Raw genomic sequence first — 576,716 nt, 5'->3', positions numbered from 1 at the left:
AACATAGTTACAATTTTTGTGTGTGTGGTGAAAACTTTTAAAATCTACTCTCTTAGCACCTTTCAAATATATAATACAGTACTGTTGACTGGAGTCCCCATGCTTTACTTATTACAGAATGTATTCATCTTATAAGTGGAAGTTTGTACCCTTTGACTACATTCACTCATTTCCCCTATCCCCCCACTTCCCACTCCTGGCAACCACTAATCTGTTCTCTGCTTCTATGAGTTCAGGTTTTCTTAGATTTCCGGTATCAAGGAGACTATGTTGTCACAAATGGCACCTGCTTTTCTAACAGGCTTCCAGGTGATGCCAATGCTCCCGGTATGGGGATCATACTTTAAGTCATAAGATTTTGAGCTATCTGCCAAATACTGAACATGCACATTTTTTTGAGAGGAGGGAATTCAGTTTCCATCAGTCTTAAGCACTCTGCGACATGAAAAACATCAAGAACCAGTGCTTTAAAGAAATTAAGTTATAACTAGCCGAGTTAAGAAGCCTTTACGAGATCTGAAAACACAAATTTGAAAAGAGGCTAATATAGACACCCATGGTGGAGGCCCATGGGAATCTCTTAATTTGTGGGAAGGGATAGGGCTGTACTCTTTAATGTTCCCTTTCTCTTGAGGGTGGGAAGTGGGGAGAGGAGAGAGGTTTTCTTTATTTCTGTGGCTCATATGAAGCTCAGTGCCTCTGTGTTGCTGCTTGGGCCCTCTGGCATTTTCTGGCTCTTCTGCTTCCTCACCATTTTCAGAGAGCAGGATAAGGAGATAGAAATTAAACAAAACATAAAACCTTTGTGGGACATAATGACCACCAGAGGTTGCTTTAAAGTGCAGATTCCCAGGCCTCAATCTAGAGCCTAGGAATGTGCATATTTAAAAAAATACCTCACATGACTTCGATGTGGCCCTCCCTAACCATGTTGTGAGAAACCCTGACCTATTATTTTCCAAGTGTTGTGCTGGCTTGAAGAAAACAAATTAAATCTCTAGGTGCATCACAAATCTAATTTCTCAGCTACCTGTGGTTATGAAAGCTAGGCCTCTCTCTTTTCTTATTACACTTCCAGCTAGGGTCATTTCCTCCTAAGATTCTAACTCCCCTGTGCCCTGAGGTTAAGTCAGAGCATTTCTCCTTATTTGGCTTCCTAATTGCAGGGAAGAGCTACTGTGCCATGTTTTGCAACCTCTCCACTGTACCCTGGAGGTGCGCCATCTCAGTGGTGGACCTAGAACTTTCTCTTTGCAACATGCTTTGTAGAGTCAGTAAACTTTATAAAGTGCTTCATGAGCTATTTGGACCTAAGGCATTGCATAAAGAGATTATGCAAACAGAATGGCATTCACATTGCAGGCAGGTGGTGAGAAATTTTCTCTTTCTCTTTCTTCCCCTCCTACCTGCCCCAGCCCTGGGAAGAAGTTGAGTGCAGATCTGCTGGGAAGCCTTTGCAGAGAAAGGCTGAGCTGTTAGAAGAGTAAAGTTGATAATATAAACTGGTAACACCTGCAGGCTGGAGGAAGCATCATGGGAGAAGATAGATTGAGGTGCTGGATGTTATGCTTTGAATAGGAAAATCTATCAGCTGAGGATGTAATAATATAACGATTTACTGAGCATCTACTATAGGTCAGGCACCGATCTAGGCATCTGCTTATATACCTTTTCTTATTTCATATTTGTCACAATGCTGTGAGGAAAGGCCTTTTTAATCTCTATGCCACAAACAAGGAAACTGAGGCTCAGGGAAATGCGGTGAATCTTCTCCCTCTAAGAAGGGAACTTACTAAGAACTTACTAAGTTCTTAAACAAAACATAACTAGGATTTGGATTCCCAACTGTGTTTCTTAAATCAAAACCATCTTCTTGCCACTATACAGCTCACATCCACTGATATCTGGGAGGCAAATGGAATGAGGAAGATGACGAGAAATATAAGATTTATGCTACAACCAACACAAATCCCTTTCTGGCTTATCTTTATGCCGAGTTTTGGGGTATTGTTGCTATTACACAGGCACTACTTCTTTTATGTTGTACATGAAAAATATTTCTGTTTCTGCTGAAGCAAAAAGATAATTTTGAAAGTAAGTAGATGAGGATAATATTTTGAAAATTATAACTCAATATATTTTTTATTTCCTTGTAGGTGTTGCCCTCCTTCCACTATCTTATGAGTCGTAAGGTTTATGGCCAGGCAAAGGATGGGAGGAATCAAAGATCGTACACAGGAAAGGAGGAAATGAAGGAGAAGTGCTTCTATTCCACTGGGACAGGAAGTTCTTTTGGCTCTGGGAGAAAGACCCAAGGAAAGAGAAAGAAGTTTAAGAGACCAGATACCAGTGTCCTTATGTTCTCCCCATGCTAATGGGTGAATCTCAAGAGGCGGAGATGCATCAGTAAAACATTTCATATAGTTCGATGGGTGATGTCCATAAGAGGGGAGGCTCATGTCCTACCTCCTATATGACTCTGGGAAGAAAACTCACAAGGCACTCTGCAGGCACACAATTCTCACAGAATGTTCCAGAAGATAACCTAGGTTTTATTGAGCTCATCTATATGAAATATGCCATAGGCTTCTGATCTAATCACTTTAGACAGCTTTTAATTTAGTTTTGTTAGTACAGAGTTCTCTTTACCAACCATATTTTGGAAACACATACATGATTTCTTTTTTTGCTTTTTGTTTTAGTAGCATAACACAATGAGTCAAATTTCATAAGAGGCCAGAAAAACGTGACATCTCCTATGGATGCGGAAACTCGTGAGTTCTTACATGCCAAAGAGTAGATTTGGCCCCTCTGCCTGCTCCCATTCCTGACAACACGGCATGGATATGAGCCATGGCATTAACACTTTGTGTTCTCAGTAACGACACTCAAATTTAGGGTAGACAGTCATGACAGTGCCTTCTGGGGATTAAGGGCTTCTTCATTTGAATTCATTCATGCACAGGGGTTGACCTTACTTTAAGGAAATGGTGTCAAATATTGCAATTGTTGGATGTATTGAAAACAGACAATGACTCAAGCATGTGTGAAGATGTCATCACTATCTCCTGGCTATTAGCTTTGATGCTTGCAGAACGGATTGCAAGGACAGTTCAATTTGTTCATGGTTTCCAGTATCCATGTCCTTTAGTAGTGCCCTGCCACATCTGGGCTTAGCCTTTGGACTTGTTTTGGCCGACGGGACAAAAGCATATATGATATGGAGCAAAGACTTGAAAAGTGCTTGTGCACTGGGACTTGTCCTCTTGGTGCTCCTGGAATCTTGCCACCAAGCCCAGGCTAGCCTACTGGAGGATGAGACACCATGTAGAAAAAAAAATGACAGGCAGCCTCCAGGCAGCTGGTTATAGCTACATGTGTGAGTCCCAACCAAGATCGACCAGGGTAGTTCAAATCAGCAGAACCAGCCAGTTTAGCCCAATCTAAATTGATGACACACGGAATCATGAGATCAATAAACAGCTGTACCTTTAAACCACTACATGTTTAGGTGGTTTGTTATGCAACTGAATCAATACTGATATTGAGCACATGATTTAGTCAGCCTACTGAAAGCTGTTTGGGGTTGGAGGATGACCTCATGAAAGACAGATGAATTAAACAATGCAAATTTATTAATATATTAAGAAGCAAGACTGATCTGTAGACAGGATAATTATCAGTGCATTTTCTCCTTTAGGAGAATTTTCATGGGAATCCAAATGATACTCAAAAGGCAGCCTTGATAGCAAAAATATCAGCCTCAAGGAGGTAACTGCTTGATGTGAGAGCTAGCTTGCTGCAGCCATGTCTGCTCTCAATGTATAGTAGGTTTACAAAGGGAAGAGGGAGAGAGAACTACCAGTTCAGGTGTGATGAGTCTCCTCTCCCCTGAAGAGGCTGGAGTTACATATACAGATTCTTCCACTTTGGGTTCCCCTTCCCTAGAATCCATGAGAATTGTACCAAATATGCCTCTCTGAAGTCACACTCAGGTTATTTGGCTTATACTTGGAAATTATGATATCTTACAAATCATCTTTTATTATATAGGTTATTTCTTTGGCATTTGATGTTTAAGGTTTTTTAATCTTATTTATTTTAATGTTATGGGAGGAGGAATGGATTGAGTTGAGATAGACAGTTGAGGGAGAGGTTACTCCAATCAAGAGGCTAGTGCAGTGGTCCAGACAAGGGAAATGATTATTAAGATTAAGCTGTCAGTTGTGCAGATGGAGAGAAATAGATGGACTTGAGAGAGTTTGGAGGTAGGGCAGTCAGGACTGGATGAAGGTGGAAGTAAAGGGAAGGATCAAGGGTGATGGCTGGTTTTAGGATGGAGCAGTTTGGTGGTGTCATTTGCCATATGAGTTAAATATCTTTATCTTGTTGTTGTTGTTGTTGTTCTATGGAAAAACATGGGCTCAGAGGCATTAATTAGGATGACTTGGGCACAGTTCTGGTACCACCAAGCTGTTAGTAAATGCCAGGTTCTATTTTCATTGCCTAGTCACACAGCTAGTCTGATTCCAAACTCTATACTCTAAGCCAGTGCTGCTCAACGTTTGATGTGCTTACAAATCACCTGGATATCTTGTTAACATGCAGATTCTGATTTCTATTCTTTTTTTTCTCATAAGGTTCCAAGTGGTGCCAATACTGCTGGTTCACAAACCATTCTTTGAGTGACAGGGAATGGGAACACCTACGTGAACATGGGATTGCCACAAACACTTTAATAATAGTAATGATGTGGCTTTGGCAGCAATAAGAGCTAAACACTTACAGAGTGTGGGTAAAGTATGATCAATAGATATTTGAGTTTGCCTTTGAGGTTTCAATTATAGACTGTTAATGCAAGCAGTCGGGTTGGTTCTTGGAATAGACGAGGTAGGCTATGTAGAAGTCTCATGGTAAGAGACTAAGATGCCCAAAATGAGTACTGAGTAATTTGTTTTAATTTTATGTATCCAAAGCTATGGCTTGCAGCCTTTTTTGGTGAAATTGAAATATTCAGAAAAGAACCTTAATCTTCCACGAAGAAACAGAATAGTTTTCTTTGGAGAAAGGTATAGTAGAACTTTTCTGGGCATTCCAACAGAGACCTAGGGCAGCCTAGTATAGAATGCCCTTGAAATGTAAGTGACTGAACCACATTTGACATTCTTTAATGCATAAAGACTTACCCCTCTTTAAGAAGCTATCTCCAGTAGTTGACAGAACATAAAGAGCTAAAGAAGCTATTGCAGGCTGTCAGAAAATATTCAACTACATTAGTACAGGATCGGTTCGCTTGCTCAACAATTTAACCCAGGATGCTGTTGACAGATTTCTTAAGCAGCTCCATCAAACTGCATACAACCTGACAGCATTTTTAAGTACTAAGCACACATTTTTGTCAAAGAAAAACATTTTAAGCTGATTTCTCTTGGGGGAGGGGGTGTGTATGTCAAGGTGTAAAATAGCTTTCATGGGCTGTCAGATGAATCATGGTGAGTTAGCATCAGAAGTGATTTTGATCACCAAACTTTAGGGCTGGAAAAAATTTTGAATCCATAGAAGTCACAGAGTCTCAGAGCTGGAAGGAACTGAATATAACTTCTCATGAGGCAGTGGAGAAAGGTGGGACTCAAAGAGATGAGAGGACTTAGAGTAAGTCATACAACTAGTGAATGACCATCCTTAATATTGGTTCCTGACATTACTGATTGACTTAACACTAATCATTGTTAAATTGTAAGAATTGGAATTTTGCAGAGCCCACATTTTCTATGAAAAGATTTATTAAAGCACTTGGGGGATAGGGAAAAAATGGGACCTTCACATATGGATAGAAGGCTTTGACCATCTTTTGTCCTTGAAAAGTAAAAGGAAATCGATTTAGAAGCATTCTGCATTCCACAGATAGGAGACTCCTGACATTATTTCTCCCTTTGCAGGAGAGTTTAAGTCAGATGAAGAAATTTCTTCTTTCTTCTGAAGGCTCACATGAGCTAAAAGACGCTTATGAAAAAGAAGGGAAGATGGTCCTTGCTTGATAAGGGCTCCTACCTGAAGAGTTATTTTTAGGGATGACAAAGATATATTTCATACATTAATTATATAGGAAAATTATTTAATTTTTATCCCTTTCATTTTCTCTGATTTTAGTTCTATTTTTCTTCCCTAAGTTCTATAGTAAACATTCCTACAGGAAAATAGTGAGTCCTCTTTTACATGACCTAAGGGAAGAAAGATATTGGCTCATACCTAGGCTACAACAGCCAGGACCTTCACTTGCAGGATTCAAGCACAACACCCAGCATGGCACTCAAGGCCATTAATGACCTGGCTCCTGCCTTGCCAACACCTACCTACTATTTAGCCATGGGAAACCATATTATTTATTTTCGAAATGCATCTTCCTTTTTCCTAACTCTGTATCTTTGCACTTGCTCTTCAATCTGCCTGGAATATCCAAGGCCCCCTCCCTTGTACTCTGAGAACATTTCCTCATCCAACTAGACCAGGTCAGCATCTCCTCCTCTGTGAAGGCATCTGCAGGGTCTGTGGTCGGAAGCAGTGGCTCCATCTTCTTGCTATTTATAGCACTCTGATCTTACTCTACCCACAGGGTCTTATAATTACTCATTTACACACACACTCATTTACATGTATGTCTCTCCACAGGGATGGGCAGGCCCAGTCTGCTTACTGAGTCACCTGGAGAGCTTCAGAAAAACTACTACTGTCCTGGCCTCACTCCTAGGGATTCTGATTTGAAAGGTGTAGGGTAGGTTGAGGGTACTGGTACTTATGCTGAAGCTCCCCCAGGTGACTCGAATGTGCATCCAGCAGTGAGGAATACTGTGATTAGAAGGTCAGTCAGCACTTTGCAGAGACTAGGCTTGGTTGGTTTTCTTTTTTAATCCCTCCCTATAGGTGCCAGACAGTGCCTGCAATGGAATTTATGTGAACCCAGAAAGTGAAGCCAGTCAAAGTAGGCTCCCCTCAACACATAATGGCTTACATTGAATGATCTGTGTTTTCAAAGGGAATTTAAGTCCAATGGGGGGGGGGAGACATGTACACAAACTTCACAGAGGAAAATGGGATCAACATTTATATTTTCAGTTGATATGATTGGCATCCAAGTATACTGTTTAAAAAAGAAACCCCCAAGGAAGCTGCCTAGAGAATCATCTGTTTGCCGCTAAGGAGCGCAGAAGTGGGAGGAGGTGCGATTAAGGTTTGTTGGGTCCCTCATGAGACCCATTCCTATAACAGCTGGGTCCAACTCCCAGCAATGTCAACTTATTAGTTCTGGTATCTTGTTCAAGGTACTTCATCTGTCTGTCCTCATTTTTCCCCATCTGCAAAATGGGATGCTGATGTTATTGGATTCCTAGGATTATCATGATGACTCAGTAAGTTAACATACATAAAGCACCTAAAACAACATCTGGTATATAATAAACTCCCAGCGAATGTTAGATCTTTTTATTATTGTTGTTGTTATTATTATTCGTAGGGAAGGTGGAAGCTGGAGCAGGAAGCTGATCAAGTGAAGCCAGTTACCCAGCACAGAAATAGATAAATGCAGTCTTGTTGTCCTCTGCTGTTTGTCCAGTATCCTTGATCTAATGTGTTAGAAGGAGTGGTGCCTTTTGTCTTTAAAGTATAAATGAAAAAGAGTTTGGGAGATGCCTTGGGGCACCTTGTCCATTCAACTAGAGAGTGACCAATGATGGCACTCAGCTTTTCAAAGGGAAGCCTCAAGTGCATCGCTGAAGCCCAATTGGCTTGGGGCCTTTGGCCAGAATATCATTGTTTCCCTACAGTCCTGCTGGGGGCAATTTCAGGTTTAAAGACATATATATATATAAGCTTTCTCTACCAATTGTTTTTCTTAGTCAGTGCTGAGAACATAGCACGTATTTCTGTTAAAGTCATTTCCTTCAGAAATGCTACTGAACGCAGAAAATATATTTCATATATTTCATGACATCTTCTCTGAACTTTTTACATGACTTGAGAGGAAAATTAACCCTTTGGCCACTACCTGTTCTATCTAATGGAGAATATGGCCATCGACTGCATGCCAGACAGGAATCCTGATACCTCTGGGTTCAATCTCAACATGAGGACCACATTTCCAGTGCACAAGCCTAATTAAATTCATTAGGAAAATAAAAAATATTATATAGATTTAATATTTTGACCTAGGAATCCCCCAGAACATGACTGATTTGGAACAGGGCCTTTAAAGAGGTAAATTAAAACGAGGCCATTAGGGTGGGTCCTAATCTAGTCTGACTGGTGTTTTTAAAAGAAACCCGAGATTAGGACACACAGAGAGACATCAGGGATGAACACCCACAGGACAACCATGTGAAGAGGCAGCAAGAGGTTGCCACCCATAAGCCAAGGAGAGAGCCCTTAGAGGAAACCAAGTCTGCCAGCACCTTGGCTTTCTAGCCTCCAAAAGTGTGAGGAAAGGGAACTCCTACTGTGGAGTCCATCCAGTCTGTGCAATTTTGTTATAACAGCCCTGGTGAACACTCACCTTCTCCCAGGTCTGATCCCAAGGTATAACACTATTCTGGTCTGTTCTTTCTCTTTCTGGATGGATGTGGTTGGCAATATGCATGGTGGGGACAACTCTTGTCCGCATCTGGGTGACCCAGCCTCAGGTGTGCAAAGCATCCTTTACACAAACAGGTCACATCCAGAGCAGTCTCAGCTTCCAACAGGGCCGAGTTCTTGTGTAACGTACCCCCCTCTTTTAACCTAGCCCCCTTACCCCCTCCTCCAGAGCAGGGCAAGGTCGTCGCCATGACTATTAAATCAGATCAAGAGCCCATTTCTCATTGGTTCACTTTCTGTAAAAATCCATTTGAGAGACCTCGGCTGTAATTACTGTTGCTTAACTGCTTTATCTTGCTTAAGACGACAAATTTTAGCAATGCTGGGAAGTAAATCATTTTTGTGGTCACATTATGCTGACTAATACCACATAATCTCAAATTAATTTATTCAAAAGAGTACATCCCCAGCCCAAGCATATTCAGTGTGTTTGCAGTTTTCCTGTTTCCAATGTGAGATAATCAGAGCATCCATTAGGACTTTTCCATAATTCCTAAAGCTAAATATGCAACATATTCTTGAGAAGATTCCCCATAAATTGGCTGATGTTTGTTTTTCTGTCCTCAACTTCCATGGACAAATCATTAAAAATAATAACAAGCACTGAGCATTCCTTTGGGTGGGACATTGTGCTATACACTTTTGTATTACCTCATTTATTACTTAAAAATAATTTTATAAAAAAATAATTGCATTAGTTGCTATTAATATCTTCATTTTGCAAATAAGGAAATAGAAATATAGAGAGGTTATAAAAACTGTCTTACTACAGGACTTTAAGGAATAAAGAACCACATTTACATAGTGTTTTATCTCGTCTGTGTTACCATCAGATTTTTTGTTTTGTTTTGAGAGAGAGAGAGAGAGACTGAGCGGGGGGGGGGGGGGGGGGAAGGGCAGAGGGAGAAGTAGAGAAAGAACCTCAAGCAGGCTCCACACTCAGTGCGGAGCCTGACACAGGGCTTGATCTTGCAACCCTGAGATCATGACCTGAGCTGAAATCAAGAGTTGGATGCTTAACTGACTGAGCCACCCAGGCACCTCTATGAGTTTTTAATATATTTTATTGTCAATAACAAAAAGTGCTTACAAAATTTGTACATAGCTGGGGAACAGTGTGATGCAATGAGGGAAAAAAAAAACAGCCTTTGGAACCAGGGATGGTTGGCTTAAAATATTAGCTTTACTCTTAACTCTATGACCTTGGAAAATTTACCGAACTTAGCTAAGCAACAGTAGATCCAACTATCAATGAAGTTCTTATTACATCCCTCACATTATGCAAGTCTTTGTATGGACATATACAGTGGCTTCTCTGGGCGGATACTTAGGAGTGGAATTGCTGGGATGTATGGTAAAAATTTATATTTAACTTTTTAAGATACTACCAAGCTATTTTTCCCAAATGGTAGTGTTATTTTAAATTCCTATTAGCAATGTATGAGAGTTCCTGTTTCTTCACATTTGTTATTGTCTGTTGTATTGATTACAGCTCTTTTAGCCACTGTGGTGGGTATGCAGTGGTAGCTCATTGTGATTTGAATTGAATTTGCACTTCCCTAATGACCAATAATGTTGAGCATCTTTTCGTGTTTAGTATTCATTTGTATATTTTCTTTGGTAAGATGTCTATTCAGATCTTTTGCCAATGTTTTAATTGGGTTGTTTGTCTTATTAACTTGTAAGAGTTCTTTGTAGATTCTGGATAAAAGTCTGCTGGAATCCTTATAAGTTTGTTCTGAATTTTCCAACATCAAGTGCACCACACTATGCAGAATATCTAACAAATATTTGACAAGAATGACTCTGACAATGCTATTCAATTCAGTTTAGTTGAACAGATTGTTATTGAGTTATGACAATGTGGTAGGCATATTCCAGGCATGGGAGATTCAGCAGAGAATACAACCGACAAAATCTCTGCTCTCAGAGAAGCAAGGAGTCGTCATTAATGGTTGCATGGCTATCAGGTAGAAAAGACTGGAATCTGTGCCAGGCAGTCCCCTTTGAGGCTCAGGCTCTCAGCTCCTATTCTCTACAGCCCAGGCACAAGTGTAGTGAAATATGCTAAATTTCTGTTCAAGAATCTCATTCCCAATGTGACTCAAATTGTTCTGATTACCATTTGGTATCACGGAAATCCTCAATTCCGGGAGTTATTTATATTTCAGAGTGAAAACTGGCATGGAGTACAACTTTACTTATTTAGGTTAATCCTATAGGATATATTATTTTTACACACACCATATATATATGGTATATGCAACCCTGTATTTTCCTCCAAAGGCTTAACCTCCACCAGAAACTTACTGGCTGGGTCATAGTTCTCTCTTTCTCTGACACAACACTCTCCTTTTCTCTTTTTCCATATTGTTGGCCTAAAACCCGCTCCTCAGAAGTTCTGGGGACCAATCTCATCAAGATCTAAAGGTAGGGAATTTTATTCCATATCTTTAGGAAGTAGGCTACTAAAAGATCAATGGAGTCAGTTGCCTTGATGTCAAGAGAGTTTTCTCTGAGATGGCAGAGAGGCCAGAAAACCTTTGATTACAACGTCTCCCCAGCCTGCCCTTCTATTAGCAGCAGCCTCAGCAGACATTTCGGGGGATGGTGGGCCCCCCGCATCTCCGCTCACAGCAGCTTCCAGGAACATTTCTTCCTGGTGGAGGCAGCTTTCTCAATGGCAGCTTCCAACTGCTTCTGTTGCCGGCTCTCCAGAGTTCTCCCTTTCAGGGTCACTTCTGGCAACTCTCTCCACAAAAAGTTCTCTGTTGAGCCTCCTCTGCTCTCTCAAAGTGTGCTTCACACAGAGCTGTTTTTAGGATGCGAGCTGGCTGTCACATCCCAGGTGGCCGCAAATGGAGCTACTCCCTCTGGCTGTGCTGTGGCCTTTCTGCTTTTTTTTTTTTTTTCCTGCGCAGGGCCTCCTGGGAAGACATCCTCATGGCGTTGAAGGCACAGAATTTGGGACCAGACAGACATATAATCCAGGGCAGGATTTTCCTAACTGCCTCATCTCAGGTGAGTGACTTAATCTTTGTAGTCCTCAGTTTCCTTTTCTATAAAATAGAGGGATACATTTTCCTGCCTCATGGGTTACTTTGAGGATTAAATGAAAAGCACTTTGTATCTGGCACATTCTAAGAACCCAGTAAATACTAGCTACTATAATATTCGATGCCGAATAAATACTGCTTGAATAAACAAACTCTGGAAGGGACTTGCAAACAGCCCTAAATTCTTCACCTTGGGTTTAAGGACATCCTGGAAAATTGGCAGAAGAAACAACTGCCTGTTCTTTCCAGCACACTGCCATGTCTTTACTGCCACCTTTCCCATTTGGACAGCTGGAGTGCTCTTCCCTCCTTCACCGGGGGGACCACTCAGCTTTCAGATCTACCTCAAATGTCATATTATGTGTGACATATGCCCACAGCTTTTACTATGTGTATTTATCTAATATTGTTTTTCCTGTATCGCACTACAGCACTTGTCTGTCTGTCTTCTTTACCAGACTCAGAATACTTGAGACAGAATTTTTGCCTTATTTATTTAAGCAATTTCCTGTCAACATGTACTCAGCCTAGAAAGTTATTTGAGATATTTTATATTCTTTTTTGGTGAATGTATTATGCCTTCAAAATCTTGTATTTTATATTTACAGCACATCTCAATTTGGATTACCCACATGTCAAGGGCTTCATAGATTCATGTAGCTAAAAGGTACTGGACTGGACAGCACAGTTCTCAATGCTCCATCTTCCATATTCTCCTGGCCTTTGTGCATATCAATTGTAGCCCCTAGAACAGATTATATTACAAATTATCTGTCCATGTGTTTGTCTCCTATAAGCATTCCTAAGAAGAAGATTTTCTAACTTATCTTTGCATCCCCATTCCCTGATGTAGTGCTTACCATATAGCAAGTTCTCAATGAATCATTATCAAGTGAATATTATCGATATCATTTATTGGGTAACTAGTAAGTGCCTGGGACTTCATACCTGATATTTCATTTAATCATTACACAACTGGTTTGGTCATCCCGAGTTCACAAATAATACAATGGAGACTCAGAACGTTTAAGAGATTTCCTAGAAGTTATAAAGTTTTAAGTAGCAGAGCTGGGGTTGAACCCTTCTGGCTCTAAAATTGGAACATGGCTGGGGCGCTTGGGTGGCTCAGTAGGTTAAGCACCCATCTCTTGATTTTGCCTCAGGTCATGATCTCAGGGTCATGGAGCTCCCCATGTTGGGCTCCTCACTGGGCATGGAGCCTGCTTAAGATTCTCTCTTTCCCTCTCCCTCTGCCCCTCCTCCCACTCTCTTTCTAAAATAAATAAATAAATCTTAAAAAAAATTGGAACTTGGTTCTCATCAGTGCATGTGGGTTCCATCCCAGCTTCATTTCTAATAGGATGACCTTTGGCATAACATGGAACCCCTTGAGCCTCAGGTTCTTATTTGTAAAATGAAAGAATTGAAATAGCTAATGTCTAGGGTCTCTTTTAGTTTTGGTTGCTGCAATTATAACTTCTTACATATAATTGAGTCAATTTTTCTCCACATCTAAGTGGTTTCTCAGAGAATAAACTATCTCCCAAATTAGGCATACTTACGTCGCTTGGTTACCTCCAAAGAGTGACTATATATTCACCTGATTTTATTGTAAGAACTGTGAATAAAAATTAAATTTTTATGAATGGAATTTTCTTTTTTATCCTGCATGAAAAAGCAAAGGTTGTTTTATTGTCATTCTTACTTGATTCTAATGCTTTAACACTGGTTTCCCCATTTAATTAATTTGAAGAACTCTAATGAACCTTGTGAGCCTATGCCTAATTTTAACAAGGAAAGCATTTGTTTTCCCCTGAATATTCTCTCCCCAGTTCTCACAATCTTCCCTTCATAGCTAACATTTATAAACGAAGATTAGGGGCGCTAAAAGAAGCCTTTACCATGAAATAAAATCAAGTGGGAATGTCTCCCAAGGTCCCTTCTAGCCTTAATTTCATATGAATTTTTCCTACAAATTGTATAATAGTGGCTTTACATATTCAAGGTTTTTTGAAAGTGGAACTCATAGGCAGTTGATGATAGGGAATTAATCACACTCTATACAGTTCTAGAGCAGGGGCTCAGGCAAACAGCCTGAGGCAAATCCAACTTGCTGCTGGTATTTGTAAATAAAGTTTTATTGGCACACAGCCATGCTCAGTTGTTTATGTACTATTTACTGTTTTGGGGCTATCTATGGCTGGTAAAGATGAAAATATTTATTATCTGGTCCTTTACAGAAAAAAATTTGTTAACCTCCTGTTTAGAGTACATTGCTTTGGTTTGCTAAATATCTTTGGGAACAGCCTCTGCCATGAGGGACATCAAGATTCTGAAGTGGCCTGTTTCTTAAGAGAGTTCACAAAAAGCCCAGCTGGAATCCAAGTTTGGTAAAAGTTTGAGAAGAAGAAATAGACTCTGGATCTACATTGTGGGAAGAACAAATTACTTCATGCTGGTTGTGATGAAGATGGGAAACAATGTGCTTGCAGTTGTTAGGAGGGGTTTAATTCTAGAATTTTCTTTTTTTTTGTTAAGATTTATTTTGAGAGAGAGAGAAAGAGAGAGAGAGAGAGCGAGCATGTGAGTTAGGGGGAGTGGCAGAGGGAGAGAATCTTTCAAGCAGACTCCTCGCTGAGTGATGAGCCCAGATATATCCCACAACTCATGAGGTCATGACCAAAACCAAGAGTCAGATGCTTAACCAACTGAGACACCCAGGTGCCCCAATTCTAGAATTTTCTACTTAACATTTTTGTGACCTTACCAGGTAAAGAAAGTAGTTTTTCCTGACTCTTTGTCTTTAGTTATAATATATGACTGATGATAATATATTCCTCCTAGGGCTATATGAATCTTATGTGAATTAATATACACAAAGGACTTAGAACAGAGCCTGGCACTCAAAGAGCACTAACCATTATTAAGTAGCTATTTCAAACGAAGCAAAGCGTACCAAGAAAACATTTTCCCTCTGAAGTTACTCTAGATTTCAATTTACAGGATGAACTAAATCAGTTACCAAAAGACTACATTCATTTTCCTTGTCATGTAGAATCCTATGGTGACCTCACCCCAGAAAAAAAATTCATAGGAGAGAAAATTAATTACATTTGGCAGGGACTTTTATTTGTTTATTATTAAAACATGTTCTGATGATGCTCTAGCTGCCATAGCCAGAGGGAAGTAATATAGAAACCAAAGCAAATCAGCAAATTTGAACATTATTTTCTGAATATGATATATATTAGAAAGCGTATGCTGTTTGACAGATACCAAGTCTTTGGGGCTCCAAGAGAGGCATCCATCATCTCACAGAACAAAATCAAACTATCAAATGGGGGAAAACATGGCTATTTACTCTAAGTGTCATCAGCGCTAGTTATTGTTTTGGCTTGAAGGGGATAGCAGCTGCTGTTACTGCCCTATACACATTCCCTCAGCACTGATGTATGTGTGTGACAGCTTGCCTTTCAACTGCCAGCACCTGTGATCTTTCAAGGATCTCTCTGGCCACCAAATCCCTCTGTCTACCCACATACAGTAGGCCTGACATGCCATATAATAAACACTCTCTGGGGGCAGCCCTCAACCACTACCTAGTGGGAATTGGTGGATAGATAACCCAGCTCTTTTGCCCCTTGGATGTGAGGTTTCTGAGGATTGTTTTACACTGGCTCCCAGAGCTTTCCAGTGGGATTAAACCCCAGCTTTCCAAAGTAGTAATTTGCTTCACCATAATCTCTTTCTTGGCTTTCTTCCCTGTCCTTTCTCACTTCCCTATGCATCTCAAATGTTCCCTGGGATTACCTCCAAAATACATTTCTTGTATTTGAGTTCTTATCTCAGAGTCAGCTTCTGGCAAAACTGATGGGAAGATAAGTTTTTAACTGCACCCCAGTGACGCATTTCCCTTTTTTATTCATAGAAGAACTCATAAGCACATAATTAAATAGGTTAACTATATAATGACCAACCATTTTTACCAAAAAACCCCCAGTTGATTTCCATACAAGAATCACTTGGATCAATTTTCACAGATAAGATAAGTGGAAGTGAAGGCACAATATGGTAGATATAAAGCTTAGGCTCACTTAGGAAATGATTTTGAAAAATCTTCAACCTTTTCCTAAGGTCAGAAAGTGAATCATAAACTTGCTGAGGTGTGCGCAGAAATATATTTGTTCTGGTATCCAAAACCCTTTATGTTCTAGAAAATTTATCTAAACTTTCTATGCTGCTATTACCAGCTTGTTTTCATTTTTGGAAACAAAACAGAACCACCACATATTCATAGCTGCAGAAAGGATATCGAGCAGGGTTTCTTAATTCTCAGTCTGTTGATAACAATGATTCACAGTTGGGCTTTGAGGGAATCAATGGAATCTCTGGCATTTTCTACAAAATGAAGACCATGCACATTTTTTTTCTGAAGAAAGTTCCTTGAACTTGCATTAGATTCTAAAAGGTGTCTATGTCCCAAAATACACGGGAGAGACCAACCACATTAAAGATACCAGAATTGATTAGCAAGGGCCTTTAAGAGCATCCTCAAGGAAATCTTTGATAATATTAAAGCATAAAAGTTTAAAGATTCTGGTTCTGATCATGGCAGAAGTATGGCTATCAGATTTACCTTTCTTTTTTTTTTTAATTTTTATTTATTTATGATAGTCACAGAGAGAGAGAGAGGGGCAGAGACACAGGCAGAGGGAGAAGCAGGCTCCATGCACCGGGAGCCCGATGTGGGACTCGATCCAGGGTCTCCAGGATCGCGCCCTGGGCCAAAGGCAGGCGCCAAACCGCTGCGCCACCCAGGGATCCCCAGATTTACCTTTCTATCATAAACAACTATCAAACTGGACAAAATATATGAAGCAACTGATTTAAGGCAGTAGAGAAAACAGGGTTTTGATCTTTGAGAGGAGATACATGAGGTAAACTCCATATTTACTCTGCTTTCTGCTTCGGTGAACTTTCTAGACTATAGCACAGTGGTGTAACCCAAACAGTGAATAGCAATCTTGCTCTGCTTAGGAAACAGAGATTGGACTTCTGGATTGTTAAATTGGCCGGAATTTACTGGAGAGAGTGACCTGAGCAGAACAGGAGTTTCAGAAATCTGCATAGGTGAACTCTTGATTCTTTGGTCAAATGCAAGCTGTATAGGCATAGGGTGGAACTCTATGAGGTCTAGCAGAGAACAGCTCCTAGGAATATGGAAGAGGGAAGAGACATAGTAGATTCAACTGGCGAAAAAGAAGAGCTTTTGCTCAGTACTTAGGTCATTCAGTTGAGACCCTAAAAAGAGCATGCCTGGGGATAGAGGGATAGAGTACTCTAGTCCTAGAGGAAGGGCTACTAGAGACTTACCCTAGGCAAGTCTAAAGGCAAGCTTCAACAAGTTCGAGCTGATCTACCAAAATTTATCTGCTAGCCAAAATAAAATCCAGTACTTTTTATAGGAGGACAACCAAATCCAGACTTTAAAAAACGACAGCATTCATGATGCCAAGTATACATTTAAAAAAAGTTATAGTATGTGTGAATAAACAGAGAAATCTGAGATATAAGCAGGAGACAAATTCAGAGATCACAAAGATATTGTAATTAGTGGGTAAGGGTTATAAAATAGTCATTACAAATAAATATTAAGAAAAGTGGCCACAGTGAGAGAACATGTGGGGATTTCAGTTTCTCTATCAAACTGTGAGAAAGAATTAAATAGGAACTCTAGATGTACCACATCTGACATTAAAATTTTACTGGATGGGTTTAACAGCAGATTGGACACTGCCAAAGAAAAAAAAATCAATGAAAATACCTGTTGCACAATACCAAGAAGCATAGTAGTAAATATTTTGATTTATTTTTTTTAATATTTTGATTTAAAAAAAAAAAAGAGAGGGGCACCTGGGTGGCTCAGTCAGTTAGGCATCTGACATCAGCTCAGGTCATGATCTCAGGGTCCCAGGTTTGAATCCCATGTCGGGCTCTGCAACAGGTGGGGCGTCTGTTTGTCCCTCTCCCTCTGCTCTTCCCCCCCACTTGTGCATTCTCTGTCTCTCTCAAATTAATAAAATCTTTAAAAAAGAGATAAGAGAGAGTTATTGGGGGAGAACATAATGGCCCCCCAAATTTCAAACTTGTTGAAAAATATCAACTCATAAAGCCAAGGAGCTCAAAAAAAAAAAAAAAAACTCAAACAAGAGAAACACAAAGAAAACTACATCCAGGCAAATTTTAATCACATTTCTGAACATCGAAGATAAGGAACAAATTTAAGAATCAGCCAGAGAGAAAAGACACATTACACACATGGGAACAATAAAAAAAGCAATGACTAATATCAAAACTAATGCGAGCCAGGGATGGTGGAATGACATTATGAAGTATCTAAAAAACAAAACTTTTAACTGAAAATTTAATATCCAGAGACACTTTACTTTAGAGAAGAACAAAACATAAAGACATTTTCAGGTAAATAAAAGCTAAAAGAATTCATGGTAGTAGACTAGACCTTCACTATAAAAATTCTTTAAGATGAAAGAGGCTAAGTACAGATAAAAATTCAAATCTACCTCAAGTTATGAGGAAGGCCAAAAGTGAGAAATATGTTTATAAGGCTTTTCAAGAATTATTAGTTTATTTAAAAGACAATTGGCTATTTATTTTTATTTTTTATTTTATTTTTTTTTTAATTTTTTTTTTTGATAGTCACACACAGAGAGAGAGAAGCACAGAGACATAGGCAGAGGGAGAAGCAGGCTCCATGCACCGGGAGCCCGACGTGGGATTCGATCCCGGGTCTCCAGGATTGCGCCCTGGGCCAAAGGCAGGCGCCAAACCGCTGCTCCACCCAGGGATCCCCGACAATTGGCTATTTAGGGCAAAAATAATAATATATATTTCATGGATTGGAAGAATCAATATTGTTAAGATTTTAATTCTCTCCAAATTTATCTATATATTCAATACAATCCCAATTAAAATCCTAGCAGGTTTTGGGGTGTCTGGGTGGCTCAGTTAGTTAAATATCTGCCTTCAGCTCAGGTCATGGTCTTGGGGTCCTGCTCAGTGGGGAGCCTGCTTCTCCCTCTTTCTCTGTGCATTTTCTGTCAAATAAAAAGTAAGTAACTAAGTAAATAAATAAAATATAGTATAATAAAATCTTTAAAAACATCCTATCGGGTTTCTACATAAGAATTGATAAGCTGGGGCACCTGGGTGGCTCAGTGGTTGAGCATCTGCCTTCAGCTCAGGTCGTGATCCCAGGGTCCTGGGATCGAGTCCTGCAACAGGCTTCCCGCAGGGAGCCTGCTTCTCCCTCTGCCTATGTCTCTGCCTCTCTCTCTCTGTGTCTCTCATGAATAAATAAATAAAATCTTAAAAAAAATTGACAAGCTGACTCTAAAATATGTATGTGAGTATAAAAAGATCTAGGTTGGTCAAAGGATCTTTAAAAAGAACAACGAATTTGGGGCACCTGGGTGGCTCAGTTTGTTAAGTGTCTACCTTTGGCTCAGGTCAGGATCCTGGGGTCCTAGGATGGAGCCCTGTGCCTGGGCTCCCTGCTCAGTGGGGAGTCTGCTTCTCCCTCTCCCTCTGTGCTTGTGCTTTCTCTCTCTCAAATAAATAAACATTTAATAATAAAAGAACAAATTTAGAGGATTCACATTCCCTGATTTTAAGAATTACTACAATTCAACAGTAATCAAGAGAGTGTGGTATTGGCATAAAAACAGACAAATAAATCAACGGATCAGAACATAGAGTTCACAAACAGACCCACACATTATGGTCAAGTGACTTTTGGCAAAGGTGCTAGGTAGGTATTTTGAAGGGAGGAAGAATGATCTTTTCAACAAATGGTTCTGGAAGAATTTCCTACAATATCCATGTGAGAAGAAGGAAAATTTAACCACTATATCATACCACACAGTATATCATATGGCACACCACTGTGTCATATAACATAAAGTTAATTCAACATAGGTCATAGACTCAAACATTAAAGTTAAAGCAGTAGAGCCTCTAGAATAAAACAGCAGCAGAATATCTTTGTGATGTTGGGATAGGCAAATATTTCTCACACAGGACACGGAAAGTACAAACCATAAAGGAAAAAAAAAATGGATCAGTTGGACTCATCAAAGTTAAAAACCTTTGTTTACCCAAAGACAATGTTTAGAAAATGAATAGACAAGCCAGAGATTAGGGAAACATATTACACAGCATATATTGGATAAAAAGCTAACATTCAAGGTCTATAAAGAGCTCTCATCATTCAAAAATAAAAAGACAATGAGAGAAAGATAGGCTAAAGATTTCAATAGATAATTCACGAAAAGAAGATATTCAGGGGCAACTGGTGGCTCAGTAGTTGAGTCCCACATAGGGCTCTCAGTGGGGATCCTGTTTCTCCCTCTACCTCTCATGAATAAATAAATAAATAAATAAAATATTTCTTTTAAAGAAGATATTCAATTGACCAATAGGCACCTGACAATTCAATCCACATCTTTAATTATCAGGAAAATACAAATTGCATCCATGTTGAGATACTACTACACACTCATTAATATTTGAAGAGAGTGTTGGGCAACCCGAACTTGCAGGGTTTTTGTGGGAATGTAAAATGATATGGCAACTCTATAAAACCAGTTGATGGCTTTTTTATAATGTAAAATGTGCACCTACCCTATGGCCCAGCAATCCTACTACTCCTAGGTAGATACTCAAAATAAATGAAAATGTGTTCACAAAATGACTTGTTCAAGAATGTTCATAGCAGCTTGATTCATTATAGCCTTTGCTGGAAACAACCAAATGTTCATCAACAAGAGAACGGATAAAACAAATTGTATTTTCTTTGCACAATAGACTACTAATCAAGGGTAAAGAGGAATGATATACATATGGATGAATACCAAAAACATCATGCTGTGTGACAGAGCCAGATGCAAAAGAAAACACACTCTATCACTCCACTCATATCATGAAGTTCCAGAATAAGTCTAAATAATCTATGACAATATTAGTCACCAGAGGTTGCTTCTGGGGGCCTGTGCTTACTGATTGGAAGGGGCATGAGGGAATATTGGGGGGGGTGTCATGCTAACGTTCAGGTTATGTATTTATCACAACTCATCAAACTATCATCCTAAAATCTGTGCATCTCACTGTATGTCAATCACACCTCAACTAAAAAAATAAGAAAAATTAAAGCTAAGCACATTTCTAGTTTAATTTTATACTTTCCCAACAGATTATTTTTTTCTGTTACCAAGGGACTGAACGGGTAATGCCTCATCTCTGCTTTGTGCAGTTCAGTGTGCTAAGTGTAGACAGACTACGGAGATGAAGGAGACACAACCTTTGTCCTCAAACTGCTTATATGCTTGTAACCTGGGAAGGGAAGAGTTGAGCAGAGATAATGGAAGGAAAGGAAAAATAATGCAGCAATATTTCCCTGACAGCTGTGAGCTTAGGCACTGCTATGGCCGGAACTCAGCTTGGCCACAGAGAATATTAATTAGGTTTAGCTTTTCACCAGCTTAGCACTGAAAGAGCCATGGTGATTAACGGGACTAATTAGGCCAGCCCCAAGGGCAATATCTGCATGTAAATATAATAGGATTATTCTTTATGCCTCTCTAGCATGTCACCTTATATTACTATTATGAAATGTTTAGGGCATTTAACGTAATCACTTGTCTAGACTTGTCTTCAAGATAGACAGGCTTTTCAGATTTTATTGTTATTCTTACCAAAAACAGAAAAATCAGATTCAGTCCAGGTAGAGAGGCAAGAGTGAAAGGGAAAATATTCCTACAATTTGGTCTCAAAAGAACCCAGGGAACATGTCATAGGTACCACTGTTATGAATCCAAAGCCTGTCACGGAAGTTCACAAAATAATGCCTTTCACTTCCCACTATTCTGAACCTTCAACCATGTTTTCAAAATCCCTATTAAACCAAGCCCCTATATTTTTGCAATGGAAACGGTCTACAATGAACTTTTATTTATTTATTTATTCATAAGAGACACACAGAGAGAGGCAGAGACACAGGCAGAGGGAGAAGCAGGCTCCCTGCAGGGAGCCCAAGACCCGATCCCAGGACCCTGCGATCGTGACCTGAGTCGAAGGCAGACGCTCAACTGCTGAGCCACCCAGGCGTCCCTTTTTTAAAATATTTTTTTATTGGAGTTCGATTTGTCAACATGGAGCATAACACCCAGTGCTCATCCTGTCCAGTGCCCCCCTCAGTGCCCGTCACCCAGTCACCCCATCCCCCCACCGACCTCCCCTTCCACTACCCCTTGTTTGTTTCCCAGAGTTAGGGGTCTCTCCTGTTCTGTAACCCTCCCTGATATTTCCCACTCATTTTTTCTCCTTTCCCTTATGATCCCTTTCATTATTTCCTATATTCTCCATATGAGTGAAACCATATAATGTTTGTCCTTCTCCAATTGAGTTACTTCACTCAGCATAATACCCTCCAGTTCCATCCATGTGGAAGCAAATGGTGGGTATTTGTCGTTTCTGATGGCTGAGGAATATTCCATTGTATGCATAGACCACAGTTTCTTTATCCATTCATCTTTCGATGGACACCGAGGCTCCTTCCATAGTTTGGCTATTGTGGACATTGCTGCTATAAACATTGGGGTGCAGGTGTCCTGGCGTTTCATTGCATCTGTATCTTTGGGGTAAATCCCCAGCAGTGCAATTGCTGGGTCATAGGGCAGCTCTATTTTTAACTCTTTGAAGAACCTCCACACAGTATTCCAGAGTGGCTGCACCAGTTCCCATTCCCACCAACAGTGCAAGAGGGTTCCCTTTTCTCCACATCCTCTCCAACATGTGTGGCTTCCTGTCTTGTTAATTTTCCCCATTCTCACTGGTGTGAGGTGGTATCTCATGGTGGTTTTGATTTGTATTTCCCTGATGGCAAGTGATGCGGAGCATTTTCTCATGTACTTGTTGGCCATGTCTTCTTTGGTGAAATTTCTGTTCATGTCTTTTGCCCATTTCATGATTGGATTGTTTGTTTCTTGGGTGTTGGGTTTAATAAGTTCTTTATAGATCTTCGATACTAACCCTTTATCTGATACGTCATTTGCAAATAGCTTCTCCCATTCTAGAGGTTGTCTTTTAGTTTTGTTGACTGTTTCTTTTGCTGGGCAGAAGCTTTTTATATTGATTAAGTCCCAATAATTCATTTTTGCTTTTGTTTCTCTTGCCTTCATGGATGTATCTTGCAAGAAGTTGCTGTGGCCAAGTTCAAAAAGGGTGTTGTCTATGTTCTCCTCTAGGATTTTGATGGAATCTTGTCTCACATTTAGATCTTTCATCCATTTTGAGTTTCTCTTTGTGTCTGGTGTAAGAGAATGGTCTAGTTTCATTCTTCTGCATGTGGCTGTCCAATTTTCCCAGCACCATTTATTGAAGAGACTGTCCTTTTTCCAGTGGATAGTCTTTCCTGCTTTGTCGAATATTAGTTGACCATAGAGTTGAGGGCCCATTTCGGGGTTCTCTATTCTGTTCCATTGATCTGTCTTTGTGCCAGTACCACACTGTCTTGATGATCACAGCTTTGTAGTACAGCTTGGATTCCGGTATTGTGATGCCCCTGGCTCTGGTTTTCTTTTTCAATATTCCCCTGGGTATTTGGGGTCTTTTCTGATTCCACACAAATCTTAGGATTATTTGTTCCAACTTTCTGAAGAAAGTCCATGGTATTTTGATAGAGATTGCATTAAATGTGTAAATTGCCCTGGGTAGCATAGACATTTTCACAATATTAATTCTTCCAATCCATGAGCATGGAATATTTTTCCATCTCTTTGTGTCTTCCTCAATTTCTTTCAGAAGTGTTCTGTAGTTTTAGGGCATAGATCCTTTACCTCTTTGATTAGGTTTATTCCTAGGTATCTTGTGCTTTTGGGTACAATTGTAAATGGGATTGACTCCTTAATTTCTCTTTCTTCAGTCTCATTGTTAGTGTATAGAAATGCCACTGATTTATGGGCACTGATTTTGTATCCTGCCCCACTGCCGAATTGCTGTATGAGTTCTAGCAATCTTGGGGTGGAGTCTTTTGGGTTTTCTATGTACAGTATCATGTCATCTGTGAAGAGAGAGAGATTGACTTCTTCTTTGCCAATTCAAATGCCTTTTGTTTCTTTTTGTTGTCTGATTGCTGAGGCTAGGACTTCTAGTACTATGTTGAATAGCAGTGGTGAGAGTGGACATCCTTGTTGTGTTCTTGATATTAGGGGAAAGGCTCTCAGTTTTTCCCCATTGAGAATGATATTTGTTGTGGGCTTTTCGTAGATGGCTTTTAAGATGCTGAGGAATGTTCCCTCTATCCCTACACACTGAAGAGTTTTGATCAGGAATAGATGCTATATTTTGTCAAATGCTTTCTCTGCATCTTTTGAGAGGATCATATGGTTCTTGTTTATTCTCTTGTTGAAAATTGGAAAAAACTCAAATACACAAGCTAACCGTGCATCTAAAGGAACTGGAGAAAGAACAGCAAATAAAACCTACACCAAGCAGAAGAAGAGCGATAATAAAGATTTGAGCAGAACTCACTGAAATAGAGACCAGAAGAACTGTGGAACAGATCAACAAAACCAGGAGTTGGTTCTTTGAAAGAATAATAAGATAGATAAACCATTAGCCAGCCGTATTAAAAAGAAAAAAGACACAAATTAATAAAATCATGAATGAAAGAGGAGAGATCACAACCAATACCAAGGAAATACAAATGATTTTAAAAATGTATTATGAGCTGCTATACGCCAATAAATTAGGCAATCTAGAAGAAATGGATGCATTTCTGGAAAACTACAAATTACCAAAACTGGAACAGGAAGAAATAAAAAACCTGAACAGGCCAATAACCAGGGAGGAAATTGAAGCAGTCATCCCAAACCTCCCAAGACATAAAAGAACAGGGCCAGATGGCTTCCCAGGCGAATGCTAGCAAACGTTTAAAGAAGAAATAATACCTATTCTACTAAAGCTGTTCTGAAGGATAGAAAGGGATGGAATACTTCCAAACTCGTTTTATGAGGTCAGCATCACCTTAATTCCAAAACCAGACAAAGACCCCACCAAAAAGGAGAATTATAGACCAGTATCCCTGATGAACACAGATGCAAAAATTCTCAACAAGATACTAGCCAACAGGATCCAACAATACATTAAGATTATTCACCATGACCAAGTGGGATTTATCCCCGGGATGCAAGGTTGGTTCAACACTCATAAAACAATCAACATGATAGATCACATCAACAATTTACCACTTTTGACATATAAAGCTTCACACATTCTTGGTTTTGTTGGGATGGCACACTTGTGGTACAGGTCAATATGTTTCTCTATCCATTATATTTCCTATCAACTGGCAGGTGGATGCAGAAGTTTGGTCAGATTCAGCTTGAATTCTTTGACAAAACCAAAGAGGAAGTGTATTCTTTCTTTTGGAGACACATGGTTTAGTGTGTTGTTACCCTGTTAACAGCTGTTATTTCTCAATGGCTGGATACATTAATTTCAATGAGGTTGCAAAATGGTGCTATTCTGTTGTTTCTTTTTCATTTATTAATTTGAATGCTTTTACAAAGAGATACTTATTATCTAACCTTGGTTGCCCAGTGGTACAGTTCATATAGGAAAGGTAGGATAAATGCTTGATTATTTTCCTTCATTTACACAATTTCAAGGCGATGAATTGGCTTACTGTCATCCTTTTTATACAAAGGTGACAGATTACATTTTTTAAAAATACTATTACATGGTTATGGATTTATAGAAATTTGATGGGTTTCAATTAGTTGCAATTACTACTCTTTGAGACTCAAATTGTCCCATCTTTGGCAGTGAGAGCTTCCTCAAGTTAGCTTCTGAATCCTTTTGACTTGACCCTTGTAGTCTTTGATAGCTGTCTATCAGGTGTACAATATAGTGATTCAAGACTTCCATACAACACTTGGTGCTCATTACATGCATTCCTTAAACCTCATCACCCATTTAACTCATCTCCTCATCCACCTGCACTCTGGTAACTGTTAGTTTGTTCTCTATAGTTAAGAGTCTGTTTCTTCACGAGAGACTCCTAACTCTGGGAAATGAACTAGGGGTGGTAGAAAGGGAGGTGGGCGGGGTGTGGGGGTGACTGGGTGACGGGCACTGAGGGGGGCACTTGATGGGATGAGCACTGGGTGTTATTCTATATGTTGGCAAATTGAACACCAATAAAAAATAAATTTATAAAAAAAGAGTCTGTTTCTTGGTTTGCCTCTCTTTGCCCTTTGCTCATTTGTTTTGTTTCTTATATTCCACATATAGGTGAAATCATATGGTATTTGTCTTGTTCTGACTGACTTACTTCACTTAGCATAATACTTTCTAGCTCCATGGATGTCAATGCAAATGGCATGATTTGATTCTTTTTAATGGCTGAGTAATATCCCATTGTATATATATTCCGCATCTTCTTTATCCATTCATCAGTTGATGGACACTTGGGCTGTTCCCATAATTTGGCTCATGAAGACAATGCTGCTATAAACATCCAAGTGCATGTATCCCTTTGAGTTAGCATTTTTGTATTCTTTGGGTAAATACCTAGCAGTGTAATGGTTGGATCTATTTTTAACTTTTTGAGGAACCTCCATACTATTTTCCAGAGTGGCTGCACCAGTTTGCATTCCTACCAACAGCATTTTTCACAGAGCTAGAACAAACAATTCTAGATTTGTACGGAACCACAAAAGACCCCAAATAGCCAAAGCAACCTTGAAAAAGAAAAGCAAAGCTAGAGGTATCACAATTCCAGACTTCAAGTTATATTACAAAGTGCAGTAATGAAAGCAGTATGGCGCTGGCACAAATATAGACACATACTCCAACAGAACATAATAGAAAACCCAGAAATGAGCCCACAATTAGATGGTGAATTCATCTTTGACAATGTAGGAAAGAGTATCTAATGGGAAAAAGACAGTCTCTTCAACAAATGGTGTTGGGAAAACTGGACAGCTACATGCAAAGGAATGAACCTGGACCACATATGCAAAAATAAATTCAAATGGATTAAAGACCTAAATGTCAGATCTGAAACCATAAAAATCCTAGAAGAGAATACAAGCAGTAACCTCTTCGACATTGGCCATAACACTTCCTTCTAGATATGTCTCCTGAGGCAAGGGAAACAAAAGCAAAAACAAAACAAAACAAAACAAAACAAAAAAAAAACTATTGGGACTTCATAAAAACAAAAGGCTTCTTCACAGCATAGGAAACAATCAACAAAACCAAAAAGCAACCTAGGAATGGGAGAAGATATTTGCAAATGACATATCTGATAAAAGGTTAGTATCCAAGATATATAAAGAACTTATAAAACTCATCACCCCAAAAAGAACAATCTAATTAAAAATGGGTAGAAGACATGAATAGACATTTTTCCAAAGATGACATCCAGATGGCCAACAGACACGTGAAAAGATTACTCAACATCACTCATCATCAGGGAAATGGAAGTCAAAACTACAATGAGATATCACCTCATACCTGTCAGAATGGCTAAAAGAAACATAGGACATAAGAGGTGTTGGTGAGGATGTGGAGAAAGGGGAGCCCTCTTGCTCTATGCAGTTTTTTAAAAGAGAAAAATACCTGACCTGGTCTTACTGACCTTTTCATATCAAATTCAGGAATATAGTCTTATTTTTTCCCCTAAGCTGTCCCATACTACATCTTGTCTCCTTTCTTCTACCCAGAGAATCTTGAACATAGGAAATTATAGAATAGAATGTCCCATAATTTCTTTATCCCACATTTCATACACAAGTCTCAAAATAACAATACTAATACTCAACCACCAACATAACTGCCAAAGATACTTAAACAGTTTTTGCCTATGTTTTTCCTTTTGCTTCTCCTCCTCATTTTAAATAGTTGAACTATATGCGTATTATCTGAGCATACTGATGTTACACACAATACTCTCTTCCTTCTAAACCCCATTTAGTCTTCAATGTACCAGGAACTATATACCAAAGGCTCATCTGCAGTCCTTATGTCAATATTTTTCTAGTTATTTTAATTATCTGAAGTTTAGTAGATTTCTCAGGCAGGCTCCTGGGAAGAATATTCCCTGTCCTTGCTTGTTGATAACAGTTTTTGCCTTTTATAATGGAAGGTCAATTTTGCTTGATATAAAATTCTTGCCTCACATCTTTCCTTGAGAATATTAAAGATATCACAGTATTTTCTTCTGGCTTAAAGCATTGATATTGAATATATGATAGCAAGCTAATTTTTTTCATTATAATTCATAGGCTATTCTTGCTTACATGACCAAAAGTGTTTAAATTTTTTTTTAGAGTCTAGTAATGCTATTAAAATGTCTTTGTGTTGGTCAACTGTTCTGGGTCGGTATTCTCAGATAAGTAGTATGCTCTTGTAGTATGCAATTTCAAAACTTTAAAACAATATCATTGTAGTAAAGTTTTCTTAAATAATATTTGCAGGATTTACTCTGTTTAGTTTTCTTCTTTAGGAATTCCTACAATCCATTAGTGTTAAATGTTCTTTGCCTATCTTCAATCTCTGATACTTTTCCTCAAATCCCTGTTATTTCTTTATTCATTTTTGCAAAAAAAATTTTCTTCCTGTTCACCTTCTATTTCACATGTGGTATTGTATGATGCACAGTGAATGAAAAACATTCTTGATTTCCTTCTGGTTTAGCCTTTATATTTGAAGTAAAGTAGTCTATTATTTTAAATTCCTCATTGAATCATAACTTACTTTACTTCTGTGTTTTTTCTGATTCTAATCTTTTCATGTATTTTATGTCTTTCTTAATGCATTTATGTCATTTTGAATTATAAGGTTTTAACCTGTTCTTTCTGGTGTCATTACATTTTTTATAATGATATTATTCTGTTCCTTGCTCTCTTTTTTTTCTTAAAAAATTTTAAAGATTTTATTTGAGAGAGAGAGAGAGAGAGAGAGAGAGACAGACTGCATGTGTGAGCATGAGTGGGGGGTGATGGGCAGAAGGACGGAGAGGGAGAAGTGGGCTCCCCACTGCCCAGGGCTCCTGACACATGGCTTAATCTTAGGCCCCTGAGATCAGGACCTGAGCCAAACACTGACGTTTAACCAACTGAGCCACCCAGGTGCCCCTCTTAAATGTTTAATGGCATTTCTTACTTTTTATGGCATTTGGCTTTGACAACTTTTGGTTACTTATCTTTATGTAAATTAAAATTGTCTTGAACAAAAAAGTCAGGAGAAGGTGAGGTTCGATATAGCTTTTCTGGCTTCACAGAGCTCCCTGTGTATTGGTTCTCCATAGTGTTCAAGAACGTGCTAGCTGCTCTTTGTAATTTCTTGGTTCTGTTCCTCTCCCCACTTTTATCTGGACCCTGTCTTTCCCAAATCTCTAGGTTGTGGGAAAAGAGCCCCTGCATGTCACTTTTGACAGTCCACAGGGTCTTAGCTGCTCCAGCCCCTTGGGTGCTCTTGTCAGTGGTCCTTGGCCTCATTTCCTACTGGAGTGGGAAAATCCCTGCAGTTTCAGCTGACATCCTCATTTCCATCTGTCCTGCTTTCAGGGGAACACCTTGGGTAGTTTGGCATTCTTTGGTCCTTCAGAGAGCAGTGCTTCTCTCTGCTTTCTCCCATAAGTTGATACCAATCAGGCCTCAGAGTTACTGGTGACTTTTTAAATACATCTGCTTGTATTTTAGAATCTTGGGGATAGCTTATCAGCTAGTTTGTTTGAAAATAGTACCTATGGGTTTTCTATTTTTCTCTATTATTCTGTCATTTTTCATGTGAGAATTTGAAAAGATGCAGAAATGACATCACTGCCATGATTGCCATCTTCCCAGATTTTTCTACTCTTTCATTCATTAATTTTTAAACTTTTTCTTGAAGAGGGAAGATGCTTTCTCTTTTAAAACTACCAGCAAACATTTTTCTGGTGTCAGATAATAAGGTAATTTTACTTCTAGACCAATGTTTATGTCTTGAGTTGATTATATAGTTGAATTTCTGTCATATTATCCAATCTACCATATGTGGAAAAGTGCAAGCTTCACAAGAGGGACTTGCAGGATGGCTAGATAGCACTTACAGACTCACTAAGTCCAAGATTTAACAGTAAGGCCCAAGTGAAGCCTTCCAGTAGAGTCTTCAGGGGTTAAGCTCAGTGGGTAAGTGGGGGTGACTGTGGGGAAGTTGGGGGGCATGTAGTTTAAGACGGTCCCGAATGCTTGAATACTATGAGTATTCTCACTGAAATCCATTTCATCTACAGAATTTGGATGAAAATTTACTGAAGCCTTGGGAAGGGGATCTCAAAAGTTTTTGGCATTCAGTAGTGGCTCTCAGGGTTTAAAAGTTGTCTCTTAGGCAATATTCCCTCTCTCAGCAGGGAGAAATATCACTGAATTTACAGAAAAAGTGCTTCCTCAGGCTCCCCTAGGTGAACTATGCAGTCTGTGACTTTGCCTTTGCCCCTGGGTCTTTGTGATTACACTAATATATTGTATTCATCTCTGCTGCTTTTAAATTTTAAATAAGACATGATTTTATTCATTTGTTGAGAAAAATGTACAGGAAGGCATTAAGAGGTAACTCATTTCCCTTTTATTTTTTGTTTATTCTGAAGGTGTGCTAAAAGGACCTTAGTTGGTTGCCAAATGGCTGAGCAAATTTACAAAATCTCATGCAGAATGATTTTTTAAGACATAAAAATCTGAACACAGACTTTTAGATTTCGTCCTTGCATTTCTAATTTCTCTCAGAAGACAAAATTAAAAACATGACTGTGACTTTAGGTAAGTCATTTGATGTCTCTGGGCTTAGTTTTCTTTGTCAATTGGTAAGATAGGTTTAGACATTTGCAAAGTTCCCTCTTTTCTACTTGTAATCATTTATGATCTTCTTAAAATCTATTAAAGGGACACCTGAGTGGCTCAGCAGTTGAGCATCTGCCTTTGGCTCAGGTCATGATCCAGGGGTCCTGGGATCCAGTCCCACATGGGGCTCCCTGCAGGGAGCCTGCTTCTCCCTCTGCCTGTTTCTGCCTCTCTCTCTCTCTCTGTCTTTCATGAATAAATAAATAAAATCTTTTAAAAAATCTATTAAAAAGAAATAATCATATTGCCATTTAATTTCACATTAAGGCTTCAGCCCCTATGCCATTTAGAAGTATTTAACAAGTGTCCAAGCTTTGGGGTATAAATGGAGTTTGTTTAGTCGCACAGAGATCCATTCTGGTTTAAGATATTTGAACTACAAAATGTAGTCATACTCATGTGTTCCTTAGAGTACCCTTGAAAGCCTGTGCTCATCTTTTACCTCCTCAAATATCTTCGTGGTGTTCTTTGTTAAGCAGAACTTTAAGATTTTGACATAATCAAAGCGACTGAAGTTCTGCATTTATACTTCATGCTGTTGTTTTGTTTAAGAAGCTCTTCCTCTCATTAGCATCACAAAGATACTCTCCTACATTATCTTCTATTATTTCATAGTTTTCACACTTGGATATTTCATTAAGCTTGAGCTCCCACTTGTATATGATGCATAGTAGAAATACAGCATTTTATCCCTCTGTAATAAGCCAGTTTTCCCTGAGGCCACACAAATAGCAGTCCTTTCCTCCATTAATTTGTGGTGCACTTTCAGATGTTGAGGTTTCATGCATTTGTGAGTCTTAGAGTTTCTATTTGGTTCCATTGGTCTATCTGCTTGTTTTCTTTTGGCCAATGTCTCACTGTATTTTTTTTCACTGTATTTATTACTATGGGATTATGGATATCTTAGATCTTAGCTAGGCTAAGTCCTCTTCTTGGCTCTTCTTTTTTCAAAATTAAATAGCTTTTTGTCCGTATTTATCCCTTCATGTAAATTCCAAAATAATTTTATCAAGTTCCTTTAAAAACCCAGCTATAACTTAGGTAGAAATTAGACTGAGTTTATACAATAATTTGGGAAGAAATGACTTCTTCATAATATGAAGCTGACCCAGCTCAGAAAATGAACTATCTCTGTATAAAGTCAGATATTTCATGTCATGTAATATAGTTTAATGATTTCTCCACTGAGGTCTTATGCATTCAATTTATGTATTTAATTGCCATTTTGAATGGCATATTATTTTTATCTTATTTTCTAGTTATTTATTGCTGTTATAGGAAACTATTCTTGATTTTTCTAAGTTGATCTTTAATTAGGGGTCTTGCTGAGACCTCATTTTTCAAGCTTTATTAAAGTATGATTGACAAATAAAAACTGTATATGTTTAAGATGCACAGTGTGGTGTCTTGATATACTTTGTGTAATGATTACCACAATCAACCTAACTTTCATATCTATCACCTCACATAGTGACCAATTCTTGTGTGGGTGGTGAGAACATTTATGATCCACTCTGTGAGCACATTTCAAGTATACATTATGAACTATAATTACAATGCTGTACATTAGGCATCCAGAATTTATTCATCTTATAACTGGAGGTTTGTGCCCTTTGAAGAACATCTCTCTACCTTCTCCACCCCACAGCCCCTGGCAACCATATAAATGACGTCATACAATGTTTGTATTCTGTGTCTGGCTTGTTTCACTTAGCATAATGTCCTCCACAATCATCCATGTTGTCACAAATGGCAGGATTTACTTCTTTTAAAAGGCTGAATAATATACCACAATTTCTTCATCCATTCATCCATTGACAGATACTTAGGTTGTTTCCATATCTTGCCTTGTGAATAATGCTGCAAGGAACATGAGAGTGCAGATATCTCTTCAAAATACTGATTTCACTTCCTTTGGATAAGTACCCAGAAGTGACATTGTTAGATCACATGCCAGTTCCATTTTTAATTTTTTGAGAAATCTCCATACTGTTTCCCACAGTAGCTGCACTAATTTACATTCCCATCAATAGTGAACAAGGGTTCTCTTTCTCCACATCCTCACCAACACTTATTATCCCTTGTCTTTTTGATGGTATCTATTCTAACAGGTGTGAGGTGATATTTTGCTGAGTTTTGATTTGCTTTCCCTAATGATGAGTGATGCTGGGCATCTTTTCATATACCTGGTTGGCCACTGGTATATTTCCTTTGGAGAAATTTCCTTGGGCTTTTAACTTTAGGAGGTTTGATTTATTTCTGATTTATCTTTATTATGGAGTGTAGCCCTTTGTTGTCACAACTGCAAAGCCTGTAGTGTTCATCAGCCTCGCCCCTTCTTTGGTGGTCCTTGGATCCAATTTTTGTCTACCTGATACCCAAGGGTCTTCTCAAATCTCTGCTCAGTTTCACAACCTTTCAGCTACCACTCTTGAATTGAAAATTGGCCTGAGTAGAAATGAAGCTTCAAACGCCATGCTCATTGCTCTTGAGTTTTTCGTCTCTCTTAACTCTTGTACTTGCCATTCTTCACTTCTGTTATAGCTCCCCAATGACTTGAATGAGATATTTAAATACTCGTGCAGTATTTTAGTTGTCCTTGGAGGGAGGGTAGGCCCCAAACAACCTAGTTTATTATTGCCAGGAATAGAACTTGACAAACCACCTTTGATGAACCCCATATGCAGCTACTCCACTAGGCAACCCCTTTTGCTGAGAATTCAATAGTAAACTCTTAGAAAGAAGCAGCACCAGAAGGAGGCAATCTCCTCCAGCCCTGGGGGTTTGTAGGGCATGGAGGAGTGACTATTCAGGATAGCAGAATCATCTGTACCTGTTTCACTTAAAATTTTTTTTAATTTGAAATAATTTCAGATTTACAGCAAAGCTGCAAAGATATCACAGTTTATCTTCATCCACATATCTTTCATCCAGCTTCCCCTGATGTTACCATCTAACATAACCATGGTTCACTTGTCAAATCTAAGAAATTAACATTGGTTCAATATTGTTATTTAGACTACACACTTCATTCATGTTTAACCAGTTTATCCACTCAGGTTTTTTTTTTTCTGTTCTACTATCCAATCCTAGGTGCCCAGGACATGACATTGTTATACCCTCCTCTGAACTGTGAGAGTTTCTTTGTTTTTCATGATTGACAGTTTTGAAGAGTACTAGTCAGATATTTAGGACAAAGTCCCTCAATTTGAGTGTATCTGAAATTTTTTCTTTTTTACTTAAAGATTTTATTCATTTGAGAGAGAGAGAGAAAGAGAGCGAGTGAGCATGAGCAGTGGGGAGGGACAGAAGGAGAGGGAGAAGCAGACTCCCTGCTGAGTGGGGAGCTGGACATGGGATCCCACAACCTCAAGATCATGACCTGAGCCAAAACCAAGAGCCAGATGCTTAACCAACTGAGCTACCCAGGCACCCTTGAAGTTTTTTTTTTCTTCAAAGTTAGAATGGGGTTATGGGTTTTGGGGAAAAATACTACAGAGATAAATTCCCATTCTCACTGTCATATCAGGGATGCACGGTATAATTATGACTTATTACTGACAATGTTAACCTTGGTCACTTGGCTAAGGATGGATATGCCAGGTTTCTCCATTGTAGGGTTATGTTTTTCCCTTTGCAACCCACACCTGTTTTCATTAGCTGTTTACCACAAAAGGACTTCTTTGCTATCTGGATATTGCCCTCACAGACCTGTGGCAGCCTGGATTTTTCCAGTGGTGGGACAGACAATAATGGCCTCAAGGGAATGTGAAGAAATAAGAACAACAGGAAGACTTTAAAGCTGTCCTTCAACCCGCCTTCAGCCCCGGAAGCTGCCTTCTCATTCCCCGACTTATTTATGACAGACTTGCCCTCAGTCCCTCAGGGAATCTTAAGGTTTTCATAATTTTATTTCTTCAGTTCATGGTTTCTTCTTGCTTTTGCAGGAGGAGATTTGTCAACCTGTCAGAAAACAGAAGCCACCCTTAGGTAATTTTCAGAACCCTATGGAATTCTGTAGTAGCAATGGCCCAATTTTACAGCCAAAGAAACAGAGCCACTTACTGCGGAGTTTGAATTCACACCCAAAGCCTTGGATTCTAACCATGGTCATGTACTACCTGTCAGTCACATACCAACTTGAGCAGCACATCCTCAAAATTGTGCCCTCTCTTTCCACACAGAACCACTGTCCTTGGGTGAAACCTGAGCACCAAGCTCAGCTTTGTTTCCTTGGGATGGGATACTTTATAGGAGACAATGTCCTCTTATGTAAAGACCTTGGTAAGTCAACCCTCCAGACACCTGCAGCCTTATCTGAATCTGCTGCATCTTTATGGCTGGGTCTCTCGCACTAGAGCCCCAAGACACTCATTCAAACTGATGCTTCATCTGTACTGCTGAGTGTCTCTCTTGAGCAGTGTGCCAAGGTCCTCTTCAGACAAGTAGTTCTCTGGCAGCAGTTCAAGATAGCCCAAGATGAAATTTATCCTGCAAATATTTATCGAATGCCTACTGGTAAAGGGCCCAGTTAAGTGCTGGCTGTGAAGGACTGTAATTTCGAGAGAAATAAAGATGCCTATGACACAACTCTCAACTTCATGGAGTTTAAACTAATTGGCATTATAGTGAAAAAGTATATATTTCTATCTCTATCTCCATCTCTGTACCTATTTCTATTTCTCTGCACACACACACATACACACACAATGGGTTGCCAATTTTTTCTATTGCTGTAATAGTCAGAGAAATATTTTCTGCACCTGGATATAGAAAAAGATGACTCACAAATATAATTCTGTGGCCAAACTACATGCCTTGTCATCCTTAGAGAAGTTTTCTAGGTTAGAAAGCTACAGAGTTTGGTTTTTTAAAAAACTTAATTATTTTTCCTACCCATACACTTGATGGCAGATCTTGTTTCATTTTCCTTATGTCTTTGATGATAACAATTTCCTCTTAGAAACATGTTTAATTTTTCCTGTTCCATATGTCATCCCTGTACAAAATCATCTTGTTGACTCATTCTCATATGATATGGGTGGGAAACCCAGTGACTTCTTTTTGGTCTCCAGAGCATAATTAGAAGAAAATTCCTTTGAACCTCTTCCATAAAAGAACATAAAGTTTGCTTTAAAAAATGGACATATCATCTCTTTTTAATTGCCATTACAGTGGGTCTTCCAGATGCATGCATTTTAATTTAGAATTTTTTTTTTACCATCTATGGAAAAATAACTATTTTCTTCTTCAGCTAGGTAGAATCAATGCTAGGGGCAATTTAGAAACAGACTGTGGCTTTTGTGACATTTACTGGCAATTTTTGGCCATAATGACTGTTCCACTGTACCAGATTCTAACAAAGGATGAAATGTTGCTAGAGAAATGTTTTTTCCTCCCTTTATATATTCTTTAGCAATTCATTTGACTTGTGCTCCACAAATATATTGCAATTTTTAAAAAATTGGAATGCATAACTTCATAGTTACAAAAAGTCTTTGAATCCTGGTTAACTGAAGCTCCATTTTAGTAGTTTCTTTGGTTTTCATTCTGAGAAACTGGCAGGTTTAAAGATGTGTTATGTGGCACTTCCTGAGCATTTTCCAAATATTCACGTTTTAAAAAAACTACTTCTTAGGTTAATCAGGAATGTCTCCAGAGATTGTTAGAAAGCAGATCAGTGGGTGGGGTAAGTGGTTGTTGAATGGTGACAAAACACTGGTAGTAACATTTATTTGTGTATGGGTATTTCATTTATGTATGTATGTGTGTGTATATATGTATAACATACACATGTGTGTATATATACAAGTTAGTAGCAAAATAGGAAATTCGGGGTGCCTGGGTGGCTCAGTCAGTTCAGTGACCAACTCTTGATTTTGGCTCAGGTCATTATCTCCAGGTATGGCATCAAGCCCCACATGAGGCTCCATGCTCAGTGGGGAGTCTGCTTGGGATTCTCTCTCCCTTTCTCTCTACTCCCCCCTCCTCCTGTGCTTGCTCTCCCTCTCTCTCAAATACATACATACATAAATAAATCTTTAAAAAAAGCTAGGAAATTAAAAAAAACATGCTTAGCCCATTTTATGTCAAATTACCCATAAAAATGAGATCCTAATATCAGATTTTATGTGGTAAATTATGTGCTAGAGTCAGAAACGTGTGGTTCAACCCCGAAGATCTATATTTATGATATATTCTGGTTTTAATTGAAGTAAGCTTTAATGTTAGTTTTATTTTAATACAACTGAATAAAATTTACTATTTTTTAAGTTATAGGACTACTTCTACATCCTTAGATGTAGAAACCCTAGTGGAATGACCATTTGCCTAGATCACCCAGATCAATCCAACAATCTGCCAATTAAATGGAACAGCTCCATTGAGGCCTCTATTCTTTAAATGGTTTCCTCTCCTTGTTGGTATATATTGTAAATATGCAAAACAGAGCCAGTGCAGTAAAGTGAAAGTGCACCAGATCTTTATCAGGAGGTTTTGCTTTTCTAATCCCCATTCTGTCAATAGTAATTGTGAAACCAATACACATTTATCTTCTTACTAATATTAAAGCACTTGTACACATATTGTATCATTTGAGATCAACACCTAGGGAAGCAGATATTATTATTATCACTTCTCTCTTTTTACAGCGTTTTGGCTCTGCTTATGTAGATACTGAAACTCTTAAGTTCAAAGGTCCTTGGCCAAGGTGACTTAGTACCTGGGAATGTTTGACATTTGAATCTAAGCCTTTGCATTTTAGAATTCTCATCGGCAGAATGAAAACCAGATGTTCTCTAAGGCTCCTGCAGTTTAAAAAAAAACACAACAGGCTTGGGACGCTTGGGTGGCTCAGCGGTGGAGCGTCTGCCTTCAGCTCAGGGCATGATCCTGCATCGGGCTCCCCACAGGGAGCCTGCTTCTCCCTCTGCCTATGTCTCTGCCTCTCTCTCTCTCTGTGTCTCTCATGAATAAATAAATAAAATCTTTAAAAACAAAACAAAACAGGCTCTACAGAAGTTATGTTTCCTAGATGGAAAAAGTATATTAACAAACTGGACTTCTAGGACAGAACCAGAAAGCATGTTGGTTTTTGTCTCTTGGTCACTTTCCAATTCATTCATTGGGGGAAATGCTACCTCTGATCCTGGACAAAAACTTAGGGGGTCTTCGGACTTTTCTGTCCACTGTTGGAAAAAAAGGCCAATAATCTTTTAAAGTTACCAGCACAGTCCCAGTTCAGAATTTAGAAGGCCATGGCCTTGTTATATGAAAGAGTCCAAGGGTGAAGTTAAAACCTCTTCTCCCTAGCCTTGGGGCCTTCTATGGGAAGAAAGCCAGGGAAGCAAGGCATGGTTCCTTCCCTCCTCCCCCATCTCCCTCACCATAGTTCTGGCAAGCTCAGGGCCTAAAGAATGGAGGGGTGGCCAGAGGTAGAAGAGTGTTATGAGCTGCCTGTATCAGTTCTGGGCCTGAGTCCTTCAGGGGCCCTAACTAGGAATATTTGATGGAACTTCTTGTTATGTGGAGTGGGCATGTCTCAGACTCGCTGTTGCCCCTCAGCTGCTGGCCCTTCAGCAGTCTACTTTATAAGGACTTCCTCTGCTGAGGTCACAGTTCCCCTCCGCACTGACCTCTCTGGTGGCACCAGGTCTTCTAGCTGGCCCATGGGAAACACTCATCCATTTTCTGCCTTCATAGACCAGTCCCAACCCAACCACCTATCTTTTGCTCCAGTCTTCAGAGCCCATTTCTGCTTTCAGGTTTTGTAGGTGGGAGTCAGAGATCGGCCAACGTGTCCCCTTAACACGAGTGAACAATGTCAAACCTCTCTTGGCTAGAAATGAAGGACAGGCATACTACATACTTCTTAGGATGACAGGGTTCACAATCCAGCTCTGTCCAAAGAAATTTTCCTAAAAAATTCTCTCTAAATCTCATTTTTATTGATACTCTGTAATCTTCAATAAAGATGGTTATCTAATTGTTTCTCAAGCAGTAATTTTGACATTTTTGTTCTCTTTGGAATGCAGTAGTTATTATTTTCATACATCAGCCAAAAGCCAAAATGGAGACAGAAAGTGTTCCATTGTTAATATTCCCCATGAACATATAGAGAGGTTAGTAAAAGTTTACATCTGAGTATGGCTAGTCCACATTGGCTGCAACACAGCCAACCTAATCATTTTGGCCATTATGTTAATGATCAAACCAAATGAATCCTAGGTTTTATTTTCTGTTGACTAAGTTGGCTGGGTCAGTTTTGTGCGTGGGAAAAATATTCTTAAATTTTTCCCCTTGTCAAAGGAATGGGACAAAAAGGCAAAATGTTCCATTAAGCTTTATCCCCCAGTTATATTGAGATATAATTGACACATACAATTTTGAGGTATATAAATATAATGATGTGATACACACACATATATATAGCAAAATGATTACCACAATAAGGTTAGTTAACATAGCCATCACTTCACATAACTACCCTTTGTGTGTGTGTGTGTGTGTGTGTGTGTGTGTGTGTGTGGTGAGAGCATTTATAATCTACTCTCTTAGCAACTTTCAGATGTACAATAGAGTATCGTTGACTATAGTCACCATACTATACATTAGGTCCTTTGGAACCTATTCACCTTATGACAGAGGTTTGTGCCTTTTGGACAACATCTCTGCATCCATGACCCCAGCCCCTGGTATCCACCACTGTACTCTCTGTTTCTACGATTTAGGCTTTTTAAAGATTTCACATATATGTGGAATAACTTCCAGTTGTAAGATGGATAAGTTCTGGAGATTTAACGTACAGCATGGTGACTATCACAACACTGAATTATATTCTCAAAAGTTGCTAAGAAAGCAGATCTTAAATGTTCTCACCATGAAAAAATAAAGGGTAATTATGTGAGGTGATGGAGATGTTATCCAATCTTATTATGGTAGTCGTCACACAATATATACATGTATCAAATCATGGCCTTGTATACCTGGAACTTACATAGGCTATATGTCAATTATATCTTAATAAAGCTGAGGGAAGAAGTACATAAAACTTTACTTCCCAGCTTTCTTATTCCTGACCCATGGAACCCTCAGAGCAGACAGCATTAGGTGGTCTAAAGCTTTGAGGATGAATCTGTCTGCTGCAGGAGCTTCCATTCTAAGCTCGTGAATAGTTTCTGTCATGTAGGGCTTTTTTAGCATCCCATGTGGTATGTTAGGGGCTATATAAATGCAAATTTCATTTCATTTAGAAAGGAAATGAGCCACACTAAATGGACATGGATACAACTCTGGAATTAAAAGGAAGGTGGATTCCTTCTGTCAGCAGGGCCCAAACAATACTCCATACCAAATGCATCTCTTTTGGAAGTCTTAGCAGTTAAAAGGAACAAGAGAGCTTGGATGGGAACAGAAATGGGTGAATCCTCTGCTCCATGTCTTTACTTTATTGCTCAGCGCCCATAAAGCTGAACTCGCCATAATCGTTTTCTCTGGTGAGTCCTGATTCTGTATGATCACTGGGCTCCAATGAGCTTCTTTTGACCTAATTCTAATAATTCTAATAATGGAAGGCAAATGGCTGCACCACTGTTGGATACAGTCTTTCTGTTGCTTAGCAGAGAATGAACTACTTAGGAGCAATGTTTCCTAGAGAGAAGAGAGAGATGAGGCAAATCATGAGCCTGTGGCGCCACAGAACACGCGTACAAATGTCATATCTTTCTTCTCTGTGGCAGAAATTCATCACTGGCAAAAAAAAAAAAAGAAATTCATCACTGGCATAGCAGACAAATCTTGTTGCTTTATGGAAGATAATAACTGCGAGTTGGCTTTGTTTAACAAACACATCTTAGTTTGCTGCTAAGTGTTGGAGTACACAAAAGAAATTTGGAGTTCCCGCAAGAAAGCTGACAAGACTAGGCTCAAACGAAAAACTAAAAAATGAGGACTACATTAAAATGAAAAAGAAATTAAATATTCAGTTGAGTTCAAAAGGAAAAATGAGATTAAATTTTCAGTTGCCAAAAACAAAAAAGAAATGTGAATTTATAGTGGAATTTTATGAGAGGAAGATCAGAAGGGTTTGAGGGAAAGGGACCAGATATAAGCCCTAGTGGGATAGAGTCAGAAAGAGATTCAAGACAGCCACAGATTCTTTGCTACCTTTTCCATCAAAAAGTAGAAATTCCATTTGTACTGAGGCTGACCTGTTACTTGCTTTGACCCATAAAATGAGACAGAAATGATGCTGTGTGATATTCAAGGTCACGACTTAAGAGATCTACAGCTTCTACTTTTCTCCTCGTGGAAGGCTCCCTCTCGAAATCCAGCTCCCTTGCTGGGTGAAGCTCAAGCCAGCCTCACTGAGGAGTCATATGAGGAGCACCAATGCATTCTCTCCAAAAGCCCTAGCTGAGCCCTCAATCAACAGCTAGCATCAACTTCCAACAATCTCAAGTGAGTCATCTTGATGTTTCATCTCCAGTAAATCCTCCAAATGACTTCAGCCAAACTAATACTCATATGGAGTAGAAGTGCCTAGCTGAACTCAGTCCACTTGTAGACTCGAGAGATAATGATAGGTTGTTTTTGTTTTAAGCCAGTAAGTTGGGACACCTGGGTGGCTCAGTGGTTCAGCACCTGCCTTCGGCTCAGGGTGTGATCCTGGAATCCCAGGATCGAGTCCCACATCAGGCTTCTCCCTCTGCTTGTGTCTCTGCTTCTCTCTCTCTCTCTCTCTCTCTCTCTCTCTCTGTGTATCTCTCATGAATAAATAAATAAAATCTTTTTTAAAAAGCCAGTAAGTTTCAGAGCAGTTTGTTACACAGAAAGAGATGACCAAATCAGGGCTTGAGATTTTAATATCCACATAATAACTGAATGTGTGGCCATCAGCCTATACAATGCAGAGGGGAGATGTTGGAGCCAAGACCTCTGCATAAACCCAGGATGTGGAAGTGTCCCTCCCTCGATAAAAGAGGAGCTAGAAACACTCTGCCCACCATCCCAGATATGCACAAAGAAGCTTGCCTTTCTTGTTTTTATTAGGAGGTAGACGAAAAAACATTCTTGCATGAAAATTGAAGCCTTGAGCTAACATTATCCCTGGGTGCGGAAGCTAAAGGTACACTACTCACTTGGTGCAGGGTTTCTGTAAGCTGTGAAATTAACATAAAAATTGATGAAGAATGGATGAGACTCCTTGAGTACTTTAATAGAAACAATTTAAAACTGTTTTGTTGCAACACTGCCACAATTTAAGGTGGCTGTGACACTTATTGGAGTGGGGGGGAATCCTGATGAAGATGATCTCATAGTAAAAATTCATAAGCTACACGAAGAAGAAGAAAAAATAAACTGCACAAAGAAATGATTTACTTTGAGAAAGAGTCAAAAGACACAAACCACAGGCTTCACAAATATAGAGCTTGAGATAACAAATTCAGCTGAAGAATATTTTTTAAAAGTGTATTTAAAAGTAATTCAGAGGGAAAAGGAAGAATAAAAACTAAACTCAAAGAATAAACAAGATATTTTAAAAATAGAACATGCCCTTGAAAAAGACCAAATATCACTGAATTAAAAAACATTATTTCAAGTTTTTTTAAAAAAGATTTTATTTATTTATTTTCAGGAAGGGAAAGGGAGAAAGAGAGAGAGAGAGAGCGAGAGAGAGCAAGAAGAGGGGGAGGGAGAAGCAAACTCCCTGCTGAGCAGGGAGCCCTATGACACAGGGCTGGGCCCTAGGACCCCAGGATCATGACCTGAGCTGAAGGCAGATGCTTAACTGACTGAGCCACCCAGGTGCCGCAACCGCAAGTTTTAAACAGCAGATTTGGCTCAACTGAAGAAGGAATTAGTGAACTGGAAGACAGTTGGGAAAAAAATAGCACTAAACCTAAAGTGATAAAGAGTTTAAAAAAATGGAAAGAGATTAAGAGACATGAACTGTAACAGGAAAAGCTCTAATATATATCTAATAGAGTTCCAGAAAGAAAGATGAGAGGTAATGATAGGGAATAAATAACTGAAGGGACTTAAGTATGTTAGTAAGAGTCTGCTTAGCACATTTCCATTTGTTATCTCATTAATCATTAACATAGAGGGATGAGATGAGCTGTTATCCTCATTTTCAGTTGAAGAAAGTGAAACTCTAAAAACCTATATGACGCAGCATTTTCTTTTCCCTCCACAGTAGTGTCTATGTAAGCTCCTGTCTCTCCATGCTTGGTTCTACCCTTTTCTCTACTCCACTCACACTGCTCTTTAGGCAAGGTTGCCAATGACTTTGTGGTCAAATCCAATTGGATGTAATTTGCTAAGCCCTGCTCTATATTAGTGATATGTCAGGCCCTCAGCCTTTCCCAGTGCCACAAATAATACTGTTTAATATAAAAATGGAAGATTTGAATGGAAAGACTTGCTGAAGGGAAGGGGCACACCAGCAACATTAATGTATACTGTAATCACTTCTGTAGCAGCCCTTCTCTTCTTAGTGTGAACACCTCTGCTTATGTAAGGTGAACAAACTCTTGATTCATCTCCATTCCAGAGTAAATGAAAGGTTTTTAACCAACCTCCTTAAGTCAAGATTGTATGTTTGAAGGAATGGGACATTTCCTATGGAGGATTGGAAACAACATTATAAATGTAACTAGCATGTAGGCTATAAGGAATATCTTACTTCTGCATCATTCTGAATTCACCAAAACTATCAGAGGAGACTCCAGTAAGGGTAAGCAAGAAAAGTGAAGCGTAGCTTGGGTCCAAATTTCTTTCTTTCCATTTTACAAGATAAGGATGAAAGTATGAGAAAGTGAGTTCAGGGAATAACTGAAGTATAAAGATGAGAACTTTCCAACCCTCAAAAGAAATAGATTTATTCTTGGCACCCTCACAGCAGAACTCCTGGGAGATCTGAGGTCTGCTAAAAAGTTATTATATTTTGTAATAACCAAGAGCCTGGCTACAAGCAGAGATCAATTTTCTCTTGTACTGGACAGGACAACGGTGGTGTGAAGATGATGTAGGGAAGGCCAATCTCCTTCCACCTCAGTGGTGGCCCCACCACACCACTGTCCCCAGCCTACATACAGTAGTGCCTGAAGCTTAAGTATCTATATCCCACATTACTCTCTGGTTCCACCCATCATCCTCTTATTCCTGAGAGAGTAAGTTCTATGATCCTTGTTCCAAAACAGCAAGGACCCTTTAACATTTTCATTCTGAGAACTTCCCACTCTGCTGATTTTCTCTCTTCTCTTCTTTCCTGTCAATTTTTTTCTCCCATCAACTTCTCTTTCTTAATCTCCCCTCTCCCTTCTCAGATTTCCTGTACTCAACTATAGCTTTGGCTTTCCCCATATGGAAGGAAGTTCACTCACTAGCGACTTGACTGTTTCCTATTTCCATTTTGTATTTCAATTGAAATATTTTTTCCAAGGGTTTTTCCTCACTGAAGAGTTTTTCTGATGTCCTTCTCAAGATGTTATCTCAAGGGGACGTAAGATTTGATAGTAAGAATGTGGCCAGGTTATAGAGAACTCGGACAAACACAGACATGAGCTGAAATTTCCTGCGCAAAATTCACTATGGAGTCAGGAGTGGATGAGCAGGGGTATGTCCTGGTGCTGGTGGAGAAAAAAAAGGTATGTGTAGCATGCAGAGCAGAGAGACAAGGAAGTCAGTCAAGGATTGTTGCAATGGATATCTAAAGACTGTGGCATACTTTAGAATCTAGTAAAGTGCTTTTACTTGCTAATACAATTGACTATCATGTAGAAAATCACTAATTGTACACGTTCTTAACCAGGGGATTGAGAGCATGATAAGATACTCTAAGATATTATGGAGGTGGCAACTGAAGGAAGCAACAGGGTAGTGTGACAATCTTGGTTTTAAAGATGAGGAAACTGAGAGCCAGAGAGCTCATCCAAGAAATGACATAATTTAATAACAGAGCTAGTAAAACTGTGTTCTGATGTGATGACTGAAGTACCGTGCCCTGCATATAAATAAGCAGATAATTAAGTATAAGCAAGCTTCCCTTTGTTCACCTATGAGCAGAGGAAGCAAGTTTGGCTAAGTAAGGAGAATGGTGGCAGGAAAGGTGGATGCCTTATTGCCAAGGGTATGGTTCTGGTTGCTGACGAAGAGCTTTCATTAATCCAGAGATGCCCACGGCCACTGCTGAATTGAAAGGGATCTGGGCAGAAGCCAGGGGCCTGTGCCATTTAACTGTTACTGTGCAGGTTCAGAGCCACAGCAACTATTCCCTGTATTCTTCTCTGGGATTCACATGGGCTGATTAGGTTCACTTGCTGTGCCCAATCATTAGTGCCAGGCCCGCATGAATTTAGTTCCATCCCTCTTCCATGGTCATAGGATGACCAGGAGGTAAACCTAAGTTTTTAAAAAATATTTTTTTAAAATTTATTTATTTATTTATTTATTTATTTATTTATTTATTTATTTCTGAGAGAGAGAGAGAGAGAGAAGAGGGAAAGGGACAAACAGACTCTGAAAGGAGTGCAGAGCCCAACACAGGGCTCAATCTCATGACCCTGAGATCATGACCTCAGCCGAAACCAAGAGTCGGATGCTCAACTGACTGAGCCAGCCAGGTGCCCCAGTAAACCTGAGTTTGAACCCAGGTCTCATGATGCCCAGCAGTTTGCTCCTTCTTGTACACTAAACAGTTAACCAAGCATTGGGAACGGGCAGATACACCATGACCTGAATAGGGAAGTTCTGGAGGAGGCTCAGAGACTAGAAGCAGTGGCCCAGAACAGGAAAGGGAGGAAAGTGCCAGGAGTGTAAAAACATACCAATGAACATTTGTTGAGAGTTTTTGTATTCTGGACATCCTGCTAAACATTTTACGTGTATTCTCTCATTTAGTCCTTTTAACAACCTTTTAAGACACATTCTGTTGTTATTATTATTGCTCTTTTATAGATGAGAAATCTGAGACTCAGACAGATGAAGAAGTTTTGTGTAAGGTCCAGAGCTGATAAGTAATGGAGCTGGGCTTAGAATCTGGTTATCTTTGTCTTCATTAATACATATGCTACTTTTGATTCTGAGTTACCTCTAGAGTAGCCTCTTCCACTAGAGCCTGATTCAAAGAAAATACCTAGGACACTAGCCCACCTACCTTGCTGCTGAGTCTCTTCCTTGAGTTCATTTTAAAGGCTAATAAAAAAAATAAAGGCTAATAAAATGTCAAACATAACATCATATTGGTGTCTAATTGGAATTTGTACCTTAGATAATAAAATATGGAACTAAAAATCTTCTACCTTACAGGTTATATACCTGGGAAATGTTTGGAACATAATTTCCAAAGAAAGAGGTTTTAGCTAAAAGATTTATTAAACTAGATCTTTCACGGTCCAATGGAAGCTTTATCTGTTGCTTGGCAACTGGTTTTCGAGATGGTGCAACTTGATCCAACTGACAAGTGCAAAAAAAAAAAAGAAAAAAAAAAGGCCCAAACAACTTGTTTATCATATAAACTCATTCTTCTCTAATAGCTGAATCTAGATTCTGGATCATTTGTCTTCCAGTGACTTCAATATCTATCTACTAAAATTACTAGTTCCCTAGGTAATTTCTATGTCCATGGTTTGTAACAAAATGCTAGCATAACACCCGTGAAGTTCTTTTTGCAAATAAATGTTGTGAACTTTTTCAAAGCCCTGGTAAATGTGGTTTCTCTTCAGGGAATATAAATCTTAAATTTCTACTCTGAGAAATACAAGAAGTTCACATACAATGTGGGGTGGGGGGAGGGGGACATCCGGATTCTTAGTGACCTTCCCATCCATGACCACCTTGAATCACATACAATTTCAGTTGATTCTGACACAATTTCAGTTGGTTCAGCTCCTAGAAAGGAGCTGCTACATCTGAAAAATAGTAAGAACAAATTTCTCTTCTCTCTTCAGCATGCACCTGTCATACATATCCACTGAATATACCTAGGTGGGGTCCAGGTATTCCACTGAAGCTGGGCAGCATGCAAAGGTTTCATTTATAAGCAGCTCCAGTGGTAACAGGTTTGAGACATGGTTAAGTCAGGTCTGAGGGTCACAACCTTCTAAGAACATCTTTCACTTTCACATCTTCTTCTACCTGAGATTTAAGAGCTTCTAAGTGGTAGAGCCAAGATTTGAAACTAGATCCATGAACTCAAGATTGTACTGTTCCCACTTTATCATGAAAGAGCCTCTTCTTTCTGAACTGTCAAGGGCACTACTGTTGTTATTTTTTTGGTTTAAAACAAGAAAAATTTATTTTCTTGCAGTTCTGGAGGTTAGAAGTCTGAATCAAGATGTCAGCAGGGCTATCCTTCCTTTTAAAACCTATAGGGAAGAATTCTTTGCCTTTCCCTAGCTTCTTGTGGTTTGCCTGCAATCTAAGGATGTTACTGTCATTTTCAACAAAGATTTATTTATTTATTTTAGAGAGAGAGAGAGAGAGAGAGAGCATGAGCAGGGTAGGGGGAGAGGGAGAACGAGAGAAATAATCAAGCAGACTCCATGCTGAGTGGAGATCCTGAAGTAGGGCTTGATCCCAGGACCCTGAGATCATGACCTGAGCCAAAACCAAGGGATTGCTGCTCAACTAACTGAGCCACCCAGGCACCCCTGTTTTTGTTTGCTTGCTTATTTGACGTTACTGTCATTTTGATGAGGTTTTATGCTCTGGGAGTACCTCTGCCATTATATGGGAAATTACAGTAAAATATCCAAGTGCTGGCTTCACACAATAGCCCAAAGAGTGTTACTATAAAATAGCACATGCTTGGATTCAACCTATGAAGGCAGTTGATGGCATCACACCAACCTTTGGCTTTATGAATGCTAGAGGAAGAGGAACATCCAGTGACCACTTACATTCACTATCATTTTAGTGTTGTGTGTATGTTCCCTATCATGGGTATATATGTGTGCACATTTATGTAATTGTGGAATTAGCAAATACAATTATGATTTGTATTATGAACCATGAACATAAGGATTGTGGAATTAACTCATTTCTTTTTGTGTTGGGGCCATCTTATAAAAAGGTAATATATATATTAGATGGATTTGGAGTTGGTTTATTTATTTATTTAGGGTGTTAGAATCCTTTTTAAATTTTTTGGTATTTATTTATTTGTTTATTATTCATTTAATTCCAGTATAGTTAACATATGGGATTTTGTTAACTTCAAATGTACAATGTAGTGATTCAACAATTCTATACATTACTCAGTGCTCATCATGAGTATAATCTTCATTCCCATCACCTATTTCACCCATCCCCCCTCCTCTATAGCAACCATCAGTTTATTCTCTATAGTTATGAGTCTGTTTTTTGTCTCCTTTATTCTTTTTTCATTTGTTTTGTTTCTAAAGGGTTAGTTTCCAAAATATATAAAGAACTTATACAACTCTATAGCAAAAACCCAAATAATCCAATCAAAAGATGAGCAGAAGATATGAACAGATATTTCTCCAAAGAAGGCATCCAGATGGCCAACAGACACATGAAAAGACGCTCAACATCACTAATCATCAGGAAAATGCAAATCAAATCCACAATGAGATATTACACCACACATGCCAGAATGGCCAAAATAAAAAAACAAAAAACACAAGATGGTGAGGATGTTGAGACAAAAGAACTCTTGTGCCCTCTTGGTGGGAATGCAAACTGGTGCAGCTATTATGGAAAATCTTAGGGAGGTTCCTCAAAAAATTAAAAGTGGAACTACCATATGATCCAGTCACTCCACTACTGGGTATTTACCCAAAGAATATGAAAATACTAATTTGAAAACATACATGCACCCCTGTTAAGAGTAGCATTATTTACAATAGCCAATTATGGAAGCAGCCCAAGTGTCCATTGATAGATGATGAATGTGGTATAAAGAAGATGTGAGGGATCCCTGGGTGGCGCCGCGGTTTGGCGCCTGCCTTTGGCCCAGGGCGCGATCCTGGAGACCCCGGATCGAATCCCATGTCGGGCTCTCGGTGCATGGAGCCTGCTTCTCCCTCTGCCTGTGTCTCTGCCTCTCTCTCTCCCTCTGTTACTATCATAAATAAATAAAAATTAAAAAAAAAAAGAAGATGTGATATATATATATATATACACATATATATATACGTGTATATATATATATATATAATAGAATATTACTCAGCCATAAAAAGAATGAAATCTTGCCATTTGTAACAACGTGAATGGATCTAGAGATGGTATAATGCTAAGTGAAATAAGTCAAAGAATAATAAATACCATAGGATTTCATTCACATGTGGAATTTAAGAAACAAAACAAAGAAAAAAAGAAACAAAACAACCCAGATTCTTTTTTAAAAAAGATTTTATTAATTTTTTTGACAAAGAAAGTGTAAGCAAGAGGAGGGGCAGAGGGAGAGGGAGAAGCAGGCTCCTCACTGAGCAAGGAATCCAATGTGGGGCTCCATCCCAGGACCCCAAGATCATGACCTGAGCCGAAGGCAGATCCTTAAATGACTAGGCCACCCGGGTGCCCAAAAAACCAGATTCTTAAAGGTAGAGAGCAATCTGATGGTTACCAAAGGGGAGGTGGGTGGGAAGATGGGTAAAATAGGTGAAGGAGACTAAGAGTACAATTATGAAGAATGGAAAAAAAAACCCAGATAGTATTGCTATCAAAAAAGAACAAGGGATCCCTGGGTGGTTCAGCAGTTTAGCGCCTGCCTTCGGCCCAGGGCGTGATCCTGGAGTCCTAGGATCGAGTCCCGCATCGGGCTCCCTCCATGGAGCCTGCTTCTCCCTCTGCTTGTGTCTCTGTCTCTCTCTCTGTGTCTCTCATGAATAAATAAATAAAATATTTTTTAAAAAGAACAAAAACAAGAAAAAAAGAAGAGTACACTTATGGTGATGAGCACTGAGTAATGTATAGAATTGTTGAATCACTGTATTATACACCTGAAATTGATATAACGCTGTATGCTAATTATACTAAAGTTTAAAAAATAAGAAAAACTGACAACAAATTGAAACAAATGAACTTAATTATATATCAAGGAGATGTCATAAGCATATAGAAAAAGGAAATTCAAATGACTTTAAAACACAGTGTATTGATTGTATGTCTCTAGTGGGATCTCCCGAGGACAGAAAGAACCACAGAGGACTCTTAAGCTGTACTGTGACCTTATTGCTAGTAGTGAAATTAATATTGGTGTTTTTGTAATTATTGTGGGTATGTTTTTGATAGAGCAAATAAGTACTTATATTCCTGTGATTAGAAATCAAGATTTTCAATATTTGTGAGGATGCAAAGGAAAGGGAACTCCTGTACTGTGCTGGTGGGAATGTAAATTCCCACTATAGAAAATGGTGTGGATATTTTATATAAATTTAAAATAGAACTACTATGTGGTTCAGCAGTCCCATGTCCAGGCTTTTGCAAGATGAATGGATAAAGACAATGTGATATAGGTACGTACACACACACACACACACACACACACACAGGAATATTATTCTGCCGTAAGAAGAAGGAAATCCTGCCATCTGTGATAGCATCCTCCATGGATGACCCTGGAGGACATAATGTTAAGTGAACTAAGCCATATATTACCTGATCTCTCTTGGAATCTAAAATAGTCCACCCCTAGGAGCAGAGAGGAGAATGGTGGTTGCAGGGACTGGTGGGAAAGGGAAATGGAGTGAAGTTGGTCAAAGGGTACAAACTTGCCATTGTGTCAGATGAATATGTTCTAGAGATCTAACGTACATCATGGTGGCAGTAGGTAGTACTATGCTGTATATGTAAATTTACTAGGAAGGCACATCTCAAATTAAATTTCCTCACTGCATACACAAATGGTAATTACATAGAGGTGACGGAAATGTTAATGAGCTTCGTTGTGGTGGTCTTTACACAACGTATACATTTGTCAAAACATCGAGTTGTACACCTTAAATATGTACAATTTGTCTATGTCAAAGATATCTCAATAAAACTGTTAAAAATAAAGAAATCAAGATTTTCAGTGTGAAAAAAGATATAACTGCAAAATCAAAGTAAAAAACTTGTAGTCTTAGATGTGAATAGAAAAATATAATATGAACTTATTACTTCTCATTGTCATAAAATTTTTTCCCAAATTTGCTCACTGAAAAGGTCTTAAATTAATGACAATCCAGGAGCAATAATCCCATTTATAGCCCAGTCTGTGTTGCAAAAATACATTTCCTTGATAAAAAGAACCAAGGCTCCTTGGCGAAATGACAGATTCTATGTCTGGAGCAAAGTCTTGGGAGAAATGAAGCTGAAACTCTCTTTTACAAGATGGCAGAGGATGCTATAGGAGACCATGCTGACTATGTCAAAAGGATAATGAGAGCCAGAAAATTATTATCTCTGGAGGTTGCATATTTGCTGAAAATGGATAAAGTATCAGAGTCAAACTTTTATTCTGATTTTCCTGCATGAGTGGTATGTAAAAGGTGAGCAATAGTTTATGGAGGTAAGTTCCTTTTCATAGAACAATTCTAGATAATAAATACAGAATAGAATTGGGAAATCGTTATTTTTGCAACCATTAAAGAAATAATGTAGCCAATGACCATTAATAAATACCAAACCATTGGGTGAAAGCTTGCTAACTTCACAACGTTAAATGGGGCTGATAGCTCATGAACCCAGTAATCATTCTCACATCACTGAAAATGGAACAGAGATTGGGTGCCTTATTACAAGATATACTAGGATGTTTACAGCACTACCTTTGGGTTATTCTCAATGAAAACAATTGAACTTGAATTGAATGGAGCCTCGAGGCTTGTCTACCAATTTATGGAAAAAATTGGGAAAGAGAGAAACAAGTTAAATGATACCACGAGGAAGTAATCCAAATCCCAACCACGCTATATTCTTTAAGACAAATAACCAAGTCTACCCAACAATTTGTATCATGAGAACTAAAAAATAAATAAGCACAGACAGAGGGTATTATGCTGAGTGAAATAAGTCAATCAGAGAAAGACAATTATCATATTGTCTCACTGACATGAGGAATATAAGAAATAGTGAAAGGGACCATAAGGGAAGGGAGAGAAAATGAGTGGGGAAAAATTAGAGAGGAAGACAAACCATGAGAGAGTCCTAACTCTGGGAAACAAAGGGTTGTGGAAGGGGAGATGGGTGGGCAGATGGGGTAACTGGGTGACGGGCACTAAGGAGGGCATGTGATGAGATGAGCACTGGGTGTTACACTGTATGTTGGCAAACTGAATTTAAATAAAATATTAAAAAAATAAGTACAGATGGTCCCTAACTCACAATGGCTTGATTATGATTTTTTTTGACTTTATGATGGTACAAAAGTGATATGCATTCAGTGGGAACTGTCCTTCAAATTTTGAGTTTGGATCTTTTCTTGGGCCAGTATTACACAATACTATCTTCTCTCATGATGCTGGACAAGGTAGCGAGCTGTGGCTCCCAGTCAGCCATGCAACCACAGGGGTTAACAACGGATCCACTGACAACTATTCTATACCCAGACAACCATGCTGTTTTTCACTTTCAGTACAGTATTCAGTGAATTACACGAGATGGTTCAAACTCTGTTATAAAATCGGTTTTGTGTTAGATGATTTTGCCCACATGTAGGTTAACGTGAATGTCTTGAGCGTGTTTAAGTTAAGGTTGGCTAGACTATGCTATGATGTTCAGTAGGGTAGGTATATTAAACGCATTTTCAACTTCTGATATTTCCAAGTTACAAGGTGTTTGTTTATTGGGATGTAACCCCATCATAAATCAAGGAAGATCTGTAATAGAATTAATTGAAACTCAAGAGCCATAATCAAATGGAACAGGTGGAACTTGTGAATCCTGATTCAAACAAATTAACTCAAAAATGACATTTTGAGATAATTGGAGACATTTGTAATAGACTAACTGTGAGATGATATTAAGGAATTTTGTTTGGTAGGTTAATGGCATAATGGTTAAGTTACAAATAATACCCTTATCAGACAAACTAAAATGTTAGGTTTAGGATGTTCCAGCAAAGAAGAAAAAAAAAGTGTGTGTGTGTGTGTGTGTGTGTGTGTGTGTGTGTGAATAAATGAAACTAAGATGGCAGAATGTTGATTCCTTGTTGAATCTGAGCAATGAGTACATAAGTTTATTAAATATATTTTTTTCTTCTTGTGGATATTTGAAGGTATCCAGTACCAAAAGTTTTCAAAAATTGCCCCAAAGTCATATCAATTATTTTGCAGCATTTTCAATGATGTAAACACTTTTAAGTTGGTAAAGGCCTTGTGATTTCATAATGACATGAAAGTTCATGTTTACATTTATGTGTAATACAAGAAAAGAAATTTGATGCTTCAGCTATTTTGAAGTTGCCATGGCTTTATTTACTGCGATAAAAATCCTAGCCTAAGTTTTCCTTTGATTTTGCAACAGAAAATAGCTGGATTGGCAGCTTTTGATTTTATTTTCCTCAAACATAAGATAAGAGGTGAGATATAAACAAGGATCCTCTTTTAATGTTCTGCAATTCTTGACCTCCTTCTCTTTTAATAAAATCTGGTTTGCTTGTCAGTTTAACGTTTTATTAAAGGTCAGATTGCAGTTTGTAATAAGTAAATTCTAGAAAGGTGTGGGTAATAGAACTTGCATTTGAGGGCAAATACAGCTGTTAAAAATAATTATGAGAGAAAGAAATTTTTTTGGTGTCAATATCATTCCATTATTTATATATTTTGCTTTTAAGTATCTTGCTTTATTTTTATATATTCCACTTATCATAGCCTATGCTTCTCTATTTTTTCCTCCTTTTCCTGATTAACTCTTTGCTCATATCTTAAGCCTCATTTGAAATGTTACTTGTTCTATGACCTTCCTGATTAATAATAATGGTGCTGCACATTTTGTGCTAATAGGGCCATGTGGGTTATAATGGCTTTACACATAAAAACTCATCCGGTCCTCACTACAACCTTAGGAAGTAGGTGCTATTTTGTACTTACTTGCAAGCTGAGACCCAGAAACATGAATAGACATTTCTCCAAAGAAGACATCCAGATGGCCAACAGACCCATGAAAAGACACTCCTCATTACTCACCATCAGAGAAATGCAAATCAAAACTACAATGAGATATCACTTCACACCTGTCAGAATGGCTAAGCTCAACAACACAAGAAACAACAGGTGTTGTTGAGGATGTGGAGAAAAAGGAACCCTCATGCATTATTGGGAATGCAGACTGGTGCAGCCACCGTGGAAAACCTTATAGAGGTTCCTCAAAAAGTTAACAATAGAATTACCTTACAATCCAGCAATTGCACTACTGGGTATTTACCCAAAGAATACAAGAACACTAATTCAAAGGAATACATGCATCTCTATGTTTATAGCAGCATTATTTACTATAGCCAAGATATGAAAGCAGTGCAAGTGTCCATCAAAAGATGAATGGATAAAGAAGATGTGATATATATATATATATATAATTTTTTATATATAAATATATATATATACACACACACACATACACACAATGGAATATTATTTAGCCATCAGAAAGGATGAAATCTTGCCATTTGCAACTACATGGATGGAGCTAGAGAATATAATGTTAAGTGAAACAGAAACAAAACAAACGAAAGGAGAAAATAAGAGAGAGAAAGAGAGAAGCAAACCAAGAAACAGACTCTTAACTCAAAAGAACAAACTGATGGTCACCAGAAACGAGGTAGGTGGGGGGATGGGTGAAATAGATGATGGGGATGACGGAGAGCACTTGTGATGAGCACAGAATGATGCAGGGAATTGTTGAATCACTCTATTCTACACCCGAAACTAATATTACATTGTATGCTAACTAACTGGAATTAAAATTAAAACTTAAAAAAAAAGTAAATGTAGTTAGGTCTTTAAAAAAGAATAGGCTCTGATTTAAACACACAATTAACATAAAATGTCAACTTTACTTCAAGGACCCTATGTTGACCTACCTGTATTTCCTTCTCTTTCAAAAAGGCACCATCAGAATAGGGAGTGAGGTGTGCAGAAGAGAAATAATTACTACATTCAGTGTGATGTGAACTATCCTTGCCTGCAAGTGATGATAGTCATTCATGAGCAAAAACACTGTCATCAACTTCTTTAGTCATGAGCCTTCCCCAAGAAGGACCTTCTAGTTTATGAGAAAAAGATATTTAATTTTGCATTCTATATCTTTACAAGAATTTTGCAACCTATTTCAGAATTTAAAGATAGGATAATCCAGCTTTTCAACAGACTGCACAGTACGATTAAACCATTCCAGTGGCCAAGGGTCTACTCCTTGATTTCTTAAACCCAATTAGCAAGTGTAATCAAACTGTAGGAGAAATTATGTGTCTTACACCATCGAATATCTCCTGAAATGATGCCACTAATTGTCCATATCCTTTTATCTGTCTGAGTCCCTATTTATTACAGGGATGTCTTTAGGGTGAACCCTGGGGATTCTTTTCCTGGAACAGGAGGAAGATTTAAAATCTTCTGTGGTCAGTATGTTGTAAAATGTTTCATGATTTGGTCATTTGGGACAACACAAGTCAGCTCCTTGACCCCGGGAGATAGGTTGAGTGTCAAAATGAGCATCTGAATAGTTTATTTAATTACATCAGCCTTTGAGGTGCTGTTTTTGAGAATGGAGCCAACTTCATGAAGGACTATTGTTATAAAGATGGAGGTGGGGGTGGGAATTTATCTACCCTACATGTCCACAAGTTTTTCCACTGAAAAGAGGCAGAATGTCATCCTTGGTCTACTGACATTTGTAATTTATGCTACATAATGTTAAAACATTATTATAATTTCATTCTGTATTTAAAAAATATTTTCACTTACAAAATATGGACAAGTCAAAGGAAGATTTTAAATCAGCCATAACCCCATCCTCCTGTTGACACTTTACTAGTAATCATTCCTGTTTTCTTTTTTTCTTGGAGACAAATTCACTTTTACTAATAATAAAATATATTTTGATAAATAGTTCAAAAATTTAGAATAAATAAAACAGAATCCAACATAGTACATAACTTGCATCAAAAATGTTTATATAGTAAGAACTTCTTCTCATGCTGGTAAATATGTAAACTATAGTCTTATTTTTAATGATGGCACAGAATTTTGTTGTATGGATTTAACAATTTATATAACCCAATGTACTGTTTTTAGAAATTAGTTTTCCTCCCCCTTTCTTTAAGTACTGCTGGATGAACCTTTTTGTAGCAAATATTTGCATATATCCATAATTATATTATTGAACAAATTTCTTAGAAGTGGAATTCCTGAAATGAAAGGCACTAGATATTTTTTAACCCAAAAAAGTCTGTTTGGCCTAATTTTGTTTCCAAGTCATCTAAAAATATCTGAATGTTAGGTCTCACTGTTTTGTTAAGAGATCCTTTTTATTTATCACCCAACTTCAACTCATGCCAAGGAATTCTTTTCTTGGCTTAGAGTTGCAACAGGGATGACTTTAATTTTTATGCTCCCAGTGTTTTGCTCAGTCTTTTCTTTTTGTTTTACATACATGTCTTATAGGGAGTGTGACCATGTATCCTAGTTTGCCTTGGACAGCTACAGTTTATGTGTATTGTTCCAGTATAACTATTCATAGCACCCATTTCACTCTCAAAATTGTTCTAGTTTAGATGGTCATCATGTGAATGTTAGAGAATGTGTTTGGAGTTTTAAAAATGAGCATGAAAAATACTTAGAGCTCACGAGGTAGGAGATGAATAAGGAACAATGAAATAATCATTATCCACCCATAATACCACTTGAAAATCCTGGTTTCCAAAGGAAAATCAAGAAATGCTTGAAGTAGGTGAACTATAATAGTGGAGGTTACCACCATTGGTACTAGAAGCTGGATTTATCAAAGAGTTAAGACTTTTTTTTGATGTGGAGGGTATCTTGGGTCCCAGACTGATGGAAATTCATAGGTTGTCCCTAGAAGAGGCATAATTGTTGGTAGTCAGGTCATGGCTTACCAAGAAGGGTAGTCTTAAGGGAACTGGCATCCTCTGGTAGGGTGAGTTAGCTTGAGAAATTGGAGACAGAGGGAAGTGACTCTGGGCTCTACTATCTACTTGCAGATTTTCCTAAAGTCCATATTGTTATTTATTTCATAATCACCAACATTACTTCCTGAATGATGTGCATACTCTTCTTTTGAATTTCCAAGGACATACTTTTGGGCACATAGTCATTGCTTATTAAATGTCACGTATTATAAATGAACAGGATAATGAGAACTGTAGTAGAATGCATAAGCCATGACATTTGGAATCCAAATGTTTAATTTTAGGCTTCTCATTAACTTTACTATTTTTTTCAGAGCAGATTATTTACTGCCTTCTATATCCATTTCTTTTTCTAAAGAATATTTTGAGCAGAGCTTGAAGGAATACATTGCCGAATCCCTGGAATTTCTAGGAAGGTCCAATTGCTCCTACAGTGCTTTGCAGTTGCAATATGTCTCTTATTTGGAAAAGTATGTTTTCTTGAAGCAGCAAGTAGCAAGCAGAATTCTCCATCTTTACTGGTGAGAAAGACATTTCTACACAGTTATGATAGATAACTCAGCAGTGAAATCTCTCTGGTTAACTACCCAACCACCTGCCATTAACTTGTTACATCCCATGAGCAAAGATTTGGCATTTTCTTTAATGCAATTCTTATTCTGGCTATGATCAAATAATGAGGTAGAACAACGATCAACCTAGCAATTTTGGTTATCATGACACTTAAGTCATATTCGTAGTACAACTCAGTTGATTGTACAGCCACTAATAAAAAGAAACATGAAAAAAATCACTTTGAAAGTACTGTACTCAGGGGTGCCTGGTTGGCTTATTTGGTAGAACTGGTGACTTAAAAAAATATTTATTTATTTGAGAGAGAAAGAGAAAGCACGAGCAGGAGGGAGGGGCAGCAGGAGAGGGACAAAGTAGACTTCCCACTGAGCAGGGAACCCAGCTTGGGACTCAGTTCCAGGACCCGGGATCATGACTCAAGCCAAAGGCAGATGCTTAAGTGACTGAGCCATCCAGGCATCCCAAAACATTCGACTCTTGATCTCAGGGTCATGGGTTCAAGCCCCACCTCGGCATAGAGCTTACTTAATAAAAATAAAAATAAAATCATTTTTTTTAAAAAAGAAACTTTATACTCAATAGTTTTGCAGTTTCAAATTACACTTTCCTCATCCCTTGCCTTTTTTGAACATATAAATGTTCTATTTCCCTTTTTTTAAAATCTGAAATTTTAGTCTTGAATAAAATATGATGGGTAATCAAGATTTCAACAAAAACTTGTTGGGCAAAGATCTCAGCCTTCTTTAAGTGAGCAAACATCTATGGTTCATGTCTGCAGAGACTGTAAATCTATTCTTAGACGACTGAGTTTGCAACCCAATGGTGTCCTCTGGACCTCATCTTTAATTAGCTGTAGCCCTAAGTTTGGATGGCTTCTTGAAAACATTAAAATAAGTATTGGAAAAATAGATGCAGTATTCCTACTACCAAATGTTTCAACAATTGATTTTAACTATTTAATGAATTTTTTTGTAGATCTCAGTTGGGTATGCATACAAAACAACTTTATTCTTTTCTCCATTTGCTCAGTGAGCTGTTTTCCTCCAAAGGGAAATCTCAGAGCAGGTACCCTAATGTTTCCAGTTATGCTCATGTAACAACAGCCTTCCAGTCATAAGAATAGTCTTATTTTGAGAATTGATATTTCCATTCCAAACTCTAAGTTTTTTCTGGCCAACTTCTGGTCTAAATGCTGGGGGTTGGACTGGGCTGGGAGGGGTAGAGATATGGCTCTGGAGGATTCAGGATTCATTGCTGAATTAGCTCCATCTCCTGCTCTTTCCTTCTCAGTTGGCTGCCCTTAGTTTCAGAACTCTCTCGCATAAGGGACAGAGGTAGGGGCAGAAAAGGTCTTAAATGACTGGTATTGTTGTGATTTCCTGTTTATACTTGCCAGGCTTAGCAAGCTGTTAAAGCTGACTTTTGGTGCACTTCAGAGTTTTTCAGAGATTTCCCAGTGGGAACATCTGATACTCGAGTGTAGTATCCCCTCTGGCGGGCTGCTGGGGAACATTCCCTGCAACTTCATCCAAAAATACGTCGCCAACCTTTTTCTGCTCAGATCACTTTTGATCCATATCAGGAAGACTTCTTAGGCAATATTCCTTTTAAAATAAAGCCAATCCACCATCCATTTTCAGAGTCCACATCTTTCCCAAAGGATAGAGAGAGTGACTCTGTCCTACAACAGGTAGAGGTGCATGATTCTCAACATTGTGCCTTGCTCTGCTCCCATGGCTACTTCCATCAGCCTCTTGCCGGCATGAGCCACTATGCCCTGGATTGCCAAATGATCCAGCCGTGGGGTCACCATGTACACTGGCTATAATGTGAATAGTGACCCCTGCAGGTCTGCAATGCTACCGAGCCTTGTGGGTAGTTAGTCTGTCTCACTGGGCTCGAAGTAAGCTGGGAAACATTCCTCTCCCTTCCCCTAGTGTCAGAGGAGGGAGGAAAACACTACAGGACTCCAAGAATGCTCTCTAAAGAGAATTTCCCTCTGCTTCTTTGGATCCAACCCTTTTACATCATCTTGATATGCTGAGATGCTCTCACATCTCCGTCTGGAGTTTCTTTTTTGCAGTTTCATTTACTTATTTTTAAAGATTTTATTTATTGATTTATGAGAGACAGAGAGAGGCAGAGATTCATGAAAGAGAGAGAGAGGCAGAGGCATAGGGAGAAGGAGAAGCAGGCTCCCTGTAGGGATGCAGGACTTGATCTCAGGACCCTGGGATCATGCCCTGAGCCAAAGGCAGATGCTCAACCACTGAGCCACCCAAGTGCCCCTCTTTTTTGCACTTTTATTTTTTTTAATTGGATTCATGTTTAATAATTACAGGCACTGTGCCCCCCCTTCCCCCTGCACAGGCAGCAGCAGGGGTGGTATAGGGGCTGGGGCATATGCCTCTTTTTTGCACTTTTAATAGGGGAATGGGGATAACCAAATTATGGCATATTCATACAATGACCATTCTTCAGCCACAAAACAAACACAGCATGCACAAAACAAAACCAAAAAACACCCCACACAACTGATATATACAAAAACATAGATGTATCTTAAAAACATTTGGAATAAGAGAAGCCAGGCAAGAAGTCCATAAATTATATGAAGCCATTTGTATGAAGGTTTAAGCCAGGCAAAATTAAGCTTTTGTGTTGGAAATCAGAACAGTGGTTGCCCTTGGTTGGGAGGGAGGATTGACTGGAAATGGGCATCATTGAGGTGATGGGAATGTTCTTTGCCTGGATTTGGATGATGGTTCCCTGGATGTATACATTTATCAAAACATATCCAATCTGGTATGTGCTTACATTGTATATAAATTATACCTCAGTTTAAGAGAACTTAGACTTTACTGGACAGATTTTGTAGAATATTGGCATAAGGGGCATTGAAACCAATTATACAAAGAACACCCTATATTCTCCTTCACTCTCAAAACATCACTTTGTGCATTTAGCTCAGCATTTTGGTACATCAAGGTGGCTTGGAAATTGTGTTCTCTCTTTGCTTTTTTCTGTCTGCTAACATTAATTTGTCTCCTTGTCTCCGTCGGTATCATCAGTATAAATAGTGAAAATCTACCCCCCCCCCCCACCAACTCCTTCCAGGCTGAAATCAGGTTGTTCTACCAAATGCCTGCAAAGTTGTGCTCCTAAGCTTATTAGCCCATAATGAATAAGTCATCTACATGAATGGCACAAAGTGCTTTATCAAAATACATGCTTGACTTCAACGTGCACCGCATTTCCATGCTTCCTCTGATATACTGAATTCTCAATGTTTTCCAGATGTATTTTCTTTCTGAAACTAAAATATGTAAAATTGAGGCAACATCTCTTTTAAGACCATTTCTGATATTTTCAAGGTCATGGATTTCTTTTATGTTCCTTATCTTTTTTTGTTGTATTTTGTTTTTTACATTTACAAGCATATACTGGAGAGAACACTTGAAAGGCTGTAGCCCTTTGCCCTCTATAGATGGTGTTAGATAAAATGGAAACAGCCTCAAAGCTTCCAGCAATATGGCAGACTGAGCTGATAAGGAAAAGCAAATAGGCAGAGATGCTGGACAAAAAAGTAGCTCTTTTTTTTTTTTTCAACACAGCTAGACTGGAAAGCAAAGAAAGAAAATCCCCTGATAGGAGAAATAAAGAGGCAGAAGATACCAGAATACGAGGCAGAAGCAGATGCAGTGGAAGCTCACGAGGGCATCAGGTCCAGAGGGCTAGAGGTTGGGATTTTTTTTAAAGATTTTATTTATTTATTCATGAGAGACAGAGAGAGAGAGAGAGAGAGAGAGAGAGAGAGAGAGAGAGAGGCAGAGACACAGGCAGAGGGAGAAGCAGTCTCCTCACAGGGAGCCTGATGGGGGACTCGATCCCAGGACCCTGGGGTCAGGACCCCTGAACTGAAGGCAGATGCTTAACCGCTGAGCCCCCCAGGCGCACCGAGATTGGCTTTTGATGCCCACACAGGACCAGAAGATGTGGGCCTGAAGCTACTGCACATGTAAGAAAGTTACAATCGAGCTCCATAAATAAAGCTTCCAAGCCCTAAAAGGCTGTTACAATAATGCAAAGTGAGTAACTTCCTCTCTTTGAGATACAAAGAAATGTTACTAGCTGCTTGGGGATGTTGTAAAAATGAAAGAGTCATCTGTGAGAGTGAAAACTTTATGAAGATCCTACCCAGAGCCATCTATGGATTTGAGGCAATCCCTGTCAAAATTCCAATGGCGTTTTTCACAAGAATAGAAAAAGCTATCTTAACATTTGTATGGAACCACAAAAGACCCAGAAATGCTGAGGTGATCTTGAGAATGAAGGACAAAGCTGCATGCATCACACTTCCTGATTTCAGACTTTATTATAAAGCTATAGATATCAAAACAATATGGTAGTGGCATAAAAAAAGACATGGGCCAATCAAGAGCATAGAAATAAACCCACGCATATCTGGCCAACTAATAATTGACAAGTGAACCAGGGATACACAATATGAAAAAGATGGTCTCTTCAATGGTGTTGGCAAACTAAATATTCACATGCAAAAAAAAAAAAATTAGACCCCTATCTTATACCACTCACAAAAATTAACTCAAAATGGGAATAAAGACATAAACATAAGGTCTGATACTATAGAACTCCTAGAAGAAAAAAAAGGGAAGAAGCTCCTTGGCCCTTGGGAATGATTTTTGGAAATATGCCATTGAAAGCACAAAAAACACAAGCAAAAGTAAGCAAGTGGGACTATGTCAAACTACAAAGCTTCTGTATAGCAAAAGAAACAATCAACAAAATGAAAAGACAATCTATGGAATGGGAGAAAATATTTGCAAACCATATATTGGATAAGGGGTTAAAATGTGAAACATATAAAGAACTTATATGACTCAATAAGAAGAAAACCAAACAATCCAGTTCAAAAATGGGCATGTGGACTGAATTCTGTCATTTTTTTCAAAGAAGACATCCAAAAGGCCAACAGGTACATGAAAATATGGCCACCACCCCTAATCATCAGGAAAATGCAAACCAAACTACGATGAAGTATCACCTCACACCTGTTAGAATGAACTATCATCAAGAAGACAAGAGAGAACAAGTGTTGGCGAGGATGTGGAGAAAAGGGAACCCTTGTGCACTGTTGTTGAGAATGCAAACTGGTTCAGCCACCATAGAAAACAGTATGGAGGCTCCCTAAACAATTAAAAATAGAACTACCTTGTAATCCAGCAATTCCACTTCTGGGTATATATCCAAAGGAAATGAAAACAGCTTCTCAAAAAGATATATGTGCTGCCGTGTTTACTGCAGCATTACTCACAGTAGTCAAGATATGGGAACAACCTAAGTGTGTGTCAAGGGACAAATGGTTAAAGAAGAATGGTATATATATACAATAGAATATTATTCAGCCAGGAGAAAGAAGGAAATCCTGCTATTTGCAATGACATGGATGGACTTTGAGAAAATTATGCTAAGTGAGGGAAGTCAGACAGAAAAAGACAGTTACTGCATGGTATTGCTTATGTGAGGAATCTAAAAATGCCAGACTCATAAAAACAGAGAATAGAATGGTGGTTACCAGGGGCTGTGGGTAGAGGAATTGGGGAGATGTTTTTTAAGGGTATAGACACGCAACCAGTAGATAAAGAAGTCCTGGAGATTGAATGCACAATACAGTGATTGTAGACAATAATGCTGTATTATAGACTTCAAAGTTGCTAAAAGACTAGATCTTAATTGTTCCCACCACAAAAAAGAACTGATAATTATGTGATACGATAGGCCTGAATCTTAGCTAACACTATGGTGGTGATTGATAGATATATCAAATCAACATGTTGTACACCTTAAATTTAAACAATATGTCAATTATATCTCAGTGAAAAACATCGTGAAGAGTGGGTTCTGAATTGATGCTACCTGCACAGTACAGAAACCTCAAGCTGAGAAATTAAAATGAAAAGATTTAAGTGAGATAAATAAAAACCACCATTTCAGTGGTGTCAAAGTCTGTTCCAAAATCCAGAACAATATAAGATTCTCCTCCCCCCAACTCCACGGTCTCCCCAAAATAGATGAACTCACAACAAAAATTGCACACAGTTATGGTTCTAGTAACACAATGATCTTGCTAATGGGAAAAGTCTCCTGCTATGAAATGCCGGACATACTATCACAAACTTTAAGTGTGTGGTTCACACACACATACACGCAAAGAGGGAAATCTGCAGAGGGAAAGGTGGCTGTTAACAAGAAATCAAATTGTGATCTGAAGTTGCCCAATTTCTTAAGGTGAATATAATGAAGGTTGGATCATCAACCAGGTTGGATGATCAACTTAGGATCATCAAGGATTGGGTTTTAATATATAGAAACAGGCAATGAACTTTGGGTTTGAAAGTAGAAGAAATCTTGAACCATGTCTTCTGAATAAACCCATGAATTTTAAGTGTTATATCCTTACGTTACTGGATTGTTGTTGGCATGAATCACCTTTCTAAATTCCTATGCTTTATCCAATATTACAGTAGCCAGATGCCTGAGAACATTCCTGAGAATCCTCCGTAAAAAGTATTTGGGTTTAGATTTGGCCAATGAGGGATCCCTGGGTGGCGCAGCGGTTTGGCGCCTGCCTTTGGCCCAGGGCGCGATTCTGGAGACCCAGGATCGAATCCCACATCGGGCTCCCGGTGCATGGAGCCTGCTTCTCCCTCTGCCTATGTCTCTGCCTCTCTCTCTCTCTCTCTCTGTGACTATCATAAATAAATAAAAATTAAAAAAAATTAAAAAAATAGATTTGGCCAATGATACAGAATTACGAAAGAGTTGAGGATGGAAGAGAAACTGATGTTGTTCTTCCCCTGGTGGTCATGAACAGGGGTGTGAGCTGCGGATGTAAGGTCTTACAGTGACCTCTTGGTGTAATACTATGAACCACCCTCCAAGGTCATAAGGAAGCTGTGAGCTTCTGGGATGTCTTTTGAAGTGATTGACTTGGATGATTGTAAGAGCTTGCTACTTCTCTGGAAGCCAGTGATCAAATGGAGTCTTCTTTGAACTACATACTTCAAAAACCTCTGATGGCTTATATTTGCACTTATTTCCATAATTCCTACAGGAAATACCTAGACTGGATCCTGACTGACAGACTTAAAGAATAGATAAGAAGGGACACCTGTGTGGCTCAGTGGTTGAGCGTCTGCCTTCGGCTCAGGTCGTGATTCCAGGGTCCTGGGATCAAGTCCCGCATCAGGCTCCCTGCGTGGAGCCTGCTTCTCCCTCTGCCTATGTCTCAGCCTCTCTCTCTGTCTTTCATGAATAAATAAATAAAATCTTTAAAAAAAGAATAGATAAAAAATATCCTTCAAGGAGAGCAGGTAGGCATCAAAGGAAGCTTGTGTGGGTTGGTCTGCACTCTGAGTGGGGAAAAGTCTCCCATGAAAAAATTTCATAACGGACCTGCCCCTCAAACAGATGGTCCAAGAAACACAAAGCCAAGGAATTAAAACAAAAGTGATAAGAAAGAAGTGAAACTCTTGGTGTACGTGGAAGAAGCATATAGACATCTTCTCTGAAGGCATGTACCCTCAGTCCTGGTTATATAGATTCTTACACATACAACCCCATTGAACTTGACCTCACAGCTCAAAATTAGGAGGCTCACAGAATAAGTGAGAACCGTACTTATCATCAGGTATAATTACAGCAGGATTACACCCCCAAGAATTTTAGATCATGGAACAATTTTATTAAAATAATAAAACATGTGGGGCACGTGGGTGGCTCAGTGGTTGAGCATCTGCCTTTGGCTTAGGTGGTGATCCCAGGGTCCTGGGATCAAGTTCTGCATCAAGTTCCCTGCACGGAGCCTGCTTCTCCCTCTGCCTATGTCTCTGCCTCTCTCTGTGTGTCTCTCATGAATAAATAGAATCTTTTAGAAAAATAATAAAATATGTTCAGAATTAAAGACATAAAGAAGAAAATCCAAGACAAGCATGAAAAATTACAGGCAGATTTGAAAAATAACCAAATGGACGGCCAAGAAATTTAAAAACACACTTGCTAGTTTTAGTTTTAAAGCAGATTAAAAAAAAAAAAAAAGCAGATTAGACAGCACCGAAGGGAGAGCTAGTGAACTAGAAAATAGCTCCAGAATGAAACACAAGAAAGCTAAAGAGACAGAAATAGGAAGAGACTTAAGAGACAAAGGAGATACAAGAACCAATATTCATCTAATTGAGTTCTCAAGGGAGAAAAAGTCAAACAGTCCATTCTTTAAGCAGTAATAGCTGAGATGATTTTATAATTGATGCAGGAATTAACCCTCAGATTTCAGAAGCACTAGTATTTCAGGAAGAATTAAGGAAACCTAAAGCAAAACCAAAACACAAATGAACAACGACAACAGCAAAACCCTAAAGCATACTTGGTCATATCATAGTGAAACTCCAGGACATGAAAGACGATGCGATACGGTCTCAGGCAACCAATAAGAAAGGACAAGTCCTATGCCTTAGCGGTTACATGATTGGATTTCAGACAAGTCACCTAACCTTTAACCAGAGCTGATATCATAATTTGAGATGTCACTTTTTTCTCACTTTATCATCCTGTTAGTATTTTTGATGAGCCACTGTAAAGCCACTATTGGTGAGCTGCCTATACCCACGTGGCACTCGCCATTCCCATGGACTCAAAAGTTTCCAACTGCAAGTCTGCATGACCCTTTACGTGAGGACCATCTCTGTCAACCAGGAGAGCAGGTCAGGAGTTCTGGGGAGTTGATGTAGCTCCCAGTGGATGACACGCGAAATATCCCATCTCCCACTTCGCTCATTTAATGTAACTCTGATAGATGTAAACTACCTCTCAGAGTTCCCCAAGCGGGGCTGGGCTTCAGTGTCCTATAGTGGTAACTCGCTCTATAATGTACCCTTAAGTGGCTTCCTTCCTTTAATTGCCCCCTGGTGCTTCCTGGGATGATGCCTCATACAAACTACATGCATTTACATCCTTGTGTCACGGTCAGCCTTGGGGGAACCCAACTTAAGGCAGATATGAAAGAATAGGATTTTGATCCCCCAGTTTTAAACAAAGACACTTTTTTTGGGGAGGGGAGGATATTATTCTTCATTTTCAGACCTCTGAATTCTGAATTACCAAATGGTTGGCCATGTCTGTGTGAGGCATACGTGAGGCGAGAAGGATGTAGCCCATTAGGCTTCTTCGTGGCTGTTGCTCATCAAATCCCAAGTAAGGAAGTTCTAACTCCAGCCTATGAGAGTCATACTCCCTTCATCTTTTTGAAACTTCATTTTGAAACAAAGACTCCCAGGGAGCTGAGAAACAGTACAGAGAAGTTCTGTGTACCCCTTTATCCAGCTTCTCAACATCTTACACGACTTCTAGTATAATATAAAAACCAGGAGATTGGCATTAGTACAATCTACAGATATTATTCAGATTTTGCCAGTTTCTGTGTGCACGCATTTGCATGCACATGTGTGTATGTGCATGTGTAGTTCTATGCAATTTTATCACACGTGTATGTTCACATGAGCACCACCATCAGGATACAGAGCTGTTTTATTGCCACAAAGGAGCTTCCTTGCACTACTCATTTAGAGGCATACCCACCCCCACCCCTGGCAACCACTAATCTATTTTCCCTCTATATATTCTTTAATGTATAACCTTCAGACTTGTGTAAGAAAAAAGTTTTAATCTCTTACAGAGACAAAGCAGATTAACAGGCAGTTTTTCAATGTCAATGGGACTTTCAGACTTGATTCTACATAAATCCACTGACACTTTTGATACAGTAAAGTGTTTCGAAGAGTGTCCTTTATATGGGTACAAACAATCCTACTTCAAGGGAAATACATGTTCATTTCAAAATTGTGCTTTAAATATTTATGAAACGGAAATGCCCTGCTTTACCAGGTTGGGATACAAAACAAGAGTATTTCTTTCCTTTTTTTTAAATTAAAGATTTATTTATTTATTTTAGGGAGAGAGCACGCGTTCATGGTGGGGAGGCGCAGAGGGAGAGAAAGTCTTAGGCAGACTCCTGCTGAATGCAGAGGCCAGACATGGGGCTTGATCTCATGACCCTGAGATCATGACTTGAGCCCAAACCAAGATTCGGATGCTCAACTGACTGTGCCACCCAGGTGCCCCCAAACAAGAGTATTTCTCATGAGTATTTTTATTTGTACTAATAGACTCCTAGCCCTGATACCTCCTGTTTGCAAGAGTGTGTTTCTTCCATTCTATAGTCCACCTTGATGATAATTCTAAGAGCTTTAGTACTGGTTTCTTTGGTCTAAGGGCTTCAGTTCTGACTACTATTACCTTGCACAAAGAACAGTAGAAGCCTTTTATTATTGCTGTTGCTTTGGCCCAAGAGTCCTAGGCTCTTCCACTGCTGCTGTTTTTGCCCCACAGGATTGCTGATAGTCAAGCAGTTGGATGCAGACCCCCGCTGCTTTGAAGATGAGACCAAGCACACGCTGCCACTGCTATACCGGAAGCTTCTTTGGGTGCAGTTGGGAAGGAGGAAAGTCACCACATACCCAAAGAATTGTCTAGAACTGAAGGCATTCCAGCATCTGCCATGCACTGGGAATGGGATCAGTCTTCCTTTTGCCTTTCAAGAATGACAGCTTCTCTGTGTTCGAGAAGTGCCATTCCTGGCTTTCAGGCTGCTTGCCAGGGGAGCCGGATTCTGCAACTGTGCCACCCTGCCAGCAAAGGGAAGTGGGAGGGAGAGAAAGGAGAGGCCAAGGTGGTATTTACTGTGCCTTCACGGCACCAGGCCAGGGAAGCTTACCTACAACCCCAATAACTCACCACCTCCAGTTTTTGTGAGCGCTAATCTCCTTGTCCGCAACCTTAGTCCGAACCTACCCAGACAAGGTTTGCCCATTCCTTCTGTGACGACTAGGTGTTGCAATACTGTCCGACTCAGCAATAGGCAATTATGGCTTTAAAACATATTTTGTAAGATCTGGATTTTTTTATCTTATCTAGAATCACTCTGTTATGTCTAAAAAGTAAACAAGTTTTACTTTATCTTTTCTTTTAGATTTATTTATTTATTAGAGGTGGGGAGGGGGCAGAGGGAGAGGGAGAATCTTCAGTAGACTCCCCGCTGAGCATGGGGCCCAACTCAGGGCTTGATTCCAGGACCCTGAGATCATAACCTGAGCCAAAACCAAGAGCTGGCCACTTAACTGACTGAGCCACCCAGGCGCCCCAGCAAACAAGTTTTAGAACAACCGTCTCTGGCATTGATTCTAGGACTTTATTTATTTATTTATTTTAAAGATTTTATTTATTTATTCATGAGACACACACACACACACACACACACACATACAGAGAGAGAGAGAGAGAGAGAGGCAGGCAGAGGGAGAAGCAGGCTTCCTGCAGGGAGCCTGATGCGGGACTTGATCCCAGGACCCTGGGATCATGACCTGAGCCGAAGGCAGACGCTCACCCAGATGCCCTGACTCTAAGACTTTAATTATATAGTTCTACTAGTGGTAGGCATAATTTCAGTGGCCAACTATAATAAATGATAATTTATTCCAAGAGATTCATTCCAGTAAGAACCCATCTATGTAGAGGCTGAGTTCTGACCCACCAATTACAGAGCCTAGTGAACCATGCTGTGCACCTCCCTTTCTCCAGCTGCCTGTACAGTTCTTGGCACCAGTGAAGAGCAAGAGCAATGGAGATCACATTCTAAAACAAGTCTGGCAATAAACAAATAAGTTTACGCACAGCAAGAATGAAGGGACAAGGGGAGGAGTTACAGCCTTGAGTGACTCACGGTGTGAATTTGTTTAGCTAAGAAAACCAGAGAAGACTCAGAAAGCCATAAAAAATCCTGAGCAAGAGTGTATGGACTTCGTTAGGGCAGGGACTTCCATGTATTTACTTCACACAAACTAGAACAGTGCCTGATACATGGAAGACATATTTGTGAACTGAATTAATAAGAATTTCAGGCAGAGGGGACAGCAAGTGCAAGCATCCTGAGGCAGAAAGGCCAGTGTGGCTGGAAAAGAGTACATGAACAGGGTCCAAGGAGAGGCCCCTGAAGGGGCAGGTGAGGGGTCTGCTTTTCCACATTGGCTTCTGTTCTATTTGTAATGTTGTGGGATGACTCGCTAAGGGAGAGGTGGATGGAAGCTCTGACTCGGGAGGGCTCACCAGATGCCATGAGATTCTTCACAAGGTAGGCATCCCAGTGTCGCTCGGCCCTCCCTGGAACCCATGGAATTGGAGGATGCCCGGGTCACGAGGAGCTTGGGGTCAGGAGTGAGGCCGGGGTGTGTGGGTGGCACCCAGGAGTGACTGCAGTGAAAGGATCTGAAAAGGTGAGGAGGAGGAGGGATGAGAAAAGCAGGCCAGCCGATCAGTTGCAAGGAGAGCCCAAATACCCGATTGCATTGGAGAACCAATCTGTTGCAGGCATGGTGTGGGCATGGCCTTCCTCATTACAGTTAAAGAATCAAACTTTGCTTTCAAATAGAGGTACATGATGTCTGTTTTTGCACTTGCCTTGATCTCTTAGGAGAAAAGAAACCCCTCCCATATCCGGACTCATTGTTCAAAATGAGTATCTTTCAGGAGAAAATTAATATAATCTTAAAAAAGTTTCTTTGTTATATAACTTTAAAAGTCTTCTTTCAGAAGTGAATAAATATGGTCATATAAAGCAGCTCTGCTATGAAATAAAAAAGACAAATTGATCAAAACAGGGCTTTAAAAATACAGCTCTGTAAAATGTTTGGATTTTCACTATTTTCCAAATCGCTATATTTATATTTCTGCCAGTATTTTATTTTGCTTTTTCCCCTAAGTCCAGGATTTGCCTAGGCAGATTCTATTATTTTTGAATTCATAGGTATGTAGGAAATGCTACATTTATAAATGGTGAAAACCCAGCTGGAAGCCATAAAACTGTGACGACAGTTAAGCAGGAAACATGATCCCTTTAACAAAAGTGGCCAAATAAAGATGATTCGGCTGTGTTATTCTCATTTCATGTTTTCTTCAGCTTTGATGGGCTCATGTAATAACCATCCTGTTCACTGTAGAATTAAAATAAATTCTACTTGGCTAATATTCATTGTATCTCTGGGCCTTACAACAGAGCTTCAGTTTAGTAATATGCAAGCAGAGAGTGTGAGAGTTGGCTTTTAGCATCTTTCTTTGGCTAATTGGGAGGGAGTGGTCGGGAGTGGTCGGGAGTTGGGGTGTGAGATGGGGTGGGTTGCTGAAATGGCTATATTTCTTCTTCGTGGATGCAGGCTCTGTGGCACCTCCCACTCTGACTCTGGGCCAGGCTAAGAAAATAAGGTGGAAGTGGCAGTATGGCCACTCGGAGCCAAGGCCTTCGGGGAACTGGAGTGCTCACGCTTGCCCTCGGAGTCCAGATTATTGTGACTGTGCCAGGCAGAGTAACAGCTGCCTGAAGATGTTGACCGGCGGGGGGGGGGGCGTTGCTTTACACGAGAAAGGAGACTTCGCAGATACAGTTCTGTTAGGGATCTTGAGATGTGGAGGTTATTTTGGATGATCTGGGTGGGCCCAATTTAATCCTGTGAGTCCTCCAGAGGTCTTTCCTAGTCAGTCGGTGGGAGATGTGGCTACAGAAGAATTCTCAGAGAGATTCTGACTTTGAAGGAGGAAGGGGGCCATGGACCAAGGAATATGAGTGGCCTCTAGAATCCAGAAAAGGCAAGGAAATGGATTCTCTCCTGGAGCCTCTAGAAAGGAAGCAGCCCTGCTGACACCTTGATGTCAGCCCAGTGAGACCTGTGTCAGACTTGTGACCTCCAGAACCATAATAAATTTGTGCTGTTTAAGCCATAACTTTTTGACAGTTTATCACAGCAGCCACAGAAAATCCTGCGTGGCCATAGATAACTGACACAAGTGCAAAAAGGCCAACAGATTTTCTCTCCCTTCTGGTTTAAATAATCTGTCTTGTATGATTCAGTCCATACTATGGGATATTCAGTCAATTCAATTTCAGCTCCCCATTAAGGCCATCTTCCTGCTTCCATCTTCCCCAGATGTGGTTGGATGGGGGGTGTGCAGCTCTTCCAGCACTGGAGTGGGTGGTGGGAAACCTGGGCTGTTTCCTTTGTAAGGGTGGTCTAGTTCCCGGATGGGTCTCACTATATCCTCTGGGGGCTTTTTGCCGCGGTTCTGGTACTGGCTGCCTTTTGACATCCACTGCCAAAGTCCACGGCTTATGGATCTTGTGGTTTCTCTTCTTGTTACAGTCAGCCATCGCTCCTCCTTCCTGAGCTCCACCTTGACTCTCTCTGGCTTTGGGCACCCTTCGCAGTTTGACTCATTCATTCCTGTGTTCATCCACTGTCTGTATCCCTCAGATGTAGGTTACTTTCCCCTCCACAGGCACCTTCCATGGCAAGTTCCCCCGAAGATTCTCAGCTTCATTCTGGTCCTTCCCTGGGGCATGTGGAAACTTCCAGATTCATTCCACATATGGGAAATTGGGGGTAGCACAAGAGTGTCCCATCAGGCTCATGCTATGAAATGTCCTTCCTCCCCGCATGCCTGCCATCTCGGAGTTCCCAATTAGTAGAGAACCCCCAAAACCACTCCACTTTCAACTTCTCGGACAGGTAACAGACTTCTCCACTGCAGGATTCAACCCAGAGCAGGGAGGCCAAGGCACATGTTCGCATGCTTTCCTTCCTCGTGTCCTCCTCCTTCTTCCACACATCCTCCCCAGGGCACAAGGAGTGGACTCCTTCTTCCTGTCCATGAGGGATTTCCAATGCATCCCAGTCTCCTCCTAAACAAGGCAGTATTTTTCCTACCCTAGGCACGGAGTTTGTAATTGTAAATGAGATGCAGAGAGAAAAACGGCGTCGCCAATAATGCAAGATCAAGAAAGACATTTCCTGTTACATGCCAGGCACTAAGCTAGGTCCTTCAATGTGAAGTACAGCATTATTCACAAGGAGACTTCTGTTAAGTCTGATATGTGTGTGTGCGCATTTGCACATGGTTGTGAAAGAAAATATAGACGGTTTTGTCTAGTGTAATGAAAAGAAAATGATTTATACAATATTTTTGAGCAAGTTAATGGAGGAAACATTTTTTAGAATGGCATGTAAAGCTAGGTGATAGATCAACTGAATCTGCCAAAAATTGTTCAAGAGATAACTGTGGTCAAGATTCTGAACTATTATAGCAAGTGCATTTGGTTCTGGAGCATATGACAAATCATTGGTATTAAAGCCAGGAATGAGATATGGAGAAGTCGTTGCTAAGTTGTGATTCTTATGAAAGTTGTCCTTTTTGCATCCAATAGTATCAGATTTAAGGCTTGATTTTGATGTACTTATTCACAACTTCAGATTTGATCAAAATGAAGAGTAACTGTTTTAACTTGTTGGACAAACTCCCAAGTCAGATTCTCAGCTTCATCCTGGTACTTGTTTTTAAAAATTATCCATTGAAAATCTGATGGGGGGATCCCTGGGTGGCGCAGCGGTTTGGCGTCTGCCTTTGGCCCAGGGCGCGATCCTGGAGACCCGGGATCGAATCCCACGTCGGGCTCCTGGTGCATGTAGCCTGCTTCTCCCTCTGCCCCTCTCTCTCTCTCTCTCTCTCTCTCTCTCTCTGTGTGACTATCATAAATAAAAAAAACAAATTAAAAAAAAAAAAAAAAAAAAAGAAAATCTGATGGGGTGCCTGGGTGGCTCAGTTGCTTAAGCATCTGACTTTGGCTCAGGTCGTGATCTCGGGGTCCTGGGATCGAGTCCCATGTCCAGTTCCTCACTCAATGGGGAGTCTCCTTCTCCCTCTGTCCCTCCACCTGCTCATGCTTTCTCTTTCTCTCAAATAAATTTTAAAAAATCTTTAAAAAATCTGATATGGAAGAAAGGACAATAAAAGCCCACAGAGGGTAACAGCCAGCGCGGCCCATGTAAGAACACTTTGCAAATGGTAGCATGCTGTCCTGGGTTGCGTTCTTTGGAAAAGATCCCGAGGCAAGGATTCCTGTGTACATGGTATATTCAGGATGTGCTCCTAGGGAAGACTGGTCAGGGAAGGGGAGAAGCAGGGCAGGGAAGAAAGGATGTCATGAAAGCTTGGAATCTTGGGCAAATTTCCCCAAAAGTTAGCTTCAGTCTGACCCTGCAGGGGTGATCTGGGACAGAAGTTATGCTCCAGGTTTTGTCTCAACTTGGAGGAAAGAAGCTAGGCTTCCATACTCTGGCATCTATTAGTCATTGGTTCAGGGCTGCCAGGAAAACAGGGAGCAGGGTGTGTGGGGAGCATCAACCTCTGGTACCCCATGCTGGAGACTGCAACTCTGGTTGCCTGTGTGGTGACCTTCAAAGAGATTCACAGGTGCAAGGACAAGAAACCAAGGCCACAGGGATGCCTGGGTGGCTCAGCGGTTAGGTGCCTGTCTTGGGCTCAGGTCATGATCTTGGAATCAGGGATCGAGTCCTGCATTGGGCTCCCTGCGAGGAGCCTGCTTCTCCCTCTGCCTAGGTCTCTGCCTCTCTCTCCGTCTGTGTCTCTCATGAATAAATAAATGTCTTAAAAAAAAAAGAAACCAAGGCCACAGTAACTGGAGGAGGCGGCGTGGACATGCTAAAAGGGATCAGAAGGGATCTAGGCAGAGCACTGAGGGCGTTCACTAAATGCGTCAGCTAAACTAATGTGAGGTCATCTGATGAAAAAAGACTGAGCTTCCCCAACATAGTCTTCCTGTTTTTCTGAGGATTTTGTGACAATCAGTAACAGTTGATACATGATTGTGAGGTTGCTTAAACTCCAAGTTACTGTCCCGTCTTTCCTCATTCCAAGATAAAAGATTTGCTAGGTCCAGAGCTAAGCTCCCAACACCAAGCTCAAATGCTTTTCAATTCAGGAGTATTAGTTTCCCAAAGATGGCAGCATCTTCATCTTGACAGAAGACCAAGGACATCCCTTTCACTGTCCTTCCAATGGCACTGTGCTATCAGCTTAGGCTCCTTTGCCTGGCTTTTGAGGCCCTTTATAATCTGACCCACTTTCTCTTATCCAAACCTGTGCCCTGCATCCTACTTTCCAGCCTTCATACTCCGTTCCTGCCAGGATTCCTCCTTTCTTTTCTTTCATCTGTGCAAATTCTATTTATTGTTCTAAGTCTCACCTCCCTGATCATCCCTCTCTGGACAACTCCAAGCCACGCTGCTGTCACCCTTCTTTGAATTCTTATGAGTAGTTAAGTTGTCACTAGAGCATTCTCTGTGCTTTTCTATCGGGCTTTCTCTGTTCACTGTGGAAGTGTTCCATGAATTATGCTCAACTGCAGTGCTATGGTTTGGGCCAGTCTTCTTGTTGGCAGCCCTAGTTGCCTTTAGAATTACCGGAAAGGTCTACAAAATACTGATGCCTGGATTCCAGCCAAACCAATTCTATCAGAATCTCTGGAAATGGAGCCCTGCATATGATTTTTGAAGAACCATGAGTGATACTAATGTACAGCCAGAGTTGAGAATCTGCTTGCAGATTGAATAGATTGAATGAATAGAATCACTATTGTAAGTACTCAACTCCCAAAAGCAGATTCATATATTGTGGCAATGGGAAATACCCAACTCCGGAAAGAGCTTCCCACGAGCATATGATATCGCTTATGGTCACAGGGCTCCCTCGAGATGACTAAATTATGCTCAGGTACATGATACCAAGGTCCGCTAAACCTGTGCAGGGAGCAGCAGTTGTTTGGAGCCATTCTGCAACCATCCTACATCAGCCCCACATCATCCTTAGCTTATAAATATGACAGAAAATAAGGAGGGAATGCCCATCTATCTCTCCAACTTCAGATCCATGTATTTGGCTTTTTAAGTCTCATTTTTGCTAACAACAACTCACTGTGGCACTGCAGCTAGGCTTTCTGTAGGGTTCCCTAGAAGAAAACCCTAGGAATTTCAAGCAGAGAGAGACTTCATATAAGGAATCAGTTGTTTATGGAACTATTGGAAGGGTTAGAGGGATCTGAATCAGGAGGTTGTCTCCAGGCTGAGGTCATTCAAGGTCATTTGCCAACATGATGGCAATGCAACCAGGAAACTAACCACAGAGACTATGAAATTGAGCAGCGTCATACTTGCTGGGCCCTATCTTTATGCCAAAGAACATGGGAAAGAACTGCCTCTATCTCTTTCCCACTTTCCATATCTCCTCTGAGTATATACAGTTACAACATACAGCACATCTGAGATCTAGTGTCAAGAGAGTCTGGTAAATGTGGGTTTTTTTGACCACAAGCCTTTTAGATACTGTGGGTGGATATGGACATGGATGCTGAATGCAGGAGACAAGATTTTGTATACATTCTTGAGCAAGCTCATGTGCCAACAACCTATACAGCTCTGGTGAAAAATAATGTTTCATATCAATAGTTGTTGCCTTGTGTCTGGGTTACAAAGATGAAATGGACCCAGATCTTGAGATAGCAAGTTTCTTTCCAGGAGTTCTTACCTCCTGGGCTCCGTCTGTGGCCACAGCTCCTTGGAAGGTTTGCCTTGTTATGTCAATCCCTCCTGAAGCCTTTCTTAAATTAGGTGAACTCAGGGTGCCTGAGTGGCTTAGTGGTTGAGAGTCTGCCTTGGGCTCAGGGCATGATCCTGGGGTCCCAGGATTGAGTCCTGTATCGGGTTCCCTGCAGGGAGCCTTCTTCTCTCTCTGCCCGTGTCTCTGTCTCTCATGAATAAATAAAGTCTCTTAAAAAAATTAGGTGAAATCATGTCAGTTGTGTGTGCCTGGGATCATGGCTTGATCTCCCTAAGTAAAATTAGCACATGAAAAATTGGCATTTCTGAGGGCAACAGCTAAGTGCTGTTTTTCCAAAGACAACTCAAAGTTTAGGAGAAATTTTAGACACAGAAATGGTTCAATGTGAGGAGCTCTGCAAGTTTTCAGTTTGTAGTACATGTGGAACGCTTAGTTAAATGTTTTTATTTTTTATTGTTTAGGCAGAAACTGCACAATAGATGACAGTTTGAAATGTCAGTGCTAAAATAGAATAATATACCCTAAGAAGTTCAGTTCGTCCCTTATCTGCTTGTCTTATATTTATTTCTGTTCACACTAAAATTTAAACATCAGTGGGAATTTTCCAGTTAGGGGAGCTGTAACATTTTGGGCAAATTAATAACTTCTGTGAACCCTAATCTTGTAAAGTAAAGTAGGGAACATCACACATTTGTTAGAAGTGAATAGAGGAAAGACCACTCAAATTTCTCCACTGATGTTCCTCTAATGGCAGAGAAAGTGTAAGGTACCTACAGAAAATTCAAAGCTTTCTTCTTCTTTTTTTTTTTTAGAGGGGAGAGGCAGAAGGAGGAGAGAGAGAATTTTTTTTTTTCTTTTTAGAGAGGGGGAGATAGAGATCGAGAGAGAGAAAGACTCTCAAGTAGGCCCCAAGCCCAACATGAAGCCCAATGTGGGACTCGATCTCACAACCCTGAGATCATGACCTGAGCCAAAATCAAGTCAGAAGCTTAATCGATTGAGCCACCCAGGCACCCCTCAAACCTTTTATGAAATATTTTGTTTTACCATAAAATGTCAAGCAAATTCTGCATATGAACCCACATTATATTCTTTACAATTTTATTACAGAAATATCTTACATATTTTTATCAAGTAAAATGGACCTTTTAGAAGGATGTACACTTTTATCTTATGGCTTCCAGTAGATTCTAGCATGGTCTCTTGAGAACCAAGGTTACAACAGGAAGTGTTTCACCAGTGTCTGCATGTAGAAAGCCCCTAATAACCCTTAGTTGAATTCTGACTATGTTTTCAGATATAGGGAATTTAGGACATTAACATATTGAAGAGTAGGTAGCCATTTCTAAATTTTGAAGGTTCCTGTTTTTTGTCTTGTTTTTACAACTTTGCTAGAGAATTTTTATTCTATCAGATGTGTTGAGGTATGCTCGAGCCTGCTTTTTCTATCTCCTTCAGTTACAGATACTGACCATTTTTACCTAGTGAGGTCTTCTCTGTCTAGCCATGAATTAATCCAGACCAAGACTGCTTATATGCTTTTATATTAGGAGTCCTTTCCTCACCAGATGGTGGAGTCTGGGGATGGTCCCACTGCTAAGCCCAGAAGTCTCACATATGTTGAGTGTAACCCAAGAGCCTAAATACTACAAAGGCAGCTGGGACGCCTGGGTGGCTCAGTTGGTTAAGCGTCTGCCTTTGGCTCAGGTCCTGATCCCAGGGTCCTGGGATGGAGCCCCACATCCCATTGAGCTCCCTGCTTGGTGGGGAGCTTCCTTCTCCCTCCCCTTGCGCCCCTCCCCCTATTTGTGCTCTCTTTCTCTCTCATGAATAAATAAAATCTTTAAAAAAATAAATATTACAAAGGCATGCGGACTATTCCCTCCACCATATTGCCAGTCAATACCAGAATTGAGCTTACTCTCTGTTTCCCTGAACGATTTCTAGGTCCTCCAACGAGGCAGGAGAGTTTTCTTGATTGACAGACTGTTCTCTTGGGGGTGCATCATGGGAATGCAAAACGGAATTTATTTTAGCTTGCAAACATGCCCCTCCTGCTCTGCTCTCCCTGCGCTGGCTAGCCAGATATAGGGGACCTGTATACTTCTTAATCTTGGATAAACCAGAATTTCTCCATTTTTGCCCACTATGCTTCCAAATCTTCATTACCCTGCTTGTGGGGTTTCCCTTGACCTGCAAAAGTTCATTTCTCCTTTGTACTTGGAAAAATTCTGCTTTTCATGTAGGACAAAATTCAAGTGGCAAATGTCTTAACTTTTCCCTTCCTTGATGCCCACTGCTTCATCTACCAGCCCCTTTCCATTCCCTAGGATCTGATATTCAAATCTAGTTTAGCATTTTCACATCGTGTTGGCAGTTGTTACATGTTGTCCCCGTCTAACGCTGGCTGGCCTGTGAGCTTCACGAGGGAGGGAGACCTACCTCAGCTACTCTGGCATGCCCAAAGCCTGCCAAAGGAAGGCAAATGAAGATATTTCATTTGCAAATGAAACATATACTCAGCCATTAGAAACGACAAATACCCACCATTTGCTTCTACAATGGATGGAACTGGAGGGTATTATGCTGAGTGAATAAGTCAATCGGAAAAGGACAAACATTATATGGTCTCATTCATTTGGGGAATATTAAAAATAGTGAAAGGGAATAAAGGGGAAAGGAGAGAAGATGAGTGGGAAATATCAGAGAGGGTGACAAACCATGAGAAACTCCTAACTCTGGGAAACAAACAGGGGGTAGTGGAAAGGGAGGTGGGCGGGGGGTTGGGGTGACTGGGTGACGGGCACTGAGGGGGGCACTTGGTGGGATGAGCACTGGGTGATATGCTATATGTTGGCAAATTGAACTCCAATAAAAAAATAAGTTAATTAAAAAAACATACAGGAGGCATTGACTTAATACCTTAAAGTGCTTAAAAATACTTAAAAATGCTTTGGGAGGAGAGTTATTTCTGAATAAAGTCCATTAGAAAGATGACTACGCTCCCCCTCCACCCCTGTCCCACTTCCGTTATAAATTTTGAAGAAACTAGAGTCTGCATATCTGAAAGTCACTAACATATTGCTTGAGTTTGTGAACTGGCATTGTATCTATGCTGTTGCTTTGTTATTTTTGAAGTGAGTGGATTATAATTAGTGGTTAACCACTAAGTGACAACAATGCCCAAGCCGCTTTTCCCAATATTAAATTTAATATTTAATAACTAATTCACAGATTATTTATATGAGTAAAAGTCTCATGGAACCTCCTTTCTCAAGAAAGTGTAAAAAAAAAACAAACCTTCCATTTTTAATTTAGCCCTGAGATTGCTGTTTCTTTGTCATAGTAATTACGGGCCTTCCTGCCAGGGCCCCATTTTGGCTTCTCCTCTTTATAACATGGTCATGGTTGAATAGCTTTCATCAGGCACCAATTAGTCCCAAATCTATAACTCATTTAGGTCTGGGTCTTTGGTGGTTGTGCTTTCTCCTTTCAAACTGGGAGGGATATGTTAGAAAGTTTGAGCAAATGATCTCAATCCCTGATGAATAGTTTGTAGAGAGATATTTCTGTAACCTGCCCAATAAACTGGTTATCATATTAAACTCATTTTTAGCAGCTTATATTCACTTAAGCACTGCTCCAGATGGTGGCTGTCAAAATGTTTTTTATAATTAGCATCAGTAAACTTCTCCTGGGCCTTTAAAATTCATTGCAAATCACATGTTGTCTATAATCATAATAAGATTGGAAATGTTATTAATATCCTGCTCAGTATTCTGCTATACTAGTTTCTATAAAACTAACGGATCAACAGAGCCAACTCTTTTCTACTGTGCTGTCTCAAAGGCTGTTAAGTGGTAAATGTGACTATATCTAGATGCTGTTAAAATTAAATATAAAATGGAGACCGGACTTGAGAATTCCCTGAGCAGACAAAACCATTTAAGCCACATAAGCAAAACCAAATCTAGCTTATTTCATGAACATAAATGAAACTTAGGTTATTTCTTGTAAATGCCTCTGACAATCATAAAATAAAGTCATCTCCCTAAAAATGCTATGAGATAATCACTTTTAACCAATCCCCTGCCATCCGGAAACCCCCACTGTAATAACCAATCATTGTCGAGATTAAATAACTTCCTCATTCTCGCTTTATAAGCCATGCCATAACGTCATACCCCTGAGCTTCATATCAGTTCTTATTTCTGGAGGCTCCTTGTTTGTGAACTGTCCTTCTGTGCACAATAAACTCTTACTAAATACGATTTATTGATTTAGTGGTTTTAATTTTGCTATTTCTGAATTTTTGACAATCTACAAATTGCTCTGATCATTTTTATGGAGTTGACTAATCAACTCTGAAATATAAAGACCTGCCAAACCATTTGTTTAGTCAAGCACATAACGGTTCTGTTCGTATTAACAGATTTTATAAACTAACATTTGGATCACACCATCTCCCATTGAATTGGGTGTCTCGGTTGTTGAATTAATCAGGTCTCTTTTGGTTGCAAGCGACAGAACCCCTATTCGAGCCAGTTTATGAAGAGGAAATGGGACTGGAAGAGCACCAGGCATCTGAGGAACCGAATTTCGGAGGGCTACTGAACAGTCCTAGGGATGATCGGGGCCAGGGACTCACCTGAACACCGTACTGGTTTCTGTTTCTTGTGCTCTTTGGAGAAGCCAGGAAGGGGACATGAGAAGCAGGACAGGAAGTTGTAGAAGCCAAACAAGGATGCTATGCCAAGCCTAGTCCCGGCTTCAGGCTAATCCTGCAGGGTAGCCCCGAAGTATAAACTATAACTCAGAGTTTGGTGCAATTGGAGACAAGGGAGCTTGACTTTCACATGCATGCACCAGTCAGCCACTGACTCAAGTCCCCAGCCCCCACCCCCGGGAAACATAACCCCAGGCACTTCCGGCTCCACAAGTCAGGATAAAGCTCTAGTAGCCAGAAGGATGGCGGCTTGAAAAGAGTCACAGGTGTGGAACATTAGAAGCAAAAGCCCACAGAAGCTGATGGAGGGCTGCGCAGAAACGGTTAAAGGGATTCTCAGAGGGATATGGGTGGGATGCTGACCGTGTCCACTAACATGCAAAGTATTTTTTGTCTTTTAGCTTGGCTTGTTGGGAAGGAAGCACCAGCTGCCTTCACGAGTCAGGGAACATGGGTGCTGATTGCTCTTAAGTATCGTATCCTGTAGCTTTCACTACCAAACTGGGAGCTTTGTACTTAGTGCCAACTAGAAAAGTCCTGAGGAAGAATATGCATTGTCCTGGTTTGGGCCGAGTGCTTACTTTCAAACCAATCAACTCTGGCCTTGGGGACTGGCTGATAGAAGAGTGGTGGCCCTACAAGAGCTGCACTCGATGGAAGAAGCAGTTCCTAAGAGGGGCTGTGATGTTACTGATGAAGGTGAATATGCTAGAGAGACAAGAGAACATTTGGTTGGATGATGGTTGTCATGGCCAACATAATGTGTTTACTCCCCGAGGGGCTTATCAATGCTCTACATAGACATCCTATTTCAGATCATCCTTACTATGGCTGGGGGTAGCAGGTGGCAGTCTCTGGCACAAAACTAAAAGTGAAAGAAGAGATCATAGATTGTTTTGAAAAAACTCTCAAAGGCCACCCTATTGGGACAGATATAAACATGAGTTCATATTAATAGAGAATAGATATTACACGAATATAAATTCAGTGTTCAGTAACTTATTCTTTTGGCTCCTTATGCATGGACTTCCCTCTTAGATACAAAAGGGACTTCAAATGTAGGAAATATACAGCTGGAAGGGAATTGGACCATTTAGACCATCTAAATTTATCTCTTAGCCTGATTCTTCTTTGTGAGGCTACAGATGCTTAATTGTTTAATTTGAATAGAGCTCCACCACTAGTATCTCAGAGGTGAGATACCTACTTTTATTTCTCCAGTTTTAAAAGATGCCATCTTTGCTCATTTAACATCCTCTGCAACCTATACCCCCACTTCTGTTTATCAAGCATTTTTAGTGTAATATGCTCCGATATTAGCACAGCCTCGTGTGAATATTTCAGTGTGCCGAGGAACGGCATTGTTATCAAGCATCAGCAGCTGCTCTTTATTGGTGATAAATGAGTTTTTTCCATTAAGAGCAATTTCTCTGGCTTTTAGTCTATTATCTAGGTAGAAATGAAGGATATAATATCTGCTTAAAGTGGTATTCACGCAGTTACCCAGTTAATGAAGCATTGAGGAGGGGTAGTGGAGAGAGACACGGTGGGGGCAGGGGGTAGAGAGACACACACACGCGCCCACACACACACAGAGGTTTATAGAGAGGGGGGAGAGCACAAAACAGAGGCAGAATCTGAAACTGCTCTGGATCCCCACTGTGCATCTATCTCCAGGGTTTTGCTGTGCTCTATTTTGTAAAGAAATATTATCTCGCAGGGCAAGGTAGCGAATCATTAGTATTTATGGTGAACAAGTTTCCAGCATTGTATTTCATAGTAATATGGTGCTGTTTGGAGCATCTCTAGTATTGACAGCAGAGGCTTAATTCTATGAGTAAATTTGAGTAAATTCCTAGCTATACATTAGTGGAGGCAGCACTGTGTGTCCCTCTGCAGAACATGGAATCGAGAGAATTAAGTCGGCCTAGGCATTTGGATCCACCCCGTGCAGGGCAGGAAGGCCAAACCTGCTGAAGGAAAATGGAAAGCTGGCTGTTAGGAGTCGTTCTAGGATTTTAGGTCTTATTTAAGGAACGGCACTGATTCAGATCAATTCAACACACGTTTCTTGAGCATGTACCAGAATGCCAGACTCCGTGCTACCTGCTAGGGATTCCAAGGTAAATCATAGTTTCTGCTTTTAGCAATGTTAACAGATTATTTCAGATCATTGTGGTGCATGTCGTGGTAGGAATGAACTCATGATGTCATGGAAATACAAAAGAGAGTGACCTCATGCCTTCTGAGTGTTGAATGCAGGCAAGGAACATTTGTAGTTCAAAACATAGCAAACATGGGGAGGTTGACTGGGCTGCATGGAGACCACAAACCCGAGATCTGAGTTGTCTGGCCTGAAGGCAGATCCTGTATGGTTATCCTTAGTTGTTACCCTCAGTGATGGTCAAAGTAAAGTGTATCCTTAGTGGGTATCATTAATGTGGGCTCACATGGTTATCCTAATGCTGGTTAATATCATGCTTAGCCTGAAAACACTGGCCAATAGTAGTTACCCTTACTACTGGTCAACATAATGGTTATACTTATGGCTATTCTAAATGCTGGTCAAAAATGGTTATCCTCAGTGGTGGAGAAGGATGTTTATCATTAATTTTGGCCAACAACAGTTACCCTTAATGCCTACCCTTAATAATTATACTTAATGCTGGTCAACAACTGTTTATGGCTTCTTCTACTTTCTGATCACATGATAGGTCTGCATTTCCTGGCCTCCTAATAGATGGGTGGTCTCACATGACAAATCTGGCCAAGGCATTATGACTAGAGGTGATGTGTGCCACTTTCAGACCAGAGGAGCATTTAATCCCTGGAGCAACAGCCTTCCCTCTTGGACAATGTCCAGCAGCATCTGGGGTGGGAGCTGCTCCATTACCATGAATAGGATGAGCAGAGTCACCCTGTAGCCTGGCAATACATATGCAACATGAAGCAGAAATAAACACGTTTAATTTTAAGTCACTGAGATTTGAGTGCTATTTGTTTCTGAAGCAGAACATAACCCATCTTGACTGATTTGAGCACAATGACTCTCACTGGACTCTCCAAGGGAGCCTTGAGAAGATGTGAATATCCATGTTTCACTGCAACTCAGCTGGAATAGAATCAATAGGTCTGAGTCCTGGATGTCATTATTTTTTAAATTGAGTTTTAATGAAATTAAAAAAAAAACTCAGATAATGAGTGACTAGAATGTAAACTTCACAAGGGCAAGGTCACATTGTCTTTGTTGCTGCTCTATACCCAGTGCATGGAATATTATCTGACACGTGGCAGACATGAAGTAAATAGTTGTTAAATGAATTAATAAGTGAATAAATGAATAAATACAATCAAGCTTAGTTTAATTTTCTGCATCCTGCTCCCTATGCCATCTACTCAAACCAAAGGCGTTACCTAGGGTCCTCTTCCAGATGCTTTGCCCCGGTTGCTTCGCCTCCTTTCTACCTAGATTTCTGCATCTGTGTCATCCCCCTCCCCCGATTCTGAGTCTTGTTTATATGGAAGGCCAGAATTTTAAAAAATGCTTTCTTTTATCCCATTGTTAGCTCTCATCATCTTATTCATCTTGACTGCTGATCCATCTCTGATCACAGGTGTGAGAAAGGAAAAGAAAATGATCCTTGTAACAATCTTCAATGCCTGGCTGAGCTTCCCCTTCCACCAAACCTTTCCCCAGGCTTCCCAAGTCACAGTGACCTTTTAATTTTCTGTATTCCCAAGAACCTTCTGTGACCTGAACTAATCATCTTGGCACATGGGTTATGTCTGATTGTGTGTCTGGATGTGTGGATAAGTTCACTGACAAATTAAAGAGTTTCCTAGTAATTACTGCATATCCTCCATAGTGCTTGGCAGTAAAGGAGAGTTGATATTCAATACTTTATTTTACTCAATAAATACTTGAATGAGTATATATTATTATATTAAAGTATATATTATGATACTTGACTGGTAGATTGAATAAGAAAATAAATTATATGTGTATATATGTACATATATGAGTACACACAGATATGCCTTAATTACATTCATCAATTGGAAATTTATGGCTTATATTAAGACCATAATTATAGTGAAATGATTCTAAATCTTGAAGCTAATATTAGAGTATTTAATAACTTATAAAAATTAAGAGTTTCCAAATTCACATATCTATCATATTCTGTAGCATCTCACCATAGCTGTTGGTTATGTATTTTAAGCAATGCTCCTAGCAAGACTAAAGCCTGAAGTGTCAAACATAATCAAATATTGTCTAGTTGCATAGCTCTGCTAAACACTTAAAGGAAAGAGCTGCAGGTGCAGTTCTATTAGAGAATGGTTAGTGTTAATGACTTTTCCACCAGAAATATAAGTGCACGGCCCACAGCCAATCACTTCTTTCTTTTTTTTTTTTCAATCACTTCTTTCATTCCAGTAAAGGATATTGTGCTCTAAACCAAGTGAGGGAAACTGTATAGGATTATTGGTTTTAAGATCTTTGGTAAAACTTATTTTTGCCATTTAATATAGCAGTTGTATTAATATATTTTAAATATATATATATATTTTAAATATATATATATATATATATATATATATTTTATGATAGTCACAGAGAGAGAGAGAGGCAGAGACACAGGCAGAGGGAGAAGCAGGCTCCATGCACCGGGAGCCCGATGTGGGATTCTATCCTGGGTCTCTAGGATCGCGCCCTGGGCCAAAGGCAGGCGCCAAACCGCTGCGCCGCCCAGGGATCCCTTAAATATATTTTTAATTTAAATTCAATTAGCCAACATATAGTACATCATTAGTTTTAGATGGAGAGTTCAGTAATTCATCAGTTGCATATAACACCCCGTGCTTCTGTTGGTGGGAATGTGAGCTGGTGCAGCCACTCTAGAAAACTGTGTGGAGGTTCCTCAAAGAGTTAAAAATAGAGCTACCCTACAACCCAGCAAATGCACTACTGAGGATTTACCACAAAGATACAGATGCAATGAAAAGCCGAGACACTGGCACCCCAATGTTTATAGCAGCAGTGTCCACAATAGCCAAACCGTGGAAGGAGCCTCGGTGTCCATCGAAAGATGAATGGATGAAGAAGATGTGGTCTATATATACAATGGAATATTCCTCAGCCATGAGAAATGACAAATACCCACCATTTGCTTCGACGTGGATGGAACTGGAGGGTATTATGCTGAGTGAAGTAAGTCAATCGCAGAAGGACAATCATTATATGGTTTCACTTATATGGGGAATATAAAAAATAGTAAAAGGGATCATAGGGGAAAGGAGAGAAAATGAGTGGGAAATATCAGAGAGGGAGACAGAACAGGAGAGACTCCTAACTCTGGGAAATGAACAAGGGGTAGTGGAAGGGGATGTGGGCGGGGGGACGGGGTGACTGGGTGACGGGCACTGAGGGGGGCACTGGACGGGATGAGCACTGGGTGTTATACTCTATGTTGGCAAATCAAACTCCAATAAAAAAATATAAAAAAAAAAAACAAAAATGAGGAAGCTGTGACCTCCCTGCCCTGGGGGTTCCTGCAGTAGAAAAAACAAAAACAAAAACAAAACAAAACAACACCCTGTGCTCATCACATCATGTGCCTTCCTTAATATCCATCAGCCAGTTACACCATCCCTCCACCCACTTCCCCTCCAGCTACCTTCAGTTTGTTTCCTATAGTTAAGAGTCTCTCATGGTTTGTCTCCCTCTATGATTTCTTTCCATTCAGTTTTCCCTCCTTTCCCCTATGATCTTCTGTGCTGTTTCTTATATTTCATATATGAGTGAAAACATATAATTGTATTTCTCTGATTGACTTATTTTGCTCAGCATAATACCCTCCAGTTCCATCTACGTTGATGTAAATGGTAAGACTGCATCATTTCTGACGGCTGAGTAATATTCCATTGCATATATATACCATATCTTCTTTATCCATTCCTCTGCTGATGGACATTTGGGCTCTTTCCTGAGTTTGGCTATTGTGGACATTGCTTCTATGAACATTGGGGTGCAGGTGCCCCTTTGGATCACTATATTTGTATCTTTGGGGTAAATACCTAGTATTGCAATTGCTGGGTCGTAGGGTAGCTATATTTTTAACTTCTTTTTAACCTCCATACTGTTTTCCAGAGTGGCTGTATGAGCTTGCATTCCCACCAACAGTGCAAGAGGATTCCCCTTTCTCTGCATCCTCACCAACATTTGTTGTTTCCTGACTTGTTAATTTTAGCCATTCTGACTGGTGTGAGGTGGTATCTCATTGTGGTTTTAATTTGTATTTGCCTGATGCGAAGTGATGTGGAGTATTTTTTTCATGTGTCTGCTGGCCATCTGGATGTCTTCTTTGGAGAAATGTCTGTTCATGTCCTCTGCCCACTTCTTGACTGGATTATTTGTTTTTTGGGTGTTTAGTTTGATAAGTTCTTTACAGATCTTAGATACTAACCCTTTATCTGATATGTCATTTGTAAATATCTTCTCCCATTCTGTAGGTTGTCTTTTAGTTCTGTTGACTGTTTCCTTTGCTGTACAAAAGCTTTTTATCTTGATGAAGTCCCAATAGTTCATTTTTGAGACGTGTTTAACAAGAAGTTGCTGCGACTGAGGTCAAAGAGGTTGCTATGTTCACCTTTAGGATTTTGATGAATTCCTGTCTCACATTTAGGTCTTTCATCCATTTTGAATTTATCTTTGTATAAGAAAATGGTTCAGTTTTATTATTCTACATGTGGCTGTCCAATTTTCCTAACACCATTTGTTGAAGAGACTGTCTTTTTTTCCCCATTGGATATTCTTTCTTGCTTTGTCAAAGATTAGTTAACCATAGAGTTGAGGGTCCATTCCTGGGTTCTCTATTCAGTTCCATTGATCGATGTGTCTGTTTTTATGCCAGTACCACACTGTCTTGATTATTTCAGGTTTGTAATAGAGCTTGAAGTCCGGAATTGTGATGCCACTGGCTTTGGTTTCCTTTTTCAACATTCCTCTGGGTATTAGGTATCTTTTCTGGTTCCATATAAATTTTAGGATTATTTGTTCCATTCTGAAAAATGTTGATGGTATTTTGATAGGGATTGTATTGAATGTGTAGATTGCTCTGGGTAGCATAGACATTTTAACAATATTAGTTCTTCCAATCAATATATTCTTAATTTTAAAAAATATTATCTTTCTGAGTAAATTGTAAACTTCTTGAGAGAAAAAGCAGTAAATTCATTGCGAGTAAGGATAAAATTGTCTTAATCACATAGAACAATACTTTAAGAAGTATGTTTATTCTTTGTTGATCTGATAATTTATTGAATTAAATAATTAAATAAGGTTAAATGTGTGTGCAGCATTGATGATACATTATGTATTATAAAACAGAGATTCATTAAATCAGATTGTTTTTTCTCATATCATGGACTTCTTTAACAATCTGGTGAAATCTTCTCAGAATCAATGTTTTTAAATGCATGAGATAAAATTCATAGAATTTTATGGTATCAAGTTTATGGATGCTTTGAATTCTGTCCATGGATCCCCTAGTTGCTGGACTTCAGGTTATGAATCCCTCCACTGGGGGCATGAAAGTCCAATAAAATGTATGGATCATAATTGATAAATAACTGTTGCTACCATGTGTACACATTCCATGGAAAATTCTAGGTAATTTACTTGTGATAAAAATCTTAGAGTGGAATAAGCTTTTCTAAAAGTGTCAATAATATTAAAGACCTTTATAATGAAATATACATGTTTTGACACAAGTAAATGAGAGTATGACCAATGAACAAATGATTTGCATAGATTTTTATGGGAAAAGGAAAACTCACCATAGATATTCTTCCCTGAAGACATATTCAGTCTTTTTATGTGTCACACAAAATAAACAGAAAAGATAAAAATACTACTGATTCATAATTGATATTTTTATTATATGGAGTTTCTATTTGTCCATGTGTTCGCAAAGATTCCCTGGTAACTCAGTGGATATATTGGCATGACTCAAACTAAAAACTGATAATAATTGTAACTGGTTACAATTCATTATTGCTTGCTTAAGTTAGCCATTATTTATAGTAATCATCATTTAACAATATAGAGCATGATACTGGTATGGCTATATATGGGTGTGTACATACACACACAGATACACATGCACTGGAGACAATGTTGCATAACAGAATGAAGTTGGGTTTGAAATCAGATGGATATGGCTTTGAATTCTGTCTCTTCCATTTAGTATTTTTGTGACCTTCAGGGCCTCCCTTTCTCTTTCTTTCCTCTTTTGCTTCATTCAGAAATATTTAAAAATAGTAGCTGGGTATGTCGTGAGCAAACAAAGTTAGGTGAAATCTGTCTCTCTTGGCCCCAATCTGTTCATCTTTAAAACAGACAGCATTTATTTTATAAGATTGAGAGGAGGAATATAATTAGAGTACAAACTGAGAAAATTTTATGGAATTTTGGACACATAAACAGGCTCTCCAAGGAAAACCTTTATGGGATGGGTTAACTGGGTGATGGGCATTAAGGAAGGCAAGTGATGTGATTAGCACTGGGTGTTATATGCAACTGATGAGATATTGAAAACTACATCTGAAACTAATGATGTACTATATGTTGGCTAATTGAATTTAAATAAAAAAAGAAAACTTTTATGGAAAAAAGAGTCATTAAAAAGAAATTGGGAGGGTGGCATTGGGGGAACAAGAGGGTGTCAAAGGCACAAACCTCTAGTTATAAGAGAAGTAACTTCTGGGGATGTTATAATATACGGCATGTGATCATACAGATAACTACTGTATGATATAGAGGAAAGTTGTTAAGAGAGTAAATCCTAGGAGTTCTCATTACAAGGAGAAAATTTCCCCCCTTTTTTCTTTCTTTTTTTTTTCTTTTTCTTATATCTATATGAGAAACTGAGTGTTATCTGAAGCTACTGTGGTAGTCATTTCACAATTATGTAAATCAAATCCTCATACTAAATGCCTTAAACTTACACAATGATGTATGTCAATTATTTCTAATAAAACTGGAAAAATTTAAATAAAATAATATGTTAAAAAAAGAAATTAGATGCAATATGAAATAGCTTTCCCATAAGATCATGGTGTATTTTGATTGCATTGCTCTAGCAAAAGAGTTCAAGGCCTACTCACCTAATACTTGCATCTTTGCTATAGCTGGTAAAGCTTACTAGAACTAAGAAGATGTAACTAACACTGATGTTAAAATAATGAAGGATAACATAAATAATACATATGAAAAATGTAAGTCTCAACCAAGGATTCCCAGACTTAAGCATGAATCACCACGTGATTGCTGGGCCACATTCCCAGAGCTTCGGCTCTTGCCCAGAAATTTGTATTTCTAACAAGTCCTGGGTAATGCCGATCTGCTTTTCCATACATCGAGGACCACACTTTGAGGTCTAGACTTTGCCTTGCTACAAATAGCAGTGTAACAGAAGTTCTACCAGAGTTCAGAGTCTTGTGGTTTGCCAAGGGGCCACAGAACATTACTTGAGAGCCCCCATTTTTAAAAGGAATGAGGAAGAAAGACAGGAATTATGGGAGACAGGATAATGGCCCCCAAAGAGGCCCATGTCCTTTTTTTTTTTTTTTTGAGGCCCATGTCCTAATCTCTGGAGCCTATAAATAAGCCCCATGTTATCTTATATGACAAAAGGGACTTTGTAGGGATCCCTGGGTGGCGCAGCGGTTTGGGGCCTGCCTTTGGCCCAGGGTGCGATCCTGGAGATCCAGGATCGAATCCCACATCGGGCTCCCGGTGCATGGAGCCTGCTTCTCCCTCTGCCTGTGTCTCTGCCTCTCTCTCTCTCTCTCTCTGTGACTATCATAAATAAATAAAAAATTTAAAAAAATGTAAAAAAAGGGACTTTGTAGATGTGATTAATTTAAGGACTATGACATGAGAATATTATCATGGATTATCTGGGTGGACCCAGTGGAATCATAAGGGTTCTTATAAGGAAAAGAGAGAGACAAAAGAATCAGAGATAGGGAAGGAGACATGATTACAGAAGCAAAGAAGGAGAAAGAAATGTAACAATGAAGAACAGGTTGGAAAAATGTGAGGAAGGGGCCATGATCTAAGGAATACAAGTAATCTCCACTGGAAAAAGCAAAGAAAACAAATATTCCCCTAGAACCTCCAAAAGAAATGCAACCCTGTTGACACCTTATTTTAACCCACCGGGGCCCATTTCAGACTTGTGATCCCCAAAACTGTGAGATAATAAATTTGTGTTCTTTATAGGAACTAAGTTTGCGGTAACTTGTTAGAGCATCAATAGGAAACAAATACAGCGAGTAAGAGACAACCTAACTCCATACTCAATTTACCCTGTCAAGAGATGATCGTCAGTGCTTCAGAGTGCAATTATTTAAGGAAGTTGGTAAAAAAAAAAAAACAGTTTAAAAAAATGAAGTTTCTAGACATGGGTCTTGAGATATGGTACCAACCACCACTCCATTCAGCAGTACCCGTCCTTATCATCTTTACTTCATCTACTTCTGTACCAAGTCAGCTGACTGTAGGCTGTTGACTCAAGCATAGCCATGTGAGCCTCAATGTAAAATCAGGTTTGTTCTGATTCAGCAACAGGAACTTCACATGTGTTGGTCTTACTACTCCCAAACTACTAAGATAAATGAAACCCAAATGTATTGTATATAGTCAGCCAAAGAGATTGAATAAGCTGTCCTTGGTTAAGTTTACAGAGACTTCTCTACCTATTTCTAAACGTAGATTGTACAGATCGTTGTGAAAACTAAGGAAAAACAAATGTACATATATTCTTCTATCATCATTTGGTTCACTATAATGTGTCTGGACACCTGGACCAGTGAAGTGTAGGCTTTCATAATTTTTGTATGGTACCCACATCCTTCATATTTACAAACATTGGTAGGTATTCCTTTCTCTTAGCAAATGCAAATTCTCATAATTCACATTTATCAAACAGATGACATTGCCTTCATACTAAGTCATATGCCCCCCACTAATATTTTTATGGTTTTGAAATAATTATATACAATCAATATAATACTCTATTTTTCTGCCAAAAAGTTGTTATTGACTCAATGATAGGTTTACAATTCATGGTGTCCTAGATGAGCAGAAATACAGGAGTGTTGTTATTTTTTTGCTTGGCAAAAAGATTTATAATATTTTTAAACATGCATTTGGAATCTCCTGTGAACTTTTAGAACAAAGCTAAACTAATAAAATATATATGTGGGCTTTTAATATTCATAGTGAAGATGCACTTTACAAACATTGGAAAGCTTTCCTGGGTCATACAATTGTTGAAGATGGTCTGGAGGTTTTTACTTCTGGGGCCATTGCTGGTCTAGAATGACAAATGTGCCTGCGGTCAAGAGTGCAGATCAGAATCTGAGCGAATTCCTTATGGAGACAAGATTTATTGGGGGTGGGAATGTTGCCGGTAAAGCAGGAGAAAAAATACAGAATTTTTTATTTCCTATATATTGATTCTGTAGGTTTCTTTCTGTCGGGATACATAAGAACAAATGACTTCATTAAGTTCTTTGAGTCTGCAGTCTTCACGTGGTGTATAGCCACCCCGACAGTTGAGAACATATTAAAATTATCTGAATTCCTCAGATTAAACTTTGGTGGGAATAAAGAGTGGGGTTCATTGTTTTCAGTATTAAGATACTGAGGACATGACTTTGGTTGAGCTCTTGCATTTAATGGGATGTAGTGTGGTATAATGTGTTCTATCTGTCATTTGACACCAGCTGCCATTGGGCCTGCTCTAAGAATTAAGTTAAATCAATGTTATGTACTCATTTTATCATTACTTGTTCAAATGTGGGTAATATTCTATGAAAATTGATTTAATAGTCTCTATTTTGAGTCTTTTTCTAATACAGCATAGAGAAGACTTCTCATTTGGTATTGTAAGAAAGAAATATCATGAAAATTAATAGGTAAGCTGGTGATACCCTTAATTTAGGGATAATACTGATTTCACCATTACTCTAACTTGCCATTTATTTCTATTGGAATAGTAATTTAGGCCAATACAGAATTTACATTAAATGAATGTCTGTTGACAGAATGATTCCTATGAAAACATATTTTATAGAACTGTTCCTCATTGGAGATTTATCCATAAACATATGTTCTTTATGGATATGCATTTGGCCTGAGAGGCTCATGAAGGCAAGACTAAGTATGCGAATTTGGATTTTGAAAAATTTTATTTTGCTTCCCATTATTTTCCTTTGAATGGGTTTAGAATTATTTTCTCCTATTACATGAATGACACTTTGAAATTTTAAAGCTTCATTCCTTGCCCCTTTGTGTTGACATGTGTTCATGCCTCCTTTCATGAGACCTATATTTTCCTTCTATTTTCATATTTTCTGTCTTTATTGGGAAGCCTATTAGAGATCCATTCTGACACAAGGATCTTTTCATTTTCCACTGTAATGTCAGCATCAACACCTAACAGTTAATGTCCCTTGGTTGTCAGATTTTTTGAGAACCATAATTAACTAGATGCATGCATCATTGATGTTTACATGCAACAGATGGCTTAGCTGGGAGAGATAGATAAATTTAGCTTCTGTTGGGCATGTATGAGTAATATACTGGAAGGAAAAATGTGTAGAAAAAAGTGACTTGAATTTTCCTATATTTTGAGAGTTTTGTACATTCAGTTTTGGAGAACTGTATCTTTTTTATAAAATCAAAGTTCCTTGAAGGTAGAGGTCTGGTGAATGTTTGTCTTGGTGAAGAGGTGGCATGAACAAAGGGAAGTTCATGGCTCTGGATCCTGGAGTGGAACACTCGGCTAATCATGGACTCTCAAGGAATAGGCACATAGCTGATCCCAAAGGACAGAAGCTTTTCATTATTCATTGTAGTTAGAACATGTGCTAGGTTCCCAATTAATGATTGCTGGCAGATAAATGAATGAGTGAATGAGTGAATGAATGATGCTAAGGATAATTACCAAGGGCTAGTAAAGTCACAGTTTACAAAATCCTTTCAGATACATTTTATTTGAACTTCATGACAAGTCCATGTGGTGGTTATTATTGTCCATGTGGCAGATAATATTTTATAGCCAAGAAAGCAAAGTTCAGAAAAGTACAGTGACTTACCCAAAATTCTTCGCTGGCAAATGGTGAAGGTGGAACTTAACCAGAACTTCTGTCTCTAAATACCCTACTCCTTTGGTTACACTCTGCCATTCCAATTATCTACGTTCAAACTAATTTGGATGTCTAGGAGGATAACACAAGGATTTCGGGTGGGATATTTGTTGGGTTGTAAATTCTCTTGAGGGCCTAACCTAGGTCTCCCTTTATTTACGGTTTTTGAGAGAGGATACTGAATGTTCCCTGACCTGAGAAAAATACACCTGATCCCTCTGAAGGTGGCAAGCTTCCAACACAGAAACCAGAAGCTAGCTAGCTAGCTAGTTCTCTCTCTCTCTCTCTCTCTCTCTCTCTCTCTCATTCTCTCTGAGGTATAACTGACAAAAAAGTAAGTTATTTAGATCATCCAACATGATGATTTGATATATGTATGCACTGTATACAACTTCAGGCAGATAGAACCATATCTCTGGAAAATAAAAAATTGATTTCTACCATCTTCCCAGATTAACTGCAAACTCCAAGAAGCCAGGAACAGCACTGGTCTGTTCCATAACTTTCCCCTCAGTGCTTAACACAATTTCTAAAACACAGGAGTTCATACCCTAACCCTATCCCTACCCTGACCCCAAGCCCTTAACAAGCAACCCTAACCCTAAACTGAACCCTCTGGAGAGGTCTCTGAACTGCAGGATAAGAGGGACATACCCTAACCCTTACTCTTGCCCTAACCCTAACCCCAATCCTAACCCTAGATGTAAGAAAGTAGGTTCCTGAACACAGGATAAGAAAAGCTGAGAAGCAGCCTAGTTATTCTGAAGAAGACCCCAAACATTAAAGAATTAGTAAAAATCTCTTAAAATGAGTGCAAAGGTAGAAATTAAAACAGAAGGAACTATTGAGTATCTATTTAAAGAGTATTTAGAGCCCCCAATCCCCTCCTTCCCTCATCTCCTTAGATGGCTGCCATGCCTACTCTCACTCAGAAGAAATCTGGGGTTTTATTCTCCGGAGAAGTCTCTGAACTGCAGGATACCAGGCACAGACCCTAACCCTAACCCTCACCATCATTGTGTCTTAACCCTAACCCTAGAACCCTAATCCTAGATCTGAGAGAAAAAAAAAGATGTGATACACACACACACACACACACACACACACACACACACACACACAGAGGAATATTACTCAGCCATAAAAAGAACGAAATCTTGTCATTTGCAATGACATGGATGGAGCTAGAGAGTATGATGCTAAGTGAAATAAGTCAGAGAAAGACAAATGCCATATGATTTCACTCATATGTGAAATTTAGAAACAAAACAAATGAGCAAAGGGGAAAAAAAAGAGAGAGAGGCAAACCATGAAACAGACTCTTAACTACAAAGAACAAACTGATGGTCATCAGAGGGGAGGAGGATGGGGGGATGAGGAAACAGGTGATGGGGATGAAGGAGGGCACTTGTGATAAGCACTGGGTGATGCACGGAAGTGTTGGATCACTATATTGTACACCTGAAACTAATATTATACTATCTGGTAACTAATTGGAATTTAAATTGAAACTCATAAAAACATAGTAGTTCCTCAACAAACAAACTTAGCCCTCACTTAAAAAATATTTTATTTATTTATTCATGAGAGATATAGAGAAAGGTAGAGACACAGGCAGAAGGAGAAGCAGGCTCCCTACGGGGGGCCCAATGTGAGACTCGATCCTGGGACCCCGGGGTCATGCCCTGAGCTAAAAAGGCAGACGCTCAACCACTGAGCCACCCAGGCGTCCCAGCCCTCACTTTTTGACTTTAAATTTTACCTGAAAACCTGACGGCAAAGTGAGAAGTCATTAAATAATAAAACATTTCCATTAATATTAATGGGAAAGATTATGCTGCATCCCATCCCAAACCAAGACCCCTCATTAATTTTTTACAGGTAGAAAAATATTCACTGAACAATGAAAATAAGCTTTTATAAATAATAAACAACAACCTGAAAATAAAGGAATACTATTTGACATGAAATATAAGAAAAGTTGGGACGCCTGGATGGCTCAGTGGTTGAGCATCTGCCTTCAACTCAGGGTGTGATCCTGGGGTTCTGGGATCGAGTCCTGCATCGGGCTCCCCGCAGGGAGCCTGCTTCTCCCTCTGCCTGTGTCTCTGCCTCTCTCTGTGTGACTCTCATGAATAAATAAATAAAATCTTTTAAAAAAAGAAATGTAAGAAAAGTTTGTTACACTTGACAAAGGCAGAAGACAAGTCTTGAGAGTGGCTGGGGGTGGTGGAGAAGAGGTATCAGGGAATCATTCTCTACAATGTGTATTTTTCTTTCAGCCTCATTTCATCCACTGATTTTTCCACCCTTTAGGGAGATTATGATTATTTTGCACTTACACTGGCCTTTTAAATATTATAGCACAGGAAACCATTTATAGGTCAAAATAAAGGCTCATTTATGAGAGGGGCTTGAAACATGGAAATATTTCATGCACTCAACAGCTTGAAGATCTATAAACAATTTCTGTTGCTGGCTGTATGAACTCAAAGCAAAGCATTTGGGTTTATTCCAATAAGTCACACAATTCAAATATGTTCCATATGATTTTCTCTGACTAAGAAATTATTGTTTCAAGTAAATCGTGGAGCATGTCTTTTTCTGAAACGGTAATGTTGGTATATTATTTCTTTAGTGTATTTCTTTAGTGCCTTTTGAGGTGAAAACAAAAAAAGAATCATTTCAAAAGTGGAATAACTTTCTAAGAACGCCTAGGAAAACAACTATTAACATCAGTGACTATGTAAAGTATGTCTGTATTTAGTGATTGAGCAATGGATTTAATCCTGATTCTGAGCAAAACAGAAGCTCTAAATTGACTTGGATGGTGCTGACCTCTGTTGATGAACATGCACAGCTCTGTCAAGAACTTGCTAACTTTGCTTTTGTTGGAACAAAGCCCAAAACCAGTTGATCTGCTGCTCAAAGAGGGAAATGAGGGCACGGTAGGGAGAAGTGTTGGCTCCAAAGACCTCCACAGCCTAGTCTTTCCCCCCTCAGGTCCCATCTGTCTACCCAGATGCCTTTCTCCTTACTTCCTTGCACCCCTGTGATTCATAGCATTTTTAGTTTTCAAAGTCTCAAAAACGGTTTGAAAAGGCAACTTGGATTTCACATCTTAGTTTAGAGGTATTTAAATCTTTCAAACGTTGGTAAAAAATGCACTCGGCTCTTCAATTAGAATTTAAAGGTAGATAGATACTCCTGTAGGACTTTTAGTCGATTTGTAGTTTTACTCTACGCAATGATTATTAGTTTAAGTGTCTTTTCTTCCAGAGTACACGCAACTCCTCATGGGAGAGACCTTATTCTTTTTCACTACATTATCTCCATGTCTCACGTATACAAGGCACCTGTGTCTCTTGAAAATATGATTGCCACACTGAGAGAATGAAAGAAGGCTACTTTAAAGATCTCCCACATATTCGTTTAGAAAGTCATGCACTTATTTGCTTGTTGATCTCCCAAAGAAGAATCCAGGTATGTAGCCAGTATCCTAGATTATCTGATTGACAGGCATGCTAAAAGTAATGTTAGGGTTTTAGTTTTAAACATAGCCTATTGTCTGCAGTATCAGGACTCTAAGATGCATCCTGTAGCCATGGTTATCTATATTCTATCTAATGCAGTGATTTTACAATCTCTGTGTTCATTTCTGTATATATGTACTTTGAAATTCTTCCTGGAATTTCATGAAGATATATTAGTTTTTAGGATCCCTTATCTTTGCTTTGGGTGGTTACAGCTCATCCTGGATTCTGGCACATTTGACATCTGGGATTATTCTTGAACATAGCATGTGATAAATTGACCTTTAGCTTTCCATTTTTTGTGGCCCAATTGAAATGGACCCAATTATATTCCTGGTTTCAAGTCTTACCCATTGATTAGTTTCCATCCTGAAATACAGGAATTGGACAATCAACGTAGTAACATAAAAATTCTTAGGAATCTGAAATTAGCAAAGTACTAACCTCAAGATATGTATTCTTTTCTTTTTTTAAAGATTTTATTTATTTATTCATGAGAGACACACACACACACACAGAGGCAGAGACACAGGCAGAGGGAGAAGCAGGCTCCATGCAGGGAGCCTGATGCAGGACTCGATCCCAGGTCTTCAGGATCACGCCCTGGGCCAAAGGCAGACGCTCAACCACTGAGCCGCCCAGGCGTCCCCTCAAGTTATGCATTCTTAAATGTTACTTGAATGTTTGGAAGTTGTAGAACACATTCAATATTCATGTTTGTTTTGTTTCTAATAAGAAAGAGTTGGTTTCATCACACACATGATAATGGGTTATATGAACAAACAATGGAGAAGCTGAATTTACAACAGACTTCAAATATCAGAAAGATAGGCTGAGATCTAAATAAAAATGAAACATCCTTTGGTATTTGAAGAGGAAGTAGAAATCCAGAGATTGTTTTCCTCATCAAATGAGAGCTAATAAGAACTGATGACTGAGACAGGTGGTGGAATTAACTAGGCCAACCATCCAATCATACAAGCTGACACAAATCACTTGAATGTACTTTTCAGGCTGAAAACATGGGCTCTGAAACCCATCAAAATAAATTTTACAGATGGTTTGACAAAATGTCATCACGTAGGATGCAAATCATTTTCTGTACTCTTTTAATACATATTTGTTTTTTTTTTTTTAAAGTTCCATCCTAAAGGTTTCTTGTAGCTTATAGCTCTACTAGCAGGAGTTATAAAAATAAATCTAGCTTATGTATTCCATGATAGCACTCGAAAAACACACATATACACACCCCCATGCTTCTTTCCTTGTTAGAAAGAATGTGTATTCATGAAATTGTATTTTAAGGTGTTTTTGATACGGTAATATTTTTTTTTTTTTTTTTGATACGGTAATATTTTAATGACAGGTCCTAAGGATGCTCTTTCCTGGGGTGAGGAGGGAAATGAGAGAGTATTGGCTATACTTTACCATTGCTGATCTAATCTAGGCCACTGTCCTTCCCTGCAACTAGGGTATGATAACGTTCCTGACTGGTCTCATATGTTACCAGGGAGAAGGTTAAGTACCGACCTTAGAAGGATCAAATATCTCACCAAATTACATAGTAGTTACAACCCAAATGGACCTGGACTGCTTTAGGCACAGCCTGGTCAACTGTCCTACCTAGACACAGTTGGGCAAGCTAATTCCCTAGATATGAGATGGGGATGGATTCCCATGGGGCTATGTGAGTAGAGTTTTCGACACATATTGTTTTGGGAGAAGGGTATCAATATACTGTCTCATAGGCACTCAAGAGACATTTAGTGACTTGTTCAGGTCTATCAGTAAAGAATGGAACTGAGGCTCCAACTTAGTGCCTTAACCCATGATATTTGCTTTTATGACACTACACATACCCAAAAGCAATGGTGGTCCTGGTCCTGGTAGGTGTTTAACAATTGGGTCTCCAAGGGAAAATGAATAAAGTCTGATTTGTAGTAAATTCTCTCACAATGGCCTATTTAAGGCTACCAATATGATGTCATCGTATGCAGAATAGGGAAGTGATGCACAAATAGCCCATCATTAGATAGTATTTTCACAGATATATTAGACACAAATAACTGCAAGCATATAGATAATAGTAAAATAATTAGGAAGTGATGAGTTTGAGTGTTACCTTTGTTTTTGATAATTCCATTGCGAATCTGTATAATTTAATTTTTAATAGCTAATGTGTGGCCGCTGGATTGCAAAATTTCTAAATATCTAATAATTGGCTCTCACAAGCCAGGACACACTGGCTTCAGCACACCATTGCCTGATATTTGCATGAGGTGAGGGATAATGAGTATCAGCATTTTTAAAGATTTCATGGTAAGTCTACAACTTACTCACTGTTTGCTACTTCTCATTTATTTCTGTGCTATAATAGGAATACTTGGATGACCAAAAAAAAAAAAAAAAAAAGAATAAAAGGAGAATGTGAGCTTCTTTTTGAAACTCTGTGAAGGAGAATATGTGGAAAACTGAGCCAGGCTTTGAAGCCAGGGCTGGAGAGAAGAACTAGGCAGGAACTGAGAGCTACCCCGACATTAGGAAGGAAATTTAGAACCTGAAGCAACAAGCAAGAAGGCCTTGTGGTCCTGGAATGATTCCCAGAATAATGTTTCTTATTGCCAATCACCAATGTGTTTTTCCTAGACAACTCACAGAAATATATACTGTTTTTATTTTAGTGCTATAAATTGCTACAGGCCTATTAAAACTTTATTTCCTCTTTTCCCACTTCCATAGATGACGCAGAATTTTTAATTTCCACCATGTAAGATCCTTTGAGCTTTGTTTCTGGATCACGACCAACTCTTCTCTCTAGCATACAACTCTTTCCTGATACAAATTTTGAATCCTTACTTGCCCATCAGAACATCTCTGACAGGGCGGCCCTAACAATTTGGCCACAGTAACCTCTTCATCCTTTTCCCAAGCAAGCTGAGCCCGCCCGACTTCCGGGCTTGTACTGGTGGCCCACTGTTCACCTAGTCATTGACACGCAAAACTTCTGAGTTCAGACTTGACACTTGACCTCAGTGGCCAAGTCCAGTCCATTCTATCATTGAAGGGCCTTTCTAATATGTCTTGTCTAAGGAACGTTTTCTGTCTTTTGTTTAAAACGTTTCCCCAGCATTTATTGAGATATAATTGACATATAGCATGGTGTAAGGTTCAGGTGTGCAACATGTTGACTCGATATACTTACACAGTGCAAAGTGATTACCGCTGCAGCATTAGCTAACACCTCCATCACATCGCATAATTTGTTTTGTGGTGAGAACGTTTAAGATCTACTCACTTAGCAACTTTCAAGTATAAAATACATTATTATTAACTACAATCACCATGCTGTGCGTGAGCTTACCGGAACCTATTCATCTTATAACTGCTAGTTTGTACCCTTTGACCAGCATCTCTCCATCCCCCCTGACCCCTGGCCCACAGCCCCTGGTAACCACCATTCTATTCTCTGTTTCTATGAGTTTGGCTTTTTTAGATTTCTCATATATGATACCATACAGTATAAGTCTTTCTCTTTCTGACTTGTGTCACAATGCCCTCTTTCTATGGAACTCCTCTTTTCTATGCAAAAGCCCCACACTAACCAGACTAACAAGGCTTCTGTGTCCTAACTGCACACTGCAATAATTTCCCCTTACCTCTTTACTTCTGATTTCTCTACTCTGCTCAGTTTTTCAGCGTTATCTTCCTTGATTGTCTACCTAAGAGCTGTCATTGCCTCCTGAACCTCACCCAGATGTCTACTCCTGGCTCCATAGTTGTACATTCCAATTGTCTGTCCCATGACTCTAATCTGTACCCTACACTAGTCAGCTTTTTTTTTTTTTCGAAAGATTTACTTATCTTAGAGAGAGCAGGGGGAGAGAATCTTTCAAGCAGACTCCCTGCTGAGTGTGAAGCCCAATGCGGGGCTTGATCTCATGACCCATGAGATCATGACCTGAGCCAAAACCAAGAATCGGTGCTTTAACCGACTGAGCCACCCAGCCGTGTAGAGTCATTGTTGTCTGAGCATGCCTTTCCCTTTTCCAACTCGCAGCTTTTACCCATTCTACTAGTTCTGCTTGGAATTACCTTTTCACCAATTATATCACTTTTTTTTCCTGATCTCAGTGCTCCATCCAGATTCTATCCTTCCTCTCTGCAAACCTCTGTGGAATCATTCGTTGTCTGTCTTCCTCCTTTTATAAGTCATTTGGGTAATTATTTTCAACTTCCTACTAGAAAAGAAAGACCACATCTTACATTTATTTTGCATTTATGCAGTGTTCAGAATAGAGACATTTGCTGACTTAAAAGATGAGCAGCCAGCCACATTTTAGAGGGTTTCTTCCAGACTAACTCTGTTAGGGCCATGAGGGAAAAAAATGCTGTGGAATTGCATTTGCCATGGTGAGAAAAATCAACAATAACAATAAGGTAATAATATTAATAGTTATAAATTATAAGTGTCTGCTCTGTTATCAGATCCTTGCTAAGTGATAAATATATCTCCCAATCCTTACTACTCACCAAGGGATGCATTATATATGAGTAAACTGCATCTCAAGGAAGCAAAGTGATCTTTGCTAGAATTTCAACTCAGGACTCCTTTTAACTAAAGCTCATATATGACTAGTCTCTACTTGGGAAGGATGTCACTACAGCACATAAATGCCTGGGAATGGGAGGATGGCCCCGGCACTCTCTTTGTGGCCTCTGCCAATCCTCTGTTGAGTCTTCTGCACAAACATTTACAATCTGCCTAAGTTTTACACCACATCTCACTTGATTTCAGGGATGATATACTTTTGACTTCCTACTATGCAAGGTCCAAAACCTGCTGGGTACGCCTAAGGTTGGTTCTTCTAGCTTGACCCTTTTCACATCCTCTTTCATATGTACATGGTACTGGCATCACATCAGAGAAAGTTCTTTATACTCAGAAATGTGATAAAAGACAAATGTTAAAGGCTAAGAGACATGTAAATATCAAATATAATAAAATCAAGTCACCCTACATGTGAAAAATTCTACTGGGGTGAAGAACATGAATCTATAAATAAAATTCCAGAGTGTGACACCAAAAGGTGTTTTTCAGGGGATGTTTTACTCAATATTACTGGATAACCAGCTTCTGCGCTAGAAACAGGCGTCGGGGCTCAAATGATAGCACTTTTCGATGTTGACTTCCAAGCAGCATGAATTTGTGCTCAAGAAGGTTTGACATCATGTAGAAGTTGTGAGCTCTAAATTTTCTATCTATTTATGTACCATTTCTGCAGTTGATCACATGACCACTTTGAGAAATTGTATTTTAAAAAACTGAGCACATGCATTCCTTTGACCCAGCATTCCTAGATATATGCCTAAAGAATGTATTCATATAAGCTAAAAATATATGTACTGGAATGTTCATAGCAGCCCCATTCATAATAGCTTCAAACTGTAAACTACTCAAATGCCTATTAGCTTGCCTATTTAAAATAGATAAATAAATACATTGTAGTATCTTCACACCATGGAATACTATGTGCAATGAAAATGAACAAACTATAACTACATGCAATAATAATACAGATGGATCTCACAAGCATGATGCTGAAAGAAAAAAAGACACAGACAAGTACATATTTTCTGGTTCCATTTACAAAGACTTCAAAACCAGGCAAAATCTATTTATTCTATTAGAAATCATGATAGTGGTTACCTTTGGGATAAAAGGATTAAAAATGAGCCCAAGGCAGAGGGGGGATCTTAAGGTTGCTGGTCATGTTGTCATGTTTTCTTTTTCTTTCTTTCTTTCTTTCTTTCTTTCTTTCTTTCTTTCTTTCTTTCTTTCTTTCTCTCTGTTTCTCTCTCTTTATCTCTTTCTTCCTCTCCCTCCTCCTCTCTCTTTTTCTTTCTTTTCTCTTTTTTCTTTCTTTCTTTAGCTCTAGGTCTAACATGGGGCTTGAACTCACAACCTTGAGATCAAGAGTCATATGCTGTACTGACTGAGCCAGCCAGGTGCCCTGACCATGTTCTGTTTCTTGACCTGGCTGCTGATTAAACAGATGTTTCAGTTTGTGAAAATTCATTGGGCTGCATTCGCATGAATTAAACACTGTTTTTGTATGCAAATTTTACATCAATTAAAAATTTTATAAAAAAATGACATATTTGAAAATACCTATTCATATCAAGCTTTCAAATATTTATTATTCCTTTTCACATTCCAAAAAGAGACTATGTGTGTAGTAACAATTTCCACTGTCATATGTTTAGCATGAAACAATCAATCATTTATGTAAATGTAAACAAGATACGCAAAGATGGTTGAAACAAGGGGCACATTGAAACCTTATGCTTTTAAAATACCCCTACTGCCTGAGATATGATGTTGGCATTCAAAGAACTGAATCTGTTATTATGGTTGGGTTGTAGTCTGTCTGGACAGAGTGTCTCAGCTGTGTTCAATTTTTTTCCACATGTTCAGATCAGTGGACTCAGGGTTATATCCAGTTTTAAGGTCAGTAGCCTCATCTCCATTCCTTTTCTCCCCACTCAAAAAAAAAAAAAACATATTGCGATGTAAGAAACCAAGCATAATTTTATTACAGAGACAACTGTGCATTCTCTCTAATTTATAGCAAAGGAGAAAATCATTCCAAACTCTGGAGATACAATGGGGAACTACACAGATTATATCCCTATTCTAAAAGAACTTTACATCATTCATAGTGATAAAATACTGGCAAGATATCCACAGTTAATGAGGATAACCAGTGTATTATGACAGGAAACTAACAACTACTAAATCAGAGCACAGTACTAATATAGTGTTAACTTGGATAGGTTTGAGTTTTGCTGTGGCAAAAATTACCTCCCCAAATCAGAAGAATAAAACAATGAAGGTTTGTTTCTTGCTTTCACTGCATGTTCATTGAGAATTAGCTGGAGATTTCACTCTGCTTTACTCTCAACCTGTGACCAATGTCAATCTGGAATGCTGCATAGCATCATGGTATATAGGGATAGAAAACATAACAAAGCACACGCTTACTCTTAAAGTTTCCACTTGAAAGTGACATATGTTATTGTTGCTCACATTTCACCGGCCAAAGCTAGTCATGAGGCCATATCTAATTTCAGATGGGTAGTAGAGTTTGAAACTATCATTTACTCAGAAGGAGAGAGGGAACTATTGGGGAACAATCTTAATGATTACCATATATCGTGAATTTGCAGGTCTTAAGATAGCTTTCTTTCACTCTTGGCCACAGAGTGACCTTGATTCCTACCCTTACTACCCAAAATATATCTTGATAATCACAAGAAGGAATGACTGAGAACTTGAACGTGAATTAGCATAAATCTATCCTGGTATCATTCATAAGATGTTAGAGCTGTAAGAGACCTTTCATAGCATCTAGTTCAATCCCCTTATATTAAAGTTGGAGAAACTGTAACTCAGAGGTGACCTGCTTCAAGTCAAAGAGCTATTCATGATAAAGCCAGAACTCAAACCGAATTTAATGCTTTAATTCAAAGTGTCAGCCTTGTATGTAAAGTAAAGAAGCTGCATATTGCAATAATATATCAAACGTTTATAATTTTGGCCAAGTTCAGCCTTCGTTCATTCAATAAATATTTATTCAGCACTTACAGGCAATGAACCAGATACTGTAGGAAATAAAAGACGAAATAGCCACAGAATCTACATGTAAAGAGGTGGAGTCTGATAGAATTAGCCAAGTAATGAGATAAGTATGGTAAGAGTTGCAAAGGAAATAGCAAAGATCATTTTTTGCCCTCTACAGGATTAACTGTTAATGATAGCTGGTCAAGAATTGGTATGCAACAGTCAATTGATCTTTGACAAAGTGTCAAGAATACATAAGGGCAAAAGGACAGCCTCTTCAACAAATGGTATTGGGAAAACTGGATATCACACACGCAAAAGAATAAAACTGGACTCTTATTTCACACCATACACGACTATCACTCAAAATGGATTGAAGACTTAAACACAAGACCTGAAATGTAAAATTCCTAGGAGAAAATGGTGGGTAAGAGACTTCATGACATTGGCCTTGGCAATAATTTCATGGATATGACACCAAAAGCACAGACAACAGAAACAAAAACAGAAACAGCGGGACTACATCAAATTAAAAAGCTTCTGCACAGCAAAGGAAATAATCAACAGTGAGAAGTCAATCTACAAGATGAAAGAAAATATTTTCAAACTGTATATCAGATAAGGGGTTAATTCTTAAAATAAAAAGAATTCCTACAACTCAATTAAAAAAAAACCCAAACCCTAGTAACTCAATTTAAAAAATGAGCTCAGAACTTGGATAGACATTTTTTTTCTCAAAGGAGACATACAAATGGCCAAATGGGTACATTAAAAGATATATTCAGCTTTACTAATCGTCATGGAAATGCAAATTAAGACCACAATGAGATATCACTTCACACCTATTAGGATGACTATTTAAAAAAAAGACAACACACAATGGCAAGGATGTAGAGATTGTGGAACTTTTGCACATTGTTGGTAGGAATGCAAGATGATGCAGCTGCTATGAAAGACTGTGTGAAGGTTCCTTAAAAGATTAAAAAAAGGTACTACCATGGGGCAGCCTGGCTGGCTCAGCGGTTTAGCGCTGCCTTCAGCCCAGGGCCTGATCCTGGAGACCCGGGGTCGAGTCTCACATCGGGCTCCCTGCATGGAGCCTGCTTCTCCCTCTGCCTGTGTCTCTGCCTCTCTCTCTCTCTCTCTCTGTGTCTCTCATGAATAAATAATTAAAATCTTAAAAAAAATAAAAAGGTACGACCATATCATCCGGCAATCTCACTTCTGAGTATTTACCCAAAAGAATTGAAATAAAGATTTCAAAAATACATTAACATTCCTACGTGCACTGCACGTAGCCAAAATGTAGAAACAAACTAGATGTCCAGTGACAGATGAGTGGATAAAGAAAATGTGGTGTATACATATAATGAAATACTACTCAGCCTTCAAAAAGAAGGGGATTCTGCAATATGCAACAACATGGATAAACCTTGAGGACATTTTTCTAAGTGAAATAAGCCAGTCATAGAAAAACTAAAACTGCATGATTCCATTTATACAAAGTATTTAAGATGGTCAGATTCATAGAATCTGATGAGTAGAATGGTGGTTTCCAGAGGCTGGAAGAGGGAGGAAATGAGAAGTTACTAATACATGGGCATAAAGTTTTATTTAAGCAAGATGAATACGCTCTAGAGATCTGTGGTACAACATTGTACCTGTAGCCAACAATGATGTACTGTACACTTGAAAATTTGTTAAGAGAGAGGGTAAATTTCCTGTTAAGTGTTCTTACTCATTCACAATGATACAATTTAAAAAAGGAATTGATAAGCAATAAAATATAGAAATAGTAGTTATTATTAGTTGATTCCTTTCTGTGCACCACATACTCTTTTGAGGACTTCCATTTTTCAGACTGATTCAGGAATAATTGGCATATATATTATGTTGCTCTTCTGTCATTTTTCATGTCTTTTATGCCATTCTATGACATTTTGTAAATTCATCCAAAAGGGACTTGTGTATACATTACTAATTGTGTTCCTAGGAATCTTTCAGTACTTTTTTTTTGTCATTGATTGAAACATTTATATGCACTCTCTAATTGCACATTGCTAATGTGTAGGAGGTATGTGGATTTAGGTACGGTGAGCCTGTACCAGTAATCCTGCTGAATTCTCTTACTAGTTCTAACAATGGCTTTTTGGTTATTCTGCATTTCTCAAGATGGTTATATCATCTACAAATTAGTTTTCTCTCTATTTTTCATTCTTGTATCTCCTTTATTCCCTTTTGTAGTATTATTTTATGGTGTAAGCCCCCATTAAATATTCAATGATAGTAAGGGGAGCAGGGTAGCTGGTCTTTTCCTTGACTTTAATGGGTAATTCTTAAGATCTTACCAATAAATATGATATAATATAGGTGTTTTTAGAAGATATTATTTTTGTTAACAAAAGTCCTTCTTTTTGTTTCCACTGAGATAGCCAAATAACTTTTCTCCTGTAGCTTGTTTATGTGGTAGATTACATCAGTGTATTTTTGTTTTACCAAAGTGTAAACACACTCTACTAAGTTCAATGTATTAATTTAAAAACCACTGTTGGATTTTATTTGCTAATATTTTATTTGGAATTCTTTAAAAAAAATCTATGTGCCTCTGAAATTCCTTTTTCTTGTATTGTTGTTGGTTGGTTTTGATATTAAGTTCACACTAATTTTAAAAAATAAGTTTGAATTTAAAAAATAATTTAAAAAAAATATATATATATATATATACTGTTTAGGAAATTGTTATGGGCCAGTACATTGACCAGAACTCAAACTCAATGACTATCCACATGTAATCACAAGGGAGCCTGGGAAACACTGTCCAGCTGTGTGCCCAGTAAGAAAAGAAGAACACAGAGATTGATTAACACTAGTAGTTGCTACAGTAGTTTAGTACTGGTCTAGCGAATTTCCATTGCATCTACATTTTCATGTTTATTGGCATAAATGTATTCATTAAATTCTTTATGATTTTTCTAAATTTCTATTATAGCTTTGGTTATGTGGTTATGATAGTGTTTGTTAGCATATCCTCTCTTTATTCATTTATCAGTCTTGCTAGTAGCTTGTTTATTATTAATTTCTTTATTAAAGCTAGGTTCTATTTTTGTTGAATCTTTCTATTGCTTCTGTTTTCTGAATTTCTGTGCCATCATTGCCATGTTTTTCCTTTTATTTTCTTGCATTTACTCTATCATTTATTTTCTAGTTTCTTGAGTTTTTCCATTGATTTTTCAGTCCTCAGTGTTTCAAAAAGTTCTCTCTCTTTCTCTCTTTTTTTTCCCCATAGATCCCACCACACTCTTCTCCCCATTTGTATCACCAGTGGTACTAAAGAAAGTTCCCAACCTGTCATAGCAGGGATTTATCCTTGCCTAACACAAGGCAGACATATCAGGGGGTAACCTATGATAGCAATGATAGTAAGAGGCCTATGGTTCCCAGACAAACTTACTGTACCCTAATCGTAGAACTTTATTAGTTTAGACAGCTAAAACAGCAAGATTAAATGAGAAAAGTAACCCAAAGCATATGATCTTAATTCCATCACATAGTTTGTTCCTTTTACTATACTTTTTAAGTATAGTAAAGATTTTATTTATTTATTCATGAGAGATACAGAGAGAGAGAGGCAGAGACATAGGCAGAGGGAGAAGCAGGCATCCTGTGGGGAGCCCGATATGGGACTTGATCCCAGGATCCCGGGATCATGACCTGAGCTAAAGGCAGACACTCAACCATTGAATCACCCAGGCGGTCCTCCTTTTACTCTACTTAACAGGAATGTTACCCAAGGCAATGGGTTCCTAGCTATTATTTCTTCTTGTTCTACACGAACATCAAACAGTCACATGCCTGAGTCCCAATTGCCCTTTCCAACTAGGTTGTGAATATAGGGTGTGCACATCCACAAACATTTATTTTATTTTTTTTTTAATTTTTTAAAATTTATTTATGATAGTCACAGAGAGAGAGAGAGAGAGAGAGAGAGAGAGGCAGAGACATAGGCAGAGGGAGAAGCAGGCTCCATGCACCGGGAGCCCGATGTGGAACTCGATTCCGGGTCTCCAGGATCGCGCCCTGGGACAAAGGCTGGCGCCAAACCGCTGCGCCACCCTGGGATCCCTCCACAAACATTTAGAAGAAGGGTTTAAACTGTTTTGCCAAAGCACAAGATAGAAAAACAACACATCAGATAACAACTCCAGCTGTAGAAATATACAACAGATGTACTGAGTCATTACCCCCGGGGAAAAGGTAAGACATTTGAAAGATGTCACACAACATGGGATTGGTCTGGTAGGGATTAATGGAGGAGAGAAGGATGTGCATGTTGACCAAGAGTATGCGGGGATGAATTCCTAGTTTGGAGTGGGAGGTGCTTTGTGAGATTTTTGGCGGTAGAGGACATGGTGTTACTCACAGTTGGGTTTTTTTCCATCGTGGTCTTGGCTCTTAGAAGATAGTCTGAGTGGTTTTTTGTGGTTGATTAGTAATCAGAACTGAGGAGAGGGGAAACATCGCTGTGGTCAACTCTGCAATAGCTTGGAAGGTTAACAGGCATGGCCAGGGCTTTGCGGTTACAGAATTGGAGGGTGTTATACATGGTAGACTGGAAGAGAATCTAGGAATTGTTGGGTCAAGCCCCTTATTTCATAAGTGAGGAAACTGCAGCTCATGAATATAAAGCATGGTTCTCAAGGTACCAAGAATACAACTGATTAATATTAATAATTATAGGGGAATTCGGGCCTTTGGGGCCATTTTGTGGTTGTGGAACTTTGTATACGTCCAGATTTGATGTATCTTTGGAAAGCTTACTCTAGGTCAGCTGTTGGCAAAGGATGGCCTGTGGGCCAAATCCAGCTGGATACGTGTTTTTGTAAATAAAGTTTTATCAGAACACATGCGTATTGCCTAGGGCTGCCTTTCTACCACGAAGGCAGAGTTGAGGAGTGGCAGGCACTTCATGGCCCGCAAAGACTCAAATATACACTGACTGGGTCCTTTACCGAAAGGGTTGGGGGACTCCTCTTGCAGGTAGTTGCATTAGCCAAGCTCTCTTTTATCCCCCGGCTGATCCAGGGGGCCTGTCTTGATTGCTTTGCGGGAGCTAAATTAATTGGACAATCGATTATAATTTAAAGAATGACCTGTCGTGCTATTTTTGAGACACAAAGGCGTTGATGTAACACTGAGAAGAGCAACCAAAGCGCCTGCTGGCAAGAAAAGCTTTCCGGACGGGGCCTTGGGGTTTCCTCTGGAGGAGGGAGATGCACGTGGCTGAACCCGCCACTAGGAGAGTGATTGCCGGCGATCCCGTGACACTTCGAGCTCACTTCCTCTGGGCGGCGTCGCCGCGATGCACGTGTAGACGCTGCTCAGCGGCCAGCACGCGCTTTTGCAAGGCCCCGGAGCTGGCCCTTCGGAACGCGACCCTCGGTGGCGGCCGGGGAGGGAGGGGGGAGGGGGCGGAGTTTGTCGCGGGTGACGGCCTGGCCGGAAGGTTTGCCTGGGACCCGGCGGCAGGGGTGCTGCTCGCTCGCAGGAGAGAGGACGGGAGCTGCGCCCCGGCCGGTTTGGAAATGCAGCCTCATTAGTGGCAATTAGCGCTCAGCCATGCCTGGGGGACTGTCCCCTTAAAGCAGGTCAAATCAATTACCGCCTGCCTCTCAGACGAAGGAGGGGGCTCTGCGTCTGGGACCAGGGGCGGTTCTGACGGCCCTTTAAAGCCTCCTCCCCCGAGCAGGGCTCCCCCCTTCCCTAGGCTCCGGGGGCGGACAGGAGCTCGGGGCAAGGGGCTGTCAGCGGCTTCCAGGCCTGGGTCCCCGGAGAACGGGGCCGACGTCGGGGGCCTGGAGCGCGAGTGGCTGCGGGCACCTGGCGGGGCTCGCTCACGGCCAGACGCGCTGAAAGAGAACGAGGTTCACACGCGACGTGCATGCTAACTCCTCTCGCCGACACACACACACACACACACACACACACACAGCAGCTCTAAAGAAAATCAAGGAATTGATCGTGTTCCTGCTAACGGCGAGACTGGTGACAGCGTTTTTGTCGTTTTAGGAGGTGATGGAGGAGGGCCGGCCAAGGTGCTTTATATGAGCTCCTGGGGCAAAGGTCTGCAAGTGCCGGCCGGGGCCCTGGTGAGGGACCCTAACAGCGGGTGACTGTGCCCGGGGCGCTTTGTCCTCCTGCTGGAGCCCAGAGAACCGCAGAGCAGGCTCCTTGGGCGACGGGGGGAGCTTCTGCCTTTCATGTGACGTCTTCCGTGCACCGCGCTGTGGGTGATTCGCAGGCGGCGTCCAGGATGCGGCTTCGCCATCGATCGCACTTTGCGTCGCCACGGCTCCTTGTCTCCGATGCTGAGCACGCTCCCCAGGTGTCAGGAGCTGCTCTCCCGCAGAGCGGCCGCGTCCTCCTCACCCGGGCCCTCCCACAGCACCCCTCGGAGGCCTCTGGGCTGTCGGCAGAAGGAGGGGGGCAGCGCTGAGGCCGAGCCGCCCTGGGGCGTAGCTGGGGTTCTGCATCGCCTCCCCAGCCTCCGAACACCGAACGTCCTCCAAATAGCATGCCACCCCGGACAAGAGCCAGGCTTCCTACTCTGCTGAGCTTTGCGGCAAGGCCTTTCTCCTGGACCAGACTGCCGCCCCTCAGCCTCTTTGAAACTGAAATTCGCCGGCAAAAAGCTTAGAGTGGCCTTTCTCAAAATATCTGAGGCTGCCTGCATGACAGTCGCTGAGGGCGCTTGCCAGAACGCAGGTGACCGGGCCGCCAAAGCCTACTGCATCAGAACCTCAGGGCGGGGTGTTCACACAATTCTTACATCCACTAAGGTTTGAGAAGTGCTTGTTTGGCTTCCTAATGGCATGAAGTTTTACTTGTGCTTAGTCTACCGGGGATATGAGACTTCATATACGCTGTGTGTGATTCCTTAATTCAGGGTCTTCCAAATCTGTACTCTTTAGCATGAACCATTCTCCGATTTAGCCATTTCGTTGGCCAGTGTTGCCCGGATGGGAGAGTTGCCCGCCTAGGTCAGGGCTCTGGGTGCCTACGAGACCAGAGGAGTTCTTAAGGCTTCCGGTTCACCATAAATTGTGGAGGTTTCCATGGGAAGGAGAATCGAAATTGAGACAGGCAAGGTAGAGGGTAGTGGGCTAGGAGCTGCCGTCAGGAATCCGGTCAGTTAAGCCAAGGACACCAGCATCCAGAATGCAGTGACATGAAAATGACTCTGAGCTTTTCAACAGGGTTCCCTAAACGAAGACTTCCCAACATGGATGGGGCTGGACACACTTCATCGGTCACACTTGCCCTGTGTTTGCTTCCACCCCTGTCCTGTCATCACCCCCGACCGCTTTATTACCCGCATCGTTCCCTGTTTATCCACACAGCTGTTTCACCCATGCACCCATCACATATTCTGATGGTCCCGCTATGTTCCAGACACAAGCTCTGAGCCAAGGACTCAAAGATGAAGAGACAAGGTTCCTGCACTTGAAGGATGTCAGAAGAGACTAGTTGGGTAAATGAGTAACCGAGGAAATGTGCAAACTGCTCCTTTCAGCAGCTTTACTTTCCTTCCATTACAGTCATTCCCAAGTGTATTCCTGATCTGAATCTCACCATCCATCAGAACAGCCCATATGCATGACCTTCAGTCTACGCTTCACCTCCTTAGACCCCGATGTCTTTATCAGCCGTATCTCTAACTCTCTGTCACCTATTCCCCAACATCATGCTGGCACTTGTTCTCTTCCCTTTATTTTTCATGACTGGTCTGGACTTTGCTAGTCCTTTACCCCTTTTCACTCTTGGGTGTACCCTTTTAATACTTTCTTGATCTCTAGAATTTCTTTTCTCCTTGAACTTACACGGACTTTGTCATGTCACTTCAAGTCCCTGGGTTCTCTTTGTCTTTGCTTTCTCCACTCCTGTGCAGTGGTCATCAGTGTGGAGAAAGTCATGAAAATGTATCGTCAGAGACTGCTTCGAGTCCATTCTCTGTGGCCCCTGCCGGGCCCTTGCAGTGGCTTTTCTGTCCTTTTATTTGTGTTTCCTTTCTTGCTTTTGCAGACATCTTCTCCACCTCTCAAAGCCTCAGTCTCACTCCCATCTCTCTCACTATGAGCAGACGAACTTGTCTCTTGTGTTCCATAGAATATCCAGAAGAATCAGGCAAACTTGCTAATTCCCCCTCTTCCAGATCATTATATCCTCACTGCTCCAAATTTATATTTCTAGTTCACTCACCTCTTTTGTCCCAAGAACTCATCTCACCCTTTCAAGGCTAACTCTTGCATGTAGGTTCAAGGAAAGAAAATTCCATAATCAAATACTTTTTGGGAATCCAGTATATTATATTTCTCCTTTTGGGTATTTACATGGCATGTTAGCATATTTAAAGCTTTGAGAAGTTGTGCAGTAATAAAAAATGTTTAACTTTGTTTAAACCAGCGTTTGTCATTAACTGTAGAACACTTTTTTTTGGCAACACATATTAATATTCTGGGCAACTCATTTTGGAAAACATTACTTGAACATCTAGAAGGTTGAGAACTTATATTAAGAATCTTTTCATCCTATCTCCCAGTATAAACCCCTTTCCTTATGGCCTGGTGTCTTTTTGCAAATAACTGATCTTTAGTAAATTGATCTTTAGTGAACAAGGAAACGAATGAGTCCATATACTCAATAATGAGTATCTGGGGTGCCTGGGTGCTGCAGTCAGTTAAGCATCCAGCTCTGGGTTTTGGCTCAGGTCATGATCTTAGGGTTATGATCTCAAGGTCGTGAGATGGAGCCATGTGACAGGCTCTGTGCTGGGCATGGGGCCTGCTTAAGATTCTCTCTCCCTCTGCCTCTTCCCCCCCATGCTCGCGTTTTCTCTCTCTTTTTCTAAAAAAATAATGAGCATTTATTGAGTTATTAGTGTGTTCTAGGCACTGGAGATACGATGATGAATAAGACACAAAATCTCTTGTCCCCAAAGAGCTTCCTTTTTAGTGGAGGGAACCAATTAGAGATAGATGAATACAGACAGATGAATAATGTCAGGCGATGACAGGGACTCAGATACTATTTTTGCTGGAAGCAGGGTATCAAGAAAGAACTCTGTATAGTGGTCACATTTCAGCTGAGGCCTAAATAAAGTAGAGGATTGAGATACTGAAATATTTATAGAAGGAGGAATGCAGATAAAGGGAAAAGCAAGTGTGTGTTGGTTGTAAAATATGTCCAGAAATTTCTTCGGTAACCTCTCTTCAAGAGATGGAATTTCCTACCCATTCTCATGAGTATGGGCCAACCTAGTGACTTCTTTCTTACAAACAGTATATGGCAGAAGAGACGTGTGCTTTCTGAGGCTAGGTCATAAACGGCACTGCAGCTTCCTCTTTGACTTTTCTCTTGGATCGCACGCCCCGGAGAAAGCCAACTGCCATGTTGTAAGGACACTCAAGCAGCCTGGTGGTAAGAGTTCTTCCATTCTCGTCCGGCTTGATTTACGTATAATCTTGAGCAAGCCGAGATTATTCAGCCCTTCCAAACTCCACTTGGTTGGCACAAACTCTTGTGTTGAGCCTACTTCAGCCTGTGAAATAAAATCAGCCCAAATCCAAAGTCCTTTCAAAGCTAAAGAGATAAATCTGAGTGGTGTTGGCAGAATCTGAATTGAAGGGTAAGCAAACAGCAGCAAGGGATTATAAATCCCTGCTCGCTTCAACTATAAACCAATCTGTCCACAGCAAGAAAGCATTTAATAAAGGGTTTCATTGTACTGGAGGAAATGGAAAATTATACTCCATGAGTGAATGGTCTGCCAGCAACAGCCTGGAACCAGCAGCATGGACGCCTTTTAATAGTTTTAAAAAATCAATAACTTTAGTCTTTTTAATTAAATTGCTATAAGTGGGAAGAACACTTAATTACAGCTTCTATTCCTTCATAAAATGTTCTCCATACAGAACTAGTATAATCATATTTGGATTCTTCCCAGACCACATACATATGTATTTTTCATTGCGTTAGTGGGCTGAATTCTGTTTTTGGTGGCCTAGAAACAAAAATTAGAATAAATGGGAAAAAATAACAAAATGGAAGCCTACCTAGACAGCATCTGTGACATCATAAATCCCAACTTGGGCACTAAGGAAAGGATGGGGGGGGGGGGGGGAATCAAGATTTCAAATAGCAGACACAGCACATCCTGTTCCTATTCTGAGCAAAAGCAGGCAAGAATTGGCCAATGTCCAATCTTGAGAAGGCACCTAGAGATTTTTAATATATTGGTGAGAGCAGTGGGTGTTTTCAGGGATAAAATGCTAGTGTGGTGCTTCTAAAAATATCCAAATGCAATGGAAGTCACCTCTTCAGTTACTCTATTTTAATTAGAGTCTCTCCTCTGTTTATTTCTTACTTGTGCTGCTTCCTTTTTCTTTTTCTCCTCCTCTTGCTGTCCTGGGGGCTCGTCTACGTTAACAGAGGCGGTGATGCTCAGTGGTACTGACAGGCTGCCAGGCCAATGCTGCCACTCTCCCCGGGAGCCCAGCTTACACCAGCCCCCTGCTCTGATTCATGATCTAGAAAATTCCCTCTGCTCAGGTATGACAGAGTTTACCCTGCACAGATGCTGGCCACAGCGCAAAGACCCCCACCTTCCTTATTCTTCACGACTCATTTCCCGAAGCTACGGACCTGAATGTAAAGTAAATAAAACCTTCAAACTTAAAAAAAAAGAGCCTTTAACTTACACACGAGCAAGATCAATTTAAAAGTCACCTTGCCATGCTATAGGCGATGACATAGCATACGTGGTGGGAAGCCATCCCCCTTTCTTGACTGCCACGCGAAGAGATGTGCCTGTGTCACGTGTGTTGTGATAGGCCCAGGAAGCTAATGCAGGTTCACCGTGTTCAGTCAGAGTTGAGACAGACTCTAGCAGTTTTATATAAAGTCGTGGCGTGTCGTAGATGAGCTGAGGAACATGGGTTGAGTATCTATCTAGCTATATATAAAGCTGCGGCATCGTCAACCAGAAATAGCACATAGGACATGGCAGGTAACCCTTGCCGCTACCTCAGTGCTCTTCATTCCGGAAGATGCACTTCACCGCGCAAAAGGCAGGGCCAATTCTCTTGTCTTATTTTACTATTTTAGGCCCAGTCTTCCCAGCCTAAAAGCCCGTAAGTAGGCTCATAGGAAAAGCACCAAGATGAACAGATCACAAAATGAGACCTAGAACTAAGGCCCATAGAAATGAAAACTAGAGCCTGGAAAAGAGCAACCTTATAACAACATGGGGGAGCTCATTTTTCTCACCCCACACGTATAAGAGGCAGGCTGTCTGAATGGTCACGAAGGACTGCTTCGTGAGGTGGAGACCTCCTCCGAGTGTGTCTACACTTGGCAGCAGGAGGTGGGCCCCGTTTGCCAGCAAAGTTTGCCTCGTGGCAGATGGTCAGAGGAGGCCACTGCTGGCCTGACCTTTCTGTCCTCAGCCTTCTGCGGCCCCCTGTAGTTTTGCCTGTTGAGGTTGAGTTGGGACCAGTCTCTTGTTTTTATACATCCTTTGAAAGAATTATTGTTTATAGAATTAACAAGGAGTATTTCTTGTGATGGAATTTGGATTGTCTTTACTGGCATCTCTCTATCAGTTTTCCCTAGGAAATTCCCCAAGAGAGAGGTCACGTCCCCCTGACCTGGTGACCCTCCCGAAGACAGTGATCTGAGGGAGAGGTCACCATCTTAGCTAACTGCCCTTGAAGTTCATCAAAATCTGGATTTAGAGAGACTCAAGAGGAGTGATACAGTGGACTCTGACTGAAATGTTGGCAGCGCTCAGTTACCATTGACGCAATGGAAAGGGAAAGGCTCGTCTTTCCCAAAGCACAGATTAATGGAAGGGAATCCAATTGCCGCGGGAGATTTCTTTTTTTAATTAAGGGAAGAAGGCATACATTCAGCAACAGGATCATCCTTGCAAAAGTCAGAGGAAGAAGGAAATACGAAAAGTATTGGCCCTTCCAAGAAATCGTACATGATGAAATTCAGAACGTGCCATCTGACACAAATCTATTTTAGATACCTTCTGTGATTTTGTGGTAGGTAGTTGGCTCTGCAGCCGACCCTGCCATTGCTAAGATGCACATGCTGCCCTCCTTTTGTCCATACCCCCATCAAATGCACGCCCCTTAGAATAGTGGCTAGGGGGACCGACCTGTCCTAGAGCGCGGTGCCTTGAATTTTCCTGGCTTTAGCACCGTAATTCTCATATCCCAGGAGCCCCCTCAGTCCCAGGCAAACTGGGATGGTTGGTCCCCTATTCGGCCGCATGACAGAGTCAGCTTGGGAGCTGTGAAAGATCCTGAGGCTCACGCCTCGCTCTGGACCAACTACATCCTAGACTCCAGGGGTAGGATCTGGGTGACTCCAGTGTGCAGTCAGGGTGGAGAACTTGTGCTAACTTTCTGTGCTGAAGTCAGAGCCTCCAAAGGCAAAATGACACAGATATATTGATCTTTCATATCTTATTTGTGATAAACGGTGCCGGCATTTTAACTAGATTAAATGTATCAGGAGCCGTTCCTTAGTCCCTGAGATTGAAGACCATCTTGTATGACAAAGCCATCCCTTGAGGGAACCCTGATTATAAACATGAGTAGTTCTCTAACAGTGAGCAGAACGTGTACAGAACTTTGGAATGCCACCCTCCCGTCCTAGTCTCATTTTCTCCTAGCTCACTGAGATAGGAGACTAGAAGGAGCTATTTGGAGCTTCTCGTTTTAAGTATCTGTCACCATTTGTGTGTGTGTGTGTGTGTGTGTGTGTGTGTGTGTGTAGGGAGGGGTGTCTTAGAAGCTTACTGCCCTTTCTCATCTTTGGGACCCTCACCAGTTAACAATGTCACCTGCCCCACTTGGGCCATCTCATTTTCTTAGAACTTGGTCACCTACACTTATGCTGAAAAAATCTCCAAAAGGAAGATATTGATATAATTTTTCTTAACGCAAGGAGAAGGACAGGTGTGTAGGTGTCCTCAGCAGCTCTGTGCTCATTACCTCTCCTGGCTTTTAATGATGACCCGGTCTCTTAGGAACAGAGGTAATCTGGAAAACTCACTCATCACGAAGAGCTAAGATTCTCGTGGGTTGACATCGCAGGGCCATTTGCACATAGAGAGCAGAGCTTTCCATTCACTTAATACAACAGACAGTTGAGTCTTTCTGTGCCAGGCACTATGCCACTGACTACAAATACCCTGATGAACAAGGCATTGTACGGTGCCCGACTTCACAAAAGTGACATTTGATGGACCTATCACGACAAAAAAGGATTAGATTATAAATCTCTGAATTTCAGGCACTTATAGGGAAATTTCTGAGTCATCTTGGATTTCCTTATATCGTTGTATCTAAGACACTGAGCACTGCTGTCAGTAAGCTTGGCCCCGTAGCTCTCTTTTGCACAATCTGAGTGGCATTTATATAAATATATTTGTGTGCACACAATCGGGTCTGAATATTATTTGAATTGCAGGCTAAATACTTACCGAAAGCTTATAAACCAGGTACTACTTGAGCAGACACGGTAAAATGACTTTTAAGACAAAGAACATCTTGTTTAAAAAATTACTACCAGTACCTTCAGCTCTCATTCTCTCATATTTTCTGTCACTCTGGTATTTAGTTGGGCCTGTAGAAAAAGGAATCCTTGAGGCCCCTGCCTATATTTGCTTTCAAAAGAGCCTTAAGGCATTGAACCTCTGGCGATCAGCACACTCCAGGCAGTTTGACTCAAGAGATAGTTGATAAGCTTTTGAAGAAAACAAATCTTAGCAGGTTACAGAAGGGAAAAAAATGAGAGACAACACGCAAAGCATCACTGGAGTGGCTTGGCACACCCTGGGCCGGTTCCGGTCGCAGGGATGAGCACTGACAAGAGTCACTCATGTTTATCATTTAGTAGGATTATTGCTTGGCATTTCAAGACTCTTTCTATTGTATAAACTGTATTCTTTCCTTCTTTCCCTTGCATTGTTTGTTTTTCTTAATCTTTGAGAAGATGAAGTTTCACTAAATACATTTCTTTTTTATGTTGTGCTTGGTTTTAACTCTCAGCGTGAAAGCTATCTAAAATCACAGCACTTAAGATAGATTATACTGTGTTACTAAGGAGAAAATTTTAATAAAACAGAAATCATTTGGGAGGATGAAAACAGTCATTAGGTAGTTTTAGGACCTTAATAATTTCATCTGTCTATTTTTATTTATCTATTATCATCTATCAGGCAGCTTATTTCCCTTAGCATATATGCCTTTATGCTTCATATAACCAGGAATTTTGTAGGAATATGAAGGTCACAAAGATGAATGACCTTCTTCTCTAGTCTTCATTTTGATATAGTCTTGTGTTTTATCTAATAAAGACCAGAACTGTGCGGGTGATGGTGACCTAAAGGCCACTCCTGACACGGAGGATGCCCCCAATAGAAGGGGATGACAACTCCGAGGGCTCTTTCCTAAAGCCAACAAAGGCATGGGTGCCAGGGACAGCCCTTATAGGTCCCTCTGGATAGTGGTGATCAATGAAACCATAATTACTAATTAGCTGCTTTGGGCAAGGCTCTCGACAAGTATATTTTAAAGGATGGATGGATAATACTCCTCCTCACTTCTACAAGAATCTAAGATCCAGGTGGAGACAAATGGATAGTAGAGGAGACGATGGGTATGACCCCAACCACGCTTAGCCAGGGGAGTCTGAACGACACAAAGGAAGGCACACAGGATCAGAAGACGAGTAGGGGATAGACAGGTGCAGAGGAGCTGTAGGGCATCCAGTCTGAGCACACGGCTGCCAGGGAAAGCTTGAGAACCAGAATGTCCCTTGGGCTCTGTGGCTGACAACCTAATGGCTGGCACTGTGCCACCTTGTAATGACACATACCTGCTCCTCCTCTCTGTCGAGGTCAACAAACTTCTTCTGCAAGAGGCCAGAGAGTCAAGATTTCTGGCTTTGTAGAACATGCAGTCTCTTTCTTTCTTTCTTTCTTTCTTTCTTTCTTTCTTTCTTTCTTTCTTTCTTTCTTTCTTTCTTCTTTCTTTCTTTCTTTCTTTCTTTCTTTCTTTCTTTCTTTCTTTCTTTAAGTTTTTGTCTCTTCACGAGAGACACAGAGAGAGAGAGAGGCAGAGACACAAGCAGAGGGAGAATCAGGCTCCCTGCGGGGAGCCTGGTGTGGGACTCAATCCCAGGATCCCAGATCATGCCCTGAGCTGAAGCAAACACTCAACCACTGAACCACCCGCCCAGACGTCCCTGGAACATGAGGTTTCTGTTGCAACTACTCAATTCTGCCGTGTTAGTGAGAAGCAGCAAGAGACAGTCTGTAAACGAATGGGCGTGGCTGTGTTCCAATAAAGCTTTATTCACAGAAACAGGTGGCAAGCCAGATTTGGGTTGTCGGTTTTCATTTGCTGAGCCTTTTTCTATTCTAAAAATCTAATATTTCGTTGTCCCTTTTTTTCTTTGTATTCGATGGTAGTGAAGCAGCTGTTTTTGAAAAGGAAACTTAACTAAGAAATGAAAACAAACTAGCCTATAGAAGTTAGCTTAGAAGATGAATGTTAGAGCGGTGCCTCGGCAGCACAGTTGGTTAAGCATCTGACTCTTGGTTTGGGCTCAGGTTGTGATCTCAGGGTGGTGAGACTGAGCCCTGTGTGGGGCTCTGCGCTCAGTGGGGAGTCTGCTTGAGACTCTCCTTCCTCCCTCTGCCCCTCTCCCCTGCACATGCATAACTGTGCGAGCTCTCTCTCTCTAAAAAAAGAAACCAATCTTTTTTTTTTAAAAGTAGATGAATATTAGAGAACAAATAATGGACCAAATAGAATCTATCAATGAGCTTATCTCTGTTCACTTGGCCTTTTTTGGCTCCAATTCCATTGTAACAAATTCCAGTTTTCTGCTTACTTACAAGGATAACCTGTTAGATTTGGGGCTCAGTCAACGGATGGATAGAAGTTATTTGATTTACCCATGTTCTATCTGAGCTTCATCTTTTGGGCATGACCAAACTAGCCTGGAAGGTCCCCTAGAGTCACCAAATTGCATCTTTGCAGCATATACTACTGTAAACATGCAGTTAATTCTTATTCATTAATTCCCAGCAAGAGTAAAAGAAGCATTTCCTCAGAAGTCATGATCCATATTATGTACAGTGACAAAGCCCATTCTTTTATGTAGTGTATAAATAAGACATTATTAATGATACGTAGGTAGATTATATTAGAGAGCGCATAATATCTTGAAGTTTAGCATTATATTTCCCACACAACAGTATGAATCCATCAATCTTTATGGAATACAGGGTACGATGATAATTTATTATTCCTAAGCCCTTAATAGACAATAGCTCTTTCTCGCACAGGAGATCGAAACAGCGCCAGTAATATTAACAGAGAGAATTTAATATAAATAATATTCCCAGTCACTGGAAAACTAAAAAGGCAAAAAGGAAACACGTATCACGGAGGTGCAACTGTGGGAAGTACTATCGCCTCTATGGCTCAGTAAAAAAAAAAAAAAAAAAAAAAGGAGGAGGAGGAGGAGGAAGAGATGGAAGAGAAAGTGGGAGAAGGAAGAGGAGGTCAGGAGAAGGAAGAAGAGAAGAGGTTGACATTACTACAACCTAGATGCTTTAAGGAGGGGGCCCACAGAGTGGAACTCAGGCCTGTGGGGGGATGGCAATGCATGGCTGGTGTTGGTGTCTCTGAGCTCAAAGAAGGGGCACATGGAGCTGGGACCTAGACTTCCAGGAAAAGTGACTGAGTGATATCTCCAAGAGGATACTCTGAGGCTGGTTCTGAGAGTGTCAGCACAATTTCCAAGTAGAATCAACTGGTGCTATTGGGATGACCTACCACTGCTAGGATAGAGAAACACTGCTAGGATGACGCTGACAGAAATGAAAGCAAATCCCTCCTTCCTCTTCCAGGCTTGAAATGTTCCCCTAGTGCCCCCTATCGGCGGAGCCTAACAGAGCGGCTGGTAAACTGCAGTGTTTCCAGAGTCCCAACTCCAGCACTACAGGGCGCCAAACCGAAGGGTGGGTTTTTTTTTTTTTTTTTTTTTTTTCGAAGGGTGGGTTTGAAGTTGACAATCTAGGCCTTACAACTGGTGTACCCTGTAAGACCGTGCTTCTGAAAAGTCGCATGTGAATACGATTTTATTAAATACAATAAACTTTTCACCAAGTGTCATAATGATTTCAATAGCTGCTTTATCTATATTCTGCGGGGGGGAGGGGGGAGCTGTAGACACTTGATTGTTAGACATTTTGAGTTTTCCATGTCTCTCCTTTCTTCAGACCAGGGGACCACAAACCCTTTCCATAAAGAGCCAGATAGTAAATATTTTCAGCAATGTGGGCCATATGGTCTCTGTCACACTACTCAACTATGTGTTTGTTGCAACTAAATACTCAACTCTGCCTTTGTTGTGTGAAATCAGACATAGACATACATGGAAATGGCTGTGTTTCAATAAAACTTTATTAACAGAGACAAGTGGACAGTAGGCTTTGGCCTTCTCTTGCTTAAGCACAGTGATTCTCAACTCTGAATGCATATTCAGATCAATCCTGCAAAGCTTTAAAAATACTAATGCCCAATTCCAACTTCCAGAGATTGTTATTCATTTGGTTTGAAATGTGACCTGGGCATTAGCATGTTTTAAAAACTGCCTAAGAGATTCAAATGTGCAACCAGAGTTGAGAATCACTGCTTTAGAGTCCCTGTAATCCCTTAATCAAGTGATCAATCATCAAAAATTCTTAAATGCCCTGAGGGGATTCACTATTTGAAAGAACCCAGAGGTGAATTATTTCATGAAATTTTTTTGGAAACCAGAAACATCACATCCTCATTTATCTTTCATAAGTTCAGATCTCCATATATTAATTTTTAAAAAGTAGGAAGCAAGTGTATATATACAAATAGGGCTCTTATGCATTTGTTGGTTTGGAGTAATAAGATCTATAACAAAACACTGGTGTCTTACTCATCTTTGTGTGCCTGGCATGCAGTGATGGTTAAAAAATATTTGTTGATGGAATCAATAAACAAGTGAAGAAAGGAGGGAAGGAAGAAGTTACCATAGAAATTCTAATCATTATTCAACCGAAATTGTGCCAAGGCTTAAGTGACAACTATTATGAGGCCACCATTAAAAATCTGTCATGGATATAATGGCTTTTACCTCTGTACATGGATTAATTTCTTTCAGGATACTGGTAAAAGCAAGTGACACAACACCCCTATGACAGGGCAAGACCCAATGGCCATTTCATTTCCTTAGGCCACACTTGTAAAATTCTCACTATTTTTATTCACAGTCTCACATGTAGAGTCCTCAAAAACCCAACATGTTTTGGATGGTACTGCACTTTCCGTGGTAATGTGTTTATGGTAACTCTCGTGGTATTAGTAGGGTAAAGGAGAAGATATAAATATCAAGATGGTAATACTGTTTCCCTATGTCTTCTTGGACTGCTTGAGGCACGAAGACTGATGGCTTGGGTAAAATGGAGAATAGTGGCTGTGACTGCAGTGGGGATTACACCTGGATGTCATTATTAAGAAATTAGCACTGCCAAAGCTTTATAGTCCCAGGCTTCCCTATTATCTTACACTGAATGCCTTAATTACCAACAAGATCCCCTCTTTTAGAAACACTTAGCTATCTAGTCCCCACTTTGAATAACAAGATTTTAGAGTATTTTGAGTAGTTTAGATATTTTAAAGTTGGAGTCAAAAGTGGAAAGAAACCATTATAACTTCCTAATGTATTTTCCCCGTTAAAATAATTCTGTAGGTATTTTTTTTGAAGATTTTATTTATTTATTTATGAGAGACACACACAGAGAGAGGCAGAGAGAGAAGCAGGCTTCATGCAGGGAGCCCAAGGTGGGACTCAAACCCGGGACTGCAGGATCAGGCCCTGGGCTGAAGACGGCGCTAAACTGCTGAGCCACCCGGGCTGCCCAATTCTGTAGGTATTCTCAGACCATAGAACAGCTGCCCAATAAGATGCCAGTTTCTGTGAATATTGTATGTTTTACATACATGTATATTTGTACAGCTAAATAAATAAGGGCTCCTAGAGACATTTTTTTATTCTTCTCTGGATTTCGGGACCTCTAGTCTCTTACCAGCCCTGACATTAGTTAGAAAGTTAAAGATGTAGAACTTCGCACCCACTACTCATCTGTCCTCAGGTTTGCCTTAACGTTGGAAACACCTGGGGAGCTTGACCAATCACTGGCCATGAGGTCCCACCCACAGACGATTTAATTGGTCTAGGGGTCTGTTGGTAAGTTTCCCCAGCTAATTTTAATGTGTAGTCAATGCTGAGAACTTTTGTTGTGTCCTGTGCTGATAACCTGCTTTTCTAATTCAAACCATTTTGCTTCCCCTCCCCCACCTCCCACTTCAAAGGTCTTTCTGGAACTGGGATCTTGCCTTTTCTGAAGAGCAGAGAACTATCTTTGAGTGGTTTTGTAGCTAGGCTGTTTACTTGCTTGTTGACCTTTATTCTATCTGCTTACAATTTGGGCTCTTTGTGGAGTCTTTGCTGGCCTTCCTGTTAAAATGCACTCTATGCTGGACTGCTAAGTGCTGCATGCTTGGCTGGGTGGCATTTATTATTTTGTCTATTATCAGCACACACAGGCTTTCACACTCTGCCTCCCAGCACTGGCCTATCTTCCCAGGACCTTTTGCACCCCAGAGGACAGATTTCATTTATTCTGAGCGTCTGCCTTTCTCAGGCTATCTCATTACGTTGCAGCTTCCTGGGCTGTGTCTGATTGTGTCCAAAGATATGAAAAACCATAAATAATTTACATAAGCCTATATATTTCATATAAAAATACTTTTGCTCCAGGAACTCAGGTATGTGTAAATGATGTCAGAATTCTTAAGTCTCTTCAAGTCACATGGCTTGAAAAAGAAGTAAAAGTTTTCCTCAAGTTCTTTAGAAAGAAGAAAGGGAATTCACTTGAAAGAAATATACAAGATTCAGTCTTGAATCAAAACAATCAGAAATATTATAAAGAACTTTATTTTATTGTTGTCTTTCTTTTCCTTATTCTCCATTCCTGTAGCAGAGACAAGGTGATCTGTTCAACAAACTGTTTTATTTTTCTTTTTCCTGGGCAGAAAGGAAGACTCATTTCCCTGGCTTTGTCATAGTTGAGACTACAAAACTGGGTTCTGTCCACTGGGTTGTTGGTGGAAGCTATCTAAACCATTCCCGGGATGCCGGGGATGGCTATCTAAACCATTCCCGGGATGGCTCAGCGGTTGAGCGTCTGCCTTTGGCTTGGGGTGTGATTCTGGATTCCCGGGATTGAGTCCCACATCGGGCTCCTTGTGTGGAGCCTGCTTCTCCCTCTGCCTGTTTCTCTGCCTCTCTCTCTGTGTCTCTTATGAATAAATAAAATCTTAAAAAAAAAAACATTCCCAAAGCAAGTCCTTAAAAGCATCCACCCATTTGTTCAGTCTTCTCTTCTCCTGCTGCTGTAGACTCGGAGGCCAGATGCAGCTACCAAGAGTGGGGTCTCCACCATCATGTATCCCTAAATGAGATGACAAGACCTTCTTTGACCAACCATATTGGATTTTTAGTGAGAGAGAAATATACCTTGGGTAAACCACTGAGTGTTTTAATCACCATACAATAGCCTGTCTATCCAACTAATACATTTCATTTCTATTTTTCCTTATATTCTGCTTCAAGATATAACTGAGAGAACAATACAAAGTTTGATATAGAACCACCTGTTGAAGACAAATGGTCAAAATCTTTCACCATGGCAGAAAGATAATAATAACCTATGAAATATTCCCATTACTGCAGCAATATATTGTATTTATTTATAATATCCCTACGGGAAGTGAGTAATTGACCTATTTTATGCCATACACAAACATAGCAAAATCTTATGAAAACAAATTCACACAGAACAGAGATCTAACTGCTTCATGTATGCTTCCATACATCCATAGTGACCTGAGGCCCTGAGACGGAAGATGCCACAATGTTAATCACACCCTCTCCTTGAAACTTTTTTTCACTTGGTTTCTATGACACCACATACTTCTGCTTTTCCTCCAATCTCAATATCCATTCATTGTAAATCTCTTTTACTGGTTTCTTCTTGTCTCTTTGAATTCTGAAGGTCTTGCTGCCTGCCCCAGGCCTTGGTCTTTGAATTTGTTCTTTTTCTACATAAAATCCTCACTTAATCTTCCGGATTATTTTCATGGCTATAAATATTAGACATACATCAGGAACTTCCAAAATCATATTTCCAGTTTTGATTCTCCCCTAAACTTCAGATGTGTATATACAACTAACTTCTTGACATCTCCATTTGGATGGCTAACAGAGATGCCAAACTTAGCATAAGCAAAACTGAACTCATGGTTTCTCCTGGAGACCTACACGTCCTCCATTTATTCTTGTTTTGATAATAGGCAATTCATTTTTCCAAGTGCTCAGACTAAAATTTTGGGAGTCATCTTTGACTTCTCTCTCATCTCACACATTTCCAGACTGACTGTATAGAGAGGAGCTTCCCTGACCAGTGATGGTAGAACCAGTTGCACTCTGTCAACAAATACAGAATCCAACTACTTATTTCACCATTGTTTTCACTATATTCTTTGTTCAGATTATTGCCTTCTAGCTGCATTACCATAATCTATTCTCAACACAGAAGCTCGAGTAATCTTGTTAAAATGTAAGACATGTTATTTCCTCATTAAAATTCTTCCACTGGCTTCCTACCACACGCAGAGTCAAAGCCCACGTCTCTATAATGGCATGCAAGGTGTTATCGGATGGATCCTACATTGCCTCTCTGACCTTCTTTCCTCCAGCTTTCCCCCGGAGTCAAGTCAGCCAGGTAGGTCTCCTTCCTGTTCCTTGAACAAACCAGGCATCTTCCCAACTCAAGGCCTTGAACAGGAAGCCTTGCTGTTGTTCTGCCTGGAATGCTTCCCCCACAATCCCCCATACACAGATAATCACATGCTTTCTTCTTCATCTCCTTTGGGAGTTTGTTGACATGCTACTCTTACATGGAGGTCTTTCCTGACCAGCCTATTAAAAGATGTACCCCCAAACCTAGCCCTCTTTATCTTCTTTCCATTCTTTAAATTTCTCCATATCACTATCCACCATCTGACACTTACATTTATACTTACTTGTTTACTTCCACTAAAATATAAGCTCTATGATTAAGATTTTCATATATCTTATTTACTGCTACAACAATAAAATACATTTCTTTATAATATTTCTGATTGCTTTGGTTTAGAACTGAATCTTGTATGTTTCTTTCAAGTGAATTCCTTTTCTTTTTTCTAAAGAACTATATCAGCAGTGCCCAGAATAGTGCCAGGTATAAATTAAGTGATAAAGAAATAATTACTAAATGAATAAAGACATAAGAGAAGGAAGAAATGAGGGCATGGATTTTCCTCAAGGATTTATTTATTTATTTATAGATTTTATTTATTCATGAAAGACACAGAGGAGAGAGAAGGGCAGAGACACAGACAGAGGGAGAAGCAGGCTCCATGCAGGGAGCCTGATGTGGGACTCGATCCCAGGACTCCAGGATCACACCCTGGGACAAAGGCAGGAGCTAAACCACTGAGCCACCCAGTGATTCCCTTTCCTTGAGGATTTAAGTGGTACCAGCTTTAAACCATTTCAGAAAAATGCTTAAAATATTATCACAGGGTGGCCACTCACTCAGTGGATTCCAATTGAATCCTGTTACTAACAGGACATATATGCTGATGTCACAGCTTTCACTGTGTGTTATTTACATCTGAACTGTTGAGGTTTAAAGAGATTTCTATTTCTTGCTCAGCGAAGATGGATAAACTGATTATAATGCTTCACATGATTATATTATCCAGGGTCTAGTAAAAAAACCAGAAATCAGACTAGGTAGTTCAACTGAAAAAACATAATGTGGGGAACTGATTGCATAGTATTAGAGGTCAGAAAGAATGAAAGGGAACACTGAGGTCATCTAGTGATTATAATTGAAGGAAGGAGCTGCTACTCCTGGGGTTGTGGGAATACAATAAAGAGATAGAGATGATCAGAATTAAGAAGCTTGGAAAATATCAAATGACCTGATACTGCCACTCTTAGATATATACCCAAGAGAAATGGACACAGAGGCCTACACAACATTTGTATGTTAATGCTCATAGTATAAGTATTCACAGCAGCAAAAAAGTAGAAGCACCCAAATATCTACTGATTGATGACCAGCTGAGCAAAATGTGATATATTCATACAATGGACTACTATTCAGCCATAAGGAATGAAGTACATGCTACACCATGAATGAACTCTAAAAAAATTACGCTAAGTGAAGAAAAGGCTGTGAGTTGTATGAATTCATTTATATGAAATGCCCCAAATAGGCAAATCCATAGAGACAATAAGTAGATTAATGGTTGCTTTGGGGTAGAGAAGGACAGGAAAGTGACTACCAATAGATACTGGGTTTCTTCCGGGGGATGGTAAAAATGTTCTAAAGTCACATTGTGTTGATGGTTGCACAACTCTGTGAATATTCTAAAAACCACTGAAAGGTATACTTTAAATGGGCAAGTTTTATCATATGTGAATTGTATCCCAATAAAACTGTTAAAAAAAAGAAGCTTGGGAGAGAGGCTTTGTGGATGTTGGGCTCAGACCCAATCTGACCGCTTCTGGTATCTCTGAGGTAACATGATAAAGCTGGTTTGGGGACAGAAATGAAAGGTGGAGGCTGGAACCAACGGTACTGCTGTGAGAAAGGTCTACTACTGTTGGGATGACACAGAAATAGCAAGGAGAAAGGTATTCTTTTTTTTTTTCCTCCTCCAGTCTTTTAATTGCAGCCTAGCTCCCCCTACAACCCCAACTTCACAGGAAGCCAGCTGGCAAAGGAGAAATGTAGTTTGCTGAGATCCAGTCCCAAAGCAGCATAGAGGAGGGTGCACTGGAGAGATCATGGCCCAATAATTGACAGAATCCAGACCTGTGGTAGCGTAGGACCCATACATGCTCTTGCACATATTTTATATTCTATTGAAGGAACAATTTTATTATTGTGCCTAACAATATACAACCATCCTTTGCATAAGCAAAGATGCCCTCATATTCTCTTCAAAAAGGGGAAAGACTATGTCCCAACTATCATGATTGGGGTTGGCAATCACTATTTCTCTTTTTGGGTAATTTTATCCCTCCTCGAGTTTAGTCACAATCACACTTGAATATTCTGGAAGCTAAAGGCTAAACTATGACAATTTTTGCAATTTCTAAGTGAATCTAAAATTACTTTAAAGTAAAAGAAAGACTAAAATTTGAAGTTAACTACCATGAACAATACTTACATAAAATAAAGAAGGAAAAGGAGAAGAGGGGGAAAAAAGGAACTGGTCTTGTATATACACACATACACACACACACAGCCAGAGACAAGGAAGAAAATATAACTGAAGACTTCATTTCTATAACCAAAGACCTATAACTGTTTGCAATGCCATCGCTGATATTTATAACTGCCTTCTTCCAATAGCCATTTCATATTCCTTTTTTCCTGGGCCAGCTAATTGCTATTCTATTCTTTTGCCTGATTGGATGGTTCTGCCTTTTTTTTTTTTTTTTTGGAGGGGATTGGGGAGGGAGGTTGCTGTTACCATTAGCTTTTACTCTTGGACATAGGAAGTACCAGAAGGATTCCCAGAGAATCCTTTGGATTCCAGGCATAATCTATTCTAACTGCACTGGGAAGCAGCAACTCGATCTCCTTTGGTAATCCAGATCAATTGTCTAAACCAGGGCAGGTCGTTACCCTTCTTTGCCTGTGGATTCAGGAGCACCAGGTGTACCAAATGGCCGGTGTCAATCTCAACTGCCAATTTAATGAACTCATGGTCGTGACCCCTGCTGGGAACTAAATCCTCCAAACTAGTATATCTCAAGTAATGGGTTTTAAATCAAACCCATTTGTAAGATATTAGGTTTAACGGCTAGAGGAGCCACTCGCCCTTCCATCTCTTGATTCCTGGGCCTATGATTTCTGCCTATGGGAGCTAGGCATAGGTATTTGTTGCTGATTCAAAGCATATGCTACCTCCTGTGAGCTAGCTCCCAATCTTCTTTGTTTTACTCACCTCCTAACTGGTCATAACTAAATCTTTAGTCAGGCTTTCCTTTCTTCCATTAGACCAGCTGCTTCTGGGTGATGAGGTATGTGATAAGAGCAGTGAATTCCATGGGCATGCAGTCATTGCCACACTTTTTTCCCTATGACCTGAGCTTTTGGTCAGAAGCGATGATTTGTGGGCCATCATGATGGTGAATAAAGCATTCCATGTGTGCACAGATGGTGGTGCTGGCAGAAGCATTATTGGCAAGGAAGGCAAATCAATATCCAGAAAACATGTTGCTCGAGCAAAGAGAGAACACTACTCCATGGGTGACAGAAGGGATCCAATGTAATTAACCTGCCACCAGGTGGCTGGTGTGTCCCCTGGGGGACTGTTGCCATATCCGAGACTTAGCATCAGTTTCTGCTACTAGTAGTTTATGCACTCAGCAGTGGCGGTCGCTGGATCAGCTGGAACAGGAAGAGCTAGTTTATAGGAAGAAGGAACTCCCTCTTTCCTCCTCCAGCCTGTTCACTTTTCTCTAGTGCCCCCTATTGGCAAACCCAAACAGGATGCTAACTGGTAAAGGAGAAATGTCGTTTAACAGAGTCCCAACCACAGCTTTATGAGGCCGAATAAAGACTGATAGATTTTGTTGGGAGAGACAATAGCTTAATAACCATTTGTGCTTGGTAAATGTAATTGTCCCCTTCCTGGGCAGAAGAGACAGCCTGATGACGCTGAGCCTTTTCAATCTGAACTGAGAATCATGAATGAGTATGAACTTGGTTGTCAAATCTCCACTCCACTACAGAACAGTTAGGAGGGAACTCGGGCAAACCACCTGATTCCCATGAGTCTCTGTTTTCCCATTCATGAATGGGTAATAAAAGCTATCTCATAGACCTGTTGTGAAAATTACATGAAGTATGTGAGGTAACATCTGTTAGAGCATTTATTGCTCAATAAATATTGTCTCCCATCTCCCTATACTCCCATTTTGAATCTCCGATCACTTACCTTGAGTATGGAATTACTCATGACCTTTGAGGGTGGTTCTCAACAGAAGTGATGTGGCCACCCAGGGTTCACTTGGGAATGCCTGGAGGCATTTTTGATGGCTCCAACTAGGGTAGGGATGCTAATGGCACCTAGGGGATTGAGGCCGGGGATGCTGCAAAACATCCGACAATGTACAAGCCTCTATGATAACAACGATGACAATCAGGCTTCAGATATCAGTAGTGCTGTGGTTGGGAGAGTCTGCCCTAGAGCCAGGCTACCTTCTCAGATGGGAAGCCCAAAGGGAAATAACTAACTGCAAAAGTGGCTGAGTGAACTGACTCTTGCCACATTGCCTTGATTTAGCTCCAAGCCTTGCTCCCAAATGTGTTCGCAATGGCATTTTCAGATTATATTGCAATGGAATAGCACAAGAGCACTTACAGAAGGTAAACAGCTGCCAAACTGGCCAGACAGCAGCCATCTTCCTTTCGAAATTGATAGCAGTCTGATCTTTTGCCTCATGGAGCAGGGGACGAGCCAGCCACAAGTTCTTGTCCCCAGGTTAAACAATGAGGACAACTTCAGCAGCAGCAAGAGCTAAAATTTATGGAGTGTTCACTGTGTCCCAGCCACTATGCTAACCACTTTCTGTGCATTATGCATTTTGCTTTTCTTCGGGGGTTCGACTTTTTTGGTTCTTCTTTCAAATTCAGCCATCCTATTGGAGCGGATCGAAGTGTTAACCCTTTAAATGGAACTGCAGGGACAATCACACAGAGCACAGGCATTAATTACCCAAAATGGTAAGTGCTACTGTTGGTACCAATGCAAATGGGTGCAGCCACTGTGGAAAGCAGTATGGAGGTTCCTCAAAAAGTTAAAAATAGAACTACCCTATGATCCAGTAATTGTGCTACACAGTACTTACCCAAAAAATACAAAAGCACTAATTCAAAGGGATAACATGCATCCCTATGTTTAGAGTACCATTATTTACAATGACCAAATTACAGAAGCAGTTCAAGTGTTTGATAGATGATTGGATAAAAAAGGTGTGGTGTACTCATACAATGGAACATTATTCCATTCCATCCCATAAAGAAGAATGAAATCTTGACATTTACAAACACATGGGTGGAGCTACAGAGTATAATGCTAAGTGACATAAGTCAGTCCTCTTAAGTGGGACTTAGGAAACAAAACAAATGAGCAAAGGGAAAAAAAAGAGAGGGAGAGAGAGAGAGAAGCCAAGAAACAGACTCTTAACTCTAGAGAACACACTGATGGCCACCAGAGGGGACGTGGGTGGGGGGATGGGGGAAACAGGTGATGGGGATTAAGGAATACACTTATTGTGATGAGCACTGGGTGTTTTATCGAAGCTTTAAATCACTATATTGTACACCTGAACCTAATATAAACAATGTATGTTAATTATACTGGAATTAAATTTTTAAAAAACCAAACTGGTAAGTGCTATGTAGATATTACACTTTTAGTGTTTTCCTTACCCGGGAGACGAACTATCTGTAGACAGAAATAAATCACTGACTTTCAGACAATCAGTTTGACGCAAGTATTGTCTACATATAACTCAGGGGAAAAACAACATCTCACCATTTGCAGTTTAGGAAATTATTTTGCACTTGTCTTTTGGCTGCTAGATTAAAATAAACTGAAAGAAAATAACCTCACAAATGTTGCAGAGGAAGGTTCAAAGGCACTGTGATTTTGTGGTAAGATGGAGAAATTTTCCATAAACTTTGATCACTGAATATTTGGCTTCATAATCAATAACAAGGCACTATTTTGGAACGTGTGGCTTGACAGATCTCTTCCTTGAGGAAAACAAAATTGAGAATCAAACTCTAGAAGAGTAGCAACTCATACCTGCATGTACTTGGCTTTGCTGTTAATGGCTTCCTATGTTAAAGAGATCCTCATCCAGTGTTGGGATGAGCCCTGGTTTTGGAGTCAGATCTTTTATGACTTCGGGTGAGCTACAGGATTTTATTTTTTTAAAGATTTACTTATTTATTCATGAGATACACACACATACACAGAGAGAGGTAGAGACATAGGCAGAGGGAGAAGCAGGCTCCCCACAGGGAGCCCAATGTGGGACTCGATTCCGGATCCCAGGATCATGCCCTGAGCCGAAGGCAGATGCTCAACTGCTGAGCCACCCAGGTGTCCCGAGCTACAGGATTTTAAAGAGACTCAGTAAAATATGATAATGAGATTTACTTTAGAGTCTTTCAGAATATGGGAAGAACAAAGGCAGTTGCCTAGTATATAGTTGATGCTCTCCAGTACTACTTGCACTTTCCTTCTGAAGCATTAAAATGGCATTTCCAAGAGATCAAGGTGAACATCGCCGAGTAGTAAGACATATCAACATCACGAAACCCTTGATATAATATCCTCTTGCCAAAAACACATAACTTCACTCCGACTGTTAGAAATATCAAACAAACCCCAAAGGAGGGATATTATTCAAAATATCGATCAGTACTTTTCAGAAGTTTCAAGGTCACAAAAGATAAGGAAAAACTAAGAAACTGTTACAGATTGGAGGAGACCAAGGGGAAATAATAACTACATACAAAGTGGGATTTTGGCTAAGATCCTGAAATAGAAAAAGTATATTAGGGTAATAACCAGTGCAGCTTGAATAAGTTCTGCAGTTTGGTTGCTAATACGCTAACGCTAATTTCCTGTTCTCTGTAATTGTGCTATGATAGGTTGTCAACATCAGGAAAAGTGGGCGAGGGATAAATGGAGTCTCTGTATTATTTCTGAACTTTTATGTAAGTCTAAAATTAGTTTAGAGTAAAAGAAGGCATATCCAATAATTTGTTGGGGTTAAATAAATACATGTATAACTTGTGTTAGTTATATTAATTTCCCCAAATTGTGAAGAAGTTTCAAAAACAAGTTTTCTTCTTCTCCAAGGACTAAATGCACACTCGCTTTCACATACTTGCATACACAAATGTACAAATGCACATGTTTGCAGGATAATTTGGAAATATATACTAAATGCTTTAAAATATGCATACAACTCTGACTCTGCTACCACATCTAGAAATTCATCCCAAGGAGATCATACTACTCTTTTATAATAGGTGCTCAATAAATATTAGTTAAATAATTAAATGGATTGAAGTATATAAATGAAGATGTCTTTTAAAAAAGATATTTATTTATTCATGAGAGACACACAGAGAGAGGCAGAGACATAGGCAAAGGGCGAAGCAGGCTTCCTGTGGGGAGCCCGATGTAGGACTTGATCCTGGAACTCCGGGATCATGACCTGAGCTGAAGGCAGAGACACTCAACTACTGAGCCACCCAGGTTCCCCTGAAGATGTCTTTCACAGGGTCGTCTATCAAAATAGAAAGAAGAAACAGCTTCAATCTATGTCAAGAAGGAATTGATTACATAATGGTAGCCTCCATACAACGGAATAGCTTTTCGTTGTTAGAAATGTTGAGGTAGAGATTTACTGACATGGGAAGATGCTTAGAATATATTGCTGATTGAAAAAAATTCAGATTACCAAATAACCTCAGTTTTGTTAAGAAAAATATACTTTATATATAGAAAAGCATATATATCCAAATATTTTCAGTGATTGTCTCTGGGTGATGGAAGTTTGCATGTGTAACTAACAGTGTTAAGATGAAAGTCTCAGGCCAGACAAGAAATCACAACAGAAATTACAATAGACACAGAAGTGCCAAATGAGTCAGCGCAAGCACCACAAATGTGATTTTAAAGGAAATGAGTCCAAGATCTTGTGTAGGACTCCTGGACCCCACAGCCAAGTCGAGGCTATAAAGAGGCATCAGAGAGAGGACTTAGTAAAGGAGATTGCAGAAGCAATTTCTCTGCAGAGGACCGCTGCTGAACTATGGGGTGTCACTGCCTTTAGAGGTGGGCTGGGAAGGGGTTGCCTTCTAGTCCTACCCTAGACAGCGGGCCATGGGGGAAAGCACCTCAAGAGTCTGAACTGTGTCACCTGCTGTTGGGAGATCCAGGGACTGGTGTCTGACTCTTGCCTCAGAAAGCTTCAGAGGCCTAAGGACTGAAGTCAGACTCCTGCTCAAGAAATGAAAACGACAGGGCACCTGGGGGGGCTCAGTGGGTTAAGGGTCTGCCTTCGGCTCAGGTCATGATCCTTGGATCCTGGGGTGGAGCTGGAATATGGCTCCCTGCTGAGCAGGGAGCCTGCTTCTCTCTCTCCCTCTGCCTGCTGCTCCCCCTGCGTGTGCGCGTGCACGCTCTCTCTGTCAAATCAATCAATTCTTTAAAAAAAAAAAAAAGAAATGAAAAGGAGGTTCAGGAAGGGCCAAGAATCACCTTTGTTTCCAGAGTCAAGAGAGGGCTTCCGTATTTGGATGGCCTGAATTTTCAGTGTGTGGATGTCACATAGGCAAACAGGAGTATTCCCTGGTCAGGAGAGGGCGTTGGGAAGGCGGGTAACAGAGTGCATCATGAACTACCAAGGTCTAAGGGAGAAATCAGATGTATCCTGTAGTCAAGGGAACTCAGTACAGAGTAGACCAGCAGGGAAACACTGAAGAGGATCTCACATGTCCCAGGAGACAGCTGTAAACATCTTTGAAGATCAAGAGCACAACGAATGATAGCTTCAGGTGTTATAAGATGACATATGAGCATCGTTCCCCTCTCCTCCTCTCTCCTCGCATCCAGCTAGTCTAAAGGAGTCACAGGGTGCAGTGAGGCCCTCGGGGATTATAATGTGCATTTATCCAAAGAGTGACAACAGGCCAAAGCACAAACTGAATATCAGATTTTCCCAAAAGATCAAATATGAATTGAGGCCCCAATCAGGAGCTCGGGTGTTCAAGTGTTTGACAGTCTTTTTCTTGTCAATTATCTTGGGTTATGTTAGTACTAAGGACATGTGAAATAGGATGATCCATCCCTTCAGGAAAGAATGGGCATAGCGTCTATCCCATTTAAGGTTCAGCAGGAATGTATGGCATGTACTGAAATGGAGGCTAAAAGCCACTTTATTTTTCTTCATGAGAATAGAGTAAACAAATATTAATTACAGAGGAAGTTCATATTCTACTGGAGAGACCTACAAAGATATATACAAATAATTCAAATATATGAATTAGTTTTTCACCAATACTGTGCTCGCTCATTGGAGAAGATAAAAGCATTGGAATTTAATTGCTGAAGAGATGACACATTTATTTTGGGAAACATGGTGATCGTTTCGTTGAGACTACCCTTCTTTTCCTTCTCTCCCAATTCCCTTTTGGCTGTCACCACTACATTTTGACTATGTTTTCACGATGATTGTGTTGTAATCAACCCGACCCTCTTTCAACAGCTGTACTAACTTCCATCCACAAAACTCACTCACTGCACTCCTGTTCCAAGCAGAGCATGCCCTGTGCGTGCTGGAGCCCTGGCCCCTCCTGGGACAATTCAACATGTACCTCCTAGACGGTGGGCGAACTCATTTGAACTGGGCTTTCATCCTTGTCGAGGAAGAAAAGAACAACCACATTTCTTTGAGGCATTCTCTCACTTTAAACAGAGGAAAAGCAATCCCACTAACTGCTTCTAATACTAAGATGTGAAATCCTGGTATTACTCCTCCCCCACCCCCATCCAGTTTGAGCATCGGAAGAGCACGGACAGAAAGCAGGATACACCACTCAAGTGATTGTTAGATTCACGTTAACAGACACTACCTTCCTTCTATGGAATTTTAAGCCTCTCAGCCTCACTGCCCAGGGGACACTTCCATATGGAAGGCTGGTCTCATTTACACCCTCTTGACACACACACACACACACACACACACACACACACACACAATTGTTCCCACCATTAAGTTCTGTGATTACCAAGTGTTCATTGCATTTGCTTTTAAACCTGTTGATGCCACTTGCCTTTGTCATAGCAATTACACAATGTAATAAGGAAGAAAATTGCTATCTTAAGATTGGGTGCTTTGGAAAAACACTTGCAAAGGCAAGTTCCTTAAATACTGCTGTCAAAAATTGTGGGGGGAGGCACAAACTCTAAAAGACTGGGGAGGTTTGTAAAAACTAGAAACGCTCTGCACCTCGGATGAATTTGTAAACAGCTGCAGATTCTCACTCCTCTAAAGACTAAAACAAACTAGAAACATTAGCTGAAGGGCTAAAGAAGGCGTCTGCAATCTAACTGGCAGACTTCTGCTAAAATAAAAAGTCATGGTCCTACATGGAAAGAACTGGTAAGTGCGTATATATTGGTGTGTTATTTGTTTATTTTTAATTTTTTAAATGGGGGGGGGGCAGAGGGAAAGAGAGAATCTTAAGCAGCTCCATACCTCATGTGGAGCCTGACCCGGGGTTCGATCAACCCTGAGATCATGACCTGAATGGAAATCAAGAGTCAGATGCTAAACCGACTGAGCCACCTGGATGCCCCTGGTCTGTTATTATTTAAAGTTGTTTGCTAAGAGTAAGTATCATTATTTTTATGATTCTTTACTTTAACTGACTTTTTCCATTTAACCACTAACTTCCAGTCCCGAATGAATTGGAGAAGTTCTACCCTATGACTTAGAGCAGGGATTGGCAGACTACAGTCTGTGGGCTAAATCCAGCCCGCTTCCTGTTTTCAGATGACCCATGAGCTAAGGATATGTTTACATTCCTACATGGTTGAAAAATACTAAAAAATATTTAAAGGTATATGAAATTATATACAATTCAAATTTCTATGTCTGTTAATAAAGTTTTCATGGAACTGGACATGCCCATTCTTTCAAGTATTGTCTATGGCCGCTTGCAAGCTATAATGGCAAAACAGAGTAGTTGCTACAGACATAGTATGGCTCGCAAAGATGAAAATATTTACTATCTGGTGTTTACAGAAAATGTTTGCTGACCTCCATCCTGGGGCATCATTGAGCACTTTCTTTCTTACCTCCCTCTGCTTTCCTGTGGTCCGGTGGAAGGCCTTCGGGGTTGCCCTCGCCCCTCAAGGCTGTCTGGATTAATGCTGCCTTTCTGTGGTCTAGGATTCACACTAGGACAAAATGCTCTTCTTGGCAATCAGACATTTTTCTGTGTCAGAACTGAGTGAAAAGAATCGAGAGTGACCTTTTAATGAACATTATTTACTCACAAGAAGGCTTTATTTAAGTACAGACAACTCTGAGTTCATCTTTTCTCTTCTGCTTCCTTTGGGCCAGGTTGTCTGAAAGAACAAAGCAATTCTTTTGCTTTGTTTCTATTCTCAAGGAATGATGTAGGTGAATGACCTGGAGAAAATTGATTTTTTTTTCCTGCTTGTGCATCTTGGTTTGATTTTCCTTTCAGAGTTGACAGATAATCCTCTTTTCTGATTTACTGGAAAATGCTGGTATTCAGAGTTAGGTATTGGACAGCCAAATATATGATTTAAAAGGGAAGAAAAAATAAAAATAAAAACCCCATCGATTTCTCCCTTTTTTTGGAAGGAAGCAATCAGAGACAAAAGAGAAAATAGGGAGGGTCTAGAATTGCAAGCTTTTTTGTTTTTTGTTTTTTGGGGTTTTTTGTCTGTTTGTTTTGTTTTGAGGCAAAGCAATACCTTACTATTAAACAGCGTTCTGGGAGACTTCATCACTGTTCCGGCAGAAGAGGGCTAGGATAACACAGGGTAATCAGCTTCTGGTGTCACTGAAGTTTTGACTGAGGAATGAAGGTACAACATATAGCTACTGCATTCCTTAGAAACAGAGCCTGCGCCATGGAGTTTTACGTAAAAGAATGCTGAGAGGACAAGCATGTGAAGGAGTGGAGAAAGCAGGAGAAGGAATGGGAGGGATTGGGCAAGAAAGTGGTTTCAGGTGAAGTACAGCAGTGGCTTGAACCTTTGGGGAGCTTTGGAGCATGGACAGTACCTGGGGTCTGCTTTGCCCCCGGGGGCAGAGAAGCAGGGCTTCTGTTCCCTGTCATCACACAGTCCTGGGGCATCCTGGGATGGCACCTCCAGCAAGGCCACTCTACTTGCCAAGGGCAATCCTCCACAGATGGAGAAGGCTGCAGGGGAATGAGCAGAGACCAAAGCAGCTGGTCAAGGGAGCCAAGGGACCCATGCCAAAGGCTATGGGATTTCACTCCAAATTGGGTGGTGAGGGCCACCATCACACAGCGCTTGCAAAAAGGAAACTGCTTTTAAGCCTCTCAGCCTCACCAAGGGGTTAAAGGTGTTGGGGTGACTCTTTATCTGCAGGAGAGAGCCAGTGAGGTGCTGTCTTTCATTTTCTTGTATAATGGACCAGACTCAAGAGAGGGGAACAAGGACCTTTAAATGAAGATTGAAGGGTTCATTATTATTTGGGACTGAACACTGATTAGAGACTGTGTTCTGAGATTTAAAGTGACCACAGACTTTGTATTACCTCGGAATACGTCGAAAAATAATTGCCTTTCCCTGTTTGAATCCTGGGGTAAGCAAAGAGCGAGCCCCACCTGGGGGAATCTAAAGAGGGCACTTGCTTTGTGACAGCGTCCTGCAAGTCTTGTGGAGACAGGGTATTGCTTTATGTAGAAGACATTCAAATTATCTACTTAAAATTCGTGGCCTAGAATTGTATCTAGAATTGATCAGAACTGTCAAACCCGAGGAAAACGATTTTTCATGTTTTTCTTTTAAGTTTGTGTCTACGGATCCTCTTTTGATTTTAAAACATCAAATTTAGAGATATACAGGTAGAAGGAGGCAGAAGGAAGAAGTGCTGCTGGCAGTTTTCCAGTTCCCAATTTTGATCTTCAGTGGGCCCCAAGAGATAACACTAGGATCCTTCTAAGAAACTTTTGTTTTGCTGGCTTGAATGGACTTCTGTAACTTACAACCATAATCTTTCAACTACATCTTGTTACATGGGAAGGGCTCCGAAGGGGTGATCTAGTTCTCTGTGGGCTGGATGAAGGAAATGAGAAAACTTTAAGGATTTAGCTTGAAGCTTTGTTTTCAGGGTAATCACACTTATTTTTAGTTCATCTTTACCTGTGGTGGCTCTGGGGGTAGGGGGTTAATGGAAATAATGGAAATCCGCAGGGTGGATTTCCCCAGCCACCGCTGGAAGGTGCCCCTATAAGACAGTATCTACCTCCTTTTCACAGGTGAGGAATAAGAGACCGAGAAGCTTAAATCAATTGCCAGAGATCACCCAGCGGCCAAGTGGCAAAGCCTGGAAGCCTACCCTGTCTGCTTCCAATGACCTTGTTCCTTTACTCCTGCCCAGCCCGGTGGAAAAGGCCCAGCTTTGGGAGAGAAGTCACTTTGAGTGTGTCTGCTGTGTGCATCATGGAAGGAAGCTTTTGTTTGGGAAGATTTGAAAGGCTTTGGAAGACGGTTATTTGTTTCTGTTCATGTAATGCAATTAGCCTGTTGAATGCAAGATGAGAATAAAATGTTTTTCTCTGCTCAGTCTATCCATTTTAAAAGAGAACCAAATCTACCGATGCTGACACTAATGTGCGTGGGGAAGCTCACCAGGAATGAAAACACTAATTTATCTCAGTCTAGTTATTACTTTGGTTCTTTCCTTCCCTCGGAGTGGAAATTGCTAAGAATGTGAGACTGTGTCCTGAATGGAGGTTTGTTATCATTTTGCTTAATTAAATAACATTCTCCAAGGCATGGAGTTGTAATTATTTTCTCCCTTTCCTATGCCCATTAGTTGAAATCCTCACATTTATTTATAAAACATGGTAGGTTTTTCTTCTTCTAGCTGCTGCTGCTAGCATGGCAGATATTTCTTGTTCTTTGATTTTCACCGTATTGGAACAGATTTTCATTAAACTTTATGGCAATTACTTGTACAACATTTCAGGACTCATCTTCTCTCTATAGATGGCAAGATTCTCATCTTGGGCAATTTTCTCTGGAAGAGATTTTGATCATGTAATTTTAAAATTCTATAAAATGAAAAGAAATTATTATAAAGGGCCTTTTAAAAAAAACCAAGCAGCTGGTTTCATTATCATTTTTCCTCCTGTCTGTTGATGTAAATAGTAAGCTTTTGCATTCAAGAAAGTAATAGTTTTACATATATGGTTCATCAGAGAAACTAAGCATAATAGGATTACTATCATGAGCATATACACCTTTAAGTCCCAGGGGAGACGAGGGTAGGAGCTCCTAATTAACTCTATACAGATATTTTATTCCACTTGAGATAAATTTCTTTGGACAATTTTTACATCAAAATCTTGGGTAATGAAATCCCTTCTGCTAAGTTTTTTTTTTAATTTTTAAAATTTATTTATTCATGAGAGACACAGAGAGAAAGGCACACAGGCAGAGGGAGAAGCAGGCTCCATGCAAGGATCCCAATGTGGGACTTGATCCTGGGACCCTGGGGCCACGCCCTGAGCCAAAGGCAGATGCTCAACTGCTGAACCACCCAGGTATCCCTGTTAAGTTTTTTTTTTTAAATAAAGCATCAAAGTTATTTTTTCAAGGTAGAAAATACAAAAAATAACACCTAACGATAGTAGTAAATACTTATGGCTGACCCTGTGCCAAGTGTTTTATGTGCACTATTCAATTTCTTATTTATATTTTTAAAACTACCTAATTGAGGTATAATTGACACGTCAAAAGTCATATTTAATGTAAACAACTCGATGAATTTGGGGAAAAGTACACACTTAGAAAGCCATCATCACCATCGAGGACTTAAACGTATCCGTCACTTTCCAAAGTTTCTTCTTGCTCCAATTATTATTATTATTTTGACATGTACTATTCTAACTTCTATTTAATCTGTCTAAAAATCCATATGGGGCTCCTGGGTGGCTCAGTTGGATAAGCCTCTGAGTCTTGGTTTGAGCTCAGGTGGTGATCTCAGGGGTCATGGGATTGAGCCCTGCATTGTGCCCTGGGCTCAGCGGGGAGTCTGCTTGAGATTCTTTCCCTCTGCCCCCTCCCTGATTGTGCATGCATGTGCTCTCTCTCATTCTCACTGAAATAAATAAATAAATAAATAAATAAATAAATAAATAAGTAAAATCTTTAAAAATACCCCTATGACTGAAGTATTATCATATGTGCTGCCAGAGCACGCACTCCCTATGATTGAGGTATTACTATTATTGTCTCCATTTTATAGTTGAGGGAACTGATGCTTGCAGATTGCTCTAAATCCCATGCCTTTTAATAGGCAGAATTGGGATTTATACTTTTACCTGTCCAATTTCAGATCTTAATTTTTTCTTACACTACCTCTCATCCCCGAATAAGAGAGGGGATTCTGGGGAGTTAATTAAACTTGGAACCAGAAACCTTTCCTATGATGTTTTCCAACTGGAAAGAGAGCTAAAAGGAAGCTCTTTATTCTTTGCCTTTCTTTTTTTTCTCTGCATTTACTTACTTTCTTTTTTTTTAAGTTTTTATTTTAATTCCAGTTAGTTAACAGACAGTGTAATATTAGTTTCAGGTATACAACATAGTGATTCAGCACTTCAATATAACACCTGGTGCTCATCACCACAAGTGTGCTCCTTCATCCCCATCATTGTTTCACCCATCCCCTACCCACCTCCCCTCTGGTGACCATCATATGTTTTCTACAATTAAAAGTCTGTTTCTTGGTTTGCCTCTCTCTCTCTTTTTCCCCTTTGCTTGTTTGTTTCTTAAATTCCACATATGAGTGAGATCATATGGTATTTGTCTTTCTCTGACTTATTTTGCCTAGCATTATACTCTAGCTCCATCCATGTCATTGCAAATGTCTACCTGAATATTCATAACCAAGATAGATATCCACACGGCAATCTCATTTACCTCCTTCAAGCCTTTGCTCAAATGTCAACCTCTGAATGGGCCTAACCTCACTACACTATTTAAAATTAGAAGTCCCAAGCTCCACCTCAGTGCTTTAGGTAATAAAGACATTTTAACAACAACAACAACAACAACAAAAAGAAGCCCCAAGCTCCAGAACTTCTGATCCTCCTTTGTTTCATTTTTATTTATTTTATTTTTAAAAGATTTTATTTATTTATTCATGAGAGACACACACACACACAGAGAAAGAGAGAGGCAGAGACACAGGCAGAGGGAGAAGCAGGCTCCATGCTGGGAGCCCAATGCGGGACTCGATCCGGGGTCTCCAGGCGATCTGGGGTCTCCAGGATCAGGCCCTGGGCTGAAGGCAGGCGCTAAACCACTGAGCCACCCAGGGATCCCCCTTTATTTTATTTTTAAATAGTACTTATCACCTTTTAACACATTACCTGACTTAACTATTGTCTATTGTTTATATCGATCTTTTCCTATTGGAATATAAACACTAAAAAACAAAGGGATCTTCATCTATTTTGTTCACTGAGGGACCTCAGGTTTTTAGAACTGTGCCTGGCATACAGTACACACTCAATAAACTTAGTTGGAGGAATAAATCAGGAAGCTATCTTCCCAGGAATTATAAGCAAGCATTTGGGATATCAGGGAGGTCAAGCTCAGAGCGTTCACGAGTGTCACAGCAAAAACTCTTTTCTTCATTGAATTTTCTCTTTGTCTCTCTCTCTCACGCACACCCATATGGAAACACACATGCATGCACACACACCCCTTTCCTTGTAGGGCAAGACACTGGATTATTTTAGAAGTAGTGATCCATTTTAAAGAAATCACGTTTATGTTTCTCTGGGAAAATGCACATGAAGGTCTTTTTCTCTGCTCCATACTGCAACCATAAGATGGCCAGTTGCTCTAGTAATCCACATTAGCCTGCACACCAAATGACCAAAGTGGGGAGGGATGAGCAACAAAGAACTAGAAATGGTCTTATCAGGAAAGACTGCTCACTCTGAAATGACTGGCTCTTCCAAAGCAAAGAGCAATTTCTTTCACTCTCAGAATGGCTCTCTCAGCCAACACCATTGATTATACCTTAATGCACAATATAGAGCAGCTAATAAAGACATCTGGGAAGTAACTGGGTTATAGGAAGGTGTTAAGAGCTTGTAAGTAAAGGAAACCCAAGAGCTTTGGGGCAGAAGGTGAAAGACAGATGGAAGAGAGGTTAGAAGGGAAACAGGGATCATCACTTCAAACCAGACTTTGAGATTTCCATGAACCAAAAGTAGGTAGACTAGTGAAAATAGAGGGCCACCTAATTGAAATTTGAGGTTACCTGCAACAGGTCTTCAAAAGTCGACCACTTGGAACAGGGGCCCACCAATCATAGCCTAGGGGCCGAATCTGGTCTGCCATCTGTATGCTCCACGAGCTAAGAATGGTTTTATATTTTTAAGCAGTTAAAAAACAAAGGAAAATTCTATGAAATTCAAATTTCAGTGTCCGTAAATAAAGTTTTGTTGGAACACAGCCACACTCGTTTGTTTCCATATTGTCTATCGGCTACTTTTGTGTGATGTAGATAGAGTGGAGCATCTGTGCCAGAGACCGAATGGACCACAGACAGATTCTAGAATACTGTCTGCCCCTAACAGAAAATGTTTGCCTGCTCCTGACTTGGAAGTCCAGTTTATTTTGCTATGTTTCTGTATTACAGATGCAGCAAGGTTTCTTTCCTACAGCTTCTTTCCCTTAATAAAATAAATCTTATAACAATATATGTATTATCTTCTAACAATAGATCTTACACTTTCTCTAATTTTGCTGCTACATAGCCTTATTAAATGTCTCTTGTCTTGTAAGCAGCTCATCAGCTGAGAGCCATATATCTGGCAATGAGTAATCAGCACTGTTCATTAATTTAAGTAAGATTCCAATCTTATTGAAATTTCCTTCAAATTGTTTTCAATTTAATAAAACCAAACTGCACCTAACAGGGAATTAAATGTCTATATTTGACTCCAATGTCAAAGCTGACTTTCTCATCTAGACTTTTATTAGAATGTGCTGGAGTTGTCTTTCCTTAAGCCAGCAAGGGTATATATGCAATAAGCCTTCTGAATGGCTCTGAACCCTTTGGACCATTGCTGTGGGGGCAGAAAAACGTGGAAATTGTGGGCTCCATTCTGAGGATGGAGCAATCAAAAGAGCTTAGCCTTGTTTGTGGCTATAAGGGCACTTGACTGTTTCCATCTCTACTAGCTCGTGGGGACAAATACAGTTTTATCAATATAAACAACAAATATGGATCTATGAATATTAATCCCGAATTCCCCTTGGCTCCCAGCTTCCATCTGCTTATATGGAAACAGCAGTGCCTTGCAAATGTCTCCTCCCTGGGCATTTTGGGGGTCCCCGGGGCCGCCTTGCAGGTGCCTGTTTATCAGACTCAGTCCTAGCTTGCTATGGCTGGCAGCCCAGTGGGGGCTCTGAATGTGCAGGTCCTAAATCTGCTAGCGGGCTGTGCAGTGGGTTCATTACACGAGCCAGGGCCTCCTCCGTCCCCTCGGTAGGGCTGAGCTGGAGATGCGCTGCCTCCGTGGAGCGTCCGGCCACCCTGCTGACCCTGCCCTGAGAGCCCTGCAGAGGTGTGTCACCACAGCTCCCATGAGACAGAGGAGCAGCTGCTGCTTTCAAACCTCATTGCTGAGAGCACTTGATGTCAGCACCCAAACAGCGCCCTTCAAGGTGAAAAGGGGACTCGGTTTGGGGCTGTCCCACAGCAAGGCTCCTTCGGGGAACCCGCAGGTCCTGCTCACACTCATGGCTTTTCTGCCTCCCTGGGGTCATCATACCACAAGTCTGATGAATTCCCAGGAAAGCTAAAATGGCTATCTCTTCCCACCCTCAGGCCACCCTTCCAAGTTTGGCTGATTGTTCCTGAGCTCATGTCTGTCATCGTAAATCCACTCCCAGGGGACCGGTAAGCCCTCCCTGTGATCCAGCCTTCTTTGGGGCCTTGCCAGTGTGTCAAACTTATTTCTACATATCCAAACTCAAGCTATGGTCAGGGTTAAGTGTACTTCACCCCGGCTTCCCAGTCCCCAAGTAGTTATGTATAAACAAACAAATCAATGTGCAAGTGTGCCTGTGTGTGTGTATGTCTGGTCTATCAAACCTTGAAACCTACCCTGCCAGGAATCCTTTTACAGACCATCAAAACATCTTTTGTGACTGGAAGGTTTGATTATGGTCTAGTGTGAGAGAAATTATATACAACTTTTTACATAAATCCTTTACTTTGAGAAAATTATGTGGATTATAGATGCTTTTATGATGATTTTAATAGATGCTTTCGAATGGACAAAAAATACTAAATTTATTTCAGTACATTTAAAATTTTTGTTCATTCACTTAAAAATATTTGTTGTGCATCTATTATGTGCCAGGCACTGGGTACACTGTGGAGACACAGGGGGTCTCTGCCCTGGTGGATCTCATATTCTAGTGGGTGAGTAATCAACAAGTGAAGAAATACGTATATGATTTTCAGATCCTGACAATTTTCGTAAGGCAAATGAAGGCAGGGTGAGGGGGTAGAGAGTGACAGTGGGGCAATGCTAGAGTAGAGACAGCAGGGAGAGAGAAGGCCTCTAGGAGGACGGCACTCTGAAACCAAGACCTGAAGGAAGCGAGAGGATGAACTTTGCACTATTCTTTGAGAAGGCGAGCAGAAGAAAAGCATGTGCAAAGGCAAGGCACTGGGCGTAGGTTAAGGCAGAGGACGGGTGGAGCTCCTAGGCTGGCACAGATGGGCATTCTTTCAGGCCAACCTCCAAGCATAACCCTGCTCTCCTCCCTCTTTCCCTTTGGAAAAGTTTAAGCATGCCGCCTGACACTAATTCAAGAGACACCCCCCCACCCCACCCCAACAACAACAACAACACAATCATCATTTATGAAGATCTACTATGCTCCCGGGATTTTTACATAAGCTGCTGACAAAATCTCAAATGATCCTGGGAGGCAGGCATTTTTATCCTCATTTCAGGTTAACCATGGGACCTGCCCAAGACCATACGACTAGTAAGTGGTCAACCTCACATCTGTCGAGCTCTGAGGCCTGGACTATTTCCATCATTTATAAAGTTCCCACCAGGCTTCTCCAACCCCAGCCTCCTTCTTCATATTCTTCACTTCTCCTGTGCTAGGTAGGTTCTGAGGCTCACATGAAGACCCATTTGGCAGGAATAAGGAGGATGGAAAAGGAAAGCTGCTGGGGCAGGGGGCTGGGTAGGTCTCAGCTGATCGTATTGCTCTGCCAACATTTGGGGCTTCTTCCCAGGCTCTGACAGTGAGCCCACAGAGGGAAGTCTCACAGAAAGTAGGGGAAGCTCATCTGTTTCAATGGCCTATTGGGATCACAGGAGTTGAGGGCCTGAGACTAAGCGTCTCATGGCTACAAAGATGATTTCCCTGGAGTTTGCACTTATAGGTCCTACAGGCTTTCTGCCTCTCAGGTTCTCTCTGTCATTTATCCTGTCACCCTCACTCCGAGCATTTGCAGTAGTCGATAACTGAGACGGTTCCATCTACTGTGGGTGAGTACATCAGTACCAGTGAACTCACTTTCCTGAGCTTGGACCAGAAGGCCCTCCCCACAGGCAGAGGGGTGGGTCTCCTACACAGGGTACCCTAGACACAGCTGGGGAATGGGCCTTTTTCTTCCAGAATCTCTGCAGGGAGATTTTCTGGTTGTGCATGTCTGGACTCCTCAGGAACTACAGTTGGATGGAATCCAATATTTCTTTCTGTAAATCCATCTTAGACGGGTGGAGAGCACTTTCCCTAGTGTCTGCCTGAGGACAGGAATCTGTTTTGTGTTTGTGAAATACCAGTCATGCTTTTGATGTCTCTCAAGTCCTCTGCCTCCAAATGGGAATCCTAATTAGTTATGTACTCATTATTCAATGAATGTAATTGTTCACAAATCCAATCATCTATTCATTACTCCTTTCATTTTTTTGCCCTTTGGGCCATCCTATTCAATTATCTAATCCAGAGAATGTAATGTAATAGTTCTCATCATCTGCACATGGCCACACATGGCACTATTAAAAAAAAAAATCACTTCACGCGCATGAAGATGAGTACAAGGCTACAGTAACTACTGTAACAAAGCATCCTCAAATTTTATTAGGTTGGCGCAGTCAAAATGAATGAGTCACTTACATCAGAGAGCATCACAAGTCTTCTCACTCCAACAGCTCCCCTGGGAGCCTGCTGTCCAGCTGCTCATGCAGGAACCCAGGCTCCTGCCTTGTTGTGGCTCTGTCTTCCTCTAAGTCCTTGGAGCCCTCTCTATTCAACCAGCTAATGGAGAAAGAAAAGAAAAGACCACATACATGAGGATTGTAGAGGGTCAGGATGGGGGTTTCTATCACTTGTCTCACATCCTTTTGGTCCAGATGCAAGCATTTGGCTGCATCACAGGCTGGAAAATGCAGCCCAGCTAATTATCTTAGAAGAAAGAGAAGAGATCTGGTGAACAGCTGGCCATCTGCTGTGAATCCATGGTCTCTAAAATCAACTAGGATGCCACCCGCCCAGCATCCCATGTCACCCCAGCCAGCTCTTTCTCCTACATCAGTTATTTCAAAACTTAGTGTTTCCGAAATTGCTGACTCTACCACATTTCCCATTAGTCTTTTTTAAAAAAGATTGTATTTTTTATTTTCTTAACTAATCTCTACACCCAGCATGGGGTTCGAACCTACAACCCTGAGATCAAGAGTTGCATGATCTAACGACTGAGCCAGACAGGTGCCCCACCCATAATTCTTTTTTTCAAATAAAATATTTCAGCCGTATGAAAAAGTATAAAGAACAAAGTTCACCTGCATATCCACCACACACATAGGAAATAAAATATTGCCAAGATAGTTGAAGCTGTCTACCTCTCCCTGATTCTTTCTCAGGAGGCAATCTTGTTTCTTATTTAACAAAGAAAACAAAAGCACACCATATCACAACTCCCTCAGTGTCTTGTCATCAATAATCCAAACATCCCTGCTTCCATCAGCATTTCTTCCTGTTTTCTGTTGCCACACGAGAGAGCAAGGTCTTGGGTACCTGGGTGGCTCAGTGGTTGAGCATCTGCCTTCTACTCAGGTCATGATCCCGGGGTCCTGGGATCGAGTTCCACATCCAGTCCCTATGTCTCTGCCTCTCTCTGTGTCTCTCGTGAATAAATAAATAAAATCTGAAAAAAAGAGAGAGAGCGGCTACAAGGTCTCCCTTCTCCCTAGTCTACTCCTTTCACTCATTCTCTCTTTCCTCCAGTATCTGAGACCTCACTCTCTTATCCCATCTTGTGTGTTCAGTTTCTTCCTTCTCATCAGTATTGAATTATCTTTACCTCTCTTCCAACTTACTTAAAATACAAAAGCAAAACCCCACAGCTCTATTTGCCTTTGGGTCTCCCTCTAGGCTCACTCTCCTCCTCATGAACATTCTTTGTGAGATGGTTGTCCACTCACACTTTAATCCACTGGAATCTGATTCCATCCCACTGCTCCAGGGAGCCAATTCTACCCCAGGCCATTATGACCGTTCTTTCAAGCCAACGGACATATTTCAGTGTTTATTCTCTTTGACTTCTCAGCACATTTCTTTGACTTCTCAGCACCCCCTGGATCTACCTCCCTTTCCTTTTTGAAACACACTCTTTCCATGGTTTCCTTGGAACTATGTTCTGCTTTGTCCCTTTTCACCTTCCAGATCTTAGTACATGTGTCCTCTGTATTCCCTTAAATGACAATATCTCTTACATATATTCTTCCTAGACCATATTCTCTTCTCCTTTTATATATTTTTCTTAAGTGATCTCATTCACTTTGGATTGTCCCTTGTTTTTCTTCCATATGTCATTTTCTACTGGGTTCTTCTCAGCCCCAAGCCCAAGTCTCTCTCACCGAAACCAATCAACTGACCAAAAAATGAACAACACCATCAACAACAAAAGTCTGTCTATAAACCCTTGCTCTGCCATCCACCTACTTTGCTATCCCTCCTTAGCCACAATTCTTGAAAATTATCCATAGATGCCCCGCCATGTCCTCACTTCCCACTTCCCCTCAGCTCATTCTATCGTAGTGGCTTCTGCACTCATCGCTTCACCATGACGGCTCTGGAGAATGCTGTTGGTAACCTTCATATTGCTAAACCCAGTGGACACTTAGTCACCTTTTCCCTGACCTCTTAGTGGCCTAAAGCCTATAGATGAGTGCTTATTAAATAAATAGATTTATTTATTGGCTTGGATTCTGACACCATACTTTCCCTCCCACCTCTTGGACTACTCCATCTATATTCCTCTGTGGGCTCATCTCAGAATATCTGTCTTGTAAATACTGAGTTTTTCAAGGCTTGGTCCTAAGAATTTTTTCCCCTCAAACTTTCCCTGCCCTTGACTTCAGTTACTATTTATATCCTGATGATCCACAAGTTTATTAAATGTCAGGTCAGGTCTTCCTTCTGAGCTCCAAACCTGTATGTCCAACATCCTCCTCCACCTTGCCACTTGGATATTTTAAAGGCTTCTCTAATTCAATATTTCCAAAACTGATACCTTGCATTTTCTCTCCAAATCTTTTTCTTACAAGATTTAAAAGTTTATTTGAGATAGCGAGCATGAGCAGAATGGGAAGGGGCAGAGGAAGAGGGAGAAGCAGACTCCTTGCTGAGCAGGAAACCCAATGTGGGGTTTGATCCCAGGACCCCAAGATCATGACCTGAGCTGAAGGCAGATGCTTAACTAACTGGGCCACCCAGGCGCCTTCTCTCAAAATCTTGATCTAGCTGTCCAGTGTTTCCTGTTTTAATGAATAGCGTCATCATCTATTCAGATACACAAACAATTCCCCCCAAATAATTCTCAATAATTTCTCCTCCATCTCTCTGCCTCTAACTCAACCTGTTGTCTTGGCAGTTTTGCCTCTCATTTTCCAAATCTGTCTATTTCTATCCATGTCTACTATACCTTATCTATCTCTCTTCTACCAGTTTTCCTTCTCTCCCTGTGATCCTACCACACTGACTCCAGAGGTCTTTAAACTAGGCCCACTGCTTCTGTCCCCTTTTCTGGAACATTGTCTTTTACGACTCTCTCTCTCCTGAATGACTTTAGAAACTCCTCTCATAATTTTGATCTCTGTTTAAGCACCCCTGCTTTTTTTTTTTTAGGGAACTATGCCTTGATTCCTCAGACTGGATCAAGTTTCAAGTTTCTATGCTATACTTCAATGGCTTACTATAGCTTTCTTTTTAAAAAAAAAAAAAATATATATATATTTATTTATTTATTCATGAGAGACACACACAGAGAGAGAGGTAGAGACACAGGCAGGGGGAGAAGTAGGCTCCATGCAGGAAGCCCAATGCGGGACTCGACCCCAGGACTCTGGGATCACACCCTGAGCCAAAGGCAGATGCTCAACCACTGAGCCACACCAGGTATCTTTCTTTCACAGTATTTAAGACACTATATTTATATTTGTGATTATTTGATCAAGGTTGATCAGTACTGCCAACCTCCATATTCTTGGCATATAGACCAGCACACAACACATAATTTAGGTGCTCAGTAAATGTTTGAATGGTTTCAAGTACTGACTATAGGCTAACAATTGCCAAAAATATCTCCAACTCAAGTTGCTTTCCTGAGCTTCAGATCTATATAACAAACTCTTTACTGGGCATCTCTGATTAGGAATCCCATTGGCATCACAAACTTAACAAATCCCAAACTATGCTTTTATCTCTTCCACCTCCATCCAAACCTCAATCTCTTCCTGGGTGTCTGTCCCAAAGAATGATTTCCCCCAACCTTTCACTGAACACCAGGCATCAGCTCTGAACTTTTTGTCTCCCTCATCTTTCATGTTTGATAAGCACTAAGTCCTACTCATTCTATCTTTCAATTATGCTTCCAATCTGTTCATTTCTACCCAAGCTCACGGTCCCTATTCTATTTCAGGATATTATCAACTCTAGTCTAGACCACTATAAATGTCACTTTACTGACCTCCCCCTTTCTAGTTTATATTCCTCCTAGCTATTAACCTTTATACACAGTAACATGTCTAAAATGAAAATCTGATCACACTTCTGCTCTAAACCCCTAGATAGTTCCCTGTCACTCAAAAAGGCTTATAAAACTCTGAAGGATCCAGTTCTTTCTTGGCTCTCCATCCTCACCTTTCATTCCTCTCTCTTCTTATTTCATCTTCCGTCCATGTTAGATCACTTCCAGTTTATTGAATGGGCATTACTCTCTTACATCTTCAGCTTTGCTATATTAGTAAATTACTGCTGCTTAACAGAGTACTCCAAGGCTCAGTATTTGATAACAACAATCATTTATTACTCCACATGGGCCTATAGGTCAGCTGAGTAATATCTCTGATTTGGGCCAGATTCACTGGACTGGCTCATTAGTCTTTACTCATTTAGCAGGCCAGTTGGGGGCTGGCTGGTTTAGAATGATCTAGCATGGCCTCATGTGGCTCTCTTCCACATGCTCTCTCATCCTCAAGTAGGAAAGCCCTGGTTTATTCTCGTGGTGGTAGCAGGGTTAAAAAGAAAGAAAGAAAGAAAGAAAGAAAGAAAGAAAGAAAGAAAGAAAGAAAGAAAGAGAAAAAGTTGGGAGGGAGGGAAAGAAGGAGGGAGGGAGGGAGGGAAGGAGGAAGGAAGGAAGGAAGGAAGGAAGGAAGGAAGGAAGGAAGGAAGGAAGGAAGGAAACAAGCATGTGAGGCCTCCTATGACTAGGCATGAAACGGACACACAGTCATTTCTGTTGTATTCTATTAGCCAAAACAAATCACGAGATCATCCCATATTCAACAGGTTGGAAATAGATTCCATTCCAGTTGCAAACCTACATTGCAAAGGGCTGAGTGCATAGATGGGTGGAGAATCTGGGCTGTTTTTGCAATCAGTCTAGCACATCTTTTACATTCTTTTTGCAGAGAACACCCGTACCTCAGCCTTTCTCTTTAATAACTCATAATTATTTCTCAAGTCTCAATTTAGATGTCACTTCTGGGAAGCTTTCCTAGATTCCTCTAGATGTTTCTCCTTTGGACCTCATCATTATAGCACATGCATTAAATAAATTCATGATTATTTCTCTGATTCTCCAATTAGAACAAAAGTTCTTTAAGACAGAGACTGTGTCTTATTTGGTCACCTCCTAGCACAATGCTTGGCAACAGCAGAGCTGCTATAGGTAAATTTAAATTTAAAATGCACAATAAAGCAAAGGGTTGCAGAAGGGGAGGTGGGTGGGGAGATGGGGTAACTGGGTGATGGGCACTGAGGAGGGCACTTGATGGGATGAGCACTGGGTGTTATACTATATGTTGGCATATTGAATTTACATAAAAATGTAATAAAAAAGGGAAAAATGCACAATAAAAATCAAGCAAGATCTTAGTAAGTGGATTTAAATGTAAAATACACAATAAAATCAATCAGTATCAACATGTGCTTCCCTGCCATTTAAAAATCTCTGATTTAGAATAACACAGCAGCAAACAATGCCACCAACTCACCTTCCTCCCTTTATTTTCCTTTCTTTTTTTTTTCCTTTCTTTTTTTTTCTTCCTCAGTAGAAGCAAGGGAGTGGGATTTGAATGTTACTGTGTGATTCTACTCATGCAGAGTGACCACAAAAACACAATATAAACAAATATTTTCTTAGTGGGACAGAAGTATGTCTTTCAGGCCCTCCCCCTTTTTTTCACTGCACTGCTCTCTACTCATAGCCCGTCTGGTAAGAAGCATTGCACTGCTTTATCTATAAATTACTTTTTCTCAGGGCTCAGTAATTCTCATCACTAGTCTCGTGTCTTCAGCAAATCCTCGATGTCTCACAACAGAGCTAAATCTGGTATTCACGGTGTATTCTCTAGAGCAGTGAGGCACAAGATGACTCCAACTTCCTTCACTCAGCTGGCTTCCTTTTTGCCATCTTATCACATTCATTTCCAAGTTGTTATTGCCTTTTCTTAATCACCTCTTTCACTTTTTAATTTACTTTCTTCTTGCTGTGGCTGCTTCCTCACCCACAACTTGCCTCACCCCATACAGAGATTCTCATGTGTTGCTGTCCTGTCCCCTAAAGGGATGGGAACTGCCAATTTCTAGCCACATTTCTTTTACTTTCCCATCCACATATTTTGTTCTCTTGCCAACTATCATTGTTTTAAGGATCTGATGCGATAGGAAGTGCTAATCCCCTAGCCCTATAAAATTCATTTTAATAGCAAGTTGGGATGACATGCACCATTCTCTCTCTCTCGTTCACATCTTTAAGCCCATCAGGGTTAATATTATCCTGTGCCAGTATGTACCCACTCCTATGGTTCCCATTATTGCCACTGGAAAACATTTTCTTGACCTTTCAAAAACTGCCCTTGAGGTCAACTACCATTTATCACAAAAGAGAAGATAAATAATGAATAAATAATGATGACAACCCATGCAGAAAGTATTCCTCAGAAACTCCCCACAAAGAACATCAGAGTTAGTCAACAAGAGCTCTGATTCAGCAAGATAAACCTTAGGTTCTCAAAGTGACAGGACTAACTCTAAGTGAGCCACTATTCCCAGCCAGTAGGAGGTTCGGTATTCATAAGTTATGTCAAAGAAGCACCATTTACCTTTTTGACAAGTTTATAAGACTAGGGCTTCAGTAAAATGTTTGGCAAAGTTTCCTTAGTAGCCTTGAGAACTGTGAGGAAGAATATAGGTAGGACGAGCCTATGGCTGCATGATTATGTGGATGGCTAATCAGTCCTACCCATAGAAAGTCGATTAGTGGCTGGCACTTTTTTAAAATAAAGGTCCAGGAAGTAATTGTGTTAGGCTCTGTAGGCTGAACTACTCAAGTCTGCCACTGTAGCCCAAGAGCAGCCCTAGACAATATATAAAAAATGTGCATGGCTGTTTTCCAATAAAACCTTATTTATAAAACAGAGATGGGTTGGATTTGGCCCACGGCTATAGTTTGTTGGCCCCTGTGTTCAGGTCTAAGCTACCATGGGGCAGGATGATCTCATGCAAGTTTTAGGCACTTGTACAGCAGAAGAATTCAAAACCCTCAACCCACAACTGGACCATTGTTTTGAATTACTAGACCCCACTGCACTTGGTTAGTGCTCTCACCTGCTGACACACCCACGTTCACACACAGATGCTGTCACCATAGAAAGGTTTTCTTTTATTCTAATTAATATCAGGTATCTTTAGAGAGAAAAGGAACACTGAGTCCTATTACTACAGAAATCAGTGAAGATTAAGAATTAATCTACACACAGATGAGCTCATAAAAGACATAGGAAAACATTAGCAGTTGATTAGAAATTAATGCTAAAATGCTAAATGAAGTTCTTAGATTGGAGCAACTACATCACACTTGAACTGTTAATATGGCAATTAGCTCAGCCACCTATGAAGTACTTGTTTTAAATGAGAGCACACAGCAGGTTTATGAAATGTAAGTTTATATGGTCTTGAAAAATGTATTCAATATGCTTTCTTTTTAAAAAGTCTAGTTATGGTGACTTCTCAAAAAGAATTCATGCCATAGCTAAATTTCAAATATTGTATCCCCTCTGAAACTAAAGCCCAATAATCTGTAAACTGCTTTTCAAAGTGTGGTCTGCAACTAGCAGCATTGGAATGGCCAGGAAAACTGTTAGAGATGTCAGTTCTTGGGCCTCACCCCAGACTTACTGAATCAGATACTCTGGGGTGGGAGCCAGAAATCTGTGTTTTAACAAGCCTTTCCAATGATCCTGATATGGCTTAAGCTTGAGAATTACTGCTTTGCAACACTGAGGACTAATCACAAGGTTGAGCTGTGTGTCCTACTATGTGCATGGGGCAGTGGGTCCTACTGTGTGTTCACATTGGACTCACCTGGGGTACTTCATAAATACTGAGTCCTACCTGTGTCCTACCCAGATATTAAGATTTATTGTAGGTTTATTTTTATATTTATTTATTTATTTATTTATTTATTTATTTATTTATTTTTAATTGGAGTTCAATTTGCCAACATATAGCATATCACCCAGAGATTAAGATTTAATTGGTTAGGGGTATGGCCTTGAAATGTTTAAAAAATTCCTAGATGACTCTTATCTGTCTATGTGTTTAGTAGACACTAGAGCAGAAGAAGCCATATTCCAACCCAAACATGGTAGAAAAAACTATCTTGATGGTATAGAGGATGAATAGCTGCTTCTTAGTTTCCTCCAGGTTAGATTTAGCTCCATTTTTATTGAAAAATGGTTTATTTGCTGTATTTATCTTTGGGAAAATCCTAGGGTCTTAATAGGATCAGTTTACGCATGATCTTTGTGATATTGAAAAGAATAATATATAATTGTATGTATATCTTGTTTTGTGTACATTAAAGTATAGTTTCTTATGCTCAACATCCATAATAATTAGGGAAATGTAAGTCAAAACCACAACGAGATATCATCTTTGCACCTGTCAGAATGGCTAAAACCAAAAATGTAAGAAATAACAAGTGTTGGTGAGGATATGGAGAAAAAGGAATCCTCGGGTGCTGTTGGTGGGAATGCAAATTAGTGCAGCCACTGTGGAAAACAGTATGGAGGTTCCTCAAAATATTAAAAATAGAAATGCCACATGATCCAGTAATTTCACTACTGGGTATTTACCTAAAGAATACGAGAAAACACTAATTCAAAAAGATATATGTACCTCTATGTTTATTGAAGTGTTATTTGCAATAGCCAAGAAATATATGGAAACTATCCAAGTGTCCATCAATAGATGAATGGATAAAGAAATGTGATACACACACACACACACACACACAATTGAATATTACTCAGCCATAAGAAGAATGAAAACTTGCCATTTGCAATAACATGGATGGACCTAGAGGATATTACGCTTAGTGAAATAAGTCAGTCAGAGAAAGACAAATACTATATGATTTCACTGATATGTGGAGTTTAAGAAGCAAAACATATGAACAAAGAAAAAGAGAAACAAACCCAAAGCAAACGCTTACTTATAGAGAACAAACCAGTAGTTGCCGGAAGGGAGGTGGATGAGGGAATGGATGAAATAGGTGAAGAGGATCAAGAGTACATTTATCTCAATGAGTACTGAAATGCATAGAATTGTTGAATCATTATATTGTACACCTGAAACCAGTATAACATTCTATATTAATTTTATACTTAAATAAAAAACAAAAGCAATAGTTTCTTCTCTCCTTAAAATATTTACACACACACACACACACACGCTTATCTGTTAATCCAAAAGTCCATGGTGGCAGGTACACCATGCCCTTTGCATTATTCATCTCCTATGAATGGGGAGATGGTCTAGTTCTAAAGATAATGGGTATGAAATTAAACTAAAAATAAAGAACAAAACTAGAAACAAAAGCTTCGGGAACTTAAATATTTAAAACTACTTTACCAAAATAACTAAATAGTAAAATCAGCAAGTGTAGAACCTCTAAAAATAATGATAATGTTGATGAGGCATATAGGATATGAACAATATGGCTTCCAGACTGCAAGTCATTTACTAGACAAACAAAAATAAAATAAATGAATTTAGCAGTCAATTCCAGGAGCAAATAATAAAAAATATAAACCAAAGGAAAGTAGAAGAAATTCATTAATAAATATACAAAGACATTAATAAATGAAAATACAGAAAAATGGCATGTTTTCCTTGAAAATGAGAAAAAATAGATGAACCATTAACTAGCCTAATTAAGAAAAAAGGATGAAGCTCGGCAAACATAATTAGGAATAAAATAGGAGCATCATATGTAAGAGGAAATAGAAAAGAAATCTACAAATACTCTACGTATTTTTAAGCTAATACTTTAAAAAATTTTTTTTTAATTTTTTTTTTTTTTTTTTGTGATAGTCATACAGAGAGAGAGAGAGAGAGAGAGGCAGAGACACAGGCAGAGGGAGAAGCAGGCTCCATGCACCGGGAGCCCGACGTGGGATTCGATCCCGGGTCTCCAGGATCACGCCCTGGGCCAAAGGCAGGCGCTAAACGGCTGCGCCACCCAGGGATCCCTAATACTTTTTAAAATTTGGATAAAATGGAAACGTTTCTAGTTTTTAAGAAAATGATCCAGAAAGAAGTAAGATACTTAAATAGATCAATAACTATAGAAGAAATTGAAAAAAAAGCAGTTTTTGAAATCTTAAGTTTCAGATATCCCTCCACTATTGAGACAGTTGCAGGGAATAGAGAAAAAAAGGACCATTTCATCTTTTTACAAAGCCAGAAACTAGAGTAATGCCGACAAGCATATCTGACATTCAAAAAGATTTTCACAGACTGCAGAAAGCACAAGAGGGAGATGGGGAGAAGGAGAAGCTGGTGATTTCACAAGGACTTCGCAAAATGGCTCTAAGAAAAACTAAATTTTATTTATTGGCTCAAATGTGAGGCCAGGTAAAGGCCTTGAGCCTTTGGGAGCCTTCCATGTTCAAGGATGAATGGCATGGGGGAATTATTTCTCTGATTCTAAATTTCTATCAACTGTAAAACCATCAATTTATTTTTAAATTTTTTAAAAAGATTTTATTTATTTACTTGACAGAGAGAGAGCCTGAGCACACGCACAAGCAGGGTGAGCAGCAGGCAGAGGGAGAGGGAGAAGCAAGTCCCCTCCCCTCCACCACTGAGCAGGGAGCCTGATGCAGGGCTCGATTCCATGACTCCGGGATCACAACCCCAGCTGAAGGCAGACGCTTAACCGACTGAGCCACCCAGGTGCCCCTAAAACCATCAATTTAATTATTGATGTTTTAAGGATAAAACAAACTATATTTAATGTACCTAAAACAAGAAAACATGCATTAATATATTTATATGCAATTTTCTCTTCACTATTGCAAGGTTGCATCTAGACCTTCTTCACACCGCAGAGTCTAAAAATTCCTGGGGTTCATTTTCAGCACACAGTGATGGGCTGCTTTTCAAACAAAATCTGAGCTGCTGGACTTGACGTCTCCACCAGCTTTAGGATGACAATTTGTTGGTGGACTAAGAACACCAAGACTATGCCTGCATTTCTTACTTGGTTAAACCCTGCTTGCTTGCTTTTCTCTCTCTCTTTCTTTCTTTCTTTCTCTTTCTTTCTTTCTTTCTTTCTTTCTTTCTTTCTTTCTTTCTTTCTTTCTTTTTCTTTCTTCTTAGAGATTTATTTATTCATGAGAGACACGCAAAGAGAGGCAGAGACATAGGCAGTGGGAGAGGCAGGCTCCCTGCTGGGAGCCCAATGCAGGACTCTATCCCAGGACCTTGGGATCATGACCTGAGCCAAAGGCAGACGCTCAACCACTGAGCCACCCAGGTGCCTCCTTTCTTTCTTTCTTCTTTCTTTCTTTCTTTCTTTCTTTCTTTCTTTCTTTCTTTCTTTCTTTCTTTCTCTTTCTTTCTTTTCTTCTTTCTTTTTGAATCAAATCACGCATCTGCTTGAAGAGATTCAGCTTCCTTTGAAAGTCAGCCAAAAGCTTTAGACTAATAGCTGTTTGGTGCCTGGGTGATATGATAGTTCCTTGTCACATGTGTATGCGCCTCACCAACCACCTCACCAACCACTCCTGGCTTTAAGAATCCTGTGGTCTCTCCTGAGATTTCTTATTTTTACTGCCTTTGATGGAGTGTCCTGGTATTTCACAGGAAATCTTTTATTTGCACAATGACATCTCTTTCTAGTGCAACACAAGAGTGGGACATTTTAAAAAGCCACTTTAAAAGACAATTAAGGTACCTACTGCCCAAATCTTGGGCATTCTACAATAAAAGCATCCTCTGATAAAAAGAACTAGGGCTCTTTGGACAAAGAGTTGATTCTAGGGCTGGGGCAGGAAATACACAAGACAAGTCTGGAGCATCTTAGTGCCAGAAATAAAATGCTAGAAAGACCCATGATGATGGGGGTATGTCAAGGGATGCAAGAGTCAACTGAAAGAGCTCCCAATGGATAAAGTTGGAATAGTTTGAGCAATAAAATACAGTAGTATAGGATTATAATTCAAAGCATAGAATAAACATCCATGAGTCCATATTGATATAAGTAAATGACTAAATAACTAACTAGAGGAGAAGCAGCAAATCTCCCAAGCAGAAGAATCTTAAATAATTTATGTAGATACTCTGCCCTCACTGAGGTGGAACATTACTCTCCACTTATGTGTAGGCTATGCACAGTGACTTCCTTCCAAAAAGTGCAATATGAAAAGGGAGAGAAGAGAGTAACTTTATGGTGGAGACACCGGACAAACACTACCTCAATCAGGTGATCAAGGTCAACCTCATCACGGAAAGTCATTTTGATTGTGTGAAAATTATAAAAGGGAAACCTCACTAAGGTGGGCTCAGGATACTAGAAGGGTAGGTTGGTATGTACCACCCAATGTCAATTACAGGAAGAAGTGTCAATTACAGACCCCTAACAGAAGAATCTTAACAGGAAAGAATAATAAATTATAGGCCCAACAGGGAAGGATGTACACTGCATCTCCTGTAGGAAACTGACTGACTACTCCTGCAACTCAGCTAATGAGAAAACTGTCATCACCCTCAACTCTTGCTTTTCTTCAATAGACTTTTGTTCCAAACTGCCCCTTCCAACTTCCCCTTTGTTTGTTAGGAGGTTTTTTTTTTTTTTTTTTTTTTTTTTGTTAGGAGTTTTTTTATGGTTTCACTGTAGCTTGCTTGTCCTGGATTGCAATTCTCTGCTATTCCCAAATAAACCCATTTTTGCTGGTAAAATAACTGGCAGTTTTATTTTTAAGGTTGACAATAGCATGTATGATGTGATTAGAAGGGTGCTTTACCTCTGTGGTCTTCTGCCTCAAAACTCATAACCCTCATCTTTTCATAAGACAAACATCAGAAAAAATTCAATAGAGGGTCACTACAAAATAGCTGGCAAATTCTCCTTGATATTGTAAAGGTCATCAAAAGCAAGAAAATTCTGAGAAATTGCCACAGCCAGGAAGAGTCTAAGGAGACAGAACAAATAAATATAATGTGGTATCCTGGATGAGCTTCTGGAAAAGAAAAAGGACATTAGGGGAAAATGATGGAAACCTGATATGGACTTTAGTTAGTCATAAAATATCAATATTGGTTCATTAATTGTGACAAATGTATTAAACCAATGTAAGATGCTCATAAAAGGGGAAACTGGCATATAGGACCTCTGTATTATATTCCAACTTTTCTTTAAATGTAAAACTATTCTAAAATAAAAAGCTTATTTAAAAGGCAATTAAGGGGATGCCTGGGTGGCTCAGCGGTTGAGCGTCTGCCTTTGGCCCAGGACATGATCCTGGAGGCCTGGGATCAAGTCCCCGCATCAGGCTCCCTGCAAGGAGCCTGCTTCTCCCTCTGCCTGTGTCTCTGCCTCTCTCTGTGTGTCTCTTATAAATAAATAAACACAATCTTTTTTTAAAAAGGCAATTGAGGATATAAATAAAAGTTAAAATTCAACTATGTGTAGCACTTTCTCTTTTTTTTATTAGTTTCAAAGCAAATATCTCAATGGAAGTGGCAATTAGATTAATAGAGTCCTTTAATACTTGTCCAAATTCCAATATTCAGGCAATAACAACTCAGCATTTTACCTCTCCTCTAACATTATTTTTGAAAATGTATATTGATCTCACAGATATTAAAATCTGAAAAAAGTTCACTTAGTATTAGGGATAATTAATTTATTTTGGTACTCATTAAATTTAATTGTAATTGATAACAGAAAAATATTTACTTTTATTGTCTCCAATGCTGCGAGCTCCTAGGTTCCACTCATCTCTGTCTCCTCAACACCGCATAACACAGGCACTGAACTGTATTTGAAATACACCAGTCTGGATGCATAATGGCATCAATTTATTGATTGATTAATAACAGTTCCTGGCTCTGTCAACCAGGGTAATTGCAAAAATGGAGAGGCAGTAGTGAAGGGGACATACAAACTCACACGCACTATTTTCTTAGGGCCCTTTATTCATGTAAGTGTGAAACATGCTGATTTCAAATTGATTTTCTTATGATTATTCTTTTGAATGATTTTTATGCTCAACAAAATGATATTTGAGAACTAGTTCACCAAAAGCTTTTGCATTCTATGGTTAAATAAAATATAACGGCCAAGGGGGCCCTGGGTGGCTCAGTTCATTGAGCATCCGACTCTTGATTTCAGCTCAGGACAGGATCTGAGGGTCCCGGGATTGAGCCCCATGTTGGGTTGGGCTCTGCTCTCAGTGGGGAGTCTGTGTGAAGATTTTTCTCCCTCTCCCCCTGCCCCTTGCCCTCCTCAGGTGCACGGGCACATGCTCTCTAAAATAAAGAAATCTTTTTAAAAAATACAAGGGGCAAAACAAAAAAATCCAGAAACGTTTACATTTTCTTGAAGACTTGTTTGGAGAACAGTCACGAAATATTTGCTGTGCATTTTGGAGCAACTGCAGTTTCTGGAGACGATGATTCTAAACAACAGATAAATCGAAGAAGACCTTAAATCTTGTGGCAGATTTGAGGGCTTTTAAAGTGTCAAAGAAGACTTTAATCTTTTCTTGCAAATGTTCTCCTTCAGGGATGCCGTATCCAGATCCCCACCTTTATCCTCCCTGTTAACTCTTCCAGAAGGTCATGGTCCATCTGAACACTTCCTTCTCTGCATTTCAACAGCAAATTAATCGCAGCAGCTTGCACCTTCTAGGCCTAAATTGTGTCTGGAATTTGCTCACTTCTCTGGACTCTTTGCCCTTTTTGTCTGAGCTAACCCCTCTTCTCTCATGGATTTCCTTCCTTTGACTCTCATTCCTTCTGATCCATTGCCACCCAGGAGCCAAAGGCATTGTTAGCAAATGCAAGTCTGGTGATGTCATTCTGAATGACTGCCCGTCCTTCTTGGCTTACAGCTTGGAAACCTTTATGCAGCTTCTCCACTGCAGCGCAGTGCCTGGACCCTCTCCCCGCAGGATCTAGGTATTGTCTCCCTGTTGGCTGCTGGGGGCTCACAGCTGTCTCTCCTGGGGAGTCATCCTCAACCAGGGGCAGTTATCACCTGATAACTGGTCGGTGGTGGAACCTACAAAGATCTGGCCCCTTGCCTCAATCTCAGACAACACTGAAGGGCCATCCCAGCTCTCCATGTTGTCCGCCAAGTCCTCTGCTGCAACTCTACTAAGGTTCAAATTCTCCCTCTGCTCAATCCCACTTCACCCCACCTCCTTTAGAGATACTGTTTTTTGGTTCACACCGAATAGCCTCCCTGTACTAAAATTTGAGAAACAGGGGCTGTTTCTCAGAAACCCAGTTTAAGACACTACCACCTGTCTTGTCTCACTTCTCTCCATGGAATGTATTCTCTGCCCCATCTCTGGCAGTCAGGATTTCAGTCCTGCACCTGCACCAATTGACAGAACCAAGGCTCATCATTTGACATGTTTATTCTTCCATAAAAGGAGAAGGCATGGGGCACCTGGATGGCTCAGGTGGTGAAGCATCTGCCTTTGGCTCAGGTCATGATCTCAGGGTCCTGAGATTGAGCTCCACACTGGGCTCCCTGCTCAGTGGGGAGTCTGCTTCTCTCTCTCCCTCTGTAATCTTTCTCTTAATTTCACTCTCTCTCAAGTAAATAAATAAAATCTTTTTTAAAAATGGAGGAGACATTTTCATTTGTGTTTTGTTTTAATTTTTAAAGAGTTTATTTATTTATTTGAGAGAGAGAGAGAGCAAGCATGAGCAGGGCACAGGGGCAGAGGGAGAGGGAGAGACTCCCAAGCAGACTCTCCACTGAACCCAACTTAGGGCTTGATCTGAGGACCCTGAAATCATGACCTGAACCTATGTCAGACACTAAACCGACTGAGCCACGTACCCCAAGAAGGCATTTTTAGATCAGAAATTCTCAAATTCTCAAACTTTAATATGCCTAGGAATCACATTGATTTTGCTGAAATGCATGCTTGGATTTTTTTTAATAAATTAATTTTTTATTGGTGTTCAATTTACCAACATACAGAATAACACCCAGTGCTCATCCCGTCAAGTGCCCCCCTCAGTGCCCGTCACCCACTCACCCCCACCCCCCGCCCTCCTCCCCTTCCACCACCCCTAGTTCGTTTTTTGAGATTCTGCATTTCCGATATCAGCTCCTAGGTGATCCCAGATGTGGTCTGTGGGCCACGCTCGAGTGTTAAGATTCTAGAAATTCTCTTAGATTCTTTGCATCTGTTCTAGTTGGATAGCAGCATAGAATTTGGGATCAAAGATTCTGAAGTTGTACAGATCTGGCTTCATGTCCCCACTCTGCCCTTCCCAGCCTTGTGGCCTTGATCAAGGTGTTCTGGCCAGGTCTCGGTTCACTCATTTATAAAATGGGAGGACATAGTGCCAACTCCTGGGTGTTCGTGTGGAGACTGAATGAGATGGCATAGGCAGAGCACTTAGCACAATGGCTGCATGTAGCCCTCGAAAATTGTCAGCTTTGTACTATAACCGCAAATCAGCATTCCATGTGGGAATATGAAGAGTGTTATTACAGGTCAGTCACTTGAGCCCCAGCCAGACGCTCAGATGGGTAGTGCTAGTCACACCCCCTCTGAAGTCTATGTGGTACAGAGCTGCAGAGAGGGACGTAGGACAGAGCTGAGTGTTCAGGTGCAGAGAGATAAAGAGAGACTTTATCAAGCAGAAGAGCAAAAGCTAGGAAGGGAGATGGCACTCTTTCTGGAATTTTCCATGTCATTTCAATGTAAAGAAAGGCACCTAATTCTTCTCAGCTGCTGGCTGTTTAGTGGCCCCTGGGTTGGATGACCTGGGAAGTAGTGGTTGGAATCCTCACAGAAGCAGAAGAGAGTCCATCATGTTATTCCTCTTTTCTGCCTTTTGTGCCCAGTAACCCCTCCCAGAATGCACCCGGAAGACTCATGCTGGATTTAATCCTAGTAAGTATATGTATGATCAAAAAAAACCCAACAGTCCCCAGAGACGGCATTAAAAAGGATTCCACAGCCTTAACATGTTACCTTTGATTTAGAGCAAAGGAGCTATATCAACAGGAAACAGTGTTGTTCTCTCTCAGTAGGGATGGCTGAAAACAGCAGCTGTTGTACGAAGCAGCATGCTGACAAAGGGACAAAGGGACACATCTTGGAGCTGTGCGAGACAAACAGGCAAACAGCAAATGTCATTAATTCTGTTTCAGCTAAGAGCAAGTGTAGATAGATTGGAGAGGCAAGGCCACACTCAGGGCAGCAAAGTCAGGGGGAGGGGGTACCGGTAGCTGGGGAGGGGGTTGGGGAGCCACCCAGCAAAAAGGTTGCACCTGTAAGTCCTCTGTGGTCCCCAATCTGAACAAACATACTATTGGGGAGGGGGGCAAAGCTAGGGCAGGCCTGAGTAAAATCATCCTGTTTTTAACTGGTGAAAGGAACTTTAGACATAGAGAAGGCACATTTTACAAAAGACCTACAACACCTCAAAACACAGGGGGAAAAGGGAACATGAAATTTAATTTATCTGGTTATAACTCAGTCCTGTTTGCTTGTTAACAAATTCAGTTGATATTAATGTCTTAGTCATCTACTAAGAGCCAAGTGTGCACAGTTCTAAATGAATGAAATTTTTCTATGCTCACCATCCATCCATTCATCCATTCAACGTCATTGAAGCTAGAGCTTCCTTTGCTATTACATGTGGCCAAAGGATGGGGTTCTCACCAATGAAGGGGTGTACTACAAGCCTGGCCCATAAATCCTCTCTCACAGTCCTTGCTCTTTTTCTTCATTTGACTGCAGAACAGAGAAGATTTATAGTATCTTCTGGAAGACTGAGCCACAAGTCAGGAGAGTGAGTCCTTAAATGATTGAATGAGTAGAACACAAATGCTCAACTGATTCCACGGCCCCATTGTATGTGTGAGAAATCAACATTTACTGTGCTGAGCCATTTACATTTCAGTGCTGTACGCTCCTATAGCTAATCTCCCCAGACTAACAGGTGTGCATAATGCAATGAGAGTATAGAGAATGAATTACCTCCATCCCAGGGAATCCGGGGAGGCACTGCAGATGTGAAAACACTCAGTGGAGTGGAAGGAGAACTAGAAGTTTGCTAAATAGGCCAGGGAGAAGAGAAGAGAATTCCAGGGGCAGGCAGGAACAAACGCAAGGGAAGATATCATTAAACAGGTAGGGTGTTTGGGAAACTATGTTTTAGTGAGCTTGGAGTGATAGATGGCAGGTGAGACTTGGGAGGCCACAGACAAGTGAGGGGCTGGAGTGGGCAAAGGATGGCTCATGGGCCAAATCCAGCCTGACACTTGTTTTTACACAGCCTGTGAACTAATAATGATTTTGACATTTTTAAATTGTTGGAAAAAAATCAAAAGAAGAAATAAGGTCTTTTGATATATGAAAATTATATGAAATTCAAATTTCAGTGGCAATAAATTAAATTTTATTGGAATGCAGCCATACTTATTCATGTATATATCATCTATGGCTGTTTTTACACTAAAATGGCAAATGGTGGAGATGAATAGTTGTGATGGAGACCATATGGCCCACCAAGCCTAAAATATTCACCATCTATCTCTTTACAGAGAAACTTTGCCAACCTCTGCTTTAGAGCCTGGACTTTATCATGTGTGATAGACTATATTATGATTCCCATTCTTTGCTTCTCCTTGAATTCATACTCTATCATGTGACTTTGAATTTCATACCATTAGGTGAACTATATTTTTCTGCTTCATTGATTGGCTTGGCCATGCGATTTGCTTCAGTCAATGGAACTTGGGAGAAAGTGATAGTGTACCTACCCTAAGCCCTGAGCAATAATGGAAATCGTTTTTCTTTTGTTTTTTGTATTTCTCTCATTGTCACTAGAAGGACATATCCCTCATAGCACAAGAATGAAAGACTTCAAATCTGAAACAGAGTCATTCCAGCCAATTTTCAGACCTATTAATTCTCAGAATGTTAGTAAATGTTTGTTGTTCTATGCCAATGAATTTGGAATTGTTTGTTAAGCAGCAATAGCTGATTGATACATCATGTAGCTGCTGTGGAGAGGAAGCTACTAGGTGCAAGCCTAGATACACTTCCTTATAACTAAATGTTGAAGAATATTAGCAAATTAAGGTTGCTGAGGCCTAAGGCTAAAGGAATGTTTGTCAATCCTATAGAAGTCTAGTAGGAAAGCAAAATTATTGGGAATTTAGGTATAAAACTCTTGGCTTTCTTTCCTTTTCTCGAGATTAGGCCTATGACATCCCTTCCCCAAAGTTAAGTGGTCCTATGTTTTCACATAAATTTTCCTTTTCTTCTTTTTACTGCTGCTTTCATTCATTTTGGCATACCTCATTTGGCATGCCTCAATGGCATACCATTGAGGCTATGTTCTCAATGGCTCTCTAATAGGGATATGGCTCTCCCTGCAATCTGATTTGTATAATTTTAGAGCTTGAAAACCTTGAATTCATCTATCCAGGGAAATTCCGGACTATGAATCATTTTCTGAAATGCCTAAGAAAGGAGATGAGGTAAAACATCAAAAGTGTCCCTTCCAGGTTTCTTGGCTAATGCCTATGTGGGGTGTCATGGTGGCTGGGGAGAGATGGAGAACAGAGAAAAGATTGAAGAAGATATTGTTGTATTGGGACCTATAGAACCTTTGTGAACATTTGCTTTTTGGAAATTAACTCAAGAAATTGCATCATTCACTAATTTGGTTTCCTGATTATCACAAGATCAGTGAAATCCCCTCAAGAATCTATAAACTGGGATTTCTTCTTTCTCTTATCCCAGAGTCCAAGGGGCCATGGTTAGGAGAAGCACCATCCTGGATATGGCAACACTAAAATATAAACTTTTGGAATTGGCTTATTTTTTGTTATATTGAAGTATTTCACTTTCTCCTTCCAGTTGCCACCTGCCCTCTCACCACCAAAACTAAGCAAATAAGGCAGATACACAAAGCCCCAATCATATCCAAAACAATTAAATCACAATCTCTAGGGGATGAGACACAGGCATCAATATCTTTTGAAACTCCTGGGTGACTCCAATGTGCAGATAAGTTTGAGAACTAGTGTTCTAAGCCCTGCTTTGTAAAGCAGTGTTCTACTCATCACAGGGGTACAAAGATGCAAGCAATCATGTCATTGTAAGAGTTGGGGGCATTTAGTCCTGATCAACACATGTATCAGATATTTACAGCTTTAGAGTAACAGAAATACTGACTCAAAGCAGTTCACAAAGACCACTGATAATGTCATGCAAATGGAAAGTTCAATGGCAGGATTCTTTTTGGCTTTTCATGCTGCCATCCATGGTGTCATCACTGGTGGTTCTAAGGTTCTAAGAAGCACCTGGGGCTATATGATTTCTCTTTAGATTCAGCTCAAGAGAGAAAGCTCTCTTTCCCTCAACTATCAGACAGTGTCCTGCCTTTGCCTTGGTTGGATCAACTCAGATGTGTGCCACCCTCCCATCCACATATTAACCAACTGCTAGATGTCTTAGCCTGGGCTGCTAAAATAAAATACCACAGTTTGAGGTGGGGAGCTTAAAACAAAAGACATTTACTTCTCACAGTTCTGAAAGCTGGAAAGTCCAAGATTAAGGTACCAACAGATTTGGTGTCTGGTGAGAATTTCCTGGGTTACAGATGGCCACCTTCTCACTGTGCGCTCACATGGCCTTTCTTTAGTGTACATGTGTAGAAAAAGAGCTCTCATCTCTTCCTTTGTTATAAGGCCACTAATCCTACCACAAGGGCATCACCTTCATGACTGACTCCAAACCTAATTCTCTTACAAAGGCCCCCACCTCCAAATATGATCACATTGGGAGTTAGGGCTTCAAAAATATGATTTTTTTTTTGGTGGGAGACACCGACATTCAGCCCATAACACTAGCCAGGAAACTGGCCAGGAAACTCTCTTGTACTGATTGGCTTAGAGCTAGGTTACAACTTTTCCTTGAAACAATTACTAGGACAAGTGTTTGGTTTAGGCTAATAAGGACCCACATTAGAGCTAGAAGGGAGAATAATTCCACCTAGAAAGCATGGCTGCCCCATTATAGGATATGACTGGGTCCTGTTAGGAAGGAAGAAGTATGGAATAGGTGCTGGCTAGGCAATAAACAGATACCCATTGAAGAGTAGCGAAAGAGTAGAAGATGTTTTAAATTGTTTTTTGGTTTCTCCACGGTAGTAAAACAGAATTGGATTTCTCCTAGGAAGAGGAAGCTCTTCCGTGCTTTTTTTGCTAATTCATGAACCATGCGGGGAGATGGTAAGCATCACCAAAGTCTGATCATTCCTAAAGTTTTGGATTTCTTTCATCTTCTTAACCATTCTAGGAAGAGGGGAGCAACATGGGTGTTTTCCACCCAGTCCGCCAGAAGGTACCAAGGAAATCAGAATCTACTTTCTTATCTTAAAAGCAATGGCTACTCTTTATCCCATTGGGAAGATATCAAGTTGTCCTCTGAATGTCCTCAGCAATCCCCCAGCCTCAGTAGAAGATGGCAGCTAGTCTTCTTGTTTGATTGGAGTAGCTCCCTGAGGAGTATGAAATCCAAAACCACTAGAGATTAGTCTCTTGGTCTAGGTAATCTCCAGTCAAAAAATGCAAATACATCTATAAATCCTTCAGTGTTGACTGGTGGATCAGAGAAGATCAATCCAATGTCTCCGAAGAGAACTAAAGAGGAGGACAAGTGGATTGGTTTACAACCTTAGCTACATGTTGGAATTTGTACCAGATTCATTAAATCAGAACCTCTGAGTGTGAGACTCTGGTATCAATCTTTTCCAGATTTAACAGGATTCCAATGTTCAGCTTAGATGAAGATCTGGTCTTGATGAGGGCTTTTGGGAGATTTGGCCAGGTGAAACAGCTGGAAGGCTCTGGAAGCTGGAGGGTAGAGTAGGTGGTGGTGGAACTAGGATAGAGCCAAATGGAGGGACAGTGCTAGAAGAGGAGCATGGTAAGGTACCAAAAACAATCTGTCCCAAAAGAACAAAAGTCTCCATCTTCACGATTCAGTCTTGGTCTATTCATAGTCTGTATATGACGAAATGATATGTCCACTCCTCTGGTATGTTTTTCTCAAACTTTAGTGTTTTACAAATCCCTGGGGACCTTGTAAAAAAAATTTCAGATTCTGATCCAGTGGGTCAAGAATGAATCCTGAGACTTTGCATTTCTACCAACCACTGAGGTTATGTTGCTGCTAATTTGTAGATTAAAATTTTAGTAGCAATTATGCAGTATATTATAGGATGCTACTATTTTTCCTGCTATAGAGGTACCAGCCTAATTTTCCCTATTAACTTATAAATCAATTAAGATATTAAAATTCAATAAATTTCCTGTTTATTAAAGATTGAACATGACCAGATAACATATTTACTGGGAGGAAAAATATCCTTCCTCTAGCCATCTTAGGTTCTCAGCTGGGTCTCCATAACAAAAGACAGATTAACAGAGAAAAGCACATGAATTTATGTAATATAATCTTAATGTGGCATAAAAGCATTCATAAGGCAATGAAAATCTGAAGAAAAAGTTAAACCTGAGTGTTTTTATTCCAGGTTTGATGAAGAGTGGAAAGTCATGGAAATAATATGATAGGAAAAAGGGTTAAGAGCTAAGGGGGAAACCTAGCAAGGCTGCTTCATTCAAATTTCCCTCAACACCCTTCCCTCTGCAGAGATCAGGATGCTCCTTTCTTCCTGGTGTAGGAAGGTACCTCTCACATGAAGATCTTAAGACCTGCTCCAGGGGAAAGTCAGAGTCCTTCCAGCACCTTTCACTTCTCAAATTATTTCAGCTTAAAACATTCCATATGTCAATGTGCCATACTTTGAGGTCGCACGTCCTGAACTCAATACCTTCTGTCTCACTATCTGGCCAGACATGACCACCTACAATGAACCTTCAGAGTGTCATTTGCACCATATAAGCCACACTTCACTGTTAATTCAGCCTTTCTAATTTAGTAATGTGGAGTTCCTGAATGTTCATAAATACTGAGATTGAAGCTCTGAAGTTAAGAAATAACAGCCAGAGACACAGTAAAGAAACTCTTTTTAGAAGGCTGTCACATGTCCCCTTGGAACAAATGATCCATGCAATGAAAAGAAATGGGGCGAGGGTGGCATAGATTGAGGTCAAGTACCTTAAAGGCTCCGATAAAAGGAAAATACATTTGTAGAAAGCTGAATTAACCAAAAAGTTAACAGCAGGACTTCTAGTTTGCCTAGCAAAATGGACATACTGAATTAAACATTAACATCAAATTGATCCTGTGCTGGTGATGTAATGCTGAAATAAATGAGTTTTACATAAATCATATTCTTCTTAAGAATGTTGGCTTCCTACTGCCATAGGCATTTTAGTCCAACTGTCCGCTGTCTGGATCAAAAGGAACATTCACATTTTTTTTTTAGGTAGCACAACAGAAACTTCAGATTTCTCCAAGGGCCATTTATAACAATAAGCACAGGTTAGCACTGCCTTCTTATTCAGAGACCATAATCTGAATTTGAATTGGATTTCAATAAAGTAGCATTTGGAGTGCAAATAAGAAAGTAATTAAGGTAACAAAAAAGGATGTAAAAGTATATGATTCTCTGAATGCATCCTAAAAACTCTTTGGTTTGAAGAATACCCCTAGCTGGAGCATGTGCAGAATCAGTTGTGCTAATACAGAAGTAAGAAAGTGACTAGTTTTTTTTAAAAAAAATCTTAGTCCTTTAAGCAATGCACATGTACTTATCCCAGGGAAATCTTTCCTGTGGGGATTAGCTCTCTTAATCAATAAGCATGGAATATGGGATCCCTGGGTGGCGCAGCGGTTTGGCGCCTGCCTTTGGCCCAGGGCGCGATCCTGGAGACTCGGGATCGAATCCCACGTCAGGCTCCCGGTGCATGGAGCCTGCTTTTCCCTCTGCCTGTGTCTCTGCCTCTCTCTCTCTCTCTGTGTGACTATCATAAATAAATAAAAAATTTAAAAAAAAAAATAAGCATGGAATGTGCTAACACCATAAGATAGCCGTGGGGGAGCTGATAGCAGGTTTAGCCCGGCAACCTTGAAACACATAAAGATGTGATCTATTGTATTACTGTTCACAACTGTTCATTCCCTCACTTCTTTGTAAGAGGATGCTTCTGCCCCATTGATTCCGGACTTGGCCACATAACATACCTTGGTCAATAAAGTAGGAGGTGCCGTGATGTAGACAAAGTTCAAACAAAAGCTTTAAATAATTGTGTGGTTTGGCTGAGCCTCTTGCTCTTCCTCTCTGCTAAAAACTCTGCAGATCCTTTTTTTTTTTTTTTTTTAATTTTTACTTATTTATGATAGTCACACAGAGAGAGAGAGAGAGAGGCAGAGACACAGGCAGAGGGAGAAGCGGGCTCCATGCACCGGGAGCCCGACGTGGGACTCGATCCCGGGTCTCCAGGATCGCGCCCTGGGCCAAAGGCAGGCGCTAAACCGCTGCGCCACCCAGGGATCCCCAAAACTCTGCAGATCCTATCTTAAGTGTTCCTCAAGTCTGTGTGCTAGAACATGAAGACAAACAAAGCCAAGCAGAGCCCATCAGAGCTGAGCAAAGCCACAGTCCATGCACCTGACCCACAGTTAACTTGGCACTTCCAACATGCAACATGAGTGAGAAATAAATGTTTGTGACTGTAAACCATTAAGTTTTGGGGGATTATTTGTAATTGCAAGCAAAACTAAAGATTACAGAAATTGGTATATGGAAATGACATGCGGCCACAACACTCGCTTCCTCCTTTCTGTATTCTCACTCTTTCTCTGTACACACACACACACAAACACACACATCATATACATACATATATATGAATTGTTTTAATTTTATTCATTTTATTACCTTGTTCATATACAGTTTTAAAATGTTTTCTTGCTATCTTTAAGAAATAAACATTTATGAGAAAAATACTGGTTAAGGTGGTGGATCTGCAGTGATCATGCCTATGTCTGAAAACTGGCTCTTATAAAATCAAGACTGTCAAAATCCAACCAAACCAACAAACCCCAGAGGCCCAAAATGGAATCACTTATGCTAGTCTATGTCACCAAACTGGAGCTTAATACCTAACCTAACTGCAGTTTCAACTTTACTCAGGGATGTAGTTTTAACTGGTCAGTAAGGAATTTTCTGGTTACCACCAATGTGGTAATCTGCCACATGGACCCTTTTCATCTTCCTTTGGATGACCCTTTGGATCCTTCACCTTCCTTTGGATGGATCCTTCCAAAGGAAGATGAAGTAAATTGGCCTAATAAGACCTCCTACTCTTTCCCCCAAGGGAAGGCGACCTTGCCTGGAATAACCCTTTCTTTTCTTTTGCTAATGACATCCTTGCCTGACCCTCCTTCCCATAAAAACCTTCCATTTCAAAAAAAAAAACCAAAAAACCAAAAAAACAAAAAAACAACCTTCCATTTTGTACAACTCCTTGAGCTCCCCTCTACTTGGCTAGATGGGATGCTGCCCAACTCATAAATCACTCAATATAGCCAATTAAATCTTCAAATTTACACAGTTGGATTTTTTTGTTCTTTAACATGATAATGGTTTTTACATCATAAGATTTTTGTGCATATAAAACAAGCTTAGTCACTGAAGTCTGTACAAGAACTCCTGGCTGTTACAGAGCACTCATCAAGAGATCTATTCATATATTATGTTCATGCATATATATATAACATTATGATAAAAATAATGTGTTGGGGTCCAGAATGAGTAGCCCCCAAATGTGCCACTTTGATATGCAGATTATTTCGAGCTGAAACAAGGCCCAAAAATACTCAGGAAAAAACTTTGACATTCCTCTTAACTGTGTAAAAGAATTTAGATGGAAGAACTGCTCCAGGAAGAGAGCCATTACCATTGATAACTGCATTATGATATGAATTAGGTATGGTAGACAGAGAGGAACCTAGCAAGGCCTGTTTTATAAAATTCCTCTTTATGGTCCATTGTTTCTGGATGGCCCTGCAAACATTTATTTATCCAACGTTTACTCTTTCCATTCTTCCTGTGAATTGCCTTCCTTCCCTATGAAGCCCCAGATGCCTCAGCCTGTTTCTGGTTCAGGTTGACATACTTATCTCATTTTGCCTGTCTTTGGAATCTCAAGTTTATGTAAATTCCCTATAGCTATGTAATTAAATTTGATTTTCCCCTGTTCATCTGTCTCATGTCAATGTGCTTCTTAGACCAGCCAGAAGAATTTTGAAGGGTAGAGGAAAATTTTTCCTCCTCAATGAATGTAAGTTAAAAACTGTAAGTCTGTAAGAATATTTTTCCTTTTATAAAGTTGAACATCTCTTCAGCTAAAAAATGGAACTTTTAAGCTTGTCCTCAGCAGCTGACTGAGTTTCATATGTGGCTTAAGGTGAAAAGAGATGATGTTAGGACTGATGGAAGATAGTGCTGCAGAACAGTGTGCCTGTGTGTGTATGAAAGATAAAGTCATAAGTGTGTGCCCATTGAGCATATGCGACTGGCTGTCAGGTGTTATAAATATTAATGCAAAGGCTAAGGGAAGAGGAGGACTTAATGCTCGCATGGAGGGTAGAAATGAGAACTTAGAAACAAAAACAGTGCCTGGCATAAAATGAGACTCCATAATGTAAGACTTCTTTTTTTTTTTCCTATAAGTTTCAAATTACATTACAGTAAGTTAACATAAAGTGTAATATTAGTTTCAGATGTACAATTTACTGATTCAGTGCTTCCATACAATACCTGGTGTTCATCACCAGTGTATTGCTTCATCCCCATCACTTATCTCACCCATCCTCCTACCCACCTCCCCTCTGGTAACCATCAGTTTGTTCTCTAGAGTTAACAGTCTGTTTCTTAGTTTGTCTCTCTCTTTTTATCCTCTATAATCATTTGTTTTGCTTCTTAAATTCTACATATGAGTGAAATCATATGGCATTTGTCCTTCTCTGACTGACTTATTTTGCTTAGCATAAAACTCTCTAGCTCCATTCATGTCATTGCAAATGGTAAGATTTCATTCTTTTTTATGGCTGAGTAATATATACATCACTACATCTTTTTAAAAATATTTAATTTATTTATTCATGAGAGACACAGAGAGAGAGAGAGAGAGAAAGGCAGAGACACAGGCAGAGGAAGAAGCAGGCTGCAAGAGCCCGATGTGGGACTCGATCGTGGATCCTGGGATCAAGCTCTGAGCTGTAGGCAGACACTCAACCACTGAGCAACCCAGGTGTCCCTACATCCTTTTTTTTTTTTTAAAAGTGGGTATGGAGCCCAGTTGGAGCTTGAACTCATGACCTTGAGATTAAGACCTGAGCTCAGATCAAGAGTTGGATGCTTAAGTGACTGAGCCACCCAGGTGCCCCTATACCACATCTTCTTTACCCACTCATCAGTCAACAGACACTTGGGCTGTTTCCATAAGTTGGTCATTGTAGATAATGCTGCTGTAAACATCAGGATGCATGTATCCCTTCAAATTAGTAATTTTGTATCCTTTGGGTAAATATCTAGTAGTACCATTGCTGGATTATAAGATAGTTCTATTTTTAACTTTTTGAGGAACCTCCAAACTGTTTTCCAGAGTGGCTGTGCCAGTTTGCATTCCCATCAATAGTATAAGAGGGTTCCCCTTCCTCCACTTACTTGCCAACACCTGTTATTTCTTGGGTTGATTTTAGCCATTCTGACAGCTGTGAGGTGATATCTGATTGTAGTTTTAATTTGTATTTCCCTAATGATGAGTGATGTTGAGCATCTTTTCATGTGTTTATTGGCTATCTGTATGTCTTCTTTGGAAAAATGTCTACTCATGGCAAGACCTCTTTTCTACATTACTTAACTATCTATCTCTTCCAACTAAACTCATCACCTCTAGTCAACAGAGCATGACTTGCCATTGGGTTTGCTCTCAACAACCAGATAACTCATGGTCATGTGACTTAAACTACAAGTATATTTATTGCTCATTACATTGTGATGTCAGGGTTATGTGATAAAACTCACCTCAACACCAGAATTAATATTACTCACCCAGAAATCTTTCATAAAGATGTCATAAGTGACTAATATTCTGATTTATTTACAATAACATTAATTGCAGCCTTACCTACAGCAGCAGAACAAAGGAAACACTCTAACAATGGAGAAAAGGTAACTAAATTATAAGCCAATCATATTCTGAGATATTATGCAGCCATTTAAATTCCTGTTTTCAAAGTCCATTAAATGACAAAGAAATATATGGTTACAATATATGTTAGGTTTTGTTATAAGATTACCGAATGACTTGCACAATATAATCCTGATTTTATTAAAATTTATATATATGCATTGAAACAAAGGTTAAAACTAAAAGGAAAAATGCCAAAAAATAAATATTAATTGTATCTAGGTATTGGATTTATGGGTCATTTGCATTATCTTCTTACTTTTATGGATTTCAAATATTTCTTTAATAAGCACATCTTGCTTTAATAAACAGAAGAAATACATTGTAGCTAAAACAATTTTGTTTAAAAATTTTAAAAATAATTTTAATTTTTATTGAAAATTCATGTCAAAAGCTATTAAGTCAAGAAGGTGTGCCTTGGGACACTTCACAGAATGAGCTCCAGGTACAGTTTCAAAAGATGCAGGGCTGATTGGAGCTACAGCAGCCACAGCCTACTCATAGCTAATGACTTTGTAATGTGAGCAAGAAAAAAAATGTTCCTATAAACCACTGTAAATGACGGGCTGTTTTTTACTGTAATAAAGTCATGCCAGATAATAATACATGAAAGTTTCATGATCTTGTTAGTTCTTCTCTTTACTATGAATCTTCTCCTAATAAGATTCATATAATGTTAGACTAAAATACTTTGGGGATCATCTTTTATCTTGTCATTTTTCAGATGAATAAACTGATACTTAAATACATAAAATAACTAACCTAAAGACACAATGATTTAATTATAAAACCAGGATGGAATTGTTTTTTTAATCTAGGGCTCCTTCACTGTTTTTTTCTAGTGGATGGGATAACAGAGTTTATTGGGAAGATCTTATATGTTGGTAACCCAATCATTATCCACCTAGGTCTTTTTTTTTTTTAAATCAGAGTACTACTGAACAGCACAATTTCTGGCCTCCCTGATGTAGATTACAAGTACGAACATAAAAGCTGTTCAAAACCCACATATGTAAAATTTTAGGAACTTATTAAATGTTACTAAAGGACACCTACACAAATGTTCATGGTTAAAAAAGAAAAAAAAAAGAAAATCAAAACAATGTAAATATACCACTTCCCTACAAATTGGTCTGTAGAATTGATAAGACTTCAATGAAAATCCCAACAGATTTATTTTTTAGAACTCAAAAGTTTATATAGAAAAGAGTCAAATTTGTCTATATAGTCATGAAGAAAAACCTTTTTACTGTGTCCTCACTTGGTAGGCTGAGGGTGGGGAAAGAGAGAAAGAGAGAGAGAGAGAGAGAGAGAGAGAGATCTCTGTGGATCCTCTTATAAGGATACTAATTTCATCAGATTAGGGCCCACTCCCTTATGATCTTGTTTAACCTTAATTACTTCCTTAACTCCAAATATAGTCACACTGGATTACTTTAACATAAAAATTGGTGGGGGTGGGGGGTACACAATTCAGTTCATAGCACTGGTGCTATGAAAAGACATCCCATTGTAGCTTTCCTTTAAATTTCTCTGAAGTGTAATGAGATCAAGCATGTTTTTATAAATTTATTGGTCATTGAGGTTTCTTCCTTCTGTAAGAGTCTCTTGATCATTTTTCCTTGGTTTACTTATCTTTATATGGGTTTACATGGATTCTTATATCTTTATATGGACTTTTATAATTTCTTAATGTATTCTGGATGCTAAGTCTTTGTTGGTCATATAATTTGCAAATATTTTCTCTCCCAGTTTGTGGCTGACTTTTTCAGTTTCTTTATAGCATATTTTGATTACTAGAAGTGGTTAGTTTTTTTTAATGTAGTCACATTTATCAGTTGTTTCATTAACAGTTCACACTTTTATATGTAGTTTATAAAATTACTTTCTACCTCCAACTTGTAAAGATAGTCTCCTATTTTTCCTGCAAGCCAGGAAGAGTCCTCACTAGAACCCAACCATGCAGGTACCCTGATCTTGCCCTTCTGGTCCCCAGAACTATGATAAAATAAAGTTTGGTTGTTTAGGCCACCCAGTCTGTGGGATTTTGTTATGGCACTCAAGCTAAAACAACCAGATAGGCAAAACATTTTAAAGTCTGACAATACCAAGTGGTATGTGTATGGGTGAGGGGGAATCTGATAGATTCCTAGTGGAATCAGTACTTTGAAAAAATTTGGCACTACTCAGTTATTTTAAAGATAATCTAATCTTTAACCCAGATATTCCACTTATTGCTATTACTCTAGAGAATCTCTTCTATGGGCACACAGGAAACATAAACACAATCTTAGACACATTTTTGCAACAGAAGAATATACAAAACAAAACCAATAACAGCAACAACAACAGTAAAAATAATGTAAATACCTGTTATAGGATAATGGTTAAGAACATTTTGGAATAATAATGAATGGAATACTACACAGCAGTGAAAATTAACAACCTAGTACTAAATTCAACATGTATTAATCATAGAAATGTAACACTGAATAAAAAAGCAAGTTTCAGAAGAATTCCATTTATAAGAATTTTTATTTTTATTTTATTTTTTATTTTTTTTTCATTTATAAGAATTTTTAAAAACAAGTTTAACTAAACCATTTGCATTTTATTATCTTTTTTTATAAGTGGCTCCATGCCCAGTGTGGAGCCTAGTGTGGGGCTTGAACTCATGACCCTGATATCAAGACCTGAGCTGAGATCAAGAGTCAGATGCTTAACCAACTGAGCCACCCAGGTATCCCTAAATCATTTGCATTTTAAGAATACATATGTATGTCCACATATGCCACAAAAATCTTAGAGAGAAACAACATAATAACACAAACACTAAATTTGGATAATGACTACCTTGGAGGAATAATGGAGAAGGAATGAAGAAAGGACAAAGAGAGGTATTCAAGTTTTGGCAACGTTAAATTTCTTAGCTTAGTAATTGGTACATAGGAGCTTATCTGATTAATATTTAATGTGATACGCATATTGATTTGCATTTGCTAAATATTTTATAATAAATGACAAGATTAAAATTATTGGCAACTGTACTTTGGCGATAAATGTAATTTTCTTAATTAATGAGTATATGTTCCTAAGTACTTCTAGACCACACTGGAAGAATATAACTAAAGAAACAAGGTACGTGACTCATGATAGAATTTGAATCTGAGTAATTGGAACTAATTGCTGAGAGGCACCCTGTGAATTGCTCAATTTTATCATTAAGTAAAGGGAATGGGAAGCCATCATGAAAAATCAATAAAACAACATCTCAAAATGTACCTTGCCTGATTATTCAATGATTATGTTTAGCTTCAATTAATTATGAAAATTATGTAGTTCTTACTATACTGGTAGCATCAACTCATTACTGTAATTTGCTAAAAAAAAAATTAGCTGGTGACCTGAACAGGGAACGCCTTTCTTGTGATATGTTAGCACTTGAAAAAAATGATTAATATGCCTCTTTTGAAGGGAAATATGTGTAGACTCTTTTTGTAAAACATTTTCTGTTAAGTGATTCTTACTTTCATATCAGTTAATATTATACAATAAAAATATTATATAATATAAAAACATTGACCTTGGAGGGAAAAAAGTAAGGATGGATTTGTTTCAAAATTCTATACTGGGGACACCTGGGTGGGTCAGTGGTTGAGCGTCATGATCCCTGAGTTCTGGGATTGAGTCCTGCATCGGGCTCCCTGTAGGGAGCCTGTTTCTCCCTCTGCCTATGTCTCTGCCTCTCTGTGTGTCTCTCAAGAATAAATAAATATAATCTTAAAAAAATTCTGTACTGAACACACAGTCTCCCCCTCCTTGATAAAATCCTTAGAAATGATTAAAAAGATACAAGATAAATTGATGAATGCATAATTAATCACAAAAATAAAAAGGGGAATTTAGGCAAATCAGAAACTCTGAGAAGGTTCTGAAGGATAGAAAACCAAGGGGATGATACTGTAAACAATAGGCCCAAATGCTTGGAATTGAGACTTACATCAAAAGGAGAGCACAACATCAAGATTTCTTCATTCCTGGATGTCCTCGATACCAGCAGCAGAAAGGGTGGGCTCCTGTGTGCTGGTAGGTGAGGTACAGGAGCAAGATGAGTCAGGGATATTCCTGCAGGAAGTGAGCCACACATTAGCAAAGAGGAATGTCTGTCAGTCTCTCGTGAGGGCAATGAGCAAGGGAGTGTGAGCCAAAGTAGAATGTAGTAGTCCTGAGAACAGGGAAACCAGCCATAGAAGAGAAACTGCTGAGGTTCAGTGCTTGGCTGTTCATCTGCCCGTCCTCTACTTTGACTTAAAATGAATTGAAAATATAATTTGATGTGAAATGTTGGAGTTCAGAAGCAAAACATCAAGAAAGAATTCTTGAGACGTCTTCGGTGCAAAAAGTTTGGTTTTATTAAAGCCTGGGGACAGGATCCCGTGGGCTGGAAGGGCTGCGCTGGGGTTGTGAGGAGTGGCAGTTTACAGACTCTCAAGTTGGCAGGGGGTTAGGGAGAGCGTGGGTCTCTAGGGAATTTGGGAGCAAGGTTTCCAGGACCTCGCGGGGCTAGCTGCTAGTAAGATAAGCTCACCTACCACCGTCTAGTAGGACCTCACTCATGACACCCTCCGGATGTGTATCGGTGGCCACACGTTTGGAGGATGACTGCCAACACAGATCTTGGCGGTGGGGTGGTGGTGGTGGGTAGATATAAAGGGAGTTTCCAAAGGGATTTTTACGGGATCCTGGAGGTCGGGCTTGTGTCAAGCTAAGGTTGCCCCTTGCCCTTAGCAAAGTACTCACACTGAGGCAGTTGAGTGCCGGGAGGAAGGTCACTCTGCCTGTCTCAAGTACTTGTCAATGGGCTGCAGGCTGTAAGGAGCTTTAATTTTTTCCTACATTTTTTTCTGCTTTTGTTCTCCACATCACAACTCACTGCAGCGTCTCTTGTCTATCAAGAGATCTTGACAGGGCAGCCTGGGTGGCTCAGCGGTTTAGCGCTGCCTTCAGCCCAGGGCCTGATCCTGGAGACCCGGTTTGAGTCCCAGGCTGGGCTCCCTGCATGGAGCCTGTTTCTCCCTCTGCCTGTGTCTCTGCCTCTCTCTCTGTCTCTCATGAATAAATAAAATCTAAAAAAAAAGAGAGATCTTGGTAACAAAGTTGAGTGTACAAGGCCAAATTTCTGTACATTTAATGAAAGCCAATTATGAAAGGGAGACAGCAAACCCAGCAAATGAAAGAATTTACATCCAAGGAGATAGAGTAAGAAGAGCAGATGGGACGGTTTTGTTTTTTTAAGATTTTATTTATTTATTCATGAGAGACACAGAGAGAGAGAGGCAGAGACAGGCAGAGGGAGAAGCAGGCTCCATGCAGGGAGCCCAATGTGGGACTTGATCCTGGGACTCCAGGCTCACGCTCTGGGCCGAAGGCAGATGCTCAACCACTGAGCCACCCAGGCGTCCCGGGACAGGGTTTTAAAGTAAGTTTAATTGGTATCCTTAGGGAGTGAAAAGGATTTGTACTTATGCAGAGGAACAGAATGTTATCAAAAAGTACTAAATTACAATCTTAGATGTTAAAAATAATAGCTATAAAATAAAAACCTCACCAGAAGAACTACATAGCAGATCCAGAAATTTTAATATCCTTAAATATTTTTGCAGAGGGACAACAGAGATAATGGAAGTATGATTTGATATGTGAAGATTTTCCAGTGGTAAATAAAGAATAGTCCACAGATTAAATGGCACAACAATCGCTGAGCAAAACAAATGAGACAGTACTCTCTCCACTAGAAACACACACACACACACGTGTACACATGTGCATGCACAAATTTAGATATGTCATAATGAATTTTCAGGACATCAGCATTGAAGAGAAAATCCTTGAAGACTGAGTGGATAAAAAATACATGAAAGTATAACAACTATATTGATATGAGAATAAACATTAGAAATCATGGGTTCATGGTAATTGAGCAGTATTATCAAAGTGTAGAGCAATAAAGTCATTTTGACATTAGCAATTTTCATCAAGTTAAAATACCAGTGACATGTGACAGCAAAAATAATATTGTGACTCAGAAGTACTACCAGAAACTAATCCATTTTGAAACAATTAATAAAAAGAATGTATTTGAGTGGGAAGAAAAATGAATACAGGGGGAGATAGTGTGGTTCAAGAGACAGTGCTAAGCAGAGAAATTATTAAGACTTCTTGTTAAGTCAAAATAAGCATTAATGATAAATTTCAAAAGCATATTCCATAATGCCTTTCCACATCAAAGGGGTGACAGAGAGAGAAGATAAATCTGAGCATGCTAATTCTTTTGGTTTATTCAGGAAAGGCTATGTATACTGATTTACTTTAGTTCAGAGTAGGGCCAATAAAACTCAAACCATCAAAGAGCCAGAAAGAAAAAAAGAATAGCAAGAAAAGTAGCTATAGTGAAAAAAAAAATGATGGGCATGATATATAACAGATCTAAATATCTTAGTATTTTTGAAAAAGATTTATGGTGAGTGAAGTAAGTCAATCAGAAGAGGACAATCATATGGTTTCACTCATACGGGGAATATAAAAAATAGTGAAAGGGATCATAGGGGAAAGGAGAGAAAATGAGTGGGAAATATCAGAGAGGGAGACAAAACACGAGAGACTCTTAACTCTGGGAAACGAGCAAGGGGTAGTGGAAGGGGAGTTGGGCAGGGGAACGGGGTGACTGGGTGATGGGCACTGAGGGGGGCACTTGATGTTTTGAGCACTGGGTGTTATACTATATGTTGGCAAATCGAACTCTAATAAAAATACACAAAAAAAGATTTTATTTATTTATTCATGAGAGACACAGAGAGAGGCAGAGACACAGGCAGATGGAGAAGCAGGCTCCCCGTGGGGAGCCCAGTGCGAGACTCGATCCCAGGACCCCAGGATCATGACCTGAACCAAAGGCAGATGCTCAACCACTGAGCCACCCAGGTGTCCCAATATATTAGTATTAAAAACAAATTTGTCTACAAACTATGATCCAGATAAGCAAGCACATGAATAAAATGTATCAAGCACAATGCCACAAAATGGAAGGACTCAAATACTAAAATAAAAAACAGAGGGGACTTCTGTTCAGGCAATGGCAGAGTCATTTATATCCAACTGAGTCCCATAGATAACAATTAAAAACTGGAAATACATATTTTACGGAAAACTGTTTTGGAAGTGTAGTAAATGAAAAAAATTAGGAAGAAACTGGACAGAAGTCCACTCTTGGAAGAAAACTGTACTGGGTTAAATTTGCATTTATATGACTTTTTGCCCACGACACTTTCGGCAGGCCCTTCATGGGGCTGTTAAAACTCCAGCACAGAGCCACAGTCTTATCTGTTTGAAGAATTCGAGGATGGGGCTCTGATCTACTAGAACAGTGGGAAAGTAAGGGGCTTTGAAGGGGGAGACCCGAAATCTGCACATTAACTCCACCCAAATCCTGTGAACTGCACATGTGTGAGTGAGATCCCAAGATTCATAGGAAAAGCTGAGACCTGGAAAGCCCCAAGGACCGGGCAGACTCAGCTGCTGCCTACTGTCAAAAAAAGTTTTTTTTTGGTCCAGTCAAATTAATTGTCTGTTAGAATAAAAATCATCCCTTTTCAATGGAAGGTGATAAAATCTACAATCTCTACAATATTTTTTGCCTAAATTTGTGAAATATTTTGACTCATGTATCTAAGGAGCTCCTTGAACCCGAGACAGGATGAATACAAAGAAAACCACACTCAGGCACATCATACTCAAAGTGCTGAAAACCAAAGATAAAGAGAAAATCTTGAAGGCAGCCAAAGAGAAATGATACGCTTAACACATTGCAATGATTCAAATAATGGCTGATCTCTCATCAGAAAAAATAGAGGCCAGAAGACATAGAATTGAGATCTTTAAAGTGATAAAAGAAAAAAATCAATGCAGAATTCTGTTTAAACATCCATTAAGAGGCGCCTGGGTGGCTCAGTTGGTTAAGCATCTGCCTTCAGCTCAGGTCATGATCCCAGGGTCCTGGGATGGAGCCCCACCTCGGGCTCTCTGCTCAGCAGGGAGTCTGCTTGTTTCTCCCTTTCCCTCTGCCTGCCACTCCCCTTGCTTGTGCTCTCTCTCTCTGTCTGCCAAATAAATAAAATCTTTAAACATCCATTAAAAATTAGGCCTATTTTCCTTTCCTTCCTTTTTTCCCTCCTTCCTTCCTTCACACCTGCCTTCCTTAATAATTTAGTCCAAAAGCAATGCAAGGTAGTTGTTTGCAGGGGTGACATTGGAACCTGTAAGGGTGAGAAGGACACCCATGGAGGGGTAGTGGCAGCCCAGAGGGTGGTGTCAGATCTTAAGTAAGTTAAGAAAGGTGTCTGGGTGGAAGCAGAGGTTTTGATGGGAAGATTGGTTACATACCGGAATTGACCCTATAAGTAAAAATATTGAAATAATTGGAGCCACGTTTCTCACTGCTGGATAAAGGAGGTACTAATATATAGGGAGAAATTCAGGCTGTACTTTATTGTATCGGAATTGGAGGTACCGGTGTGAATTTAAATATATATATAATCAGTAGAATTAAGCATGTCCTAGATCTTGGTTTTAAAATACGGTTCTCCAATAAAATGAACCAGGATTCCTTAGAGAAAAGGCTGGATTAAGGCCAGGACAGGAAAATACAAGATTAGCTTTAAATATCTCATTGACCAGAAAGCAAAAGTGCTCAAAAAAATTTATGGGATATTCCAAAAGGATACAGGTAGCAGTTTGAGGATGCTCCTACTCATCAAATCAAGAATAAGTTGAGCATCAAAATAACTGAAGAGATTAATGGATGACTTATTGAATAAACCAAGAGTCCATGAGTCTATACTAATGAAAAAAACTAAATGGGTAAATAAATAAATGGTGGAAGAAAAAAACTCTTTCTTACAGAAAAACGCCAATCAATAAATACAGAATGATGGAATCAGAAAATCATCAGTGAATGTTTAAATGAATGGGTAAACATCTGATGAGGAAGAGTATCTACTCATAATTATAAAGGGGAAAATCCCCAAATGAATGAGACTATTTCACTAAATATAAAAAATAGTGAAAGGGAATAAAGGGGAAGGGAGAAAAAATGAGTGGGAAATATCAGAAAGGGAGACAGAATATGAGAGACTCCTAATTCTGGGAAACGAACAAGGGGTGGTAGAAAAGGAGGTGGGCGGGGGGTGGGGGTGACTGGGTGATGGGCACTGAGGGGGGCACTTGATGGGATGAGCACTGGGTGTTATTCTATATGTTGCAAATTGAACACCAATAAAAAACAAACAAATAAATAAATAAATAAATAAATAAATAAATAAATAAATAAAAATAAAGGGGAAAATCACACCTAATTATAAAGGGGAGAAGTAACTTCACAGTGGACAGCCTGAAAGATTGCACCTTAATCAAGTGATCAAAGTCAACACCATCTACACTGCGGCAAACTAACCTCCTGTGCCTTCTGATATCATACACTGAGGAGGGCACACGACTCGTGTGGTATTTCTGCCGGTAAAGAATAACCTGGAATTTACTCACAAGGAAACATCAAGAAGGGCATTCTCTAAGATCTCTGGCTTGTGTTTTCAACAATACCACGATTAAAAAGGGACAAAGAGGCTTGGGGAAACAGAGAACTGGAAAGTGTTGCTACCATGCTTTTATACAATGACAAAGAGCTGGGAAATGGCAAATTTATGAGTTTCTGGAGCCATTGGAAAGCTGTTTTCAGAGCAACCACTGACCCGATAGCCATGAAGAGGCAGGCGCCAGTAGGCCCAATGAGAAGCGAGAACTGATTTATCTGGGGTAGACCCAACCACACAGCAGGAAGAAGAGTTCGACCAGGATAGTTTATAAATTTACAGAGGTTTTGTATGCACTGATGATAGAGTGTGAAGTGTCTGGGAACTGCATAATTTGGTGAGTTCAAACCCTCTTCAAGATTTTTCTCTCTACCCCGTACCCCCAGGTGCACACAAAAGAGATAAGAGCAAGTATTAGGAAGATGTCCTTTGTGGAGCAGGTGGGATGGAATTGCAGCAGCCGAGGAAAGGACACAGACCCTTCTCCTCTGTGTTCCCAATGGAATGAGATCCTGTGTTACTCATATACCATAAGCGAGAAAAAATTTTTATGTGCAGTACACCATTGAGAGTTTTGGACTGTCTGTTACTGCAGCATAACTGAGCCCAGGCTTCCTGAATTTCCATTTCTTTCTTGAAACAATTAAAAGATCAAATCATTATATAAAATTTTCCCTTGAAAGAGAAGTATCTGAGATGATCTGAGTTTACAATGATATTTGTATATATTTTTATGTATGACAATTAGTGGAAATCATATGAACACACTCAACAGTGACTCAAATGATCACTTATCCATAATGCTCCCAAGGAGCTTATCAGTATTATAAAGTTTCAAACTCTTTCTATTCTCAATTAAATATTTAATTTAATTTGATTTATTTATTTTAAAAGATTTTATTTATTTATTTGAGACAGAGAGAGAGAGAGAGAGAGAGGCAGAGACACAGGTAGAGGGAGGAGCAGGCCCCATGCAGGGAGCCTGACGTGGGACTCGTGGGACTCGATCCTGGGTCTCCAGGATCACAGCCTGGGCTGAAGGTGGTGCTTAACTGCTGAGCCACCTGGGCTGCCCTGATTTGATTTAATAATGGTCTGATGGGTAAGGCAGGACTCCCAAAGTACACTGATGTTGAAACACTGGTTAGTAAGGAGCACAGAAAGGATAATAGCACTATGGGTGAGCCTGAAGATGACCTCCATCAGAGCCATGAGTTGTATCCATTTGGTCCAAATTCTCAATTTTCACATCAAGATTACTCTAGGACTCCCAAAGACAGTGTGAAAAATTAAGTGGTGAAAATTACATAACTGTGACTTTTCGTTCATTGAAAATGAAGACCATCCACACCTGCCAGGTGTTGTTTGCACACTTGCAATTGCAAAGAGCAGTGGCTGCCTCTACTTGTCACTTAGCAACACACCTCCAAATCACACAGATAAGCACAGCAAGTGTTGAAATACAAAATGCAAGAATTCTAAATATCAGGCTATCAAAATGATTCTGACGTATTTTCTTTTAAAGATTTTATTTATTTGAGAAAGAAAGAGACAAAGGGTGAGCCCATAAGCAGGGGGAGGGGCAGAGAGAGAGGGAGGTGCAGACTCCCCACTGAGCAGGGAGCTCGATGTGGGGCTCAGTCCCAGGACCCTGGGATCACGACCTGAGCCGAAGGTAGACGCTTAATGGACTGAGCCATCCAGGTGCCCCAATTTTTACCTATTTTAAATACCATAACATGTTGTTCCATATTAATCTGTGGTTTGTCTATTCAGTCACCCAATCAAATATTTATGTAACTTTTGAATTTAGTGTGTTAATAAATTATACATTTTTCTTTAAAAATTAATTTAAAATAAGTCAACTGCCTGTATCATGCATAAACTATGAAAAGTAAAATTTGTCTTTATGAATTATGATTATTACTATATTTTAATTAAACGTTATATTAAATTATTTAACAGTATAATGATCTTAAATAAAGCATACATGCACATTTTTCCTTAAAACAATTTCTTTAACTCTTACCAGGCAAAAATGCCCAAATGATTTTAAAAATGTCCTGAAGAGGTATAGGATTATTGTTTATTTTTATGAGAGAGGACCAGAAGTCAGGTAAGGTTTGTAAACAGTGTTTTAAGAAACCATTATTATCTTTATGAATATATTTCTAGAGTTGAAAATTCCATTAAACCAGTTATTGTATAATATTGATCCCTCCTAACAATTACAAAGCCATTTGCTGATAAACAAATCACTTTTACATACTTTCTCGTTTCATTGTTCTCTACAATTATCCAAGTTAAAGGGACTTGCCTAAATTTAGCAGTCTATTTAGTGTGGGATCCATGATGAACCTTCTATAAACTACTCACTCCACTAACTAAGATCAGGAGTAAGTATACTCAAAAGCATTAATGAGGATGTAAATTGTGTAAGAAAAATTAAGGAAGCCAAAAATGTTTGGTCTAAAGAGAAAAGAAGAAAAAACAAGACTAAGGATTGCAGGATGGAGGATGATTACTATAAAATCTTCTAGTAATATAACGTCTAAGTGATTATTTTTATGTCTTCTCATGCAAAGGAAAATAATCATAACTTCCATATATTGAATATTTTATATATGCCAGGAGTCACAAATAGATTTGCTTGGTTCCATTTTGCAATACTTCTCAAATTGGGGTTTATCATCTCTATTTTATTTTATTTTTTAAAGATTTTATTTATTTATTCATGAGACAGAGAGAGAGAGAGAGAGAGAGCGCCAGAGACACAGGCAGAGGGAGAAGCAGGCTTCCCACAGGAAGCCCGATGTGGGATTTGATCCCAGGAACCTGGGATCACGCCCTGAGCCAAAGGCAGATGCCCAACCACTGAGCTACCCAGGCGTCCCTATCATCTCTATTTTAAAGATAGAGAAACTATGGTGAAAGGGAGAGAGAGAGTGAGAGAGAGAGAAAACAGTCAGCAAATGCAGGAGCCAGGGAACAAAATTGTTCTGTATATTTCTACCCAAAACACAACACTTAGCCACTGTGATCTATTGGATACATGAAAATAACATAAATTGCACCAAGACACTGAGAAGATGAAGGGTTTTGTTGTTGCTTTTGTTGTTCTTGTTTTATTTTGTTGGTTTGTTTTTAAAATTCTGAGCTTCCAGATGAAAATCTCTGATTTGGGTGTGTGCAGACTAAGGCAGGCTTGGAATTTTTATTTGTAGCCTTGTTTATTTGGGAAGTCTCAACCATTTCACAGGACATTTTGAGATCATGTGCCTCAATATTTTGCATTTTGCCCATCCCTGGAGACCCAGTTTCTTCTAGCCTGGGCTTGGTCTTCTCTTTACCTAGCTGATACCATACTAAGAAAGAAGCCTTCCTGAGAATGCACAGCTTGTACTCCAGACGGCATCACCATTTTGAAACGAAAGCATGGGGAGCAATTTTTTTCTTTGCTTTGGGCATTAAAAATGTTACTACTCGATCAATCCCCGAGCAATGTAAATGTGTACACTGATAAAGCTTTCTGGCTCTCGAAAGGCCCCATGTATGTTAGTACTCAATCTGTATACTTTCCACACACATATACTTTTACTTTATTATGAATATATGTTGAGACTCACCATACAGGATTCCCTAGTCTGCAAATGCCATCATCTTGGTCCTCTAAAAGAGTGGTTACTAACCAATTTGGAGTTGCAAAGTACTAATTTAATTTGATTTGATGACATTCTTTGCCCCTGAAAATGCCTTATAATTTTATATACTAAAGCTAATGTTGCTTTCTGGGTTTCAAGATAAGTGGAGGTATCCCGTGGTACTATCAAGCCAGGGTGGTAAGCACAGAGGAAGTTGCAAAAATTAAATTCTAGAATGTACTCCATTAGTAAGGAGGGCATAAAGTTGAACATCAGGTTTGTCTTACCACCTGGAGGTGATAGTGGGGTGAGCAGTAATAAACTCTCCCCAGGGGAGGCCTTTCTGATAGAGAAAACTAGAAACCTGAAGGTCCAGAGCAAAACAGAGTTGGAAAGCAATGAGCCTGACCAGGTATCACAGACAAGAACAGGGGTGTGGGAGAGGGTGGCTCAGCATAATTCACTAAATGGTTTGCCTGCCACGTGGGCTGGCCTTTATTGAACCAGCCCAGCAGCAGGCCATGTGGCATTTTTCTGAGGCATCTTAAGATCCCAGGTGGCCCCTGACACATAAATCATAGGTAAATGATGGTCTGGAGTGAACTTGAGCCATCTTTGGTACCAGGAAGCGCCGTCCCTGACCATGATGTAAATAAAATCGATTGATGATGATAGATTAAAAAAGCAGAAAGGGTGGCTCGGCCGGTGAAGCATCTGCCTTCAGCTCAGGTCATGATCCCAGGGTCCTGGGATCGAGCCCCACATCAGGCTCCCTGCTCAGGGGGGAGTCTGTTTCTCCCTCTGCTTCTGCCCCTCCCTGCCCTGCTTGTGCTCATTCTCTCAAATAATAAATTAAATCTTTAAAAAAAAGCAGAAAGGAAGATACTGATGAGAGGGAAGTGGGGGAGAATTGAGGTAGTGTCCTGGGTGCTGAAGTGGAAGAGAACGGGAGGGCTGGCATGGGAACAGAGGTTGAGCCATGAAGGACCCCTACATGCTGACTTTTCCTCCTGTCCGTCCTCAGAACAATGTCCTGATGAACAAGGGGGTATTCTTTGAAGAGAGGTGAGCGGAGCATATTGAAGAGGCTACTGAGATACACACCTATTGGGAAGTGAAATAATACAAAGGCTTTCAAAGTCTTCCTCCCTCAGCCTTGGTGCTGATCCTATCACCAGCTAGAATCTCTTTCATTCACTGGCCGTGCTGTTGGGGGAAATCACTTCATCTCCTTAAGCTTTAGCTTCTAGATCTGTAAAATTTCAAGACAATAATACTTGCTTGATGTATTCCATGGATACTCAAGTAAATAACATATGGCAAAAGCAGTTGGCTAATTGTCAAGTTCTTGAAAATGAGTTATTAGTTAACTATTGTAACATGTTCCTCGGGGGCATGAGTAAAATGCTCCCCAAGAACTTGGAAAAAATGTGTCTCAATGAGCATTAATCTAGTAACACACACACACACACACACACACACACACACTCACACTCAGAGAATATGCAGCTCTCAAGTTAGGGGTAAACCTGCATCTGAAATGTCAGATCTTAGAGTTCGACATACAACTTCAATCACAGGGATCTGATTGTACACGGAGGCTGAGCGTGAGAGTGAGTGTAATTTAGGGAGCAGAAACCTAATGCATTGTGAATCAACCTGTCTGGAGAAAGGTTGTGGACATATGATTGTCACGTTTGATCATAGCGCTTCTCAAATATTTTTATTTATTTTATTTTTTATTTTTTCAAATATTTTTAAATGACCAGCATTTCAAAACTGAAATACAATAAAATAGAAAATATACGAGGGCATCATGTGCTGCAAGGGTAAGGATTGTTTTCAGCTGGTGTGTACCTGTGTGTGTGTGTGTGTGTGTGTGTGTGTGTGTCTACCCCTGGACTCCAGCATCTTTCTCTGAATTGCTGTACTGTCATGGACCATAAAGTTTAGGCTTCTTCTTCTGATTCCCTGCTCACGTGACAGATTTCTGCCAACTCTTTGTTTTTCCATGAAGCTTCCCTATGAGGAGAGAATGCCCTGATCTGCCACAGGCAGGCTTCCACTGGTATTTGGCTTGATGTGTAAATTAATTACAGCGGTATTTGGCTTTATGTGTCAGTTTCAATGAACATGAATGATGCTAAGTCTTAAAGTGGATCCACTTTTCGTATGGGGAATAAACACCAAGTTTCTAAGCCTGGACCACGGTAAATTCATCAGCTTAAATGACACAGTGGGAAACCTTTTAGAGACACGTGGCCTTCTCTGGTGACCTCCAACCTTGACCAGCTCCTAGAGTAGCCAGCCCTCTCTGGAATGCCTGAAACTGAGAGGGGCTTCCAGGACGCAGGCTATGCAATATTAAAACTGAGACAGGGGTGCATGGGTGGCTTAGTTGGTTTAGCATCTGCCTTTGGCTCAGGTCGTGATTCTGGGGTCCTGGGATCGAGCCCAGTGTCGTGTGGGGCTCCCTGCTCAGCGAGGACTCTGTTTCTCCCTCTGCCACCCTCCCCCGACTTGTGCTCTCTCTCAAATAAATAAATAAAATCTTAAAAATAATCTGAGACCGTGCCAGGCAAACCAGGATGAGGTGATCACCCTACCAGCACCGTTCCGTTTGAACTGAGGCAGTGATCCTGGCCCAGCTGTCAGGAAGAGGTAGTGACGTGAGGCACAGGAAGGAAAAGGAGATACTTTCTGCCCACAGGTAGAGACACATGAGCACACAGGGCAGGGGACCCAGCAGCTACCCAGGCAAAGGGCTTCTGTGGCTCACAGTCCCCCATCAAGATCACTCGATTGAGGTTCCATCTCTTCAGGTCCCTGCAGAGTTTCCCTTTCTCATTCCTCAACTATTCTGGAGCCACCGACCCCCTCACATGTCTGCCCAGGCACTGGTGCAAATAACTGGAGGCAGGACCAACACGCTGAGGCTGAGGCAAGCCTGGGTCAACTGAGCATCAATTTCATGCAAAACTGCCCTCTTAGCAGTCCCAAACTTCAGAGCTACCCAAACCCAACTTCTTTGCTGGTTGCCTACATTTGGCCTCATATTTATATTGTTCCACTCTATTTCCAGGCTTTTGCCATCCTTTTACTCAGAGTCTGTGACCCTGCAGAGTGTAACTCATGGACTGAGGCCATTTTTGAGATATCTCATCCCAGCCCTAGAGCAGACATTCTACTAAAAGTCACCCTATCTACACCATAGATCTCACTCTGCCTCCAGCATTTTTTTTTTTTTTGGAGGGGTGGTGGATACATACGTGATGTTTATTGGTCTTAAGAATGCAAGTCAGAAGAAAATATCTTTTCATAAATGGGAAATATCTTTTCATTTCTTTTCAAGTCCAAAGGTCAGAGCGACAATTGTGCTGCTGTATTTGCTCATAAGTGGCAGTTTCTTTTACTGAGATAGAATTTGTACACAGTAAATGACCACATACTAAGAATACAGTTGGATAGGACCGACAGACAAACCTATACAACCTTGTTAACTATCACTTGAGGAAGATATAGGAAACATTTTCATGAATGATTTTAAGTGTAACAATCACTTTTGTTCTGAAAGGTGCTCTTTTAAAGTAAATTTTTAATTTTGAAATAATTGCGTATTGACACGCAGTTTTAAGAAATACTGTAGAGAAATCCTATATACCCGGCATATACACTTTACTCAGTTTCTCTCGCTATGACATCTCGCAGAACTACAGCGCCTGGTCACCAGGATATTGACATCTATGTTGTCAAAATACAAACATCTCTATCAGCACAAGGATTTCTCCTATTTGATAATAGTGACACCTACTTACCTCCCTCAACCCCTGACAACCACTAAGCTATTCTCCATTTCTATAACTTTGCCATATTAAGAAAGTTGTGTGAATAAAATCATATGGTATACAACCCTCGGAGACTGCCTTCTTCCAGTTAGCATAATTCCCTGGAGATCCATCCATCTTGTTGCAAGTGTCAATGGTTCCCTTCTTGTTACTGCTCAGTAGCATTCCATCTAGGCAGTTTTTATATCTTAGGCAAGTCACTCTACTTCTCTAGACTTTACTTTCTCATCTGTAAAGTGAAGGAGTTGGACTGGATGCCGCTACAGCTTTTCTTCAATTGTGAAATTTTTATTTTATGGGTTCTTATCTCCCCTTAGATATAGTTTTATGATTATAGAACACAGCTCTCTTCTCTCATCCAATCCACTTCTAGGCTAAAGGCAGGAATAACAAGCCCTATAGGAGAGGTGGTTAGGGCAGGAAGTGGGAGCAGCATAATCCAGTCTGATTATGATTTCTCCTGAATTTTATATCTAATGAATGACGATTGGGGTAACCATGGGTTTGAGTTATGGCACCCTTTCCTTTCTCCTAGCATCAAAATTAGCTTCACTACCTGACCTGTGTTATTTGATTTTTGGCCTAGACTGAGAATCTGGTGGGCTAAGTACAAGGTTGAGGTCATAGCTAAAGGAAACCCTCAAAACAGTCTAAATTGTTAAAGTTTTTGACATTTGCCAGAAGCCATCAAAATAAAAGTCTACAGCTTTGCAAATCATGTTCCAGTTTAGCAATTATTCATTCCGTATGGGGTTCTGGCTGGTGCTGTGGTGGAGGCGTGGGGAGTGAAATATAAGCCCTAATAGACTGCCATGAATAATGGAGATCCATATTTACATTTGAGAAGAAGCGAAGCAGCACTAGGTTGATAATAACCATCTTTCCATCATTTCTACTGGAAAATTGGGGGCCTTCCCTACCGTGGCTCCCTAGCACTTACATATTCAGGGCAAGGTAACTGCATAATACCTCTTAGATCCTGTCTCCATGTGTTCTTTCTGGAAAAAGTTCACCCCATATACAACTATAAGACCTGAACTTCCATCTTAACTTGTGCAGCCGATCATCAGAACTAGGTCAATAATTCTGTATCATTAATTATCTGTGCTTTCACTAAGCTTCTCAATAGAGAACTTCCTCTTCACCCCCCAGTTGCCTAAAACTCCATATGTCATTTATTTTTCTTGTGTCAATTTTCTCAGTTTTTAGATGAAAATATCTCAGATAAGTGACTCCCGACTCAGGCTCTGCAACTCCCTAGGACATCTCCAATTATTTCAAGAGGTGTCACAACATTCTTCCCAAACAAAATTCTAATTAATTCATTAATGAAAAATAGGGATTTTGGAGACAGTAGGAGAGGAGGTAGGACTCTGAGCTGTCACAAAATCTAGCAATGGCAGAGTATTCTATTCTCAGAATGTTGGGACTTGCTGGGAATGACAGAGTCTTACCTCTAAAGCTCCATGATGAAGCCCCATAACCTTTGTGTTGCCAGTAAACACGTGTCCTCTAAAGATGAGTGGCAGTTCTATAGGAAAAAGCTGCACATGATATTGAAGGAGCCCAGACAACTGGAGATTTGAACTGAGTTGCCTCATTAGAAAGGATTTAGTTTTTTAAATCCAGGCAGTGCTATATTTTCATCAAGTGAGGTGGGCATTGTTTGGAATTATCCATAGAAACAATGGCACAAATAGCGATTGGTTTCTTTGGAGACCAACGATTCCCCAAAGCTGAACTAATGGTATTAGTGTGGATTCTGGAAAGATGGGTGGGGTGGGAGGAGTCCATGGCATGCAGAAGGGAGGTGCAAGACAGAGATTTACAAAATTTTTTTCAGAGCAATATTGAACATGGTTGGAGCTTGTCTTTCATGCTCTTCCATCTTCACTTCCTTGATTTTTTCTCTATGTCTCTGTGTCCTATTGAAACTTTCAGCCCATCTACAGCAGCCTATTTAAGACTATCATACCCAGTTCCCAAATGCTCATGTTCTGTCAATTTGAGAGCATGGAAGACAAAACCCTGCCTCACGGAATTTTGGCCACCCTGCAAGTCTTTAAGATTGCCCACCATTTTACAGAAGCTCTGCTTCCATTCTCAGCTTTCTGCTCCTAATTCCCACTTTAATATCTGACATCTCAAACTTCATGTGTACAGAACTGGGCCCCTGATCTTTTCCCCAATACCTTCTCCTACCACATCTCAGATAATAGTAACTTAATGGATCCAGTTTCTCAGGCCAACAGTCTTGGTGTTACTGTTGATTTTTCCTTTTCTCACACCTCACATCCAATCCTTCAGCAAATCTAACCACTGTGATCTGTGAACTGCTACTTTGGTAGAACCATCACCATCCCCTACGAGATTCTTATAATTCCTTGCAGTGGTCTAGCTGATGTTCCTTTTTCTACCCTTGCCTCTATATAGTCATTCCCCAATAGAACTGCCACAGCAATCTTGCAAAATGTAAGCAAGTTCACATCATTGCATTGCTTGAAATTCTCCAAGGTTTTTGCTGTCTCACACAGAGTAAAAATGGAAGGCCTTACAATATATTACAAGACCCCATGATCTCCCCCCACCATTCCCCCACTGACCTGTTCTCTTATTTTTCTCCCCCTGCCTTCTCCACTCCCTCATCTTGCTGTGGATCACTGGTGTTCCCTCCTACCTCGTTCCCTCTGCCTTGTCTCAGTATTCTCAAGGCTTGCTCTCTCTCTCTAACAACTTCCAAGCCTTCTTGATAAGCCTATTCTAAAGACTGTTCATCTATAGATGAGTGAATAAAGAAGTGTGATATATATATACATATAGATATGTGGATATGACCGAGTTTTTATATATATATATAAACTTTATATATATATATAAAACTTGGTCATAAAAAAGAATGAGATCTTTCCATTTATGACAACACAGATGGACCTAGAGAATATTGTGCTAACTGAAATAAATCAGTCTGAGAAAGACAAATACTACATGATTTCACTTATATGTGGAATCTAAAAAACAAATGAAGGGACAAACAAAAAACAGAAACAGACTAATACATACAGAGAACAAACTGGTGTTTGCTAGAGGGGAAGTAGGTGGGGGATGAGGAAAATAGGCAAAGGGAACTAATAGGTATAAACTTTGAATTATAAAATAAGTCACGGAGATGAAAAGTGCAGCATAAGGAATAAGTCAATAACATTGTAATAATGTTGTATGGTGACAGTGACTACACTTATAGTGATGAGCACTGAGGAATGTATACAATTGTTATATGAGTACGTTGTCCACCTGAAACTAATATAACATTGTATGTCAACCATGCTTCAATTAAAAAAATAACTTGCAATGTCAGGGCTCAACCCTGACCTTGTAATAATATTATTCAGTGTCCTTATAGAATCCCCAGTGGCATACTCAAGACCATGAAAGGTCATTTCACACCTTCATTAATAAACGTTGCGATAACATTCTAAAAATATAGCCATGTTTACCAATTAATTTTAATGGACCAGGTTACAGGTAAGCTTTCGCTATGCAATATGTTGCTGATTAAAACCAGAACATTATTAGCATATGGTGAAGTAAATCATCCTGTAGATATTCATGGGAAAGAACATATTTTAAACTCTTAATTTGTTACATTTGGCATGAATCATTTTTAGAAGTTTGCTTTCCATGACCTAGCTTGCATGGTTAAGCACAAATTTACCTACAATGTATTTGGTCCCGAATATTCTCCACCTCCAGATCTCTCCCATTTTCAGGCTCACACTTCTTGTTTTATTCTATTCTATTCTATTCTATTCTATTCTATTCTATTCTATTCTATTTATATAGATTTTATTTATTTATTCATGAGAGAGAGAGAGAGAGAGAGAGAGAGAGAGAGGCAGAGACACAGGCAGAGGGAGAAGCAGGCAGGGAGCCCGATGCAGGACTCGATCCCAGGACCCCAAGGTCACGCGCTAGGCCCAAGGCAGATGCCCAACTGCTGAGCCACCCAGGCATCCCTTCTTGTTTTATTCTATATAAGGGGCACCAGAATGAGCTAGTCACAGCTTCGCTTCTAAATGGCTGTGTGACTTTGGACAAACCTCTGTTGTTTCTGCATCTATTGCCTCAATTTTAACAGGAGAACTACAGGATTCTCTTATATCTTCCTTCATAGTATATCCTTCATCATAGACACACACAAGCTTTCCTTTTTCTCTTGCCTCTTTCTCTCTTTGTCTCTCCCCCGTCCCACACAATTATTGAAAACTTTTTTGGATTTTACATTCACATAGGAGTTGCAAGCTAGTACAGAGGGTCTCTGTACACACAGACACCCAGAAACGTTGGTCTCATTTGAAATCACCTCGTGTTCTTCCACTTCAAAGATTTTGTTCATCTCATTTCTGCTTCATGGAGTACTCCTTCACTATGTGCAGCTATCCACCTTCACACTGAAAGTTCTCATAGATCACTCCAGGCTCTTCCACTGCAGTTTCCCAGACCTCAACATCAGGTGGTAGCTCATACACTTATTTGACATTATTTATTCTTGTGCCTCATCTTTCCTATGACATTAGAACCTCTTAGCAAGAAAGGACTGTGGCTGGGGTCCCATAAAGCCTGAGTGGAGGGATGCCTGGGTGGCTCAGCAGTTGAGCGTCTGCCTTCAGCTCAGGGTGTGATCCTGGGGTCCTGGGATTGAGTCCCGCATCAGGCTCCCTGCAGGGAGCCTGCTTCTCCCTCTGCCTGTGTCTCTGCCTCTTTCTGTGTGTCTCTCGTGAATAAATAAATAAAATCTTAAAAACAAAAGACTGAGTGGAACAGAGGCTTCTCATGTCCCTTTCACTTCCCCTCACCCTTGTTGACCATCTTGGACTGTTACATAAACAAATAACAAACTGTTACTGTGTTAAACCACTGAGATTTGGGGTTTATTAGAGTATTTAACACTAAATGAAGTATTGGAGAATAAATCAGGTAGAAAAATCACTGTGAATATACATAGTTCTTACAATAAGAATGTCTAAACAGATTGTAAAGTTGATGGCAAATCAATAAATAATTATTTCTGATGTTTACCTACTATCAGAAAGTTATGAGTTGTTTGCTGAAGTGTGGTCGGTATGCACTGGTTTTTCACTTGAGAAGTGAAAAAACAGGATGAATTTATGGCTTTATTGGAGATCAAAATGATATGAGCGGGGCCTCAACCTCTTTAGCCCTATGTTGTAGGTAGCTTTCCGCCATCACTACACCCTGAATCTCATGAGGGCTTTTGTAGCCCCTTTGCCCTGAGATTCCCATAATCCCAGAAGGTTGACAGGATAAGAAAGGTTAAGTCCACTTTTCAGATAAATAAGTCAGAGCTCAGAGATGTTACCTGAACTGCCCAAGGTGAAAGATCGGGTGGTCACAATCTTGCAGGTCTCAAGTTCCTAAATTCTGTGATGTGGGGATGCAGAATTACAAAGCGATTTCCCTCAATGCAATACACAGTTGTTTATCTTTGAGGTTTTAGTCACACTTTTCTGACTCCAATGCTGTTGTTTTTACTTTTGGCCGCTGTCACTTCCCTGATATTAGTACTTCTCTCCTTCCTTTTCTCCCTCCCTCACACACATACATATACCTACATGTAGTCTCACCTGACTATGGGAACATAAAATGGTGTAGCGACTACGGAAAACAGTTGGTCAGTTACTTAAAATGCTGAACATAGAGTTACTATGTGACCCAACAATTCCACTCCTAAAAATGTACTCAAGAAAATTCAAAACCTGTACTCACACAAAAACTTGTACACAAATGTTTATAATATTAAATGTTTATAATAACTTAAAGTGGAAACAACCTACATGTCCATCCATTTGAATTATGAGTAAGTAAACAAAATGTCGCACATCCATGTAATGGACTATTACTTGGCAATAAAAAAGAATGAAATACTCATATATGGATGAATCTTGAAGCATTATGCTATATGAAAGGAGTCAGACATAAAAGGCCATGCATTATATGACCCCATTAACATGAAATGCCCAGAATTAGCAAATCCATAAAGACAGAAAGTAGATTAGTGGTTACGCTGGGTTAGGGGAAGGGAAGGAATGGACAGAAAGTGCTAATGGATATGGAATTTCTTTTTGGCATTCTGGAATTAGACAAAAGCGAAAGTTGCATAATCTTGTGATTATGCTAAAACCCGCTCACTCATACACTTTAAATGGGTGAATTTTGTGGTATGTAAATTATATCACGATTTTTAAAAATGCAAAAGAGAAGTCATACCTGGCTCACACCTATTTGCAATTTAGTATTCCACACATGCATCAACTCCTTAAAAGAATCTTCCCTCCTCTCACCCCCTCCCTGCCTCGTGCTATCATAACTCCTGTGGAATTAATGTTACCATACAGTATTGTGATGACACATGTTTTTGCTCTTTCAGATTTTGAGCTCTTTGATGAAAGATTTATTTTTAGAAGTAATGTGGGGCTTGAACTCACAACCCTGAAATCAAGAGTTGCATGCTCTACCAACTGAGTCCACCAGGTGCCTCTTTATTTATTTATTTTTATTTAAAAAATGAAAAGAGTGCTTTTAAATTTTCCAGAATGGATGGAAAAGGAAATTTTGGGATTACTAATGTTATTTCAATATTATCAAGAACCTAGCTACATGAAATTGATTCCTTTGTATTTGCTGAGTCCTGTTTTGTGGCACTTTATGGTAAATTTTTGTATATGCTCCATGTGTATTAAACAAAATGCACATTCTCTAAATTCCTACAATGGATCACGTTTTAAACAGTATTGCTCAAAATTTCTACATCCCACAATTCTCTAGTCTGCTTGATCTACCAGTTGTTGAGGAAAATGTATTAAAATATTCCATTGTGATTGTGAAATTTAAAATTTTTTCTTATAAGTATCTTGCTTTTAACTTTGTATATTTTGGACATAGATTTTTAGGTGTATATAGGTTGGGGATTGCTATATCATCTGCTGAAGTTTTTTTTCAGTATTATGAAATGTTTCTCTTTAAGCCTAATGATACTAATTTTCTTCAAGTTCTACTTTGGTTGATATTGATATATAGTCATATTTTCTTTGTTTAGGTTGTATTTGCCTGGTATATTTTTATTTTTCCACTGTTCATGCATATAAAGTAGACTTTAAAAATTCACTTTGACAATCTCTGCTTTTAACTAGTAACTGTAGTGTTTTTGTATTTTTTTGTGTTATTAATGTATTTAGACTTACTCAAACTATCTTATTTTGTGCTTTATATTTTACTTTTACTGTGCATGCTTATTGTCTGTTTCTATCATATTGCTTGAGTTTATTTTTTTAATCATCTTCTATTACTTTGGAAATATTTTGGAAGTACTTCCAATATACAATAGTTGTTATTTTCAGTATGTAACTTGTATATGTTAAATTAATATTATTGAAATTACTATTTTTATTTTCCTTCTTAATAATACAAGAGACTAAGGCTACGTAACCATATTCAGCCTTATCCTCTAACTTCCATTTTACATATTGTTTCCCAGGATTTAAAGTATAATTTGCTTTTGCTGTTTCCCAAATTATTCCATTGTGATTTCTGTTTTGTTAGAGTCAATGTGCTTATATTTTTGCATCGATGTCTTTTGGCATCACCATTAATTTTTGTATATCATTCCTTCCTTCCATGTTCCATTTCCTTTTTATAGAAACACATCTTTAAAAAATTTCTGAGTAAAACCCTGAGAATGACCAATTGTCTTTTAAGTAGTTTTCTCTCACTTGTTGTATAGCTTTCATTGGTACTAGTGGAAGTCTGCTGACAGATTAAGTAATTTACTGCTTTTTATTTCATGGGTCTTATTTCTGGTTGATTATAAGATGTTCCAAATGGCTTTGATTTTCTTCAGTTTCACAATGATTTGTCTAGGTAGAAATTAATTTCATTTATTCTGTCTGGAACCTGGAGGGGCAGGGCTCTTGAGTTTGAGTGATCATGTTTGTCATCAGTTAAGGGGTCAACACAACTTTCTCTTTAAATATTGTCTATCTTTCATTCTCTGTGTATCATTTCAAAAATTCCTATTGAGTATGTTGCTCTTGCCGGTTTTATTTTCTATTTTCCTAACTTTTCTTTTGCATCATTCATTTCTTTCTTTAGCTTTCTATGCTGCATTCTAGGTAATTTTCTCAGACCCAAATTCTAGTCAATTAATCCATGGAGACAAAAAACAGATTCGTGGTTGGGTTATGGAAACATTTCTATGATGAATTTTGTGGCTTCCTAGGTGTTCTTGGTTCAGGTTGCTAGCACAAATATGAACCCCAAATCTGTATTAGGTGAGGCCCAGGAGCTAAAACTCTCAGATAAAGGCACTCTTACTCAAGACCAGCTTAAGGAAGATGAGCACTCAAAGTTTCTTCTTGGGGCTATCTACTGAAGGGTGGATTTTTATCTGTTTCACCCTTGCATTGAGGCTACAGCCCTTCAAGATCTTAATTCTGACTTCTCACCTCAGTCAGGCTTAGGACAACAGTTTTTTCCCTACCTGTGAATTAAAACCCAAGCCTGCAAATGGCTGAGTCATATCAACTCCCCCAGGCAGCCACAGTGCTGGCCTCCTTGCTGGCTTCTCTGGGATTTGAGCTCCTTCATTTCTGTCATCTGTATTTCTTAGGACCACACGTACTTAAACTATTTTTTCTTTTGAAAATGTCTAGGTATTTTTAGCAAGATTTTTTTTCCTGCTATCTTAGGTTACCATGTTGTTGGAACCAGGGGTTTGTAATAACTTCATAACGGGATTCCTTGCATCCAATCTCACAATTCTCAGATCTATTTTTACAATTACAGCCAGAGAGATGATTTTGAAATGCAAATGTTACTCTCTGACTTAAAAAAATGTGTCATGGCCCTAAGGAAAAAGAGCAACTCCTTGGGATGACTACAATGTTCCCCACAATATGAATCACACTTATCATTGAAAATCTCAACCATGGGGCACCTGGGTAGCTCAGTTCAGTGCCCACCTCTTGGTTTCAGCTCAGGTCATGATCTCAGGGTCCTGGGATAGAGCCCTGTGTCAGGCTGGGCATGGAGCCTGCTTAAGATTCTCTCTCTCTCTCTCTGCCCCTCCTCCCCTGCTTGTGCTCTCTCTCTCAAAAACATTTTTTTTAAATGATAAAATCTCACCCCTAGCACTCCTGACCTCATTTTCTATGTGTTCGTGATAGAGAACTGTTTTTCTGCAAATGGGTCATGTTCTCTTCTACTTCAGAGCACTCATATAAGCTGTTCTTTCTGCATAACCCTTCCTCACTTTTAAATCTCTGATTCTTTTGTTCCTTCTGGTTTCTGTTTAAATGCCACTTCCTTCAAAAGGCCTTCACTATGTCCACCCTGATGGCATATGCACTTCCCACTTTATAACATCCTTAATCTTGTAATTATTGTTCAAGGTTTGTCTTTCTGTCTTGGTGCTAAGCTTCCTAAGAAGTAAGACTGTCTATCTTGTTCACTCCTTTCAGGCTAGCAATTAATCTAGCAGCTGGCATTAGTAAGGTCTTAATAAATCTTTGTGAACAAACAAATGAACAGATTAAGTACTCCATTTGTGAATGGAGTTCCCTGACTGAAGCTTTGCTTAACATGATTGCTGCCATCAGTTTTAAAAATAGAATAACTCTTTGAGGAAGTTTCTCTTTAAAAAATATATATGGTGTATTGGGAGAATGGTGATTCTTGAGAAGTGAGGTAGAAAACCAAATTCCTCTTTCAACACGTGCAAAGAAGGCTCTGAGCTGAACAGGCCAGAAGGGATAGAGACAGGCATGGTTTACAAAATTTCAGCGCTGGCATAATAATGAGATTCAATCAATGAGAATGCTTGGATGAGACAAAGGAATCTTTAAAAGGTGAGCAAGAATAATTTTCTATTTCTTCTGGATCAGTGACCCCCATTGGGACTTAGAAAAGGCTTAGGACACATGTTGCCATGTTGTCAAAGAGCAGGTCATCTTGTCATGAAGTACAGAGTAAACATGGAATCACTGGACCATGGATCAATAAAACAATTTGGATTTCATCACCATCATGTCAAGATATTCCTTACATTGTCATCTCCAAAACCATTTATTTTAAGAATCAGGTATTCATTGATTAGAAGACCAGAATTTGTAATTGTGTCCAATACTATTTTATGACTACATGAAACTTGATTCTATTTTCTTTTAACTTTAAGGTTAATCATTCACTGCTTTTGCAGATAACATCCTTTCTTTTTTTTTTAAAAAAAGATTTTATTTATTTATTCATGAGACACAGAGAGGGAGAGAGAGAGAGAGAGAGGCAGAGACACAGGCAGAGGGAGAAGCAGGCCCCATGCAGGGAGCCTGATGTGGGACTCGATCCCAGGACTCCAGGATCACACACTGGGCTGAAGGCAGGCGCTAAACTGCTGAGCCACCCAGGGATCACCAGATAACAGCCTTTCATGCTAATATTTGTTTTTACTGCAGGACACAGAGGCAAGCCTCTTTTTAAAGCTTGCCTTCTATGTCAAGATATAGGATGAACATTACTTCCAATATGTGGGTTGTCTTCTTTTCTTTCATCTTCCTCTCCCCATTTATTTTTTATTTATTGGCAGAAGCAGAATGAGAGGGAGCTTAAAGAATGAGATATTTTCTTTTCAGAGTCAACTAATTTTCCTTTCCCATCAACTCCATTAGGAAGATAAAAGCAAAGCCAAGAAAGTAATTTTAAAAGACAAAAATAAACAAAATGCAAACATTTCAAAAGTGATTATTCTTACCTTTTCTGAAAAAAAGTCCTGATATAAAAATATGACCATTTAAAAAGCTCTCTGTAGATATATCCATTACTATCATGGGAAGTAGATGTTGTCAGAAAATTTTCAAAATCTCTATTAGTGGGAGAGAATAGATTATTAAAAGCAATTCTCAAGGTAGTGATGATATCTAAATTATCTCCCTTCACTCCCAATATCTCATCAAATATTGACTAAGTTACTTAATGTGCCTGGAATTCTGACACTGAAGATTCAAATAGTTTATCAAAGCCATCTTTTAAGAATTCAAATTCCTTTGAAAGGATTAGGGAATCATTTTCATGTTAGTGTAAATTAGTTCAACCAGATTGCTTTAATATTATCTCAATTTCACTGAACAACTCAGATTCAGAGTTTTGATGGGGAAGGGATGGAGGATTGAGGACAGCAAGAAAGGCAATATAAGACTCATAACGAGATGGGAAAATACTAACATAAAAGGGAATTTTCTTCTTCCTCCCAACACCTGAATTAATCCAGTATTCAGGCATTGTATACAATAGACAGTATAATAGTATAGTTATTATGTATAATATAGTTAATAATATATAGGATAATATAATTAATGCTTTTAATAATAATAATTAATACTATTAATATTAGGGTTTGACTAAACCATGGTTTATACAGTCATTTAGAACTATCTATATGACCTTGTTGCCATTTAAATACATTTATTGGAAAAGATATGCTGAGTTGGAAAGATATCTGGAGATTCAAATTTTGATGTATAATCATACTTTTGATATTATGGATTATTCACAAGTTGCTATGTGTGTCATATCACATCATTTTGGAATATAAATTTTTAGGCCAGATACAGTAAGAACCCAGATGCTTAATTATTATTCTTTCTTTGAATTTATAAAAAAAAAGTGTTAATATATCCACTTGGCTGGTTAGGAAGAGAAAAACCTCTCTCCAGTACTTTTCCAGACTAATGCTTATTTTTGGAGAGTAAGCTGTTAGAGTCTACTGACATTTATAAGGAAGAAAGAGAAAAATCCTCATTTTTTCAGTTCTCAAGTTGTCACCTATCAGGAACACTGCCAAGAACAAAAAATAAGTCATAAAAATATATGAGTGACCAAAGTACCAATATTCTCTGCTCTTTACTCATAGAAAAACTGCTCAGACTAATCTCAACCCTTATTTACTCCTACTTTACATACACTTCCAGTAAGTTCGATTGTCTGGCTTCCAAGTCCAAAATAGTCTGGAGGCAGCGAACTAAGGGGTGGTATGGGAAGAGGCCCTTATGTAACCTCATGGAACATTGTGACATATACCTTTTAAGATAATTTATCTTTACTTTCATTAAAAAATCTTTTGAAGTTTACCTTTCTTGAATGAATATTCTTTTCCAACTTTAGGGCTGAGCACTTTATGCATTACTTAATTATATCTCACCCAATATGATGAGTTAGGAATTACTATCTGCATGCATTCTTCCATTTCTTCTCCCTTTACTCTCATAGAACTAAGTGGTTAGGTAGGGATATTATATTTATTGAATTCATATTAAATTCATAGTATAGGTCATGTAATATTTGAAGGATAAGGCTAGAGTTCAAATAGCATGAAGGATATTGTCTTAGGAAAGTTTGCTATTATGATTGCTGTTAACACACATATATATATATATCTCCTGACCACTCCATCTACCCTCCTGCCCCATGCCACCATTTCCATGGCAGATGAATTTTGCCTCTCACTAGAGAAGAGTCCAGGAAGGACATGGGCAGGTTTCCTGCTTATCCTGCTTATCCCACACCACCTTGTGCTTACACAGTTTGTTCTACCCTTAAATTTAGGCAGAACTTAGGCAAGCCTGCAAGCATATGGCTATATATGTATAAAATTTTCTCAAATTCACTAGTAATCAAAGAAATGCAAATTAAAACCTGTTCATATTACTTATAATAAGAATACATTGATGCTAGGAGTATAAAATTGTAAAACAATTTAGGGATTAACTTGTCAATATCTACCAATGTTAGATCTATTCTATTACCCAGAAATTCTACTCATAGGTCTATGTGCTAGGATTAATTCTCACACATGCACATACAGAAAGAAATATAACAGTACTATAGGAAGCAATTTTATGGGAGAAAGATCAGGAAGAATCCAAATGTCCATCATCAAGAGAATGTTTCTATTATTGCTTATCTACCCATTAGAATAATATACAGCAATAAAAAATCCACTGGCCAGAGCTACATATATCCACATGGATGAAAATCCAAGTTTAATACTGAATGAGGAAAGCAAGTTTCAGAAGGATACAAACAGTACACCATTTATATAAAGTTTAAAACACTAAATATTATCCAAACAAACATACCACACACACACACACACACACACACACACACACAAAACCCTCCAAAGAAATCCTCCAAATCCTAGGCCATGATTCCCTTTGGAGAGTATACGTTTTTATCAAGGAGGTATCAACAAGGATCATTAATTTTTTTGGTAATATATCATTTTTTAAGTTGGGTGAAATGTACATATATATCTGCTTTATTATTCTAATACTTTTTTGTATGACTGAAATATTGCAGTATAAATTAAAAATATGTAAAATTAGGGGTTCCTGACTGGCTCATTCAGTAGAGTCTGTGATTCTTGTTCTTGGGTTTGTAATATGTGTATATATAAGTGTGTGTGTATATATATAATTATATAAAATATTGGTTACTACTAAGTCACAAAAACTGACACATCAAAGCCAAAGTTCTCTTAAATGAATATAATCAAGATGACAATGGAGTTAAATGTGAGACAGGAAATCATCAAAACCCTAGAGGAGAATATAGGCAGCAACCTCTTTGACCTTGGCTGTCACAACTTCTTACTAGACACGCTGCTAGAGGCAAGGGAAACAAAAGCAAAAATGAGCTATTGGGATTTCATCAAGATAAAAAAGCTTCTGCACAGCGAAGGAAACAACCAACAAACTACAGAATGGGAGAAGATATTTGCAAGTGGTATATCTGATAAAAGGTTAGTATCCAAAATCTATAAAGAACTTCTCCAACTCAACACCCATAAAACAAATAGTCTAGTTAAGCAATAGGAAGACATGAAGAGACATTTTCCCATAAAAGACATCTAGATGGCTAACAGACACATAAAAAGACGCTCAACATCATTCATTATTAGGGAAATACAAATCAAAACCATGATGAGATGCCATCTCACACCTGTCAGAATGGCTAAAATTAACAACACAGGAAACAACAGGTATTAGTGAGGATGCAGAGAAAAAGGAACTCCCTCTTGCACTGTTGTTGGGAATGCAAACCGGTGCAGCCACTCTGGAGAACAGTGTGGAGGTTCCTCAAAAAGTAAAAAATAGAACTACCCTATGATCCAGCAATTGCACTACTAGGTATTTACCCAAAGGATACAAAAATACAGATTCAAAAGGATACATGCACCCCAATGTTTATAGCAGCATTGTCAACAGTAGCCAAAATATGGAAAGAGGCTAAATGTCCATTGACTGATGAATAAAGAAGATGTGGTATATATAGACAATGGACTATTACTTATTCATAAAAAATAATGAAATCTTACCATTTGCAATGACATGGATGGAACTAGAGTGCATCATGCTAAGCACTAAGTCAGAGAAAGACAAATACCATATGATTTCATTCACATGTGGAATTTAAGAAACAAAAAGGATGAATATGTGGGAAGGGGGAAGAGAAAGGAGGGGGAAACTGTAAGAGACTCTTAATGATAGAGAACAAACTGAAGGTTGATGGAGGGAAGTGGGAAGGGTATGGGCTGAATGGGTGATGGGGATTAAGGAGGGCATGTGATGTAATGAGCACTGGATTTTTTATGTAAGTGATGAATCACTAAATTCTACTTCTGAGACCAATATTGCACTGTATGTCAACTAACTAGAATTTAAATAAACATTTGAGGGAAAAAAAAAGATGACAATAGAGTTGCATTTCTGCCAAAATTCAATTACGTGCTAACCTCCACTAATAGAAAAAAGTTGAATTTCAGGAAGTGGAAAGATGCAAATATTCAGACACAAATGGGTACACACACACATGCGCAGACACATATACTCACCTGCACACTCATTAGTAGCTGCAGTAGAAAAACTCATGTATGAAAGGCATGTATATTATACTTTGAAAAATATGGTAAGTAGGCATTTTAATGGCTATAATAAGTGACGACTAGCTACAGGGAAGAGGACAAAATAATACAGTATCCAGACACAAACTGCAGAAGCTCAGGAGCATGGAGTGATTTAATGTAGGACCAAATGTTTATGATAATAACATATAGTATTATTATAGTCATTGCTTTTATTGTCAATGAATCTGTCAATTTCCTGTCCATCCTTTTATTCCCTTAACACTACACTTTAACCAATCAGGCTATGTTACATTCTCTACTTACTGACTTCTAGAAGCTAAACCATCAATACCATGCCCCTCTTACTCATGCAGATGCATTGATTTTTTCTAAGTGGGCTAATAAAGAGGGGCACAGAGGGAATGCCACTCTTTGAAGAGTGTATTTCATTTCAGGTCCCTTCTGCCTGTGTGAGTGAGGAGAAATGGCTAACAAGCAAAGCCCACTGTCTTTGTACTGGCCTCATCATATCATGGATCTGTAGGAGCACTTTCTATAGCAGGGAATTAAAGCAGGGAATTAAGTTCTTTGTATTGGTATTTATTTTCAGAGGGAAATATTTTCTGGGGAATTAAAATAACCCATTCTTTTTGCTCTGGGTCATTGAGATGCCCTATTGTAGAATTCCTTAGTTGTTTGCACAACCGATGTTACGTATCTCCTTACTCATATTTAAACTTCTGAATTCAGTCCACTAAGTTTATGTAAATAACTGGGTTAGAGTCACTTAGAGTGAAGTGTTAGTTTCTTCTTCCTCCTGAAGGTGTTGGTTATAATTTTTAGCAGAAATGTACCCTAGGCTAGCAGGTTTGGGGTTAAATTGGTTTCATGTTCATTGTCAATATTTGCCTTTTAATTTGATGTAATGAGTAAAGCTAGTGGGGAAGTCCACCCAGACGGGATCTTTTTCAAGAAATGCATGCAGGATCTTCGTCCTGAAGTAAGGGGACAGCTAGTCACAGTGCCAGCTGAAGCCTTTCACTAACACCTCTACTTTATGATGCATCACAGAACTGGTGATTGTAAGTTTTTTTTTTGTTTTATTTTTTTTTAATTTTTAAAAATTTTTTTTGATTGTAAGTTTTTATTTGTACACTTGAACTTTATGAATAGCCCCCAAGAATGCCATACTAGTTTATTTATTTCATTAGTTAAAAGCTAGATTTCAAAGGGAGAATCCCTGAAGAGAGGTAGGAGAGGATGAAAGTGTAGTACTGTTTTGAATTTTAATAAAAACAGTCAATAGAATGTAAGTTGATTTTATCCATTACTACTCAAAAGAGAAAACCCTAAAGGCATATATGTAAAATTTTAACACATCTTTACAGTGTTTGGAAATACCATTCATTCATTTGTGGAGTATGGAATTTGACTCACACAAATTAGTCATTTTTGGAGAAAGAGGTGAGTGGGCCCACTAGTGTATCTGAGGCTTATTTTGTAAGAGGGTGACCCAGGAGGACACTACGTGATGTGCTGGAGAAGAGTGTCTTCCCTGTGGGCCAAATATGATGCTGCTGAAGGTGGTGCTGCCTGGCTGATGGACTGGTTATCACCTGCCTGTGGTAGGCCTGGGCAGACTTTGGACTTCTCTAAATGTAATGCCTGCTCTACTCTGGAGCAGTCTTCCTGATACTTCAGAAATTTCTACCTGGCCCTCTATTTATTAACAGACCAAAACTATAAGACCCTGTAAATATATGCATTATACACAATGTAATTCAGGGACATGTTTTAGGAAAATTAGTAAGTGTATGAACCAAGGCCTCCCCACCATTATCTATTGACATGACCATCACTGGTAAACACAAGATAGTCAGGATCCCAGATCTCACTGCACAGTCTGTCAAATGCATCAGGGAACTCAATTAAAACGAAGCTAAGCCTGATGATATCTTGACAGAGAGCCATTATCTCCTTTGGAAATAGGGATATACAAATTCCAAGTCATTACAGCCTAGGAATGGTTTCCTATTAAAAGATAGGAGGGGAAAAGATTGAAGACTACAAGGCCAAGAAAGCACTCTCAAAGTTTTTGTCCTTGACATCTGACCTTCCATTCTTGGCCCCATTCAGAGCTCTCTTCTCAAGACAATCCCCCATCATCACCCTTACTTTTCCATCATGGATGAATGTCATCTAATAAAATAATAGAAAACAAGTGCTTTGGTGAATCGCTTTTGCCATGTTGGCCATAAATTTCAAGAAATATTTATATTTGCAGGCTGACATTTTAAAGAGATTTATCACCATCCAAGAGAAGAAACACACCTACCACTACATCTATTGTATGTGTTGCTACAATATGGTGCTGGTGACTTGGTAATAATCTACAGCTCATGCTGTAGTAGGATTTATCCAAAATGAATAGATTTCCCTTTCTTCCACAAGATATGTAACATGCTATTGACCATGTAAAGAGGCAAGTTAAAACTGAGTTACTAAAAGTTGAGTTTTTAGAATATCTATAGTGTTCACTTCAAAAAGTGCACATTCTTCTTTTATTGCTAAACCTTTTTTTTCTATTTATTGCTAAACCTTTCTTCTATTTATTGCTAAGCTTTTCTTCTTTCTGAGACAGCAGGAATGTGCCAAAGATTACAGTCACATAAGTGCAACTTTTACGTCAAACGTATGTATTCCTGAAAGAGTTTTTTTTTTCCATTAAGAGGGGGGAAATGGCCATTCCTTTTAAACACTGGGAGCATAAGACATTCTAGTAGAAATCCAGCTGCTTCTTGAGGTAGGTGTGCAAACAGTGTTTTTTATCTTCTCTCTCACATTGAGCAACAAGCTCAAACTTCAGATCATATAATCAGCTATAAATTGTTTTATTAAAAGTTTCTCTAGTATGGATTTCTTCAAATCCTTTTATTTTTATCAGGAAAAAAATTGTAAGCAGAAAAAGTACTCAAATAATGTAGGAAGAAGTGCAAATTAGTCTCAGCATATGCTTTCCAATCATGTTTCCATTTTGTAAACAGCATTACAGAAAGCAAAACTTAGCATAAATGGGTGAATTTCAGGTCTTATTGGGCTGATATCTAAAAGCAGATAAATGGGGTGCTCGCTTCAGCAGCACATATACTAAAATTGGAACAATACAGAGAAGATTAGCGTGGCCCCTGCTCAAAGATGATGTGCAAATCTGTGAAGCATTCCATATTTTTATGTACTTTAAAATTATGTTCAGTTCTTTGCTTTAATAAAGTTACCCTTCTATAAAAAAAAAAAGAGCAGATAATGGGATGCAGTTCTTTCTGGACCTCTGATATGCATAGTATCAGTTACTACTTGGAAAAAAAAAACTCATACCAAAAGAGATCTGGAATTGACCTTTCTTGCCTTCTTTGTTCCCTCTGGCATAGTTATCTTGTTAGTCACATGCACCACTCACTCGGGGAAAGGGCCATTTTAGTATGGCTGCTGAGTGTCATATAATGTGCTTCCAGGAAGCACCAATATATATGGAATCCTCTTTTACAAAGCTACACTTTGCACTGGGAATTGGAAGGCAATTTATTTTCAGTCTTTCTTTTTCTCTTCTGCTGGAAGGTTCAACCAGCCCTTCCAAGGTAGTCGCCCCGTGGGTCATCTTCCTAGCAACACCTCAGCAAACAGAATATTTCTTTTTTCCTTGAACAAGCTACGATTCAGGTTATTGAGCAGACTGAAGATGTTCTTGTAAGGCTGTTTTGAATCGAGCTCTTTATTCTGGATGCTCCTTCTGTAGCTCCTACATGTGGGGTTACCTTAAGGTTTCTCTTCAACTTGAAATGCTGCCACGTTCTAAGGTTCGTGGGCTTTTTCTACCAAATTCTGACATCTGGGGTGCACTGGCTACACCCAGAGAGAGGTAGATGACCTCTCTGAGACCTCTAATCTCTTCTTTCTTGTCCGGATGGGCCAAAATTAGTAGTTGCTTACGGCAGGGTGGACATGTTGAATCTCCGGTCTGCTGATGCCACTGAGCAGCGTATTGAGCCTTTGGTCATTTATAAAATAAAGGTCATAATTCTTACCTTTCAGAGATTTTGTGAGAGTTTAACATGATTGATTTCATATCTACATAGAGACAGATATATAAAACCCTCTTGCAGGTGCTTCATATCTTTGGTTTCCTTAAATTTTTACTTAAATTCTAGTTAGTCAACACACAGCATATTAGTTTCAGGTGTACAGTTTACTGATTCAACACTTCCATACAACACTGGGTGCTCATCACGACAAGTACACTCCTTCAACCCCATCACCTATTTCACCCATCCCTCCATCCACTTCTCCTCTGGTGACCATCAGTTTTTTCTCTAGAGTTCAGAGTCTGCTTCTTGGTTTGCATTTCTCTCTTTTATCCTTTGTTAATTTGTTTTGTTTCCAAATTCCACATATGAGTGAAATTATATGTATTTATCTTTCTCCGACTGACTTATTTTGCTTAGCATAATACTCTCTAGCTCTATCCATATTGCTGTAAATGGCAAGATCTCATCCTTTTTACGGCTGAGTAACATTCCATTGTGTATCTATAACACTTCTTATTTATCCATTCATCAGTTGGTGATGGACATTTGGGCTCTCTCCATAGTTTGTCTACTGTTAATAATGCTGCTATAAACATGAGGTAGCATGTATTCCTTCAAATCAGTATTTTCCTATTTTTTGGGCAAATACCTAGTAGTGTAATTGCTGGATCGTAGGGTAGTTCTTTTCTTCACTTTTTGAGGAAACTCCATACTGTTTCTCAGAATGGCTTGCCTTTCTGAAAGGGCTCTTGCCTTTTTATGGGCTCCTAGAACTGGTAGTGATGGCTCCTCTTAGCCCCTCTAGAGGGCAGCCCCAACTAGTATCCCTGAAGAGCCATCAAGTTTGACCAGCTGTGTGGCATATTTCTGCCCAGATGTCTCACTTTTTAGCAATAAGTGGAAAGTCTTGCAGGGGCCTAATGGAGCAAGACTGGGTGATACTAGGAAGTGTTTCTCTAGAGCTGATACTCTATATGCTGCATCTTGAAACCTAGTCCTACAGTGACCCAAGAGAGCTCACCAAGCAGGCAATAATCGTTGTTTCTTCTGTAGTGCTGAACTTTGCTACCAGAAGAACTAGGCAAGAATTCCTGGGCTGAGAATCATAGAATTCAAACTGAATCACAGATAGTCTCTATTCACTCAAGCCCACAGTCCAAACTAAGTGCAATAATGATGCCAGTTTGTTTATGCATGAGCACATTCTCTGTTATGGATTGTTTAGCCTACCATGCTGTTCTATCCAACTCTTTATGCCCTTTCTTTCATTGCTCCTTACTTTAATTCTATTGACCTTTCAAACTTTAGCTTAAAACCCATCTGTTACACCAAACCTCTCCAGAGCACTCATCTCAGCCTGAAGTTATGTATCTCTTCTTTGAATTGCTGTTGGTACAGTCATGCATTAGCATGTGATTATCATCATCCTCTCAAAGAGCCATTTAAAAATTTCATTGTTATTTAATGAGAAACATGTATCAGGTTTATTTTCTCAAAAAAGATGGTGAACCTTTTGAGAGAATACATTATACCTTTTTTGTGTGTGTGTCTGCCATAATGCCTACAACAAATATCTTAGTGGGTATGATATTTCCATTTGCATAATGGCTTCTTCAAATACCTGCAAAGCATCAACTCTCTAAGATTTCTGCTACTGGAGAAGGTCAAGTGGATATGAATAATCCAACATTTGAATTATTCAAAAATCATTTATATTGAGTTTTGGAAGATATTAGTGGCAGCTACATTCTTTCCCTAATAAATGATTTATAAAAAAATAATAGTAACACCAACACTCACTAGGACTTTATACTTTTCAGAGCTTAGCTCAAACTAATAATGATTCATTCATATTCTCTGAGCACCTGTAACAGAAGGTGAGAAGATGAGGCCCAGCCAAGGACTGGTTATAAGAAAAGTCTAGAGAATCTAGTTTCTTAGGTACTCCACATGGTACCCACAAGCATATTGGCTTATACCTATGCATTTGCCACATTTCACTTGTGTTTATCACTGATAATAGTTGATAAGTTATTGAGAGTAGCACACAGCCTACATTCACATTCTGGTTCTCCCATTTCCTAGCTGTGTGATCAATGACAACTTACCTAACCTCTCTGTACTTGAGGATACTCCTGAACAAAATAGGAATAATAACAGTGCATATTTCATAGATTTTATGGTATGGGACTTAAAAATTATATATGTAAGATGCTTAGCACAATGTCTCAAATGTTAACGAGAGAATGAGCAAGTACGACGATGCAAGAGAGGAAGAGAGTCGCTAGAGGTTTTATTTTCTTCTTTTATTCTCCTAGAATCCAAAGTGTAAAGAATACCAAAGAAGGAGAAGTAACTAAATGTAAAGACTCAAGCCATGTTCTTCTCTTGGGAGAGAATGATAAGAAAGAAAAAGTAGTACAAACCCAGTGCAAGAGCAACTTGTAAATGGGTACAAAATTTCCAAGGGTAAGCCATCGGAGGGCTTACATGTAAACAACACAGAGTGGCTCAACCAACAACAAATGTTTGACTTCCAGAGGCTTCCAGAGGGTGAACTTTGTGCCTAACTTGATTTAGGCCAACTGATGATATCATTGAATTCCTGCTATGATGTTGGGGCTGGTGACCCCAAGTTTACTTAAGAGCTCAAGGTTTTGGATGGGGAGGTGGGACACAGGTACAAACATAACTACAACGTGGTGTAGGAGGAATGTGAATAAAAAAGGAAGCAAGAGTTTAGGCTATCACATAAAAAGTGCCAAACGAGGGCTACAGGAAGAAGATATCATCAAGGTCCCTGAGAGAGAACTGCCTAGTGAAGGGGTGATTTCAGCCAGACACTGAAGGTGGAGTAGGAGGTTAATATAAGCATGCCATAGCAATGTGTTATATAAAAAGAACACGCACTTTTGCCTCAAATAGGCCTGAGGTTAGAAGCCAGGCTCCATTCTTCATGAGATGCATTTACTAAATAATACATATTTTCAAGACTATTGCGGGAAATATTTGTTAAGTATCTAGTATGGTGTCTGGCATATGGTATAGCCTCAAATACAATAGCTACTATATTGGTAACCATACAGTCTTGGAGTATTTTTAAAAAGAGTTTATTTATTTATTCATGAGAGCCACACAGAGAGAGGCAGGGATAGGCAGAGGGAGAAGAAGCAGGCTCCCTGCAAGGAGCCCAATGTGGAACTTGATCCCAGGACCCGGGATCACGACCTGAGCCAAAGGCAGACAATCAACCACTGAGCCACCCAGGAGTCCCTTGGAGTATTTTTTTTATGAAGATGTCACCTTAAGTGCTGGTAAGCACAGCTGTTTCACAGTTTCTCTCTCTGAACCTGAGTAGCGGTGGTAAACATCTGCAGGGATTTCGGTGCTCACCTCCCTGGAAATACCACAGGGAAAGGGCAGCCCAAATTTAGAGTATCCAGAAGCCCATGACAGAAGTAAAGGAACAGGCTCAAGCCAGTCGTGACAGCAAACGTCAAGGACAGTCAAGGTCCTTGGGAAGGGCTGATCTATACTGAACAATAAATCTGGGACACTTTGCCTTTATCTTTCGTTCCTCCTTCTTTTTCTTCAAAGTGCTTTGCTCTTCCCATCACTGGATAAAGTCAGCAGTCCTATCAAACTCCCTCAACACTAAGATTTAAGGGATGCATTAAGTCATTCTCCCCACAGACACTGGCGTTGAAAATATTTCAAGGGATGGGAAATGTCTAATTTAAAGCATGCATGTCTGAGAGTGGGGGTTTGGATATTAGCACTCAGTCAACAGTGAGGTTGAGAGTGGGGTGGTGATGACCAGAACTACCAAATTCATTTGAAAAAATTTATATGGAGAAAGGCATGGTGGAAGGAAAAGGTGCTTGCATTTACAATCAGGGGAGCTGCCTTAAAATCCCAACTCTGGCACTTTTCAGTTATTGACCCTTGTCAGGTAATTTTGCTTTCTTGTTCTCATTTTTCTTCAATGAGTAATGAGAATGAGAGTCCTTAACTTATACAGGATGTTGTGAGGGTTAGACAAGCACTTCTCAAATTGAATGTGTACACAAACGACTTGGGCATCTTGTTAAAATACAGTTTCGGATTCCGCAATTCTGGAACAGGGCCCAAAGTTCTGCATTTCCAAAGAGCTCTCAGATGGTGCCAAGGCTGCCGATCCAAGTACCACATCCTGAGTAGCAAGAGGCCGGTAGATAATGTAATTAATGATCAAATGGGCTTTCTTCCCAGATACTTTGGTGGGAAGAGATCATTTCTCTTTGTAACTGGCTTGCTACCAGTTACAAAAATGAAGTCAAGTTGAGGCTGGAGAAATGTGGAGAAGAAAAAACTGCTCTCAGAGTTTGGGGAGGGAGCTACTGCTTAATCGGAAAGGATGTAAAGTGTATTTTTTCATGTGGGAAGGGAGCTGCTCAGCAATGGCCTGGCCAGGGCTGCTTGAGGGGAGGCCACCGGTATTGAGTTTTCCTCACCTAAACACCAAGCAATGGCTGCCTGTGTTTCCTAATGAGGGCTGTCTAGCTCCAGTGCGGCTGTTGGCTGCTATTCATTGGCTCCCTTTTCACCGGGTTGTAAACATGACTGATGTTTATTTTAAGGAAAATTATCTCTTAGTTTTGGTGTTCTCATATTTCATTTTCTTTCTACAAATGGGAGCTGGAGTTATAAAAGTTTGCTTCATAAATGATCTTTCAGAATTCCTCCTGCCCTACACTTCCTCCTTTCTCTTTACTCTTCCTCATCATGTCTGCCCAGCTAACGACAGTAAACTTACATTCTTGAGGAACTTAGTCTAGTATCAACGCAGCCACATCATTAACATTGCCTCATTTACAGACTCAACTATCCTCAATGGTCAAAAAACACCGTGTTTCTATACAGGGGATTAAAAACCTTCCTCTTGACCTAGAGCTAGTTCCTTTTAATCAGCTGGGAAAGTGCAGGCATTCCATCCAGGGCAATATGACCTCCTGAGTCTATGCACAAATTGTTGATAAACACTTGTAAAGCACCATGTCAGGTGCTCGTCATGCACGAGACATTATAGAGGAGATAATGAGAGCGATCAAAAAGGAAAGCCGAGTTCACCTCTAGCAGGATGGAGAAGACAATGTGAAGGAGGTAAAGGGGAGGGAGGAGAAGTTGGCTCAGGGTTCATTTGCCTGGGTGGACAGGCAAATAGGTGTTTCATGTGCAAAGTGAAGATAGGTTTAGTGAGCCTGTAAAATGAATGAAAAATTGGGTTAAAAGAGTTTTTTTGTAATTGAAAAAGTTAATCCTCAACAACATGTTTAAAAAATTAAGGGGTGTTTAAAAAACACATTTATTGAGGTAAAACTGACATATAATATTTAAGAAGTACAGTTGAAGTTTTGACATTGTGTATACACCAGTGAATCTACTACCACTGTCGAAAAGATGAACATACCCATCACATCTCTTTCCCTGTGGCCCTCTGTAATCCCTCTCCCTGTCCTTCCCATCACATCCCCCAGCCCCAGGAAATTACTGATTTGCTTTCTGTCACCATACTTTGAATTTTATATCAATAGAGTCTAATAATATATACTTTTTTGATCGACTTGTTTCACTTTGCATAGTTATTTTATGGTTCATCCATGTTGTGTGTTCATTCTTTTTATTGCTAATATTCCATTATATGAGTATGTCATTGTTTATACATTAAGCTGTTGATAGACATTTGGGTTGATTCCAATTTTGAGCTATAACAAATAAAGCTTTGATGGTAGTCTTTGTGTAGGCATATACTTTCTCTTTATCAGATAAATACCTAGGAGTAGGATGGTCAAATCATAAGGTAGGTGTTTAACTTTTTAAGAAATTGGCATGAACGGTTCTCCAAAGTGGTTGTATATTCCCACCAGCGGGATATGAAAATTCCTGTTTCTCCATATCCTTATAAACATTTACTATGTTCAGTCTTTGTTATCTTAGACCTTTGAATAGGTGTAGTAGTATCTCATTGTGGTTTTAATTTCCATTTCCCTAAGGACAAATGATATTGAGCATATTTTTATTGCTTATTTGGCGTCTGCATGAAGTGCTTTCTTTGATGAAGTGTCTGTCCAATCTTTTCCCCATTTTATATTGAGACATTTATTTACTTTTTAAGTTTGAGAGTTTTAAAATATATTTTGGGTGCAAGCCTTTTATTAGAGAAAAGGTTTGCAAATAGAGAGCTAGCACTTCAGTGGATTCAGAGGTGAATAAGAGCTAGACTCTGCTTATAGGAGCTCACATCTCAAGGAAGGGATGAGGACAATAAAAACTAATTGCTGACCACTGTGGGAGCTACACTCAATACCTTTGCCATGGCAGTGTAGAAGAGAGTACAATAAATTTCACTCAGGAGAGCTTGGAGAGATTGCCCAGAGGAGGGGAACTTAAAGCTTTGTTTTGAAATGTGAAGAGTCAGATGAGTGAAGAACATCTGTAAGAGAACATTCTAGGCAAAGAGTATCTATCTGTGCAAAGGCAGGAAGGTAGGTTTGGGAATCATGAGTTCTGGGTGACCAGAGGGAATAGGGGAGAATGAAAAAGGGTAGAGCGAGGAAGGCTGAGACTAGCTTGTCAGATTGTGGAACGTTTTGTAGATTAGGTTTAAGAATCTGAGCTTCATCTTCAAAGCAATAGGGAGTCCAGTAAAGGGTTTTAAGTTTCTGAGTAAAATGGTCAGATTTGCATTTTAAGAAAATGTCCTGCAGTGATAGAGAAGGATTAGAGGATAATGAATTCAGAAAGAGTGACAAGAACCTAAACAAAGCAGTAATAGCAGTGACAAGGGAGAGGGAAATTGGATTCTCAAGATATTTAAGAGGAGTGATAGCTGTTGGTAAATGTTTAGATGTTATGGGTAAGGTGCTATAAAAGCTGACTCCCAGGTTCTGGTTGAAATAATGGGATGATTTGGGGGCACATTCATTACATCCAGGAATATATGAATTGGCACAGGAGAGGTGGGGAGTATTAGGGGTTCAGCTTATATCACTGATTCATTTATTTAGCACATTTTTACTGAGTTGCTACCAGATGTTAGGAACTGGGAATCTGATGAAGATCAGAGTAGATGTTATGATAGCCTTCACAGAGTAAAAAGTCTAGCATGGAAGAGAGACAATGGAATAGTCCCACAAGTGTGTAATTTAAAACAATTGGCTCTGAATTGCCTAACATAAGACAATAGGGTTTTTGGATAGTGCATTCAGGTGGATCGCAGTCTCAAGAAACACAACCTTGAAGAAGTAAAGTTTAAGAGGAAATCTGAAGGAGGTAGGCTGAAAAAGATCAAAGAATAATGTTTAAAATAGAAGGAACAAAGCAGGTTAAATACTCTGGGTCATCCAGGGAGAGGTTTCCAATAAGTAGATAGAAACATCTACCCAGAAACAAGGCCTCAGATGGAGAAGTTATCAATCCGTGGGGGCAAGTAAAAGCATGGCTGAGCATGAGAACTTTGAGAAAGGGTTGTAGGATCTGGAAAGAGTAAGACTGACAGTTGACCTGTGGCATATCAATATTTAAAGTGCAGGGCAAGTAGGAGAGCCAGTTAGCTAAAGAACAAGGAAGAACAGTCAAGTATCTAAAAGAAGAGGGATAAAGCCAAGAAACAGGAAATTCATGACAATGCCCAGTGGGTGGAAATGACTGTTCTGGTTTATGTTATTCTCCTTCCCTCACCCTATGTGCTCAACCGACCGAGCCACCCAGGTGCTCCTGGTATTAACTGATTTTTTTTATTGTCTCTTGTCAAGCTGAACCAGGTCCCTGCCTCATTCTTTTCAAGGAAGGTGTGCACGTAAAGAAAGATATTTTTTTTATTGGTTCTAAACATTCTCAAGGGAACCTGTTCTGTCATTTTCCCCTTTGCCTGTTATTCAGAAGAGTGAGTTTTAATTTTGGAGTCATGCAATCACTTTCCAGCGTATTTTAAATGTAATTACATTTCAAATTGTGTGCTTTGTGAAATGAGTCAGAATCTTGTAGCCATTTCTTTTCTTCTGGGAAGAAAAATCAAGACCCCCCAAAGAGAAGGTCCTCCCACTCTGTAATAATGGCATGCATGTGTACCTAAGAATGTTTTTTAGGCAGGCTTGCTGTAAAGCTCAAACAAACTACTGAAAGAAAAACTATTACCCCTTTCCCTGCCTCCTTGCTTCTATGAGTTAGTCTTTCAAAGTCTAACTCGTCTTCTGAATAAAGTTAACTCCAATATTATAGTCCTCAACCCATTTCCCTTGTGTTAATAACAATCATTTCCTAAGAACCTGATATGTATCATGCACTATGCTAAGCATTATTGAACAATGCATTGCCTTGCCTAACTTCAAGCAATTTTGTGAGGTAGATTTATGACACTCATGTTATAGAGGAGGAGGCTGAGTCTTAGAGATGCTAAATGATTTGCCAGATCTGCTGAACTCCAAGATATTAAACAAATAAAGGTCACTTTATCACTCAGGATATGCCCAGTTATGCTGCAGTAACAAATAAGCCACATCTCTTAATAGCAAATGTTTGTTTCTCACTCACATGGCATGTGCATCTAGGCCAGTTCTGCTGAATGTCCCCTTGGCCCATGACCCAAGCTGTCGAGGATGTCACAATCTTGAAATTTGTTGACTGTCAAGGTGAAGGGAAAGATGGTTTTGTACCAGCAGTTGAATGCTTTGGCATAGAAGTGACAGGTGCACAACTCATTGGCCAGAGCTAGTCACTTGGCCCCACCCAACCACAAGCCATTCAGAAAATGCAAGCTGACTTAGGACTTGGAAGGCAGAAGAGTACAAAGCTGAAGTAAAGTCCACAAAAGTTATGGAAGTTCTATTAGGTTTCTGCATCCACTTCGGTGCTTGCATTCTAAATTGTAGCTGATAAAGATATTAAAATTGTATTGCAAAAGCAAAACCAAAATGAGCTATATCACTTTTAAACCCACTAGGATGGCTATAATCAAAAAGACAGAAAATAATAAGTGTTGATGAGGATGCAGAGAAATTGCGATCCTTATACTTTGCTGGTGAGAATATAAAATGGTACAGTCACTTTGGAGAATAGTCGGGCAATTCTGTAAGTGCTAAACATGGAGTTATCATGTGACTTAGCAATTCTACCCTAGGCATATACACAAGAGACATGAAAATATATGTCCACACAAAAACTTGTACACTAATGTTCATAGCAGTGTTATTCAGAATAGCCAAAAGTGGAAATAATCCAAGTGTCCATTATCACCTAAAAAATGGATAAACAGATGTGATGTATCATTACAATGGAATATTACTTTAAAAAACAAAATGATGCAGGATTGATACATGCTACTACTTGCATGAACCCTGCAAACATTATGCTAAATAAAATAATCCAGTCACAAAAGATCACATATTGCATTAATCTACTTATAAGGGATGTCAGAAATAGGCAAGTCCATAGACATAGAAAGATCAATGGTTACCTAGGACTGAGGGTGTTGGGAGGAAATGAGGAAATGAGGAAATGAGGAAATGAGGCTGTTAAGGACAACTGACACTGAAATCATGATACTGTCCCTAGAATAGATCCATTAGGAATGGTAACATCTGGCATGAGGGAAGTACCTCCCAAGCAAGCATCCTGCAGACTGATGAAAGACTTTTATTAGGTAAAATTGGGTTTAAATGAGAGAGGGGAAGAAGGGAGATGAAATAGGTTTATTGTTACCAACCCAAGGAGGCAGATCTCGAAGGGGAAAAAATAACATTGAAAATCTTGCTATTATGTTAAACTATGATGAATTTATCATGTATAGAAACTAATCTGTATTTTGGATTTTTAAAATTCCTCTTCTGAAAAAGTGTTATGAACTTGGAGCTATGTTATTTGAGCACCCTCAATTTTTTAATGGCATACAGAATTTTGGATCTCAGAAATAATTTTCTATGTGAACTAGACACATTCCAAAGTGGAAATCAAAGTTTTTAATTAAGACACGAAACTGCCAATAATAAAAATGAACAAAAATAATTACTTTGTGAAAATTCTGTTCAAGAGATGTGCATGTAACCTCATGAAATACAGTGCTCAGAATGTCTCAGAAGCCAAAACTATATTTATAATTCTGTCCAGTATGAGACATGCTCTGATTTGAAATGGTCTCAAGACAATGCAACCAAAGTGTTAAATAACTGATATTTGCAGACAAAAATTTGCCTTAGAAAAGATGACCTTCTTGGGACAGAACCAATTGAGATAAAGAAGAAGACCCTGGCAAAAAGCCCAGATCTAAAATCTTGGGAAAAGATCAACTACTCTTTCCTGTCTGGAACATTTAATATTTTGACTTGAAACTGTAAGAAAGTTCACGGGGGCGGGGGAGACCTGTGGGTAAGGGCTTCTGCCTCCACCCCCACCCCTTCAATGAAGGGTGATTCAAAATTGGGGAAGTTAAAAAAAAGATTAAAAAAATTGGGGAAGTTCCCCAAGAGAAATTTGGCTAAATGAAATTTGATTTTAAAATACTTGAGAAGAAAAATTCTCTAGCTTCCTTAGACAAATTAAAAGGGATCCTGGGAGAGGGAAGGGCAAACAAGAAATATAGCTCAAATAAGAAATTTTTGAGGATATTAGATCCCCAGAAGGGAAGAGGGATTAAATCCTTTCACAAGGTAGATTTAAGATAAAACCCCCACCCCAACCTTGAACAGAGTGGCAGCTATTAACAGAATGATACCTCAGGAGACCTATAAGTGAATCCATGTGGCTCTCAGATACAGATGTTGCCTCTACCTGAAACCAGATGCTAATTAAACATGAGTATGAAAATCTCTTACCATATCCCAAGCAAGCAGGCAACCAACACGGTTAAATTATTGCAAATCATAAATTCTGAAACACACAGACTACCAAACTATTAAAAATAAATTACTTGCTTCTGGCTCCTTCCAAGTAGGAATTTCAACATGCAGTAGACCTGTTTAGATTTGGGAAAGCTGTATCTCACATTTTGAGATCTTATTATGCCCTATTCACCAAGTTCTCTAGAAAAGAATGACTGATCATTCCTTGTCTGTAGTAATTATATACAGAATTAAACATTAGAAGGGCTAAAATCCCTGCAAAATGTTGAACAATCGCATCAAAATATTCTATAGCTACAATTTGCTAAATTCTCATATTTGTTTTACATGTGGATTAAAACTTTTGGAATATGTCCAAAAATGTTGGAGGAATTGACTGTACAGGGATTTGGGGATATTTAAATGTAATATGATTACAGAATTACAAATGAAATGTGCCATAATCCAAATGTGCTAGTGTTTTCTGAGTCGGCACTTATAAAATACAGACAATTTATAGAAATTTCTCTACCTGAACTCTTGGGATTAAGTTTTATAAGTGTCTCTAATTTCCCAATATCAATGTGGTTGTATTTTTTAACACTTTTGGTTGGTGTTTGAAAAGGTAGACTGGTACAACACTGAGATAAACAATTTCAGTATATTTCATGTCAGTTATCTATTGCCATAGTAACGCTACATGACAAAAAAACCCTCAGTAGCATAAAACATTAAGTGTTTATTGCTTATACATTTGGAGTGGTTGGTTCAAGTGGCTCTCCCATTCTTGGCTAGGCTCGCTCACATGTGTGGAATGGCTCACTGTTAGTTGCTCTTGGCTGGCTGTGGCTTGGGTAAATGGGGTGATTCAGATATGCTACATGTATCTTTCATCCTCCTGGGTATGTTTTTATGGCAGAGGCAGAGAAAAGGGAGACAGCAGAAACATACAAGGTTTCTTGAGAACTAGGCTCAAAACTGGCACGCTATTGCCTGCACCACATTCTCCTGGCTAAAGCACGTCACAAGACCAACTCAGATACAAAAGATGGAAAAATACCTTCTGTCTCTTTAGTAATAGAAATGGCAAAGTCACGTGGTAAAGGGTATGGACACAAGAAGGGGAATGCAGGTGAAAAACTGGGGCTCCTGACAGAATCAATCTGCTAAATGTATATAAACACAAGGCCTTTAAAAAGTTGTAGTTCAATATTAAGGTCCCCATGATAAATAATAAATCACGGCATGCTGACCCATAACAATGAAAAGTCAGAGAGCTTTGGGAAAACCCTAAAGGTTTATAATTATCTGTATTGACCCATTCCATGCTATTGCTGACAAAGTTGTGGGAATCTAGTTAAATTACTGGATAGCCTGTGTCTCTGTATTCTTTGGTGTTCTCTTGGAGGGATATTGGGATTTCTTGTTCTTTTTAGACAATTGACGGTGACAGGTATAGACAAGGGAGATCATTCAGACTAGGGGATGGTGAACTTTTGCTTTAAAGGGCCAGATAGTAAACATTTCAGGTTTTGTGGGCCAGACAGTCTCCATCACAACTGCTCAACTCTGCCCTTTTAGTGCAAAAGCAGCCAGAGACCACATGTAAACAAATGGGCTTGCATGCATTCCAGTAAAGTTTTATTTTAAAAATCAGGCAATGAGCCAGATTTGGCTGATGGGTTACAGTTTGCTGACCCCTAATCTAGACTTTCATACTTTGGTGCCAATTCCACGATGCTTATGCAAAAGAGAAAGAAGAGAAAATAAAGACTTCTAAATTTGGAACAATATAAATCAAGAACATTGTCTTGTAGTTGTAAAATATGGCAGGGTATACCAGAAGTTACTGGAAGGGATAAATAAAATGGATTAGTAAATTCTCACACTAGAGAAAGGTAAAAAGCATACCTGAATACCTAGACTTTGGAGAAAAAGTGATTTTTCTGCTTTATGCCAGTAGTTTGAAGCTCGTGTGTCATGTTGTTCAGCTTTGAGTTTCCTTGTAAAATCATACAATGTACTCTCCCTGGTACCCACATGTCTCTCTTTGGGCTGGGAGGACTGAAAATGAACCTGGAATATCTTGGTGAGCATACAGTTTTTAAATATCTGGAGATGATGACCCTTAAAAGGGTCCCTCTCAGGCATGCCGTGACAGATTGAACATCAAAAAGTCAGGGATGATTATGCTAAATTGGGATCAGCTGAGCCTGTGGATGGTATTAAGTCCAAATTGACACTCTCAAAAGGCAAACAATAAATATGGACTCAAGGGAATGTTCTTATTGCCTATCAGTTTGAGCAGATTATTTGTATCCAATTATCAAAACAGGAAGAAGGTAGAGGACAAATAATTCAAATGAAAGAGTAATATGGACCACTTCAGTTTGTTTAGTGGCTATAACACTTTCCTTTCTTTGGGTAGTTTGAAAATTTTTTATGCCTCTCATGTGAGCTACAAATTAGCATATTCCCATTAGTCATGTCGTCTCTCCATGGATGTCTCAAACATAAATCCAAAACGGAGTCATTAAATTCTCTCTCTCTCTCTCTCTCACACACACACACACACACACATTTCTTTTCCAGAGTTTCCCATCTCTGTGAATGAGCCACCATCCACTGAGCTGAGCTAGCCACCCTCCACGTCCAGTTGATTTCTGAGTCCTGTGTACCTTCCTACTTACATGTCTCTCAACTTTATCTTCTCCCCATATATACCACTAACCTGGTTCAAGCCATGATTTTTCGTGACCCAGACCACTGCCATGGCTTCCTAACTGGTCCCTTCCATGAAGTTTTGCTTCCCTCCTGCACATTCTCTGTTCTCCAGTTACATAAACACAAACAGTCATATCAGCATCGTTTAAACCCTTTGATGCTTCCTAAATCCTTTATAACAAAGACCAGTTGCCTAAACTTGGCTCATGAAGCCTTCCATGATCTAGATGCAGCCAATCTGTTTTGCCTGTTCCACATTATCTTTCCCCTTTGCCCACTCTGCTCAGCCTTTCTGAGCTGTCTTGAATACACCAGTGCTTCTATGCTCTCGCACTTACTGTTCTCTCCCCATGCCCATGTCTCCACACTCATCTCTTTTCAACTTCCAACCCATTTCCCTGCTTCCCTCTTACACTCTCCTTCCCTTTAGAGGGCCTTTTCTGTCTTACCAATCTATATTGTAGGACTCAAGAAGGTAGAGGCTGCTCCTCATGCACATACTGTTGCATTTCTAGTACCCAGCACCACTCTCGGCACATAATAGATGTTCCATAAATCATTGTAGAATGGGTAAATTAATACCTGAATTATGTTGCTATGTGTGACTTTGGTGGGAGGTATCAAATTTCTTTCAGATAGAAAAGATGCTCAACATCACTCATCCTCAGGGAAATACAAGTCAAAACTACAGTGTGGGGAAGCCCAGGTGGCTCAGCAGTTTAGCGCCACCTTCAGCCCAGGGCGTGATCCTGGAGACCCGGGATGGAGTCCCACATCGGGCTCCCTGCATTGAGCCTGCTGCTCCCTCTGCCTGTGTCTCTGCCTCTCTTTCTCTCTGTCTCTCATGAATAAAATCTTAAAAAAAAAAAACCCACTACAGTGTGATGTCATCTCACATCTGTCAGAATGGCTAAAATCAACAGCACAAGAAAAAACAGGTGTTGATGAAGATGTGCAGAAAGGGAAACCCTCTTGCACCATTGGTGGGAATGCAACCTGGTACAGTCACTCCAATGAACAGTATGGAGGTTCCTCAAAAAGCTAAAAATAGAACTAACTTACAACCCAGCAATTGCACTACTAGGTATTTACCCAAAGAATATAAAAGTACTAATTCAAAAGGATATATGCACTCCAATGTTTGTAGCAGCATTATTTATAATAGCTAAATTATGGAAACAGCTCAAGTGTCCATCGACTGATGAATGGATAAAGAAGATGTGATGTATATGCACAGTGGAATATTACTCAGCCATTAAAAAGAATAAAAACTTGCCATTTGCAATTACACAGCTGGAGCTAGAGAGCACTATGCTAAGCAAAATAAGTCAGAGAAAGATAAATACCATATGATTTTACTCATATGTGGAATTTAAGACACAAAACAAACAAGGGAAAGGGGAAAAAAGAGAGAGAGAGAGGCAAGAAACAGACTCTTGACTACGGAAAACAAACTGATGGTCACCAGAGGGGAGAAGGGTGAGGTACCCCAGGAATGTTGTATATATTTCTACTAATTTGGGACTATAAAAAATAGTAATTTCCTCTTGGTTCAAAAACTATTTTTTCATTTACAGCCTGATGGGATTTATGAAGATACAGACTTTTTAATTTCTCTGTTTCTTGTCAGAAATCACAGACTTTCTTTCATTGTATAAATTGAACTACAGGGATCCCTGGGTGGCGCAGCGGTTTGGCGCCTGCCTTTGGCCCAGGGCGCGATCCTGGAGACCCAGGATCGAATCCCACATCAGGCTCCCGGTGCATGGAGCCTGCTTCTCCCTCTGCCTGTGTCTCTGCCTCTCTCTCTCTCTGTGATGATCATAAATAAATAAAAAATAAAAAAAAATAAATAAATTGAACTACAAATAAAAGATATGGTCTGCCAACATGTGGAAAATGAACTCTATATTAGTTACATACTGAAGTAGAATGATAAAAAAGAAAATGCACAAAACTAGTTTTCAGAAAGGCCACATTAGAATCCTGTCAACACCACCTCTACGATATATAGCTACATGGTAAACTTATGAAACCAGAATCCCTAAAATGTAAGCTTCATGAGAGCAAGCATCTTTTCCTGTCCATCAGTGTAGAACAGTACAATGCCTAAAATAGTGCATTGCACAACAGATAGTTACTGCCCAATAATTATTTGTTTAACAAATGAAAAATGAAGCTTTGGGTCACATCACTCTTTTTAGTTTCAAGTTGCTACAAAATGAGGTAATATTAAAAATTCTGAAAATTACTGGGACAGGTCAAAATGTTTATAAAGATTTTAAATCTAGAGATAATTGCACAAGTTTAGATGTCGTTATTGATGGCTGTATGGCTTCCCTCTAATACCTGTAATCGGAATATCTAATTTTACTGGAATATTTGTTTTATTACATATGGGGGTTTATACCCTATAATTGCAGTAAATGATTAATGTTCTTTCCTTCTAAGTGCATTATAAGCTTGAAATAAGATATGAGATTACATATATGTAACACTCATAATTTGAAAACAGTTTGTGTTAAGAAAAAAAAATAATTTTGAGTTAGTGGTAAATCCAAGGGAGCCTGATTTCACATGGAATAATTTCCAAGACAAGGACACATTTGTATAAAACTTCACAGTTTTTAGACATTCCATATACATTATCTTATTTAATTTTTGTAGTAACTGTCTTATATGTAGATAGTATTGTTTCTACTTAACAGATGAAGACAATGAGGCAGAGAGAGTAAATAAATTGTTCACTTTCACACCCTGGTAAGTGACGGGTGGGCCCTGCCCTTGAACCTGGATTTTTCTGCCCCCAAATGCTTTGCCAATTACATTTTATCGCTGTGAAGAGTTTAGGCCAAAATACGAAGTTGGAGGGTGTAGTCTCCAAGGCTGCTTTCGTTTCTGACACCAGCCCTACGTTTCAGGGGGCTCCTCAAAGCACCCTCAGTTTCAATAGTTCACTAGGACTCACAGAGGTCACTGAAAGCCATTATACTCGTGGTTATGGTTTATCATAGGGAAAGGATACAGACTAAAACTAGTCAAGGGAAGAAGTGCATAGAGCTGAGTCCAGAAGGTTCCAAACACAAAACTTCTATTGTCCTCTCCCTGTGGAGTTAGGATATGTTACTTTCCAGGTATCGATATGTGAGTACTGCATATGGAGTACTGCCAACCAAGGAAGCTAACTCAAACCTCAGAGTCTGGAGTTTTTATTGAGAGTCCATTATATAACCACGATCAATTATTTCATTGCCCACATGGTTGATCTTAGTCTCTAGGCCAACTGCCATCACATGACCCAAAGTGCACATCCTATGTCACAACATCAGTTTTTCTGGTATGGCCAGCCCTCATCCTAAATCACTTGCTAGATTATTCAGTACGACTCAAGGCACCCAGGCAAACAAAGACACTCCTATCAGGCACATTATAAGAGCCCGGAGATTACCTCCCAGAAAACGGGGCGAAGGGCAGGCCTTCTCTTCAGGCCAGGCCAAATTTTTTTTACCTCAGAACCATGTTGGAAAAATAGTATGCCTAGGATAGAAAGATTTGGAAAATGTAGAAGACAGCTGGCAAATGCGTATGTATATACATGCGCGTCAATATGGCTTGTTGGAATCAAAATGTGAATCTTGATTTGGTTTTACGGTTAAACTCTCCTCTGGCCAGGGCAAATGAGTTGGGAAATGTGAGAAGTCCCAGATGAAAAAGATTTTATCATTGCCACAGTTCAGATAGGGCTCTCATAACTCAGAAGAATGGGTACAACTGTGGGAAGTGATAAAAGCATGAAGCCCATTGTTTGGGGGAGGAAAGTCGGCTGGTTTATGGTTTTTTTGTTTTGTTTTGTTTTGTTTTTGGTTGTTATTGTTTTTGCTTTTAGGATATCTTAGTTGTTTTCAGTTTAAAAAATTGATATCCATTATGAGACCAGCAACAGTCAACTCCTGGGGCTTTTTGCTAAAATTGGTTTTGATACCTTAAAGAATATTGATGACATTTTAGAGTAGAACAGCCTAACAGATCCAAAATAAAAGCTTTCTAAAAAAGACTTTATCCTTTAGCTTTATCAAGAGGCCAAAAAAGACATAAAAATGAGTTCGGCTATTAGACGTAAAGGCTCCAGTCATTTCTATTTATACAACTGCTCAGCTTTATCTAGCATAAAATAAAATAGAAGGAAGCAGTACCATATATCTGAGTGAGCCGGGTGATGCATACTAATTCCTTTTGGCTTATAATTTATCTTTCTTTGGTATAATTTTTAACCACTTAACTAGATGATGACTGTTTCTGGTGTCTGGAAATCCCAAGCTATTCCTTCCCATGCCCTCTTCCCAATCATCACCCCTCAGAAACCCCCTTTTCGGCTCCTTAAAAATCTAAGATCTGTTTCTTGGATTTTGCTGGGAAGAAGGCGAATCTACGATTACCAGAGTGAATTAGTTTCTTTTTTTTTTTTTTTAAGATTTTATTTATTTATTCATGATAGTCACAGAGAGAGAGAGAGGCAGAGACATAGGCAGAGGGAGAAGCAGGCTCCATGCAGGGAGCCCGATGTGGGATTCGATCCAGGGTCTCCAGGATCATACCCTGGGCCAAAGGCAGGCACCAAACCGCTGCGCCACCCAGGGATCCCACCAGAGTGCATTAGTTTCATGTATTACTCCTCTTCCTAAGAGCATTTGCAATTAAGAGAATATCATGGGGATGAAATTTTCTAGTTATGTTTCCTATCCTGGGTTTATTAGTTAGGATGAGCAAAGTTCTGCTGTAGAAACCTCTAAATTTCAGTGCATTCACACAGTAAAGGCAGATACCTCATTCAGGGAACAGATTCATGTGGGTCGGGGGCTTCTCTTGCCTTCCTTTCTTCCAAATGCTGACTCAGGGACTAGTGACTTTTATTTTGCAACTCTGACATTTTAGGGTCCTTTACATCTAGCGGTGTGGATCTAAGTATGAGAGAGGATGGAATAGATAACCTGCTCTTAGTTTCCTGGGACTGGATGTGATACACCTCTACTCAGGCTGCATTGGTCAGGATTAGTCACAGAGAGCATGACAGCTGGAAAATATAGAAAGCAAAATGAGATATGTTTGGGGGTTAGAGGGAATTTTAGGAATCTACAAATCACACTAGCAGAGAATTAACCACTCCACCAATAGGTGAGCCCAGTTTGTATCAAGAGCTCAGCAAGGTGGCTCTGTCAGTTTAAGTGTCTTCACTGCTGGTTTCAGCTCACGTCATGTTCTCACAGTTGTGAGATCGAGCCCCGCATCGGGCTCTGCACTCAGCACAGAATGTGCTTAAGACTCTCTCTCCCTCTCCCTCTGCCCCCCCGCCCCTCGACTGTGTGCTCACTCTCTCTAAAATAAATGAGTCTTTAAAAAAAGAGTTTGGCAAACCTGTACTGTGACTCTAATGCAAGCTGAGAATTGTGCTAGGTTATGGGCATGCACACACACACACACAGTGTGGTTATTCAAGAAAATCACGGTTGAGTGAGGGAGGCTGACAGGTATACCTCTAACTACAATGTAGTATGACATTTTCAATAACAGACATATGTACCAGGAACATTTGTACAACGTGTAACTCTTCAAGATTGCAGTGTGAAAGTGAACATGAGAGAGAGCTTTCCAAAGGAAGTAACCTTGGGAAAGGTGCTGAAGGAATTCTGCAGGCCGAGAGAGGGGAAGAATAGACCTGGGAGGCAGAGTTAACAATGTCAAAACTGCAGAAGCAACTAAGAATGTGGTGTGTTGAAGAAGCTACAGTGGAATGCAGCAGGTTAATTCGCAGGTGGAGTGTAGTAGGACAGGAGGCTGGAGAGCTGGGGAGGGGTCAGCCTTTGTGGGTTCTTCCTTTTAGCCATGCTGACCTGCTTAGAGTCCTGGGGGCAAAAAGAACCACACAAGTGTTCTTGGCAGGGAGATGATCAGTGTCTAAGCCACTCCTGAAAGCTTAAAACATTCCTTACCTTTACTGAGCTCTCACCACGAGCCATGCACAGGGTGGAGCATTTTGTGGACATGACCTTGTTTCATCTTCTCAGAAGCCTTATGAGGTATCATGATCACCATTTCCAGACGAGGCAACCTGAGGAACAGAGCAGGCCAACAGTTTGCCCAGAGACATACAGTTAGTCCTCGATGAAACCAGGGTTAAAACCCAGGCTATTGCTGGAATCAGATCCTTTTATCTAGACCATAGCTGTCCAACAGAAACAGAACTTGAATTATATTTATATTATATGTAAATATATGGATTATATATTAAGAAAGTTTAAATTTTCTAGTAGCCACACGAAAAAAGTAAAAAAAAAAAAGTGAAATTGATTTTATTCTTTCATTTAACCCAATAGAGCAATAATATTATTATTTCAACTTGTTATCAATATAAAACATCATTAATTAGTTATTTTACATCTTTTTTCCATACAGGGTCTTTGAAAGCTAGTATTTTACACTTGCAGCACATCTCCATTCAGACTAGCCAAATTCCAAAATATTCATCACGTGTGGCAAGTGGCTACTGCATTGGACGGCACTAACCTTGAAGGATTATTTCTGTGGTTTTATTCTGTGAAGTATTTACTTACTTTGGAAGCACAACAATTTAGCTAAAGGGTACTAAGATGTCATAAAGCTAAATGTCCCTGTTTTCAGGTGGTTTGATTGTAATCGCACATGGAGATTCTACAAACACACATTAAACAGCTCAATTTCAGACGATTTTCCCTCTCACAACTTATTCCAAAGTCCTTTCCTCCTCATGGCAGTGTTCAGTAGTAATTCTCCCTCAAATCCTAAATTAGCACATCTGGCACTGAGAGGTGTCATGGTTCATTGTCATGACTATAAATGACAGATGGCCTGTTCGAATGCCACATGCAGAAGAGACCAACGATCTGTCCAGTATCTCTCCCAAGTCTGATTTCCTCAGAGTGATGGTAGGGGTTATATATGCCCAACATGTTTTGAATGCCAATGCGGAAATTCTAGCAATTCCAATTAGGGTCAGCATGTTGCACTCAGGGGAGGAACATCAAACATGGATAATTGAGTTTCCCAAACAGGGGATGACCTCACTGTTTGCCCTTCACAAATACACACACTCTCTTAGTCTATTTAACTAACCTCCTACCTAAATACGTCTTGTGGGAAGAGAGAGTTTATATAAGGCCATTGAAGGGTCTCTCTCAAGGCCCCTGCCTGTGTCAGACTTGATTGTGCCCATTACATACATTTATTGAAACCTATCCATCTGCCATTCTCATGCCAACCAAGATAACTCAGCCTGTATTTTGAAGTGCACAACATGTATGATAAGTCTGTCTGTGGGAAAACGTTGTGGTGGTTTATATCGCCAATGGAGTAAATTTTATCTCTTTCCAAGTCTCTAATTTAATAAACTTTCTGGAGTTTCTATGAATAAAAAATTATCCTGGATATCGGGAGTTGACCCAAAGTAGCAGAGCACAGTGGCTAAAAGTTTGAACCCTGGTTTGAGATGAATCGAAGTTAGAGCTGCAGCTTTCTTGCTTATTTAATCTTGGAGTGAGCTATTTCAACTCTCTAAGCCTCAGTTTCTGTATCTATAAAATGGAGCTTATGATTGAACCTACCTGGTAGAGTTGTCAGAAGTTAAGTATGAAATACAGAAAGCACGTAGCTTAGCAGCTGGCAAAAAATAAGTGATTGATAAATATTCTCCCCTAATTGCCTTTGTCTGTTTCTTTCTATGGTTATCATCTTCTTGTGGGAAGGCAGACACATAAATATCTGTAATGAAAACCATAGGGCAGCAAATGCTGGTTGTGCTGTGAATCAATGCTGGGAAGGTAGAAGAACTACTCATTCTGATGATATTTTAATGGAGGTGGTAGCATTTGCCTAGAGCTTTGAAGCATGAAGAGGGAGAGAGAGAGAAAAGAAGGAAATTCTTGGCAAAACTACAGATAGTGGAAGTGTAGCACATAGTTCAGAATATCAATAGGACTGGTGTATTGGGCTATTGGCTTTGGTATGGAGAATAATTTGGTTCTCAGTAACGGCTTTAAATATAGGACCGAGAAATTGAGACTTTCTCAATAAAGGTACAGACATTAATCATTTGTGAGACGGGCAATCAAAATACAATGTGTGTTTCTTTAGAACGATAACATTGAGGGCATTGTAGAAAACAAAATTAAGATAGAGACCATCTGGGCATCTTCAAGACATGGCTGATATTTAAGATGGGTCATGAGGAGTTAAACTTCTTTTTTAAAAAATATTTTATTTATTTGAGAGAGAGAGAGAGACAGAGACAGAGAGAGACAGAGTGAGACAGCGCACAAGTGGAGGGGAGGGGCAGAGGAAGACGGACAAGCAGACTCCCTGCTGAGCAGGGAGCCCGATGTGGGGCTCCATCCCAGGACCCTGGGATCATGACATGAGCCGAAGGCAGACACTCAATTGACTGAGCCACCCAGAGGCCCCCACAAGTTAAACTTGTTGACTTGACTTTCTAGCCTCACTCACTACTAGTACAAAGACATTCTCAATAAAAAGGAAACTGTCAGTGATTTTTTTACCCTGTGTATTAATTATCAAGATTTGAAAGATTATAAAATAGATTTGGAAAACAAGACCCAATTCTAAGACAATAAACAAATTGAAGATCTCTTGTTTTCAGTATCTAGTATAATGGTAAACATGTTGCCCTAATGGTAAGAAAAAAAGTGTAGAGGGCTGTTAAAAAATTCCAGTGCCTGTGTCCCGCCCAAGTCTAGTTACAACAGAATCTCTGAGTGTGAAAACCACAGACCTTTCTTAGGTACTTGAAACAAATGTGGATGTTTAATAAGCAATGATTTATGGTTTATGATAATCTATATACAGTGTTGCACACTGATCATCTAATTGGTTCAAGTCCCTACATGTATGCTTTGTAGACAAGTGACTTATCAAGGAAAAGTTCACAATTCCAATGCCTCTCCACATGCAATTCTTTCTCTTCCATGATGATAATGAGAGATCACCAGAAGCAAAGGGATATCAGCCTAGTGTACTGCTTCTAAAATATTCTACCAAAGTACCCATTGTGGCAAAAAACAAAAATTAAGAAATCTATTCTCAGGGAACTAGCAGGCTTATTATTTTTTTGAACTAAGGCTTCTGTGAATATTACATTTGCACAGTATATTTATATTTGCTTAACTTGAAAAATGGCATCAGAGTAAATTCTATCAAGTAAAATTAACATGCCAGAAAAATGTACCCACGGTTTTCCTGTGGTTTCTCATATTGCTTGGTACTCTCTCTGCTTGACATCTCCGAGAACACGTTTGTCAGTTTAAACAACATAGAGAGCAAAGAGAAGGTTTAACTCAAAATTACCAGACTTGAAATTTTAAATACTACTAATTAGTTAAGTGGCCTTAGTAAATAACTTGACCTTTCTGGATGCACACACACACATAAACATACACATATTAGGATCCCTGGGTCGCGCATCGGTTTAGCGCCTGTCTTTGGCCCAGGGCGCGATCCTGGAGACCCGGGATCGAGTCCCACATCAGGCTCCCGGTGCATGGAGCCTGCTTCTCCCTCTGCCTGTGTCTCTGCCTCTCTCTCTCTCTCTCTCTCTCTCTCTGTGTGTGACTATCATCAATAAATAAAAATAAAAATAAACAAAAAAACATACACATATTAAATGATATCTGGGGGCCCCTTTCATACTAAAAACATTCAACATGGAAATTCTGTATGATCTTATAAAAGACTAGAAGTCAGAGAGTTGTATAGTCATTAAAGAGTTAAAACAGGAAAATCTATGAATGAGAGGGGTGTGTGTTTATGTGTGTGCATATTGTTTCATTTATTAATTCTTTGGGAATCTGTTATGTAGAGATGTAAATTCACTCAAAGTTTGGATATCTTCTCTTAGATCAACTTTAAAGCTCACATCTTATTTTTTAGTATAAGTTTACACACAACACTATGTTAGTTTCAGGTATACAACATAGCGACACAACATCTCTATACATTATGCTATATTCACCACCAAAAACTTACATTTTTATCTATTTGCTAATTAGTTGCTTTTTCAAGTGGGTGTAGTGAACAATTTCCTTACATTGTGTTTCGATCATGTATTTCTGCATACAAGCCATCCCCAAATACAGTAGCTTAGAACAGCAATAATGTATTACTTCCCACCGGATCTATGGCTTGACTGTGCAGTTGCACTGCCCTAATGAGAGCTCACTGCTGGTGGCTCTGCTTGGATGGCTGGGCCTCTCCCTTCACATGGTCTTTCATGTCTGCTTCTCCATTATGGCCTCAGGGTTCTGGGAGGGAAAAACCCAATGCACACACATGTGTGGAGGCATCAAGCCTCCACTTGAATTGCATTTGCTGATATTCCACTGGCCAAAGCAAGGCACGTGGCTAAGTCCAGAGTCCAAGTGGCAGAGGATTACCCAGGACAAGACTTCTGAGGGGCATGATTCATTATTTATCAATCTACCACAACTTCTTGTCCATTTTGACAAAAGTGGGAGACAACACTGTTTGAATAGATCTGCCCTACGACCCAGCAATTGCACTGCTGGGGATTTACCCCAAAGTACAGATGCAGTGAAACGCTGGGACACCTGCACCCCGATGTTTCTAGCAGCAATGTCCACAATAGCCAAACTGTGGAAGGAGCCTCAGTGTCCATTGCAAGATGAATGGATGAAGAAGATGTGGTCTATGGATACAATGGAATATTCCTCAGCCATTAGAAACGACAAATACCCACCATTTGCTTCGACGTGGATGGACCTGGAGGGTATTATGCTGAGTGAAATAAGTCAATCGGAGAAGGACAAACATTATATGGTCTCATTCATTTGGGGAATATAAAAAATAGTGAAAGGGAATAAAGGGGAAAGGAGAAAATGTGAGTGGGAAATATCAGAGAGGGAGACAGAACATGAGAGACTCCTAACTCTGGGAAACGAACAAGGGGTGGTAGAAAGGGAGGTGGGCGGGGGGTGGGGGTGACTGGGTGACGGGCACTGAGGGGGGCACTTGACGGGACAAGCACTGGGTGTTATTCTATATGTTGGCAAATTGAACACCAATAAAAAATAAATTAAAAAAAGAAGAATGCTACAAAGACATTCTCTCTTCAAAAATCTCCCTTTGAAAAAAAAAATAAATAAAAATCTCCCTTTGGATGCATGCAACCCTGATGTTTATGGAAGCATTATCAACAATAGCCAAATTATGGGAAGAACCCAAATGTCCACTGACTGATGAATGGATAAATAAGATGTGTGGAGTATATGTATATATACTATATATATATACCACATATATAAAATGCAGTATTACTCAGCCATAAAAAAGAATGAAATCTTGCCATTTGCAGCAATATGGACAGAGCTAGAGAATATTATGCTAAGTGAAATAAGTCAGTGAGAGAAAGACAAATACCATATGGTTTCACTCATATGTGGAATTTAAGAAACAAAACAAATGAACATGGGGGAAGAAAAAGAGGCAAACCAAGAAACAGACTCTTAACAACAGAGAACAAGCTACTGGTCATCAGAGAGGAGGAGGTGGGGGGATGGGGGAAACAGGTGATGGGGATGAAGGAAGGCACTTGCTGTGCTGAGCACTGGGTGTTGTAAGTGTGGGCTCAGTAAATTCTACACCTGAAACTAATATTACACTGCATGCTAACTAACTGGAATTTAAATAAAAAGTTAAAAAAAAACTCCCTTTGTTGTGTTACCAGAGAAACCACATTCAGAGTTTCATTGCATTTGGATTAAGGCCGGGGTTCTCTACTAGAGCTCATTTCAGAATTATTGTGATATTTTCTCAAACGACAGGTACCCAGCTCCCCACCAAAGCAACCGAATGAAATCATTCCGTAGTTGATTCTAATGTACATGTGTCCTGGTTAAGGCTGACTGAGTCACGAATTTCATTTTTGGGAACAACGGATTAATGTGTGGGAGACCAAAGCAAAAGTGAGAGGCCAGGTCCTTGGGGTGAGAGCCAGACTGTAAGGTAACTCACTGGGGTTTCTGATTCCTCCTTTTCAGGCCCTGCAGAAGTGGTGGGGCTCCTTACTGTGGAATGTGGGAATTGTTGCCAATGCTAGTTTTGTTCTCCAGTCTCTCAGCCCAAACCAAGAGTTTCATTTTAATATTTTGTTACAAATAATTTAAAAGACTAGTCCTTAGGAAGTCAGTAATCCCTTTATACTGGATTTTAGGTAAGTACCACCAGGGGAACAAAAACAGTTCCTTGCTGATGTGGTTAGGGCTTACTCTTGTTGAAGGTAGCTAATATTATAGATTAGCATATAATTTATCTCATTTATTCATTTAAAGTATAAAAATTCTTGAAGGGAATAAAACATACTAATGAGATACTCATTGGTGATTAGGGAAAAGTAATACCAAATTTAACACCAAACTTAACTATGATCTTATTTTAACTCCAGTTTGTCTTTGAAAGTTGAATAAAGTAGTTTATTATGAGTCTTTTCCTAGTGTTTCTCTTGAGATGTTGGAGCAGCACGTTGGCTTTCTCATCTCCCTCTGCTAGGTGTATATTCGGTACACACGCTCTCGCTGCTCAGGGGTGAGAACTTCCTTGCCCTTCTAACTTCCCTATGTCCTCCTCTCTAGTCGGCAAAGGCGAGGGGAAAAATAGCAGGCCTCATTGTGACTTTCCGGGTCTCAGGGTGAGAAAGTAATTTACTCAAAGTAATTTACTCATCAAGAGATCACACCTCTTCTTTTTATTTTTTTAAAGAAGCTTCCATTGGCATGCATAATTTTTATAAATGCTGACTTCAATCACATGCTTAAGATTATCTATTAACCATTCAAACAGGAACCTGGCTCCTTTTGAAACCGGTCTATTTTTAAAGGGCTACACCCCCTTTTTTATTTTTGGACACTGCCTTTGAAATTCATTTAAAAATAACCATTTCCAAATGAGCAGGTAAAAGCATTGCTGAATGCGCTGGATGATGCAATTGGAGACAGGAAACTCTGAGGGCTTTTTACACTTGCACGACTCAGTCATCATGCAGATCACACAGATGCCTGTCGAGCAGAGAAATAGCACTGATTTGATTCATAAGACTGGACCTATAATTCTGGCTCTATCATCAATTATATTTGAAGTCTTGAACATGTCATTTCACCATGTGGGGATTTATCTTCACATGGTGAAAATAGGGTGGTGGTGTACTAGTTTATTTTGAAAGTGATTACCAGGTCTAATAGTTGACAATTATGAATACATTGTACTTTCATTGATACTGATTTGATTCAGGGTCCTGTCTGAGGTCATAAATCTTTTGGTAACCTTCTCAGCAGTGTTTGGGATCTAAATTTATTTTAAGAAAATGCTACGCAAATGTTTTTTTTTTTAAATAAGGAGATTGAAGACTGTTTTTATGCAGCAGGAATTCTTTATTTGATGCATTAATAATTTGCAGACGTTGGTTCCTGAAACCTAATCTGTGAACCCCTGTGGGATTATATATTCTCCAAAGGCTCTCTTATAAATTACCATGATTGAACAGTTAGGAATCTACATGTTGATTCATGACCAGACCAGATAGGTTAGCAAATTATTTATTTGCTGTATTCTCTGAGACAACTGCAACCCTTCTACCATCCACTAAAGCATTCTAAATGTAGGGGATTGGAACAATCACTAAAAAGATGCCATTTGAAAACGTTCTGAGGCTGGGCATCTCCAACTTTAATACACACAAACCACTTGGGGGTCTTGTGAAAATGCGAGTTCTGAGTCAGTAGGTCGGCCACGGGGCCTGTGATTCTGCATTTATGGCAACTTCCCAGCTAAAGCCAATGCTGCTAGTCCACAGCAGCCCTCTGAGCATCGAGGCACTAAGGGACTGGGTGAAACGTATGTGGATTCCATGTCAATTATAAGTCAGTTTGCCCATTATAAAGATAGATAGGCTGTACACCACTTCCAAAACACACTACCTGAGCTAACATAAGAAGGATCTCTTTCCAAATGGCACATCAATAGAATGGCATGTTTCAACTTTAAATATTCATGACTTGTCTTCCTCTTGTTTCTTTCAAGCTTTGACATTTACTTAAGTAATTACTGTCACTTTCAAATGGCGGCCCATATTTTTGTCCTTTGTAAATCCTCCTATGTTATTATTCATGCTTTGTTCCGTTTCCACTCTTGGAAGCTGCCTTTATCGGGTTTGCCAGGTGGATTCTGCACATATCCGGAATTAATCTCCATGGCCCATCAGAGTGTAGCCAACTTCATTTAATCAAGGGAAGAACCGGAGAGGGAGACAGTGACTGGGAGGAGAGATTGGGAACCTGATGACCGCTGCAGCTTATCCTGATCAGACAAAACAAAAAAGCCACTTTCCGCTCACGTCTTCTTAGAAGTAGCAATGCCAGAATCTTAATGTGTTTTGCTAAATCCTTTGCGAAGAGTTATCTTCCAGACGTACAGATTGACATGTTAGCTTCATGCGGTCTTTGTTTCCCAAGATCATCTATATTACAAATTATTTCAGAACTGACAAATTGTCCTCCTCTTTGTGAGTCCATTTGGGAGCTGAGTTGTGGAAGACACTTGGAGGGAAAGGGAAGTGACTTGTGCTCCTAATTGTGCTAAGATCTCTAAATATATTATTAATCCTCTAAGCCTATTTAGTGTATTTAACACATAGCCAGTTATGCACGAATCTCGTATGAATGGCTGATTTTTTTTTTTATTCAAGGAAAAAGTCATTTTCTGATTAAGAGGTGCTTCCTCTTTTAATGAAAAGTCTTTTGGTTCTGCTATACAGAAATAAATCATCAAAGCTCTCTCAGTAATGGCTGTAAATATTTTGTACTTGTGCACTTTTAAAATAAAAGTTGAAGTCATTTTCAAGTCGATCAATTAGTCTTTGCCAAGTTAAGTACATTTAGGTATTAGCATGCTATTGCATAATGCAGTGAGCTGGCGGATCAGAAAGTAATCAGGCAAGTTTAAAATGCTCATAGATTCTTTGTTTTCTGGCGACCTTGAGGCAGGCAATTAGCAAATACTTTACATTTTCATTTTTCAGGTAAAGAAATCCAGAAGGGATTAACTAAATCCACGATCTTGAGAGAGTCCGATGGGCAGTGGAGAAGCTACTGTTTTCTGATATCTGTCAACTGTAGCAGCTGAATTTTGGGGAAAATTATATTGGAAAAAATGACATCTTGATAATTTTTCCTTACTACTGGTAATATGCGTTGCTTTTTCTGCTGGCAGGCATTATGCCTCCTTCTTTTCCCCAAGAGACAGAAGAGCACTCCTCATAAGCAGTTTTCTGTTCTGTAGCTCCCTACTGTGGAGTCTGGGCACCCTCATGCAGTAAGCTGTAAAACACCTGCCACCCCATTGTAAGGGACAGAACCACACACACACACACACACACACACACACCCTTTGAAATCAGAACTTTCAGATTCTGCCAGACTTCATCTGGATCGAGGTTGTGTGTGTGACGTCAATGAGTGTGCCTGTTAGGGAGAGCGGGTTCTCTGTGAGGTGTGTGGACGTCTTGCCAGGAGGCGACTTTGGTGCTGATGCCCGACTCCTCCCCTTGGGACTACAGATCCATCCTGGCACACATACGCAGGGGAAAAATATAGCTCACCATTTCATCTACTCAGGGGCAGCCTTTTCTGGCAGCTTCTGGGCCACTTGAGGTGAGGTCGGCCACCTGTGTGTTTGGGAACAGCACAGAGCCGAGAGAGCACACGGGGCTACTGCTCAAGCTGCCCTTCGCTGGGCTCATTTCCATGTTTCTTTGACAGCTAATCTTTTGAGTCCTCCTTTCCATATAACCTCTCAGCTCTTGAAATGGCTGAAATTGAATATGTTTACCTTATTTAATGTGATGGGCACTATTAAGAATTGCTCATATATGGTTAATCTTCTTTCCCCTTGACTCAGGTCATCATGTGAGATGTTTTATTTTCATTTCTGAGTGATCTAGTGCTTGAGATTTGGCACTGCCAGTTGGTCAAGTGGTCAATGATCTGTAAAGCATAACAATTTACTAAGGAAGCTTGCTATTTACATGGGCTCTTAATGCACTATTGCCGGGGGTAGGAGGTGTGGAGCAAGGAGGCATAGTATCTTTTTGCTCTGTGATGCCTCTCTGTGGTGAGCATACTAATATTGGAGAAAATTATATTGGAAAAAATGATCTCTTTACAATCATTCCCTAATATTGATTCAAATACCAGTGAATACTATCTGATAATAGAAAGAAAACTCATGGGGCACCTGGGTGTCTCAGTCAGTTAAGCATCTGATTCTTGACCTCAGCTCTGGTCTTGATCTCAGGATTGTGAGTTCAAGGCCTGTGTTGGTCTCCACACTGACTGTGGTACCTACTCAAAAAAAAAAAAGAAAAGTTGGGGCACATCTGTGGCTCAGTTTGTTAAGTGTCTGCCTTTGGCTCAGGTCATGATCCCAGAGTCCTGGGATTGAGCCCCCCATGTCAGGCTTTCTGCTCAGCTGGAAGCTTGCTTCTCTCTCTCCCTCTGCCTGCTGCTCCACCCCCTGGTTGTGCTCTCTCTCTGTCAAATAAATAAATAATATCTTTAAAAAAAGAAAGAAAACTCAAAAAAAAAAAAAAAGAAAACTCATTCATTCTATGATCTTTGCCATCAGAGATTAGGGGTTTTATAAAATGAGGCCTAACTTGGGAAATATAAACTTAAGTATCTATTCTGTAAATGGAATAATGCCTTGTCCACATTATACCCTTGAAGTGGTACTGGTGGTGTCACTTCAAAACTAGATGATTAGAATTATAGTCCAAATTGTCATTTATTTTCTTTATGATCATATTTAAGAACTTTTTGCCTACTCGTAAGTCATAAAAATGGTATCCTCTGTTTTCTTCCTTGCTCTACTTTTACATTTGTATCTACATTCTATCTAAATTAATTTTTGTGTATGGTGTGGGATAGTGGGCAAGATTCATTGTTTTTCCATTTGGATATTTAAATAATCCAGGGCCATTTATTAAAAATATCCTTTTCCCTGTTGACCCAAGGAATCAATTTTGTCATTAATCATGTGACTCTATATCGCTGGGTCTGTTTCTGGACTCTCTATTTTGTCTCAATGGTTCCTTTGTCTCTCCTTGTGCCAATACCACATGGACTTAATTGCTTTAGCTTTATATAAGCCTTGATATCTAGTAATGTCCTCCAGCTCTGTGCTTGAAGATTGACATGGATAAATAAACTGGACAACTTAGAATAAATGGGTAAATTTCTAGAAACATACAATCTTCCAAAACTGGATCAAGAAGAAATGACAAATCTGAATAGACTGATTACAAGTAATGAAATTGAATCAGTAATTTAAAAAACTACCAGAAAATAAAAGGCTAGGACTAGATGGATTCATAGTTGATTTCTACCAGACATTTAAAGAAAAGTTAACACCCAGTCTCCTTAAAATATTACAAATAATAGAAGAAGAAAGAAAGCTTCTGAATATATTCTATGAGGCCAGCATTATTCTGATACCAAAGTCAGACAAAGACACTACAACAAATGAAAACTATAGGCCAATATCCCTGATGAACATAGATGTAGAAATCCTCAACAATAGTAGCAAATTGCATGCACCAATACATAAAAAGATTATTCACTACAATCAGGTGGGATTTATTCTGGGGATGCAGGGATGGTTCAATATTCACAAATCAATTGATGTCATATACCATATCAACAAGATGAAGGATAAAAATCATAGGATCATCTCAACAGATGCAGAAAACGCATTTGGCAAGATTCAACATCCATTCATGATAAAACTTTCAACAAAGTGGGGTTAGAGGGAACATACCTCAACATAATAAAGGCCATTAAAAAGGTAAAAAAGGTACTAGCCAAAATGATGTGAGCAGAAGAGATTTGTGAAATACCTGGCTTATTTGCTTTGAAGGAAAGGAGCATGCCTTCCAAACTGCTTCTCTTGGAATATATACATGATGGTGGGAGTTGGAATGGCACTCAGATGATGAGATGGAAGCCATGGTTTGGAGATTACAGAGCAACACTATGGGAAGGGCCTGGATACCCCACACTGTAGATTTGTCTTATCACTCTGGATGATGTTACAAGGGGAAAAATTAATGTCTATCTTCTTTAAGCCACTGATATTTTGGTGTAATTGTTAGAGAAGATGAGCCTATATCCTAATATTGACTTCTGCCCAGCTTTATTGCCATATTTTCTACAACTTCCCACCCTATTTGGTGATCCTTGCTTTGTAACATCTCTGTGCCCTTATATGTCTGCCCCCATTCAACTACTGGGATAACTTCTATTTTTTTAAGATTCAACAAAAGTCTTTCCTCTTCTGGAATCCTCCCTCTCTGAGGTATTTTTAAAAGGTCCCTTGGTTTCCCATAGCATTCACACTGTGCACTGATCTATTACATTGTGTTGAAAATGGTATTTGCTTGTCTGTCTTACTTTAACATGTCTTTTTTCTCAACTGTCCCACCTATTCTCTTGCTGTGGGTTCATATAGGGCAGGATTGGTCTTTATCATTTTATCCTGGGTATTTAACAGTGGGTGATAAGTAAATTCATGTTAAATGAGTAAATGAATGAATGATTTCTGTGCACATTTGGTGAGTGTATATGTTCTTGGGATGTGTTTTGTGTCTTTTAGAAAGCAGCAACAGGGGTACCTTGGGTGGCTCAGTTGGTTAGGTGGCTGACTATTGATTTCAGCTCAGCTCATGATCTCAGGGTCCTAGGACTGAGTCCTGCATTGGGCCCCACACTCATCAGGGAGTCTGCTTGTCTCCCTCTGCTCCTCCATCCACTCACTCATGCTCTCTCTCTCTAAAATAAATAAATAAATCTTAAAAAAGAAGGAAGTAACATAATTGAATTCAAGCATTTGTTAAATTATGTTTCTGGTCTATTTAGATATTTTATGTATGCCTCAACTGAACTCTGGTTGGAAAGCTCCCTTTTTTATTCAGATGAAAGAAATGGAAAAGATTTCAGAGGGGAAAATGACTTAAATGTGAAGTATTATTTTGATTTAAAATAAAAATCAGCTGCCTAGTAAAATCTCAGATTTTCCTTGATCTCAGGAAAAAACTAAGTATTTCTATACTTATTATACTTCTACAACTTTTTTTTTTGAGATTGCCTATAGCCCAAGATTTCTGAGTCATTCATTGGCAAAAGGAAAGTCCCAGTGCCAGAAGATAGCAGGACCTAGGATTGTTACATTTAAAACTTTCACTTTCTATTGTCTTTAAGTGATGGCTAATTTGCTGGGCCAAAGGCAGAATTGAAGATGCTTAGTTACATATATTTCCTTTCTGTCTACCTAAAACCTCAAGATTTGGTTTAAGAATCCCTTTAATGTATACTTTCAGTTAACTGATCCCTTTTAAAAATAATGATTTAGTGTTTTCTAAAGAGCCTATGGTCATTAAAGAGAACATAGGCAATAGTTAAATAAAGCTAATAACATTTAAATTATCCCTAATCTCAATTAGGAAATTGACAGAATTTATGTACTAATTATGGAAAATGTAGACCATATAATTACATAAAAATCATATTATTTCTAGACAGAACCACTATTACTATTTCTTCCTACATATACACATGTACACACTGTACATACACACATTTTTAAACAAAAACATAAAAATATTGTACATGTTTCTTAACATACTTTTCACTTTTTAATATATAATGAACATTAACATTTCCCTAATTCTTAATTGTTCTTTCACAGTATTATTTTAATGGCTTTATTACATTCCATTGAGTGATTATATAATAATTAATTTACTCAGTCCCCACTTGGTGTGTATTTAGGCTGTTTCCAATTTCTTCCCTCACGAACATAATTTTAGCATATACCTATATAGCCATAGATTTTCAAAGCCCTGTGATGTTTCCCCCCTCAGGATAAATTCCTAGAAATAGATTTGCAAGATCAAAAGATATACAAAATACAAATTAAATCTTTTCATATACATTACCAAATTGCCTTTTCTGGATTTACTTTAATACATATATATTGCTTTTCATTTATAAGCAATGTGCCTCATGAGCTTATTCTGTCTCTTTTTTTTTTGACTTCCTATGATGTCTGGAAACCCTGAGGGACATGGGATGTAAAGAGCTGTGGCTGTGCTACTTGCTGACTGTGTAAGCAGAGGCAAATCCATGTCACATGCACACTGGTGTCTGCCTTGCTGGGTTTCATCTTTACAGAGAGGCCCCTAAAACCACCCTTTAAGCCCTTGTTGTGGCCCTTTGGGAAATATTCAGCTCAAGTTTCAAATGTGAAGTCAGGTGCCATGTCAGCCGTGGCTGAAAGGGCCCATTGCCGGTGTTTCATTTTTAAAGGCTGGTTGAAGTACATGCCAATGTCAGACTTCTTGTCTATTCCTGAGAATCAGCTTTTTTTTGTTTGTTTTTGTTTTTGTTTTTTTTTATTTATTTTTATTTTTTATTTTTTTTTGTTTTTTTTATTTTTTTTTATTTTTATTTTTGAGAATCAGCTTTTTTACTGAGTGTACTTCACACATGGCAATGTTCTCACAATATGTGCTATATAAACATTGCTTAAGAAAATCACTGTGGGGGGCATGTATAATGGTTACTATAAATTTGAAAGGCAACATGAATACATTATGGTCATGGTCATCTTCTCCTTATTATTCTAGCACAGTGCATTGCTCATAGTAGGCAGTCAGTAAACATCTGTTGAAAATTGAGTGAATGAGTGAATGAACATTGCCTTGTAAAAGAGTTTATGTATGGTTGTAGTACTTTAGAGTCTAGCCATGGCTGGGGCATAGTCACATACTTCTTGAGCCTCACCTTAGTCTGCAAGAAGATACGAATAGAGCTAGAAATGTGAGTCAGAAAGAATATGACTATTATTACAAATATAACAGTTTTGTCAATTAATTGTGAATAAGGTGAGTGGGATGGCCCCATTAGTTTAAATAATAATGATAATCATAATGACCCTAATCCCTTAATCAATCCCGAAACTTTTGGTGTTTACTTAGGGGATCAGATTGGCAACAAATCTTGTGTGACAAGAAATAAGACTAGGTCCATTAGGGAGGATCAAAAATTTCTTTGGAACCCTACCTAATCTTGGTCTCTCTCTCTCCCTATCTCTCTTATATACACACACACTCTTTCACACACACCACTTTGATGCTATGCAGATGTTAATTATTTGGCATTTTTAGAAAAGAATCTGTATTCCTTATCTATTGCTGCATAACAAATTACCCCAAAACCTAGTGACTTGAAACAGTAAATATTTATTATCTCACAGTTTCTGTGGGTCAGGAATCCACATACGGCTTAACTAAGTCCACTGTCCCAGGGTCTCTCAAAAGGCCAATATCATCTCAAAGGCTTAACTTAGAAGGATTTGCTTCCTAGCTCACTCATGAAGTTATTGGATCCATGTTGGACTTACAGCTTCAGCTCCTCATTGTCTGTTGGTCAGAGGCCTCCCTCAATGTCTTGCCAACTGGCCTCTCCATAGGGAATCTCTAAATATTATATCTGGCTTCATTATAGTGAGCACATGAAAAGGCAAGAGAAAGAGGGCAAGATAGAAGGAAGTCAACGTGATTTGGAAATTTTGTTACTTCTAACTGAGGAAGTAATATCACATCACTTTTGCTGTATTGAATTTTTAGAACAGCTAAGTGGACCATAAGTGGTCCAGGAACACTCAAATGGAGTGAGTTATACATGGGCATGAATACCAGGAAGTGGGGATCCTTGGGGCCATCTTAGAAGTTTGCTTGCCATAGAACCCATGAGGGGGAGTGGGCATGTCTTTATATCCACCCATCTGTTCATCCATCTCTTTCTTTCTTTCTTTCTTTCTTTCTTTCTTTCTTTCTTTCTTTCTTTCTTTCTACCTACCTACCTACCTACCTACCTACCTACCTACCTACCTATCTACCTATGCACCTCTATCAAGATTCCACTAGTTAAATAGCTCCTGGGCAATATCTGCAGCCTGGATTAGCTTTATAGATCTTTATCTCCTCAAAACTGATTATTCATTCCACTATTTCCTCATCCTCTGTCCTCCATAGGTAACATCTTGTTCAGTATCAGATTGAGACTGACGTTATGGCATCATTATCAGCAGCAGCAACAAGACTAGCAAAATTTTTTTTAAGACTAGCAAAATTTTATTGGACAAATTCTCTATGTAAGTACCACCCAAGGACATTAAGTTCATCCATTCATTTTTAAAATTTAATGACCATTTATTGAATGTCCTCCACCTACTCTATGCAAAGCACTTCAGAGATACAAAGATGAATGTTTCATTAAATGTTTGTCTAGTTAAAGTCATTAAAAGAGGTCCAGAGCCCATGTTCATGGGGAGACTTTAGACTTGTCTCATGAAAGAGGCTGCCCAGTTTGGTCACCCCCACACAAGCCCTTCCTCCAACAGCTTTCCATGGTAATGCAGCTGGACCGACCTCCACAGGCTGTGTTGGAACCTTGGGGGTAAGCCCATGCTATCAACACAGCCAGCTAGAACAGTGATTCTCAAAGTGTGGTGCTGGACCACCAGCATTAGCATCATCTGTGAACCTGTTAAATAAAGATGCATATTGTCAGGCTCTTCCCCTGATGCCAAATCAAATTTCTAAGGTTGAGGCCCAACAATCTGTGTTGTGAGAAGCTTTCCAGGTGATTCAGATTAACAGCTACTGACACAGAAGATCCCCTGGTCTTTATAGGTTCCCCCCAACCAAGTTCCCCGCCCTCGAGTCCCAGAGATAACTTGGATTCAAATTCCAAGGTGGACTTAGCCCCGAGCCCCCTAAAAATTCTGACTTGAAATCATCCTTTCTTCCGTTGTCTCTCAGCTGCCTGCTGCGTCTCCATCTTTTTCCCTTCTGCCTTCTATGCACTCTATTGTATTTCTGTACAGGCACTCTTGCTCTGGTGTTTAAGTCACTGCCAAATAAAATTCAAGAAGTTAGCCATCTCACTATGGAGACAGATGCACACATAATCAAAGCATGGTCAGAGTGATATAAGTCCTAGTAACGATCAAAGTGGAGATAAATGTTGGCAGAATCCAGGGAAAAAGATTATTTCTTTCCAGCTGGGAGGATTGGAGAAGGTGTTACAGAAGAGATAGGGCTTGATCTGAGCTTTAGAGGATGAGAAGCATTTTAATAGACTGAGAAATGGAGGAATTAGTGTTTTGACATATACCTGAAGTGATGTGCAGAGTTGTGTGCTTAGGGGTAAAACGGCAGGTACAGCCACTGGAATTACAGCTTTTCCCAACTTGTAGCACTATCTCTTTTAACCTGGATTCATTCTGACCTGCCTCAGCCTCCTTTTGTCCAGACTTTTCTCTCTTCATCTCGTAAATATTCTGAATTTTCTCCTTCATGGAATTAGCGCCTTACAAACAAGTATGAGGAGGCACATTTGTAGCTAATGGAGACAATTTGAGAGTTAACAGCCTGGGCAAGCCTAAATACTTAAGATCATATGGAAGCAATTTCACTTTGGTCTTAGTCCAGTAAGTCATCATCATGGGTTTATAAATCTGTGGGTCTGGGTGATGAGTTGAGGAGTTTGGTTGGAAAGAGAGGAGAGTGGGTGGTAAAGAAAAGTTTTTAATTTCCAAAAAAAAAAAAGGGGAAAGAGCCCAGAGGAGATACACAAGCATTACTGATCTTGTTTTACTCAGATTTAGAGTGTCACGGTAGATTACAGTGATTCTCAAGAAGGGAAGATTTTGCCCCCAATAAGACATTTAGCAATATTTGAAGACATTTTTGGTTGTCACAGTGGAGTGGGGGGAGCTACTGGCATCTAGTAGGTTGAGGTTAGGGATGTGGCTAAACATCCCACAATGCATAGGACAGGTCCCCCCCCCCCCCAACACAAAGAATTAACCAATCCAAACTGTCAATAGTGCTGAGGTTGAGAAGCTCCAGATTACCTACAAGATTGGCTAAAATAAAAATACAGTGACACATCAAATGGTGGCAACGATGTGGAGAAACCAAACAGAATCATGCATGCACTGCTGGTGGGAATGTAAAATGGTACAGCCACTCAGGAAAACAGGTTGGTAGTTTCTTATAAAGCCAAACTGCAATCACCACATGACCCAGCATCGTACTCTTGGACACTTACTCAAGAGAAATGGAAATGTATGTTCCCACAAAAACTAGTGCACAAATATTCAAAGCAGCTCTATTTATAGTAGCCCTAAACTGGAAGCAACACAGATGTCCTTCAATGAGTGAATGGTGAACAAACTATGCTACATCACATCACAGAATATTGCTCAGTGGTAAAAAGAATAAACTACTGATATATGCTACAACTTGGATAAATCTCCTGAGAATTATACTGAGTGAAAAAAGCAAATCCTAAAAGGTTACATATTGTATAATTTCATTTACATAACATTCTTGACATGAAGAAATTATAGAAATGGAGAACAGATTAGTGGTTACCAGGGGTTAAAGACAGGAGCGGGGGAGCTAGTATGGGATAGATGTGCTTTTAAAAGGGCAAAACAGAGGGTTCTTGCATTGGAACTGTTCAGGATCTTGGCTATAGCGGTGGAGAGACAAACCTGTCCATGTGATGAACTCTCTCTCTCTGTCTCTGTCTCTCTCTCTCTCTCACACACACACCACGTACAAGTAAAACTAGGGAAATCTAAACAAGCTGGGTGGATTGTATCAATATCAATATGCTGGTTGTGATACTGTACTACAGCTTTTCAAGATGTTATTGAGTGAAATCGAGTAAAATGTACTAGAATATCTCTGTATTATTTCCTACAAGTACATTTGAATATGTAATTATCTCAAAATAAAAAGTTAAAAAAGAGCCAATTCAGATCCACATACTTGGAGAACATTAATGGTTTGTTTTACACAATCTTTCAATAGATTATAACTTTCCTTTTTTGTGCTCAAGTCTATTGTGATTTTTGTCTTCTTTCCTCAAATGAAGTATGAGGCTTCCAGGTAAAACAAAATGTAATCACCCTTACCGATAATTTCTCAATGTCACTAGATATGAAAATTACAGTAATCTCCATTCACCTAACCATTTTTGTCTGCAAATGCCACTGTCCCTCCTAACTACACATGCTTCACTAGGCTAAGAAACATAGCCTGTTGCCATCAATACGAATACAGCACTTGAAATAAGGCCATCCTTCAGCAAACTGTAACTCATCTCCAATATACTATATGATTCACAGAACCAAGAGGAATAATTTAAAACATAAGCTCATCAGAGATTATAAATATGGGTGACATTTAAAGAAAACTGAAGTTTTCAAAATAGCTCTTTCATTCCAAGTTTTATTTATTCAACATTCTTAATTAATATGTTTCTAATTAGAACTCCATATATATTACCCACGTAAATGTTGAGTCTAACGTGCTGGTTCTTCTGTTAACTTGTCACTGCTAAGAATATGTCTCGATTCCTTCTGTTCAGGAAGAACAGTGATTTGACAAACCAGTTCCATGTTACAGTGATGCTAGTAGCTTTGCTTCTAAATCAGAGCCACTATCGTACCTCTCGTACTAATGAGAATTCAGAGTGATGGATCAAAGACACAAAACCTGCTTTGTAAAATGAAGGATACTGCTATTTCTGAAACTATGGAAGGGAGAAAGCAATAGGGGAGGGTGAGGTTAGGTCTTTCAACTCTCTTCTGTTTGATTTATTTGACAAATAGAAGACAATCATAGTCTACATCTCAGGACAAGACAGACCATATTGTCAGCATGATTTTAGAGAAATATCTGGAAAATCACATAGGACAATGATATTGTGTGTCTATAACAGGTGGAAGAGAATTTGTTTCATCATGAGCAATATGGTAATTTAAGAAATGATCTGGCAACAGTTTTTGAGAATAAAATTGAAATAATTAACTCTCAATAATCCATTTGCTTGATAATGGATAATGCATGATATCTGTTTTCACCACTGGTTTTCATTAGCTCAATGAATGTTTCTTATTGCCCAGGAAGATGTTGAAAAATTGTTTGGTGGTAGGAATCATTGTCCTGATTCTGTTTTTAATGACAATGTCTCTATTTTACTATTTAGTATAAAGAAGTTTGCTCTTGGTCCTTGATAAATATGCTTGCTCAAGTTAAAGACACTTCTTTTTATCACTTACTCATTTTACCATGAATTTCTGTTTAATTTTAGCACATAAACCTATTAAGATGCCATATGGCTTTTTCCTCTTTAATTATGTAAACTGTTTCCTGCTGTTGAGTTATCTTTTTATTTCTTATGTGTGGTATATTATTCTTTTAAAATCAACTTAATATTCAATTTGCTAATATTTGTAGTATATTCCTAAATGAGACTGGCTAATAGTTTTCTTATCTGAATAGTATGTCATAGTTAGCGGAGTCTCTCAGAAATAAGTTGGGACTTTTATCTTTTCTTTAGCTTTGGAATAGTTTAAATAGAATATGTATTATATTTTTCCTTAAAGGTACCATAGTGCTACTCCACAGAACTATATGATCATAATGGCTTTTATGGAGGAAGGGAGAATTTTGACAATTAAAAAAATTTCATTTATGGTCTATTCAGTCCTTTTAATTCTATTTGAGGGCAGATTTAATCATTTTTACTTTCTTTGAAAAATGTCCCAGTCATGTATATTTTCAAAGCCAGTGGCATATAACTGTAATTCTCTTGCATGATTTTGAATGCCTTAGGCAAGGCCTAGCTTTGAAAATACTTAACTATACCAGCTCTTGTATCAAAAAAAAAAATCTGGATTTAGGGAGACTGATATCCTGTCCTAGGGGTGGGAAACATTAGTTCTCAGTCTCTCAAGGATCCTCTACTTTCAATAAGCTCATCAAAGATTATAAATATGGGTGACATTTAAAGAAAACTGAAGTTTTCTTTAAAGCAAGCCTTCTTGCTTTGAAGATAGTCAAAATTGGGGATGCCTAGGTGGCTTAGTGGTTGAGCATCTGCCTTAACGCTAAGTGTGTGACCCTGTGGTCCCAAGATCAAGTTCCGCATCCAGCTCCCTGCAGGGAGCCTGCTTCTCTCTCTGCCTATGTATCTTCCTCTCTCTGTGTCTCTCATGAATAAATAAATAAATTCTTTTTTAAAAATAAAATAAATAAACACAATCAAAATTGGCAGTTGCCTGGATGATGAGTATCGAAGGGAACCAAAAGCCTCTATGTCCCTTTACTACTTCTTGATCCCAATAACAAGGAATTCCACCAATTAATCACTTCTTTAGATTAAGACTTTGGAGGCCCCAGATAAAGTAAAAATATGCTCTATGGAAGGAGTGTCACATTCTCCATTTTACCTTACCATAATTTTGTTCAGCCTTAACAGATCCCTGGACATCCTGGTTTGGATGTATACTGCTAGGTTTCAGTTTCAAATATAAATGGGCCCAAGTGCTTGCCCTCAAAAAAATATATCAATGCTTATTGGTTTATCCCAGTCTTTATATTCTAGATTTTATTCCATGCCAGGCAACCTGCACCTAATTTCTGCCTCAAATTTGCTTGCCTGTTTGATTTTGGGTGTCTAATCCTGGATTGTGACCTTTGGTTAACTAAGGCATAATCCCTCAGGAGGAAAAATCAGAATCCCCAAATCTAGAAGCAGACTTGAGGGTACATGGATGTCCACTGACCACAGATGAGCAAATCAAAAGTTAATTAACAATTAAATAATTAACAGCCAAATAACAGGGCCATCAACATTCATGGAACCGACAGCTTGGAAACTTAGTTATCCATTACCCTTGAAATTTGCATCGACTAAAATGTACCTTCATGGCTTCTGGCACCCATCTATTTACTTATTATAAACTGAGAGGATGGTTAGTACTACCTAATAGTAGTCCTAATGAAACTAAGAAGTTAGTTCTCCTTAATTCTAAAAATGGAGTCTGGGGATACCACTACATAGGGTATATACCTAGGAGTTAGCCGTCTGAAATTCAATTCACCATGCTTAGCAATCTCCATGCATTGTCTCCATCTGTTCTAAGATTGAGCATAATAAATATTGATCCCTTTACCTCACAGGGATTTTTTTTTTCGCAGTGTAATGAGCTGCTTGTGTAGAGCTCCTTAGAGAAAGCTACTGCTAAGATACAGCACTTCAAAATGCATGGAAAAAGAAATCGATCACGGCCTTATCAAATAAGATTAGTATACAGTCACACACACCACCTCTTAGTATCTTGAGGAAAATCAGACAGGTTTTTTTTGTTTTGTTTTGTTTTGTTTTGTTTAAATCAAGGAAGCGTTAAAGACTTGATTCCCTTTTCCCCATTAGTCCCAAGAAGATAGCTGCAGGGAAATCACAGAGTGGAAATGCCTGGATAGAATAAAGCCAGGGACTGATTACATCTCTGCTGTGCATGCTAATGCCTTACCCAGGCTGTTCTACACGGGGAAATGAGAGGGTTGCTTTTATTCCATCCACACCCCTCTATACCCTGATTGATGCTGAGTTGTGCTGCCCAGCTTCGGCTGTCAGTTCCTAGAGGGAAAGAAGACTGCCTGGTAGCTTACTTTATATCAAAGTCAAATTGACTAAAATAGTCACGTGGGCTATATTCTGATGTTCCCTTTCAAATGGTTCAGAAAGTTTCCAGGTTTGTTTCTATTTCAAAAAATTAAAAGTTCACACACCAAATGTATTCGCTTTGGTGTATATTTTAGAACAAAAAAAGAATGCTTAAACTCAGAAGGAGTTGGCAAATAAATAGAATTCTTTCCAGATTCTGCCTCACAAATTAAATCCTTGCTTTGTAACATACCCCAGTCCAGTGTTTTCTTTTTAACTTTAAAGTGTGCACAATCTGGGCACCTGGGTGGCTCAGTGGGTTAAGCGTCTGCCCTAGGCTGGGGTCATGATCCCGGGGTCCTGGGATGGAGCACCCATCCTGTTTCGCAGGAGTCTGCTTCTCCCTCTGCCCTTCCCCCCGCTTGCACACATGCCCGTGTGTGCTCTCTCTCACTCTCAAATAAATAAAATCTTAAAAAAATAAAGTGTGCACGATCCCATGAGGAAAATGTTAAAATACAGAGTATGACTCAGTAGATCGGGGTGGGGCCTGAGATTCTACATTTCTAAACACCTCCCAAAATGATGACCAAACTGCTAGTCCACAGACCACCACAGCATGAGGGGTGGAGCTATGTTGTCACACACAGATGCTAATTTTAAATGTTTAAGAATACAAAGGAGAAGGAGAAGAAAAAAAGAAGAGGAGGAGGAGGAGGAGGAGGAGGAGGAGGAAGAAGAAGAAGAAGAAGAAGAAGAAGAAGAAGAAGAAGAAGAAGAAGAAATTAATAATAATAATAATAATAATAATAATAATAATACAGGGAAAAGAGAAAGTAACCAGGCAATGATGGAGATATGAGAAAAGAAAAGAAGAAGAAAGAAGAAAGGAGAAGGAGAAGAAGAAGAAGTAGAAGAAGAAGAAGAAAGAAAAAGAAGAAGAAGAAGAAGAAGAAGAAGAAGAAGAAGAAGAAGAAGAAGAAGAAATAATAAAGGGAAAAGAGAAAGTAACCAGACAATGATGGAGATATGAGAAGGACTGGCTTTTCGGACAGTAAGTGCTAATAACGTACCTCCAGGCAAGAGCCTTCAAATTGGAGGTGTGGTGGTGTGAGGGGCTCGAGTACTGGGGCACCCAGGCGGTGCACAATAGACAGTAGGACTCATGGACACAAGCACTCACTGTTCAGAATGTGTATTCTATTCCAGTTCCCAGAAGGATAGAGATTTTCACTCTCTCATGATTCCTCAGGTAATGAGAAGAAACCCCTGAAGTGTGATATAAATGGCAGTCAAGAGGCATTAGTGTTTAAAGACAAAAAAAAAAATCCTTTACTTCAAGGTTATTGCCAGGGAAAGGAGCATTTCAAATGAGCAGGTATGGGAATAGCAAACCATGAGGCAGAATTTTCCTTCCTATGTGGGTCAGTTGATGAACTACTCAAGTCTGTTTATAATCATCCAAATGTTCTAAGGCATGAGGGTGTAACGCAGTGTTAGGGGGACTTTAGGAAAAAAATGTCAGAAAGGAATCTTCCCTGCTCTGCTTCCTTGAGGTGAGGAAAGGACTGGTAGATGGACTATGGGAGGAGAAATTAGCACCTCCTCATCCTTTAGTAAAGGTGTCGAACACTTGGGTAGAATAAAAATGAGCACTAGGCAGGGAGTCAGAATATCGGAGTTCCAGTGCCACGCTGCTATTAACTAGCTGTTGGACCTTGGGCAACAGCTCTCTAAGTTTCCTTCTTGGGAGGATTGATCTAGAACAGCATTTTCCAAAGTGTGACAGAATGTTAATTGGAGTTATCTGGAAAATTGCCGTCCATGGTCGAATGAGATAAACAGATGTTGGGTTACGTACACCTGAATATCTTTCATTATAGGCAAGCTCCTTGAGTTCTTTGTGTGGAGCCTCTGAATATGGGGAGCAATATTGCCCAAATTTACTTCATTGTGGAAGCCTTTTTGCAAGGACCATCTCAAAAGATTAATGCTCCATGGAACTGAGTTTGGGAAATGCAGATGCTTTTTAAGACTACTTCTTTTAGCACAATATCACCCAAATACCAAAGTTAAATCAGGAATATCCAGAAATCTACCTACATTAAAAAAACTTTAAAAAATGAGGTTAATACTATTTTTAATTTGTTGCTGTTTTAACTTGATAAAAATCTGTTTTGAGAAATAATCTCTTTATCTGATTTCAAAGTCGATGCACTTTTATTGTAGAATTTGATTTGAAAAATAGAAAAGAGCACACAATTTACAATTATTAAGAGTCACAACTGTTACTATTTTCATAGAGATCCTTGTAGAATTCAAAATATTTCCTAAATTGACTACTATTTTTTAAAAGAGTTATTTATTTATTTATTTTAGAGCGAGAGCACATGTGTGCATGGGTGGGGAGGGACAGAGGGAGAGAGAGAGAGAGTACCCCAAGCAGACTCCCAGCTGAGCACGGAGCCCTATGCAGGGCACAATCCCAGGACCCTGAGATCATGACCTGAGCTGAAATAAAGAGCCAGACACTTAATCAATTGAGCCATCTAAGTGCCCCAAATTAACTATTACTTTTATCTTTAAGTCAAAATTTTAATCTCCCATTTAGCAGGTGTCATGTTCCAGTTTGCATATGGCCCATTTTTTTACAAGGACCTTCAAATATAAAATTTTACTGACAAAGCAGATGCTCAACCGCTTAGCCACCCAGGTGCCTGGGCTTTTGTATTTTGACTTTGCATCCTGCAACGTTGGCAAACTGACTTATTAATTCCAATAGCTTTTTAAAGATTATTTAGAATTTTCTACACATGCAATTATTTCATTTGTAAATAAAATAGCTTTTTTAAAAAATAAAATAAAATTTTTCTGACAAAAGATGGCATATTGAAGCTTAAAAATATTCTAATGAAAGATAGTAATAAACTGCAAAGCAGAAAAATCTTTACAGTCAGATACGTTATTCTTATTACAATATTCTAAGAATTCTTATTATATCTGAATATTCCCCAACAGTGGCATCTAATTTATTTGTATATTTATATTCTACCTTATTACAAACATAATTTATGATGACTAAGTGTCTTTAAATTGACTCCAAGAATTACAATTCATTAGCTTTAAGATATTGAGAACCCATGGCATCTTAAATATCTCTAAGGGTAGGAGATGATGACCTTCATTTTACTGATTGATCAGAATAGCAGGATTAATCATAATAGTTGGATAATAGTTTTCACAATGGGTGCTTTTATTGAAAAGGCTAGAACAAATTCTAGGGGATTTTGTTTATAACCCTGCCTAGAAAAATGAAGGATACACAAAATGACCCGAGTGGCCTTCCAATTTGTTATGAATCCTTGCATTAGCAAAACAAGTTTTTCAAGAAATAATGATTTTTCCCCCTTAAAATGTGTTTTTCGCCCTTAAAATTGTGCAGTCAGTATATTCTGAGAAGCCTATCTTACAAAGTCACATTACTGATATGTAAGGGACATATCACAGGTTTTTTGCCCGGGGAGGAATTTTATTGACTTTCTATGGTTAAGGGATAACAAGAAGATTGCATAATGCCAGTCTTCCTCTGCCAGCTGCAGGTATTTTGATTGTAAATATCAAAATATATTTTCCCTTAGTTCTCTTAAAAAAATAACAGTGAACCTAAAAACTAAGAATTAGAGGTAGTAATAGTTCAGATGGTTTGCCATCAGCTGAGGACTGCAGATGGCTTAAGGATAAATGATCAGGCTCTCATCCTAAGAACTTGTATTTTTAATAATTGATGACGAGTATGTTTTGCTGCCACTGTTCCCCACTTAATTACTTTTCTTTTTGATCAAGCACATTAATGAAAAGAGACCTAATAAATCATGTGCAAAAACAGTAAAGCACTTAATTAACATGTGTTTCCCTGATTGATGGTGATAGAAAACCACAGTAGTGCTGAGTAGGCTCACAAGGGCACCTTCAGCTGACATGGTATCTTGAACAAACATACGGCTGAGACCATAATCATGAACTCTATTCTCGTTTAAGAACTAGCCATGACAACCACAGATCACAATGTTATTATAATCTTCCTTCTTCTCTCTGACTGAGAGGCTCTATGTAAACAATTCACGGGAAGCAGAAACCAACAAATGCTGGGGTAGACTACTCCATTTATTGAATACTTACATGTTCCAGGTACTCTGCTATGTGTTTTAAAAGATCGTCTCAAAAAAAATAAAAATAAAAATAAATAAAAGATCGTCTCATTTAACTCTTCAACGATGCACTTAGCTAGTGATTGTTACTATCTTAATTTTATAAGGAAAAGACCTGATACGTATAGATGGCAAGCCATGGCCCAAGTTGCTCAGCTAATAAGTAAGGTAATCCAGTCAGCCTTACTCCACAGCCCCCATGTGATTGGCTGGAAGATGTTTTCTCATGTGTTTCCAGCTGATTTGAAATTCTGTGGGAGAATCACAAACTACTATAGATATCCCCAGAATGGGATCACCCAAGAACAAACAAGGGTTAAGATAACTGGGTTTTATATACGCACAATGAAAAAGTAGATCATATTGCATGGTTAAAACACAGTAATGTCTTAATTTTCGTTGTGTGAGAATAGTAGATCAGGGGCAGGAGTGAGGGTTCTTTTTTTCTTCCCTATCCTGTATTCCAATTTTTTTTTTGTATAATGTGGTTTTGCTGCTTTTAAAATGAGAACCCAGGGAAGCCAATAAATAAATCCCTCTTCTCTCTACCTCCCTCAAGAATGGATAGGTCCTACCTCACCTCAATCTGATGTTTCCCCAATGGATGAACAAATCAGCTTCACTGTTTAAATAGGTCACCTATGTTCCCAAATCACCTTTCAGCTCTGCAATCAAGTTTGCTGATGGCTGAACAACACTTGTCACCCCCTACTGAGGATCTCTGGCTGGCCGGTTTGTTGCTGAAAGATATTTATGAAGACCTTCACTGTCCCCTGCTCTCAGATCCTTTCCCAGAATACTAAGAATGGTAGGATAAAGAAACCTTTGCTGATCCTGCATAGCATCTCTTTTATGGATGGTTGCTAGGTGCATTTGGTTAAAGGAGACAAGTAGGTATTGTTCTGAACTCATGGAGATTCAGATGAAGAAAGGGGCTGATACTTTGTGCCATCGCACATCAAATTTGAGGACCTTTAGACCAGGTGCGTTGTTCGTATGTTAGAGCGTATGAAGGGAAGGCTAATATACTGAGTATCTCAGTTCTGCTAAGTACTCACATACAAGAAGGCAGAGAGCAGAGCTCTAGCAGCTGAAGTGCACGAGGGGATCACAAGGGATGCTCAGGACCCAGAACAGTTCCTTTGAACCATGGAGAGAGGCAGAGGGCATCAGGTGTGTCCTAGAGTCAGAAAAAAAAAAAAAGAGTTCTAATAGGTGAAAAGACCACAGAAGAAATTTTAAAAAGGCTGTAGGGAAATTGGCATGGAGCTTGGTGGAGGGAATTAGTCCTCCCTGCCTGACCTTTTTCTTGCCAAGAGATTCCAAAGTAACAACCGGAAGATTTTTGTTTTCTTCCCCAGGGGAACATACATTTAATTTCATTATAAAATCAAGGGAAAGGAGAGATACACCTTACATATGTAGTGTAAAGTACTTCTGTATAAAGGACCATCAGGGCCTGGTTTAAAAAGAAAGACAATTGAACAACAGCTCCTCATGAATTGTTGTTCAATAGGTATAAAGTTTCAGTAGTGCAAGATGAATTCTAGAGATGTGTTTGTACAACGTGGTGCCCATAGTCAACATGGCATGTGCACTTAAAAATTTCTTAAGACGGTAGATCTCATGTTAAGTGTTCTTACCTAAATGCACACATGAAGGACAACAAGGAAACGTTTAGAGGCGATGGATATATTCATTAGCCTGATTGTGGTGACATACCATGTGGATATGCTTATGTCCGAAATTATCAAACTGTATACCTTAAACATGTATATTTGTTTCATATATCAATTATACCTCAATAAAGCTCTCAAAAAAAAAAAGAAAGAAAAGAAAACCAAGTCATCTTCTAGTGAATTGAGATGTCTTTAAATTAAGTTTCCATTACTGCAGCAGTTCTTAGTTTTTTGGAAAGGCAGTGAGGGTGAAGATCCCTTTAGGAATCTGGTGAAGCCAGGGAACCCTCTCCACAGGTAAAAAACACATACATTCACACACATGAATTGTTGCACATAATCTCAGTAGTTGTGCCTGTCCATGGAGCTCCTTAAAGACCACCAGTGCTGCTGATTGCCCTCAGTGCTGTTCCAAGTCTCTTCCCTTCCCCAGGAGCTATATAAGATGCTGCCCTTGTGCTGTGAGCATCTCTGTGTCTTGTCATCATCTATACATCCAGTTCATCTTTCATTCAACAGTTGTCCACTCCCACTTCAGAATGATAAACCAGCCTGCTTGGACTTCATTTCTGCACACAGGGGACTCCGAAGGCATATGATTTTCCATTTTCTGTGATCCATGTAGGTATTTGTGGATATCACGAAAGGAAACTGTTTCAGATTCTAAAGGAAAAGAAAAACTTTCCAAATTGAAGAAAATGTGGAAGAGAGATTCCAATTTCTTCCCTTTACATTTGATGGCATGATAAGATGTAGAGAGTGGGGGGGATCCCCGGGTGACTCAGCGGTTTAGCGTCTGCCTTCGGCCCGGGGCACGATCCTGGAGTCCTGGGATCGAGTCCCACGTCGGGCTCCCTGCGTGGAGACTGCTTCTCCCTCTGCCTGTGTCTCTGCCTCTCTCTCTCTCTCTGTCTCTCATGAATGAATAAATAAAATCTTAAAAAAAAAAGATGTAGAGAGTGGGGGGAATTTGTTACCGGAGTTTGTCTGGCTGTTTCCTGCTGCTCTGTTATGTAGGAACACATCTTAAGAATGGTTTTACACGAGATACAGATTGGTAATGAAATAGTGAAATAATTATATCTTCTCAATATGTATGCTTTTCTAAATAAAAATGGCCCAAAGCAATCCTTAGGCCTAAGAGGCTGTGTGTGTACAATGACAGCCATAATTACAACAGTCAATTGGGAATTTTTGTGATTCTGTACAATCCATTATGCATTGACTGAGTCGAGTATGACTTTATCATTAAACCACCCAATTTTCCAACTCACAGGGCTCTTCTCAAGTCATTTCAGTCTCTCATGTATGGCCAGATAATAAAATCCAATAACTCTACAAGGCTGAGGTTTATTGGTGGTTGCCCTGTGGCCTCTACAGCTCAATCTGGCTTAAGGTACTTTGCACCTCAGGCTGCCTTGTTTAATGGTGGAGCTTGTGCCCTATATAGATTGCTGGGCTTGAGGAGCTTGAGTAGGGATTGGATGCCAATCGGAGCTTACTAAGTGTCTTATTAGCCTTCATTACATCCCCAAATACCTCAAACCTTAGTGGCTTAAAACGATAAGCTTTTTTTTTTTTTTTTTTTTCCTGATGGTTATTATAGGTTGGTTCTCTGGCTTGGGCTCAGTCGGGTGGTTCTTCTAAGTCTAACAGATCTTGGCTAGCTTGCTTTTTCATCTATAGTCAGCTGATGGGTGGACTGGAGCTGGCTGTTTTTTTCTTTTTTTTAAGATTTTATTTATTTATTCATGAGAGACACAGAGAGAGTGAGAGGCAGAGGGAGAAGCAGGCTCCATGCAGGGAGCCTGATGTGGGACTCGATCCCGGGACTCCAGGATCACACCCTGGACCGAAGGCATGCACTCAACCACTGAGCCACCCAGGCGCTCCTGGAGCTGGCTGGTTTAGGATGGCCTCAGCCAGGATGGCTGGGATGACCAAGACTCTTCCCCTTACAGACTCCCATCATCCCTCTGGCTACCCTGGGCTTCTTTACATGGTAAGAAAGGTTACTGAGAGTAGCAGGAAGATAAATCCCAAAGTATAAGCCTTTTTCAAGTCTTTGCTTGCATCATGTTTGCTGATATCCCATTGGCTGAATTAAGTCTTAATGACAGTCTAGAATTAGTGTGGGAGTGCAGTATGGATAAGAGAGAATAACTTATGGCCTTGTTATAATCTACACCACAGAGCTATGGCACTGGCCTGAGCCTACATTAATGTGGAGGAAGTGGTAACTTTTTCTAGATGTGTCTTTAGATATGTCTTTTCCTAATTCATTTGCCCAGAATGAGTGCCTCTTTTTTACAACTCACAAAGGTACCATATGTGCTAGCTGAGGCTCCTGATTGCCCCAATATATGTTCTACCTTACTAACTAGATGTGCATGGCAAATCATATCCCCAGGGATATTTTACCCTTTTTCTTTTTTGTGCTTTCCAAATCAGGCAGGCCCACCAATAAAGACCATATCTTAAAATGTTTTTATGTCTTTAAGGGAAAGATCCATGTCCAATTCAATTTTGTAAACTCCATAGCCTTTAGCTTAGCATTAATTTGGGCTCAAAAATATTTAATCTGAATTGTTAAATTTTATTATTAATATCAGTTAAAATCTGTACCCTAGACACATGATACTCAAAGTGAATCTGCAGACCACCTGGATCAGAATCACCTGGAGCACTTGTTAAAATGCAGATTCCTGGGTCTGACCTCAGGTCTAATGTACCCAAATCTCTGCTTGGGATCTGGAAATTTATCTTTAACACACCTGGGTACCGCTTATGTATATTTAAATTTAAGAGTTGCTGTCTTAAAGAAGTGGATTTTGCAATGGTTTGACCTCTATACAAGGTAATAAATAATTTTTACATTCTAATCACACACACACATACATATACACAGAGACAGATGGCTGAAAAAAAGATTTTGAGGTGAAAATACCCTAAGTACAATAGATCTTTTCTAATCTATTTAAGTTTCCTAAATGCTGATCAGTGACTCAGATATATTTCATGACCCAATAATGTGTGATGACCTGGCTTTTGAAAAACACAGCTTTAGGGAATATGCTCATAGTACATTCATCTGAATATTCTTTTCTTTTCCCATATATCCATGGCAAATATATAATGCTTCTTTTTCTATGCTTATAAATGCCTTTTAATATTCATTCCCCTATACCAGTGGTTCTCAAATTTTGGCTTGCATCAGGATCATCTGGTGTACTTGTTAAATCATAACTTTCTGAGTCCCACCCCAAGAGTTTCTGATTCAGCAAGACTGTGGAGAGGCCAAAGATGTGCATTTCTAACAAGTCTCCAGACTGATCCTTCTCCTCGAGGGGCCAACTTTGAGAACCACCGCCCTATATTCCAGTCTCTTGTAGTTGCTCCACAAACCATATGAAATCCCCAAGTTTCCTGACTGATTTTTATTACCATTTTCTAACCACATTTGCACCATTTCTTGATTTTTTTTAATTACTGCTTTCGAGCTACATTTGCTTTAGCTGGTTTCCACTCACTCAGACTTAGCTTGCATTGTGTAATGAACATATTGGATTCAGCTGGCATTTCCCTAAAGCCTGCCAAATGCACTCCAACCATTGTCTTACTGGCATGTTTCCTTCTCTGATTCTAAAGCTGTTCTTTTCGTTCCTCTGTTTCTTCAGAATGCACTAAGGTGGCTCGAGTCCCAGTCTGGTGGTGCTGTTTGTTCTGTAAAGTTAGATTACTGTTGTCTCAGAGATAGCAGATCAGCCCCTCAAGGATGTCATTCTGATGCTATTAATCATTTCTTCCTCCAAGGGCCTGCTAGATCTCAGCCTGCGTCTATTGGCCTGTGTTTACTATTGTGCCTCATGCTATCGGAAACTCACTACCACAAGCAGAAAGTGAAACATTTTTGGAAATTTCATGTTTGGTGGGAATTGGGAAAAATAGCAAGTTATGAGAGTGCCTTCTCTTCTCTCAATGCATACATGTGGGTTTTGTTCTAGCCATTTTATCCAGTTTGTTTGGGATGTGAAAAAAGAGGAAGGGGGACACAGATAAGTCTAGATCTCCCCCATATACTGGAAAATAAACTTTTCCAGTGCTTTTGCTTTCGGATGATTATGTGGAAAGTTTAAACATCCCTTTTATTGATCCAGACTTGTATGTGTGATCTAGACTGTACGAAATAGAGAACCTTCCCTGAAAATTTGGAATTAGGATTGAAATTACAGTTTCCATCAAGACTGCTTATTTAAAAGGAAGCAATGTAAATCCAGGAGTAGCAGTGTGGTCCTGTTTTTCACCATGTGGACTGGAGAGCAGGAAAGCCCAGGAGGAGGAGAGAGATCCAGAAATTTAGAGATGAGAAAGAAATGAAGACAATTTATAGTGACACAGAGATGAGAAATGGAAAGAGTGCAGTTGGTGTTCCAAGCCTTCATTTTAATGTATCCCCAAGGCCTTTGGGATCCATGTTATTATACTTAATAATAAGTGGTGCCTTTTTTGCTTATACTCGTTTGGGTCCACTTGAGTCCATTTCTGTTATATGCAGTCAAAGGAGTTGTAAATAGGACTAATGCTTTCTCTGAACTATTGTCTAATGTTATCTCTCGCCTTAAATCAGATTTCTTACAGAAAAGATGTCTACATTTTGTATAGACACACATGATTGAAGTAGCCCCTTTGTATTACTAGTTGAGTGAAAAATAGTTTACAGACTTCTATCTTTGTGTGAGTGTATTTCTGAGCATGTATAATGTTACATTTTCCCCATGAAAATGTTTAACTTCTTGTAAGTCATCTGACAAATGTTTATTGAGCACCTACTATGTGTCCAACAAGACCTGGTTTTTTAAAATAACAATTTCTTCTATTAGGTGGTGATAATGTTATAATGGTGATAATCAATAATGTTTCCCTAATTACCTTGACTTCCAGGAAGCTTTTAGCTAAATTTACATGGCAGCTATGGTGACTATTTCATTTCATTATTTTATTACTGCTATGCTTTATAGTCTCAGTTTCTTTATATGACTCCTGACCACAGTTTAAATTCCTTTTCACTTGGGTGCCTGAGTGGCACAGTTGGTTGACATCCAACTCTCGGTTTCAGCTCAGGCCATGATCTCATGGATCGTGAGACTGAGCCCCATGTTGGGCTTCATGCTCAGTGGGGAGTCTGCTTGAGATTCTCTCTCCCTCTTGCTTGTGCATGCTCTCTCTCTCTCAAATAAATAAATGAATCTTAAAAACAGATTCCTTTTTACTAGCCTGGGTTCACATGTCCGTGCATTTTTATTTTAAGTTGACTCCAAGACTTTTGTGAGAAGGCAGGGCATAGGTTAGTTGGAATTCATACTAATGAAATTTGGTTCTGTTTGGGTTGGTCCTTGGAATGAAGAGGATATTAACTCAGGAATAGTCATGAGATGGCCATGTTTTCTGCCACATAGATGAGGGAAGAAAGACTATCAGTCAAGACAGAAAAAGAGAGAGAACAACAGTGAGAGGAGACAGAATCAGACATGCAGGAAAACGAAGAGGCAGAGTGGAGAATGTAGCACTAAACCGGGTTTTCAACATTCATGATTATGCTTTCATTGCTCCTCCAGACGTTTAGTGGGTGCTTAGAAGAAAGTGTGCTAAGTGCTGAATATAGAGACAGAGTTCCCTCTTGGTGTTTACACTGTCACTGAGGAATCATCATTTAAAACCTTCTTTAACTGAATCAGGTTTAATATTGCTGATCCAGGATGTCTTTTCTTTTTGTCCAGACTAGTTTTCAATGGGTCTTTTGGCTTTATTTCTGATCTATGTTGTGGGATTCCACTTTCCACCCACTGGCCTAATTAATGCCCTGGTGGCCTCTCCCACTCTTTGCTAAGCCCTAGGTATTTACCACACACTCTAAAGCCAGGGATAAGTCAGCATCAGGCCTGCACCTGATGGTTTATCTCACTGAGGTCAATGACGAGTCATGAGACGGAGATGAGCACTTGATATTGGCAGCTGGCACTGCATGCAAGCTAGCAATTTAGAGTGAAAATCCAGCTGCCCATCCCTTGAGCTCTCACATTTTAACAATGGCTGTTTACTGGCAGGGGAAGTGAGGCCTGTGCAGAAAGAAAGAATGGAAGATAGAAAATCACCCAATCTACATTATGAAAATTAGAGCTTTGTTACTTCTCTTCACTACATATTCTAATATGTTGATCTGGAGAGATTTTCCTTCACTGTGACTATAAATGAATGCCATGAGATCCACAAAATACACTTATCATTTCAGAGCCTGAAGAGTGATTACAATGTATGGCAAAACAACAATAACACACACATATATACACATACACACCCTCTTAGTGGTGAAATTTTCTTCCAATTCAATGAAATTTTGTCCTATTTAGAAGTCATATTTTAGCCCACTCTCACATCAAAGGATGCAACATAAATATTGCTTTGGAAAGCTGAAAGGAAAGACAATCAACTAAATATTTCTATTTTATAGAATTGAATACAATTAAAATGCTTATATATATACACACAATAGCAAGCAGGACTAACCATTTGGCTTAATTACACATTCTAGATTTTTAAAAATGCGCTTTAACTCCCAATTGGCATTCTAAAATCTGAAAGTAAACTTCCTGTGACAGTGGATGGAAGGAATTCTGGAAGTAGAAGAAGAAGGCTTTCTTGATGTCTCATCAGTGATCACAAAGAATGCATATACTCAGTGAACACAATTATACATTAATTTAGATAAAGAATGTCCAAGGAATTATTTATTGAAATTCAGTGTGCCTTGCTACAGTGGGCTCTGCGTTGACAGTAGATGTATATATGGTATGTATAATGAATTAGGTGAGATATTTTATTGACAGGCAACATCACTGCACTTTTTTTCACCTTTGGGAATGCTCCAATCCATTCACAAGAACGTTCAGAATCATGTTCTGCAAATTCCAATGTTTGAGCAATGTGGGATGAGGGTGTAGAGGGAGGGGTAGAGGAAATTTCACCTAAGCAAGAATCTTCTCACCAGATTTTGTTCATATCAGCTCTGATTATAGGGCAATTGGTACAAGCTTTCTTTCAAATGTTTTATAATATCTCAGAGAGATGGCAAAGATGAAGCATGTAAAAGCCAGTAATTGACCATAGAAGAACTCATTGATAAATGGATGTTTCTAATTATAAATATGATATTCCTAAGTATAAAACACAGAACATCTCAGCCAACCATCCTAAAATTTCAAGTTCTAAAACTGAGCATGCCAACAACAAAGAGGGTTTTTGAGATAATCACTATTACCACCAACATACCATCATTATCATATGGTATTTTTTTATGTGCCAGGCATAAAGTTAAGCATTTTACTCTAATAGGTAGTTTAATCCTCACACAAACTCTATAAGGTAGATATTATTATTATGCTCCTTTTATAGGGGAACAAACTAGGTCTTAGAGCAGCTAAATTTATATCACTAAGGTCCAAATTCTGCTATCATCCATTTATTTGCCACTATACAGACAGCAATCCTAAGTGCTCTTGCATTGGTATTCTTTTTAAGATAACACATTTAAAGTTCGAAGCATGTAATAAACATTTGCTAGAGTGAAGGGCAACCCTCTTCCAATGTAGAACATGAAAGAGATATCTGAATGTGATTTAAAGATCCTTTGACCATTACCTGACTAGTGAAGAAGCAGCTATTTTTATATTACCATGACTCCTGCTTTCCAAATTTGTAAAGTGGTGCACAGACACACCAGGACACAAAATAAAAAGCTTTCTCTTTTCACCCACCCTTTGTTACTACAGTAAATGGTAGAGCTGATTTTCCCATCTAGACATCAGAATGGCAAAACAACACAGAGGTTGTGACACAGATTCTGGAGCAGGACTGCCTGGATTTTTCCAGATCCTGGCTGTACCACTTGCTACCTGTGTGACTCAAAGAAGTCACTTAATGTGACTATACCTCAATTTAATTGTCTACAAAATGGTGATAAAAATATCCTGCTTCATAAGGCAGTAGTAAAGATTAAATGAGATGCTATATGTAACACACTCAGAACTATGTGATAAATGTTAACTTGTATCATTATCTGACTATAGCATTCATCACTTATTCATCACTAAACTGTCCCCTGGAGGTAATCACTGGGCTTTTACTGTCTCTAAAATGATTGGCTTCTAACTCTGTCTCCCCATGATAACAAACTCCTTAATGGTGGGGGCCACTTATTATCTCTTTATGCTTCCTGGTGCCTGGCACAATTGCCTTTTTATGTGTAAGGACTGCAAAGTGTATTACTGCATTAAAAAAGTGTGGGTGATGGAGAAGATCTTTTATTTTGTACTTTGGTCTATCTTTACACTAGTTTTACAAATTTCAAAAGCTGGAGTCATGACAATATAAAAATAGCCACTATACTCGACTAATGAAGCAGATGGAAAAGGATCTTCAAATCACATTAAAGCATCTCTTACATACTTTCCATTACCTGAAAGGAAGGGTTTTGCTTTAACCCAGTTAATGTTTGCTCCTGGTTAGTGCCTTGTATCTTCTTTTATTTATTGTCTTTTCTTTACTTTTTAGAGAAGGAGAGGGAAAGTGGGAGGAGGAGCAGAGGGAGAGAGGGAGTCTTAAGCAGGCTCCATGCCCAGTGCAGAGCTGAAGTGGGGCTCAATCTCACGACCCTGAGATTATGACCTGAGCCAAGTGTCGGGCGCTTAACCAACTGAGCCACCCAAGTGCCCTGTATTTTCTTTTTTTATCTTAAAAGAACACCAAGTCAAGAACACTGAATGTTACTGACCTTATACTAGCAATGAACCCAACTGGATGGATAGTAGAATTGGGGCATAACTGTATGAGTCCTCAGGGATATGAGTGAAGTTAGGTAAGAAGGCAAAATGGCATAGAGGGACACAGTTGTTGGCCAAATCTTTTTATTAAACATCTATTATAATCCCAAGAATGGACAAAGTATAACTTCTGTAGCAACCACACAGATTACTTTAGTGTTGAGAATGTTAACTGGAAAAACAAGTACCTGGTACTAGTTTTGCAGACTGAGATGTATGGGGAGACAGTGTCACGTTGGTGATGGGTCTGTCATTTCTGTAAGTCACATAATAAATAAGGGCATATCAAGCCATCCATCTAAAGGCGCTGGTGGAATTAAAACAGCATTTGGAAAGTATTTCACTGGTCAGCAGCAGCAGAAAATAATGGTCATCTCGGTAAATACCTAAGCTTTCTTCTAAGGGGCTCAAAGGCTCTATTTATACCCAGATAACGCAGAAGTCTCAAAGCTCTCTACTATATAGACATTTACCCCTAGGCTCATGCTAAAATAGCACTTGGTCTTAAAAAATTGTTCTCTCAGAAGTCACATTGTTAGAGCTACTCTTGTTTACTCTGATTATTTCCCAAGATGGACATCACTGTGAGTGCCTGTCAGTTTCCTAAGAATCAAGCCTTATAGACATCACTCTTTCATCTCCACTCTATTATCAGGCAAGCATCACCCAGGGTCACCCTTTGAGCATGAGGGTATCTCTAACTTTAAGGAACTACAAAATATTAAAGTCTGAACTTTATATATATACCCTATGAAGGAGAGAGAGGGACTCTTTATTAAAGACATATACATACCATGTTGCAAACTTGTACTGAGCACTATGTGTGTGTATCTTACATATATGCCATATAGGTTATATATACATTACATATATACTATATACTACATGATCCATCCTTAGTTTCTCAGTCAAAACTCTCAACATGTCGCTCTTGATATGTCTTCTCTTCTTTTGATGCCTCTCTTCTCTTACACTTCACAATGGGTTCAGTAGCACATATGATCAGCCTCATCTTCATAATATACCTGCAATCTGACCACGTGTCACTACCTCTACTGCTACCATTCTGGTCCCATATGCCATCTTCTCTCACCCGGACTGTTGTGCTGGCTTTATAACTGGTCTCCCTGCTTCCATTCTTGCCTCACAAAAGCCTATTCTCAATTAAGTTCCAGGGTGATCCTTTGACAGCATAAGGTGGGTCATGTAGCTCCTCTGCTGAAAACCTTCCAATGGCTTCCATCTCACGCCATCATCTGTCCCACCTGCTACCTCTTCAACTTCATCTCCAGCTCTTCTGCATGCCTCATTCTGTTTTGTGTTTTATGTAAATAGAAGCACAGAGTAGTTATTTTGTGTGTGTCTGGATCCTTTCTTTCAACATTAAAGTACTTAAGAGATAGTGGTATTATCTCAGAGTTAGACAGACTAATAGCACAAAAGGGAAGGTCTGGAATTGTGCCCATGTATACATGAAAGAGATGAAAAGATACATGAAAAAATAAAAAGAGATGAAAGATACATAAAAAGAGAGGACCTAGAATTGGCCCGCATAAACAAGAGTTGGCGTGGGAGATCAGTGAGTAAATAACCCATCTCTTCAATAACTAACACTGGAAGGAACAGCTATCCCTACGGAAAGAAATGAACTTGTATCTCCATTTTCTATCATAAACAAAATCAATTACAAGTGGATACAAGACTCAAAGGCAAACAGGAAACTAAATCCTAAAGAAGAAAATATATGAGAAAAGTATTACAACTTCTGGGTGGGGAGGATTTCTTTAAAAAGATGACAAATGTACAAGCAAAGGAAATACAAGCTCAGTTTAAGTACATTATAATTAAGGGGCAGCCCGGGTGGCTCAGCAGTTTAGCGCCGCCTTCAGCCCAGGGTGTGATCCTAGAGACCCAGGATCAAGTCCTGTGTCAGGCTCCCTGCATGGAGCATGCTTCTCCCTCTGCCTGTGTCTCTCTGCCTCTGTGTGTGTGTGTGTGTGTGTGTGTGTGTCTGTCTGTCTGTCTGTCTCGTGAATAAATAAATAAAATCTTTATTTATTTATTTTTTATTTTTTTCTTTTTTTAAAAAAGAATTTCTGTTCAATAAATAGACTGTAAAAGGTAAAACATAAGCCTCAAATAAGGAGAAGATATTTGCAGTACATATGACTGGCAAGGGATTAATACCCAGAATATAAAGAAAGTCCACAAATCAATGAATAAAAAAAAAAAGAAAAAACCTGTAGGCACTTCAAAAGAAAAGATATTTGAATGAAAATATCCCTGATCTCATTAATAACCTGGGGATACTAATTAAGGATACAACGAGATGGCATTTTATGCCTACCAGATGAGCAGAAATTAAAATGTCTGACAAAGATGATTATTGCTAGAATGTAGAGAACCAAACACTTCTTGAGCTATTAGTAGGTATATAAATTGGTTCCACCACTTTGGAAAACAATGTGGCATCACCTTGTAAAGATATATAGGTATCCTTATTACCCAACAGTTTGATTCCCTGGCCTGTACCCTAGAGAGACTCTTTCTTATCTGACCCTAGAAACATGTGAAAAGTATTCCATGTAGAGTGATTGTAATAACAAGAAAATAGAAACACCACTATTACCACTGACTGGAGAATGGATGAAAAAACTAAAATATATTGATAAACTGGAGCAGAGTACAAAAGAATACCTAATCTGTGCTTCCATTTAAATGACACATGTTAGTAATATTAAGAAGAGCACTGAAAATGAAATACAGTTATACGCATCAATAATGGGGGGACTGTTAAATGTAATACTGATCAAAAAAGCAAGTCACCAAAGAGTGCACACAGTATAATTCTGTTCATAAAATGTCCCAAAACATGTGAAGAAAATAAAATTTTGTTTAGAAATGCATAAAAATTCTGGTAAAAACATCCAACAAAGTAAAGGAATAATGAACACAAAATTCAAGATAGTAGTTATCTCTGGGGGTAGGGTGGGATACAAAAGGGTTCAGGCAAAAAAAAAAAAGAAAAAGAAAGGGTTCAGGCAGGGGCACTTGGGGAACTTCAGAGGTTTGGGTAATATTCTCTTTCTTAAGAAAGATTGGAGGGTACAGGGGTTATTTGATTATTATTTAAACCATATATATTATATACTTTTTATGCCTATGATATATTTAATAATGAGTTATTCTACTGCTGTGCTTTCCAATATGGTAGTCCCTAGACATGTGTGGCTATGTGAAATCAAACTATTTAAAATTAAATAAGATTAGGGCAGCCCGGGTGGCTCAGTGGTTTAGCGCCGCCTTCAGCCCAGGGTGTGATCCTGGAGACGCGGGATCAAGTCCCACGTCGGGCTCCCTGCATGGAGCCTGCTTCTCTCCTCTGCCTGTGTCTCTGCCTCAATCTCTCCCTCTCTCTCTCTCTCTCTCTCTCTGTGTGTGTGTGTGATGACTAAATAAATAAAATCTTTAAAAAATTAAGTAAGATTAAACATTCAATTCCTCAGTTATATGCCACAGTTCAAATTCTCAGTAACCACATGTGGGTGCTAGCTACCATATTGGACGTTGCAGATCATTGGGCAGCACTCTTCTAGGACATTTTTACCTCCTAAGCATTATAGCTTTTATCCACTTTTTATAAAATCAGGCAATTCAATGACTTTCTACAAAAAAAAAAGTCTCCATAGTTCTGTCAATAACAGCAGTAGGAGATGAAGCAAAGATTTACTTCCTATGGATTTTGTTGATCCTCTTGGTTAAAGAAAATTCCATTAACAAATTTGTCAGACTTCATATTCCAGTTCACTTAACTCATCAAATGCCAGCATGAGCCTGATTACTATTCTGCTTCAGGAAGTCAAAGACAGTTTCCATGCAGCTTCTTGTACCAACAAGGTCGTGAGCAGAATTTCATCTGCCAAAAAAATTTCATTGTGTGAAGATTTCCAAAGCTACATATCCTCCAAGGTAGAATTCATAAGTGTAAAATGGTCTTCTAGAATGAGAAGGCACTACAGAGAAAAGAGAAGATCTGCCTTCCTCCCACTTCTTTTTCCAGGGCCTCCCCAAATCAGGTGTTGCTAAACTGAGAGGTTCAGATTCTAGTTCTCTAGTGTGTGTTTTACCCTGTGTGTTAGAAGGTCAAATACATGGGTATATTTCTCTGTTTCCCTTGCCTTCATGGAGCAGAATCTGTCCCTGGGCTCTGGTAGCTTTTCCTTCTTTTCTCTCTCACATACACTTGGATGTTCTAAACCCTGGCCTCACATTCATAATACAGTTTCCGTAAGGGTGGTAAAATTTTGAAAGTGGGGTTTGGAACTGGGGGAGGGATAAGCTCTCCCTGTGCACTTGGGTCAAAGCCGTGGATTTTTATCCAGTTGCCTGGAAAGGTCTGCATTTGGAGTTTTAGACACAAGCTCACTGGAAAAAAAAAAGAAACAATGCCTTTCTTCTTTTGCCATTGTCCATTGTGGGCACAGTGACTTCAGGGACTTCAAGGAGAAGTGAGGGGCTAAACCAAAATCGGATTTAGGTGATACTCTCCTCTTTGCTCAGAACTCCATTTAATGGCACTTAAAGCCCCAACATCACCCCCAGAGATCCTAGGTGAGGATTTGTGACTCAGACTTGAATGGGGAATTAGAAAAGTAGCAGTCACAAGCCTGCCGTTTGCTGTAGTACAACTCTGCTAGGAGCAGACATTCCATTTATTACATGGGTGTTTCCCTCACCTTATGAGTGGTGATCATCCCATCAACAGCAGAGGTGGTGTGGTAGGAAGCAGCGAGCTACCTTCTGTCCTCGCTCAGGGCATGTAGGACATGCCTGTCCATCCTAGCAATGTTACATCTTGAAGCCAAGAATGTTTGCATGGCCTGCTGTCCTGAATCCCTGAAGAGAAAAGACATCCTTAAAAACACTATTTTAATAGTTAAAATTTACTTCTAAAGAAGACTTATTTCATCTGATTGCTCTGCTCACACAATTTGTTGAACCCAAAGCAATGAGTGCCCCTAAATTCATCGCAGATATTCACAGCAGTAACAAGAATTATGATAAAATAATTTCCCATTTACCAATCAAAGTCATCATAATTCCAGATTCTGCAAAGAGGTCTACTTCCTTCTCTTTTACTAATAAGTCTAGGTTTGGGTTTTTTCCCCAATTATTCATTTTGTATTCATTCATTTCATCTGTTTATTTGATAGCATTCATTGTCTAAGTCACTGGTTTCAAATCTGTGCATTATGGGCATTCAGGAATTCTAGGTCCTCTGCAAAAGGACCCCCTCATTTTTTAAAGATTTTTTTCATTTATTTATTCATGAGAGACACACAGAGGCAGAGACATAGGCAGAGGGAGAAGCGGGCTCCCTGTAAGGAGCCTGATGTGGGACTCTATCCCAGGACTCTAGGATCATGCCCTGAACCGAAGGCAGATGTTCAACCACTGAGCCACCCAGGTGCCCCACCAAAGGATCCTTTAATCTCTCTGCTCACCAAGTACAAGTTGCATAATGAATAAAAATAGGTCTTCCTATATATGGACTGCTATTTTCAAATGTCCACAGGTGTTGTGATTAAGAAAATACAAAATCATTTAAAATTGTTTTTGAAACTATAGACATTTTGAGAAAAATAAAATATTTTCTCAACCAACTAAAACTAGAAACACAAGCAAAACTATATGATGATTTGGAGATTTTTCTGATCGTATAAAGAGGTCTTCAAACTCAGTGTTAGGGGCACCCCCGGTGGCGCAGCGGTTTAGCGCCGCCTACAGCCCGGGGTCTGATCCTGGAGACCCAGGATCGAGTCCCGCGTCGGGCTCCCAGCATGGAGCCCGCTTCTCCCTCTGCCTGTGTCTCTGCCTCTCAGTCTCTCTCTCTCTCTGAATAAATAAATTAAAAAAAAACTCAGTGTTAGGAAACTCTGGTCTGAGTCATGCAGAGTTGAATCCTCTCTCACTGTGAATTAATGTCTGCCAACAGACTTTCCAAATCCTTAAGCAACAGGACCCACTGCTAATCAGTGACTATGTAGGTTAGAATAGTGCTAGAGCAGATCCTGGGACAGATACCTGGGATATTAACAAAGGAAAATGAGCAAAACCCTCTCACACAAAGAAAGAAATAACCCTTTTGCTTATCCAAAGTGAATGTTCCCTTCCTTTCTGAAAAATCCTACAATACCACAATTTCTTTCCAAACATAAGGACATAATAGGACCCAGAGAACATGGAGGAAAAGTCAGGGGATCCCAGGCATATAGCCATTCAGTCTCACCCAAGCATTCCATTGTCCTGCTTTTGCCTCCCGAGGTGTTCCTGGATGGAAGCAGTGCCCAGCACCCTCACCTTTTAAATAAGCCTCTGCTTCTTCTCGAGCGCCTCATCTGCCTGGGATTCAAGCACTAGAAGGATGGGTAGCCAGCTACGATTCCTGCAGGGGCTGCATGTGCAATGTGCCAATTCTCTGCAGTTCCAGTTAAATGGCCAACATGATCTCTTCTTCAGTCAGCTGCAACCGAAGTCTGGGGGGGCCGCTTGGGGATAAAAACTGGGGATGCAGCTGGGCTCCAGTCCCAAGGTCAACTGATAAGATGTGAGGACTCATTCACTTCTAGTGAATGTTTGTTCCTTTTTTTGCAAACTCGTTGGAAAAGAACAGTTAAAAGTATCATATGATATGTATCTTTTGCTTAAAGTTTGAACAGCAGGGATGCACAGTTCTCCAAAGAGATCCTTTTGTATCACAATCTCCTTTAGCTCAGTTCCAAGTCCACCCTTTGTACCTCAGATTTTGGTTCATCAACTTGCAAAATGCATGTTCTTGGTAATAACTGGGAGTGGGGAGGGTGAATCAGAGAATCTTCATGTCTGGACGAAACAAAGAAACGACAGAAATCCTGTATCCCTGATGCTAAATCAGTAGTCTCGGCTTCCTGTGGAAGAAAACACACCTTGAAAAGGGGCTGGGGAGACTGTGGAGAAGTGGAAGGAGAGTACATGGGGAAATAATCAAACTTCATAACCTTCTATTGCCTACCCTGGATTCGGTGGACATTGTATAAGGCTAGTTTATTATACTACCAAATTGGCATAATGATAGCCAGCTTCAGCACGAAGCACACACTCTGCACATAATAAGTACCCAATAAATATTTATTAACAGCATCTGACCAATTGGAGACCAATTTTAAAGTCTGCTTCTGTCTTCTTTGCCAGTTTGCATCTACTTGATTTCAGCTCTCAGAATTCCTTTAACTAGGCTCAAGCCCAAGATTATAGTTGGAATTACTCTCAAACTTGCTCATTTTGCCCTAGTATCATGCTCAGAAAATACTATCTTTCCTGGGGGAAATACACCACAAATAGCTTTGCCTGTTTTTGCCTCGTGTTTCTGAATGTAATTTTTTAAAACATTAATTGTAAAGTATTTTTAAAAACTGTCATAAAAATTACCTTACCATGTGCATTTCCTCCGAAGTAGCTCAAAACTGGGACTGTATTATTATTATTTTTTACCTACACTTCATAATAATATTTTACCACCTATGGTTGTAAAAGGAGGGCCACACACTCTCCTGGAAGCTGGCAGTCTTACAGTCTTGTCATGGCTATTACTGGAGCCATTTTAGGTCATCCCTGTTTAGGTTAGGGAAGTCTGGTCCTGAAAGGCTAATACATCAACACTGGGTACAAATCTGAAAATATTGGGAGAGGCCGCTCACTTCCTCTTCCCAACTTTTAAAATCAGCTTCGGGGAACCTCCACACAGTTTTCCAGTGGCTGCATCAGTTCCCATTCCCACCAACAGTGCAGGAGGGTTCCCCTTTCTCCACATCCTCTCCAACATTTGTGGTTTCCTGCCTTGTTAATTTTCCCCATTCTCACTGGTGTGAGGTGGGATCTCATGGTGGTTTTGCTTTGTATTTCCCTGATGGCAAGTGATGCGGAGCATTTTCTCACATGCTTGTTGGCCGCGTCTCTGTCTTCCTCTGTGAGATTTCTGTTTATGTCTTTTGCCCATTTCATGATTGGATTGTTTGTTTCTTTGCTGTTGAGTTTAATAAGTTCTTTATAGATCTTGGAAACTAGCCCTTTATCTGATACGTCATTTGCAAATATCTTCTCCCATTCTGTAGGTTGTCTTTGAGTTTTGTTGACTGTATCCTTTGCTGTGCAAAAGCTTCTTATCTTGATGAAGTCCCAATAGTTCATTTTTGCTTTTGTTTCTCTTGCCTTCGTGGATGTATCTTGCAAGAAGTTACTGTGGCCAAGTTCAGAAAGGGTGTTGCCTGTGTTCTCCTCTAGGATTTTGATGGAATCTTGTCTCACATTTAGATCTTTCATCCATTTTGAGTTTATCTTTGTGTATGGTGCAAGAGAGTGGTCTAGTTTCATTCTTCTGTATGTGGATGTCCAATTTCCCAGCACCATTTATTGAAGAGACTGTCTTTCTTCCAGTAGATAGTCTTTCCTCCTTTATCGAATATTAGTTGACCATAAAGTTGAGGGTCCACTTCTGGATTCTCTATTCTGTTCCACTGATCTATGTGTCTGTTTTTGTGCCAGTACCACACAGTCTTGATGACAACAGCTTTGTAGTACAACCTGATTTCTGGCATTGTGATGCACCCAGCTATGGTTTTCTTTTTTAAAATTCCCCTGGCTATTCGGGGTCTTTTCTGATTCCACACATATCTTAAAATAATTTGTTCCAACTCTCTGAAGAAAGTCCATGGTATTTTGATAGGGATTGCATTAAACTGTGTGGAGGTTCCTCAAAGAGTTAAAAATAGATCTGCCCTACGACCCAGCAATTGCGCTGCTGGGGATTTACCCCAAAGATACAGATGCAATGAAACACCGGGACACCTGCACCCCGATGTTTATAGCAGCAATGTCCACAATAGCCAAACTGTGGAAGGAGCCTCGGTGTCCATCGAAAGATGAATGGATAAAGAAGATGTGGTTCATGTATACAATGGAATATTCCTCAGCCATAGAAACGACAAATACCCACCATTTGCTTCGACGTGGATGGAACTGGAGGGTATTATGCTGAGTGAAATAAGTCAATCGGAGAAGAACAAACATTACATGGTCTCATTCATTTGGGGAATATAAAAATAATGAAAGGGAATAAAGGGGAAAGGAGAAAAAATGAGTGGGAAATATCAGGGAGGGAGACAGAACATGAGAGACTCCTAACTCTGGGAAATGAACAAGGGGTAGTGGAAGGGGAGGTGGGGGGGGGACAGGGTGACGGGGTGATGGGCACTGAGGGGGGCACTTGATGGGATGAGCACTGGGTGTTATTCTATATGTTGGCAAATTGAACACCAATAAAAAATAAATTTATAAAAAAATCAGCTTCGGGATAAGTGTAAATCACTAATTGGTGGCTCTTAGACTTTGGGATGCATAAGAATCCCTTGGAAAGCTTGTTAAGATACAGATTCCTGTGTCTACCTCCAGAGACCTCATTTAGGAGGGGCTGCCTGAACCTCGGGATTTCTAGCAAGCTCCCAGTTGATGCTGAGGCTGCCATTCTGCAGGCCACACTTTGAGGAGCATTATTCTAATGACCTGGATGAGTTAATGAAGCTGTTTAAAACGCCTGATGTCCTCCTAGAGGATTATGTATGGGTTCGAGTAATCCTGCCTAATAAGTGAAGATGGATGTCAATACATGGGCATCTTTAGACTTAAGCTCTGGCTATACCAGAAATAGTATGTTTTGAGACCAGCTCCAGTTAGACAAATGTGTTGTCATAGCTGATCACCAGGACTCGTGCCTTACCAATTCTGTTGTTAAGGCAGCCTGAGAAGTGTGTGTACATCAGGGGGAAGCCTGTCTCACTACTTTGGGGAATACAGGGTCAAATGAAATTTGAGGTAATTCCAGGAACACTGTGGAAAAGGGAGAAAGCACCCAAGTAGATCCACTTATCTTCTATGATAGCAGTTTAAAAGACCATAGCCCAAAGGGCATGGGTGAGTTTGTCTCCTTGGGAAGCAAAATGGGTTGACAGAAGATGGGTGTGGATGTATTTTCAATTAATTCAAACGAGTTTTCCTGCACACTTGAATTTTGTAGGAGCTTATCACACAGAACAGCAGGTTCTCAACAAATCGGGAGGCATGATTCAAAGAAGAGGTGTCCTTGAGTGTTGTCAAGATGCATTCATAGCCTCTGGAGTCCTCATGCTGTTAATGCTCTATTTATCTGCTCTGCTGTCTATAAGACCAACAGAAAGCATATTCTCTGAGGAAAATGCTAAAATTCAGTTCAAGGTATGGAGTCTTCCTCTGTTTGGCTTATCTCATTTAGGATAATACCCCAGGTCTATCCATATTATCACAAATGGCAAGATTTTATTCTTTTTATGACCGAGTAATAGTCCATTGTGTGTCTATATATATCACCTCTTCTTTATCCATTCATCTTTTGATGGGTGCTCAGCTTGCTTCCATATCTATTGTAAATAATGCTGCAGTAAACATAGAGGTGCATATATCTTTCTGAATTACTGTTTTTGCTTCCTTTGAATAATTGCCCAGCAGTGGAACAACTGCATCATATGATATTCCTACGTTTAGTTTTTTGAGGAAACTCCATACCGTATTGCACAGTGGCTGCACCAATTTACATCCCCACCAACAGCGCACAGAGGTACCCTTTTCTCCACATCCTCCCCAACAAACTTGCTATCTCTTCCCTTTTTGATACTAGCCATTCTAACAGGTATGAGGTGATGTTTCATTGTGATTTTGATTTGCATCTTCCTGATGATGAATGACACTGAGCATCTTTTCATACCATATGATTTCACTTATTTGTGGAATTTAAAGAACAAAACAAACCATAATGACAACAAAAAAGAGAGAAACAGGCTCATAAATACAGAGAATAAACTGGTAGTTGCCAAAGGGGGGGAGTGAGGAGATGGGCGAAATGGGTGAAAGAGATGGAGAAGCAGGGCAGCCCGAGTGGCTCAGTGGTTTAGCGCCGCCTTCAGCCCAGGACGTGATCCTGGAGACCCGGGATGGAGTCCCACATTGGGCTCCCTGCATGGAGCCTGCTTCTCCCTCTGTCTGTGTCTCTGCCTCTCTCTCTCTGTGTCTCTCATGAATAAATAAATAAAATCTTAAAAAAAAAAAGAGATGGAGAAGTACAAACTTCCAGGTATAAAATAAGTAAATCACGGGGCTTAAAAGTACAGCATATGGAATATAGTCAATAATACTGTAATACACTAATTGTAGTGAGCATTTTGTAATGTATATAATGTTAAATCCCTGTTGTACCCCTGAAACCAATTTAATATTAGATGTCAACTATATTTCAATTAAAAATTGGAGAAAAAAAATTGGAGAAAAATGGTATGGAGGACTTCTGGATCTGGCTAAAATGGGATAAACACACTTCATTCCATCCTCCCACTGATTACAACCAAAAACCCTGGACAGAATACATAAAGTATCTGAGGATGGCAAATGAACACATGGAAGTATGTTCAACATCATTAGTCACTAGGGAAATGTAAATTAAAACTGCAATAAGATATGACTACACAGCTATCGGAATGGTTTATACAATAACCTAATACCAGGTGCTGTGAGCATTCAGAGCAACTGGAGCTCTTATACATTACTGATGGAAACTCAAAATGGGACAGACATTCTAGAAAATAATTTAACAGTTTAAGGTAAACAAAATACCAAATGCACTAACATTCCTAAGTGATTATCCAAAAGAAATGAAAACTTATATTCACACACAAAGCTGTACGTGAATTTTTATAAAAGCCTTAAAGTGAAAAAAATGTCTTTCAACAGATGAATGAATCAACAAATTGTGATCCAGGGGCACCTGGGTGGCTCAGTCAGTTAAGTGCCTGCCTTTGGCTCAGGTCATGATCCCAGGGTCCTGGGATCAAGCCCCTGCATTGCATTAGGTTCCTTGGTCAGCAGGGAGTCTGCTTTTCCCTCTGCCTCTGCACCCCCACCCCACTTGCGCTCTCTCTCAAATAAATAAATAAATAAATAAATAAATATTTTTCAAAAATCCAAATTATGATCCATAAAATGAAATGCTACTCAATAATAGAGAGGAATAATCTAAGTATATATGAACAACATAGATAAATCACAAATACATTGTGCCAAATGAGAGAAACCAGTCTAAGAAGTTGCATACTGCAATAATGCCATTTATAAGACATTCTGAAAAAGCAAACTATAGAGTGACTAGTGGCTTTTCAGGAAAAAGGGTGGGTAAGGGGTTGACCATAAAGGAACAGCATGAATTTAGGGGAGCTTTTGTGGTTTAATCCAGAGTGTGGTAGTGGTTACATGACACCATGCATTTGTCAAAAGTCACTGAACTTGACACCAAAACAAAAGTGAATTTCACTGTATGTCAACTTAAAAACAAATGAAATAGGGGATCCCTGGGTGGCTCAGTGGTTTAGCGCCTGCCTTTGGCCCAGGGCATAATCCTGGAGTCTTGGGATCAAGTCCCACGTCGGGCTCCCAGCATGGAGCCTGCTTCTCCCTCCTCCTGTGTCTTTGCCTCTCTCTCTCTCTCTCTATGTCTATCATAAATAAATAAATAAATCTTAAAAAAAACAAATGAAATAAAAACAGTATCTGCTAAAGCTGAACATACATACGTTGTAGGGCTCAGCCATTCTTTTTTTTTTTTTTTTTTGGTTTATATCTGAAAGAAATGCACAGTTGTTCACTAAAACACATGTATGAGAATGTAATAATACTATTCTCAACAGTCCAAATTTAAAAACTACCAAAATATCCATCATATTAGAACAGATTAATAGAATGTGGTACAGTCAGTACAATGGAATCTACATGGGAATTAATGCACTGCAACTACACAGAATAACACGGACTACTCTCACAAACATAATGTTGAATTTTAAGAAGCCAAATATAAAAGTGTATATACTAGATGATTTCCTTTATATGAAATTCAAAAGCAGGCAGAAGCTAATTAAGGTGTCAGAAGTCGGGGTAGCATTTACTCTTGATGGTCTAATAATTGAAGAGGGAAAAAGAGGTCTTGTTGGGGTGCTGGTAATATTCTATTTTTGATCTGGGTGCTATTGATAGGGGTGTGTTCAGTTTGGGAGAATTTATCAGACTGTAACCTTATGTAACTTCAGCACACTATGTATGTTATACTTCAATATAATGTGGATGTGTATAGATTTTTCAAGGGATAGGTTCCATAGCTTTCAGCCATTTTGCAAAGGGATTTCTGCCTCAAAACTAAATACAGCCATTGAATTGGAGAACAAAGAGCAGATCTCAAATGGCATGTGGATTGTGGCTTGACCAATAAAGTTTTTTTCTGGATTTTTCTAAATTGAGCAAGGCCTTATTCTACTTAAAGAAATTGGTGATCATGTGACCATCCCCACCCCTGGCTACATTTAAGAAAGCTGTTCTGTGTTTCCCCAGGACTGCAGGGTTTCCCAGGACTAGGCACGCTCACAGCTAAAGCTGGCAAAGTCCTGGGCAGACCAGAACAGAAGTGGAAGAGACCTCTGTTCTGCTTCTTTTTAGAAAAGAGCCAGTTTCAAAGTCACATGTCATTGGAGCCATCAGCCTTTGGGAATCACCTGCCCCCCATTGAAGCACCCAGATGTGTTTCACAGGGAAACAGAATGGGATTTCCAAAAGTTCCTGTATTTGAAGAAAACTACTGTGGGTCAGGGCAGTGTTTAGAAATTCCCAGTGTTCTGAGGGCGAGGGCCATCATAGTACCTGGCCTTTAGTCAACCGTCTGGTGTGATTCTTCCTCTCGTCTTCCAAGTTAGGCGCAGGGACCTGGTTTCCTGCGTCAGCTCAGCTGGCTGCACTTTCAGTAGTGGTTTCAGGACAAGTGATTAAATGAATGCCTTTCAGAGTCCTTGCTGGTGGATCAGATTGAGCCAAAAGCAATCATGTCTCTGTACAGTGAGTTCCCTAATACCCAGAGAGAAGGCACAAATGGCCTAGTAGCCCTTGAGAGTTTTCAGTGTAAGATGGCTTCTCTCTCTCTAGGGTTGTGACTTGTGATGCTTTCCTTTTATGCTTGGTGAACAGCACTTAAAAATATTCAGTATGGGACACCTGGATGGCTCAGTGGTTGAGCATCTGCCTTTGGCTCAGGTTATGATCCCGGGGTCCTGAGATTGAGTTCTACATCAGGCTTCCCATAGGGAGCCTGCTTCTCCCTCTGCCTTGTCTCTGCCTCTCTCTCTGTCTCTTATGAATAAATAGATACAGTATAAGGTAATTAAAACTTGTCTACCCCTCTTTTTTAAAAAAAGATTTTATTTATTCATGAGAGACACTGAGAGAAAGAGAGGGCTCCTGCATGGAGCCCAATGTGGGACTCGATCCTGGGTCTCCAGGATCAGGCCCCGGGCTGAAGGCAGCGCTAAACCGCTGAGCTACCCGGGCTGCCCAGCTTTTTTTTTTTTTTTTTAATAGGAGGTATCTTTGCCTTGTGTAGTAATCATGCTGTTTGCACTTGTGATTAACGAGTGGCCCTGGCATGGAGTGGAGGAACACATGAAGTGGCTGGATTCTCCAGACATTGCTGAAACTCATAAGGCAGGCTGGTGGACAAGATGTTTTACTTTCTAACCTGGTTTAAAATTCCCTCCAAAGGAACACATCTATTTTTGTTAGGTAATACAGGGTCCTACCTCTAGCTTCTAGAAAAGCCATCATGATTGGTATGAGAGCTAGAAAAAGGGAAGGGAAAGAGACAGGGAGGGAGAGTGAAGAGAGAGCGAGAGAGAGAGAGAGAGAAAGGAAAGTGCTATTGATAACAAGTTTGTTGAACACAGAGTACTTATGAAATTGCTGAATATATATTATAATACATATATATGGTCTAGAGAGAGAGAAAAAGAGAAAGATATAGATATATGACCATGTATGTCTATATCTATGTTATCATTACACATGTATACATAATGATCTTTATGTATATGTGTCCATTATATCCTTATCTAATCCTCTCAACAACTTTTGAGTGTATTATCTGTTTTATAGAAAGAATCTAAGATTGCAAGAGATGAGTAATTTGCCTCAAGCATGCACAGAAAACAGAAGAGAAAGGACTTGGACTCCATTCTTCTTGATGCCTAGTGATGCCTCAGGGACTCCATGACCACTGTGGGCCTGGGAAATAAAACAGTCCATTTTTACAAAAGGATAACTTGAGCTGGCGATTCTCAGGATAATTTTGTTTCGGATCATCCAAGAGAACTATGAAGAAAAAAAAAACACATTTTAAAGGCAGAAGTTTGTGAGCCTCTAGGTTCACGGCAATGAAGAATGCCACGTTATGTGAGGGAAGGAAAAATAAAGCAGCAGGAGGGAAATGCAAGGTCTGCCCAGGGTAATTGTGAGGGGGCAAAAGCATGCTCCGATTGCCGGGGTGAGAGAAGTTCTTGAACCCTAGACGAGGCATGTTGGCTCAGGTAACCCCAAATTCTACCTTAGCATCAATGGAAGAGATTAAAACCCAGATGAAGCTATTTTTATAATTCATGGCACCATATACCTTGTGTCTTGAGATTTCAATTCCTTGGAGTGACAGACTTCTTTAAGTAAGACTAGCCAAATTAGTGCTGAGTAGATGCCACATATGTGGATTGACCTCAGACCAAGTAGCTCAGATTGTTTTGTAACACTTTGGTACATTTCTTCTCCATTTTCAATGCATTTGTCACAACTTTCTGTCCTTGAGGTAATCGTATAAACACAGTTATCTTGGCCAGGAGGCAAGCAGAGAACCAGCTATTATTGCGTTTGCTTTAGAATCTTGGAAATCAGGGATTTAGCTGGTCCTGCTTTCCCACATTGTCTTTGTGCTGGCACCATGTTATTTTCAATCCGATGTATTTCCCAGGTGCGTTGATTCCAAGGAATTCAAACTGTTTTCTGGATTCTTGATTAATGCTTACGATCCATGCCCGAGGGACCCACTGTCACATGTCAGGCCCATTTTACAGATGGAGGATTTGAGCAGCTTAATAAAAGACACGCCAGTCACAGCCTCAAAGGAATGAGCATCCAGCCCAACCGTGACCCCAAACTCACTGATTCCCAGCTATTGCTCTCATTATTAAGGAATGTGGCTTCTCCAGTTTCTACTCTGGTGCTGGTCTTCAGCTGGTTACTAGGCAACTTGCGCTATCAGCCTGGGCGCAAAACACCAAAGCATCAAAGTCCTAGAAAAATGAGGCAAATCTTCTCATTGTATGTATGTGAAATTTAGGCTAGCATCATGCCATTCCAGCCAGCACTGGCCAGGAAAAAACAAAAAGCTTTGAAGAGCAACCAAACACTGCGCATCTGATGAATTGGGTTAATTTTAGGCTGATAATTATTACAGGTGTCTCAGAGAGCAGAAGAGGAAAACTAAAACACAGCCACTCGCCCTGCAGAGCTTAGAGCCCAAGGCACTCAAATAAATACTTGTACCACATGGAAGGATGATGGAAGGGGGATGACGAGGGGTCGAGATAGAAGAGAGAAATCATCTGATAACCAGGGTGCCTTGATCTTAGCTTTCTCAGAGCTGGCATGGTGATTTCAAAACAGGAGAGCAAAAAGGTAGAGGTGGAGAGCAAATGACCCCAGCTACTCATTTCCAAAGCATGAAAAAGAATTCCTCATAGCAGTGAGAGGAGGAGAGCAAGCTTTGTGTAGTTGCCTATAATGCTCAGCACGTGGGTCCGCGTGGGCCTGGGCATGTGAAGCGGGTTTTGTTCCTGACGACAGAGAAGGGGGTGAGACGCGGGCTGGGCTTTGCAAACAACAGCAGAGCCACGTGGCACCTGCACAGTCCTCAGGCGCAGTGAGGGAGTGGCAGACGGTGCCTCCAGCTTCCCCTTGGGCACAAGATGTGTTGCCGGGGGCATTTTCGCCCCACTCTGTTTAACGGGGTGGAGGTGGGGGGGTGTTTTGACCAGACCCGAAAAGTAAGCAGCTCAGATTTTCTTAGTTTTTAAAAATGTCACTACTATGATTAGAAATCATCGTGTGGGTCACGTCTTGGAGATGTACTTCACACCCTGCCCCGCGGGGCCCCCCCACCCCATCCAGCTCACAGTTAGGCAGAGGCCTCCTCAAATTGTATCCCTCCCTCACCCTCTGATTGGTGCTGCTGGGTGGGGGGGCGCTCTGACCCAGCAATTTCACCCTGAGGGCAGAGCCACCAGGAGGGACACATGGGGTGCACAGCTCTAAGCTAAACGCCAGCCAACAGCGTTCTCATTTCTTCAGAGTTCCAGCCAGTGCGATCAGCTTTCTTTTATTTATTTATTTTTACGATTTCTCATGTAAATTCAATTAGCCAATATCTAGCACGTCATTAGTTTCATATGTAGCATCCAATGATTTATCAACAGGCCTTAAAAAGAGAAGAATTTATGTAAATATTGGAAGTCATATTATCTTGATGTGCACATGGTATGACGGCTTCTTAGGAAACCTAATAGGTGCAATTAAAAAGTAGATTAGAGGATCACAAGTAAAATAATTTAGTAACATACAAGGTACCAGGGGAAATATTTTAGAAATCAATTCATTTACTAGTAGAAAGCAGAGAGAAATGGAAATGGGGGGACGTGGGGAATCACACACACACATCCTATGAACAATGGAGACAAAAACTACAAAACAGGAAAAAAATTAGCAAAGAAAGTATAAGATTTACTTGAGAGCTATTTATGTTATTGAGGGACATAAAACAAGACCCAAATAAATGTAGAGATAGATCCTGCTCCTAGATAGGAAGTCTTGATATAATAAATATGCTAATCCCTTTCAAATAAATATATCAGTTTCATGTAGTTTCCATCAGAAACACGATGGACTTCCTTTTTTAAATGGGAAATAATAACTTAAGAAAATATAAGAAAACAATGTATGCAAAATTGTCAAGAATGTTTTTGAAAACGTAGAAAATAAGGAGAGATTTATCCTCTCTGCTATTAAAATTAAAAACTACTGTGTTCCAGAATCTTTGTCATAGCATCTGCTTCTGGGGAACCCAACATGACACAGTTATGATCAGTCTGTCACTCAACCATATATTAATGGGGATGTTAGAATCCAATTTCAACAGTGAGGTTTTTATCCAGATAAAGGAGCACAAAAAGGAAGTGGGTTTAAGGTTTCTAGAGCTGCACATTATGGCCAGTTGGGTCTCAGGTGGGCTACGGATCCAGAAAGCAGTCTTCACAATCCCTTTCTCATTGTCTTATGCCTTTGGGCTTTGCTTTTTAAACATTTGCCTTTGTGACCTGGTCCTCTTTCTCGGCCAGATCAATTTGGCTCATTTCTCATCCAGCACAACTCCTTCCTGTTTTACTTGTAATTCTGTTACTTGGCACCCCTCCCAGTGCTTTGTTCTGGCTTGGCCACCTTTATGCTCCACTTGGCTTTGGCCCAAGATCCAGCACTTTTTCCTCCCTCGCTCCATCCTTGCAGGCAGTTCCAGAATTCCAGATTTAGTCATAGCCTCATTTGCAACTATACTCCTCCCTCCCCGGGAGAACACCGCCTCCAGTGGATTATGACAAGTGGCTAGACTCTGAATGATCTGGAGTCTGGGGCCATGTCTTATTTATCAGCCAGGCATTGAGAGTGTAGTTGTATTAGTTTGCTTAGGCTGCCATAACAGAGTAGTACAGTCTAAGTGGCTTAAACAACAGAAATTTATTTCCCCATAAATAAATAAATTTATTTATTTTTTAGTTCTGAAAGCCAGAAGTCTAAGATCGAGGTGTCAGCAGGGTTGGTTCCTTCTGAGGGCCTCTGTTCTTGTGGCTTGTGGATGGTCATCTTCTCCTTGTGTCTTCACATTGTCTTTCTTTTGTGCATGTCACAGTGTCCTAATCTCCTCTTCTTATAAGGACACCAGTCATTTTGGACCATGGCCAACCCCAATGATCTCATTTGTCCTTAATTCCTTAATCACCTCTTTAAAAACCCTGTCTCCAATACATTACATTCTAAGGTACTCAAGGGTAGGACTTTATCATATGAGTTTTGTGGGAGCACAATTCAGCTAATAACAATGGTTAAGCTATCTGGGTTCAAATATGTATTCACTGCTTCCTAGTTGAGGGATTTTGAGCAAGTTCTTTCATTTCTTTGGGCCTCAGTTACCCTCTCTGAAAAATGGAGAAAATAAGCGTCTGCCTCCTAGGACTGTTGTGAGGATAAAATAAAATAATACATGTAAAGCGTCTGGTTCACTGTAAGAACTCAGTAAAGGCTAGCTGTTTTTGGCATCTTTTTTAAAAAATTTATTTATGATAGTCACACAGAGAGAGAGAGAGAGGCAGAGACACAGGCAGAGGGAGAAGCAGGCTCCGTGCATGGGAGCCCGACGTGGGACTCAATCCCGGGTCTCCAGGATCGCGCCCTGGGCCAAAGGCAGGCGCCAAACCGCTGCGCCACCCAGGGATCCCTGTTTTTGGCATCTTTGAGGCCTCAGCACCAGCGCTGAATTCATTACGAATACACATACAATTTTGTATACATAAAAATATGCAGATGTGAGGTTTTTGTTCTCTTGCTCATTTGCCCAATAAGCATTTCTTGAGCACTTATCATATATCGTAGATTCTTGTTATTTGCAGTAGTGATGTTCTATGAAGTTACCTTGAATACCAATTTAGCAAATACTGCAACATTGCTCTAGGGAAAATACAGACTTAGGTTCCTGAGAGTCTCTGATCATGACATTTTTGTTAACTGACCAGTACATAACTTTGTCTTATGTATATTTCTGTTTCAATATACATTGTTGGTTCATCAATATTGAACTCATGGCCACCATCATTTATAAGTCATGCCTGAACAAAGCTCATTGCACACATGTGTTTTCTCTATAAAGCACATCACAGCCTTCTTGTGTTTGGCAACACTAGACAATACCTCAGCATTATATTTGGAAGCCATTTTAAACAGTGAAATCACCAAAAAAAGCACAAAAATTTTAAGATCGTGCCACTAAGTTGGCTGGCAAATGTACACTTGTTCATAGTGTTAGAGCTAAAAACCAAGTAGGTGAAACTTTGTCTCATGTAACTTCAGCTGGAAGTATGCATGCGCTTTGGGAGATCCAAAATTTTCTGTTGCCTTTCATATGTCCACAAATGACCATGAAAGCTCTGCGGATATTGATTTTGGGTTTACAAACAAATTTTAGTGAATTTGCAAATATGGAACCTGCAAATAATGAGAACTAAGTATAGGTCAGGCACTGTATCAGATTCCAGGTCACCACTGTGTAACAGGGGGCAGAATGTTAGGGTGGCAAAAGAGGGGTTAACGAATGACCTGCTGACTTAAGGAATTTGCAGGAATGATTGGGTTCCTTGAAGCCTCTGGGAAGGAAGAGGATTCCAAGCATCTGCCTCCTGAAGAAGTTCTACCATCATTTCATTTGCTGAACGATAAGTATCTTTTTCCGGAGGGTACCACAATCAGAGTAAGATCTGACTGAATTCCAACCTGAGTTACGTAGTGTGGCAGCAGTTCCCTGTGTGTCCTGTGTCTCCTGGGAAATGCCTGAATGTGACTAACATGGGTCTTGCATTCTCCCTTCTATTCAAACAGTTCCTGGCTGCTACACTTTTCCTCTCCAGTGTGGCGGTGGCTCGCCCTATTTCAATGCTCTCTGCGATGCCAAAGCCCATGTTCTGTAAGGAGGCAGCATGGGGGGCAGTGGACACATCTCTGATTTGGGATTTACATGGTTCTGTTCTACTCCCCACTCTGCCACTGAGCTTTAAACTCAGTTTAGGGATTCTAAACTTAGGCTACGTATGGGAACCACCTGGGGCGGGGGTGGGGGGGAGCTTTTTTTTTTTAAAGAAAAAAAAAACATCAATGCCAGGTTCCATCCCCAACCAATCAGATGGGCTCTGGAAGGGGGGCACAGGCAGCCCTATTTTCTAAAGTTCCCAGATAGATTTAGTGTACAGCCAGAGTGGACAACCACTACTTTGACCTCCCTGATTCTCACTTTTCTCATATGCAGCAAAAGATGTTGGTATCTGATGAGTCCCAAGATAGTATGCTCTGAGCTACCAACCTAAATTCAATTTCAAAACTACCAGGGTACTTTCCCATCCAGTCTTTTCTTCTACTGATGTAGCTGCTATAGGAAATAGGTTGATTTATGTATTTTCTTTCCCATAGCATGTTTGCAGCACCATTGATGTCTGTCTTCCTTAGTTATAAGTTTAGAAGGAAGTAAAGTGATTTTTTTCCCCTCCAAACAAACACAAAATGAAAAAGACAAAAATATAACTCAGTGTTTACTAATTGGAAAGAAAAGCACCATAATCTTTCACATGCTAGCTGAACTTGAATGCTGCATGGCACGAATTTCAATGCTATCTCATGTCTCTAATCACATCCCTTGAGCACTTAGGCCCGAGTGCCATTGCTGCAGCTGGAGAGAGCAGGACAGACACAGAGTTCAGCCAAACCAGTTCTTTTCTGTTTGTTTTTGAAAAGAACATGTCTGGAACTCTGAAAAACAGTTCAGATCAGAATCTACGAAGTAAGCCTAGAATAGATTTGAGTGGGCAGATGAGCAGAGCAGAGGCCACAAGGCTCTCCCCACAGGCCAAATGCTGAGTTGAGTAACAGGAACACTTTGGCAGAGTTCTCCTCAAATGAGACACTAAAATTCCACGCTTGAGTTACTTAACAAAACCTTCACTGGATGATATGTAGCAAGTCTTTTGAAGGTAAAACTAAGTGGTAGGAAAAATTTAGATACACTGATTAGCAGTGGTCTAAAGAGACTCTTTCTAGCTGTTTGATAAATGGAGTTTTAAAAAGTTATCGCCTGCTAATTTGATAGGTCTGGGAACTCATTTCACATACTGCACGGAGGATCAGATGTGTAGTTGACCTCCACCAGTCAAAATACAAATTTGCTAAAGTGTCAGCAGTGAAGAGAAAAGATGATGGAAAGAAACTGACAGAAGTCTGAATTTGGGTCTCGGAACTTCCAGAATATACCAAAAGTTTGGCAGGATTGATCTGGAAAGTAGCCAGCAGTTATTAGAATTCACATGGAGGGCAGGTGACACATGGTGACATAAACAACTTCATGTGATCAGATCTCAGAGGGGGAAAAAAATGAAGGCTAGATAGAGGGTGCTCTCCATGGTGGAAAGAAGCAAACAGATGGAATGCTTCTGCACAGGTTATTAATCAGAAACAATGGCGTCAAGAAGCAAAAATGAGGAGGCCAGGCTCAAAGATTAGGATTCAAAGGTTGAAGGACTCTGAGAATCTAAACTGAGATGGAAACTTAGTTAGGAATCCTGGGTACTTAATAAGGAAAGATCCGGGCCTTGGGGCTTCCTGAGAGAGTGTCCTGCTTGGTCTGGGCCTCTTCCAATTTTAGCACCCGAAATCCTATACCCAGAGCAACCTCTCAGACCCGGGACAACAGAGGTGGCAGATGACCCCATGGCTGTATAATCCTGAGCCAAGACCAGATATTTTCTGAGGAAGAGGAGGCTTATTCTAAAGAAGGACACAAAAGGACACAGCTTATTTGAGGGAGAATGTCAGAAAAGGCCTAGGGAATCAAGAGCACTCCTGGTAACCACCATACCTAGCCATGGGATCTTCTAAATGTCCTTTCATCTCTGGAGATTTCCATTTCTTTATGTGTAACATGATTGGGCATTAGAGCAATGACTTTCAATCATTTTTGTTTTCCTCTTTTAAAAGCAGTAGACTTCTTTCTTCAAATGAGATCTTACTCAGAAAGGAATATATACATGAGATAAAGCAGAGCCCCTGGGTTGAAGACAGGTCAGGAGACCTATAAGCCTGATCATTCTGTTGTACACTCAACCCTCCCCCACTCCATGGCCAGCTAGCCTCGGAGGCATCTGCAACAAACCTACACAGTTCTGAAGAACAGATTTTTAAAACCACCAACTGGATGATCTTCAAGTTCTCTCTGGGTCAGAAATCCCATGATGCTTTGGCCATCCGCAACATTATCACTATTTTTCAGAACTGGATTAGCTGCCCCTATTTTCAGAGTCCTGGCCTCAATATCTCTCCCTCTTTCCAACACACACATACACTACTCGGAACACAGGAAACCAGTGTGGTTGGGATTTGCTGACTCTCAAAGTCAAATCATGCATATGAAACATACTGAAATGATCATCTCTAGGTTGTGGGAATGCGAGTGACTGATTTCTTGTAGTGTGTGTTTTCCTGTATTTTCTACAAATTGGATATCATACTTATTCGACCTTGGGCCAAACCCTGAGGCTGGGACATGCTTTGGCCTCATCTACTCCAATTGACCTACCACCTCCCCCTGCTCAGAGACTCTTTTTTCTTGGCTTTTCCCTTTTGCCTTGCATCTCTGCCTTGACAGTGCATTCCTGCCACACACACCCCCGCCAGTTTCTCCTGTATCATTTTCCACCTTGCATTTCTTCCTCCTACTTTAGCTTCCAATGTAGTTTCCATTATTAGCTTTAATGTCCCCTGCTCCCAGGTGACTGATCCAGCCCTAAGTTGCCACACTGTTTCCTATGCATCCCCCTAGGAGCTAATTCCCTGGTGAAGGCTTCTGTTCCTGTAAATGGCTTAGTAATATCATCCTGTGCCCACCTCCCAGCCTTAGGGACTGATCTACCCCCCCCAGTTCTGTCAATCTTATCGGATGTGCTTCCCTTTGAAGAGGGTGTTTTGATAAAGAAGAGACACGTCCTTGAATTTGATGACCCTGGATGGTCCCATGGTCATTTAGTCTCTCTCAAGATAAAGACCCTCCAATTGAGCCTGACACTATAACAAAGGATGTGTTCTCTCTTTGCCATGTACAGTAAAGCTTTATGGATAGGTATTGATAACCCTATCACCTTAAAAGGATTAAGACCACTGAGTTATAGTGAGACTCAGATGGTACACTGGAAGGTGATGGAAGAATCAAGTGACAGCTGTTAATAAAAATATCTTTGGTTGCTTTAGAAAAAAAATGCTTAACCAAAGCAAAACCTTTTATTCAATTTTTTTTTACTGGGGTATCTGCTTATAAGGAACACTTGATAGTCCAGCAACCAACCCAGTTTCAACCATTCCTATCTTTAATTACCTAGTACCTGACTCAGGCCTGACTTGGTTCTCCTGGTCTTTTGCTTCCAGTGTTAATTTATGACCTTGGACTATCAGATCTGATTCTCCTTGATGTCATTCTTCTGTCAATAACCCTGCACATTACAAACTACTCAACTTGTTACTTGCTGATCCTTAAGAAAAGATGGTGACAGATAAATTTGAGTCAGAAAGAAACATTCCACCACTGACTGATTTTGTGACTTTCAGATTATTACCTGAACTCTCTAAACCTCATTTTTAAAAAATCTGTATAACAGGAAAGAAGAGTTACCTCACAGGATTGTTGTGAAGATGAAATTATAACATTTGTAATATAGTTGGCATAATATCTGCTCCTTGAAAAGTGGTAACTATTATTTACATGGAACAGGGCTACTCAAAGTATGCTTCATGGACCAGTGCTAATTGTTCATTACTGGTTTGTGATAGAAAAAATAAGGTACAGAAATTGAGAGTTAGCATTTTAGACTGGTAATTTTCTTAAACAAACAAACAAACAAACAAACAAGTCTTTTCCCAAAGATACTTAGAGAAGCACTGCTATAGATGGAATGGACCCTAACTGGGAAATGTCTGATGTCCAGCTTAGCATATATCACCTGGAAAGACATTCTTAAGAAATATTACATGAGCTCTCCCTTTTCTGCTGGCCAATTACCTTCATGGTTTTGTTAATCCTTGAAAGTTCTCCCGTCACATCACCACATTCATGAAGGACCTCTTTCCCTTTCCTGCTCATCTGTTGGTGTCTGTTAAGGAAACACAAATTAACGTTAACATTTGTTCAAAACATAACTCAGAAAATCTGTTTCAAAAGCACGCAGGATGCATTCCAAAGCCAACTGGCATTTCTGATTTGTTACCCGTGCCATTTCCCAAAGCTGTCAGGGGATAATTAAAAGTCAGAGGGGAAATTTAATCTTTTTATGTTAAGGTATGGTGGCTATAGTAGAAAGAAAGCATTAACATTTTCGGGGGGCGGAGGGGAGAAGTGCTTGATTAAATCTAAAGAAAACAATCAATTCCAGGCGTATGCTGTGGTCACTTTATCCATTAGCTTCAGGACAAGAGCGGCATTTGGAGCAGTCTTTTCAAGGCATTGGCACCAGGCCATTCCTGAAGCACAGAGTCATTATGGAGATATTTAATTAGTGCATTTTGCATGATTGCCTATGGACACAGGAGGGGCAATGTGCCATCTAGCCCGTTTAGGGTCAATTGATGGCTGGAGAGGAGGCCAGTCTGCAAAGTCATGATAAATTCTGGGAGGTTAGGAACTTCATATTGCTTCCATTTTTAATATCTCCCATGCCCGGAATAGGGCCTGGACCATAGTAGACACTCAAAAGAATGCTTGTTGAATGAATAAATGATTTCAAAGTCATCAAAACTAGAATCCCTCTAGGAACCGTGTTCCATTACTGGTTCGGTCCAGCATGCCTGGTCCTAGGAAATGATAGGACCAGAATCCAAACACAGAGCTGTTCAACTCCAGAGTTCAATGCTCATTCTACTACAGCATGTTGCAGAGATGACACCAGAAATAAATGCCATGCCCTCCATAACTGGGGTGGCTCCAGAATGCCCAATCTAAGCCACCCCCTCCCCAGACTCCATGGGGCTGAGTTACCCCTCACTCCTTTCACTCCCCTCTAAAGTTGATACATATAGTGCCTCTTAAGTTTATTACCAGGAAAATAAAATTGGACTCTTCTACTGTCAGTAAAGAAGTCCTCCCCTCCTCTATCATCTGTGGGATGTGTTCTGGCCATGTCTTAAAGAACCCAAGCTGGCCTTTCGGGGTATAAAAGGAGACATTGCTGTAATAGATTGAAGTATAAAGCCAAAGAGGAATCTGGCTGTAAAAATCCACCCCAGGCTCATCTTTATTTATCCTCCCTGGACCAACAGCCTTGGGTACTACATGACCCCTGAGCATCCTTCGCTTGATTTTTTAAAAAATACAATAAAAAACTAACAATGGCATTTAGTTTAAGTAAATATGATAACACTTTCTACGTAAACAGACCTCCTTTCTTTGATCAGCCAAAACAATTTTAAGATGAACTTTGTATTGTGCCCTGAAAGGTACAAAATTCAGACTGTTACATTGAGAGAGCAAAAGACATTCAGACCCATAAACTCAGAGTCTTCTGATTTGTCACCAGTAACTTATATAACTTATGGCTTTATAAAGGGTTATAAGAACTGGATCCAGGAGAAAAATAGGAATGAAAGCATGGGTTAAGATTCAAAGTAAATAAGAAAGGCTTGAAAGGAGAAGAAGCAAATCAAGAAATAATGAACTAAAATTTCAAATCCAGCTCCCTGTTGGTGCCTTTTCCTGGACTACAAGCTATGAGAAGTATGAAGAATGGATTTCTGTGTCATCTTTAGGTGAAATATGTCTTACCCTTAACTAAATAATTATATATGAATTTAAAACAAAGTGAAAAGTCATGATAGAGCATAGAAAATGTGCTACAGGTGATATGGAAGAAGAAAAAATAATGTCGAATCACAGCTTGCAAATCAGGAGGGTGAAAGAGAGTTAAACGTCAGAGAGAAGAGTTTGGGTATGATCTCATGGGCAATGGCGGCTTGCATGGGAAGAAGTCCTAGCTTTGTATGGGAAGAGAGGGTGTACTTGAATGGATTAAATGAAAAGGGTTTGCTAAAAGGACCATTTACAAAGGTCTGTTGTGGTCAGGATTAAAGGAAGCCAACTAGGGAAAACCCCCAAGAGCCAACAACAGCAGGGAGCTGTTACTATCCTAGGCCTGTAGGTTCAAGAGTAGAGCCATTACTGGAAACTGGAAAGAGCTGTAGTTGTAAATTGTAAGCTGTAGTTGTAAGCAATTGTTTGCAGTTGCTCTCTTACAACTGGAAAGGAACCGTGGCCTTTCTTCCTATTTATTTTAATTGATTTAAATGGTTCATTTTTCTTGGTTTGTATTTTTGTGTTATGATTTCAGTTTTTGGTGTTTCTTTCCTTTCTTCTTTATCAATATATTCTGCTTTGTGTTACAAAAGTTTAATTTGAAATGTCTATCCATTTTTTAAATTGAGGTGTGACATATAATATTGTATTAATTTCAGATGTTCAACATAATGATTCAGTATTTGTATATGTTGAGGAATGTTTACGATAAGTCTAGTTAACATCTGTCACCATACATAGTTATAAAGAATTTCTTTCTTGTGGTAAGAACTTTTTAAGATCTACTCCCCTAGCAACTTTCAAATATGCAATATAGTATTATTAAGAATAGTCACCATGTTGTATATTACATCCCCATGACTTATTTATTTTAAAAGTGGGAGTTTGTATCTTTTGACTCCCTTCAACCCATTTTGCCCACTCCCTACCCTTGCCTCTGGCAACCACCAATCTGTTCTCTGTATCTATGAACTTTTTTTTTTAATTCCATATATAAGTTAGATCAGTATTTGTCCTTCTCTGTATGACTTACTTCATGTGGTATAATGTCCATCCATGTTGTCACAAATGGTAAGATTTCATTCTTTTTTATGGCTGAATAATAGTCCACTGTATATGTTCTTTCTTTTTTTCTGGAGAAAGGGAGGGAGAGAGAGAGCAAGCAAGTAGAGGAGTAGGAGAGGAGAGAGAGAGAGAATCTCAAGCAGGCTCCATGCTGGGCATGGATGCAGGGCTCGATTTCATGACCCTGAGATTGTGACCTCAGCCAAAATCAAGAGTTGGAAGCTTAACTAGCTGAGCCACCCAGGTGTCCCCCCCGCCACTTTTTTTGAGAGAGAGCATGGAAAAGGGAAGGGCAGAGGAAGAGAGAAAGAGAGTGATTCTTAAGAAGGCTTTATGCTAGGTGCAGAGCCCAACTCAGGGCTCAATCTCACAACTCCAAGCTCACAACCTAAGCCAAAAATCAAGAGTCAGACACTTAACCAAATGAGCCACCCAGGTGCCCCTGTATATTTTATATCCATTTTAAAATTGAGATATAATTCTCACATCATAAGATTCATCCTTTTAATATGCACAATTAAATGGTCTTTGCAAAGTTTTGTGACCACCACAACCAAACTCAAGAACATTTTTTATCACCCGTCAAAATCTCATATCCGTTAGCAATCACTCCCCATTTTCCTCTCCTTCAAATTTCTAAAAACCACCAATCTATTTTCTGTCTCTTTGAATTTGGCTTTCAACAGAAGAACAAAACCACTACCAAATTTCTGCCCAGCTGGAAGGGAGCTGATGAAATAAATATTCCAACTTCTCTTTCCCTCCCAACTCTGATCTCCTGCTGGTCCCTCCTATTGGCTGGAATAAACTGAAAGCCAGATGTCAATACAGCTCATTTGTGCAATCCGTTGATGTCAGCCTCCAGAGGGTAGAGCAGGATGAAGGGTGGAGAGGAAATCTGGAGGGACATACAGGGAAAAGAGAGTGCCCAAAGGCCCCATAAATTCTTGATGAGAAGATGCTGGGAAGAGAATATACTGACAGACAGAACTGGAAAGTAAGGAGTGTGCAATTCTGGTACAAAGAACTGGGACTCTGTGGTGAAAAAATAAACCCCTGGGGATAATGAGTCTATTTAACATAACAGAATCAAGGGGTCTGAAGTTCACAGTAAAATTGTTTTCAATGCCCTTATGTAACAAAAGATTAATCATGGCATCCTTTCATTTTAATTTTTAAGTGGCTTCTGGAGACCCAAGAAAATGATTCATCATCCATTATTCATATTTCATTTTCATTCTTATCTGTATCAGTGTGACTTTGTATACATGACATTGAGAATTGGATTCATCTTTTCTTTATGGTAACCTATAAATAAATATAAAAGCTTATTTTCTAATTATATGATGGAAGCCTGTACAACTAGATTTGTCTTATATTTACCTAAAACTGATTTAGTTTTGCAGTATTATCTGGCCTTATCTTCAAGACATTACAATCCATAACAAAAATAGTTTTCTTTAAAAGGAGAAATATGAATGGTTACTCAATTGTTTCAATCTCTTGAGTTGATTACATTTCTTGGTGTGCTGGTCAAGAAGCAAACACAACTCAGTATTTTCCAGAGTCAGTCTTATGGTTACATTAAATTATCCTTAGGTCCCTTTAAAAATTTTTCTCTGACAAGAAGACCTTTCCTTTATGTCAATTGAATTCTCCACCATCCATATTTAGCAATCTATGCAAGTCATTTGGCATGACTATTAAACATGTTTTATTATTAAAGTTAGTAACTTAAAATTTGAATTAGGTTTTCTTTCCAGAAGCTCATATAATAATTGCCCATCTGAAAAATAATAGGATCTTGTTTTCTTCATCCACATATATTTTGTATATACTATTCATCATCATTGAAAAATACATTTCTCTCTTTTTCTATTTTCCTAAGTCAATGTGAAATGCTGAATACAAATTATAATCCTCTCCTTAGAATTAAGGAAATGATTAAGGAGGCTATTACATAAATAGCTTCATGTGATTGTGATAATGAAAGCATTTATTCTAGAGTAACAACTTACATTTATTGGAGTCCTTGAAGTTTATATAGCCCTGTAACCCATGTCACTGGATCCTTGCTATAACCAGAGGTGGTGAACATGGAAGGTGAAATTGTCTCCCATTTTACTGAAAGGAAACTATTAATTAATTAATAATTTGTCTAAGATTGTAGAGCTAGTAAGTAGGGATGCTAGCGCTTGGATATACATCTTCTAAATTTTCAAATAATATCATGTGCCATAGATGAATAAGCCTGGAAGTGGGTTTATGACAAACCAACATGTTCTTTAAAAATCTTTGTTGATGGAGATTCCACCCATTTCTTCTTTGTCTGGTCCTACAGTCAGCCATTTGGCAAAAATTTCCAACATTTATATATCCTAGACCCATGGCCCCTACATGGTTGTCCTGAAAGGAAATCGAGATATGCTGGTTTGGCATATTTTAGAAAATGGACTTTATGTTCTTAAAGGCAACAGTTAAATTGTCTTTTAATGTTCCCATATAAAGTGAACTAATCCCAGCATCTTGCTCTTGGAGAACTGGAGTTGGGGGCAGGGAGAAGGAGATGGAGAGGGAACACCTCTGATTCTCCAGTTGAAGATATTCATCTATTTTTTTTTTTTTTGCATTTAAAAACTTGTCAGGATGACCTTCTGGCCTTCTACTCTCTCTGTTATTTTCTCTGCTTATCTTCGTCTTCCTTGATTTTTCTTTTTGCTCTATCCTAATGTGGTATCATAGTATAGCTTTAATCAGATTGATTTGGGAACTATTCCTGGCTCTCTTGAGTAGGATTTTATTATTTGTCCACATTTACCTATCTGTTCACTACTTTTTCTTGCATCTTATACCTTCCTTCTGGAGTCATTTTCCTTTTTCCTAAAATATTCTTTCATGCCAACTTTTAATTTTCTTTTATTCCTTTCTGGATGTTTCATTATTAGTAAATGTTCTCAGTTTTGTTTGTCTGGAAATATATTTATTTTACTCATTTTTTAAAGAACTTGCAGGTATGTAATTCTAGGTTGACATTATATTCCCTCAGTTTACTGAATAATTCATTTCATTGTCTTCTTTTCCTTTTATTATTGCTAAAAATTCAGCTGTCCATCTAATTGCTGTCACGTAGTATTTTTAAAATTGATTTCTGACTGATCTCAGGGTTTTTTCCTTACTCTTTAGTGTTTTTAGTTTCACTTTAAGTACACTTTATTTAGGTATGGTAATTTTTCCATTTATTCTTGGATTTCACCAGAATTTCTGATTCTGATGATTCGAGTTTTTCATCAATTCAGAAAAATTCTAGCCATTGTCTTTTCAAAAATCACTGCTCCTGAAATCTATTATTTCTTTGAAGCTCCTACTTGACATGTGTTAGATGTTCTCTATCTTCCACATTTCTTCTCTTTTATGTTTTCAAATTCTTTGTTTCTATGTGCTATTTTCTAGATAGCACTTCTGATTTATCCTCCAGTTCATTAGTTATCTCATAAGTTATATTTAATATGATATCTAAAGAACTCATTGACTTTTAAGTGTAGATTATTATAATTTTAATTTCCTGATATTCTATTTGGTTCTTTTTGAGTTACTTATTTCTTACTGACTTCTTATTTCTACAATTGTTAAACATAATTAATACATCTATTCTAAGTCTGAAAATTCTAATATCTGAAGTGTTTGAGTGTCTTATTCTATTATTCATTGCTTCTCCCAACTCTTACTTATGCATACCTTGTTTTGTCATATGCTTTGTGATTTGTGTTTGTAAATCATTATATCTATTAAACTTTAGCTAAAGGAAAACTTTGAGGTGTGTGTTGAAATTCATTTCCCCCAAGCAGACTAGAATTGCTTCCACCATAGATACTTGAAGTCACCAATTCAGAACAACTTTAAATTAATTCTCGGCTTGAGGTGTTTGGATTATAGAGTAGGGATCACAAGCCTATATGATATTTTCCTCTGGTTACAAATTCTCAGATAATGCTCCATTTAAAGTCAAGTTTTAGATAGGCAATGCTTCTGTGCTATCTCTCCTTTTGTATGGCTTATACAGAGGGTCTCCACATAGACCATCTACCTTGCCTGGGCTCTAGGCTTTCTATCTTATTCTCCCTCCTCCTTTGTCCCAGCCCATGTTGCCATTAAAATGGAAGCCATTAATCTCGGGGATTAAAGGATATTCTAGAGTAGCTCCTATCTTTAGCATTTGAATTTTACTCTGGATTCATGTGCTCTTGTTTTGGGTTTCTGAAAATTTCTCTCAGTACATGGCCAGTTCAACTTTGCCTTTAAAAACACATTATATCCACAAATCCTAGGTGTTTTATATTGAGAGGTTTTTCAGTGTATCTAATCTTATTTATTACTTGAATTAGAAGATGACATAGCACTCTGCAAATATTAATACTGGTAATTCTTTGACATGGCTCTTGTAGTTAATCTTCAAAGACAGCTGCCCAATGAATGATACTTTCTACTATTCACACCCTAGAGAAGTCTTCTTTCACACTGACACTGAACTGGCCATGTGTAACCAGTAAAATGCAACAGAAGTGACATAAGATGATTTCTAAGCCTATGTCATAAGAATCCTTGCAGCAGCATCTTCCCTGTTATCTTGGAATGCTCACTGTTGGGACACACCTTCTCATAACCCAGGCACCAAAGTGGAAGAAGACCAAGCTTCAGGGAGAGGCCATGTGTAGGTCCTCTAGTTGACCATTCCAGGTGAGTTCCCATCCAGTATCCAATAGCCAATATCAAATGCTGTTCATGTAAGCAAGCCATCTTGGAAGTCTGAGACAACTGAGTCCTCAGGTAACTCAAGCCTCAGCTTCCATATAACACTTTCAGAGATCTTAAACAAGAAAATCCAGATGAACCCACTCAGCCTATGAAACCTTGAGAGATAGTAATAAATTGTTGTTTTAAGCCTTAAAAGTTTTTGGACCATTTATTATACAGTCATACATTACTTGAACAATGGTCAAGTCTTTTTGGATGAGGAACCATTTTATCTCTTTGAAGTGATTTTGAAAATCTACACTTTAATATGCTATATTGATATTATAGGGCATTTTAATTTCCAAATTCTTAGAAGGGGAGCACCTAATTCTTGTTTCCATATATGATCTACACACATCATTTAACAACTATAAGTGTATGACAGTCACGTAGATAATAAAAATAGACAATATTTACTCTAGCTATTAATCGTTCAAATGTGAATGACATTTAGAAACCTTAGAAGATAATATAGGAACATATATTCATAATATCTTTTTAAAAATATTTTATTTAAAAAAATAAAATAAGGATTTTATTTATTCATGAGACACACACACACACACACACACAGAGAGAGAGGCAGAGACACAGGGAGAGGGAGAAGCAGGGTCCATGTAGAGAGCCTGATGTGGGACTTGATCCCGGGACTCCAGGATCATGCCCTGGGCCAAAGGCAGGCACTAAACCACTGAGCCACCCAGGGGTCCCCTCTTCATAATATCAATATTGATACTTCTATTATAAGACAAAGATAGCAAAATTATAAGGGAAAAACTAATTAATTTTATCATATTGATCATATCACGAAAATGAAAAGCCACAAATTGGAAAAGATATTGGTAAAACATACAACTAGCAAAGAATTGCTATAAAATAGATTTTACACAGGGGCACCTGGGTGGCTTAGTCAGTCTAACTCTTAATTTCGGCTCAGATCATGATCTCAGGGTCATGGGATCAACCCCTGTGAGTGCAGAGTCTGCCTGAGATTCTCTACCTCTGCCCCCCCCAAATAAATAAATAAGTAAAATCTTAATAAATAATTTTTACATATAAATTAGGAAAAGGAAACAACCTAATTGAATAGTTTTCAAAAGAAATGCATTTCACAGATAAAATACAAATGTCAGTCAACGTATTGAAATGGTACTCAAGGTCATTAGTAGTTAGATAAATGCAAACTAAAACCACAATGAGATGCTAGTTAACAGTCTCTGGATTGGCCAAAATTAAAAAGTCTAACAACATCAACTGTTAGTGAGGATATAAAGAAATTATAACTTTTCTACACTATAGTGAGAGTGCAAATTGTTACAACACTGTAGGAAACAATTTGGCATCATCTAATAAAATTGAAGCTGTGCATACCTTAGGACTCAATACATTTTCTTCCTCTAAATATGCATATATACAGCAGAAAGTATATAATAATATTATGCAGCATTATTTATCATAGCAAAAAGTCTGGGAACAACCCAAAAGTCTATCAGCAGTAGAATGGATCAGTAAATTGTGGAATGCTCACAGAATGAAGCAATGTGGTGTGAAAATGAATGGATTCTTGCTATGTAATAGCATAATATTGACCAAACAAAGCAAACCATGGAAGAATACAATCTCACTCAATTTAGGTACAGTTTAAAGGATGAGAGAGGGGGGAGGGGCAAGATGGCGGAAGAGTAGGGTCCCCAAATCACCTGTCTCCACCAAACTACCTAGAAAACCTTCAAATTATCCTGAAAATCTATGAATTCGGCCTGAGATTTAAAGAGAGACCAGCTGGAATGCTACAGTGAGAAGAGTTCGCGCATGTATCAAGGTAGGAAGACGGGGAAAAAGAAATAAAGAAACAAAGGCCTCCAAGGGGGAGGGGCCCCGCGAGGAGCCGGGCTGAGGCCGGGGCGAGTGTCCCCAGGACAGGAGAGCCCCGTCCCGGAGGAGCAGGAGCTGCACCGACCTTCCCGGGCGGAAAGGGGCCCGCAGGGAGTTGGAACAGGACACAGGAGGGTGAGGATGCCCTCGGGTTCCCTGGGACAGTAACAGACACCTGCGCGCCCGGGAGAGTGCGCCGAGCTCCCTAAGGGCTGCAGCGCGCACGGCGGGACCCGGCGGGACCCGGAGCAGCTCGGAGGGGCTCGGGCGGCGGCTCCGCGGAGGGGGCTGCGCGGCCCGGGAGCGCGAATCCAACAGCGCAGGCTCCGGAGCACAGGGCGCCGGGACACAGCCCAGGATCCGGCCTCCCCCGGGACAGGCAGAGGCCGGGAGGGCCCAGGACAGCAAGGACGCTCCTGCCCGGAGCTGAGCAGATCAGCGGCCCCGCCCCGGAGCCTCCAGGCCCTACAGACGGAGACCCCCGGAGTTCCTGCGGGGGCTGAATCCAGGTTTCCAGAGCTGGCCCCGCCACTGGGGCTGTTCCTCCTGCGGCCTCACGGGGTAAACAACCCCCACTGAGCCCTGCACCAGGCAGGGGCACAGCAGCTCCCCCAACTGCTAACACCTGAAAATCAGCACAACAGGCCCCTCCCCCAGAACACCAGCTAGACGGACAAATTCCAGGAGAAGCCAAGGGACTTAAAGAACACAGAATCAGAAGATACTCCCCGGTGGTTCTTTTTTTGTTTGTTTTTGTTTTTGTTTTTGTTTTGTTTTGCTTTTTGATTTGTTTCCTTCCCCCACCCCCTTTTTTTTCTCCTTTCTTTTTCTTTCTCTTCTTCTTCCCTTTTTTTTTCTTTTTCGTTTTTTTTCTTCCTTTTTTTTCTCTTTCTCTTTTCTTTCCTTCTTTCTCTCCTCTCTTTTTCTCCTTTTCCCAATACAACTTGCTTTTGGCCACTCTGCACTGAGCAAAATGACTAGAAGGAAAGCCTCACCTCAAAAGAAAGAATCAGAAACAGTCCTCTCTCCCACAGAGTTACAAAATCTGGATTACAATTCAATGTCAGGAAGCCAATTCAGAAGCACTATTATACAGCTACTGGTTGCTCTAGAAAAAAGCATAAAGGACTCAAGAGACTTCATGACTGCAGAATTTAGAGCTAATCAGGCAGAAATTAAAAATCAATTGAATGAGATGCAATCCAAACTAGAAGTCCTAACGACGAGGGTTAACGAGGTGGAAGAACGAGTGAGTGACATAGAAGACAAGTTGATAGCAAAGAGGGAAACTGAGGAAAAAAGAGACAAACAATTAAAAGACCATGAAGATAGATTAAGGGAAATAAACGACAGCCTGAGGAAGAAAAACCTACGTTTAATTGGTGTTCCCGAGGGCGCCGAAAGGGACAGAGGGCCAGAATATGTATTTGAACAAATTCTAGCTGAAAACTTTCCTAATCTGGGAAGGGAAACAGGCATTCAGATCCAGGAAATAGAGAGATCCCCGCCTAAAATCAATAAAAACCGTTCAACACCTCGACATTTAATAGTGAAGCTTGCAAATTCCAAAGATAAAGAGAAGATCCTTAAAGCAGCAAGAGACAAGAAATCCCTGACTTTTATGGGGAGGAGTATTAGGGTAACAGCAGACCTCTCCACAGAGACCTGGCAGGCCAGAAAGGGCTGGCAGGATATATTCAGGGTCCTAAATGAGAAGAACATGCAACCAAGAATACTTTATCCAGCAAGGCTCTCATTCAAAATGGAAGGAGAGATAAAGAGCTTCCAAGACAGGCAGCAACTAAAAGAATATGTGACCTCCAAACCAGCTCTGCAAGAAATTTTAAGGGGGACTCTTAAAATTCCCCTTTAAGAAGAAGTTCAGTGGAACAATCCACAAAAACAAGGACTGAATAGATATCATGATGACACTAAACTCATATCTCTCAATAGTAACTCTGAATGTGAACGGGCTTAATGACCCCATCAAAAGGTGCAGGGTTTCAGACTGGATAAAAAAGCAGGACCCATCTATTTGCTGTCTACAAGAGACTCATTTTAGACAGAAGGACACCTACAGCCTGAAAATAAAAGGTTGGAGAACCATTTACCATTCGAATGGTCCTCAAAAGAAAGCAGGGGTAGCCATCCTTATATCAGATAAACTAAAATTTACCCCAAAGACTGTAGTGAGAGATGAAGAGGGACACTATATCATACTTAAAGGATCTATTCAACAAGAGGACTTAACAATCCTCAATATATATGCCCTGAATGTGGGAGCTGCCAAATATATAAATCAATTATTAACCAAAGTGAAGAAATACTTAGATAATAATACACTTATACTTGGTGACTTCAATCTAGCTCTTTCTATACTCGATAGGTCTTCTAAGCACAACATCTCCAAAGAAATGAGAGCTTTAAGTGATACACTGGACCAGATGGATTTCACAGATATCTACAGAACTTTACATCCAAACTCAACTGAATACACATTCTTCTCAAGTGCACATGGAACTTTCTCCAGAATAGACCACATATTGGGTCACAAATCGGGTCTGAACCGATACCAAAAGATTGGGATTGTCCCCTGCATATTCTCAGACCATAATGCCTTGAAATTAGAACTAAATCACAACAAGAAGTTTGGAAGGACCTCAAACACGTGGAGGTTAAGGACCATCCTGCTAAAAGATGAAAGGGTCAACCAGGAAATTAAGGAAGAATTAAAAAGATTCATGGAAACTAATGAGAATGAAGATACAACCATTCAAAATCTTTGGGATGCAGCAAAAGCAGTCCTAAGGGGGAAATACATCGCAATACAAGCATCCATTCAAAAACTGGAAAGAACTCAAATACAAAAGCTAACCTTACACATAAAGGAGCTAGAGAAAAAACAGCAAATAGATCCTACACCCAAGAGAAGAAGGGAGTTAATAAAGATTCGAGCAGAACTCAACGAAATCGAGACCAGAAGAACTGTGGAACAGATCAACAGAACCAGGAGTTGGTTCTTTGAAAGAATTAATAAGATAGATAAACCATTAGCCAGCCTTATTAAAAAGAAGAGAGAGAGGACTCAAATTAATAAAATCATGAATGAGAAAGGAGAGATCACTACCAACACCAAGGAAATACAAACGATTTAAAAAACATATTATGAACAGCTATACGCCAATAAAATAGGCAATCTAGAAGAAATGGACGCATTCCTGGAAAGCCACAAACTACCAAAACTGGAACAGGAAGAAATAGAAAACCTGAACAGGCCAATAACCAGGGAGGAAATTGAAGCAGTCATCAAAAACCTCCCAAGACACAAGAGTCCAGGGCCAGATGGCTTCCCAGGAGAATTTTATCAAACGTTTAAAGAAGAAACCATACCTATTCTCCTAAAGCTGTTTGGAAAGATAGAAAGAGATGGAGTACTTCCAAATTCGTTCTATGAGGCCAGCATCACCTTAATTCCAAAACCAGACAAAGACCCCACCAAAAAGGGGAATTACAGACCAATATCCCTGATGAACATGGATGCAAAAATTCTCAACAAGATACTAGCCAATAGGATCCAACAGTACATTAAGAAAATTATTTACCATGACCAAGTAGGATTTATCCCTGGGACACAAGGCTGGTTCAACACCCGTAAAACAATCAATGTGATTCATCTCATATCAGCAAGAGAAAAACCAAGAACTATATGATCCTCTCATTAGATGCAGAGAAAGCATTTGACAAAATACAGCATCCATTCCTGATCAAAACTCTTCAGAGTGTAGGGATAGAGGGAACATTCCTCGACATCTTAAAAGCCATCTATGAAAAGCCCACAGCAAATATCATTCTCAATGGGGAAGCACTAGGAGCCTTTCCCCTAAGATCAGGAACAAGACAGGGATGTCCACTCTCACCACTGCTATTCAACATAGTACTGGAAGTCCTAGCCTCAGCAATCAGACAACAAAAAGACATTAAAGGCATTCAAATTGGCAAAGAAGAAGTCAAACTCTCCCTCTTCGCCGATGACATGATACTCTACATAGAAAACCCAAAAGTCTCCACCCCAAGATTGCTAGAACTCATACAGCAATTCGGTAGCGTGGCAGGATACAAAATCAATGCCCAGAAATCAGTGGCATTTCTATACACTAACAATGAGACTGAAGAAAGAGAAATTAAGGAGTCAATCCCATTTACAATTGCACCCAAAAGCATAAGATACCTAGGAATAAACTTAACCAAAGATGTAAAGGATCTATACCCTCAAAACTATAGAACACTTCTGAAAGAAATTGAGGAAGACACAAAGAGATGGAAAAATATTCCATGCTCATGGATTGGCAGAATTAATATTGTGAAAATGTCAATGTTACCCAGGCCAAGTTACACGTTTAATGCAATCCCTATCAAAATACCATGGACTTTCTTCAGAGAGTTAGAACAAATTATTTTAAGATTTGTGCGGAATCAGAAAAGACCCCGAATAGCCAGGGGAATTTTAAAAAAGAAAACCATATCTGGGGGCATCACAATGCCAGATTTCAGGTTGTACTACAAAGCTGTGGTCATCAAGACAGTGTGGTACTGGCACAAAAACAGACACATAGATCAGTGGAACAGAATAGAGAACCCAAAAGCGGACCCTGAACTTTATGGTGAACTAATATTCGATAAAGGAGGAAAGACTATCCATTGGAAGAAAGACAGTCTCTTCAATAAATGGTGCTGGGAAAATTGGACATCCACATGCAGAAGAATGAAACTAGACCACTCTCTTTCACCATACACAAAGATAAACTCAAAATGGATGAAAGATCTAAATGTGAGACAAGATTCCATCAAAATCCTAGAGAAGAACACAGGCAACACCCTTTTTGAACTCGGCCACAGTAACTTCTTGCAAGATACATCCACGAAGGCAAAAGAAACAAAAGCAAAAATGAACTATTGGGACTTCATCAAGATAAGAAGCTTTTGCACAGCAAAGGATACAGTCAACAAAACTAAAAGACAACCTACAGAATGGGAGAAGATATTTGCAAATGACGTATCAGATAAAGGGCTAGTTTCCAAGATCTATAAAGAACTTCTTAAACTCAACAGCAAAGAAACAAACAATCCAATCATGAAATGGGCAAAAGACATGAAGAGAAATCTCACAGAGGAAGACATAGACATGGCCAACATGCATATGAGAAAATGCTCTGCATCACTTGCCATCAGGGAAATACAAATCAAAACCACAATGAGATACCACCTCACACCAGTGAGAATGGGGCAAATTAACAAGGCAGGAAACAACAAATGTTGGAGGGGATGCGGAGAAAAGGGAACCCTCTTACACTGTTGGTGGGAATGTGAACTGGTGCAGCCACTCTGGAAAACTGTGTGGAGGCTCCTCAAAGAGTTAAAAATAGACCTGCCCTACGACCCAGCAATTGCACTATTGGGGATTTACCCCAAAGATACAGATGCAGTGAAACGCCGGGACACCTGCACCCCGATGTTTATAGCAGCAATGGCCACGATAGCCAAACTGTGGAAGGAGCCTCGGTGTCCATCGAAAGATGAATGGATAAAGAAGATGTGGTTTATGTATACAATGGAATATTACTCAGCTATTAGAAATGACAAATACCCACCATTTGCTTCAACGTGGATGGAACTGGAGGGTATTATGCTGAGTGAAGTAAGTCAGTCGGAGAAGGACAAACATTATATGTTCTCATTCATTTGGGGAATATAAATAATAGTGAAAGGGAATAAAAGGGAAGGGAGAAGAAATGTGTGGGAAATATCAGAAAGGGAGACAGAACACAAAGACTGCTAACTCTGGGAAACGAACTAGGGGTGGTAGAAGGGGAGGAGGGCGGGGGGTGGGAGTGAATGGGTGACGGGCACTGGGGGTTATTCTGTATGTTAGTAAATTGAACACCAATAAAAAAAATATAAAAAAATAATAAAAAAATAAAGGATGAGAAATTAAACAATGTGTGTGTGTGTGTGTATGTATGTGTTAGAATAATAAAGCAAGAAATGATAACAAAATATTCAGGATAGAAGTTAATCTAAGAGACAGAATATTCCACAAATATTTTTGTAAGTATATAATATTTCATAATATACCATTTTCAAAAAGCAATGAATATGTCAATTAGCAGTGGAATTGATTATAAATGGAGCATAAAAAAAGAAGTCTGAGAGATAAATCAAATCCCAATCCAAGAAATGAGTAATGAGAACAGATAATATAAATATTCAGTTTCACAAATGGGTATTAGGAAATTGGAGATGGATCCGTCAGTCTATTTGAGACAGGTTCTACTCAACCTTTTCACATTTCAACCATTCAGTCAGATCCCATTAGTCTAACCATGTTTATCATGAAGCCTTCCCAGGCAGTGTGCACCCAAAAAGCTTATACACTGCTCAGCCTACACGGGTTACTTGGCAGCTTGACAGCTATATTTTCATGCTGGTTTATATGCCAGGTTCTTAGTTGTTATGGAGTTAGTATGTCACATCCTTAATTAGTAACATATTTGGGGCACTGACGAGATTAATTTTGCCAAGTTAAGAACCAGAATTTAGACTGTGAGGAATACATAGGTGAATGCTACATTCTGAAGCTTTTGAGTGTCAGTAAGATGATCTCCTCAGATGAGAGCTAGACCTAGAGCCCCACCTCTATAGGACTTATTTTTCTTATTTTCACATACAGATCATAAGTCCCTGGAGGGCAGAAATAATATATTATTTTACCTCTTCTTCAAGAAGTATACAGTACTTTGTATATAGTAAGTGCTTCGTTATTATTTGTTGACTGGATGATTGGCAGGACTTTGATTACATATGCACTACCCCGTTGGCATCTATGCTATGCTTTACAACAATAATAAAAATGTCATCGTTGAATATAATGAATGGAACTACACTGCAACTACCAAGTGCTAGTTTACCTGCACTTGTAAAAGTACTGCTATTGTTCAAAATAAAATAATTCACTCTTTCAAAATGCAGATGTAAAACTGTTGCTATTGTTCAAGTTAAAATAATTCACTCTTTCAAAATCAGCTTATTTTCAGCCTTCTGTGAACCAAGAGGCATTTTATGGGGAGGGGAGATAAACATTAATAAAGTCAATAACAAAACTTTAACATCTGAGAACTCTTCGAAGGGCATTTTCAGCAAGGGTATCATGATAATGAAGGTGGTGTTGAGGCAGCTTTCATGTCAGTTGCACAACCTAAGAGATCCTAAGACAAGTGATACTGTAAAAATCAATCTTATTGTTATTCATTATTTTCATTTTTAGAATTGTAGCAAAGGAGGAACCTTTCTAATATAGTCAAGTGAGATTACATTTGATTTACCCTCCAAATTATTGTTTGCCCACTTGATGTTTATGAAAAGAAATGCTGCATTTCTCACATCAGCCAACAGAGAAGCAATCACTTGTATGAATCATCGCTAGAAATAGAAATTGTTTCAAGTGCTGGACACATTTGTGGTCTGTGAACATTGAACGCTAATAAGCAGGAGAGTTCCAATCTTAAAATGATTTTTCTGACTTCTAAGTAATTTAATCCAGAAATGCTCTGGATAGACATCCAATTGTCTGCATGGAACCTGGAAGAGCAGTGATTTCATATTAAGACTTCATGGCCTTGAAGCTTGCATCTCTGCATGCTAAGCATCTTTATTCATTCCACCAGATAAAGAAGAGAGAAGCAAACTGGGTTTCTAAAAATGAAAGAAAATAAATGCAGGGCGAATCAGCTCTTTGGCATCCTTGCTCTGTGGATAATGCTGGCCATTGAAAACCGCTATAAATTCATCAGTACTAGTGCTTCTGGCAGCCTGCACAAATCAACATGAACTATGCTTCATTTTTTACCTTCTTTTTTAAGTTCCCATCCTCCTAGCAACTTATTTAATCCAACAAAGTGACTCTATAGTGTGCCTTTCATTTCTAACACAACCATTGCAAGGGGATAAAGAACACATGGGCCAGTGAGCGGCCATGAAAGTTGAGAGCCATTTGCTGACCCTGCAGTGGTAGCTTAGAGATCTCAAACTTAAGAGGTAGACTCTCTACCTGATCCCTGAGATATTATATATCGTCAAAGAACGGCAATCACTAATCACTAATCTCACAAGCCCCACGTCAGTTTTAGTAAATGATACTGAACATCAGATGGAATTGACTTCATTTTTCTCTGTGAGGAAGCATCTTCAAGAAACTAAAGATTTGGTAAAACAACTTCTTGCCCTCTCTAATTTGCCTCAAACCTCTGCTTCTTGGTTGGTGTCAAATGTAAATTAACAAACTCTTTCTTAGTCTCTACTTCATCTTTTTAAGTAGAGGGAAAAATGTCCATATTTGAGGAGGATCATCTCTCTACAGAAAGGCTCATAAAAGTTCACAAGGAGATCTGATGTAGGATATTGATATATTAGATATCTTTGAACTCTTTCCCTAAGGAAATCAACTTTGAGACTCTTAATAGCAAAATTTTCATTTGCCAATTGCCGATAACTGGATCTCAATATAATGGAGACCAAAATACCCTCAAGAATGGGGCACCTACTACAATGGAATAATAAACATAGTATAAAAAACAGTTTAAAAATAGATATATAGTAGGTTTTCAGTGACTTCAAAAATAAGATTATACATATGATGAGAAATAAGTCTGCTCCCCTGGGTAGTAAATATAGAAAGCATGACTTTGTCAATAATCATGTGGACTTGGGAAAATTCATCAATGTACATGAAATTTTAGATTCCTTGTTGGAAAAAAGTGGTTATTAATCATTATTCTGCCTACCACACAGTATGAGTATTTTGAAAACTATAAAGTATTGTATATGGTAGAAGTTTGTCAGTGTTAGTAAATGATACTGAACATCAGATGATGCTCATAAAACATATCTCTATTTGTTTATATCTATTTAAAATCTTTAATATGGAGCATCATATAGACAAATAGCGTGTATTGATCTTTATGACATTATAGGATGGGTCAGAATCTTCTCAATTCTCTGATAAGAAGAATACCAAATGAGGGTGCCACATGCCTCAACTAGTAGTTATTTGGTGATTTAGAAGCATAGGTACATTCGACTTCAGGATTCCATTTCATTGCAAATAAGACTTTTTCTAACCTCCTGAGACTTACTGTGCTTGAAAGTGGAATTGCCCAAGGGATAAAGTCAAAACATGAATTTTAGCAGTCAGTAGATGCTAAGAACTGAGATTAAGAACCTAAAAACACATCCTCAGCTATTCCATGTAGTAGTATTTGACATAGAAAGATTATCATTTGTATTTTACAAATGATGAAAATGAGGCTCGATGGGATTAAATGGCTTTCCTAAGGTCACATAATTGATCAATGTTAGAGCTGGAACAAGAATCAAGGATATCAGACTCCTAGTCTTGTATTTTCATCTCATGCTATAAACTCATGAGCCACTGAGCTTGGTTTCCTTTCAAATAATCACAGTTCTTCATTTGTTAATTCCCTGTGACAATTTTGGACAGAACTATACATATCTAAGTAGATTATTTTGTTTAAGCAGCACTTCTGGATGCCTTCTAAAAATTGTATTCTAATCATCATCAAAACCATTGTGATTATTGTCATTAACAGTGAATGTATGAGGATACAATGATGGTCTAATACAGATGCTGTCCCTGTCCGTTACAAAGCTCATTATTTAAGCAATTAATCATACACATGTATACATGCTATGGTGGTGATAAGCTCTTTGACTCAGGTCTGCCAAATACTAAGGAAGACTATAATAAGGAGAGTTGACGGCCAGGGAAGACCTTCTTGAGGAAATAACATTTGGGCAGAGATTTGAAAAATAAGTTGATATTAACAAGACAAAATGGGAAGGATAGGCATTCCTTGGGATTAAGCAATATAGCAAGCATGAGGGACTAAAAAGACACTAATATAGCTATAAGGGAAGAAATGAGATAAGTAGGGGACAAGATGGACAGTGTAGGCATGGGCCGGACCATCCAAAACTTTTAGGTCATGTTAGGTGTTTTTTCTGTTCTACTCAAAGATCAATAGAAAATCGTAGTGTCACTCAGCGGGAATGATATAACCAGATTTTGATTTTTAAAACAACCACTCTGGCTAGAGTGTATAGAATGAGGTGGAGGAGGATGAGCTGTTGGTCCGGATAGACTAGTAAAGTAACTATTACTACAATACAAAGAAGAGAAAAGGAATGCTCAACTGGGGCTGTGGAGGTTGAGATGGAGAGAAGTGGACAGATTTTTGGAAATATTTGAGGGATGAAATTCAATAGGGTTTGGTGAAGAACTAAATATGGTATATGATGGAGAGGGAATCTTAGAGATGATGTTTTGGCTTTTGGTTGGCAACAATGAAACAAGCACAATAGAATAGGAATGGATTTAAAGGAAGTATTAAATGTTTGGTTTTGACGTGAGGAATTTGAGAAGCCTTTGAGACATCCAGCAGGAATTGTTTAGGAAGCAGTTGGATGTACAAATCTGGATAGAACTTGGATATATATATATATTTGTGCACCATCTGTGTAAGAAGGTAATGGAAGGTATGAATGTGCAAAATATTGTCTAAGAGAGCATAGTATAAGAAGAGAAAACCTAGAATATAGCCTTTAAGAAATCTAACTTTTATAAGCCAGGTAGAGAAGGATATGCCTGCCAAAAAGACAAAATAGGAGGCAAGGCAGGAGTACACTGTATCACGAAGTCAAGGGAGGAAGGTGCTTCAAGAGAGCAGACTGGAGGTGGCTAAGGACAGAGAAGAGGGGGAGTTGCTAATCAACATGTATAAAGTTTCAGTGATACAAGGTGAATAAGCTCTAGAGATCCACTGTACAATGTTGTGCCCACAGTTAACAATACTGTAATGTACACTTAAAAATCTGTTGAGAGAATAGATCTCATGTTAAGTGTTGTTACCACAATAAAATAAAAATAACTTTAAAAAGAAGGGAAAAGAGACAAATAATGTTCAGGACCACAGAAATGTCAAGTAAGAGGACAACAGAAAAATATCCTTTGGCCTTAGTTACAAGGAATGCATTGGAAGACTTAGTGAGAGCTGTTTCTATGGATTGACGGAGCTGGAATCCAAATTGAAAAGAGCTGAAAAGTAAAATGGGGAGGCTAGACTAGACCCTCTTTAAAGTCCCTTCCAACTTTAAAATAGTAAATGCTGTGATTTCAGAGCTGGCCAGAAACTCTTTGTCACAGGTTCCCCTACTCCCCCTACTCCCAGTTAATAAAAAGACTCTGCCATTGAAAGAAATGATTTGCAAGACTATTGCTTTAAGCGTCATTACAACCTCAAAGAAACGTGGGACAAATCATTCTCTTCTATGTTTACATATATGTTTTTCTTTTGAAAAGAATCTTGAGCATAAAAAAGTTCTTATATGATTTTTCCATAGCATCAACTGAAGAAATATATTTCCAAGAATTGGTTTTTATTTTTGGGTCAGGTCTGTAGGGATAAAATCAGGTCTAGAGTTTCGATGTAGATGAATTTGGAAGTGAACACATTCAAAGTTGCAGTCCCGGGATGTCTCTCACACTACACTATACTATTTTCCTTTTATATTGAATCACCTTTTCTGGGCTTTGAGAGCTAAAAGAACACATCCAAAGAATTATTTGATTTTGTATGTAAGCAGAATGCTTGGGCACTTGCTGCTTTTCATCTAAAGAGAGGTTCCTATGCTCTCAATGTCTTGGTAGGACAGGAATTTGATAACAGGTCATATAGACCATTGCTACTCAAAGTGGGATCAGTGGACCAGCAGCATCAACCTCAGCTAGGAATTTGTTAGAAATGCAGAATCTAAGGCACCACCTCAGATCTACTAGATCAGAATATGCAGTTTAACAGGATCTTCAGGTGATTCATATTAACATTAAAAGGTGATAAGAATTTGTAATTTTTTTCTCAGAATCTACTTTTTAAAAATACAGAATCCTTTGTTACTCTGCTATGATATTTAATTAATCCAAGGGCAGATTAGTCATTTATGGACTAAAAACTAATCATTTTGTTTTAAAATTAAGGCCTGCAGTAGAGTGCCAAGGTGACTAACAAGATATATTTTACAGACAAATAGTAGGTTACTCACCCAACTCATGGTAGAACATGTATTTTGCATTTCCCCTAACCAGAAGCTGCTAATTACTTGCATTTCTTTTCCTCTTTTAGTAATAATAATATTTGTAAATTTACTTTGAAATAGCAAGATTACCTGTCATGCTTTTGTATAGGATTTATAAACTTTCACTATTTTCTGTCTCCTTAGCCAGTTTAGAAGAACGTCCACACTTTGTTGCATGGCCCTCCCTGGTGATTAACAACTGGAATGGACAGATGAAAACTCAACCCTCAGTCTCACCCTTTCTTTCTCCGTTTCTTACGGAGAAGCCCTACTCTAACCTTTAATCAGGGCAGAAAAAGATTGCTAGTGCCCCCTGCTGGCCTATTATTGTATTTTTCCTCCTCTACAAATTGTCTTAAACAGGAGGATGCCCAAGGATTCTAAGCCACTGAAGAAAGCTCAGCGGAAGGGACTTTCCCTAGTAGAGAGGTAGCGATTCTTTGGGAACAGGCGGCTAAAATCAAACGAAAACACTCAAGGGGCGAGGAAGGCATAAAGGGCTTCTAAATTAAATTATTGATCCTTATGAACCTTTTTCTGCACACGGACTTCTCTATGCCAAGAAAACGTCCCCTCCTTTTCAGCACAGGACTCCTCTTTTGCCTCTAGGTTCCACTGACAAGGAGTGAACTACCCACTCCTCTATTATAATTTCCGTACTCCAGATTCTGTTTTCTGCTTCCCCCAATTTCCCTTTCCCACTCCTTGGCCGTATTCCCTTTTCTGCTTCAAACTCCCATCCCGCCTACCCACGGACAGACTCGCATTTCTAGGGGTCAGACCCTAATCTCCTTCACCCTCTCCGTCTACCCTGACCTCTGCTCTCCCCTGATCGTCATCGCACTCCTCTTTAGCACCCTTTCGCTGAACAGTAAGACACTCTTTGCTTTGAACATCAGGCTTGTCCCCTCTTGAATGCCTCTTCCCGACCCCCGCCCCAAGCGACTGAAAAAGGAAACATGCGCACTTCAGAGCTAGGAGCTGTCCGAGTGCTGAAATTTATAGGCTGGGTAAGATCACGTCTCCGTCTCTTTCTGTAGCTCTCATTCCAGCACAGGATCTCAGCAATTTTGCCCTCTTTCCCCGTGCCCACTCCAGCGCGCAGAGTCCTTTCTTCTCTCTCATTTACAACTTCTTTTGAAAAGAGAACATTTTCTAGAGAAAAGAGATTTGCTAAACAGAAAGGACATAAAACAAAAGCCACAGCAACCTGACTTCCAGCATGGCATTGTCACCAGCCCCCTTGGCATGGTGATACGATTAAGGTAGCGGCATTTTTATTATTCAGGAAAAGCAGCTGGGGAATCCATCAGTTCTAAGGCTTTGTCTTTCCTTGGTTAACTGATGGTCCTGAGCCCTGGTTTGACTTGACCATGATGCCTAGGACTGGCACTTTTTGTTTTTTCTCAGCAAACTGTACAAACCCAAATCTCTTTTTGATTTTCAAGGAAACTAGATTCCTGCCAGATTTCGAATCCGGACAATAAATAGATACTTTGTCCTAGCTTCTTTCTGGAATCATTTCGGGAATATTTTCCACAAGCATCACAGAAACAGGAATGAACCGGCAGCTAGTGAACATTTTGACAGCCTTGTTTGCATTTTTCTTAGAGACAAACCACTTCAGGTAGGTGAAACGACTTTGCATGCTGATATTTTCCCCATGAAAACTGTTTGAAAGAGAACGTGTCATACATTTTTATCTATTTTTCTATGCCCTGGACCATATTTTTTTAATTTTATAAAGGAGAGTTAGATTTCTTTTGTTCTTTTAAAAGGCGTAATTATGGTGGGAGGGTGGTAAATTTTCACAAAGGCAAGTTTTATGATCCATAACCTCACTCTATGCATTGCAACACATTTTCACAGGCAACGTGATATTAAGGAAGTCTAATGAGTTGCATGCTCTTTACATTTCTATATAATGATGATTTTTTTGCTTTTAAATTCTTCTGAAAGTCATTTAAAATGATTATTAGATGTAATGCTTATCATATAGTGGAAGTGATTGGATTAATTTACAAGGAGCATGCACATTTTATATAAAATAGAAAAGAATCCTAATTCTCAGTCAACTTGAAACTTCTATTGTATTTCAGCAACTAGATGCATACTATGAGCACTACAATTCAGGAAATTTCTTGAAACATCAAAAATATTTAAAACCTCATTTTACCACTATATTCCACTGCTCAGTATATTTGGAAACTGAATGCCTACTAAAATTTAATTAATATGACATCTTTGTATTTATGTATGCATGAGAAATGGACTATGCATAATTAAAAAGAGTGGGAAATCATTATTTGCATGTGTGCATTTTCTACCTAGTTTATAAATTATCAAATCAGTTGATACTTCAGAATATCAGATGATTACCAGTAACTGAAATAGCCATTCTAATGGCAGAGGTTCTAAGACAGCAGAGAGACAGGAGATGTTCATACAATAAAGTGTAGAACTCTTCATTTAATTTTCACCAAATTTTTATGGTGTTTTTTCACAGAACCAAGAGAAATGAAACATATAGCTACTGTTATGAGTACTGGGAAAACCCACTATGTTCCTTTCAGGTTCACACCTACTATGATTAAGAAAAACTGTAGGCTCGGTTTCATTAGAAGCACCACCATCATCATCATCACCTTCATTACCACCATCACCATCATAATTAAATAATACTTGATTAATCAGATGAATCTACATATGGGAATGTGAGTATTTTTAGACGATCATATCAATTTTTAACTCCTACCAAATGTTTAAATCCTCTTTGCACTTAATACTTTGCATTTAATACTACTTTGAAAAACTGGCAAAAATGTGGTATTTTCTCAGGGATATAATTGACAAGATTATTTGTTAAACTATTAAAAACGAAGCTCGTAAAATATTATGTTTTAGGAAAGAAACAGTCAACCACTATGTATTGTGAAAGAATTCATTTCACTACAAACCAAATAGGGTCTTTTTATAAGCCCTTTAAGGAAAATGAAAATATGAGAGATTTTCCAATCAACACTTAGTGTTTTTGAAAATGCAGAAGACAAATGATTTAGAAGTTCTTTTTCATGAATACTTTACTGGAGAGTCAACAATTTAAATGTTAACATATAAATAACATCTGATAAAATAATAGAAGTACAGACACACTTATTGTTGACCTATTTTAAAATGAAGTTAAATTTCCAAGTGAAGCTTTTCTTCTAGATAATACATTGAAAATTATTAATAGTTGATAGCTAGAACAGAATCTAGCAGGTGAGAAAATCAGCAATGGAATAGTTTACTGTTTACTTTGTTCTGTCCATCTTATATATTTATAATAAAAAGTAGAAGACTTGTATTAAGGGTTAAATTGCTGGAAGAATTGCTTGATAGTCATCGGGGAATGATTTCAAGACAATCACATTTTAGAAATTATCATCTTCATTTCTCTGATGAGTCTAGAAAGAAATAGCTTTAACTATATGTCCATAAAATCTACAATATAAGCTATGCATGTTGTATCATCTTAAACATCTTTATGGCTATAGTTTGGACATCTGGGAGATATGACTCAGGATTTCTAACTCTCATCATTTAAAGTTAACTTTAGAGAACATACAAATTCAGAAGCTGACCAAAAAGTTTGTAATTTTCTTTTTCTTCTTACATATTATATATATTAACAAAACATGATGTCAAACATTCTGTGAGCCTTAGTTCACAGGCAATGAGAGTGGAATTGTTGCTAATAAAGTTAATTGTGTGTTTAGGACGGCTTTCTGCAAAGACCATGACTCCAGGTCTGGAAAACAACCTTCGCAGACCCTATCGCCTTCAGATTTCTTGGACAAATTAATGGGAAGGACATCAGGATATGATGCAAGAATCAGGCCAAATTTTAAAGGTAGGTTTCATTTAAATTTATGTTAAGCCTGTGGGAAATCTAAATGTTTGTATAATCTTAAATAAGTTTTAAGGGCTTTTTATTATAAAATAGAAACATGTATAGTATTCATTTCATTTTGGCATTCTTTTGAGTTAGCCAATTTAGTAGTTTAAATTTTATATATTGTTTGCCACTTTTGAAAACTTTCCTTATTTGTGTTCTATTCCACAAAGAAAATTAATGTCAGAGATTATTGCTACATTCCCTATTTTATCTTAAGTGGGAGTGTGAATGGGAATGAATACAAGAGCAAATGATGGATTTGGCTTATATGAGTCTCTTCCAAAATTCATATAAGAGTCAATGATTATTCAAAATTTTGGTTTTCATTTTGAATACCTACTCCCAAAGTGAAGTTTGAATCTCAATATAAAACATGCCATTTTATAGACTTTCAGACCGCTCTCATTTTTCAACGTTGTGACAAGAGGCTCTAATTAAATACATCAGAAATTTTTAGTTTCCTTTTTATTAACCATTTTAAATGTTTATCTAAAATTAACAAAGATCATAGCACTCTAACGTGCACATGTCAAAGATGGTGGATACTTTCTTTGTTCAATTAGAAAGAAACCAAAAAGTTTGATGTTCTTGTTTGTTTAACATTATAAAAATGTAACTAATCACCTGCAGAAATGAATTTTTATCTTTTTGGTTTATTTTTATTCTAAATAAGAACAAATTATTAATAAATGAATTATTTTTGATGTTTTAATTTTTAAATATATATTTTAAATGACAATTGTATTTTATCTTATAATTAACATAATGCATTGTTGAGTGTTTATAATATTTTTTTGTTTATAATATTTTTAAAAGAATTCTATAATATTCTAGATATTATGTTGTAATTCCATTGCTTTGATTTTGCTTATTAGCAATTAAATTGGATTGCTTTCCTTGAGTTTTGTTTAATTTTTATTTTTGGCAAGTATGAGCATGAAAACTAAATTCTAAATTCATTTCTTCTTTAAATGCTATACCTCTGAATATACCCAGCTAAGGGCACATTTTATAAAGAGCTATGTCATCATTTTGACAAAACAAATATTTCTGATTTGTAGAGTATTTCCAAAAGAAACAATAGAACTAAATTCAAAGCTCGATTTTCCTGAAATCAATTTTCATGCTCATCCCATTTCATACTAATTTTGTGGTCATTGCTTTGGAAGGCAATATTTGAAATAAAATCCTATGAGTAACAAGCTGAGAATGAGCTTTCAATGGGACTGTTCATTCCTACATTTATTCACTTAGTCAATAACTTCTGAGTCTGAATTATATGGGAAATACCAACTACTGCATGCACTGAAAAGTTGAGAGATGAAACAGGTTTGGGTGCTACCGTCAAAAATTTTAGCAGGGAGAATAGACATTACATGAATAGTTATAAATTATAATAATATATGTTATGAGACAGAAATAGTTAAGTAGTAGTTAAGTAAGATTAGGAAGTACAGATAAAATGCTACAGGATTCCAACAAATGAAGAGATGATTTCCAATTAGGCTATTCGTGCAAAGTTTCATAGAGAAGGCCAAGATATGGAAAATCATTTCAAGTTTATGAGGGTCTTGTTTGATAGCAGCTGTTACTCATTATTTTCTAGAAGTAACTTTTCAAAAGGGGAGAAAAGTACAGAGAATAATAAAACAAACACCCATCTTGCCATTGCTCCTTTAAATGACCAGATAGAATGAGCAATCATTTTCACACAGCTTTTTTTCTGGTTCTCCTGGGGATGTCACCCTGTGGAAATGACATTTCTCATGATTCAGGATAAATAAATGGAGAGAATATCAAGTATGGGAAAGCATGGCCATGTTTTTGAGATCTTTCCATTGCCTGAAGACCTAAGTACAGGATGTTTTAAAGACTTATAAAAGGGAAATGGGGTAAATATCATTTAAGACTCTAACATTAATGGACTTTACTGAGTTTTGTCTCCCATTCCCTTTAACTCTCCACCCCAATGAACCCTGATCCTCTTTCATAGATTTTACTTACATGAAACCATTTATATCAGATTAATTACTTAACAGCTCCCACAATTCTCTTTATTCAGAGAATCTTGGCTCTTCCTAGATGTAAAACATTCCTTCAATATTTTAGAGTAAAATAATTTTCACTCCTTGGTGTTCCCATGAAACTTCATATGTCTAATATGGTTCTTTTGCGTATTATGTTTTATCAACCCACCCCATACTGCATCAGAGAGTGCACACACACACACACAATATAGGGAAAAGAAGTCATCTTGTTCTCCGGAATGAGGAAATAAGGACCGAGAAAGAGAGGAAAATATAGATCAGTTATGAAGATTAGTGCTTCCAATTAGTTGTAGTAGATGTTGAGGGTAGGAACTTTTGGGGTACTAACCAGTGGTCACAGTGGCTAGCAAAGATGATCTTAGCTGAGCTGAGGAGAAATAAATAAAAGAAAGAAAGAATAGAGAACTTGTAACAGTGAGGAAGTTAGGAAGAACACTATAGTACTTACTGTAACTTACTATAGTCAATTAGCAATGTACCAATGAGAAATTTTATATAGTAGGTAGAAATGAAGGGTGATTAGGAAATGTGACTGTATCCAGAATAGTGGCAGGCACCCTGTAAATGCTAAAACACAATTTGGCTATGATAACAATAAATATGATGATGATGATGATGATGATGATGATGATGACGTTTAAAAAATAGTAATTAATAAGAAGACAGAAGGGCAAGATGGCTATGCAAATAAAAGCAAGAGTGAAATATGGGCCGTTGAGGTAAACAGAATGGCTTTTCTAGATGTCTTATTAAATATTAGCTCGTCTCTGTTTTCCTTGCTGCCATACATTGGCAAGGGAAAAGGAAATGCATATGCATAATTTTTCTTATTGGAAGGAATCTTTCCTGCATACTTTCAAGTCAGTAAAATATTTCATTTCTATTCCATATCCCTGATGGGCTCTGAAAGATGTCATAATGGGCACATATACAAGAAGGAAAATGGATGTAAGCTAGAAAAGGGGACCAGAAATGAATCAGACTTAGGCTTTGTAATTGAGAGCCATTCTTAGAAACTATAGGGAAAAAATAGCTTTTCTGATGTGCTGAAGCACAAGTATATAAACAAAGTCATGAATCAGAGTTGCCAATTGCATTCCATCTATAAGATCCATAGAGAGCTGGGTCAGATCTTGTCAAAACATAAATTTTCAAAATGTTCAGTTCAGATGAAAACACAAGCTATGTCCATTCACAATTACCTGGTTCTAAAACCATGGTAAATATTGATTCTATGTCAACATAGGGGCCACTTTCCCCACTTGGGTGATTTGTCTCATTGTCAGCTGATTTATCATAGTGTTACTCCATCATCCTATCAGATACTCCTTTGTCAGTGTTATTGTATCTTGAGAATGCCACTTTAAACATTAAGCTTTCAAGGAGGCCAAGTAAAATGCTCAAACCTGGGCAAAATGCATTAGCTCTGATTCTGTCTCTTTGAAACAAAGCCTTTATCTATTTTAATGAAATTTTCTTTGAAAATAAAATTAACTTAGAGTTATATCCCAAGTTTCAACCCAATGTGAATAAATACACTCCACTATAGCATTCATTTTGGAATAGGATCTGGAATAGATAATGCCAGGAGATAATTATTCACTCCACTTCTTTGTGCATGCCATGCACACTAATTTTTTTCTATGTCTGGAGACCTAAATTTGAAAGTGTGATGTGTGACATTAAAACCTACATTTGCATGCAATATGGTTTCCTTCATTTTCTAAGGAGTTATCAGCTCAAGAGGTGTTTCAGATACAAGTAGAAATAGATCCACTTTCCAAAAAACTAGAGGTTCAGTTTTCTCCCTTTGGAAATTCTATTTATTGTCTGTAGCCAAGTGGAACTCAAGCTCAAATGTTGTGCTTGCCAATCCCTGTAGGGGGTGGCTTGAGCACAAATGTCCAGCAGGGACATTTGGAAGGGTGATTCTCTCAGTTAGTGATAATGCAGCCCCAGCATGGTCATTTCTTTGATCACTCTGGTAGATGCAAGCATCAGATGTTACTATAGATTCTGAGAAAAAGAATAGAATGTTTGCAAGTATCAGAAGTATCTGACTTGAGTGCAGGAAGTTGCAGAAAGAGTGCGGCCATTTTAGAACAAGACAATAGGAGATAAAAGGGGAAAAAGAATTATTGAGATGAAAGGCTGGAGGTAACAAAGGGAAATTCATATATCACAGTTTTGTTCAGAAATGATGTTGATGAAGATTTTTGGACATCTGAAATCCATTGGCTGTGTCACCATTCAGCTTTTCTGTGCTGTATGGACATCAACCAATACATTTGTATATACTAGGCTGCTACTGTGGGCCTACAAGGTGCTTGTCTGGGATTTGAGGTGACATCAGGAAAGAGATATCTACAATATTCTAATAGATTCTGGCAAAATATATGTTTTCCACTTCATTGGTGAGAGAATAGTATGGTGGAAAGAGTGCTAGATTTGGATTTGGAAAACGCATGTTCATGTCCTTTTTGAGAAACGGTATCTTCACCTCTCCATGCCTTAGGTTTTCTTCTGCCTTTGCCTATCTCATTTGAGGTCATGCATCTGAATGGTTTGTTTTTAACTATTAAGTTTATTGCAAATAATTTGAATTACTAGTCTCTATTACTAGTCCCTCATTTCTCTTTTGTAACTGACACTAATGATATATTATCAAAGCTAACCCTTTATGATAGTGGGGCCTTATAGTTGCTTGATTTTTTTGAATGGTAAAAAAAGCAAGTCAGAGAAGTCCTAGTATTTTAGAGTCCTATTACACTAATCAGGACAGGGATGCCATGTGTCTCAGCTGGTTCTCCTTTTATTCAATTGGTGGGAAGATTTCCAACCTGAAAGAGCTATTTCATATTCCTAAACATGAAACAAAGAAGGAGCCATTTGTGGGAAGGAATTATATTTATCCATTCAAATCCTGTCCCTGACTATTTTCTTGAACTCATTTTTAAATAAGCCAAGTAAAAGAAAGAACCAATTTTACTTAGTCCTAGAAAGAAGGACCTTAAATTTAAATGAAGATATATGACTGTCATTGCTTATGTATTTTCTTGTCCGGTTACTGCACTTGCAAGGGTCACTGCACAACCATGCAGAATTGATTTCTTATTTTAGAATAAGCATTTTGAAGAGGACATTTGGTCTCTACAACATGGCACGTTAAGAGCAATAGAAGTTGAAGCCTATAATTTAGTTTTTGAGACTGTATTACATTGCTCCTTGATTGATTCTGTATAACTTCATATCCTTAATTTTCATCATTGAAAGAGCCTAAACACTTTTTCTTTTATTAATGATTTTATTTATTTATTCATGAGAGGCACAGAGACAGGCAGAGACATAGGCAGAGGGAGAAGCAGGCTCCCTGCAGGGAGCCCAATGCAGGACTCGATCCTAGGACCCCGGAGATCACAACCCGAGCCAAAGGCAGACACTCAACCACTGAGCCACCCAGGTGTCCCAAGCCTAAACATTTTACCCTAAATTCTATAGTGCTTGCTTGTCCATCCTGAAGGACAACTCAGTCCATTTTACTGATAATCTGAGACTTCATTAGAAAAAATAACAGTATTGATATAAGGGTATCTTGGTATTTAATGACTGGACATTATAATGTGTCCAGTTAGGGCTATCAGGCTTAGAGTGAGAAAAAAAATCAGCATTAGTTTGTTCTTGGTGGTGTTGAAATAGTTTTCTTGGAGTGTTGGATCAGACATGTTTGAAATCGGGTCTTAAATATGGAAATATAGTTGATCAAGTCTCATAGCAATAAGGTCTTTGGAAGCATTCTGAGTTCTCTTTGGAGTTAACACTTATGAGGCTGTCCTGACTGTGGCATGTAGCATTTGCTAATTGACTTCTTTCTTGAGAGGATTACTTTGGACACTTGTGACTGATTGCAGACATTTTTCGCCATGTGAAATGCACTAAAGGAAGGACCTGCACAAAAGGAATAGGTCCCTAAGTGGTATTCTTAAGTGAGCAGGAGATTTAAAAATAAAGCCACTGGGCTACCCTCTTGGAGTCTAGTCTGGCTAGCCAATCAATTGTGGTCATGGGGCAAGTACAAGAGGAAAGCTGGATGCTGTCTCAGACTCCTGCCCTAGCTTGTGTACTTGTCATTCCCTTATGAACATGGGTATACCAAATGGTTTCTCTGTTTTCTTAACACATTTATCCAAGAGGGCAAAAGAAAATCCTGGATCAAGTCAAAATATAAAAAGTCAAGAGGCATTTATCACAAATGTGACTGCCTAAGTTTTGTTTTCGATTTCTTCTTTTTTTTCCTGATGGGAGAGGGGCCATATTTTCTTGAGGAAAAAAAAAGCTAACCTGCCCATGCATTTTCAAAGTAATAGAATACATTTGTGGCAAGGAAGCATATATGTGGACACAAAAAATTACATGTAATGGTTTTACATCTTTATATTGGAGTCTAAGCACACAATTCATTTGTTCATTCCTCTAATAAATAGTAATTACTATGTGCAAGTGCCACGTTACTTGCTAAGTATACAGTGGTAAACAAAAATCTAAGCTTGTAAATGTCAGTTCTCGTCTCACTAAAAACTGGAATATAATTTGTAAATTAAATGCTGTATCATCCAGGACTTTTGCTGGAAAGAAATAGCACACTCCAACAGGGTGCGAGAGGGTTTGGAAAACCAGTCCCAAAAGGAGAGTGTAGTATTTCAGGACTATCAACAATAGACTTGAAGAGGCAAGGGAGGGAGTGGTTACCAGATGGTAGAGAATGTGGCCATATAGACAAGACACCTAATGACATCTGTAGAACAATGTCATCCATCTGTGCTGTCCTAGCAGGGAGACAGCTAGAGAATAAATATTCTGAGCTCACTTTCCTCCTGTATTCCATTTTCTTGTGGGAGTCTCCCATTGGCCAAATCCAACTAGAAGTCAGAGGGCAAGGAGCTCAAAGATGCAAACCCAAAAGGTCAGCTTCCCAAGGTACATAGAATAACAGAAAAGAGAGTTTCTCAGGGCGGGGTAGGGGTAGGGGATGGAAGATGATCAACACAGAGCCAATGTATGAGCAGAGTCATCCCTCAACTTTCAGGTGGTGGAGCAGACATCTCCAAAGCTGATCATCAGTAAGCCTCCTTTATCAATCTTGGGAAAGAAGGGAAGTAAGAGAGGGATATTGTTTGGATATATTATCCCAATAGTAAATGACACCTCCAAAGACAGAGAAGAGAAAGGAAGGTAATGTGAGGTCATAGTTGTGTCTCCTAAACAGACAATTGAAAGAGCACAACCAATGGACTGGTATGTGTGCGTGCGTGCGTGCGTGCGTGTGTGTGTGTGTGTGAGAGAGAGAGAGAGAGAGAGACAGAGAGACAGAGAGAGAGGGTGAAAGAGAGCTTTCTATGTAGTATATGAAAATAATTAATATGGTTTCCTGTCTATCTAATATGGTTATATGTTTGCCAATACTGTATTGTTGCCCTTGCCCCATGGAAATCCCCTCCATGCTCCTGATGCTGGGATATGTTCTGGGCTTAGCTTTGAGCACAAGACTTAACACCAAGCCTCTTTGGGGCAGCATTTCTGAGACACATCCTTTCCCTCTGTGCTCTTCTGTTCTACATAGAGCTGTAGAGAGTTAGAAGAAGAAAATATTGGGTGGAGGTTAGAAGAGCATGAAGATCAGGAGCAGAGTAATGTGCATTTCAAGGAAATGGCAAGGCTGAAGGAACAGTTGCTTGTTTTCTACTCCTTGCCTGGTTTGATTACTGCACCTGAAATATAGCTACTTATCACCACTATTTTGCTACTTTAGGAAAACCTCAGAACCACTTTACCACATAATTTTTCTTTCATTTTTAAAACCCAAGTGTATATAGAAGATAATATAATCTATCTTTTTCTGATTTATTTACATTTAAATACCTCACATGTTGATTTCTAAGAACCACTTCATATCTAACAAGGCAGTTGAGATTTCTTTTATCAGGCTTTCTCCTAGAAAAAGCATTCTTTGCCCAAAAAATGTATTCAGAAAACAAGGGGTCTATTTATTTAGCTTTAAACCTCAATGTCTCTGAAAAGTGAACGATACACACATTTGGCAAACCACACTGTAGCAACTTGTTAGATGATGTGATTCAGGATAATTTATAAATACATTGTGCAACGCTCACAATGGAATTCTTATAGTCTACTTTTTCCTTTGAATTAATTCTGTTTTTAGTACTTCAGCATTGTATAGAATATATGAAGGCAAAGGACTTAGGATTTACTACTAAACCAAATGAGCAACCAACCACATGTCTTTCTCAAGCCATGCTTTTCAGAACACCTGCTCCAGAGCCACCTGAGAGTCATATTAAAAAGGTGCATAGCCAGGTACCTGAGTGGCTCAGTGGTTAGGCATCTGCCTTCAGCTCAGGTCATGATCCCGGATTCCTGGGGTCAAGTCCCACATCAGGTTCCCCATGGGAGCCTGCTTCTCCACCTGCCTATGTTTCTGCCTCTCTCTGTGTGTCTCGAATGAATGAATGAATGAATGAATAATCTTTTTAAAAAAGGCACATACCTAGGCCCCACACTTCTCTAGCGCTACCTCTCCAGAATTGCTGAATGATGAGATCTTAAAATATTCACTTGAACAAAGTCATAACTCCTTGCAGCTTACACACTACAGGACCAGAAAGATAAAATTTTGCCCCTGTATCTGAAGGATAAAAATACTTCCTTGTAGTATTTTTCCCAAGGTACTCTGTGCCAGGAATTGCCTTACCAAAAAAACGGGGGTGGGGGGAATACCAGAGGAGATAAAAAAATCTAAACTGAGACTCATGAGGCCTGGTTTTAACTCCAATTCTGTCAGCTATAACCTGGAACTTGCCACCTAACCTTTCTAGGAATCATTTTTGTCATTTTGTCATCTCCAAAAATAAAGGATTTCGGCCAATATGTCTATGTCTCTTCCAACTTTGTCTCTGGTCTTTATATTCTAAATTAAAATTCTGGGATATGTACTTTTATAAATTATTAACTCACCACAGAAGAGCTTGGGTACATCCAATTTTCCTAGGGAATTGGTCTTTCCTCTGAGAAATACTAATTCTGTCTAAATTTTTTTGCACTTGCCCATATCTTCTTTCAACTCCCAATATTTCAAGGATAATCATTATTCTATGGGAAGACTCTGGAAACTTACAAGAGGATTACTGAGGAAATCAGTCATTTATAATTTTGTCTTGCTTTTGGTTTGGAGGTAGCAAATTCTTGTATAGAGGCTGCTTCGGGGAAAAGTAGCTGCCACATTTCTTTAGTTCAGCATCTGGCCAAAGATGTTTTTCAAAACATTAGTCCTATGAAATGTTCTCAGATAAAAGATTTAAAATGTAAAAATGTAAAATAAGAATAGGAAATTCTACAAAACATTCTCTGAGAGAGTTCCAATATTCATTAGCATATTACAAGTTTAGAGGAAACCTGCAGTAAAAATACACAAATATTTCTAAAACCTTTTTTTTTTTTTTTTTTTTTTTTACATAGGGGCTTATCCTATACTTATTTGATCAAGGATTTTTTAAATGAGTAACACTCTGGGGTACTGGTGTTTCATGGAATACACTTTGGAAAATGTGGCTTTGGTAAATCCATAAATCTAAATGATATTTTTGCCCTGAATATAGATGATGATGATGATGATGATGATGATGATGATGACGGGAAACCTATGATGCTCTGCTAGAAAGATAATATCCATAAGAGTAAGAAGGCCCCTGCATTCAGTAAATGTGGCTTTCATTTTGATACATGGTCAACATTAGTATTCTGATGCCACAAGAGAATTACTCAAGTTAAAATATTATTGGAGGCTATTTATCTCCAGTTTCATTTACATGAATAAATGAGCAAACAGTGGCATTTTGAAAAAACAAACATTGAAGACAAAAGAAAAGACATTAGTCAATACAGCAAAATACTTTGATCTGGTAATCATCTTCTGTTTTAGTCCTCATGATTCTTGAATGCTGAATGACATACACATTTCAACAAGTGACCTTTAACCTTGAACTAAAGACATTTCTTCTGCAGGATATGACAAAGATTCATGCCCATATGAAGAATTTCCTTTTGGATTGCCATCTTCTCTTTCAGGCAGTTTTCCAAGATGGATAAATCTTATAGTTGTACAATTTCCATCCAACTGTTTGTTTAGAATTTTTCCCCATCATTTTCTTGAAATGAAATTCTTCAGATTTGAATCCATACTAAAAAAAACCCCTCACTTTTAAAAAATTGAAACTATGCAATAATTACCTAAATAAATTGTGTAGATTTATGATCAAGGTCTTCATTTATTAGCATTAAAAATATTCTAAGTTGGCCTTATCAAAATCAATCATGTTTCATATTTACATGTGTAAATTCCCAGGAAAAACTTTTGAAAATTGTTTTCAATAAAGATGGATGCAGAAAGAAATGTCTTTGAAATAGTCACTAAATGTCTTGGGAAAAGATATTATCTCTTTATTACTAGTTCTTCCCCCATGCTTTCTCTGAGAGAGTCTGTCAAATAACCAAATATGATTTTTTTCTTCCTATTTCTTACTCCAGGATCTTAGGAAAATAGAACAAAGTAGGGGGTGGGAAATATTACAGCTACCTTAGATTTAATCAAAACAGCTCCTGATCCATGTCATTTATTTCATACAGTAAAGATACATTGATGATGCAGCCACTACACATTCTGTATGAGACTAGTCCTTTATTTGAAACATTTCTTCAAACTATCCACAGTGATGGCATTAGCATTGCTGACATTCCACTGTACAACCCACAGAAAATGCAATACCATTTTTTAAGCTTTTCTAGTGATTAAGGTTTGGCAGTCTTAGATATATGGCACCTTGGAGAGGAGTTGAGTGAAGATTAACGAAGTTATTTAGCCTACACACAGTTTGCTTATTCTGTCTTTAAAGTTTGTTTTATGTAGCCTGGGTGCCTGACTCAAGTTCCTTGCTATCATTTGCTTCTGATGTCACTGTTGCTTCTCCATTTCTAGGAGGCAGACAGTGGCATTAGATATAAAGGGACAAGGAGATGGCTTTGCTGAATCCTTCAGTTACAGAAGCCAGAGAATATGAACAAGAAGATGGCATTTTCGGGGATCCCTGGGTGGCTCAGTGGTTTAGCACCAGCCTTTGGCCCATGGTATGATCCTGGAGGTCCCAGGATCGAGTCCCACGTCAGACTCCCTGCATGGAGCCTGTTTCTCTCTCTGCCTCTCTCTTTCTCTCTCTCTCTCTCATAAATAAATAAATAAAACCCTTAAAAAAAAAAGGAAGACAACATTTTCTCCAGGAGTATGAGATTTGCTTTCGAAAAGAAGTATATAGTATCTTCTCAAAATGTAAAAATTTAAGAAAAGATCATGCCTCTTTGAAAGGAAATGTCACATACACCCAGTGCCAGGTCTTGTAAATAGAAAAACTGGCACGGAAATTTTCATTTTTTAGAAGGGTTTTTGATAGATAAAATGCCACTCTGCTTCTTCTAAAATTTGAGATCATGGCTTGTTAGCAAAAAAGTTGCTATACACTCTTCAGTATTTATTTTCTCTAGAATATCCCTATTCCATTTTCTGGAGTTAGTGACCACTCCGTGACCAGCAGCATACTCGACCTAATCCTTACTGAATTAATCCTATATTAGCAGGCCTATTTTTTTCCAGCTCTCCAAAAATAGGAGGAATTACCCACAATCTGGGATATGTGTTCCTTTTATTTCCCCCCCAAGAACCTACCTACATTTCCAATATTCACATTTGTTTATTGGACACGTATGCCTCATTAAGCTCATCCTTTATTCAAATCTTCTGAACAAATATTCCCACTTAAAACCCAGCAGGTGGTTTCCTGTTCCAAAGATCTCCTGATGCCAAACAAGTTTATAAAATGCTGGGCTCTCAGAAAAGTGTATGAATTTGTGACTTGGGGCAAATATCCTAAAGCCCATTAAAAAAAGGATTTCCTCAGCAAGAGAACACAGCTATCTCAAGGAAAAATTCCACATTTCTACTTGTCAAACAGACTCTGCAAATAGCATAATTACACGCACATTTTTTATTTCCTGCCTACTTTTGAAACCAGGTTTGCATAGGGCCCCTGGGTGAAGAGTCTTCTAAGCACTCACTCACCCCAACTGAGTTCATTTAAGAGGTGTCAATATACAGTTAACAGCAATATAGTTTGAGTGAAGGAATCTCTGTGGAGCTCAGTGGAAGTGGATTGACATGTGAAGCTTCCATGATTGGCTATGAGTCCTCCACCATGGGACCTTTCTCATTCCTCTATACACTTAAAGAACATAATTATTATATAAGAATCCGGAACCAGGTGCCAACAATATGTGCCATAATAAACCATGCCTATATAAAGTCTCAAGTGAGCAGGTATTCTCAGTGTCTAACTTTTCATATAAATGTCAGGATAAATTATCTGCTTCAGTGATAGAGCAAAAACAATTGAGGGTACTAACAAAAAGTGTCCATCAGTGGCATCATGAAATATGCCATATAAATTGCAAAATGACACCTTTGAAAAAAGTTATTTACTGCTGAGGGGTGATGTGGCAGGTGCAAAGAAGGCAAAGAAATAGAGAATGGATAATAAATAGATTCTAAAGGCAAGCTAAGATCAGAAATAAACTCCTATACTTTTTTTAGAAAATTCATAGTGCAGCTGCTGTGGGGTGCCTGATTGGCTACATCTTTATCTGAATGCACAGGAAAAGCAAGCTGAGCTGTCACCCAAGAGAGTGCAGAGCTCAAAATACTAGTATCCTCGATGTTCTAGGCCTCTCATGACTCTTGAAATTCTCCTGGGACTTATCACTTCCTTATACACCTGCACATGGCTTATAAAGATCTTCATGGTTAGCTTTTTTTTAAAGATTTTATTTATTCATGAGAGACACAGAGACAGAGGCAGAGGGAGAGGCAGGCTCTCTACAGGGAGCCTGATGTGGAACTTGATCCCAGGACCCCAGGATCACACCCTGAGCCAAAGGCAGACACTCAACCACTGAGCCACCCAGGCATCCCCATGGTTAGATTTTTGACTACAACTATCTGAGGTTAGATTTCTGAGAAGCAGACCCTGTGTGCAAGTCATTTATTAAGGATAAGTGAGGAGAGACATATAAGAGAGTGATAAAATCAGAAAAGAATGAGGGGAAATCCAGTATGGATGTGATCTCAGGCAAAGTCCAACAGAGGGCAGGTTCAACCTATCCCCAGAATTTCAGGGGAAATTCTTCATTGTAAGCTGTACCCCAGGGTTTTCTTGACTGGAAGCAAGAAAGCTGGCTTCTCACAATCCCCTCTGTCAGTTACTGAGTAAAGACTGCCCTTAGGGTGTATTAAGTGGGGAGGAGAGTAAATTTCCCAGATGCTTCTATCTCTTTTCATGTGGGTAAAGTGATCTCCGGTAGCCCCAGGACAGTCTTCTGCGAAAGGCCACATGTTCTGGGTACTGGAAGCAAAAGCACACTAAGATAAAAGGCACAAAATGATAAATGGGATCCGAGGAGCCCGGGTGGAGAATCAATATTGTCCATTTCAACATGACCATTCCACATTTCTAGTCATGCCCTCCCACTTTGTTCTAGCCCCAATGCCCTGTTTCTCGTTCATCAAACCTTTTATCTCTGGTGCTTTGTACTTTCATTTACTTTCACTGTGCCCGCCTTTCCGGCAGCCTAAAGCCTACTCATCCTACAGACCTCAGCATCATTTCCTTTAGAAAGCCTCTCCTCAACTACTAAGTCCATCCTGCCCTTCATGTTCAGTCTATAGTCTCTGTTGTGATTGGCTGCTTCCCTGTCTCTTTCCCTCCTAGACTCGTTAAAGGAGGCCAGAGATTGGACTTATCTCATTCTCCACTGTACCTCCAACATCTGACAGTAGGTCAGGCCGATAAACATTTATCAAATGAACAGAATAAACTTACAATACCAATATTTATCCCTATAATCTGTTCTAAAACAAAGTTGGATGTGAACAACTGAACTAAAATAATAAATTATTATCTGGTAATATTCATGATTCTTTTAAAATGCATGAAGTTTTCCCCCATATGTTATCTCATTTGACTCCTTATGCATTTCTCAGAATGGAAAACAATTGGAATTTTTTTTTTACCATTCTTGTTATCTAGGGGGAAGAAGAAGTTATTTTGCTGTCAGGCAGGACTTAGATCAGCACTACCTTTCCAGATACATAAAACCTAGGATAGAATAGAATGTAGGTCATCATTTAAAGCATGAAGATAAAGACAATCTACAATACTTCATTGAATGTATTTTTTAAAAGATTTATTTATTTGAGAGAGAGAGAGAGAGAAAGAGAAGGTGCTCATGCATTGAATGTATTTTTTAACATAACTGCCCTCCTTTCTTTTACAGGGTGAGTCTAATTTATCTTTGCAGTCCTGGGTTTTTAAGCATTTACTGTCTTTGTAGGAGCTTAATAAATGTTTACTGTTAAGTGAGTGGATTCATTCACATATAGATACATATCAAGCATTTATTGTGCATATGGCACTGTGCTAGGCATCAAGTAGAGGAGAATTAAAAGAACTGCTAATTTACCAGCATTCTTACCTCCAACTTTTCTATCCCACCTCCTTCTACTTTACCACTATTCCAGGGCCAACATCCCATATATAAAAAGCTTTATTTTCCATGGCCAGTTCTGAACTGGGATCTATGGTAGCATCAAATGTACCCAGATAAGACCCAACTTTCCTACTCAGTGCCTCCAGTGTTTAGTAAATAAAACCAATGTACCCAAATGGTACTCATTGTGAATACTGGATATAACTGAATTACCAGTAAGTTCCAACTGCTAAAATAATATCAGAGTCCTTCGGGGTTATAGCCCTTAACTCTTTCCAACCAGTGAGTATGTAGTTGATTCCCCTTTAAAATTTTCCTTTTGAGCCTTATCTTCCAGCATCATCAAGAATCAAAGAGTAGTTTTCAAGGTGTGGGATTCTCCCAGATTATGAGGCAATGAACAAAAATTTTCACAAAGCCTAGGAAGCCCAACTAAGGTACCTACTACTGATGATGATCTTTATATTTCTTTAGAGAGTCCTTTATATGCGAAAGGTCAGTCTACGGAGGACAAAATAAAGTAGCTCTAGGCTTCATAAAAGAGATGATGTTTGAATTGGGTCTTGAGAGATGAGTAGGTATTCAATGAATGAAAAAGGGAATTTCAGAAAGGGAACTCTAGATGTTTGGAAAGAAAATGGCTAGCTTGGGAGATAACAAAAGATGTGTATACCTAGAGGAAATAAAAGGAGGGGAGTCATAGATGAGGCTAGAGAATGAAGTTAGGGACAGAGTATTAAGGGGATTATTAAGATTGAAATTTAATCATAGGTAACAGGAAGGCAATTGAGGTTTTTTTAAATGGAGAAGGTGCATATCTAAGAAGATAATTCAAGATATCTTTCTTTTTTTTAAATTTATTTATGATAGTCACACAGAGAGAAAGAGAGAGAGAGGCAGAGACACAGGCAGAGGGAGAAGCAGGCTCCATGCACCGGGAGCCCGACGTGGGATTCGATCCCGGGTCTCCAGGATCGCGCCCTGGGCCAAAGGCAGGCGCCAAACTGCTGCGCCACCCAGGGATCCCCTCAAGATATCTTTCAAATGATATACTAGAAAGTGGAGGAATCAGGATGCCATGACAATCACTCACAAGAGGGAAATAGTGAAGCTTTTGGTTTAGGCAGTGACAATGGGATTAGAAAGCAGAAGCCAGATTAAAAAAATAAATTGAAGGCCAAATTGCACTAGACAAGATATGGTGGGTCCAAGAGAAAGAGTAGTGTTTGGCTCACGGTTCCAGGTTAGGCAATTAAGCAGATTGTGATTTTGTTTACCCAAAGAGGAGACATAAGAGGAAGAAGATGCTGAGGGAGGAAGATAATAAGAGTTCAGCTTTGGGCATGTTTTTGAGATAACTGTTACACATCCACACAGAGATATATAACCTGTAGTTAAAAATGTTAATTTGAAGCCAAGAAGCAATTTCAAGGCTAGAAATGTAAGAATGGGAGTCATGAGAATGTGACAGGATCAACTAAGACCATTTGGTGCTGAGGTGTAGAAAGAATAGAGAAGAGGACTAAGGATGAGACTTCCAGGCACAGGAACATTGAGGGAGTGGGGGGAAGAGAAGGACTCAACAAAGAATATTGACAAAGAGTTGTCAGAAAATCTGGAAAGGAACTGGAAAAGATGGAGTCACCGAGGTTAAAGGAAGAGAAAGTTTTGTGAATGAGGAAGTCATCCATGCCAAGTCTAACAGGAATGTTGAATAGAAAGAGGAAAGGAAACAGACCATTGGATTTTGTCAGTGGGACATTTTTGACTTTACCAGGAGCAAAATTTCTCCAGGATAGGGAGACAAAAGCTTAGATTGTATCTGGTTGTAGAGTGAGTGAGATTTCAGAAAATGGAGAAAAGAGAGTGTTGTAGACTTTTCATTTAAAAGATTAACACCAAGGAGGAAAAGGGAGATCAGATATTAGCTTACAGAGTTTGAGAGCAGGGAGGCTTTTGTTTTTTTGTTTTGTTTTGTTTTGTTTTTATATTAAGATGAAAAGAATGCATGTGTGAAATAACGGAAAGGTAGATTGAAAGAACAAGAGACATAGAAGATAACTGATGAAGCAGAATTCTGGAAAGGACAGAAAGAAGCCATGGTGTGAGAATAGATGGAGGGGTCACCCTTGCACTCAAGGAGAAATATCCCTTCCTTACTCCAATAGTGAGTTTTACAGGTAGAGAGGAAGGTAGTCAGGGTAAGTTCACATCCAATGGCCTCTATTTTCTTGGTGAAGCAGTCATCTCCCACAAAGGAGTCACTGCCCCTGGCATGGGCTGCTCCTGAGTATAGTCAACATTAAGCTGCAAAAGAGCACCAGACTCTTGATGTTTTGTTTTTTGTTTTTGTTTTGTTGTGTTTTGCTTTTAGAGAAAGAGAATAATGGGGAGGGGCCAAGGGAGAGGGGGAGAGAGAGAATCCCAAGACATGTGGTTCAATCTCATCACACTGAGGTCATGACCTGAGCTGAAATCAAGCAAGAGTCAGACACTTAACCAACTGAGCCACCCAGGTGCCTCATGATGATCTGTCTCGATGGTCCTCCCAGATATTCAGGGAGCTTTTGTAAAATTGAAATACATAATAAAAACAGAGTTTTCTACTAAAAATTCACTTATCAATAGGCTTATATAGTAGGGAGATTTTTATTTTTATTTTTATTTTTTTAATTTATTTATGATAGTCACAGAGAGAGAGAGAGAGAGAGAGAGAGAGAGAGAGAGAGAGAGGCAGAGACACAGGCAGAGGGAGAAGCAGGCTCCATGCACCGGGAGCCCGACGTGGGATTCGATCCTGGGTCTCCAGGATCGCGCCCTGGGCCAAAGGCAGGCGCTAAACCGTTGCACCACCCAGGGATCCCAGATTTTTAAAATATACTTTAAACATAAGACCCAGAAGATGAAGCCAGAAGGTATTGTGTGCAATATTCAGACAAAAGATGAAGGAAGAAAAGGGGCTCAGTGTCCACTCTTTATTCCTTGTTGCATCTATCCATGTATTTCACACCATTTTCATTGTAGGTGCCCAGAAAGAATTAATAATAATAATAATATTAGTTTACGTTACTCGGGTCCTTACCATGTGTCAAGCATTCTTCTAAGCATTTTGCATATTCACTCATTTAGTCCTTCCAATACCCTTTAGGGAAGTACATATCTGTTATTATTATCCCTGTTTCACAGATAAGGAAACTGAGAAAAAAAAAAGAGCACAGTGGTTGCTTATAGTCATATGGCTAGTAAGAGTGCAGAGCTAACTTTAGGTCCCAGGTAGTATGGCATGGGTCTATCCTATCACCATTGTTAGTAGGATAGTAAAGGCCTAAAGATTTGTGCTGTTGTACACCAAGTTCATGAGTCAGACCTGCATCCCTTAATTACAGAGCCAGGCTGAGGGCTGTGAGTCTGGAGGCCTGCAAGAGGCTTTGAAGCATTTTGCTCAGAGTCTGTTTATTATTCAGCTTTGCATCTTTTGATTCAAGCACATTATTAATCCTTCATAAATATTTGATGAATGATTAAATGAATGAGCAAAGCTGATTTCTCTCCAATCACCCAACAGCTTTCTGCTTGGAATATACTGGAACTACTTTGTGGATTGTGGGGGTGGGGAGGCAGTTAGTGGCAGAAGAAAGGACAAGAGATAGAGTGACTACTTCTTCACAGGTTACACATTCTGTGATTTTGTCTCTGACTAGTGGCATTTTGTAGTCATTTTTTTACATCTTCCTTCAGGACAAATTCATGATGTATTTAAATATATCCCAGAAAAATGCTGACTATGGTATACCAAAAGCATCTGGCATTTTCTCTAGTCTGATAGCCTCCTCCCTAGTGCAGTTTACTATCTGGGTTCTGGAAATGTTTTCCTTTAATAGTCTCAATCATTTGGACATAGTGGGGACAAATGCTAAGTCTGAGACCTGAAGTCTGCAATTTGATTCTCTTTATGATAACTTTCTAACACAAATGAAGAGCCTCAGTTTGCAAAGATTAACAGGGGTGGGAAGATTTTAAGTGCCGCTTTCTGGGATAGTGTTCTTTAAGAACCAAGGACACTGCTCTCTGAAACAATGTATGTGGTCTTTTCATAAGCAGAAGCAGCCATGGCTGCTTATGTACAAAGTCAAGTTTACTTTATAGCAAGGTCAATATTAATCACAAAGTATTCGGGAGAAAGACTTACGGATGGGCCTGGCTTATAGGTACTTTGGGAACTTACTGAAAGCAGTACCAGGACAGCAAGTGTCCTTTAGAAACATGTCATCTTGATGAACAAGTGAAATAATACACAAAAAACAAGTCTGAGCAACACAAGTCAATTCCTCTGTATATGAACATGCAGCTATGTAGGGAATTATGCCATGGACACTAGAAGTTCTGAGTAGGGGAGTTGATGATGGCTCAAGTATAAAGAAGAGGTGGAATGTGAACCACAGGTGGAGCTTACAGAGATAATGTGTGCCTCATGATATGGCAGGTAACATGTTACATGTGTTGCATGCAGGATATCACTTATTTCCTACAAAATTGAGAAGTACTACCATTACCAATTCCCTTTTTCCAGATCTAGAAACTAATGTTCAGAATCCTTGCAGCTGGCACAGCTGGGAGAGGCAGAGCGGCCCGTCAGATTCAAGCTATCTAGTGCTAGAGCTCACACACTTACCCACTGCACTGTTCCTTATGGTAGTGGAGGCAGGTGACCAGTGTCTGTGTTTGCAAATGAACAGTGCATCTGACTGTAAGGGCACCTTGGGGTCATCCCAAAAAGAACACTCTCTTAGGAAGATTCCTGTTTTTTAACTTGAGGGACTTTCTACCTCCATTACCTGAGAGTTTGGGAATGGGGCCACTTCTCATCAAAGGATTCTTTTCTACACACTGCTCTGTTCTGTTTGGCGCAACACGCAAAATTAGAGTCTATTAAAGGCTTCAACAAATCTTGTCTCTAGTGTGAAAAGATTAGGAGTATGAACCTCACTGTATTTCTTTAGCAAAGCATCCAGATTCTCATGTCTTCCAATTATAACCTTCTCCAGGTCCCAAAGTGATGTTCCCGTTTATTGTCATGAGCTCACAGGAAGTGATGATGTCTAATGGGAGAACGTTCTCCACTTCAAATGTGAACTCAATTGTGGTGAGGGAGGCTACTTAGCTTCTTCATTCTTGGAGGGACAGCTCTGCTCAGCTGCTTAGTATCAGAGATCCTATCACAATGAGATGGAGGTGGAAATATAGGATATTAAAATCCAGATGTAGGACAGTTTCTCCACAACTTAAAAAAATCTCCAACAATGCCAATTTTGGAGGACTTTGAATTTAGGGAAGGATATGTAATAAAAAGAGCAATAATGTAGGTTCGACTTTCGACTGCTGCTTATGCTTTGGCTAATAATATATACTTTTTTTTTTATAAAATAGAGCCCCATCTTCCCACTCCTCCATATAAAGAAATACAACCACCTTCTTACAAAGAATCCTTTTCCTTCTCTCCCTTTCTCCTTTCCCATGCACGATTCATCACTTCTGCTACATTCCCTTAAAATCTTAGTCTTATTATCACATTATATTACAGTTTTAGTCTAATTTATGTCTTTGTGCCATGACAGATTGTGAGTGTATTGAGTGCAAGGACTGAGTACATTCTGGCATTCCCAGCACCTTATAGGCACCACTGTCAGTGCCCAGACAATATCCCCAATCCCTTATCATTTCAATGCACCATCTGACTTCCAAATGCCAACACTTGTATTTCCTTGCTCCAGGGCTTTCTCTGACCCAAGCCACTTTGCCTGCCCCTGTGGCTGACCAGAAGGGAAGATGAATTAATGCCCCTGAGAATACTCTCATTCAATGACTGATGGGAGTCAATGTACAATATCCCAGCACCTTCTTCCCCTGGGTAGCATAGCTCAGAGGAGTGTGCCTTCCAGAGTTGTGCACAGGATAAAGCTTCATTTGTGCTCAAAGAGTAATGGATTTGCTTAACTACTTTTTCTTAGCTTCCTTCCCCACTTCCCAACTAACATATTATTCACCTCTTTAATAAACTACTTTCACCTCAGTCCTTGACTTAAGGGTAACCTAAACTAAGTAAACACCTGATATACAGAAGTCCAATAAATGTCCTTTTAATTAAACTGAATTACAAAGATGCACAGTGCAGTATGAGATAAGAGACATGGAAGCACCATACTACATAAGTGCTAGAGACCTATTAGTCAAATTTGAGCACACGTAAACACAACAAACATCACAATTTCAGGGTTTCCCTCTGCAGTAGTGAAGTGTCTGTCCTAGTTGTTAGTAGAGAAGAGTGCATGTCAGGAACTCTGGCTTCTATTTTTAGATCTCTTGCTGACATAGAAAACCTCTGTTTCCTAACAGTACAATGGTGACCTTCCTACCCTCAGAGAAATGGTGCAGAATGCCCAATGAGAAAACAGTCCCTTATTTGTGGAAGCCACAGAAGAACAGAGGAGGGAAATGAGAACTTAGGTACTGTATATTGGCAGACATGGTGCTCTAAGATCTCTTTTGGCAGCAAAACAGCAAGAGCTGGGTTACCCAGCAGTGCAATGGCCTTGAACAGAATTTAGGTCTCCAAGCTTCCAAGCCTGGTTCTGAGTCTAACACTTCTAAAGGGTAGTCATTTCTTTTCTTTTTTTTAATTTTTATTTATTTATGATAGTCACACAGAAAGAGAGAGAGAGAGAGAGAGGCAGAGACACAGGCAGAGGGAGAAGCAGGCTCCATGCAGGGAGCCCAATGTGGGACTTGATCCTGGGTCTCCAGGATCACGCCCTGGGCCAAAGGCGGCACTAAACCGCTGAGCCACCCGGGCTGCCCAAAAGATAACTTTTTAATAAATGTAAAATCATGACTCTCATGCAAATACAAAATGAATACATGTTAAAGATTTTATTTAACTCATTAATCAATGAGGGAACCAGACAGATGGTATAGCCAGTTCGGAAGAAAATCCAAAGACCAGACACATTTATTGATCAAGAATATTGAAATCAATGTGCATGAGCCACCTGGGTGGTTCAGTCAGTTAGGCATCTGCCTTCAGCTCAGGTCATGATCCCAAGGTCCTGGGTTGGAGCCCCACATCAAGCTCTCTGCTCAGTGGGGAGCCTGCTTCTCCCTCTCTCTCTGCCTGCCACTCCCCCCCACTTGTGTCCTCCCTCTCTCTCAGTCAATTAAATAAATCAAATCCCTAAAAAATATTTAGAAATGAATGCGCAAATGGATGCAAAACTAGCCTCTTCCACAATGAGGGAAGGCAGTCACTTAACTTCTATAAAATAGAACAGGACAGAATTTACATGTCTCTAAGCAAAATATATATTGACATCAGTTATAAAATTTACAGAATTGTAAAATAGTTCCCATATAATCAGAATCAGATAACCTGGAATGGTGTACTATTGACAATGCATAGCTTCCACTGAAGCACATGTCCCCCCACCCCCATTCATGATTCTCCAACAAAGATGAGATTATATATATTTTTTTCTAGAGCCTATTTATACTGTTAAAATCCAGGTCTTTTTCTCTTTTTTATAACACTGTGAGTAGCGATGAGCATATAAAATGTAGGGCATAGATATAGTGCTTGAGAAAAGTATATCTGGTTGTTAAATAAAGGGAAAAATCTCAAGGCTTAAGAGGAAGACCTTTCCTTGATAGAGGAAGGAGATGGTAAGAAAAAAGAAATAGGTAGCATTTCATAGGCACAATCACATTAAGTCCCCTCAATGGACCTGAGAGTTAGGTAAAGATATTTCTTTTGTAAATGAAGAGCCCAGAGTCATTCAACAGCTTACAGAGGGTCACACAAATAGTCCTATAGTAGAGGCAGGATTTAAATCTAGTTCTTCTAGCTCTGGAGCTTATGATTTACTCCCCATTATTTCATGCTGCACTGATGAGGGATGATGTTAGGAGGGAGGAAAACAGTTAAGAAGTTTCCCAACCCCACCTCAAACAGGGCAGCTCAGTAGTAATTTCAAAGGACCATGTTGCAATGCTAGTCATTGGTGCCTGTCCTGTTTTTGTCATAATTTTCTTATTCTGCTGAGACAGAAAACAGAATTCACTTTTGATTTCATGAGAGTCAGATAAGACAATTAATTTAAATGAACAACCATTTGAATGAACTACCCTTTGAAGCTGAAGGGATGGAGGCCAATTGATGGGGTTAAAATGTCCCATATTGAAAATTGTTCTGAAATGAAATGGAAATGCATGGATTTCTTGGTATGTCACTGGCATTTCCTACACAAAAAGGCTTATATTCTGATCAATAACATTCATTGAGCATTTATTGAACATCTACTATGTGTTCAGTACTATACTAAATGCTTTGGAAAACATTATAGTGAATCAGATCTGTACCACATCCCTTCTAGAGCATATTTGAAATGATTAGACACATGAAGAGTTGACCATAACACAACATTATAAGGGTTAAGGGGCTACAGAAATGCCAAAAAAGATGATATTCAAGTACAGAGAAAACTGAGTCGTTATCTTTTGAACTAGGCTTTGAAGCATGAGAAGATTTGAACATGGAAACATATATGTATATGTGGGTAGACTGCACCGACAAATTCCATTATTATAAACCTAAATCCAACACAGTTCCTTCTTCAAAAATTATTAAAGCAAAAAACCCTATTTTCAATTTGTCAGGACCTAACAAGTTGATGAACTTGCTATTCATTTTGCAAAGTGGAAAAGCATCCAATTAACATGAGAGAAAGTTGTTTTTAATTCTATTTTTGTTACTTCCTAAAATCAATGGAAACATCATTTGGGTTCATGACAGATTCTCAGATCTCTTCATTTAAAAATTAATTCCAAATGGCATTTAAAATTGTCTTCTTCTCAGACTAAATGGGTCTTTATTTATTATCCACCCTAATCTAAGATAGCAAGAATCTCATGTTTTTTAGCAATCCTCCATCTGATGACATTTTATTATAGCATAAATAGAAATATATGTAGATTACAGTTACAAATTACTCACAATGTGAAGGTCTATATCTAGTCTCTGAGATTTTTAAAAAAGATTTTATTTATTTATTCATGAGGGACAGAGAGAGAGGCAGAGACACAGGCAGAGGGAGAAGTAGGCTCCTCACAGGGAGCCTGATGCGGGACTCGAACCCAGAACTCTGGGATCATGCCCTGAGCCAAAGACAGATGCTCAACCACCAAGCCACCCAGGCGTCCCTAGTCTCTGAGATCTTTAAAATAGTAAATGAACTTTGTCACCACAAGCCAAGTGCCTTAAATCTCCAAGAACAAAAACTTTTTCACTTTAAGGGTCACTATGATCCTACAATGAACAAAAAAGCATCAGTTCACTTGTATTAGAAACAGGCTTAACAAAAATGCCCTCTCTGTGATGCTTGGTTACACACACATTTTTTGTTTCATTTGATATTTCTTGTAAGATGACTCAAGGGCTTTTCACTAAATGTTTCTGACTTGTCCGGTCCATAATGCCTGATTTTCTTATATTTAGTCCCACAACTTACCATCTAATAGTAAATGATAATTAGTAGAATACCAAGTGTATACCAGGTATGTAATGGGTTCTCAATGAATGTTTGCTGATTTAATGACTAATAAGATGGAAATGCTCAGGATTCAGTAAATGCCTGCAAAGAATCACCAAATTTAATTTCCTGAACCCAACAAAGGAGTACAAGTTTCATGAGAGTTCTTATAAGAAAGTCACATGACCAAAAATACTTTAATATGACCCTAACATATTTGGCTAAGCACAATAATCTGAAGCTCATTTCATTATTATATAACATGTAATCCTTATTGAAAAACCTTTCCACACATCCTGCCATTTTTACCTTCTTTTTATAATTTAGTGGTTTTCAACCAGGGGTAATTTTTTTTCTCCCAGGGAACATTTGACAATGTCTGGACAAATTTTTGGTTGTTACAATAGGGACCTTGAAAGTCGGGGAGCTACTGGCATCTAATAAGTAGAGACCAAGGATGTTGCTCAACATCTTACAATGCACAGGACAAGCTCTCACAACACAGAACGATCTGGCCTAAAATGCTAATAATTCCAAGGTTAAAAAACCTTATTTTAAATAAAGAAGCTAGCAGTAATGATCTCAAACCCATAGTGCTATGTGGTTGTCGAAACAAAAAGAATGTTTATGCATAACTTCTGGAAGAAAAAAAAGTTATAAAATGTAGTTGGATCCTGCTAAAAAGTTCTGTGGAGATGAGAAAAAAATAAAGTTTACAGATAAGAGAAAGAAAATTGGATGGGATGGACATTATTTCAGTCAAGATTAGCCTAGAAAATGTTGGGAGATCTAAGTTGAAGTCTCAACATTTCAGTTTACTCTATATTAAAATGGGTTCAATGACACACCTCCTGCATAGGCATGTTTTAACAATCCAATGAACTTGAAATAATGATACTAATACTACTAGTATTACTATAAATAAACTGCAATTTATTGAGCAACTATTATATGCCTTCCATACATTACTACTGATTCTCACAATTAACATCAAGGCAAGGATCATTATTTCCATTCTACAGAAGATATAATAGACTCAGAGAGTTTCTGCACTGTTTAAATTTCATATGTGGTAATAAGCAGAGCTAGGTACAGAATCAAGACAGACTGGTCGTCACCATACTTCAAAAATATCTGAGTAGTATGACCCAAAGTCCAGGCTTTTTCAGTCCTGTTTTATGCCTGGTGTTTCTGTTAATTATCAATAGCACCCACTTTCTTTCTTACAAGTAATCATCCTAAATGAGATAATAACCCCTGTCTTATCCCTTGTCTTTAAATCATAGAGAAATCTATAGCATGAAAAAAATAGAAACTTGCTGACATCTGCAAAGCTCTGACATGGATCTGAGCTATGTGTACACCTGTCCATTTACTTATCTTTGTGTGAGGGTAGTTGACAATTGGTAGCCATGAGTGGGAAGGACTCACAGAAGCTGCCATTTGGTCCTCTATATTTAAGCTACTTTAGGTGCTAATTAATTGCTTTGTCTGCCAATTTCATCATTTTATCAATGTGGCTGGTCCAAAGCAAATGGTTTGCTGGACTATATCATAAGCTGTGGGAATCAGCTCTAAATATTTTGCCCTTTGCACAGACCTGGATGTCAGCAACCAAATTAAATATAATAGAAGTGATAAAACCATTTTGACCATATGTTAAACAAAAGAATCAATGGTATATAACTCACCATGAGTGAATTGAAAATTAAAATAATGCAATGGGTTAGTTTATGTGATCATTTATAATTACAATCATGACAGTCTAAAAAACTTTCTCCCTTCTTTTAGATTAGATGCCTCAAATCACCCTTCAAAAAGGGACTAACACCATGAGAAGCCATTCCCTCCCCTTGCAATCTTCCCATTCTCCAAGGCTCTCTCTTTCATGATCATCAAAGCACAATGCAACACAGGAAGCCATCACAAGAAACACTGCTTCTCCCTGTTCAAATAGCAAGGCTCTGACCCTTAACTATATGTCTTCTTGCTTCCTCTGTGTGTTTTATTTTCCTCTTTTGTCTCTTGAGCCAATGGCAAGAATCTTTCTGCTAGACAAAAATCTTATTCCAAATGAAATTTAATTTCTGTATAAATCAAGCACATATATTTAATATTCCATTCCCATTCGAGGATCTTACACTAAAGCAACTGTGGTACTTAATGACACATTAAACTACTTATTAGGAAAAAAATGCAAAATGAAAATGCCATTCTTGCCTATTTGTGACAAGAGAAAAAAAATAACATTTTCATCTTGGAACTCAAAGAATGCCCTCTGCTCTTAAATCTTTCTCCTTAAAATGATGTTGGAAGATAACATACTTGAGGCAAAACTAATGAATAGTGACTACTTGCTTTGGTGTTACACAAGATCTCCTATTCTTTCCTAATGCTTATTTTTTAAATCTTTGCTGCAGCCCTTGTTTAAATTTTTTCCAACTTTATTGAGATATAATCAACATACAATGTTGTGTTTGTTTAAGGTGCACAATGTATTGATTTATACACTTACATATTGCAAAATGATTACCACTATAGCATTAATATTGCAAGATGATTACCATGTAGTGTTAGTTAACACCTCCATCACATCACATAACTACGATATCTTCTTTGTGGTGAGAACATTTAAGAGCTACTCACTTTGCAACTTTCAAATTATAATACAGTATTGTTACCTATAGTCACCATGCTGTATATTATATCCCAAGAACTTATTCATCTTATAACTCAAAGTTTGTATCTTTTGACCTACAGCTTCTCATTTCTCTCACCCACAGCCCCTATCACTGTGCTTCTGTGAGTTTGGTTTTTTCAGTTTCCACAAATAAGTGATATTATACAAATATTTATTTCTGCTGTTTATTTTTAAATAAAATCCATCTGGAAGCTTTTTTAAAAAAATAACATTTGTTCTTAACTTACAAAGCTATGGTCAATACAGATGGATACATTATATCTATATCTATATCTATATCTATATCTATATGGGTTTATATAAATATAGTCAATATGGAAAATAGGTAAAATTTTCATTACCATGGTAAAGTTATAAAAATTGGTTCCAGGTTTTAAATATGCAAGATATAGAACATATTAAATATAATGATTGAGTCAAATATACTAATATTTGTTCACATTATCATGGCCTTGCCCTATTTTTCTTCCATACTGCCTCCTAGCTCTTATAATAACATAGTAGTCTAACTCAAACTTAATGGTTTTCACCCACAACAGTGCAGCTGGCTCAAAGGACATCATTTCCCATCCAATCTTGCTGCCAAAGTCGATTTTTCTCATGCCACAAAATACAGTATCAAAATGATTAGAGATAATCCTACATATAGTTCCTATGCTCCTCCATGTCCATGGCCAGTCCTCAGTTGTAGGTATGGAAAGATCATGGAATTCCACAACAGTTTCTGTTGTTCACCAACCTCCTACTCTGAGTCCAGAGCCAGGCTCAGCAAACTTGGTCCATGGGCCAAATCTAATCCACCACCTGTTTTGTAAAGTTTTACTAGAACACAGCCACACCTATTTGTTTATACACTGTCTATGGTTACTTTCACTACAAAGACAGAATTGAGTAGGTGTGACAGAGACTTTGTGGTCCATGAAGTCTAAAAAATTTACTATCTGCCCCTTTACAAAAAAAAAAAAATGTTGTTGACCCATCATCCAGGGCACTGAGTTTTTAAGAGAACTCATCTAGGAATTCATACATTTATCAAATCTGATTATAAGCAGAGTTTTTCACTTGCATCCCTGAGTTATATCTCTAGACTAAAGGATCATTACATAAATTTAGTCTTAGACAAGTAACTGAGAATGATTAAGTTGATCTTTACTGATTCTTTGTTCTTCCTCCATTACCTCTCCATCCCAGGCACTTACCCTGCAGCCCCCAATAAAATATCCCTTCCTTGGCAGGAGCACAGAGTTTTATTATAGCCCTATGATTGCCTTTACTCTTAGTCATAGTTTTATTATTATCATCTAATATATTTATTGTTCAGTGAGAATCTGTTAACTGAATTAATAAAAGAAAAATGTAGATCAGAATTTTCAAAACTATGTTTTGCAGAATGTTTGACATCTTTGAAATGTGCTTCATTAAAGGATGGTCTATTTAAAAAACACAAAAAAATCCTCCTACGGTCAAATAAATTTGGAAAACAACAATACACACTATGTTATCCTTCAGGAGCACCATAATTTACAGGAGCATATTAAAGTTTGGGGGAGGAGGAGGCTGATGTTAACAAAATGGCAGAGTAGGCAGCTCCAAGCTCTTGTTCTCCCATAGAAACATCCAGAAGTAAGTAGAGGGATGCCTGGGTGGCTCAGCAGTTGAGTGTCTGCCTTCAGCCCAAGGCATCACCCTGGGGTCCCAGGATCGAGTCCTCCATCAGGCTCCCTGAATGGAGCCTGCTTCTCTCTCGGCCTGTGTCTCTGCCTCTCTCTCTGTGTCTCCCATAAATAAATAAATAAAAGTTTTAGAAAAGTAATTAGAAACTATCAGAGCTAACTTTGTCAGAGTTAACTCTAGAAGTCTAAGGTTTGTAGGAACCAAGAGACTGCTGAATTAAGAAAAAGCCAACCTCAAATGGTAGGAAAGTTTTGCAGTGTTTTTACTCATTCTTGCCGATTCCCTCCCCAACAGTGGTTTAGGTTTTGAATTAGTGGCAACCTGCCTTCTCACTGTGGAAACCTGGTCCTTGGTTCTGGAGAGGGCAGAACAAACATTATTCACAAACGATTCTGTCTGTCTATTCTAACCAATGTGTGCTACCAGAAGGGTTAATGTAAGACACTGTATTAGTCTGTCGTGCTGCCACAACAATATATCACAGACTGGGTGGCTTAAACAACAGAAATGTGCTCTCTCACAGTTCTGAAGGCTGTAAGTTGAATATCCAGGTGTCAGCAGGATTGGTGTCTCCCGAGGACTATCTCCCTGGCTTGCTGATAGTCACCTTCACACTCTGTCATCACATGGTCTCTCCTCTGTGTGCACACATCCCTGGCATCTCTTTTCTCCTCTTTTCATAAGGACACCATTTGTATCATATTAGGGCCTACCCTTATGACCTCATTTAACCCTAATTACCTCTTTAAAGATCTTCTTTCCAAATACAGTTACATTCTGAGGTACTGAGAGGTTAGTACTTCAACATATGAATGGAGGAGCGCAGATACAATTCAACCCATAACATTGCTTACCTCTGTTCTACCTAACTTGGAACTCAGAATGGAAAAACAGCAAGTGATAAAAAAACAATGCAAAAACCACTAAAAACCTTCAGATGCCTGGGCAAAAGATTACAACTGAAATATACAATAGACCATGTAAGGCCTGAGAGTGAAAGCTGAGGAAATTTTCTTAGGGAAATTAGGAAATTCAAATCAGCCATGTATGCAGGGGAATTTTGAAAGCCATGTGCATTCTCAGGGAAAGATGCACCCTCAGAAAAGACCTTAGCAGATCCTAAGATTTCACCTTGGGCTGATCTGTAGGTTCAGTTCAAGACTGGTTAGGTATTAAAGGAATGCTCCAGCACAGAGACAATCTGCATATTGGGAAAGGTGTGTTTCATTTGTTTGGTTGGCTGCCTGGCTGATTTGTTAGCTCTTGGTGTTCACAGAAATATCTGTCAAACTCTCATTGAACACAAGCTGAGGTACAGAGACTACAATGGCCACATGTGAGAAGGAACATAGCCTTTGCAAAAAAAATTTGGGAAACTCAGTAAACAGATAGACTACTATATCCTATACTATATATTTGACAACAATCAAAACATCCAGCAAACTCTGGGGAAAGGAGAGAATCTGACTTCAAGAGTTTTCACATTATAATATTCAAATGTCCAATTATCAACAAAAATTACAAAGCATACAAAGTAACAGGAAAGTATGTTCCATTCAAAGGAACAAAAATAAATTAACAGAAATTGTCACTGAGGAAGTCCAGACATTACTAAACAAAGCCTTTAAAATAATTGTCTTAAATATGCTTAAAGGCCCAAAGGAAAACCAAAAAAAAAAAAAAAAATAGAATTAATGGAAATCAGAAAAGTGACGAACAAAATGAGACTATTGATAAAGAGAGAAAATATAAAGAACCACACATAATGAAAAATATAGTAACAGAAATGGAGAATTCACTAGAGAAGTCAACAGTAGATTTAAGCAGGAAGAAGAAAGAACCAGTAAACTTGAAGATGGAGCAACTGAATTATTGAGTCTGAGGGGCATAAAGGAAAAAGAATGAGCAAAACTGAACAAATGCTCTGCTCAACAATAGTAGAATACACATTTTACTCAAGTTCACCAATGGGATACCACCAAATGGACCAGCATATACATTCTGGGAGTTCAAGAAGGAGAAGTGAGAAAGGAAGAGGTGGGAAGAATATCTGAATATTTGAATAGAGTATTTAAATAAATAATGGCTCCCCAAATTTGATGAAAACATAAATCTACAAATCCAAAATCCTCAACGAACTCCAAGTAGGAAAACTGAAAGGGGCCTACACTTCTGAGAACATTTATAATCAATCTGTTGAAAGCCAATGGCAATGAGAGGATTTTTAAAACAGCAAGAGAAAAACAACTCATTATTTACACGGGATTCCCCAATACAATTATTAGCTTATTTTCCAGTGAAACCTTGGAGGCTGGAAGACAATGGGATGATATATTTTAAGTGCTGGAAGGGAGGGAAAAAATATTAACTGGGAGCTTAGAAGCTGATTTACAACAAAATTGTTTTTCACAAATGAAGACATAAAGACATTTTCAGATGAACAAAAGCTGTAAGAGTTCATTACAATAGATTGACCCTACAAGAAATGATAAAGAGAGACCTTCAGGTTGAAATGAAAGGGTACTAGACAGTAATTCAAAACCTAATGAAGAAATAAAAATTTCTGGTAAAAGTAAATCATGAGCAAATATAAAACAGTATTATGGTAATTTTGGTTTGTAATTCCATTTTTCCCTCCCCTAGGATTTAAGAGACAAATACATTTAAAAGGTGTTAATCTATGCTATTGAGCACACAATGAATAAAGATTTAATTTGTGACAATAGCACATAAAGGGAGGAGGATGTAGCTGTATGGCAGTAGAGTTTCTGTATGTTATTGAAGTTTAGTTGGTATCAATTCATAGAAAACTGTTATAAATTTAGGGTGCTAAATGTCATCCTCATGGTAACCACAAAGAAAATATTTAATAAGTGTGTGATGTGATGAGCACTGGGTGTTATATGCAACTGACGAATTATTGAAAACTAAATCTGAAACTAATGATATGTTGGCTAATAGAATTTAAATGATAAAAAAGATTTCATTTACAAAAAAAGAAGTATACAAAAAAGAAATAAAAGAGAATCAAAATGATTCACTACAAAAAAGGTCAACCAAACACAAAAGAGAATAGTAAAAGAAGAAATGAAAGACGAAAAAAGCAGTAAGATATATAGAGATCAAATACCAAATGGCAGATATAAGTCATTCCTTATCAGTCATTTATTTTAATGTAAATGGATTAAACTCCCCAATCAAAAGACAGACTGTAAGAATGGATAAAATAAAATATGATGCTATACTATATGCTATCTACAAGAGCCTCACTTTAGATCCAAAGATGTAAGTAGTGAGGTAGTGACAGTGAAGAGATGGAAATAGGTATTCTATGTAAATAGTCTTCAAAAGAGAATTGAGATGCTTATACTAACATCAGACAAAATACACTATAAGTAAAAGACAAAAGATTGACACTATATATTGATAAAAGGGTCAAATCATCAAGATGATATAGCAGTTCTAAAAGTAAATGCACCAAATAATGGAGCCCCCAAAATACATGAAAAAAACCTTGATAGAAATGATGGGAGAAATAATACTTCTACAGTAATAATTGGAGACTTTAATACACCATTTTCAGTAATGGATAGAGCATCTATACAGAGGTCAATAAGGTAATAGATGATGTGAACAACACTATAAATCAACTAGATCTAACAAACATATATAGAATGCTCCTCCCAGAAACAGTAGAATACACATTCTTCTCAAGTGCACATGGAACATCCTCCAGGATAGACCATATATTGAACCACAAAATAAATCTTAATGCATTTTTAAAGATTAAAATCATAAAAATTATCTCTTCCAACCATAGTGCAATGAAGCTAAAAATCAACAGTAAAAGGAAAACCAGAAAATTCACAAATCTTTGGAAATCAACACATTCTCAACTCATGAGTCAAAGAAGAAATCACAAGGAAATTAGAAATGAATGAAAACAAAAATGCAACATACCAAAACTTATGAGATGAAGTGAAGGTAGTGCTCAAAGGGAAATTTGTAATGTAAATGCCTACATTAAAAGAGAAGGATCTTGAATCAATAACCTAATCTTATATATTTTAGGGAACTAGAAAAAGAAGATCAAAATAAACCCAAAGCTCTCCAAAAAGTAAATAATAGAGTGGAGAAAAAAATAGAAAAGCAATTAGAGAATCAACAAAACCAAAAATTGGTTATTTTAAAAGATCAACAAAAATTACAGACCTTTAGGTAGACTGACAAAGAAAAAAGAGAGAAGACTCTAATAACTAAAATCAGAAATAAAAGTGGGGGCATTACTACTGACCTTGCAGAAACAAAAAGAATTATAAGAGAAGATTATAAACACATTGGATAACCTAGATGAAATGGACAAATAACTAGAAACAAAAATTATGTAAACTGAAGATGAAATAGAAAATCTCAACACACTTGTAACAAGTAAAGAGATTGAATGAGTAATCAAAAACCTTCCAACAAAGAGAAATTCAGGATCAGATAGCTTCACTGGTAAACTATTCCAAACATTTAAAGAAAAATTAAACTTCTCAAACTCTTCAAGAAATAAAAAAAAAGGAAGAACACTTCCAAACTTGTTCTATAAGGCCAACATTATTCTGATACCAAAGCCATACAAAGACACCACAAGAAAAGAAAATCACAGACCAATATCCTTCATAAATATAGATGCAAAAATCCTCAAAATATGTTAACAAAAAAGGGGCGCCTGGGTGCCTTAGTTGGTTAAACAACCAACTCTTGATTTTGGCTCAGGTCATGATCTCAGGGTCATGAGATTGGCTCTATGTCAGGCTTCACACTGGGCATGGAGCCTGCTTAAGATTCTCTCCCTCTCCTTCTGCCCCTTCTCCAACTTGTATACATGGTCTTTTGTTCTCTCTAAAAAAATGAAATTAACAAAACAAATTCAACTTTGAAGAGTCTTATTTTTGTTTGTTCATTTGTTTTGTTTTGTTTTTTTAGATTCCATACATAGGTGAAATAATATGGTATCTGTCTTTCTTCATCTGATTTATTTCACCTAGCATAATACCCAACTAGACTTCCAAAATGCAAAAGAATGAAGTTGGAGCTCTATCACACACCACATACAAAAATTGTCTCAAAATGAATCAACAGCCTAAATATGAGAGCTGAACCATTAAACTCTTAAAAGAAAAAATGCGGGTAAATCTTCATGACCATGGATTTGACTATTAATTTCTTTTATCACACTAAAACACAAGCAACAACAACAACAACAACAAAAATAGGTAATTTGGACTTCACCAAATCTAAAAACTGTTGTGCACCAAAGCACATTATCAAGAAAGAGTAGAGACAACCTATTGAATGAGAGAAAATATTTGCAAATCATATATCTGAGAAGGGTTTAATATATACAATATATAAAGAACTCCTGCAACTCAACAACAGAAAGACAACCCACCCAATACAAAAAGGGCAAAGGACTTGAATAGACTTTTCTCCAAAATGATGGCCACTAATCACAACAAAAGATGTTCAATGTCACTAGTTATTGGGGAAATGAAAGTCAAAATCACAATAAAATATCCCCTCACACCTACTCAGATGATATGAAAATAAGCTTTGGCAAAGATGTGGAGAAACTAGAATACTCAAACATTGCTCGTGGCAATGTAAGATAGTGTAGCCACTGTAGAAAACAGTATGACAGTTCCTTAAAAAGTTAAGCATAAAATTAGCATAAGACCCAGTAATTCCACTCCTGGATATATATCCAAAAAAATTGAAAGTAGGAACTCAAACATTTCATTGCAGCATTACTCACAATAGCCAATGGGTGAAAAAAAACCAAGTTTCCATTAAGAAATGAATAAACAAACAAACTTTAGTATATACATACAATGATTATATAGTCATAAAAAGGAAAGAAGTTCTGGTACATGCAACACCATGAATGAACTTTAAAAGCATTATGCTAAGTGAAAGAAGCCAGAACAAAGGACAAATATTGTATGATTCCACTTACATGGAATACCCTGAATAGACAAACTCGAAGTGACAGAAAGTAGGTAAGAAGTTACCAGTGTCTGGAGAGAGAGGAGAATAGGGAGTTATCACTTAATGGTTACAAAGTTTCTGTTTGAAGTGATGGAAAAATTTTGGAACTAGATAGTGGTTAATGGTTGTCCAAATTTGGAGGAACCTATATTAAAGAAACTTGTCTGACCTTAGTAGTTTTATTAATGGACTAGAGTTAACATTTCAAGGAACACTCATGAAAGACTGAAGCAAAGTACAAGTGATCTTGATTTTGAAGGGGAGGAGGAGAAATTAACTGTAGGAACAATTCTCCCTTGTTAAAGTGCAGACTGCTTCAGCAGGACTTAAATGGGGCTGGAGAGTGTGCATTTTCAACAAGCTCCCAGATGGTACTGATTCTGCTGATCTTCCCACTACAGTTTGAATAGCAGGGGATAAAATAAATAGTTGGATGTGTTATTAATTGTGATCCTGTTTCTTCTACAGCCAATTTAATCAAATGATCCAAAAGTGAAGATGTTAATAGACAATAATTGATAACTCTATTCCTCTCAAGTAGCATAACTGTAGTTTCACTTGGGCTACCAAGACAAATGCCTTACCCCAAAGAATATAATCTGAGAGAGTGATATATAGCAACAAAGAGGATCAGTATAGGTTGGGGCTTGTCATCTTTGTGCTGGGGGTCAGGGAAGGGAGCCTTTCTTCCAAATACATTGAAAGTATCTGAAATCTCTTTACCATATGCCAAATCTACCTCCATTTATATTTGAATTATATACTTGAGTTATGGCAAGATCACTCTCTCATAAGAACAAGGCAAAAAGAGTCAATGCAAAGCCTATAAAAAAAACAACATTTTTCACAAAACTAGAACAAATAATACTAAAATTTCTATGGAACCACAAAAGATCCCAAACAGCTAAAGCAATCTTTTTTTGTATATTTTTTTATTGGAGTTTGGCTTGCCAACATATAGCATAACACCCAGTGCTCATCCCATCAAGTGCCCTCCTCAGTGCCCGTCACCCAGTCACCCCGTCCCCCCACCCACCTCCCCTTCTACCACCCCTTGTTAGTTTCCCAGAGTTAGGAGTCTCTCCTGTTCATCACCCTCCCTGATATTTCCCATTCATTTTCTCTCCTTTCCCCTGTGATCCCTTTCACTATTTTTTATATTCCCTGTATGAGTGAAACCATATGATGATTGTCCTTCTCCAACTGACTTACTTCACTCAGCATAATACCCTCCAGTTCCATCCACGTTGAAGCAAATGGTGGGTATTTGTCATTTCTAATAGCTGAGTAATATTCCATTGTATACATAAACCACATCTTCTTTATCCATTCATCTCTCAATGGACACCGAGGCTCCTTCCACAGTTTGGCTATTGTGGACATTGCTGCTATAAACATTGGGGTGCAGGTGTCTTGGTTTTTCACTGCATCTGTATCTTTGGGGTAAATCCCCAGCAGTGCAATTGCTGGGTCATAGGGTAGCTCTATTTTTAACTCTTTGAGGAACCTCCACACAGTTTTCCAGAGTATCTGTACCAGTTCTCATTCCCACCAACAGTGCAAGAGGGTTCTCCTTTCTCCATATCCTCTCCAACATGTGTTGTTTCCTGTCTTGTTAATTTTCACCAAACTCACTGGTGTGAGGTGTTATCTCATGGTGGTTTTGATTTGTATTTCCCTAATGCCAAGTGATGCAGAGCATTTTTTCATGTTAGCCAAAGCAATCTTGAGAAAGAAAAAACAAAGCTGGATGTATCACAATTCTAGATTTCAAGAATATACTACAAAGCTATGGTAATCAAAACAGTATGGTACTGCCACAAAAAGAGACACATAGATCAATGGAACAGAATAGAGCCCAGAAATGAACTCACACTTATATGGTTAATTAACATATGACAAAGGAGGAAAGAATATACAATGAGGAAAAGAAGGCCTCTTCAGTAAATGGTGCCAGGGAAACTGGACAGCTACATGCAAAAGAATGAAATTGGACCACTTTCTAACATCATACACAAAAATAAACTCAAAATGGCTTAAAGACCTAAATATGAGACCTGAAATTGTAAAAATCTTAGAAGAGAACGGTGATAGTAATTTCTCTGACATCAGTTGTAACAACATTTTTCTAGCTATGTCTAGAAAGGCAAGGGAAACAAAAGCAAAAATAAGCTATTAGGACTACATCAAAATAAAATGCTTTTGCACAATGAAGGAAACCATCAATAAAATAAAAAGGCAACCTACTGAATGAGACAGGATATTTCCAAATTATATGACCAATAAGGGGTTAATATCCAAAATATATTAAGAATTTAATATACAACTCAACACCATAAAAACAACCCAATTAAAAAGTGAGTAGAGGACCTAAATAGACATTTTCCTAAGAAGACATCCAGATGACCAACAGACACATGAAAAGGTGCTCCACATCACTAATCATCAGGGAAATGCAAATCAAAACCTCAATGAAATATTACCTTAGATCTGTGAGAATGGTTAAAATCAAAAAGACAAGAAATAACAAGTGTTGGCAAGGATTTGGAAGAAAAGGAACCCTCATACACTGTTGGTGGAAATGCAAATTGGCACAGCCACTGTGGAAAAGAGTATGAAGGTTCCTCACAAACTTAAAAATAGAATTACCATAAGATCCAATAATTCCACTACTGAGCATTTACCCAAAGAAGACAAAAGCATTAATTTGAAAGGATATATGCACCCCTATGTTTATGGCAGCATTATTTACAATAGTCAAGATACAGAAGCAACCTGAGTCCATTGATAGATGAATGGATAAGGAAGATGTGGCACACGCGCGCGCACACACACACACACGGATATTATGCAGCCATAAAAAGGATGAGATTGTGCAATTTGTGACATGGATGGACCTAGAGGGTATTATACTAAAATAAGCCAGACTGAGAAAGACAAATACTGCATGATTTCGCTCAAATGTGGAATCTAAAAATAATGAAATAAGCAGAATCAGCCCCATAAACACAGAGAACAAATGATTCTAATGATTTAGAATTGTTCTAATGAACAAACTAATGATTGCTGAAGAGTGTGGGAGATAGGCGAAATGGGCAAAAGGAGAGGAAGATACAGATTTTCAGTTATGAAATGAAAAAATCACGGAAATAAAAGGCATGGCATAAAGAATGTATTCAATGATATTATAAATAACAATGTATGGGGATAGATGGTAGCTATACTTGTGGCGAGCATAGTATAGTGTTTAAACTTGTCAAATCACTATCCTGTATTCCTGCAACTAATATAACATTGGGTGTCACCCACACTCAAATAATAAAAAACAATAAGGTAAAAAATAAAGGAAGAAAGACTGATAAAGAAAGGGAAAGAGGGAGGGAGAGAGTGAAAATGGGAGAGAGGAGACAAGGTTTAGAAAGAAGGGGATAAATAGTGATGTGAGAGATTAGATGTCTACATAATTCTTTTTCCTATCTAGTTCTCATCCAGTTCACTTTGGAATATCATAACTTTGCTGATAAAACCAATTACATGAGGTTAACTCGTGTTAACTATTTCTTTCTACAGTTTACAGAACACATTCAATCACTGGTGATCACATCTAAGAATGGGTCCTTGTTAATTACAACACCTTAGCAGATCACTGCGCTGCAATATAGATGAAAGGTTGTGCTCGCACATATCAGGATAACAAAAGTGAAAAACAGTTCTATCATTTAACTCAAAGAACTTGCAGGCCAAGTCCCAGTACCTTCTCTCATTGAGCTAATTCCATTGGCCTCAGACATTTTACCCCTGCAGTTAAGAAAAGTGTCCTTAAAGTTAGGCAATTTCTGCCACTTACAAATTCTGTGACCTCGGGAAAATGAACTACCTTTGTGTTTCAGCTTCCTCATCTATAAAATGGGGGACATGGTAGCACCTAATTACTGAAGAATGAATGAGGCACTCAGTGGCACACAGCAAGGTTTTTTTTAAAGATTTTATTTATTTATTCATGAGAGAGAGAGAGAGAGAGAGAGAGAGAGAGAGAGTTAGAGACACAGGCAGAGAGAGAAGCAGGTTCCATGCAGGGAGCCTGATGTGGGACTCGATCCCGAGACTCCAGGACCACGCCCTGGGCTGAAGGCAGGCACTAAACCGCTGAGCCAACCAGGGATCCCCACAGCAAGGTTTTTTTTTTTTTTTTTTATGTATCAGCTCTTAACATATGCATGTGCTAATCCCGTATCCAAAAATTGCTTTTTCTTCTTTCCAAGATTTTATATCCAAATGCAAACGAAACTTGAGACAATGCCTGAGATGGAAGAGGTCAGCTATAAAGGATCAAATTATCCCAGAAATATACAAGCCAGTGGAAAATACCATGGTTGGCAGGTCAGGAGGGAAAGAGGTTATTGTGTAATGAATGCAGTGCAGCAAAGTGGTTGAAAGTTTAGGTTTTTGGGATGACAATCATAAGGCATGGAGTGTCAGCTTTTCTAATTACTGTAGCAGGACTTTAAGCAAGTTACTTAACCAGTAGAAACTGGTTAACTTCATCTGAAAACATGAAACTTCATCTGAAAACATGTACTGGTGCAGTAAAACAATTCCTCTTTTGTGAGGATTATACTAGATACTTTTTAAAATGTGCTTAGTGTGTCAATATGTGGTAGCTTAAATATTTTGAGTTCCAGCAATATATTCACACTGCCATTTACTGGGAAGGATAAAAATAAATATATGACGGTATGAGCCAGGCTCCTAAATTCTTACAGGCCAATTGGGGAGGCCATACAAATGGATAATGTACAGTAGCAGACAATCTATATTTGAATTTTCAAATTCCTCTTGTTAAGATGACGTTTCTCTTTTTCCTGTTTCTTTATCCCCCACCATTCATTTTCTCATCTATCTTGTATATAAAAATTCATGTAAGTTTTCCATCCTGAGTTGGGCTAATTAAAATGAAATATTTTATTGTGAAGAGAAGAAAAAAGCAAACATACACAATTTCTCATGACTTGCCTCCATCTTGTCTAAATTTATCTCTTATTAGCAGGAAAATATATTTGTTATAGAATAGAATTTTATGGCCAAGGAAGAGATTCATTTTCATTTTGTTCTGAGTAACCAAAGGAGAAAAACAAATGAGGCAGAGTAGAAGGTGGCCCTGGACAGGAAGTAATCCTGACAGATGCTGAAATAAAGAGGGGACGGGATGAACTAAAAGGCTTGGAATATCTCAAAGATGTAGGCTGAAATATGTTTTGGTAATAGGGTATTGCCTGTGATTCTATACTTACAAACATTTAAAAAATACCCACAACTGTTTTTCATTAAAAACAGAAAAATTAGTTATGTTAAAGAAAAAAGTATAACACATCTCTTTTACCAAAAGTTCTTGCCTGGAGACTTAAATTAGCTGTTTAGCCTCAGTTTCCTTTCCTCAAAGGAAAGAATTGGGGAACCCACCAACTTGTAGAGTTTAAAAAGATGGTGCTCAAGTGCCACCACAGCTGTGTTCTGCTATCAGCCTTAGGGCTCCAGAGACCTCAACTTAAACTCCTCCTCATTTAGATTCTAGTGGCTTGTTGGTACAGAGCCAACTGGAGTGTAGCCTGCACTAGGTTGCTGAGACCATGTCAAGTGAAGAGAGACAATTTTCCACCAGGGAAAGCAGCAAGTGAATAGATGGTTCATGGCAGTGTGTTCTTATCCCAGAAAACATTAGGGGGTAACTACATGAGAGCAATAGAGATATTCTGCAGAAAAACATGAAACTGGAAATCATTAGATAATGATGTCTATCACTGAAGAGCCAAGAGTCTGCGGCCATACCCCCCTGGACACTCCTGTAGTCATCTGATCTGAGGCACTAAGCAGAAAAGGGCCTGGTTAGTGCTTGGGTGGAAGAGCAAGAGCAAGAGAAAGAGAGCTAGCCCATGGGCCTCTGGAGAAAAAAGTGGTTTCTCTATTGAAAGCACATTGAGAATTAATAACCCCTGCTTTACAATCTTGGCATTAAATGACATTTCCAAGTTTATTTCTTAAAATGAGCGCATGTTCTTTGGTTTTGTATTTCTGTACATCATTTTTCATTGGGGGTCAGAGGATAGAAAGAATGAACGGGGAAAATTCAAAGGTATCAAGAGAATCAATTTGATCCACTGATTTAAAGGGTGTCATGCAAAAGGAGGTGGATGAAAAAAAAAAAAAAGGAGGTGGATGCTTCTGACTCACCCAGAGTTCAAAACGCAGCTCCATTTGAACTCATGACCCAGGCTGTTTCATCACTGTGGGCACCTGCTGTTGATGTCTACAATGTTGATGAGCCTCAGGTCAAAAAATGCCACCCACCCAAAAGGCAATTTTGATAGCAGCTACTGATAGTCAATTCAGTTTAATGATCTCCAGCTTATATTTTCTAAATCCAAAAACTCTGCTGGTAAGTTATCATTGTTTAACTGTCATTATTCAAAATGCTAGTGGGAATGTTATCACTCTTAACCTCTGGGTAAAATGTTTTTGGTTTTTGGTTGTTTTTTTGTTTGTTTGTTTGTTTTTGCAATCTCACCATCATTTAAATTTAGTTTACATTTCTAGTCATTTGCACAGATGTTGATGGAGCTGTATTTTTGCCTCAATGTCTATTGCAATATTCTTATTGCATTCTGCAGGTCCTCCAGTAAACGTTACTTGCAATATTTTTATCAACAGTTTTGGATCGGTCACAGAAACCACCATGGTAAGTGCTACAATGCCACTGGCAACAGAAAAACGTGACTTGATTATGCCATGAACACAACCTGTCAAATTTTCTATTTATTGTTCAACTTGCAGGGCCTCCTGTAAATGTTACCTGCAACATATTTATCAACAGCTTTGGGTCAATAGCAGAAACTACAATGGTGAGTGGGACTGAGCATTGAAGCCATCGTGTGAAGGAATGGGATGTGGGATCGAGAAAGCACTGTTTTATATTTATAGTGGGACACTTACTGAATGCCAATTTCCAAGTTTACTTACCTCTAGGAAGCAATTATTTATACACTTTCACTTCAGAAAGTCATTCGTCAAGTGTTCATTACTTAAAATTCAACAATATTTTATCCATTATGACAGAGAAATTTTGAAAACACTTGCTGTTTAGTTAGATTTAGGTAGAATTATCAGTAATAAGCACGGTATAACATTAAGGATATTTAAATATTTGTATCTCTAATGTTTCAGAAATATAAATGTCACAGTTTGGGAAATAGATTTTATAGCCAGTCTGTTTCATATAGTGGAAGTTTTAACACAGTCAATCCTGTGTTATGCTACATTTAAGATATATGCCAAAGGGGCTGAACTTACAATAAACTTATACACACACACACACACACACACACACACACACTCTTGTTGGCAAAAGAAAGCAGTCCCAAGTCCATAGCAATTACATCATATACATGGCTTCCTCCCCCCCAAAAAACCCCAATAAACGTAAAACTAATTATAAGCTTATCATAATGTTTGTGCAAACATGTTTCATGTACCTGAAAAACATTTCAGACACTATAAAATCCACCAATATTCCTTATAAATGTAATGGTGATGGAGTTGCCTGCAACACAGTCTATTAGATCAATAGACTTATAGTGCTAGGCAACAGTGTGGAGACTTTACTTTTGGGTGAAATTTTTTCCCGGTCTTCACACAATTTATTTTAAGTCCTAAATCAATTGGCTGGCTCCAATTTTCATGACTATGTAAAGTATACAGCCATATTATTGGAGGAAGTCAAAATAAAATATAGTTGAGCTTGACTAAGTACTATGGTGGCTGATGTCCTAGAAACACTCAAGTGAAATAATGAGCATAATGCCATTGAGAAGTAAAAAATAGTGTTCCCTTGTCTTTATGAATTTTCTCTCTTAGGCTACTAAGATTGTGTTTAACAAATTGCTGTACTTTTTGGTGTCCTTGATGCTAGAAAAAGTAATTTACCTTTTGCCATTCCTTTTCACTGGCAAAATCAGACATAATGCAACTCTACTACCCATTTTAATATTACTGACACAGCAAGGTCCAGAAATGAGACTTCTGGTGCTTTGACAGCATGTAGTGCATTAAGAATTTTACTCAAATAAGATAGCTTTGATAGGGTTATTAAATGATTCACAAAAAAGGTAAACATAGAAAGACTAATCCAGCTCTGGGCTTGGCATTCAGTTTCTGTCTCTCCCCTCTTGGTTTTATCCTGATAACAGAGGGGCAAATCTTCCAGCAGCCCAAATCACTGTTACCAGCTTTACACGATGGCATTCAATGACGATATTTGCACGACCTAATGCTGATTGCATTAATTAGAATCCTAAGTTGCTTTGATTAAATCTCCTCATTGCATTTACTCTCAATCAAAAATGTAAATGTGCACCTTTTCAGTGTTTATTAATGTGAGAAAAAGCTAAACATTTAAGGAGATGAAAACGGAAACTCTGGACGTCCTTGTTTTCCTGTGTCTTTATAACTACTGAAAGTGTTTGGGCTGCTTCAGGTGCTTCTTGGCCACTTATTAAAGTGTCCTTTGTCATGTTTCCTATGAGAAGATTTGGAAATCATTGCTCACGTGTAAAATGAACAGCCTGCCTATCTTGCTGTATGAGATAGATTGCATCGCATGGTCAGAAGAGTGATACATATTGTGCTTCTTTTATTTCTTGGCTTTTGATATAATGACAAACTTCACTTGGCTTTTAAAAATGATCTTTACTTCAATTAAAGCTTTTGTGTGAAACTCAAATATCTTTTGAAACGCTATCATGCTTAATAAATCCTCATGCCATGTAGGGTAGGGACTGGCAAACTTCTTTTCTGTAAAAGGCCAGACAGTAAATACTTACGACCTTGAGGGCTCACAGTCTCTGTCACCACTACTCAATTCTGCCCTCTGGGTAGGAAAGCAACTATAAACAATAGTAAGCAAATGGGTACAGCTGTACTCCAAAAAACTTCGCTTACAAGAACAGGCCGTGGCCAAATTTGGCCTGCAGGCCACAGATTGCCCACCCTGCATCTGAGGCATCAGTATTTAAACAGATGTTAATCGGATGCTCAGAAGAACATGAGAGTTGCTCCACCTTGAAGAATCTATCTTCCCAGACCAGTGGGGCCCTGCCTGGGAATCCACCTGCTGCATCACAGAATATCATTGCAGGCCAAGCTTCCCCTACCAAAACCTTGAGATTTCACCACCTGTGGATTTGCCCATATTTTCACAAATTTTGACTAAAAGAAAATTAGTCAAAAAAGTTAAACAGAACCAGATTTTTCTCTGAACTGTCTTCCACTGGAGTCAGAACATCAGACCCTTAGTTATTATGCATGGTAATGTATGTGGTCATTTCGGATGTGGCTCAGTGCTATTTGGGAGCAATAATAATTTTGCTTTATCTGTTTTCTGGAATGAGTATTTCTAAGAATGCCGCAGAATTCTGAGTTTCTAAACATGCTGATTTGTCCCTTCTTCCCTCATGCCCCACTCTCATTCTACAACCCAGACAGCATTATTGAAGGATTCAATTTGAGTGTTTGTTTCTAAATAAGAAACAATGACTATCTATTTTAAGAATTCAATATGACTTTCTTCTGGTGCTATCGAGTTTGCCCCTTATGACTGATGCAATCTCAGTAAATTATTTTGGTTATTACCTGCCCGCAAAGTATAGGCTCACTAACAGACCCAATACTGCTTCTCGATCCTCTGATATGTTAGTGTTGAAGATGTGTGACTGGAAGACAATGTATTTGTGTTATTCTAAGGAAAATTTTTATGAATTATTATGATGATATACACTATTCCAAAATATACATCTTTCTTTCTTTCTTTCTTTCTTTCTTTCTTTCTTTCTTTCTTTCTTTCTCTTTCTTTCTTTCTTTCTTTCTTTCTTTCTTTCTTTCTTTCTTTCTTTCTTTCTCTTTCTTTCTTTCTTTCTTTCTTTCTTTCTTTCTTTCTTTCTTTCTTTCTTTCTTTCTTTCATAGGCTCCATGCCCAGTGTGGAGCCTAACCCAGGGCTTGAACTCATGACCCTGGGATCAAGACCTGAGCTGAGATTAAGAGCCAGATGATTAACCAACTAAGCTACCCAGGTGCCCTTAAAATATAAACGTTTCTTCATTAAGAGTCACAAGGATCTGTTGATTATCATTGCTAGTTGACTCTGTATTATGAGATTTCAGTAGAACAATTTTTTTTTTGTGGTTCCAAAAGATTAGAAGACTAGTAAGGGATATATGATGAAACAGGTTATAGTTTGTTTGGAGAGTGTCAGTTTACCATTTATTTTTCGTTCTTTCTATCTTTTCTTTAGCTGCTGATGGCAAGTGAATTTAGAGGATGGGGAGTATATTTGTAACTCCTACTTTCCTGATATAAAGACATATGTTGGGAATATTAATAATGTCAGTAAAGGTCAAGAGTATTTGCATACCATCTGCATGCAGTTCTCCCCAAGGCTGGGCCATGAGAAAATGAAAAAGAGATAGTCTCAAAGGATGTGGGTGGATATAATGTGACTTGGACCCGGGGTGCTGGGACACTACCCATGCCATGGTAGCAGATCCTGACTCCCTCCTCACTTAACAGATTTGAGGTAGGAGAGAAAGAGGTGAATGTGCATAAAATGTGTTCACTCAGAGAGTCTCTCCAGATTATGATTCCAGCTCCCCCAAACATGTCCCCAAAAGATAAGTTCCATATGCTCTGCTGGTTACTGCTGCAGGGTGAAGAGTTGCTTTATCTCTGATCTGAAATCATGTTTCTGAGGAAGTGGGTAAGAGGCAGACAGCCCCTCAGGAGGACTCCGGCTGTGCTGGAACTGCTGAACTAACATTATGGGTTCCCTTTCATTCTAGAGATGGATAAGCAATTCATGAAGAGATACTAACTCATCAGGAATGGCAGGTAGCTACATTTCTTACTTCTGACTTCTTAAAGAAGAATCAAGAGTCTACCTCAAGCCTGGCATTTTGTTAAACTGAGATATAAGGTGACCTTGGTCTCTAAATTAACAGTGTAATGTTAAAGCCCGAATTCATCATAAAACAACAGCACTCCTCCCCACAATTTCAAATTTGAGGCTAACTTCCCATACCAAAGCTGGTACAGACTCAGGAGGATGAAAACTACTGCAGGGCAGCCAGAGGTTAAAACCAAAGGGCCACATAGGCATTGTGAGGAATCAACAAAGCATATCCTTGTGGTTGATAACTTTATAACATACTTTATAACATAATTAGATTAAAAATGTATACCGATAAAAATAATAAGAGAGTAATAGTAAGGTTTATTGGAGTACGTATGAGACAGAGTGGCAATCTCTGTGTACAAATGCTAGACCAAATACAGTAGTACCAAAATAATTCAATTTAAGGAAACCATCTGTGGCACAGGCATAACATTAGAAGGTATTAGGAAAAGTGAAACTTTAGAAATGATAAACTCAATGTGAAATAATAGTATGGAATGTAGGTACCTGTAGTACCCGTGTTAAGAATATAATAAAGATTATATGACTTACACATAGCATTTGAAAAAAATAGGTACATATTTACACTTATATATTTTTTAATTCAAATGTTTCCATGACATAATCTAATATCCAGAGTGTCAGTCATAGGAAAACAAATTGTAATACAAGGAAATATGACAGTTATTTGAAGTAGAATATGTCTCTGTAGAGAGAAGGTAGTGTAAAAGAAAATGCAGTCTACATTTAAGCATGTTTCTCAATATTTACTCCTCCTTTAATATTTCATTCAACCTAGAAGCAAACATAAAGACAAAGAAAAACTACTGAAGAATATAACTATTTCATGTGGTTTGGAATATCATGAGGAAATAAACTTATCTCAAAATAAACAGAGATGATGCACAGAGAAATCACGTGTCAAATTTTTACCCAACATTGAAAATCACAGTGAACTGAGAGAATTATAGAGGTCCAGCCCCAGAAAATCTCTTCCTTGGATATCTATGTCTCTAGTTTCTTGGGTGTCCTTTTCTGAAAGGTTTCAAGGGTTGCTATTTATTTTAGAATAGTGTATATCATCATAAACAAAATTATGGAAAATTTTAATTCCTATACATTTATATAAAGAACAAATAATTCCAAAAGATCTAATAAAAGTTGTATTTCATATAATTCCTATCATTGTGGCATAAGCTATATTTTTTACTCTGAGTTTTCTACTTATTATTGCTTAAAAATAGGATTCATTTATTTTAACTGTAAGACATTTAATGGTTCTATTGCAATATGAAAGATTCAGTACTCTTTTTAAAGTTCTAGTACTGGGAGAATTTATTTTATTATTTTCTATATATAAAATTCAAAGTAGAAAATGAGGAAACACTGGAGAAGAATACTCATGGAAAGACTTTTTTAAAAGATGTACATTAGCAGTGAAAATTTATATTGAGTTTTTTTTTGTAAAGGTCAATGTTGTCATATTGTATGTCGTCCTGTAATATTCTCTAGAGTCTCTCAATATACAGCTTTAAATCATTCTCAGGCTTAAGGGAGGATTGCAATAATGTTCTCCTGATGATTTCACTGCCCACTGCTGTCTATCTGGCTTCTCTCACCTTTCCCATCCCACAATTACTTCTTGGGGGGGCCTCATTGGCTTCCCAATGGCCTAAGATATTTAACCCATTCACTTCTATTATTTCTAGCTGTCATTACTTCTCATATCCAAGAGTTTCTCTACCTCCAGAATTATCTAAGGGATGAAATTCTCTTCTCTCCTACTTCCTACCGAAACAAGTTCTGCACACGGACACACACAAAATTTTGTTAAGTGAAACTGGCTCTCAGTTTGAGGGATATAACTGGGGTAGATGTCAAACCCTGGAGAACCTGCATTTTTTTTCCCCTCAGAAAACCTTAAGGAAAGCTCACAGTTCATGTATCTAGTATATATGTGTATATATATATATATATATATATATATATATATATATATATAGTTGGATTATTGCATTTTCAATAGCCTGCATATCACATATTCTCAGTCTTTATTCACATAAAATTCCAAAATTTCCAGTAACTCCTGTTGCTAATGAAACACTGAACTGGTAATCTTTTTCCAGTTACAATCCTCTAGTCCCTTTGAACAATTCTGAAAATGTATGATGGGAACAACTCTGAGGTTCCGCCATTTCCTTGACTCACTTGCAGGAGGAGTCAGTGATGGGATGGCAGCCTGACTAGGCACACAAGAGTGCCCTCTTAGGTTTGAAAATTTGCTATGCATAATCTCAAATAAAAGTCAGCTGATAAAATTTTCCAAGTCAGAGAGTTCTTATTTGTACAATGGAGAACCTTAAGGTTATAAAAAATAGTGAAAGGGAATAAAGGAGAAAGGAGAAAAAATGAGTGGGAAATATCAGAAAGGGAGACAGAACATGAGAGACTCTTAACTCTGGGAAATGAACAAGGGGTGGTGGAAGGGGAGGTGGGTGGGGGGTGGGGGTGACTGGGTGACGGACACTGAGGGGGGCACGTGATGGGATGAGCACTGGTTGTTATTCTATATGTTGGCAAATTGAACACCAATAAAAAATAAATCTATAAAAAAATATTTCAGCCTTTCCAAACGAGCTGGGTTTTGCTGACTGACTTTCAGAAGTTAGTAACTATTTGAATATTAGCATTCTTTAAGCCTACATTGGGCACATTTCCAAGAATTGCCACCTCTAAAATACTCTATCAGCCTGATATATTAGGATGGCTGTATTTAAAAAAATATCTTAGGAATTTGGATAGTGTAGTAATTAGATAGAAGGCACTGGATTAAAGCTCTTTTCCATATGCCCTAATCTTTACCACTTATTTTTTTTTCTTTTGGCCCTGAGGGAATGAAGCAAAACTGACCATCCTGAGGTGGTCTCCACTGTACCTAGCAGAGTCACTGACTATCCCAGTTTTGCCTGGGACTGAGTGGGTCCCTGGAATGTGTGATTTGGGGGCTAAAAGTGGGAGGTTCTGAGGCAAACCAGGACAAGTTGGTCACTGTTAGAGAACAATAAACAATGACCAAAAATCCAGGTGCCAAAGATGTGGGGATGGAGAAAATGGTGAAAAAGGAAAAGGAAAGAGAGTAAGAAGGTAGGAGTATGTATCACTAAATGACTGTAAGTGTCAGGGTTGAACAACTATTAACTCTGAACCATAGTCCCACTTGACCAGGGAATATTGTTAAAGCTTCTTTTGGGGTTCAATCTACCAAGCAAAACAACAATTTCCATGAACCTAAAGACCTTTGAGCAGAAATTCTCAGGAGACAAGTCTCTGTCCCAAGTTGATTTACTGGCAAAGAAGTAAATTCCCAGATCAAGTGGGAATGACACAGTGTACCTGAGTCTCTCATAGGGAGGAACACTTCTGTCAGAAGGTACTCAGATTAGGAAAACATGAAAAAGATCTCTGTACTGATAAAGTGTCAAGTCAACTACTGTAGATACCCATTCAGATAAATGATAGAATATTTAAGAATTTTAGAAGTAATTTTAGCATTAGGGAATTATCTTGTCAACATGAAGCATCTTAATATTTACATAGATGATTTTAAAAAATATTGCCTCAAGATGTCAAAGTTTTATAATAAGAGTTCCCCTACCAAAATTACAGAGTGGGTTCCTTCTGCCCATTGCATCTGAGCAAAATGAGAATAGAGACCACATCATTTCTGATTTGGAAAATGAATCGGTTTTGACAATCTGCCATCACAGACTGACTTCTTACTCATGGTTACCTTTTTCAATGGAAAAATCAGCTTTTACTTCCTCCCAAAATGAATGACTTAAATTTATACATTAAAAAAATTCAACCAGCTCAACCTGTTCCATTAGTGTTCTGATTTGGTTGAGTCTTCTTTCTCCCCTCTGTTCCCATTCCTAATAGAATTGAGTCGTTTATTTTGACCAAGATATACACAGCCTGGTTTGTACAGACACCAAATACTGTACCAAATCAGGGAGAAGAGTGAGGGGGAAATGTAGATGGACCTCTTATGCCAGACTGTGTGATAAGTAACTCTTATGCATGGGGTTTCTATAGGACTACCGAGTGAACATTTTTCTGAGACAACAGTGGAATGATTCACGGCTGGCATATAGCGAGTACCCTGATGATTCCCTGGACTTGGACCCATCCATGCTGGACTCCATTTGGAAACCAGATTTATTTTTTGCCAATGAGAAGGGTGCCAACTTCCATGATGTCACCACTGACAACAAACTGCTTCGAATTTCAAAAAATGGCAAAGTACTCTACAGTATCAGGTAAGCTTCTGTTGGCTGCACCTATTCACTTCTCCATTTTTTTCCTGACCTAGAGCTGCCTGATTCTGGAGGGTAAGATGTATATAAATATTTAACTTTTGTGGTCTCTTCGTTGTCATCTGAATCTTAAAGTTGGTGAGAATGCCAGAGGTTCCCAAGGTCTCAGAAGTGTAATTCTTCACAACAAAAATATATTTGGGGGAAAAAGAATATATATATTTGGTAAGATGATGGGTGGATATCATGTAAATACCTGCATACATGGAATTTTGATTGCTTCAGTAAAAGAAGTACAGGCCTTTAGTTCAATTAATCATCGAGCATAATGTATATTTTCCATTTCAAATAATTTTGCCATTCTATAACATGGAACCACATATAAAAAAAACATTCAATGGCTCAGTATGGTCACTGACAGCATATTTTGGGCTACATGAGTGAAAAACTAGTTCTAATCTCAGATCTGCTTCTAACTAAACATTTAACCTTGATCTCTTAACTTTTCCTAGGTTTGAGTTTGGGAGTGACAAATCTCAGGATTTTTGCTCCACAATCTTTATCATCCCAACCTGAAAATTATCTCTCTCTTTTCTGAACTCTAGTTTCTCTGTGAATCTGTAAGGCTCTTGTTTCTTCCTACCTCATATTTTGGATATTTCTGTATATAAATTTAGCATAAGAACATGGAACTTTGGAATCACATAATCTAGAATCAAATCCAAACTTTGCCATTAACTTATGTAACTTACATATAACCCTCAGTTACCTAATTTTATATATAATATAAATATACATAATATATAACATATAATAACCCTCAGTTACCTAACTGTGAAATGGGAAACACTATATTTATTTCTAAGTATTCTTGTGAGAATGAATGATATAGAGGAGAGGTCAGCAATTATTTTCTGTAAAGGTCCAGACAGTAAGTACTTCAGCTTTGTAGGCCAGACTGTCTCAACGCTGTCACAACTACTCAACTCTACCATTGTAGCACAAGAACAGCCATAGACAATACTCAAACAATTGACTGTTCCTGTGCTTCAATAAAATTTTATTTTATTTTTTTTTTCAATAAAATTTTATTTATACAAACAGGAGGTAGCTAGATTTGGCCGTTTGGCCATAATTTGCCAATATCTCACACAGCATATATAAAAACACTTGCCATAGTACCTGACACAGTATATGTGCTCAATAAATGAAATGATGCCTGTCCGTATTTTAAAGTTAACATGCTTTCTCAATAGTAAGCTCTTTAAAGCCAAGACATTTGGATTTTTCACCTTCTATAACTCTTCCCAAAGGTCCAAGAGAATGTATATGAGAGATAATAATACATTAAATAAATATTGACATTTTAAAGATCCTTTGTAGTATTTCCCCTTTCTCTCCAATCTTATTACAAAATAAAATAGGCAGCTTGTATCCTTGCAAATAATTTTCAAAAGTCTGTAGAGTCGCTACCATCAAAACCTTATTTCACAACTCTATATACAATTTAGGTCTGTACCATACATTCCACTCCTGACCGAGTGATTTCAGTTTGCTGGTGGCTAACAGACCCAGTGTCTTGTGGAATGAAAGAGGTTGCTCATTTGTAAAAACTGGCAAAGTCACTGCTTACATGAAAACCAGGAAACTTCCTCCACTTTATTTTTAAGGAATTCTACTTTTATTTTTATAAAAATTTTAAGGAAACACAGAATATTTCACATGATGATGTGTTTGGTGTAAGATGCAGTACTGGGCACAACCCAAGTTGATGTGACCTGATGAAATGGGACATATGTGGAGCATGGTGCTAGGGAGGAGAGTTATAAAAAGCAGCACAGGGTATCAGCTGCTCCAGCTAGCCCCCTGGGCCTTGGGTGGCATTTGCTCTAGTAAATACCTGGCATCGTGCACTGCTGAAATAAAACCAGGTTTTTTTTCTTTTGTTCTATGAAGGCCTTTCCATTCTAGAGCCATGAAGAACATAATGTTCCCCAGACCTAGATCCAGAGGCAATTCTTCTCTCATCCCCAGTGTAGCATATTATAAGCTCTGAAACAACCTGACAATTGTTTTGGATTAGGTAGAGTTTGTCCTGTAGCAGGCTGGTTTAGACTTTTCTTTCATTATAGGTATTCTACGAAATTAGAGGAAAGATCCTTGGTGTAGAACCAGGCATGTCATTTTAGAGAAACAAAACTCTTGGCAGATTTGAACTACAGGAATCTAATTATTTGCCTGGAAGGATTTTCAATGAGCCAGACACTGTGCTGGGCCTAGAGATCCAGAGCTGAGTAAGATAGGGTTCCTGCTCTGGAAGGGCTCCAGTCAAACAAGGCAAGCAGGTATAAGGTAAATTAAGTAATGGGAATAAATGAGGAACAAGGAAAAGAAAAGTGGCTCTAACTTTGCAAGTGAATGTATGACTTAAATAGTTAGAATTTAGGGGCTGGCACCTACATATCTGTTCGCTTCAGTCACTGGACTAATTTAACTAAAGGGCAAGGAGTAATTAGTGCTAATTATGCCCAGCTGCAGGTCCAACTCAAGTTTAAGGCCAAGGAGGTGATGTCTAAAAGGTGCTGAAAAGATTCCTGCTGATGTTGCATTAGGAAGGATTTTCCCTCTACTCTCAGGTTTACAAAGCAAATATACCTAGAAGAGGGAATCCAGTGACTTAAATTCATACTAAGCTGTAGGGAGCTGATATGAAATTTTCATTTTGATAGTACATTTGATGCCTCTGAAGAATAGTGAGAATGAAAAAGTTGGATGCCTGAGACAAGAAATCAGGATGAAGAGGGTTAAGAAAGCTACAAGGAAGGGGTACAACAGAAGTACCAAAGATAAATTAATAAATTGCCTCTACCCTACATATTTAAATAATTACTTAAATATTGGTTCACTTGAAAAAAATAATGTTCTGTGGTGATGTTTTATATTTGCATTTTCTGAACCTAAAACAAACAGATGATAATATTTCATCCACAAACAATTCCAAGTTTTCTTAGCTTTGCAGGAGCAGAAGTAAAATTAACTCCTCAAGGAAACCAAAACCTAAGGCTTTGATGGTCAAACAGAACACAAAGATTTCATAACAATCAAAGTCACATTCCTGAGAAGTTTCCCAAAAGGCAGCAGTTAAAAAAAAAGAGGGGATAATAGACCAGAACTCTACAAGTGTCCTGCAGCTCAAACACTTGGAGTACTTTAGTAAAATTCAAAACGAACCTTTTATTTATTTTTTTAAAGATTTTTATTTATTTGAGAGAGAGGCAGCATAAGAGAGACAAGCAGTGGAGAGGGAGAAGCAGGCTGCCCATCGAGCAGGGAGCCTGATGCAGGGCTGAATCCCAGGACCCTGGGATCATGACCTGAGCCAAAGGCAGCCACTTAACTGACTGAGCCACCCACATGCTCCCAAACAAATCTTTTAAATAGGAACCAAAGGTGTTGGCTCATTGCAAGAAAATTTCTATCCAGTGTGGCAGGACACAGTTTTTGCTGATGAAAAGTGTCAGATCTATTTTTGTCCACTTCTCTTCTGATTTTTTCTTTAATATTCACTTCCCTAATGCATTTAATCTTACTCTGTTTTCTTTTTAAGTTTTTCGTTGACCCACTCCATTAAGTATTGGTCATCCCTGACCAAAGTATAAACAAGGACACACATCTTGCTTTGTACATTCCCTTCAGAGACAGTCAAATTCTAAATTCATATTACTTAAAAAGGCCTGAATTCATAGTGGAATAGTGAGGTAAGCCTCGAGTATTGTACATATTATTGCTCAAACAATATTTGTTGGATTGAATATAATGGATTGTAATAAAATTCAGGGTACCATAGCATATGGTGTGCAATATGAAAGAAAAAAGGACAAGGTATTTTTGGAGAGGAGCAGCTTGTCTCACTTGTCCACAATGTCTTTGCTAATATTTGTTTTCTTCCTTTACTTTCCGTCGCTTCTGAGAATTTTCTGCCAGCATTCTGACTTTTATAGAAGCATAGGATTACTTTCTTATATTGAAGGTATTACACTACAAAATAATCTCATCCAACACCCTTGTTTTACCAATGAGGAAGTGACTTCTTTCAGCAAGTTAGGTGAGGTAAAATAATGGAGCCCATAAATAGGAAACCTAACCAAAAATCAAAGTTCTTGACTTCTATTTCAATGCTATCATCTCCTACCCCACATTAATTCTTCATTTGCCCCAACTTAAGTCCAAAGACACAAATAAATACAATTCGAAAGACATGTCCTTTTGAAACAAGCCTTTTGGGACTCATTTTTCAAAGAACTATGGGAGGAAGAATGTAAGATTTAAGATGAGAACAGAAAGTATCTTCAGATCTTGCAAATGTCTGAAAAGACTGTTTAAAGTCAGAGTGCAACAAGTGACTATCAAGTCAAGGTGCAACAATTTCAAGATCTATTTGATAGTTTTTTTAAAGATTTATGTATTTACTTATTCATGAGAGACACAAAGAGAGAGACAGAGACATAGGCAGAGAGAGAAGCAGGCTCCATACAGGAAGCCCGATGTGGGACTTGATCCTGGGACTCCGGGATCACACCCTGAGCCAAAGGCAGACGCTCAACTGCTGAGCCACCCAGGTGCCCCTATTTGATAGTTTTATACAGTATATGCTGCTTATATAGCATGTCGACTTTCTGAAAAATTTTACTATCCCAGGGATGAAAGGGCTGAAGAAAATCATTAAGGGCATTAAGTCAACTTCCTTACCTTCAGGCAACCTGTTGAGAACTCCTGCTAGTTTTAAAAACCCTCAGAGAAGGAGACTTTATATTCTCTCTTTGGATCCTTCAATAAGTTACTCTAGCATTATGCAGAAATTCTTTCTTATATAACTTAAATCACAGTTGCTACAACTTGAATCAGTAGCTTTTTCCTACATTTGTTAACGTGATCAACAAATGGCTACCGTTTTTGGAAGAATGGAGGGAATTACCTCACTGTTTTTACTTTCATACATTTTTGTCCCACTAGATTTAGTAGACATATGCTTGGTCATCAACACTATGCTGCTGATTTAATTTTGCAGTGTGTTCCACTTCAGCAACAAGATGTTCTTCATCTCCTAGTTTTCACTTTGCTGTACACGTTGGGGCTCCTACTCTGAAACTTATGATGTTGAATGCTATTGTGATTATTTCTGATACTATAGTAGACAAGCGTTTTAAAGGAAAACGCCCTTGGGCTTGAGTCTCTGGCCTCAGAACTTGCTGTATGACCTAGGGGAATCTATTACTCTCTGAACTTCTATTTCTTCAGCTTTGAAAAAGAGATGATTTGGTTAAGAACATTAATAGAATACAATATGTTATATGCATACAGGTCAAAAGTGGTATTGCCATATACTCTAGGGCCCTGGGTATTTTCTTGTAATATACTGATTGTGTTTTCTGTTCCAGTCTCTAAAACAAAGAAAGAGTAAACTGATCAAAATAGATCCCTACAAATTCCAGACATTAAGGATAGGATGGACCCACTCCTTGAGTGCAATCCTATAGAGTAGGGGTTCTTAATCTGAGGGCTAGGTGAAAACTCCAAGAGGTCCTCAAATCTCCCTAAAGTGTATGCATGTTTCTTGTACTGGGGTATTCAGCTCTTTTGTTTGTTTCTTCAGAGGAAAGGGTCCTTAAGAAAGCTATGATCCTCCAACTACTAACAATTCTGCTTTAAGATTTATTGCATGCCTTCAGAATGGTTTTACCTGAGGCAAAGTTGGTAAGGAAATATTGTTTGCCTTCAGTGTCTTCTTATTTGATTGACCAAGTATCTAGGGGTTTTATGCTACCCTCCAACTACATAGAGTTCTCCAGAGCATAAATAATTATGGGATTGTTCCTCCACAACAGTATCCCTTGTCACCTAGATATCTGCTCCCCTCATCGTTAAATGTTATCTGACCTGAAATGTATTCCTTTATGGCATTGGAGGTGATTTGGTTGTTAATCTCTTTTGATTCAATTCATAATGCTAGGTGTGGATGATTTAGTGTTCCACCTTCCCAGTAGTACTTGAGTTGTAATAGAGAACTCTTGGGGATTGACATGCCTCTCCCTCTGATGATAGATTAAGGCACCACTGAGAGTAGGTGGAGTGTAGGTTTCTAGACAGACATCCAACGGTGCTCCCCAAATAATCCTGTCTAATGACCGACTCTACCCACACACATAAAAGGCCAACTTTTCTCACATAACCTCCTATCCTTGACTCATCCTGCAGCTTGATGCAAGAACTTCAAAAGATTCTAACTTTAGTTACAGAATGATTTTTATGGCATAGGAAAAAAGAAAATTCTCTATTTAGATGTCAGAGCTGAAAATAAAATGCACAGTGAACTAAGACCTGCCTAAATGTTACCAATGGTGATACTTTGATTACCTTACTCTCAATTTTGATGAGACATGTAAGCCCAAATTTTCTGTTAGAAGGCAGCTATGAAAGCTGTGATTTCTTGTCTCTTTGCATATTTGAACCATGTTTATCTTTATATCCTATAATCTAGGCAAAATTACATTCTCATTTTCCAATTCTGTGTCCAAATCTTCATTAGTTTTGTGACTTGACTTAATGCAATAATTAATGACTGTAACATAAGTGCCCACATCAGAATTAAGCAGTGAGTCTTCAGAGAAGTGCTGGGAAATGCCATGGAAACCACAATGATTCCATTCTTTCTAGAACAAGCAAGGTTGTGAGGGTGGGAAGCAGTGATCCTCAAAAAAGGCACCACTGAGGGTAGAAGTAGTAGTTCAGAAACTGTGTTCTGTATATGACAGACTCTCTTAAAGTGCTAGAAATCTCCATCGAGCTCCTGATTGGGTTCAGAAATACACATACACTCAAGGGCATAATACTGGTTCAAATGCAACAGAGGGGCAGCCTGGGTGGCTCAGCGGTTTAGCGCCTGCCTTCGGCCCAGGATGTGATCCTGGAGACCCAGGATTGAGTCCTGCGTTGGGCTCCCTGCAGGGGCCTGCTTCTCCCTCTGCCTGTGTCTCTGCCCTTCTCTCTCTCTCTCTCTCTCTCTCTCTCTCTCTCTCCCTCTGTGTGTGTGTGTGTCTCTCTCTTTCATGAAGAAATAAATAAAATCTTTAAAAAAAAAACAAAAAAACCCAAATGCAACAGAGTTAGGATTTTACCCTTGTTTGGAGGAAAAAAGGGAACTGTGAAATGAAATACATGGCAGCTGGCACAACCACTTGTCCTTGACTGTTTACCTGATTGGACTAGCAATAGCAACCAGATTTTCCTCCTTCTGGAGGTAACTTTCTACTGCATTAACATTCATCGGAGTTTGCTCTGAAGGTGATGGTGCAAAGAACAGAATACTGAGGAGGTAGCTCAGGGCATCAGGAACTCCACACTCCTTGCAACATTTACTGTATCCTCCAGGCTCACAGAATTGCCTCTTCTAACTCCATCAGTCACTCTGAGTCTTGGTTTCCTCATCCATAACATGAGCTTGAACTAGAAAAGATTAGATTAAATCTGAGGCTCCCTATAACTCTATCATACATCTATAACTCCAAATGGTCTCCTTTCCAAACGACAAAACTCCCTCTGGATGAAGAAATAAGAGTGAGCCCTTCATGTCCCTTAGGGCTTGAGAGTAAACAAGACAGGATTCTTAAGGTGCCTATCTCACACTTCTTTTGGACCTTTGAATCTTTCTCTCACAACCTAACTATCCAACTCTTGGAAAAAGGAACCTGATTTTGGGGTGGGGCAGGGAAGATTGGACTACCTGTAGTTTAAGAGGCAACCTTGTATTCAACATATAGTTTTCACAATAACAAATACTCAATACTGAGCTCCCTATTGAGAAATTCCCCAATTGCAAATTAGATCATTTATACCCTCTGATTCACTCAGCAGGAGTATCCATGAGATATTATTTTAGAATGTATTCATGAATTATGGGTTTATATACTTTGAGACAATTATAGAAAGATGGTTGGCTGGGACAATTATTAACTAGATATGTAGGCTAAAGGAAATTACATGGTATATGTGAACCAGCAGAGTCAAAGGGCTAGTCTGCTATTACTCATTACCTGAATTTTCTTACAGTGGGAAGCCAAAGGAAACTCAGAGGTCCTAATGAGCCTGTTCTGTTCAACTTATGTTGACATGGGCCTCTGCCTGGTTCACAGTGCTGCCTTTGAAAGCCTCTCTGGATGGCATTAATCCCAAAGTAAATATATATAATATCCCATGGCTCTTATGAGACATATGAATTACTTTAGCACATTCTCATAACACATAATCCAAGGGAAAGGCAATCCATTTTTAAAATGGGAAAAATAATTGTACATCCTCAAAGCTTAGCAGTCTCTCCAACAAGTCTATCCTTGCTTGTGGCATTTAAAATTACAAACCAACATCTGTACTGAAGAGAATACAACATTTATCACTGGATAGTCATTGAAAGACAATTAAGGACATATATAATTATGTAAAGTTCTACACATGATACACACTCAGAGCAAGGCCATCCATGTCTGAGTGATCATTCCTTTCAAAGGACAATAAAACAAATCTTTTATTTGATGTTTCATTTTAGTGGGTATATTTGGCTAAATTTGAGCAGTTAGATGAAGGATAGAAAGCAATAAGTGAGGTGGGGATTATAGACAGAATACTATGGGGGTAGGGAAGATGTCAGTTCAGAGATTTAGGAAGACTTGGATTCAAATCCAATCTTACTAAGTGACCATGAGAAGTCATTTAGCCTTTCTTTGATCTGCAGTTTCTCTGAGTTCCATATTCATACTAAATGTTCAATGAATGTCATAATAACCCTGATTTGGCTGTAGGATAAAAGGGAGTAAAGGGGGGAGATAGTTCTCTCTAGGCTTCCTAACTTATACACATGGACATTTCCTTATTCAGTACCTGTTACACTCAGGCTCCACTCACCTTTCATACCTAGTTTCAAGTAGATGGATATCCTCCTTGCCTTGAGTTTCCTCCCTTTGGGAGGCATTCAGCTCACAATAGAAGTTATAGTTGCATCTTCTTTCAGATAATAGCTCAGATCTCCTATTTAGCTGCTTGTTAAGAGTAAACTGAGAAAAAAAAGAGGAAAAAAAGAGTAAACTGAGGAATTATGCTTGATTTCAAATGGAGCATCCTACCACCTGACCAGGGCTCCATTCTAACTCCAGCCTTTGCCACCAGAAACAGTGGCCAGTACTCTCCACCACTTACCACAATAGAAGTCTTAATGAAGTAAAATACTAACAAACAGAACTTTTCTCTCTGCTGTTAGCAGATACAAAGTTACTTTGGTTATCTTACAACCATATTTGCAGTTCAAAAGCATTTGTTCCATTTTTCTTACCAAAAGTAAGATAATCCCAAACAAAATGTTAAGAAAATTATTATATAGTACTTTTAGATACATAATGGCTAAAAAATTGCTATATAGTGACCATGGACAAGTCAGCTCTCATTATTCTAATGTACAGACTTAATAATATTTTATCTTCATGAATATTTGGGTGTATAAATAAATACTAGATATGAAATGACTTTAAAATTTAAAATGTAAAATGTGAACAGTATTAGTAGAGTCTTTGGTACTTTGAGATCTTTTTGGTGGTGTCCAATTTAGCCCTCTCCTATTCAACACCTTCAAAACATTTTTGTTCAGGAAATATCAAAGCATTTGGAAAAGTTTTAGCCACAGATTTATCAGTTGCTCTCCAAGTTGAATCCAATCCATATTTGGACTTAATTAACATGGGCCAACCATATGTGTGCACATTTTTCTGAAGGGACCAGGCACAGATGGGAACAGATATTGTATTTTTGTCCTTCCCAGCTAGTATTGCTCAATGCATATGGGTATTTTCTGTGATGCCTTTATAATGTTTGGTAAACATGGACCTTCCTAGTCAGTCACTGGCATTTTAGTCAAGGGAGAGGAGAACAGCCAATGGACCAGCAGTGATGTGATTCATCTCCTCCAAATACCAAGGTCAACAGTGAAAAACAGGTCTTATAGTTCCTTGAAATTAACTAAAAGGATGAGTCTAACCATACAGCTTAGATACGATGTGGGGTTTAGGTTCAGCCCTAGACAATATTGAAAAAATGATTTATTTCTGGTCCCCTAGCCACACTGTTCTGAGCCATGTTTTCCATCCAGCTTCATCCTTCCGTTTAATACTCTCAGTATCAAAGTGTGCTCTTGAGGATATTGGTAGGGAATCTGAGAATCCATCAACTCATATACACAAAGGAGGAAATGACTAACAGTACTTAAAACACTATTCTTTCCCTAGATTTGCATCTTAATAGTCATGGGAGCCTTTAGCTAAATGTCTGTTAGTTAATTATATGTAGCAGCTAAGAGTTGGAAGGTGTTTGAGCAAGGATATGCATTGGGATCTTTCTGGAACTCCTAATAATTTACACACCATGAATTTTCAATCTTTACTTATATGGGAAGCCTTTCTAGGTTCAGCCACATCTCTTCTTGCTTACAGATTAGGTGAATAGCTCAGGGCTAGAGTGAGTAGGACCCTTGTCTATGCTTTATATGATGAGTGAGTTCAAAGCAGTCATTTAATTACAAAGCTTTCAGAAGATGAGTTAAAAAATTTCATTCCTTGCCTGCCTTGCCAAAGTTGGACCAATTATTTTTGTTCTTCATAGATTAAGATTCTTTTGTGTGGGATCCCTGGGTGGCGCAGCGGTTTAGCGCCTGCCTTTGGCCCAGGGCGCGATCCTGGAGACCCGGGATCGAATCCCACGTCGGGCTTCCGGTGCATGGAGCCTGCTTCTCCCTCTGCCTGTGTCTCTCCCTCTCTCTCTCTCCCTGTGTGTGACTATCATAAATAAATAAATTAAGAAAAATTAAAAAAAAAAGATTCTTTTGTGCGTACCTCGGGTTTTGATTCAGGAGCATCAAATGATTTTTTTTTGCATCAAATGATTATTACAAGTCTAACTTCCCTGATACACCCAAAGGGCCCTCTCAGCACCTAGGTCTGTAAGAGTAGGTTATCTTTTCTACCCAACCAGTGTGAACATTTATCTAGGCTGCAAGAAGGTAATTAAAAGCCTTATACTTAATTCAGTTCAGTTATGTCTGATTGATATAATCTGGAAAGATCCTTTAAATGAGGATTTGGAAACAATTTTAAGAACTTAAAGAATAAATGCATGACTCTTGGATTATATTCCATTAAAAGAATATGTATATGTATTAATATATGTTATATTAATATATATTATCTATTAATATACATTATCACATAATACATAAATAACAAATTAATAATATTAAACTATGACTCCTTCAAGAGAGAAACTGTTATTTCAAGTGTCTGATATGCGCAGTGCCCAATAAACACTTGTCAAAAATTGCTGAATGGATGTGCTAGATTATAACCTAGGTGGAGTTCTGTTTAAAACTAATTCCTTCTCACTGAGAACCTAGAGGTGGTCCTACTCTGTGCTCTGTCCTCCTTCCTGACCAGTACCATGAGCCTTTTAGAATTTATAGCTGAGGTTCATCCATCCAATGCATGTACAGCTACCTCCCCAACTTCCTGTGAAATTTCTCAATGGCTGATTTTCTAGTCCAAAGACCAGGAATAGGAACCTGATACACTGCCACTGCCCTGACTTGAGTTCCATTGCCTACCTTTGCACATTTATACATTTTAATAAGCATGGATTTGGTTTCCTCTCTGCTGCACCTGGAAGCTGTCCTCTTACCTTTCTTAGAAGCTATCCCAATCTCCTGGCCACACCCACCATTTTTTTAAAAAAGATTTATTTATTTATTTGAGAGAGAGAGAAAGAGAGAGAAATGGAGAGGGGCAGAGGGAGAAGGAGGAGAAAGAGAATATCAAGCAGACTCCCCATGGAACATAGAGCCCAACATGGTGCTCAAGCCCATGACCCTGAGATCATGACCTGAGCTGAAATCAAGAGTTGGACACTTAACCATCTGACCCACCCAGGCACCCCCACACCCACCATATTCTTGGTTGCTAGTGGACTAATCTTGGTTTCATTGCCATGACTTTACCAGCATGCCTCTCTATTATGACTGAAGATCATGATTAACACCTCTTCTCACAACCCTTGGTACAATCACGTAGAACCCTACTTGGGCCTAACTGTCCTACCCTGGTTTTAAGGAGAAAATAATATTTTCCAAAGACAGTGCTAACATTACTGAAAATTGCAGACTTCTTTATCAATCTTTCTATTTCCCTTTTAAAATTTTCTCCTTTTAATCTATAATGTTGACAGTAATTAATTAAGTCATCCATTGAGACATACTGAAGGAGTGCTCCTTAAAATGTGCTCCAGGACACTAGGATCAGTATTACCTGGGCTACTTATCAAGAGGGCCTGAGAACCTACATTTAGATGCCCTTCAGATGACACTTATGCCCATCAGAATTTAAAACCCACAATGATAAAGAGTATCTTGATGAGACAACCAGTGTCTTTTTATCTACTGATTCCCTAACTCTTCCTTCCCCTCTCCCCATCTGTGGGTTGTATTAATGATGTACTCTTAACTTGACTTCTAACTTGCCCCCAGGCTACTTTCACTTAAGGTCTAGGTGGCTTCAGATGACACTCTTGACTGATACTTGATTAATTCTGTCAAACCTCCCTGGCAGGGCAGCCCAGGTGGCTCAGCGGTTTAGCACCACCTCTAGCCCAGGGCCTGATCCTGGAGTCCCAGGATCGAGTCCCATGTCAGGCTCCCTGCATGGAGCCTGCTTCTCTCTCTACCTGTGTCTCTGCCTCTGTGTGTGTGTGTGTGTGTGTGTGTGTGTGTGTGTGTGTGTGATGAATAAATAAATAAAATATTTTAAAAATCTCCCTGGAATTAGAAAGTCACATGGTTCTGAAATTTCAAAGTACAACTGAGAGGAGAGATTCAACAAATCTACATTGTATCATAAGGCTATCCTTATGTTCTTGGGGAAAAGAATGGATTGTGTTCTAGGATGTTGGATGACAAAGCCCAATGGGGGCAATAAATATGTCACCTATATAACCAGATAGCCAAAAAGTTCCTATTTTAAGAATGATTATTACTTGCATTTAAACTTTTCATTATATTCAAGAGTGCAAATTCACCTATAAGAAGAAATCCTTTGAGCTGGTCACCTTCACTTACAGTTTAGAATCATAAGAATTTTGAACAGGATAGGGTTGTGGATGGTGAAAGAGGCCAGAGGTTTAGTCAAGGTCAAATAGTTCTTTATGCGTAAGCTGGGTCTACCATGTAGGTCCCTGGATTCCCAGTCAATGGCACTTCTACTCTGTGAAGCTACCAGGAGAGGCTAGAGGACTTTTTATTTTTTTATTTTTTTTCTTAGATTTTCTTTTTTTTTTTTAAGATTTTATTTATTCATGATAGACACAGAGAGAGAGAAGGAGAGGCAGAGATACAGGCAGAGGGAGAAGCAGGCTCCATGCAAGGAGCCTGACATGGGACTCGATCCCGGGACTCCAGGATCATGCCCTGGGCTGAAGGCAGGCGCTAAACCACTGAGCCACCCAGGGATCCCCTAGAGGACTTTTTAAAAGAACAGATCATGGGATCCCTGGGTGGCTCAGCAGTTTAGCACCTGCCTTTGACCCAAGGTGTGATCCTGGAGTCCCCAGGATCAAATCCCACATTGGGCTCCCTGCATGGGGCCTGCTTCTTCCTCTGCCTGTGTCTCTGCCTCTTTGTGTGTGTGTGTGCCTCTCATGAATAAATAGATTTTAAAAATCTTTTAAAAAATTAAAAAAATTAAAAAGAACAGATCATGAAAAGTCTGAATTCCTGAAGAAAAATGAAAGGGATAGCCCTGAGCAGGTATAAGGCAACTGAGGTGTCTACAACCCAATCTGCTCACTTTGTAGACAAAAGAGGATGATAAACTAGTAAGATTTTTTTTCTAAGGAGAAAATGTAGTAGAGTGGAAAATAATAAATGGATCTGACATCAATTGAAGTTGGGTTCAAATCTAACTTTGGTCACTTAATGGTTTTGTGACTTTGGAAAAATGGCTTAACATCTGAGCTTCAAAGTACTGATCTCAAAAACAAAGAGAACACTGCCTTGTGTGATGGTATTCCATGACTGTAAAATACTAAGAATGCTTGACCTACAGCAGGTGCTCAGAGAATTATGATTGTTAACACTATCATTGTCATCACTTAAATTTTTATTTTTCCTCATTAAGTATTTTAATGCTAAAAAAAAAAAATAACTTCACCATAGGTCCCGTCCCCTCAACTGAGTTTTGCAGTGTGTTACATAGAGTGTGCTAAATGTGGTCCCTAACAGAGGAATAATGGTAATATACCAGAGACTCTCTTGCTGCTCCTGAAAAACACAAAAGCATCCCTTAGTCCTTCCTCTTCAAGAAAGACAGACTACTTACTGTAACCATTAGAATCAACTCTCCCAAAAAAGCACACTGGCAATGGCAATCTTTGCTTCAGGCAAGTAGATCACTCATTAAAATTTTTATTTCTACCTGAAAATTCATTTTCTCTTCAAATGGCTTTTTTCTCCTTCAGAATCTTTCACTGGGAACGAACTAACTTCTAACACTGAGTTCCTTATGAACCAGTAGTAGCTTCCTGAGTCAAGGAGCTTTCTGTCCACCACAATGGAAAGTTAAATGATTAATTTGCATCTCTCTAGCGATGTGAGAAGAGTCCTGGCTGTGGACCCAGCAGTCTGTCCAAGGCTCAAGGACAGGTGGACTGGGCTTCCTGACGTTCCTTCAGCTTCATTTGTTGCCTTTCTAGTAAGAATCTGCAAACAATTTACAGAAGGGGCAAACAAACTTTGCTGGCTTCCTTTGCCTGTCTTGTAATTTGGCAATATCCTCTGGGCTCAGATGACCAGGTTCCTCTCTTCTAAATCCTTAGTCCTTTCCCATTTCCGCAGAACAAAAGCCTGAAATTCTCCCATGGAGCTCTAGGATGCTGATTCATTCATTTGTTCAACAAATATTTACTGAATATCGACTCTGTGCCAGGTACTGTTTTAGATAGTAAAAACGAGAGTCCCAGACCTTTTGGATCTTGCACTGTAATAGGGGAGAAATATCTATAAAGGTAACTGAAACAGTTTACAATGTCTACATCTATTAATCATTTAAACTTCCAGTAAGATATAAATCCAAGAGCCAGTTCTATGGGCAAGGTGAACTGAACGGGAGAATAATAAGGAAGGGAAATGAGATTTTGGGAGACTAACTTCCTGTGCTTTATTTTTTTTGCCTTTAAGATAGAAATGGTTGCTCAGCCTTCTTACTCACAGGCCCCTATAAGGCAACTATATTCTTTACCTAGTGCAAACAGGAGCAGGGGTACCCTGAATACATGTATATTAAGTGCAGTGACAGTGGGGGAATGTGTAATAATGCTTCAGGAAATGAGTTTTTTAACAAAAATCAAATGGAACATGGGTGGCCTCAGCTCAGCGCCTTCAGGTGCAATGGCCTTCATATTTTAGATCATGGCGAAGAGGAGAGCATATCTGATATGCTTTAGGTGGTATCTGCCAGCAAAAAGTCTGAGTTTCAATTAAAATATTTAATTCTGTAAGACCCACCAAAAATAGATGGAAAGCCAGAATAGAGGAGATAAAACCTGTTCATGTTTTCGTATAATGTTGTGTCAGTTTTCTCTGGTGCAATTTCTACATCTCAGTAGAGATAAGCAAAATAATACCAAGCTAACCCCCCCCCCCCCGCCCAACTCACATTTTTAAAAATAAAAAATAGCTTAAAAATAAAAGCAGTGCAGTAGTAGTTCCTTTTGAAGGCTCTTGCCAGGAAAGAGAGCACAAGGGAAGTTCTGGAGTGATGGATATATTCTAAATCTGGATTTGGGCGATTTTTAGATGGGTGGATAAAGACGTAAAAAGTCATTATGCTGTAACTTAAGATTTGTGTGTTTTTACTGTGTTTAATATGTACTCCAATAAAGAAGGAAAACATAAGTAGAGGGCAAGTCTGAATTTTAGGCCTGCAGATGTGTGGTAAACAAGACACCAGAAATGATGGGCCCTGTGACCCATGAAGGAATTGGTTAGGTCTTTACAGTCTCTTCCCATTTGCTCAGCTAATGACAGGATTTAGCCAACTAGGAACTGTTAACTTTTCTCCTTGTATAGGTGCCCACTGGGTTCTAACACAAAACCTATCTAGGAAGGAAATTAGAAAAACAAATGAGGATGAAGGAAAATACTGGTTGAATTCTCAGATGAGACAAAATTCGGAGATAGATTCATGCTTGTTGGGAATTTCTCTCAATGGGGTTTTCCATACTGTTCATAGTATTGACCTTAAGAATTCTGGGTCTCTGCAGGATTGTGAGATCTTCCACAAAGGCAGAAATAACTGTATGTGAGGCCTCTTCTTCCTAAATAAATGTGAAAAGTTCACTTCAGAAAAGAATCATATTCAGCAAGCCTATGGTTAAGAATATGAAGATTAGGCTATTTCCAACAGCAAATGGAATACAGTTGAATTATATGTTGCATATTTTTAAAAATCTATATTCATTTCCACTATTATTATTTTCTAACTTCTCAAAAGTAAACTTTTCAAAACTTCCAGAGTTTCTGGTTTTGATTCACTTAAATTATGTACATGCCCCTGTTTTTGTATGATGAACATAGTTTTGTTTGATGAAAATATTTCCATTTTAAAAATAGGAGAGAATATATAGATCATCATTGTGTTAATAACAAATCCTGTTAAAGTCTTTTCCCCTTAATAAAGTGCCAGGTTTTTAAAAGTTTTTGATCATTAGAAATTTTTATTTTGATTATTTTACTCAATCCTTAAAGAGTTCATGCTCAGTAATATTATTTTCCAAAAATAAAGTGTTCATGATGTGGAAAAAACAAAATATCTATATCCACATTTATATATATCTCTCTAAATGAACTCTACAATTGACAAAAATTACATTTCCTGTCTAAAATGCTATTTTTAAGTCAGTTGTTTAGAACTCAAAACTATTTTTTTCCTTTAGAAACATGGTATTTGTGTTTTCAGAACAGCCCACAGAAGCTAGGTAATTTGTTTAGCAACAAAGGTGAAATACTGGATGTTTATGGCAAAATTTTAATAATAATAAAATAAAGCAAAGGATTACTGAATAAAACAAAATTTTATAATTTTACCTTTCAACTATTATTTGAAAACAGGCATGTTTAATTACGTGAAGATGGGCATCTTCAAATAACTTCTACTTGTCAACACAGATAACATAAAATAAAGAGTAAAAACAAAATATGAATTATACCACCAAACTGAAATACTTACTTTTAACGTAGTGCTGTGTTTATTTCCAAGACTGAACATATCTCTACATAATTGAGATTATAATGCACTGTTTTGTATCCTGCTTTTCCCAATCATTCTTGTAGTTTAACAAATTTGAAGATAGTTGGCATAGATTCTTCACCTAATCTTACTTCAAATCCCAAGCATTCTTCCTTTAATATAAGTGTGCCACGACTTTTTGTGTTGTCTTGGTTTGCATGGAATGTATAAAATGAAGCAGAGAAAGGAAGGAGAAGGGAACCAGGAGAGGAGAGCAAGAATAAGCATGACAGTAAGAGGAGTGTAGGTGAGGATTCTATGCATATAAAAGATGTCTGAGAGAAAATGAACAGAATTTGGAACAGAGAACTTTAGAATAACAGGGATGCTCATATTAGAGCAAAATGGAAATAAGCATCATTTTATCCTACTCCATCATTTGATAAGGAGATGAATGTTTATTAAGTCTAAGGTCTTGCTGAGGGGACAGAGAGTGTTTTAGGCAATACTAGGAAGGGAACCCAGATCTGCCAATTCTCAATTTCCTTCCTCACATTTCTGAGGTATAGAAAAATTGAAGAAGAAGAGGTGTACACTAGCTCCTTGAGGAATAAACAACCAAGTGGTGGAAGAGAGATAGCAGCTCAATCAATATCCTGATACAAGGCATGGTCAGAGCTGACTGGAGTTCTGAAAAGTTAAGGAAAGAGAAAAGGAGGAGCAGAGTAGCCTTTCTTTGGTGTGGAGAGGTGAAGACTATGTATTTGCTACCATCCTTAAATGTTTTTCTTCAACTCAAGCATGACTTGCTTTAGATTTGTCAAAATTCTAGAATAAGTGCTACAATATATCATTAACCTATCCATGTGGATTAGCAAATGAAGAGGTAAGGATTTGGCCATCTGATGGAAAGAGAACCAATGCTCATCACAACCAATTATGCTTATCACATCATTTATTGTCCTTAAAGCAAAGTCCACATGTCCCAAAGTATAACCCTAAAATAGTATAAACTTTATGTCTTTTGGACATCAGTGTGGCTAAGAACCCACTGTTGTCATATTACACTATTTCCCAGTGTTCTTGCTGATAAACTGAATAAACTTGAGATCACTGAGGCTGGGAAATGGGAAATAGAGAGTAGGGGTTATAATGAAATTCTATAATATTCTTAAAATTTACCAATGACTACTTGTTCACTTGAAAAATAGAAAGCATTGCCCTGAGTGGAGCTTAGATTTCATTATTTGAATGAGTGTCACTTTGTTTAATGCCAAATGTACTGTTGGTTTGTTTCTCGAGAATCAGACCTCGCAGATCTAAAACCTGTTTTTAATTTCTTTTTCCTTGCTAAGACTCACCTTGACCTTATCCTGTCCCATGGACTTGAAGAATTTTCCAATGGATGTCCAGACTTGTACAATGCAGCTGGAGAGTTGTAAGTCCCCACTGCTGAAATGACTGCCTGCTTGTTTTAACCGATGACCTGGTTCTTTTAGTATGTCATTAAGAAGAAAGGACCCATAAGACTCATTCTCTACCTATTAGCAACTCCCAAGGCCCTAATGGAAGGACAAGCAAGTGTGCATGTCTCAGACACAGACAATCTTTCAAGTAAAATGCCAAATAACTCGCCCTTCCTCAAAAAGCAAACCTGATTTAATAGCTTTTATTTGAAATGAAAATGTGTCCTGGGAAAATTAAGATTATTAGTCATTCAATCTCTAAAATGAATCACACTCTCATCAGAAAATTGTATTTCTATCTCATGCTCATTAGACCACCACCCCAAAGGAACTTTGGCAGGAAGGGATAATTGATTTGAGGACAAGATTCAGAGACCTTAGCCAAAAGAGGATGCAAGAACAGGGGGCCAGAGATGATATGGAAGAAAAGGCATTTCCCTTAGATGGGCAGTGAATCCACAAAGGCTAGAGAAATGCTATCTACTTTGTCCCCTTTATGTCTTAACCCTGATGTCACTGAAATCTTTGACACGTGCCATAAGTTGTTGATGCCTCCAAGGTAATGGGATTTTTAGGCAATAGACATGAATTTTTTTCTGGCTTGCTCTGTCACTTTCTCTGTTTGTAAAGTGCAGAGAATAATAAGGCAACTGACCTACAGGGATGTTAGGAGATTTAATGAGGCAAGGGCAAAGAAATACTTTTAACTTCTTTGGTTTAGAAAAATAATAAAGATAAAAAGACATGTCAGCTATTATTAAAAAAGAGGCAGTGACAGGGTTTCCTTCTGATCACTTAAAATCACTGTAGATTTCCCTTGAAACTCCCTACAGAAATAAACAAAATAGTGAAATGTCTTTGTTTTAAGAAGTTGTCAGGGATAAAATGAGAATTTCTGATTTACAATAGGCTTTATGTATTTATTTTTTTCCCTATTGCCCCTTCTCTTGAGAAGAAAGTTGAGAAAAATATTTTCTTATATAATGGTTCTTTGTGTCTTCTCTACTGCTTCAAACTCTCTCCTGCCTCAACCCAACACTTTCTCTGTAAAACAGCAAGTGTGGCTGTCATCTGAGGCTCCTCCAAGACTTAAAAAGTTCCAATTAGTAAATACGCTTGGCCCTTGCAGGCCCTAGAAGTAATGAAATCAAAGCAGCAGCAAAGCATTTACCACTAACTTTGAATGGGAAGGGTGGAAATTATTCCTTACTTTTTTCATCCTCATATTACTTACTTCTTCCTTCCCCATCTCTTTGCCTCTTCTGTCTGCCCCAGTCCAGGACTTCAGTATGGCTGGAAATAACTACTATTGTGGTGACCAGTAAGAAGCTGGCCAGATAAGGATATAGGATTACAAGGATATGGGGATATAAGGTTCTTGCATTTGTTGGAAAGACCCCCCCCCAAAAAAAAGAAAGACCCAACAAGTACTCATATAGTGTTGCAGTACAAAAGACAGGGTTGGCCATTCTCTTTGTGGAACACCAATGCTTGTACAGGGTCCTCTTTGCAATTCCTTGCTTTCCATGTTTTATTTTTGGCTTTGAATAGAAAAGGTGGCTCAAAGAAAGAGGAAAGTAGATTCCAATTAACTCTGTCATTGATTTCTGGGTAGCTTTGGTGAGTCACTCTCTTGCAGTAAACAAGAATCCATAAACTTAATAAATATGCTGAAGTTACTGGCCAGCCAAGAACTCACATAATATCCCTTGTCCTTCTCATTCTTATTTTAGAGTTCAAATATTACAAAGAAGGGAGAGAAATGATGCCTGAAGGAACAGCAGTCTTCATTTCTGGGGTGCAAAGAGATCCAGAAGCACTTAACAGATAATGACTTAGTTAGCAGGAGCTTGGAAACTAAGAGCTAACTCTTGTTTACTAAACTGATAGCAGTCTTACTCTGCATGGTTCAAGAGTCATATAATAATATGACCTTACATAATGGAGAATATGTTTTAATCCATATTAAACATTGTGATGAGGGGGCCAATGAGCAAGATACTGGCACAAATAAATATTCTTGATTTGTATTATTCTACAGCTTCCTTTTAGGTTACCTGCCTACACCTTTCCCACTTGGTAAAATAACAGGATTGACCATACGAACTTTAACATAAGTTTTTTGAAAACAAAGCTAATATATCCTAGAGAAGGGGCCAAGCTTGCAATTGGAGTGTTTTAGGTAGAACTGTGATGAATTTAATAATAAAAAAAAGAAGAATGCTTTTTCATTTGAAATACTAAGACTGGTGCCATGAATTGGATTATTTTGCTGGATAGTCACAGACACAGCTCTTTCAAGTAAAGACAACCTTCAAAGGATTTTTCTGTTTATTTACTTATTCTTCAGAAAGATTTAGTAAATAAAGAGGGCAGAAGAAAATGGACTTTATAGATTCCATTCTCCCATTACACAGAAAAAAATCATTCAGAAATAGCTTGCTCTTTTCAATTTCTTTGGTTCTAATGATATGTAGTTGTCATGATGATTGTAGCTCTTTTACTAAAAACGCTTTTAAATTGATTATGTGTCTGCTTTAGATAGTTTCCTTGTTTGTTCTTTACATGGCTAGACTTTCAAGCTTTCTTGGAAAGATGCACTGATTTTTCACTATGATTTGTTTACTACAGTTGGGTATACAATGAATGACCTGATATTTGAGTGGTTAAGCGATGGTCCAGTTCAAGTTGCTGAAGGACTGACCCTGCCTCAGTTTATTTTGAAAGAAGAGAAGGAACTTGGCTATTGCACAAAGCACTATAACACTGGTAAGTTTACTGTCAGCTGCTACACCCAAGTGGGCTCTATCTGCAGCGTGAGGTATATATCACATCACCTTAACTGCTATATCTTTACCAAGAAAACGGAGCTACAAGGCACAGACCTTGGCTCAATACCTCCTTTACAGATAAGATACAGATAAGATGCCTGTACCCTCTGGAATAAGTCAGTGAACACAATAGAGAATTTCTCCCAAAATGGAGAGAGAAAGAAAAAGATTTGGGATTCTTTTGCTGTTCCCTTGCTGACCATCTGCTGTCAAATGAGTCCAAGGAAATGTATGTGAAATCTTCTATATAGTGCTGGAAATGTGTAAATTCTGGCCTGTTCCTGTATCCACTCTTGACATTGGATCCTCAGATCAGTTTGTACTCTCTGACTTAGTGGAAGAGAGGAATAACCACATAGATCTTTGTAAACTCAGAAATTCAGTTGCTGTGCTCTTCAGTCCTGCAGTGATAAGAATTTGGATGAAAACCAGCTGGTGGGAATTCAGTTGGCTCTAAAGTCACGCACTGTCAGTAGTGCTGATAGACACGCAGGCCAGAGGGAGAATATGAAGTGGTAGTAACTAGTGGGCATATGTTGTTACCTGGAAGATCATGCCTGCCCAGTAAAGTTGATGGATTTTCCTATGAATGTCCCAGTCTTTGATACCACACAAGCTGATCATAGAGAGGCAAACTAGTACGATGGTTTATTCAGAGACTGCTCCAGGTCCTTTGCTAAATAGAATGTTCATGAACACTTACTCCTATAGTCAACAGTGCTTCTTATGAAGTGACCAAAACCTGATTCTGATGTATTTTTCCTGACCAAGAGGAATCCAACCCTATCTCTCATAATTTGTGTAGACTAAGCCAAATTATCTTCTGGGATTCTGTCTCTAAACCAATTAAAGAGGAAGAAAAGTGGCAAGACACATCTGTCTCATAATAGTATGTCAGAAGTTTTAATATCTTTGAATGCACTCTTTTTTTATAAGTAATGTAACATTTTAAACAGATTTTAGGAATATTCTAAATGTCCTCAAGCAATTACCCAGAAAGCTAGGAAACTGTTACAATGATTAGATTATATGCATGGCATATACAAATGTACATTTTTCTCTTACTATGGATAGCACAAAGATACACAATTATCCAAATATTTTGAGAGCCCCATGTGAACTTTACTATTTTCAACTGTTACATATTATATGTTATATATTATATACTATACATATATGCTGCATGTTACATATTGTATATTACAATATTATATATTACAACCTCACAAAATGTGAATATTTCTACAGGTCAGTTTCTGACAGTCTTGCAAATTCTGAAGCTCTGTCTAAATAACCAAACTACAAGCACAGATTTAGAAAATTAAATATGCTACACGTTTGGCCCAGTGATTCTTTATTTTTAAGTAAGATTAAGATTCTTTATTTTTTAAGTTTTTAAGCATGGAGCCCAATGTAGGGCTTGAACTCACAACCCCGAGATCCAGACCTGAGCTGAGATCAAGAGTCAGACACTTAACTGACTTAGCCACCCAGGCGCCCTTTAGTTCAGTGACTCTTTAGATCACGCATTCTCACAACTATTAATTCTATTACTGGTTGAGTTGAAAAAGAGTTGAGGATTGGTTATGCAGGGTGAGCATTTTATGCAATCTTCTAAATCCATCTGAAATACTCTTAAAAACTAAATAGTGGGAGGCTAGAATGGGAAAGATATATTTGAATTGGATTTTAAATCATTATTCCCTGCTTTCAGGAAAGTTTACCTGCATCGAGGTTAAGTTTCACCTGGAACGCCAGATGGGATACTATTTGATCCAGATGTACATCCCCAGTCTGTTGATAGTCATTTTGTCTTGGGTCTCCTTCTGGATAAACATGGATGCAGCCCCTGCTAGGGTTGCACTGGGCATCACCACTGTCCTAACGATGACCACCCAGAGTTCAGGTTCTAGGGCATCTCTGCCAAAGGTAAGAAATCGCCTCACTTGACAATAAGTGATGGGGGTGGGGTGGAGGAGTGCAACCAAAGGTGGTTGTCAAAGGTCTTGTGGGCTGGAGAATTCTGTGAAGACAGAAACATTTGCCATCCTGTGGTACTGTTGGAAGTGCAATGCAATAAGAGAATGAAGAGCTGAGTTTGAAAGAATTAGAGCTCTGAGGACATGGGGGTCTTTCCTAATCAGATCAATTAGGGGAGAGGGGAATCAGAGCTGAGAGAATAAGGATGAGTGGAGGCAGAAACATGGCTCAGGAATCATATCTAAGAAGCCCTTGAGTGCTTTTGACCTCATGCTGTTCACAAACCATGAAGCTTGCAGGAATTAGAGTAAGATTGATGCAACTTATGCTGTATTGTCAAGTATTTATTGGTGAGGCTATTATGATTCATATGCTCAGTGAAGTCATTTACAGTAATAAAAGTTTGAATTAAGCCCCTGGAAATTTATACAGAAAAGCCATGTCAAAGAGAATATATAAGAAATAAATATGAATATTAGAGTGCACCAAATCAGATACATGAATCTTTGCTATTCCTTAATTTGCCTTAATGGCTGACACATCATTATTTTCAAGTGACATAGTTACCTAGAGAAGGAACAGTGGAACCATCCAAGATGGTGAAAATTCTGACAACTATGGCAAATGGACAGAGAAGCGTGAGATGGATAACAGGTACACAGAGACATTTCGTAGCACTTCAAATAATAATCCACAATGGCTGTATAATTTATTTTGATGTAAGGGCAGGCCCTCTATATTTGTAAATACTGCTTAAGCAAGCAATGGTAAATGTTCTGTTTGTGAAATGTCCCAGCACCCCAGAAGTGTGCCTCTGTGTGTTTCCTTTTCACTGAGTACATTGAGCCGCCGGCTTCAATTTTCCAGGAGTGTGAGTTCAATTTAGTATTCACTGTACACTGTCTCATATTGGTTGAGCAGTCTCTCCAAAACCTAGTTCCAGGAAATAATTGAGGTATAATCCCCTATCTTTGCTGGCTTGAGCTTATGTTCAGTTGTGCTGTATTTGACATGAGATATGTTAGATCATGTTCCACATTATCTCCTGTGTGGAGATAAGATGACATATGGAGGAGGTGTGTGGCTATCCTGGAGATGGACAGAGTACTGGGGAAATAGTTATAAAAAGTTTCCAACTTCTATGCTTCCAAAGATAGATGTTAGGTTTGTATGCTAATAGAGAAAGGAATAGATCCAATTCTGATACTTTTAAATCTTCTAGGATAACAAATAGTACAAAATACTTGTGTTGCATTGCTTTTGAAATACAGATATCAGAAACACTAACAGCTTTCTTTTCAGCTACATAATCACAAATCAATTTTACCTAATAAAAATTCGAATCCACTGTGTGCCCCATCCCAAACAGGTTCATTTGCTTATTTCTTGTTGGTAATTAGTTAGATCCATCACTGCATGCCACACCATTAAACCTCAGGATGCACAAAACATGTAGTTTACAATTGAATAGATTGCTAAAGTATTGGTGACAAATTGTAAGCAGATAATGTCAAAATTTAAGACATTCATAGCTTCCAAACTCTCATTGTTATGAAAAATGTAGTCATTTATTTTCAAAATGGGAGCTTGAGTTTTTATAAATTTGTTATTCATTCTTATTAGCTATTATGATTCTACATCAATGGTCAAAACTATTGCTAAATAAATGGTCACTGACCAGTGATCTTTGTCTGTAGAGGCAATCAGGAACTGAGATAAACCAAAAGGTGGTATAATCAAAAATCATTTTATACTTGGCTCTGAACTCACAGTGGTTATCCTTTTGCCATGAGCAGGTTTATCTTCCTACGTATATTTTTCTTAGGTTATTATTAAGCATGGTTGGCTCTCAACTGACTGTGGGGAGATTGTGACTCATATGGATAACAGTGAGAAAGGAAAATGGGATAAGAAGTGAGTCATGGAAAATAAAGAATTGATCATACACTTACACACACACATACATACTCGTTTCAGTTTATAAACACTATAGTCCCCAAGCAGATGCCCCACTCTGCTGACTGCACAGCTGTCCCAGAGCCTGTAGCTAAGCCCTTTACAGACTAGCCCTTTAAAAGACATGCTTGTTACAGAAAAAATAGAAGATATAGAAAATATCATTAACTATCCAGTAAATAACTGTTAAGATTTTGGTATATTTCTGTCCAGCCTTTTTCCTACACACATTTTTAAAATATTTTATTATTTATGAGAGAGAGAGAGAGAGAGAGAGAGAGAGAGGCAGAGACACAGGCAGAGGGAGAAGCAGGCTCCATGCAGGGAGCCCCATGCGGGACTTGATCCTGGGACTCCAGGACCACGCCTTAAGCCAAAGGCAGACACTTCAACCACTGAGCCACCCAGGCGTCCCATTTCCTACACACATTTGTAGGCAAACCCACACACAGAAAACTGGATCAAAACTGTCTATAAAGACAGTTATATACTATCTTCTATTTCCATAGCACTAAAAATATATCATGAACATTATTTGCAATGACGTAATAGTCTATCTAGAATAGTAATCATCATTTATCTTACTATCTTGGATGTTTAGGGGGTTTTGTTTGCTTTTCTAAGTGTGATCATTGTAAATATTATATTTATATTATAATAATACAAATATTATAAATATATTTGTATATGAGTGCTTATGTCTCCCCGTGTCTTATGTCTTCCACTCTCTTTACAGTGGAAAAAAAAAAAAGAAATGGAGGATTAGGGAAAATGAGGGACAATCTGTAGGAAGATGCCCAATATCTTCCATTCAGGCAAAAATTCTGTCTTGTTCATCGGGTTAACTTTAGCAACTAGTACAGTATGTGATTTATGCGAGATGATCAATAAAGTGGATAAAGAAATTAATGAACAGCCATGCTCTCCCATGTGAAACAGACTTAAAACAGAATCTATGGGTAAAAGATTTATAGAAAATATTAGAGTTCTAAAATATGGAAGAATTTCATAATAATATTACATATACTACAGAGGAATGGAATTTCTCTAAAGGACTGTGTCTCCCTTTTTCAGAAGGTCTCAGGTAGACTTTGGGAAGTTAAGAATATATCCACAAATACATATTCTGAAATACAGGCAGGCCTGGATCTAAATCTTAAAGTCTTCTTTTCACTCAACCTCTCTAAGCCTGTTTCATCTCTAAAATGAAAATAACCTTATCTACTCCTTTTAAAAATTGAACTAGGATAAGATGGTATATTACTTATAGAAATTGTTTAGCCCACTTTTTGTACATGGTAGGCACTCAGTTATTTCTGGTTATTTTTATTGTTTTTGTTCCCTGTCCATAACGTAATAGAAAAGACTGCTCCCTGGGATGGGAAGTAATATTTGAAGACTCATAAAGGGCCTTATGAGTAGAAGATGCTATGTTCTTTGGATGGCTCCTTATTTGGTTATAATCATGCTGCTAATGAGATGAGCCAGTTTATTGTAAGCATGTGTGTATGTATACACATGCATATGTGTTTTTCATAGGTAGTCAATTTATTGAATGGGTTAATCTCTAGAGCATCTGAATAAGCAATGGCTCTGTTTTTCTCCAATCACTGTCATTAAACATCCTCAGTTGCTTCTATTTTTCCTGTCCCTGGAGGACACTTCAGAAATATTCCATAGATTCTCAGTTACCACATGCCATGCCATTAGACCCAGAATGAACAAACATGTGATTTACAATTTAACAGACAGCTGAAGTACTGGTGATAAATACTTCATCACAGGCCGTTATCACATTTAAAAAAATCAGCTAGCCTGAAATAAAACTTCAATCTCACAACCAATTCAATGTCCCTTCTCTCCTTTGCCCCCAGCCCAGGCCTAACCTTTGGCTTGAAGATATCCAGCGAAGTGCACATGTTCCTTCACAGTTTTTATTCTTGCTTTTCCAGTTTTCTTCCCCACTCCTGTTGCTTGCTTCTCCACTGTTGAGGGCTGAGGGTGAAAGAGTAAATGGAAGAAACTTGTACATGACTGACAATATTGTATTCGAACTCTTGCCTTCTCTAACGGCAAGCCTCCAAATGCTGGCTTTCTTGGCGGTTGAATTTGAGTTCCTTGGTAATTCCTGGGGATCCTGCACACTACATGATTCCTGGATGAATAATGCAATCTCTGGCTGGTGTCTTACAATCTCCTCTTATCTATCACCTCCTAGCCACATATCCCATGCAACTTCTTACTCCAGGGTCTCCTCACTCAAGTAGACAGCCCTCTTGGTTGATCTGTTTTCAAGAGGATTCACATCTATCTTTCACACCATTTATTTGGTCTACCAAGAACGTGCATTCATTGCCTTGCTAAATAGTGGAAATGCAACTTAACTGTTAACACATCTGCTTTTATCCCACCATTTTGGGTAGCCCAGCTAGCCTACTGCCTTCAGAATTTATCCAGGCAAGAAACAAGTATTGGTGTTCATGTTTTCATACAAAAATCCAAACTACTGAGGACACATGACAGGTTCTTCTAATAACACCTTTACTCTCTGATCCATGAGGAACCTGTTGGAATTTCAGCAGCTCAGCAGATACATGACATGTGCAGGAGATGCCAGTCTCTTCTTTTACCAGGGTAGGGGTAAAACATATTCTCCCTATCTTTCAGAGAATAGGGAAAAGGCCACAGCACTGTCAATATCCACGAATCCTATTACTTCAATTAATTATTTTCAAATGTCTAGTCTTCTGTAATGATACAGGGTATTACGTGCAATGGTCTCTAGATAGCATTTGCTTTGTTCTAGCAAGTCCTGTATCCTTAATGCATATGTGCAGCCTTCCTTCAGAGTGAGACTAGTTGACATTCTGAGATGACAAAAATATCCCATTCTCATATTGTTACACTTACAGATAAACATACTTAATCCCTATGAGGGCAAGGACTCCATTGATGTTGTCCATGTTTATACATGCACCACCTAGCACAACACCTGGCTCAGTAAAGAGTAGGTTAGTAAATGAATAAACAGTATTAAAAAGACTTATGGTTAAGTGCCATTCCAGGTGTAATTTAACTGGTAATTCATTGATCCATTCATTTTTTTCATCTAACATTTATTGAAGGTTTTCTCTGTGCCATCCATTGTGTTAGGGACTAGGGAAACCAGAGATAAATAAAACATAGTCCCTGCCCTCAGGGACTTGTCACCTAGTATGCCAAAGGCAGATAATTGGAATGGTGACTATTAAACAATGTAGAATATAAGGACATCCAGAAGGATGCCTAACCTATAAAATGAAGTCGGGAGAAATGGAGGCGGAGGGAAGGAGCTAGAAGAAAAGAGCTAGAGAAAGAGGAAGAGAAGTAGTGTTAGGAAAATGGCCTGAAGGAGGGAGCCTGAGCTGAATCTATAAAGCAGATTAAATGAAGTAGGAGGTGGCAAAGGTCATTCTAGGCAATGAGGACTTCCTACTCATATTTGAGCTACACTCATAAAATAAACCTCTCTAGAAGTATCTCTAGAAGATACTCTGGGCAGGTTTCCAATGTGCTTCAAAATTTTAAACACATTTTAAGTAAGAAATTTATGTTTATTGATTCCAAGTTAATTTCCTGCTTTCCTGCCAACCAAAGCTTTTCGTGGTTTTTGTTTTGTTTGGTCTGGTTTTGTTTGGTTTGATTTGGTTTTCAAAAGTTCAATCTCTTCCCTAAATACAGGAAAATGAAATACCAGCATGGTATCTGTTCCATAGGTGCCTTCCCATTTGAAGTTGTAAAATTGGTTTTTTAAATATACATCTCTGCCAGCCTCCAAGAAGCTGTTCTGTTGGTAATGTTCTATTTGGAGCACAAAACCCCTAGTGGTAGACTAAAGGCTGGGTGTATTGTTGTCCATCTGACCCACAGGAAAATATCAGGATGAATTGAATGGAAGGTTGTGAGACATCAGACAGGCTTTGAGTGTGGCCAAACAGGGTTAAAATAATTATTTTCCTCACACTTTGTTTGCTATTACTGCTGAATGATTCGTAGCCACTCCTAAGTGTGTCTCAAGTCCTCATTTGTAGCTGTAGCCCAGAAACTATAGAGGTGAAAGCCAGTGTTGTAGGGGACAATTGGGATGATGTGGTGTGCAGGTGACTCTGACAGATCACTAACCATCTCCTTAAAGCAAGGATCCAGGGGTATTATCTTTGGTCATTATTAACCAAGAAGCCCTATGTCCTAAATAAGGAATTTCCCCCTTAGTTTTTGGCCATCTGGTCAACTAAGACCAGGTGGACCATTTCAAGCAGCTGCCAAACCCAGGACAGCTTGGAATTTAAAGCAAAAGAGGCCATAGTCTTATCATGTTTGGTCTTGCTCTATTCCCCACGAGAATATTTCTAGCTAAAGACTGTAAGAGTGTAAGAGAAACTATGAGAGCAGTAAGGCTCTACCTACAGAAGTTTTGAAATAAGAATTTGGGGGATAGGGTGATTGGGTGACAGGCACTGAGGGGGGCACTTGATGGGATGAGCACTGGGTGTTATACTATATGTTGGCAAATCAAACTCCAATAAAAAATATACGTGTGTGTGTGTGTGTGTGTGTGTGTGTGTGTATAAAGAATTTGTCTGGATGTCTGTTTTAACTCTAAAAAAATAAAGATTGTTCCTTGAATCAAGTATGTCCCCAGCTAATTGGAATGAATCTCCTAGGTCAGCTTGGTATTTCTGGAAGAAGATGGGAATACTTTTGTCTTGCAAAATCAGGATTTTACTTAGTTCTTGGATAAAAGGTTGAAAAGTAAGAAAGCCAAGCTTTGGCAAATTGATCTGCAGGCCTGTTTGTGTTAGCCAGATGTCTGCATATATGGGAGACTTCATAAACTTTCCCTTCCAGTATTTCCTGAGACACAGCAAATTAAAGAGTTGTTGATGTAGTAAGTGTGTGATAAAAATATGCAGAGATAAAAATGTGTGAATTCTCTTGGGACAGACCTGGAGCACCAATAGCAATATAGTTCAAGAATGTTGTTGGTGGACCTTATAGGGAAGCTGACAGTGGAGAGAAACTACCCAGGCTGTACTTCTGCTCAAGTCCTGGTCAGGTTCATAAATCTTTAGGGGATAGCATTTTAAGGTTCAGGATTATTATTTTTTAATTTTAATTCCAGCATAGTTAACACACAGTGTTATATTAGTTTCCAGCATAAAAATATAGTGATTCAATACTTCCATGCATCAGCCATTGTTCATCACAAGTGCACTCCTTAATCCCCATCACCTGTTTCACCCATCTCCCCACCCAGCTCCCCTCTGGTAACCATCAGTTCTCTATAATTAAGAGTCTGTTTCTTGCTTTGTCTCTTTTTACTCTTTGCTCACTTGTTTAGTTTCTTAAATTCCACATGAGTGAGATCATATGGTATTTGTCTTTCTCCGACTTATTTCACTTAGTATTATACTGTCCTAGCTCTATCCATATTTTTGTAAATGGCCAAATTTCATTACTTTTATGGCTGCATAATAGTTTTATATACATATAAACACATACACACACACACATACACACACCACATCTTCTTTATTCATTCATCTATTGATGGACACTTGGCTGTCCATGATTTGGCTATTGTGAATAATGCTTCGATAAACATCAGGGTGCATGTATTACTCTGAATTAGTGTTTTTGTATTTCTTTTGGTAAATACCCGGAAGTGTGATTACTGGATCATAGGGCAGTACTATTTTTAACTTATTGAGAAACCACAAACGGGATTATTTTGAACTTTCCCTTTCCATTTCACTAAAATGGGTAACTCTATCTAGGTCATATAGCCTAAATTTCTTTGGTTCTTTTAAACACCACACAGTGAGGGAAAAATCAACTATTATGGAACATGTACTACATAAAGAAACAACTTCTTAAGAAGACTGGCATATACATAAAATAGATTATAATTCAGTAAAGTAGGGGCAGTGCAGATTTTTTACAAAAATGGCTAGATTCTCCTCTCTGTATCCATACCTTTGGGTAATAGGTCCCTCCCACATTGACTGTCAACTTGACTATGTTACTTGTCTTGGTCTATTGGACAATGGCAAATGTGACATAAGCAGAGACCTCAAAAATGTTTGCATACTGTAGCTAGCTTTCTCTTGCCACTCTTGGGATCCTATAAACACTACCATGTGAATAAGGCCAGGCTAGCCTATTGAATGATGAGAGACACGTGGCCCAGTTATCTCAATTACCAAGATGACAGCCAGCTAAGCACGACTTCCTTACTCACTGCTCTAGGCACAGTGGCCTCCTTGCAGTTTCCTGAAAATACCAGGCACGTGCTGTCATCCCTGAGCCTTTGCAATGGCTGAAATGCTCTGCCCCAAGATATTTACACAATACACTTTCCCACCTTTTCCAAGTCTTTATGCAAATCCCACCTCCTCAGTAAAGCCTGTTGTGGCCTTTATCACCTTAAGCATGCCTTCATCAATACCTTGACCCAACTTTTCTTTTTTCTTTTTTGTTTTCTCACCATACTTTATTACCTTATAGCAACACTATGACTTATACAAAACTCTATTATGGATTATGTTTACTGTATATTGCCTGTTTTCCTTAGCTTGACTATGAACTCCATGAAGGCAAAAATCTTTATCTAGTTTGCTCCCTAAAGCAACACCTAGCCTATAGTATATGCTCAGTAAATGTCTGTTGACTGGATGAATGAATAAATATATACATCTCTAAAGTCCAGTCATTGTGAAAAATCCATCTAACTTTCTCCAGGATACAGAATAAAAGGAACCCACATAGCAAGGGGTCCATTTTCCCTTAACTGGCTGGCTATTCATTACCACGGAGAATCTTAATTGCCTATGTTATGTTACTATGACATAATTACATTATTTTAAAGTTTCACTTCTCTGGCTGACTGTATCAAATAGTGTTAGGTACATTTTTTCTTTGATATCTATTTCTATAGAGGAATCTAACCAAAGAAATAATAATAAAATAGCAAGGGTTTAGATGATGAGAGAGCATGCAGACAGGCTATTTTTAATCTAAGTTTTGCTTCCTCAGCACTGTCACAACTAATTTGGAAGTTTCTCAGTGCGCCAATGCAAGTGTCCATTTCCCCTTCTTGCCCCTCCAGTTTGTTTGGATGTAGGTGTAGCCCCTGACTTCTGATAAAGGCCTCTAGGACTCTCCTCATCTGAACACTCTACAGCCATACTGGGCCAAGGGGCCCAAACACCAGACTTTCCTTTCTTTATCTAACAAAAAACAAATGGATTTCTGTTTTCCCCTGATTTTAATATGTCATTAAATACTATCTGTGCATTTAAACTTCAGGATTGCTTTGGACTGCATCTAGGATTTGAGAGGCCATGGGCTCCAATCTGAAGCAAACTATATATACCTAAAGCAAATTATTTTCCATCCCTCCCAATAAAAGGAAGAGGGGACAACTCCAGTTGTTTCCCAAAACTGACTATACCTTAATGAAACTGGAGTATAGAAATATTTTCCAAACTATACATGAATGGCTCTTATAAAATCTTAAACTTTTGTGTTGTTAGAAGAAAAGAACCTCAGCAATCCTATTAAGAATATGAAAACTGATGACATGAAGGTTAATTCACTTCTCATTTTTTAATACCTGCTTGAAGTGGATGTCACTTATTACAGGAATCCCTCATGGATCTCCATAAAATATAAATGGCCTATTTTCCTTGCTTTTACCATACTTTGTGCTTTATATCAATCATTGCATTTTGGACTTGTGGCTTAGTGATCAGGGTCCATGTGTTGTCCTTGCCCTACTTTATTGTAAACCCCCTGTGGAGAGGACCTGGTATTGTTTAACTCTGTATAACCTATGTGACTTGCACAGAAGAAGCCGTCAGTAGTTATTGCTGAAATATTGTAAGAAGACCATGTTCAACAGCTCCTGACGCTCAGTGATCAGAGTAAGAATTACTGTGGGAGCTTAATTGGCCTGAAAAGAAAGTGTCACTAAAGCAGGGGGTCTCACACTTTGCTGCACATTAGAATCAGCTGAGGAAAATTTTAAGCCTTCCCAGACTTCACCACAGACAAATGAAATCAAACTATTTGGCAGTAGGGTCCAGGCATCAGGATTTTTAAAAAAAATTTTTAATGTGTAGCCAGGGCTGAGAATTGTGGCTCTGACTTTTGTTGTGGTCTGGGGAAATGTTTTCAGTGTTTAACATGTACCAGAACATATATTCATTTGAACTTCACAACAACACTCTAAACTAGATATTATTCTTGTCCTCATTTTGTAGATGGTGGTACCGAGGCACAGGGGAGTTAAATAACTTGCTCAAGTTCATACAGAGCTAAACCTTAAATCCGGGCAGTCTGAGTCTGAGTTGGGAATGATTAATCACTGTGCCACACCATCTTTCATATTAAACAGTTATTGAGTTCCTTCTACATGCGTGGCCCTGTGCTAAACCTTTTACTTAGGTTATGTCACCGCAAACGGATGAGGTAAGCACGATTTTGCATCATCAATTAGCAGGTAGGGAAATGGAAACATAAAGAGCTAAGCGATTTGTCCACAGTTATTTTTCTAACAAGTGAAGAACCAACATTCAAACCACTGGTCAATTAAAATCCTCCTAAAGGAAGAACTAAGAATTTTAAGTTCCATCATGCTGTCCATATATGCTAATCACAGGTGGAAGGTTTTATTGACTATGAGATGAGTTATTTTCCAGACTCTAAAATCCCTGGTCTGTGGCTATACATATTGTATTCACTGGGTACTGAGTGCAGTTGGCATCTGTTCATCATGTGGGTGAAGAGACAATGCTTGCCTGATTGCCCTCTTTCAGATTGTGAAGAACTTTTAATGGTTCCTGAGGCTTCCGTTACACATTCCTCCTCAGTCAACTCTCTAACTCAGTGGCTGTTTATGGCTTTGGTCAGCTGTGGCCATTTTAACCACCACTTTCATCAGCTCACAGGTGTGATTATGTTAAGAGCCTCACCAGGCAGAAGCCATTATCTATCATATAATGTCAACTAAAAGGTTGAGCGAGAGCAGATTGGGTGATCATCAACAATAAAAGAGTTAAATAAATTGTGGCCTATTCCTACGATGAAATACTAGAAACAAAACTGTAAGAACTGTGGTTACACTTAACAGAAATGAATCTCTCAAATCTAATGTTGGAGAAAAGTTAACAAGCACAGAAAAAACATTGGCAGGCAAAATTAAACTATGGTGTTTGAACTAGGGTTATGGTCGTCAGATTTGGGAAGTAGACATGTATTAGTGGCTGGGAGGGACCATGAGGAATTGAGCTTCAGGGGTCAAATAATGTTCTATTTCTTGATCTGGGTGGTTATGTGGGCATGTGTATTTTGTGGTGATTTACTGAACTGTACGGCTGTGATCCTGGTACTCTTTTGTTTCCGACATAAATGGCACATTTTGTTTCTAAAAAGATGAATAAAAGTTGTTTGGTAAAGCAAAGAAATACAGGTTCCCTAAATGAGCTTGCAAGAACATTTTGGCATAAAGCCATTCTTTTTTCTTTTTGTTTTTAATTTTCTTTTTGATCCTGGTACTTTTAAATATTTTGATAAAGAAGTTTAAAAAAAACCCAGATTGCACCAGTAATGAATAAACAATAGAGGATGCTTATACACTTCAGGCAGTTTCCTCCTCTTCCTTTTTCAAATAAAAATAACAAAAGGTGATATGTATTGACTCTAGGTTCCAAACTTGCTACAGAGTGCTTTTCATTCATATATTATTTAACCCTCTCCACGATTCTATGAGCTAGATATTATTGATCCCATTTGTAGATATCCCATTTGTATATTTATGTAGATAAATACATTGAAACTCAAAGTTATACAACAAATAGGTGACAAAGCCAGAATTCAAACTTAATTGAACCCTACACTATTCTTTTTATACTATGCTACTCTCTTCATTTTATAATCACTAATATCCCTTCAGCCTTTAAAATGGATGTCCTTTATGACTATCACAATTTATATGCTTGAGGGTTGACTGATGGGACTCAAAGGATTCGGTAACCTAGAGATTCCTTCTATATTCTTAAATTATGGTGCACGGTGTGAGTGATCATAATGAATTTTCCATCCAGTTCCGACTCCTCCTTGGACAGTCTCACCCTTATTCTCACTTCCCACTGCTGTTTCCTTCTCACCTCACTTGCTAAACAACCCTTTCTTATGGAAAGGGAAATTAACAGCTTTCTGTCTTTGGAGAGAATTTGAAGGTCCAAGATATTAAACAAATTGGTACCTAATGTCTCTTGCTTTATATAATCCTAATGAAAAGATCACTATAAAAGGGAACGAATGTTTTGTAATTGGCTCATACAGAAGACCATTTCCCTTTCCCCATAAACTTGTTGGTTTCAAACCATATTCATGGGTTTCTCTTTTTGTGGGACTCCATAGAAAATATGGTTTGCAAATATGGAAATATGTTATAGAACTAGTCTTTACTCATTGAGTTTTATTTAATATTCATAATATAGCCTATATGCTAAGATGCACTTTTCCTGTTTTCACAGCTCTGAGTTTGGGTTGCAGCTTAAAACTGAAGGCAAATCAGAGTTTAATTAGAGATGTTTTTCTTTCTCAGTGGTGCATAAAATAACGGCATATTTTACATTCCTGGCATCTTAGATTTAATGAACTACTGTACTGAACTTCTAGAGCCAGCCACTATGCTTGGCACTGGGCATATAGAAGTAAAATATACACGTGCCCAGCCTTCAGAGAGCTCACATCTCACCGGAGTGACAAATACTGGGTATGTAATTAGCTGATAATAGTGTAATGCCCTATGAATGATCAGGTTTTCTAATCTGGTTGTGGGAACAAGTGCTATCCTCAGCCCAATACCAGATATTCTCTAGTTCATTATGGCTAATCTTTCCCTGGCCTCAGTTACTTTCCTTACAGGTAGGCACTTATCATCAGTACTTTTCTGACTGCCCTGGAGGAACTTTCTTCAGACCTCAAGAATCTCATTGTCTGTCTGTCTCTCTTGGCATTTCTCTCTATTTTGGTACTCTACCCTGAACTCTAGGCTCTGTGGACTCCCCAGAGCCTCAGCTTCATCTCTTTGGTTTTGAGAGTTTGTTCATCCTCTCTGCATCATGACCTGAAAACTCTCAAAACAGTACACCAAAGCAATAGCAGGACTGACTGCATCTGTTTTCCATCTTTCAGAGATTACTGTCCTTTTTGCCTAATATCTAGGGCCTTGAAATCCATTTTTTTTCATGTGTCCACATTTTTTAGTGGTTCAGGATGGAGGGTAAATCTAGTCCCTGTTATTCCCTCTTGCCCTTAAGTGGAAGTCACTGTGATGGTTTTGAATCCTTGATTTATTTTTAAAATTTGACATATGTTGTAAATAAATTGAATGTGAGAATTCTGATAATTAAAATAATTATCAGAATCAGCATTAGCTTGTAATGCTGAGTACAGTTGTTCTAATCAATGATGGCTGCATTTATTAATACATAATCTATGAACTCTGAGACCAAGAACAAATGTTTTATAAAGAAATTAATAATTAGGATGTATGGGCATGAATATTAATATCTTAATGGGAAAATTGGTTTTGCTCTACAAAATGTTTCATCCAAAAATTTGCTTCAAAGTGATACGTTCCAACATATTTAGGCTTACAGTTGACTGATAATTTTTAACTCTATTTTTTTTATAACACACTCTGGACTGCTTTGGGAAGAGGAGACCTTACCTCCCATTCAGCAACTCCTCTTCACAAGTCAATTTCTCTTAATGATCCCTGCTTGCCCCTGTGGATGCAGCCACTAAATCACAGTTATTTACTTCATTTAGGTTTGATGTGATTCAATAAATATTCAAGGTACACCTGCTATGTTAGGCATTAAGTAGGTCAAAGAGATGGTAAGATAGTCCCTGCCCTTAAGGAATTTATGATCTAGTACAAGAGTCAGCAAATATTGTCTGCAAAGGGCCAGAGAGTAAAGATTTTAGGTGTTTTGGGCCATAAGGTCTCTGTCACTAGACTCTGCAGATGTAGCACAAAGGCAGCCACAGACCATGTATAGACAAACGAGTGTGGCTATGTTCGAATAAAACCCCTGACCTAATAGGAAGAAGCAGAGAAGTACATATGTATTACAAAGATGACCAGAAGCAACTGCTATGGTATTCCAAAGAAGGGAGATACATATCTTAATATCAGGTTTGTAAAAACAGTGAATAATTTAATGGAGGCAGCAATATTTGACTTGATGTATTAAGATTAGATAGAATTAGAACAAGCAGAAATGACAGGAGAAGACCTGAAATAAATACCAGATATGAGTAAGCACTAAAGATTTTGGGGAAAAAAAAAGATTTTGGGGGAGAAGTCGTCCTATTTAGCTGGAATGTTGATTAAATTCAGGTGTGAGGTAGAAAAATGAGGAAAGGTAAGGCCTTTGCAACCCCCACTCCCGGCCCCCAAGAGAAATTTCTTCCTCCTCTAGACTGGTTAAGCTTCTCTCCTTGGTCCTCTATCTCATTCTGCCTTACATCATGGTTATTTTTGCACATCTCTTTATTCCTCTGCTAGACAATCTTCACCTTTAGGGCAATGATTATATATTGCTCATCTTTGAATCTACACTGTTTCTAGCCAGAGATGAGACCCAGCAGCAGAGGAAAGAAATTTGTGGGATTAATAAATGAAACCATACACTTCAGCCCAAACGGTTTGGGTTTACTAACTAGACTCTGAGGTCCCACAGAAACAGTTTAAAGACTAGCTGACTCATGGGGAGTAGAAATGTTCACTCGTTACAACAGTAGCACCTTTATTTTTCAACAACAGTTTTGGTAAGAAATCACGCAAGTGTGCATAGGTTAATTTCTTTAATTCCTCTTCCATGTAGATTTGACCGTAATTAGTAGCCACTTGAACTACAGCTTCTAAGTTGCAATTCTCTACAGTCTATTTCAAGGGGAAAATCCATATAGATAAGCACCGGGGTTTTATTTTTTAATCAAAAGGTTAATTAAGTGAATTAATCTTTATGTTTGAATACATTTTTCCATGAAATATGGAATAAATAATTTAAATGGGTTAAAATCAAGTCAGTGTAGTATTAAAATGAGTAATAAAACTTAGGAAATGAGTAAGAATCTAATGTGTTCTATTAATTATGCATCAGCAGACAAAATTGCCTATGGCAAGTTTAACCTGAGAAGACAGGAAAGCTGATAAAGATTCTCAAATCCTCCTGCAACTGCTAGTATCTCCTTAGAAATCATTTTGTAAAATGCATAGTGTTCAACAAAGACATAGTTTTTGAGTTCTTTAAAGAAAAACACCAAGCAGTTAGCATTTAGACGAAGCTTCTGTGGCTGCCTTTGTGCAATGAGAGTAAATAAGTGCAGAATTATAAATCGGCTTTATTGTGTCCACTGAGAAAATGAAGATAGTGAAACTGGACTCTGACTACACACGTGGAGCTGAGAGAAGAGGAGGCCCAGAACCAGTTAGTGAAGATTTCCTAGGAGCCAGTGGTGAAACCATCCATCAGCAGGATCTGTTTATATACCACCTGTGTGTCTGTGAGACTATGTAGGTGGTAGCTTATGAGTAGGAACATTCTCTTGTTAGTAAATGTCACCAAAGAAGCAAACAAGAGAAATATGAGGGCCAAAATCTGTGTCACTATCCAGGAGAAAATGGATTATATAATAAGGATATAATGTACACATCAAAATATGAGAATGCAAGACAATTTCTGTCACTGTCTTTGAAGGCCCCCAGAGAAGAGTTAATTTGTTCTTTATGTGAAATTATTTAGGTCATGTGAGATGTGAGTCTCATGTTATCTCAACTGGAAACAAGTCCTAAGGAGGAGTTTTGAGTATGTCTCCCAACCCCAAATCATGGGGATTGAATACACTGCAGTTTGTATTGAGAGCAATACAAGCCTTGAGCCTTGTGGCCAGGTGGAATCACTGCTCCTAGTATTCCCTGGCCATACTGAAACTGGGACACACTCATACATACATATAATGACAGAGGTATGTCAAAAGGACACAGGAGCTGAATGCATGAGTTTCCAGTGGCCAAAGCTGGAACAATTTAAACAAAATAAGGTAGTACTGGATTATAACTCATATTAAAGTAAATATCCATGAGTATATGCTGATATAAATAAATGAATACAAATAGTTGGGGGACAGTAGACAAATCTCCCATGTAGAATGATTCCAAATAATTTATGTAGATATTATTATGTAGACAAAGGAGACAGAGTATAATTCCCCACTTCTTAAGTGTAGGGTAATATATAGTGACTTCTTTCAAAGAGGACAGTACGGAAAGGAGGGGAAAAAATAACTTCACAGTAGAGAAACCTGACAAACCCTAACTTAGCCGATGATCAAAATCAACATCCACAGTGACAGGTCACGTTGATAGCATGTAACCTTGATCCAATATGGTGAGAAGGGAACTTTACCTCTGTGGTCTTCTTCTCCAAAACCCATAACCATGGTCTAATCACAAGAAAAACAACAGACAGTGCCAGTTGAGAGGCATTCTACAAAATGCCTAATGAGTACTCCCCAAAACTGTCAAGGTCATCAAAAACAAAAGAAGTCTGAGAAATTGTCACAGCCAAAAGGAAACTATGGAGAGACAAAAACAAAATATAATATGGTATCCTGGATGGGATCCTTGAGCAACAATAAAAATTAGGTAAAATCTAAGGTATCAACATTGGTTCATTAGGTACAACAAATATACCAGACCAAAGTAAAATGTTAACATGAGGGAAAACTGGGTGTAGGTTATATGGAAACTCTGTGCTATCTTTGCAACTTTCTATAAATCTATAATTATTCTAAGCTTTTAGAAGTTTACTTTAAAAAGTTATATCTATTGTAAAGCAACTGAAATGTCTTACAGATTCTAATATGTGCCTAGGCATCCAAACTGGACTAGAGAGATGGAAAGAATAAGGGGAATCCTCTTTCTCTATCTCTAAATAAGAGACCTAGTTTCTTCTATTCTCTCTCTCACTTGTCTCTTATCCATACAGGGTAGAAAACCTGGCTATCAACAGTGCCAGAATGTTCATGTTGTATGCTAGGTACCTGAACAGGGACTGCTCTCTTTCTGGCCCAATTCCAAATTCCCAGAGGAAAGGATTGTCTGCTCTGGGACAGGAGTTCACCTCTATTTCCACCAGCTGTGATAGGCTGTTGGGGGCAGGAAAGGACTCCGATTAGCCTAGCTTAGTTTGCTTGTTCACTCTGGACAAATCAGTAGCCATCAAGGGAACAGATATATGTATGTACATGACTGCCCAGAGATCCTCCCCTGTGGGGGGAAGAGGAGGAGGAGGAAGAGAAGGAGTTTCTCCCAGGGTGGATAATGGTGGGGAGGACAAGGTAGCTCCTACCTGATAAAGGAAATGTTCATAAAACATCTAAGATTGAGGTGGGGGTGGGGAGGAGAAGCAGCCTTAATATAAGACGTAAATATTTAGCACTTCTGAAGATGTACTAGTCCAAAATCCCTTATCCATACTTATGAGATCCCCAAAGCTCTGAAAACCAAAAGGTTTTCCATAGCTCATTTGGCAGCAAACCTGTCCTGAACTGATGGGAGGCTAATTATACATTCTACATATCCCATTTAGTGTGAATATTCATACTGTTTGCCAAAGAAATATTAATGTGTTTGATTACAGGGTCTTCCCCAAGCCCCAGTAGGAGTAATATGTAATAAATTGTACATGTTACAGTATTACCTTAATAAAATCTGAAAAACTCTGAATTACAGTGCTTAAATGTTCCCAAGGGTTTCATATAAGGGGTACATATATAATGATACATATATTGAAGAACATGAATGTCAATTCTATGTAGCTTTGAAAACAAGAGCCTTAAAAATAAAAACCATACAAGAAAACAAAGAAAAAAACCTTTAAAACAGTGAAATAAGAATACACAATATCTATGCTAGTTTGGGAGGATAAACTATTAATAATATCTTATTTTTACATAATATTTAGTTTTCAACTCTCTTTTCTGTTATTTAATTATCAAAACAGTCTTGGATGTAAGTAGGGCAGATATTATTATTGCCTTTATGGATAACAGAGGGATGAGCACTGAATATTTTACTAGAGAAGGGGTAGGATCTCAGTTACATGTCTCCTAAACACTAATCCAATATTCTTGAACTCTGGCACTTGGTGTCTCAAATGGAAAGGGGTTATTGAATTGGCACTTTGAGTATGTAGGTAAAAGCATACCAAAGCTACTTAAGAGGTCCTTTCTTTGATGTTTTGAGGACTGTGAAAAGGAAGGTTTGCCAAGGAAGGTGGAAGCGAGGCAGCTTCCTACAGCATGAAACATCCAGGGTTCATATCCCTTGGACCTGAATCCCTTATCAGCTGTAAGTGCCTTTGGCCAAGCCAGTTATTATAGCTACCTCTTAAGGCTGCTGTGGGGTCCTACATGACACATTCATCAAGTAAAGTCTTGCACGGTGTATTCCATAAAAGGTAGTTCCTCTTCTCTTCTCCTTCAAAGTCTTGCTGGTCTTTCTTAGGAAGTCACCCAATTTTCTTTCCCAGGTGACTCTTAATGGGAATCACATCCCTGATGCTGAGAAATAGGACACTGTACACATACAGAAATACAACATATGCCTTGTGAAGGCAGAGACTCATTGTGTAGCCAGCATAACACAGAGCTTGGTATGAAACAGGTGAGTGAGTGATATATTTAGTGAGTGAATAACTAAAGGAATATTAGGAATTTTCCATTGGAAAAAAAAACCCACATTAGAAGGAAGGAAATCTTCAACACTTAATTAGTTAAATTAGGTGGTTTAACACTCTTAGGAGAAATTCCCTCCTGTCTTGCAATTATTTATGGTTATCTCTATTCAATGACAATGCTTTTCTGTTTCAGCTTCAGGTTCTATATGGGAACCCCAGGGACAACTGCTAAAGCTGGCTCTCCAGGCCTGGGCCCCATGCCCCTCTGCTTCCTACTCCTCAAATGCTGCATGTTCATTAGCAATTCTGACCTATGTTGTCTTTGTAAGATTCTAAATTCTTAATAAATGCCTGAAACCCCCACAAAAAGAACTGAAATCTGTCTAAACTTGAGAGTTTAATCCTATTTAAATAGCTCCCTGTTTGTTCACTATATTTGCTCTTATTATTATTTTTGTTTGGAAGATGCCTCGAATTATATGGTAAACTCATCATTTAAGAAATAATCAAAAGATATATTGCTTGCACCATAAAGGAAATGTCATGTAAACAAAAAAGAAAGGAAAAAGAGCTAACATGTTCTTTTCAATCACAGGAAAAAATTTCCCAGGCACAAATCTTTTCTTTTCATTAAAGTAAAAAAATACACACATTAAGAGGCAGAAAATGCCCTAATGTTAAGAGTACAACTCCCCAAATCTTTACCTGTACATACATCTCAGATCAAGATGTAGAATATTTCCAGTACTCCCAGAAAGTTGATTTCTCCTTCATAATCAACTCCTCTGCCCCTGAGGAAACCACTCTTCTGGCATAATTAACCAGTGATTAGTTTTGTTTCTTCTTGTATTTCATATAAATGGAATTTTATATACCACGTATTTTTTTATGACTGGCTTTTCTCACAGAACTGGATATGTGTAGCTATAACTTCTTCCTTTTTTTAAAAAAAAAAAGATTTTATTTATTTATGCATGAGAGACAGAGGCAGACATAGGCAGAGGGAGAAGCAGGCTCCCTGAGAGGAGCCCGATGTGGGACTCGATCCCAGAACTCCGGGATCATGCCCTGAGCTGAAGGCAGATGCTCAACCGCTGAGCCACCCAGGTGCCCTAACTTGTTCCTTTTTGTTGACCATTCTATCGATGGGTGTAACTTCCAGGTTGTAGTCTTAGTCTATTATGTGTTAAACCTGCTGTGAACATTTAACACAACTCTGGACAAACATATGCTCTCATTTATCTTAAATATATATCTATGAGTGGAGTTGCTGGGCTGCAGTGTCTGAATATACTTGGCTCCAGTATGGAGTGACAGTTTTCCCAAGTGGTTCAAACAATTTACACTTCCCTAGCAATGTGTGAGGAGGGTTCTAGTGGCTCCACACATCTGTTGACAATGTCAGGCTTTTTAATTCTGACCATTCAGATGGTATTTGGTGGTAGCTCATTGTGGTTTTAACTTGCACACCCCTAATCAAATGATGATGAGCACCTTTTCACAAATTTAATGGCCACTGAGTTCTCTCCTTTTGTGAAGTGCTTGCGCCAAGTTTTTACCTGTTAGGTTACCACTCAAGCACAATTTTTTTAAAAATTTATTTATTTTTATTTTTTTATTTTTTAAAATTTTTATTTATTTACTTATGATAGTCACAGAGAGAGAGAGAGGCAGAGACACAGGCAGAGGGAGAAGCAGGCTCCATGCACCGGGAGCCCGACATGGGATTCGATCTTGGGTCTCCAGGATCGCGCCCTGGGCCAAAGGCAGGCGCCAAACCGCTGCGCCACCCAGGGATCCCTTAAAAAATTTATTTAATTCAATTTTTTATTTGAACTCTCTTACCTGAGTACTATACGTTGAATTCTACATAATTTTCATAAATCATTCTAATGAGGTTTTTCAGGGGTAATAATTTTTGCCTTTTTAGAAGTTCTCTGTGGTGATTTCAAAATGGTTATTTTTTAAGTGCAATATTCTATATTGTAGGATTCCTATTGTGCATATATTATCAGAAGTGAAACACCATCCCACAATTTAGTGGTTCAGAACATAGACTCTGAAGCCAAGATATCTGGGTTCAAGCCATAGGATGTTGGTTATATTTACATGCCTCTGATACCTCATCTATATAATGGTGATCATGATATTGCCTGCCTCAGTGCTGTGGAGAGCACTGAGGTTAACCTATATAAAGCTATTAGAGTGATGTGTAGTGTATGGCCATCCTTTAGGAAGTACTGTTTATTGATAACATTACTTAGGATGCCATATTAGGCCCTTATTTTGTCTTTTTAATCAAGAGAAGATTAGAACATTATCCAGTGAATTGGGGAAACATTCACATGTGGATCTGGACCACTCAAACAAAAACTAGGGGATTGGGTGTGAATCTCCAGAACTGGCTGTTTGAAAGGACCACTGAAATGATCACTGAAGCCTGTTGAAAATGTTCTTTCTGGTCCATTTGGCTTTGAGGACCCAGCATATGCCTAATAGCTCCACTGGTGCCTGAGTTAGGAGGGCCCAGGCCAAATGATACATATTCATGACTGGTAAATTATTCAGTCTGGCTCTGAATAGGAACTAAAAGATGTAGGAAAAAAAACAGTAGCTCCCCTTCCAGGCAGCCCAAGACATAGGAACATTTTAATAAAAATGGGAACTTGGGTTTCATAAGAATCATTTTGTAAAAACTATAATGTACTCCAATAAAGGTCATATATTCAAGGACATCCAAGTGGCCAGAATGGCCAGAATGCCAGAATGGCCAGAATGTCAATGTGGCAAGGAAGAAATGGCCTACGTAAGAGCACTTACTCTCTGTCAGTAACTTAAAGGGGGACATGGGCTTTTTCTCTCATTAAGTCCATCTGCCTAGGCTAGGTGCCTGGCAGTTCTTCTACTAATGAGAATCTGTTCTTCCTAATACTGGAAAAATAAATCTTCATCTCTATCCCTTTACATGTGACAGTGTTAGGTCAGAAATAATTTTTCAAGAAAGAGACCTTCCAAGGCACAACCAGGTATGATCATTCAGTCACCCTGCTCCTCTAGTCATTTGATGCAATGAGGACAGAGGACAGTGCTGACTGACTGTCCTTCCTCTGCTGAGTCATTATATTCAGAAGGGAATCACATCCTTTATTATCCAATGCCATCAGGATGTTAGCTTCCCCAAAATGTTCATGTAAGAATGCAATGATTTGCACTTGGTCATAATTTTTTTTGCACAATTCATCAAGTTATGGCTACATGGAATTCTTGCAATTACTATGTCCACCAAGCAATTATTTTTATTTTGCTTATTTTTTTTAATCTGCTACTTCATGGATTTTAAGAAAATGATTCTTGAGAATTATTTCATTCAAAGGAAAAGATGGTCCTGGATCCCTTTAAATATGTTTATTGATTTGCTGTGGTAGGCAGGATTCTAAAAATGCCCTTTCCCCCCAGAATCTGTGAATGTGATGAGATATCACTACTGTGATTGTGTTATATTGTGTAGCATAATTGATCTTAATATAGGGAGAGGATCCGGGTGGGCCAGATCTAATCACATGAGCCCTTAAAAGCAGAAAGCTTTCTCTGGTTGGTTGAGGAAGAGGAAGTCAGAGAGGTTTGAAGCACAAGAGAGATTCTATTGTGGCTTGAAGATGGAGGAGGCCACAAGTGAGTGTAGGCAGCCTTAAGGAGCTGAGAGAGGCCTCTAATAGTGATCAAGGAACAGGTATTTCAGTCTTATAACTACAAGGAACTGACTTCTGCCAATAATTAAAATGAGCTTGGAAGAGGACTTCAGACTCCATATTAGAACATAGCGGTCTTGAAACCAACAACCAACATCTTGAAACCAACTTTATGGGACCCTATGGCCAGAACACAGCCATACTGAGCCAGACTTTCAACCTATAGAAATGAGCTAATAACTGGATGTTTTAAGCCACTAGATTTATGATAAGATGTTACACAATAGAAAACTAATACACTTGGTTTCTTCTCTTTGCATTCGTTCAAGTGGCCAAGCAACAGATGAAGACTGAGTAAAGATAATTAAAAGGCCTATGAAACACCAAAGTATTAACTCAGATTATTAGAGATTATGGGGTTATCTCAAGAATAAAAGGCTCCAATTAACCCCATCTTCACAGTAATTACCACACTGTAATTGGGGCAAGGAAAAAAATATTGCATCTTCTAGTGGGAGCATAAGAGAGTTGACCAGGTGCTAGGTCTGATGATCATTTTTCCTTCTTTGATCATTTTCCTCAAATTTGAACCATAACAGGAAAGTCATTTTGCTTTTTGTGCTTCCCTTTTCTCCTTGACTTAGAAGGGCTTATTCTCATTCCTGTAGCAACACGGACAAGGTCAGGAATGCCATGACAGCTCCATGAATAAAATAGGAACATGCTGACATCATCATTATCACAAAATCCATTGTTAAAGCATACACAGCATAGTGTCACAAGGTGTTAGAAAAGTGGAAGGTGTGAAGTGGTGATAAAAATAATTTCCAAAATTACAAGAAAATACAATATGTAGATAGAGTAATCTTGGAAAAGAAAGAAGATAGGAGTATGGGTCCTATGTGTGTTTAACACAGAGTTAAATTAAGAAGCTATTAAGAGAAGGATATATGTATCTACCCCTACAGTTCCTAGGAACAGCTCTGAAGTCCCTCAACTCTAGTATGGACCACTCCCATTGGGTTCTGCTTTCCCACATGTGCCACCAATCTTGCTAGATTTTTCTCTATACTCTTGAAATCCTTTACTCTTCTTCTGTGGCTCTTTCAGTTCTTTGAGGGATTTTTTTCAGAGAGATTCCCCATGATACTGTTCAAATGACACTCTTCTTTCTGAATCCAGAGTCCTTGCCTCATAAGAGCTCACATCTCCTGCTCTGTTTGATAGAAAACTGAAGTTTAGACAGACTAATCAGATAACAAAATGAACTGGAATTTTTTAGGAACAGAGAAATTGAGGGTCATGGATTTTAATGAACAGGGCAATCTAAATATTTTTGAAAAACCTCTCTTTCACATAATATTCCAAGCTTTCTAAAAAAAATAATAATTTTAGAAAGAAATGAAGATTCAAAGCCTACTAGTTTAAGCAAGGAAAAGAAGCATCGTATGCCCACCCCACAGCCAAAATCTCAAAAGGAAAAGTCCAGGGCATCAAATCCAAGTAATTTTTCTTATTATTCTAACTGATAGTGTTTCTTTTGCTGATATGATTTCAGAAGATGGGTTTATCTTTTTAATTAGTATGCTTAAATAACTAGAAGGCTCCTTGGTCTACCCAACAATAAATTTTATTTCGTACCTAAGTGAGTGGCTCTAAATTGTTTAACATATTGCTCTATCCTTAAACATTCCTATTTGTCAAATTAAATGCTGATTTGAGGGAAAGGAACAAATGGGAGAAAATAATTCAATGCAGTATTGGCTTTTGGCTTTATAGTTTGGTAAAAGCAGTTTCTTTCTTGTTTATCCTATAGCTTTCTAGTGCTAACTTCTAGTACTAATCACAGCACATTAATGAGTGTTGTAAATACTGTTCACTGTTCAATCTTCAAAAATATATTAATGCTTAAGCCTTCATCTTCAAGTGAAGCAGAATTTTGGTGGTGGCATAAATAAAAATGGCCCAAACGACTTTTCTTTATGGCATTAATGAGAAATATTGATTTCATACAACTGATATAACTTCCCTGATCCATCGTAATGGCATAGGTATGTAAAGGTAAACAGCAAATTCTCTGCTTGCTCTGCTCATGATTTGATTACTTGGCATGGGTACATGAAAGATAATTGCAAGGTGAATAATGTATATTTTCTGTGATTTGAGCCATAGATCCTCTTTACCTACAGATCAAAGTGTCTAATAAATATACTTCCTTTTATTGCTCTAGTGAAGGTGAACACTTAATTGATGGCTTTAGTTTTCTCTTCTCCATTCCTAATGGCCGTATGTGCTTCTTATTCTTATTGCGTTATATTTTCCAGTCTCTTCCTCAGGGATGGGAATTAACATAAACTTTTAACAATACAAAACTGAAAAAAAAATACGAAGAAATGACTGTAAACTCTATTTTCTAGTCTTTTCTTCTTTGAACCCATAATTAGACACTCTGTGCAAAAACGTGCAAATAGCGGAGTCATTTTTCAAAGCAAAATACTTTGAACATAGATCCAAACAAAACACAACTCTCAATCCATTATCTTGCCTCTTTGTAATTAACCTAAAGGAAAGACTAGAGCGAGAACTCATCACAAATTTTGGAGCAAAGTCCACCCGGGGCTTGCCAGACCTGGTGCAATATTAGATGGCTGGTTTTCCCACAGAGTGAGATAGATGTGCTTTGAAAAATAATTAAAGGGCTTTTATTTCTTGGGTGAATTAAAACTGCCCCTTTGCTTGCCTGTTCCCTTGTTTTCCTTGTACAATAGCTCCACTGATCCTCTGTGAGTTGAAAAGTATCACAAATCTAGTCTATGCAAAAATAGATTCTCTACCTTCTAACCCAAATTAAGACTATATACCATTAAAGCCATCCCTATTCAATAAGTGGAGACAAATGGACAGTGCTCCAGGAGGCCATGATTAAATAGAGAGGAGAATTCTAGTGACCTAAGAAATAAAAATAGACAACTGAGTTGCATGCTTATCATGTACCAAGCACTGTACTAAATGTGATTTATATACATCATGTTATATAATGCTTAATACAACCCTATGGGTAAAGTTACCATTATTATAGATAGATGAAGAAATTCAGCCTACCAGCTTAGACTATGCGACCAGTGAGTGGCAGAGACAAGATCAGAACCCAGACAGTTAAGTCTGAAGCCATATGGTTTATGGCTCTGTTCTAGGTTCCTTCAACTCAGTTAATTGGCATACTGTACTTGCATTGGCTGCTTACTTGGTACCAGGCACCATAATGAATTGTTTGTTATTAACTCATTAAACCCTTTAATTAATTAATTTAACCAAATAACAAATGAGGTAGGGGCTCTCAGTAGCCCCTTTGACACTTTTATAAACTGAGGTAAGAGAAGTTTGCAATCATTAGAAAGGGAATAAAGCAGAGCATTGGAATTTCAATTCAGAAAATCTTGCAGCAGAGGCTGTGCAAAATTTTAACTGTGGCCTCTCCTTATGTCACTAAATAACTAACCTGAACCTTCCCCAAGAGAGGGAGTTGGAAAAGTAAACGATGTGGGGAGGCAGACTCCATCTCAGAAAAATCTCAAGGGCTCAGAAGAGGAGCATTGGGATATGCAGGTAGGCACGTGACAGAGAAGACTGACAATGACACAGTCCAGAGAGGAAGGGTTATTAGCAAAGGTGGGGAGGGTCTGTCTGCAGATGAAGGCAGGCAGCCCTGCTGCCATAACCTTGGTTTTGCCAAGTGAGGCAGGATCCTTTGATGATGTTGAAAATAGGAAGTGATTGTTTATTATGGGCTTCAGCTTTCCTTTCCTGCTGTCTGTGTCCCTGGGACCTCATAAGAGACAGTGAGAGCCACTTTTGGGCCAGGTTTTCACAACTGCAAAAACCTGAGGAAATCAAGCAAAATAAGTCATTATCCCTCTTCACATTAGCTGTAGAGAACCTGACATGAGCAAGCATGAACAGATGTGGCCAATGCACAGAGGGATCCAAAAGCATATAATTAAACATGAAACAAAATGTAGGGAGGAATGAGAAGGTTGTGTTCTAGGCTTAGCTTGGCCACCAGGAGACTTAGGAGTCAAGGATCGTTTTGAGGAAATACCAAAAATACACCTAAAACATTTTTCCCAAACACATTTGTCTTCAACTGTGGGGCTGAGAGATGCATGGATTCCAACTAAAGGTTGACTTCAATAATGATTATAATAGTTTATATGTGTATGGCATGTTAAATTCACAAGTGATTTTCCCATTATCTAATTTCCAGAGCAGCCTTTGAAGGTAGGTAGGACTAGATCTCCTTTGCAAAGGAGACAGTTAAGGGCCCAAGCCCCACTGTCAGTGGCTGACAGAGCTAGGATTGGAATCCAGATCTCGGGACTACTGATCTGAGGATGTAGGAGGATGAACAGAGGAGCACCAGGGGAGCAGGGGGAGCCTACTAACAGTGGAGAGCATGCCACAGTCAGAAGATAGATATTAAGAGAAAATGGTATAAAGCAAAGGACAAACACCATTTATTTTAAGGTAAGATAGATAGAGGTTTGTGGCTGTATAAATGAAGGAGCAATCACATTTACCTGGTCATTTATCTGGTCAGATTATGGGAGGTACGTAAAAGTGTTGGGTTTTGAGATGGGTAGAATATTTTCAAGCAGAAATGAGGTGGAGAGAATTGTAAGATGGAAGATACAACTTGAAAGACTGTAAAAAAGTAAAAATCAGCGGCATAAATGAAAAACAATGGATTGCCCAGTACAACTGTTGCCTTGGATATGTGAAAGGGAATAGCAGAGAATAAGGCTGGCAGGGGCATAATACCATGGACATTTCTGAATGCCAAGCCACATAGTTTGATCTTTATTCTTAATTGCCATATAGGCTTTGGAGCATCAATAACAATTTCTAAACATGGAGGTAACACACTGTTGCCTCATGGGTTTCTTGTGAGATTTCAATGAAATGTTGATGCCAAAGTGCTTTGTAAAAATATGATTTAAGTGTTATCATATAATTGCATTCACTCATTCATTCATTCATTCATTCATTTCACAAGCATTATTTGAGGGCCCATTACATATCAGGAATGGTCTAAGCATTTGGTCTTCATAAATGAACAAGACTTATCACTATGCGCTGAAGCTCACAGTCTAGCGGGGAAAGTGAACATTTAAATAAATAATTACAATTAAGTACTCTGAGGTAAATGTCCATATGGTGCTGTGAAAGTACAGAAGGAAGACTTGATGAACTCTTCCTGGAAGAGTCACAGGGGAAATGAATCTTGAACAACTGAATCCTGAATAACCACAGCTCTAAATGTAGGAGCTAAAATTATTAAATAAGAAAACATAGGAGAAAATCTTTGAGATATTGGATTAGACAAAGTTTTATCAGACAAATCACAAAAAGCACAAATCCTAAAAGAAAAAAATGCTAACATGGACCTTATTAAATTTAAAATGACATTTAAGTAAATGAAAAAGCAAGCCACAGACTGGGAGAAAATATTTGTAAAACACATTATTGAACAGAAAGCTTATATCCAAAATATTAAAAGGGCTCTTACAAGTCAATAAGAACAAGAGGAACAACCCAATAAAACAATAGGCCAAAAAGTTTCAACAAATATTACAAAGAAGATAAATAAATGGCCAGTAAAGACAGCATCATTAGTCATTAGGGTAACGCAAAATAAAATCACAACAAGACACCATTATATACCCACTGGAATGGTTAAGTTAAAAAGACTGATTATACCTAGTGTGGGTGAGAATGTGGATCATTTGGAATCCTCATGTATTGCTGGTAGGAATGCAAAATGTTAAAGCACTTTTAAAAATAATATGGCAGTGTCCTATAAAATTAAAGAGACACTTACCATATAACAACAATCCCACTCCTAGGTATTTACCTAAAAGAAATTAAAATATATGTTCACACAGACTTGTATAGAAATGTGCAGAGTAGCATTATTTACAATAGTCTAAAACTGAACATGACCCAAATGTCCATCAATAATTGAATGAATAAGCACACTATAGTATATCTATACTAAGAACTTTTAGAGTATAAACATTGGTGGTCCTTATTTATCTGTAGAATTAAGATGAAATTAAGGCTATAAAGAAGAAAGCATAGTACCTAATGGCTGTACGCTTTGGCAATGGAGATATAGCACAGTTAGTAAAAATTTGAGGACAATAAGAATAAGTTCACTCCCAACAATCTAAAAAATACTTAGGCAACCTTAAATAAACTTTATTTTTAAAGCTGAGAGATTAACTTTTAAAGTAAATAAAGCCCAAGATGCAGTATGTCTTCTTTCTCCCTTATATTTACGTTTTCTCTGACCTGCCTAATCTGATTCCCCAGATATAGTCCTAAATCGTATTCTCTCATTAGGAATATGTGGATTTAAAAAAATTTTTTTGTATATTTTTTATTGGAGTTCGATTTGTCAACATATAGTATAACACCCAGTGATCACTTATTTGAAAAAAAAAAAGCAGAGCTAAAAAATGATAAACCAATATAAAAGGTGACTTCCTATAAGTTGACCTTTAAAACTTTTCATTGTTATGAATTAGTTGACAAATATGCAATGATTGTTCAATGCAAGAATTCTAGATGAGCCAAATAAAATACCAAGCTACAGATTCATGTAAAACAAAATATTCCAGCCCAGGCAGTACTGTATTGCATATATTAAAGCATAATAGAAATATTTTAGTTTCTGATTATCACAGGACTATTGCACTAATCACCTTCAAAAACTAATAAAACATTGATGCAAGGAAAACAAAATCTAAACACATCATAATGACTTGAGGAAAATCTCTGATGAAATATTATTATATATAATAAACGACAATTTTGAAAGCTTTCTCAAACTGTGTTTTAATCATGTTTGTCTCCATTAAGCCTCTAAGTTAATTAAATAGGCAAACCAACTTGAGACAAGGAAATTGATTTTCTGCATAGAACACTCTCAACAGAGTAGCAGACATAAGAAGAGGATCAATTTTTCTTCCTGGTGTGCAAATTAAGCTCTGTTAAAAAAAATTAACAAAATCCCTACTCCCTTGTTCCCTTCTGTTCTTTTGTTCTTTAGTGACATGTTAATCGAGTAAATATGGCAGGAAGGAAAATACATCTGAATGTTCCTTGTACCTTTCACCTCCGGGAAAACAAAGAAGTCTCCTGTCTCATTAGAGAGAGCCTCCACTCCCCCAGCCTCCTCCCTAATGGAGCCTGGGCACTGGCACCCAAGCAGTGGATCCCAACTCTGCTTTACCCACCAAGGAATTCTAGTAGCAATCTGTTCAGCATGGATCCAAAAAAGAAAACATAGATTGTGCCTCACTTTTTAAAATTATCACAGTAAAGACTGCCTACTCCTTTGCTTTCAATTTCATCACAATCTCCTCATCTCCACCCCAATGGCCTCAAGTGCACAAGGGTCTGTTTCATTTGCCTCTCCAAAAGAGAAGTCAGGAGGACCAACATTTGCCCGTGTTTGGTAAGGATAGTGATAGCTTATCTATGGCATCCCAGGCTTTGAGTCTTTGACATGGGATTTTATGATTTTAGTGACTTCATCAATGTCCACTTATAAACTAGAATACATGAATGGAGGGCCCTCTGCTATACTGCTTAACTAAAAATCAAAAGAATATCCTTTTGTGGAATGTGGATGCTGAGAAGTACGTTCTCTGATAGAAGGTGGAAGAAAGAATTTTTCCTAGACCCCTTTGCCTAGTATCTACCTAATGATATCAGTAACACTATATTCCAGAAGGTATGTGTCAGCAATTCAATTAAGACAGTGCGGTATTCACTGCAGAGCATGCCATCTGTGAAATGATTGCATGAAAAAGTGAATATATTTATTCTTCTGTTGAATTTGAAGAACAGCAAGACCTTAATCATTTCTGAAAGTGGTATTACTGTTTCATGAGAGAAGAACTTGCTAATAAATGAAGTTCAAGCAGGAGCTTTTAAATAATTCCAGAGAACTGTTTTTCCCACACTTTGTAATTCTAAACCTGTGGATAGTGTGCAATGTGCTTTTTTAGGTGTAAGGTTCTGAGCGTTGAGAGATTTCGAAGTAAAATCATGCCTGATACTATAATAGAAAATTCTGGGGCTCCTGGGTGGCTCAGCAGTTGAGTGTCTGCCTTTGGCTCAGGGCATGATCCCGGGGTCCTGGGATTGAGTCCCGCATCGGGCTCCCTGCATGGAGCCTGCTTCTCCCTCTGCCTGTGTCTCTGCCTCTGTGTGTATGTGTGTGTGTGTCTCTCATGAATAAATAAATAAAATCTTTAATATATATATATAATAGAAAGTTATATTATAATATTCAAATGTAAAATACACAACATACTAAAATATAAATTTATGTTTTATAATATCTACCATCTAATAATAGCTTAACTCCATGCTATTGTCTTCAGATATCACAAAGTAAAATCAGGTATGTTAAAATGTAAAGCTCCAAAGAACAAACCTAACTTGGAACATATATGACAATCTTGACTTAGCGTGTTTTCTCAAAGATGTCATCTAGGTATTGCTTCGCTTGCCTGAGCAGAAATTGAACCAGGGATTACTGGACATAAATGAGGACAGAGTCATCCTGATGTCCTTGAGGTAGAAGAGAAACACTGCTCTGTTCTCCCTCTGAGTTTTCATTCCACACACAGATAGCATGTGGGCGTTTCCATCTCTAACACATTTTTAGTCTTTGAAATCAGCATCCACCTCTGGTGAACTTGCATTTATACTCAGTGCCCTAAGCATGATAAATACTAAAAATATTTGGGGATGAAGGCCATGGTACCATGGATTTTCAAGGTTTTCCAAAATGGAGGAGAGTGAGAGCTGTTTGGATAGAAACATATAAACCAGGTGTGATATCCACACTGCACAGGGGTGACATACACATTGGGAATTCTCTAGAGAAGAAAATAAGCACATAGCTGGGTAAATCCCAGCATCTTGAAGTTTCACTTTGGAAACAGGAGAAGCCGTGTAAAAACAAACCAGGTGAGCTCAGAGCCGATCTGGGTCGTGTGGAAGCATCTGGAGCTGGGTGACGGCCAAGGTTCTCTATTACTCTCGCAGGGGTGGCTTCCCCTTGTCCCTCCTACACTCTAGGCAAGGACACCTGGGATGAGCCTCTCTTCATTTCTTTTTTAGCCACACCTGATTTACTCCCTGCTGTAGACCTGGACAGGTGATGACCAGATCAGATTCTCATGATAAGTCTGTTATTCTTGGTGAAAATATTCCAAACTGAAGGTTCCTGTATAAAACCCCTCCTGACTCTTTGATGGCCACTATTCCCTGAAGGAATCTGAAGGAGGCTTCTGCAGCTGCACTTTTGGATCTGTTCCATTCTCAGAAACAGACCAGAAGGAGGTTTCTATAGCTTAGTATTTATTTTCAGTTCTTAGGATATTTTCTTAATTGCCTCCCTCGGCATCCTCCCAGTACTTGCTGGCTGCATTTTATACGGGGCTCAGTTGCTGCATTTGTACATTGCTGTTTTTCCATTTTTCCCCAGATATAATGGAACCTCACTATGAAATATGGGGTCTATGCCACAGATCCATCTGTGTCAGAACACAGCACTCTGCATGTTTATTTTGTACCTATATATAGACTATTTTCTAACACCAATCACTTCTTGCACCTGGGAACCTCGGTACTGAACTCAAGGACCAGCAGTGTCAGCATCACCTGGGAGCTTGTTAGAAATGTAAGCTCTCAGGCCCTGTCCCAGACCTACCGCATCACAATCTGCAATGTAACAAGATCTCTAGGTGATTTGTGTGCACATTATAATTTGAGACACACTGGGCTACAGCAGTGGTTTTTGAAGCAGGAGCTGTACATTACTCACAGAGAGAACTTAAAAAAATAAACACCAAAGTTAGGTCCGACTCTTAGATTCTAATTGGCTTGATATGGTGCCCTGATATGGGTATTATGTTTAGGTTTCACATTTATTTTAAAGGACAAGCAGAGCTGAGAAACATTACTTCTCTAGAGTAAGCAATATTAGGTAAGATTTGTATCCATTTAGCTGTACAGGTTGTATACTCAGTGTTAGACTGGAAGATCCTTGAAGGCCAAAGCCACCTCTTCTACTTTTATGCATTCTCCAAGTTGCACTTTGTGCAGTGCTTAGCATATGGTAGTTACTCATATATTCCTAATCGATGGGGGTACTAAAGCAGGAGACAGATTAATAGGGTTCATACCTTAGCTCTATAAGGACATGGGGTCTTTGACCTTGAGCAGACCACTGAACTTGTTAGGAAGTCCATTTCTTTGTCAGCCAAATGTGAATGATTGGCTATTCTGGGAGTTATTCAGTCATCCAGTCAAGATTTATGAGTATCCATTCTGTTCCAGGTACTGTTCCAGGCACTGTATATACAGCAATAAATAACCAAGACTGGAAAAGCTCCTGTCCTTATAAAGCTTGTATTATAAGGTGATATGAATAACAAGCAAGAAGATAAAAGTATAAAGAATACATTGGTACTAAGAAGAAAAACAGGGTGGGAAATTGTGTATGGAGGGCAATGGAGCTGGGTGATCAAAGAAGAGGTCTGTGAGAAGGGAACATTTGAGCAAAGGCTTGAATGATGGAAGCAGCCAGCCAGGCAAGCATAGGCAGAGAGACTCCAAGAATAAAATCCCTGAGGCAGAACCAAGCGAGGAGTAGTCAGAGGGAGATGTAAGGCAAGGGTGGCCGATTCTTGGTAGGTGTCACTAGTCTATGGCTTAAAGGATCACGTAGATTTACTGTAGTCATATAGCTATCAAAGCTTTAGTGCATCTATGGGAAACATAAATTACCTGAAGGGAAAAATATCTAATATTTGAGGCAGTAGAAAAGTAACAAAAACCAGAGCATTATCATCATTGGCTTAACTTCTTCATTTTTCACTATATGAGTATTTTACTTTGGAATCTGCAGGACCATGTTCCCCAACACAGAGATAATATTCACTGCTCTAGACAGGGCCTCACGTTTAGTGAATGTCCTCCCAGCTCTCTTGTGTGATAAAAAGATCCAGTTAGGTGCTCTCCTGCTTCTGTCTCTTATCAAAGCTCTGTGAACTACTCAGAAAGCCAGGATCAGAGGCCTTGGCTTTCAGAGCACTGGGGCTTAGCTCTGGTTCCAGACTATATGCATCTCTGGTTCCAGGCAAGAAGCAGAACACCATTATTTTGTTGCTATCTTGCTTCTTGAACCATTTTTTTTTTCAGATGTCATGGTTTTATTTCTACAGTTCAATCACCCAAGTCCATCTAGGGTTTAGAGATCTGTGTTCCAATTATAAGAATCTTAATCACAAATCGTGAAGTTAAAATATAAGCCCCCACAGAAACAACTCTTGATGATGATGATGATTGCTGATAATGATAACGATTAATCTATCCATGATAGGTCTCCTCTTTTTCATATGATATTTAGCTCTAGCAGTGCAGGTTAAATATTTGTAATAATAAGAACATTGACAAACACAAGATAAAGTTAATTTGATTTAATCTCTCTTCTAACTACATTATGTGTGTTATCAAATTTGATCCCCATAATCCCCTTATGCCTTAGTTATTGTCATGTTCATTCCCAGGAACCAGAGTCACATAGAGACTAAGCAACTTGTCCAAAGGCATACAAGAAGTGACCAAAACAGGCCTCAAACTCTAAACTTCCCGGTTCCACTGCCTGAGCTCACAGTCATATAGCTTATCTGCTTGACAAATACCTACTTATCTTACAAATTTCAACTTAAGAGTCTACGCTCCCTGTAGCTTTTCCTTATCTCCCCCTCGACAGGTATAAATACTACAGCAAAAACTATATAATTACAATGTTAAATTCTTATTCTGTGTCAGACTCTCTGTTTAGTGCTGTACTTATGTAACCCTTATAAAATTAGGCTGCCTCCTGGCCAGGCAGTAAAATGGTTTTATTCCAAGTCCTACACTGTAAAATTAAATTGTAGTTTTAGTCTTTATTGCATTCTCTTTAAAAACTCCAGAAGAAGAATTACATTCATACAGAGCAATACTTAGAATTCTTCCCTTCTTCCCCTCACCATCTCTGCAGCCTACAAAGCAGTGCATGAGGGCTACCTCCAATCCCATTTCTTCCAAACTTCTAAAACTCTAAAACTCTCTCCTTAAAACCCATCCCAGGATAGCCCTTCTTCCCTTTCTCCCTCCCTCCCAATCCCCTCTTCTTTCCAAATCCATTTTCTCTCTCTAGAGAAGCTCTGTATCTTTTCCAGTATAAATCACTCTACTATGTTGTAGGATTCTTTCACCCTGGCTTGAATTCTACATAGTGAAGAGAGTGGGTGCTCAATCAGCTGACCTCACCACAGAGGGAGCAGCCTTAGCGGCAAAGGAAAAAAGAAAAGAGAAGACCATGGCCATCCATGTGTTTGTATTTTGCCCTTGTCACATGTACTTTCTTGATTTATTACTACCTCTGAGATGGGTTTAAATCTTTGCTATTTTTCTCCCCAACCCTTCACTTTTGGTCTGTATGTGTCTTCAGGTCTCAAGTGAATCTCCTGTAGGCAGCATATACAGGGGTCTTGTTATTTTTATCCATTCAGTCACCCCATGTCTTCTTGGTTTTTTTCTGAGTATAGTTGACATACAATGTTACATTAGTTTCAGGTGTACAACTTAATGATTTGACAAGTTTATACATTATGCTGTGTTCATCATAAGTATAGCTACCATCTGTCCATTACATCACTATTACAGTGCCATTGACTGCATTCCTTATGCTCTGCTCTTTATTCTGGTGAATTACTCATTCCATAACTGGAGGCCTGTATCTCCCTCTCCTCTTCACCCATTTTGCCCAACAGTTTGTTCTCTGTATTTATAGTTCTGGTTCCACTTTTTGTTTATTCATTTTTTTGGATACCATTTATAAGTAAATTACATGGTATTTGTCTTTCTCAGCCTGCTTTATTTCATTTAGTATAATACCTTTGAGGTCCATTCACATTGTCTCAAATGACACAAGCTCAACCTTTTTATAGCTATGTAATATTTCATTGTGTTTATATACCCCATTTCCCTTATCCATTTGTATTGATGAATACTTAGGTTGCTTCCATGTCTTGGCTATTTTAAATAATGCTTCCATAAATATAGGAGTGTATATATCTTTTTGAGTTAGTGTTCTCATTTTTCTCTGGGTAAATACCCAATAGTGGAATTACTGGATTATATGGTATTTCTATTTTTAGCTTTTTTGAGGAATCTCCATACTGTTTTCCACAGTGGCTGTACCAATTTATACCAATTTACATTCCCACCAATAGGGCATGAGGGTTCCTTTTATTCCACATCCTTGTCAACACTTGTTGTTTCTTGTCTTCTTAATTTTAGCCATTCTAACAGGCATGAGGTAATATCTCATTGTGTCTATGATTTGCATTTCCCTGGTTATAAGTGATGTTGAGCATAATTTCATGTGTCTGTTGGCCAACTGCATGTCTTCTTTGGAAAAATGGCTATTCAGGTTCTCTGCCGATTTTTTAACCAGATTTTTTTTTTTTGGTGTTGAGTTGTAGGAGTTCTTTATACATTTTGGATATTAATCCCTTATCAGCTATGTCATTTGCAAATATCTTTTCCCATTTAGATTATCTTTTTGTTTTGTTGATGGTTTCCTTTGCTATGTGAAAGCTTTTTATTTTGATGAAGTCCCAATAGTTTTGTTTTTGTTTTTGTTTCCCTTCCCTTAGGAGACATATGAAAAATGTTGCTATGGCTAATGTCAGAGAAATTACTGCCTGTGCTGTCTTCTAGGATTTTTATGGTTTCAGGCCTCGTGTTTAGGTCTTTAACCCATTCTGAGTTTATTTTTGTGTATGGTGTTATAAAGTAGTCCAGTTTCATTCTTTTGCATGTAGCTGTCCAGTTTTCCCAACATCATTCATTGAAAAGTCTCTTCCTCACTATATATTCTTTCCTCTTTTGTTGGAGATTAACTGACCATGTATATGTAGATTTATGTCTGGGATCTCTATTCTGTTCCATTGATCTATGGGTCTCTTTTTGTGCCAGTACCATACTGTTGTGGCATATTTTGAAATCTGGAATTGTGATACCTCCAGCTTTGTTCTTTCTCAGGAGTGCTTTGGCTATTCGGGGTCCTTTGTGGTTCCATAAACATTTTAGTATTATTTGTTCTAGTTCTGTGAGGAATGCTGTTGGTCTTTTGACAGGGATTGCAATGAACCTGTAGATTGCTTTGGATGGTATGGACATTTTAACAATATTTATTCTGCCAATCCATGAGCACAGAAGATCTTTCCATTTTTTGTGTCATCTTCAATTTATTTCATCAATGTTTTATAGTTTTCAAAGTAAAAGTATTTTATTTCTTTGGTTTATTTCATTTCTTCAGTTTATTCCTAGATATTTTACTACTTTTGATGCAATTACAAATGGTGTTTTTAAAAATTTCTCTTTCTGAAATTTTGTTGTTAGTGTATAGAAACACTACCAATTTTTAGGTATTAATTTTGTATCCTACAACTTCACTGAATTTTTTATCACTTCTAGTAGTTTTTTGGTGGAACCTTTAGAATTTTCTGCGTATAGAATCATGCTGTCTGTGAATGGTGACAGTTTTTGCTACTTTAAGATGAAAAAAGGAGGGATAACTCATTATTCACCCAATCTGATAAGGTAAGTAAATACAGATCCATAATTTGAATCCAGTCTGAATAAATAAAAGCCCCCAAGTTTAGCCAGACCAGACAATGGGTACATGACCTAATCCCTTCAATCTCCCATATGGGCTCCAGTGTCTTCTAAAACAGAGGTCAGCAATCTATGGCCCATGGGCCCAATCCTGCTCACTATCTGGTTTTATCAATAAAGTTCTATTAGAATGTAGTCACTGCCATTCATTTACATAGTGTCTACAGCTGCTTTTGCACTACAAAGGCAGAACTGAGTAATTATCACAGAGAATGCAAAACCTAAAACAATTACTATATGACTCTTTGCAGAAAATGTTTGCTGTCTCCTGCTCTAGAATAAGACCTCATAGCACATCTAACAGTTGTCTGGAAACAGCCAGTTCACCACAAATAGTTTTAAAGTAATTTGATAACTTAATACATTTGTTAAATATGGTAAATTGGTCATTCAATGAATTTATTTGTTGCAAGTTGGGTTCTGACAAATTTTTTTTCACTCAGTAAATTCATTTAAGAATCTACTACGCACAAGGTTCTCTTCAGATTTATGAATGAAAATGACCCCCCTCCATGCTTTTATACTTTACATTGCAGCAGCAGGAGACAGATAACAAGCAATGCATAAAATAAATAAGTAAATTATGTGGTACTTTAGAAGGAGGTATGGGCTGTGGGATTAAAAAAAAAGTCAATGGGGGATTGAGAGCACAAATGAAGGGATACAATTTTAAATGGTGTTGTCAGAGTAGACTTTTCCTCAACTCTTGTCCTCACTGAAAAGAGGATATGAGCAAAGACTGAATAAAGTGAGGAGAAAGGTACTTAGGTATCGAGGAAAGAACATTCCAGGCATAGAGACCAGTCACTGCGAAGACTCTAAAGTGAGAACAAGAAGGAGGACAATGTGTCTGGAGTAGAGAGCGAAAGGATATTAGTAGATGTGGTCAAAGTAATCATGATGGATGTACCATGTGGGTCCTTGTTGACCACTGGAAGGATTTCAGCTCATATTCTAAGTGAAAAATGGGCAATGGAATTTTTTAAACAGTGAAGCAATGTGATATGATTCCTGTTTTAAAAAGATTACTGCAGCTACTTTGCTGATGATAGATTCTGGGAGAACAAGGGAGGGAGCAGGGATACTACAAGTTAGGGGTCTATTGTAGTCATTCAAATGAGAGATGATGGATAATGGGACCAATGGCTGGCAGTGGAGAGACAAGAAACAGTCACATTCTGCTGGATGTATATTGGATTAGAGCCAACAGAACATCCTAATGGATTGGATATGGAATTTAAATGAAAAAAAAAGTAGTTAAACTTCTTAGCATAGCAACTAGAATGGAAGTACCAACTAATATAACCATGGGAAAGATTTCAGGTAGAGTAGGTTAGTATAGATGTCCATGGAACATCAAAGTAGAGTTACTGAGTTGGCATTACATACATAAGTGTGGAGTTCAGAGAAAGTTCTGGCTAAAGATGTAAATTTCATTGATTAAAATATAGCTCATGGCATTTCTTTGTTTCTGTATATTCTTTGATGGCAGGACCCTTTCTCATTCATCTTTTTATCTCTAGCCCTTAATACGGTGCCAGGAGCACAATGGATAATGCTATATTTTACTGATATTCAAAGATGCTACATGAGTGAGTGAATAGGCAAATAGATATTTTAATGAGACCAGTTTATACACTTTGAGAAAGGAGTATTTCCCTACTGTGGAAGAGGGAAGACCTTTACCTTTAATAGTATCTAGGAAGCAATGTTCAAGTGAGTATCATGGTAAAAGAGCACATATGACCCTCAAATTTGGCAGCAGGTAGTCATTACCATCATTTTAGTTATAGGAAGACAATAAACACACTGGCAGTCCTAATTCTTGTTGTTATTGATATAAAAGAATGACTCAGATTGATCAAAGAAGAGTTGTCAATTTCTGAACAAGCGGGATGATTAGACAAATTGAATTCCTAAGAAAAAGTGCAGGAAAATTCATCCATCTGGGAAAAATTCTGTAGTTGAAAACTGTGCCAAGAGAAATATAATGAATTCTAGAAAGTAGGTAACTGGGCAGCCCCAGTGGCTCAGCAGTTTAGCACCACCTTCAGCCTAGGGCGTGATCCTGGAGACCTGGGATCGAGTCCCACATCAGGCTCCCAGCATGGAGCCTGCTTCTCCCTCTGCCTCTCTCTCTCTCTCTCTCTCTCTGTCTCTGATAAATAAATACAATCTTTAAAAAAAAGATTTTTAAAAAAAGAAAGTAGGTAACTTTGCTAAAACTTAATTTTAAAATAGATTTGCCAATATGATCCAGTCTAAGAATTAAGTATATTTTCAAAGATTACCTAAAATTTTATCTGAATAATATCTCAAGCCTATTATTTATTAAAATTTGAAACTCTATTATATTATAAATATAATACTACTATGAATATTTTATCACTTTTAATTTCTAGATTATATTGATAAAAGGGGGGTAGAATAGTTAGGTGGGTAGAATTGAAGTGCAAGGACATTTGGGATTTATTATTTCCCTGAATACTCCCCAGTTTGTCACTATAACTCCTTTCGTTGACTTGTGATAAATGAAGATGAATTACATATTCTAAGATCGCTGTCTCTTTAAAATTCATGAAACAGAACAAAACACACACACTCATGCACACATACCACACACACACAAAGACTTATTAATGAAAATTCATGTTCAGTAAGACAATTTTACTTAAAGGGGCAGATATAACATGATTTCATATTTTTCACATTAACTTTAGGTTCTATATTACTGCACAAAAAGATGAGCAATACAATTCACTGAAGCTAACTCAGTTCCAAAACTGTATATCGTAAGTCAATCAGAGAAAGGCAATTATCATATGATTTCACTCATATGTAAAATTCAAAAAACAAAACAGAGGATCATAGGGGAAGGGAGAGAAAAATAAAATAAGATGAAACCAGAGAGGGAAATAAGAGACTTTTAACTATAGAAAACAAACTGAGGGTCGCTAGAGGGGAGGCGGTGGGGAGATGGGGTAACTGGGTGATGGACATTAAGGAAGGCACTTGATATTAATGAGCACTGGGAGTTATATGCAACTGATGAATCACTCAACTCTACCTCTGAAATTTATAATACTCTGTATGTTAATTAATTGAATTTAAATGTAAAAAAAGACCTTTAAAAAGTTCTAATCTAAAAGTAATAAAAGATTTTGTGTTACTGTAGGAAAAAAAAAACTGTATTTCAGATGTAAATTATTTTAAAAAATAGAGTAATTACCCTGGTAAGAATTCCAGGGCCCAAACAAGATGTATATGAATGTTCAGGCTTTAGAGATTTAGTTGCATATGATTTATAAAAATGTTTATTTAATTTTCTGAACAGGAAATACATTTACATGAATGCCCATATAAGGTACTAGAAAGAAGTCTTCCCTGACTCCATTTTACACAGGCCCACTTCCTAAGTTTGTATCTCTCTTTACAGGTAAACATTTCACATATTTATCAGGAACACATACAGTTACAACTTTAATCTATAAAAAACTTAGAACTTATATGGTACTGAGCCTTCTTATGCAAGTACATGGAATGTTTTTTCATTTGATTCCTAGATCAACTTTCGTGTTCTTGCACATTTCCTACATGTATTTGTAAACATTTATTCTTTTTCTATTCTATGATGAACAAGTTTTATTATACTCTTATATTAATAAAAGTTTTTGATTTCTACATATTAATTTTGTACTATACTACTTTAGTGAATTCTTTTAACACGTAAAGACTTTTCAGTTGATTCTCTTGGGTTTTCCAGGTAGATTGTTACATGATTCACGAATAGTTTTATTACCATCTTCTTTCTAATTTTTATAGCTCTATTTAGTTAAGTTCTTTGGCTAATTGCCTTAATGTCTACCTCTACTACAATGTTGCATGATAATGGTAATGTGGGCATCCCTGCCTTGTTCCTGACTAGTTGTAATTGTACTAGTGTTTCCCCTGTTAAACATAGTTCTGGCTTTTGCATACATAGTTTCCAAATTAATATTATTGAATATTTTATCAAGAATTTATGTTGAACTTTACAAATATCTGTTTAGCATATCAGAATATGACCTTATAATTTCTCACATTAGATTCCAGGCCCAGATGGGTTCACAGAGGACTTCTAATATACCTTGAAAGAGAATAATTCTAATCTGTTTGTCTATTCCAGAACTTAATGTATGAAAGAGAAATGTATAAATCATAAAACAAAGAGCAATACCAAAATTCCCCAAAAAGATTATACACACACACACACACACACACACACACAGTATAACTGCAGCAGACAAGACATACTTAGAAAAATGGATGCAATTATTCTACATGGCAAACAATTCAGCAAGGCATTAAAAAATAAGTTATAACCAAATGGGATTTATTAAAGAATGTAATGATAATTTGCTCTAAGAAAATCTATTGCTAAAGTACCTCATATTAATTTATGTAAGGAGAGAAATCATATGGTTATCTATGCTGAAAAAGAGGGCCCTTGAATAAATGTCTCTATTTCTTCTAGGAAAATGGTCTACTTTAATTTTTTTTAAAGATTTTATTTATTTATTCATGAGAGAGAGAGAGAGAGAGAGAGGCAGAGACACAGGCAGAAGGAGAAGCAGGCTCCATGCAGAGAGCCTGATATGGGACTCGATCCCGGGTGTCCAGGATCAGGCCCTGGGCTGAAGGTGGTGCTAAACTGCTGAGCCACCTGGGCTGCCCAGTCTACTTTAATTTTTAAAAAATTTATTCTGGGATCAGTTTCAGTAAATCATATTTTTCTACAGTATTGTCCATTTCATCCAGGTTTTGAAATATGTTTAAGTTGGACAAAGTCTCTTAGTAGTCTTAATTTTCTTTTTCTGTTTTTTGCCTATTATAACCTATCAAGTAAGAAATTATAATTTCTCTTTCTTGATTAGTCTAGCTAGCAGTTTATCTTGTTTTATTATAAAAAATCTAGTTTTTTACTATATTTATTTTTCAAATTATTTCCTTTTTCTAACTCATTAATTCCTGCTTATAAAAGACAACTTTTAAGTCCTTCCTTCTTCTTCTCCATAGTCTATTTTGTTTACTGATACAATATTAAATATAAATATCATTCTGAGTACTGCACTAGATAGGCCTTATAAATTAAAAACATATTTTCTTACTATTTTCTAGATACTATGCAGTTTCAGTTAGTATTTCCTCTTTGGTTTAATGATTAAAACAAATGCACTCCCCCCAAAAAAACCAAGGTCTTATTTTATGGATTTCATTGTTCTTGTTTTTATTTCTAGCTTTGCCATATTATGAGAAAATGCTTGCTGTACTATTTCCAATTCTTGAAACTTATCAATATGGTCTTTACAGTCTAGTACATGGTTGATTTTTGTGAACACCCTATGGGTATGAGCAAAGAAGGCATACTCTTTATTTAGAGAGTTCAAAAATGTCAGTTAGATATTCCTCATTAATTATGTTATTAGGTCTTCTATTCATGCTCACCTCAAGTCTCAACTTACCAGACATTTCCTTGAACATAGGTTTTCAAACCATGTGTTCCCTAAACCCAGATGGGCTCCTTTCCTCTCTGTCAATCTAGCATCTGTACCTCCTGCTATTTTAACAATTTTTACCCTGCATTATAACTGTTTACTTGTCAACACATTCAAGGTCCCTGAAAACAGGGAGCATGTCTCATACATTGTTGTATCCTTAGGACATGACAGCACTTGGCACATAGAATATCCTCAGAATCATTTGTGGAATGAATGCATGAGTATTTCCATAGCTTTCCCTTCTTTAGAATTCTTCTTAGAGGAATTCTCTAGACTTAGAGAAGATGACTAGGGAAAGGGAGTGAGATATTGGGAGGAAAATATTAAGGATAGATTTAAGGTGTCTGGCAAGTAGATAACACTCTAAACAAGTCCTATGATTCCCATCAGACATTGACAGCCCCCAGTATTGGTACCCAGATGTGGTCAGTAGCACACCAAGAACCGAAGTACATCAGAAAAAATGGCAACGTGGCCAGTGTTCATCACCAGCATTTTCTACTCTTAATTCTGTACTCAGCCCTTGAAGAAGCCACTAATCTCATATGACTGATCTAGTTCCAAAATTCAGAAACCTCCTTGATTCTTTTTTTACCTTCTACAATGTAAATTCCAGCCAATTAGGCCAGTCTCAGTTAAGTACCAATTTTATTAAAGTAATTTGCAATGAGTAGTGACTGACTCTATAACTTAATTTTTCAGGACATATGTTCATCCCCAAATGGGAGCCTGCTAATCCAAATACATCTTGAGTTAGTTGCTGTTTATCTTTTCTGAATAGCACCTCCACCTCCATGCTTAATTATGCTTTCAGAATGCATGGGATCAGCATAGTTTAAAGCAGGCAGTCATAGACAATCTTGGCCTTTTCATTTCCATTCCTCATCTGAAAAATGAGGGCTCATCTAGAAAGTTATCTCAGCTCTAAAATTCGGATTGGTGTTTTTTCATCTAGTCCTTGCAAATTACTCTAACTAGCCTCAGTCACCAATGGAGAATTAATATGGATAAGCCAGGCAAATATTGAACTTGATCAATCCTCAAACTGGGGGAAGGGATAGTAGAGTCGGTCCTTGACTATCCACATCACTGAGGCATGGTACAAATATCTTAACAGTGAATAACACAAAAATCTGTTATCAATGAGCAAAGACAAGTAAAAGAATAAGGAAGAATCTAAGATACCATGTGGCCAAACCCTTTTCATAGGCAAAAATCCCCTGGAAATAGTGATTCTTTCTATTCTGATTAATCAAATATTCCAATTAATTGTTAGGTCTAAGGTATTAGGAGATATGCTGATGAAAGACTTAGAGTATAATAAAAATATTCCAAGTGTTAAAACTAGAATGCACATGCGATGTCACATTGGAAATAAGGCTAGACAAAGAATCCTGTTCAAGGCCTGGCTTTGCCCTTAACTAATTCTTTGACATTAGGGAAATCTCTCAAGCTACCTGACCTTAGTATCTGCACGACTATAGCATGTGAAGATAGAATGAATTGCATTTTGAAATATTTTTGAAAGTTCTTTGTATACTACACAACATACATGATACTAATTATTTATTGTGACAATATGCTTCAGAATGTTAGAGAAACTGGGAAAAATTACACAAACTTTGTATTTTCATAATATTACTCATAAATGCCTTCACTATTACCACCATGAGTCATAATACTGGATAAGGCTCAACAAAAGTTTATGGAAAAGATCAAATTCAATTATGAATTACAGAAGCATAAATGAATCTCTAAATAGGATTTGAGCAAATATACAGTTTGCGTTCTGTTTACCTAAATTCCACATGAATAATTTTGCCCAGTTTTCTAAAAATAAACAGTTGAGGATTTAAAGGTAAAACTGAGCCATTTCAGGCCAAAAGGTCATTCTAAAACAAGAAGAGTGCCAGGAAAATCAGTCATTCCTGATAGCATTGATTTTAAGATAGAGCAGTTGCCCAAAATCTCTGAAGTGCTTCCATCCAGGAAGAAGTCACATGAGACTGACTTCCATATTTAATTTTAATGAAGATACTAAATTGGATGAAACTATTAATTAATCTAACTAATTTGCAGTACTCAAGGCATCAACTCTAATGGCAGGATGGGAGTCCAAGAGGTCAGCTCCACCGTGACAATCAGAGTTAACACATTAGAGCATTTACAAAGTCCCAGGCCCAGCTGTAAGCACTACCCCCTTGTTAGTTCATGTATATCTCAATTGTTAACAGCAAACCCATGGGATCAGCTTCATTACTGTCCCCATTACTCAGCTGAGAAATCTGAGGCACAGAGTGATTAAGTGTCTTGCACAAAGTAGATAGCTAGGAAGAGGCAAGGCCTGATTTGGACCCCCAAAGTCAAACACTGGTGCAAATGGGTTTTACCCCCATGCCAACATAGCATGAATAGAGTGCATGGCCATCATCTATGGAACAGTTTACAAGGAATTGTTGACTGACTGCTAAAAATATGCAGTTCATTTGAGGATTCTATGTCTGTATACACAATAGCAACAAGCAATTGAGATGAGAATTTTAGTGGTTCCAGAAAAAAAAACTTACAATGGAATGTTTGAGTATGAATGATCCAGTTTTACTTTCTATGTTGATCAAAACATAGAGAAAATTTATTGGCTCAGACTACCCTGGGTAGTGTTTAGCTTGAACTACAATATATGATTAGTTCAGGAATACATGACAAAAATTTTTTCTGTAAAGGGCTAGATCTATTAGGCATTCTGAACTGTAAGAGCTCTATTGCAACTACTCAACTATACCATTGTAAGTAGTAACTAAAGAGCCACACACTGTATATAAATGAATGGGTATGGCTGCATTCTAATTAAACTTTATGTACAAAGGAAACTAGTAGGACAGGTTTAACCCATAGACAGTTGTTTGTGACAGGTAAACTGATTTTGAATAGCTATTTCATATATGTTTAAGCAGAGAGCCTGCTTGAATGAATAGATTAAAAATGAATGTATTATGGTTCTTGTTCTCTTATGCTAATGATATCTTCCCAGATACCTTAGCTATTAATTTTTAACTAAACTTTCCTCTTTAAAAAGTCCAAAATTGGGGCACCTGGGTGGCTCAGTGGTTGAACATCTGCCTTTGGCTCAGGCTGTGATCCCGGGGTCCCGGGATGGAGTCCCGCATCAGGCTCTCTGCATGGAGCCTGCTTCTCCCTCTGCCTATGTCTCTGCCTCTCTCTGTGTGTCTCTCATGAATAAATAAATAAAATCTTTTTAAAAAATAAAATAAAAGGTCTAAAACTAAACCACAAAATCTTACCAAATTCTGACTTTGTGAGTCCCAAAGTACACAACTTATCTCTTTCCCTTTCATTCTCTCTTCTCCCTCTTGCTTCTCCTGAAGACACCATGTATTAGTTAACTATCACTATATAACAAATCACCCCCCCAACACACCACTAAATTTAGTGGCTTAAACATTTTAATCTTTACCTTCTATGGATCAGGAATCCAGGCAAAACTTAGCTGGGATCTTTGTCTCAGGGTCTCTCAGGAGGCTGAAATCAAGGTGTCAGCTAGGACTGCAGTCTTACATGAAGGCCCAACTAGAGAAGGATCCACTTCCAAGCCAACCCATGTGGTTGTTGGCAGAATTCAGTTCCTTCTGGGCTGTTGGACGGAGGCCTTGGTTCCTCACTGACTGTTGGCTGACCGCCACCCTCAGTTCCTTGCCAGGGAGCCTTCTCCGCCAAGCCCAGCCCGTGAAAAGAGCCAGAGAGAGCATGCCAGCAAGAAAGAAAGTACAAGCAAGATGGAAGTCTATGTTTTATAACCTAATAATGAAAGTAACATCCCATCACTTTGCCATAATGTATTTGTTAGAAATAAGTTACTAGGTCTGGCTCAGAGTCAAAGGGAGGGGGTTATAATACCAGGAGGCAAGAATCATTGGGGGCCGCTATTAAAACTAAGTCTTCACTGGTCTTTTAGTGTAATGTCGTTAACATTTTTAATTGGTGTCCTGTCAATAGGAACAATTTGTACCTTCATAATATGTCCATCCTTATAAGCTCAAAAGATAGCTGTGACTCAATCTTCCTAACAAACATCATATCTAGCATAGAACAGATTATGTTTCTGTAAATAAAGTGCTCTCATTATTTCCCTGACCCAAGAGGGTTAGTATATGTTGGATAACTCTTGCATATTATTGAATAGTTATTGTTATTATGATTGTTGTAGTTACACAATTCTAATATGATCAGTTCAAAACTATCTGTGTAGAACAAAAAGGGAAGTGATGGGTATTAAATTATATGGGTACTAGATCCCAAATTGATTTGATACTTCTCCAGATTGGTTTTTGAACCATGTTGACACTCCATTCCTATTGATGATGTGCAAACCAGCCAGATATAGGGCTTTTGTCGATAAGACATTTTCAGGAGGAGGTGTGGCTGGTTTGCTTGCCATCCTGGTTTCTAAATGGTGCCTGATATGGCAGGCATCATATTTGTGTCAGGCTTCCCTGATCCAATTTTAGGTTTGGGTCATTTGTTTCAGTAAACTGTGGGCCCTCTAACAAGTATTTGGGTACAGAGAGTTCATTTGGAAGGTGGTCTGAAGAAGGACAAATGAGAATGTGGGGAGTAAACAAGGAAAGGGGAAAAGCCAATAAAGTGTATTATGGAATTGGTTACCATGGAGGGCAACCAGGGTTCAGTCCTGCTGGGGATCCTCTGAAAAACCATATAGAATCTTCACTGGACTTGTCCCACCAATAGTCTGAAATCTGAGGTCTTTACCAACTCAGCTCCCACTCCTCCCTAGTTGAGGGCTGCCTTTAGGAGTGTTCTAGGCTTCCTTGTGTACAAGTAGAAAAAGTTGTTAAAGCACCAGAAAAAATATCTTAGGCAGAAGAACGGAGAGGCTCAGGGGCTTGAGGTAAGTTGCTGACCATTTCTAGGAGACTTTCCCACTGAATTTGTAGGTGAACTCAGTGCATCTGCCACATCAGTCTTCTACACATAAATATTTTCCATCAGTGCAATTTGTTGCTAAGCAAGGAATTCACCATTTTAGGCAAGTTCTGCCTGGCACACAGAAGAGCTCAATGAATATACATTATTGGATGGATGACATTGAAGGTGGTAAGAAAGCAGGGCATAGGGTAAAGAAGGCTCCCTTGAGACTGGGACCCCATCCTGCTATTGACTTGGTTTCCTCCCTCATCACTTTCTCTCTCCCCTGAGTCACAGAATCAAAGAATAGCAGAAACCTTAAAGATGATCATCCGAGCCTTTTCTTTTTCTAAGAAGGAACCTGAGGCCCAGAAAGGTGAAATGATGTGATTGAGTTTGCAAAGTCAGGCAATAGCAAGGCCAAAACACATATCCCTGGCATCTTCTCATTGATCTCTCCATCACAGCCCTGCTACCTCCTCTCAGTTTCTATAATCCTACAGGACTGATTGCCACCAAGGGATTGAGATCAATTGTAATTCTCTGAAGCAGATATATACAACTGATATATTAGAAACTGATGTGCTCAATAAGTCCTACCAAAATCTTTTCACATTTACAATTTATTGTTTTTACTAGTCTGTACATTTCCATATTGAAATATAATAATAGGGCAGCCCAGGTGGCTCAGCAGTTTAGTGCCGCCTTCTACCCAGGGTGTGATCCTGGAGACTCAGGATGGAGTCCCACGTCAGGTTCCCTGCATGGAGCCTGCTTATCCCTCTGCCTGTGTCTCTGCCTCTCTGTCTCTCTCTCTCTGTGTCTCTCATGAATAAATAAAAAAAATCTTTAAAAAAATGAAATATAAAAATACTGCTTTCTGATGGCAGGGTCTTTTTTTTTAATTTCTTCAAAGAGCTTGCACATCTATTTTTGTCATTTTATTCAAGAGGCTGTAGGATTTCTTTTTAATTACTAACAGACTCCTGCAGGCTAGTATATTTTGCAAATAAGTAATTATTAGTGGGTGATTTGTGCTTCTGATTTTTGTGGTGAGGAGAAAGGCATAGAGCTGACTTGAATCAAAACGCTGCTAGGCTACAGGAAATGGATACAGTAGAGGCCAGCTCTTTGGTAATTTACAGTAACAAAAAGTGAGATCACCAGCCCAGCCAGTGGCTTTTGTATCCATTAATTCTCTAGTCCTGACTGACCTGTAGCTCCTTATCTTGTTTTCTCCTCCCCACATGTAACCTGGAACTTGATGGGAGCCTGGAATTTTTCCATTTCAGTCTTACTTTGAGTGGTCTGAAACAGTAGGCCGCTGATGAGCTTCAGGAGCTTTAGATTAGCATGCACCAGGCATGAGCGCTCAGAGTCTCAAGCCAAGAAGGGAAGGTTTCTGTCAAGGTTCTATGGAGACATCCTCACTGGCCTGCTACCTCCACTGTGAGCTCATATGCAGCAAGTACAAAGCTGATGCTAAACCAGGCCAGAAGCCAGGAGGTGGGTGGTCAACTTCTCAGTTACCACGGACTCTGCCATTCAATTATCATCTCACACTATGTCCTCAGCTGTTTAATAGTCTTTGTCCCTCCACCAAAAGAACACTTATCCTTATCCCCAGGATGTGGCATCCAGTGTTTGGAGGACTCGGGTACATTGTGGGGAAGGTCAGCACCCGGAGAAGTCTCTTGTACCCTGAAGTCATCAAAGGATTCTAGGTGCTGTTGAGGAAATGGCTTCTCTATAATTGTAGGCTTAACTGGGTTTCTCAGACTGTCACCATTTTATAGTTCAGAACCAACCATTCCTCACTGGACTTACCTTCTGATCATCTCAGAAGTTGGTGTGAATCAGGAACCCACCATCAGGATTGTTGTGGGGTGACAAGAAGCCTGCACACACTCAGTACTTGGCCTGCCCATGCATTCCAACATTCTGCATTTCAGAAATGGTCAGGGTGAGAGGTTTGGCCAAGGCTGCCTTCCTGATCTGGCCTCCTTATCCTACTCTAGGGAGCACTGCCAACCTGGAAATGATAAGCCAACAAGCCCAGTCTAGGAGGTAGGGATGCCTCAGATTTGCCATATTCCCTCTCCCATCAAGCCTCCTCCCTGGGGAGCACCAAATGGAAAGCTGGAGAAAACCTTTGTCACTATAAACCCTGGCCATCATTCCAAGGCCTTTCACTCAGCCTTAGTCCAGAGAATGAGACTGAGCTGTTTGTATTAACCTTCTCCCCCTTCTCCTTCCTTGCTTGCAAGTATGAAATTTGCACCTGGGTGGGGTGTGTAAGGGAATCACTAAAGAAGTGGAAATAGCACTAACTGCTGAGAAAGCAAATCAAGAACAGAGTGGTTATCGCTCATCTTTAAACACTTATGTTCATAGTATCTCCACGGCTACAGGAGTGACGGTGCTGCGGTTCCTTGTGCGCCGCCCAACCGTGTGCACGTTCCCACTTCTCTTTCACATCAGATGTTGTCATCTGGTGAAATCACACTCTGTGAGGAATTCTCCTGACTCGCTCCCCAGAGAGGAAGGTTCCCACAGGGATCAGTGAACCAAAAAAGCACTGAGTGTGGAGTCACATCAGGTAGATGGGAAGAGCAGCACAACCACTCTGTGGCCATGTGATCGTGGTAGCTGATGAGTAAACTGGAGCATTCTTATCTTTATAATGGAAATAATTCCTAGAGGTGTGTTGCTGCAAGCTTTTTGTTGCTGATAGTGGTGGTTCATTGTCATGTTTTGGTAACAGCATATATCAGGTCCTGTGACATATTCCTCTGTCACTGTATATTTGTTGTATTCACTACAATGAGGTTCCATTTTATGTGAACTTAGCTTATGTGAATTTGAAATAGGGCAATGTAAAAATACTAATAAAGTCTTACTGCATGCACAGAACATGAAATACAATAAATTCTACATTTATTCCTCCGGGGAAAATTGCCTTGAATTTTGCAAGTTTTGAATTTCCCAATGGCTACAGGAGCTCCTCAGTGGCAAACCACTGTGATTGAGGGTCTGCAATCTGCCAAATGAGTGTTAAGATTTACATAGTGTCTTATTCAATCCTTTGGTGATCCCATGACACTAGAATCCTTGAGCCCCTACTTCAGTATGAGGAAACTGAGATTTTAAAAGGTTAAGTGATTTTCCCAATTTCACTGGCCATTCAGCTAGAATTTAAATCCAAGCTGGCCTGGCTCAAAAACTATTCCTTTCCTTTCTTACTTTCCCATCTTCATATTCTCCCCAATCTCTCTCTCTCTCTCTCTCTCTCTCTCTCTCTCTCTCTCACACACACACACACACACACACACACAAATATCTATCTGACGACACAAATATCTCTTAATAAAGTGGAGGATCATCATCATCCTCCAAAAGCTGGTGGTTGTCTTTCTAACACGGAGATCATCCAGTTGGCTTTTTTCTTCGCTGGGGTTGTTTTTTCACTAGTGGGCATTTGCTCCTGGCTCCCACTCCCTCTTCATTTCTGCCCTTGTTTGAGAATACACTGCCCTTGTTTTGGCACTAGGGGTGCAGCTACGGGAAGCAGATTGTGGGAGAAATCCGTATTCCCGGCCATGAGCTGGGAGTGTGATGAGACACGTGCAAACACAAGCACAGGGGAGAAGATGCCCCCTAGTCCTGCTTCCTCCCCTTTTTCCAGATGCCGCTTCCTCATCACCTTGGCCTCCTCCCTAGATGGCTACATTTGCACAAGGCTGAGAGACTTGGGGGAGCCTTTCTGCAGGGTGTCCCTTTGGCACCCCTAATAGCAGATATCACCTAAGAGTCCTTATATATTCTGGGGCTGGCAGTTCTACCCTTTTCTTAGCTTCTCTACCCATAAAAATTCATGTGGGTAGTACACTTTGGCAAGCTACTTTGAACAGTTTTTGGACCACCATCATAGAGAGAAACTGATTCATCTTTGTAAATGATACCAGCTAGCTAGGCCTGTGCACCACTCAACAAACTAATTGGTCCCTGAAGGTTGTTCAGGTCTGTCCTTTATGAAAGTTTTGTGATTTAGAGTACCATTTTCTAGTTGCCTCCTACAGATACCAGGCTTGGAGGCACTGCCACCCAATGGCTGTTTCTACAAACAGCACCTTCACAATAGTGTTTACTCAATATTCTACCCAGAACCCAACAAGAGCATAAGACTAGAGAGAAAATGGGGTAGGGGTGGTGACACTGGTTTGGGCCAGGTACTCAGTGCTGCCACCATCCCTCTCTGCCAAGGCAATCTGATTTTCCTGGCCTTAAACAGCAGATGTGAGCTCTTTAATTAGGCAATAAAAATGGCAACTTGGCAGTGAAATTATAAAGATAAAATTGTACAACACCACAAATCTTTGGCACTAGGATTAATTCAACTGTCTATATTTTTTCAGATGATATTTTTACAGTGACTGAATGTAGGTAAGAGTCAAAACAGAAAATCAAAGCCAGAATTTCTCATTTCCTCTGTTGTTGATTACCAGCTGTATAAGCTTTTGATATGCATTTAATAAACTTATTTTTCTCCCCCATAAAATGGGGATGGAGAGAGTGGTGGTGTACTTCATAGCACTGAATAAAGGACAAGTTCATTGGAGTTGCCAAAGGCTTCTATTCTACATAATGAAAGCACAAGTCAGGCTAGTATGACCAACAGGTATCTTTCATTTTGACAGCTGCATTAACCAGGGTTAATTAAAATTTTGCCTTCTAAATTAGATAAAAAGCAATTGTACTGTACACAGCAGAAAAGCTTCTATTCTGGTTTAGCAATGGTTTGTATGTATAGTATGAGAATTAATATAGACTCAAACAGGTGGGTGTGAGAGACCATTCCACTTAAAGAAAAATATCTTAGCATTTTGAGATTTCCCTATGAATCCATTTTGCCTCTTTTCTTTTAAAAAGTATTACTTGGGGGCACCGTGGTGGCTCAATGGGTTAAGCATCTGAATCTTGATCTCAGCTTAGGTCTTGATCTCAGGGTCATGAGTTCAAGCCCCACATTGGGCTGCACGCTGGCATGGAGCCTATTTTAAAAAAATGCTACTTGGTTTATCACAGTAATTTGTGATTTTTCCCTACTGTTGAGAGTTTCTTTCCATATGTGCACATAACTAACCCTCCTTGCTTGTCTGCTGGAGGAATGTCACAGCTCTCTGAGGTCAGCTCAGAAGCTGAGAATATGGATATATTTTTGTTGACAAATTGTCAAAGGAGAGTGACTTGCCCATGAAGGATGTAGAGGGCATCCAAGCTGTAAGGACATTCAGGCAATCCTCATACAATGATGATTCACTCTTCTCTGTGGAGGATAAACCCTGGGCAGAAAATGGTCCAACCCTTAAACAATCAGCTCCATGACATGGAATATGGTGTAGTTTTTTAATATAAACAAAACATATTATGGTACTAAAGTAAGTAAATTCAGGGATGGTTTTCCCTTTTGAAACTGATCTGAGTATATAATTAATAAAAAATTTACTCAAGAAAACTTGCCCAAGTTTTTAAAAAATGCCAAGACAGTACTGAAAATAACCACTGATGCAAAATATCTTAAGAAATGTCAACGTGATGCCAAAACAACTGAGCAATGAGCTAAACTCCATTATCTAACTGATGTGTTCAAATACCAGGTAAATGTTTATTTAGTGCCACAAAAATCTAACCCATTCGACTGGCTCTACCTCTTTAAGTAGTTTGCAAATTACATAAATTGTAAGGTCATGAAAATAATAAGTATGCTTCTTTCCCTTAGTGCAAATAAATAGTGAGCTGGATATTATCACCTATAAAGACCAAAGCTAATTTTTTCCTTTTAGTTTTTGTTTTTCTCAGTTTTGTTTTGGTAGCTGATCCTTCATAAAAAGCATTGATTGTGAAAGGAATTTGAATTTATATATGTTTTGGATAACTTGTCAATCAACAGAAACTATGGGGCATCTATGATATACTTAAAGATTTGTCCTTGGTGGCATAGATACAAAAGACATTTTTGGATCTTTATCCCCCGGTATCATACACTTTAGTTGAGTGAAGAAAAAATGCATATACGAAGCAAAGACTAAACTGTACAATCCTAACTGTAGGTATAATACAAATTCTGAAGATGGGCAAGACCACTGTGGACTAGAATAGGCAGAGAAAGCATCAGTCTGGAGATGGAATTTGAACTACTCCTTGAGGAATTATCTGGCAATAAACAGGTAGCAGAAAGGCAGGAAGGATGTCTATGCTGATAAAAAACATATAGGCCAGGTTTTTCTCAACCTTAACACTATTAACATGTAGGGCTGGGTAATTCTAGGTCATGGGAACAGTCTTATGCATTGTTGGGCATCTACAGCAGTATCCTCGGCCTCTAACCACTAGAAGCTAGTGGCAAAACCCCACTCTCCAGTTGGGACAACCAAAAACATCTTCAGACATTGCCAAGTGTCTTCTCAGAACAATACTGTCCCCAGTAGAGAACCACTGGACTACATATAGATGCCTGGGCTGGGAGAGTTTTTGCTTTCTCCATTTCAGAGTTTATTAACCTCTGAATTATTGACATTTGGGGTCAGATAATTCTTCATTGTGGAGGTTGTTCTGTGCATTATAGAATATTTAGCAGCATTCCTGACCTCAACCTCCTGGACACCAGTAGCACCTCCCCTTAGTTGTGACAACCCAAAATATCTCCAGACATTGCCACGTGCCTCCTAGGGTGCAAAACCACACCCAGTTATGAACCACTGGGGTTCTCAGTAGGAATGGACTTGGCTCCCTCAGGGATAAGCAGAATTACTTAAACAAAGTACAAGGTTCATGTTAGGAAAGAGTGGAATCAGATTAACTGGGGTGGACACATGCTGTGCAAGATCTTGGATACTAGAGCTGGTAATAGGCAGCTTCCGCAACTCTTAAACAGGTATGTTGCAACATGAAATTGGCATTTTAAATTTAATCTAGCAAAAGCAAAAGGATAAAGTGCACAGAGAAGAATTGAATACAAGGAGTGGGGGACTCAGTCAGAAGGTTATAATAACCAGGTTGAAGTGTTAGTTGCCAGGGTTGTAGTGATATATTTAAAATGGAGAGAAGGAATAAAACCAAGGGTACTTTGCAGAAAGAAATGTTGAGCTTTTACAACAGATTGAGTATTAGAGATGAAGGCAAGGAAGGAACCAATGGTAAAACTATGTTTGCTAGTGGGAAGATTCAAATCAGATGAAAGGGAAAGAGGGGCATTTAATGAGTTTGATTTTGCAGATACTAACTGCAGGCATTTTAGAGTTATGACAGGAATGAGAGGTGAGAGGTCAGGACTGAATGATGGATTTGGGAGTGTTAGAAACGCAGAACCCTGAAATCTCTGCGGCTTAATACAATGAAAGTTTATTTCTCACTTAAATTATACTCTTCTGTAGAGTGGGTGGCCCTAGGTCTTTTAGGGATCCAGGCTTCTTCCATCTTTTGGCACTGCCATCTGAAATCAGTGACATCCAAGGTGGCTGTGGAAGGGTTAAATCATAAGGACCTCATAGGAGATTTTAGAGGCCCCAAAGTGGCATCTATCACTTCTGCCCACATTGCACGGGGGATTCAACTGAACTGCCAAATTTTTTATACTAGTGTCCCAGGAAAGGAAGTGGGATTCATGAGAACTTGGCCAATCTCTGCTATAGGACACACACACACACACACACACACACACACACACACGAACAAGAAGAAAACTATAGAATCCAATGGGTAGATTCATTGAGGATATGAAGATAGAAGGAAAATTAAAGAGGTAGAGTTCAAGAAACATGACAAATAGAAGAAAATCCAGCAAAGGATTCGGAGATGTTGTTGGAAAGCTTGCAGAGAACAGGCCTTGTGTAGAGCTGAAAGTGGCAGGAGGAAGGAAGGCAACTTTTTTTTTTTAATGTGTTTATTTTTTTTAAATTTATTTTTTATTGGTGTTCAATTTACTAACATACAGAATAACCCCCAGTGCCCGTCACCCATTCACTCCCACCCCCGCCCTCCTCCCCTTCTACCACCCCTAGTTCGTTTCCCAGAGTTAGCAGTCTTTACATTCTATCTCCCTTTCTGATATTTCCCACACATTTCTTCTCCCTTCCCTTATATTCCCTTTCACAACTTTTGGTAAGGAGGGAAAACGTCTGCTTTTGCTAAGACTCTTGCTTTTGAAGACAGAAAAAAAAAAACCATCAGGATAATTAGAAAATGACTTACACAGCTATACCCCGCCTCAAAACCATCATCAGCTTGTCGTTATGAGCCGTCTGAAACCCAAAGCCCTCTGCTTGGCCTATCTGGCCCAGTCTATCTGCTCGCAGCCCACCATGTACTTCCCAGGTACCTAGCACACCCTGGCTAATAGGTTTTTTGCCATCCCTGAGCCCATCTACTCTCCGATCCTCATGGCTTTGTTTTCATTGCTGTTTCCATCCACCAAATCCTGACCTTCTTCAAACATTAGTTAAATGCCACATCACTAAAGAATGAAGCCTTTCCTGATCTTCTCTGTCAACCTCCCCACATTTTAGCAGCCTTTTGGTCTTTCTTCTACCCTGGCACAGGAGACCATCTACTTTGTATCAGTGATATGTTCACTTGACTGTCTCCTTCAGTAGACCACAAATTTCTCAAGCACCAAGCAGCACTACTGTGATGTACAACCCCAGGACAAACCCAATGACACTACAGTCTAGGTCAGGGCATAGCAAATGTTTTCTGTAAAGGACAACATAGTATGTATTTTAGGTTTTACAGGCCACATGGGCTCTGTCACAACTGTGCCATCTTAGTGTAAAAGCAGCCATAGATAATATGTAAATGAATGAGTATGGCCGTGTTCCAATAAAACTTTATAAAACATGTAGTGAGCCAGACTTGATCCATAGGCCATAATTTGCTGCTCCCTGAAGTATGGGAATGGCACTTCCTGGAGCACAGTGTGAACAAGGTCCTCTGAAGTATGATCTGGGAAGTATCAATGTGCATCTTTGTTATCCATATACCTTTTGCTCCCCTCCCACCAGCACCTAGTACAGTGCCTTCCACATAGTATGCCCTCAATGTTTATTTTCCTGAATTAAATATGCCTGGAAAGATACCAACTCACTGAGTCATAATAGCATTTTGAGAGCTTAATTACCTTTGAAAACTATTTTTTGCAAGATTGTAGTAAAGTAGTTCAGGAAGCAATCATGTAAACCCAAGAATCATAAAAAGAATGTGACGGGGAAGATGTGAGCTAACAACATCTAGGGATTAGCAGCCAAAGTGAGAGAATCTGACATCAGAGCTGGGTAAAAGCAACAAAAAGGCATTTCAATCCTCAGAGACTAGCACTGAGGGACATCACATCATATGTAATAGATGTCTCACAACACCTTCTAAATCCGTGTGAATAATGCATTTAATGCCAGCACTTCAATGCTGGAAAGATGTTCATGATTTGGAGGAAACTCAGAGACCAACCAAAATGTTTAAGAGACTGAAAGGGCTCATTTATGAGCAGCTATAAAAGAAGCCAAATATGTGCTTGGCCTGCTGATGGCCAGAACGAGTTGAGGAAAAGGCTTACAAATTACTAAATGCTGTAAACACCAGGAAGGGGAGGAGTGGCGGTCAGCTCTCTTGGACTTAGCTCTTGGTATGGACATATCTCAGGCACTGACAAATTCCTCTCATTATTGGGTCTTAAAACATTTATGGTCTTCTGAATAATATATAACTGGGAATGCTGTGATTGGTAATGTTCTATTATTACAGGAAAACAGGATTGCTCCAGAAGAGCAAATATAAGACAAATTACAGGGGAACAGGATTGCTCTAGAAGAGCAAACACAAGACAAATGATTGCTTATTAAGGGAAGAAACATTCCAGGCATGCTAAGTGTGCTAAGAGAATTAAAATCCACTCACAGTCCACTCCTAGAAATATCAAATACATGCAACTGCGGGTAAGGTTATATAGTATAAAATTATTGAAATTTAATACAAAGATGGAAAGATGGCCAGATACTTCCTTCATTCCTTCTGTCAATCAATCATTGATTTATCCATCCATCCTACATAGCTAATGCTTACTCACTATTTGCCAGGTCCTATGTTGGTGATACAAAGGTTAATAATATATAGAGCCTGTCTAAAAAACAAAACAAACGGCTTATGCTCTAGTGATAGGGTCAGAGAAGTTCATGGAGTAAAAAGGGACAGGTTCAACAGAGAAAGATGAGAAAGCAAAGGAAAGTGGCTCCTAACTCAGATGAGAGAAAGTAGTAAGGTTGGGGAGGCTTCCCAGGTGAGCTGGCATGAGTCAAGTACTGAAGGATTCTGAAGAGTCTGTGAATCAGAAAGAATGAGAATAAGTATCCCAGGTAGGAAAGGTGATATATTCAAAGTGCTGGAGATGATAAAGTGCTGGACCATTTTGTCACAACATATGTGGGACTGACCAGTAGTTCAGGTTGACTGAGACAAATAGTGTAAAGCAGATGGTATCCTTAAAAATAATAACTGGAATATATTAGGATTGTGGATTTTTATTTTCCTTGATCTTTCTCACTCTTCCAAAATTTCTCCATTAATAAAATCACATCCTTATGTACACAAATAATTGCAAATGTTTATATAGCACTTATTCTGTACCAAATACTATTCTAAGCACTTTGTATATATTAAGTGATCTTATCCACATAACTCTGAGATAGGTATTATTGTCCCTATTATACAGACAAGGATGGGAGGCAGAAAGAGGTTTAACAATTTGGCAAAATTATAGAGTTAGGAAAAGAGTGCTGTTTTCTACTTGGGTCATCTCACTCTGAAGCCTCTGCTTTTACATCTACTGTGTTACTACTAACTTTCTAAGTCAGAAGCCTGTTTTCCTATCATTTATTCCTATAATCCCATTCTAAGGACTGATCTAACAAATAATCAGAGATACAGCCAAATATTTTGGGGGAAGAACGTTCATAGCCCCAAATTTTATAGTGGCAAAAAATAGAACTAAAAATCACCTATATGCCCTATGATACAGAATTATTAATCATGGTCTGGACCATTATGCAAGTATGATTTAGAAGAAAGTTAAATGATGTAAGAAATGCTCACTATAAAGGTCAAAGAGAAATGTAAGATACAAACTATAATCCTAGTAGTGTGTGTGTGTGTGTGTGTGTGGTGGCGGGGGGGTGGGGGGAAAGGAAATCCACTAGTCAGACCGGTATCCAATTACAATCTTAGCTCTGCCATTTAATTAGCTCTGTGACCTTGGGTAATAATTTAACCCTTATGTACTCCAGTTTCCTCATCAGAAAATAAGGGTAATACAGTTATTGTAATGGCTAGAAAATACAGATAAAATGCTTACAATACTGGCTGGTAAATACCCAGTGTCTGCTATCAAAATAATTGGAAACCGTATTTAAAAGTTAGAGCTAGAGGTGCCTGGGTGGCTCAGCTGGTTAAGAGGCAGACTCTTGATTTGGGGTCAGGTAATGATCTCAGGGTCGTAGGATTGAGTCTGCATTGGACTCCGTGCTCAGGAGGGAGTCTGCAGGAGATTCTCTCTCTCCCTCTCCCTCTCCCCCAACCCCATGCATGCTCTTACATTCACAGGGTCTCTTTCTCACTCTCTGTCTCAAATAAATAAAACTTTTTTTAAAAGTTAGGGTGGGGTGCCTGGGTGACTCAGTCGGTTAAGTGTCTGACTCTTGATTTTGGCTCAAGTCATGATCTCAGAGTGGTGAGATGGAGCCCTGCATTGGCTGCCTGCTCAGCAGGGAGTCTGCTTCTCTCTCTCCCTTTGTCCTCCATCACATGTGCGCTCTCCCTCAATCTCTCTCTCTCTCTTAAATGAATAAGAAAATCTTTAAAAAAAATTTAGAGCTAGAGAGTACACATTCAGCTAGCAGTTTGATAAGCATCCTTTGTAGTCTGGGGTCCAGTAGGTTACAACATCATCTAGTTATTTTAAAAAATAATTGGGAATGAGGTAAGGTGAGTAGCACTTTCCATTGCAAGTAAAAACTATTTGCTTTCAGAATCTGATTTCTCAAACTTTAAAATTATATATACCGAACACTTGGCCAACCATAGAAAGTGCTATAAAATTTCCTTTTTAACCAGATACCTTCCCAAGACCAGAACCTGATGCTTTATTTGGGTTGAATATTTTTGAACTGTGATAGCTTAAAACTCTTTAGAAATTTGTTTTCAGGGCAGCCCGGGTGGCTCAGTGGTTTAGCGCCGCCTTCAGCCCAGGGCGTGATCCTGGAGACCTGGGATGGAGTCCCACATCGGGCTCCCTGCATGGAGCCTGCTTCTCCCTTGCCTGTGTCTCTGCCTCTCTCTCTCCTCTCTGTGTATTCTCATGAATAAATAAATAAAATCTTTAAAAAAAAAAGAAAGAAATTTGTTTTCATTGTCAGGACCACTAGATTGATGGAAATTACAAATAGGTTTTTGAAGGGCCCAAAGCCACACATGGCTTATTTCTCATCCAGGTTTGGGAATTATCTTAGTTACACTAGCTTTTAAATAGTAAGAAAAAAAATGGAAGGGAATAAGCAGTTTCAAAGTTTGTTTTGTTTTGTTTTCCATGAAGGAAATTCTTGTAGTGATCTTCGGAGCCGGTCTCCGGGATGAGGCTACTTGAGCAGATGGGCTATACTGAGAGAGATGAACAAGGGCCTGGGGCAGAGAGCATGTACTTTTCACTGCTCAGCCCCGAATCTGCAAAGTGGAATGGGAAATGCTTAAGCATTCTCTTAAGGAAAGGATAGAAAATCAAGGAAAATGAGGTATTCTGCTTCTCACAACATTAGGAACCCAATTTCCCCACAGGTTTTCACAGTGGCCCCCTCTTGTCTCTCTCTTTCAGGTGTCCTACGTAAAGGCGATTGACATCTGGATGGCGGTGTGCCTTCTGTTTGTGTTTGCTGCCTTACTGGAATATGCAGCAGTGAACTTTGTCTCCAGGCAACACAAGGAGTTCCTGCGGCTCCGGAGACGACAGAAGAGACAGAATAAGGTACAGTTGACCCTCAGCGCAGACAAAGTCAGGTAGAGCTTGAGGTAGTTAACCAGGCAATGTAATTCAGAAAATAGAATACATGATGAGCGAGATGCTAAGGTTCATTTTTGTCCTGATGTGTCCTACTATACTGGCTTATTGCTTAGGTTCGTCCTTTAAAATTGGGGCAGGGTTGTCACACTTAGCAAATAAAAACATAAGGCATGCAGTTAAACTTGAATTTTAGATAAATAAATAGCATTTGGTATAAATGTGTCCCAAATATTGCATAGGAGACACATATTAATATTAATAAATTATTTTATATTAATAAATTATTTGTTTATCTGAAATTAAGATTTTTACTGGGAGCCCTGTTTTATCAGGCAACTCTAATTGGAGATATATACTCAGTTTGACAAAACTGCCTGAAAATCCTGATTTTTTGAACATTAATAATTTGTGTATATGTGACTTTGTATACATAACTTCTTCGACTGACTTTTTCATCAATTGCTCTGGTTTATGTAAATAAGGTCCCTACCCAGGTTGGTCACAACTTGATAAATCCCATCAAACTGATCTCATTGTCTTGACTTAAATTTTAATGCATAAACTCAAATTTTACACTATCCAGAGTTTTGAGGGTTCAAATAGATGCTCAAAATCATTAGCTCCAGGTTCCTAAATTTTGCCTGCCCATTTGAATAGCCTGGGGATCTTTCAAATATCCCAAATCTTGGCCACACCCTATGGCAATTAAATCCCAATCTTGGGATGGGGCACACAGGAGTCAGGATTTCTGAAATTCCCCCCAGGTAATTTTAGTGTGTGTACGTGTTGGAAAAGCACCACCCTGGTTTATAATCCACTTTTATACAGGACACCAGACAGCTTGCACTTGTTTTCAGTTTCTGATTCTAGAAAAGAAACATGGCCTTTAATGTGGAGGATGCTAGTGCTTGTAACAATGTCACTAGAGAACTAAAGTTAAAGTTTAACACACAGTAAATGACAGATACTTTTCAAAATCTGTTCCTCTAAAATCTGAGAAATTAAACTTGCTATTGAAGCCATAGTTATATACAACTCTGTTGGAACAAAACGAAAAATGTTTCACTGTCAATGCTCCAAATACCTAGATGCAAAGCTAAACATTTATTGTGATTTAGACGTTGGTTATGTTGAGGAGCTTGCATGTGTATGAGCTCACAGAGTCCTGACCTCATCTACAGAAGTGTTTCCTGCACATACTCTGGACTGGTATCTGGCTGGTTGATCTGTTTCTCTTTTCTATCTCTTAGGAACATTTTGTTCTACCACAGCCTAGGGAAACACACACACATATTCTCTTTGCTGTATGCTATTGAGTATCAAGCCTTTCTCAGTTTTCTCTTCTTTGCCTTCTTGTTGATGATAACCATTTCTTCAACCTCATCCAGAGGAGTCTGCACAAAGTGGCACTTGTGCCATGCAGGAAATTACTAGAATGTGAGGGTATTTCAGCACATAAACTACATTCCCAGAATTCCCTGGCTTACATAGTAGATGGCCACTGACTGCATACTGTCTTAGACCAGAGATGGAAAATGAGTTTCATTTTGCTTCCCAATTCTGAATAATTGGTAGGACTTCCTTAGAATGCTTATGTGGAAGATTGTTGGGCTGTATTTGTATCTTATCGTAAGAGTCATATGGAACACTTGTTAAAAGTAGATTCTTGTACGTTTTCCCAAACCTCCGAATCAGAAGCTGTGGGGGTGGGGGGGCGGGCAGGGGGCGGGAACGGTCACTAAGAGTTAGTACTTTTCACAGGAGTCCCAAGTGAGTCATATTATAAGTTTGCAGAAACTTGGGCAATATTAGAGCAGTCAGGGGAAAAGAAGATGAAGTAGTAGAAAATGAGGTTAGAGGAACAGGTGATTTCAGATTCATATAGGACTTTGCAAGCCAGTATAAAGGGATGGATTTTATTCTAACTGACTAGAATTCACAGATTAGTTTCAACATAGCAAATGCCAGGCTATCAAGTGGATGGTCCATGGGGTCAAGAGTAGCAGCAGCAGATCAGTTAGGAGGCTATTGTAGAAATCTTCCAATTCATGAGCATGAAATGCCTTTCCATTTCTTTGTGTCCTCTTCGATTTCTTTCATCAGTATTTTAGTTTTCAGAGTACAGATCTCCCACCTCTTTGGTTAGGTTTATTCCTAGGTATCTTATTATTTTTGGTACCATTATAAATGGGATTGTTTACTTAATTTCTCTTTCTGCTGCTTCATTATGGGTGTATATAAATGCAACAGATTTCTGTATGTAGATTTTATATCTTGTGACTTTACTGAATTCATTTATCACTTCTAGAAGTTTTTTTTGGTGGAGTCTTTTGGATATATATATATATATATATATATATATATATATATATATAATTATGTCATCTACAAATAGTTAGTTTTACTTTACTACTTCCTTACCAAATTTGGATGCCCTTTATTTCTTTTTGTTGTCTGATTGCTGTGGCTAGGACTTCTAGTACTGTGCTGAATAAAAGTTGTGAGAGTGGACATCCTTATCTTGTTCCTGATCTTAGGGGGAAAGCTCTCAGTTTTTCCTCCTAGAGGATGATGTCAGCTGTGAGTTTTCATAGATGGCCTTTATTAGGTTGAAGTATGTTCCCTCTAAACCTACACTGTTGGAGTTTTTTTTTTTATCATAAATGGATATTGTACCTTGTCAAATGCTTTTTCTCCATCTATTGAAATGATCATATGGTTCTTATTCTTTCTTTTATTAATTGATTTGCAAACATGAAACCACCCTTGAAACCCAAAATTAAATCCCACTTGATCATGGTGAATGATTTTTTTAAATGTACTGTTGGATTTGGTTTGGTAGTATTTTGTTGAGAATTTTTACATCTATGTTCATCAGGGATATTGGGCTGTAGTTCTCTTTTTTAGTGGTGTCTTCAACTGGTTTTGGTATCAAGGTGATACTGGCCTCATGAAATGATTTTGGAGGTTCTCCTTCCTTTTCTATTTTTTAGAATACTTTGAAAAAATAGGTATTCAACAACATAAGAGACAAACAGGTGTTGGCAAGGACATGGAGAAAAAGGAACCCTTGTGCACTGTTGGTGGGAATGCAAACTGGTGCAGCTGCTGTGAAAAACAGTATGGAGGTTCCTCAAAAAGTTAAAGATAGAACTACCTGACAATCCAGCAACTGCACTGCTGGATATGTACCCCCAAAGTACAAAAACATTAATTCAAAGGGATACATGCACCCTTATGTTTATAGCAGCATGATTTACAATAGCCAAGATATGGAAGCAGCTCAAGTGTCCTTCGATTGATGAATGGATAAAGAAGATGTGGCGTATATACAATGGAATATTATTCAGCCATAAAAAATAACAAAATCTTGCCATTTGCAATGACATGGATGGAGCTAGAAAGTATTATACTAAGTCAAATAAGTCAGAGAAAGACAAATACCATATGATTTCACTCATATGAAAGTTAAGAAACAACAAACGAGCAAAGGGGAAAAAAAGAGAAAGATCAAGCAAGAAATAGACTTTTAATTATAGAGAACAAACTGATGGTTACCAGATGGGAGAAATTGGTGATGGGGATAAAGGAAGGCACTTGCCATGTTAAAACACTGTTGGTTAAAAAAAGACAATGGAGGAGTTGGAAGAGAGGAAGGGAAAGAAGGAGGGAGAGCAGGGCCATTAAGGGTGCTTCCAAGGGAGTTGTAGTGATCAAACAGGGACTCTAAGGTAGTAAAGTGAGAACATGAAGGGGACACTGGCTATTCACAGACTGGCCATTTCATTGAGGGGTCAACAACATGCTTAAATAAGAATATTAAAATAACTGTGCCAGAAGGACAGAAGCCAGTAATGAGTGGGAGAGATAAATAAATGCTCAAAAATCAAGATATCACAGGAGGTAAAGACAAGGACAAGGGTATGACCATGAGCATATGGCTCATGGTCAATTGGAGGGAAAACTGACAGTGAGGCAGTCAGGGAATTGGAAGGCCAGGGATGGGGCCAGTTATCCATTAGATTATTGAAGACGCTCAATGAAAAGTGGCATTAATGGGTATTGAGTTAATAATGAAATAGTTCCTAAAGTCATCAACTACTAAGGGCTGGAAGCTGGTAGATGACACCAGTGATAAAGGAAACCAGTGATGAAGCTGAAAGAGCTCAACTTCAGAGGCTCCAGAGGAGCTGGAGTTAAGGAAGAAAGAAAGCAAGAGAGTTTGGACACTGCAAAGAGGAGCAAGAAGGACACCTGAGATGGCTGACAGTGCTGGGCATTAAGGGGAGACTCCTTAGAGATGCCAGTTGGCACTGGTAGTCATTGCTTTGTCTTAAAAAAAACTGAGAAATCTAAGTTTAGGTGTTTTGCATGGAGATGTTCTGGAGTTCAACTGTGCATCTCAAAATGGCCATTTGAAATATGAAGCTTAATTAACAAATTTAAGACTTGATAACAAGGTGGGGAATAAAATAAATCATGTTTGGGCCTTTGTAGTCAAGGCTCTTATTTTCATTGAAAATTAACATTTTCAGAAAAAAAAAGATTAGGAGACATTTCCACTTATGTGTCCCTTAGGAAATGGTATCTTCTTCTCTAAGGTAGCACATTAAGTTTTTTTAAGTCAGAACCATGATAAGAAAAAAAATGGTAATGAGAGCTAACTCTGATTGAAGGCTTACTATATACCAGGCACTGTTCTAGGCACTTTCCATACAGTAGTTGCTTTAATCCCCATAACAACTAGGTGAATAGTGTGATCCTACAGCCCAGCTTCCTATGGGAAGTCCTGGTCTTGCATATTGTCCTGATGCCTTGGTGTAATCTAGCATTTGTTATGGATTATTCATTTTAAACAAATTATTAGTAGTTGCATTAAAACAAAATGAAATGGTTTTGGTTGATGTCTCTATCGGGTTTCTGCATGGCATAATCCTCTGGGGTGGGGGTATACACGTGCAGTGGACAAGTTCTCACTTTAACATGTAGTAAAATCTAAAAAATAACCATCACTATCCTTGGCTTCTTGACCCTTTCTGGAAGCAATGTCGTATCGCTCTCTTTCCAGGATACCTCAAAGGGAGATTGCTGGTCTCAAAATGAAGTACACTTTGACACAACTGACTGGGGACAAAGGATTCTGGCCTCTGTCAGTGGTGGGACACTGCTATCCTGTTGGCCACTTGGGGTGCCAGCCTTGGTCCATGACATGGCACACAAAGTCCATGATATCACTAGGCCACCACTTGGTGGGGTCAGTAGAACACATGGAAAATCATAGGTTCAATGGACAAAAAACAAAACAGACTGAGCAGTCTTGCTGTTGAGCATCTGAAAGTTAATGCCTTTGTCATTTTTTGCAAGATAACTCTATAATTTGATAATGCATTTTTATTTTGTAATAAATAACATCAGAGAGTTGTACTGTTAGTGCCATTTTCACTCTCAAAATTACCCTTGTTTGGATAAATTACATGGTCATCCTGTCAATGTGAAGGCAGTATTCTTATCTCCATTTTACAGATGAGAAAACTAAAACAAAGGTTCAGCAAAATGCCAAAGCCACACACACAGGTTTTCTGGCTCCAGAGTCCCTGATCTTAACTGCTATTGCTCAGAGTTCATGTTTTAGATCTTACATTATGATCCAGTATCCATCTCTGAGACACAGGCATACTTGAAACAAACACCTCTAATGTACTCTAATGATCTACTCTGTTTTTTCAATGTGAATGTGATTAGGGTAAGGCAAGTGAGATGAGCACACAAGTACAAGGGTCAGATCCTGTTTTTACTTAAAATTTTGATATTTTGTTCCCCTTGGATTTTTTTCATTAACAATGAAGTTTTTAAATCTGGCAATAAAATATTGACCTGGAGCACTTGGATTGTGGCACCCCCTTACCTTTTGGACCGGAGGCCTTAACACGCCCTAGTTCTGGCCCAGTTAGTCATGAACCACTAAATCCTCACAGACCCTAATAGATAGGTTGTGCCTGACTTAAAACAAAAACAAAACACCATTTTTAAATGTTCACTATTCCCAGTGAAAAAAAGTCTTGGGGAATGGAGCTCTGTAACACAATACAGGTTGATTATGTAAAAGGTAAAAAAACAAAAACAAAAAACCCCACAAGAGCAAATAATTTTCCACAATGACACTGGCATTAAGACTTATTCAAGGAAGATATTTACTGAGAGAATGCCTGAGATTACATTGACTTGCATGGGAAGAATGCCTGGTGTTTACCAAACAATCAAGTTATGAAATGGGGTCACTTTCAAGGAGGGGCCAGGGAGTTTTTGACTAGGTGTATTTGCTTAGATTATCTTTTCTACATCTCATGAAGCAGCCACTGTCAATTTTACTAAAGCAGAGTTTCTCAGAAACAATCAAGCCCAGATCTTCAACTGACAGAATTTGCAAATCCCTATGGTTGGGCCAACCCCAGTCTATCAGAAGCTGATGCCCTAGGTCTATGTGGTAAAATCCTGTATTTATGTTACTTCCTTAGTTCCAATAAGGAATTTTCGTACCATGTGATGTTTATAACAGCTTTCCTAGAAGAACTTTAAAGCCTCACCCGAGTTTCTTCCTTTCTTTTGTTTTTTCCTTTCTTTTTATTATCTGGCCACACCACACTTGACTTTTGGCAATGGGTCTGATTTTAGATACTCCCAGATGCCCACAGAGCCCTCACTTCTTTATTTTCAGTGACTAAACAGAAATTGTGGCTGCTTGAGAACACAGTTATGGTTTTTAGGCCACCTAATGATAAGCTGTCTTTGTTTTTAAAGATTTTATTTATTTATTTGAAAGAGAGAGAGCTAGTACACGAGTGGGGGGAGGGGCAGAGGGAGAAGGAGAAGCAGACTCCCCGCTGAGCAGGGAGCCAAATGTGGGGCTTGATCTCAGGACCCCTGGATCATGACCTGAGTGGCAGGCAGATGCTTAACCGATTGAGCCACCCAGGCGCCCCTCATTTTAATTCCAGCTAGTTAACCTGCAGTGTTATATTAGTTTCAGGTGGACAATATAGTGATTCAACATTTTCATACAACACCTGGTGCTCATCACCAGAAGCTGCCTTTTAAAAGGAATGTTGACACACTATTAAGACTTCAACCTCCCAGGGAGAAAATATGGGGCTTCAAACTGACCAGACAATAGGGTGAGAATGTGAGGCCCTGATTAAAAGGTCTCAGATGACAGTAAGTTGGCAAGGAAAGAATTCAGCACTCATTTTGCTGTGATTTTCTCCCCCGACCCCCTTATCTATCCTTTAACTCTTAGCTAATTTGCTAATTCCTCAAAAGATAATTTCCTGGTCCTACAAGGCTGAAATAATCCCACTCTTTCAAGCACCCTTTTCAAGTACCCAATTCGTTCCTTTTCATAACATGTGCCACTTTCTACCCACTGCTGTTCATGTTTCACGGAGGAATAGAAGATTGGAAAGATATCGGGAAATATTATTTAAGACACTTTACCTAGAAATACCTGAATCCTGATCTCAACCATCTTCTCATTGACCTTGAATGGAGATAAACCTACAAGGACAATAAACTATTTTTATTCAGCTTTAACTTCAAACCTGAAGGCAATGCCCCCAGGAGGGAAACAGCTTAGAAGCCCTCCTCTCTCTCTCTCTCCCTGTCTCCCTTCACTCAGGAGACCCAGAAGCCCTGAGCTATTTCCTCCTCACTGTTCCCAAAGCCTTAGATTTTCCCATTCCAATGGGAGGTGGGACCCCACTGGTGAGGGCCAGAAGACAAGGACCCTTAAAAAAAACAAACAAACACATAAACCTCTCTGTGCCTCAGTTTTCTCATCTGTAAAATGGAGTTAATAGTATTCACCTCATAAGATTTTGGTGAGAATAAAGTGAGTTCCTATGAGTAAAGCTCATACAATAAAAAAGCCATAGCACGTAGTAAAATTCTGTTTAGTGATTGTTCATTTTAGTATCTACTTTCTCCACCACTATATAACAGACTCTGGGTCATAAAGCTTTTGTTCAATTTAATGGGGAGCATTTTCTACAGATTAAAATTAAACATATTAAAATAGCTACATTTCTTCTCCCTCATTCTCATTCCTCTTATTTTTCTGTTTTTTTTTTAAGATTTTATTTATTTATTCATGAGAGGCACAGAGAGAGAGGCAGAGACACAGGCAGAGGGAGAAGCAGGCACCCTGTAGGGACCCAGCCGACGTGGGACTTGATCCCAGGATCACAACCTGAGCCAAAGGCAGGCACTCAACCTCTGAGCCACCCAGGTTTGAGGGTCTTTATTTTATTTTTTATTTTTTAAAAGATTTTATGTATTTATTCATGAGAGACACACAGAGAGAGAGGCAGAGACACGGGCAGAAGGAGAGGCAGGCTCCTCGCAGGGAGTCCGATGTGGGACTCAATCCTGGAACTGGGATCACGCCCTGAGCCAAAGGCAGACGCTCAACCGCTGAGCCACCCAGGAGTCCCTCCTCTTATCTTTCTTGTACAATGGAAAATTAGATTGCACAGTAAGATTCGACTCATGTACAGCGATTTTTATAATCATAGGATTGAAATAATGAGTTCGTACTTTTACTCTATAGTGTCTAAACAAGAGAAGTGGAAAGAATTAGGAGCAAGCTGAATTCTTCCATTCTGTCTCCCACTATTACAGGTTGTGGCTAAACTTCCTAAGTACAAGGGCACTTTTTCCAGTTGTAGATAACCCTTGAAGACCCCTCTAACCCAATTAGAATGTAAACTGACTCTAAAAGGCGACTATTGAAATGCAGATGTTGGGATCCCTGGGTGGCGCAGTGGTTTGGTGCCTGCCTTTGGCCCGGGCAGGATCCTGGAGACCCAGGATCAAGTCCCACGTCGGGCTCCCTGCATGGAGCCTGCTTCTCCCTCTGCCTGTGTCTCTGCCTCTCTGTCTCTCTCTGTGTGACTATCATGAATAAATAAATAAAATCTTAAAAAAAAAGAAATGCAGATGTTACTATGGCTAAGTCTAATCAACCCAACAAATCAAAGCAAATGAATCCGTTGAACCGTAAGTCAAAGGATCAACATATGAGAATCTTTCATAAGGTCTCTCATCTCTTTCCTCTCCAAAGGTGTAGAGTAGTAGTTCTCAGCCTGAGCAATTTTGCCCCCAATGGACACTGGCAATGTCTGGAGACAGGTTTGGTTGTCACATCTAAGGGACGGGTGCTATTGGCATTCTGTCTGTAGAGGCCAGGATACTGTTAAATTTCCTACTATGTACAGGGTAACTCCAAGCCCACCATAAAATGAAAAATTATCCACCTCTAAATGTTGATAGTGCCATGGTAGAGAAAACCCTGATTTAGAACATTGTTAGGACTATTTCATACTGAGAAGTATACCGTAATTATTTTATATTTCTTGTTTGCAAGGGTGACATGGTTTGCCTACATCTGCCCACTAAGTCAGGAGAGTGCTCTCAGTTCTGCAAACCTCAGAGTCAGTTCTCCATGATTCATATGTATGTGGGGCTCACTGGGTGATGGCCAGTTCTTCTCCTTATATTAGAAAAAGCAAGTTCTATCAGCAGCCTATCTTTAAAATTTTGATTTATTCAGATGCACACTCAGTTGAGTATGAAGGAAATCTCTATCTGATTGGCTTCATTAAAACATAAATCATAGGATCCACACACCACACACCCTAAGAAAACAAATCTATGATGCTATGCATAGCTTCATGCAGGAAGTAAGACAGGGCCCATATCTGGGAAATATTAAGTTCACATTCTGAATATCCAAATTCTGGGAGATGAAGATACTTGTATGTGGGGAGGAAAAAATTAACTTCTTTATCACACCCATTTAGGGAATGCTCAGTAGTGTTAATAGTCATAAGGAAAGCTTATTTTTAAGTTCAACCCCTGAACTTGTGTGGTTCAACAGGTGCACACAATGATGTTTAGTGTTAAAGAGAAAGAGAGGCAGTAGGACAGTGTTGAAAAGACTGACGATTTCATCCATTCTAGAAAGAATCTAGTGAGAATTTTTGAACTTGGAAGGTCACTAACCTGTGAGAATGCACATAAGAATCCTCACTACTTGGACCAGCCACAGGCACTGGAATTGACAACAGGCAATAACAAATACACTTGCCCACCTGCAGACTACCACTGGAGGATGGGCTCCCTCTTGATCTGCTCTAGATCACTATTTCTCTAACTTTGGTACACCTGAGAATCACCTGGAGGCCTAAGTAAAACAGATGCCTGGAACCCAGCCCTGAGCTTGACTCAGAGCCTGGGATGTTTCCAACAAGTGTGGGCCGGGTGCAGGTGATGCTGATGCTGCTAGTCTGGAGGGCCACACTGAGTACCGAGGGTCCAAAGAACCCCTAATATGGCCTTCAGTCATGAAAATGCTATGGGTACTTCATACCTTTGCTACTAACATACCCATAATCATGTCAAGGACATTAACCCCCATGATTCCATGTTGAAAAACAAGCCATTAAAAGATTAACAAAGAGAAAATAAAATACAAAGACATTTTTAGACTGGAAATCCCTACAGCTCTCCTTTCTCCTTAGGAAGGGAAGTCCATAATCTTAGCTTTTTTTTTTTTTTTTTTTTTAAAGAATACAGCCAAATGGCATGTGTTCTCCTTTGTCCTTTAGCATTTCCCCCTATGTTTGGTCACATGTTTGCGCACGGTGTTTAAAGAGGATTTTGTGGATCATTAATTAAGGTAACAACTGCTTCCTTAGCAAGCAGGATGTTGAAGAGTTGTAACTGCTTCCCCAGAGAGGTAGAAGGTGTGTTTGTTTTTTGTCTTAAAGGTTGAGGAGTTTAGATGAGGCTTTAACAGACCTGTGAGGATTAGGAGTTTGGACTTAATTGTGAAAGCCAGCAAGAGTAAATAAATGTCATGGTACTCCGTAATTCCCCTAGACCACCAGGGTAGAGAGCTGGTACTTGTCAGGGACACGGAGGCCTGAGATGTTCGTAAGGTGTTTTTCTTCCAAGCGTGTTCCATTTTGCTAGCTATTTTGACAGCCTTATTTTAGGACTTGCGGGATGCAATGCTCTTTTGCAGGATGCGAGATGATGTGCAGAAGCAGCCTGGCAGATGAAATATCTGTCTTTTTGGTATCTCCAATCCTTTCTTTCATCCCAGCCTGCTTACTGTCATCCCTATTTTCTTTTCCTCCTTCCTACTAGATCCTATTTTTCTATCCCTCATTTTCTTCCTAATTCTCTCATTCCCTTATCCTGAGTGTCATCTCCTCAGTCCATCTCATTTTACTCATTCATTCATGCACTCGGCGTAAACGTAGCACACACCTACTATGAGCCATGCACAAAGTCCAATGGATTCCGCTCTGGGGATGCTCACAGTCCAGGGAGAGGCAGACTAGTAAGCAGAAATACTTTCTATGTGCATAGGACATGCACTGGGATAGAGGCCAGAGGAGAGCCATGGAAACAGACCGGAGGGGCCCTGGGCTAAACACTGTCAGTGCTCCACCCATTACTCCCATGCCACTCCTTGTTTCTATATACAAGGATAGCTTAAGCTCTATAAGCTCTGCTCTGCTATGGTGTGGAGAGAAGGGGTTTTGGGCCCCAGAAGCATGCTCAACTCTTGCAGGGAAAGCTGGAAATACTGAGGACTCACTCCTGGAATAGCTCTCTGTCAATAATAGTCGGGGACTAGAGATAAATATCCCAGCTTCCTTGTCACTCTAAGGTATGTGGCTCTAAGGTACTGGCTCCCAGTGATTCCGAGTGGGATTGAGCCTGTCACCCATACTCTAACCTGCTTACCAATACACCTTGAATTGACGTGGTTTCTTTTCCTGTTTCACTTTCCCACTCTCTACTGGTGCCTCCTGAGATCACCTCCCAAATAAACTATATGCACTCAAATCCTTGTCTCAGGGCCTTCTAGAAAACTCCCACTAAGACAAGCACCAAACCAACACTTGGGCTCCCTCAGAGTTAACTAACAAGATGGGAGCCCAGAGAGCTGAGCAGGTGCCAGGCAAGGAAAGGCTCTACACCAGCCTAAGAACATTGGACTCCCTCCTCAAGGCAATGGGGAGAGACAAGTATGGCCTATGTGATGGTTCAGGAGGGGGTAGCAATGGCTATATAGTGTAAAGAGGAGAATAGAGCGCCTGGGTGGCTCAGTGGTTGAGCATCTGCCTTTGGCTCATGGTGTGATCCTGGGGTCCTGGGATTGAGTCCCACATCAAGCTCACTGCAGGAAACCTGCTTCTCCCTCTGCCTATGTCTCTGCTTCTCTCTCTCTGTCTCTCAGGAATGAATAAATAAAATCTTAAAAAAAGGAGAAGAATAACAATGAAAGGAGGACACTTTATACATAAATGAAAATGTGACCAATACAATAACAGGAGTTAACCACCACTTTTTCTTTTGCAATAAAACAGTTACCTCAGGTCTTTAACATCAATGATCCTTTATATATCTATAATCATCAAACTTAGCTGAAGCTCCAGTTTTGCATATAGACCCTTTTAAGAGACTTGCTACACAAAATTTTAAAAGGGAATTCAAAGTTAAAGTGAGAAGAAAAACTTATATCAACTAGTCTCCTTTTTGTGTTGTCTGTGTTTGGTTGGCTAGGATAGATAGACTCTAGGACAAATGGTTTCAATGCAGAAGCCATGTATTGTGCTACAAGCGAGGTTTAAGTGCAAGATTTGGCAAGGACCAAGGATACAGCAGGTCCTCCACTTGATAACACTTGGGAAGTGACCCCTCATTGGGTCTTGACACAGGAGTAGGAGTTGGACAGGTGAAAAAGGACTAAGAGGGATGTTCATGCCGAGGGAACAGTTACAGGAAGGTTGTCATGAAGAGATGGGCCCACCAGAACATGGGGGATATGGGGCCTTTGAGGGAGGAAAACTTGAGCTGAGTTTTACAAATACTATGATCATACTGGACTGTAGAAATAGCACGCCCTATAAAAAGGGTCAGGTTGGAATGAGGCACAAGATCAGGAAAATACTACTTCAGCATTTCTATTTAAACACACTCTTTGGGGCACCTGGGTGGTTCAGGCGGTTGTCAGACTTAATTTCAGCTCAGGTCTTGATCTCAGGGCCATGAGATTGAGCCCTGCGTCAGGCTCCGCACTCAGCGGGGAGTCTGCTTCTCCCTCTCCCTCTGCTCCCCCCACTCCCTGGCTCTCGCTCTCTCAAATAAATAAATAAAAACCTTAAAAACCACTTTTAATTGTATAATTAGTCTATGCTTACCTGAAAGCCCCTCCCTAGAGCATAGATCCTTATGAATACACAGTAGTTAATCTTTTTGTAATTTTGCTGGAATTACCTTTGTAAATCTGGCTGGGATACATACTATAACCTTTGCAAAGCTCTCCTTAAACAAGCATAAATATAGAAAGGTCTTTGTGAATTATTTGCAGTTAGAAATGCTTCTCATGGTTGCTGTCATATCACCACAAACTTAGTGGATTAAACCAAGACAAACTTAGAACCTATAATTCTGGAGGTAAGAAGCCCAATATGGGCCTCACTGTGCAAAAAATAAAAGTATTGGCAAGGATGCACTGCTTCTGCAGGCTTGTGGGGATTTTTGTGATTTGGAGGCCGATCAAGGAAAAAGCCACACCCATGATTGGAAGCGGCACACAACAAGCTGTATGGGATGCGCTTGGTAGGGTCGCCAGAGGGGAGAGTCACTTGCTGCATGAGATGGTTCGGAGGCTTTCAGCAAGGAGCTGCTACCCAGAAGGGAAGAGGGCAAAGGGACTCCCCGGGGAAAAGAGGCTTCCCAGTCTAGGTGCTGTCATCCAGCAGCATGCAGAAGTGTCTGTGTCAGCTTCCAAAGGCACGGCAGCTGGCGGTCTTAGAACCACAAGGCTCCCTGGTCAGCAGATGCTGAACACGGTTTCATGAGGTATGCAAAGCAGGCAGGCTTTAGATGGCTAGAGATCCGCTTGTTCGGGCCATTTTAAAAATTATTCACTAGGTAAAATTTGAGAGAGATGCCAGCAGGCTTTTGAGCTAATAGGTTTCAGCCCGCAGTGGAAAAAATAAACCACCCAAGGGGCCAATACATAGTGGCCACCTGTCTCACTTATGTAACAAAGTTCTAGGGAAGAATCTGATTTCTTGTTTTCTCCAACTTATAAAGGCCACCCATGTTCCCTGACTTACAGCCCCCTTTCTTCAAGGCCAGCAATGTTGTCTCTCTCTGACCTTTCTTCCATAGTCCCATCACCCTCTGACCAGAGCTGAGAAAGTTCTCCACGTTTTTTTTTTTAACATTTTATTTATTTGAGAGAGAAAGAGAAAGAGAGAAAGAGAGAGAGAGAGAATGTGTATGGGCAGGGTGGGGGGAGGTGGCACAAAGGGAGAAGCAGATTCCCCGCTGAGCAGGACCCTGAGATCACAACCTGAGCCAAAGGCAGACACTTAACCAACTGACCCACCTAGGTGCCTCAAGGTTTTCTGCTTTTAAGAGCCATGTGACTCAAGCTCTCCTGGATAATCCGGGGCCCTCTCTCCAATTCCTTAACTTAATCATACCTTGCAAACTCCCTTTGCCCTGTAAAGTAACATATTCACAGTTCCAGGGATTAGGACACAGACATCTTTGTAGCCATTATTCTGACTGCCACATACAGCAATGGTTTCCTGCGACTAGCTGAGAGTGTTTGCAGGCCACTCTAATATATTCCATCCATATTCGAAGCCACTGGAAATGCCAGGAGGTGAATGCCCCAGGAGTGGCCCTCAGCCAATGAGAGCTGGGGCTTGGTAGCCAAATACTGAGCTCCCTCACTCCTTGGTAGTTCAAGTCTGAGTGTCTCAGAGGTTTGAGGTCCATTTGCCAACAGTAATCTGCTGATGAGTCACACACCCTTTCTTGATTTTCCTCCTTTCCCTGTCCCATTTCCCCACTCGCTCTGCACTTCCAATACTACTACATCCCAAATAAACTACTTGCACACAAATCCTTGTCTCAGGGTGGTTTTGGAGAGAACAAAAGCAAACTGAGGTCCTATGCCTTTTGGCTAGGAGCCTGATGACAATTACAGTTCCATTTAACCCCATCCTCTGTCTCCTCACCAAATATCAAACAGACCCTGGAATATGTTTTGTGCCTGGAGTGTGGAAACAGACGGCTAAGGATCTAGAAGGAGCAATGAGTGGCGTCCCTAAAGCCAGAATAGTCATTTCTCCAAATTACAGAAAAACAATTGCATTCCATCTATTGCAACTTGCAGTTGGCACTGATAAAATATTTTGTGCTATTGGGTATTCCGAAGAACTTGACAGGTTTCACAATACAGTTCTATTTATTTACGTCCCTGAAATCAAGCCTATGCCTTCAGCTCTACTATCTTAGAAAGGCTATGATGGCAGATATCTTAAACATTCTCCTTTTACTGTCTAGCTCTTAATTGCTATAAAATTCTCCATGGTGATGCAAGCTGTAGTTACACGTACACATAACTGGACTCTTATAAGAAGATCAAACAGAACGAGAGAGAAGTCTGGTGCTTCCCTAATCGCAGTTTTAATTTGTCTTCTATCAATATTATTCTTCTTTGTAACAAGCTCATTTGGGGATGAAACACTTATACTGGAGTTATTCCCACCTGATTGAAGAATTATCACAAGCACGTGGAGCCTTCTAGAAAATAAATGATCCTGGCTCTGTGCAGAAGTGGGCATATGGAAATAGCCCTTATTTTCTTTGTTTTCACTATAAGCTGCTGGACAAACCGTAGAGTTCATTTATTCAAATATTTTTTTGAATGCTTGCTTTGTAAAGAGTTCTGTTTTAGATAAGGGGAAGTGAGGATATGAAAACTGCTTGAACTCTTTCCATGCAGCTGCAGAGTTCCATAAGAAGAAGAATTAAGTGCAAAATTTTTCTAATATGGGGTAGAGAATGTCAAGAACCTAACAGACTTATAGGAGGGAAAGTACTTCCGGCTGACGAGGAGGGGGGCTAGTCTCAAGGAGTAACTGGCATTTGCGAACTTCATTTTGTCTTGGAATGTTAACTATAAATTATTCTAACCTCATCTTGTTATTGTGAATAAAATATAATTAAATAACTAAACAGGTAATGAAAATTCTACTCTATAAGGTGGCAATCAATGCTCACCAGAAAATGGCCTCGTCCTATCTTGCCCATCTACCTCTCATTTGCATCAGATGAACCCAGAGAGCTTCCCACAGCCAGACGGTCAAGATGAAAGTGAGTCACTAGCGTGGAAACCTCCTTTGATCTAAGGCAATGGTTCTCAAATGCAGGGGTTATTTTTTCCTTGCCCCAGGGGAAACTTGGCATCGTCTGGAGGCATTCTTGGTCCTCATAACTTGGTGGGGGGCAGGTGGGAGAATGTGTATGCTATTGGCATTGGGTGAGTAGAGGTTGGGGGATGCTACTAAACTTCCTACAGTGTACAGGACACAGCACCCACAGCAAAGAATGACCTGGCTCAAATGCCAACAGTACCAAGGTTGAGAAACCCTGATCTAAGGGCCAAAGACATTCTGTGCACACAGAGGACTGCGGTTTTGAGAGGAAAAAAAATAGCTTCATGATTGCAACCTGCTTATGAACAACGCTATCACTCCTGTCAGGAGTACTCAGGCTAGTATAACCCAAAAGATTATCCAGCCAGAAAAACATTTTAATTAGGAATTTCCTCTTTAGTAAGTTAGCTCTTTATGTAAGCTTTTAAAATTTACACCAGACAGTAAAAAATGGACCCAAAATACAGTTCTTTGCACTGGTAAGATGGGTATGAATGTTGTTGAGCGTATAATTTAATTGCTTTTCAAAAAGTTGACATGAATGTAAACATTCGAAGGTTAAGTTATTGAACGTTCCTACTTCATTTCACTCTGCTGCTGGATTTATTCAAGAGCAACAGAAGTCACGCCAGAAATGAGCCCTCCTATTTTCTAGAAATAAGGTAATCCACTGAAGCAAAGTTCTTAATCCTGGCTATACAATACCATCACCTGGGAGTCTTTAAAGCTCTCCATGCCCAGATGCCACCCTAGACCAATTAAGTTAGTATCTTTGGGGAGTGGGAAACAAATCAAGACATTGATTTTTTTAAAAAAGACTTCCCAGGTGATTTCAATGTGCAGCTAATTTTGAGAACTGCTCTAGAAGCTCGTTTTTTAGTGTCACCTGTTGACCAGCAGCAGCGGCATCACCTGGAGCTTGTTAGAGATGCAGACTCTCAGGCCTCACCCCAGAATCAGAATATTCAGTAGAGCAGGATCCCCAAGGAATTCACAAGCACACTGAAACTTGAGAAGTGCTGCTCTAAACATATTGCAAAGAGTCAATTTAAAAGATGTACGCATATTGCAATAGGTACCGTCGAAAACAAGGCACACTATTGAGGCATGGGGAAATGGCCCAAAGCTCAAAATAAAATTACTTTTCACTTGTTAGATGTTAATGTTCATCATTATGGTTGCTTATGTTTCTCAGTAAATCTTACCTATTTTATGAAAGCTTTTAATGATATAGAATAATCCTATGTTGCAGTTTTTTTGGGGTTTTTTTTCTCGTTTTTTTTTGAGGGGGGGTTGTTTGTTTTCTTAAGAGTAGCACTAGCTATTCAGTGGCCTGAGATTATCATTCTGGTACTAGGACCAAATGAGAACCCCAGGCAACACCTTTCCCATAACTGAGAAGGTGGCCTCTCCATCCTGCATGCACATGTGCAAGGAGGAGACAGTATGGAATGCCATCCAGTAGAATCCATGGCTGGCTGAAGAGTGGCACCTTAGTTAACAGCACTGAACTGTGGTCGCATGTATCGTGGTAAAACAATTGTTCTAATTAGCCATCAACTTTATTCTAGGAAGCACAAAATGCTTCAAATTAAAGTGCTTCAGCAGTGATATTTTCCTAGGGAATTTTAGGAGGCTTGTTAAATGCCGTACCGCCAATTCCTGGCTGCCAGACCTTAGTTGCCTTAATTCATCATTGAATCATTGAATGTTCTTTCACACTTCCTGTCTTTTAGGACAGATCGATAAAAGGGAAAAAAAAAAACATAAAAATCTCTGTCATAAAGCCAGCTTGCTTCATCCCAGCCAAGTACCCTGTCAACATGTTTCATTAGAGCACCCTTTTCTGGAATAATTCTGCCATGTGAATTTCTGTCCTCTTAAAAAATATATACCTTCTCTCTGCAAATCATACAAAGAAAGAGGTAAGAGAGAAACATTGTAGTGAAATGAGCTCCTGCCAGGAGTCCAGGTGGCTGAATTCAGATCCTGGCTGGTTCTCTATTTGTTGGGGGATTTGAAGCCATGGTCAAATCACTCTGGGTCTTAGTTTCTTCATCCGTAAAAAGGGTCTAATAAATCCCTTTCTCATGCAAATACTATTAGAAGTAAACAAGATTATGCATGTAACAACAGTGCCTTGCACGCAGCCAATACTCATCAAATATTTTTTCTTTCCTACACCTTTTTTTAAAGATTTTATTTATTTATTCATGAGACACACACACAGAGAGAGAGAGAGAGAGAGAGAGAGAGAGAGAGAGGCAGAGACACAGGCAGAGGGAGAAGCAGGTCCCATGCAGGGAGCCCGACGTGGGACTCGATCCGGGAACCCCAGGATCACACCCTGGGCTGAAGGCGGTGCTAAACTGCTGAGCCACCAGGGCTGCCCAACCCTTCACCTGTTTTTAAAAACCCTCAGGAAAATGTTATCAGATACCTTCTAAAAAGCAGAGGCTGTTCATTATTCATCTTTCAAGCTGAGGAGCCTGTCATGCTGTCTGGTACATACTAGGTACCTGAGAAATATTTGTTGAATGAATTACTGGTCTCTACTCAGCTTGTAGCTCAGTGGTCTGAAAGCAGAAAACTTGCCAGCACTAAGTCAACAGAAATGCCATTTCTTATATGGGGCACTGTAGACATAGATAGCTATGTCTTCTTAAGAATCCAGCCCACTGGCATCTCACTTGTAGCCCAACACACAAATCTGTTGGAAAAGGACATGCCAGCTACCTGCAGTAGTATAATTGAGCTCTTTAGGTAAACTTATCTTCTACTGTTCATGTAAAATGTCCTCTGACTCCTCAAAATGATCCTACGTATTATTTTGGTGAATTTAATCGCCCACAGTCTAGTGCACAAAAGACAACTGTATTATTAAAATCCAACCTAATAAATGCAAGCATTTAGGAGAGAAGAGAAAAAAAGGTGTGGCTCCTGCTAAACAGGTGGCAAAAAGCAGGAGGCAAGAGCCTTATGGAGGGAGCTATAATTTGAGCTAAAGATGGAAGACTGAATTGTAATCCAGCAGTCAGACAAAAGTCAAAGAGAACTGCTGGACAGAAAGAATAGGACATATAAAAGCCCAGAGGTATGGACAAGTTTGGGCCACTAAGGGAACAGGGAGTTTCCTGAGTATAAGGTATGTAATGAGAAATGATGGAAAATGAAACTCGAACAGTCTGTTAGGGCTTGATTATAAGGGGCCTGATTATAAGGGGCCTGGTAATCTCTGCCGACAGGATCTGCATTTCTAGCCTAGAGGCAAGCAATCTCTAGTGGATAAGCAGAAAAGTGAATTCAGAACCTTGAACACTGGATCCTATTTCTCCTAATAGAGGGTTTCTTCCCCCAAAAGGCTCCTGCAGACCTGAAGCACTTACTGCTCCCTTATTGCTAAAATCACCCAAAACCTGTGTGCACATAGAGTTTAGGACTCAGCAGGAAGTCTCTGGGCTGAGCACCATGCCTGGTACATAGCAGGCCATCTCTCAGATTTCCTGTGAAATCCCAGCACCTTCTTCAGCATGACACATGACAGCTGCAATGCATTTAAACGGAAGAGTTGACTCTGTCAGGACTCTCCTATGTATTTATTTTGAAGTTTCTCTGTTAGATTTGCCCATGACTAGCACATGCCTATCATACGGTCGATGCTCAGTAAATACTTAATGAAAACTGACAGTGAAGAAACCAATTAAGACCATTAAACACGTTACTTTTCAAACCCTGGGGTATGACTGACTTGTAACAGTTCAGTGGCTCAATACCAGCTCTTTTGAAAAATACAAATTATGTGGGAAAATAAGAAAATATCAGAGTGTACCCTGTTTTGGGAAAGTGCCACTTTGTGAAACTTTTGTTTCTGTTAGACATATTAATGTATGCATATTTGTGTATCCTGGCTGGCAATGAAAAATATGTTTCCAGCTTTGGGTCACGACATAAAGTGCTTTCCGCCTGTATCAGGCCAAGCAAATGAGTTCGCCAGAGCTTCTCTGGTCTGAACCTTCGCAAATACACTTAGCAATCAGTAGCAGGGGTCCTTATGTGGTTGCTAGATGGCAGGGACAGGAGGTGGCCCTTGCAGTAACTATTGCACCTCCCCCAAACTCCCTGAGCCGTTTGCTGTAGTCTCACCAGTGTGTGTCTGAACCCTACCTGAGGGCTGCGATACCTGTGGCTCTGTGCGCTCATCATGCAGAAAGTAACCTGTGCCTGCCATGTGAGAGCTGTGTCACCCTCAGTGGGGAGTGATATTGGCTGTATGAGGAGGCACAAACAGAAAGGAGAAAAGGCACCTGCCCAGAACTTAAGTCTATTTTCTACGAAAATATATCTTCTTATAACCCATCAGGTTAACTCTTTGCCTTTGATTGTGACTGTTGCACTGACATCTTTGAAAAGGAAAAGGAGGCAGATTCCCCATTAGATGCCAAGTCCCGTGCGATGTACCTTCATATATTTTATTAACCAGAAACTCAACTGGTAAACAGATCAACAGAGAGCGGTATTATTTTCAAATTGTGCCCGATCTCTGTCTTCTGTGTTTACTGCAATCAATCTTCCCTTTGGGCCTACAGACAAGTTTCTGTCTGAAATCTTAAATCTGGTAACCATAGTAATGACGCAGAGAAGGGGAGATCTTGGAAATGTGCTACAGATACTCCGGGGGGGGGGGACCCCTCATTTTATCTATTATTTTTCCATTTTCTTTCTTCTATTTTTTTCTTCTTTGCAAGAGTTGCTTGCAAAAAGCTAGTCAAAGTGCTAGTGAACCAATGGTTGCAGGGAAGGTAGAAGAGAGCTAGGGCACAGATGATCTGCAAAACTAAATAATAATCCAGAATAATGGAGTATAGATTGTGTTTCTGGTGCACTTTGCTGCTTTGAATATCCTTGGGAGAAGCACTACAAAAGTGCCTCCTGATGGTTTACGGTGCCCATATGCTTCAGTAGTGCTAATTTTAAAACAGAACCTACAGTCCATATTCATTTGAGAAGACCTAGCTTACTGGGATCATTCAGATTCAGAAGGAAATAATGATTGGCTAGAGAAAGCAGGTTTATAGTTGTTCACCTGCAGAAAATGTGTTTGCTCTGCAGCTGTGGAAGATGAAGTGATGGCCCACAGATGTCTCCTCAGGTTATGCCTCACTGCCCCTCTGTCAAAGCCTCCTAATGCTTCTCCAGGTCACACCTGAGTGATCCCATCATGACATTAACCTGTCTCTTCAAAGTTGAGAGGGAGGGATCCAGGACAAAACCAGAGATCCAGTCCTATTGAGTTCTCAGTTCTTGAGTTTTACTGAGCTCCCTCCAGCAGCAGCCAGCTCACTAGATCCCGACAGCCCACAGCATTGCCTCCTCTCCCTCTGAGCTCCTTTCAGCAGACATTGAGCAGTGGGAGGGAAGAGAAGAGATGGCTACTTCAAAGGTTGATATTATTGCTTGTGGCCTCTGAACTTCAAAACTGAATAAAGATAGGACTCCACGAATATGATGTGTTGACCTCCAAAAATAATATCCATTCAGGGCCTAATTCTTTATATAACGTGAGGTTATATGTTACTATTTGGGGGGTTTTATTCTACATTCTATATTTTATATATTCTATTCTTCAAAATTATAACAGTAGCAAGGGACTTGCTGCTTAAATGAAACCCTTAGAAATAGTGAAATGAAATATTTTGCAAGTCAGAGATAACTGAAAGAGAAAAGACACCTAAACCAAACTGTTCCTGTTGGGCTGATTATATTAGAGCAGGGTTTCTCAAAATGGGATCAGAATAACTAGAAACTTCCAGGAGGTCAAGCAGGGTCATAGCAGGGCACAGCTTATTGAATACATCTTTTCTGCACCTGGATCAGCACCTTCGATGTGTTTTGCCCTCCTAGACTTCTTACCTTAGCAATTTTCATACATGATCAGAGACAATCACAATTAGTAGGTACAGAAATAGTCATCCAGTTGCTTAACTGACATGTTACATCAATACCTAACATCTCCAACAAATTTTTAAATGCTTGAACATCTCTAGCAACAAGGAATTCACTACCTTCCAAGGTGTTGTGCTCCATGTCCAGTCAGAGGTATTAAAAGTTCTTCCTCATGGTGAGTTGACTTCCATCTTCCTGTAATGTCTACCAATTGTTTCAGATTAGCAACCTGGGAGCCATTGATACAAGTGCTCTTCACTCTTTTGAAAACACCTATCATATGAGCCAGGTTTATCTGTTTCCAAGGCCAGCCTCTCTTGTTCCTTCTGTGGTTCCTCAAGTGGTGTGGCTTCAGGGACATTCACCACTCCTGTGCCATACCCTGCCCTCAGGCTATCCTGTTTGTCTCTCTTACCCCTTTTCCTATCCATTGACCCAAACACAACAGTCCATAGGTTGGGATATCCATGAAATTCTCTCTTTCAATAATTTGAGTGAAGAGTACTCTAATTAGATGATAGATGATAGCAAGGACTTGAATTGAAAAGGTCCCCATAGGGTTGAAGCTGGGTAGGCCCAGTTGGAATATGTATAAGTAAAGGAAGCTGAAAAGAGAAAAGCAGAAATGGGAGAGAATAATGGCCATGAGAGTTGGAGAATAATCTCATTTCCTGACTTGCTCACTGAAGTTCCTGGGCTGGGGAGCCCTGCTCACACCATCATCAATATCCTCATCATTATTAACAATTATTGAATATATATTACGTACCAGGGTTATAAGCCCTTAATATGCATTATCTCACTGAATCCTTTCAAAAACCCTAAAGGAGGTTGTCATTATCTCTCTTTTACTGCAGAGGAGACTGAGGCACACAGAGGACTGAGTGACTTACCCAGCTCCCCACATTGGTTAGGAGCAGGGCCAAGGTTTGAAACCAGGAGTTCTGGATTCAGAACCCAGGCTTCTTTCCTTTACAGGGCACTTCTAGATCCTTGAAGACTCATAAGATTTTCTTACAATATTTATTATAGTCATTTCTTGGAGAAATTCCCCATTTATGTAAGCAACTGTGAAGCAGGTTACTGTCCTTTGTAACAAATCCTCCCTGATTAAAATACAGGAATATTAAAAAATACTAACTCCTAGCCAAAAGGCACAGACCAGTGCCTTTGAGTTGCTGTGTAGTCGCCCTAAAAAAGTAGGCTCAGTTAAGGAAATGAGGTTGCCTCCTAAAATGGCACACTTGTCTGTACTGTATCTGTAAGTTGTGTGTATCTTCCAGAGGTAGTGCATTTCAGGCTGCTACTACAGAAAGAATGCAATGTCATCTAACTCTTCTCTAGTTACCCCAGCCTAACATTAGCCCTTCCCTAGTATCCTATTGGTCAATCCATTCCTTTACCATAGCACATATCACATTATATTGGAATCCCTGGTCTGTGTCAGTGTTTCCCAACCTCAGCACTACTAAGATTTCAAGCTAGATAATTCATGCCTTGCTGTGGTGGAGTGTCCTGTGGATGTTTAGCAGTAACCTGGCCCCTACCCACTAGCACCATCTTCCCCATTAGAACAACCCAAAATATCTCCTGACATTGCTGATATCTCCTGGTGGGTAAAATCTCCCTAGGTTGAGAACCACTGGTCCACATGTTCTAAGCCCTCTCTCCCAGCCCCACACTGACTTCAAGGGCAGGACTCTGTCTTTTTCATCCTTATTTCTTTTCAATGTTTGGGACATTATGATGCTTAATAAGTCTTAATTGAATAAAACTATAGTAACTTGCATTAAAATGGTGTTTTGTACTTATAAACCTGGAGTACCTGTATTATCTATATCTGTCTGGGTTTAGTTAGGAAAACAGAGACACTAAGCATACTACCAGAATAAGGGGTTTAATATAGAAATCATGGTTTATATGAATATGAGAGTAACTACAGGAATGAAGGTCTAGAAGGCTATAGTCAGAAGAGATGACTTTAATCTGAAGCTCTGGGCGGAAAAGCGGTGTTCATAGGGAAATCTGAGAAGCTACCATATCCAGCCTGGAAAGTGGGAGCCCACAGAAAGATCTGGAATTCCACTAATGTCTAACAAAGTAGCCTCATCTGACATCCACAGACTCCCAAAAATAACAGCCTCTGCCTCCCTTCCACCTTTGAAATCTCTCAAATTCCTTTCACTGACAAACCTTCCTTTCAGAGTCAAGAAGGGGACTGTGGGAAGTGTAGTTTCTCCTAGCCTTAGGGCAGACTCTTCTACAGGAATGGCAGTGCCATGTAAACAACAGCTAATTCTAACAACAGATATCCTAAGCCACTTTTTGACACCAATTGTGTATGTGCGTGCACACACACACACACACACACACACACAGGAACAGATAATGGTCCAGAGAATTTGGCAGTCATGATCCTCCAAGTTAGAAAACAAGTAAATGGGATTCTGTTGCTACCCTTGTTCTTGTTTTTCATTTGGCAGACAGCTCGTCCTCTGATCACCCGTCCCCTTCAGTCTGCGCTCTGTAGACAGCCTCAATGTTCACTTTGTTTGTACCCTGAGCAGATGGCAAACTATATTAATAATCGAACAGCTCAGACTCCAGATGGAAGATGTTCCCCTTCATGCTTCCTAGAATTTCGGGTGTCTTCTGAGCATTCTCACTAGACCAGAATTGACAGAGATTACTAGGAAAGAAATTCCAGACACAAGGCATCGCTTTGCTCTTGAGGAATCAAAGCATCACAAGCATATTATCAACTTCTAAACTACTCTTTAGGACTACAGCTGACACGAACTGAAACATTTCTGCTTTATAGATATTGAGCCAAAAGTCAAACAATTCCTTTTAAATACTAACTGACAGCCCATTAAAAACATGGTTCTGTAGGTGAGGTGTGGTCCAGAGTGAAGTCTATATTTCACTTTAGAAAATTAGATTCAAAGTATACATTGAAAGGACGTATACTTCAGAGACTACATGGCCCACTATGTCTAAAATATTTACTATCTGGCTCTTCACAGAAAAGGTGTGTTGACACCTGGGCTGGAAGGAGAGCAGTAGGAGTTAAGGTCTGAGAGGTAAAGGGAACATTGCCAGGGCTTGCCTTTTACTGAGTGCGGTGAGAGCCACTGGAGAGTTTTCAATTGATGAAGATCTGACTTGACTCACATTGTAACAGGATCCCTTGAGTTGGGGTATTGAGAATAAACCTTATTGTTGGGAGGGAGGGTGTAGAAGTCAGGGCACCAGGTAGAAGACTATTAGAGTAATTCTAGTGGAAATGATTCTGATGAGCCACCATTGGGTGGCTCAGACCAGCATGCACCATTGAGGGTAGTCCAAAGTGACTACATTCTGGTTTGGAGATGGGGCTGACTGGACTTGCTGGTACTCAATGTGTTATTACACAGCCACACACAGGTGCAAGGGAGGCCAGAAAATGCAGTCTCCCCATGTGCACATGTGTGACCAGCCAAAACAGGGCCTCTTAAGTGAGGCTGATTTTGTAATGTCTGGCAATGTCTGGAGACACTTTTTCATTACCACAACTTGGAAGGAAGGGTGCTACTTCCATCTGGTGGGTAGCAGCCAGGGATGCTGCTAAATATCCTAAAACACACAATGCAGTTCCCTATAACAAATAATTACCTGGTTCTAAATGTTGGTAGTGCTACAGTTAAAAAAAAAAAAAAAACTCTGTGCTAAAGGAAAACCACCACTGGAAGAAGAGAGAAAGATTGGTTTTAGTAGATAACTAGGAGTCTTAGCCCAACACCTTCCATGTGTCCGAACTGAAAAGCATTCATAGGCTGTGGCAGGCTCAGCTCTAGAATCCAGCTCATACCACAACTGAATCCTGTCTGTACTTCCTTGCCCACAGATTTCTCCCCATTAGTAGAGGTGAGCTTTGTCCTGCATAAGAGGCCCTGTGGGCTTTTATTTTCACATGGAGACACAAAAATAACATGTGACCCAGACAATGAAGGAAGTTTTGTGTAATGATAGCTAAGTGATGTACAGCACCACAGGGCACACATTCATTTGTTTTAAGAGATTTGTGAAGAAAATGTTCCATTAATTAGAATTTGATGACATAAAACCAATGTTTGGTGATGACCATAGATTTACAGGAATTTTATTCTGTTCACCAAACCCAAATGGACGGCATATGAGCTCAGATACCCTTAATGTTATGCAAATACTCCGTAGTCTTTGCTATGGTAATAACTGATAAGGTCTAATTTATTTGGTGAAATATTTGCATATATCTAATATGTACTGTCTTTTCATTTACCTAGCATGATTATTTTGACTTGCAAATAGATGCATAAATGGAAAAATGTTTCTTTGTAGTCTGGCATATTTGTCTATGCCATTTATTTTCTTTGCAAATGAGTGTACATTGTTTGCTAAGACTGTTAATGAGTTTGATCTAAATTTATGTATTTTCACACTATCTGGGCTGCTCACTAGCTTAACAGTGGACCAAAAATTTGGACAGTGTTTCAAAATAGACCATAAACACCTCAGTGCTTGAGTGGCATTGTTAAGTTTAAATTTGCCCTAATTTTATGTCAATTTAATATGCAGAAATATGCCACATGATAAATAAGCCAGAAAAGCATTTCTTAATATTACAATAGACTTTTTTCTACGATTTAAGAAGTATTTCCTTTATATATATTCAACATACGAAGGTTCAGCCAAGTATTGTTCTGGGTACTGGGGCTATCAAGATATGAGGAACTGGGTCCCTATACTTGAATGTCATCAAGGAGGCTGACATGAAAACAGCTAATATGATGCAGCAGGTTGTTATGGAGGTATGTAGCCAGTGCTACTGAGGAGAAACCCATGGCCCAGGCTCAGGGATCCTGAATGGGATAATGGCAGAGTAGAGTCTTGAAGGATATGCAGGAGCTCACCATGTGAAGAAAGGTGAGGGGTATTCTATGCAAAGGGAACCAGCAACTAAAATCACAGATCATGGAACCTCATGAGAGGATAGGTATAAGGTAGAACATAGGGGACCTTGAATGTCACACAAAGGAGCCTGGGAGTAGTCATTAAGGAGATGAAATTGTTGAAAACTATTAAGTCTGAGAATAGAAACAGTGGGCCATTGGCATTCCCTTAGCCCCAGTATAGCAGAAAACAGGGCTGGCTTCAAAATTTGTGGGGCCTGGTGCAAAATGAAAATGTGGGGTCCTTTTTCAAAAATATGAATTTTAAGATGCCTATAGCAAGGTATGAAACCAAGTTTAGGGACCTTCTGGACCCAGCTTGACTGCAAAATATGCATGCCCATGAAGCCAACCCTAGCAGAAGCTATCAGGGCAAGAGGCAGGGAGAAGACATTAAGACTCTTATTTACATGTTCTCTAGTGTCTGGTTGGGAAGAAAACTCTTGAACATATCAACCAACTAGAGATTAGTCTTAAGGCAACATACTAGCCAGCATTATAGTCCTCTATTCAAACTCAGAACATGGCTAAAAGACTAATTTCCTTATTTTAAAAATGAGGAAATGGGAGAGAAGAAAATCTGAGGGCTCTCCTAAACCCACAAATTTAGGAGATAGTAAAGATGTGAATTCAACCAAAGTCTTTGAGATTCAGTTCCAGTGTTTTCCTCTGCTCCTCTACATATCAAGGCTATCATGTGTAGTGAGAGGGATAGGGATGGAAGTTCTTTGAGGAATATTGATCCAGAGGCTGCAGAAAGGATTGCAATTGGCAAAGAGAGGGAGATCAGCTAAAGGAGATCACTAACTCCTTCTCTCCCCCAGGGAGCATATCCTTTCAGAGACTTTACTCAGAATCAAGAGGATCATGGCAAGCACAGTTATTGAATAACTGTTACAGGACTAGCACTGTCAGGGAATAGAGCTACAGAGATGACTTTAGCACACTCTTAGGAGCTCACCCTCCAGTGAATGAAGACAATAATGGAAATCAGCTATCAAAATCCAAAGTTCCTGACTATCCATTCCTTAATATAATTGGAAAGCAAAATTTTTAAAATAATAAGGAGGAAAGTTGAGAATTTATTCTAAAAACCAACAAGTAGCTAGAGTCTTTTCCAGATGAGGGCAATCATAGATGATTTGCACATTGCCTTGTACATCTCAGCTATATTAGCACGAATACCTTCACCAATTCTGGAGACTTTAGGCGATTCTGACCACCAATAAACCTTTGTAAATGTCTCAAGGGTTTGTCTTGTATTAGTCTCTATTCTCCCCACCCCCCACCAAAAAAAGCCAAAGTCTTACTCATCTTTTGCTTCCTATGGTTCTGAAAATAAAAGCTCCAAATAGGCAGCATGGTTTGCAAAGCCCTATATGATCCAGCCCCTGGCCTGGTCACTTGTGAAACTTTGTCTTACCCCACTTTGCACCTGCATTCTGGGATCCATCCCACAGCAGACCCTCCATCTCAGACATCTCGTAACTCTGCCTTCACCACTTTAATTCTTTTGATTTTTCAAGTCTTTAACAAAATATCACTTCCTCAGGGAAAAACTTCTCCTATCTGCCAGATGAGACCAGGAACCCCATTAATAAGCTCACATGGCACCCTAGAACTTTCCTCCAGAGCAATTATGTATTCCTGTGATTATTTTAATTTACATTTGTCTTCATCTCAGGATTGTGAATTCCCTGAAGGCGAGAATTTGATGTTTTGCTTACCACCGGATCCCTCACAAATGGCACAGTGCCTGACATCTCCCTAGGCATTTTCTGACTGTTCAATCTAAAACACCCATTTCTCTGCCATTCATCTCTCTAAAGTCTCTCGATTGTTTTTCTTCAAAGCAGTCATCATTATTTGTGTGTGCACGTGTGTGAGTGTGTGGAAGTAATGTGTGTGTATGTAAACACATATGCATATATATGGGTATATGTAGAAGTAGGTGATTGGGTGTGTGTGTGCATAGTTTCTTTACTTGTTACTGTCTGTTTTCCCCAATAGAATGTTAACTCCAAAAAGCAGAAACTTTGTCTTCTTGTGTACTGCTGCATCCCTACCTCATACCTGGCACGTAACAGGTCCTTAGTTTGGTAGAAATATGAATACACGAATAGCAAGTGCTCAAGAAATGAATACCAGAAGTTCCTTGTGCAAAAATTAAGATGAATGATATACTCCACTGAGAAAGAGATGCTCCAGTGATAAACTTTTCTTTTGGAAAAACTTTTATTTACTATCTTCCCAGAATGACACTGACAGTTTTAATTCATTTTCCCGTACGTCATTAAACAACAAAGGGTTTATATTTAGTTTACTTTACTTTTACTTTAAATTCGTTGTTCAACAAAGTTCAGTCAGATTCTTCAGCCACAATCTTTAGTGAAGCTATTTGGGGTTTGATAGGGAAAAATTCATAAAATTCACAGACTCAGAGTCTTTGGAATCAGACAGTTTGGGGATCCAACAGACCTGAATTTGAATCTCATCTTCAACATTTATCAGTGGTATAACTTTGGAAAGCCACATAGCTTCTCTCAGTCAAAATTTTCCATGAAAGCATGTGATTTCCATGGTCAGTTTGGTGATAGGACTGACTGTAGTTTTAAACGCTTAGTACATATTTATAATCAGTAAATGATACCTGTGTATTGTTCATATCGATCCCCAAGTCTCTGCGACATGAAGGAAGAAACTGAGGCCACAAGAATTGAGAATTTCTCAAGCCATCCCTTCCCCCAAGACCAGGTGATAGAAATCAGAAGGCCTTACATTTAAACATTATATAGCCTTCATTTGATCAGGGAACTTTTTTTTTTTAGTGAAAACTCACATTGAACTCACAATATTTTTCCCCTTTTTTTAAGGGGTGGGAGGAGCAGGGGACAGAGAGAGAGAGAGAGAGACTCTTAAGCAGGCTCTGTGCCCAGTGTGGACCCAGGCACGGGGCTCAATCTCATGACCCTGAGAACATGACCTGAGCTGAAATCAGGAGTCAATCACTTAACCAACTGCTCCCCGTCCCCATCATGGACTTACATTGTTTCCTAAGGATGGCCAGAGACTCCATTACATCCTTGCACTAATTGAGGTTCCCTATACCCAAGAGTTACAACTGAGGAATTTCCTGTTCCAACATAAGAGAGACTCAACCCAATGAAAGAATCTGGTTGACAAATGTGATGGAAAGTATTTTTCCCGACACCAGATTTTTAGGAATCCTTTTCTTTCCTCCTTTCTAGGGCATAAAAGAAAAATTAGAACTATGGGCTCCCTGAAAATCTTTCATTTTATAAGCATCATGTTCTTTAATTATACCAAAATCATTTGCTTATGACAAACAATTCACTATAATGTAATTCTGATGAGCTTTAGGTTCGATATCACATCCAGACAAGAGTTATTCCAAACACAGGGATGAGTAAATTTTACAATAAGTAAAACTGAGGCATGAGTTAAAGAAAACAACAAACGCAAATGAATTGCATAGTGCCATGACAGTGCTTCATATGGCAAGACAGGATTTAAGGAGATTTTCTCAAAGTGGGATATAGAAATTGAGTGTATTGAATGTTTGGATGATTCATTTTCCGTGTAAATTTAATCAGTGAATAATAAAACAGAGGGAACTAGAAGTACTCACTGTTCAAAGTTACTGAAGATGGGGTGGGTCAGCAGCAATACATAACTAACTGGTTTCCCAGTGAATTAGAAGTGGAGAATATATGCCTAAAATTCCTTCCTTACTGGGAAGATCTGATTTTCCCTCTTAATATGTTCAACTAGGCTGTGCCTACAGATTGTCCTTTATTTTAGCTTCAGCTTATCCATGACTCAAACTCATCTCCATTTTACCCTCATATAGGAATCTTGCCATATTACCATAACATTTTATTCTGAACCTGCTATAAAGGCAATTAGTCATTCATTACAACACAAAAATTCAAAATTGGTTGCAATTATGTTTTCTGAATCAAAACCATACCCTTTGATGTGGATAATTTAAGGTTCTATATTTAAAATGCATTGAATGAGTCATAAGGGTAAATAAGAAGACCCTCCCTTAAACTAGCATTCGTATCTCCTGCATGTGAAAAATGTAATGGATAATTTCTACCTACGACAAATTTATTTTTGTGGTGGAGAATTTTAAAGAATGGATTTAATTAGCTGTAACTATGCTCAGAAGCATAATTTGAAGTGCTGTTGAATGAATGAGGAAAGTATTTTCAAGAATAGAAAAAAAACCCTCTTAAAGTTCCCTTTTCTTCATTACTCAGCAAACGTTTATTAAGCACCCACAGTTTGTCAGGCAATGCACAATGTAATGATAACCTAACCTGGCATCGTTCTACTCTAGCTCTGGTACTTAATTGAATGAGTTCATCTCTTTGGCTATCCATTCACAGTATGTGAGGAAAGACTATAGAAATTAAATGAATGAGTCAGTCTGAAAAAAAAAATGGATGTGGCTATTTAGGTTTCCTTTTGTTCTACGTGTTAAAGCAGGTTACTAGCTAACTACCTTTTCTATTTCTTCAGGGATCCAGGAATTTAAAAAGAATCTTATATCATTCAGGCAGTGAACTATATGCTTAATCATGAGTTTCTAAATGTTTATAGAGGTGAGGACAGCAATTTACAAGATTCTACGGATATGGAAAGGAAAAACAGCAGAGTAAATTTAGGCAGATAAGGAGAAATGGACTTTGAGGAATAGTTTCCATTCAAAAAGTAATTTTAGACTTAATAATATAGAACAGGTTCAGCATTTTAGAGCTGGACCTTAGAGCTTGTCTAGGCCATTGGTTTCTAACCTTCTGCATTAGTCACTGGATTTTAAATCTCCCTAGAGATTCTAATCCATTTGGTCTGGAAGGGATTAGGAGAGGATGCAGGCATGCATATATTTGTAAAGGTTCCCCAACAGTCAAAGCTGAGACCCACAGATCTAATCCAGCCTTGACATTTTTGGTATGAGGTCCATGAGGCCTTTATTTAATTAATTCATTTATTTCTTTTTAGGTACGCTCCATGCCCAGTGTAGAGCCCAACATGGAGCTTGAACTTACAACCCTAAGAGGAGACCTGAGCTGAGCTCAAGAGTCAGATGCTTAACTGACTGAGCCACCCAGGTGCCCTCCTGAGGTCATTAAAGAATAAATAGCTTGCTTAAAATCAACATAGCTTCCAGCCCTTGGAGCCTGACCTAGAACCCAAATATCCAAATTCCTAGTCTGTATCTCTGTTTACTAAATCAACTGGCACTGTTTCTTACTTCTCTCACTCAGTAGTTGAGTTCTAATTACCAGTTAGTAATAGAAAGTCCAAGACAGTCCATGTGACTCACAAATCCCCTCCCCCTAATGACCTGTGTGCTTCCTTTCTTGCTAAGTACTGAATAAGTCATCTGATAACACTATAATGATTAATACATCTCTTTATTCTATATTTTTAAATACTTCACTTATTTAAAACTTTTACATCTATGAAATATATCATTCATATTTCAAGGCAAAGAAAACAGATTCAATATTAGAATCTGAGTCCAATTAAAGTCTCCCTTATTGAGTTTATATAGCTGGACACATGAAAGTATTCTAATGCCAGGCTGGGTTTTCTTAGCCAGCTTCCTTATATGATAATGTTTTTAAGTTGAACACTTACACTAGGTTCTGAAAGCTCCATGCAAGTAGGGCTCTTGTCCAACTTCATCAACTGTTACTGAGTACCTAGCAAAATGCCTGCCATAGACTCAACACTCAATAATTCATTGTTGCATGAAAAATTCTTTACTACATTTTTTTTAAGGAATGAGACAGAGTGTCCTGAACCAACTTGTGTAGAACGATCCCATACAGGGTGCCTGGGTGGCTCGGTCAGTTAAGCGTCTGCCTTCAGCTCAGGTCATGATCCCCAGGGTCTTGGGATTGAGCCCCGCATCAGGCTCTTTGCTCTGCAGGGATCCTACTTCTCCGTTTCCCTCTGCCTGCCACTCACAATGCTTGTGTGTGCTCTCTCTCTCTCTCTCTGTCAAATAAATAAGCAAAATCTTAAAAAAAAAGAGCAATCCCATATAAATAAAAGTACTGGGGAGATGATTTTATAAGGAGTAGTTTTACAGTTACTTTATTATAAGAGCTTTTACCTGATTTTCCTGACATAAATTTGTCCTTGTTATACCATTTGGATTACAGTTGGGCTCTCATTCATATTATGTTAAAAGTATTTCATTCACTTTATCTTTTACATGTGGTTGAAAGCACAACTGATGTGCAATAAACATTGATGAAATAAAATTCATACCATGTTTTCTTGTGTTTTGGGAAATATAAACGTTGTTATTATTTGGCAAAATAAAGACTGCAGTGTCTTTCATGACTCACAGGGGTTGAACAGTATTGTGGAAGGCAGTGAACTCATCTCAAAAGAAGATTTAATCAATGACTATTTAGAACTAAATTTTAATTTTTATTATTTATTTGAGAGAGAGAAAGAGAGAGAGAGAGAGAAAGAGAGAGAAACAAAGTGAGAGCACAAGTGAGTGGGGGGAAAGGGCAGAATCAGAGAATCTCAAGCCAACTCCACGCTGAGCCAGGCTTGATATGGGGCTCCATCTCATGACCCATGAGATTATGACCTGAGTCAAAACCAAGAGTTGGTCATTTAACCAACTGAGCCACTCAGATGCCCCTAGGACTAAATTTTTATTCAGCAGGTCATTTCAATCTTACCTTTTCAACTCCACCCTTTTGACTTAATCACACGCTGAGATTCTATACATCCAACTCTACTAAGGCTATTGGCACTTTACCCTGAGGTGACAGTTTTTCAGTCTTTTCACTAATTCATAAAGAAACAATCAACATAAGATATCATTGACAACTGTTAAGATGACACATGTTTAAATATGGTAGAGATAAATAACAAAAGAATCAATGTTAAAAACACTAGAAAACAAGTGTTGGTGAGTGTGTGGAGAAAAAGGAACCCTTGTGCACTGTTGGTTGGAAAGCAAAGTGGTGCAGTCACTGTAGAAAACAGCATGGGGGTTCCTCAAAAAGATAAAAATAGAATTACCATATGATCCAGCAATCACACTACTAGGCATGTACCCAAAGAATACAAAAACACTAATTCAAAGGAATACATGCATGCTGATGTTTATAGCAGCATTGTTAACAATAGCCAAGTTATGGAAGCAACTAAAGTGTCCATTGATAGATGAATGGATAAAGAAGACGTGATACATACATACATACACACACACACACACACACACACACACACACAATGGAACATTACTTGGCCATAAAAAAGAATGAACTCTTGCCAATTGCAACAACATGGATGGAGCTAGAAAGTATAATGCTAAGTGAGTAAATCAGAGAAAGACAAATAACACATAATTTGACTCATGTGGAATTTAAGAGACAAAACACATGAGTGAAGGGAAAAAAGAGAGACATACCAAGAAACAGACTTTACCATAGAGAACAAACTGATGGTTACCAGAGGGGAGGTGGCTGAGGGGGATGGGTGAAGGTGATGAAGAGTACACTTATGATGAGCAATGAGTAATGTAGAGAATTGTTGGATCACTGTATTGCACACCTAACACTAATATAACACTGTATGCTCACAATACTGGAAATAAAAAAAAAAACACTTGATTAGGATGCCTGGGTGGCTCAGTCAGTTAAGTATCTGTCTTTGGCTCAGGTCATGATCCTGGGGTCCTGGGATTGAGTTCTGCATGGGGCTCCCGCTGACCTGTGTGCTTCTCTGTCTCTCTGCTCCTTCTCTCTCTCTCTCTCTCTCTCTCTCTCTCTCATTCACACATTCTCTCAAATAAATAGTCTTTTTTTAAAAAAAAACACTTGATTAAAAAACTAGATTGCCTAAAAAAATTGCCATAAGAAAATTAGCTGTGGTAGAAATATTCAACACCATATAGTGAATGTTTAATTTTTAATATACAGCTGAGATGAACTAGAGGACTGGAAGGAAAACAGGTATACATTTAGGGAGTTAATCTTAGGTTTAACATTAACATTGAAGTCAATGTTAATGGAAGGAACTAGGCTGTGAATGGGCCACAAAATTAGAAGTTCCTAGCTCAGGGCCAGGTACACAGCAGGGATTCAGTAAATGATATTTTGAATGAATGAATGATGTGTGAGTGAATGAACAAACGGTCTTCTATATGGACATAAAGTATAATATTGGGGTTTAGAAAACAGTCCATTCAAAGTTATGGATAATAAACTAGATTTTGGGAAAGTCCGTGCTGAATATAATGTATTTCTGTTTGTTAATTAAAATGACCACAGAGTTGTTATTCTTACTCTTAATTTCTCAGCCTGAAAGTTAATGAACTGAATCTGCTCCATGAATAATTGAGTTGAACTTGAAAGAGAACTCCACATTCCAAAAGCCTCCCACACTACCAGTTAACTGTGATTTATCCTTTTACTTCTGAAGAATTTTAAGCATCTTCCATCTGATTTGACTGACAACCAATCTGTGCTTTCTCTGTCTTTATTCTCCCAGGAAGAAGATGTTACTCGTGAAAGTCGTTTTAATTTCAGTGGTTATGGGATGGGTCACTGCCTCCAAGTGAAAGATGGAACAGCTGTCAAGGCCACACCTGCCAACCCGCTCCCACAACCCCCAAAAGATGCAGATGCCATCAAGAAGAAGTTTGTGGACCGGGCAAAAAGGATTGACACGATATCTCGAGCTGCCTTCCCATTGGCCTTCCTCATTTTCAACATCTTTTACTGGATCACATACAAGATCATTCGGCATGAAGATGTCCACAAGAAATAGATCTGCCCTTCAGACCCTGGACTTTCTTGCCTAACTGTTGTGCTTGTAAATACACAGTGAAATTGTCTTTATATCATGTTGACAGAGGAGGAGGCTGGGGGAGGGGGGGCGGGAAGATCATGAGGGCAGGTTTCCTGGCACCTATATGAATAAAGATAAGTTATCTGGGCAATGAAAGAAAATGTTTGCACAAAATTAAAGTGTTGCAGAATCATGTGAGCATAATTCCCTTCATAGTCTTTAGCATTGTTCTTTCAGATGATGTATTAATTAGACATGATATGCAAGGTCAAGTTCTTGAAAGCTATTTGTCTTTGGTTTGGTTTGGTTTTGACTAATTCTGGTACAGAAAAGTTAGCTTAAACCACACACACACACACACACACACACACACACACACACGGAAAATGCTTACCATCTGACCATAGTGACTAGCCTATAGTGAGTCAAGGACCAAACTTTTTCAGGAAAATGCTGCCTCGTTTTTAAAACAAGTACTCTGAGCTACGTTCTTTACAATGTCTGTAATTAGTGTTTCACCTGAGAAATCCTTTTGTGGGTCGTAAATTATTTCTACTTATTGAGAAAACAACAACAAAAAATAAACACCAACCACAAAAAACAGATTTCTACTTTACTGTCCGTGTAGGTGTGCAATTTAATATTATTTTTCTTTCCTAAATGTAATTTGGGGGTTTAAATTGTGTGTTGTGTAATTGATTTGATAGTATACCCTCTTAAAAATAAATGCCCATTTTGTTTTAGATCCCAATCAGCACACTGTATTTTTTTCGCTATATTTACGTGTGACTTTAACTGCTCAAGTGTGACTTAGTCATTGCAACCTCTCGGCCACAGTATTTATGGAGATGGTGTGTCCTGAATGGTGTAGCTCATATTAGCTTGAACTTTCCATTTCCGCTCTCATTGTAGGTGTAACTACTAGTCCTGATGTCAAATGACCCATGATTTCTACTGTTAATCAAGTGAATATCGTTTTAAATATCCTTAACTAATTTAAAGAATTTTAAAATTGTACTGTGATTTTCATAACCCGTTGCCTTTTTGGTACCAGAGCTACGTGGTTTGAATCCTGGCTACATGTTTTAAGTAAGAAAAAAAAAAAAAAGACGTATTTTTGCTTACTCAGATAAAAGACAACCTGTAAAAATATAATGAAAAAATTAAATTTTACATGTGCTGTAAAAGGGATTATTAAAAAATATTTGTTCAATTTCAATAAAGCTAAGTGTGCCACAAAACTTCCCTAAGAGTCTTTCCATTTTTGCACTACAATGTAAGTAACTTAAATGACAATGGTAACTTGGATTTTTGTTTCTGGTCTTTCTCATAAGCTTAGAGCACTTACATCTATTATGTTATGTCCTAATAGAATAGTAGCTTATAATGTCCCTAGGAAGAAAGAAAAAATACTATTCTCATTGTAGAAACAGAAATGGGGATGTGAACTACTGGTAGTCACTGTGGGCCAAATGTAATACTGGATACCTCATATAAGCTCTGAAAAAGTTCCAAGAGCACTGAGGAATCATGAAACATCAAAATGAAAATAAATTTAAAAGAATAACTTGTCTACCTAGCCATCCTGATTTTTGTCAGGAATGGAGTTCTAAGATGAAAAAAAAATTCTGAAAATCTCAGTGAAGTAAAAATAATTCACCTTAACCCTTATAGATTTTCCTTAACTAAAGATATCCATCATAATATTTTCAGATAAGATGCAGATTCATAAGATGATTTTATGGCCTTTTAAACCAATTCAAATATTGAATCACTTCCATAGAGAGAAATATTGTAGAACAGCTAAAAACAGGAATTTTGCAGATAGAAAGACTAGCTTGGCCACCTATCAACATTGTGATCTTGGGTAAGTTACCTGAGCTGTTTCATAGAGTTTTAAGAGGGGTAAACTGAGAAAAATGCAAGTAAAGCTCAGTGTCTAACACACAGTGGATTTCCAATAACTAATAGATAATAAAATTATTATTATCATGAATAGTATTGGTTATCCACTGGGAAAGAAGCTTCATAATTCCTCACCTTGGCAAGATTAATACTATGTTTGTTTGTTTTTTATCATTCCTAAAACATGTCCTATTGTTCATTCCTTTCCAAACAAATAAGGCAAAGTATTGGATTGGTCTCATTTCTCATTTCACTGAAAAATAGTAAACTTAGGCTAAAATGCCTTCCAAACATGGGCCTTTCTCTATAAGTGTCCTAGGAAGAGCCCTGATGTTGTGGGGAAGCACTTTGGGGGATAATCCTAAACTAAATGATTATGTCTAATCAATGTGTGTACCATATAATTTTGGGGGTGTGTGGTCCCCACATCAGACAATTTTAAGAAGATTCACCTCTAAACATATCTGCCAGCTACTCAAGCAGGCAAAGACATCCTGGATGGCAAGAGGGATTCTTGACTTATCTCTGATTCTAGTCTACATTCAGTGGAAAGAATTCTTCAGTGCACTGATTTGAGTTATATAAATAAGATAAAATCTCAGGGAAAAGATTTTTGAGTGCTGCATACGCTGGAAAAATAGGTAATTCCCCTATAATGTTATTGGATATTTCATTTAGGACATTTTTCTTTCACAATGGTATTTGAAGAAAAATAGTTCATGAATAAAATCATGGATCCGAGGGAAGAGAACTTACCAGTTTTCACTGGCTTGGAAGTTTCTGGAAGAAAGTGGCTATGTTTTCATGGGTTCTCTGTATTGCCTGCCAAAGCTCAAATGCCCAATGAATATTATTACTATAGCTAGGAAAAAGTTGGTGAGGGAGGATATGCTGTGCCTATTGACAAAGTTATATAAGTTTTTCCCAACAAAGCAATGACATGAAGAAACCAACTACTGCTACCATTTTTCAGATGATGGATTATCGGGAGAGTTGTCTTTTAAACATTTTTCAATTCCTGCCACTCAGTATTAACAACAGATCGAGATGACTTAAGGCTTAAGACTCTTTATGGCATTCTCAAACACCTTGGCCCCAAACAGATGCTACAAACCAGACTTGCTGTAGATTTTTAAAAATCCTTCCAGTGTTAGCATTAAGCTCCTCATCTGTGCTCCTGAACAGAACTGCCAAATTCTGAAACCAAATTTTCCAATACAGATTAAGTGAGTATCATTTTACGATACGCTTAGTCAATTAATATAAGAAAGTCTGTCCAAAACACAGCACAAAATCCCATATCATAAGATTCACAGTTTTGGGTAAAAATATTTTGAGAATTTTAAAAAATGTATGCATTTCTTAGTTTAAGCCCAAAGCCAATTTGCAGAATGAGTATGTGTCATGTGTCTGCCAGATATATTTTTTTAATCTTTCAGCCTCTGCTTTAAATTTTTTATTTTCACCAATTTGGGTTTTCTCAAGTATAATTTAAATGATTCAAGTAATGCATGCTTTTCCTAGATCACAAAGAACTAAAGATAACAACACAACTTCATACTCATATAGTACTTTGAACATATCAAAATGTTTTGATGTTCACAACAGCATTTAATTCAACAATTATCCAAGGTGGCCAGATCACAAAGAATCAATATCCATCCTTTGGTCAATAGATAAACAGAAGTTCCATGGGTTAAATGCCTCACTCAAAGCCACCTGTCATATTCGAGGTTGAATATCCAGCATAATTTGTTTCCTAACTCCTCATGCTGTATCTGCTCACTATATACACCATGTTTAGGAAAATAAAAACCGAGAAAGTAAAAAGCCATGGTACCTCTGACTCACTCTCAAGGATGACAAAATAATTTGGTAAAGGAAGGTACACAATAGAAGATTTCTGTTGAAAATGCCTAGAAAAATAGCTCAAATACTGTACACAGCATTAAGGATATCCTCACAGAGAGTAATATCTTATGTGATCGATGGCCAAAGAGATACTGGAGGTGAAAAAAGATGAACAGAACTCAATTTAGGAGGTGTTTCTTTCCATTCTTGAAAGAGAGAAAATGACCTTCACATTGTCACACATGCCCCCACATAAGAAAACATGTGATATTCCTACTTTGGTGCAAACACATTTTAAAAATAACAAGTATTTCACATATGAGTGAAACCATGTGATAATTGTCTTTCTCTGATTGATTTATTTCACTCACTGGAGGTACCTCCAGTTCCATCCATAAAGTGGAGGTGGGTGGGGGGATAGGATAACTGGGTGATGGGCATTAAGGAGGGCACATGATGAGATAAGCACTAGGTGTTATACTATATGTTGGCAAATTGAATTTAAATAAAATAAAAAATAAATAAAAATAATAAGTAATATAGGGGTGCCTGGTGGCTCAGTCTGTTAAGCATCCGACTCTTGATTTTGGCTCAGGTCATGATCTCAGGGTCGTGGGATTGGCCCTGTGTTGGGCTCTGTGCTCAGCATAGAGTCTGCTTGAGATTCTCTGCTGCCTCTGCCTCTCCCCCTGCTTACACACTCTCTCAAAATAAATAAATAAAATCCTAAAAAAATATAACAAGTAATATAGTTTCCCTCAAGCTGAAGGTAGTGTGTATGTGATGCGTTTAGGCCAGGAGCCAGCATTTAGATAATTACATTATCACCTTGACACAAATGATTCATAAATAGGTGAACGTGTCTTTAAAAAGGAGAGCAAAGCTCTGGGGTGCTTTTCTGAGGTGTGTACAACACTGGCCTTCTTCCAGGCATACTGGCAGGTGCCTGAACATACTTCTGCTTCAGAGATTTGTGTTTGTTATTTCCTCTGCCTGGCACCCTCTTTCCTTAGACCAGGAGTTACTAAACTTTAAGGGCGGACAGTAAATCGTTTAGGCTTTGCAAACCATACAGTCTCTGCTGCTACTATTCAACTCTGCTGTTGTGGTATGAAAGCAGTCATAGACAATATGTCAACAAATGAGTGTAGCTGTGTCCCAATAATACTTTATTTATAAAAGCAGGTGGCAGGCCAGATTTGTCCCATGGACAGTACTTTACCAACACCTGCTCTAGATACATACAGGGCTTACTCATTTAATTCAGGCCTCAGCTTGAATGTCTTCTTATCAAGAAGCCTTGTCTGACTACCCTATATAAACGAGTACCCTCCAACCATTATACTCTATTTCTCATTCATGCCTTTTGTTTTGCATAGCACTTGCCACTTCCCAATTGATGCTTTTATGTGTTTTAGGCATGCACAGAAATATGCATGGACACGTGCACACACACACTTGAAGGGCAGTTTCATGTGAGAAAGTAGAAACACGGGTTCACTGTTGTATTCCCTAATTCTAGATCTGTGCTTGGCACTTAGTAGGTGTCTAATCAATATAGTATTTGTTGATTGAATACTGAATAGTTAATACTTATTAAGGAGTTAATTGAGTATTTACACAGGAGGCTTGGAGATAGAAGTAAGCAACCCAATACCAGCCAGTTGGATAAAAATTGCTGTCAAAATTCAAGCAGGTTTTGGGTTTGTAACAATGAAGAAATTGTATTAGATCAGCATTTTCCAAAGTGAGTTCTGAAAAACCCTATCTACACACCCTTAAGGGTCTGGGATATTAGCTATCCTGCCCGGATTGAGTTTTTGTACTTTCACATGGACTTTTACCAGAAGATGGGGGCCTTCTAAGACATGGGGTTTCTCAGGCATTTCAAACATATTTCCCTTCACCTCCATTAATGTAGTAGCAACTCAATTTCCCCTTGATAGTCAGAATGGATCACCCCAGTTAGTACAGTAACCCCCTTCTTTGTCTGCTGGCATGAGGAGCCCAAAGTGCCAGGTAGCAGTCTCAACTTCCAGGTCCATTTTTGTGTCACTTAGAGGAAGCAGAGGCAGAGATTCCAGAAAATGTTGTAGACTTGAGGCTTTGTGGCTAAATATTCTTAAAGCATAATTTTCAAAAAGATAAAATCATGACTCTCCAGCAAATATAAAATTAACGCATGTCAAAAGTTATACTTAATAACTGATTAAAAAAACAGTAAGATTTTAAAACCAGTCCAGGGGATCCCTGGGTGGCGCAGCGGTTTGGCGCCTGCCTTTGGCCCAGGGCGCGATCCTGGAGACCCGGGATCGAATCCCACATTGGGCTCCCGGTGCATGGAGTCTGCTTCTCCCTCTGCCTATGTCTCTGCCTCTCTCTCTCTCTGTGACTATCATAAATTAATAAAAATTAAAAAAAATAAATAAATAAAACCAGTCCAAAGCGCATTTGAGAAGTTAGGTATTTACAAGCAATACCAGGATAAGTTTCCAGAGTTAGACACAAAACTGGTTGATGTCCAGGGCACCTGAGTGGCTCAGTGTTTGAGTGTCTGCCTTAAGCTCAGGTCATGATCAAGTCTCATATCGGGCTCCTCACAAGGAGCCTACTTCTCCCTCTGCCTATGCCTCTGCCTCTCTCTGTGTGTCTCTCATAAATAAATAAATAAAAGTCTTGTTTAAAAAACTGGTTCATGTCCAACAGGTCCATAGCCAGTAACCTTTGGGATTATTTCTTCTTTAGACAGAAATCATTTGCATTTCTGTTGGACAAAATTCGACAATTTCACCTCTGTCTCCATGGAGTGGTAAAATAGGCCAGACAATACAATGTCAGGCCCAGCACTGCACTGAAAGAGCACCTGCAACCTTTGTTTTGCCTATTTCCAAGTTGCAGGTAATTTTTCTGACAGATCACAATTCAAATTCAATGCTTAACTGTTATTTAACTATTAATATCATACCTTAACAGGACCAAGACCCAGAGCATTGAAGTGACATGCTCTATATCACACAGCATGTTAATATAACTTTGGGCTCAGAAACCAAAATCCCCTGAATTTTATCCTGGTTCCTTTCTAAGTACTCCCATGAGCCTTTTTCCATATATCCCTGGTAGAGAAAGCTAGAAAGGGCAGTTTCTCTCCTTTATATTACTCTACTTCCACATGATTATTTGCCCATTCTTCCTGAAGGGCAGGTGGCATAGTTATAAAGGCACAGTTTGTGGAATCAGATCTGAGTTTAAATTCTCCCTGTCTCATATTTGTAAGGTGTCCTTGGGCAAAGCTTTATGTCCTAGCACTAAAGATATTATAAAATAGAATATAATAATGTCTACCTCATACTATTGTAGGTAAGGACTATATTGGTATCTGCCACTTACTGGATAGTGAGTAAATATTAGTTGTCCTTTCCTACCCACCTTTAATTAATGTTTTATTTCACTAATGATGTCATTCTGAACCTATCACCTATGAATAGAGTCTATTCTTCTGTAGTCTATTGTAACTATTATAATTTCATTTAAAATTTTTCTATTGTGATTTTAAATTATCATCTAAATATCAATAGCTGACAAGTGAAAAGTAAATATAAGAAAACCATATTGAGAGACAGTCTGAACAAACTTCCTTAGTAAAAGAGGACAACAGAGTTTTTATTGTTTCACTTCGGCCTAATACAGAAAGGAAAAACATTTTCCTGATTTAAGCGATGAACAAAGTTTAAATTGGCATAATCGGGTCAGTAGGAGGAAGCTGTTAGGAGCACTTTTACTGTATACAACTAACACATGTGCAGCATCAGTACAGTTTACAAATCAGCTGCACCTCAACTCTGCCAGATTATCCTGTGATCATAGGAACCGTGGCCTTGGGCAACTTTCTCCCATAGCCTCGGTTTATTCTCTTGTAATGTCATAAAGAAAAATAATGGCTTCCCATGAGAAAGCCTCGAAAGGAGCAGGCCTGCAGTGCATGATAACCATCACCACCATCACCATCATCATTTTATGGATAAGGAAACTGAAAGCTAGCACAGTTAAGGAACTGGTTACTGTCACAGAGGAAAACCCAGCCATCAGAGGACTAGCTATGTGTATCTAGGCAATACCCGGAGAATGAGGATGATGATATTTGCCGCATCTACCCACCTTTCAAGGCTGCTGTAAGAAGATAAAACTACGAATGTCAAAGATATCCAAAAGCTGTTTTATTGAAGAGGAAAGCAGGGCACAGGGTGGTAAAGTAACTTGCAGAGGGCACACAGCTAATAAAATGTCACAGCCAGAATTTAAACTCAGTCCGTCTTTCCACACAATCCATGCTCTTCACTACCATGGTATATTGCTTCTTCGATATAAAAATTATCATATTGGATATATACTTAAATACAGTTGTATATATACAACTATCATGTTGGATACATAAAATATACATTTGACATATTTATTTTTAGTAGATTTTATTGTATCATTTTAAATTATTCATTTCCTTATCCATTTCCCCTATGAAACTTTTAAGGGCACTATATTAGTTTCCTAGGGCTGTTGTCACAAATTATCACAACCTGGTGGCTTAAAACAACAGAAAAGTATTCTCTCACAGCTCTGGTGGCTGGAAACATGAAATCGAGGTGTCAACAGAGCTATGTTTCCTCTGAAGGCTCTAGAGGAGCATCCTTCCTTGCTTCTTCTTAGCTTCTGCTGGGGGCTGGCAGTCCTGGGCATTTTTTGGCTTGTAGCTGCATCACTCCAATCTCTGCCTCCATCTTCACATGACCTTCTTCTCTCTGTGTGTCTGTCTACAGATCTCCCTCTCCTTATAAGGACACCTCATAAGGCCCATCTTCATCCAGTATGACGTCAACTTAACTAATTATATTTGTAAAGATCCTATTTCCAAATAAGGTCCATTCTGAGGTTCTAAGTGGACATGAACTTTGGCAGAACAGTATTCAGCCCAGTACAGGCACCAATTGTGTCTAATTTTGTACAGCCTTCCAGGCATATGGCTCAGTGTAAGGAACAAACAGATTCAGCTAGGTATCGCTTACCGGTTGAGCATAAAGGTGCTGTGATGAGATTGCCTGGGATCCCATCTTGGTTCCATCTTTACTAGCAGTGAGCCTTTGGGCAAAGGTTCCAAACTCTCTACACACTGAAGTCTTAATGTGTAAAGAGTACCTGTTTTTCAAAGTCCTAATGAGATTTAAATTAGTCAGTTCACATCAAGTGCTTAGAACAATCATTAGCTCATAACAAGTGTTCAACAAATATTACTAGCATTATTTTTTGATAACACAATATTTTTTAAATAAAATAATGAAAACAAGGAGTGTCAGCACTGGAAACAGCTTACATCCAAGCTGTTAATATTATAAAATACTTTTAGATCTGCCCTTTTTCTGTGTATTGTCTTTGTAGAGCATCCGTGAATATTCAGTTTAAAAGACAGAAAGGCTGTAGAAGTGAAGGTGAAAAGGAAAAGCTTGCCTTTCCTTCTCCCTCAGGGGAAAAAATTTCAAAAGAGCCATGGAGAAGTAGTATTATTTTTAAGAGACCATGCTAGGAAAATGGAATTGCTTTTCTGAAAGAAAGTAGATTAATACCTGGAGGGTCTAAAATGTAATTATGGTATTGATCTCAGGAAAGCCTTGGATGGATCTAATTTTTTTTATAGCTCACCAGTATCATTAAAATGGGCTCATGTGTAAGGGTGTGCAGACTGCGAAAATCTGAACATCACACATCAAAATAGGCAAAAAGGTCCTGTTACTGGATTCTGGGAGGCATCAAGTTAATATTCAATATGTGCTGTCATTGGTTCCCTCTTTCAGAAATTTTCTCAATGGCTCTGGGACTGATTTAGCAAGATGTTAATGAACCAGTGTGGCAACACTAGCTTGTGAATCAACCTGAAAGTTCTGTCTGTATCCTAGCTCCATCCAGTCTGTGGGTTGACTGAGGGGGTAAGAGGATATCAAACCTTACACTAAAAATGAACTGAGCCCCAGCCCTATGAGGAGATGACTTTTTTTTATTCCAGCCTTTTTACCTCCCAAGCTTCTTTCCCTTACAAGTTGTTCAGAATCCTGCTCAACGGTCCCCTTTCCTACCTACTCGCACAAACACACAACCCACTATTTTGCTGAAAGCTTCTGATTGCCTCTGAACCCAATAAAAGCCTGGAGACTTATAATGGGGACTCTGGATTTTTAAAGAAAGCAGTCTTTTTTTTTTAAATAAAAATTTCATTTATTTATTTGAGAGAAAGAGAGTGAGCATGAGCAGAGGGAAGGCAAGAGGGAGAGGGAGAGAGAGAGGCAGACTCCCTGCTCAGCAGGAACCTGACATGGGGCTCCATCCCAGGACTCTAACATCATGACTTGAGCTAAAGGTAGACACTTCACCGACTGAGCCACCCAGGTATCCCTTTTAAGAAACAGTCTTAACAACAACTCATATTAAGGGGTACTTCAAATGGTCGAGGAGGAACAGCTGGAAATGCATTTGAGGCCTTTTGGACATCTCTGATTCTATGGTTACATTTTTATGAAATCATTCAGTCAAAACTCTTAGCATTCCACGTCCTTCTTCACAGAGAAACTATACCAGCTGCAGATAGTTTAAAATGCTTGGATCTTATTCTGGAATGGGAATGAGAAATGAGGCTGGAAAGAAAAGCTGGGATGAAAAGATAAAGTCACATGCCTGCTTAAAGGATCTTGGGATTTCTCTTCTAAGTAATGACACACCATTACAAGGTTTTAAACAGGGAAGAGACAGAATTGATTTTGCATTTCAGAATATAATTCTGGCTACAGAGCACAGAAGAGACAGGAGGGGGATGAAAGAGGGATGATCTCTAAAGTTTTGAAATTAAATATGCTGGTCGAAACCCGACAAGATCCATCTACTGCTGAAGTTAACTTAAGTAAAGGGGAACCTCTAGTCTGGACAAAGATGGAAACAAACGAACCCTCCAAATGTGGATAAAATTTTTTAGCAGTTAAAATTCATCAAAATTCAACATGTCACCACCTAAAAATTCAGTGACATTTCATTTCCGGTTACAATCAAGAGTTAAATAAAATGGTAAGGTATTATCACTCTGGTTGAAAATACGGGCTTCAGCACTGGATAGGCCTGGGTTCAAGTCTCAAGTGTGTCACTGTCTGTTCCTTCCATTCCTGTTTCTTTGATGTGTTGCTTACTCTCTTAAATTCTCAGTTTCCTCGCCTACGAAGGCAATAACAAGAGCAGCACCTGATCTGCAACCCCCTTGTGAGGCTCGTGCATGGAAACTGTCAGAACCTACAACACAGGGTTTGTAGAAAGAGTCTGGTTTCCCAAACTTGGTGGTTTCTTTATGTGTGGAGGGACCTCACTAGGGTATTCCTTCTGGCTCCCTTTTGCCCCTCTCTGGACGTGGACATGAAAAATAACTGAATCTGATTGCAGAGTTTAAAGGTGTTTTCCTGCCCTGCACCCCTGTCCCCCGGCTTCCTCTCTTTTGGGAGATGGCCAATCCTCCAAAATTGCATGTTGTGCTCTGGTCTTGCCATATATCTTCAACATAATGGAAATGTTTGCCATGGAGGAAATGTTTTCAACAATTCCCTTCAGGGAAAGCCCACAGTTCTTCAGCACGATCTGTGACTCAACAGACAAGTCTGACTAATTCTAGAGCACAGAATTTTAGAGCCTGCTCGCCCACAGATAATAAATCACATTTTCCAATATTAGTACTATTTACACTAAAAGTAACACACGTATACCACACAGAATGTGTCTTCAGTTAATGTTTCCTCAGGGAAATGCCTCTTGCCTTTTAATATCCAAACTTCACCTAAGTACTTTTCAGGGGAATGAGGGTTTTATTAAAAAATTACATTTATGCCTTAAAAATCAATACAAACTTTTAAAGAAAAGAGTGTGCGGGAAACATCTCAAGTTTCACTCCTAATACAATTGGCATTTAGAATAAATCAAGTTTAGATGGATCAGAAGGACACATAGATATTTTGAAGTGCTCCAGAGTGTCAACAAAGGGGATTTATAGCTAGAATATTGCTGGCACTAAGAAAGACATGGCTGTGGACAAAGCAACTGCTTGTTAACAACCATATTAATTATTTGGTGTCAACAAAACAATATTTTAAGCATTTTATCTCATGATATGAGTTTGTTCCTTAAATATGGACATTCTAATGTGTTTGGGTTTTGGCTGGGGGTTTTGGATTGATTTGTAATTGTATTTTTCCCCATTTAAAATAATTGTAAAAGAGCTCCTTTAACATTTTTGTGCAGAACATCTGATTTCATTAACAGAAAACCAGTGTTAAGTAAGAGGTGTTGGCATTTTGAGTCTCTTATCTGCCTCACCTATTTTTCTGATTTTTCAATTAGCTCACAACTCCGTGGAAAAAGCAGATGGCTATTTGTTGGCCTCTACTAATAAAGAGAATAAGGCAAAAGTGACGGGATGTCACTTTCAAGATCAGGTCACAAAAGACTGTGACTTCTGTCTCACTCTTCCTGGGTCTTATTGCTTGCTTGCTCTGAAGGAGCAAGCTGCCATGTTTTAAAATGCCCTATGGAGAGGTCTATGTGGCAAGGAATTGAGGGAGTACTCTGGCCAACAACCAGCAAGGAACTGAGGCCCTCAGACCTATGAGGCCTATGAGGAACTGAATCCTGCCAACAGTCATATAAATGAGCTTGGAAACAAATCCTCCACCAGTTGAGCCTTGAGTTGATTACAGTCCTGGCCAACACTTTGATTTCAGTCTTGTAAGAGACTCTGAGCCAGGGGAACCAGCTAAGCCATGAGCAGAGTTCCAACCCACAGAAACTATGCAATAATAAATGTTTGTTGTATTAAGCCACTAAGTTTTAAGGCAATTTGTTGTGTAGCAATAGATAACTAATACAATCAGTAAACATATGCTAATGAAGGAATAAATGCATGACTTAATTATTTCCCCAAAAGCTGATTTGGAACCTTAGGTACTTACTTCCAGGAAATAGACCAAGACTTTCTGAATATGCTTGTGTTTATGGGAAAACTACATAGGGCATGTGCCCAAAATTTGGTTGGATCCCGTCAGTTTAAATCAAGCATAAATTTAGAGAATTGCTGTCTGGAAAGGAACTTTGAGGTCATTAGCCAAACACCCTCATTTTTTAGAAATGGAAACAGATTTAGAAGAGCTAAGTGACTTACTTGCCCAGGGCCATAGAATCCATGTAAGTGTCATCGACAGAACCCAGGGCTTCTGATTCCCACTACAGAACTCTTCCATGACATCCCATGACAATGTTTAGAGGACAGGAATATCAGAAAGGCTGGAATAACCCTGAATGTAGAAAGCTCAAGAAGGGCTTAGAAGAGTGAGTAGGATTAGGGAATGCATTCCACTTGAGGGGTACAGGCCAGACAAACAATGATGGGACTGTACCTCATGGGAGGGGTCCTAAGAATCAAGACCTCCATGGTTTGGTCAATCATCTTGAAACTCATATGAAAGGTGAGGATGAGGAAGCCTTGGAAAGAAAAGGTACCTACAAAGAGGAGAAGTAGGCAGAAAAAGAAAGACAAATCTTGGTAGGGGGCAAACCAAGGAAGGAACATTTGCATAAGACTTTATGGCAAGCAGCCAGAGTGAATCTGGAAATAGGAAAATGGGTGGGTAGGAAGAGATGATGGGCATAAGAATTTGGGAAACTTGCTAGTTTCATAGTCTTGAAGTGGAGGGAAAGAGGAAGTGCTTACACCTAAAGATACAGGACTCAGACCCGTGCTTAGAATGCACCAAACCCTTACGTGGGCCTTGTGGCATTTGCATTATATGAGCATATGAGCTGGCAGATAGAGTTATATAGTGTTCAGTCTACACAGCTGTACATCATAGCCCCATGATAGGCTAATAAAGCTTTGGGAATGAACATGTAAATTGAGCACACAAGACACCAACTTTAAAGAAATTCTTGAGAAATCACTGATTTCTTTAAATTACTGATTCCTCAGACCTACACTGAAGAATCTCAAATGTAATAGCCTGTCATCATGTGGTTAGTGGATGCTGTGATCATTTCCTGACTCCTGAAACAGACTCCTGACACAGACACCGGGCATCAGACAGGAGGCAAAAGGACAGTGGACTGGAGTCACAAGTCTGGCTTCTAGTCCAGCGTGACTGAACCTCTGTGCACTTCATTTTCTTCAACTGCCCAATGTAGATAATAAAAGCTGCCTGTCCTATGTCACAAAGCTTCTGTGTGGGCTGGAGTTTGAAAAGCATAAAAGAGTTGTACAAATACATGGTTATATATAAAAAGAGGTTCCACTAAATTTTCCATTGTTGCCATGAAAAAAAGCCTTTTCTTCTTTCCATAATGGCTTCCTTCACAAAGAACAAAGAAGTTCAAAGGCTGAATTACATAAAATTACATAACACTGTCACAGTACATGCAATAAATAATAGGACTGAAGATGATTCACAAAGATAATAGGATCAAAACCCTGCAAAGCAGAGCATTTAATTCCTATGATCCTGGCCAGTAAGGAGAGGTAGGGATAACTCTTCAAGGTATCTATCAGCTGTGGAAGAAGTACCAGAATGCAAATGATGAAAGCAGAAGGAAGTGGTGGGATAAACATGAAGACTTCTCTGATATATTAAAGTAATGCTAGCTGTCGTAACAAATAAGACCCCAAATCTCAGAAGCTTAACACAGTAAAACTTTATTATTCACTCATGCAAAGTCCATGTACACATGAGTGGGGGGAGAGGGAGAAGCAGACTCCCCACGGAGCAGGAAGCCTGATGCGGAGCTCAATCCCAGGACCCTGGGATCATGATTTGAGCCGAAGGCAGACGCTTAATCGTAGGAGCCACCCAGGTACCACCCACCTCCAAATGGGCATTTCTGATTGGCAGGTAGCTCTCCTCTCTTTCAGTTGATCTGGATCCCACACTCCCTTATGGCTCAGGCATCACCATGGGCTCAAAGGCCCATGCTGGATCCTCTGTATTTGTCTGTCATGCAGAAAAAAGATAGAGAAGTAGGAACACCTGCTTTCAACTACTTATCCCTAGAGAGGACACACATCACTATCATTCACATTCCTGTGGTGAGAACAGAACCTGTCATATGGTCCCACTAGATACAAATAAGATATGAAATGTAGTTCCTGGTTTGCCAGCAACAACTCCACACTATGAAAAAGCAGTTCAAACCTTTGGGGAATAGGTAGCCATCTCTTCCTTACCACAGAACAGAGAGAGAACACAGGTTTACAACATTTTGCATCCTTTCATTTTGCTAGCATTTCCATGCAATACATGCATCAAAGGTTTTTATAGCTAGAAATGTTACCAATAAAACAGACAGCATTGCTTGGAAAGCCACTGCCATTTATCCTTAAATCATATGAAAATAGTCCAGCATGGTTCTAAATCAGAGATCAGAAGCTTATGGGAAGGCATTATTAAAAAAAAAAAAAAAAGGCTTTGAAGTCAAGTCAGGCTGTTTTTTGTTTTTTTGTTTGTTTTTTGTTTTTTTTTTTTAAGTCAGGCTGGGTTTTAATCTCTGCTCCAGCCCAAACAATAATGGACCTTGCACAATTTATTTAACCTCAGTGTCTTCGGCAACAGCATAAGCTCAATAATAAGATCCTGAAAGGATTTTGTGAAGACTCATCGAGATGGTAGGGCAAGTTCTTGGCCTATAAAAGGCACTTGTAAAATAGTGCCCTCACAGCATCTACAGAAGCTGAGTGCATCTACAGAAGCTGAATACATGCATCCCTTATGTCCCAGCAATTCCACTGCCAGGTTTATACCCAATGCATATACATATTTACCCAAAGTTAAGTACCAGAATGATCAAAGAAACACTACTCATAATAGCTAAAATGGAACAATATTACATATGCCCACTAAGAATAGAATGGGCAAATAGACTCTTGTATATCTTACATGCAATAAATAGTATAGTACAAGGCCATGAAAATGAACAACTACAGCCACGTGCACCAGTATGGGTGAATCTCACAGATATTAAGCAAAAGATACAAGAGAATACCTACTGTGCAATTTCATTTATATAAAGTTCCAAACAGACAAATTTCATCTGTCCCATTAGAACTCAGAATGATGGGGCAGCCCCAATGGCCCAGCGGTTTGGTGCCACCTTCAGCCCCGGGTATGATCCTGGGGACCTGGGATCGAGTCCCACGTCAGGCTCCCTGCATGGAGCCTGCTTCTCCCTCTGCCTGTGTCTCTGCCTCTCTCTCTCTCTCTCTCTCTCTCTCTCTGTGTGTGTGTGTCTGTCATGAATAAATAAATAAAATCTTTAAAAAATTTTTTTAAAGAAGTCAGAATGATGGCTACCCTTGGAAGATGCAATTGAATGGGAATAGATGTGAGAATGGCTTGTGGGAGGCAGGTGGCATTCTCTTTTGGAAGAAGAGAGGTGCTGGTTCCAGAGTAGATTCAGTTTGTGAAAATTCATTAAGCTGTACACTTACATCAATGAAAAAAGTTTTTAAAAATAGCATCCTTCCCCTGAGAGACTTCCAACGTGTTTAAACATTACTCATGAGTGCCACCAGCCTTTGGAAGGGGGAAAAAGAGTTAAAAGGAGCAGGGAGGGAGAATAGAGAGGGAGGAGAGATGGTGAGGGTAGAATAAGGCTGGAGGGTACCAAGAACCAGAGATATCTACCACTTGTCTTAAAAATGCCATTTTGTGTTATACGCCCCAAATCCCTGACAATAACAAAAGGGTCCAGGACATTTTTCCACAGTGACATAGGCCTTCTTATTTGGGCTAAGTTTTAGTGCTGCTAAAAATACAAGTCTTCCCTATGGGCAATCAACTACATGTCTTCCAGATTATAATGTGTCTTTCTATTCCATATGCCACCCTGTCATTTCTGTCATTATAATTCTTCTTTCCTGTGTCATCTTGAACTATGGTTATATGTATGTATGTGTATGGGGAAGGGGTTGATCCTTACCAATCCCAATCCATATAATCTGTATCAATTACCCTGACCACCAGTGGAAATTTCCAACACCATGATCATGTAAAAATCTTTCTCAGCTAATATTATCCCAGACAACCTAGCTTCTGCAGGGGCAACCACATAATAACTCAAGCCTGCGCTCACTATACATCCAGATGTTTAACGAGGCACCTACCTATAACCACAAATATATGTCATGTGTAATTATCACATAATAACAAAAAGTCGCTAAGATGACAACACTAGAAGTCACTGATCAACACATGTGGCTTCGTTTTATAAGTATTTTATAAATGCTAGCATCAATAGGAACCTTAACAAATTACCTTTCCTTTTAATCTAGGAAGAAGATTGGGGCCAAGAACACTGAATAACTTGCTTGAAAATGTAAGGATAGTTATTGCAGAACCAAGACAAAAATCCAGATTTTCTTTTCCCTATCTAGCATAAAATGAACATTATTCCCCATGTCCCATTTCAACCATAAGCCCCAAGGTCTGACGTCTACATAAATAAGTATCTTGCCTTTTGCCCAAAACAAATGTATTAAGATAATGTTGTTAGGAAGTTTCTGAAAGAAGCTATATCAGTTAATTTTTTATTTCCTTATTGTTGAGTTTTCCTTTTTATCTTTTTTGAAATGTTTTAAAACTTAAAGATACAAAAATAGTGTAAAGAACCCCCATATAACTTTACTCAGACTGGTAACTTTTTAATATTTGCTACAGTTGCTCTCTCACTCTCTCTCACATGCACATTATTATTATTATCATCTGTCCTCTGAGATAGAATATCATTATTAGTATTTTTCTCTGAGTAGGTTATAAAAATCATGCCACTTTATCGCAGAACACTTCAGTGTGTATTTCCCAAGAGCAAGGATATTTTCTTACATAACCACAATATAATTATCAAATTCAAGATAATACTATTATCTATTCCACAGCCCACATTCCAATTTTTTGATTGTCCCAGCGATGTCTCTTAGAGCATTTCCCCCACACAGTCCAAGATCTAATCTAATATGACATATTACATTTGATTTTCATGCTTCTTTGCTATCCTCCAATCTTGAATAGTTTTTTGGTCTTTCTTTTCTTTCATGATATTGACATTTTTTTTAAAATGTGGGTCTTTTTTGGTAATAGAATATTCATTAATCTAGGTTGTATCTGTTAATTTTTGCTATATAATTAACCCCAAACTTGGCAACTTAAAACAAAAAATTGTTATAACAAAAAATTTATCATTTCTCACAATTGAGTGGGTCAGCTAAATGATTCTTCTGGTTTGGGCCAGCTTGACTGGGGCTGGATGGTCTAGGGTGAGCTCTCTCATGTGTCTAGCAGTTAGATGAATATGAGCTGGAGTGATAAGGATGACTTAGCCATGTATCTCTCATCATCTGTGTTAGTGAGCCAACCTGGACTCATTCACATGATGGTGGTCACAGTTCTGAAGCTCAGCAAGGGAGCAAGCTCCAATGTACAAACTTTTTCCAAACCTTTACTTGCATCATGTTTGTTAATGTCCCATTGGCCAAAGGAAGTCACAAGGCCAGCTCAGAGTCAGTGTGGGAGAACCCTCTCACAGATCATGGATAGAAAAAATTAGAACAGGGGCACCTGGATGGCTCAGTTGGTTAAGCATCTGCCTTCAGCTCAGTTCATGATCCCAGTGTCCTGGGATTGAGCCCCACCACCCCTGCTTCTCCCTCTCCCTCTGCTCTCTCCCTCATGCCCTCTCAAATAAAAAATAAATTAAATTTTTTAAAAAAGAAAAAGAATAATTTGTGGCCATTTTTATAATATACCATAGCAGCTAAACACAGGGGATGAAATTGTTTTAAGGAAGAAAGAATATGCTATTAATGGAAGAGATGAGGAGAAAAGACAAAAGCCCCCAAAATCATGAGGTACAAATACTTAAATTTACATCCTTGAAAGAATCTGAAATCAAGATGCCACACCACTGAGGGAAAAGGGCTTTTAATACAAGCTAACTTTTAAAAATTGGTCAAAGGGGTCAAATTTAAAAGCCTATACATGAACTGTAATGCTCACTCTCCAAAGCTATAATGCAATTTTCACAAACACTAAATGACAGAGAATTCTGTGCAGAGGAATAGGTGCCTATGGTAAGATGAACAAGATAGAGATGATACAGGGAACTGACGATCTTCTTCCCTGCTGGGCAGTGACAGAGAGTCCTGACACTGTAATAAAGAAGGGAGCCTGCGCCCATTTTACAGGTAGCACCAGCAGCTACTTCATCACTACTGAGTACTGCAAGGCAGCAACGGAGGCCCAGGAATGCCCAAATTGAGCATTGTTTTTCAAGAAAATATGGAAATTTAGAATGAAATGTGAAATTTCTAGACTCTCTAAATGTTGCTTCAAGTATTTTTAAGAGCACATTCACATGCTAAATTAGGCCCAAGGACCATGAATTTGAAAACTCAACTGTCTAACCTACAATCCAAAAACTCAAACTACAAAAACAAAAAGAGTTTAAATTTTAGATAAATGAAATGCTTATCCAATTCCCTTAGTCACAGTCTCTCTCTTAACCTGTGACTATGTAAAATGTACCTTTATTTATGCTCAAGAACTATAAGACTCAGCATCATATATATAGCATGGATACACCTTTATGTTCCACAACCATCATCTTCAGGTGATATATTACATATAGCAAAGAAGATTGAACTCTGTAATGCTGGCATATGCAGACATCAAGAAGTAATGGAAAACTGACAAAGAATAAGACCATGACACGATTTCTGAAATCAAAAGCCTGAATTTATTTCTTACGTAAGGAAGAGAGAGTTTTGCTCGCTAGGCACACTGTCTGAACAAAACAAACTGCTGATTTAGGGGATGGATTTGCTTTGAGGTTATACTGTCAAAGAGATTGGAGTGGTCAGTCTTGGAAACATGTTCAAAGTCAGCAGCTTCCCATTAGATGATTGTCAAAGTGGGAGACTGACATTGATTGGCTGGCTTTCAGATAAGACAGATAAGACCGCTTTCATTCTTGTTTGGGGGTTTGATTGTTACCATAGCTAGAGAATGGGATGTCTTTCCCTAAGAGTGTGAGGGCTTGTTGTGAATTATTGGAATTAACTGTGCAGAACTAATGTGGGACACTGGGAAGGTTATACTGCTCTCTCCCGATGGGCCATAAGCTTATTACCACAAGGGGTATGGCTCCTCTGTGAGGTCAAGGCTCTCCAAGCAGAAAGTCAGGGGCACCTTTCATCTCAACCTAAGAAGAGCTCTATCAATGTAGTTAGGTAGATGTTGCTCCTCTGAAAGGTGATGTTCCTACCCTCATGAACTACAAAAACCATTAAGTCCAAAAAAAGGTATTTCATTAAAAGCATATTCTTACTGTTGCCCCAATACTGAGACAAAAGGGGTGCATAAGAGAAAGCATGAGATACAGAAGAGGAACAGAAGGGGGGAAAAAGAAACCAAGGTAAAGTAGTCTTGTGTCTTATTATAGCTACATCTGGAATCAGAGAACAGATTAAAATTCAGGCAGCTGGATAGTGTTCATTTTTTATATGCTTCTATGACAGAGTTCCTCACTCCCATGATGACTTTTTTCTCTTATTAATAGCATGTCCATAGCTTCCAATAAAATAGGATGTGGGATATTGCTTTATAAATATGAAGCCCAAGTTAGATCTTATATGAGATTCCCCTCTCCTGGCTTCTCACATAAAGAAGGTCACAGGGAGCCTCAGAGAGTTGGAAGGTCTCCCAAAAGGGCCATAGGGAGTAGGAGAAACAAGAAGAACCTTGCTGGGTGTTCAGTGCCAAATGACAATGCCATGTATTTCAATCAGTCTTACATCTATCTGACCTTTGCAGTGGGAAATCTGTCCCCCCTCTCCACAAAACTGATGGGATGCAAAGAGTGGCTTTAAGCTATATAATAAGAGAATGTGTTGTTTCTCATAACTGCTAAATTCATCCATCCATTCCACAAACACTGAGCATTTACTAAAGGCACAGGCTTCAGAGCAAAGTAAAATTCATCCCTGGGCTCAAAGCACCACAATCTTAAGAGGGAAGAAAGACACAGATACACTGACATATCAGGTGAGTACAGAAGTAGGATCACTGCCTGAAGGAGGGAGGTATTTAAATAAGACTGAGCTTTTAGAGGGCTAAGAAACAACTGTCTCTTTTGACCAGCCCCAAGGAAAGTGGGTCTATCCTGGGCCCATGCATCTCATCATTTTCCAGATCAGTGATCATAGGTTTTGTAGAATGAACAGCAACAGTCTCAGCAGCTCTAATTGGTTTATTGACTCTGGTATTCGATGTTTTCTGAAGTGAAGGACCTTGCAATGAATCACTGTTTTTTCCTGGATCAGCCAGAGGACTTAACCGGCGTTTTTCACAGAAGAACTGAGGAGGCTGGAGGAGCTTTTAGTTTATTTTTGTTGGCTATCAGGCACTCCTGTAGTAGTCGTGTACTCTGCAAATGCTACTGTAAAGAACCCTAATTGTAGCTGGAATAACAGTATCAAAAAGCCACTACTTCCTGGACATATGAAAAAAAATGAAGTAGGGTAGGGAGAGTGAGCCAGGAGGTCAATAGGAGTCATTCAGTTAGGGTCATTCAAGAGATGCAAAGTGCCTGAAACAGGTAGAAGGTCAGTAGTAGGTGTGGAAAGAAAAAAAAAACTGGTCATTAGAGAGTTTTCTGAGGTAGACCATTTAGTAAATGATTTAGTAAATGGATAGAGAGTGGTGAGAAAGATTATGAGGGGCTGGGAAACAGTGGAGGTGGAAGGTGGATGGTGGATATATGAAAAATAAACATGAAACAGGTCTCAGACGGGTACAATCCTTGCTGGAGAGGATGACCACATACCTATTTAGAGAGCTTTTATAAAGAGAGTGAACAAGGGGACACTATGAACATGTGCACAGTATAGATGTGATAGTTAACCTCAGTGGGGATGAATAAAGAGAGCGTGATGGGGGAAGCCTAGTCATGACATGGGGAAAGGGCCATTCTGGACAGAAGCATCACAGTGTATGGAGGAAGGTGTGTTGACTACACGTGTCTATAGAGAGTATCAAGGATGCCCTCTTGGTCCAAGTATGAGCTTGCATTTCTAACATTAAAGTGCTGGAATCAGGGGCACCTGGGGGGGTTCAATCAGTTAAGAGTCTGACTCTTGATTTCAGCTCGGGTCATGATCTCAGGGTTATGGGATCAAGCCCTGTGTTGGGCTCTGCACTTGCCAGGGAGTCTGCTTGAAGTTTCTCTCCCTCTGCCCCTCCCTGCCAAGCACACGCTCTCTCTCTCTCCCTCTCAAATAAATAAATAAAGTAAGTAAGTGTTGGAATCATGCTTCCTGCCCTAGCCAGCAATATTACTATGGTCAAAAGCCCCATTAGGACAGTGGCCCTCAGGCTTTTCTTGTTTTCTTTACAGTAGCACTTGCAGAGTATGCAAATACTACAGGAGTGCCTGATAGCCAGCAAAAGCAAACCAGCAGCTCCTCCAGCCTCCTCAGTTCTGTGAAAAATGCCAGTTAAGTCCTCTGGCTGATCCAGGAAAAAACAATGATTCAATGCAAGGTCCTTCACTTCAGAAAACATCGAATACCAGAGTCAATAAACCCTTATAAGATCAAATATTTCTGTGGTTCAGAACTACTGAAATAGCAGTCAATCTGTCTCCATACATCAGGCTTGCTTCCTTTTAATTCATTCTTCAAATTGTAGCCAGAAAATATGAACTATGTTTTGGTATTTTTGGTGTTACTACAGTGTCTGGCATTGTGTTTAGCAAGTAATTAGAGTTAAATAAATGTTTAAGGATTGAAAAAAAATGAATTTTATCTTTCACTCACTTTAACCTTTTAATGATCCCTCAGGATAAAGTCCAAACTTAAACATGGCTTGCAGGTCAGTGAGCAATCTAGAACTGATCTACCTTTCTGGCATCTGTTTAGACCACTCTCTTGTATTTCAGAGAGTGGTCTAAACAAAGCTTGGAAAGGTAGACTGATGCTAGATTGCTTGATTTCCTATAAGCCACATTAGATGCCTCACTTGTTGATTTCAAATGTCTATCTAGTGCCTTCATCCCATCACTGTTCCACTCCTAGGTATCTACTCAACATATGCTATTGTTCACAAAAACCATGGATAAAGATGTTCATAGCTGCATTATATACAAGAGTTCCAAATGGGAAACAACCCAGATCATCCACACGAACAGGAATAAACATGGTATCCTCTTAAAGGCAATACTATGCAGCCATGAGACAAAAGTAACTACAGCTAGATGCAACAACATGAATGGATCTCACAAACATAACACTGGAGAGGAAAGCCAGGTACAGAGAGCATGTACTATATTAGTCCAAGTATATGAAGTATAAAAATAGTCAAAATCAAACTATGATGTTATAAGTTAGGACAGGGTGACCCTTGCAGAGGAGAAAGGCAAGCTCCTCTCTGGAATCGGACATAGGTAGGCTTCTGGTAGGCAGGTAATACTGTTTCTTGATCTGAGCAATAGTTACACGGGGCTTTGCTTTGTGAAAATTTGTCAATCTGCACACTTAGGATTTATGCACTCTTTCTGTTAATACTACAACAGTTGACACTTTTAAAAAGTTCTCTGCCTTCATACTCTGCATCTCTCCTTTTTTGCCTAAATAACTCTTGCTCTTCCAACTTTCAATATCACTTTCTCCAGAAGCAAGTGAAGCAAGTGTTCTTGCTTTCCTGAATTCCTAGACTATTTTAGCTTATCCTGCTATGTAGTCAAAGTCTCCTGTTGTTCACCTCTCTTAGCAACTCTCCACATTTAATTACAACTACTTGTTGGGTCAAGTTTTGCAAATTGGCTTTATATATCTTTTTAGGCACATTGTGAAAGTGCACAAATTTTAATGGAGGACATGAGAAGGTAGTAAGATTTAATAATACTCTCCCAAGGGGAGAATATCAGCCCCAATACAGTGAGAAAGATAGAAGGGTGAACTAGTTATCTATTGCTTTGTAACAAATGACCAAAAACTTAGATGCTTAAAACAACACACACTAATTCTCTCACAGTTTCTGTGCATCACAACTCTGGGTATACATTAACTCGGTCCTCTACTTCAGGGTCTCACAAAGGTACAATCAAGGTGTCACCAGGGCTGCATTCCTTTTGAGAGTCTCAAGGTCCTCTCCCAAGCTCACATGATTGTTGGCTGAATTTAGTTCCCTGACACTGTAGAATGGAGATCCCCTCTTTCTTGTTGAACTAAGGGCCACTCTCTACTCCTAGAGTCTACCCATCATGTCACATACAGACCTAGCCGTTCTCTCAACATGACAGCTCCTTCAAGGGCAGCAAGGGAGAGTATTTCACTCTAGTAGGCTAAAAGAGGCTCATATAATGTAAAAGAATTATGAAAATGAAATCCTATTACCTTTGCCATATAATATCACCTAATTGAGGGAGTGACATCTTATCACCTTTGTCTTATTATGTTGGCTAGAAGCAAGTCCCAGGCTCTGCTCACATTCAAGGAGAACATATTCTACATGGATATAACTCATTAGGGATTGCCTTAGAAGTCTGCCTTCTACAAATAGGTAATATTTGGAGAGTGAGGGAGATCTTATCAGCAGCCCTCAAATCCCACAATACAGATGTGGGAATCAGCTTCCAAGATGGTACTCTATGATCATACCATTGTGTAATCCCCTACATTGAATGAGAATTGGTCTATGTGACCAATAGAAATTGGCAGAAATGATGACCTGTGACTTCTGAGACTGTATCAAAAAAGACAATGCAGTTTTAACCTCCCTGTCAGGTAGGTATTCTCAGAGAAGCTGGCTACCATGCCATAAGGATACTGAAACAGCCCTCTGGAGAACCCCACATGGCAAAGAACTAAGACCTACTGCCAATCAGGGTGCTAGATTCCAAAAGAATGCCAATTAAATTTGGATTTCTGATAAACAATGAATAATAGTAAAAGTATGTCCCAAATCCTGCAGACTTACATTGCAAAATTATCTGTTATTTGTCTGAAATTCAAATTTAACTGGGCACCTTGGGGTATTTATTGTTTGTTTGTTTTCCAAAATCTGCTAGCCCTACCTGCCAGCAGCCATGTGATGCAACAGATTTCCCTGCCCAGCTTCAATCAAAACTTCCTCTGCCTATGGCCACAGCTGACATCTTGACTGCAACCTTGGGAGAGACCCTGAACCAGAACCTCCAGGCTCAGCTGCTCCTGAAATCCTGCCCCACAGAAACTGAGACTATATATGCTTGTTACTTAAAACCAGGAAGTCTGGGGAGTAATTTATTACACAGTAAATGATGACTAACACAATAGGAAACTGTCTACCCACTACCCTGCCCAATTAGCCTCTCTTTCATGAGACACAATAGTCAAGAATAGTTCCCTCATTTAAGAAGCAAATCCCCTTCTTTCGTCGAAGAGTAAGAAGACAGTTCAGAAATGACAGCTCATCATCTATTAATGAAATGCTTCAGTATCTATGTGAATTCAATCTGTCAAACAGGACTTATTTGTTAGGGAAGTCAGAAGGCATTTTTTGTTGTTCTTGCTTACTGAAGTTGGCAACAGCAGCTTCAACATAACAAAGCCTGACAGCTAGATGCAGCCTGAAAATGCTAATGATAGGCAAGTGATATCTGCTAGAAATATAAAGTCCTGCGGTTCCTCCAGCCAAGATGGGAATGACAAATGCGCATTAGACTACTGAGATCTGCCAGGGTCCACTCTACTGCTGGAGGAACAGAAAGACGTTTAAAAATGATTTACACATTATTAAACATGTAGCTGGAGAGAAGGGAGGAAACGAAGCAAAGGATCTTAAGAGCCGTGGTTCTCAACTAGGGGCGGTTTTGTCACCAACCCCCTTCCCCAGCAGACACGTGGCAATGGCTGGAGACATTTTTGGTTATCAAAATGGGTGGTGGAAGCTACTGGCATCTAGTGAGTAGAGACCAGGGATGCTGCTCAGCATCTTCCAGTGCACATGACAAAGAATGATCTGACCCAAGATGTCATCAGTGCTGAAGTTGAGAAATCCTGCTTAGTAAGAAAAATATACAACTGGACAGAATGAGGGGATGCAACAGAGGCAGGCTGGAGCCTCTGCTGTTGCCATGACCCACAGAAAGTGCAAGCTCACTCGCTAGAAGAATATGAAAACATAGAGCGACTGAGTTAAGGGAAGGTGCTGAGATGACAGGCTTTCTGCTGTTGCCCGCAAGCAGAGAGCCCCATCATCTCTACCCCCAGGGACTCGGAGATCATGCAGTAGAAGCAGAAAAAGGCAAAACAGAAGAAGGAGGAACCCAAGTAGCTTTGTGGCTTCGTGTCCAATCCTTTTGCCCTTTGCTTGTGTTCCCAGAGCCAATGCCACCATGCTTGAGTTTTCTCTACAGTGTTCACAGGTCCCAGCATCATCGATGACATTCTCTGTGCCCTGAGTCTGCGGCAGGTCCCTTTTGTGCTTCCTTCCCCAGGGAGCCAGTCTCCTTTTTTGGGGTGTGTGTGACAGTTACTTCTTCCCAGTGTTTTTTTTTTTTTTCCTGTGGGGCTCACCTCAAAGTATTAAAAGTAGCTTTATAATTTAAAAGAGAGAGAGAGAGAAATAGGCAATCTTCAAATTATGACAGGGTTACATCCTGATAAACCCTAATAAGGTGAAAATATCATACGGTAAAAATGCATTTACTACACCTTACCTACTGAACATCTTAGCTTAGCCTCGTCCACCTTAAATGTGGTCAGAACACATTAGGCTACAGTTAGGCAAAATCATCTTGACACAAGGCCTCTTTTATAATAAAGTATTGACTATATCATGTAATTCAGTGAATATTGTGCTGAATGAGAAAAACAAAATGGTTGTAGGAGGACGGAATGGTTGTCAGTGTATCAGTTGTTTGCCTTCATGATCATGTGGCTGGCTGGGAACTGTAGCTCTCTGCCCTGCTCAGCATCACAAGAGAGGATTGTACCACATATTACTGGCCTGGGAAAAGATCCAAATTCAAAATTCCAAGTAAAGCTTGTGTATCACTTGCACACCAACATAACGTTTAAAATTGCGAGTCAACCGTCATAAGTCAGGGACCATCTGAATTCTGTTATACTGACAAATCAGATTGCTCTAACACTCTGGTATTCAGAACATTTCTTTTTCATTTTTAATAATAAATTTATTTTTTTATTGGTGTTCAATTTGCCAACATACAGAATAACACCCAGTGCTCATCCCGTCAAGTGCCCCCCTCAGTGTCTGTCACCCATTCACCCCCACCCCCCGCCCTCCTCCCCTTCCACCACCCCTAGTTCGTTTCCCAGAGTTAGGAGTCTTCATGTTCTGTCTCCCTTTCTGATATTTCCTACCCATTTCTTCTCCCTTCCTTTCTATTCCCTTTCACTATTATTTATATTCCCCAAATGAATGAGACCATATAATGTTTGTCCTTCTCCGATTGACTCATTTCACTCAGCATAATACCCTCCAGTTCCATCCATGTTGAAGCAAATGGTGGGTATTTGTCATTTCTAATGGCTGAGGAATATTCCATTGTATACATAAACCACATCTTCTTTATCCATTCATCTTTTGATGGACACCAAGGCTCCTTCCACAGTTTGGCTATTGTGGACATTGCTGCTAGAAACATCGGGGTGCAGGTGTCCCGGCGTTTCACTGCATCTGTATCTTTGGGGCAAATCCCCAGCAGTGCAATTGCTGGGTCGTAGGGCAGGTCTATTTTTAACTCTTTGAGGAACCTCCACACAGTTTTCCAGAGTGGCTGCACCAGTTCCCATTCCCACCAACAGTGTAAGAGGGTTCCCTTTTCTCCACATCCTCTCCAACATTTGTGGTTTCCTGCCTTGTTAATTTTCCCCATTCTCACTGGTGTGTGGTGGTATCTCATTGTGGTTTTGATTTTCAGAACATTTCTACTTTGAAAACGCTTAGTACACTGATCCATTCTATACTTTCATTCCATATTCATTCATATATTCATACTTCATTCTATAAATTTTTATTGAGTGATTCACTGTGCCAGGTACTTTGCAAAAGACTGTGTATAAGAAATTCATTCAGCCATTAAATAAATTTGTAAGCACCTGGAAGTGATATGAAGGAGGAATGAGATGTATGTCCTTCCCTCAAATAAAAACAAAATTTTGAGTTAATAATGAATGCAAATAGGAAAAAAAAGACAGGAAAAAATAAAGCAAAACCCTGCTGATTTAGATCAAAGCTTTGTATAATTCTAATAAAGGGTCATTTTCTTCAGGCAAACATTTAAAGACCAGTTGTCACAACACCATAGGACAGGTGAAGGATGCATGGGCTAATGTGTGAAACTAGCTGGTCATGTGTGTTTTCATTGACAAACCTCCATTTGTCTTAAATCTTATACAGTATATAATAATTTATGAAGGGGTTAAAAAAGTATGAAAAACAGGAATCAAATGAAACCAAAAACATCAGTGATGGTTGAAGAACTAGCCCTAGGATATATCCATGTCTTACGCAAAAACTTCAGCTCAGAAGAAAACATGAACAAGCATTTACTCTTAGCAGAAGTGGGGATCTGTGAAGGCTCTGAACATGCTTCTTATGAATGGTGAAGTATCATAATAGTGCTATTCAAATCAGAATATAGGAGGACCTAGGAGTCACAAAAGAGGTTTAAAAGGCAAGGAAGGCAAAGGTGTAGTCCTAAAGCAGTTTGGCTAATGCAGGATGCAGAAAGGAACAGAATAAGATACCGGTAGAAAGGGCATAAGTGAAATTTAGAGGATACCCAATGCTCAATAAGATGCTCACATCTAAACAAAGGCATGGAGGGAGGGAGAAAAAAGTGAAAACAACTTTTATACTGTTCAGTACTACTTCAATTAGAATTATTTTTATATCACCTCACACCTGATAGAATGATTGTTACCAAAAAGATAATAAATGTTGGTGAGGATATAAAGAAAAGGGAAAGCTTGTACAGTATTGCTGGGAATGAAAACTGGTGCAGCTACTATGAAAAACATTAGGAGAGTTCCTCAATAGAACTACCATATGATCTAGCCACCTCACTTCTGGGTATATATCCAAAGGAAACAAAATCAGTATATTGGGGAGATATATACACTCCCATGTTCTTCACAGCATTATTTACAACAGCCAAGATATAGAAACAACCTAAGTGTCTATTGACAGATGAATAAATAAAGTGTGTTATATATACACAATGGAATATTACCTATCCATAAAAATAAGGAAATGCTGCCACTTGTGACAAGATGGATGAATGTGGAGGGTATCAGCTAAGTGAAATATACCAGACAGAAAGAGAAATACTGTATATTATCACTTGTATGTGGACTCCACAAAAGTCAAACTCATGGAAACAGAAATAGAATAGTAGTTTCCAGCAGATAAAGAGTGGGAGAAATAAGGAGATGTTGGTCAAAGGGTACAAACTTTCAGTTATAAGATGAATAAGGTCTGAGAATCTAAGTAAAGCCTGGTGACTATACTTAATAATGTTGGATTGTATACTTGAACTTTGCTAAGAGAATAGATCTTTTTTAAGATTTTATTTATTTATTTGAGAGAGAGTATAGAAGTGGAGGGGGAAGCAGAGGGAGAAGCAAGCTCCCTAATGAACAGGGAGCCCATCTTGGGGCTCGATCCCAGGACACTGAGATCATGACCTGAGCCAAAGGAAGACGCTTAACCAACTGAGCCACCCAGGGGCCCAGAAAATAGATCTTCAGTGTTCCCACCATAAACACAAACATTAAAATGGTAACTATGTGAAGTGATGGATGTGTTCATTAACTTGATTATGATAATTATTTCATAATGTATACATATAGTAAATCATTACATTGTATATCCTAAATATATATAATTTTTGTCAATTATACCTTAATTAAACTGGAGGGGCACTATCTTTACGAAATGTGATTCTTAGTGCTCATAACCAGCAAGAGTGTGATTCTAGTTAGAGATACCTGAAGCAGGACATCCATGTCACTAGAACACTCTATAGATATCAGCCTTTTTCTTTCTTGCTATGTTCTCCATGAAACAAAACCATCCTTGCTTACAGGTCTAGGCTAAAAACCTCAGAGTTCTACAATGAAATTCCCAATTCAAAGAGATCCCAGGGAAAGAGTCTAACTGGATCAGCCTGTGTCACCTATCTGTATGTTGAACCAACTACCAGGATGTGATGAGGCTCTTTGTTTAATGGCCCTCAACCAAGTCATATGATTAGACTGAGAAAAGAGCAACTACCCCAAAGAAAGAAGACAAAAATGACTGGACAAAACAATCAATGCCTACAACCTAAAGGTACCAAAATAGTAGAATGGTTATATAAATTAGGGTATTTCAATATGAAAGACTATTAAGTAGCCATTAAAAATTCTGTATTATATTTCATAAATTCAGTGAGATTCCAACAAATGCCAATATTTTTGTCTAGAACTAGGAAAGCTAATTGTAAAATTAAATAATAAAATAGGCAAGAATAGTTAGGCAAACATCTGAAAAATAATAAAAGCAACGAAGAATAAGCCCTACTGAATATTAAAATATATTTATAATGGCACAATAATTTAAAGCTATGGAACTAGTGTACAACTAGAAATGCTAATGTAACAGAATACCCTAGAAATATAGGATAGAAATACACATGGGAATTAGCATATAATAGAAGGGGCATTTCAAACCTGTTGGGTAAAATTGACTTTTTAAGAAATGTAGAGATGATTGGATAGCCCCGTGGAAAAAGAAGTTGGTACTACACTTTACATTGTGCAGCAAAATCGACTCTAAATGGATCAATGATTTAAAGGTAAAATTTTGAAGTATTATAAGTACTAGAAGAAAAAAAAATGGGCAAATTTCTTTATAACCTGGTAGTGGTGAAAACTTTCCTGTGATTCATGGAAAGTATATAACCCAAAAGAAAAGTACAAATGTTCTAATACATATTTTTTTCTATCTTTTCACAGGTAGCTAAGGCTCAGATTCCTAAAGCTCTGGCCATGTCCCTTTATTGTCTATAAACTAGGACACTTCCTTTTAAGGCCCTTTTCTATTTCCACTCTGTAATTTCCATTCCTCTAACCCAATCTTTTTATTTTGGTACCATTTGGTGTAAGTTTCCATAATCTGTTTCAAATGTTTTGAAGGAGGGTACATATAGGAAAATAAAGAAATGAATGAATAAGAAAGAAAGAAGAGTATGCAAAGCTGGGAAGAATCAGAACAAAAAAAAGGGAGAAAGCATACTAACTATAGAGGTTGATATAAGCCATCAATTTTCATCACACATTAGAATCTGAGGTTCCTAGAAGCCAAGGCATGAAGGGAAAAATAAGGTCACAAATATCTGGCTTTCATTAAAGACAGTGAATATCAATTCCTCCAAGGACATACAGCATTTTACTGGCATGGTATTCTCAAAGAAATTGAAATCTTAAGAGAATAACAATGCCCAACTCTGATGGTTAAGTGCAAACTGTTATTTAACACTAATTAAAATGTAACTTTCTTTTCTACACCTGCAGATTTTCCTACTGATAATCCTTCCCCTGCTCTCCTTACTCTACCTTTCAATATAATCCATGCTTGGCCAGTCAGTGTGGGGCAGGGGAACCTCAAAAGAACCAGACTAAGTCAGAAGATGATGTTGGGCAGACACTTGGGAATCCTGGTGCTGATAGGAAGCAGCATGAAAAAGGAGATACCTATTTCAGACCAGCTCAGTGGGTTAGAAAAGAGTTCAACTTGTAGATACATCCTAAGCTCTGGGAATCACTTCTTATAGCATAACGAAGTCTCAGCTTGAGCTTCTATGGAGCCACCAAAGGGAACTGAGTGTGTCTGGGAACATCTGTGGGTTCAGTGGGTTCAGCCTGCCAGAAATCTCCCCAACTCTAATGGAGTATTCCTGGTCACAATCATTAAAAACTCCCTAAAGCTCCATAGAGAGGATGACAGAGAAAAGAGAGGTTGTCCATCCACTCCACACCAGCTCTCCAAGCAAGAGCAGCACTACACAGCAGACAGGTCATTAGTGCCCATAAACTTAGCCAGGAGAATGCAGAGCCTGAGCCCAGCACACCTGCTGGGGATCATCAGGACAAGGGGAATACAATTGGTGATTTGTTTCCAGGCACATTTTATATGCCCTGGTAGCTCTCAAAACCACTGGGATGGTGAGGAGATAGGGAGGTGTCAAGGGTTCTGAGGTTGCAGGAAAAGTGGAAATGAGAAAAAGAGGGGTTCTCACATCCTCATGATGTGAGAAGTGGCACACCATCCTCTTGGATGTTGAGTCTTCCCAGAGGGCTTTTCAGCTCATCAACAATGACAAAAGCAAGTATATGAGACCGATCCTAGGGAAAATGCCTACTTCCTTCAAGTTATTAAAAACATCTGCTGGACATCTGGCCAGGATGGTTGGGAGGGCTACTGGAGAAAAGCACCAGGCCAGTTCAAATCTTGGCCCTGTCAAGAACAAGCAATAAAATGCTGAACTTGTGCCTGTAACTCGCTGGGCCTAAGTTCTTGTAAAATAAGAACGTTGAACTAGACCAGTCATTCACAAAGAATATTGAACAGAAAGCTCCAGTCTATGGAGTGCCTAAACTTAGAAGGGACCTGTGAAGACCAGAGGGCCGCTGGGCCCCAGCCCCACTACTCCAGGAATAAGATGCATGTCTGTTTCATGTACAGAGACTGCGTAGCTGTTTTTATTCAAGGGAAAACTTGGCTGCTAAAATAAAGTTTCACAACTAACCAAACTAAAATAGTTATTCATAAGAAAAAAAATCAAAGTAAATCTGTGAGGACTGACCAATATTAGCAAGAGAGGTGGATGTTTACCTTGTAGGTGTGCAGCTCTGAATAGAGTACAGATTCTGGGCAAATGAAGTTTGCTAATACAAAAGGTGAAGACCTGTCATCTAGGCCACATTGTGTGGGGTTTTAGGCCATCAAAGGGATGAAATTGATGGAACAGACTGGAAGAAGAAGCAGAAAGACGGACCAAAGATAGAAGGACTACTGGCTATCCATGTGAGGTGGGCTCAGAGTAACTGGAAGGTGCCCAGAGGGAAATAGCTCAGACAGCACTGGCTTTGCTGATCTCTGTGGGTATTTCTGCTTTACCACATACCAAGAATGGGTTGTTTCAGGACCCCTGTAGGCCCACTGAATCTAAAAGCAGGTTTAAAAAATAAAACCAATCAATCATTATAATACTGAAACACTTAAAGGTTTACAAACCAAAATCCTGAAGATTCAAAAGCCTCTCTCTCTCTCTCTCTTTTTACTAGATTACTGGTTTATTATAAAAGGATATATAACTCTGGAACAGCAGGTGAAAGAGATGCAGAGGGCAAGGTATGAGGGGAAAGGGCCCAGAGCTTCCATGTCCTCTCTGAGTGCACCATTCTTCCTGCACCTTCACGTGTTCACCAACCCAGAAGCTCCTCAACAGCTTCCCTCTCTCTTTTTTAATTGGAGTATAACTGACAAACAATATATTAATTTCAGGTGTACCACACAGTGATTCCACATTTATATATATTTCAAAATGCTCACCATGATAAGTGTAGTTACCACCTGTCACCATACCAAGTTCCTACAATATTATTGACTAAATTCTCTGTGCTTTACTATACTTAAGTAAAGTGACTTATTTATTTTATAGCTGGAATTTTGTACCTCTTGAATAAAGGTCTGTCGTAGTGTAAATGAGGTGATTTTTCTCACAGATCTACTTGTGAGGGCACCTGCTGAGAGACTTCCAGTGAGCTTGAAAATAGCCAATTATTTTTCTAAGATGGAAAAGTAACGTCTTCCTATCAGTTCAAATTCCTGAGATTATGATTTGCAAAACTTGATATTTTTTCAATTCTATCTGCTCCTAATAGAGATATAAATATTCAGCGTTGAAAACTGAATTCAGGGGATAATTACTAGATTAGTATAGTCACAATTATAGTAATTTGATGATTTCAATTAGGCTGGCTTTCTCTTTGACAAGGATGACTGAAACAAATTGAAATCAGAACCCATAGGTCTTATAAAGATAAGATTACTGGACAACATTTTATATGGAAATACTGGCTCCTAAATATGCTTCATTAGCATCACATTCCCAAAACAATGTTAATCTTTCCTTTTAAATAAGAGATTGGCACATCCTATCTTGTCCAATAACATTCATTCTATTCCTCTCATCCCAAATAAAATGTTACATGGAAAACAATCAATTGGGGCACCCAGATGGCTCAGTGCTTAAGAGTCTGCCTTTGGCTCAGGTCATGATTCCAGGGTCCCAGGATCGAATCCTGCTTCAGGCTCCTCTCAGGGAGCCTGCTTCTCCCTCTGCCTATGTCTCTGCTTCTCTCTCTGTGTCTCTCATGAATAAACAAAATCTTTAAAAAAGAAAACAATCAATTATTACCCAATATCATAATCTTTCAACGGCTGCTTTCCTTTGAGCAAGGCAGTCTGCATTCAGATCCTGATTCCTTCAGAGACTTGAGATAAGACATATGTGAGACATCTATCTGGGTCTCTGAGCTGCTCAAAGCATGGCTCCTCAAGTTCTTGCATTTGGAGCATGTGAGATTCATCTCTTTCACCTTGTGAATGTCCAAAACAAAGTAAAAAAATGCATACAAATTCTATTATTTAAAAAGGAGGGGGGCGCCTGGGTGGCTCAATCGGTTAAGCTTCTGCCTTTGGCTCAGGTCATGATCCCAGGGTCCTGGAATTGAGCCCAGCATCAGGGTCCCTGCTCAGCAGGGAGTCTTTTTCTCCCTCTCCCTCTTCTTCTCTCTCCATTCCTGCTCTCTCACTCTCTCATCATCTCTCTCAAATTAATAAGTAAAAAATCTTTTTTAAAAAAGGGAGAAAGGAGCATTTAAAAGATGCTGCTGTTAAGACATAAACAGACATTTCTCCAAAGAATACATACAAATGGCCAACAGACACATGAAAAATGTTCCACATCACTTGGCATCAGGGAAATACAAATCAAAACCACAATGAGATACCATCTCACACCTGTTAGAATGGCTAAAATTAACAACTCAGGAAACATCAGGTGTTGGTGAGGATATGGAGAAAGGGGAACCCTCAGGCTGTTGGTGGAAATGCAAACTGGAGTAGTCATTCTGGAAAACAGTATGGAGGCTCCTCAGAAAGTTAAAAATTGAGCTACCCTATGACCCAACAATTGCACTAATAGGTATTTATCCAAAGGATAGAAATACAGTGATTCAAAGGGGCATATGCATCCCAATGTTTATAGCAGCAATGTCCATAATAGCCAAACTAATGGAAAGAGCCCAGATGAATGGATAAAGAAGATGTGGTATATATGCACAGTGGAATATTACTCAGCCATAAAAAGAATGAAATCTTACCATTTGCAATGACATGGATGGAACTAGAGGTTATTATGCTAAGCAAAATAAGTCAGAGAAAGACAAACACTGTATGATTTCACTCATATGTAGAATTTAAGAAACAAAACAGATGAACATAGGGGAAGGGAAGGAAAAATAAAATAAGATGAAAACAGAGAGGGAGACAAACCATAAGAGACTCTTAACTCTAGGGAACAAACAGAGGGTTTCTGGAGAGGCAGTGGGTGGGGGGATGGGGTAACTAAGTGATGGGCATTAAGGAGGGCACTTGAAGTAATTAATGAGCATTGGGTGTTGTAATGCAACTGATGAATCACTGAATTCTACCTGTGAAACAAATAATACAGTATATGTTAATTAAATGGAATTTAGATAAAAAAATTTTTAAAGATGTTGCTGTTAACCTACATGGTTTCCAAGATTTAAATCAATTCTGCACAGGCTCCTAGGAATTTATTTAAACCACTGGGCTCGGGCAGCCCCGGTGGTGCAGTGGTTTAGCGCCGCCTGCAGCAAAGGGCATAATCCTGGAGGCCCGGGATCGAGTCCCACATCAGGCTCCCTACATGGAGCCTGCTTCTCCCTCTGCCTGTGTCTTTGTCTCTATGAATAAATAAATAAAATCTTTAAAAAAATAAATAAACCACTGGTCTCAACCAGGAGTGATTCTGCTCCCTAGGGGATATTTGGCAATGTCTGGAGATACTTTTTGTTCTCACAACTTGGGGAAATACTAGTAGGATATATTGGGTAGAGGTTAAGAATGTTGCTAAACATCCTACAATGCACAAGACAGCATCCTATTACAAAGAATTACCAAATCCAAAATGTCAGTGGAGGTTGAAAACTCCTGCTTAACCCAACCAGGGCAGGATGCATCATTTGTAATGGTTCTTGACTATACTAAATAGAGAAGCTCATAATTCATTCCATTGTGTCATACAATAGAGACTAATTCTAGACTATGGCCAGGAGAGCAAGGGATTGCTAGAGACTAACAAAGTGGGATGATTTCAAATTTGACATGTATGGAAGACCTATCTTGGACTAGTTTCCCAGGTATCTTCTTTAATTTGCAGAATAATCAATCCTGAGGTATGTAGAACTATGCTCACTTAAAAAATCACAATCTAGGGGCACCTAGGTGGCTCGGTCAGTTAGGTGTTCAACTCTTGGTTTCATTTCAGGTCATGATCTTAGAGTCATGGGATCAAGCCCTGTGTTGGTCTCACAATGGGCATGGAGCCTGCTTGGGATTCTCTCGTTCCCTCTCCCCCTCCTCTGGGTGCTCTCTCTCAAAAAAAAAAAAAAAAAGTAAAGAAGCACAATCTAAGTGACTAAGAAGTTTAGACATATGACTAAGGTCCCTTGGTATGGGAGGAAGCCAGGATTCACTCCCAGGGCTCTCCCTTTCCAATGGTATTTGGAAGTGGAAGGTGATACATACCACACAGCAAGCATATGCTAGAGAAAATAATGTGATAGGAATTAAGACTCTCTTACTGCTTCTATACACCCTTTGGTGTGCCTCTGCTTGTAACATCTTGTACCTATGACTTTGTTACAAAGTTTCCATTAGATGCCTACAGCTAGTGTGCCCACATGCTCTTGAGCAGCCCTCAGCCAATAACTCAGGGCCATGAGTGTATAGAAGTCTAGGTCCTGTTCCTCAAGGCAACACAAGGTCTGAGCAGTGACTGCCACTCCAGAGTTCCCCTGTGGGATCAGGCTGAAGGACACTTGAAGGACCTCACCTGCAATCACACTCTTACCTATCCTGCTTACTCTACTCCCTCATCATTTTCTCTTGAGAACACTTCCTTAAGAAATCATTTGCACATAAAGCCTCATCTCCAAGTCTGCTTCTGGGCAACCTAATGCAAAAGAGGAGGTAACTTGGAGGCTAGGGAGCTTGGAGATGCTTCTCATAGTAAGAGGACATCTAACTGGATGATAGTGGAAGATATGGTCAGAGAGATAGACTGTACCCAGGATGAGTCTAACTCAGGAATTTGGATGTAGCCCATGAGCAACAGAAAACTATTAACAATTTTTCCAGTAAGGGAGAGCATTCCACATAAAATAGAATTGGTTACATGAATAAACCTTAGTTGATACTAAATGTAAATTATTGGACATTTTCCAAGTACATTACTAAATAATGGGGAACTTGCAAGTACAGCACAATGCAATAAAGGGAAATGAAAAATTCTTAGGTGGTGATTACTTTCTGTGGACAAAGGGGCTTCATGCTATAGAAATACATGAATAGATCAAATGACTTTGAACTGTGATTACGGCCAACCATAAAATGGAAGCTTGCTTCCCTGTGGCCTGGGACCACTTATTTTACAAAATGAAACACTTGTCTTTATAACAAGGTAATTTCATTTCTAATATGAAATGAGAACTACTTAGTATCTTGGAAAATTATGGACATCTTTTGTTTGTTATTAAATAGTTTCTATCTGCCTACTATGTGTCAAGTACTAAATAGATTAAGAAGTAAATGTTAAATATTGAAATAGTTTTTGGATTTTTAAACTCTATATTCTTTTTTTTAAAAAAGATTTTATTTATTTATTAGAGAGAGAGAGATAGGCAGAGGGAGAAGCAGGCTCCATGCAGGGAGCCCAACGCAGGACTTGATCCCAGGTCTCCAGGATCAGACCCTGGGCTGAAGGTGGCTCTAAGCCACTGAGCCACCAGGGCTGCCCATTAAACTCTATATTCTGTAGATGTAACTGGAAGAGGGTTTCCTACAACATTACCTCTTAGTCTGTGGCCTAAAAACTAAGTTTTATTAATAATAATTAGGTAGAAGAATATCTGCTAAGCTTTTTTTAAGTGTCTAAAATATTCTGAAATAAAAATAAAATTCTGAAAGAAATTATTTTAATGTAATACAGAAGGTTAGAGTTTAGTCTATACTTGATATATAATGTTATAATTCGATTTTAATGTGACACTTACTGCCTAGATCATGGGTAAGCAAACTTTCACTGTAAGGAGTCAGTAATAATTTTAGGCTTTGTAGGCCAGACAGTTTCTGTCACAATTACTCAACCTTGCACTGAAGTACAAAAGCAGCCACAGATAATATATAAACTATTAGGCATAGCTATGTCTCAATAAAGCTTCATAGATACTGACATTTGATTTTCATATAATTCTCATGTGTCACAAAATATTCCTTTGATTTTTTTCAACCAGTTAAAAATGTGAAAATAATTCTTAGCTCACTAGTGGGCTATATAAAAACAGGTCGTAGGGTAGATTTGGTCCAAGAATCTGGTGTCCCAATTTTTAGTTTCCCCAAAGCAGGGCTGAGGCAAGAGCTTGGGATGCAAGTAGTTTATTTGGGAGGTACCCCCAAGAAGCAGAGGCAAAGGAACATGAAGAGAGGGAGGAAGGGAAAGAGGGAGAGGGGAGGAGAAGGGAGGGAGGGAGCAGGAGTGGGAGAGAGGGAGAGAGAGAGAGGGAGAGAGAGGGAGGGGGAGAGAGAGGGAGAGAGAGAGAGAGAGAGAGAGAGAGACCCTACAAAGAATGTGTTATTGTGTTGGTTACTGAGGGCAGCTGGGCTCTATCCCATGGGGGAACCTCTAAGAAACTGGTAGAACATGCCTCAGAAATGTTCCTCTGAAAAATGGGAGACTTGGGTCATTACCTACTGACTATAGTCTCTTGATTTTAAGTTGCCCTACCTGTGTGTCAGTAAAGCTCTGAGGCATAAAAGTGAAGAAGTGGTACAAGCACTCGTGATGGGATGCTGCTCGTCAGCCTGGGAACTTGCCACCAGAGTGGCATATACTATCATAGGTGGGTTGAGGGAATATACAGGAATAAAAAGTGTTTGCTAAGGTGATAATAACCTTTATTTCTGGGTTATTTCTCTGGGAGCCTAAAATCACAAACATGAGGGTATTAACATTCTAAAAGCTAGGTCACTCACAGGCTGTAAAGTTAAAAACCCAGAAGAAAGCCAACATCTTGGGGCCCCTATTCATTTAGTTACATATCAGGAAAGGAATGTTGGTCATGGAGAAGGCAAACTCCTGAAATAAAAAAATTCAGCTGTAGGTAGGTCTAAGTAGAGGAATGCAGAATGTTTCTGAGCAGTTCCTGAGTGTAGGATGAATCTGCAGGTTTTTAGAGGAGTTTGCCAGCAGGGGAGAGGAGACCATTCATGCACCAAAGGATGAGCCCCAACAACTCATTCTGGGAAGAAAGGCAATAAGATAGCATGTTGGCCTGCAGCACCGATCCTTCACTCAGGATTCACTCCAACAAAATGAGGGGAACCACCACTGTCTGAAACTGAGCAGTGATGGGGAGGAGCCCACCAGGAACAAGAAATCACTCTCAGTGGGAGCCATCACAGAAACTCAATGGGAAATGCATAGTACACAACTACTGTTTTGTCTGCCCAGAATTTATTTGCCTTTCTGGTAAAACAATACTCATCAAGTCCCTAGATATTCTCTTGGGATATCCCATCAATTACTCTTGAACAGTGTTCATTGGGCATTTCTCACTGGCTGTCACTCCTTATTATTGCATTGGAGCCTACAACTATGGTCAGTGTATCTCAATTCTCTGGCCCCAATGATTGATTCATAAATAATATGTGACCCAGTTGAACTACTGAGAGGTAATTAGCCTTTTTCTAGGGCTCCTGGGGGGGGGGGAGGGGACAGTGCCCATTCCTCCTAGGCCTAAATCTGAGAGGATATAGAATATGCTGAGGCTAGGGCCAGCATGTGAGGATTCAAACTGAAAACCTCAGGGAATGCAGAACCAGGAGATGGTAAGAAGCTAAACTCTGAATCTACTCTTGTTGACCCGGCTGACATAGTGCATAAAGTGCTTCTCAGACTTTAATGTGCATATAGATCCTGGGGATCTTGTTAAAACACAAGTCTAATTCAGCATCATCTAGGATGGAGCTTGAGATGCTGCATTTCTATCAGGCTTCTAGGGGATGTCCATGCTGCTGGTTTGCAGACCATACTCTGAGTAGCAAGGATGGAAAATGCACTGAATCTATGTCCATAATCTGACACAGGAACCCAGGGGTTCAGACTCGGCAGGGCTGAAACAGCTAATTAAACTGGATAGCTACTCCTGATAGTAGTATAGAACTTAAAGCATGAACAAAAACCTCATATGCTTAAATTTTTACCTCGAGGCACAGATTAAAATAAAAGATTTTCTATAACATGATTTTTAAGTAATGTTCTCTCTTACAGCAGTAGTAATAAAATACCCAAAAATCTAACTCAGACTTTGAGTCTGACCCAATCCAAGTTTGCTTGCTGAATTGTAGTATCAGGTGGATTCATAGCTCTACCAGGTCTCTGATGTGAGTGAAGGCAGTGACCTGGGAAGAGTACAATTCCAGCAATTTGAATGACAGTATCTGGAACACTTTGAGGAACACCCTAAATTTGCAACCCCTTATGATGTGCTTCTCATTGGATCTCCTATGTCTCCAGAGTAGTTCTCCTGTCTTTGCTTCGAGAAACTATTTATTTATTGCCCTGAGTGTGTGCTCTTGCAGAAAAAAGCCATACTGTGTGCCCCACCAGTCACTGCTGCTCAGCCAATAACCATAATTATATTCCAGCATTCCTTGGGAGGAGAGTTGAGTGTGGAACCAAACTAGGGAAGAGAAGGCTTTATATAATAGAAGATCTTTAGGAATTTGTTGAGCTATAAGAGCAAAAATCAGAGGGGTATTTGTGGGAAGAGATCTTGAGGATTTTGAACCCAGAGGGAAGAGTATATAAAGGAAGAATAAAAAAGAATATAATTCACAACAAAATACATATTTTGGTATGGAAATGCTGGAGTGTAACTACAGGAGAAGATATCTGGGAGTGGTTGGATACTGGCCCCTATTACCATAAATGCAATAGCTACAAATGCCAGTAAATGCAGATGTGTTAGGTTAGCAATACATGTCTATATTACTATTAGATTTCTATTTTGCTATATAATAAATTACCACAAGCTTAGTAGCTTTTAAAAACAACACAAATGCATTGTCTTATAATTCTGGAAGTCAGAAGGCTGAAATCGGTCTCACTGGGCCAAGATGAAGATGTCAGCAAGGTTGCATACATTTCTGAAGGTTCTGGGGGAGAATTCATTTCTCTGCCTTTTCAGCTGCCAGAGGCTGACTGCATTCCTCAGCTCATGGCCCCTTTCTTCATCTTCAAAGTCAGCAATCCTATCCCTGCGATCTCTGCTTCTGTTATCTCATCTCCTTCTTGGACTTTCCTGCTCCCCTCTTCCCTCATCAAGACCTTTGTGATTACACTGGGCCCACCAAGGTAATCCAAGATAATCACTCTATCTCAAAATCCTTCCTTTAATCCCATCTGCAAAGTTCCTTTTGCCATGTAAAGCAACATATTCACAGGCTCGGGGATTAGGAGTATCATCACTGTGGGGTTTTCCATTTCTTACATAGAATATCCAGACTAGAGTGCCCATTTTTCTGAGCCTTTTGGCTCTTGCTTACACCATCTGCTATGGCAATTCTGCCATTATTACTTGACTTGGTGCAGACCATTGTTTTCTTAAAGCTTCTGAGAGCTATCATAATTGTGTGTCAGCATGGGCTCTTTGCATCCTTGTCAGAATGTCAAATCCTACATTGCAGGACAGTGTTCCTAAATCAATACACTCTCTTTGATTCAACTTTGGCTCACTCTCTCTTGATCCAGTACCTCAAGACTCAGTACCATAGCTCTCTTCTGGATCCTAATAGCGTATGTTGGCTAGATCCTGCAACAACTTTGGGATATAGTCCCCTGCCTCTCTCATAAGGCCAGCACTTCTCTGACAGGGTTATGTTGTGACATGACCCTGGTTGATCTCCTATTTGGCTGCAGGAGATAAAAGTATTCTATCCCACTTTTCCACCCTTGAAATATCTGTTTTTTGTGCTTTCTTTCTCTTGAAAGTCTAATAATCCCAGGGCTATGGTATGCCAGAGGCTGTCCATATTTCACTACCCCCTAGTGATGGGGCCCTGATTGCCAGCTAACTAGTGGGTAATCCACCTCTCAAATCCCATTTTAGAGTGAGCTTCCTCTCATCACTCCTGACACCAAATCTCTCATGTGTAGGAGTGTTCTTGGGAATATCTGTAAGGGTATGAGGAAAGCAGGTTTGGGCACAGAGAGAAATGAACTACAATGTTTTCGCAACAATGGCCCTCAGTTGAGCCCAAGTGAAGAGCTCTGAAGCTGAACTGCCCTTTAAATTGTCCTGCTTGAAGCAAGGGATTCAGATCTTTCCATTCCTGCATCAGCTAGTCACTGCGGCTGTGCTTGGGGAAGGGGTGTGACCCTTGTGAGGTGGCTTCCTTTGGCCCAGGGAAACTCCCAAAGAGGGATTACCATGAACTATCAGCTACCAGAACCCAGCTGGTGGGGGAATGAGGCTTCAGTCCTGAAGAGAAAACAGGGCAGCACCTATGACAAGGGCTATGGTAAAAAAGTTTTTAAAAGCCTTGCCCCAGAAGCTCTGATATGCTGAGATGACTTTTCCTGACCTCGGGGAGCTGTGGCATCTTGGACCTATTATATAAAAGTGACGGGGTCTGGTCCTTCTCCTTATTATTAGTTGCCAAGAATGGAACCTGACAAATCAAAGAACCTCCCCAATAGAAGATAAACTATTTTCAAACTCATATTTGTTTGAATTCCTGTTTCACTCATTCTCTTTGGCCTTATGGCAAGGAAAAGGAGCTGAGGATAAATGTACCTCAAAAAAGCCTTTCCATGTCTCTGAATAATTAGTAGGCAGAAAGCAGACAGGTAAAACTGCCCAAGAAGTGGCAATATAACCTCTTAGTTGGCCTCCACTGGTATTAAGAAGTTCATTTCCATCTGAGAACACCATGGAATCAGCCTTGCCCTGGCTGCCACTTCCCTAGTAGCAAGCTCTCCAAGTGTGTGACACCAGAAGGATTTGTCCAGAATCCAATGATAATATATTTCATAGACCATAGATTTAGAGCCCAATGAGTTGGATGATGTGAAATGTCACAATGCATAAATGTCCCTGTGAGGAAAACAGGTCAAAGGCAAAATGGGGATTATAACTCCAAGGAGAGGTAACTAACATGGCCTCAGTTACTACATGGTGAATTTCTTGGCAGAACATCCCTCACCTAGGCTGGGGGATCCATCAGGAGGAGCCAGGGAAATAATATCAGCATCTAAAATATTCTCTCATTAGTGCCCTTTAGGACTCCTTCAGTTCATATTGTGCTGATGAAAAGTCATTTAAAACATATGTACACCCATGTTCATGACATTATTCACAATAGCTAAAATATGGAATCAATCCACATGTCCATTAATGGGTGAATGGATAAATAAAATGTGGTCTATACCTACAATGGAATATTATTCAGCCTTTAAAAGGAAGGAAATTCTACTATATGCTACAACATGGATGAACTTTGAGGACATTATAGTAAGTAAAATAAGCCAGTCACAAAAAAAAAGTACTCGATGATTCCACTTTTATAAGGTACTTAGCATAGTCAAAGTCAGAAAGACAGAGAGTAGAATGGTGGTTTCCAGGGGCTAGGAGGAGGGGAGAATGGGGAGTTATTGTTTAGTGGATATAAAGTTTCAGTTTCATAAAATTAAAACAGTTACAAGGATGGATGGTGGTGATGATTATACAATATGAATGTATTTGATACCACTGAACCATGCACTTAGAAATGGTTAAGGTGATAAACTTTAAGTGTATCTTACTACAATTTTAAACATGTTTAAAGAATATATGAAACAAAGAAAATGAAGAAAAAGAAAAAGCAGACTTAAATCTATAAATTAAAAAGTAAAAGTTAATTTGCTCATTTTAAAGTTTTTGTTAGAACCCTACCCAGTATCAACAACAGAAAGAAAAAAAAAATAAATGAAACAGATGAGACTTTAAATGAGGAAACCCAGAATAAGATAGGGGGAAACTAAACGACAAAATAAAAATCATAATAATTAAAAACCCATTTAAAGAAAAATGGAAAATTAATAAATGAGAGATGAAAAAACTGAGATCCAGTGAGAAATGCAATAGAAACAGGAGTTGAGGGAGGTACAGTTAAAGTAAAACGTCAAACTTTTTGGTTAAAAGGTGAGGTTAAGAATTAGCAGAAAGAAAGGAAGAAACTCTGGCTAGATTGTGTCAGAGGTGAAGTCCCAGGTGAAGTCTGAGGTAGAGTCAAGGGACTGGAGCTGCATCTGGCTGCAGCAGCGGGAATATGTCTCAGGGACTGAGATCCCAGGAAGCCTGTATTGGGAGTCCAGGCAGGAAAACAGACACCAGGCCAAGTGGTTTAATGGGAATGATTTAATCTAGAGTTGATTAAACTTGTTGTCAGTGGACTGAAAAGACAAAAGGAGTAACCTGCAGCAGCAGCAACCCACCTCTACGTAAGAGGTTTGGGTTTTTGGAACTGAGGGGTTTGGAGAGGGAGTGCCATGGGCCTGGGCTGTGGGGGAGGGAACCGGCACTGCCCATCTGGTCCTGGTATCTCTGAGGGGTAGCTCTGGGTGTGGCAAGTACTGAAACCAACTGCCACTTGTCAGAGTGAAGAGTCAGTGCTGTGGTGATCCTGAGCGACAGGAACAGAAGTGGACAGGAAGGAACAAGGCCCTTCTCCATCCAACCTGGAAGTCTCCCTCTAGTGCCCCCTCCCGGTAGAGCCCAACAGGGTATCAGCTCGCAAAGGTTTGCAAAGTCCCTTCCCCAGCATGACAAAGCATAGTGCTGTCCAGTCTGGTTGTCACTAGCCACAAGTGAATATTTAAGTGTAAATTTAAACATATGAAAATTAAATGAAATTTAAAATTCAGTTCCTCAGTTGCACTACCTATACTTGGAGTGCTCAAAGGCTAAATGAAGCTAGTAGTTACCATGTAGGACAACACAACTATAGGGGATGGTAAGGCCCTAAATCCCATTAGAAGGAACACAAATCATCTTGGCAAGTTTCACCCTCTCTGTTATGTCTGCAGACCCAGAGAAACCATCCCTATCTCAGCAAAGGTGATCTTTCTTTAAACAAATAGTATTATGCCATTATAAAAAGGACTTTTCTTCAATATGATGAAGATGGTGGCAGTGGGTGGTAGCAGCAGTGGCAATATTTTATTCAGCATTTACGTTTAGAGTCAGGTCCTGTGCAAAGCATTTTGATTTCAGTATTTCGTTTAATACTACAACACTATAAGCTAAGTACTTTTTTTGATCCCAGCTTATAGATGTAGAACCTGAAATTTAGAGTGGGTAAGGAACTTTTTCAAAGCCACACAGTTTATACAGAGCCCTTAACTTAACCTCTTGGATATATTGTCTCAGGCTGTCAAAGGGAAGTGACACTTCAGACAGGAAGAAGATTTTATTTGCATGCCATTCTTCAGCAGAACATTATTTTTCTCAGAAAGAATGAATTTGAACCAAAAAAAACTAACAATGATGGCACTTAATAACATAAGGAATTATGACACTGAAAGTAATTTCGGTTTAATAAAATTCCCTCCCAGCAGACTTGCAACAATCCAAGAGAGAGAAGTAAAGTTTCTTTCTGATTTTACGATGAGTCATCACACTCCATCAGATTCAATGTTTAGAAATACCTTGGAATGAGTTCTTCACCTTTTGGCTTATGATGTTTGCAACATGATTGCTTAATTTATGATTAGAGAATAGAGCTCTTTGTGTCCTCATTTTCTATAGCATTCACAGTGCAGCTATCTAAGCTATGCTCATCAGAGGCAACATGGTCAAGACATGGTTGGGACAATCATTAGCTTTGTGATGATGGAATAGTTACAAAATTCCTCTAAGCCTCACTTTCCTTACCTTATAGGGATTTTGTAAAAGTTAAATTAGATCATGGATATATGTAAACAATCTAGAACATTCTTTGATATGTATAATTATACTATTATTAATACATTTTAGGTGGCCCTAAAGCAAAGAGAGAATTATTTCTTATCTTTTAATCATGTATACATTCATTTGTTCACTCAGAAAATGTTTGTTGAATGTCTACTCTGTGCCGGGCACTATTCTAGGTTCTTAGGATATTTCACTAACACACCAGACAAAAATTTGTGCCATTATAGAAACACAACCAATTCCTTATATTAATTTTATATCCTACAACTTTACTAAATTCATTTATTACTTCTAATAGTTTTTTTTGTGGTCTTTAGCATTTTCTATGTATAGTATCATATCATCTGCAAATAGTGATGGTTTATGTCTTCCTTAACATTTTGGATGCCTTTTATTTAATTTTCTTGTCTGCTTCCTCTGGCTAGATCTTCCAGTACTATGTTGAATAAAAGTGATGAGAGTGGACATCCTTCTCTTGTTTCTGATTTTAGGGAAAAAGCTCTCAGTTTTTCACCACTGAGTATGTTAGCTGTGGGTTTTTCATATATGGTCTTTATTATGTTGAGTTATGTTCCTTCTAAACCATTTTGTTGAGAATTTTTATCATGAATGAATATTGAATACTGTCAAATCATTTTTCTGAATCTATTGAGATGATCATACAATTTTTAACCTTCATTTTGTTAATATATTGCAGTTCTATATACTAATAATGGAGTAGCATAAAGAGAAATTAAGAAAGTAATGCAATTTACAATTACGTCAAAAAGAATAAAATGCCTAGCAATAAACTTAACCAAGGAAGTGAAAGACCTACACTCTGAAAACTATAAAACACTGATAAAAGATATGAAAGATGACACAAACATATGGAAAGACATACATACTCATGGATTAGAAGAATTTATATATATTAAAATGCCCATACTACCCAAAGCAATTTAAAAGGCCAATGCAATTCGTGTCAAAATACCAATAATATTTTTCACAGCACCTAAACAAATCATCCTAAAATTTGTAATGAACCACAAAAGACCCCAAATAGCCAAAACAATCTTCAGAAAGAAGAACAAAGCTGCAGGTATCACAATCCTAGATTTCAAGATGTACTACAAAGCTATAATAATCACAACAGAATGATATTGGCACAAAAAAGAGACACACATAGATCAATGAAACAAAATAGAAAGCCCAGAAATAAACTTAGCTTATATGGTCAATTAATCTATGACAAAGGAGGCAAGAATATGCAATGGAGAAAAGACAGTCTCTTCAATAAATAGTGTTGGGAAAACTGGACAGCTGTATCAAAGAATGAAACTGGACCACTTTCTTACACCATACACAAAAATAAACTCAAAATGGATTAAAGACCTAAACGTGACACCTGAAACCATAAAACTCCTAGAAGAAAACTAGATAGTAATCTCTTGGACATTGCCACTGCAACATTTTTCTAGATATGTCTCTTCAGGCAAAGGAAATAAAAGCAAAAATAAACTATTGAGACTAAACCAAAATAAGATGATTTTGCACAGTTAAGAAAACCAACAACAAAAGGAAAAGGCAACCTACTGAATGGGAGAAGATATTTGCAAATGATATATCCAATAAGGAATTAATATCCACAATCTATAAAGAACTTATACAACCCAACACCAAATAACCCAATTAAGAAAATGGGCATATGACCTGAATTGCTATTTTTCCAAAGACATCCAGATGGCCAACAGACACATGAAAAGATGCTCAATGTCACTCATCAGCAAGGAAATGCAAATCAAAACCACAATGAGATATCACCTCATACCTGTCAGAATGGCTAAAATAAAAAACATAAGAAATAATAATGTTGGTGAGGTTGTGGAGAAAAAGAAACCCTGGTGCACTACTGGTGGGAATGTAAATCAGTGCAGCCATTGTGGAAAAAACATTATGGAAGTTCCCTCCAAAATTAAAAATACAAAAAAAAAACAGATATACCATATGATCAGTAATTCCAATACTGGGTACTTACCCTAAGAAAATGAAAATACTAATGTGAAAAACTGTATGTATCTCTATGTTTATGGCAGCATTATTTATAATGGCCAAGATATGGAGGCAACCCAAACGTCCATTGATAGATGAATGAAAAAAGATACGGTATGTATGTGTGGTATGTGTGTGTGTGTGTGTGTGTGTGTGTGTGTGTACACACACGCACGCACAATGTAGTATTACCCAGCCATAAAAAGAATGAGAACTGGCCATTTGCAACAACATGGATAGACCAAGAGAGTATCATGCTAAGTGAAGTCAGAGAAAGACAAAACCCATATGATTTCACTTATATCTGGCATCTAAAAAACAAAACAAATGCACAAACTAAAAAAGCAGAAACAGACCCATGAATACAGAGAACAAACTGGTGGTTGCCAGAGGGAAGGCGGATGGGAGGATCAGCAAAATGGGTGAAGGGGAGTGGGAGGTACAGACTTCCAGTTATGGAATGAATAAGTCATAAGGAGGAAAGGTACAGTGTAGGGAATATAGTCAGTAGTATTGTAATAGCATTTTACAGTAACAGATGGTAGCTACACTTGTTGTGAGCATAGTGCAAAATATAAAGTTGTAGATTCACTATGCTGTATATCTGAAACTAATGCAATATTTTGTGTCAATTAACTTCAGTAAAAAAAAAAAAAACAAACCTGTGCCATTATAGAGCTAACACTATGTCTCTCTAGCACCCATTCTATGAAAGACATTAACCCCATTTGTCACAATACAAATAACAATTTTCTCTGTCTTTAAGTTTATATTCCATTACCTTAAAAGCTTATAAAAATACTCTCTGAAAGGAATGACATTTATTAACATATTAAGTATTCCTGGCAACAGGAATTAAGTGTGTAGTAGGGGAAAATGCTAACTTAGACATCAGAAAATCTAGGTTCTAGCCCTATCTCTGCTTTTAACTTCTTATATTATCAGTTATACTCCCTAAGCTTCAATTTTGTCACCTGCAAACATGGGAGTAGGGTCTCAAAGGTATTTTCAGCAATAAAGTTATATTTCCTGTCTACTATAATCACACTAGCAAGACAGGCCGTGTTTATAGAGACTAGAAAAATACACTTTTTTATAGTTAATATCATAACCATAGGCACTACTATCATGTACAACTTGAATTGATATGCAACCTTATAGGGTATTAGTTTTTCTACTGAAGATAAAAAAAAAAAAAAAAAACAGCTGTTTGGAGTGTCTCAGAAGCAGAGTCCGAGATAAGGAGATAATCTCAGCAGAATTGTGGTAATTTGTTTGAGAGGGAAATTCCAAGAAGCTGTAGTAAGACATAGGGACAGTGAGACAGAAAAGAAAGCCAAAGTCAAAGCACATTAATGAAGTTGCTATTATAATAATTAGAAACCTGTCTCATCAGGATTTCTTTTTTAAAAAAATAAATTTATTTTTTATTGGTGTTCAATTTGCCAACATATAGAATAACACTCAGTGCTCATCCCATCAAGTGCCCCCCTCAGTGCCCATCACCCAGTCACCCCCACCCCCACCCACCTCCCCTTCCACCACCTCTAGTTCGTTTCCCAGAGTTAGGAGTCTCTCATGTTCTGTCTCCCTTTCTGATATTTCCCACTCATTATTTCTCCCTTCCCCTTCATTCCCTTTCACTATTTTTTATATTCCCCAAATGAATGAGACCATATAATGTTTGTCCTTCTCCAAGCACATGAGAAAATGCTCTGCATCACTTGCCATCAGGGAAATACAAATCAAAACCACAATGAGATACCACCTCACACCAGTGAGAATGAGGAAAATTAACAAGACAGGAAACCACAAATGTTGGAGAGGATGTGGAGAAAGGGGAACCCTCCTGCACTGTTGGTGGGAATGTGAACTGATGCAGCCACTCTGGAAAACTGTGTGGAGGTTCCTCAAAGAGTTAAAAATAGATCTGCCCCACGACCTAGCAATTGCACTACTGGGGATTTACCCCAAAGATACAGATGCAGTGAATCACCGGGACACCTGCACCCCGATGTTTATAGCAGCAATGTCCACAATAGCCAAACTGTGGAAGGAGCCTCGGTGTCCATCGAAAGATGAATGGATAAAGAGGATGTGGTTTATGTATACAATGGAATATTCCTCAGCCATTAGAAACGATAAATATCCACCATTTGCTTCATCAGGACTTCTAAGAAAAGACAGAATACATGCCAGAAGAACCCAAAGGAAAGGAGGCTGGTGCATTTTTTCACTGGGTCCCATCCCTGAATGATTGAAGACTGCCCCAAGAGTGTCAACAGCCTCACCTTCAGAGCCCAGCAGAGGGGTTTAAGGTGAGTTTAAGGTGTGACACTGTATGGGTTGAACTGTGTCCCCTTACCAAACATCTGCTCTTATCGCCCTGTGAAGTGCATTCCTTTCCTATCAAGTCTCAGACACCTACTCCCTTCTCTTTAGTTCAAAATGACATATAGACCTCATTTTGCCTGTCTCTGGAATTTCCATGTCTATCTGGATTTCCCACATATAAGCCTATTAAATTTGATTCTCTCCCATTAACCTATATCATGTTAATTTGATTCTTAGTTCAGCTAGAAGGATCTTGAAGGAGACAGGAGTTCTTGTTTCCTGTGAAGGTGGCAAGGCATTCTTGTTCCCCTACACAAGGAACTGTGCAACATAGCTAGGGCAGAAATTAGGAGGAGCAGGCAAGAGAAGTGACATGGGCACTACAGACATCTTCCACAGAGTCCACAAAAGGTAGACATGTTGAAGTTGAGAAAATGTCCTGTTGTTTCTCAGCTCCCCCTAAGAGTGGGAAAGCTATATGCAATGGCTAGAACTAGAACCTACACTGCCAAAAGGTATGTTCTATGTTGTCATTACATTTGAGGCAATGGTAAATCCTATTATCCTCTTAATTATCAATATACTTTTTCTTCCTAAGGCAGCCCTTAAGATTCCATGTCCTCTTTTATATGAACCAATTATATTTGTTAACACATGAACAGGGGACATTTTAACAGCCTGACTTCCAGAGCAGCCTCCATTCTTTCTAGGGTAAAAAAATGACAAAAACAAAAACAAAAACGGATGACAATTGTGTTACACCTCAAAATCTTACATTTATATTCATAATATTTGTATGGGAAAAGGTTTAAAAATTGTAATGAATTCACTAAAAATGTGTCATAGACCTGCCAAGGAAATTGGGAGCATGGGTATTTGCCTAAAATTCGATTCCTTAACTGGGTCAGGAATATCTTGCTAAAAGCATTGCTCTCAGACACTGTCATTTTGTACTTTCTTTCCAAAAGCATCAATCTCAAAAGAAATATGTGCAAAAATTAGTGAAAGGACTTTTTCAAGATGCTGAATATGTTTCATCTGAAGAAAATGCAAGGCTCTTCATGAAAGCCAGTCACTTTATCATGCCCTACTTTGGTTAGAACCTGACTCTCCTTCTCCACCTGGCTGACCCATCTCTCCCAGAAGCTAAGTAATTTTCTGGAATGAATACATACATTGAATCCTGTTGGCCAACAGAAATAGGTGTTTGGTTTCAATATCAATGCATAATTTTAAAAACTAAACATATTGCCTCATTATAAAAGGAGTTATAATTTGTCAAGAGTTAAAAACCAAAAAAATTGGAAGTAATCTAGACATTTTATCATAAATAATACTTCTTTATAATTCTATAAATTAAAAAAGGAAATGTGCTATTTAGATTCTAGGCTATTGGATAAAGAATCTCAAGTGCAGACTCTTTCTAACATGCATTCTCATTACTTCTTTTTTTTCATTTTTTCATTACTTCTTTTTTAACCTTCATTGAGATGTAATTAATGTATATACCATTGTGTAAGCTTAATGTGATTTGATACATGTATATATGGTGAAATGTTTACCACAATAAAGTTACTTTATCTCACATAATTAACATTTTGTTCTTGTTATTGTTGTTATAGTGAGAACATTAAAGCTCTACTCTCATAGAAACTTTCAAGAACACAGTATATTATTGTTTAGTTACCATGCTGCACAATATACCCTCAGAACGTATTCACCTTTTAATTGTATGCATATAAGTGTGTATGCTTTGACCAATATCTCCTGATTTCCCTCATTCTTCAGTTGCTCCTGATAACTACCACTTACTCTGTTTCCATAAGTTCAATGTTTTTAGATTCCCAATATAAATAAGATCATAGAGTATTTGTCTCTCTGTGACTTATTTCACTTAGCATAATGCCCTCAAGGTCTATCCACATTGTCATAAATGGCAGGATTTGGGCAGCCCCAGTGGCTCAGTGGTTTAGTGCTGCCTTCAGCCCGGGGTGTGATCCTAGGAACCCGGGATGGAGTCCCACATCAGGCTCCCTGCATGGAGCCTGCTTATCTCACTGCCTGTCTCTCTCTCTCTCTCTCTGCTTCTCATGATTAAATAAAATATTGAGAAGCAGAGAGAGAGAGAGAGAGAGACATAGGCAGAGGGAGAAGCAGACTCCTTGCAGGGAACCTGACGTGGGACTCGATCCCGGGTCCCCAGGATCAGGCCCTGGGCTGAAGGCGGTGCTAAACCGCTGAGCCACTTGGGCTGCCCAATAAATAAAATCTTTAAAAATAAATAAATGGCAGGATTTCCTTCTTTCTATGGCTGAATAATCTTTCATTGTATACATATATTCCATGTCTTCTTTATTCATTCATCCATTGACAGACACTTAGGTGGTTTTGAAAGTGAGGTACTGAAGTCCCCTACTATTACTGTATTATTGTCTACTACTTCCTTCAGATCTGCTAGTATTTTCTTAATATATTTAGGTGCTCTGATAATAGGTGGATATATATTCACAATTGTTATATCCCTCTTGATGAAGTGATCTCTTTATCAATATATAATTATTTTCTTTGCTCTTATTACAGTATTTGACTCAAAGTCTATTTTGTCTTATATAAGTATAGCTACCCCTGCTTTCTTAGTTTCCATTTGCATGAAATATCTTTTCCCATTCCTCACTTTCATCCTGTGTCCTTGAAGTTGAAGTGAGTCTCAACAGCAGTATTTCATTGGTCTGGGTTTTTTTTATTTTTCATTTGTTTTATTTTATATTTTTTAAAGACTTTATTTATTCATGAGAGACACAGAGAGAGAGGCAGAGACATAGACAGAGGGAGAAATAGGCTCTTTGTGGGGAGCCCAATGTGGGACTCAATCCTCGGACTTGGGATCACACCCTGAGTCAAAGGCAGAGGTCCAACCCCTGCGTCACCCAGGCATCCTGGGTCTGTGTTTTTTTTTAAATCCGTTCAGCCACTCTGTGCCTTTTGGATTGGAGAACTTACCCCACTTACATTTAAAGTAATTATTGATAGGTCAGAACTTAATATTGCCATCTTGTTCATTGTTTTCTGGCTGTTTTATAGTTCATGTGTTCCTTTCTTCCTCTTTTGCCATCTTCCTTTGTGAACTGATAATTTTCTGTAATAGTATACTTTGATTCCCTTCCCTTAATCTTGTACAGATCTACTGTAGGATTTTGCTTTGTAGTTACCCTTAGGATTACTAAAAACATCTTAATAGATACAACAGTCTATTTTAACCTGCTAAGGCCTTAACTTTGATTGCATACAAAACTCCTTATTTTTACTCCCATCACCACATTTTAGGTTTTTGATACCACCATTTACATCTTTTTATATTGTGCATCCATTAACAAGTTATTGTAGCTATTGCTATTTTTAATACTTTTCTTTTAATCTTGATAATAAAGTTAAGTGGTCAACACCCCAACATGTTTCAAGAGAGTATTTGAATCTGACTATATAGGCTTACTTTTACCAGTGTGTTGTATATTTTCATGCTTTCATATTACTAGTTAGTGTACTTTCATTTCAGCTTGAAGAATTATTTTCAGCATTTCCTTTAAGGCAGGTCTAGCAGTGATGAACTCCTTCAGCTTTTGGTTCTTAGAGAAAGTCTTTATCTTAGCTTTATTTCTAAACAGTAATTTTGCTGGATAAACTATTTTTGGCTGGCAGTTTTTTTTTTCCCCTTTTGGCACTTTGTATATATATCATTCAATTCTCTCCTGGCATGCAAGGTTTCCGCTAAGAAATCTGCTACCAGAAGGGGGCAGTTGTACAAGAGAATTTTTTCTCCTGCTGTTTTAAAACTTTTCTTTGTCTTTGATTTTTAGACAGTGCTATTACAATATGTCTTGGAGAAGATTGCTTTGGATTGAAATTTCAGGAGTGCCTTTTAGCTTCATGAACTTCAATTTCCAAGTCTCTCCCCAGGTTTGGAGAGTTCCCAGCCACTATTTTTTAAAATACGCTTTCTGTCCCTTTCGCCCTCTCTTCTTCTTCTGTGACTCCAATAATGCATATTGGCTGTTTCTCTTAATGGTGTCCCTCAGGCCCACTGGCTTTCTTCATTTCTTTTCATTCTTTTTTCTTTCTGTTCCATTAATTGGACAATTTCAAATGATCTGTCTTTGAGCTGACTGATTCTTTCTTCTCTTTGGTCCTGTCTGATGTTGAAGCTCTCTATGGAATTTTGGTCCAGTCATTGTTTTTCAAGCTCCAAAACTTCTGTTTGGCTCCTCTTTTTCTTCTTTTTGTTGAACTTCTAATTTTGTTCCTGTAGTGTTGTCTTGATTTCATTAAATTGTTTAACTGTGTTTTCTTGTAGTTCTCTAATCATCTTCAGAACAATTATTTTGAGTTCTTTGTTGAGCAATTCCTGTATCTCCACTTCTTTGGTGGGTCAATTACTAAAAGTTAACTGTGTTACTTTAGTGGAGTCATAGTTCCCTGATTCTTTGTGATCCCTGTAGCTTCTATTGTTGTCTTCACATTTGAAGAAGCAATCATGTCTTCCAGACTTTATGGGCTGACTTTAGTAAGGAAAGACCTTCACCCATGGGTGGCAGCACACTGGAATATTCTATGACCCTGGGTCTAGTGATAAAAATGCCAACTAAAGGGGGGTATGTGGAGACTCTGGGTCTAAGGGATTGTGGTGATTCAGTGGCTCAAGTTACTGGGGTCCAGAGCATCAATTGCATGGTCCTTGGCAAGCACTTTGGGGGATCTGCAGAAGCTACAAGGGCTGTCAGGGTCCTCTAGGACACTGTTACCAATGTGTCTAGTGTGTAAGCAGGTGAATGACATGCTTTTGTTTACATGGTCCCAGGCAATGGCCAGGTTGAAGAATTGAGAGTCACAACCAGAGAAGTAGAAATGAGGAGAAAGAGGACAAGTTATATTTTTAAAGTACCTTAGAGACAGAATTAAGTTTGTTGACTGACAGATTCTGGGGATGAAGACTGAAGGAGAGGAAGATGAAAGATGCATCATGATGCAAAGGTGTTTTAGGTTGGATAACTGAATGATGCTGCTCTTAATTAAACTAGAGAACATCCGAAGAGAAAGGATGACAGGAAGGATGATGAGTTGAGCCACTGTGTTGAAGATATCTCTATGAGATGTCTTTCAGATATACAGTTGTAATTATGGATTTGGGTCTAAGGAGAAAACTGGGGCTACATATGTTTGGAAGTCATCTGTGAATATGGAATGCAATGAAACTGCCACCATAGCCAATGTTTTTAAATTATCTCATTTAATGTCCATGACAACTCTGAACTATACATCATTTTTACTGATGAGGACATTTTTGAATTTTGAAAGAGATTTTGAAAGACCAAATAACTTCCTAAAAGCCACATAGCTAATAAATGGCAAAACCAGGATTCAACTAACTCTCATTAAATACAACACCTATGTTCTTTCCTCTGTGTCTTGTTGACCCTCTCTAAGTCATGGCAATGAATGGACTTTCCCAAAACAAAAAACAAAAAAGAGGCCTGTAGAATAAGGAGAAAATAGGCACAATATTAGGTATGATGGAAGAATCCAATGTAGTCAGTTTGTAGTTTACATTTCAAAAGGATACTATAATAAAAGGTATGATAGAGAGGGATGGCAACCACCCCACTAGTGATTCTCACACCTAATAATGCCTGTCACTCCACTTCCTAGGGAAAATTTCATTAGGCTCTTTGAGTGGACATGTCTTTCTGACTGCAAAATAAAGAGAAATCAAGAGTGCTCAGGTAAAAATAACAGAAAAAGTGTGTCTTTAATCTCCAGATTCTTTTTATAATATAATGCTTTAAATGCGCTCTGTCAAGTGGCCATTAGGTTGCCAAACAGGTAGGTGATCGCCAGACAGATGCACCTCTATTTTAAGTTTAATACATCTGTAGCTTCTTTTACATCTCTGGAAAAGAGGTTCTAACTTTCATCTTAGTTTTCCTTTTCAACAAAATGAAATACAAATTTGGGGGTAGACAGAAAAAGAGTAACTCTTCTCTTCATTAAGTATTTCAGTATTTTCACAATTAATGTGTTCACTCCTATAGTCAATGAATCTTCATTAATAAGACACTGATCTTGCCTCCTAGAAGACTAGAGTTCAACTCAGGAAAGAGTCCAATCCTTACATCACGAGTAGTTTTAATGAGAAGAAGCCAGAAGAGGGGGAGCAGTGAAGATGCAGACCAGTCCCCTAGAAGAGTAGGAGATAATGTGATGCAGAGCATAGGTGGGAAATTAGCCTATGAAAAGAGGACATCAAGTCCAAGAATAACAGCCAGAGGAGAGAAAACATTGCATACAAAGATGGTTTGATGATAAGAAAATTGAGGGAATTTGTATCTAGTGGCTTCTACTATTTTTCCTATGGGATTTTCTTCTGAAAACCAAGAAGAAAGTCTCAAACAAGCAGAGAAATTTAGAACAAAATTATGTCTTTCTCAGGGTTTTTACCCTATCCCAAACACAAAGATGTTTATACCCAAACATAAAATACCAGAATTACTGGAGCTAGGAAGTCAATTCTGAGTGCATAGAGGAAAGGGCCAGGTCAATGTAACACAGTTCAGGTAGGAAGCTCACTGATGGAGGATTTGATTGGACATAAGGAAAAGCTGGAAAATATTGAGAAGTACAGAAGAGTTAGCACGACAGATCAGTTGCTTCAGTTAGACATTTGACAGATCTCTTACAATATAAATAAATGGTCAAGATCCCTTTACTCAAAGGCAAGTATTTCATGATTTTTACTGACAAAAGAACAAGGTGGTGCTCTTTAAGCTTGGCTGTATATTGCTATCACCTAGTGTGGTACTAATCTACTGCTATATAACAAGTTACCACAAAGTGTAGTAGCTTAAAACAACAAATATTTATTATCCCATACAGTTTCTATGGATAAGAAATTTGGGAGAAGCCTAGTTCAGGTTTCTGACTCAGGAATTCTTGGGAGTTTGCTGTGATCTGGGCTGCAGTCATCTGAAAGCTTGAATGGGGCTTCCAAGACGATCCTCTTGCATGGCTATTGGCAGAAGGCTGTATTAGATAGGCTTCTCCAAAGAGGATCCAGTAGGATACAAATAAATATAAAATGAGGAATTTGCTTACATGATTACAGAGTCTGAGAAGTCCCAAGATCTGTAGTGAGCAAGCTGGAGACCCAGGAGAGCCAACATTGTAGTTGCAGTCTAAGTTCAAAAGCCTGGGAACCAGGAGAGCTGATTGTTTCCTAAGCTAAAGTGCAATCAAACCATCCAAGAAATATAAAGGCCCTGGGGCACCTGGGTGGCTCAGATGGTTAAGCATGTCTGCCTTTGGTCCTGGATCAAGCCCCGCATTGGGCTCCCTGCCCAGCCCAATGCTTCTCCCTCTCCCTCTGTTCCCTGCCTCCACCACCACCACAACTCGTGCTCTCTTTCTTGCTCTTTCTCTCTGAATTAAATAAATAAAATCTTTCAGAAAAAAAGAAATATACAGGTCTTTAGTCAATCAACCTTCCCCTTTAAAGTCACCAGGCAACAGTTTCTACCACCGGCCTTGGAGATATATTTCAGAAAGAAAGGATTCGGCATGTACCAAACACAAGAAATTCTGGAAAAATTTGGGTACTGGTGCTGGACCATTCAGATCTAGGTACTGCTGAGACTTGAATAAATTCTCTTCATGTCAGTATATGACAACCAAGCTTCTTTTTCAGAGCCAAGATGTTTACATTGGTAGCCAAGAGTCAGCTGGGCCATGTTGTGGTCCTGACCTCACCAATTTGTCTCTTCACTCTAAGAAACCTACTGTTTTATATATACCAAAGGGATTTTGTTATGTACAATTCAGGCTCAAGCTCTCCTAAAGGGAGAGACTTTTATTCCTAAGGACAAGATGTGCAGATCACCCAGGGATTGTGAGACATGTCAACTAGCCACAGGCATGTATGGCGCTAGGGTTTCAAAGCACAGATGGTACTTGGATTTCAGCAATAAACTTGGTGCTAGCATATGTCAGTGTATAATAAGACTCCAGTTTAGTCTATTGTCTTAAAGACCTCAGAAATTCCTTTAGCCACTCAAAATTTTAAAATGATCACCATGTGTTTCTTCACCAAAAAAGAAATTACATTCTGAAATGCCTTTTTGAGTTAATTTGCCTAGTAATAATTCTTTAGGGGTGTGTACATGGCACAGGAGTGTGGGGGGTGGTGGTGGCAGAGGAGTGTGAGGGAGAAGAAAACTCTTGCCAAGATTTTTTTGGGGAATGGAGGTGTGGGGAACATCACACAGACAGCAGTAAAATTAAAACAAGACAAATTAAAGTGTAAGAAGTGAAAATTTAGCCTGTTTCTGGCTTCGCATACCATGCTTGTTTTTCACCCACAGCATGTAGAGATAACAAAGTTATAATTCTACTGATGTGGTTTAGATTTCATCCTCTTTTTCCAAGTGTATTGCTCACCTCCATCTCTTTGCAGACTATTAAAGAGTCACCTTCCTCTGCCAATTTGAACAGGGTGCCTTTTAGAAAGTAGAACAAACTCAAAATACCAGGGCCTGCTTCTCGGTTCCACCCCATTTAAGCGAGCTAAGAAATCAAACGCAGAAGTTGGACTTGTTTCCCTAATCCAGTCCCAGTCCTGACTTTCTAGTGGGTTTTGTATGTTACGCTGGCTGCGCAAACTCCACATGCTTCCATCGTATTTATCGCCGCCTCCTTCTCACCCTACTAACTGCAACTTTTCCCTGTGTCTCCAAGCCCAGCCTTCCTAAATTCTCCTGCTCCTCCATAAACAGTAGTGACTAGGGGGATGGGGGACTGGGGGATGGGCATTAGGGAGGGCGCTTGAGGTGATGAGCACTGGGTCTTGTATGCAATTGATGAGTCCCTGAATTCTACCTCTGACACCAATGATACAGTGTATGTTAATTAACTTGAATTTAAATAAGAAAAAAAATTTTAAAAGTAGATGTGTGAGTCTTACTCACAGGCCTACATGATTCACTCTGAAACACCAATCTTTCACATCTTGATTTGTTTGTGCTTTAACAATCTCATGACCCTCGAGAACATTTAAAATCAAGTCTGATAAATCTGTGGGTGCCAGCATCTGTGAGTCTACAGCTGCCTACTTGATATCTTCAAGAGGGTACTTCAAACTAACCATAGGCATAAGTGAATCCCTCCCTGATTTCCTTCACCCTTACCCCAAAGTGTTCTTCCCCCCCCTCATTCCCTTATCTCAGAGGGCATACCATCACCCCCTAAAGTGCTTCAGCCAGGTTCATCCTTCCACTGACTCATCTCCCTAACCAGCTACCAAACTCATTTAATCCCACCTTATTGATAGCTTCAAATCCATTTCACCTCACTACCTTTGTCCTGCCTCATGTCTCCTTTTGGAGTAAAAATCTTATCAACTGTTCTCTCTGATTCTGCACTGACTGTTGCCCTCTGGCTAAAGCCAGAGTGACCGTTCCAGTTTTGAGCATGATGTTCTGCTCTTTTACAACCTTGAAAGGCATTCTTCTGCCCACATACTGCCCTCCATTATGTGGCCCATTCTGACCACTCGGATCCCATTAGCCACAACTCAACAACTTAGCTGTACTCTAACATGCTACTGTTACCCACAAAGCTGTCTGTTCTACTTAGGCTTCTCAAATGCCTTAATACTTTATGTTGCTTGCTCCTTATTGAGAAATTAGGAACTCTCGTTCTTAACAATGTGACAGATTAAAGAAAACCCTAATCTGGAAGCATATGTTTCTGAAGGTTGTCTACCCAGAGTAGATGGCCTTTGTTTGGCAGAATGTCTGGCTGAAGTTTATAAAATGAAAAGGCAGAACCAGGGTTGAGTTAAAGATTGGGAAAGTCCAATTGTAGTGCATGCTAGAGTAAGGGCAATTATGGGTTTCAGAGGAGAGTTGGATAGAGAGTGAGTGAGGGCTCTGAGAAACGAGGGAAGGAGACACATGAGCAGAGTGTAATAATGAAAGAAAGCCCAATATCGGGGAAGACATGCTATGGCCAGAGAAGACAGACACCCACTGAGCGATTCCCAGTGATGAGGTTGGCCAAGGGATTCTGGAGAACTGGAGTGCCTGTGATTCCATTTTCTAGGGCATGTCTCAGCTCTTCTGAGTTGTGATACTCCTCTCTTCCCCCTAAACCCTCTATAACAATCTGTCACAGTAGCACTCTGTGTTGCTGCAGAACAGTACTCCAAGCCACAGGTGATGGAACCAGCACAGGTGGTATGGAGAGAAGACAGCAGCTGCCAGGGTTCAGGGGGTAACAGGGAAATAGGCCACAGTGTGAACTGACCACAAGAAAGTCAGATGCAGAAAAGTGCCCAGACAGCTTGGTCCACATGTTAGATTTTTCTACCAACTGACGGACTGTGTCTCAGGACAGTCTACTTGATATCGAAGGGAAAAGAGACACAATTCCCATAAGGCAGTAAGATTGGGGGGATTTCTAGGCAGCTGACCCTGGGGTTACAGTAGCTCATACAATAAAGTTATAGGATTTCAGTGAAGTAAATACTCTTGAGTAGGTAAATAAATGCAATAATAACCATGTTAAGTATAAGTTAAAAATGAATACACTGATAGAAAGGTGTTGGTAAAAATCACATTGGACTGTAGACATAATCTCATAAAAGTACTGATAATAACTTAAAAATAAAAGACTAGTCTTTAGTCTTTGGATCCTTGACTTACCAAAAAAAACATGTACTGTTTCCAAAAGGTCAGAGAAATAATAACATGTTTTTGATTCAAATTATAGTGAAAGAAAGAGTAAAGTGAATGGAAGAGAAGAGGGAGAAGTTGATTACCATTGTCCTAGAATTTTCACAATTCCTAATCTAGGAATTCAGGAAACTAAAAAAAATCTACCTTGTATCTTACATAATAGAATTTATAAAATAAGAAGGTAAAAGTCATCAAGCTTGGGATGTCACAAATCAGAACATATTCTAATGCCAAAAGAAATCATTTCAGACATAAGGTGTATTTCCAAAGCCTAAAAAAATATTCCTTCACATACCCACCCAACAACTATATGTGAGAACATGTGGTGCTTACTGCAGAGTCAGTGAAGTTTTATAGAGACTAACATCTCTCTAGGACCTCAATGTGAATCAGAATTTGACAAAGTAGTGGGAATGAATATGTATGTGAAATATTAATATATCCTGATTCCCAAAGCAGATGTAACAACCCAGAAATTTGGGGGTTCAAGAATTCCAGAGTACTTGCTAATTAACTTGGATATATTAGGATAAGTTAGAATATGCTACAGTAATAATTTCAAAATTCTCACTGGTGCAACACAACAAAAGATTATTTCTTACTCAAGGTCTTTAGAAGATCTGGGAGACTAGGCAGGATTGCTGTTCCTCATGTGTTGGCACAGTTTTCCACATTGCTTAGATTTTATGGTTTCTCCACCCCAACATATATTGCGATGATTGCTGTGGCCTAGGAAGAGAACATGGAAAATCATAAGCTATCTTCCATCCATAACTCACATCTCAGTCACATGACAATATCTAACTTCAAGAGGGCATGTGCCCCCACCAAAAAAAGGAGGATCAGAAATCCTGGTGGCAAACTTAATAATGTCTATTACAGATACATAGCAGATCTTCAAATTTTATTTGTATTCCTATAGGAAAGATAAAATGAAAATGTCTCCAGGTATTTCTAAGCATAAGAAGCTTTTTCCCACCTTCCTCCCACTTGTTTCCTGCTTCAGTATGGTGTGACCCAAAAAGAAAAGGAATAAAAAACAGACTTTAAATACATTATTTATTTTAATCCAATCCACATAACCAGTGAAGGACTAAGAGTTTTCTTTTATCTACTTTAGGGTTACTTAACTTTGGCATTATTAATGTTTTAGGCTAGATCATTCTTGGGGGCTGTCCTGTGCTGCAGGATATTTAGCACCATCCCTGGTCTCCACCCACTAGATGCCAATATCAACCCTCCCACTATGATTGTCACAATCAAAATTGTCTCCAGATATTGTTAAATATCCCTGGGGGTACAAATGAAAACTGGTTGAGAAGGGCTTTTCTATTTGTTTCCTCAGATCATTAGGAAGAGTTCAGATCCTCTAACACATTAAATAACCCAGTATTGAGGACAGGCAGGAATAGAATAAAGATAATACACTTTCTTCCAGATCTACCACTGAGACTTTGGGCAAGTGTCTGAATCTCTTCTTTATCCTATCTATAAAATAGGGAGGATAATGTTACCTGGCTCACAAGCTTATTGTAGGAATTAAGTGAGACAATATATAACTCCTCTTTTTCTTTTTAGGAAATGACTTCTGTATAAACCCAGTTCCTATATATACATGGAACCTATTTCTGTACTTTCTGTCCTGTTTTACTTGTCTCTATGCATATTCTTGGGAGAATTCCTCCCTGTGTTGATAAACCAGTGTCATTAGTAAGGCCTATATTACCTATAGGTGACTCGCCTGGGAAACTCGGCCCTCAGAAAAGGGGCTGGAAAATGAGAAGTGAAGAAACAGGCCTATAAAAGCCCTCAACTAAAGTTCAGATACTTTTCTCACTGGAAGTCCCCCAAGGTTATTAAGACAGTTCATAAACTGTTAATTCTTTAGTCCCTGCACCATCTGGTGCCTTGCACACAGGTACTGGCACCCAATAAATGGTTGCTGAGGGACTAAATGACCAGTTTCAGATATAAGTCAAACAGGCTTATCGTTACCAGGTTTCCCCAAATCACCTTGTTAGAAGTCCCAAATGAGGTACAATGAGGACAACTAAGGTATTACTACAGGCAGAACTGGCATCAACAATCAGTGGCAGGTGACAGTCTGACATTAAGACGGGCAAGTAAACGGCAGACATTAATTAAAAAATAAAAACCACATGCTCTGGAGAGTAAGCAGCCACACATAGCACAATAACCCCTTAGCTGCATTACAGTGTCAGTGCATAATAACTGACATCCCTAATAATGACTCTGACATTTTAAAAAATGCTAATATCTGTTCAGCATGTTCTATTTTAAAAAATTCAGAGTACTGTGTATGGCATTTGACAAAGATTTCCACCACAGACTTATAAAATATGTAATTTGCAATATACCTTAGAGATTAGCTAATCTGTTTTCTGGGTGAAGAAAGTCAGTCACAGAAAGGTGAAGTATACTTATCCAAGGCCAGGCGCCCACAGAGGGAGAACTAGAACTAAAGCCTTATTTTGCTGACTTGATAGCAATCTTTTCTCCACTATGGCACAGCTTCAAAAATATGAATATATTTCTTTAATTAATTAAAATTGCCAAATTTAGTATTTGGAAACTCAATAAGGCTGCACTTCAACTATATAGAATTAATCAACTGGGCCATTTTCCTTATTCTCCCCTCCCTTCAACTTAGATTTTCCAGGCAAGCTAAATTTTTAATATTTCCTGTAACTACCCTCTCCCCCATTTTCATAAATAACTCATACCTGTGAGATTATCTATTCAAATGAATGGTTTAGAAAATGTGATCCAGGCTTCAACCCCCTTCAAGTGTTTTCTAATCTTGTTTTTGCATCTCAGACATCTTTGTTTTCTTTTCCAAGGTGTATATATATATCCTGAGTCCAATGTGGGTGACCTGTCCCACCTTAACCTCTGTGCCGTTCTTGACCATTTGCCATGGGTTGATGTTTCTTATCTCTCAATTCCCAGAGCACCTAGAGTTAGTTTCCACATCATAAGACTCATTGCCACACCCCACACTGCTTTGCATTGCTCTGGTTTCTTACATGTAGATTGTCCCTTCCCTTCTAGAAAGTTCAGTCACTGGAGTCAGGCATCATGCTTTCTCTCTTCTTTGACACACTTACCAGATATATCTCGGAGACATTGCAGGTTCTGTTCCAGACCACCACAATGAAGCACAAAAAAATGACATATGCTTGTAAATTCACTTAAAAATATATTTTCTAGAATTTGATATCCAAAATGTTATTTCAGGGATGCCTAGGTGGCTCAGTGGTTGAGTGACTGCCTTCAGCTCAGGGCATGATCCTGGAGACTGGGGATCGAGTCCCACATCGGGCTTCCTGCACGGAGCCTGCTTCTCCCTCTGCCTATGTCTCTGCCTCTCTCTCTCTCATAATAAATAAATAAAATATTTAAAAAAAAACAAAAAACAAAATGTTATTTAATATATAAAGCTCAATATATAAAAACTAATATACAAAAACTATTGAGATACTGGATGTTCTTTTACTCATACCAAGTCTCTGACATCTAATATGTATTTCCCATATATCTCAATTTGGATGCTAAATTCATCAGAAATATTTGATCTGTATTTAGATACTATAAAATTTATAACTAAAAAAGATGAATTTCCACATCAAAGTTTCCCCAAACATACTTAAAAGTCTTCTAGTAACTGAATCAAATATCAAAAATCATTTTGTCAATATTTGCATCCACATTGACAAAACTGCTTCAGTTTTTAAATTTAAATGTCAATCAATTAAACTTAAATGAATTAAAAGTTCAGTTCCTCAGGCCTACAGGTCAAATTTCAAGGGTTTAATCATACAGGTGGCCAATGGCTATGAGTCAGGCTGCACGGGTCTAGAGGTGGGTTTTAGGGGTGGGAGGCAGGGTTGCCAGGTGACATAAGGCCCATGGATGGCAGACTCAGAGCATCTGGAGGGATAATGCATATAAGCTAGTACACAGCACAGAGCCACTCTATACTAGTTGCCAAGAAGCAAAAAGATATGACAAAAACAGATTTCTAGGGAGCCTAATCTATTACAGAATAGAAAAATCAAAAAAGAAAAAAAATTCAAGAGAGTCAGGGAGATAAACTGTTGTTTATCATAGTAAATAAAATGTGAAATAATGAGGACTAGAAGTGGAGGTGGAGGCAAAGATCTGAGAAGCTGTTTGCTGGATTGAAGAACTGACAGGGCCAAAGAATAGACGGGACACAGAAGAGGCCCAGCTGAAGACCTCAGAGGGACCTGGGGTTTGTTTGTTTTGTGCTATGTTGGGTTTTTGTTTTGTGTTTTTCTCTATTCTACCTTCTACACACATTTAACAGGGATAATTATATTCCATAGTAGTTTTCAGGAGCTCACAGATTTTTTAAAAAAGAACGTTTGTGTGATTTTGCTTTTATTTACTTATTTCTTTTTTAAGTAATCTGTATACCCAACATGAGGCTCAAACTCAAGGCCTGAGATTAAGAATCACCTGCTCTACAGACTGAGCCAGCTAGGTGCCCCTGGAGTTTACAGATTACTTGAAGTAACTAGTGAATTCTTGGGAATGTAATAGGTCAATTATTATGGAAAACAAGAAGGGAGGAGGGAAAGGGAGGGGAGGGAAAGGCAAGAAGAAGAGAGAGAGGCTGTAAGTCTTAAATTTAATATTCACCAATAAATAGATAACAGATCAAGCCATTTGAGTGAGTGAGATCACCCAGGGAGGTATTTCAAGTGAAAAGACAGAGGCTACCCTAGGAACAATACATTTCTAGAGCCAGAGAAGTCTTCAAATGAATGCTTTCAATGGGCAAAGAGACAGAACCAGACAGGTTAGGCTTGTTCCATGGCCTCATTCACTCAACCAACATTTATTGAGACAAAGGCCTGGGTGTTCGCATTCTAGACACAAGCCAGGTGGGCTGCCCTGGAAGAGTGCACTGCTAGGCTTGCAGCCAGGGCTGAACCCCAGATGGCTCTGCCTGCAGCAGCGTCTCTGTCCTATACTACAATAGGAGTCATGTACAGTGTCAGCGACTGTTCTAGCCTTGGAAATAGATCAGTCTAAATTCTATCCTGTTTCCTTGAAGTTTAATTTGCCATGTATAAAAATGCTCTTCTAGGAAGATCTTACTTTTCCTAACTAAGTAATTAGATTCCTATCTTAGAGGGAAAAAACAAGTCAAGGTTGTGCAGAGTTGGGATAATGGAGACACCTTACTGCATACATTAGTCCCTGCAGGGCTCCCGGAGGCAAGTTGAAGGTGGTCTCCCACCCATTAGCTGTTGCAATGAGACAAGTGTAGAAGAAGTACAGAAAAATTTCTGTACAGAAATTATGATGCAATAAAATTCAGAAGACACTTAGTTCAAGACAAACTGATGACACATTATACCATTTAACTTTTGAAAGTAGTAGTGCTCAAATTGAATTAGGATGGAAAGGTCTAACTTTGTAACTTCTTCCATAGAATGTCACAATACTTTCCATTAAGGATCAACAGGACCACCATATTTTCACTTGCTCTAACAACAGGTTTTTAAAGCTATCCTGGTGAACAATTACAATTTTCTATTTTTTAGTTATGAAACTTGTATTTCTCCTGTCTTGTAATTTGAAAGAATGTGTGGTATTTTGAGTTCAAACTGGGAAATACTATAGAGAAAATTCCCAATTTTAGAAACATAATCCCTTCTATTGCATAACTGACTTTAAAAAAAAAAAGACCTTTAAAAGGAAGAATTTATTCATTAAATCTAGCCATTTGCATAAAACAATGCTCTCCCTCAATTCAATCTTTACCTCTCTCCTCCCAAATTTTTCATAAAAGATAGAACTCAGTCTCATTAACTTTACACTTCTCTCAATGACATTCAGGATTATGAAATCAGAGAACGATAGAACACCAATAAGGAAAAACAGTTGCCTGGAGTGTCTTTCTTTCCTCTCCACCTGACATCTCCTACATATCATCCATGTGCCAGTTGAAACACCACCTCTGGGAAAATGGAGCTGACCCATGCAAATTTCTTTGTGTCCTTACAACACCTCCACTCTCTTGGAGAAATCTGCTTGTATTTTTCTTACATGTCAACACATCTGCCTGTGTTCAGGGCAGGACCTATATCATGCACATCTTTGTATCTCTGGAGAGTAGCCAGTAACTGGTCTAGGAAGCATCCAATAAATACTTGTGTAAGAAATAAAGAATGGATATATAAATAAACAAGTGAATGACTAAATTATATGAAATGGATTTCTTAGCTGTATTACTTGAGCAACTCATTTCACCTCTCTGAGCTTTTATTTCCTTATCATAAAAAAAGAAAAATAGTGCATTGCCTGGTGGACTTTTCAGGGCACTGTAAAGCATTACATACGATAATATGTGAGAAAGCTCCTGATAAATGGTAAAGTACTATGCAAATGTTAGTTATTGTCCAGTGTCTGGATACAGACAAAAAAGCCTAAAGCCTAACCAAGTGTAGGACAGGGATAGGAAATGAATTCCATACATCTGGGAATGATGTCATTATTGACCCAGATCCCAAGACAAAATCTTAAGAAACATTCTTGACTCCTCCTTCTCCTCACTCCTAATACCCAAATAGAACCAGTATCACCTGTTTCACCATCACTGAAGACAAGACAGAAAAAAAACAATTATACATTCAAGCCCTCACCTCTCCACCACCCTGGTAGCAGCAAGTCCACTTCTTCCCTCTGTGTTACATCTCCCCATAATTGATCATGACCTCTGGGGATTACCCAATCCAAGGAGTGGGAAGGATGGTTTTGATTTTCCATGTAAGTATAGAACCAAATAGAGAACTGTAATCAGAGTTCTTACACAAGTTTGCTGTCAAAAACAGGTCCTGTATGCTTGACTGGCCAAGCACCCATCTCTGGTTCTAAGGAGTGCCCCATCATGCACCACAGAAGACCAGGAAGGTAGGCCTGAAGGAACCTCCAGCACCAGCCACAGACTATACCCAAACCAGCCTTTCTCCATAAACTCCCAAATCTTGTCTCAGTGGCTGCTCAGCATTTACAGGATGGCACTGCCCATCTCTACCACTAGCTTTTGAAGAGGTCTTTCTGGCCTATGTTTACAGGCACCATAACTTTGAATCTTGGGAAGCAGCATGGAGTTCCAGTATCTATTCCCATACTGAATAATGCATGCTTTCTCCTCTTAATATGTATATACCCAAAGGAATTCAGGAGATCTTATCAACAATGAAGATCAGTGGCAAGGGCACCACCTACCCTCCATAGGTACCCTGTTTGATACCTGCCTTGACAGGCAGTCTGGTTCACAGGCAGTCACAAAGTTCTGCCATTTTGATGCCAAAATATTTCCCAATTCCATTAATTTTCCTAGCCACTACCTTGTTCAGGCCACATCTTTCACCTGGATTATTGTGGCACCTTCCTAATACTGCCTGCCTTTATAACTGCCCCCCCCCCCAATCCACTCTCCCAGTGGTAGCAGAATACTCTTTCTAGACACAGATCAGATCGTGTCACCTCTCTGTTTACAACAAGTCCAGTGCTTCTCGTTGTCCACCCAGTCCACCCTCGGCATGGTTTCACAAGACCTTCATGATCTGGCCCCTCTGACTCCTACTTACTTCTCCAGCTTTACATGTCATCTTCCCCTGCCTTCCCCACCACTCATCATTCCCTCTCCTTCTCTCCTAGTCCTTGTTTCCTAATTTACTTTCCCTTCCTGGCAAATACTTCTCTCTCTCTCTCTTCCTTTCCTACCCCCTTTCTCCCTTCCCTCCCTTGCTCCCTCCCACCCTCTCTCTCCCATCTCTGACTTCCCAGCCTTTCCCATTCTGGTTCCCCAGGCTGAAACAATCTCCCTTCCAATTCTTTACTGGTATATTTCCTACTCTTCATGTCACAATTTGAAGCTACTTCACCGAAAGTCTTTGCTGATTCTCCAAGACTAGGTTAGAGTCATGTCTTATATGTTCCCTTAAACTATCAAAGTAACTATTGTATTTTAACATCCATCATGTTAGTATTGTAATTGTCCATCTCAATTGTTCTGTCTTTTTGTGTTTCTTACCTGAAAGGGAAGTTCATTGAGGGCAAGGACTTTGTAAGAGTTTAATCCATAGGAAGTACAGAATAAAAATGTCACACAAATGAATAAAACCTAATAAAATATCAAAAGTAACTGAACGATTAAGTGTGGAGTGGTGGTAATAAATACCCTTTGCTAGAGTACAAATTTGATTAGACCTATATTTTACATTCTTGGTACTTAAATCCAAAAAAGATAACTAGAAAAACAATTAAAAATATAACTAGAAAGACAGATGGCAAATAATCTCAGCTGTACAGATCTTTATATGAAAATAGTATTTTTATTATTAAAATGAATTTTATTATAGTTATAAAAGATGTTAACATAAGGAGACATTGGAGGAATAGTACACAGGAACTCTGTACTATTTTTGTAGCCCTTTAGAAGTCTAAAATCATCTAAAAAGTTTTTAAATATGCTTTTTTGTATGCATTCTCTCCTTCTTAGCTATGTAATCCTCTTCAAAAAATTCCACAAATATGTCAAGCCAAAGAGATGAGAATCTGAATATTTTCTGAAATTAATATTGATCAAGGATTTCAGATATATATTCAGATTGCCTAAAATATTCTGTTCATTGCATTACTAAAAATATCATAACGAATTTGGTCTATTACAACTTTCTCTTCTTATTAGAAAGATAAAAGCAGATATAGAAAATTAAGGTATTTTACCATAAACAGCTTTGATTCTCAAAACTCCATAAAGTCTACAATGACTAAAATACTGTTTTAGGAAGCTATACATTAGTATAGTTGAAATACACTGCAATTGTACTACAGGTCAGTAATAGGTTATATGTCTCAATTACAGAAAACCCTTAAGAGAGAGAGAAAAAAAATCTTGAGGAAAGGAAAGCTCCATGGTGAGGGTATAAGTTTGATAAAGGCCAGTAAAGCAGAAGAAAAAGTATCTCATTTCATGTTTTCATTACATTTTGAAATACAGATTCAAAGAATACTGCCCTCTAACAAATTAACCCTCTGTCATACAGTTGACAGATCTTTATGACATCTGACATGGCAAAAAACATGGCAAAAAACATATATAACTATGTTATATATGTTAGCTTGTTAGCTTCTGAATTCGTTTCTTATAGCTACTCTAACAAAGTACCACAAACATGGTGGCTTAAAACAACAGGAATTTATTACCTCAAACTTCTGGTGGCCAGAAGTCTGATCTCAGTGTCACTAAAAGGAAATCAAGGTGTCAGGTGAGCCATGCTCACTCCAGAGGTTCTAGGGGAGACTCTGCTCCTTGCCTCTTCCAGTTTCTGGTATGCCTATATATATAACCTAGTTATTTTAAAAAGATGATTATTTCAGTTCTCTTTTAGTCTGCTACAAATTCATATATTCACATAACCACGCCAACTTAAACTAATGTAAAGTGATATTAAATGGGGGCTTTTTTATCAGCTGGGGGGTCTGTGCAGCCCCCAATGCTGAGGTCCACGGGTTTCTAGTATCTAATCATCCTAAAGACAGTTGATGACTTAGTCCCTCATGACTGGTTCAAGGACCATCATCTACCTCTGGCTTATTTAGGAGAAACACTGAAAGATTTTTTAGGAAAATGAGAAGAGATGACTCCTCAAAGTGAGAAGAAATGAGAGCATCCTGGCATTTTCTTTTCTCATGGGGAAGTTCTCCTTCAAACTAGGTCAAGGGGATTAAGAACAGCAAGAAATTTCTTTGGGAAGATGGGAGGATAGGACTAGGAGAGAAGGAGAGGGAATGATGAGTGGTGGGGAAGGCAGGGGAAGATGACATGTAAAGCTGGAGAAGTAAGTAGGAGTCAGAGGGGCCAGATCATGAAGGTCTTGTGAAACCATGCCGAGGGTGGACTGGGTGGACAACGAGAAGCACTGGACTTGTTGTAAACAGAGAGGTGACACGATCTGATCTGTGTCTAGAAAGAGTATTCTGCTACCACTGGGAGAGTGGATTGGGGGGGGGGGCAGTTATAAAGGCAGGCAGTATTAGGAAGGTGCCACAATAATCCAGGTGAAAGATGTGGCCTGAACAAGGTAGTGGCTAGGAAAATTAATGGAATTGGGAAATATTTTGGCATCAAAATGGCAGAACTTTGTGACTGCCTGTGAACCAGACTGCCTGTCAAGGCAGGTATCAAACAGGGTACCTATGGAGGGTAGGTGGTGCCCTTGCCACTGATCTTCATTGTTGATAAGATCTCCTGAATTCCTTTGGGTATATACATATTAAGAGGAGAAAGCATGCATTATTCAGTATGGGAATAGATACTGGAACTCCATGCTGCTTCCCAAGATTCAAAAGCCAGGAGTTAAAGAGAAGTCATAGGAAGACATTTCTCACCCTGGTCATGAAATATGGGAATGCCAAGCCTTCCACAAGAATTTCCAAAAAGCTCAAACACACAAGCTGTGAAATAAAGCACCTGCATTTAGGACCTGCTTCTGTGACAGAGGTACCAAGAGCTACCAGTGTGGAGGGACTGTTCTTTACCTCGAGTCTCCACGTTGGAAGCCAGCCAGGACAGCAGAGCACAAGAAGGTGGAGAGTACAGCCTATTCCCCTTCCTCATTGCTGCTCTGCAGAACTGGGGGCCAAGCTGAGCTGAGGAGAGGGGGGGAAAGTTTGAAGTGAATGAGAGATTAATTTTTTAACAGTTTACATTTTAAAACATAAGTGCATTCATCTTGTTTTTTTAAAAAAACACTATAAAAAGATCAAAAGATTGCTGGTTAAAAATATTGCTCCTACCTCTGTTTCAATCACCTAAATTCTCCAAAGAGGTAATTACTTTTGTTAGCTTCTGAATTCGTTTCTTATAGCTACTCTAACAAAGTACCACAAACATGGTGGCTTAAAACAACAGGAATTTATTACCTCAAACTTCTGGTGGCCAGAAGTCTGATCTCAGTGTCACTAAAAGGAAATCAAGGTGTCAGGTGAGCCATGCTCACTCCAGAGGTTCTAGGGGAGACTCTGCTCCTTGCCTCTTCCAGTTTCTGGTATGCCTTGACTTGTGCCTGTATCACCCCATCGGCTGCCTGCCTGGTCACAATGCCTTCACATCTTCAGTGTATAATCACTCTCTGACTCTCTCTTATAAAAATGTTTGTGATGGTATTTAGAGCCCACCTTGCAGGATAATCCAGGATAATCTCCTTAACTAATCACATCTTTTGCTATATAAGTACCAATCATAGATTCCAGAGATTAGGAAGTGGGTGTATCTTTAGTGGCCATTACTTAGCCTACCACAGATTCCTATGCACCTCTCCAGATATAAGCAAATGCAAACACGTAGGAAGATATACCCACATTTTTTTCACTTTCTACCACAAAAGGTAATCTACCATACATGTTCTGTATCTTGCTTTATTGACGGAATAATACGTGTTGAGATCTTTCCCTATCACTGCATAGAGAGCAACTTCCATGTGTACACGTGCATAGAACACCACTGAATGGATGTATGCAATTTATTTCACCAATTCCATTCAGTTTCATTTTTTTGACATTACAAACAATGGCAAAGTAAACAACTTTGTAGGTGTGTACACACATACATACACACACACATTTGAAAATATAACAGGAATTTTAGAAATTCATAGAAGCAGAATTTGTCAAAGGGCATGTGCATTTGGAGTTTTTTCTTTTTACTAAAATATAATTAACATAGTGCTTTATTAGTTTCATGGGTATAATTTTATACATTACTCGGTGCTCATCAAAGTAAGTATACTCTCAATCTCCTTCACCTTTCACCTATTCCCCCACCGACCTCCCTAATGACAACCACCTGCTTGTTCTCTATAGTTAGGAGTCTGATTTTTTGTCTCTTTTTTCTTCGTTCATTTTTGCTTTTTAAATTCCATGTGAGTGAAATCATATGGTATTTGTTTTTCTTTGACTGACTTCTTTGACTTGGCATTATACCCTCTAAGTCCATCCATGTTGCTGCAAATGGCAAGATTTCATCCTTTATTGTGGCCAAGTAATATTCCGTTGCCTTTATACAACACATCTTCTTTATCCATTCATCTACCAATGGGCACTTGAGTTATTTCTCTACCTTGATTATTGTAAATAATGCTGCAATAAACATAGGGGTGCACATATCTTCTTGAATTAGTGTTTTTGGGGTTTTTTGGGGGGTAAATACCCAGTAGTGGAATTACTAGATTGTAAGTAATTCTATTTTTAATTTTTTGAGGAACCTCCATACTGTTTTTCACAGTGGCCACATCAGCTTGCATTCCCACCAAGAGTACACAAGGGTTCCATTTTCTCCATATCCTGGTCAACACTTGTTTTTATTATGGTTTTTCATTCTAGCTATTTTCACAGATGTGAAGTAATATCTCTTTGTTGTTTTGGTTTACATTTTCCTGATGATTAGTGATGTTGAAAACCTCTTCATATATCTGTTGGCCATCTGCATGTATTTGCAAAAATGTCTATTTGGTCTGCCCATTTTTAATTGGACTACTTGTGGGGTTTTTGGTTCTTTATATAGTTTGGATATTAACAGTTCACTGGATACATCATTTGCAAATACCTTCTCCCATTCAGTAGTCTTTTAATTTTTTTAATGGTTTCCTTCATTGTACAAAAACTTTTATCTATTATAAAAATAGCTTAATTTCGCTTTTCTTTCCCCTGCCAAAGGACACATATCTAAAAAATGTTTGTACAGCTGATGTCAAAGAGATCACTGCCTGTGTTTTCGTCTAAGAATTTTTCAGGTCTCACATTTAGGCCTTTAATCCATTTTGAATTTATTTTTGTGTATGATATAAGGGAGTGGTCCCATTTCATTCTTTTGCATGTAGCTGTCTAGTTTCCCCAACATCATTTGTTGAAGAGACTGTTTCTTCCCCATTGGATTTTTTTGCCTCCTTTGTCGTAGATTAGTTGGCCATAAAAATGCAGGTTTATTTCTGGACTCTATTCTGTTCCATTGATCCATGTGTCTCTTTTTATGGCAATACCATGCTGTTTTAATTATTATAGCTTTGTAATATATTGTGAAATCTAGGATTGTGATACCTCCAGTTTCGTTCTTTTTCAAGATTGTTTTGGCTATTTGGGGTCTTTTGTGGTTCCATACAAATTTTAGGATTATTTGTTCTAGTTCTGTGAAAATGCTGCTGGTATTTTGATAGGAATTGCATTAAATTTGTAGATGCTTTGGATAGTATGGACATTTTAACAATATTGGTTCTTCTGACCTATGAGCATGGTTATGTCTTTCCATTTGTTTCTGACATCTTCAATTTCTTTCGTCAGTGTTTTTATAGTTTTTGGCATATGGGTCTTTCAAACTTCTTGGTTAAGTTTATTCCAAGGTATTTTATTCTTTTTGGTGCAATTGTAAATGGGATTGTTTCCTTAATTTCTCTTTCTGCTACTTCACTATTAGTGTATAGAAATGCAACAAATTTCTGTATACTAATTTTGTTTCCTGCAAGTTTACTGAATTCATTTATCAGTTCTAATAGTTTCTTGGTGGAGTCTTTAGGGTTTTCTGCATATTGTATCATGTCATTTGCATTCTCCCCTAATCTCATGTGTTTACCATCCCAAAATTCTTTGAACTCGGTCCTTTTGGGTTTCTATGGAGGCTGTATGACATGCATGATTGGTTAGAGCACTGGTCATTGGTAATTGAACTAAATCTCCTTCCTCCTCCCTCTCCTTGAAGGTCAGTAGGTGGGACTGAAAGGTCCAACCTTCTAATCACCTGGTTGGCTCCACTGGCATCCTTAGGTTCACAAGTCACTTCATTGACACAACAAAAAACACCTCATCATTCTTATCACAAGAAATTCCAAGCATTTTAGAACCTCTGTGCCAGAAATGAGGACAAAGACCAAATATACATATTTATTACATATCACAAGATCACAACAAGGAGTTTTAACTCAGTGATAACAATAATAATATTAACAATAAGATACTTATTGGGAGTTTACTATGTGTCTGGTGTTTCCTAAATATTTTATATGCATAATGTCATTTATGGCCCCCATTTTGCAACCGAAACTGAGGAATCCAGCTTCTGGCAAGAAACTTATGTGTGATTTTTCCAGCCCAACAAATGTGTTACATGGCAGGCCCCAAAAGGGAAAGGAAAGCTACTCTCATCACACCAGACAGTGTACAACCAATCCACTGCCACTGTCTGGAAGGAGCTGCAGTCCAGAACTCACTTATGTTGTTTCCGTATCTTGCCTGCTCTGAATAATGATGCAATGAACATGGGACCACAGATGTCTCTTCAAGATAGTGATTTTATAGCATTTGGATAGAAATCTCTGGAGGTGAGGATTGCTGGATCATATGATTTTTAAATTTTTAACGAATTTCTATTTTTAATTTTTTGTTGACCCTTCATACTGTCTTCCATAGTAGATGTACCAATTTATGTTCCCACAAACACTGAACAATGATTCCTTTTGCTCCATATCCTCACCAATACTTGTTATCTCTTATCTTTTTGGTAACAGTCATCTTAGCAAGTATGAGATGCTCTCACTGTGGTTTTGATTTGAATTTCCTTGATGACCGAAGATGTTAAACACCTTTACATGCACTCATTAGCCATTTGTATGTCTTATTTGGAAAAATGTTGATTCAGAGCCTTTGTTCATTTTTTAATCAGATATTTTTTGCTATTGGGTGGTATGAGTTCCTTATGATTTTGTATATTAACACCTTATCAGATATATGGTTTGCAAATATTTTCTCCCATTCTGTATGTTGACTTTTCATTTTATTAATGGTTTCTTTTGTTTTCCTCTTTAGTTTGATGTAGTCCCACTTGTTTATTTTTGCTTTTGTTGCCTGTGCTTTTGGTGTCAATTCCAAAGAATGATTGTTAAGACCAATGTCAAAAAATTTCTTCCTGTGATGCCTGGGTGGCTCAGTGGTTGAGCATCTGCCTTCAGCTCAGGGCGCGATCCCAGGGTCAGGGATCAAGTCCCACATCAGGCTCCCTGGGAGGAGCCTGCTTCTTCCTCTACCTCTGTCTCTACCTCTCTTTGTGTGTGTCTCTCATGAATAAATAAATAGTAGATTTACAACTTGAGGTCTTACATTTAAGTCTTTAAATTTGAGTTGATGTTTGTGTATAGTTTAAATGACCAATTTTATTCTTTTGCATATGGTTATCCAGTTTTCTCAGCACCATTTATTGAAGAAAACTATCCTTTCCTCATTGTATATTTCTTGGCATCTTTGTTGAAAATGTCTGTTTTCATGCTAGTATCATACAGTTTTGATCGCTATAACTTTGTAGTATATTTTCAACTCAGGAAGGGTAATGCCTGCAACTTTGTTCTTTCTCAAGATTATTATGGCTACTTGTAGGTTTTTGTGGTTCCATACAAATTTTAGGACTTTTTTTTTCTATTTCTGTGAAAAATGCCATTGGAATTTTGATAGGGATTGCACTGATTCTGTAGATTGCTTTGGGTAGAACAGAGATTTTAATATTATTTATTCTTCCAATCCATATTTCCATTTATGATTTCTTTGATTTTGTTCATCAATGCTTTATAGTTTTCAGTGCACAGATTTTTCACCTCCTTGGTCAAATTCATTCCAAAGTATTTTATTCTTTTTGTTGCTATTATAAATTGGATTGTTTTAATAATCTTTTTCTGATAGTTCATTGTTAGTGTATAGAAAAGCAACTGATTTTTGTAGCAGATTTTGTATCCTGCAACTTTACTGAATTCATTTGTTAGGTTTAAGTTTTTTTAAGTAGAGACTTTGTGTTTTTTATATATAAGATCACATTACTGCCAAGAGATAATTTGAGCTTTTCAAGTTGAATGCTGTTTATTTCTTTTTCTCGCCTAATTCCTTTGGTTAGGACTTCCAGTACTATCTTGAATAGAGGTAGCAAGAGTGGGAACTCTTATATTGTTCCTGATCTCAGAGAAAAAGCTTTCAACCTTTCATTGTTGAGGATGATGCTAGCTGCGGCTTTGTCATATATCCCCTTTATTATGTTGAGGCCATTTATTTCTATTCCTACTTTGGTGAGACTTTTTATTATAAAAGAATATTGAATTTTGTCAAATGCTTTCTTTGTGTCCATTGAGATGATCATGTGATTTTTATTCATCATTCCATTCATGTTGTATATCACGTTAATTGGTTTTCATATGTTGAACCATACATTCCTTGCTTCCCAGGAAAACATCCCATGGTCATGGTATATGAACCTTTACTGTACTGCTGAATTCATTTGCTAATATTTTGTTGAGGATTTTTGAATTTATATTTATCAGGGACATTGGCCTGTAGTTTTCTTGCAGCTTTGATATCAGAACAGTATTGGCTTCATAAAATGAGTTTTGGAAATGTTCCCTTCTTTTTAATGTTTTGGAAGAGTTTGAGAATGTTTGGTGTTGATTCTTTAAATATTTGGTAAGTATGACTTGTGTAGTCATCTGGTCCTGGACTTTTTTTTGTTGGGAGGCTTTTTGATTACTTACTCAATAGTCATTGTAGCTGTAGATCTCTTTTTGAACTTTCTATTTCTTCATGATTCATTATTCTTAGGTTGTATATTTCTAGGAACCTCATTTCTTCTACACTATCCAGTTTGTTGGCATGGAATTTTTCAGAGTAGACTTTTATCATCTTTTTACTTCTGTGGCATCAGTTCTAACATCTCTTTTTCCATTTATCATTTTATTTGAGTCTCTTTTTTTCCCTTAGTCTAGCTAAAGGTTTGCCAATTTCACCTTTTCAAAAAACCAACTTAGTTTTATTGATCTTTTCTATTGTCTTTTTAGTCTCTATTTTATTTATTTATTCTCTTTGTAATTTCCTCCTATCTACTAATTTTGGGCTTAGATTGTTCTTGTTTTTCTAGTTTTACAAGGTGTAAAGTTGTTCATTTAAGAGTTTTTTTTTTTAAAGATTTATTTATTTAAGATAGACATAGAGAGAGAGAGAGAGGCAGAGACACAGGAGGAGGGAGAAGCAGGCTCCATGCCGGGAGCCCGACATGGGACTAGATCCCGGGACTCCAGGATTGCGCCCTGGGCCAAAGGCAGGCGCTAAACCGCTGAGCCACCCAGGGATCCCCGAGATCTTTATTTTTTAATTCACGTAAGCATTCATTGCTATAAACTTTCTTCTTAGCATCATTTTTCATGCATCCTATATGTTTTGGAATCCTGTGTTTCCATTTGTCTCAAAATATTTTCTGATTTTCCTTTTGATTTCTTCTTTTACCTACTGGTTGTTCAAGAGTGTTTTCCAATCTCCAAGTATTTGTAAATTTTCCAGATTTTTTTCTTGTTATTGATTTCTAGTCATACCCCTGTGGTCAAAAAAGACACTTGATATGATTTCATTTTTCTTAAATTTGTTAAGACTTGTTTTGTGGCCTAATGTGTGATCTATCCTAAAGAATGCTCCATGAGCCCCTGAGAAGGATTTTATTCTCTTCCCATTGCATGGAATGTTCTGTATATGTCTGTTAGGTCCATTTGACCTAATGTGTAGTTCAGGTTCAAAGTTTGGTTAGTGATTTTCTATCTGGATTATCCATCAATTGTTGAAAGTGGGGTACTGAAGTCCACTACAACTATTGTATTACTCTCTATTTCCCCCTTTAGATCTGCTAATAATTATATATTTATTGCTCTGATGTTGAGTGCATATATATTTACTATTGTGATTTCCTCTTGATGAATTAAACCCTGTATTATTATATAACAACATTGTCTCTTATTACATTTTTTACTTATATAATATTTTGTCTGACATAAATATAGTTATCACTATTCTTTTTTGGTTTCCATTTTCATGGAGTACCTTTTTTTCTGTCACTATATTTTTTGCCTACATGTGTCCTTAATTGAAGTGAGTCTCCTATAGGCAGCATATTGTTGGGTCTTTTTAATTTGTTTGTTGTTTTTTATTGATTCAGCCACTCTGTCTTTTAAGAATTTAGTCTATTTACATTTAAAGTAATTATTGATAGGTAAGGACTTACTATTGTCATTTTGGCCATTGTTTCTGGTAGTTTTATAGATCCTTTGCTCCTTCCGAATTTCTTGCATTCTTCCTTTGTGATTTGATGATTTTCTATCGTGATATCCACTTATCCACCTCTGCATCTTTTTCTGTATCTACTATAAGTGTTTGCTTTTGGGTTACCATGAGGCTTACACAAAACATAATAGTCTGTTTAAAGCTTATAACAACTTACCTTTGCATACAAAACCTCAACACTTTTTACTACCTCCCTCTAAATTTATATTTTTGGTGTCACAATTTACATATTTTTATATTTTGTATCCTATAACAAATTATTGTAGCTATAGTTATTTTTAATACTTTTGTCCATTAACCTTTTTTTAAAGATTTTATTTATTCATGAGAGACAGAGAGAGAGAAAGTCAGAGACACAGGGAGAGGGAGAAGCAGGCTCCATGCAGGGAACCTGATGTAGGACTCGATCCTGGACTCCAGGATCACATCCTGAACCGAAGGCAAATACTCAACCACTGAGCCACCCAGGCATCCCCCTTGTCCATTAACCTTTACACTAAAATTATAAGTGATTCATACACCACTCTTAAAATATTAGTGCATTCTGAATTTGACTATACTACTTTTACCAGTAAGTTTTACACTTTCATATGATTTCATGCTATTGGTTAGCAACCTTTCCTTTCAACTTGAAAGGCTCCCTTTAGCATTTCTTATAAGGTAGGTTTTTTGTTTGTCTAGGAATGTAATGATCTCTCCTGCATGTCTGAAGGATAACTGTGCTGGGTAAAGTATTCTGTTTTTTTTTTTCCTTTCAGCAATTTGAATGTATCATCCCATTCTCCTGATCTGCAGACTTGCTGCTGAGAAATCTCCTGATAGCCTTATAAGGAGGCTCCCTTGAACTTGGGGCCAGGGTTTGTATGTGACAAATTTCTTTTGCTGCTCTCAAAATGCTGTCTTGGATTTTTGACAGTTCTATTATAATGTGTCTCAGTGAAGTCTTCATTAGACTGACCCTAATTGGGAACTTTGAGCTTCATCTACTTGTATGTCTGTATTTTAACCCAGGTTTGGGAAGTTTTCAACCTATGATTTCTTTTTGCTCCTTTTTAAATTCTTTCTAGGATTCCTATACTGTGAATATTATTTCACTTAACGTTGCTCTGTAGTCCCACAGGCTTTCTTCATTCTTTTTTCTCCTCTGGTTAATTTCAAATGGCCTATCTTCTGATTCACTGATTTTTTTTTCTTTTGCTTAACTGAGTGCGCTATTGAAGCTCTCTTTTGCATCTTTAAAATCTCAGTCATTTTTCATTCCTCAGCTCCAAAATTTGGTCTTTTTAGTGCTTTCTCTCTCTGTTGAACTTCCCATTTTCTTTATTGTTTTCCTGACTTTGTTAAAATTTCTATCTATGTTCTTCTGTAACTCTCTGAGCTTCTTTAGAATAATTATTTAGAATTCTTTTGGTAATTTGTAGATCTCCATTTCTTTGGGGTCAGTTACTGAAAGTTTATTGTGTACTTTGGTGTTATCATGTTTCCCTGACTCATAGTGATCCATATAGCCTTGTGGTAAGTGTCTGCACATTTGAAACAGTCACTTTTTCCAGACTTTATGGACTGACTTTAGTTAAGAAAAACCTTCGCCTGTGGGTCAGGACATGTTGAAGCATGCTGTGGCTCTTGGTCTAGTGATGTGGGGCTCCAAGTGTGGGGCAAGGGGTCTCATAAGCTCAAGCAGCTGTTTTCTACTGACAATTGTATGATTCTTTGCAGTGGTACCTGTAAGATGTCTGTGGTGGCTGCAATGGATGTTGGGGCTCTTAGTAGAAACTCCAGGTCCAGAGGCAAGGGACCAGAGCTGGTGGTGTGCATGTGTTCAGCTGTGGGAAATGGCTACAGGTGTCTGTGTGATGGCAGGGGCTGGCTTCAAGCGTATAAGCAGTGGCAAGGACCAAGACCAATTTCAGAGGCCAGGACCCACTATGGACACATATGTATCTGTAGGGTCCGAGTGTTTAACCTGCCCTTATAATTGCAGGGGCTAGCCAAACGTATATGTATGGCAGCAGGGTCCAACGAAAGGAATCAGGGCCACTGATGTGCACATATGCATCTATAGGGGCTAGCTGCAAACATGTGTTGATATAGGCCTGTGACAGGGTCAGAGCCAGCTCTAGGCACCCAAGTAGCTGTGAGGCATTTAATGTGCATTCATGCTACTATACAGGCTAGTACCAGACATGCACCCCCCCCCACACACACACACAGAGCAGTGAGGATCCACAATGGGAGCTGAAGCAACTAACATATAGGTGCACAAATACAGGGGCTAGCCACTAGTGCATGGAATGGTAGGGGCCTGTGACAAGGGTCAGAACCAGCTTCTGGCACACAAGCAGCTGTTGCTGTGCACTCATACAGCTGCAGGGGTTAGCTATGCGCATGTAAACTATGAGCAATGAGCAGTACAAAGTGGTGACGAAAGTCAGGCTGGCAGCATGCAGGTGCAGGGCGGTTGTATTGCTAAAGTTGTTGCTGTTGCTGCTGCTGCTTCTTCTTCTTCTGGATTGCTAAAGCTTCTGAAATGGACTCCTGAGCTCCTCCAGAGCTATTTTCACTTGTGGATTTCACTGTCTAAATGTTGTTCTTTGTGGAGAGATGGAGACCTGGGTCTCCTGCTCCATCATCTTGGTGATGTCACTCCCCTGTTGTCATGCATTTAAGTTCTACAAATGATTTCAACTCAAGACATGACAATTATTGTTTTATACAATATTTATTCATGTAAATTTATTATGTATCTTTTCATATGTTCTTCATTCCCTCCCACATTTTTGTTTCCATATAGTTTCATTTTGGTCCTGCCTGAAGAAATCCTTTTAATATTTCTTTTAGAAAAAAAAAATATTTCTTTTAGAGCAGGCCTATCAATAAATTATCTATGTCTTTATCTTCATTTTTGAAGCACATTTTGCCACACGTAGAATTCTAGGCTTTTTTAGAAGCAGCTTAAAAATGAAATTCCATTGCTTTCTGATTTCAGTTGTTTCAGTTGGCTGTCAGTTATACTGTTGTTCTTTTGAAGGTAATATATCTTTCTTCTCTTGACTACTTTTAAGATTTTCTAATTGACTTTGTCTTTGCTTATCAGCTGGTACTCCACAATTCACCATGTGGTTTCCTACTTTTATTTCCTAGCTGGTGTTCTCTGAGTTTCTTGAATCTTTTGGCTGCTATCTTTCATCAGTTTGGAACAAATTCTCAGCTCTTTAAATAATGCTTTTGCCTCAATCTCTCCTTTTCCTCTTGGACTTCAATTACATGAATGTTAAACCATTTGAGTATGTCTCATTTCTCTTATACTCTATTTTCTCTGCTTCAGTCTGAGTATTTTCTATTGGCCCATATCCCAGTTCACTTGTTCTACATTCCACTATGTCCCCTCTATTGCTAAACTACTTCTTAAAATTTTAGATACTGCACTTTTCAGTTCTAATCTTTCTATTTGATTACGAAGATTCCAATTATTTTACATTTTCCAGCCTCTCATATATTTTGTCCTTTCCCTCTACTTTGAATATAACATATTTTAGAGCTCTTATCGATTAACTTCAATATCAGCAACACCTGTGGATTCTGCATCTTTTTTTCTCTTACCATTCAGTCTTGCCTCTTTGCTTATGTAAAAATTATTGGGTGCCAGATAGTAGGTACAGAAGAACCACAGAGATTCCATGGAAAAGAGGAACCTTTTATTTCATTAGACAATTAGGTTAAGTAGCTAATCAGTTCAATCCAATCAGAAATTGAGCTTGATCAGGGATCTACTGCAAGTTTAGTAAGATTCAATCTACTACTGGTCTGTTCCTGTTCCTAGATTCTGGAAGTACAGATCTCAGCCCTAGAAGCTAACAGAGAGACAGTTCTGACCTTCAAAAGTTTATAGCTTAGCCCTTCAAGCCTCCTACTTCATTGAGCTTCAAAACTTGGCAAATGTCTTAAAGGGGAAACCAGCCATGTGTTTGAAGCAAACCTCCTCCCTGGCAGCAGTGTACAACTGAGAGATTTCAGTCTTCCTTTTAGAAGTTTTTGTGCTAGCTGCCCCATTTCTTGTGCAGCCACAGAACTATGAAAATATCACATAATAGAAATTATGTGCATCTAAGCCTCCTTAATGTTTCAATTCATCACTATAGCACTATGCAACTCCTAAAAGATGCAGACTTCTCAGTCCCCAAGCAGAAGCCCTTTGCCTAGACCAAGCCTGATCCACAGTCTGCCCTCAGATAAACAAAAGGCTGGAATTATCAATTCACTTTGGAACAATTTTCCTTGTTCTGTATTTTTGATCTATCCAGTCCTTGTTTCCACAGCTTTCTAAATCCTTTAAAATGTGATCTTTGTAATGTATCCAGTTTCACCTAATGGGAGAGTGGGCCTGTGGCAACCTATTTCATTTCACTGTTGTATGAAAGTCCAGTTTTTTCAATGCAGTTTTGTGTTTTCCTATTGTGTGAAGTTACACATGTTGTTAAATGTTTATTTGCATTTCCTTTTCCATTAATTTCAAAGTTTCTTTGCCCCCTTTTCTTTATCATTTTCAAGACATTTTCTCTTTATTATGGATATTCGTCTTTATTTTGAGAAATGTCCAAATAATGTTTTTCCAGTGTTGTCTTTTTTTTTTTTCAGTGTTGTCTTTTGACTTTTTTTTTTACAAAAATGTTTTGACTTTATTTTAATGTGAATGGATTTCATGGCTCCTGGATTTTGTGAAATAGATTGGTAAGTCTTCCCCATTTCAAGTTAACATGGAAAGAATCCCTTGTTTTCATCTAATCTGCTTTTTTCTTTTTTTATGTTTGAAACTTTGATCTATATCAAACTAATCCTGGTAATAAGCACATTCTCCCCTTTCTCCTCCAGGTGGCTACTTGGATTTCCTAAGATAATATTTTCCTAACTGAAGTGGAATGTCATTATTACATCCTTACCTGGCAAAACAAAAAGTTGTCAAATCTATGCTAGTCACTGCAATGTCTAAAATTACACCTGCTTCCATGATTAAAGTCCAAAAACCACTGATTGAAGAATTAAATACAAGCTTCTCAATGTGACACGTGAACATGGAAATCCTCCCCTCCACCACACACATAAACACACCAACGTTGGCTCTTTACTTGAATTTCTTAAAACTACATTTCATTTATTAATGTTTTCTTTTTTAAAAAAATCACACTAATACTAAATACCAATTATGTGTATTATGCTAGATGGGATATAAAGTTGATCAACACAGAAAATGGACTTTGCCCATAAGGAACTTAAGAGTATGAGGTTTTACATTTTCGAGTTTTTAGCCCTGGTTTCAAGTTGGAGTTAACCATAGTACCTGCCTATAATTACTCAGCAATTAAATTGTAATTACAGTCACTGGGAAGTAGTATACTACAAAAGCATATACCACAGGGACTTGACCTGGTCTTGGAGGGTCAGAGGTTTCCATAAGGAAGTAAATTAAGAACTGAGATTTGAAGGAGGACTGAGCATGAAATCAGGTGAAGGACAGTAGGATTGGAGAGACTGCAACATAGATAACAGGAACAGCACATGCAGAGTTTGAGTAGAAAGCAAAATGTTGTGCTTGAAGAAATGATGGGATGTCAATGACTAGTGTCCACAGGGACAGAAGTAGAATCCTAGCTAAGTTCATGAGGCAGGCTAGATGACACCATATACCTAACATGCCACATAGAGATTCTGATCTTTATTCTAAAGGTAATATAGGAAGCTACTGAACAAACACTGAAAGAATGGAAAGATGATGAGTGGCTATTCTGATGAGATTTGTGCTTTGACCATTGTCTGTTGTTTGGAGAACAGGACTGGAAGGAAGCAAGAGTAAAAATGGGCAGACAAGTTTGAAAGCTGCTGAAATAGTCCAGGTGAGAAATAATGGTAGCATGATATAGGGAGGCAGCAATGAAAATGGGGGAAAAAACTTGATAAAATTAAGAGATTTAGGAGGATGGACTGACAGAATCTTTAACACTAACAACCATTTGCCTTCAGTCCTATGCAAACATCTTGCTATTTTTTCATGGCCTTCACAATGATCTACCCCTCTTCTCCAAAATACTCTTGATTTTTTTAATTTTTAAAACTAATGTAATGGATAGTAAGTCTTGTCTAGTCTAAGTCTAGTCTCGTTTTCTAGAGCTGCCAAAACAAGATGCCACAGACTGGCTGAGAACAACAGAAATGTATTGTTTCATAATTCTAGAGGTTAGAAGTCTGAAATCAAGAAGCAGGCAGACTCACACTCCCTTTGAAATCTGTAGAGGAGTCCCTCCTAGTTTATGGCGGTTAATTGGCAATCTTTGGCATTCTTTGGCTTGCAGCTACGTTACTCCAGTCTCTGCCAACATTGTCACACTGCATTGTTCT

The 576,716-nt window shown here is 39.0% G+C and overlaps 2 protein-coding genes and 1 non-coding gene across 12 annotated transcripts; 2 read left to right on the top strand and 1 right to left on the bottom strand.

Annotated features, from left to right (window-relative positions):
- Positions 1-148,246: 148,246 nt before the first annotated feature.
- LOC144308047 (uncharacterized) lies at positions 148,247-552,752 on the bottom strand. Of its 7 annotated transcripts, none has more exons than XM_077888194.1 (11): positions 552,734-552,750; positions 397,671-397,779; positions 386,563-386,640; positions 379,147-379,295; positions 294,531-294,621; positions 276,008-276,594; positions 274,384-274,543; positions 260,151-260,272; positions 232,172-232,290; positions 180,425-180,549; positions 148,247-148,448 (listed from the first exon to the last, which is right to left on the bottom strand). In XM_077888194.1, the coding sequence occupies exons 2-6, from the start codon at positions 397,701-397,703 to the stop codon at positions 276,415-276,417; spliced, it is 531 nt and encodes a 176-aa protein (XP_077744320.1). In that variant the 5' UTR covers positions 397,704-397,779; positions 552,734-552,750; the 3' UTR covers positions 148,247-148,448; positions 180,425-180,549; positions 232,172-232,290; positions 260,151-260,272; positions 274,384-274,543; positions 276,008-276,414. The 7 variants fall into 7 exon arrangements, with proteins under 7 accessions (XP_077744320.1, XP_077744319.1, XP_077744325.1 ...); XM_077888193.1 differs by lacking the exon at positions 552,734-552,750 and adding an exon at positions 440,105-440,208; XM_077888199.1 differs by lacking the exon at positions 386,563-386,640 and having other exon boundaries at positions 552,734-552,752.
- On the top strand, positions 211,649-211,755 carry LOC144309236 (U6 spliceosomal RNA). Its single transcript, XR_013375298.1, has one exon. It is a non-coding gene; the product is annotated as a U6 spliceosomal RNA (small nuclear RNA).
- On the top strand, positions 317,232-490,830 carry GLRA2 (glycine receptor alpha 2). Of its 4 annotated transcripts, XM_077888191.1 has the most exons (11): positions 317,235-317,874; positions 318,754-318,961; positions 320,006-320,139; positions 361,544-361,611; positions 361,707-361,774; positions 369,971-370,194; positions 388,907-388,989; positions 391,649-391,786; positions 393,563-393,777; positions 454,484-454,633; positions 490,455-490,830. In XM_077888191.1, exons 5-11 carry the CDS (start codon positions 361,772-361,774, stop codon positions 490,731-490,733), a joined length of 1,092 nt encoding a protein of 363 aa, XP_077744317.1. In that variant the 5' UTR covers positions 317,235-317,874; positions 318,754-318,961; positions 320,006-320,139; positions 361,544-361,611; positions 361,707-361,771; the 3' UTR covers positions 490,734-490,830. The 4 variants fall into 4 exon arrangements, with proteins under 4 accessions (XP_077744316.1, XP_077744315.1, XP_077744314.1 ...); XM_077888190.1 differs by lacking the exon at positions 361,707-361,774 and having other exon boundaries at positions 317,232-317,874; XM_077888189.1 differs by lacking the exons at positions 318,754-318,961; positions 361,544-361,611 and having other exon boundaries at positions 317,232-317,874.
- Positions 552,753-576,716: the final 23,964 nt, after the last annotated feature.

This window comes from Canis aureus, chromosome X, assembly GCF_053574225.1.
Source record: "Canis aureus isolate CA01 chromosome X, VMU_Caureus_v.1.0, whole genome shotgun sequence".
Taxonomy (NCBI): Eukaryota; Metazoa; Chordata; class Mammalia; order Carnivora; family Canidae; genus Canis; species Canis aureus.
The sequence above is the reverse complement of the archived record's forward strand: the minus strand, read 5'-3'. Positions and strand labels throughout refer to the sequence as shown.

What these genes read in the sequence shown, in the direction of transcription:
- GLRA2 (XM_077888189.1), top strand. Translation starts at nt 317,807, where the DNA reads ATGAACCGGCAGCTAGTGAACATTTTGACAGCCTTGTTTGCATTTTTC. An exon ending in CTAGGGCATCTCTGCCAAAG is followed by an intron (nt 393,778 to 454,483) that starts GTAAGAAATCGC and finishes TCTCTCTTTCAG; the next exon opens with GTGTCCTACGTAAAGGCGAT. An exon ending in GACAGAAGAGACAGAATAAG is followed by an intron (nt 454,634 to 490,454) that starts GTACAGTTGACC and finishes TTATTCTCCCAG; the next exon opens with GAAGAAGATGTTACTCGTGA.
- LOC144308047 (XM_077888192.1), bottom strand. Translation starts at nt 387,590, where the DNA reads ATGTTCAGTCTTGGAAATAAACACAGCACTACGTTAAAA. An exon ending in AACACAGCACTACGTTAAAA is followed by an intron (nt 386,641 to 387,551) that starts GTAAGTATTTCA and finishes ACATTTATTTAG; the next exon opens with GAAGAAGAGGCCTCACATAC. An exon ending in AGAGACCCAGAATTCTTAAG is followed by an intron (nt 379,296 to 386,562) that starts GTCAATACTATG and finishes TTTTTTTCTCAG; the next exon opens with TTTACTCTTAACAAGCAGCT.